This window comes from Astatotilapia calliptera, chromosome 23 (assembly GCF_964374335.1).
Source record: "Astatotilapia calliptera chromosome 23, fAstCal68.1, whole genome shotgun sequence".
Taxonomy (NCBI): Eukaryota; Metazoa; Chordata; class Actinopteri; order Cichliformes; family Cichlidae; genus Astatotilapia; species Astatotilapia calliptera.
The window spans coordinates 29943055-30519770 of record NC_137443.1 but is presented as its reverse complement, the minus strand read 5'-3'; the positions used below and the strand labels follow the sequence as shown (position 1 = coordinate 30519770).

General features: G+C 40.6%; 1 protein-coding gene and 1 long non-coding RNA gene across 5 annotated transcripts; one reads left to right on the top strand and one right to left on the bottom strand.

The window, feature by feature from the left end:
* Positions 1-120283: 120283 nt before the first annotated feature.
* On the bottom strand, positions 120284-563064 carry ncam2a (neural cell adhesion molecule 2a). 3 transcript variants are annotated; one of them, XM_080297694.1, is made up of 17 exons: positions 562855-563064; positions 266937-267011; positions 254571-254777; positions 248509-248652; positions 245992-246129; positions 226024-226141; positions 216656-216825; positions 202634-202779; positions 187276-187426; positions 185456-185643; positions 184508-184604; positions 178631-178804; positions 172017-172136; positions 170790-170911; positions 166566-166740; positions 134975-135182; positions 120284-123468 (listed from the first exon to the last, which is right to left on the bottom strand). In XM_080297694.1, exons 1-17 carry the CDS (start codon positions 562904-562906, stop codon positions 123354-123356), a joined length of 2400 nt encoding a protein of 799 aa, XP_080153820.1. In that variant the 5' UTR covers positions 562907-563064; the 3' UTR covers positions 120284-123353. The 3 variants fall into 3 exon arrangements, with proteins under 3 accessions (XP_080153820.1, XP_080153821.1, XP_026015904.1); XM_080297695.1 differs by having other exon boundaries at positions 134975-135179; XM_026160119.2 differs by lacking the exons at positions 266937-267011; positions 562855-563064 and adding an exon at positions 263834-266909.
* LOC145424399 (uncharacterized) lies at positions 335847-339698 on the top strand. Of its 2 annotated transcripts, XR_013905464.1 has the most exons (5): positions 335847-336144; positions 336589-336624; positions 336992-337144; positions 337508-337595; positions 338182-339698. It is a non-coding gene; the product is annotated as an uncharacterized LOC145424399 (long non-coding RNA). The 2 variants fall into 2 exon arrangements; XR_013905463.1 differs by lacking the exon at positions 335847-336144 and having other exon boundaries at positions 336157-336624; positions 338182-339610.
* Positions 563065-576716: the final 13652 nt, after the last annotated feature.

Sequence of the window (576716 nt, the reverse complement as noted above, 5' to 3'; positions counted from 1 at the left end):
TAGCTCTTGTAAAAGAAATAATAGCACTATTTAATATGGTTGGTTGCATTTATCTAGTTTTAGAACCTGCTGAGGATCAGTTTTTATGTCCTTTACGTATTTGCTTTTTCACATGACTATAAATATAAATTAGGAGTCAATAGAGAAATTAAAAATATCCAAGTGGAAACATTCACACCAATGGAATTGCTAATTACTTAACACAGGGAAAAAACAAAGACAGGGAGTAAAACAATCAGAAACACACAGACAAAAATGTCTAAAATAAATAAATAAAATAAAACAGGAGTTAAAACATACCTCAGAAACTCTTGTTTTTAATCTTACATGTTATTTGGTTGAAAAAAGTTTTTTTGTTTTTTGTTTTTTTTTAAAAGCTCTTGTAATTTTAAACTAGAAGAAAAATTAGCATTTTTCTTAAAAAAACTTAAATGGTTATTCAGTAATTAAACTACATAGATGGGATCATAATAATAATTGCATGAGACAAAACATTAACCATTTTACAGGATTCGCTGAACTTGTTTTTAAAGAGGAGGGACTCTTATTAAGTTATTAAGAGTTAAGAAGTGCAGACTGAACTGGAAACGAGTTATTCATTTTAAGAAGAGGGTTGTCTTTTCTAAACAGAGGTTAAAAGTGCACATAAGTTTTTGCTTAATATATTTTAAAAAAAGCACTTAGTCTTTGTGCACACTGATGGGTAACAAAGGTTGCATTACTTGTTTATTATGGACATTTATATTTATTATATTCCTTTTGATATCTACTAAAAACAAATGTTAAACATTTTACAGGAGATGGCGCTGGCACTTGGAGGCTTAGTGTATGTGCTGTTTCTCTAACACAAGAGATTTCATATATTGTCATATAAATGGAGCAGCATTGGAAGTCTTTTGTTTAAAGCACAACAGCTCTATCATTTCAGAATACACTGGGGCTGGAGTACCATAGCGTGACACTAAGTAATACACATCTCAGCTGGGATGCCCCAGTTATTCACCCCTGCACAAAGCATGAAGAGGTTGTTGACACTGCGGCGCTCCAACGATCCAACACCAGGCGGACAACGCTCCAAGTGGCATAAGGGTCTCAGAGCCCTGACGTGGTGTGGCAGTGCTGGGGGAAAGTGTGTGTCTAGGGAGGGGAGGAGGTCCTCATACCCTCATTGTTGACCTATGACTCACATCCAGGGACAGTACAAAAACATATAGCAAAAGAAATTGGCTGGGAGGTGAAGTTGCCCCACTGGGAGAGGGTGATAGTGAACTCTATTACAGCGAGTGCAGATTGAACTGTGAAAGGAGCAGGAGCACCGGGCATGAATGGGGATGAGAGGATTAATGTGTTAGAGAACTTCATGGAGGTGATATGTGGTAATATGGAGGTGTCAACAGGCATGTATGAAGTGGGTGGCGTGGTTCAAACACACACACACACACACACACACACACACACACACACACACACACACACACACACACACACACACACACACATATATATACATATATATATATATATATATATATACACGCACTTCTTTCTTAAGTCGTCTCGGCATGGATTCAACAAAGTCCTGGAAAGTCCTCAGAGATTTTGGTTCATATTGATATGACAGCTTCACACAGTCATTGAAGATTTGTCAGCTGCACATTCATGAGGCAGATTTGGTATTCCATCACATTCCAGAGGTGCTCTGTTGGTTTGGGATCTGGAGACTGTGGAGTACAGTGAACTCATTATTAGGTTTAAGAAATCAGTTTTTTGAGCTTTGAGACATGGTGCGTTATCCTGCTGGAAGATAAGAGCAATGTGGTCATAAAGAAATAGACAGAGATAACAACAATAAGCTGGTAGCCTGTGGTGTTTAAAATGTGCTCAACGGTCCAAAATTTGCCAAAAAAATCCCCTGCAAGCCTGAATTGTTGATACAAGGTATGGTGGATCCATATTTTCATGGTGATACCAGGCTATGTTGTTCCAGTCTTCTATGATCACATTAAGCTGACAGGAGTGGTACCTGGTATGGTCTTCTGCTGCTCTTGAAATGCTCTTCATAACTTGGTTATAATGAGTGGTTATTTGAGTTACTGTTGCTCTACTATCAGCTTGAAGCAGTCTGACCATTATCCACTGATCTCTAGCATCATCAATGCATTTTCTGACCCTTCTTGTCATGAATCGCTGTGCGGCAGGCAGGAGTTGGACCCAAAATGCAAGACTCACAGACTCAGGAGATGAACTCAAAAATCACAGCTTTTTTTGCTGGTAGGACAAACTAAACTAAACTGGGAAACAACAAACTAAGAACACACAGGGAGATCCACACAGCATGAGGGACAACACGACACTGACTCAGCGAAACACAGGGTTTAAATACACTGGGAAGTAACGAGGGGAATGAGACACAGAAGGAGGGCACAGCTGGGAGAAATCAGGACTTACGAGACAAGCAAAGCAGGACACATTCACATAAGACACGGACCATCAAAGTAAAACAGGAAGTTTCACACAGAGACGCAAACTTGACACAGTGGGGACAGCAACTAAGAAACACAGAGACATAAACCATAAGGCAGAGGTTTAAGAACCAAAATACACAGAGGGAAATACTCAGCTTGGAACACAAGAGACTAGACTAGAGGGAGTAACAAAAGACCAACCATGAGAACATAATGCACAATGCAGAGTGACAGAAAACAAGAAACTCAAACATGCAAAGACCGCACCCGATTCATTCTGCAGAGCAGGAACAGGACCCACATGTGACAGGCAATACAGTAAAACTACTTAGTTGCCATGCTTTAATCACTTTGTCTTTGTTTCCCCCCTCCAGGTAGCTTTAATTTCTAAATTTGGCTTTTTAATCACATGATCCTTGTCAAACAAATGAGTTTTCCATTTTCATAACAGATCCACTCAAAACCAAATTTAGCACAAGATAAGGGCCTTTCATAAATGGCGACGTATAATTGAGTAAAGCTTATAATTCAGTATCTATAAATTATGAAGTTACTTCATTAAGTAATATTAATAATATAGAAAAAAAAGCTATCAGGATGTGTTCTGGTTTAATGATTCATGATATGTAAGCAATAGGTAATATCCATCGTAGAACTTTATCTTTTTCTGATGTTTACTTACATGTTTAAGCTGTACTAAAGAAAAATGTGGACCCAGCGCAAATGATCTTTGACTCTGTAAAAGTCTCAAGATGTTTTTTATCATGATTACAGGTAATTATATGCTGCTGACAGCATTTAATGTAACCACAGTACCTGCAATTACAGAGGTACCTCTTTTTTCTTCCTTGCAGGGTGCTTGTACTCTAAATGGCTGAGTTGTACTTCAAAGACACATTATATGATTTTAAAGATTACAGTTACAGAAACGGAAAACATGTATTTCTCTGTGGGGACTCTGGAGTATTTGAAAATTGAATGTTCACAATGCTCTTCTAGGTGATTTATCTAAAGTATATAATCAAAATGTTCTCTGACTCTGCTTATGAAACAAATGAAAAATATTTCAGTTTTTTACAATATTGGCAGGCTTCTATTTTTAGATGGTTTCCCAGAAGCCTTATTTTGAGCATGTGCACTTGCATATCTGCAATTTCTTGTTCAAACAGCAAAGAACAACTTTTGTGTCAAACTTAGCAATCTTCATGATATGTAACGGTACCAGAGACAAGAAGCTGGTCCCCATCTACAACCCAGAGACCAACGAGCAGTCAGTGGACGGGTCTGCAATGTGAAGTCTGCAGGAGTGCGAACAGGAGCATGTTTGTTTTTCCTGTTTTTCACAGAGTTTGACCGTCTACTTCACAATTCACAGAGACGTTAGTGCAATCTCAAGATGGCGATAAAATGGCAATGAGCCAGATCAGTGTGCAATTGAATGAGGTGAAGTTGGCATGTAACTGTAATAAATCTGTGAAAATTGCAAATCTGTTGTCTTCTGTGCACACATATATTCACATTAACTACTTACACAGAGAATTCAGCCAGAAGCTCATAGATTTGAAATACATATTCTAAAACTCATTCAAAAACAGTGACAGAGCTGTTGCAGAACTGATTTAACAGCAAAATGACATAGGTGCTCAGCAACTTTGCTTTTAAATTGGAATATAACAAGAATACAACCAGTCGGCACTTGAGTCATGCTCTTGTAAAGAGAAATGTTGCAGAACAGTTTTTGCTCCCTGGTGCAGATTGACTTAGATTGACTCACTTCTTTTATAGAGTAGATGGCATTTACTCGCAAACCTTCACCAGTCCGCCAGAGAGTGATTGCAGCTAGTCTAGCTAGCTTGACAATAAACAGCACTAAGAATGTGAACTTATTGTAAATAGAAAATCAGCCAGATGAATTTGGCGATCTATCTTTGTTTAAGCATGAAGTTCGAGTGGCGGAGAATGGGTAGCCAGAAAATTGCTGTTGAAAGAAACAGGTATATGTAGCACCAAGTTTGGACTCACTTAAGTCCACAAAAACCATTGCAATGATAGTTAAGCTGTCTCTTCACCAGAGCAGTGATATGGAGGGAAGAGCAATCTGGCAGAGACTGGAAGCACAAGCTGGTCTTTAAAAACTGCTTGCTGATGAAGAAATGACAAAGAGGTGAATGAGATGCACAGTAAACAAATCTGAACAGCTGACCCAGCGACCACCTGAGAGAAAATGACAGACTACAGTACATTTTCAAATCTGTACCACAATGAGGTTTCATAGAGAGATTAATTGGCTCTTGATGACATCATACAGAGCCCTAAGTCTGGCTCACAGGGGCTATATGCACATAGTCTGACCTCTTTTTTTTTTTTATATTATCATAAATCCTTATAACATCATATGTACAAATAATGAAGAGCATAGTAGGTACAGTTTGTCATTGTGATAAGGACAAAGTATTAAATTTTTTTTACATTTAAACTAATGGGACAGTTTGTGTTTTTAAAAGTAAACCTTTAGTCTTAATATTTTCCCTTAATTTAAATAAGCTGAGCGATGTGAAGCATGAATGAAATATGACATACATATGCAAATATAAAGGAGCTCTGTATAATAAATGAGTGTGTTCCTGTAAGCGCATTGTGCTTACTTCAGCAAGGCTTTGGGTTTATAATTTAGCATGATGACATGTTCCCAATGCAAGGGAGAACAGAGCAGAGTCAAACAGTAACTCAATATAATGAAACAGAAATGAGGAAAAATTAGAAGAAAGAGGCAATTACACAAACAAATAAGAAAATAAAGAAGAAAATGTAGAAATAATAGAAGTCATAGGTCGCAGATTAAATTGTCTAAATGTGTATACATGCATATGGACTCCAATTTCCTCTCCGTAAATACAGAAAATTAAAAGGCTTCTAAAAATATAATTTGTGGGCCTGATGTGGTTGTGGGATGTTAGAGGTTGCAGTCATCGAGGTCAGAACATTGTACATTCATTAATTTTTTCCCCGTGTGCAGAAATGATCTTATTAATCTCTATTAACCGTGTACAAAACCGACCGCGGTCCTGTAATTACTTCCCCACGCACGCAAAATGACAGACTACAGCACGTGTACGAGTCGGCACCGCAGTGCGGCTTCATAAAGACATAAATGAGGATGGAGAATTGTGCTGTGTTTTCATGTCTAAGTACATAAAGTACTTGCTGTCGCATCAACACCGGGGTCACATTATAGCTCCAATTTCTTTTCTTTTTTTTACACATTAATTATGAACATTTCTGCTTTTGTAGTGTATAGTTGCTTTTATTTTATTTTGCGGGTTAGAATGGCAAACTACTGCAAAAACTAATTATTTTAACACACTCAAAAAGCCTATTCTCTATGCTGCTAGTGTGTAAAACATTTCTGAGAAGCATTATATAAAAAATATGTAGTTTTTCAGTTGTTCTGGCACTGAGAGACAAAATACAGAAAGACAGACTGAATGAAGATGCTGCTCTACAAGCGTGAAAAGAATATCTAATGGAATTCCTTCAAACAGAGTTGTTGCACCATGAGTTAAAGTTCATCATTCTTCAGGATACTTGCATTATTTTTCATTTGAAGCTTGGTCAGCTGCCCTGTGCCGACTTTCTACCTGCTTGTGTGGGCAAAGTTCAAGTAAACTGAACTTTGACTCAAAATATGATGACCTTCACAGCATACGTCCAGGCAGAATGGCAAGTATAGGCTACTGAAGAAATGAATTTAAGTTGTGTTTCCACCACAGGGACTCTTGATGAAGTTTTAGGAAATTGGTTTTCTCCCACATAAGTCACTGCTTTCGAGGTGAGACATGCAGTCCTGAACCACATCGATAGGTCAAGTATAGCAACTGTAGGCAGTTTTATTTAGTTGTTGTCTGCTGTGCTTCAACTCAGAGAGAATGAGCTACAGGATGAACTCACAATGAAGTCTGTGTGGACAACATCCAACAAGAATTTGAGATACAATAAAAACATCCACCCTTACTGACCTCACCCTGACTCTCACCGATTGCATCGTCTTGATTCTTTTCTTTTTCAGCTATTCTGTTGTAGATTTGCTGCTGTGCTTTGGCTCATTGTCCTGTTGCATGACCCAATTTCAATAAAGCTTGAGCTGTCAGACAGATGGCCTAACATTTAACTCTAGAAATTTTGGCATACACAGGAGTTCATGGTCTACTCAGTGACTGTAAGGTGCCCAGATCCTGTGTCTGTAAAAGAAACAAATCATCACCTCTACACCACCTTGCCAGACACTTAGGATGAGGTGTTGACATGCTGTGTTTGAGTTTTGTCAGATGTGGTGTTGCACATTATAACCTTCTTCAGCCTTTTTCTAATTGTACTGTCATGAACTTCAGCATTAAACATGCTCAGGCCTCAGTCCCTTTTTTCCAGTTTTTCTGAAAAGCCTTCAATATCTAGAACATTGCGATGATACCTGGGGCTAGGAAAAATATATCTCCCATATTGGCTTCTTTTTATTGGTTTCCTGTTCAATCCAGAATGTATTTTAAATTCCTTCTCCACACATACTAAATCTTGAATAATCAGGCCCTGTCATAACTTAAAGACCTCATAGTATCCTACTATCCCAACAGAGCACTTTGCTCTCAGATTACAAACTACAAGCAAGCCTAAGCCTTTATTAGTTTCAGATGTAGCCATTCTTGTATTTTGCTTGTTTACATTATTGTATTTTGCACAACTCTGTTGCTTGTGAAGCTCGCACACAAGAATTTCACTCAAATGTGCTGTACCAATGTACCTGCACATGTGATGTGACAATAAAAGTGATTTGATTTGATTTGATTAAAAAGTAAAATGGGATACTTCTCTTCTGTGGAACCAGCTCCCAGTTTAACTTTTGGAGATGGACATCCTCTGTACTTTTAAGACTAGGTTTAAAATCTTCCTTTTGGATACAGCTGAGAGGGCTATAACAGGTGACCCTCAATCCTCCCTTAGTTATGCTGCAAAACAATTAAACTGCTTGGGAGGGCTTACCATTATGCACTGAGCATTCCTTCTTCACCCACCTCTTTTGACATGGCGTGTTTATATACCACCTTCTATTTAATCATTAGAAATTATTAAACTCAATTAATTATTAAAACACCAGTGAACTGGACACAATTGCTGTTAATCACATGCATTTGATTAGCAGGAAATGGCTGGCATTAAAGCGCGCGCACACACACACACACACACACACACACACACACACACACACACACACACACACACACACAGTATTAAAGTCTTTCGGCAAAAGCATCTCTTTCTACAACTTTCCGGTCTTATTGGTTGGAAAGGCTTTAGGAAGTCTGAATATATTCCCTTAAGGTCCCTGTTTGCTTTATATTCGGAATGACTCTGCTGCAGTTTATTCAGTTGTGCATTCAGCTTTAAAGTAAAAAAAAACAAATGACACAATCCAAAGAATGCTCTAAAACTCCCTGATTTTATTGTATAAATCCTCCAAGAACTACAAACCAAAGATGGAACTTTTTCTAGTAAAGTTTGTAGTCACAAAGACGTATGCTTTTTTTTTTTCTTTAGAAATACTTTGATATTGAGGCCCTGATAAATACAATTCAGTGGGGACAATATGAGTCTGTGCTTGATATTCTACTGAACTGCAAGCAGCCATAAAAAGCTTTTACAATACTGCACAGGAAAGTTACGGACATGTTTTTAGCCTAACAAATTACAAATACACTCCAGCAATGGAAACAAGTTGATGTGGTCTCCTACCGATCCTTTGTTTTCTGCTGGTCTCTCTCGACTCTGATCTGATTACTAGTATGGAACTCATGTAGCATTGGCTTTGTCAGTCATTTGTCACGCGTAGGTGGCAGGTCCGGTTTCCTGCTTCTCTGATGGACGGGTAGGGGCCATATCCGTACATCAGCTCCACGTCTATACATCAACTCCCGGCGCCTCATCTTGTTTGGAAATGAAAGTCTTTATTATTGATTTTGACTCTGACTGTACATCCGTCTCCAATTTGTACCCCATCCCTCCTTGTCTAATGCTGTCTATATTAAGCCAACTATCCATCTCCAGTCTTTGCTCACCGTCTGAGCATGAGTGAATTTATAAGTGTGTGTGGGTGGCGTAGTGATGTGTTTTATTTTTCCTACCCGTGGTTCTTAAGCCTTAATGTTCTGACAAGTAAAAAACACTGATGAAAACTGGTTTCCCAGATATAACCTGAGGTTGGTACTACATTTAAGATTTCATATATATGCATATATTTCCTTCCACTTTCTTTCTACTCTGTCTTTTACTAAGTTTCTTTTTATCTGTCCATTACTTCTCTTTAGTGGTCGATGCCTTTTTCAGAACACTGTGTGACTGCAGTGGCTACCACTGGTAACTCTACAACTAAAACTCTAGGTCTGAAAAGTAAATAGAAAATGTTTTATTCCCTCAGCAGCTTCACAAGTGAAGGTCAGAAATGGGAAAAGGTATAATTTCCAACCTCTTTGGAGGATGTTTTGTTGAAATGAAAATATAATGTTCTGCTCTAAAGATAAAAGCATCAGCCAGTTGAGACATGGTGGTTTCTTTAAATGCGCTCTCCTCTCACACTATTTATTGTTAATGTGACCTTAAGGGAGTTAAGATGCCCTTAAGATGCCCAACGGATTTACTTTACCAAATGGACCATCCCAGCCTTGCTGTATTGGTCTATTTGATTCACCTTTTATTGTTTATTTTATTTTCACTTGCTAAATACGGGACAGACTTGACTGGGGAAAAGAAAGGGGACAAAGAAAGAGGGAAAGAAAAACAGCGGGGAAGAGGGACAGGGATAAAGGGCAAAAAACAAACAAAATAAGCAGACAAAAAATACATATATCAATCACCTGGATCACCTGTTGAGAAAGAAAAAAGAGAAAACAAGCAGAAGAAAGAAAAAGAGCAACATAATAAACAACATCACGATGATCTATGGGAATATCACAGTAAATGCTAAACATTATTGTGCAGCACGTAAGATCGACAGCACACGGTGTGCTTTGAGGTAGGAGCCAAAAAGGGTGTAGTTTGTGTGTGTGAGCACCCGTGTGTACACCTGTGAGCATGAGCGTGCTTGTATTTAAAAGGTTCCTTCATGTAATGATCTGCTAGAGGGTGTGGGGGGGCCACAGCCCCGTCCTCCAGGGCATGAAGCAGGTATGGAGGAGATCAAAACTCCAGAGGCCCTCAGAACACAAGGAAGACCAGTAGGCAAACATGGGGTTAGTATCTTGCCCAAGGATATTTGGCATGCAGCCAGGAGGCAGCCTGGGATCGAACCACCGACCTTCTGATTAGTGGCTGACCTGCTCTGCCACCTGAGCTACAGCCACCCCGACCAACAGAGGGGCAGCTGCGCCACTATCCCAGAAAGAGCTGAGGACAGCCCCAGATGAGGGGTCACTCAGCAGCCGCGGAGCAGAAGCCGGGGGGGGGGGGGGGGGTGTGTGTGTTATAGTGACGTGCCCGTGAGCTCCACCGGCAGCCAGCTGTGACAGAGTGACCGAGCCCCAGGCCGAGAGGCTGAGGGCACCCCATCCCCGAAGTGGGGTGACATTCACAAACGCTTGGTCTTGCAACGCCTTCTGGAAAATAAGTTGTTTGTGAATGGAGACAAATGTGAATCCCACATTGATACAGTCTCTTTTTCTAGGCTACATTGTGGTGAATGGACAAATCAGGGCAGATCCAGCCAAGATCCAGGCTGTAATAGATTGGCGCATACCAACTACCTGAAGCAGCTCCAAGCTTCCTTGGGTTAGCCATCTTTTATTCATAATTTTGGAAAGATTGCCCTGCCTCTAAACTGACATCTTCCAAGATAGCCAGTGGAATGAATCGGCAGAGAAAACCTTCACCACTCTTAAGGACTTGTTTGCTGCAGCACCAGTGCTCATTCAGCCAGATACTAGTCAGCTAGTGTCTACTACTAGCGTCTCAACTAAAGCCCACTGTTTCCAGTCCGAGTCTAAAGACGGAGTGGAATTTATCGGACTATCAGCTTGGATTCTGTACAGAGAGGCTGTCCAGAGGTTGTTTCCTCTTTTTGAAAGCCACTTTAATAGTTTTTTCATATTGCTGTAAACTCACCAAACTGCATTCTGTGTTTGAATCCTGCCTGCTCTTGAAGTATGACAACACCAAGAGGCTTCTGGAACCCTTAATGCAGTCTTTGCAAAATAAATTGCTGGAACCTGAATGCATCACGGCTATTACTTTAAAACCTGATCACAGCTCACTGCTTTTTTTTTGTAGGACCAAAGAACAAAAATAAATGTCTAAAATACCACCGTAACTAATAATTTTATCATTTGACTGGTGGTTACCTAGGAGCCACCCACACAGGTGATTTTACTCTCTAAGGTTAATTAGACCACTTGTCATAAGTGCATAGGTGTATACAGTGGGGCAAAAAAGTATTTAGTCAGCCACCGATTGTGCAAGTTATAAATCATATAATACAAAAAAACAACTATTTACATTTCAACTTTTAACTATTTAAATTCAGCTTTTTCCTTTTAAGCAAATTTAGAGTGAAACAACACAAAACACTGCAAAGCACAACACAATTAAATATAAATTAGAATATGCAAAACAAAAAGAAGATGCACATTCTCTGTCATATGGACCTGCATGAATAAACTTTCTGAATCCTTTATCATCCGCAACTGAAAATAGTTGTGGACCATTACTATACCTTTCTAATGTTACGTTGTTGTCCCTGGCTCTCTTTCTCTCTCTCTTTCCCTCCTGCTCTGTTCCTGAGCTACTGCGAATGTAACTACCGCCCCTCCCCCCTCTTCCCAGCGCAAGCACAAGGCTCGTGTGCGGAGTGAAGCGGAAAAAAGTGCGAGAGAGAGAGGGTGAGAGAAAGAAAAAACAAAAACAACACTGCTCCCAATAAGGAGCCGGCTCGAGTCGTTCACTTCAAAGAGTCGGCTCTAAGAACCATTTCGTTTGCGACCGACACATCACTAAACAGTTGCATGTTATGGACTTGGCCTCAAGGATTCGTAGTTCAGATTTAAAAGCACTTCATGAAATGAATTCCGTCATTTTCCATTCGTTCTGCAGTTTGTTCCAAGCCAAGGGTGCTAAATGGACAAAAGCTCTTTTACCAAATTCAGTTTGGGCAAATGGAACAGAAAGCAACAAGTAACCATACGGACGAAGAGAATACTGACCAGCATGTTTCATTGCGAGCAGGGAACATATATAAGAAGGCAGCAACCCAAGTATTGCCTAATATATAAAACTGTATAAATGAGAGTTCCTCTGACTTATCAAAGCAGGCCATCCTACCTGAGAGTATACTGTAACTCACAGTGGTGAGTCTGAGATTTACGGTTAGTGATGAACCTCAGAGAAGCATGATACACAGTATCAACCATTCGAAGACATTGAGCAGAAGCATTCGTATATAGAATATCTCCATAATCCAGCACAGGCAAAAATGTTCCAGCAACAGCAAGCTGCTTCTTTGTATTAAAAGAGAAACAACTTATTTTGAAAATAAAATATCAATTTCAACTTCAGATTTTTCACAAGATTCTCTACATGTGGTTTGAAGGTGAGTGAGTCATCAATTAAGATTCCCAGATATTTATACGTGTGAACCAACTATTTTATTACCTTGTAGCGTGGTTACTGATGGGATTGTTTTGGGCCCATTTCCTTGATTTAGAAAACAACATCAGGTTTGTTTTGTCTGCATTGAGAACACGTTTAAGCTGAAGTAATCAGTGCTGGACAGCAAAAAAGGCTTTCTGCAAGGAGTCAATGGCTTGGACAAGAGTTGAACCACAGCTGTAAATAACTGTATCATCAGCATAGAAGTGCAAGTTTGCATCTGGCACATTTAGACCAAAACTGTTTATGTAAATGATAAATAGAAGGGGACCTAATACAGAGCCCTGTGGCACTCCGTTGTGCACTGTAACAAAGTCAGAACATAGACCGTCAGATTTCATGCACTGAGACCTATTACTGAGGTAGTTCGAGAACCATGCCACTGCTCTCTCAGAGAGTCCTGACTGGAAGAGTCTAAGTTTTAAAATACAAAGATCAACAGTGTCAAATGCTTTTGACAAATCAATAAAAAGGGATGCACAGTGTTGTTTCCTATCAAGTGCAATAGTAATATCATTTACCCCTCTCATTGCAGCTGTTATAGTACTGTGAGTCTTCCTAAAGCCTGATTGATATTCAGATAAAATGGCATTGGTGTGTAAAAACTCCTTTAACTTAGTTAACACTGCTGAGGAACAACAAAAGCTGATTTCCATACTGAGGGAATTTCATTTGTATCCAGTGTGAGGTTGAAAAGTTGAAAAGTGTTGTGAGAGGCTCTGCCACAAAATCAGCTGCCAGTTTCATGAAGTAAGGATCTAGTAAGTCTGGCCCTGGAGATTTTCTAGGATCTAACACTTTAAGAGCTTTACAGACCGCACAGAGAAAGGAAGAAAGTTAAATGGGTGACCAGTGTACACCAGAAGGTTTGTTCCAGATTTTACAGAGACTGGGTTCAGAGAGTCAAAGAAAGAGCCAGAAGATATAAAGTGCTTGTAAAAGCAATTCATAATCTCCTTCCTATCATAAACAGGAACAGAATCCTTAAAAACATAGATGGGTAGAGCATGGGAGCTTTTACTTGCTGAAAGAGACTTAATGATTTTCCAGAACTTCTGTGGATTATTTAGGTTCTCAGTGGTGACAAACAGATAATATTCTGATTTAGCCTTCTTAATAGAGGAAGTACATTTGTTTCTTAGTTGTCTGAAAAGAAGCCAATCAGTGGGGTAGCCTGTTTTCCTAGTTTTGGCCCAAGCCAGGTTACGTTCATGAATGATGTCTGTGAAGGTTCTCAGTCATCCAGGTCATCGTAGTCAAAGGAGCTTGCAAAGAAAAGCGTCTGGACTTGACCTTAGAACTGAAGAAGCTTCTCGGATGAGAGGTGAAACGTCTTCAAGTAACTTAAAGAAGTCCAGACGCTTTTCTTTGCAAGTTCATGAATGATATCAGCCAGCTCTGGCGAGAACCAGGCTTCACTTAAGTCGTTACAAAAGACACCCAAGGATGAAAATTTATGAGGAACATTTGTCAAAATCAAGTCAATCAAAATAGACTTTTCAGGGCTTTTGAGATTTGGCTGAGTGGGTAAACTGACCAGCTGGGTAAGATTGATAGAGTCACAAAAAGATTTAAAATCATCTGAAACAGGTTTGAGCCAATCCAAGTTAAAGTCACCAGCTAAAACAAGCTCACCATAATTTTGTCTGGACAACAAAAGGTTTAAAGAATGCAGAGCTTCTGTGGAGGCAGAAGGAGGTCGATAGCAACAGGCAACTGTTATGCAAAGATCCTTTGCAATATTCACATTCAGAGCCAAAAATTCCAATTGTTTGCAAATGGATTCTGATAGAACTATTGTAGTATCAAATTTTGACTTAACATAAGCACCAACACCACCACCTTTCTTACGCCTATCGGTACGATAGATATTGCATCCAGCCATGCTAATATGTTCATCAGATATATATTTAGACAACCAAGTTTCAGAAATGAGGACAATATCTGCATCTGTTGACTGAACCCAAATCTTGATCATATCCATCTTGGGTAACAAACTGCACACATTAAGATGAACTATCTTCAGCCCAGGTGAGGATTTAAATTCAGATGGTGTCTGACTACATTGCAGCTCAGGGCTGGGTTAAGTTTCACATTACCCGATAAGAGCAGTAGTAAGACGATCAGAAGTCTCTGCTTTGTAACATTACTTACTGATTTTGACTTGTGAAATATTGAAACAAAGCAGAATTTTTCATAACTAATTTTGTAATCGTACAAAGTAAATGTGTAAGTGTAAATGATAAAAGTGAAAAGGTGTAAATGATAAATTCATGTCCTGTTCCAAATACATTGGAAATTGCACAGGATGTACAGCAGCAGTGACACATGTAGATCTGGGAACCATGTCTCGCAGAATGAGGACACTGTTAAATGTGCTCATCTTAGAAAAATTTAGTGTCCCAAAGTCCTCCACAGCCAATAAGCAAAGTAAAGTTTGCTTATTGGCAAACTTTACTTTGCGAATATTTATTTTCGTTTTTCCTGCAGTATATAAAAATTGGTGTATCGATAGATAAAACTATGAAGACACTCAAAATAAATTTCCTGCTGTTGGAAACTATTTTGTGCAACTTTTTTGTATTTACAGTTTTGCGGGATAAACCTCTTAAATTTCTCTAACTAGAAATATATGTAAAAAAAAAAAAATCAAAACAAACAAATTTCAATTTTTTTGTTGTTTATTGCACTTTTTTGCAATTTATGTAGTTATTGACTTAATGCATACATATTTTTAAAATTTGGATTATAATGGTTGTATTGATGTATAGCAACTTGAAATCCCAAAAATGAATTCCCAAAAATGGCACTACAGCATGTAAAAATATAAAGATAAGCTCTGGCGGACTTGGTTTTATGGTAGGTCTTAAAGGGTTGAGTAATCCAAAGTATTCAGAATACGTTACACTGAGTAATGTAACAGAATACATTACAAAATACATTTTGGGGCATGTATTCTGTAATCTGTAGTGAAAGGTAGTAAAAGTAACCTTCCCAACACTGGAAATAAGTGCATGTTTTAATGGGTGAAAGAGACATGTTTTATAAAGCACTTTGAGTGCTCAAGTAGAGAGAAAAAAAACTGATATATAAAATCCAGTCCTTTTATCAAAATGCTCAATTTTTACTTTAAAGATTCTTCTTCATTTCTGATTTGTGTTGCTCTTTTCACAGTTCACTAGTCAGGTCTGCCACTTACATTTAAGCTACAGCTGCTGGATTATGCTAGCCAAACAATCACATGGGGGTTTATGGAACTGGAAACATGTGGAATGCAGAATACACATTTTTCCATTGTGATAGGTGATTACTAGGTACATACATACATGGTTTAGGTGATATACTGAATGTGTCTCCCTTTAATTATTCAACTGTTTCCCGCAAACCACATACCAAAAGCTCTATTTGATTAAAATCTGGTGACTGTGGAGGCCAAGTGATTCTCTCTATTATTGTGGGGCCTTTACCTTACAAAAAAAAACAAAACACCTTGATAAGTGATATTGTGATTTGGTACTTTATTTAAAATGTTATCTATCTATTTATCTGGCTTCAACAACAATGTTGTTTGCCTTTATTGTGTTTACATGCCTAAATGCATTGTGCTACTGCCATGTGATTGGTTGATTAGATATTTTCATTAACAAGCAATTGAACAGGTTCCCCTAACAAAGTGACTAATGCTGCAATGTGCATTATTCAAAAATGTGCAGCTATTTCTTTAAACTAGGTGACAAACTAATGATGCAATAAAACTAGATGCAAATATTGTGGAAAGCAAAACAACAAAAAAAAGAGGAAATCTGACAGAAAGGTTATTTTTTTCATTCCAATTTTCACATTTCAGTGCATCTGCAAGGGATTGATGCTCTTCTCGTCAATGAGTTTAGCTTGTTTACTTTGTATGTGTATACTTGCGTGCGAGTGTCTCTGCCCGCTTACAAACCCTAACAGTAATTTGTCAAGAGATTCCCATCAGTATCTGGAACAATTTGGTCATTATTGGGTCTGTTGTTCAATCAACTTATTTTTTCCTCCTCATTTGAACACATCCGCGCTTTAAGCTCACCGTAATTACTTCCCTTGTGGTTGTTGCTTTACAACTCGCCATCTTGTGGGGGAATTTCACTGGCGCCAGGGGCATAGAGACAAATAAGGAGGAGGGAGCAGAGGTTGAAACACAGCCTGTGGATTGTTCTTCCCTTTCTATGCTAGCATCTCTTTCAAAACATCTCTGAGCAAATGGATTCAAGGGATTAACCTCATCTAACATTTCCTCCACACAACTCAATGGCATCATCTCTTATTTGTTTATGAATGCGCCCTACTCCCCCCCCCCCTCACTTTAGTTAACGCAGTGGGAGTTAATGGAATTGTTTTGATGGTGATGTATGGGGGATTGTGTGAGGAGACAGATGGGGAAATGTAATTACGGATGTTTCAGGGCTTCGGGGAGAAAAGAAAACTTGTCACAAAGGAGAGTTCAAGAAGCAAAGACAGCACCATTCGTCATGTGAGACAATAGTCAGAGAAAATTAAATCAAAGGATTTTTACATAAACCGCTTTCTCTTAAAATTGCGTTTCACCCGCAGCACAACGGAAAAGTATTTTGTCATTATCTTGAAGAGAGTTATGTAATATAGTTTTGCAAAAGCCTTTGTTGTTTTGCTTGCTTTGATTTTATATTCGAGTGTACTTTTGGAAAAATAATGAAACAACCATTAATGTTTCCAAAGACAAAAAGGCAATTTATGCTGATTTTTATTTTTTATTTTTTAGATGAGGCAGTGTGAGCATTACTGTGGATGGATTCTATTAAAGTAAATGAATACTAGGATGTATTGTCTGAAAGTCTTCCTTAGGCACACAGACTTCTACAATCTGATCTTTTTCTTGTTGTTCTTCTACCTTTCAGCTATTGATTTACTTCTGTGCTTTGATTCCTTGCCTTATTAACTCGCCCAGCCTTTCCAAGCTTTATACTATGACCTGGAGTTAAAGTGAACTACCTGGAAATGCTTTCCAGCACTTTCAGTCAATGACCAATTAAATCTCATAGGGAGGTAAATGTATATTATTGTCGAATTAATTTATTTTTTGTGTCCTGCAGCCTGGTATTACTTCCAGTGACAGTGGAATAAAATAATAATAAAATAATGGCATCCCATCGCACTCTTACACCCACACCATCCCTGCGATGCGTTCATGGTGCAAATGTAAACAAAGTTGTGGTCACAGTACTTCACCTTCTACTACATAAGTAGTTGGGGAATTTCAAATGCAGTTATTAAACAGTCATAAAAAAACATCTGTTTGTGGGAAGTACAGGTGTTGCATATTTAACTAACAGGTCAGTGAATATCAAAGTAGTACCAGAGACTAGCTAATAAGCTCAAAAAAGTATATAAAATCAACTGAAGTTCTTAGAGATGCATGTACTGCTACACTTGATCTTAAGGTTCTCTCAGCAGACGGAGGGGTGATCTGTCCAGGGTGTACTCCACCTCTCACCCTATGAGAGGCTCTATAGGCTCCATAGGCTTTTAACAAATGACACCTGAGGGAACATTGTGTGCCCTCAGATCATGGCTGACAAAGTTTAATGTTGAGAAATGTTGATTTGCTTTACTTAATAAAAACTGAATAAAGTGTGATATAGTGAATATAAATATTATTTTTTACTTGCAAACATCACTTATCTAAGGATATGCTAATAAATACAAAATTCTTTAAACCGGAAGCTGTGCAGCTGACTGTTTCTGAAAAGCTGCTCCTCTACCAGTGCAGCCTAATGACTTCAATGCTGATGAGATTTGCATAACTGAAAATGTGACTATCTCAAGCTCTCGTCAAAGTTACTTGCTATCATTATCAAAATAAGTCTGCCGTTATTAACTCGGGACCCATTTAGCGCTGTCTTTGAGGATTTCTTTGAATGTTCCTAATTAGACAAGCAGCGGCTGCAGCTTCATCAGTGGACAGCAGACAGACACCCAACTCAAACTCATTCTCAATCATTAGATAAGGGGAAACGAGACAGGAAAAAAACAGAACGTCACAGAGCTGCTGCCAAGTTAATTGCAAAAGATTCCGGGGCTAGAGAGTGCAAGCACTTCACTCATACTGGCAACAAAAAACTGATGTGTGCAAGCTGTAAACTGATATATTATTAGCAAGTGTATCTTCAAACTACAAACCTCAGCCAACAAAATCACTGTTAAACATTTAGTATAACAATATTTACATTTCCTACTGTTATGTTTTACACAGAAGAGGCTTGTTAGGCTGATATAAGCTGTCAAGAACAAGCTGTTTGTTATTTTATGGTGAAATCCGTTGTTTAGAGGTTGCTACACCAAAAACCTCCTTTGGACTGCTTTGGCCACTGGGGTCACCCTGAGATAGCATGGAAAATACTGCTCTGTCTGCAAATTCTCACCATTTACTCTCTAAGCTGTAACAAAACTTGAAAAAGAGTGATGGTTCACAGAGATAAATATATATTCACATGCAGTCACACCAGGAACAGGATTTACAGGCCTTTCTCTTCTCAGAATATACAGTATCTCACAAAAGTGAGTACACCCCTCACATTTTTGTAAATATTTTGTTATATCTTTTCACGAGACAACATTGAAGATATGACACTTTGAAGTACACCTCCAAAAAGACCTAAATAAACTGAGGATAAAGGTACTTGACTGGCCAAGCATGTCTCCAGACTTGAACCCTATTGAGCATCTGTGGGGCATCCTCAAATGGAAGGTGGAGGAGCGCAAGGTCTCTAACATCCGCCAGCTGCATGATGTCATCTTGAAGGAGTGGAAGAGGATTGCAGTGGCACCCTGTGAAACTCTAGTGAACCAACAGAGTTAAGGTTGTGTTGGAAAATAATGGTTGCCACACAAATTATTGACACGTTGGGCACAGTTTGGACATTTTCACCTACGGGTTTACTCACTTTTGTTGCCAGCAGTTTAGACATTAATGGCTGTATGTTGAGTTAATTTGAGGTGACAGCAAATTTACACTGTTAAACAAGCTGTACACTGACTACTTTACATTCTATCACAGTGTCATAGGTTCAGTGTTGTCCCATGAAAAGATACAATAAAATATGTACAAAAATGTGAGGGGTGTACTCACTTTTGTGAGATACTTTACATGTTCACCCAATGACTTGAGGCTGTAGCACTAAATTTCTCACAGAATACACACTCTTCCCCTACAACCAGTGGTTGCCTAATGGTTGCCAACAGGTCTCTGGACTTTTTGACTAAAGCCTTAGTGTAAGCTTTCCTGACAACCAGATACAACTTTTATTAATCATAGCTGTTTCTCTTTTTTCCAAATATTGGTCCCGGGAGCCGCGGAAAACTCAACTGGGGAATTTAAAAAGGAGTTACAAGTAGCCATTAAAAGTGTAATAAGCAGGGGGGAGGTAATCATTGTGTGGAATTAATTAAATTATCAGTAAGTCAATAAGAAAAGACAATAAGAATCTTGAGTTTTCAGAAAACCTGCAAGAAATGAGAGACAGAACAAATGCATTAAGTTATATATAGCGAATGACATAACTCAGCAGTCTTAATAAACAACACAGCATGTTGAAACCCGCTATGCTCCAGATGCATGAGAGGCAATAGGCAGGACTACGACACAGAAAAGCAGGTAGAAAGAAAGAAGTGGATGATAGATAAAAATGATCTAACATGACTGAACGGCAGATGGGTCGAGCATGAGCTCACACTGAAGGAGACAACAAAGACAGGGTCATGACACAGACTCTCTGAACCAGTGGGAAACTGGGCTCATGGCGAGCTTCCTCTGAAACGATAACCACCGCACTGCACAAACAAACACACGACGAAACATTTTCAGTTCCTCCTCTTTCCTCTCTTACAGACACAGTCTGTCAATCTTCCTGCCCTCTCCTTTTAACCTTTCACTGGACATGTTTCATGGTGCGAGTAAAGTGGCCGTCAAAGCTGTGGGGAGGAGCAGGTCACAGAGGGGTTGGTAGGTTACTTTGAGGGCATGGTGGTATATTGAGGCGGTATTTTACTTGATGCGAGCAACAGTCTTGTTTCTAGCTGTTCAGGGCCATCTTTGGACCCTTGTATTGTCATTAGATCCTACTATGGCCAACAATAACAGCAGAGAATAAAGACATAGAGGCATACAATTCAGTGGAAAGGATAAGTGGATGAAAAACCCACTACAAGCTGAAGTACTCTCATCAATTAATTACCACATAATGCAGGTTTTTGTTGTTGAATGTGTGCCATCTTTTAATGTGCATATTTATCTTTGCTGTGCAGCCAAGATGTTTAACATGTTAAAGTCCTTGTGATTTTTCTGATTGAAGAATGCTCTGATAAATTACGGAAGGTCACTAATGTAAACTCACAATCCCAGCAGATCTGCTGATCTCAATACCAACCACAGCTCAGCTAATACCATGCGACACATCAAGTTGGTATATAAATCCTACAGTAGCTGCGCATCTTTGCAACCCTTTCCCACATCTCCCACAAGTCTCCTGTGGCTGAATTAATCACCATAAAATCTAATGTCACTGCTCTCTATGGTTCTGTTCTCCACTTCCAGCTGTAGTATCATTCCATTCCCAAGACGAAACCATACTACCAAATATAAAAGACCAAACTGGAATTTTGCAGAGGTTTAAAGTTATTTTTAAATACAGGAAATATCAATAAAATTACAACAGACTGAATCAACACATTTTTTCTCTAGATAGTAAGACCCTAAACAGTCACAAATGCAGGATAATTTCACACATATGCAATATTTTTTTTATAGAGAAAAGTGATCAATTCTATTTTAATACTGTAAATATACTTTAATAGTGTAAATACGGATATAAAAAGTATATAACATCTACAAGTGTTATATACTGTCAAAATGCTGCTTTTGACACACGGGATTTATTTGTGTCAAAACCTTTAAAAGTTTTCATTGTCAAACTAAATCTTCATCATTTGATAATTTCTGTCATTCAACTACATATTTCTTTGTAGTCTTACATAAATGAAAATTTCTATTAACTAATGAAGTGGTTCTACAGCAGCAGCAGGTTTAAAAATAATAATGTCTAATAATAATGGTGTATGAGATCACTATTATTACATTATTAAAAAAGTAATAAAACACTAATATTACATGTAAATCATTCAGTGTTTATTTAATACACATTGTGTTATGTGGAATCATAAATTAAATCTACAAAGATGTGGTTATGTTCCTCATTTACCCTGAGCACACAAAGACACTGTGGAGTAGTTTGTTTTCACTCAAACGAACACACATCATCCTTCTACAATTAAAGATTTCCCCAGGTTTAATGTTTCAGTACCTGGATATGGATACACGGTCCCAACATCCACGTCTGGTGGTCAAAACAGGAACAGCTTTTCTGTCACTTAGAAATTCATTTCACATCTTCAAACCTACCTCTGACAATGGCTTTCATTGTGTGAATCACTGGATAGCTTAAAATATGGAGGTAGTAGGAATCATTTAAATAAAACTGATAAAAACAAACACAAAATCCACTCTTCTCAAACTCCCTACCGCTCATAGGTATTCAACTGATGTTAAAGGGGCCACAAGCCACAAAAGGTTTAGAATTACTGCACTACAAGTACTCCAGTGCAAATGTGTATTATTCAACTGCTGAAAATAGCCCACAACAAATGCACCATTTATGCCTGTTTCAGCAGCACTTGGTAAATTCAAAGGTACCCAGCTGTTTCAGTAAATTACACAGCTTTTCTTTTTTTTTTTTTTTTTGGAAAAATGAAACTATCTGCAATCCATGTTTAAAGATTAACATCTTCAGTGAGAAGAGCGCAGGCGTGAGTGTTACAAACAGCATACTGAGAAAAACATTGCTGTTTTTGGTGTTTTTTATGGATTTTGTGGAGAATTGCAAAAAATGTACATAGAGGGGAAGAAAAAAAGCAGCTTTTAATTGCATTTCATTGCAAAAGAATAATTATAAAAAGCTGATGTCTACACTAAAACTGGCTATAAATGAGGGCCGCTGTTATGTGAACTAAAACATCATGCAACAAATACTCTGAATGTTTGTTAATAAGTAGCAGTAATCCATTCTTTCAGGAGATTTAGCTATGATGACATTGTAAGACAACTAAGCAACGTCTGACTTCTGCACTTGCTCTACACTAGTATGTGTGGGTGGCTGCCTGATAAACGCACTGCCAGAGCATGTCTTTCATGGTCCGTATATAAAACTTATGCACTCACTAGCCAGTTCATTAGGTACATCTTTTGACTTTGTCACTGGGATTTTCCTTGTGGCATAAATTCAACACTATTCACATGATGACATCACATGGTTGGTTTTAAACTCCCGTTTGTCCACATCCCAACGATGCTCACGACCTGAGTTGTGTTCTGATGTTGATATGACTAAAACCGCATTTTGTGTTCTTGTAATTATGATGCCATCTGGTGCTGTAAGTAGGAGGATTCATATCATTGTTAACATTGTCTTATTTCAAATACTGTGTAATATTCCCAGTGTGAGCAGGAGGAACTGAACAATGTGTAGTGGAAGAAGTGCACTGATATTTAGTTCGTTATATGCCATTCGTTATAGTTGTTATAGGAACTATAGGAAGTGTTATTAACACCAAAACATGCTGAAAATGTGAAATGCAAATAATTGTACTGTTCAATACTGTCCTCTGTGACTGATATATTAGTACACTCACTGGGAACTTTGTTAGGTACTTGATCAGACCCCCTTTTGCCTTCAGAACAGTCTTAATTTAACAAGGTGCTGGAAATATTCCTCAGAGATTTTGGTCCATATTCACATAATAGTATCACACAGTTGATATGAAACTAATGTTCCACCACATCCCAAAGGTGCTCTGTTGGACTGAGATCTGGTGACTGTGGAGGCCATTTGAATACAGTGAACTCATTGTCATGTTTAAGAGACCAGTTTGAGATGAGCTTTGTGACATGGTGTGTTATCCTGCTGGTTGCACTGTGGTCATAAAGGGACAGGGTTAGCAACAATACACACGGAGGCTGTGGAGTTAAAATGCTCATTTGGCACTAAGGAGCCCAAAGTTTGCCAGGAAAATATCCCCCACACCATTACACCACCTGCACCACCCTAAACCGCTGATGCAAGGCAGGATGGATCCATGATTTCATGTTGTTCACACACCTCAGATGAGGCACCATATCTCCAACCCATCCATGTTTTTTCATGTGAACTCTGGCATCAACGATGCCTAAAGAACTGCAACTCAAGGAATATTTTCTCTTTTATAAGTCATACCACTGCCTCAGACCCTTCCCCAGAGATGGTTAGTGGGAAAATCCCAGGTGATCTGCACTTTCTGAAATACTCAGACCAGCCTGTCTGGTGCCATGCCACATTCACAGTTACTTAAATTACCATTCTTCTGTATTCTAATACTCATGTTGAATCTCAACAGGTCATCTTGATCATGTCTACATTTCTAAACGCAATAAGTTGCTGCCATATCGTTGGCACATTAGATATTGTTGCACAAGTTCACAGTATCCTTGGTGTGAAAAGGGCCTTAAAACTGGGAGAGACTAAATAAACACCAGTTGTGGAAAAACTACCATACTGCTCACTGCGTAATTTACTAGTCATTTAAATAAGAAAAATTAATAAATTTAAGGAAATAATCAGAAAACATTCAAAAATCAATCCTTTTTTGCATGCTGGCCTGGTAATATGTACATGCATGTGAAGAATGCACTCCTGTGACGTGGTTATATTTTAGTTTCGTCTGACAGCTGACATACAACTTTTCGTTTTTGGAGGATTCTCTCAGACAGTTGCCCTTAGGATCATACCTTCAAAAAAAGACATAATTATGTCTAACAACTTAATCCAACAGTGGATTACTTAAATATTTTGCAAATTGCTATTCTCCCAGCTCAAATATGATATCACAGTCATTATTGTGCATTTATTTCTCTCTAAAATCCATTTTGAGTTCAACCCCTTCACAGGCGGTTTGATCCCCATGTAATCATGATTAAAAAGATATTGTATTAAGTTCTTGTACAAACTGAATGATGTAATGTCCTTGGTGGAAGATCATTTATTAAACATCTTATTTTTACACAAAAGTATTTCATGGTCAAAAGTGAACTTTATTTAATCTAGTTTCTCAAAAATATGCAATAACATTAGGATTTGATAAGACTTTAATATTTTTGTAAATTGCACATGTAGTTTAAATAACATTAACCTCATATTTCTTGTTATCATGAAAATGTTATTAAAGTCTATCAAGTCACATGATTGAACTCAGCATTATGGGGTTGAAAATGGTGGTTGAAGGGATGATCAGCATATTTTAATGTGATATGAATTTAACCTTGAAATAACAATATAAGGTTGAACAGCAATGATGTATTTTGTACTACTTTTTAGGTTTATTCTGGGGTTTTCTTTGCTGCATGTCTGAGTTGTAATATTTCTTGATGCATTTTGGATTTATCTTTTCTTCAACTTTTTTGTACACAATGTTTCTTCAGTTCATTGATGTTTGTAGATATTCATTTATTTCAGCTCTCTTAAGGTCCCATCACAGCATTTCAATCAAGTTAACATCTTGATTCTTTTCTTTTTCAGCCATTTTGTTGTAGATTTGACTCTACATTATTTTGGTATACAGAGACGTTCATGTACAACTTATTGAGTTGTCCAGTTGTCAAAGGCCTCAGGTCCAGCAGCTGAAAAAGAAGCCCAAATCATCACCACTGTGCTTCACAGTAGGTATTATTTGTGTCATGGTCCTGGGCCATGTTGGCCCAGTATTCTTGTTTCCTTGTATTTTCGCTCCTTATTTAGGCCATGTTTTCTGAGGTGTCCTGTTGTGGTGTTCCCTAAGTGTTTTCCCTTTGTGACTCTTACCCCCTTTGTGCCCCTCTGTGTATTTATGAGCTCTCGTCTCTCTTTGTGTTTATTCCATGTTTCCCCCAGCCTGTTATGTCTGTGTTCTCCCCGTGCTCTCTCTCCTCCTGTCTGAACCTCTGTGTACTTCCTGTTTTACTTTGACAGTCTCTCGTCAGTATGCGTCATGTTGTGTTCACTCCTGCCCTGTCTCGTTATGTTTATCAGTGTCACCTGTGTTCCCCACCTGTATGTAATCTCCCTGTGTTCTCTGAGTGTATTTAAGTTGTGTCTTCTGTCATGGTAATTGCTGGTTCGTCTGTGTTGTTTCCCCTCGGTCTCCCTGCGTCTCCCCGTATGTATTTCTCCGGACCTCCCTGCATCCTCATTCTGGTTTGTCTTATTAGTTTACCCAGTTTAGGTTTCCGGTTTCATGTTTTGTCGCCACCGCTGTTTGTACTTACACCCCTGTCAATAAACACTCACCTGCACCAGAGCTGCCGCCTTTTGGGTCCTTTTCTACATCTCCACACGGCTTGCCCCGCAAACCGTGACAATTTGTTTGTGCTGATATGGTGTGGTTGGTTTTCTCCAAATGTTGTACTGTGCATTATGGGCAAAGATTTCCAGTTTAATCTGGTCTGTTCAAAGGACATTGCTCTAAAGGTCTTGTGGTCTGCTCAGATGCAGCTTACCCAAAATTGTTTATTCGTGCTGTGAAAGCAAAGGTTATCTTAACGCCACTGCACTTAGCATGTATTCACCAGCTAAGATATAATATGTCTAAAAATCGTGATTAATCATGAAATGGGGTAAAATAATAAATACATGGAATTTGTTAACTTTGAATAAGACTAAATAAAATTTGATTTTTTTAATGATATGTCCACAGATAGTTTACACTAAGCTATTCTGTCAATTTGCATAAATTAATCACACACATGCAGTCAAGTGGAGTAGATCTGAAGATTGAGTGGGCTACCGCAATGTTGTTCTCACTGTTCATTCGAGCGATTTATGTTTCCTGTCAAAAAATGGATGGCATTGCTTAATGTCAGGTCGCTGGTCAATAAGACCTTTCTCTTAAATGACTTCCTCTTCACTAATGGGGTTGATGCTTTATTCCTGACCGAAACCTGGATTTGTCCTCGTGAGTTCATCCCTTTTTCTGAACTTCTTCCATCAGATTGTGTCGCTTTTAGCTCACCAAGGCTTACTGGTAGGGGTGGCGGCGTAGCCTTGGTTTTTAAAAATTCATATGCAGTTCGGCAGCTACCCTCACCTACCTACTCTAGTTTTGAAGTCCAGTTATTGGAGATGTCTGCATCCACGACCACACTCTGCGTGGTGGTTTACCGAGCGCCTAAATATAGCAAATGTTTTATCACAGACTTTGGTGATCTCCTAGGTTCCGTTCTTTTTAAATATGGTTGTGTTCTCATTGTTGGTGATTTTAACATACACACTTGCTGTAAGGATGACCCTTGCTTCAACTGACTCTTTTAACCTGGTTCAGTGGGTTAATGACCCAACCCATGTTAAAGGACATCGTTTGGACTTGGTTTTTTCATGTGGTCTGGACATTTGTATCAAGGATATAAGTGACTCTGGGAGCTCGTATCATTTCCCAGTTATATTTGATACTGGCTTATGCAGTACTGAACTGCATCCTGCGGCTCCCCTTCGCCCACTATGTGTAATCAATGCTGAAGCAGTGTCAAAAATAATAAAGGACACTCATTGGAGTAATGGCACGTCTCGTGTGTCTGTGAGTTATGTCTCCAGTCAAATAACATCCATAACCTCAAATAACGGAACATGGTGTCAGAAGACAACTGGAAACGTTAGTTGGGCATAAGTGAAGGTTTTCGGCGTTGGTGCCAGGTTAAAGGTCAGCCATAGAGGAGCTGCACGAAAAGAGACGTGACATCATGAGTCAGTTTCAAGTCACCCCGCCGGTGAAGTTCACTTTTAGGTCCGACGACTGGACCAAATGGATAAAGCCTTTTGACAGATTTCGCATCGCGTGTGGATTGGAGACACAAGTGGACGAAAATCAAGTGAACGCCCTTATCTACACTATGGGCAAGGAGGCAGAGGACAAATTGGTATCCCTGCACCTGACTCCCGAAGAGGCGATCGATTGTGAGATGCTCACTTCGTAGCCCGAAGAAACATCATATTTGAGCGAGCGAAGTTTAACCAGCGCCAACAAGAGACAGGTGAGTCAGTCGACAGCTTCCATACTGCACTGCATTGTCTTGCAGAACATTGTAGATACGGGACTTTGCATGATGAAATGGTGCGAGACAGATTTGTCGTGGGTCTGAAAGACAAACGATTGTCAGAACAGCTACAAATGGATCCAGAACTAACGCTAGAGAAAGCGCTTAACAGAGCCCAACAAAGTGAGCTTGTAAAGAAGCAACAAGAGATGCTAAGCACTAACTTTAAAATGGATATTACCAACTCACAACTGAACCACATCCATGCTAAACGGCAAGAAGGGGCATGTCCCAAGCAGCTGACACCGCTACATAAACAAACCACCCCCAAAACACAGAAAGAAAAAAAGACACAATGCAGAAGATGTGGAGACATAAAAGGTCACAATCTTCAACAATGCCCCGCGAGGGAAGCCGCAAGTAATTACTGTAAGAAAAAAGGACATTTTGCCAGGATGTGCAGAAACAAAAAACTGTGTGAAGTCAATGCTGCAACAGTTTCAGAGAACAGCGATACAGATGATGAGGTCGCTTTCTTGGGTTCCCTCTCTGCGGACACCAAAGAGAGTCCATGGGTAACAGAGATACATGTGGACAAATGCAACACACTTTTTAAAATCGACACCGGAGCGGATGTCACAGCAGTCCCAGAGACTTTCTACACACAGCATTAGTTGGGGAGATTGGATAAGCCCAAAAGGGTTCTGCAGGGCCCAGGAGGAACATGTCTGAAGATAAAAGGCATGTTCACAGCCACTCTCAGCAAGAACAACCACAAAACCAAAGAAGACATTTATGTCGTATAGGGTTTATGCACACCACTGCTGAGCAGGCATGCTGCTGTGGCAGACTCTATTGATGCTGTCAAACAAGAATTCCCCAAGCTTTTCAGCGGCTTAGGCAAAATGGAGGGGGAGTACAATATTGTTCTGAAACCAGAGGCACAGCCGTTTTCCCTCTCAACCCCTAGGCGAATCTCTCTTCCACTCTTACCAAAGGTTAAAGAAGAACTGAACAGGATGGAGCAGCAGGGTGGGGGAGGAGCCCACTGATTGGTGCGCGCCTATGGTGGTGGTTCCTAAGCGCACAGGCAAAGTGAGAATATGCAGCGATCTCACTGAACTAAACAAATATGTCATGAGAGAGAAACATCCACTCCCTTCAGTAGAACACCCACTAAGACAGCTTGCAGGAGCAAAAGTGTTTTCAAAGCTGGATGCCAATGCAGGATTTTGGCAGATTCCCTTATCCAGGGACTCTTCTTTGCTCACGACCTTTATTACACCTTTTGGTCGGTATTGTTATAATCGTCTGTGCTTTGGAATCTCATCAGCCCCAGAACACTTCCAGAAACGGATGGCACGCATTCTTGAGGGCTTAGAAGGAGTCCTCTGCCAGATGGATGATGTGCTCATCTGGGGGACGTCACAAGGAGAGCATGATGAGAGACTTCGAAAAGCACTGGTTCGACTGCAGGAGGCTGGAGTAACATTGAACGACAAGTGTGAGTTCTCCAAGAACAGGATAAAGTTCCTGGGGCAGGTCATTGAGGCATCGGGGGTTGGCGCAGATCCTGACAAGGTGCATGCCGTGAGTTCCATGGATGAGCCCAGCAACATAAGTGAGGTGAGACGCTTCCTGGGCATGGTGAATCACCTAGGAAAGTTTCTTCCTCACCTGGCGAAAAAAACAAACAAAAAAAACAAAGACAAAACTACAACCGCAGACACAGAGCACATGATATGCTACAGCTCAATCCTGGAGACAAAGTGTGGGTCTCAGACATGGATACTAGAGGGACAGTCGTGTCCATGGCAGGCTCACTGAGGTCCTACATCGGCGAGACAGCAAAGGGCACGCTGAGAAGAAACCGTTACCATCTTACACGGACACCTGGGGCACCGGAGACTTCTATTGATCCACCAGAGGCTTCACCTGAGAACTCTGTTCCAGCTGCAAAGAGTGTGTTGGTTCCAGACACTATCTCACAGGAGGCCAGCTAGCAGACTCCTGAAGCTGGGAGCCAAATCCCACCCAGGTCTAGGAGGCCTCCAGCATATCTAAAAGACTATCTTTGCTCATAGGGCTTGGAACTGAGTGAGCAATGGGGCAGAATAATCCCCACACTCAGGTAGAGGGTTGGGTAGTCTACCCCATCCTTCATAGAGACAATGAGAAATAAAGCAAATGGTGTCATGGTCCTGGGCCATGTTGGCCCAGTATTCTTAGTTTTCTTGTATGTTTGTATTTTGTTCCCTATTTAGGCCATATTTCCTGAGTTGCCCTGTTGTGTTGTTCCCTAAGTGTTTTCCCTTCGTGGCTTTTACCCCCTGTGTGCCCCTCTGTGTATCTGTGAGCCCTCGTCTCTCCTTATGTTTTATTCCATGTTTCCCCTGCCCGTTATGTCTAAGTTCTCCCCGTGCTCTCTCTCTCCCCCCTGTGTGCCCTCTGTGTATTTATGAGCCCTCGTCTCCCTTTGTGGTTGTTCTATGTTTCCCCAGCCCGTTATGTCTGTGTTTTCCCCGTGCTCTCTCTCCTCCTGTCTGAACCTCTGTACTTCCTGTTTGACTCTGCCCGTCTCCCGTCAGTGTTATGTTCACCCCGCCCTGTCTCGTTATGGTTATCTGTGTCAGCTGTGTTCCCCGTGTGTTCCCACTTTCCTCATTAACCCTCTGTGTATTTCTGTCTGCGTCTCCCTCTGTTCGGCGTCGCGTTCTCCCTCATGCTGTGTGTGATTCTCCTCGTGGTTCCTGGTTTACTTTATGTTTAGCTTTCCCAGTTTAGTTTAGTACTGTTTTCGTGTTCCACTTTTTGCCACAAACGCAAACTTTTTGTGAGTTTGCGTTTGGGTCCTCTCCTGCCTGCCACATAGCCGAATCAGAAGACAGAAGAACGCGACCACGACATGGACCCAGCAGCTCACAACCCCTCTGCCGAGCTCCGTGAGGACCTGATTTACACGGTGGAATACCACTGTCAGGAGTGGGGAGCGCTGCCAAGAGGAGGATACCGGGAGACCGTAGCCATCCGGACTCCCCTGGTTATTCGGCGCGCTCCACCCCCACATCCGGGACTTCCTCGTGTCCACCGTAGGCATCCGCCCGGAACTGCCTCTCCGGTGGGAAGAGTCGGAGGACGTTCAGCCCGGTCCGCTGGAGGATTCGCGGCCCGGCTCAGCTCCTCCCCCTTCCCGGAGAAAACGGCGTTCACGCCGCCGACACCCACCGCCACAGCCAGACCCCGAGACTTCTGAGTTGCCAGCTGTGGTGAGTGGAAGGGACAAACAGGAGTTTCCTGACTCTGGGACTGTTTATTCCGGAGCTGTTTTTTTTCACTTAGCTGCCCAGCCAGAAGCGCTAGCTCCGTCTCCTGTATCCTCACTAGCACAGTCTTTAACTCCACCACAAGCTCCGTTTTCACCCCTACCACCACTTCAGTCTCCTTCAGTTCAGTCTGCCACTCAGCTACCTCCTCAGTTAACCTTAGCTCAGTTTTCCCCAGCGCAGCCTCCCTTAGCACAGTCATCCACTCAATCACCAGTTCCACTTTCCCCCCAACTATCGCAGCTACTCCCAGCTCAGTTAGCTCCCCCGCAGCTACTCCCAGCTCAGTTAGCTCCCCCGCAGCTACTCCCAGCTCAGTTAGCTCCCCCACAGCTACTCCCAGCTCAGTTAGCTCCCCCGCAGCCACCCTCAGTTCAGTTTCCAAAGCCCCCAGTGCCACTTTCAGCTCAGGCCCCAGTAGCTCCAGTGCCGCCTGTAGCGCAGGCCCCAGTAGCTCCAGTGCCGCCTGTAGCGCAGGCCCCAGTAGCTCCAGTGCCGCCTGTAGCGCAGGCCCTAGTAGCTCAGCTCCCCGCGTCTCCAGTAGCCCAGTCCCCGATAGCAGTACGGTCCGCTGGTCAGCTTAACATTCAGCCAGGGGTCCCAAATCTCTCTGGCTCTGCATCAGCTCCTGCTGGGAGCTCGGATGAGCTCATCCAGGACTCCGCGGCTCCCACGCCGCCATCTACCTCGTCAGCTGGGGGGCCCGAGGAGCCCGTTCAGCCACCCGTCTCCGCTGGAGGGTCCGAGGGGCCCGTTCAGCCTCCTGTCTCCGCTGGAGGGTCCGAGGGGCCCGTTCAGCCTCCTGTCTCCGCTGGAGGGTCCGAGGGGCCCGTTCAGCCTCACGCCTCGTCAGCTGGAGGGCCCGAGGAGCCCGTCCAGCCTCACGCCTCGTCAGCTGGGGGTTCAGGAGAACCGCACCAGCCTCATGCCACGTCTGCTGGGGGGCCCGAGCCGCCCGTCCAGCACCATGCCACATCAGCTGGAGGGCCCGAGGAGCCCATCCAGCCACCTTCTGCTTCTGCTCCGCCTGGTCCAGCTCCAGCCTGTGCTTCGCCTGCTGCAGCTCCAGCCTGTGCCTCGTCTGGCCCAGCCTCAGAGTCTTCGTCCTCGTCTGGCCCAGCCTCAGAGTCTTCGTCCTCGTCTGGCCCAGCCTCCGCCTCTGCCTCGCCTGGTCCAGCTTCATCCGAGTCTTCATCCTCGTCTGGTCCAGCCTCCGCCTCTGCCACGCCTGGTGTCCAGCCTCCGCCTCTGCCACGCCTGGTCGAGCTCCAGCCTGTGCGTCGCCTGGTCCGGCCCCATCATCGCCTGGTCCGGCCCCGTCATTGCCTGGTCCGGCCCCGTCATTGCCTGGTCCGGCCCCGTCATCGCCTGGTCCGGCCCCATCATCGCCTGGTCCGGCCCCGTCATCGCCTTCAACGTCCGGCGTCGGCCTCTGCTTCTGCTCCGCCCGGTCCAGCTTCGGCCTCTGCTTCGCCCAGTCCGGCCTCAGCCTCAGCTCCTGCTTCGCCGTCGCCTGGTCCAGCCTCAGCCTCTGCAGCGACGCCTGGTCCGGCCCCCGCATCGCCACCGTCTGGTCCTGCCTCGCCGGCCCCCTGAACTGTTTCCACGTTGTCGCTGTTGCCTTCTGCATGGCCGGCCCCCTGAACTGTTACCACGTCTCCACCGTTGCCGTCCGCATGGTCGGTCCCCTGAACTGCACTGTGTTTTTGGGTTGTTTTTCTTGGGCTGTTGGATTGTTTGCTGTGCTCTTTTGTTTTCTGTTCCCACTTTCCTCGTTAACCCTCTGTGTATTTCTGTCTGCGTCTCCCTCTGTTCGGCGTCGCGTTCTCCCTCATGCTGTGTGTGATTCTCCCCGTGGTTCCTGGTTTACTTTATGTTTAGCTTTCCTAGTTTAGTTTAGTACTGTTTTCGTGTTCCACTTTTTGCCAGCATTAAAGCTGTGTTTTTGAGTTTATGTTTTGTCTCCGTGAGTTTGCGTTTGGGTCCTCTCCTGCCTGCCACACAGCCGAATCATAACAAATGGTTGCACTGTTTAAACATGTTGTTTGTAGCTGCACCAAATAGTTCAGAAATGTGCACTTATGCCTAGTGTTCAGAGTTGTATACTTTGAGTGTTTATTTTTGGACATTCTGAGAAGTCTGGGTTTGAAACCAAACGAGTTCAGTAAACAAGCTGTTACCAGATAAAGCACAAGGAAATAGTATACTTTAAAGCGTGCGGGTCTAATCTGTTTTCTTGGTTATATCCCAGCATCACATCCTATTTAGTAGGGGGGATGTAGTATCAGGTAAATGTTAAGAGGTAGGAACGTTTCTGCTGGGTTGTTGTGGGGGGAGGGGGGTGAAAAATAATAAAGGACACTCAATGGAGTAATGGCGCGTCTCGTGTGTCTGTGAGTTATGTTTCTGTCAAATAACATCCATAACCTCAAATAACGGAACAGGCTTAATGACACTACCCGCGCTTTACGCCGTGTGTCGGAGCGCTGAGAGAAGATGGAAAAAAGATAAACAGATTTCTTACGACATGCTACGGACTAGCCGCTTAAAATTCCAAAGTGCTGCTAAAATGGCCAAAGCATCTTTCTTATCCAAAATCATCCTGGCCAGTGGTCATAACCCCCGCACCTTATTTAAAATTTTTAACTCAGTGGTTAACCCTTGCCCAGACCTTATTCTCAGGCTCTTTGTGAGCGATTTCAAATTCTCTTTTTAGATAAGCTCTCATCTCTTAAGTCCTCCCTTCCCTCTGTTTCATGTCCTCTCCCAATTGATGAGTGCATTTCAACTTTCCACCAGTTTGAACTTGTGTTACTTTTGACTCTTAAGCGGCTAGTTGATCAAATGAATAACACCAATACTGTGCTTGGCATTCTTCCATCTCGCATAGCTAAGGACTGTTTTGATGTAATTTGACCTAGTATCCTATTTCTTATGAACTTTTCCTTGCTCTCAGGCTGTGTTCCTTTGGCTTTTAAGCATGCTGTAGTCCATCTGATTCTTAAAAAAAGAAACTCTGACTGTTATGGCCTTTTAAACTACAGACCGATCTCTAAGCTTTCATTCTTGTCCAAGATCCTGGAGAGACTGGTTCTCTCCCAGCTCCAGGCGTACTTGGACACTTCCTCTTGATATTCGCGCCTCTGATTCTATTGCACTGTTTAAATCACGACTAAAACCCTTATTCAAGCTTGCCTTTCCCTCTAGTTAACATTTCTATTATGATCTTATATTATGCACTTTTATGCTCATTTAATTCCTTGTTTGTTCTGTATCTGCTGTTTTCCTATGTATCAGTGACAGCTGTCTGCTTGCATACCTAGCACTTGCTTTGGTCCTATTTATATTATCTTCCTTTTATTCTCTATGTTACTTGTTAAGCACCTTGGCATACCCTTGGTTTTAAGTGTGCTTTATAAATAAAGTTTATTATTATTATTATTATTATTATTATTATTATTATTATTATTTATAATAATAATAATAATAATAATAATAATATAATAATAATAATAATAATAATAATAATAATAATAAAGCAACAGGTTATTAAAAGAAATCTCTATTAACAGAAAAAAGTGCATTAAATTGTTTTGAGGTCCCAGCCATGACCCCTGTTGTCCTCCACACTTACAAGGTTAACCTGCCTTCTCTTGCCTGCAGATGTTGCTGCTGAGGTTTTTAAATTAGAATTCATATTATGCATGATTTCATTTTATTTCATAAATTCAAAGTTCAATGTAGTCCCATTTTTCTTACACTGGACTTTTGGTGCAGCCTCTCGATTCACCCTCATCTCCCTTAAAGCCACACCCACTTTTTTCTTATTGGCTGCCCCTCACAAACAGAAGGTTTGAACTGCAGTTTGGTGGATCTCCCTTGATCACAGCCAGAGCTATAGGCCTGAGATGACTTCATTATTCGAAACTTAGGAAAATAGGGAAAAACATGGTCGGTTTACAATAAAAGAAGGGAAATGCAGTCCAACTCGATAACTTTTTCATGCAGGATAAATGTCAAATGTTTGTGTTTCACCTTAAACTAAGATCATTCCTCAAAACAAAAAGAACAAAAACAAAATGACACTTTTCTTTAAACCCTGTTACTTTTGCATTTGAGGATTACTATTTTTTCCACACTGTGTGAGACAAGCCCTTTCATACACAACAAATATTTCAGCAGGCATGATCGTCAAACAAATAACAAGTTATGAAGTACAGAAGTGCTTTTTCAGAATAACATTTTGACATGCTCATGAAGAATTTACAGTGAATGCTCTCAGTGAATGCTGCGAAAATACTGCAGCAGTGCGGTGGCTCAGTGAGAGCAGCTGGATGATCTGGGCTCAGACCCTTGCCTGGTTGGCAAGCATCAGTCCTGCTGAAGTGTCCCCGAGCAAGACATCCAATCTTCACTGCTGACCCCAAAGATCTGCCAGTTAGTTATATCACCCGTGAAAATGCACAAGCACATTATGAACTGAGATTTTCTGCAAATGTTCCACTGGCTGGTTTTTGTCCTCCAGCAAAGTGCCTCTTGATGCACTGGCATTTAACCTGGCTCGCGTCTGTGTATTTCCACAAAGCGTGAGTAAAGGGGCGATCAATGAGGCCCTAAATGAAGATGCTTCATTGGCTGGTTGGAGTAATGGGGCACAGAGAGGTGCCATGCCATTGGCTGCCTGCGTGAGATGTCTTGAAAGATAGATGGAGAATGAAATCACTCATCGTCATTTCAGCTCTATTATTTTCAGCACTTGGTCATTCTGCCATGATGGCCGTCAGAACGTGACGCCTAAGCAGCTCCACATCGCAGCACTGGCAAAGCCAAGAAGTTGTGAACTCTAAGGCTGAGGAGAAAGGAAAAAAAGATGCTCAGAGCTCATTCTGTCAGCTTAAGGAAGAGATGTGTTTCAGCTGAGATAAAACAAGTCAGCTCATTGAGGTGCATTCTTATCGCGTATCTCCTAAAGACACTGGGCGATCCTGTGGAGAGTTAGAGAGGCCGTCAGATGAAGCTGTGATTTGTAACTTTCACCTTCCAACCAAAGAGAGGGGGATGTGAGACTGTAAATTCTGCCCGAAGGCGCCAAATAAGAAGAGAAGCACCTTGTATTCCATGCATTATCACGGGATCTGACCCAGTCATGCTGCATATATTTATGAATAGCGGCTCTTCTGAGGTGTGAAGAGGGAAACGGAGCATCGGCGAGAGCAGGGTAAAATTTATTGTGCAGGTGCAGGCTTTTTTTTCAGCTTGAACTGACCAGGTTCAGCACAGTGCCAGGCTCCTCTCAGCAGCTGCTGCCATACACATGAGCGAGATGAGTCATTCTTGTGTCGGGCTAATTTGCAGGTTTCCCTTTTAAGTGCTGGAGTTCGCATGAGAATAACCTCGATCCTCGTGTGCCATGGCGCTCCGCTCGGGTGCTTGGCAATGCAGTTCGGCCTTAGTCTCCTTGCTCAGCAGAGAGGTAGAAAGGAACATTAATTCTTAACCCTGTGGGAGGAGCAGCGGAGAGGAAGGAGGGCGACTGCGAAATCCATCTCTGTCTCGTCCCCCTTGAGAGCTGAAAGGTCACTCAGCTGTCAGGAAGTAAAATTCAATACCTCAACCTTTCAAGCATGTCTCTATCCTCCATGTCCCTCGTCAGAGCTACACAATCCCTCTCTGATGCATCCCTGACAGGCCCCGGCTTCTCTCTATATGGACAGTTCGTGTTCACCGCTGCAACAATCCACATCCATCGACGGTCACCGCTGACAGCCACACTGATATCCGCTCGGTGTAACAGGTTGCATTAGCACAGCCGAGTACATCTTAAACTGACCTAGACATTATCCTTACCTGTGTAGAATGGCATTTATCAATTGATAAAGAAATGTTTGAGACCACAAATTATTAGGTACTTGTATTATTATTAGGGGCGATCGTGGCTCAAGAGTTGGGAGCTCGCCTTGTAATCGGAAGGTTGCCAGTTCGAGCCCGGCTCGGACAGTCTCGGTCGTTGTGTCCTTGGGCAAGACACTTCACCCGTTGCCTACTGGTGGTGGTCAGAGGGCCCGGTGGCGCCAGTGTCCGGCAGCCTCGCCTCTGTCAGTGCGCCCCAGGGTGGCTGTGGCTACAATGTAGCTTGCCATCACCAGTGTGTGAATGTGTGCGTGACTGGGTGGATGACTGACTGTAGTGTGAAGCGCTTTGGGGTCCTTAGGGACTAGTAAAGCGCTATATAAATACAGGCCATTTACCATTTGTAATCTACAGTATTTCAGCATTGAAAACATCAAGTGAAGATGAGTTGACTGCATGTTTTTTTATCTCAGTGGGGTTGAGATGAATGCTGAGAAGGAAGGACCGGTGTGATTTGGCCAATGCGCTTGTTTGACAAGGTTAAAGGTCCAGGATGTTAGGGTGTAGCTATTCCGTTGAAGCATTTTGTTTTTTTTGCAAATCTTGGTCTTGATTTTTTACTATCCCGTGGAAACAGTGTTTTTTCTTTTTGTAGCGCTGGCTTTTGGGGTTAGTAAGAACTTTTTTGAAGTTGAAGTAAACCTGGTGTTAAAATCATAAAACCTTTTTAGGATTAACTTGTCCTGTCTTTCTCTACTCACCCCAACCAGTCACAGAAGATGGCTGCCCCTTCCTGAGCCTGGTTCTGCTGTCAAAAGGGAGTTTTTCTTTCCCACTGTCGCCAAGTGCTTGCTCATAGGGAGTCATTTGACTGTTGGGGCTGTCTCTCTGTTACTGGAGAGTCTTATATATCTCAATATAAAGCGGTGACTATTGTTGTGATTTAGTGCTAAAACAATTAAATTGTATTGAACTGAAGTGGTTCATAGAAGAAAAGAAACTTAGAATATAAATACGCTTGCAATCAACTTGCAACATCTCAGGAGGAAGCACAATACAGCTCCAAATAAAGTCTTACACATCTCAGGAGGAGATTTATGCTTTATGCAAACAACTCCATCCCCACAACCAACTTAATCATTACTAGACTAGACTTTTAACATGCACTGTTTTTCTACATCCTTGGTAAAACATGCATAGGCCTTTGAATGACTACGCTCTTTGTCACAGGATCAGTTATGTCAACTAAAACTTTGTGACAGGTTCGCATAAAAAAAAAAAAACACTAAAAAAAGCAAAAACCTGGCCAAGATCTCCCGAGTCGACCGTGTAAAGTTACTGCCTGTTCATCAACAGTGTCCGTGAGTTTTGAAGGGCTCTGTTGTTTTGTTGTTTAAAGGAGTGAAAATGACAGCAGCACAACAGAGAGAGCCAGCGCTTTGGTTGTTGCTCTTTGATCATCAACCATGACGGCTGCCTTTCATGCCACTTTGAAGAGAAAGGTTAGGGAGAAAAATACATAGACAAAGTGTTGAGTTAAAAAAACAACAACACATGCACACACACAGAAACACAGAGACACATAAACAACATCAATACAAACACAGATCCCATCTGCTGTGAAAAGAAATGTCATTGTGCAGGCGTGCAGAAACGCATTTCCAGTCGACACTTTATATACAGTCAGAAGCAGGATGTAGCATTACATTGGTCCCTTGATAAAAAAGCAAACACAGGTAGGGCTGGCAAGTATCTGCAGCTTCCTGCAGCGCTGGATGTGTTGTACAATACAAAAAAAGACAGGAGCAGACATTCCTCAGACTAACTCCGAGGCATAGGGAGCAGACTTGCTTATCCAAAGTTTCACCCCCACTATCCCACTGGGAATAAGAGCAACCATACAAATGCATGCAGGATGCAGACGACTCTGATTCTCACAGAGCTTCATTTTGAATTCAGGCTGAGATCGAAGAGTTGTCTAAATTACAGTGGAAACAAAGAGTGTATTTTTTTCCAAGTATAATGGAGAAACTATTAAAAAAACATGTTACAGTGCATTTAAATATTATACACAGATTTAGTGATAACATAGTTTAGTAGGCACACTGTTTACTAACAGTACATCTTTGTTAGCTATCTAACCTTATATGCTCTGTATGTAGACAGCTAGCTAGATTGGCAGCTACCTAGCTAGCTAGCTAACTAGGTAGATGGTTACTTTGTTGATCCCATGAGATAAATGACTGTTACATTAGCAACAAAAAGATTAAAGACAGAAATAGTACAATCTGCAATAAAAACTACATTATTAGAAACACAGACGCATGCTGAAGGCCTTCTTACATGAGGTAGTGCAAAATTTTATATATAGCATTGACAAAATAAGAAATAAAGATATAAAGTTAAGGGGAAAAAGATAAGACTGATAGTGTGCAAAAAATAGTGTGAATGGCATTAATAAATAACATGCACACTCTAAATCTCAAAACAGCAGCAAGAAGGTTTGTCACAGAAATGTGTGGGGAATCCTATGTTCTGGCAGGTCTGGCACAAAAAGGAGAGTTGTTTTACAGTTTTATAGAGAACTGTAGGAATGATGTCCTGAAGCGTTCTTCATGGCAGCAGGGTTGAATCCTGTCCCACACTGACTCAAATGCCTCCGGATTCTGGTGAATGATGGTTTGAGCCTTGTGGATTAGTTTGTTCATCCTGCTGGCATCTCTGGCACTGATGCTGCAAGCACTAAAAGTAGCAAAGTAAATGGCATCCGCTACCACAGCCTGGTAGAAGATCTCCAGCGTCTTGCTGCAGACATTGAAAGATCTGAGCTTCCTCTTAAAGTGGAGTCTGATTATCCCCTTCTTGTGCAGTATCACTGTTGGTCCTCTGGTCCAGCCAGCTATCCAAATGTAAGCAAATTAAGTTCTAAATAAGAGGTAACTATATCCATCGTGATGCTGGCCATTAAATAGTAAATGAAGTGGTTCCTATAGGATATAGTAGTTTTTCTACCCTGCTTAAGCAGTGCTAAACATGCCTCATTCACCCATTCATACTCATCCATACCAGCACCTTTTCTCTTTAAGTTTCAAACTCTATAAACGCATCAGGACTAATTCGCTATTCAGTATCTTGCTAACTGTACACAGAGACTGTATGTATGTAGTAGACAGAGTGTGAGTTACATGGTAAAATGGCAAGTGGACTGCTATTTATTAAAATGCCCCAATCAACCGGCTGGAGACTGAATTCGACTGATTCCAGCATTTTCAGCCCAGACTGGCGACTGGCAGGTCAGCCTCAGGTACGTCAGTTTATCAGCCGATCTGTTTCATGACAGCCACAAGCCAGCAGTCTCAGTACGAGCCTCGGTATGAGCAAAATATCTGGAGTAAGGATTATGGAGAGTGAAAAAGAAAAAAGGGCTGATGTCCTGTTATCCAGTGACGTTATAAGAAAATGATGTACCTGACATCTCTTGTTACATAAATCTGTTTAAAAGCACCTGCTTTTGTTTGCCAAGGGAAAATATGCCAGGTAAGTGTGGATATACAGCAACATATTTTCAATTAATTATCTGTACTAGAGTTTTTTTTTCTTGTTTAAATTCACTGCCATTTTAGAGAAATTGTAATGTTTGATAAGTTTTATTATCAAAATAATATTTTGTGTTGAAGGAAAGTTGATTTTTGTTTGTATATGCTATGAAAACTGGAATTGGTAAAAAAAAAAAAAAAGATAAGAATATCTCTTAACAAAACTGGAGCACAGACCTCATTTGAAAGTCTGTTAGTAGAATTACACATGACAAGTCGTACTATTTGTCAGTGGCCCAGTTCAGTAACTCAAGCTGTCTGCTGGATGTCATATAGCCTGTCATCAAGTTGTATCAGCATGCACCTGTCAGTCAAAATAGCCACGTCAGTAAATGGTTATTTCTTCTGTCAACCTGTCTTAGGAATGCAAGTGTATTTGCCACTGGAGCTGGCCTTCAGCGGCCGTTCAAGTCACTGGTCTAGGGACTTCTTTAGTGGCTTCATTTTCAACCCCTGGGAGTTATTGCTTGCTTGTAGGCAGCTTTCTAGACAAATCTGGACTGCTACTCTTATGCAGTTGTGAGATATTAAGCATGAAAAAAATAAGAGGCATTCATGACTTAAATCCAATAGAGTCATATATCTCTGGACTAGAGGTTTGTCAGTCTTTTTTTCCTATTTTGCACCAGATTTTCCGTTTAGATTTTTTCAGCTGATAAGAGCTGGTGCTAAGATCACAGATTACAGGCTGAGTTTTACTCTTTGAACTGCTTGAACCGCTGTGAGCCATGCTACTAAGTTGTTTCAATTACCAGTAGTCTTGCTTAATGGTTAGAACATGGTCCATTTGTCAGATCTGAACACTTGAAGATGTTGTCTTCACATCCCATAATTACTTTGTGTTGGGAAACTACAATCTCCACATTATTCACGTCCACAGTGCATAATTGGTGTTCAGAGTTTCACTTGATTTCATCAAATTTTGAGAGGTTTTGCCACTCTCCTCAGCTGTCATTGGCATAATAACCTTTTAGTTCCACTTCTATTTTTGCTAGCAGGGTCTCAAACACTTAATTACAGCGCTGCCTCTCACCCGACACCCACATCTCTTTGATCCATTACCACGGTGGAGCTGTGACACTGACAGCCAGGCATGCTCAGTCCAGCAAAGCTTCACAGCCATCTAATCAAGCCCCTCACCATCTTTTTATGGACATGGCACAGCAAGGACTGGTGGGATAAGCCTATTGGAAATCAAGTCTCTTCCTACAGCTGCTGGGACAATGGAGGGAGGCCTGCAGATCGGTCAGAGAAGCTTAAGAACCACCCAGAGCTCTGTGTGTGTTTACATCAATATCCTGCTTCTCTGGGAACCAAAAGAAAGGACAGAGAGAAGGGGATGGAGAGGGGGGGGGATACAGGAAGAAAGGGCAGAAGCGAGGTTGGGTAGACAAAACAGGAAATAAGGGAAAGGTGCAGAGAGCAAAAAGATGAAGGAGGAAAGGTAATAAGCAGAGAGGGAGACGCAGAGATTGATCTGGAGAAAAGGGAGTTCAATGCTAAAGAGGGGGGAGGGAGGGACATTGAGCGGCATTAGTAACAGAGAGACAGAGAAAGGAAGAGAATTTGGAGATAAAAGGCACTGAAAAGAAGAGGATGTGGGTGGTGGGTGGCACTGCTAAAGAAGAAGAAAAAGGATAGAGAGGGAAAGAGAAAGAGAGAATTCCCCTGGGAAGGGAGCCAGTTCAGTTGAACAATAGGGGTGCATAGCAGTACTGATTAGGGTGGCGAGGTGGGAGATGACAATATGCTTACTGCTGTTCTTTATCCGGACTCGAGCGCTGCCAGTGCAGAAGGCACTCCACACTCAGCAAGACACTTTCTTTCCAACCAGCACTTTGGGCAATTAACCCAGCCACCTGCTGCTTGCCAACAAATTGCTTCTCGTCATTGCCAATCCGTCTCCGGTGAAGAAAAAAGGCAGCTGAGTTAAAACATCAAAACACTCACAACTCTTTATTTTTTTCCCTTCCTTTCTTCAAATGCATGACTCCAGTGGATTATATAGATTTATTCAAATGACTAATGAAGGAAGCAGTCCGAAGGAATCCATACTGAAAGCAAAATCTGGACCAAGCTAACCTCGATGACCGATGGGGCCAGATCTGGTGTTGGTGGGATTGGAAACATCTGTGGAAAAAAAGATTGATTAAAAACAAAGCATGGACTCTTCAAATCTATTTTTCACAGCGAAAGTAACACTCGGAATTTATCCTAGATGCCTGTACAGCACAAGGTTTGCTTGTTTAGACTTACACTTGCATATTTCTTTGAGTTATCCTGTCACAGTAAGGCAAGGGTTTGTGAATGTCAGTTAAATGAATACTAATAAATATAAATCCAAACATGTCTTAATTAGAAGTTTTGCAAATTTTCTGTTTTTCTTTTCAAACATCTCATAGCATTTTATATTTAGTAAAAAAGTAATAATATTGAAAAGAGCCCAAATGAATTGAGAGAATTAAATGTTAGCTCTATTCAAGTAGAAAATAATAATGCAAAAAGATCCAAGATAATAATGTGACCGAAAGTCAATAAATTAAACTGAGGTTATAGTGATAATAATGCTATATAGAGCAATTTAAAGGTTTTTTTCTTTACTGCCATCCATCAACCAACTATGTACTGGTTCTCATCTGGGTTCAGCTCGCAGGGACACCTGTCTGAGCAGAGAAACAAAGACTTCCCTCATCCTAGCCATCTCCTCCAGCTCATCTGGGGGGACACTGGAATGATCCCCAATCATGTCAATCATGTCTTTTCAGCGAGTCCTGGACCTGCCCTGGGACCTCCTCCCGATAGGATATGCCCAGAATACCTCACCTAGGAGGTGTCCAGGAAGCATCCTAGCTAGATGGCCAAACCACCTCAATTGCCTCCTTTCCTTAAAGGTAAATACTGCCCAGCGTCAGTTTGCAATCAAATGGGATCAAGTTGGCAATTAACTCTAATCTGTTTATATTATGGTCATTAACTGTGAAAAATTAAGAGAAAAGTGCAAATCTGCTGTTGTCTGCATGAACAGAAATTGATGCAATTGCTGCAAGATCGCAATTTAACTGCAAAAAGACACAGGTAGTCCCTGTGCTTTTATATAATATAAGCAGAGTCCAACCAGTTGTGTCGACACACGTTGTAGACAAGTTGCACTTATTGGTGCAGACTGGATAAAATCATTTCCATCATTGGGAACCAACCAATTTTTCCAAGTCACAAGGAGGCTGTCATCTTGTTTTTACTGTAGCGTGGTAGAGCCTTTACTATATTTTAGGGAAAAACCACACAAGAAATGAAAAAGTATTCAGCGAATAGATTTGAAACTATTAAATATTCCATTGCTTACATGTTTCTTTGATTAGAGCCAGTTTGTGGTTGTTGGCCAGTAACAATGAATACAAATGAATGCACAATAAATTTAAAATGAAAAAACATCAAAGTGAAATGTAACATCTGAAAATGCAATTTGGAGGATGAAGGGATGCATTCTGGGCAATGCACGTATGAATTAAAATAAAACTATTGTATTAATCATTTGCAGCATTGTGTTAGGATTTAAAGAGCAATCTAATCCCAACATGGGAGCTACTTTCTAAAATAAAAAAAAAATTAAAAATCCTCATTCATTAACTCCACTTCGCATTTATAATTAATCCCACACTGAGCTTCGCATGAAGCAGTAAACAAACTTGATCTCACATTCGTGTAAATGTGAGTGAGGGTGGCACACATATAAATGCACGTGTGCACACATGTTGGTGTGAGAACGCCTGGGGATTCTCAGCAAACATTGGCACACGCGCATAAGTATGAGAAATTTTTATTTGCTTGGTGAGTGCTCCCTGTTGTCCTTCTGTGAATAGGCCAACACAGCACACCAAGTGTTGACAGTCTCTTAGCTCTGGGAGTGAGGCTCCTTCAGGGCGTTCCTGATGGCCGCCTGACACTTGCTTCCCTCTTCACTGTCCATGCATTGATGCAATATGACCTGATCTCTGTCTCTGCTGCACTCGCTACCTCAGCCCTCTCACCTCACTGTCTCAGACTCTTCAACACCAATTTCCTCTCTCTCTCTTTCACTGCCACATATTTTTTGACTTTTGCTATTCACTCCTCCTTCGCACGCGTTTCGGTCACCTAGAATCTTCTATTCGGCCCTAAAAACAAGGAAAGCTGCTCACCCCGAAGAGAGATTGCTCAGCTCTCTGTGCCTCTGCTGTGTCAGAGGTTAAGCTTCTCAATCTCTTCTTCTCTGAAAGGCAATCTTTGTCATTTTCTCTGTGGATCTCTGAAAAGCAACTGCTGCAGCACCACAGTCCACAGCAGACAGTCTAAAGAGTATGCTATGCATCAGGGCAGCATTGGTATTATTTCAGTGGATCACACAGTATAATAATATGTCTGCCTTCTGAAAATATGTGCATCTTTTTTTAAACACAATAATTAAAGAAACCAGCATCCCCTCATTCAATTTTAAGGTTTTAGTCATCAAGACACACAACAAAATACAGACAGTGTGCGACAAACTAAATACACTGACTTTATCGTTCTCTCCCATTATTGGAGAAGAATTCAGGCCCAGTCTTCTCTATATGACTACTTCAGTTTATTAACCCTCTGGAGTCAAGGGAATAATTTGGCTGTTTTTGACCAGTTTTGATTTCACCTTTATATTTCGTCTTTAAAAACTATTCACCTTGCTTTGTTTGTTGTAATTCTTTTTTATTTTTCGTTTTCCCATTCTGTATTAACAAAGTGGACCTGAATGGATAGAAACAAGTAACCTAGAAGGAAAAAGTTTTATTTTTTTGGACCACGAGAGGAACTATGGTAATGCATAAGGAAGTCATGGATGGCAAAGAAGTGTGTGAGGGCAGCTGACAGATGGATTCAAGGTGGGATAACATTAGGAATCAACTCTGATCCCCTCGTTGTCTAAAGTGGTGATGGACAGGCTGACAGATGAGGTCAAACTATGATGTTTGCAGATACATTGTGTTCTATAGTGAGAGTATGGAGCAGTTGGAAAAGACAGTAGAGAGGTGGAGGTATGCTCTGGAGGGAACAGGAATGAAAGTCAGTAGAAGCAAGTCAGAAAACATGTGTGACTGAGTTGAAGGTAGATGAGATTATATAGCTGGGGTCAACCAAGTAATGGACAGTGCACAAGACAGATGAAGAAGACAGCACAAGAGAGAACGTGGGTGTATACAAGCTTCAAGGGTGACAGAGGGAGAGCAGCAAGAGTGAAAGGAAAGGGTGAGACCTGCTGTGATTTACGGCTTGGAGACGGTGATACTGACAAAAAGACAGGAGGGCGAGTTGAAGGTGTTAAGATTCATTGGGAGTGACCAGGATGGACAAGATTAGAAATGAGTACGTCAGAGGAAGAGCCCAGGTTGAGCAGTTTGGACACAAAGTTAGAGAAACGAGGCAGAGGTGGTCTGGACGTGTGCAGAGGAGGGATAGTGGATATATTGTACAGAGGGTGCTGATGATGGAGCTGCCAGGCAGGAAGAAAATAATAAAGCCACAGGGAAGATTCATGGATGTAGTGAAGGAGGATATGAAAAGGTTCGGTGTGACAGAGGAGGATACTAGGGATGAGGTGAGATGAAGTAAGAAGAAAAAGAAGAAGTCGCTACATCCACCGCAAGAAATTTAGCAGTAAAACAAGTAAAAAGACACGTGTAGGTAAACCCTACTAACTGTGTATTCAGAGAAGAAGAGACAAGAACTTTCCCTTTAGGGGATAACCTCCAACAAGAAGAACCGCATAACTGTGTCCTCTGAACTCACTGGAAGACTAGTTCTGAGGATGAGATGGGGGGTGGGAATATGAACTTTTGAAAGCCCATTACTGGATCCATCGTCTGCCATTAGAGCGCCCATCACCACGGGTGTTAATTTTTGGTAATGACTCATTATCTGAACTCCACACTTCTAAGGCCTTCTAACTTCCCTGCTGCATAACTGAGACAGCGCTCTTTCTCTGGAATCTGAGTGGCTGTGGATGAGCTTCTTGACCTCTGATTGCTTTGGAAAACTGCCTGCACTGCCTTTTAGAAAACTCACTACCAATTTGGCCCTCTTAAGCCTAAGGGAATCCACACACAAATCTTTACATCTGTCCTTCTATTACATTATTTATCTGTAAACATACCACTTGGCTTGACACGTGTAAACAGGTGCGATATCGCTAACAGGTTGCCCATCAACAAACCGTGCCCATTCGAGTTCTTCTACGCTCGTGAAATTGTCGTTCTGCTGTGCTGAAATTGCCTCACCCTGGCACTGAGGGAGATATGTCAAAAAATTGCTTGCCTTTTTTTCTCTCCCTCTCTATCTCTATTGTGCAGTTTGCTGAAGCGTCCCAGACAGACCTCGTCCACACCTAAGGCCATACATGAGTGGACAGCAGAAGAAAAGAGGCGGTTTTTAATCCAATATTACGAGCACGGTGGCACTGCAGTGGAAAATTACTGGGGTTTTTTACATGAGGGAGATCAAAGTCATTGGTCTTATTCTGCCTTTGGTGCTTGGGATTAAATTTACCCTCTTTCCATGGCCTCCTGATCGCCTAGCAACATCAAAGCAGAAAAAAAAAAGCACAAGCATCTGATTGATCAGAGAAAACATTTGTCAACACACTCACTTAACCAGGCAAGTCTTAGGAACAAGGAAGAATTAGAAAAAGAAAATTCAGCAACGGTCAAATAGACGGCTAGATATAAATAAAAACTTTCAGCGAGTTGGCAGTAGCTGCCATTCAGTTGGCTTCTCCAAAGGCTTAGCAAAGATCCAGTTGGCAGCAGACTGTCTCTGCAGAGCACAGATGGATTAGAAACCAACAGTCCAGACCATGCTAGCAGGCGTCAGAATGACAGATGTGTCGCTAAGGCCCAACACATGCTTTATGAAGGTCTTGGATTAGCTAGAACTCTCCGGCATGGTGGGAGCTGTGTGCACATTTCAGAGGATGCAATGTGAATCGTTATGCCATCTCACAGTTTAGTCAAGTGAGGAAAAAAGGCTGGGATGCAGGAAAGTGTGCAAACACATTTCTAAAAAAAAAAAAAAAGGTCAGTTCTTCTATTTTCCCTAGTAATGATTTCCCTATTTTTCCAGCTCAGAAGCGGCGGGCTTTCCTGTTGCCAACATTTACGCATATATTTACAGGCAATTTAATGTTATACTTACATCAACTTTACTGTTTTTCATAAAAAAGCAATGAATAGTCAAAAAGACTGGAGGATTGCCATAAAAAGTTCCACACTTTAAATGGCAAAAAAAAGCCATTTAATTCCAATGTTGTGTGTGAGAGGTGAAATGAGTTTTTCTGTCCTGTCGTATGAAGCTGCTCGACTGCGGTTCAGGGAGGGTGCGGGGAGAAAGAGTTCTGGTGAAAAAAAGTAATGATTTTAAATGGTCTGAAAAAAAGCAAATAGCTGTGGTTTAAAATCATAAACTGACAGAAATGGGGCTACCTGTGAAAACAAAACAAAAAAACGCAAAAAAAAAAAAAAAAAAGAAACAGCCAGGGGAGGAAAATGAAACAAGCCAAACAATGAATAAATAAATAATTAAGTAAACAGCCTGGGCTCAGTATAATACTTGCATAATTCCAGAGGCAGAGAGACACTAGCCAGAGTGATCAAAAGCAGCACACGTGGCATTGCCAAGTGTGACCCATTGGATTTAGCATCGCTCATTAGCGGCGTCCTCTCTCATTAACCGACATCTGTATCTTAATTAGGCAAAAGAAGACAGGAATAGATGCAGGTGGCTGTCCAGGTCGGCTACTTAAACATCCAGGCAGCGTTTCCCCTCATCGTTATTGGAATTTTTAACAACTTTTATATAGTACGCGGGGCACTGAGCAGCAGTCCTGTTTGGATTTCTAATAAGGCGGTACTGCTGTTCTGGTTTGCCAGGGCTTTTGCTGGAAAGTGACTTCAAAGAAAAAACAGCAGTGTTTGGTTTTTCATTCGAATCTTTAACCCTCAGGACTGTGCAAACTTCCTACAACCCTATTAATGCTAAGATTTCATGCACTGCTAACATGGCCTCAACGTGGAGCTCAGTTTAACTTCCATATGAATCATCTGATTTCACATAAATCAATAAGAAAATGGCTTCTTCATTCACAAATGCTTAGTCTTTTCGTTTTTCTTTTCTTTTTTTGGAATAATGCTTAACAAATAAGCAAATAATTTATATGTTATTACTTTTTGCATCACTTAGCGTCTGGGGACCACAGCCAGTGTTTCAGGGCTTCCTGTTCCCAGCACTGGTTACAAATGTATATCAATTAAAAGTTTGCTTATAAAAATTAAAAGATGCAAGATCCTCAAATAAATTCAACCACAAACACCAAGGCCTGATCATACATTACTAGAGAAATCCCCAAAATATTATCTCTCGCCTTAAGATTTGGGCTATTTATATGCACATATCATGTACAACGATTAAAGCCAGTAAATCAAGATATGTAGACATGATTGAAACGGATTCACTGAGGTAAAAAGTGAGAGTCAAAACAGGAATGAAAGAATTTTGTAATATTCAATGTGGCATGGTTCTTGTTTCTAGAGAGGTCAGTTTAAGCATTTCAAGTTCGAGGTGGAAAATACTTTAAGAGTCAGAGAAGAATAGACAGACTGGTTCAAGATAAAAGAAAAGGCAGCAGTAACTCAAATATCTTTGAGATATATATGCATAAGCGCATCTCTGAACTCTAAAGCAGATGGGTGACTGCAGTGGAAAATCACATGAGGTCTGAATCCTGTTAGTTGAGGACAGAAAATGAAGCTACAGTGAGCTCAACATAATTGGTCAATTCTTGGTTGCAAAACTGATAAATGGTTTGATGACCCTTAATAGCTCATGATGATAGAATCAAAGTTCAGCACAAATCATGATGGCATGGATCCATGCCTTGCCAACAATTCTGGGAAGGTTTTTTGCCAACCAATGCTTGAGAAGCAACCACTCTATTGAGGTTTCTCTTGTGATGTCATGTGCATATTAATCTAGAGTTGCACAATTAAATGGTTTCCTTGGTGAAAAAATGTATATTTCTTGTCTGTTCGGCAGTGGTTCTTGGAGGCTTCTTGCTGGAAATTGGTTGCAAAAGAATGAGGTGTACCAAAAAAAACCTCCCAGTGCTTTGGTTGCTAGTAAATTGCCAAGCAGAGATGGGCAGTAACGCGTTACTGTAATCTGATTACTTTTTTCAAGTAACGAGTAAAGTAAGGGATTACTATTGCAAAATCGGTAATTAGATTACCGTTACTTTCCCGTAGGAACGCTGCGTTACTGCGTTACTAAAACCGTGATTTTTTTTTGCGAGAATGTCTCATGACAGTGACGTAAGCAAGTGCGACGTTGGTGACAGCAGCTGTGTGCAGATCAACAATGGATAATATATCGAGTGCGGGAGAGAGTATGAGCGTGCAGCGTTTAAAGTGTGGAAGTACTGACCTTACTTTGAGTTTGATTCCATAAAAAGTGACAAAAACATTAGCGTCCATTGTGCGTGGGAAGAAAACTTCTTTTTACAGCGAAAAAAACCCCTAAACTTCCGAGCAAGCACCGAGTAGCTACGACGTGATGGGAAACTCACAGAGACACTCGCACAGATTCTTCAACTGACCGCAGCACACCTACACCAGGGTAACCCTCCGCCTACCCTGCTCCTGCTTTACAGGTGAAAATAGAGCAAAAGGACCGCTGAGTCTTTGACTTTATTTATTTTCTGCTGTGTTTTACTTGCATCTGTTTGAAAGAGTGAGTGAAAACACAAAAAATATTTTATTTTATGTGCTGGAATGTGTAGAAAATAGGTTTAAATGTTAAACTAATTTATTCAAGTCAGAGAATGTTGCATATAATTAAATGTTTTGCTTGATGCATAAAGTTAAAAGATTAAAACTGATAAAACAAGTTAAAAAAAGAGACTTTTCCATTTGATTACATTTTGTATGATGGATTATGTAGAAAAAGTAGAATTGGGCTGAAAGATCTATCACTTTATCACCTCTTCAGGTTGTAAATCGTGTTTTTAAAAAGTAACTAAGTAACTAAGTAACTAAGTAATTAATTACTTTTGAAAATAAGTAATCAGTAAAGTAACGGGATTACTTTTTGGGGGGAGTAATTAATTACTGATTACTTTTTTCAAGTAACTTGACCAACACTGTTGCCAAGCTGCATATAGTTTGTCATATTTCTCTGCAAAAACTGGATAACTACTGGCCCTGTGGTAGTAAAACTTTAAAAAGTGCACACAAACCAGAAGTTTTTGTAAAATCTTTTTCTTTTGTTGGCTGCAGCGCTTAGGCACAACTTTCTGAAGGCAAATTCACAGTTTCACCTACAAGTCCATCACTTCCTTTCCAAATACCTCAACATAAAAGATGAATGTAGGTTTATTTCAAGTGTTGAAAGTGAAGCTAATGTAAATGTTCCTTAAACATGAATTTGTTTTAATAGCCTGCAGGATTACTACTGCAACTACTTCTCAATGTATTTATGCTCCCAGTAAAAAACTTTCCTGATTCGTTTATAGTCTCAGTCTTTAGCTTAAAGTCATAGTTACTAATATGTCACTGCTTGCAGTATCCTCTGTTTCTCAGTCAGATATAAAGGCCCCCCTTATTAAAGGGGGCCACCATAGCGCTTGTTTTATTTGGCAGATTTTTACACTAGATGCCTTTTCTGATTCAGCCCCACCAAGAGAATTGTGTCTCCTCCTGGGATCAAACCTTTTGCTTGTTAGGCAAATGTGTAAACCACTACACTATCCCTCCCGCTACTCATGGATGATTTCAAAAAGCTAAGATAGTCAAAACACTCAGTTTGAAAATGGGATTGCACAATGGGTGACATGGCTACACGCAAGGTTTATGCACAGCTCATTGAAGCAACAGGAGATTTATCGTCAGGGGTGTGCAGGAACTGCAAGAAGTCATGGTGTTAATATGGACCACAATCTCTGAGAAATGTTTTCTCTTTGCAAACAAAAATAGATCAACCCATTACAACCAAAGGGTGACAAATAAAGCGGCAGTGAGCATGTGATGTATCTTTATCATTTATGAGCGCTAAACTTTGAAAAAGTCATTCTTTGCACAGCTAAAATAAGAAACCATTAACCAGAGAATAACCTTTAAAATGCCATTTTTCCTTATTAAATATGACATGACAGGTGCTCTGGATTCTTTGTACCCACAGTCTTCTAAATCCTTTGCACTGACAGATGAATGAGAGAAACTGCTGAAGGCCTCTTCATTCCCAATTACGATTCTACTATTATTATCCATAATGTATTAGCTATTACTGATATTAATCAATTATGCAAGTGGTTGGAGATACTGTAAGGTAGGGCAGGTTGGAACGATGCAGAGGACCGCAATTTGAATTTTAACATCATCTCTCTTCGGTGTTTCGTCAAACGGACAAGCAAATTGGTTTTATGACATTTACATTGGGCAGTGCGACCAGAAGAATTTACAGACGTAGTGTTCAGACACATGGCAGGTGTGTGAGTGTTAATTAGTGAGAAATGTAAAAGCCTGCAGCACAGTTTGTATTAGAGCAGATGGGAGGACCATACCTCTGGTTTACAGGCTTTCACGGCACAGTAACAAATATGATTTATCACTGCAATGAGGATAATGGACTAATGGTCATTTGTTATTTAGTTTATACGAGCTTGTATTTTTTTGTCTTCCTGTATAATATAAATGAGATGAAGTTATTTACCGGCAGACATGTCACCTCATAAAATACTGAGTCACACGAAATCAAACAAACAAGTTAACTGTTTCATCTTTGTGTTGTAGGTTTATCAGCAGCTAAAGCCAGACCCTGCCTTAGTCTTTGTTTGGTGACAGTTAGGATATTTCTGAGTTGTTCTAGCCTTTACAGTGACAGGACAGTTGTGAATGCGTGACTGAGGCATGTTGTATAAAGGGCTTTGAGGGTTCAAGCTTTATATAAGAACCAGTCCATTTCCCATTTACCAATAATCAGGGAATCACAGACAGGAGAATATGAGAGGAGGTCAACACATTCAAGGAAAAGCAAATAACAAAAATACACAAATGAAAAAGGAAAGAACATAAGAAGAGTAACACACCAAACAGAGGGAGGCAAAGGCAAGGAAACACTGTAGACATTAAGAACAGCAGAATCAAAGACACAAATCAAAACTCAGCAAAAGCACTACAAGAACCTGTAATGATGGCATCGTCACTCTTTGAAATGTTGGCCTTCTGCTGGATTTGAATCTGAAAGAGTCTCCACGAACTGATAAATGCTCTTTGGACTGTCGTGTATACCTGCTAATGCAGCCTCTGTAATTCTTCTGCAGGAAAGAAAGACATGGAGAACAAAAAAATCTTTGAAAGCAAGAAAAAACAAGACCATTATCACCGGGATTCAAACAGGAGTAACAGGACTTTTCAATAGAGACCTCTGCGTTTGCTGAAATGCGGTAGATCGATTGCAGTGGAAATCTTTCTTTACAAATTACAAACATGGCGCTGAATTAATAACTAGAAATTACTGGGTATTCTTAAGAAGTATTGGACTCTTGGCTTTTTGAAATAACTATTTAGAGCAACCATGCATACAAAAATCCCTCTCACGGGGCAGCTTTAAGCTTAGAAAAGGTTCTGGGTATAGCCTGCTGCAACTCCAACTCTATGCACTACACATTCACCTACCACTGGGACTTCCACACACTCTTTACCTCGCTGTAAAGGTCACTCGACTTCCTGCTTGGGTACTGAGCACATACAGTGCTGAATCATCCATAACAAATATGATCTGATGGGGAAAGAATAAATCTACAGTAATTTCGAGGGCATGCAGCAATAACTTTAAAGTGAAATCTAGTCTTTCACCACTATACAGATCAAGTTTACTTAACACAGGATCTGAACATATGCAAGAAATCACAAAGTGTGGAACCAGGCAGGTGAGTTAAACAAGAGGTTAGAAGATTTTCAGCAATAACCATCAAATTGTGGACCCTAATGCTGCTGCCTCGAGCATGGAGGAGGGCAGCTGATGAACTAAAGAGCCTCAGAGCTAAAATCAAAATCCAGCAAACTGAAAATTAATTAGGTCTATGTGTCATTACTAAGAAATGTGCTGTGGGACTCAACACAGGCTGTACGTGTTTAATTAGGCTCTGTGAATCTTTGATAATCTCGTCCGTTAAAGACGCAGAAAGGCAGACTTTCCCGAGCGTCTGTTGTACAGCTGCCCTCAAATCGCACCGTGGGGGGGCTCCTCCAACACGTTCCACATCTTTCAGTAGACCATCTGCTGGTTCAAAATACCCCAAATATCATTATCAGATAGAGCATCTCCCTATCTTTCAAATGCCTATTGATGCGGCCTTAATACTTACAGCAGCCATGATACTGACACGGATAAAAGCATCCATCAGGTGGGAAAAAGCGACTATTTATTTATGCATTACATTAAGTTTCCACATGTATCCCGCACACATAAACCTGCTCTTGAGCGATACTCATCGTATCTAGATGGCGTTCTGCCTGTCTCATAGTCATCAGTCCTGGCTCGATCTGCATTACGTCCTCCACTTCCTCCCTGCCTGCTGTACCGCTCTATCGACATTCAGTCAAGCTGACAGATGTTTCAGTCACCTGGGATTAAAAATGAGGCAGTGGTGATGTATGGCCTCCATTGTGAAGGATACCATTTTTAAAATGGCCCTACATATTGAACAAGGCATGCAAACCACAATAAAGTATAGTGTAAATTGAAAGCAGCTGAAGATATTTTATGTTGTGTCGCTTTTAGAAAGAGCTCCAGTGTTTAAGAACTTATTAAATTGACTTATGGTATTACACGAGTCCTTTACTCTGGCACAGACATAGAAATTTCTCTAAAAGGAGAACTTGTGGACAGTGCTGTCGTTCGCTACCATGTAAAATCAGTTTTCTGACTTTAAAACCAGCCTGGACCTTTTATTGCTTGTTACTTTTGCTCTTTTCAACTTTTTTATACTGTGAACTGTCTAATAAAGCAAAAGTGGCATGAAAGTAGTCTTTACAAAGTCATTTACACTGAAATGCCCCAGGGCACGATATTACATTTAGGAGAACTTGCTGGAAATCTGCTTTTAAAAAGCTACTTTCTGGTGAGTTTTTGGCACAGGAGGGTGTACATGCTCTTTCAGGGGAATAAATGCAATATGCTTTTATTTTTCCCTTTTCTCCTCCTAAGTGAATTTCAATTATGGGGATAAATGAAAAAGCATTATGAAACTTAATCAACTTAAAGTATCAAAGAGTACTTTCTTTCGCTGGGTAGATCTTGTCATGTCACTTTAATATTATTTTTTATAAATACCTCTTAAGTACAGTCATTTTTATTTATTTGTACTTTTTACTGTATGGTAAATGGGACACTGGCAGCTTTGCTGTTTTTCTACATGTGAGGGTTGCTGTTTGCTTTTGAGGTAATTTTACGCTTCCTATTGGATACACAATCTGTGACCTACTTTAACATGTCAGCCCAATAGTTCACTTCTTCTGAACATTTGCAATCATTATGTATGTCATATGTATTATATGTGGAGTGTAAGGGTGGTGACCCAAATGCAGGATGCAGGAAGGGCTATTTATACAGAGAGCTGATTAGAGATAGACAAACAAGAGCATAACAAAGGGAGTGTTGCATGCCCAGATACATTTTAGAGGTTTATATGAGGAAATAAAGGCATTCGGTATAAAATATTTGGCAAATCAAACATAAATGACTGATTGATTTCCATAGCAGATTGGTCGAGGTTAACGATGGTCACCTATGGTGACCCAGAGTTTTTGAATTTTGTCTATTCAATAATTTTTATTTTTTTATTTTTTTTATTTTGAGAAGTGGTTTATGTTCCTAGTTTTCTGCTAAAAATGCTTTGTGTTTTTGTTAAGGTCAGTTTAATCATTGTCCCTGGTGTCCTCCATGTATAGCTTAGTCTCTGTCAGTGACATCCCCTTGTTTGGTTGTTCCTGAGTTATTTTGTAAGTCCTTACAAAATCCTTGTGCCTTATTTATTTACCTCCAGTGTCTCATTAGTAGATTTAGTTCAGCTGTGTGTTTCCTGCGATGTCTCCTCTATGCCCTCATCACCTTGTGTATTTATTCCCTCAGTTGGTCTTAGTTCATTTATTGCATTATCCTGGTTCCCGTTCCATAGCCTTTATGATCTCTGTTACTCTGTTTTCCTTTCAGCTAAAGATTGCTTTATTGGACATCTGCCTGTCTTTGAGTCTCCATTTGGGGTCTTCAGTCTTCACTCATTATGACACAGGCTGATGGTCGATGAAGACAAAGATGGAGGATACGTTAAGATGTGTTCAGGAGCAGAGAGCAGGGACTTTAAATGTAGGAATGATGATTTGTAAAGGCTTCAAGGCTTCAAGGTTCTTTATTTGTCACATGCATAGTTATACAAGTATAACACACAGTGAAATGTAGCCTAACACGCTCCTCGACATGTGCAAAAATTGTGTGTGTGGTGGGGGGGTATAGTGGAAGAACATTATATATATATATACGCTGAACAAAAATATAAACGCAACACTTTTGTTTTTGCTCCCATTCCCCATGGGATGGACGTAGAGACCTAAAATTCATTCCAGATACACAATATAACCATCCCTCCCAAACAGTGGTCACAAATCAGTCCAAATGTGTGGTAGTGGGCACATCTGCCATATTGAGATAATCCATCCCACCTCACAGGTGTGCCACATCAGGATGCTGATCTGACATCATGAGTAGTGCACAGGTGTACCTCAGACTGCCCACAACAAAAGGCCACCCTGGAATGTGCAGTTTTGTCTCACAGTAAAATGCCACAGATGCCACAAGCAATGAGGGAGCGTGCAATTGGCATGCTGACAGCAGGAATGTCAACCAGATCTGTCGCCCGTGCATTGAATGTTCATTTCTCAACCATAAGCCGTCTCCACAGGCGTTTCAGAGAATATGGCAGCACATCCAACCGGCCTCACAACCGCAGACCTCGTGTAACCACACCAGCCCAGGACCTCCACATCCAGCAGGTTCACCTCCAAGATCGTCTGAGACCAGCCACCCAGACAGCTGCTGGAACAATTGGTTTGCACAACCAAACAATTTCTGCACAAACTGTCAGAAACCGTCTCAGGGACACTCAACTGCATGCCCGTCGTCCTCATCGGGGTCTTGACCTGACTCCAGCTCGTCGCCGTAACAGACTTGTGTGGGCAAATGCTCACATTCGATGGCGTCTGGCACGTTGGAGAGGTGTGCGCTTCACGGATGAATCATGGTTCACATTGTTCAGGGCAGATGGCAGCTGAGAATGTCCCAGTTCTTGCATGGCCAGCATACTCACCGGACATGTCACCCATTGAGCATGTTCGGGATGTGCTTGACTGGCGTATACGACAGCATGTACCAGTTCCCATGAATATCCAACAACCTCGCACAGCCATTGAAGTGGAGTGGACCAGCATTCCACAGGCCACAATTGACAATCTGATAGACTCCATGCGACGATGTGTTGCACTGCATGAAGCAAATGGTGGTCACACCAGATACTGACCGGTTCTGGGTCCCCAGACCCCCAATAGCGCAAAAAACTGCACATTCCAGGGTGGCCTTTTGTTGTGGGCAGTCTGAGGTACACCTGTGCACTACTCATGATGTCAGATCAGCATCCTGATGTGGCACACCTGTGAGGTGGGATGGATTATCTCAATATAGCAGATGTGCCCACTACCACACATTTGGACTGATTTGTGACCACTGTTTGGGAGGGATGGTTATATTGTGTATCTGGAATGAATTTTAGGTCTCTACGTCCATCCCATGGGGAATGGGAGCAGTAACAAAGGTGTTGCGTTTATATTTTTGTTGAGTGTATATATATATATATATATGTGTATATATATATATATATATATATATATATATATATATATATATATATATATATATATATATATATATATATATATATATATATCACCTGCACTCATGTATATATCATGTATATATCTATCCACTTAGCACTTTTAATTCTTATTCTTATTTTTATATTTTTATGACAGTATGTTTGCACTGAAGCACCGCAGCAATTTCCTAATGTTGTAAACCTGCTCAACATTTGGCAATAAAACCCTTTCTGATTCTGATTCTGATTCTGATATATATATATATATATATATATAGTATAGACATTGGGTGAATGTGCAGTAGTAGCAGCAAGCAGGTGAATTCTGTACATTAATATGAATAGGCATCTGACTATTTTACAGGATAGACAATATAAACATATTTAAAATTAAAGGAATTTGAAATGTACATTGTGCCTTGGTTTAGTGTCTGGAAGAGTCCTGTCTCATAGATGATGTGAGAGGGCGGGTGTGTGTGTTTAGGGCCCGGATGGCTTGGGGATAGAAGCTCCTCTTGAGTCTCTCTGTCCTTGCCCGGAAGATGCGGAACCTTCTACCAGATTGCAGAAGTTGGAACAGTTTGTTGCCAGGATGGGACGGGTCCTTCAGTATCTGCGCTGCTCTAGTCCGGCATCTCCTGGTGTAGGTGTCCTGAAGCGGGGGGAGAGCAATCCTGCAGCAGCGTTCTGCTGTACTGATCACTCTCTGGAGAGCTTTTTGGTCCTTCACACAGCTGTTCCCAAACCACGATGTCATGTTCTGTGTGAGGATGCTCTCCACAGCGCCTGTATAGAAAATCCTGAGGATCTTTGGAGAGACCCTGAACTTCCTCAGTTGTCGTAGGTGATACAGGCGCTGCCTAGCCTTTTTGGTCTGGACCTGAATGTGGGCAGCCCATGTCAGGTCTGAGGAGAGCTGATAGAAAAAAAATATACATGTTACAAATAAGAGAAATTGAGTAGGTGTAACCTTGAGGGAACAGTATGTGGATAGTTTTGTGGCATCAAAGAGAGTGTCGGACAGGATCATGAGTTTGAAGCTAGTCATGATCATGAGATGACCATCTGACCATCTCAGAAAATCCTTAATAGCAATAATGCAAAAAATTCAGATCCCTGCTGTCACTGGTTATCTCAAAATATATTTGAGAGCGTTACCATGGATTTCATTTTAGACATTTTTCTAGAGACCATTTCAAGATTCCTTTATCTCATCAGCTTCTTCGGACAGGTCATTCATAGATTTTAAGGTAAACATCTGGTACTGTGGTTCTACTAATATGGATTGCCAGGAGTGTATTTAATACTGAATGATGGATGTTTAAAGACATCAAAATATATTTAGAGACCTGATCAATGCAATTCAGTTTAATTCAGTTTTATATATATGGTGCGAAATCACAACAACAGTCACTTCAAAGCACTTTAAAAACTACAATTTTGTACAGGAGAAGCAGTTTCTTGCATGATATTCCCCAGGTATGGCACCATGAAGCAATTCCAATTTAACTTTATCTGAAAGAACCCATAATTAACAATAAGTTAATATTTTATCCAAAATTTCTAATGTTTCCTATCAGTTCCTGAATATGAATCTTTGAAATACTCATATTTATGTATGGCAGCCAAAGCATAGCTGGCTGTCGTGCCAACATAAAATGCAAAAAGAAGCGCTTGTTCTCTGAGCAGTATTTACTTTTAAGGGTAATAGTAGAGCATTTTTTTATATATTTGTTTTGTTTTCTAGTTTTTTGTCTTTAGTTAAGCATAGTTTTACAGATAAAAGATCTTTTATGAGGAAAATGAAAGGCAATGGGAGAAATTAAGGCCCCGAATTTGATAAATATTAGAATCTGCTATAATCTTTGACTGCAATCCATAAATATTTCAAAAATTCATACTGGGAAAATAAGAGTGAGTGCCATAACAACATTTTGCACAAAATATTAGCAGAAATTCACTTTTTCTTCTACCAGAAAAATGTCTAAACCTACCTTCATCAAAGTGTCCTTCTTTGAGAAACCTAACCACTGACATTTTGCATAAAACCTATTAATAAATATATTTTTCCCCTGGGAGTTTTTTTTTAGGCTAGTTAGTTTTTCTTTGTCTAACTTTTTTTGTTTTTATAATAATACAGTCGTGTCGGTGTGTGTGTGTTCAATGTGTCACAGAAGAAGTTCAGAATAGATATGACAAGCAAACACAACACATTGTGAAAGCAATTAACTCACAATCATATTGACATCCCAGTCTCAGTAAACATTTTCTCATCAGAATAATTATTGCAGTGACAAATTTGACCAAATTGTTAAATCATTTCACATCAGGTAGATTTTTCTAAAGTCACATTTTTATTTTAATTGCTTTTAGTTAATTAAAATGTTTTTTTCCATTCCTGATTTTAGTTCATAATTACATTTTTGGTCACTGTAATAACTTTAATAAGACAGAACACAGTTTTGAATGTTGCCCAATTACAAAGAAGCAAAGCCATTTTTTTTTCACATCCTTCTGAGGGAAATTCTTCATTTATCCATCCATCTCCTACTCCTTATCCAAGTTTGGGTGCTGAACTTCAAACAGAGATGCCCAGATCTTTCTGCCCAGCCACCTCCTCGAGCCCCTCCTGGGGATGACGAGCGTTTAAACCACCCAGGAGACATAATCTCCCCACAGTGTCCTGGGTCTGCCCAGGGGCCTCCTCCCAGTAGGACATGCCTGAAATGCCTCGCTGTCCTGGGGGCATCCTAGACAGATGCCTGGACCACCTCAACTGCCACTTTTGGATGCCAAGGACCAGGGGCTCAAGTCTGAGTCCTTCACGAATGACTGAGCTCCTCAAGCTAGATAGCTTGAGGAGGCTGTGCCTAGACAGTGCTTGAAAGGAAACTAATTTTAGCCAACTGTGTCTGCAATCTTGTTCTTACAGCTGCCACCCACTAAGCTGAAGGTACATAGATAGACCAGCTAGCTCGGCTCTCTCATTGCTGTGTTAGACATTGGAGAGACGGTGATCCAAATTTCTTCCATTATGTTCCTTTATTTGTGGAAACAAGCTCACAGTTCTTTAAGGAGACAACAGTTATAAAGGCAAACTTGTGATGGACAGATTTCTGGCACCAGCAACATGTGCCTCTGTTTACAGACATGAGTGTAATAGACCTCTATATCATTAACCAGTCCACTGAACTGGCTAATAATATGACTTACATGAGGGAGGCCAAACCACTGGGTGCCAGTTAGGTTTTTCAGTTGCCATCAAATCCACACTGTGCGTTGTTAGATGCTTGCTTTTATTCCCCGTGCAGACCCGGGTTATAGGTAATACTCGAAGCACAAATTAGTTTCTTTTTTCCATTTAAATTTGATTTGAATGACAGGCAGAGCAGAAAGGCAACGTGGTTTACTTTGGCAGCCAGCTCGATGTAAATTCGCAGAAATCAGCATATGCAACATGGAAGTCAATTTAAAGAATTGTTGAAATTGTACCTGCGCTCTTTGATTGGATGATTAACATTTGCGATCACCCACTGCTCTTGCCAACAACAAAACAAACCGGCAAACTTCTTTCCGTGCCACTCCTTCGGTCGGAGGAATCCGGGAGCTTTTGATTCCACATTAACACCGCAGCCCGGGGAACGCTCTTGCATTCATAAAAAAACATCATCCTACTTAGTATCGAAGTCTTCGCTCCCAGTGATTCTAATTGATTCCCTGTGGAGTTGTGCCGCTCACTGGCATGACATCAGAGATTACGAGGCATGACTAGCAACGCTTTCTGTTCTGGCAGTTTGAGCAGTAACTGTTTGCATATGTCAGTGACAGTTTTCGCGCTGCACGTGACTACTTATTTCTTCGGTGTAGGTTTAAATCTACTGTTTTGATATGGGGCCATTCGATATTGCCATGAAAACACAAATGCACCCAATAATCACAGAGTGTGTGTTTGTGCGTGTGTATGTGTGTGTGCGTGGGGGGGGGGGTTTAACAGGCAAGGCAGACTGCTATCACAACAATCCAGCCCCTGTGTGCCTCTCAGAGAGCTTGTTGGACGAGATGTGATAATAATTACACGAGAAATCCAACAGAATGAGCCGAGCCTGCCAGACTGATAGGGCGATAAGGAATTGCTAATGCAAAAGTAATAAGAAAAGGCGAGATGAAGAGCTCGCTAAAATAAACACCTCATTTATTTCTTGCAAGTTGCTTAAGGATTATAGCATTTTGCTGCGATTACAAAAATACAAATAATGAAATCACAATGTTAAAGCACCTTCTATCTATAATTTATAGGTGCCTGAGGAGTTGGAGTTGGAATAAACAAGACTCAGTTCCCCACGAGTGACATTCAAAGCCATTATCTTTGATTAAAGATTTTTATAAGCCTTTTTCTTTCCAGCATATGAGGATGGTTTCTCAAAAAAGCAAGCACACCCAAATTAGATCAAAGCAAATTGCAAAACACACTAATGCATCGGATTAGAAAATGATTTTCACTTGTATTGGACTGAAATCACAGCTTATAAACATACGCACACACACACACGAAAATAAAGCAACAAAATATTAATTAAAACTAAAAGCAAGATCATTTTCATCGTCACTAAAATCTCACGACCTGGCTTGTGTTCTGAAGCTGCTAAAACTGATATGACTAACGCCACATTTGGCTTTCTGATGCCATCTGGTACAGTACAGTAAGTAGTAGGATTCATGGAATCACTTGGCACTGCTTTTATTTCAAATACTGAATACTATTCCCAGCTTTCAAGATAAATCACATCCTTGACACTATAAGCAGGATGAATTAAACAGTGCTACAATGTGATCTGTTCAGTCTCTATAGGGAGTGCATTAAAAATATCCCCATACACTATTGTTAACACTGGCAATGTGCTTAAAATATGAAATAATAACTGTATTGCTGTGACTTCTGTGACCGACCTATTAGTACACTCACTGGACAATTTTTAGTGTCCAGTAATGATATCATTTGAGTACACATCTTAAACATCATTTTAGTGTCATGTTTAAGAAACCAATTTCAGATGATCTGAACTCAGAGTAATAAAGAATAAAGGGATGGACATGGTCAGCAACAAGTTAACCTGTGGCATTTAAATGATCTTTGGTTAGTCTTAACAGACCCAAAATGTGTCAAGAAAACCATACCAACACACCGTCAGCCAGAACCACTCATACGAAGCAGTGTGGATCCATGCCTTCATGTTGTTTAGGACCTACCATCTGAGTGTTGGAGCAACTGAAATTGTAAAATTGATTTTCATTAGATCAGGCAATGGTTTCCCAATCTTCTATTGGCCAATTTTGGCGAGGCTATGTAATTTTCAGCCGCAGTTTCCTGTTTCAAATCAAATCAAATCAAATCACTTTTTATTGTCACATCACATGTGCAGGCACACTGGCACAGCACATGCGAGTGAAATTCTTGTGTGCGAGCACCACAAGCAACAGAGATGTGCAAACACAACAACACAAACGAGCAAAATACAAGAATGGCCAACCTGAAACTAATAAATATATGTACAATATATAATAGTGTATGCATTTCTGGATGTGTATACTAAATATTTTCCTACGTGTGTGTGTGTGTGTGTGTGTGTGTGTGTGTGTGTGTGTGTGTGTGTGTATACACATTTTTACAAATTAAATAGTAAAAAAATAAAATAAAATAATAATAATAATAATAAAATATATAAAATATACAGAGTTGAATATGTGCAAAACAAGTGGCATTTATATACAGTGTGGAGTGCATAATGTTGAAGTTCCAGATGTTTTTGCACATCTGCAAGTTTTGATGGGTTGTGCATTCAGAGTTGCGCTTCTGCATACGTTTGTTGTGAGATTTTTGAGGTACTATTGCCTTTAGATCAGCTTTAAGCAGTCTGGCCATTCTCCTCTGACCTTTTCACCCAAACAGCTGCCACTCACTGGATATTTTCTGTTCTTCAGACCATTCCCTGTAAACGCTGAAGATGTTTGTGTGGGAAAATCCCAGCAGGTCAGCAGTTTCTGAAGTGAAACAGCCATCAAAATCATTTAAATCAGTTTTCGACTTTTCAGTTTGAACTTAAGACAAAGACGATGTAAACATGCCTAAAATGTACTGAGTTTCTACTATCTGACTGAGCTAATGAGCAGTTGAGTAGGTGCAGTTGAGTAATATTAGCAGTTAGAGAGTTAGAGCCATTTGAAATGACCTAATTACAGTATAGTTCATTAGTTTTAAATCTATGAGAACCACTGTATCTAGGTTGATCCTCCTCAAAAGCCTTAGGTCAACACAGAAACTCTCTGTGTATCTACATTCAGATAAGGTACTGAGCTGCAGGTCACCCAGAATATGGAACAACGGAAAAGCCGCCAGCAAAAAACAGGAAGCCAATGTGGAAGTGTGTTCCTCATATGGCCATTTGAGGCTGGACTACTATGTAAACTCCCATGTTAAAATAGCCAAGTTTAAAGCATTAATATGTGTGAATGTGTGTGTGAATGGGTGGGTGACTGGATATGTAAAGCGCTTTGGAGTCCTTAGGGACTAGTAAAGCGCTATACAAATACAGGCCATTTACCATAATATGCAAAAACCTCACCTGTTTAAAAAGTTTACATTTTGCATTACTGGGACTGTTTTTGCGTACAGTGTGAGAACTATTTCACCTTATGTTAGAGAAAAGTTATATGGATCACTATGAGGTTAATTTATCTAACAGACTATCACATAAATCTATATTCCAGATTTGGGAACTGAATAATGAGGATTTTATTTTGTAAGTTAAACTTACAAAACCAAGTTTGTTATTAACCATACCTGCTAGCATTAGCTGAAAACATATCATTCTGCATTTTCATCCAAACATGGTCACTTCTGGTTCTAATGTGAAAGCAAGGCTTCAAGACAAGAACCAGTCACTGTAGTTATACATACTGCATAAAAGACAGGACACCTAGGGCACTGGTTTAGCTCAATGCGTTGAGCAGGTGACCACATGCCATACGGCTGAGAACGGCCAACCCAGGTTCGAATCCGACCCATGGGTCTTTGCTGTATGTCTGCCCTGCTTTCCTGTCCTTTCTCCACTCTATCCAAAGCTGAAAAGGCCCAATAAATAAAACACAGGTCACCTTCAAACAAACGCGTTAACTTTTGATAATACTTATGGTGATATACTCTGGGGGCAATGTGCTCCATTACACTGTCAGTACTAACAGCTGGATTGTACATGTGTATTATTAGATACGGTGAGATATAAAAACTAAAATCAGTGGTTAAACATGATTTCTGAATAAACACTAGTTAAATAGCTGCATGATGGGAAATAAATTTATTTTTGGACATTTTTCTAATCCAACCGTTTCCAAAGTGACAAACACAGCACTACGAGGAGCAAACTACATACAAAAATTATTTTCAGATTGTTGCTTTAACAGTGCCTATATTTTCATATCATGCTTTTAAATGTATCAAAACTGAACAAGAATGTAATTATCACATTATGAATCCTGATAAATATGCAATTATGCTTCATTATGAGGATAGCTCATAGCTGATGATGGTCGTACTGAGGTATCTCCACACAGCAGTGAGAAATAGCATTCCAGTGAAAACGAGGCAGCTTAAAAACTCCAAGCACATCCTTTAGAAAGCATACTGTTTATGTGACATTTTAGCAGCAGAACAGCCTCTTCATTCACAACACATTGTATCAACTTTGAATGTGTTTCCCATGCAGCCCACCACAGCAACTCAGCTGTTTTCAAATGAACTCCAGAAGGTCACTGGGCAATGCTTGTCCGCAGTGGCCCAAGGAGACGAAGGGGTGGGTGGGACATCCCCTGCGCCCTGTCTGGCCCTGTAGAGATTACCAGCGATGTAATAGGATCACCCAGTTTCAGTAATGGAACACAGAAAGGCTAAGCCCTGGCTTGGGCCTTACTAACTCTGCAGAGCACCACCAAGGCAAAAAGAAAAAAACCCACATATATGTTTAGCTTCTAGGTCAGAGGAAAAGGAAGCTTACCTTAGCTCAGACATAGGCAAAGATACACAGTGGTTTCTCTGCACTAAAAAATAGGACGACCACTAAAGCATTAATGGGAAGTGAATGGACTGCGATGGCTGTGAAAGGGATGGCTTTGGATGGATTTTTTCGTACAGCAGCATTGTGTATTTCATGTTACTTAATTGGCTCATTTGCAAACTGATTCTAAACATCTGAGCAATACTGTAGTGGCTGGATCATCTGTACTGTCATGCCCGACATGACTGCGCTTACTGCAGAGTTGCACAAATAATGTCTCCTTTTTTATTGAAAACTCGAACGCTGCAGATAACAATCAGCCCAATATGTCTGAAATATTGAGGATAAATAGTTTTTCTGCGGTCTCAAGTTATTCCTTATGAAAATACTGAAGGAGCAGCACATTCATCGTTTTGATAATGCCAGGCTTGTCACTGTGTTGAAAGACAAAAAAACATTATTTTTTTTAATTTGGTCTCCTGTGAAATCCCAGTTTTGCCTTAAACAAGTGAGCTGTTTTCTCAGAATTGCTCCCGTGCACTCTGCGGTTGCTCCCCTGAGTATAATGCTGAGCGATCCTTCAAAAGGTTCTGAATTTGTACTGTCAATAGATGTTTTGGTTCAGCAGGGGAATGTTTTTCAGAAGCAATTTAATCTAAAAAGATTTATTGATTCATTCATCCTCCTAAAGGGTGGCTCTCACAAGCAGAAAGAATCCCCTGTTCATGAGACAGTCCTGCCGCTACTCTCTTTCGTGGCTCTTTAGAGAGGTGACTCCAGGTTAAACTTACTTTGGTCAGCTGTCACCAGTCTGCTGAGTTGCTATAGCAACTGCATTTCATTGTTCAAACGAGATGCAATGAAGTTAGGCGGAGAAATCTCAGAGCTACCCTGAGGCGTCTCTGGAGGACAAAACCAGAGACATTATAAGCAGAGACAAGGCTCTCAAAGAATCCTGAATATAAATCTGTGGGAGAGTTCAGCAACACCGAAGATGGCGGCTGCCCAATAACTGCCCCAGAGACTATGGTGACGTCTTCAACAGGCAGGCCATGAAACATGTGAACTAAACCTGTTGCATTGATTCAGGGACACAGCTTAGGATCACAGTAGTTTAAACTATGATATCAGGTATTTACTTGAAGGCAGGTATATGGATAACTGTGCTAATTGTAACTTTGGTTTCCTGTATCCATAAATTGATTTAGCATCACATCTGTTCAAGAGTTTAGAAACTGTCACCAATGCCCATAGTGCTATAAATGAAATTACAATTTTGAAAACTTTGCAAATGCAAAGTACAGTAAGAGTAAATCTGTGTGGAAAGTTACACAAGAACTGCACTGATGGAGTGATCAAATCTTTGTCAGTATGTGTGGAGGAGGTCAGGACAGAGGTAGGGGGGAGTATCAATAGCCATTTGGAAGTTCTGTCATGGTTTGGAGCTGCATTTCAGCCAGTGGCATTGGAGATCTTGTCATAACTGATGGAATTGTGAACACAAAAAAGTACCATCTGATTTTGATCCACCAGGTAATACCATCTGGAAAGGAATCTGATTGGACACAGCTTCATTTTTCAGCATGACAATGATTCCAAACACTATGTCAATGCAGTAAAAGCACACAGCAGAACACTATCAGTTATGGATTGGCCTCCCCAGAGCCTGGACCTCGACATTATTGAAGCAGTGTGGGACCATGTTGACAGAGAACAGAACAAAAGGCAGAAAAATCCAAAGAAGAGCTTTGAATGTCCTTCAAGAAGCCTGGAGAACTATTCCTGAAGACTACTTAAAGGAATTACAAGAAGGCCTGCTTAAGAGAGTTCAGACTGTGTTGAAGAATAAAGGTGGTCCTATGAAATATTGGCTTTCAAGCTCAATAGACGTGTACAAAAGTCTGTAAATCACTGCACCTGTTTTTCATTTTCATAGCACATTCATCAAAGAAATGACGGGTGGCTCAAGAATTTTGCATAGTATTTTAAATTCCTTCTTGGAGTGTCCTATGACTTCTCACCATTTTACATGTTCAGCCAGTGTCCATTCACATTACCTTCTTTCAGGGTGGAAATGGGAAATAAAGTCCCGCAGTGTCTCTCTCCTCCCACATGCATCTGTCTGTGCCACCACTCAATTAGCGTTATAGCGGGCGGATAGCACTATGTGAAGCTCATTCCTTTAGATAGCTGCCACAGAATAACTGCTGGGAGGTGTTGCTAAGATGTCTGCCAAAGGGTAAGACTTATTCCCTTTTTTTGTTTCTTTTTTTCTGAGTCTTTCACTAAACACTCAAAATGAGTGTGTCAACCAACTCAAAAAGAAAGCACCAAGCTTTCACAAGCTTCCAGTATAGAAAACTGTTTCTCAAAACAGACCACTTCTGTCTTTCTCTGTCTTTGGGTCTAGAACAATAACCATCTGTTCTGACAATTTCCCAGGAAATAGCATCTGAATTTCCCCTTAATGAATGCTCAGGCACTGCAAGTATAGTCAACAGTGACATGGTCCTGGGGTGCTAATGAAACCTGAGGAGGGCAATGTGTGTGTGTGTGTGGGGGGGGGAGTCAAGAGCTTCATTAGCTGCATCTAATCCATTCATTTCACACCATTTCAAACAGGGAGGTATGAACAATGCTTCCCAATCCAGCTAATGTTTCCTGGAGCTAAAACTATTTAATGCCTAACTTCTGGAAGGGGACACTGATGCCTGAGTACAGGTAATGAATACACAACACACTGTTAGTGACGAAAGAGGAGCCCTTTAAACGAGGGGGGAAACTTGGAGCCCTAATGTGCAAGGAAAGCAGGAAGAAACCTTGATTAGCCAACCGCTGTCACCTGGCAACCACGACCATGCAGTTTGTTTACTACATCTTGAAGTCGTTTAGATTCCTTCCTCGTCCCTCCTAACGATTCATTATCTCATTGCAACATTTAAGTGTTTTCCACAGTGATGCGTGCGCACACATACGTGCACTTCAAAATCAGCTGCTGGAGAGTGTGAAGTGGTGTATAATCCATCAGAAATCACAACTCCTGCTGAGAGTCGCACAGCAACTTCTCAGTATCCAGTGAGTCAGCTTCCCCTTTCGCCCACACAGGCCAAGCACTATCTAGCCTTTGCACTGAGACAACTGACCACTGTAATTATAAAAGGATATATTGTCACTTATTGTCATTCAGTATGTATTTATTATACAAACTACTGTTTACTAGTGTGAGTCAGTGCGATGTCTTAAAACACAGACATGACAAATGGCATATTCTGTTCACTTGCACCCACTGCACATGCTCAGTGGAAAAGAAAACAAAAAAGGAAAACTTTGCTAGCTGTTCTGATCAGAATGTGTTAATTTCTGGATTTTATTAGCTGCTATTTAAATAGGCAATTCTATAACAAATGACATGCACACTCACTAGCTGCTTCCCTAGTGGACATGTTTTTGCCTGTAGAGTTGTCTTAATTCTTCTTGACTCCTCAGAGATTTTGGTCCATATGTCACAACAGCATCAAACAGTTTTGTCAGTTGCTCATCCATGATGTGAATCTCCTGTTCCTCCACATCCCAAAGGTGCTCTACTAGATTGAGATCTGGTGACTGTGAAGGCCATCTGAGTACAGTGAACTCGTTTTCGTGTTCAAGAAACAAGTTTGAGGTTGCTGGAAGAAACCATCAGAAGATGTACGGACACAGTCAGCAAGCATACTCAGGCAGGCTGTTGTGTTTAAACAATGCTCAGTTCATAATAAAGGGGCAAAAATGTGCCACGAAAATACCTCTTACAGTGTTATACTATCATCAGACAGGAATGAACAATTTTTAGGTTGTTTATACCAAATTCTGAGCCAACTATTGGAAGATTACAACAGAAAGCAAGACCAGCAGACTCAGCAGACCAGGCAAATGTTTTCCAGTATTCTATTGTCCAGTTTTGGTGAGCGTGTGTAAACTGTAGCGTTGGCTTCCTGTTCTTAGGTGAGAGAACTGGCACATGGTGTGGTCTTCTGCTGATGTCGTCAATCCACTTCAAGGTTCAGCATGTGGTCCATTCAGACATGCTCTTCTGCAAATGTTGGTGGAAACGAGTGGCTATGTTACAGTTTGGAGGAGGACTCAAGCGCAGGACTCCGGTTCTGATGCTCACAAGAAGGATTTATTTACAATTCACCAGGTGTATATACAAGAAGGTGCGGGGGGTGCTATATACAGCTGAGTGAGGGAAGAAGGGGTCTCCAGGGAAGTCCAGGGGAAAAGCACGCGTTCTTCAGATCATCCACACACATGATCACAGGCTCACACTCTGACACTGCCACACGGGAATCACATGGGGAAAAATCCAGGAAGCTCTGTAGACAGGGTTAAGTACGACGCACAAAGGAAAATACTCTTAACTAGACTTGCTGTAGCTTGACTTCACTAACGCATGGTAGACAACGATCCAGCGATGAACAGCAGTCGCCTCCTGGTTTAAATGCTGATTGTCCTAATGAGACCCAGGTATCTCATCTGTTGAGGGCGTGGGCCGAGGGCGTGAACCCACAATGAGTTCCGCCCCGGCGAGAGAGAGAGCTGATCAGCGTGCAGCTGATCTGCCTGGCCGTGACAGGCTATTTGAGTTAGTGTCGCACTTCCTATCCGCTCAAATCAATCCGGCCATTCACCTCTGACATCAGCAAAACATTTCCACCCAGAGAGCTAATGCTCACTGGTTATTTTCTCTTTCTCTGTGATCCCCAAAGATGCGTGTGTGGAAAAATCACAGTAGAGAGGCAGTTCTTGAAATACTCAGACCAACAATTATACCATATTAAAAGTCACTTAAATTACCTTTCTTCCCCATGATGATGCTCGGTTTGAAATTCAGTGGTTCGTCTTGACCACATCTGCATGTCTAATTGCACTGATATCAACATTGAAATCAGACAGAAATAAACTGTGGGCTCATGTGTTTCAGCCTGTAGCCTTCTTTCAAGAAGAAACACAACAGATGTCACTTACATGATCAGATCTCACCTTCTTTAGTTTGCTTGGTTTGTTTGCCATGACTAACTTAATTTTTCAAGGATCTCCAGCCCTTATGGATTTTTTTTGATGCAAGCTGCGACTTTTTCTCCTCCCTCACCTGACAGAAAGTCTGCTCGCTCTTTGTTCCAGTCCTCCCTGATTTACAAATTGAGCAATGGGTTCCCTCTCATCGTTTAATGAAACGCAGACTTCAGCAGTGTGGACTGATGCTCTGTCTCCCTACATGTAGCTAATAAATTTGCGACTGAGGCTCAGAGATGCAGAGGGAGAGAGTGAGATGCGGCTGCAGGCACGCATTGGTAGGATGAGGTGGGAGGTAATTTACATATTCTTATATTTGTGGACTCCAGCAGATGAGGCAGGTGAAGAGTTGTGAAATTCCTTTCAAAGAAACAAAACTTTGAAGGTTAAAAAGGTTAGTTTTTGTCAGGCCCGAAAAGCAGACACTAAGACATGCAGTACACTGTTGTCTCCTCTCTTTTGCACTTCTTGAGTGATTTGGGAAAAGCTGCACTGGAGTGGTGATGTGGACTCATTACCAAATTCTCTTTAAGATATTCACTGTTTGTGTTCATTTAAGATTAGCTCCTTGACAGGTCATAAAAAAGCTTATGTGACTTAACCTTTTAATTTGATAGTCTACTTTTTGACTTCACGCTAAAATCCCACTCTAAAGAAACCACTCAAATGCAGCAAAGTTTGTTTTAACCATGTGTGTCTGTGTCTCCTGCGTCATGTCCAATTGGTGTGCGGATTATCTCCTGCAAATCCCTGGCAGCACAGACAGACAACTTGAATTCTGTCTGACAACATTTTGTTCTTGCGGCAGCAGATCTCCAGGCCTTTATCAGCAGATGGAGTTTGTTCAGTTGTCTTGGATGCGGTTTAATTGGTCATAAACAATCAAGTCATGTTCTGTATAGATATTTTTCAGTGAGCTTAACTGCAGGGTTAGAATAAACAGTCAAGTGCCATTTGAATCTTGTGCAAGTAAACACTAATGAAATCCAGCACAGTTAATTCATTCCCTAAAATTATACGAATAGCATTAATAGCATATTAAATACATTAAAACTGTGTTTCATTTAAAGAAAATCCTATTGACCATAAATATTTAAAATATGCAGTAATTTCACCCAGAAATGTAATGGGAGGGGGGGGACAGATAATCTGAATGGTTTACCCCAACAGACTGGAGATAATTTAGCCCAACATTGCTGAGTTCTGCGCTACAACAGGCAGACAGTTTTGATAATATACAGCGATGGTAAAGTGACTGTAAGGTTTTATGTATCAGGACCAGTGTTGGGTAAGTTACTTTAAATTAGTAACTTAGTTACATTACTAGTTACTTCTATCAAAAGTAATTCAGTTACTTCAAGTTACTCATTACTTTCAGAGTAACTAGTTACTAGGGAAAGTAACTTTGGTTTTACTCAGAATTCTCTTGTTAATGTGTTGCTTCCGTAACTGGATACCCAGCAAGACTGCCAGTCTTCTAGCTTGCTTACTTGCCACAAGTGCACTGTGCCACCTACCAATAGAAAGGAAAAAATAATGTGCACATTTCCACGAGAGAAATCCCACACCTTATTCTATCCTAGCCTGTTTTTTACATCCAACACAAAAACTACAGTCGTGGTGCTTTCGATTGTACTCAGAACTCGGAAATTCTGCCTTCTGAATAGGAAGATGTAGGTAACACCAGACTGCAGATGAGCTGCATACAGAGCTGGACTGGGACAAAAAATCGTCCCGGGCATTTTGACTAGAGACCGGCTGTGGTGGGGCGTGGTCTGCGGGGCCGTGCGGACGCACCTGCACGGCATCCGCAATCACGCCCGCCGTGTTAAAACACGGGGACTCAGGGGTTGGTGGTGGTGTGGTGTGACGTGAATCACATAAAGTTGGCTCTGAACGTCGCTCCGTGGTCCCGCCGTGCCTTATTCATGCCACATTGGTGCCGAAACCCAGGAGGCGGCATGGCGGGTACCTACCAGAACCAGGAAAGGAAAGAGCTGGCCGAGAGGGTGGCCGAAATAGCGGCCACCCAGCGGAAGCAGGCGGCGGAGGTGCGTCGCCAACAGGAAGAGCTGCGGAAGGAGAGCGAACGCCACCTGGGGAAGATGGCAGAGCTGGCAGCGCTGCTCTGGGCCTGGGCGCCACCCCCACAAGTGTGTCCCGAGGACAGTGAAGCGGTGGAGGAGCCGTGTGGGTCACCTCGGCAGCCGGAGGTGGTGGACGAGCCACGCGGGGGTCCGAGCCTGCCGGAGGAGGAGGAGCAGCCGGGTGAAGGGCTGCTCCTGCCGGGAGCGGTGGAGGAGCCGCTCCAATCGGAGGCCGAGGACGAGGCGGGCGAGGGTCTACACCTGCCGGAGGCAGAGGAGTCGCTCCACCCAGAGGTGGGCGAGGGGCTGTGCCTGCTGGGGGCGGAGGCGCAGTGCGGGGAGCCGCTCCAAACGGGAGTGGCGGAGGCGGTGGTGGAGCAGCTGTGCGGGGAGACGGAGGTCCCTGCTCCAGGGCAGCCTGTGCAGCCAGACTTAGAGGCAGACAGCCCCGCTAGGCCGGGGATCGGCGGACTGGCTAGTCCAGCCTCGCTGCCACCAGTCGATTCTGCGCGCCTGACGTCTGCCCAGCCGCCTGTGTGCAGGAGCGCACGGCCATGCCTGTGGGGCCGTGTCCGCTTGCTACGCGGCCGACCTCCGGACCAGCTTCGCCGTTGCCGCTGGATGCGCGGGCGGCCACCAGAACGGACGCTTCCCCGTCGCTTGGTCAGGGGCTGGGGCGCCGATGTGTAGGGGCCGAGTCTCGCCCCAGTTCGCGGGGGGGGAGTAGGTTCGGCCAGATTGCTCCCCGGCCTCAATCGGGCGATGGGGGTATGTGGTGGGGCGTGGTCTGCGGGGCCGTGCGGACGCACCTGCACGGCATCCGCAATCACGCCCGCCGTGTTAAAACACGGGGACTCAGGGGTTGGTGGTGGTGTGGTGTGACGTGAATCACATAAAGTTGGCTCTGAACGTCGCTCCGTGGTCCCGCCGTGCCTTATTCATGCCACACCGGCCCACCATTATAGGAAAATTCATAAAGCCTTTGAATGAAAATAAACACTGTTGTGACAGTGATGTACACTGCAAGACTCAGATAATTATTTTTTTAAAAGTGAGATATTTTAAATGAGAATAAGAAAGTATTTCCTTGTGACCCCCTTTCCCTTTTAATTCCCTACATGGACCCCTGGCAACACTGCTAGACCCGCCCCTGCACAGTTACCAGCTGTCAGCTACTTAGAAAAGGATCCTGGTGTTATTTGTCTCTCAGAAACTGTTCATAACTTCCCTTCAACTCATTCATGTCACCTAAAAGGTAAACCTGTTTCTCCATCACCTGTTCAGCTCTGATGATTCAGTAAGGACATCTCCTGGTTAAATCTTCATGTTTCCCTCTCACCAGATATCCAAACCGATATCATGACCAGCAGCTTTTACAGCTGTGGCTCCAGCAAACATCAGCTGATACTAGAAATTAATATTAAATAAATTCTAACAACAGCTGATCAAGCTTAAAAGTGCTGCTGTTGTTTACTGCGACATCCGCTGGTTTCCTCTTTCTGGCGCAAAGTGGGCGATAAATAAACAAGAGAGAAAAGCCGATCAGCTGATCATTGATCAGTTTCATGATTGAAGTAGAAACAGGAGAGGGAGGGGGAGAGGATAAGAGAAGAAGAGGCAGCTGTGCAGCGTAAACACAGAATAACTCCAGCTTTGTGTCTTTTTCATTGTAGCTGAAGTCCGGGACAAACTGTGTTCCTTTTCACCTAAATACGAAACGCATGATATTTTCTCTGAATACGAGACGATTCCGTTTTTTACGGGACGGTTGGCAACTCTAATAATTAACCTTATGAACAAAATAAAGTTCAACATCAGTAACATAGCACCGACCCAGCTGTATAGAAACTCCGTCATGCTAGCTAGCACGCAGTACGAAAAAGTCAGCATAACGAAAATAAACTCCACCTAAACTTGGTTCATATCGGACCCAGATGGACTGCAGGTTATAACTTCTTACCTGAAGTTCAGTTCACCTGACACTCTCGGAGCAGCGGCCGCTTCGGGTCTCTCCTCCTGCCTCCCTTTTCCTTCATCCACCTGCTGGCCTCCACCACTTGCTAATGTTACTGAATCTGTGGAAGCTCCGCGATAGCCACCACACGAAGTAACGAATAACGACCCTATCTAAATCCCAGCAACAATTAACGCGTTCCCGGTTTTGGCATAATAACTAGTTACCGTGCTCGTTACCACAATAATAACGTAGTTACTGTAACGCGTTACTTAATAACGTGTTAGTCCCAACACTGATCAGGACATAATAAATAATTAATACCATCTGGTCTTTAGCATGTCAAAAAAATTAACTGCAGTATTATGCAGAGTCCTTATTTATTTAACAAACAGTGAGCCAAAATGCAGAAGCAGTGTGTGTAAAACTAAGTACACCCTCACCGCTTCCATTAAGGCTCAATAGCAGCCACATGCAACGTTATTAAATGATCGCCAGAATGTACGTCTTTAAAAGCAGAGGTTTTGGCAATTTGGTGGCCTGGAGAATTCCGATGTGTGGGAGGGGCTGTAAATGTATTTAAAATAATGAAATTAAGTAAATTCAAATGACCAAAGTCCATCATCCTACAGAGGAAAACATTCAAGTTTATTACCCAATTAGACCTCTCAGCTTATCAGATTGTTTAAATGTTCATAGAATCAGACCCAACTATGCAGAGGGTGCTTTCAGTTATTGATCTTTGGAACACAGTGCATTCTGACCTCAGATCAGTTATATCTGTGCCAACATTCAAAAGCAAAAAGTCCAGACCTCAAAAACGTTTTATTCACACGCTCAACAGCTGTGTTTGTGTGTGAATGTATTTCTTACGTTTTATTTTTGCTGTTTTCACCACCTTGTAAACCTACACCGGATGTTTTTGTCTTCTGTGTTAAGTGCATTGTGTTTATGTATAATGAAATATGCTCTCTATAAATACAACTGCCATTGCCACTTAAGACACTAACATATTAAATGTTAAAGATATTTTAATTAAATGGTAAATGGCCTGTATTTATATAGCGCTTTACTAGTCCCTAAGGACCCCAAGCTACATTGTAACCACAGCCACCCTGGGGCGCACTGACAGAGGCGAGGCTGCCGGACACTGGCGCCACCGGGCCCTCTGACCACCACCAGTAGGCAACAGGTGAAGTGTCTTGCCCAAGGACACAACGACCGAGACTGTCGGAGCCGGGGCTCGAACCGGCAACGTTCCGATTACAAGGCGAACTCCTAACTCTTGAGCCACGATCGCCCTGTGGCTTTTTCTAATTTTCTAATTAGAAAAAGACTGAAGAGTTTTGGCTTGTTTGGAAGGGTTGCCAGATGACAGCTTCTTCTATCTAAAAAGAAAGTGACAGCATGAGCAATAGTAATGTGCGGATCGATATTGAAATATTGTTTTCTCCGATACCAGTTATTTATGTTCTAGAATCAATTCTCATATTAAAATATTGATATTTTAGTAATTTGGGGTAAATTTGCAGTTTATCACTATCAGGAACACAGTGGAAAGAGGCTATAGCATCGTCTAACTTGGAAGGAACTACTTCCTTTTCCCCCTTTCATAGTCATATGCGAAATACGGCTGTCGCAGCCCCTTGGCGTGCTCACTCACAACAATGGCTGAGCGTAAATGGAGTCATAAGTGGACTATTTTACCTCCAGAAACAGCCAAGACGTGGTTTGCGATACATGTGGCAAGACAGTGAGGTGTTGTGGCAACACCATTAACCTCGTCAAACACCTCAGAGTAAATCATATCACAGAATATGACGAGCTTATGTTGAGGCGAAATGAAGAGGAGGAGAGGACAGCGACAGGTGCTGCTAGGGTCCTTTAGTGCTGCAGGCCGATAACGTGTTCAAATAGCGCACAACTAAAGGTTTTTTATTTCTATATGATAATTCTACATTATTAAGCAATAAGTAGTCGGATGTGCTGTAATCATTATGAAGCTATAATTTGAAATACAATGAAACATTATGTGTTTGTACAAAGTATCGGTATTGGATCAGTATCGTCGATACCACCCTGAATTTTACTTGGTATCGGATCGGAAAGGAAATCAGTGGTGTCGCACATAACTAATGAGCAAACCACAAGTCATCTGGAATAAATAAACAAGACCAAAGTGAAGATGTCTGGCTATATTATACAGAACCATGTTTAGAGAAAACCAATCGGAGAATATCAGCACAAACACCTCATACATACTGTTAAGCATGGTGGTGGAGGGGTCATGATTTGGGCTTGTTTTGCAGCCATATGACCTGGTAACCCTGAACAATGATCCCAAGCACAACACAATTACTACAAGCTACTGCTTCTAAAAATGGTTTTACACAGTATTACATTTTGGGTTGTACTGAGTTTTGCACACTATGCTTCTGCATTTCAGCTTAATGCTTGTTCAATAAATAAAGACAGTGTTATATTTCATATGTTGCTGTTCATCCAAGGCTGTATTTAAACCTGGAAAATGGTTTATTATGTGCTGATAACATTTGTACATATATTTTTTCAATGCTCTTGTGCACAGTTGTGTGTAATTTCTCCCGTGAAATTGTGTACTTTTTGGATGAATCCTATCAGTTAATAATAATAATAATAATAATGGATTGGATTTGTATAGCGCTTTTCAAGGCACCCAAAGCGCTTTACAATACCACTATTCATTCACTCTCACATTCATACACTGGTGGAGGCAGCTACAGTTGTAGCCACAGCTGCCCTGGGGCAGACTGACAGAAGCGAGGCTGCCATATCGCGCCATCGGCCCCTCTGGCCAACACCAGTAGGCAAGTAGGGTAAAGTGTCTTGCCCAGGGACACAACGACCAGGACAGAGAGCCCAGGGATCGAACCGGCAACCTTCCGGTTACAGATGCGATTCCCCCTTGAGCCACAGTTAATTATCTATTTAAATGCAAACGATGAAACAAAATGTGTCGCCAACTAACTGGTAACAGTGATACGTTTTCCCTAGTGAGACTTTTGTGTTGCTTATTACAATTGGCAATTGGTTAAAACAAAAGTATAGCAAAGAGAAAAGAAAAGAAGTGGAAGAGAGCTTTGGCAAAAATAAGCTCACCACAGGGTGCACCGTTTTCCAAAACTGGCTGTTGACCTCCATCTTACAGGGTGTGAGCAAGTAACGAGCTCCGGGGAGATCGGCACATGAAAAATACATCTTTTTAATGGTACTCTTTTATTTTTGGAGTTAGAGGGAGGTCGATTTGCACTCATTGTTATGATTATTCATGAATTTGCAAAAAGCTTGCCGCAGAAAAAGACAAATCAGTTGCTCTTTGACCCGTCTTTGAGTTCTCCAAAACACATTCATTATTAGAAACATTTTGTGCTCCCCTGTGTTCACTGCAGACCTACTTAAGTTCTTTCTGCAGATGTACAATGTACTTAAAGAGATTCAGTGATTCTTTTGTAGATTTACGGCTTGAATTAGACCTGAAATTCTCAGCAGAGTTGAAAAGGGACTGAAATCAATACAACAGCTGCATGTATGCACATTAAAACATCTTACAGGACGTGTTTCTGCTTCTCAATGTCTGCTGCAACATTAGAATGATAGGGCAAGAAATTGATGCAAACAATATGAAAGCATGGATCCTGGCCCATATCTATGGCGTTATTTTTGTGCCACTATTCTGAGCGCACTTAAAAAAATTTGCAGGTGCAAGTGTTGCATTTTGAGGAGAAATTTATTTTGAGCGAAGAAAAGCTAAATTTGAGTGAACAAAATTCATTGCTGCGTGGAAAAATGTATTTCAGGGTTTGCTATTATCCACACACACAAAAGCAGCCCCTCTCGCTCAGTTTTTGCATTTGCGCTTGTTCGCTTGTGTTGCTTGCACTCTCAACATTTCTGCCTGTGCGCGCTCAACTCTTTCTGTACACCGTTATATTTGTGCCACAAAACCAGCCAATCACAGACTTGGATGCAAAAAAATCTGATTGGCTGTTTTGGTCTCCAATCAGCTCGTAATGACAAAATGCAATATCCCAGAATCCATTTCGTCCAAAACTCAAATGAGGCAGTGGCAGAGGAACACAGAGTGGCGGAGTTTGAAATATTACTCTTTCTGGGTCACAAAATAAACTTTTAAGATATTTTCATGCGAGAATGTTGCTGTGTAAACTTCAAATACCTGCTCGATTCATCAAGACATCACATATTTGCATAACTGCTCTAACGTTTTCGGAGATGCCTGTTACCCACCAGCTGACCGGGTGGTCACTCGGGTTAAACATAATATATAAGGCTGAACTGACAAAACCACCACCAGGTATTATAGGAAAAACCATAAAGCCTTTAAACTAAAACAAACGCTGTTGTGACAGTGATGTACACTGCCTTGTTGGTAATAAACAAACGAGAGAAAAGCTGATCAGCTGATCATTGATCAGTTTCATGATTGAAGTAGCAACAGGAGAGGGAGGGAGAGAGAATGAGAGAAGAGGCAGCTGACAGCGTAAAGACAGAATAACTCCAGCTTTGTGTCTTTTTTTCATTCTAGCTGAAGTCCAGGACGAATCGCGTTCCTTTTACCCTCAATACAGATGTATTGTAATCAGTCCAGCCCAGAGTTCATCATGACCAATTGACTAATCGCTGGTGGGTAACAGGCATCTCCGAAAACATTAGAGCACTTTTGCAAATATGTGATGTCTTGATAAATCGAGCAGAAATTTGAAGTTTACACAGCAACATTGGGTGCCATTTTTCTCCAGTCTCTTTCTTATTGTTGAATCATGTATACTCTGACCTTAACTGAGGCAAGTGTGGCCTGCAGTTCTTTAGATATTGTTCTGGGTTCTTTCTTGACCTCCTGATGAGTCAGTGCGCTCTGTGAGTAATTTTGGTAGGCCACTCTTTTAAGTTTTCTGCATTTGTGGATAATTATTCTCACTGTGGTTTACTGAGTTTACGGATTCTCAAAACCTTAGAAATGACTTTTTATTACTTCTTTACACAGGGCCAGGTAGGGGTGGTTATTTTTTGCCCTTAATAAATGAAACCATCATGTATAAACTGTATTTTGTATTTACTTTGTTAATCTTTGTCTAATATTAAAATTCATTTGATTAACTGAAACATGCAAATGTGACAATTATGCAAAAAAAATCCCGTAAGAAATCAGGAAGGGCGTAAATAGTTATTCACAACACTGTATCCTAGTGTCTCATATGACATGACCCAGGGCAGAATAATTACTGTAGAAATAAAAAGTGGTCCACCAATAAAAAGCACTCATTTAATTTATGACACCGTGAACAGTCCTATTTATTTGAGGACTCAATTAAATTATCTGATAGTGTGATAATTGCAATAGTAATTAGCGTTTATTGTAATTACAGAGCACGATTCAGATGAATAACTCACCAAACGATTCAAGCGCTGCCTACGTAGCATCATAAGTCAAATTTATCCATAGGTTAATAATATATTTCAAAACCTCATACTGCGCTTCAGTATAGTTTCACCGCAGTGCACTGCCTCCAGCATGGAGCGTGATTTAAGAGAGTTTCAGCTGACAGAAAGGAAATCACTAAAAGCCACAGACCTCTTGCAGTATGGGGGAAACATATATATTGGAGCACTTTTATGTATCATAGTAACACAGATAACCCTCCTTTCTCTTCTCTGATACACAGTATATCTCTTTAATGGTATTTTCAATTAACAGATGTGAGGGATACAGTCAAAGATGGATACGTATAGCTGAGATCATGGGGAAAATAACAGATTTGAGCAATAATTCATTTATTTATTTTTTTTACAGTAACACTTTCATGTGATACGAGATAAACTAAAGCAAGGGTAGATAGTATAGCCGTGCTTGTTTATATGTGGCAGCTCAAAGATAACTTGCAGCACCTTATCTGCTGCAGCGCTATCAAAGAATTCAAGCAAATTCAACACAGGGTTATAGAAGACGAAGAAGGCTTACTTTTATACCCTTAGGAAAGCCCTTGCTGCTACCTTTTTCAGACTTTTCTTACCGAAGGAAAATAATATAAAATTTAAAAAATCCTTTCTTCTAAAACCCTCTTTTCCAAGACGGAAGGCAAAAAAAAATCCCAATTCAGCTAATTAGCATTAAAGGGTACACGTCTCATTTGATTGTGAGTGGGTCAAAAGTGGACGTGAGTGAACCTCAAAGGATATGAAATCTTTCATCTAAATGAGGGAGTTGCCATGTAATGTGACTTTTGTTTCCCTTACTGCCTCTAAATGTGCCTTTGTATTCAATTATTTCACAGCATTCTACGTCTGTGTTTGTAGAAGCTCATTAATGCAAAACCACAATTTCCCGCTGCACACCATTAAGATAAAATATTAGAACAAGGAGCTGATAACCACATATTATGCATATCATGGGCTTTTAAGACTTGCAACAACCCCAGGCGGCTGATATCGAACGCTGTCGCCAACTAATCCTAACCTAATTTAAAGTAACAAACTGTAGTGGCGTTTTAATTTGGAAGTACAGAACAACGGCTGAATCCGTGCTGATTCTGCCACGCTCAGTGCAGCATAAGACTGCACCACGGTCCCACCAAGAGTCTACAACTCTCCGAGGCATCCTGACATTTCCATATGAACTGCATCTGGCTAGGTTCACAAGCAACTTCATGCTCCCGCCTCACTCCCCCGTCCTCTTCCTCTTCCTCATTGCTGTTTGTTGCAAAAGCATTTGTGAGTCCAAACAGAAATGTTAGATTGCACCCGGGGGATACAAACGACATCGCAACAGGAGCAAATTGGGAACTGAATGAAAGAAAAATCAATTATGCCAAAACCCCTTATTAACAATTAGTGCCGGTGAGGGGCCTTTCTCTTGCTTTTGTTGCAGCTGATTGTTTTGAAAGTGGCATCCAAGGCAGCTGGGGTTGTTTGCCTATTGTTTTCTATACTGATTGTCAGCGCCCGATGAGGAATCCTGACGAAGACAATTTCCAGGTCTGCAAGTTTTCCAGGAGATAAAGTGAAACTAGTGGGTCATAAGGTTAGCGTTAACTACCACAAAGATCTATAGGGTAATTACAGGTATTATTAAGTATTCAATGAAGCTTTCTCCAAATGAAGATGACCAAATTCAATCCCCCCTCCCCTCTATCACTGTGCACTGTACCATATCACATTAAACTCTGAGCTGGTCTTTAATTGAACACCAATCAGACTTAATTTAGCACTGAAAAAAGGTAACCTAATAGTGTTCATTTAGAGTTTAAAGGGGGTAATATATCAGGACTTTAAGTGGAGCAAAAACTCTTCAGCATCCACAGCTAGCAACTCTAAACGCTAATATCAGAATTGTGCCTAGAGAAACAAATGTGTCTTGAATTATTATTTGCAATGTAATAATAATTCACCGCCTCTCCATGGATTAAGAATTTGATGCGTTTCAGCTGACCAACTATGACTGGTGAACGGCTAATCCGCCCCGGATATATCTAATTAGCCTGCCCCTTAGCTTGACCTGCACCTTTCCAGAAATGTAATTACAGGCTGCTGCAACGCAGACCACAACAACTGTGATTGTTTCTCTTGGTAGCAATATGTCATCTAAACATGTTTATCAATGCAAGAAATGAAACAAAATGCAATGTGCAAAGAGCTTTGACTGAATATCTGTAAGAGCAGCCACATGTTGTGCTCTCATTTTCAAAGCTCTGCAGAAGGACTTCCAGGTGTTAGGGACACCACAGCGCCACGAGCTACAGTGTTACACCCTCTGCTGTTTTGATTTCAGGCAAGAAACAAGTAGTAGTGGAACTGACCATCTTTGACAGACACACCCAGTTCATTCTTAAACACATATAAAAAAAATATATGGTCTACTGAGGTTTCACTATGCTTCTGCATATTGTTTGGAAATGGGTGAAAACTTAAAATGATATAAATTAATAGAAAACAATAGAACGAAAAATATTCTTGTAACAGTGCACATATAGTGCATTTAGTACAATTGGCTTCAGTTGAGGTATTTCAGCTTTTCTAATGCTAATCAGCTGCTCCTGTTTGTAAACCCGCTTGTTCCCATGATTACGCATCATAACTCATCATCATTATTAATCTATGTATTAATTTTATGTATTAGTGATCTATTTGCTGTAATCATCTATCCTTGCAGTTGTTTATTACACAAAATAAATTATATTAACTATATAAATTATAGGGCCGATTTGGTGATCGGCCCGATTTTGGCCTTCATCGTGCATCGTGTAGTATACGTGGGGTAACGAGACACGATTAACACCTCACGACCAGCTCCCGATCATCAATCGCTCGTGACGTGTCACCGCAGCCGCTCACACTGCTCACGTGCAAATACGTAAATGTCGGTGAAAAAGACGGTGCAGCACGGCAGTGCAGCATGTGATCTGGACACAAGCGATGGAGGCACAACTTGTAGAACTTTGGAAAGCTCATTCGAGCCTTTTCCATGTGGCGTCACAAAATTATCACGACGACAACAACCGTGAAAATAGTTGGATTTACATTGCTGCTCAATCACAGCTGCCTGATCAATGTTTTTCATTAGCAATTTAGCAAAGTTGATGGTGGTGGTGTGTCTGTGTGAGTGAAAGACAGAGAGGGAGAGCGAGCGACAGATTTTCTGTTATAACCTTCATTTTATGGAGGCACAGTGTGAGCACTCAGGTCGCATCAGAGTATAGTGTGAGACCCTGCATCGTGACCTACCAACTTCTAACCCCTGCGAGTCAATCGTGCAGTTTGAGCAGGAGCTGAATAACGTGACTGAAAAAAACCGCACAGTGTTTGCCCAGCTTTAGGTGTACTGTCGTCCGAGACTTGCACAGCAGTGTCGGTGTTTGTTTCCCTGTTGGCCATGCTTGTTGGAGAGGGGCTGGGAATTATGTTTTCAAACAAAGCGTTAATTCCATAAACATTTATAGACTACTTTTGATTCTCACTGTATTACGGGACAAAGTGCGTCCCTTATTAGCTCAATACGGGACGTGTACTTTTGTTTCTAAATACGGAACGATTCCGTTTTTTAAGGGACGGTTGGCAACCCTACCTGATGCTGCTGAAGTGAAGTAGAGCAAAGTTACAGAGGTTTTATTAGAGACACAGTTAAGCGTTTTCCAATTTGGCATAATTTTAAAAAGTTTAAATTTCTTCGAAGTTAAACAGCAGAAATTAGGCTTTCTTGTCAGAAGTAATTTTTTTTTTTTTTAAAAAGCAGCAGTCGACAGCGCCGTACACAATGGTAGACTGGTGCATAATCAAGAGAATAATGCAGAAAACAGAGATTTGAGATGGGAAACTGTTCTTGAAGTATACTGAGAGAGAGAGAAAGCGCTGTGCAAGTGTGATTTTATCGTGGTGGAAGGAAAACAGCAAAAGTAAGAGCAAATTATTGCCGATGTTTATCAAATGTGAGGCGTAGTTTTTGATCTCCTTTTGCTGCTGGCTCAGTCAATTTTGGTCAGAGAGTGACAAAACCTGCAGCTTCAGAATCTGTGAGATGTCGCCTTTCAGCCCTGACGGCGTGTCAGTGTACATGCCGTCAGGTCCACACTTTGTGTTACGTCTTTGTGTGGAATCCGTTATTCTCCTCTCATTTACTGTTTTAGCTGTTTGGTGGTTGGTGAAATACTTTTGTGAAGTTTAACTTGAGATTCTGGCATTTCTGGAAAAATACATTTATGTTTAAAAATCAATTCAGGATTTTATGAATCAGTATCGCTTTATTCAAGCTAAAAATAGATTTTAATTGGAAAATTGATTATCAAAACCCACCCCTAGTTTTTACCCTTGACTCACCTCTGCCTGCCATCTAGTGAGTATAGACTGTCAGCGCTAGCATGGCTAACTTTTAGCTACTGTTTACCTCTTAATGGCATGTGTGAAGCATAAATAACTATTTCCTCTGGAGGAGGCTTTAAAACATTGTGAAAGGAGTCTGATATGAGTTGATGAGTCAGTGTAGCTCACTGTCCGCTAACAACAATACTAAGGGGAATTGTTGATGATTTCTAGAACTTTCCAGTCATTAAGCCCCGCTGTTTTTGCCACTGTTAGCTGCTGTTAGCCAGCGTTACTGAAACTTTCTTCAAAGCAGATCTAATGCTGTCAGACTTCTGTCACTTAGTGACTTCAAATAATTTTTATTATGGTTTATATGTTGTGTGTTTTTAATCAGAGATGGGCAGTAACGCGTTACTGTAACCCGATTACTTTTTTCAAGTAACGAGTGAAGTAAGGGATTACTATTGCAAAAACGGTAATTAGATTACCGCTACTTTCTCGTAGGAACGCTGCGTTACTGCGTTACTAAAACGGTGCTTTTTTTGCGAGAATGTCTCATGACAGTGACCTAAGCAAGTGCGATGTTCGTGACAACAGCTGTGCGCAGATCAATGACTGTATAAAACAATCTTTTATAAATCTTTTATACAGTCATTGGTGCAGATCAACAATGGATAATATATCCAGTGCGGGAGAGAGTATGAGCGTGCAGCGTTTAAAGCGTGGAAGTACTGACCTTACTTTAAGTTTGATTCCATAAAAAGTGATAAAAACATTAGCGTCCGCTGTTCACTGCGTGGGAAGAAAACTTCTTTTTACAGCAAAAAAAACCCCTAAACTTCCAAGCAAGCACCGAGTGCGCTACCACGTAATGGGAAACTCACAGAGAAACTGCCGTATCCTTCCACTAAACGCTGTGCACACCTGCACCAGGGTAAATCTCCGCCTACCTACTCCTGCTTTACAGATGAAAATAGAGCAACAGGACCGCTAGTCTTTGACTTTATTTATTTTCTGCTGTGTTTTACTTGCATCTATTTGAAAGAGTGATTGTAAACACAAATATATATATGTATATATATGTATATATGTGTGTGTGTGTGTGTGTGTGTGTGTGTGTGTGTGTGTGTGTGTGTGTGCGCGCGTGTGTGTGTGTGTATATACAGGGCTCTAGACTAACTTTTTGCCATGGGCGTACCGGTACAATGGTTAGGCGTACAAAAATTTTATAATAATTTATATAATATAATGTGTTTTTCTGGATACACTGTGCTTTTTCAGCATTCAAAGATTGATGACACCGTGTCAGAGCACTGGCTATGAATTTCAGAAGGATCAGGCCTTAACTTAACAGAAAAGTTAGCAATAGTTCTTTTCCTATTACAGCTACATCCACTTCTGTCGTGCCTAGGCTGCTCACTAGGGATGGGTATCATCACTGATTTCTATAATCCATTCGATTCCGGTTTTCAAAGTCCCGATTCAATTCAACTTAGCCTCAGACAGTCAGAAATATTATAATTCTGATCATTTATCAGTACTGACTTCTTCAGAATTGTGAACATCACAGCAGATGCCTTTGTGTGAAAGTAACTGAGAATAAAACACAGAAAAACATGCAGGAGATTTTCCTGGTCTGGCTTTTTATAGCAGATAACCTTAAAAATATTCTACAGTGTTCTGCATATAAAGTTTAAATTTCGTCAGTATTGAATAACAGAAAAATAGGCTTTCTTGTCCAAGGTCATTTAAGTGAAAAAAAGAAAAGAAAAAGACAGCAGCCACAAACAACGGTAGACTGGTGGGTAATAAGTACGGAAGAGGATTAGGGCCACTGGAAAAAAAAAAAAAAGAGAATTCTGACTTTATTCTCAGAATTCTGACTTTATTCTCAGAATTCTGACTTTTTTCTCAGAATTCTGACTTTAATCTCAGAATTCTGACTTTTTCTCAGAATTCTGACTTTAATCTCAGAATTCTGACTTTATTCTCAGAATTCTGACTTTTTTCTCAGAATTCTGAGAATAAAGTCAGAATTCTTTTTTTTTTCAGTGGCCCTAATCCTCTTCCATACAAAACAGCAAAATGCAACCAAATATTTTTTTAGTCGCACCACTGAAAAATTTGGTCGCAAATGCGACCAAATTTATATATATATATATATATATATATATGTGTGTGTGTGTGTGTGTGTGTGTGTATGTATATATATATATATATATATATTTTTTTTTTTTTTTTTTTTTTTTTTTAATGTGCTGGAATGTGCAGAAAATAGGTTTAAATATTAAACAAATTTCTTCCAGTGAGTGAATGTTGCATATAATTAAATTTTTGCTTGATGCATAAAGTTAAAAGATTAAAAGTGATAAAACAAGTTTTAAAAAGGGACTTTTCCATTTGATTATGGTCTGGTAAATGGTCTGTATTTGTATAGCGCTTTACTTGGTCCTAAGTACCCCAAAGCGCTTTATGCTATGCACAATCATCCACCCATTCACACACTGGTGATAGCAAGCTACAGTGTAGCCACAGCCGCCCTGGGGCACCACCAGGCCCTCTGACCACCACCAGTAGGCAACGGGTGAAGTTTTTTGCCCAAGGACACAATGACCGAGACTGTCGGAGCCAGGGCTCGAACCGGCAACCTTCCGATTATGAGGCGAACGCCCAACTCTTGAGCCACGATCACCCCACGCTCATACAAAATGTAATCATTTTGTATGATGAATTGTGCAGAAAACAGAAAAATTCAACTAATAAAATCAAATTCTCATGTTCTGGTTTTGTACAGGGGCTTATTTAAAGTTAGCAGCACAGTTCAGCTCACTTATCTGTGTAGAGGATATGGCTGATCCGACCTGGGTTCCCCGCGGGCCAACTGGGCGACCCCTGACATCCAATCACAGCTGGTGAAAGGCTGGTCGGGCAGCAATGAGCAGCTGGCTTTGTCACATTAGCCATGACCATGTGTGACCCCAGGGTGGCTTGGCAGGTTGCTGCCTTACCTAGAGGCATAGGAAGCATCTAGGCGTGGGGATCGGGCGAGGAAATGAGCCAGAAACAGTAGCATCTCTGACAGGACACTACTGGACTACATGAAAAAGATGGGCATGCAAGCGTGCATTCACCTCAGCACGCACTATTTGGCAGCCAGCTGAAGCAGATGTTTTAGGCTGATTTGATGACTTGGTTGCTCAAGGGGGTTATTTAGAAAAAGATGTCATGGTCAAATGTGGTTTTAGCAATGTGTAAATGTGTGTTTATGGAAGTTAAAAAAATATTGGCTGGCGATGCACACCTTTGCTTTTCTGCACATCTTCTACATGCCATAAATAGTACAGATTAATCAGTTACATACGACGCTGGAAGTCAAAACTACAGTCATGTGGAGAAGTAGAAGTTCACATCATGTGGAAGTTGTTACAGCAAATAAACATTTAATTTCTTCAAAGGACTACAGATGATTCCAGATGAGGAGGCAGAAAAGAGGAGCTTCATTTCATTTTTCTTGTAAAGTGATCTTGAGCAATAGTTCTTTCAAAGTCTTTCAAAGATTTATTTTGGACATCACCTTTTTTTCAGTCCAGTCTTTGTACCTGGCCATTTTCAGGGGAATTTTTTCTTCACTAAACGGTGACCTATAAATTGTTCAAGGATTCAAAAGGCACCTAACTGAAGGGACGAACCAGTGTTGCTTCTACACGTAACACAGCGGTCCCCAACCCCCGGGCCCCGGACCGGTACCGGGCCACGAGAGTTGAGGCTCGTACCGCACAGAAAAAAATAAATAACTTACATTAATTTCATTTTATTTATTATCTGACTCTGAACAGTGTTTTATTTTGAAAAAGACTGAATTCTCTCATTTACTTCCGTCTATGACTGACTCTTGACGCATGTCAAGCTACATTAGTAGCTAATATTAAACCTACAAGCTAGCAAAATGAGTAAAAAACAGATGTCTTTGGAGGGTTGCTTTGCAAAGGGAAAAAGGCCCAGTGAGGAGACAGAAGAAGAGTGTATGACAACCACTAAGAAAAAGAAAGCTGCATTTAACAGACAATACCAAAATACCTACTTGAAATATGGATTTATCGCGACAGGTGATTCCCACGCACCAAGCCCGCTCTGCATAATATGCGGTGACCGGCTCTCCAATGAGCCAATGAAGCCTTCAAAACTGCTTCGTCACTTGGAGACCAAGCACCCAACATTAAAAAACAAGCCTTTGGAGTATTTTGAAAGAAAAAAAGCAGGAACAACAGGGACAGAAGCAATTACTGAGGGCCTCCACAACAACAAATACAGGTGCACTGAGAGCATCATACTTGGTGGCTAACCGTATTGCTAAGGCTAAAAAGTCATTCACTATTGGTGAAGAATTGATCCTTCCTGCCACTAAAGACATTTTGGGGAGGTGGCGGCTGAAAAGATAGCACAGGTGCCTCTGTCAGCTAGCACAGTTACTCATCGCATTGATGAAATAGCAGAGGACATTGAGACACAGTTGTTGGAGAGAATTCATTCATCACCATGGTACGCTTTGCAGGTTGATGAGTCTACAGATGTGGACAATAAGGCAATACTGCTTGTTTATGTGCGATACGGTTATCAGGAGGATATGTTGTGTGCACGATCGTTGACAACCAAAACCACAGCTGCAGAACCAGTCAGGTCACTGGATGATTATGTATCAGTGTTACATCCCCACATAAAAGCTAGGCAATGAGGGTGGGGGACAGTAACAGTTGGATCCGGGTGAAATGAAAAGAACACCAGGCAGAGGTATTTAACACAAAATCTTTATTATAATCAAATACCTCAACAATCATATAAATGGTAACAACAAAAAGAGACAACACCGCTGCTTTAATGATAAATCAGACAGGTCAACCCAAAGAGAGTGACCACTTCAACAAAGAAAACAAATGGTAAATGGCCTGTATTTATATAGCGCTTTACTTAGTTCCTAAGGACCCCAAAGCGCTTTACATATCCAGTCATCCACCCATTCACACACACACATTCACACACTGGTGATGGCAAGCCACATTGTAGCCACAGCTGCCCCGGGGTGCACTGACAGAGGCGAGGCTGCCGGACACTGGCGCCACCACCAGTAGGCAACGGGTGAAGTGTCTTGCCCAAGGACACAACGACCGAGACTGTCCAAGCCGGGGCTCGAACCGGCAACCTTCCGATTACAATACCCCGAGATTGCCACAAAAGCACTAAAAACCCTGTTGCCGTTTCCAACATCATATCTGTGTGAAGTGGGGTTTTCTGCAGTAACAGCGATGAACACAAAATTGAGGAGCAGACTGAACATAAGCAACACACTTCGGGTGTCATTGTCCCCCATTACGCCCAGGTGGGACCGTCTCATTGCAGAGAAACAAGCACAGGGCTCTCACTGATTGAGCGTTATGGTGAGTTACATATTTTCTTGTACTTTTATATTTGTTTTGTAGTTGTGTGTCCTATTTTGAAAGAAATGTTTACGTGTTACCATAGCAACCAGAGTATTAAGGGGGAGAGAGGAGGATGTTATTCTCAATGTTATTGGTGCATTTCAGGAGAATGCTGCTAATAAAGTTACACAATTACACAGTGAATTTGCGTGTAATATTATATTTACAAAATACCACAGTTTTTGTCTTGGTCGTATCATTTTATTTTGTTGTATTTATCCATGACACCTGCCAGTCTGTGAAAATATTGTCTGACATTAAACCGGTCCGTGGTGCAAAAAAGGTTGGGGACCGCTGACGTAACAGGCAACCTAGCAGAAAAATAACTTTAAATTGTAGCTTTAGGCACATTGTTATCAATGTCACAAAAACACACAATTCCCATTTATTTAGTTGAATGTATGAAAAATGTCGAATATTTGACAGGCATAATATAGTATTTTTGGAACAAGGTGATGCTCAAAGAGCTATTAGCATGAAACCCTGTGCCCTTAAAACATCTGAGCACACTGGACAATTGAAGGACATAAGAAAAACAATAACAGTTTGCAATTTGCAAGAGCTTGACTGAAAATCAGTGGCAAAAGGCGGTGAAGTGATTAATCCAAATTTGAAATTTTTGGTTCAAATCATCGTCGGGGAGGGGGAGGTACAACAGTGAGTGTGTACAGCTATTTGTTTTCACTCACTCAAACCATGCTCTGCGATGCTCAGCCAACCAAATACACTGGCAGTTCAGAAAAAGGGATCATGTTGACAGAGAACAGAACAAAAGGCAGAAACATCCAAAGAAGAGCCTTGAATGTCCTTCAAGAAGCCTGGAGAACTATTCCTGAAGACTACTTAAAGAAATAACAAGAAAGCTGCCTAACAGAGTTCAGACTGTGTTGAAGAATAGAGATGCTCATATTAAATATTGACTTACAAGATTTTTAGGATTGTACAAACTCTATTTCAATTCAATTCAATTTTATTTATATAGCGCCAAATCACAACAAAAGTCGCCTCAAGGTGACTATTTCTAGCCTATATACTGTACTTCCATGTGCATTTGCACATATTTTAATAAATCCCTGAACTAAAATCACATTTTGCACATTGTAGGGAAATGGGGGGTAGGGGTAAAGATCAGGGCATTTGGAACAAGTCATCACAAGTCAAAGTTATAGTTCACATATGTATAGTAGACATATTTAGCACAGACCAAAGACAGCTTTTCAGGAGAAAAGCCTTTTACTACCTGTGGCAGAAATGTTCTGGTTTGAGGTTTGTTTACTGCCTCAGGGACTGGACACCATGCAGCACTGATTCAACTTTTATTTTACATCATATCACCATAATGTGAAGCTATTTGTCCTAAAGTAGAATTTGAGCCTGAAGTGGATCTTTCAACAGGATTATGTTCCTAAGCACACTAACGAATCCACTAAGGAATGGCTCAGAACGAAGAAAAAGGAGGCTTATGCAATTGCCGTGTGAAGAAAAAGAAATGTTGTGGGAGGATTTGAAACAAGCAGTACAGTAAGGAAACCCTGAAACATTTTGCATCTGACAGAATTATGCAATGAAGAATGGTCAAACATTTCAGCAAACCGGTGTCAGAGACTGCTGGACAATTATGCAAAATACCTACCATGAATTATTTCTGCTAAAAGAGTGAATGCCAGCTTCTGAGGCCAGGGGTGTCACTACTTACAACAAAAGAGCTATCACTTTTATCTGCAGATACAGGTTCAACAGGGATCAGCTGTTTGCATGTTCAAATATGCCAGAAAACCAACCATTTGCTTTTACCTTTTCACAACTCTCCTTTCCTAACATTCAATTAAACAAAGTATTTTTACAATGGCTGTCCAAAGCTAACATGCAGGGCATTAAAAATGGATTTTAATGGGGGTTCTTATTCCAGTCCATCATTAATAATAGCAAAATACCACAAGGGTAATGTCCAAATGTGAACAGACGACATAAAAAGTGGACAGAGGTTACCGCAGGCAAAAAGACAGCTAGGAGCAATATAATGAAACTTTTATAAGATGTAAAAGCTGCTTTAGAGTTTGGCCATGACCACCTTATTCTTTTAGTTGGCCTACATACAACAAAGGCAGGTTGAATCCCGAAACTCAGTTTCCTGATAAGACAGGAGCATTTTAAGAAGCAAGCCTACACACAATGAGACAGAGCATATGATTTAACACGTCGGGCTAAGCTGGGTCAGAATAGTAAATGAAACTCGACCTTCAGAAAAAAAGCAAAAGTTCTTGTGAAGAAAGAGAAGCTCGAAGTCAAAGTAAAGCCCCAGGCTCGACCCCTATCTGACAGCATATGAAAGGACAGGAAGTGGTAAAGGGAGAATAAGCACCTGTTAAGATTGGGAGAACAACACAGATTGAGAGATAAAGACTAAGGTGAAAGAGACAGATACACAGGGGGTGTTTCTCAATCATTTCACCTTACAGCAAGACACATAAAACAACACGAAACAACACAAAATGGGGGAAACAAACAGGAGTAAAGTAATCATTTGCTTTATAACTTTATCATCCTCTCCTGTAATTGTGGAGGAATTTTGGCCCACATTCCTTTACATAATTGCTTTATTGTATTGAGATTAGCAGGCATTAGTCTATACACAGTTATCTTACAGTCCCATCACAGCATTTCAGTCAGGTGGAGGTCTGGACTTTGACTGGGCCATTGTAACACTTTAAGTCTTTCTGTTTTCAGACATTCTGATGTAGATTTGCTGCTGAGCGTGGGATAATAGTCCTGCTGCATGACCTAGTTTAGGCCAGGCTTTAGCTGTCGGATTGATAACCTCACATTTGACTCTAGAATACTTTGGTATACAGAGGAGTGACTGCTGAGTGCTTAGGTCCTGTGGCTGCAAAACAGGCCTAAATCATCACCTCTCCATCACCGTTCTTGGTAGTTGGTGCGAGATGCTTGTGCTGACAAGCCCTGTGGTTTTCTCCAGACGTGGTGCTGGGCATTATGACCAAGCATCCCCATTTTTGGTCTCGTCTGTCCAAGGGAGCATTCTTCCAGCAGTCTTCTGGTTTATTCAGATGTACTTTTCCAAACCTGAAATGCTCTTTTTAGAGAGTAGTGGCTTTCTTCCGACTATCCTTCCAAACAAAGCATACTTTCTCAGTCTTTCTCTAACTGTACTTTCATGAACTTTAACATTAACATGCTATCTCAGGCCTGTAGAGTCTGAGAGGTAGCTCTTTGTGGGGTGGGTTTTATTTTTTTTGTTGTTGTTTTTGTGCCTTCTCTGTGTTTTATGTGGTCGGACTTTTGTGCGAATTTGCTCGGACGTCATTCCATGAGACCATAAAACTACCAAACCTTCAGCTTTTATACTGGTGTTAACACTTGTTGATTGTCAGTTAATCAAGTGCATTTGATTTGCAGTGCCCAGCTGCAACTTACCTACTTAATTTCTCTGGAAGCAGTAAGGGTATATTTACTAGTTTTTCACAGGATGACAAAGAGTCCTTTGAAAGCTATCTTCTTCACATGACTGCATATCTATTTGTAAAATACAGCACTGAATCAAAATTGACAGGATAGACAACACAGTGAACATTGAAACAATCAAAATCATTTTTAAAATCACAAAAGAACACCACCATCTAACACCCAAATTGCTTTATTTGGTTAACAGAGATTGTTCCAAGTGCAGATAGACATGCATCCATTCAATTCAGGCTTGCAGGGGACTGAATTATATACCGACAGTGACAGATGCTGACTCCTGCTTCATATTCACCAAACAGACTTGAAAGTGTCATTTATCCTCACGTCAAGCTGAGTGTTCTGAAGCAAATATTTCCTAAAATACCAAACTATGCCTTTAACCACCTCCAAACTGATGTCTTTTATCCTTGTATCATACAACTGTCCTGAACTTATGGGTGTGTTTTTTTAAGCTGGGCTGCACACAGACCTACTATATACATGAAAGCAAAGAGAGATTGCTTTGAGGGTTTAACTGTGGCACAGCTGCAGGTGCTCACTTAACATTAACATTACTTTGACATTTCAAAGGAGGAATGATCTTGCATCACAACTCTGACAAGGCACAACAATGAGGAACGGACCAGGAAACAGTGAGGATCTGTTGGCTGAATAAAAAAAAACAAGAACAATAATGAAAAACAAAACTCTGCATGGCAGTGACAGTCTACCTCTAGCGGGCATTTCTACTCTCATGTCTATTTAACATGCATCCTGCTCACTTTGATGAGGCAGGTATTAGATTATTCTGTTATTATATGTTACCTTATATATGTAATCAAAGTAGTTGAATTAGAATACTGCTGTAGATCACATTATACCCTTTAATATAGAGTGTGTGAGCTGTATGTAGTTTAGTTCTCATTATACTTTTGAGTTAACAGAACATATTCACATATTAGTTCATTAGATAAATGTGCATCACTCTGTATCTTTGATCTGCTGGGAATGTGTTACACTGTTTTCTTGACATGCTTAATTGTTGAATCATGAAGAGAAGGTTGTAAGCAGGAGACTCTGTGTCTAAAGACAGGGGAGATAGATAGACCACATTCCACACCCCCACCTTACAGAAAGCAGAGAAACAACTGCCGAGGTCATAACTTAGGCGCTGTAACAGAGAAAAAATGTGATGTTTTGGCTTTTACGACTAGCTGGGGGCCACTAGAGACTATAAAAAGCTGAGCAACCCGTCACCATTTTGAGACATGTGCCTGACCCTCTGGAAGCATCTCTCCCGTCCGGACGTTGTAATGCTCTGACTGTTGAATTGTATGGAAATAAATGATTGTTGATTGAGCATTGATACACCGAGTATTGTCCTTCCTTCAGCCCAAAGATTCAAAGAATTGGGAGATTTCAACACAGGGTTATGATAGACACAAAAGTTTAAAAAAAAAAGTCAAAAAATAAGAAATGTGTTCTAAACAATGATGACTAAAGTATCCTTTTAGTATTGGGGTGACTCCTTTGCTACATTATTGCTAGTTTATCAAATACAATAAAGACAGGACATCTCTAAACACAACTCCTACAAACAGACCTGGAGAACCCATTTAGTGAAATGAAAATCTTAGAATCTGTCGTTACTCAGCACAACAAGCCATGGAGAAAGAATATTTTTAGCCTCTAAGATCAGCTGGTAATTTAAGGGTGAAATAAAAGTCTGAAGTTTTCAATCGATTGCATAATTTTCAATCATGATGGAATTGTTTTTGTTTAGAGAACAGCAATTAGTCAAACCCTGATTTACAAAATGTGTTTAATAGAGTGAATCATGGATGGCACAGGCAATGCAGAGTTCGGAGGTTTTGAAGAAGTGTTCTTGACTCTGTTAATGCTCCAAGAGGTCTTAAAACTACCCTTAAAGAGTGTGAACCTCGCCAATCCACAGTCAGACAAAGTGGTACAAATGGAAGAAAATTCAAGCCCATTGTTGTCTTTTTGAGGAGTGATTGACCAACAAACAACCCTGAAGAAGTGTGGCTTGAAAGGTCACAAAGGAACCTATTGTAACTCGTAAGCAACTGAAGGCCTCTTACAGTGAAGTGATGCGTATACACGGTGATAGACTGACAACATTTTCAGGGTCTTTCACCCTGTGATAGCTCAGAATGCTCCAGCACTCCTGTGACCATGAAATGGATATACGGAAGAAATGGATGGAACAAGCATATTGTATCAGTGGCTAATGTTAATGTTCTTAAGTACATAATCAGGTTAATACTGAACAACAATTGTGTGCATGGCAGTGGTGCAGTCAGAAGCATTCTATTTTAAGAAAGGAAAAAACACTATAGAAAAAAAATCACATCCCACCCTATCAGCAAATTCAAGGAGAAAATATCAGGATATCTCTCCATGAATTGAATCTCAACATAAAGAGGATGATGCCTGGCAATAAGGCAAATCTCCTGAGCACCCAAATTGTTCCACAAAAGGAAATTTGAAAAAATAACTATGCAGTCTGCCACTTGGCTGAGTTGCTGTATCACTTTGCAATAATACAACTTCCAGTTACTTACTGCTCTTTATTGCAACTATCAATATGCCTTTAAGAAGAGTGTATGCCTATTTACTCTGCAAGTAGTTATACATATATTACAATATATAAATATATACATCATGTATTCTATATATGTCTTTGTGAAAGGAGTCCAACATCAGTGAAGCTCACGTCTGTCCAATGACAGCGATACTGAGGTAAGTTGTTGAGGACTTTTCAATCAATAAGCGCTGCTGTTAGCTTCTGTTAGCTGCTGTTAGCTGCTGTTAGCCAGTGTTAGTGAAACTTTCTTTGAAGTGGATCCAGCGTTGTCAGACTCAGACAGTGGATAAACTCTAATACGATATGTGAAAAATAAATACATAAAAATTGCAAATGTGACATAGTGTTAATCTCCTAAAAACCAGTTATTGTTTTTAGCTGACTTTTGTCAGCTGTTCGGAGACATGTCTAATCAGATGACAGTAAGTAATGTGACAATATCAGGAATAAAAAAGCATGTTTAGGCACGTTTGTGTGTGTTAGAGCTCTGACTTCAGTTCAAGAGATGAGGATGAAGATGTAGAGGAAGAGAATAAGGTGGAGATGAGAAAGGAGAGAGAGCACCTGATAGCAACTAACTACTAAATGCACCTTTAAGAACGACTTGTTCTTTCACAAATATTTGTAAAGGCAAACTAAACTAGATGCCTAATGTTATACAACTATGGCAATGGGACTGAAAATGCCTTAATTCAAAAACCAAGAGGCTTCTATATTACTACAGTCCTCCTTACATCAAATAAATTAAATTAAATTAAACAAATAACTAAGTTAACCCAATTTCTCTATTTTTCTCTCAAATATATGATTTAAGGACACATTAAGGACACATTTATGCAGATATAAATCCTTCACAAACCTTTTTATGCAGCTTTATATCCTGTAGCAGATATACTGTATGCAGATCCAACAATCATCTGAATGGCAATTGGAGCTGGAGCAGAGCCTGTTCTCTTGCAGTGAGAATATAGCTTCATATTTCCAAGCAGCAGGAGCTTATATAGGGTTCACTAAGGAGTATCAAGAGCCTAAAATGTAAAGTTAACAAGGTGGATTTAATCATCTACATTATGAAAGAGCTACTGCTGCCTCAAATATCTGCACTTGGTTTTAAAGAACATTATCAGTCAGTGACTCATCAGCCATTATTTCTATTGAATTCTCCGTCGTATATGGTGTTAAACATGTATTAGAAATACCGCTGGCACCATTACCTCAGGAGTCCCTCGGAAATAAAGTGTGAAAGAGACGACAGATGTTCCACATGCATTAGTGCTCCTCCACACATGAGCACATTTAGCTCAAAAGCTTTAATTCTTCTCAGCATGAATGTGTAAGGTTGCTTTGTTCTTTAATGAGGACATTGCATTGTTTAAAGCAATTACAGCAATTGACCTAGTAGAAGCAGAAGACATTACTTTTCCTCATTTTTCTGTCATATGCACACTTAAATATACTGATGATCAGTTTCCAGTAATTAGATCAGGGTATACGCAAGTACTCTCTGTTAACCATCGGTTGTCAATACTGAAGTCCGGCCTGCCAAACCTGCTTGCGAGGGGCAGCCAATCAGGAAAAAGGTGGCTTAAAGGTAGGGTACATCTTGTTTCAGACAGTGGATGACTCGTGGAGCTTTAAAAAAGGCCCACTATAACATAATTAAGGATTATTTGACAAAACACCAGAATAAATATTTGCTACCAAGCATACAATGATAAAATATTTCTGCAGTCCTGGATTATAGCAAAGAATGATTACAAGTACAACATTTTCTTCCTTAATTTTACGTCACATTTGCTGTGAATCTTTAACTATGCTGGGAAATAGACGGTTAGGATCTGGTTGAAACCTATAAGGCATAGAAGGGAGAGTGGCTCAGTCGCCACTTAGTTGGCTGCACCTGAATGATTCATAGGAATTTAGAGACATAAAGCTATTTCTGTTTATGTAGTGCATCTGTCACCTTTTCAGAGGGTGGACATCTCATTTTGATTCAGGATCCATATAACATATAAAGTAATGGATGTGTGCACATCTGTGTGTGTGTGTGTGTGTGTGTGTGTGTGTGTGTGTGTGTGTGTGTGTGTGTGTGTGTGTGTGTGTGTGTGTGTGTTTTGTTCTGGCTTTCTGGACTCTATGGTCTCCAAAATTAAAGTAAGTTAATTTAGCGGTCTATTGAGTAGTCCATTCTATTTCCCATCACATCCCAAGGTGACAGCATGATACTCCATAATACACTTTGCTGTTGTTTTGAAGAGAGAGCAAAGGGAAGGAACGGGCAAAGAGATGGCTGGTGTGTTTGCTTTGTCCTCTCCTCATACACTATAGTGCTTTCTCTGACACAACCTGCTATTACAGCCCCTCTAATCAGATTTACCGAGCGAGGCCAAATGCAGGGCTCCTATCTTGACTACCTTAACACAGCGAAATGGGTAAGCCATCAGAACCCTCTTTGGACAGGCAGCTGAAATAACAGTGATCACTCCTGACAGCAGCGCATGAGTGGAGACTGCACTCACATTTGGCACGGTATTCAAATGTCATTTCACCTATGACGCGCGCTAAAAGGTGATGGGCGTCATCTTTCTTGCCACACAGATAGGTTGGCTGTAGGCGAGGACTCAGGGGACAGATACTGACACCAATATGAATCGCAGAATGAAATTGAACAGATATGTTAATGACACGCCACAAATGTCACACGGGCAAGGTTGACGCTCAGATGTGCAGTGTATAATTAGATAATATTTGAGGGCAAATTGCTGTGTTGATGGGTTAATGCGGCTGAGTCAATAGCAATAACAAGTCCAAAAACAGGTCAAGTATCATCTGAAAAATGATGCAGGAAAGTCTGCCCATGCTCAGTGAGATAATGCTTTCAAAAAGATGCAAATATAATCAGTTTTTCATAATCAGAAGGTAGGAAAGTTTAGCATGTTTCTTGCTGCTTGTGAGCAGATAATTTCAGTAACAGCATATATTACAATTGGGAATTAGTAAGACAAAGGAAGGAAGCAGAAAAAATACATATAATAAAGCCAAATAGCTGGTGTTTGGGGAAGTTATGACATGATAACAACAATGATGAAATGTGACACTTGCGACAATTTAAAATTCATTAACAGGAATTGAGCACCACAATCTGGTTACCACAATCTTTTGCTCACAAAATCAGACAATAAGTAGTAATGCACTCTATCGTTCAGTTATTATAAAAACCAACTCTTGCAATTGAACTGAAACTGTAACAAAATTTGACCTTTATACTGGTGAGTCTAAGGTATAATTTTGATATTTTCACTTTCATAATTTAATTAAAGATAGTCAAAGGAGCTTGCAAAGAAAAGCGTCTGGACTTCTTTAAGTTGCTTGAAGACGTTTCACCTCTCATCCGAGAAGCTTCTTCAGTTCTAAGGTCAAATGGTGGAGAGTCCCAGATATAAACCTAGTGGGAGTGACCCCCCACAGAGGGACATAAGGACCCCCTGATGATCCTCTAATCGCCTGAGCCAAGGTGTGAAACTGGGCGTGGGTCCCAATCAGCCAGAGTTTCGGGTGTGTTCATTGTGAAACCTGGCCCCACCTTATCCCTCTAAGCCTGAAGGGAAAAAGAAGGAACACACACATGTAAAGGAAGCACTCAAAACGTGCGGCTATCCTAAATGGGCGTTCTTAAAGTCAGCAAAGAGGCACAGAAAAGAAGACCAGACACCAGCGAGGGAGGATAAGAAGGACAGACGCAACAACATTGTCATCCCCTATGTAGCCGGTGTATCAGAGAAACTCAGGAGAGTTTTCTCCAAGCATGACATCCCGGTGCATTTCAGACCCAGCAACACGCTCAGACAGAAACTGGTTCACCCGAAAGACAAAACGCCAAAACACAGACTTAACAATATGGTGTATGCTGTACAGTGCAGCGAGGAATGCCCAGACCTCTACATTGGAGAGACCAAACAGCCACTTCACAAGCGCATGGCACAACACAGAAGAGCCACCTCCACAGGACAAGACTCAGCAGTCCATCTGCATCTTAAGGATAAAGGACACTCTTTCGAGGATGCCAATATTCACATTTTGGACAGAGAGGACAGATGGTTTGAAAGAGGAGTGAAAGAAGCCATCTATGTCCACTGTGAGCGACCATCTTTGAACAGAGGCGGGGGTTTACGACACCAACTCTCTGCCATCTATAATCCAGTTTTGAGCTCCCTCCCCAGACGCCTTAACGCCCACTCACATCCTGGGCCATCTGACCTCAGGAATTCGCATGATAAGGTGGGGCCAGGTTTCACAATGAACACACCCGAAACTCTGGCTGATTGGGACCCACGCCCAGTTTCACACCTTGGCTCAATTAGAGGATCATCAGGGGGTCCTTATGTCCCTCTGTGGGGGGTCACTCCCACTAGGTTTAAATCTGGGACTCTCCACCATTTGACCTTAGAACTGAAGAAGCTTCTCGGATGAGAGGTGAAACGTCTTCAAGCAACTTAAAGAAGTCCAGACGCTTTTCTTTGCAAGCTCCTTTGACTACGATGACCTGGATGACTGAGAACCTTCACAGACTTAATTAAAGATACAGACACAGATGCACTGCAGTAAACAGATAAAACTGAAATACAATAGAATAAATGTCAGCATAAAGCCAGGGCTCTTATAGTGTGACCTATCCATACACTATTTACACTGCTATACATATGTTTCATCCAAAGTTTGTGTTATACTGTCATATACAGTCGTGTGAAAAAGAAAGTACCTTAGTCCTAATGCTTAACTAGGTCACGCCTAGTTAGACCAAAAACCACAAAACAACATTTTGTGTTTTGGTTATTTTAGCCATTCGGAGGTGGACTTGCTGGTGTGTGCTGGTTCTGGTCATTGTCCCAATGCATAACCTAAGTGCTCTTGAGCTTCAGGGCATGAAATGATGACATAGAGAACTGAATTCGTGTATGACTGTTGGTATGATGTTTTCTTTATGAAGTGCTGTGTTAGTTTTCTGACAGCTGTAATAATGGATTGGATTTATATAGCACTTTTCAAGGCACCCAAAGCGCTTTACAATACCACTATTCATTCACTCTCACTGGTGGAGGCAAGCTACAGTTGTAGCCACAGCTGCCCTGGGGCAGACTGACAGAAGCGAGGCTGCCATATCGCGCCATCGGCCCCTCTGGCCAACACCAGTAGGCAAGTAGGGTAAAGTGTCTTGCCCAAGGACACAACGACCAGGACAGAGAGCCCGGGGATCAAACCGGCAACCTTCCGGTTACAGATGCGATTCCCAACCCCCTGAGCCACGGTCGCCCAACTGAACACAACTCAAACAAAAAGCTCCAAAAAGTTCAGCTTTCGGTTCGCAGTCCAAACAATATTTTCCCCAAATTTTGTTTGGGTTTTTTTTGGCAGATGTGAGACACTCTCGTAGTTTGGTTTAGTATCTGATAGTCATTTAATGTAATAATGAATAACAAAATATCGGAAGTTGTATTTGAATTATTTTATTTTATTTTATTGCATTGTGTCCTGATTTATGAAAAAATAAGGTATCAACCCTTTCTTTTTCACCATGACCATAGCAGTTCAGACTGAGAATAAAGAAGTATCTCCTTTCAGTTTGAATTCATTTCACCACTCCATCACAGGGTAACCTCAGAGAGACTAATAACCATGATGCTCATTCTACACCTATCATCCATGTCTAGATTTTTAAAGAAAACTAGAGCAACTCAAATTACCCTCACCAGAAACCCAGAACGTGTGAGCAGTGATGCAGCAGTACTAACCACTACACCATTCATTTATGGCACCACAACATGTACTGCACTCATGTGTCTTGTTTTAGGAACTTTGTGACCCAAAAGTCTCTCTGAGAGACAGCAGTAGGTAGTAGGAAGCGTGATCTAGCACTGATCATTACATTAGGTCACTGTAATCAAGTATGCAACATCTAGATTTGCATACATGTTAGTACAGCTGCTTTTGAATCTTGTGCATCTTGTATTCTGGCTTGAGAGAATAAAGTAAAGGTCAGTTTAATGCAACATTATGATACAGCATATCTCTCTACATGGCAGTCCTGATCCCAACATTCCAGCCAAATTAAAAAAATTCTCCCTTATGCATGTGTACACTGACAGCTGTAGATAGCAAGAGCCACTAGGCTTTTTTTTTATTGTACTTTTTAGTCTGCTTAGAGGATGCATGCACAGTTGGTGCCCTTTAAGCACAGTGTTTATAACGAATTGGTGGGTAAGGAGAAATTGGCACATAGCCATACATACACACAGCCTGAGGAAATTTACTTTGAGCAGACCAAGACCTAGACAAAGACTAAGAGACATGCTTGAAAGGAATGATGGCAGGACAAGTGACCACAATATAACCAAATAGCAAAGCCACAACAAGATACATGAGAACTTTTATTTAGTAAAACAGACAGTAGTGCAACAACAGATCCAAATGATAATTGTGACAGTGAATTGGCGAACCCTATTTGTCAAGAATTCTGATTCGGAGGAAGTCCTAAAGTAATCATTACCCAAGAATAAAAAGTGAGTGAACATTTCATTCATTTCAGTGCCACGCACCTCAGGCAGACTCAGGCTCAGGGAGGGCAGCCATCTGCTGCAACCATTTGGGTGAGGGGAAAGAGAAGAGAGGCAGAACATTAGGTATTCAGAGATTTATAGTTAGCTACAAATTAGCATTCATCTGTGTTTCTTAGGCTCTTTTTGAATTATTCCATAGTCACTGCAAAATTCAAAGATAAAGCTATTTGAGTAGGAATGAGACAATTTGGATTACCTACCTGTGATTTAATCTCAGTGCTTATGGAGCTACCACTGCAAAGACTAAAATGTCAGTAATATCAGTTAACTATCTGCAGAAATATTACATCCTGTCTCTACAAAGCTGGACAGGAATGCCATCGAGTGCCATGCTGACAATCAAGCGAAGACAAAGAAGCTGCTGCATGAGTCATTTCTCAGCAGGATAAAGTGAGAAAGCTGTCCACGGCCCACCTGATCCTCACATTAAAATATCACTGAACCTTCAGAGGAGTACAAGGTGTAGAGCAGATTTTAAAATCCTTCATCTCTCAAAGAACCAGATGCGTTTCCTTTGATCAGATCAGCATATCTCCCACAGCTCACAGCCATGGAGGACTGAAGCTTATCTAAAGGCAAGAGGAAAGTTCTGTCACTTAATATATACAGTAGGTGGGTGTTACATCAATCCAGCTATTTTCTTAACCGCTTATCCAAATCAGGGTTGTGGGAGTGCCAGAGTCTAAACCTGGCTGTCAAAGGGCAAGAGACAGGGCACAAACTCCACACAGTGAGGTCTGGAGTAGGTGTGGGTGTGCCACTGTCTGCGAATACATTGCACTCAAGTTTGAAAATGCATTACTGTGAAATACTGCCTATAAGTAATGTAAGTAACAAAGAAAACAACAACAACAACACAATTTTCTGATATAGTAATCCCTTTTTTGCCCGATAATGTATGTTTTGTTCACTTTGATGCATATTCCCCCAGTTAACCTCTAGCCAACAAAAAGAACAATGGACATCTTTTCATATTATTCCTTGTAAGTGATTGATACAGCAGAGGAAGGAGACAATGAGATAAGGGCAGGAGTATCAATCATCGTTTGCGGAAGGTCATCTGTGTGGACACTGAAACCATTTCGTCCCTTTACTTGAGTTTTAAATTTAGCCTCCTGTCAGCTTCAGTCTGGATATTATGGCAAAAGATCCCTCTTACAGTAATTAAGTTGACCTTCAGGATGCTGATTATTCCCCTACACGTTCTTGTATGGGTTGGCTGTATGTTAATACAGCCATATTATGCAATCCAATTGATTACACCTTCTTAATTAGTTTGACCTAGCTCAGTAACGTGTTCATGTTCAGTCAGGAAATGCACTTAAGACCAATGCTATGAAAACTGTCTAACATATAATGAAAACAACAGTAGCTCCTTGTTCCTAATGACTATTTTCATGCTCTTATCTACCATCTGCTGCACTGACAAGGTGTTGCCTCTCCGTGATGCTTAATTATGTCCTGTACAGTGGCAGAAATGCATTAGTGAAAGTGCTGTTCCCTGGTTCATGCACTGAACTCCACCTTTTAATGCCGTTCAGCTGATTAAACCGTTGCTTAAAAGTTAATAAAAGTCGAGCATGCTTTTTCTACCGTTGTGCACCCCTAGCTACATCCACCATTAAACATTTTCATTGTTGCCTAGCAGCAAGAAGGGAGACTGATTATGAAAGAGACCTCTAATCATTCCCTTTACTCGAGTGACATTCAGAAAGTGCTTGAAAGCAAATCCTTTTGAAATTAATTCAGTCTCAGCACTTACATTTACTTCACATATTGTATGCCTGTATAGCAATTCTGGCTGTCTGTTTTAAATCGTGCATGTATAGGCATCCTAGATTGTGGCTAACACAAGCTGTGAAGGGTAAACTTTTAAGAAACATGCCTACCAGGCCATCTACGTAAGGACTTATGTAGATGAATGGGAAGTAAATGAATGGGAAAAAGGTTATTCCAGCACAACAACATGATTGGCTTTCTCCTTCTGGTTTGGTCGTTTTAAAGCAGATGATTGACTTCTGGAGTTTATTGGCAGGAGTGGTAGATGTCCTACAGTCACCAGCTGATGGAATTATCTCATATATATATTAAGGATTTGTTAAGTGCTTTCTCTCTGATGTAACTTGGCTGCACTCATACTAACTTCAAGGTAAGTCAAAAACTTTGTCGTCTTTTATCTCTTTTATGTCTTTTACCTTTTACCTCTGTTTTGCATTATCTTGCTGGAAAAAGCCATCAGAAGATGGGCACACTGTGGTCATAAAGAGATGGATGCGCTCAAAAACAATACTGCATTGTTTAAACAAGCTCAGTTGGAGCTTATTTAAATCCCACTAACAGCCTGGAGCATTAATAAAATAAAAACGATATGGACTCATGGTTTCATGTTATTTATATTAAATTCTGCAGCAGAAATTCACACTAATCAGACCAGGTAACAGTTTTTCAATGTTCTTATCCTGTTTGCATTGTAGCCTTATTTTCATTTTTTCATCTCTTAGCTTACCTGTTCTCAGTAGAACACTGTGTTATCTTCTGCTGCTATAGCCCACATGTTTCAAGATTCAATGTGTGGTGTGTTCAGAGACGCTCTTCTGCATACTTGGCTGTAATTACCATTACCATAGCATCTCCCTGGATATTTTCTTTTTTTCAGACAATCCCCTGTAAACCTTAGAGGTGGTGGGAAAACATGTCATGCTAAGTTAGTATAAAGATTCCTGCAAAGAAACAGGCTCAGAACTGGATAACTATACAGTAGGTCTGCATGTGAGCTCATGCTTATTTGCCTTGATATCAATACTGCTGACTAAAATCTCTACAAGTCATCTGAGTTCCCTGAGTGGATTTCCTGCTGAACTAAACCTTAGTATGAGAACAGTTTGAATACACTGGTGCTTGGTAGGTGGCATACAGTGTATAATGAAAACAGCTGCCAACGGCATTGGAAAATGACACAGAGAAAAACTGCAAGAGTGTCTATGCGCTGTAAATCCAAAGCAAAGAGTTTGAAAGGTGCTAAAAGGGATAATTTTCATATGCAATCAGATAGTATTAAAATGTTTAGAACAGCTCCAAGTTTAACTTCTAGCCTTCAAAACATTCACTGTATGTAGGCACGGCTCTGTCTGTGCTACACTATAGCCTTCACACATATGAAGTGGTTCCAGGCTATGCTATTGCAAAATAGAGCCCAAATGGCATATGTTTTTTAAGACTGATATCGATATGTGATTATTTAAAAGTCGGATATTCTGATAAATCAGGTGATACTTTTTTTTGTCAGACTCACAAAACAGAAATAGATTTCAGTAATATTTGCAGTTATATTTGTACAGTTATTAATTTACACATTTATTAATTTAATCTCTGTCCAACTGCTCGGTTCAACTTGTTGTTGTTTTTGTGGATTTCCAAACACATGTTGCCAACAGGGAAGTTTCAAAGTGCCTGAAATGGCTGAAGGGTGTTTCTCTTCTTTACCTTTTACATTTTCATTTACCAGCCATTACAAATTCCAGTACAGACAGGTTGGTAAATAGCTGATATGGGCCGATACTGGCTTGCCAATTAATCACTTAGACTCCGATGCAACTGGCTTGGCACTGATTGAGAAATATCCTAAATTTCAACATGTTGGTAAGCCAAGTGATATGCTGAGAGACTGCAGAGTACAGAGTATATGCAAATGTGTTGCACCAGCTGCTCCCTTAGTTCTGTGGAGCCAAAGGCTGATTTGGTCAAGTACAGTAAACCTTGACTTCATCCTCACCCTGTTACACTCTTAAAACTGTAATCTCATTACATTGATTACAGTAAATTTCATTTTTATTTTATTTTTTTAAATTTTGTTGGTTTTTGACAGATAACAGATGACAGCGAATGTTTCTTCTGGGACATACAGAGAATAAGTGGTAAAGCACACACATGATTCAACCAGGAACTTCATCACATCAACAAAGAAACCCTGACTCTCCAATATTGCTCAACAAGCAGCTTCTGACTGTTAACTATGCTTGTCATGCAAATTATTTCCATATCACAGTGCATCAGTTTATCAAGAAGCTGAAAATATGAGGTCAGCCTTAACTACACTACTCCCTTAATGACACAGCAATGCATAATATAACATGTGCGCTTGAAAACATCCACACTGCTTCAGCTGCTGTTTGGTTTACAGTGTGCTGTTTCTGCTATGACACCATTATATTCAAGACAAACTATCTGCTTTGCAAAACCCAACTCTACCGCTGTGCTGTGGGATCTCACCATCAATTATTCCTGAATTTCCTTAACCCCAAAGTCACCACTGTAGAAGTGACAACTCAGTCGTACTGGCTAGTTGTGAGCAATCATTCAAAACATCACATGCTCTGAAATCACGATACTACGCTGCTGATTCAGACAACGAGGCAGCAACCAGATCATGGATCTGAATATAGATATTTCATCTTTGCTGGATGCCTCCCCTTTGATAGTCTTATGCATATTCATTAGCCGTGATATCCACCAGAAGGTTATTATCCATAAATGTCACTCTGTAATTAATTAATCCTGTCTGCTGGTTGCTCTCCCCGCTTCATTAATGAGCCAAGTCTAGCTGATTGTATTCATATTCATGTGTCCAAATATACAGCTCTATTTCAGATTCAGATGCCAGAATATTTCACTTCATTAGCAGCAGGAATCGCCGGAGGGCCATTTGACAGGCAGGATCTGCATTCTGAGTTTCCTGTCAGCAGTGTGCTCAGGATCCCGTTTGTCTGTTTGGGTTGTTACAGTAATGAGGGAGCACATGGCTCTGGAGTCAAAAGTGAGGGGAATCTCTTGGTCAATGAGGCAAAGTTTACTCACATCGGAATGAGAATCACCTTCGACGGGTAATGCGGTCCAAGGAGATGCTTATGGGGGTAATTTTGTGCTGTTTAGCAAATTGATTTTTAAAGCTACCCCAGAGGCACATCTATTAATGTTGGTTTGAGTTTTAATAAAAATCCAATATGAATTTGCACAAAGCCGAGAGGAGTAACTCTGGCACATTAGGCTAATAGAGAAGAATAACGCAGCTCACGAATGGCTTGCAAATAGTTTGACATTTACCCTGCCATGCACTCAATTATTGGCTGAGAATTTTATCCTTAGGCTCTGCTCAGTTATGCATGGTGCTTTCTCCAAATGGTAATAATCTATATGGGCTTTAAGGGAAACAGTAACACATGCCCTGCTGATATGTGGCCAAAGTGTGTGCTTAGCAGCATGGCTTAGCGCTACGAGAGATAGCATCATAATTGAAAAGTCACATGTCAAATCCCCCAACATTGTCTGGATGTAAAGTGTTCTTGAGTAAAACACTAAACCACTCATCGCAAGCTGATAGGAGCATGAGCAAAATATATAACGCATCAATGTAAATTGAAATACTTGAGCGGAAGGATTCTTTTGTGTTTTCCAGGGCTTCTGATTTAAATCACCTGCAGCTGGATCTCTTATATTAAACTACAATCCCTCAGCAGTTTTCGAAAGCCATTGAGTACACTGGCTTGCTAACTTTAGGAAAACGCCAACTGATAATAGAGATGAGCAGCTGGTGCAATACTCTTCATTAATGACACTTAGACAGATGCTTTAGTTTTACTTGAAGTTGGCTAAAGCTTCTTTTAGTCCTTTGCTTTAGTTTGATTAAAACAGTACATTATGAATTGCTATTTGGGCTGAATGCTAACCTCAACCACCTGCTAATTTTTCTCAGACCTTAGTTTTGAGCAAATAATAAACAAATTAAATGTGAACAGTGCAATAAATGTTTTGGCAGTTTGCTGGAGAATTCAGGTGTATGTAGCGGACATCCCGGGAAATCCATCCCAAAATGGTGCAATGCTCAGAGAAACTTGATAAAAAAAATTTAAGAGCTGCATCTCAGGCTCTGTTGGCCTCAGGTAGCATTTTAAATGATACAGCTCATGACAGTGCAATTAGAAAAAGAATGAACAAGTATGGCTTTTTTGGAAGAGTTGGTCACACTGCGTAACGTTGTATCTGAACAAACCGCAAGACTTCTGGAACAATGTCTTTTGGAGAGATGTTTGCTCACGATGCACATTTGGAGAAAACCACACAGCATATCGGTGCAAACACCTCATATCAGCTGTCAAATCACAGTGATGATTTGGCCTTGTTTTACATGCACATGACATGGGTACCAGAGTATTGTAGAGTCTAATGTGAGGCCATCTGTCTTACAGCTAAAGCCTGGCCTATGCAACAGGCCTCAACCTTATTGACATATTAACTTAAGAAAGCTGTATACACGGTTGTACACAGTGTTACAGTGGTTTATCCTGATGTAAAACATCACCAAAATTCAAATGATGATTTCTGCTGTATGAAAATAATACCTATGTTACAACAGCCATTACATAATTTAAGACTACCACAAGAGCTTGTAGAAACGTTTTTTTGTTTTGTTTTTTTTAAATTAATTAATAACCTTACATAAAAAAGGAAGAAGTGGTATGTCCCAAAAGCAAACCTCAGGCATGCCTTTATTCCCACCCTGTCAGTTATAGACAATTGTCAGTTAAGCCTTGGCAACATCCAGAGACTCTTGCACTGCCACTGCAAGGTGAGTACAGGTTGCAGAGAAGGAGAACACCTGTAAGCCAAAAGCTTCTGCTTGAAGTACTCTAAGGACTTGATTTTGTACTCGTGCCTGAGGACAATGACAGTGAGGTTGAATATCCTAATACGGTCAACAATGTTTGGTCTGTGAGCTCAGCAGCCCCACTCAGCTGCTGTTTAAGCCTTTTGTTTCTAAAAGAACAGCTGATCAGAAGAAATTTTAATCTTATAAGGAGGGTGGCTTTATAGGGATAGGAGCTAAAACTCATGAATTGAAGGGCTTCTCCAAAGCCTGGCATAAGATAAATAAGGATTATTTTGAATTACAAATCATGCAAAACTAGTCTAAAAGACATCAAGAATAGGAATATGACACTGGAAATGTTCATAAATGCCCCCTTAAAAAAAATGTAATTACTTTCCCAATGACGCTGGTCCTGGTTGTTGCTGTTTAGATTAAACACAAAGTTTATGTCACGGTTTGCGGGGCAAGCCGTGTGGATTTGTAGTAAGGACCCAAAAGGCGGCAGCTCTGGTGCAGGTGAGTGTTTATTTACAGCAGTGGGTACAAACAGCAACGGGGTGTGAACATGAAACCGAAACCTAAACTGGGTAAACTAACAACACAAACCAGGAATGACGGTGCAGGGAGGTCCGGGGAAATACATACAGGGAGACCGAGGGGAAACAACACAGACGAAGTCTGTGTTGAAGTCATTGTCTACTAAAATTATTAAAAGACATATATCCTCAGTGTTTGTTCAAGAAAATGTCATGATAATCTAGCTGTGATGACGTATTCTCTAAAGCACAAATGTCACACTGATGTTGATGCAAGATGAAAAATTGGGAAATCACTGAAGTCATTAGTGGTTCATCTTCATCTATAATAAATTTCCCAGTGATTGACATCATCATCTCTGAGGCCAGGGTAGTAGCTTAAAAAAAGGACTCCCAGTGATTATGAACTAATGAAATATACAGAAATACATAAAGGTTAAAAAAAAAGAATAATTATCTGTGATATGTGTGATAATATGTGATCAGCACCCCTCCCTTTGCCAGAGGAGGCCAGCTGATATATGCCACTTTGTACTACAGCGTGTGGTGAGTCATACCTCAGGTCTTTCGGTGAAGAATGGTGTGGTTAATTGAAAGCTCCTCTGGGTCTCAGTTAGGACTGAATCTTGTTTGGCATTGGAAGCACTTTTTCCCTGGGAAAAATCTATAGTAGATTAAAAAAATATCTTCACATTTATTAACTTTGAGCACATGGGATTATCTCAAAAAACTACACGTCAGCAAGCTCAAATCAAGGCACTTTTTCTAGATGATACATGTTTCACTGGAGAGCCGTGTGTGAGCTCATTAATCCCAAAAGCAACGAATTACCATGATTAGCTGACATTAGCTGTCTTTAATCAAGCTTTGTGGTTAATGCACTCTTAAACAACTCTGAAAGGACTCGAGGAATTTAGTGCAGTGCAGACTTTACTGACTTTCAAATTTTAAAAGTTTCTTGGTAAGTTTCTGTTTTTATAGCCGTCTGAAAAGAGGAAAACTTAATGCTTCAGCACTGCTATTAACTAATTGCTCTTTTGTTGACAGTTAGCATAATGTTAGCTACTGAGTGACAAGGCCTGATAGAAATAAAGCAGGATTGCTCAGTCTCCAATGCAATTTTTGATAAAAGCAGTTGACGCTGTATCTTTTATAGTAAAATCAGATAATTATCCCGTGTAAAAATACAGTAGTTGATGTGGTTGTTATTAGTTGCTGTTATTTTTAGAGCAGCTATTATGCCCTTCTGTCAATTTCATGCTTGGTGCTGTTGTTCTATTACTCACATTTATGCCATGGCCAAATGTAGATAAAAGCCATATCACTGTTTTACCAGCCCAGCTGCTTCTGCAAATGAAAGCAATTACAACATTTTATTGTAAAATACTGCACAGAGCATCACTAATTGATGATGATGCCTAATTGTGTAAGATTATCCAAGGGTGAATATTTTCTTTAAACTCCACAAGCGGCAGCCGTTTTTCAGTATTGCGTATTGTATTTTCATTTTAGAAAGGAGGAGATTCCTAAAATTCATCCTTCCGCTTTCTACTGCGAATTTGGGTCGGGTTTTTTGGGATCGAAGTTTAAAGCAGAGATGCCCAGATGCTCCCTCCCCCCAGTTACTGCCTCGAGCGCTTTCAGGGGGATTGTGAGGTAACTGAGAAACATAATTTCTCCAGATTGCGTTCGTCTGCCCCAGGTCCCCGCCCAGTTAGACATGCCCGAAACACCTCGCCTGGGAGGCATTTTAATCGTATCCCTGAACCACCTCAAAGCAGCTCTGCTCCGCATCCCTCCCAAAAACCTTACCTCCTCATCCCATCGCTGACGGTGAGCCTAGATACAATGGGATAAAGCTCATCTCCACCATGCGAATCTGTAATCTTATTCATTTACAAATCCGTTATGTACTGAAACTGAGGTGGAACATAGTCAAGTGAGAAAAGATTGGGTGGAGAATTAACACCTTCAAGTATTTAGTCAAGCTTCTTAGCTGGTAAACTCTGAATTGTCCAATCTGAGCTAGGGATGAGTTGTTGCCTTAAGTGGATGAGTTCGGGTATCTTAACTGGTAGTAAAATATTCTCTAAAGATATTGTATAAAAGGCCCCAAAGTTCATACCGGAATTAGTTCCTGTGTACTGACGGTTGCTTAACCTCGCACTAATGCTATTTAGTTGCATAGTGTGAGCAGTTTGAAGTGTATTATATTTTTCTGATCTTTATATGTGATTATGTTAACTATGTTGTATTATGTTTATATTTGAGTATTTGACTTGTCTATTCTCTTTATTTATTGTTATTTCCCTTGTTTATTTCCTTTGTAGGAAACCACACACACACACACACATAGACACACACTTATGTACACCCGCTGTGTTTACAGCCCCAGAGATTAAGTGGTGACAATAAAGTCCCTCAAACGGAACCTCAAGCTCCCTTCTTCTTTCATACTCTGGGACAATTTGGCCTTAAGTGGTGTTCTGGCCGACACACCGGGGTGACCGTAGTGCTCAAAGACGGAATCAGTGCCACAGCCGTGCCTATCTTTGATATCTCCACTACAGATATTGCTTATAAGACCTATGCCTAAAGATAGATTTAATGGATCCTTTACAACATTAGGAAACATAAACGCTTACTAATAAGATTCTGGCATATAATCCCCCCATGTCTTCCTTCATCCAAGCAAAGAAACTCAAGTGTTTCTCTGGAAATTTTTTATTGTGTGAGGCAAGCTTTCTGTCATCTGGCTCTAAAAGCCTTTTCTCACCACTTGGATATATATGCACAGACTCAATTATGCTTCCTGTACAGTAGCGCCAAGCTTTATAATGAAAGAGCCCCGCATCACAGCACAGAGAGATAAAGTGACCAGGATACGTGACTTCGTCACGATTTCCGTCCTAATGCATTAATCTGTGTCTGCTCCGAATATCAAAACGCCTTTCTCACCTGAGCTCAACGCACCGCGGTGTTTCTCTTTTTTAAGGCGCTGCATCAGTTTGAAAAAGTTACAACCTGAAGTAATTTAGGCCTATTCCCTTGGAAATCCTCCTGGTGTGCCCTTGAACATTGAGTCCGCGATGCGAACAGCCATAAAGCTCTCATTTGTCATCTGGATTGTGTCTCGGTTCCCCCCAGAGCTGGCTTGTCGGGACAAAGAAAGAGACAACATGAGGGCTACTTTATTGCCTGATGTTTAGTTGCTTTTAATAAGAAAAATAGAGTTTGGGCCGCTTCATTTTCTCCCACTGCAATTTATGTTCCCAATTCCACTCCATCTTTTTTTGAGTGCACTGTTTCCACCCTGAAAGCTGATTTTAAAAGCTTCAGCAGGTGATGTGACCTCATCTTGAATTTATAAAGCATAAATCAGCGAGTTCTTGAAAGCGCTGAGAATTCACTGCCTACCTGCTCCCCTTTGCGCCATTTAATAAGGTTATATTGAGTCTGACAGGTGTGAATGAAAGCAGTCGTGTTATGGCATATTCATCTCTGTTCCCCCCCTCTTCAAGTCAGTGACGGTATAGGCATGTAATGGCTTCCATAGAAATGCTAAGTGAAGCTTCTTTGCTGAAATGACTGGTAGAAGTGCTTATGAAGGAATTACAGAGAAACCTCAGTCCCAGATACACGAATCTGCTGAAAAGTCAAACACATCTTCTTTGCACCAAAACATGGCGTGCCTCCAAGTTTTCTCACCTTTTCAACCCTCCATGCAATTCTCAAGGTGCTTGCTTTGCTCCCAGCATTAAATATTTGTATCCATCCTTCATGGTACGCTTTTACTTTACCACGTGCTCCAGCTACCAGTCAGTTTCTAAACCTACGAACGGTCAAAACAATATTGATCTTCAAGTTATATTCTGTAAAATTCATGGCTAAATGTATTTATTGGGGGGGGGGGGGGGGGGGGGGGTTGCACCAATACCAGTTTGTACAGAAAGCTTTTTTTCTTTAGTAGAGATAATTTCTCTTCTGCTCAGGATTTTAAGTGGAAGAGGGAAGTCAATTCTTTCAAACAAGAACAATGAATTTTATTGTTAATACTGCACTATGTACGTTACATACACACAATCCTAATGTGTGCAACTAGAATAAATATAAGATAACATTCTTATGACTGTCTGGTTTTTTTTAACTTACAGATATGTAAATAAATATGAGGGATAAATAAGAATTGGACAAGAGATAAACATATATCATTGCAGTCAATTTACATTAAGGGTCGAGTGAATAAACATCAGTCCCAGACTGATATAATGACTTCATTATTCTAATAGAATAAGCATTTCTCTAAATGTATAGTAAATAAAGGCTAAAGAATACAGTCCTGCTTATTGCATTAGGGTTAACAACCCACAAGACCCACAGGATCCATAGTTATGACCTTTAATCTATTGATTTGTGTTGCCGAACATGATTTTTCAGTGTTCTTTGTTTTCCTCAACACCGTCTCATTTTGGTGATCAACAAAAACTTTATGCATCTGACATTAAATATATATTTTTATTCAAATGCTTTAGTTTGCAAATTTAGGTTCACTGACATAAAAAATAAAATAATACAAATAAAATGCATGTGAGAGGATTATCCCATGTTTGGTTTAAATGCAGTAGTTGGCTAGTGAATAGTAAATTTGGAACCACTGGTGCACAATTATTTTAAAGTGAAATGGGTCTGTGAACCACAGCTCCTCCTTACAAAATCTATAAATATACCAGTCGAGACATAATCACTGCTCTTAGTTTGCCTTGCTATGCAAGACAACTGCAGAGATAACTGATGTTGAGCCCAGTCACGACTTTTGTTTTTGCAGCACTCCTGCGCTCTGTTTCGTCATCTGTCTGGTCAACACAGCAGAGGAGCCAAACAGAAAGCACAGGAGCAAAGTGAAACAACAACCGCACATACTCAATTAAACAAACAAACAGGTATACAACATAAATATTAGTGCTGTCAGCATTAGTCTCGTTATGCGGTTATGGCATTAACGTCATTTTAACAAGATTAACGCTGGCAGCACTAATAAATATACTTAATATTCCATACTTCTGCTTACTTTTAGTTACATGTTTTTAGTGATTCTCCTGAGGAAGCCACTATATCTTTAAATAACAGTGTTGTTTGCCGCTAAATTCATGTTCAAAAGTTAATTTTGGGCTTTTCCATTCTATCAAAGTAAACATGAAAGAAAACGTCACCTGACTGAGGGTAAACATCTGGCTTAGAAAGATGCCAAACAGTGGACGAAATCTCATTATGATCCCTCCTTAAGGAAACCTTATATCACCGCTCCACCTAGTCGCAAGTTCTACAAAGTTTCAACTTTCGAACTCTCGTGTTTTACTTTTTCTCTTTGAGGAAAGTGCCGTTGCAGATTTATTGTATCATAACTCTTGAATGACAATTAGTACAGCTCCAGTATACTCACAGACATACCGTTCTCTTCCCATCTCCTCTCCTGACAAATCAGGAGAGATGGACCTCTGCGGGGAGAGTCTGAAATAAAGCAGATTAAGGAAGCGGAGGGTTGTACCTGCCAAGAATCTCTCTGCTGGATTTGCCCATGCGGCTAAGAATTTGGGGAAGTTTCAAAAATTAGCCTGTGAACACGCCTCATGATGGAATTCTCTGTGCAAGCATGTGAGAGGAGGCGTTTAAGTGCATGTGTGCTTGTGAGTGTCTGAGAGAGAAAACTTGAACAATGGCATGGAGATTTCTTCCACTTCTCTAACTTCTCTCATAGTTGGGATTAAGGTGCTGTCTGCGCACAGTGTCGTGGGACTCTCTGCAAACGGAAAGATTAGAGGGAGAAATATTACCTGAAGGCTTACTCTGCTATCTTTTCACATTTTGCCTGACTTCCGTGCTGTGTTGAATGTCCTTTAAACACAGTGTGCTTATGTGTGTGTTTGTGAGTGGTCCATCCCTTCTGTTGTTTGCCAAACTTCCTGTCTAGCAAAAATAAAAAGAACCTGCAGAAGACTGCCAGCCAGTCCACCATGTGACGAAAGGAAGGAAAGTGTCTTCTCTTCTCTTGTGATTGTTCAGCTCGTTCCCACCCTCCTCCTCTGCACCCCTCTTCTCCCCCCCTGTGAGCGGCCAATATCGCTCCTCTCTGCATCTCCTCATCCAAATGAGGCTCAGTGTTTGATGTGCAGACTTCCTTTGAGCCCCTGTGGGAGATGAAGTTGAAGTTTGTTCCCCTTGTTAACAGAGACCCTTGCAGCCAGGATCCAACAGGCAGCCCGCTGCTTCCCTCCCTCCCTCTTGTAGGAGGGAGACGTCTGAGAAACGTTATCTGCTGACTTCAAATGAGCGCTGAAGAGGGGGCAGCTTTGTTAAGGAACACTGTGGCTCCTCCGTGCTATTCAGAATTGTTTTAATTCCTCCTTTGAGCAAAGCTCCTCAGTCGCTCTGGTTTTTATCATTAAAGCACTTCTTCTGTTTCATTCGAAGGGAGGCCAGATTTGGATGCAACACAGTTGCTGCCTTTAAAGCGGGTGTAATGAAGGTTTAGGAATGACCTTGATGAGAATAGCATCTCTGAAAAAAAGGAAAAAGGAAAAAAAAAGAGTTTCGTCGACTAGAACGCAGGGAAAAAATTAAAAGCTATTAAAGTTGTGTCTTTGTGGAGCAGTCTACTTTTATCACAACTGGACCAGACTAAAGTGTAACCCATTACGCTGGAGAGGATTATAAAGAAATGTTTGCCCAGTATCAGTGTCCTTTGACTCCATGGTGGTCAGTGTTACATTACCTCATTAAGAACTTGTGCAAGCTAAAAATGTGAGAAACTGCAACCAAGATTTACAACCAAATTTAGATTAATGCTTGAACTAATGATGGGTTTATGTTTTTCATTGTTCATTACATTTTCTTTTTTCTTTTTTCTGTTTTTTTCTTTTATTTTCTTTTAAAAAAAAACAAAAAAAAAAACATTTTCTTTTTAAATTTTTGCAGGCTCTCTTTACTGCTTGGACTCAGGTCTAATTCACACAAAGGGTTTGGAATATCGAGATAAATCACTTTTTAATTTAATACAGCCAAAAATTGTACCATACAAATTGCAAGTAGGTCCCCCTCTCTATCTACCAGCTCTGAGCAGAAAGCCAGGTGGACCACGTCTCAAAGAGTGCACTGACTTCAATGTCATGTTCATAAAACCAGTCTGAAATGATCTGAGCTTGTTGACATGGTCTGGTATCCTGCTGGAAGCAGCCATCAGAAGATGGGTACACTATGGTCATAAAGGGATGGACATTGTCAGCAACAATACTCAGTCTTTGGCATTTAAACAATGACCAGTTTCTACTAACACAGTAAAGTATGCAAAAAATATACCACACACTGTTACTCCACCAACAACAACCTCAACTACTGATACAAGGCAGGATGGATTCATGCTTTCATGTTGTTAAGTTGTGTTTCTTAATGTTTACAGGCCTCCCAAATACTGCACAGACTTTTTTAATGACCTCAGTGAACTGCTGTCTGTGATCTGTGTTGATTTCGACTGTGTAATTATTGTTGGGGATTTTAACATCCATGTGGACAACCCTCAGGACAAAGGGACTAAAGATCTGAGCAACACTCTGGGCAACTTTGGGCTGACTCAGCATGTAACAGAGGCCACACATAACAAAGAACACACTCTTGACCTACTGATCTCCAAAGGCCTGAGCATTTCAAAGGTTACTGTGTCTGATGTGGGCCTGTCTGATCATTACTGTGTTTTCTTTGAAAGTAAAATCTCAGCCCACACAAATATATCAACAGCAGTGATCACAAAACTGTGTATAACTGAAGACAGTAGTGAGATCTTTAACCAGGTCTTCCCATTAACACCTGACCTGTCCAGAGGTTCAGTATATGAGCTCGTCAATAGCTTCAATGCTAAAACGTTAAATGTAATGGATACAATTGCTCCCATTAAGGTGAAGGTTATCTCTGGAAGGAAAAAGTCTCCATGGAGAAACTAGCGAAAATGAAAAAAGAGAGTGTAGGAAAGCTGAGCGCGGATGGAGAAAAACAAACCTCCAGGTTCATTATGACATCTATAAAGAGAAACTTCACAATTATAATTTACAACTGAGAAGTGCAAGGAGGTCCAACTTCTCTGACATCATCACTAAAAACAGCCATAATGCTCGGGTCTTATTTTCTACAGTTGACAGGCTAACAAACCCTCCTGTGTCAGTGGCAGCTGAACTTCATTCAACCATGGCCTGCAATGACTTTGCCAAATTCTTCACAGAAAAATCCAAAAGATTAGACAAGCAATTGGTACATCAACAGCAGATCCAGGATATGTACTGTGTCCACCGAAAAACTGTTTAAACACCATGAAACAGTTTCAACCAATTAACAGCAAAGACCTGGAGGACATCATAGGTCAACTGAACTCCTCCTCTTGCTGTTTAGATGTCCTGCCAACAAGTTTTTTCAAAAAGGTCTCAAAGACTTTGGAGTCAGACCTGTTACAGATCGTCAACTTTTCTTTAATATCAGGTGTGTTTCCAGAATCACTAAAAATTGCTGTAATAAAGCCTATACTGAAAAAGGACAATCTTGACAAGACACAAATGAACAACTACAGGCCTATCTCAAATCTCCCATTTTTAAGTAAGATCATTGAAAAAGCAGTTTCTCAACAGCTCAGTTACTTCTTAAAACAGAATAACTGCTGTGATGCCTTCCAGTCAGGTTTTAGACAGAACCACAGCACTGAAACCGCTCTGACCAAAGTGTTTAATGACATATGTCTGAATACAGACAGTGGAAAAATGTCAGTCTTAGTTTTACTGGATCTCAGTGCAGCATTTGACACAGTTAACCACAACATATTACTGAAATGACTGGAGAACTGGGCAGGTCTTTCAGGAACTGTACTAAACTGGTTCAAAACATACTTAGAAAACAGGAAATACTTTGTATCAATAGGTAACTTCACATCTGAGCAGACAAGTATCACATGTGGAGTTCCCCAAGGTTCCATCTTGGGACCCTTTCTGTTTAACATTTACATGCTCCCACTGGCACAGATTATAAAGAACAACAAAATAAACTACCATAGCTATGCAGATGACACACAAATATATATCACAATGTCACCAGGAGACCGAGACCCTGTACAGGCTCTTGGTAAATGCATTGAGGAAATTAATGACTGGTTGTGCCACAATTTTCTCCAGCTAAACAAAAACAAAACTGAGGTAATAGTCTTTGGCGCCAAAGAAAAACGATTACAGGTCACCAGAGAACTTCAATCTATACATCTAAAAACCACAAACCAGGCGAGAAATGTGGGTGTAGTGATGGATGCAGACCTAAACTTAGAAAAACACATTAAGACAATAACAAAGTCAGCTTACTATCACCTCAAGAATATTTCAAGGATAAAAGATCCGATGTCTCAACAGGACCTGGAAAAACTAGTCCATGCATTCATCTTTAGTAGGCTTGATTACTGTAACAGCATCTTTACAGGTCTACCTAAAAAATCAGTCAGACAACTACAGCTCATTCAGAACTCTGCTGCTCGAGTCCTCACTAAGACCAAAAAAGTGGACCACATCAGTCCAGCTCTGAGGTCTTTACACTGGCTGCCTGTGCGTCAGAGGATAGACTTTAAAGTTCTGATGCTGGTCTATAAAGCTCTGAATGGTTTAGGACCAAAATACATCAGTGACCTCCTGACCCAGTATGAACCTTCCAGATCCCTCAGGTCATCTGGATCCGGTCTTTTATCAGTTCCCAGAGTCAGAACCAGACACGGAGAAGCTGCATTCAGCTTTTATGCTCCTTATATCTGAAACAAACTCCCAGAAAGCCTCAGATCAGCTGAAACACTCAGTTTATTTAAATCCAGTTTGAAGACTCACCTGTTCTCAGCTGCATTTGAATAAAGCACCAAATCCGCACTTAAGCTTAAATTTCAAAACTTACATTTTAACTATTGATTTTATCTACTGTTCTGATTTTATCTGTTTTGATTTTATATACTGTTTTGTTTGTTTGTTAATTAGTTAGTTAGTTTGTTTGCTTGTTTTAATCAATTTTAAATCATGCTTTTTATTTGTTTTTGTTTCTAATGTCTCTGTAAAGCACTTTGAATCACCTTGTTGTTGAATTGTGCTATACGAATAAACTTGCCTTGCCTTGTTTATGCCAAATGCTCACCAGACCAAATGTAACAGCAGAAACTGAGACTCATCAGATGAGGCAACGTTTTCCAATCTTCTTTTGTTGAGTTATGATGAGCCAGTGTGAACATTAACAAGACATCTTTGTCAGGAGAGAACTGCTGCTTACTGGGTAATTTCATTATCAAAGCCTTCTTTGTAAACGCTAGAGATGGTTGCGCCAGTGGATCAGCATTTTTTGAGACACTCAGAAACACTCACAGCTGTCTGGCAAAAACAACTGTGTCAAGATTAAAGTCACTTAAATCACCTTTCTTTCCCATTCTGATGCTTTGTTTTAACTTCAGCAGATTATCTGTACCTTGTTTACATGCCTAAATGCACCGATCTGCTGCCATGTGATTGGCTGATTAGATATTTGTATTAACAAGCAGTTGAACAGGTGTACCTAATACAGTGACCAGTGAGTGTATATGCTAACGTATCATAATAACATTTGAAACTGGTTTAAAATGATTTTCACAAAGGCCGGCCTACAACTTTTCATTTAAGCCTTGGAGGTGCTAGTTTTGAAACATGACCTTTTCATTATGCTAAACTTACCTGTGGCTTTGTGGGCTAAAGGGATAAACTACTGTATAAATAAAAATGTTTGCTTTTAAAGCTTTTTTGCACACCCACATATAAGATGGAAAGTCGGTAGAAAAAAAAAAGTGAGATCAGGAACGACAACGTCTCGCTGTCTTCTACCAGGACATGTTTATTTACAGCGGCCAATGATAGGAGTCACAAGTGTTCCACAGGTACGTACAGAGAGACATCAATAGTTCCCACCTCCTGCACAAAGCACACTCAGCGGGGACAGTCCAAGGGACACGGGGAGCATGGGGACAAAGAGGACACATACTGTACACTGAGCTCAAACACACCTGTTTTTTTAACCCCCCTTTTACAGAAAAAAGGGCTGATGGATGATGGAGGAGACAGAGAGGAAAGGAGGACGAGAGAGGGGAGGAGAGGAGGGACCAGAGGAGAAGAAGGACAGGGGTGGGGGGTTAGACTTATATTCAAATACAAAAGAACATGTACAAATCGTATAGCCCCCAGGCACTGTGCTCCCATATTTACAGTGATCGTAACAGGCAGCGGAACCACTCCATGGCAGGACCATCCTTTAGAGATATGCAGGTACAAGGGCTCGCTGTGAGAAAACAAAGCCAGCACTACGTAAGTCTGAGATAAAAACCAGTGGAGTCTGAGAGGCAGGGAACAGTGGTGGAGAGGGGGGCAGGTGGGGAGGACAGGAGGGGGGCTGGCAGACACATGGAAGGAGTGCTGCAGCCTAGGGAATTAATCACTGTCGAGAGCTACATAATCAGGTTTTAACTATCAGAGCACACCCCGGAACTCGGCGTGAGAGCTCTCGCCAACTCGCACCACGGTTTAAAAAAATGTTTTAAAAAGGAAACACTCCATGCACTTAGAGCACTCTGACATTCACACTTGGCATGTGGTCATCATCACCTTCGCATCATCACCTTCGCTTGCCACATGGTGCACCATGGAGATGGAAAGTGTACTCGCACTTTATTATAAATAGGTAACAACATTAAAAAATAAATATAATAAATGCCAGAATAGCACTTAACTCTTTAATGTAGTGTAAGGTTTGGAATCTGGAGACTCTTATTGTGGAAAATTGAAAAAAAACAAAAAAACAGTAAAAATGGGAACACATCCTCGCAAACATACAAATGGATTAACTTACAGTACGTGCAGATACATTCAGCGGACATACATGCAACCTGATTCATGTAGACGAGTGTAGTTACCCATGGATGTATGCACACATACATGCGCACACACACAGTCATGTAATGATTCATGTGATGCCATCAGACCACTCAACAGCCTCGACCTGACATCTAGTTGTACTAGGTAGTTGCACACGTCCGTTCCTGTCCAGTGTCGGTGATTAGAACCCACAACCCTATGACTACGTTTCCCAGAAACCACAGCATCACAATACAATTCAATCTTATGACACATTCTGTGGCACAAAGCAGCTAAGCTGTGATCAAAAGTTCATTTGTTGGTCTACACTGCTACAGCGACTTTGGGCCACAAAAGGGAGGGGGGGGGGGGGTTTAAAAAAAAAAGAAAAAAAAAAGAGAAGGCACACTAATGCCGTAATTACTGCCTCCATTGAAATGCTGTGAAATAGCCTCAGGACATGGGTTTTTCTTAAGGGAAAGCAAATGACTAGGAAAAAACAATATTACACCATCACTGAACTTTGTACCAAAACACAAGAGAAGGAAAAAAAAAGAAGAAGAAAAGAAAAAAAAAACAGCCAACAGCTTTTCATCCAAGGAGTGTTCACAAAAAAAAGAAAAGAAAAAGCCAAGCCTTTTGCATTTGGAAAAAAGGACACATCCTTTAGGGTATATTTACATAAAAGCTTTGTAAAATACTCTTTTTTTTTCATCTATGTACAACACGTGACAACATCAGAGAGAATAGTGACCAGACCGAAGAAAGAAAAACGGCATCAGAGGCCAATCTGAGGCAAGAATAATCAAAGAAACCAAAGTTTATCATTTAAAACAGACATGACGTAAATGTTGATTTATTTCTCTCGAGCATACCTTTTCTCTTTTGTTCCCATGCCTTGAGTGGTACCTTGCTGCTACTTCTGCTTTTACAGATAGCAAAGATTACTGGTCAGGGCACTCACGGGGACGCCTTTCAACACATTAACATAATTTTTTCATTACTCATTGTATACCAAAGTGTAAATTGACTTGCAGTGCGGCTAACCTCTGGCAACAATATACGACACATTACGGTGTATGCAGCTGATGAATAAAACATTCTTATGCGCACATTGTTAGAGAGTGAGACGCCTGAAGAGCGCCAACAATATTCGGCGTCAATTTAAAGGCTTTGCTAACAGTGACATCAATGCACATGTGTGGTTTTTGTACTGTATACTTCATAGACTGCAACACACTCTTCCTTCTTGTGATTTTTGGATACTGTTGAGTACTTACAAAGAGTCGCAAAAGCCCTTCTGAAATCAAACCAAACCAAATATTAGGCCTAAAGTCTTCTGGAAAAAATTAATATTGTTTCAGGTAGAAATGCTAGCGAAGCCTGCTAGCTTAAAGTACAATAACTGAGAATTTGTCTTTGTAAGCTAGGCACCTAGCTTGGCTATCACAGGCATAAAAAGGATGTTGTAGAGTAACACTCAGGCATGGAAACAGGCTTAAATCACTGTGACATCCTGCAGTGAAGGTCAGCCCATGCATTGCTCTTACAAAGACAAAAAAAAGCATTAGCATTGAGATATTTGGGGCACACCAGCGTACCAGCTTATGCCTCCGCTGGTGATTGTCTTTTTTGAGAGACATCAAAGAGGAGAGTGCTAGAAACACCTTTCAACTGCATGAAAATCCCATGTGGGGTGTAAAACAGACAAATAAACAAACAAAAAAAAAAAACCCAGAATCTGAGAAATAATACTTAAGGCAGAAAATAATATACAATCATTGATCAACAAGAGCTTTCCACTGATGCCATGTTTGTAAGAACATGATACATTAATCACTCAGGGTGTCTAAAAGGTTGACACTTTCTTCCTTTCTATTTTCTCTCTATTATTTTTTGTATTTACACATGCCTTTCTCTGGGGCATTGCTATAAACAGATATGGTATTTTACTCCACTATTTTCCAGTGTTGTAGTTTCTCTGGGTTTTGGTCTTGTGATCCGAATGTTCTTTTGGTGGCGGGAGGACCGACCCTTTTACGCTTTGCTGTCGTCGGGCTTTGTGTGGATGCTGTTGTCACTGTGCACTTTGATTTCAATCGTATCCGGCTTGAGAACCTCTCTTCCATTTTCTTCCTTCAGCGGTAGCTTCCTGCAGAGACACAGAAATGCACAACGTGGAAGTGAAATACGCAGTTTGTGCATTTCAAAGCTTGGTCATTACAAGAACTTAAAGCATACATACCATTATTGTGAACAGACGCACAATAAATTGTACATAAAGCAGAGCTGAATTACTGCTGTAAGAGAGTTTAGGCTTAATGGTATTCTTCAAAAAATGTGTGCCTAACAGCATTGAACTCCACCTTATAGACCTTTCGGTGTGTGAATGAATTGCCTCCTTTGGGATTAATAAAGCTAAATTTAATTGAAGAGAAAAGGCAGCAGGAATATTAAATATAACAGCCTCCACGGGGCTTCACAAGGGGTTAGAGAAAGCCAAATTATTCCTATTTTGCCTGTGTTTGGTCTGGATGGTTGGAGAGCTGATCAATTTGTCAGCTTGTGTTTGTTTTCAGTGCTCTAGATGTCTGATGAGGATGGAGATGAGACATGAATAATTATAAGCAACGTGACTTAGCAGGCTTTTTACAGGACTTTCTCCATCTGTTCACCAAGGATGAATGGCATCCACTTCCGTTTTTAAAGAAATCAGTGCACACATATGGTACATAGACGCTAAAGTATTTGTTGGTTTCAGCAATCTGTGATAGTTCATCTATTCCCAACTAAGCCATACTATGTATGTTCAGGAATAGCAATGTAGATCGATCGATTTGCTTTGGTCCTGAAAGAATACTTTAAAAGAATGGCACTGATTGAAATTAATTTTATTCAGCATAATCATTCTGTTATCCTTATTTAGAACCCAAATTTTCTTTTACGTTATTATTAAAAATCCTTATTATCTTACGCTGTTTCTAACAAGTCAATTTCTTTAGGTTTCCCCTCCCTAATGGCATATTTTTTCTGACTGACATTCCTCCCAAAAAACACCACATGTAAGCCTCAACCCCATATTGCACATACAGCAGGAAATGTGGCTTTGGCTAGGCCTAAGATGAACCCTATAACACCAGAGTTACACAGGTCTACAGTCAGATCAGTGACCATCTGACAAATAGTCCCAAGTAAATAATATGTATTACCCAAACGGTTGCAAGTAACCGCAGGAGGTTGCTGGCTGATGCGCCTTGGACAAAACTGGTTGCAAAGAGTTTGCTGCACCAAAAACTTCAGTGCAATTTCTTTGGCCCCAAGTAGATTGCCACTGTCATTCGCACTTTGCATTTTAATCTCAAAGCTGTTATCAAACTTGAAAAGGTGTGACACAAACTGGAAGTGGGGAACGTTCTCCAGTAAAGCAGAAAATGTGCCGTATTGCCACATCCATCATATTTCAGAAGGGGCAACTTTTACTGTGAAAGCAAAAGCTCTCTGGTTTCACTTTCACATTCTTGCTACCACTTGCTAGTGTTTGCAACCAAGTTGTCATCTTCCTTGCAACCTGTTGGTGAACAAAATCATTGCTCATGACTCGGTAAATCCAGAAACCATTTGCCAAACGGAATACATACTCTTCTATAGCAACCTGGTGGATGCCAGCTTCTCAGTGACTAGTCTTTAGGCCGGCGTAAATGGATATGTGGCAATCACATTCACATATGTCAGCAACCACTTGCAACTAATGATGGAATACAACTTGTCATCTCCCTGCGTCTGAAACATTTGCTTTAAAGATAGGGACAAAGTCTGAGACCACTTAGTCTGCCATCTTTACATCGACACTGGTGCATTAAGACAGGGATAAACCAACAATAAGATTGAGTCAGTCAGTTTTCCACTACACAAAGGTGTTATACTCGCTTATGCAAGACTGAAGGAGACAAAGTTCATAATTTTTTTTTATTATAAATTTATAAACAAAGATACAGCGAGTTCATTTCATTAATAACCACCATTCTACCAAGACCACTGCAAATCTGCAGCTTAAAAATGAGTCGCCAGAGCTTGAAGGTGCTGCACACTCAACCTTAAAGTTGGGGAAACTGGCATTCAGCTGAGACTGAAGAAGTCACTTGGATGAGCGAGGAAACATTTCTCCCACTGAAAACCCTACGTCCAGATGAACAGGATCAACTTTTTTGGACTGCAATAACTTCAGAGCTCGCACATCTTCCATATGGTGCAAGTCTGACTCATTTTGAGACGGATAGAAAAGGAAATAGGCACGGGCTATTTGACTTACTCACAGCCCTGTTTCAGGCACGCTTGTTCATCTAATCTTCCACGAGTTTTGTTTTGAGTAATGCAGCAGAAGGACATCACAGCTTTATCTTTATGCTAATATGCATCAGTATGATGAAAATCCAACCAGCTTGTGCTTCAAGCAATATGATATATGAGAGCTTTCATCTGCATTTGGCTGATCTGGCTTTATCCAAGTGCGGTTAATACAGGCAGTGGGTCAGAATAAAGTAATGCTGCAACATAATGAGACCTAAAAAGTAGCATTTTCTAATATCTTTTGTTGTAATGACCCACATTTCTATTCTAATTTGACTTGCACAAATTCAAACATGCAAAATGACCCATAACTAGGGAGTAGCTATTAGAAAAAAGCTATATTATTCCCCCTTCTGCGCCATTACAGGTGGCTTCTTGCCATTATGTGCACTCTGTCAATCGAATTAGTATCCTTTGATGTGTTCATATGCCAGGAGGACAGACATTTCAAAGAAATATCTATCAGCAGTGTCAAATCTCCTCATCTTAGCCTCTAAAACACTAAAGCCTAACCAAAAACCACTTATTGACAAACCAACAGGGACACATTCACCGAAAAAATACGAACCACGGGGGGGCTACCCATGTAAAATCAAACAGGCGTCTGTCTTTTGTCATTTCATTTTGGGGAATAAAAACCCTGCTCTGAAATTTCAGCAAGGGATGTCTAAATGCAATTTTACTCTCAGCGGTAGCTTGCGCCTACACCAAACAACCAAAAAAAAAAAAAAAAAAAGAGAGAGAGAACAAAATAAAGTAAATAAACAAAAATAAAAGAAAGAATGAGAAAACAGATGACAATTACAGAAAATGCAAAGCGAACGTGGCACTGAGTTGCATCTCTTCCTGCTACACAGCCCTTTCTTTTACCCTGCGCCTCTTGGAAGTAAGACAAGTTTAATAAGGAGATCAATAAGGAACTTTGGCTTTTACATTGATTCACATTGTCAGAGTCCTCTTGCTCCTAATATGCGCTTCATTCAATGCGTATTTCTCCAGTTCTATCAAGACATTGAGGGAAAAAAGAAGGGGGGGGGGGGGGTTAAGTCACAAACAAAGAAAGGTATTATAGACCTGTACCAGGCCAGTATTAATAACACTTGACCTTAAAGATTCTCATTTTCCGGAGTTCATGAAGCGGTTCCACTTTTTATTTTGCCGCTGCTAGTCTGTCATGACTCAGAGACATAAACAATCTGTCAAATGAAGGTTCTAAATGAAAAGCTCTATATTGTCTTTTGAGTATAAAAAAAATCATTTGAATTTTTTAGAGCTTTTTAAAAATCTTTTTTATTAGTGTTAATGGTAGATATATCCACATGATAAACATTTCCCGGATGACTCATACATTAATTCTTGGAGCAGAACTTCTCCTTTGAAAGAATACTTAATTCGAGGCTGACACGACTCTCTAAATAAACACGAACCTGCAGCTATCAGGGGTTGACCGAAACAGCTTGTTGTTTTACTAATGCAGTTCTTATACAGCTATTGACATTTAATAAAACATTGCATATGAATCAGTCATCCCTGCTGTCATTGAAATGTATTCATTTAACTAAATAATTCTATTTTTTGCATTGTTTCTTTCTTCAAAGGTCTGAGATATCTCATCTAGTGCATCAGTGGACACTTTTATTATTCCCATTACTGGATGTTTTCACTGTGTAAACGCTGAATTTCCTCGACTAAATTGTCAATTTTAAAAGGCACTCTACATCAACACAAAATCACCCTCAAATTGCCATGCTGGACGTTTTACCAAGCTCCGGGAGAGTTCTTCAGTGAGCGAGATCATGAACGTAAAACAGTAACCCTGCATGATACTGTACCTAATAAGCCCAAATATTGCATCTGGCCAGAGGGGGGTTCCCCCTTTGGTTGATTGGTGGATGTAAAAGTTCCTGCACAGTGAAGCCAATTTCATGTCTCATTAGCTCCATGCAAACCTAGATTTGACTTATACTCAGATGGGGAGGTTTCCTCAAGTTCTGCGAAGGCTCTTGCTGTGCGACGTTTCCTGTTTCTTCAGTGAGGAGGCAAAATCAAAACAATCCCGAATCCATTTAGTATAGTAGCAAAGTATCAGTACAGTTTGGAAGAAAAAGAAAAAAAAAAGAAGAAGAAATTATATCAAAAAAATATTGGAGAGGCAACTGTAACTGTTAAAGCGTCTGCAGTTGGCATACGGCATGCTCTTTGCCTTCTCTGCAATTTGATAAACTCCTTAACATAGTTGTACCGTTTTAGTTATTCAAATGGTCAAAAAAAGTGCAATGAAAAACATAAAACTACTAGAACTTCTAGAACTACTTGAGGTTGGCGTTAATAATTATTGATGGGGCTCTGTGTGATGAGAAAGCAATATTTCGCATGCTATATGTTGATTCAAATTATAAAAAATTGCAGTCATACATCTGCCGTAGCCCCAACTGGTTGCAGCAGATGGCTGACTCTCCCTGACCCTGGTTCTTCTGGAGGTTTCTTCCTTCTAAAAGGGAGTTTTTCCTTCCCACTGTTGCCAAGTGTTTGCTCATAAGGGCTTCTTTAATTTTTATTTATTTATTTATTTATTTATTTATTTTTTGGGGGGGGGGGGCTGTCTTTTGGCTGCTGCCTTCAAGAGTCACCACAGCAGATCATCTGTCTCCATCTCACTCTATCCTCAGCATCCTTCTCTTTCACACCAATCCTCTGCATGTCCTCCTTCCCTATATCCATGAAACTTCTCTGAGATCTTCCTCTTTTCCTCCTGGCTGGGAGCTTCATCTTCCCTCCTCTGCACATGTCCAAACCATCTCAGCCTTTGTCTCCAAACTGCTTAATCTGAGCTGTCCCTCTGACTCCGTTCTAATCTTGTCCATGCTGGTCACTCCCAATGAAAATGTTCAGCTCTGCTACCTACAGCGCAGCCTCCTGCCTACATTTCCAAACCATACAGCTTCAAAGTCTCTACCATCTTGTAAACCTTGGTTGGGTTACATTTTCCTCTATCACAACAGCACTATGACACAAATCTGTTTGGCACAAGGATCTCGAGATATCTTTGCTTGTGCAGTATTTAACATTGTGGCCACAGTTAAAAGCAAAAATTGTGTGGATAGTTTTTCTCCAAATGCTAAAAAAAATAGAGCCATTTGGAGTCATTTTTCATCACTGTGAACATACTATCTCATGTGCATATACTGCTTGTTTGTCCAAAAATATGCACACACCATCAGAAGTTCAATTCAAAACATTGTTTGGCACACAAGGCAAACAGCAATGCTACTGGGTCTTGACAAACCTCTGATTATGCTGCGAGAGCCAGCAGCTGTGTGAAGCTCACGGTGCGCTGGCGTGATATCAGAGTGCGTATGCAGATACGTATTTGTAATCTGTAAGCTTCTAAGTGACACCAAAGCGCAGCAGGGGCGACTTGTTCTTTCCTCTGCAGACATTAATTAAGCACATTGCCATCTATGGCAGGCCATGAAGGCAGGCTACAATCTTTGCTTTTTCACTGTGATAAATTAGGTGGCTTGCAGTCTTAGCTGCGGTATGTGCCTGGAGAGTTTGTTTACACCCTTATCAAAATCTATACACGTATATATTTTTTTTTCCAGCAAACATTTTTTTTTTGTTTTAGAGTTGGCATCCGGGATCTTACTGTGAATTTAGAAGTGGAAGTCTTTGTCAAAGGCACTTTGACGGAGCTGCTGATGGACAATTTGGCTGTTTACATGTGGATCAGACGCCTTGTTCCCTGACCTGATGTAGAAATGAGCTTGTTTACACGACTGTGGAGTAAGAATGTAGGGAAACGAAGACCAGACAGATATATGTCCTTTTTCTCATTTTTACACGGTCAGGTATGCTCCAGCCAAAGCCTTTTAGCTTCTCGAGACAAGCAGATTTCTGTTTGCTCTGGAGTTAAGAGTACTGTGAGCTCACACTTAATTAAATGTCATCCACCTCAGTCTGCTGCTCCAGAATTTGAAATTTATGTGCTCTCTACATGTCAATAGCACAGACTGTCTTGTCTTTCAAAAAAAATTGGAGAATCAAGAGGCTCCGAATCCCTGTAATGATGTTTAATTTTATTGAAACAGGAAAACAAAGGGAGAAAAATGAATGTGCTTGCGCTGAACAATACATTATGGAAAAACATGGTGAAGAGCTAATTAGACTAGGACTCCTGGTATATTCTTGAATGACAGCAAATGTAGTAACAATAATTCTTCTTTGATTAATTCACTTTACCTTTAACTTCACTTTCTCTAATGCAGTATCCTTCAGCTAAACAAAGTTAAATTTACATATGCAAAATATAGTTATACTTTCATTTGTTCCTCTTGTTTTGCTATATTAGATATTATTAATGACTTAAGGTGTCACCAAAGTCATAGCTTTAGAACTCAGAAGCTATTTCTGGTGATTTTTCAGTGAATTTGCCTTTTTTATTTTGATAATTTTGTCGTGCCCTTAAGATTTTAGGCTTTGTATGGTCGATGCTAAGCACTGTGGAACCATTAACATGTCTGACAAATTTCTAGGCTAACATGGTACCTCTGAGCTGACGCTAGGTAAGCTAGTCCGCTGATGCTGACTTTTTTTTTTTTTGCATCTCTTTGCATTTACAGATTTCAAAGTGTCTTTCAACTGGTTATTTCGTTTAGGTCCTTTAGCCCCCCACTTTTTGTTTAATTCAAACAAAAATAATCAGCTTTTTTTTCTTTTCTTAAGAGTACGTGTGCACATGCACAGTATGTGGGGTTCGAGGTTGCTTTTGTTGTCTTTGCTTGGACTGCCAGTGTCCAGCTGGAAAAATTTAAGATAGCGTCAAACCAAGTTTTTCATTGCATTGCTTATCACATTATACGTATGGGAGGGGACGAACTAGCATAGCATTACAACAGTCCCAGTAATTGCTAACTTTAGGTTTTTATCTACCTGCTTCAATTATAGGACACTAGTAGGAACGAAGTGTGTTCAGACTTCATTTGGGATTCGTGTGACGTCAACAGGGGCAAATAAAACACTCTGACCTTCTTTTTACGCCATTGGTTTAGTACTCCATGTTGTTAGTGGACAGGAAGTCATCATGAACAACACGGCTGACTGGCATCTCAAACAGATTTTTCTTTAGTGACTGACACTTCTGTAGAAATTCTTTCTTGCTCCATCCCCAGGCTGCCATGGCCTTAACTGTAATCTTCCATTCTGTTTTATATTTCCTGCCGTGAGTCATCAGGTATATATAAACACTTTCAAAAGTCTATCGACTCCAAGCCAGATCTATCACTGAGCCTCTACTCAAACTTCTTAAGCCTGAATAAACAACAGACTTCACCAGACGCCCCTCCTGCGCCACCTCAACGGTTAAAATGTCACTGTGACATATCATCAGCTTTACTCAACACTGACTTTTTGTCTCTGGGTAAAAGATTATCAGCAGCTGTTGTTTTGTATTAAACGTCAATACCAAACTGTTCTTCTGGGTTTCTTGCCAGCAGGTTACTGGAGAGCCCGACAGGGGCACAAATCTATTTCTGGTTCACTGACTGACAGGATGGGACTGGAGCTGGCTGCACAACTATGACAAGCAATGAATATTAGGAAGGGAAAAAAAAACTTCCAGAAAGAAAAAAAAATGAACACAGAATCCAAATTAAATGCAGGTAGAAAGAATATGAATCAATTTAAGTTTCCCTGCATAAACATGTATTTACTTTTTCTGTCTTTTGCCTGAATAGTGACTTTTTAAGGTCGTAAGGGGTTAAACAGTATAGCTGGAGTCACATTTGACTTGATGCTACAGACTAGAGGTCCATTAGGTGTACCAATTCTCTTCTATCTCTATATGGGGTCCCATTGATATCTCAGCACACTGTTAAGAACTTAAGACTGAAACTGGAAGTGAGGACTTTTGAAGTCAACAGTACTACTTGAGTCTTTCAACTTTCCCTGAAGCAGCTATGCAGCCCAGTGTGTGCCGCAGATTCATAACAGAAAGACACCCACACACTCTCTGTCGTGCGTTTGTCCACTAGCCTAGCTCCAACTTCAAAATAACCCTGCACTGCTGGGTGCGTGGTCGCTCTGCTAACCTTCAGCACCACATTGAGGTTGGAAAACTGTCTCTATAACCCCGAATATCAAAAAAAAAAAATCTGCTGTGTCAGAAGTGAACTGACGATACCCTCCAGATTTTCTTCTTGGTTCCAAACTAGCCCACACACTCCTCAGCTCACATCCTCAGAACAGACACCCAGCACACACTCTGATCTGTGCCACTCATCACCTTCCTAATTTGAAGTTCACCCCATGCTATTTATCACCGTAGATGCTCTCCATTGATGTTATTATTGACACTGTTGCTCACGCTTCGCTAGTCTTTACAACTTATTACCCCTCAGCACCTTCAGACTTGCACTATTGACATCTTGGAAACTCAGTTGGAGTTGTATTATTTCAAGTGTTATCTTATTAGTCTCCAGCTCAGTGGCATGACTCATTGTAAAGCAGACCACGGCATTTACTCCATTCTCGCTACACTAGTTCAAAGAAGTTATGACCATCTTCACTGCCAGTTATGAAACCAATCTCTCTGCAGAGACACGGACTGCAACAGGACAACAATCAAAAGTGCTCAAACAACCAGAAAGTTTCTAACAAGTACTGTAGAATCTCTGAGGTACTGTCAGATGGACTCAAGTACCTCCTTCATCAACACAACCGTCATTCAAAATGTGTTCTTTTGGCATAATTTTAAGCTTGCTGTTGATTAGCCCTGTCAGTTTTAAATAAAGTTAATAACAATGTGCTGATCATAGATTGGTCCATGTTTAGAATTAGTAGCTTGGTTTATATGACAATTTCAACCACTTGCCTTTTAGCGATTCTGACTTCTCTGCTTGCTTCTACTAGATTTTTATGAACTGCAGCATTTCATATACATGTTAGTGTTGATCCATGTGTGGGGGTGTCATTTCCTGTGAAATCCGAAAATGTTGCCGGTAATTTGGAGCTATTTGTGATAACAAGAAGTCCTCCAACTAAGTTTGTTTGTGCCAACTTTTTGAAAAGACCCATGTTAATGTCCCTGGCACCACACGGGGAGTGATTTCATTTCAAAATACCTCCAGTGTTTTGGAGTTCGAGCCTCATTTTTAAGCCTCGCTTTCCATTGCTGTTTGATGTCACCATAAAAATCTACAAGTACTTTTTGGTTTTTTCACATTCACACGATGGCTGCAGGTCTCGTACTGAAAAACTGAAATAGATGTAAAAATAAAAGGTTGCAGAAACATCTGTGGGGTAGTTTTACACAGGAGGACTAATTCAGATGCTAAAACTCAACAATTAAAAGGGAATGCCCTGAATCCAAGTCACATTTAACTGCATGTGTCTTAAGAGAAAACCACGAGATTCTGTGGTGACTGGGCATAATAATTCTATTTAATACAATACGTTACACTATTACTATAAACACTATGGTTTAAGCCCTGAGCTTGATTAACACTCATACAAGCATGTAATTACATTTACAGCAATATAACCTTTAGATTTATATGACCACTGATGCCAAAAAAATAGGAAATTTAGGATTCATCTTTTACTCAAAATTGAAATCTCAATTTTGTTGGTTTTAAAGACTCCTCTGTAGGTGGATTTACTTAAAAGAGGAGTGTTTTTAAGTTTAATCGAGTCATTTGTGTTATTTTAATGAAAAAGCCATCGAGTTAACCTGAAAAGCAAGATAGTATTTTATTCATTGCAATAATGCAAATGATGTGAATGAAGTGACCTGAAATATTTCTTAGCAGTTAATTAACACAGTTGCATGAAACCACTGACATTGACTTTTCTGAAGTAAATGAAAAAACAGGCACAAAGAATTTTTGATTGTTCTTTCTATCGTGTTGGAGTTTTCTCTCGTCATTTGCTCTACCTCATGAAAGTGAGATACTACACTGCTGAAGTATGGCTTTGACAACGTAAATCCAGTGTTGCTATTGCTGCAGTAATCACCTGATTGCCCAACTGACTCTATTTTAACAATCAGTCACTATGTACCTGTATATCGTCACCTGGACCTATACTACCTTTAGGACTATTTTGTATCATCCTGCTGTACTGTATGTGACTGTGACACTAGTCACATGCACACATCAGACAGAGTGTAAAGTCTTGTGTGAGTTGCTGCTCTGTAGATTCCGTGTGCTGTCTGGGCAGGCAGGCAGTCAGCCCTCCAGTGTCGCGAGATTAGTGACTCAGCAGAACTCAAACCCCTCCCTCCTCCACCTCCTCCTCACATGTGCCCTCTCTCTCCATCTCAGACACTGCTGGCACACTGACAGGCACGGCTGTGGCCAGTGACTAAGACTCTGTTTGTGCTATCTCACAGACACCGCGATGTAGTTAGCACCCTGCATAAAACAGTGGGACTACATTTTTTTTAAAATCAGTTGTACCATGAATTTCACGGGGGTGGGCTTCTAAATTGCATGCTGTCTGATGAGGGGGAAACAAAACAAAGAAAATGGTTTTCAGAGATGCTTGTGGCAACACTCATGGACTATTAGCATGCATATAGCAAGAAATAAAGGCGGGTACACACACACACACACGCACACACAAGACTGAAAACAAAGCGTGACAGCACAAAATGTACACGGTTGTACATGCATGTAACGAATGCACGCTCACATAACGCATGCAAATGGATACTTAAAAGGTGAACTTGCTTCACATCATGTAAAAGGCACTGATGTAAGTGAATAAGACGTAATCAAAGACATACTGTGGTTGAAAGGGTGGCTGGGCGGCTGTTGTAGGTGTACCTACAGTAAATGGTAAAAAGAAATCTCCTTTTCTCATTCAGACTAAATATATATATGTATACATAAGAGGAATGAACATGGCATGAACAGCTAATGTTATTGCTCAGCGAGTCACTCGGGGACGAGATCCTTGAAAAAAACTGTTTTTTTTCTCCTTTTTTGCAGGCCTTATTGTTCATTTCTGAGAAATGCGAAGGCTGTTTTTTGTTCTCTGTTAGATGTTTTCATACCAATTTCTCAAAATCTTTGTATTGACTTGTATTCACCCATTCAGGGCTTTCAATTTATTACTGCGCAAAAATTATACAGCGAGAAGAAGAAGAAGCATAACCCTCAGCCATAAAGATACACCCACAGCAGATGTTCCCTCTTCAGGCATGAGCTGGCAAAATTGATACTGTCACTACACAAAATCAAACGCTTGGACTGAAGCAGTCAAAGGTTTCAAAAAAGAACAATGCAAAGAAAACCAAAGGGGATACTCACAGATAGGCGGCCTTCCCCTCCTCGATTTCTTTGCCCTTGCCGCTGGTGGCTGTTTTTTTGCTGCACAGGGTGCGCGTGATGCACATGAGCAGGCCGCAGTGACGCAGGAAGAAGCAGCTGACGTCCACCAGCACGAGGAGCAGCAGCAGCGCTCCCAGGCCGAGGCCCACCACCGCCCCCAGCCCCAGACCGCTGAACAGGGATTCTGCTAAGGCAGTGAAACACACAGGCAGACACACGCACACACACACACACACACACACACACACACACACACAGCAAGGATAAAACCACTGTTAGCAATTTGGTTCGCTGACTTGTTCTCTAAGACACGTTCAGAGTTTAGGGTCAGATTGGGTGTGGGATCAGTGGAGCTGGAAGGGATTCATTCTCTCACTCCTGTGTCTTCAGGCTGGACGCCCGCAGAGTCGAGGCTGGAGGTCAGCTTCCTCCCCGGGAAACTATAAAGCTGTACCAAACTTTTACTCCAAGGTCAATGAATTCCTCCAGAGCCAGTTGGATGGTTTCCAACACACAGATAAGTCCTAATCCACAATTCCTCAATGCGCACAATCCTCGGAGGAGGGTGGAATTATCTCGATTATTAGCGTAAATCCACCAAATCTCCTCCAAAACAAATCAGTTCTTGCCTTATAAAGTTTCTTCTGTATATATATAGTTCATTGAATGAAAGTTTGAAAGATTTTAAATAATTGAACAAAATGAGATTTATAGTGCTCCAAAATAGGTGGAAATGTAACAAATGTGGCTTCATCTTCACTTAGAATACAGTAAACGCTTCGTAAAACTGAGCATTTAATTGGCAGAGAGGGCAAAAACAAAACAGTTCTTCTCGGCCATATTTGCCCTCGGGCCTTGCATCATGTGCTAAATGTGAACATCACACAGGTGCAGAGGTTGGCGTACACGTTCAGCTCTGCACTGAAGCCCGAGTACGCGTTAAGCATTGACACACTGATGCTCTGGCCACTTCGTCCACGGTTTTATACCTCGCAGCACTAAACAGAATCACGTCGGGAATTAAATTAAGTAAATGCTCTCTCTCAGAGCGGTCAACACACTGCTCTTAAAAACACGCAGAGATCTCGGCTCAGTTGGGTACAAGCAGCGAGGCCTGCTTCCATTTGAAAGTAATACAAAAATGAAGGTAGTGCAGAAAAGAGACGCTCCCAGTGGGTGTCTCTGAATGGAGCTGTGGCCTTAAGTGATCCTGGGGTTGAGAAATGGAGCATCCACTGCAGGATCAACGCTGACAGCTGGAGGTCGGACCTTGCCAGAAGTAATCAGTGATGGAAGAGTGAGAGTGAATGACCTTTTCTACTTAGGTACGCTCTCATCTGCGTGTTCAGTAGCCTGTAAGTAAAAAAAGGGAGATCAGACAATAATGGGAAGGTGTAAGCACTCAGAGGCAGCTGAGTGGTGTAGTCTGGCACCTCCAATTTAAAAATAAAAAAATAAGTGAGCAAGGGGAAAATGCTGCAGGAGGCTTTGTTCGACTTCCTGCATCCTGACAAACCAAAGAAAATGCAAGCTGAACGCAGGAGGTGTAAGCCGCCTTCTACCTATATGTTATATGTTTGATAGAAAGATGAATTTACACACATGAACCATTTGGTTTTTCAAGGGGAAAAAAAGGAGATGGTTTTATATCTCATTCTGGATGTTATCCAATTGAATCTGCGCTAAACTGTGTGGGGAACTATACACTGTTTGAAAGCACAAAGCCTCAGGCTAATCAGTGTAAACAATTTCAAGGTCCAGATAGCGCTCCTACAACAGTTTATCTTTGATAACAAGAATTTTTAAAAAAAAAAGGTCAAAACCTGTGAGGCAGAAAGCAGTTTGAGTTTTAATCTCTTAAAAATACCAGATCATTTTCTCTCAACAATACAACTTAATAGCACGTTACACTTCATTCTCCAGAGTATTTACCTGCTTGCTAATTGATGAAGTACCAACCCTTCAACCTGCTACGACATTTGTTCGCTGCAACATGCTAAGGCTTGACTGAACAGTGACAGATAAGTATACCTAATGATTCGGTAGCTTGTTGAACCACCTTTAGCAGCATTAACTAGAAGTAATTGTTTTCTGTATGATTTGATGAGTCTCTCATGTGGTTGTGGAGGAATTTTCGTCTACTCTTCTTTACAAAGTTGCTTCACTGCAGCAAAAGTCCAAATGATATGCTGATATGTTGTGTTTGGTCTGTCCAAAGGATGCTGCTCGAGAGGTCTTGTGGTTTGCAAACCTCCACCATGCTATGTTCTTTTTACAGAGAACCTTTGTCACAGCAAATCTTCCATATGAGCAAAACTTGTTCAGTTTTTTCTAATTGTGCTGTCACAAACATTAACATTCAACATGCTAACTGAGACCTGTAGACTTTGAAATACACCCTTGGGCTAGTTGCAGTTTTTCTGAGCATCGTATGGTCTGACCTTGGGGTGAACTCCGTGGAAGATCATGGTGGTGTGTTAACACAAACCTAAATGCTCCAGACCAGCAAACCTCAGCAAGGTGATCACACTAGCTGATAATCAGTTAATCAAGTGGATTTAATTAGCAGTAATTGTCTGCTGCTGCACTCTTACAGTTTGAGTTTTAATCTCTTAAAAATACCAGATCATTTTCTCTCAACAATACAACTTAATAGCACGTTACACTTCATTCTCCAGAGTATTTACCTGCTTGCTAATTGATGAAGTACCAACCCTCCAACCTGCTACGACATTTGTTCGCTGCAACATGCTAAGGCTTGACTGAACAGTGACAGATAAGTATACCTAATGATTCGGTAGCTTATTGAACCACCTTTAGCAGCATTAACTAGAAGCAATGGAAGCAGTGAAGGTAGAAAGAGTCATGTGAAAACATTATTTGTCACATGAGTTTAACACCTGTGACAAAGTGTTGAAAGAATATGGACGGTTTTTAACTCTCAGCGGAGCTTCAGCGCTTGTTTGCTTTTAGCAATAAAGACGCGTTTGGAACAGGAAATGGATAAGTGCTAATGGGCTGACAAGAAGGTGGAGAAGTCTATGTGCCTTTTAGAAGCTGAACTTCATGTGTAACATCCGTGAAGTGGTCCTTCAAGAGTATGATCTCCAAATGTATAAAGGAAACAATTTGGAAAGAGGCATGTATTTAGGCATGGTCTGTTTTCGACACACTGTGGTTTACATATTTGAGGATGCAGGAATCCTTATACTAGTGTCTTTTTGCACCATCCAAAAAAAAAACAGTGATACAGTCCCCTTCTCGCTGAAAATGCCTTTCGTTTAAAGCCAAGAGCGAGCACTTCAACCTCAACTACTGTTTCAAATCCAGTGCGGTGGAGTATGGAGCCAAACAAACAACAAAAAAATGTGTGAATTCCCAAATACTCCTGCACCGCACAGTGTCACGACCCAAATGACTCTTATGTCAGTGACTTTGTTCTTGACTTAGAGCTGAGACGGCAGACAGCGGATCCTGGCAGCGAGTCAAAGCACAGCGAGGCACAGACAAAGAACCTTGTGGCAAAAGGAACTCTAATTAAAACTTTGCATTTTCGTGGAATCAGAGGGATTTGGGATTTGAAACTTGTCGACTGAATCAATATTTTCGCTGCGCCGAGGGCTACAGTTTTATATCTCACCTTTTGAAAGTCTGTCTAGGTTCCACTGGCTTCTAAAGTCACAGATTGAGAAATGGTAAACAACACCTCTACAGCTCCCAGGAAGCATCCACATATTCCAGAAAAGTCAGAAAATATCAGTTCATTCTTTAAGCCATACTTAACTGTTTGTCATCATCACACAGCTGTAGCTTCAGGCTTTCAAAGCAGTCACTCTGTCACTGCCACAGTCTGCTCTGTGTCTTTAAGCTTTAGGTGCTCTCCCTTGACGATGGGCCATAGACATTATACAGTGTCTATGTCATAAAACTCAAGGCACTTCTGAGTAAGGATGGGTACCGGTATCCACATAAACGGTAGTAACCAGACTGAAAAGCAGTGCACATTTCGTTGCTTTATTTCGGTGCCTTTTTTCCTTCTAGCCAATCATTTTACCTTTCCAAAGATAGAAGGCGGGCCCAGGTACGTACGTTCTTTAAGAGCAGAGGTACAGATTAAAAATGCCCAAGGTGAAGCGGTCAAAAGTCTGGCTGTATTTCATAGCAAAAGATGCAAACTCAGCAGCCTGCAACAAGTGCTTTAAGGTGATACTATGCAAAGGAGGTAACACCTCGAATCTGATGAAACACCTGGCGACACATAGCGTTTTTTTAAAAGCTGAGAAATGCACCGTATTTGATAGCTTGCTACGAGCCCTCACACCGTGTGCATCTACTGCGGGTGTGGTGCCTGTTCTCGGACCCGGAGTCAGCAACATCCCCCAAGAACCCGAAGAGTAGAGTCCTGGCCCCTAGGCCTGCCAGTGTAGCAGAAATGCGGATGGATGATGTTGGCAGCAGCAGCAGCTTCTCTGGGTCAGTAGCTTAATGTTGTTTGTGTGTAATTTACATTGAGTAGGCTAACCACGTTATTAAATTAATGCACGTAAGGTGAACTAGCAAACACCGTCGTAGTTACATGCGGCTGTCTTCTTGTTTGATAGAGTGATACCATATATGCCCTATAGCTGCAGAAAAGTATAACATTGTTATCTTTTTACAAAAAAAACCAGTTAAACACGAGAGGTTTTTGGACAAAGTTTTCGTTTTCCACTGTTTAAGGACCGATCCAACCAAAGGAAGTATGTTGTATCGACACAAAAGGCTAACTTGGTTATCATTTTGCAGAAAAAAACAGACTGCTAAAAATAAAAACATAAGAGGTTTTTGGACAAAGTTTGTGTTCTCCATTCTTTAAGCACCGGTTTGGCACCGTTATCGGATAAAACCTAAAAGATACCCATCCCTACCTCTGAGCTACATGACCTTAACACCGGATCCATTTATTAACACTTTTATTCTGCCTTTTGTTAACAAATGGCTAAAAATGTCATTATGAGAGTTTTTCCTGTGTTGTACATTTACAGTAATCCCTAAGGTGTCATATTTGATACATAGAGTTTTGTGATTTTTTTTAAATGTTTAAAAAAAAATGGCAGATGTAGCAAATATGACACAAATAAAAAAACACAACCCCCCCCCCCCCCCCCCCCCCCAAGACTTCGAAGTGTCCCGATAAAGTTTTTTTTAAATTGTCTTTTTTTTTTCTTTTGAAGGGATGCCAGCAAAAAGTCTTGAGCCTGAAAGACAGAAATCCATAAATATCAGGCTTCCATCCGATAAGGAGTATTACACTAAAGTGCTTAGCAGCAGCTTGACAGTTTGAGGTTGGATTGATATGTTACATGCTTGTTTACTTGTAGCTGTTTTTCCAGCCATTTTATTTGATTTATTCCCAGGTTCTGAAGTGATTTAGGAAAAGAACAGTGTGAGCTGTGCTGAAACACACACAATAGGGCTGTTTCTGGATAAAGGTATACCTCAGAATACTTTTATCAAAACTGAGATATCAGCTGTTCTTGTCAGCATTAAGAGTCCTCAGTGTCTGCTGTAGTTGACACCTCTAAGGTGGTCCTAACGTGCAAAACAAATCCAGATGAAATACTTACAACAACAAAAAATGATAAAGTACAATAAAATTAAAAAAACAAAACTACCCGACATGCATTAGAACTGTTCTTAATTTGCACACAAAATAAATGCATGTTTCAGGAATTAACGGTAACTTTGTTGAGTCAGTGACTGTTACTGTTTTAGCGAAACCAAATCATAATATATTTAATATAATATAATACATTTAATTTATTATTAATGGATTAATATTTTAAAATAACATATTTTAAAACGTGAACAACTTATTTAGGACGATAGCCACAGAGCAATGTCTTCATATAAAAAAAACCCAAAATATGTCAGTTAGACAATTGAATGATGGTGAAAGCATGCCTAAAAAAAAAAAGCTTACATTAAAGTCAATACAAAAGAAGGAGAAACAGAGCAGAAGAAAAAGACGTCACCACACTGATATCAACAAGCACCTGATCTGTTAGCTCAGGAAGACGATCAGCCCAATTACTGGAAGAACCTCCATGAGCGGGATTTTTGCCAAGAAATGGTGATGAAAGCGATAAGATCAGGAAAGCATTAAAGGGTATCAGTTTCATATCATATCATTCATATGTGTTATTCAATAAATGTTGCCAGTGCATTAGTCAATTTACAGATTCAAATGTTGTTTCCTAAGAAAGGCATTGTATTTAATGTGATTTTAATAGGCTCATCTTTGAGTTGAAATATGTGCGTTTGTATTTTCTAGTACAGCGCGTACTGCCAGTGCATCATCACTGCTTTGTACGTATGGTCTGAGGTCATTTAAATTAGTTTGCAAACAATGACCAAATTCAGTATGACAACACTGACGAATTTGGGACTTGATTATGTGACACCATCAGTCATGGATTGGCCTCCACAGAGCCCACACCTCAACATTATTGAAGCTGTTGTAAAGGCTCACCTTTTAGCACATTCACTTCACCAGATGCACCTTGTTTCTTTTCCTCACCTTTGATTGGGTGTGGTGCTTGGCCATAATTGCACTCACCTATCACTCGTTATATAAGAACTGCACTCACCTACCCCTCACTCTTTCTTCACTCCCACATGGGGCGGCAGCTGAGGTGAGTTTCTCTTTGAGTTTCCTGAGTTCATGTATCATTTTGAGTTACTTAAATCATACTTTGTCCTTTTTAGAGAGAGCAGTCCATGTGTGTCTTTCTTTCCTTTACCCGTTATACAATAAAACGACAAAACCTGCAAATGATTGATGACTGCTTATTCTCATTCTAATCGGATGAGCCCATGATGATGACTACTGAAACCCTGAACCTTCCTTCCTCCAAAACAGAAGCAGTGTGGGATCATGCTGACAGAGAACAGAACAAAAGGCAGAAACATCCAGAGAGTTCAGACTGTGAAGAATAAAGGTGGTCACACCAAGTATTGACTTTCAAGCTCATTAGAATTGTACAAATGTTTTTCCCCTATATAGATTTCTATGTATGTGTGCATAAATTTGAATACATCGCTGCACGTAAATCCCAAAACGAATCAGGAAAAAAAGATGTCTCAAGACTTGCACGGTACTCTACTCTTAGAGCTACGTTCAAAGGTTCAAACTGTTGTTAAAGGAATCCGACTGGCATTTATATAATCTCATTCCTGCTCTTCAAAGTGCTTAAGATTACAGTTTACCCAAAGCCATATGGTTATATAGCCGTTTATTCAATATACTTAAAGTGCTTTATCTATTTCAGATCCATAGTCACTTCCAATTTAGTGTCACCAGTTAACCCAAAGCTACTTTCGGCTGCTCCTTTTTTCACAAGGTGTCACCACAGCGGGTACCCCACATATTTGATTTGGCAGGTTTTTTTTTTTGTTTTTTTTTTTGTTTTTTTTTAACATCACAAGCTCTTCCTTGACACAACCCCAAAGGGATTTGGACATGCCTATTTATTTTTGTGTGTGTATCTAAACTCCTCTTTCAATGCAAGCTTTTACAATTACAACTACACTTTCAGGTTAGGGACTCCGCTGTGGCTCTGTAAAAGTCTATCAATTTTTATTACAGAAAATTTTCAGCCTTCACCTTTACTATATGAAACGGGTCAGATCTCTGCGTAAGAAATTTTTAAATTGCTTTATTTAAATATAACAAATGTGTGTCCACGAGGCACATCAGGAGAGCTGCTAGAATGCCTTCCAATAATATGCTGGGAAGAGAGAAACATGCACATTACTGCTTACATGTGATCAACTACTATTTCCTGTTTTATTTGTTGGTGATGCCCAGTTTTTACTAATGTGCAACAAACGCTCATCTGGTCACCTAGAGTTGCCATAGTTGATTTATAATCTCAGAGTAAAGAGAAGTAATGAGGTCATTTCTGTTGGAGGGTCTTTCAGGAAATAGAGGGCAGTGCTGCCTTCCCCTTGCACTGAGTGATCACCTGCACTCAAACTGATGCAACGGCAGCAGTGAAAACCATCCTCTGTAATAACCCACAGGTCAGAGTGATAAACTGCCTGCTATTATTTATTCAAAGGCATGCTTCATTATCAAATGAAACAAAAAAAAAAACTGCCATGCTTTACGTCTGAGTCACGTACCAAGTTATCTACTTGGATAACAAAAAAGGTTTGCTTCTGATCTTCTTTGAACTTTCTACAGTGCCAATAAAAAGGCAGTGATGTGACTTTTCACTAGTAGAAATGCTTATCATCTGTGATGCTGGCATCTCTTCTGGCACATGTTTCCCACAATTTAGACATCAAGAAAAGGTATCTGAAAGCTATCGTTTGCACTTGCCTTTTTGTATTTGGATATCCGGTCGTTAAGTCTGACGTCACTAGCCGTGTCTGGGCCTAAACTCCGCTGCAGGTCCATATATCAAACGATCACTATGGCATTACTGAGAGTTGAAAAACTGTCTAGTCTTTCATCTTTAATAAAATGATCAGCGTTCTGCTCTACCAGGTGTAACAATTGAGTTTAACATCCAGGCATCCATGAAAATGGAATTTATGACATTTAACGGAGTTAGAAGTTAGCCAGAAGTTAGCTCGCTAGCTTCTATCTAAATACAATATAGCATGTCCTGACTGCGGGGTTTTGGAAACAAATTAAAACGTACAGCTCTGCTATCACTTCCAACATAAATGAAGACTGAAAACTAAACAGTGACGTTTGTAAGGTTACTGAAGTTTGGCTAGCTGGTATATAATGATGTGCTACGTGACCGCTAGCGACACAGCTATGTTAGCATAATATAAACAAGCTAACTTTTTTTTCCACTCGATAAAAGTTAACGTGAGTGTTCTCGGTGGTCAGGAACAAATGTAATCGCATGGCAGGATGCTGTAAAAGGACCAAACTTCAGCCAGGAGAACAACTGAGATAATCCATCCACAATACGAGGTTAGTCATTCATATACTGCGCTGGGCTGTAGTTACATCCTAAGGTTTTAAAAACTGAGCTTAAATAAATGATTAGTGGTAATAAAAGCCGAGGGAGGTCAACAGTGATCACTGACTGTTTTAGGAGCTTTTTGAGATCAAATAGAAGAAAATACATAACATTAAACATGTTCACAACCCAAAAGCCATATTAAACTCGGACTACTTTAGGCCCGGAAGTAGGATTCGTCGCGTCATCACTTATCGACCGGATAATACTCCAACTGAAAACTCCCAAAATCAATGTTTGTGCCTTCTCTTCCCCATGATGTTCCAAAATCAGGTGCACTATGATGCACAGGACATATATCCAACATCATTCACTATGCAGAAAGGGGGAGAGAGTCTATCTTTACCTCTGTGTCTATGGTTATATTTTCACTTTCTGTATCTGCAAATGAGGCCATACTGCAGCATCACTGTGCTTTCTCTCTCCAACTTGAGGTCTGCCTAATAGAAACGCAGACAGGCAGTCCAACACTTGTGTGCTTGGCGCAGTCATCACTTCTGTATTTTGGACTGAGGATGGCAACAAATTTGACTTTATCTTGAAATTTACAATCTGGCTGTGGGCAGAGCACATAGACATGGAGATACTTTTTGGCTAACAGTTCCTTAAGAGTGTTTTGTTGATGTCAAAAAACAAATGGTGGCTAATTTTTCTGTTGTCACATTTTTATTTTGCTGTTAATTTCCAGTATTGGCTGACTAGTATTATAATTTTTCCATCCTTGTATCTTCAATCCATCCATGACTCAGACATAAATTCAAAGCATTGCAATAATTACTATGTTCCATTTTGTCCAACATTTTTCTTTCTTAACTACAGTTTAAATGAAGTCTTTTTTGGTCTAGAGTTATTAGTCCCTCGTACAAAAATTTCATATTTTAAAAGAGTGTTTCTTAAGTGCTGTTAAACAGAGCAAGGAATTTTTAACACAGCTTTTTCAAGTAAACTAAAACCACCTTTTCTTTCAAAATCTTCTCATATCCTCCTTTCTTCATTATTCCTTCCAACAAGATGACATTCCCTTTTCCAGATGCACCAAAGCAGCGTAACTAAATAATAATATTTCCAAGACAGTGTTTCATTGTGGGGGCTGCAGTGTTCTTTGGGTTATATTCCTCTCACTTCTTTCTCCAAACATAAGCAGGATCTCTGTGGCCAAATAGCTCTAGTTTCATCTCATCTGACCAAAGGATGCAGTTCTGGTATCTATACTCTTTCTCCAGGTTGCCTTTAACATACTTAAGTCTGGTTTAAAGGTGTCTCTTCTACAGAGTATTTCTTAGTCTTCAACCTCTCAGTCCATTCCTGAAGATGAGCAGGGCTCTAGTGCTAGTCTTCTTTGAGACTACAATTCCCAACTTGGCTAAATCCTTCACTACTGTCTTGACAAAGATGTTTTAAACCATTTATCACTTAAAAAAAAAAAAAAAAAAAAAAGGAATCACGTAACGTGCATTATAAACAGTGCAAGTTATACTCCAGAAAGGCAATATAAAAGAAAAACAATTGAAACAAACCAATGTTTAATGTAAAATGAGACGCTCATGTATTACTAACATGTGACAAGTTAACATCTGAAAAACTAATAAACACTGAAAAGTGTGGCGCGTTGCCGTGCATTATGAATGACGCACACTGTTTGAAATTTAATGACAGCCACTAAAATAAAAGTTCAAATGTAAAATAACAAAACAATAGATCATCCTGCTGTTTTCTTAAGGTTATCTGAAGTCAGTTTGCGGAAGCATTAGTAGGAAAGACCAGACCTCCTACTTGCTGCGTCCTCCAGCTTATCTGGGGAAACATTGAGTCTTTCCAAGGCCACCCTATAGAGGTAATCTCTCCAGCATGTCCCGGGTCTACGCCAGGCCTCCTCGTGGTACAGTAGGACAGCGGTCCCCAACCTTTTTCGCACCATGGACCGGTTCATGCCCCACAATATTTTCATGGACTGGCCTTTAAGGTGTCGCGGATAAATACAACTAAATAAAACTAGTACCTAGGGCTGCTCGATTATGGCAAAAATGATAATCACGATTATTTTCACTGAAATTGAGATCGCGATTATTTGACGATATTTATTTAACCCTTTAAGACCTACCATAGAACCAAGTCCGCCAGAGCTTATATTATTTTTTTAGAATAGAATAGAATAGAATAGCCTTTATTGTCATTGTACAGAGTACAACGAAATTGGAGTGCCACTCCCTTGGTGCAAGTTTCAATAATAAATATAAATGTAAAATATAAAAGGTACAAAAAAAAACAATCGTAAGTACTCAAACAATAGTATGTACAATATATACAGGATAGCAGCATTAATATAATGACAGTATGAATAGCAGCATAATATAATGACAGTGACGGTATGGAATAGGTTCAATTGTTTTTGTGCTTATTTTCTACGGTGATAGCTCTGGGAAAGAAGCTATCCCTGAATCTGTTTGTCCTGGTTTTATGTGACCTGTACCGTCGGCCTGACGGTAATAGTTCAAACAGTTGGTTGCTGGGGTGAGAGTGGTCCTTGATGATATTGCCAGCTCTGCTGAGGTACCGAGAGTTTGCAGTGACCTCCAGGCTGGGCAGAGAGCAGCCAGTGATCTTCTGGGCTGTGTTGATGACCCTCTGCAGTACTTTCCTGTCTGCAGCTGAGCACCCTGCATACCATGATGTTATGCCGTACGTTAGGATGCTCTCTATGGTGGCTCTGTAAAATGTCACCAGCAGCCTCTCCTCCAGGTTGTTCCTCCTGAGCACTCTCAGAAAGTGGAGACGCTGCTGGGCCTTTTTAACCACCGCTGTAGTATTTGCAGTCCAGGAGAGGTCATCAGATATCTGCACGCCCAGAAACCTCATGGAGTGTACCCTCTCCACACAGCTCCCGTGAATGTAAAGTGGGGCCGGGTCTGCTCTGCCCTTCCTGAAGTCCAAGATAAGTTCTTTAGTTTTCGTGGTGTTCAGTTGGAGGTTGTTAACTGAACACCACTCAGTCAGTCTGTTGACCTCATCTCTGTAGTCCGACTCCTCCCCCCTTGAGATGAGTCCAACCACTGTGGTGTCATCCGCGAACTTTATGATGGTGTTTGAGAGATGGGTAGGGGAGCAGTCGGATGTGTAGAGCGTAAACAGGAGGGGACTGACAGGAGTCTGACAGACTGTGGTCTATTTGTCAGGAAGTCCTTGATCCAGAGGCAGATGGGGGTGGAGAGTCCCAGGTGAGACAGTTTCTGGACCAGGATCTCCGGGATGATATGATTGAATGCTGAGCTGAAGTCCAGAAAGAGCATTCTCACATAGCTTCCTCGGTGCTCCAGGTGACTCAGCGCAGTGTGGAGCGCTATGGTGATAGCGTCCTCGGTGGAACGATTTTTCCTGTAGGCAAATTGGTGGGGGTCCAGAGTGGGAGGCAGACCGGCCCTGATGTGCTGACAGACCAGTCTCTCAAAGCACTTCATCACTACAGGCGTAAGTGCAACAGGCCTGTAGTCATTTGGGCTGGCCACAGCTGTCTTCTTGGCGATGGGGATGATGGTGGAGGTTTTGAGGCAGGGCGGGACGGTGTTTGATGACAAGAAAAGGTTGAAGATTTTAGTGAAGACTCCGGTCAGTTCGTCAGCACATGCTCTGAGAACCTTTCCATGTATTCCATCAGGACCTGCCGCCTTCCTGGGATTCACTGACCTTAGAACACACCTCACTTGGTGCTCCCTAAGTGTTAGTGTGCCAGTGCTGGGGGCGGGTGGAAGTGGTGTGGCAGCTGAGGGCTTGGTCGTCTCAAAGCGGGCGAAGAAACGGTTTTACATGTTGTAGTGCCGTTTGTGGGAGCATTTCAAGTTGCTATGCAACTGTTATAGCCCATATTTTAATAATATGTATGCATTAAGTCCATAGTAACTACATTAATTGCAAAAAAGTGCAATAAACTACAAAAAAATTGAAAATCGTTTTTGTTTTTTACATATATTTCTACTTGGAGAAATTTAAGAGGTTTATCCCTCAAAACTTTAAATACAAAAAAGTTGCAAAAAATAGTTTACAACAACAGGAAATTTATTTTGAGTGTCTTCATAGTTTTATTTTGGAGATACACCAATTTTTATATACTGCAGGAAAAACAAAAAAACAATCCTATGATGCAAATTTGCAAAGAAAACAGCATGTGCATCAAAATAAACTATTTCCAGCAGTGCAATTCGAGTTCTAAGCATCCCAGAAACTATTCAGAAAAGTCAAACATGACCAGTATAGGTTTTTAAGGCGTACAAGTAAAAAAAAAAAAACATTTTCCGCGAAAATGACGTCACTTCCGGTTTCGGCCAGGAAATGGCGGACATGCGACAGTTCGCGCTGACGTCTGTTTCACTGTGGGAAGTGTTACGAACAGCTGATCTGATCGGCAAAGCGTGTTTCTGGAATATTATGTTTTGTTCCTGCAAGCGCTTTTTATGCAATTTTTGCAAAGCTTTATGTGGAAGGAAACCGTGACCGAGGACAAGCTGATGGCATCAGATGTAAGTACAACTCCTCCGGTTTCATATGCAAAAAAAATTATTGTGCTAGCTTACGCGGTTCAGGTTCTACAGGGATTTAAAAATAGTTACGCAAAACGGAGCATGCTGCTCTGACTGGCTTTAAAGGGTTAACAATAACAATGTATTGAATAATGACTTTAAAAAATAATATAAAATAGTGTGCAACACCACTGAAGTTTTTTTTTTACCTCTCTTTTCAACCAACAGCAGTCACTCTCCTCTCCAAATAACTTCTGCTTAGCTTTCCGGGCTTCCCTCGGGTCCTCTTAATCAGCGGTCTCCAACCTTTTTTGCGCCACGGACCGGTTTATGCCCGACAATATTTTCACGGACCGGCCTTTAGGTGTCGCGGATAAATGAGGGAGGGAGTCATTTTTAATGATCGTTGAAAGCCCAGATCGTAATCGTGATTAAAATTCGATTAATTGAGCAGCCCTACTGGTACCGAAAAAAAGACGATTTATTCATAACGCACGTGAAAAGACCCAGGAAAACCGAGTTAACGATAAAAACGATAACAAAATAACGCTAAAAACCGATAATCCTGAAAACCATACATTTCACACCTGAGCCTCAACTCTCGCGGCCCGGTACCAAACGACTCACGGACCGGTACCGGGGACCACTGCAGTAGGACATGCCAAGCTAGAACACCTTAGCCATGATGCAACAGCCTTAGCTGTCTCCTTTTGATGTGGAGGTGTAGCGGCTCCACTCTGAACCTCTCCTGAATGACTGATGTCCTCACCCTATTGCTAAGAGAGACCGCTGTATCTGCAATCTCATTCTAATAGTGTAAACAAAAAGACCAGGGGCCCGTTATTCGTACCTCGCTAAGTAAGTTAGCTGGATTTGATTGTTGACGATTTCGCGTGATCTTGGATCGTTCGGTTCCCCGAAGCTCATCCGGGACTTGCTGTCATAGCAACAGAGCCGTAAGCATAAACCTGCTCGGGAGCAGGTTTACTTTATGTAAACAGGATTAGATCGCGGCCACGCAGGTATGTCCGCTTCATTTATACGAAAGCAACAGCGATATTCCACCACTGTTTCACCATAAATAAATAACATCAATGTAACTAAAGACAATGCAGCACTTGATCCTTTTATTGATGTCACACAGATACATACAGGTCATTTCCTAAAAAAGGGAAATGTACTATTAACATTCTATCACATGTATGTGATTATTACAGATGTAATTCATATTTCAGAGTAGCAATTGCAAATTACTTTGTAATCAAGATGGGAGACCACGGCTATAAAAGCGAAGGTGGATCTGGGAAGCCTGTCGCAGCCATGTCCTGTCCGTATACGCGAGCCACCCATTGCGGAAGGTGCAAGATTGATAAGGAGAGTTTTCAGAATTCAGCGTATATTGCGGGACAGACAGGATCCGTTAGCTCAGCGCGACAGTGTGCTCATAGAGAGATATCGATTTTCCCGTGAGGATATTATTTACTTAACCAACTTGTTGACGAGGGGGTGCAGGACCACCACCTGTCTTTTTTTTGCTCTGCCCTTTTCTTGGTTGCTGTTATAAACAAACAGATCATTCCAGGGTCTCTTTTCAAGAGACGAAAAGCAATATAAGTGATAAATATTACCATTCTGTAGAATATTCTTATATTTCACTTTTACCTGTTCCCATGTTCTAGTGGGTCCTGTTGTGGCTCTAATGTGAAAGGGGATATAATATAACATATTATAATATAATATAATGTAATATAATATTGGATAATATAGTGTGATATGATAAATCTACCCTACCGCCTACTGGTGTTGGCCAAAGGGGCCGATGGCGCGATATGGCAGCCTGGCTTCTGTCAGTCTGCCCCAGGGCAGCTGTGGCTACAACTGTAGCTGCCTCCACCAGTGTGTGAATGTGAGAGTGACTGAATAGTGGCATTGTAAAGCGCTTTGGGTGCCTTGAAAAGCGCTATATAAATCCACTCCATTATTATTGTTATTATTAAATTACTTACGAGTTTAATTTGTCAGCAACTTTCTGCCAGCCCTCTCTCCTTGCTTTTGCAGCCTTTGCAGTGTTCCCTTGCGTTCTGATTAAACTCTGAAACTCCTGAAATCCCTCACTCAAGAGTTCTTGCTCTGCTGCCGAAAAATACCGAGCCGAGCGCGCTCCGTCGACATTTTCGCCGACCAATCAGAGGGTTGCCGATCAATGTTTCCACTATCGATGCGTAGCCCCTTTTACGACACCCAGTGATGTCACATTCCTGCGTCCAGCTGTACTAATCGTCAACAGCAGGTGTGTTCGGGGAACCGGATTAGCGAGCTCACGGTTAGCGCGATGGTTTGGTCTTGGATGTGTCATTTGATCTTGGATGTAGTGAGCGACGTACGAAGAACGGGCCCCAGACCTCCATTAACAGATTAGTGGCGCTTCTCAAAAACAATGCGCCATCTGGTGGGAGATAGCTGCATAACATTTAAGACACGATTTATCGTCATTGGGCATCAATTAAAACTTTTACAATTACATTAAATGACTAGTAAGTCTGGTCCCGGCCAGTGATAACAGTGACCATTAGGCGGCTAGTCGTGCACATCCCTAGTTTTTAAAAACATCTCTCACTAGTCTTTTGTCCAGTGTCTTTGAAATCATCCTACCAGGCTTGTTATTATACTGTGTGTAAATTGGAAGATAACTCACACTGTTAACTTGATGTTACAAGTTTTGAGCATTACAAAGTTAAAGCACATCATTTCACAGTAGTGGTTTGTGCTATGGCTCAGTTCAAAAGGTCAACATTTCAGAGGGTTGATAATGCTGACCCTGAACATTTTTATCTGTTACTGTATGCAAATAGAAATAATTTATGCTTTCTAAAAAGAACAGCATGTGAATTATTCCCATATGTAAGATCTGAGTTCCAAATTGATGCTTAAATGGTTCAAGATATGTTCATATCTGCATAGATGCTACTTTATATGTTAAAGTAAGGAATTCTTTTTATCTTGCAGCTACCTGGCAAAACTTAGCAACACATTTTCCCCAAAGCATTTGTGTAAAAAAACAATTGTGTGTTTTTTAAGACTTAAGTTTTCAAAAACTTTCGACTTCTGCACACCCAGTGTTCATTAATTCTTATTTCTCTGCTCTATTAACTAGTTTACTTCCTTCTTCCGATTACTTGTTGATATATAGGCCCATTAGTACCATTCGGTGGCTAGACATCCAGCTGCTTGCGTGGCACCTGAAGCCATTCATACACATCTTTGACAATACAAACTCATTAGGTCTGACCAGTGATTGACTGTCTCTAGATGGGATCTATGAGAAAGTGACTCAATTAATGATGACCAAACGGGCAATCATTGATTAAGAAGGTAGCAGGCTGCGATAAACATCATCATTTGTGGAGGGGAGCAAGTCTTCCTCCTAAGTGCTCACTTTGCGATGTGACGAGGAGTGGAGAAGGGGAGTTTTTTTGAGGACATCCTCAAAAAACTCAACATTATAATTAAATCCTCTCTAGTTCGCGAGAGATGGATGGGTTCTTGTTTTCCGTCCATTTTCAAGGAGGAAGCAGATCAGCCCTGATGCGATTCAAGTGCACTCAAGTGCCAGCGTAGAGGAAATGAAAAACCATGGGAAATTACTCTTAGGTTCGAAGAATATGGCATCCTTAACAATCAACCTCAAAAGACTTCAAAGAAATTCAGCTTCCTTTTCTGTAATTGCTGCTGTCTGGGGTTATGGCTTTTTAAGGAGTAATTCAAGTGTCTGTACCTTGATCTTTGCAGTTACAATTCAAAGTTTAAACTCTGCTTAAGCAGTTTCCTATGCATGAACAAAAGTTTAAAAGCCAAAAGGTTACAATGCCATGCAACCCCTGAGTGTTGAAGGTCCTACAAGACCCCACCTGAATCTTGCTGTACTTCACCACCAACAGTCACTTCCTGCTGTTGTTGTTGGTTAACAATGTATTGGCTTCTTTTCCATTGTTTTCCTCTCTTCACTTTGCCCTCCTATCCCAGCTTCGGTATCTAAATAGTATTTTAACAGTGCAGTGTTGATTCATGACTGTTCCCTCACAGTTCTCAGCATCCCGACTCCCCAAGTCCACAAGATCTTTCTTGACTAGAGTTGGGATATCGCCCATACAAGCTGGTTGCAATCAGGCATCATTTCTGAAAATACTTCTATATTTTTTTCTGCCAAAAGGGCTTTCAGAAACTTAACTTTGTGAATATCAAGTGTTTTCTTTCTCTCCCAACAGAATCTGTCCTTAGAAGGTGTTTGGAGCTGAGACTCAATATCCTTGAAATGTTCAAAAGGATCTTTAAAAAAAAAAAAAAATTAATAACTGACATCAAGGACAATACATGCAGATTTAAGTGTTTGGAGATGGAGATGGTTTCTTTACCCAAGTACTTTTTACCATATTGAAAGCCAAATGTTTTAGTGACACACTGGAAATGGTGCCACAACAGGTATTAATCTCACAATTCAAGTGGATTCAGAGACACCAACATTCACACATGCATATATAGTCTTATTATCTGTGCCTGCCCATTGATCAAATGCAGATTAAAAGCAAACGTGGCTAACGTGTCCTAACTTGGTTCAGCCTGTGTGTGATTAACAATATCTAAACTGCAATTGTAGCGTAAAAATATATAAAATGTTAAAACTTGGGAATCTTGGATGATTGAAAAGGATTTTCCCAAAAGCCTCTTTGCAGATCAGCTCCATGTTGCTGCACCTTTTATCCATTTCCCAAGAAAATATAAAGAAATCACTTGTGGTTAAAGACTTTTGCACAGTATTTCAGAATGCAATTGAATGCCACTGCACTTTAGTGATTAAAAAGGCTAGTCTGTGCATATTTATTTATTTGCATGCCTATTCTCTCCTTCAGTGATCTATAGTAATGCGCCATTACAACCGACACTGATACACTAGAGAGTGCACTCACTGAAAGGTTTTGTCAATAGCTGGTCGTTTGCACACTGCCACATCCAGAGCAGAGGGATGTCCACCCAGACCGGACTTTGTTATAGGTAATGTGAAGCGACATCATCCCTTCTGGACAGTTCTGAATGTAAATGTAAAGTCTTTGTATGTATAAGAATTTCGTCATTGCTGCTACGCGCACACAAATGTACACCTATGGGAACTACAAATCCTAGTTTAATTCCTGGTCACGGGCAAAACAAAGATCAGACAGTCTTCAAACACCATAAACCATCTGTGTGAGCCATTGTTCCTGCTCGCTTTCCTTTGCAGTAGCTGACATCAATTTTGTCTGATGTTAAAAGTGCTCCCTCGGAAATGCAATCTTTTGATCTCGACAGGATTATCTTTGTTCCATGAATAAATGAGGAAGTAAACACGTAAACACCACCATTGATCTCCTATTATATTGGCCTTCTATACCCCAGTAAGTATTACAATCCGTATATTGACTGTGGTGCATTTTATACAAGGCAAACAAATGTAGGTCTTGGATTAAAGCTTTTACAATTAAAATCCCTGCGGGTCAGCTTTGCTTGTACATCTCTTGATGTCTGACAGTTTTGTCAACTTCAGTCTGAATTTTCAGCTTTAATCTGACAATCTTTCCAGCCACACATTCAGCAGCAGATGCAGTTGTTATTTTGGAGTGGCAGTTTCAGAGCAACAGTACTTCAACTGATTATACCAAATGAAGCAATCCACTTTCATATGGAGAAAAACTGAGCAAGGACTTCAGAGACTGCAGTTAGTAAACATAATGTAAATGATGCTTTATTATAATGCTCCTTTTAATCTCACAAATATATATTGGGAAGTGTATCAGCTGGTTCAGTATCAGCAGTAACAGCAAGTGATCGTGTTGAGAAAGTTGCATTTTTACACACTAAATGATTGAACAATAGTTTTCTTCATTACACTGCTTGGCTTTCATTTTGAAAATTGATGAAAGACTTGATTTATGTAACGGGCAGCTATAAAAGTATTCATTTCCCATTTTGATTTGCTGGCAACACTTCCAGGAAGAAGTTTCATTTGAGCTCCACGGGGGAGGAGAGAGTGCTGCCTAGATTATTTCTTCAAGTGCTTTGATGAGATTATTACGCACAAAATCTATGATGCCTGTTACTATCAAAGCTTTTTATGGCACATGACTGGAAAGAGAAGAAAGCGAAAGCCAGGAAAGAAATGCGGCAGCCACAACAAAGCTTAACACAAGCAGTGTCAGACTATATCAGGCCGCAGGGGCAGATTTAGGCATACTCGGGCATCATCGTGTCATATTTTTTTCTTTTTTATGTAAGCGAGAGTACAGCGATCGGTGCCAGGTGCAATTACTGTAAAAGCCTATGTGACTTTAGTCGCTTTCCACACAAAACAAATAAAAACAACGCCTTCTGTTAGAAAAGGTTTTCTTTTTTTATAGTCCTATGTGTCAATCTGGTGTACTCCGAGGTTACAAAGAACATGCATAAAATAAAGCAATAAAATGCTGTTATTACTCTTAAATTGGCCCTTGGTTGTTTGATATGCACCACAGCATGAGGCACTGATGACATGATGCATTATGGGACTCAGAGAAGCCTGTTTTAGTGTCACCAAAGTTTACAGCTTATCATGTCTACATGAATGAATGAAAGTATTATTATAAAATATTACTCACAGTAAGCAATAACAGTCATGTTCATTTATTTCCACAAGCACGAACCTAATTAAAATGATTTTCTTTTCTGTTAGTCCGTGTGTAACCTTGGCGACTGCTAACACTTGTGTCATTTAAAATCATTGCAGTACAGACTCGGATCACAGAATAAACAAATAACCAAAAGATTTTTCTAATGTTTACTGTTTATTTAGTTTCCATTCTTTATTTTGTAGGCCTGTGACTAACGTTTGAGGCTTTGTGTTATCTGGGAACACATACTGGTGGAATCCCATCTGTTGTCACTTGCCTTGCAGCCATCAGTGTAATTCTGATTGATTCAGTAGCTTGCAGAACCACCTTTAGCAGCAATCACTTGAAGTAATCATTTTCTTAGTGACTTTATTAGTCTCTCATATTGTTGTGCAGGACTTTAGTCTCATTCTGTGATACAGTGTTGCTGCAGTTCATTAAAGTTTGTGCACACTTTTTTATGCACAGCTCTCTTAAGGGCCTAAATTAGCATCGATCAGATTAAAATCTGGATTTTGCGTCATTGCAACACCTTGAATCTTTTTTCTTGTTTTAGTCATGATTTCGTCTGATTTGCTGCTGTGTTTGGGATCATTGTCCTGTTTCTTGACCAGTCTTTAGCCAAGTTTAGTTGCTGGACAGATGGTCCCACATTTCACTCTAGAATACTTTGGTATACAGAGGAGTTTGTGGTTGACTCCATGATCCATGATCTAAAAGCTCAGACTTTAGACTTCTCTAAAAACAATTCTGGATATTTTGTTTCTACTCTTGGCTCTGTGTTCTGACAAATGCGGAAATCGTTTACATGGTGATCGCAGGTACACAGGTCTGGCTGTGAGCGCAAGTGGAGCTGTGTTCAATTCTTTTGATTTTGAAGGGCAGCCAATCAAAAGAAAGCTAGCTTTAAGGGAACAGGAACCAGAAGGAGTTGCTTCTGACAGCATAACTTGGGTACAGTTATGCTTTTTGTTTTTAGGATTTTATTTTATGTTATTTTATAGACATGTGGGACAACGTGCCTATAAAATAACATGGGAAACATGTGGGACAGTTTTCCAATTTCACTGTACTACTGTACTAATTGTGACTGTGCAATGAAATAAAAAGAGTTATCATATCTTATCTTATGGTCGCGTTTACTGAGCAGTGAGTTTTAAAGCTGGAGCTTGAGCTTAGATTGAACAGAAATTATGCATTAATGTAGCAATTCCAAAATCCAGCCTTTTCTCATTCCCAAGTTGACCAACAGAAACATGACTGGGATCAGAAGCTTTCAATCAGTGATTTTCACTATTCAACTGTTTTCGCGCTGCTTTCAAGCCATTGTGCAAACGTCTAAATGCATTTGAAAAAGGAGACTGCAAAAAATCTCTCCACCAAGAAAGCAGTTTGGTTGACAAGCCAATAAAAGAATAAATAAATACAAACTGGTGTTAGAGAGACAATGTTGTAACTGGGTAGGGAAGAAGGACAGCTTAGTGGTTGAGAAGGTGAAAAAAAATATTTTCGTTTGAAAGAAAAAACTAAAATAAAATAAAAAGATGGAAAGGAAAGGGAGTAAATTGAAAAGTGTTGCAATCAATGGTGTTTTTCTTAAAGAATTCTCTGTAAGCAGGACGTGAAGAAGGTTATTCAGCCTTTTACAAACTAAAATAGGATGGAGAAAGCAGATGGATGAGGAGGAAAAAAAGAAAACACCTACTGAATACAGTAGCTGCATAACACACCAAGAGAGAACTGAGGAGAGAATGGCTACTGGGAGATAGAAAGTACCGATATAGCCTGACCCTATTTTCTGTTTTGGGGGAAAAAAAAGAAATAAACACAACAATTAGAAAGATGGCCCGCAACTGAGACTAGGAGAGATTTCACTTCTAATATTGTTCATTGGGATAGATGGACTTCTTTATGTCTACTTTAAGTCACTGAAGCAGAGAATGTAAAGGTGGAGTCTTTCCCTTTTTCTTTGCTAAAGCTGTATGATCAAATCAATATGATTTTGTCCGGAAGTATCAAGATGCTTTTGGTCAATGAAAGTTAAACCTTAAAACAGATACACCCAAGCTATCAGCTGGACTGGGTCAGTGGTTTAGAAATGGGAGTAATTAGAGTGTCCTGTGAAATATAACCAAGAGACAATGTTTGATAAATGACTGAGTTCTCTGTGAAAATCCTGCTCCGTCCTTGCTGCGGGACACGACAGCTTCCTACCCTCTGTGTCTACTGTAAGCCCCTTTATTGCCTTCGTAGATGGAAAGCTCAGCCGACTTATTCTTTCAAACAAACACATTAGGAGGAAAAGTGTTTTTTCCCAATTTCACCCTCTTCTCTCTCCCAGGCTCTTTCCCACGATGCACCTAACAAGATAGGACAGCCAATCGAAGTGACCCGCCTTAAGCTTGCCGTTTCCCTTGTCTTGTTTGCTGTTTGAAAAGAAGCCCACACTCTTACAGGCTATTTAGCCAGTGCAATAATGACAGAGGCAAACATCCAAAATAGCACAAATGGATGCGGTAAAAGGCTCCGAGAAGAAAGCAAAACAACACTGAAGCAGCCGTCCTTTGATTTTTTTTTTTCCTTTTAAATCACATGTGAAATTGGGGTCTGTACGCCTGCATGGGATCAATGAAAGAAAAAACATTTTTATGTTTCTGTATCGCTTCACATATATTCCAGCTTCAAAGTGTATCCATGTTGCATGTTATACACTTCAAAGATATTTTTGCTTTACTGTGCATGTGTGCATTTGCATAAGTGCATGTTTAACAAACTGTGGAGGATTTAGTAAAACAAAACACTCTAGTTAGCTAAAAGCTAGAGTTTTAGCTAGCTAAAAGTAGTAATGTTTTTAAACAATAACGTTAGGCTAACAGACTTGTGGCATTGTTTTGTGATTATGTGTGTTCAATGTTCCTATTCCCTTTCAGGAAAATTTAATTTATGTGTTGTCAAAGGTTTGTCAAAGGTTTGTAACCGAAAAAAAGAAAATTTATTCATAACACACGTGAAAAGACCAAGGAAAACCGAGTAAACGATAAAAACGATAACAAAATAACGCTGAAAACTGATAAAAACCCAGAAAACCATACATTTCACACCTGAGCCTCAACTCTCGCGGCCCGGTACCAAACGACTTACGGACCGATACTGGTCCGAGGCCCGGGGGTTGGGGACCGCTGCTTTAGAGCAGTGGTTCCCAAACTTTTTTCGTTGGGCCCCCTTTGTTTTACAGAAAAATGTCCCCCCCCCCCGCGCACACGCACGCACCAACACGTCCTCCAATCACACACACCCATATTTTGCTCCATTGCGGTTTATTTCACACCTCAAACATTTAGAAAACAATTAAGCAAATACAAGTAATCTGCAAGTAGTAAGAAAATAAACTACTAACTCTTTTACGCTACGTCCACACCTACACGGGTATTTTTGAAAACACAGCTGTTTCGTCGACACGTAAACAGCGTTTCGAATCACCGAAAACTGAGATTTTAAAACCAAAATGGGTTTAAAAACATAAACAGCTGTAGGATACTGTTTGTCCGTGATTTAGACAGGGGGAACAAATCGTGGCAGGATCAGCCTCATATTATTTGTATCCCACTGTAACTTTACTGTATAAAGAGCTAACATCTCCAAAATGTCAGGAGTAATTAATCATTACAACAAGTGTTTGTGAACTAAAAATTAAGAATGTGGGATACTGTTTGTCCATGATTTGGAGAGCCCAGTGCTGCTCCTGACAAAGGGAAAACCAGTTTTGCAGGGGAGACCTACCTCGGCACTTGTGCAGGTGAAACCAAAGGGAAGATATGCTTCACCGTATTTTCTAGTCTTTGGCTTAGAATGAAGTTGGTTTGGAAACATATTCAGCGATGCTTCATCTCCTGCTTTGCGTTTCTGTAGGCGCCCAGTGCTAGCAGTGTCCAAGCGTTGGTTTTTTGTTTTTTTTTTCCTTTTCATGCCGCACCCCCCCCGCAATGGCTCTGCGCCCCCCCCTAGGGGGCGGGCCCCACACTTTGGGAAGGTCTGCTTTAGAGAGTCTTAGCTTACATGTGTGTTTATTTCATATTTTCAGTTGTTACCCTCCACGGCTAAATAAATCAGTTTCAGTAATGTATGGGCTCAAAATGTGGTCATATATATTTTGTACTTGTAAATCAGTTTTGTACTTGTAAATCAGTTTTGTACTTGTAAATCGGGATTTTTATGTGTAAAAAAAGATTTGTGTGTGCGTAAAAAAACATTTGTATGTGTAAAAAGAATTTGTGTGTGCGTAAAAAACATTTGTGTGTGGACTTAGCCAAAAAAAACCCTGCAAGTTACAAGTACGAATTTTGACCCTATTTTTCTTCCTTTAACCTGATTGGTCAATGCCATGTCAATCACAAATGTAACAATCCAATCAGAGAACAGATGGGTTTGGCTGTCGGAGGGGCGCTTTTTTGAACTGCAGGTCCTTGAAGGGTGATACAGTTTGAAGCTGGAGGATCTCTATATAAATATCCGATAGCAGCTAGGTCCCCTAACTTTCAGCAGCTGTTGAAAGGATAAATCTGTGTTATATCAGTGGTTAGAAATACCATTATTACTTTAGGATTAGTTTAACACAAAGTCAGGGCTGACCCGGGACCATTGCTGTGAGTCACAGTGCGCAGCATAAAAGTCCTTTCACATCGGATGCAGGAAGTGCTGCAGCTACCTGTACTAGATGCACCTGCTGCTTGTCGTTTCTATCTCTGACTTTATGTCCTCTACAAGAGTTTGTTTTTTTTGCTAGTTCTTCAAATGTTCAATAAAAACATGTATGCTAATTCATAACGAAGAAAGCTTTGTAATGAAGACTGTCATTTCCAAAACACTGTCGTCGTCGCCGCCCCCCCCGCGGTCCGCAGCGCTGTCGAAAAGGCTGTGGAAGTCCCTGTATTAAACACGTAGACCTGTGACACAGAAACCACCAAACTCAGACGACCACAGACTGTTTTCCTTCGTGGTGATGAAGGAAAACGCTGGGTTTTTCATGTAAAAGGGCATTTATTCCCTTCAAAGACCTGCAGTTCAAAAAAAGCACCCCTCCGACAGCCAACCCCATCTGTTCTCTGATTGGATTGTTACATTTGTGATTGACATGACATTGACCAATCAGATGAAAGGAAGAAAAATAGGGTCAAAGTTCGTACTTGTAACTTGCAGGGTTTTTTTTTTTTTTTTTGGCCAAGTCCACACACAAATCTTTTTTATGCACACACAAATTCTTTTCACACATACAAATCCTGATTTACAAGTACAAAATAATTATGACCACATTTTGAGCCCATAGTAATGTACTGATATACAAGAATGGACATAAGGGGCTTCTTTCAAAGAAAAAACTATGGTAGTGCAATATGGAAAATGTTATTTTAGATATTATGCTTTGTATGTTGTTCAGTATATTTCAATGCAAATAGGAGGAATTTCAATACACAGCAGTATATTCACAGTTTAAACCAGATACTTACATACACTTTATGGAAAACACAAGAACATTTTTTTACTGTACAACATCAATTTAGAGTAAACCTGTTTTGTTTTGGATAAATAAATATTGAAATATCTTTTGAATTAGTTAAATGTCAGAATAAAGAGAGAGAGAGAGAGAGAGCTGTCTCTCTTTTCACTTTCATCAAATTTAGGAGTACATATACACTAAGTTTATTGTTAATTAATAAGAAAACTCCAGACGATTCCATTCTGAGCTGAAGAAGCTTCTGATAGGTTAGTAGAGTCCATGGCTGTATCCCAATTCAGGGTCTGCAGCCTTAAAGACCGCATTTTAAGGCCGATTACGTCACAGCGACGCGACGAAGGCTGTCCCAATTCGAAGGCTGCTCGAAATGCGGCCCTCAAATGCGTCCTTCATTTCCCTGAATTTTAAGGACGTGGCTTCATGGCCCAATATATCCCAGAATGCATAGCGCGGCGGTGGGTGTGGATAATTTTGCCGAAAAAAAACGGCGGATGAGGGGCGCCCGAAGAGTAAACTTTAAGTAAGTACTGAATATTATGTCACTTATTTATGTGCAAATGTTTAATAACGAAGAACATTAAAACATTACTGTTGGCCACATGTCGGCAAAGTTATGTGACATTAGTGACGTTTGTACTAACTTGGTTTTAAAGCCTTTACTTTAAAATATACGCGTTAATAGCTGACCTTCATCTTACAGAGAATGATCAAAGCTCATGTAGAAACAAACAAACAAATGAACAAATGATTTTCTCCTTCATTTCTGTCAAACAAAGCTGTATGAAACATTTCCAGCTGTTAGTATCATGGTTGCTAGGCAACTTGGGCAGCGCAACGGAGGCTAGACCGTCCCATTTCACAAGCCTCGCACTTCCGGCCTTAGCGGTCTTTAAGTACGCGGCCCTTGAGGATCGTTGAGACTGCGTACTTTAAGGCTGCAGACCCTGTATTGGGATACAGCCTAACTCTTTGTTTTGTCTAGGCTCCACCTCCTCTGTCCTGATTGGATGCTGCTCAGAGTCCGGCTAATTGTTAATCAGCAGAGCACTACTTAAGGCCTGTGGAGCTGTGCTTCTGTGCCCTCTGGCCATTTTGGTTGCCATACCTGTACAGGCTTGCATGCCTTTGTGATTTGTATGTGCATTGTTTTCATGTTCAGACTGCTTGTAGGGGAGAGCTGCCTTTTGTTTTGACATCCCGTTTTCTCCTGTTTATGTGTTGTTAGGTAGGTTATGGTTATAGGTTGTGTATTTTGTTTTCTTTGGAGTTAGGTAAGTTTCTTTTATTTTTACATCTGGGATGTTTTGTTTGTTACGTTGGCCTTGGCTCTCCCTGAAGTTATACCTCAGTCTGAACCCAAATCTCATCACCAGCATTAAATAAACCTTTTAAAGTTATCATCTTGGCTCCTCCTTCACTATCCACCTTTATGTTCGTCCATTCAACCCCCTAGACTAGCCAGGGGACGTAACACCTGTGGATCCATATAAGGCAAAACACAGAGCCTGTTTCTTTGACATGGGAAAATCAAGAGATGTCAACCAAAACACCAGGAAAAGAATTGTGGAGCTCCATAAGTGTGGCTCAATTTTGAATACAATTTGGTGCCATTTACAATTGATAGTTTCTCTCTTTACTCTTAAAGTTAACAAATATGTTTTTTATATTTATCAATCTAAAAAAAAAATAAACATTTAGTCTGATTTGATGTTACAATTAAAAAAGTGTTTGTGTTTTTACCTGAAGAGTTTGTAAATATCTGGTTTCAACTGTATATTTGATGATGTTGGTGTTTGGCTTGATTGTCAGCACAAAGAGGGAGAGAGAGGAACAGAGAGGGAGAGAGAGAATGACGACAGAACAGAGGTGGAACAAGAGCAGGTGAGACAGATGTTAGTCAAATGGTTGTTTACCAAAAGTATCACCGTATCATAGTCATACTCATGTATCTCGTACCTAGTGTTTCTTTTTAGGTTTGTTATTTTTCAAATTCTACATTTATTAAGTTATGCAGGCTTGTTTGCACAACAAGGCTAAATAATTATATAAACTTTTCTCAATCTAAATAGTGGACTTTATAATAATGGATTGGATTTATATAGCGCTTTTCAAGGCACCCAAAGCACCTTACAATACCACTATTCATTCACTCTCACATTCATACACTGGTGGAGGCAAGCTACAGTTGTAGCCACAGCTGCCCTGGGGCAGACTGACAGAGGTGAGGCTGCCATATCGCGCCATTGGCCCCTCTGGCCAACACCAGTAGGCGGTAGGGTAAAGTGTTTTGCCCAAGGACACAACGACCAGGACAGAGAGCCCAGGGATCGAACTGGCGACCTTCCGGTTACAGATGCGATTCCCAACCCCCTGAGCTACGGTCGCCCCTTTTTTGCAATGTATGTAATTACTATGCACTTAATGCAGACATTATTAAAATTTGGGCTATAATGGTTGTATTGATGTATAGCAACTTGAAATGCTCCAAAAAATGGCTCCACAACATGTAAAAATATAATATAAGCTCTGGCGGACTTGGTTCTATGGTAGGTCTTAAAGGGTTAAGTTGCATATGTTAAAAACATACTACAGCTAGCAAAATAGTTGGTCAAAATTGCAGCTGTTACTTCGAGTGAGCATTTTGCTGTGTTCAGTTTAAGACAGCACTACTCTCACTAAATTCACATGTTATACAAGTACTCTACATAGTGTACTTGCATAGTGTGTATCATACAATAATAGTATCACAATTAAGAAACAGTCACAGTCATAGAAGCTAGCTCAACTTGCTAGTCAACACTAGCAGTAAATCATAACAATTTTCCAATCAAAAGATAATTATTTATTTCTAAAGATAAACCTAGAACAAACAAAAAGAAAAAAAATCTAAATGAATACTACACAGAAGATGCTGCAGTAGCTGTAACCATCTTTGTCTTTAGAATTTTCTAGCTTTTTTTGCCCTCCCCGAACAAAAAAACAAGAAGGCTCAAGTCAAACTATCAGGAGAGAAACAAGCACATACACTGTTATGCAGCAGAACAGCGCAGTCTCAACATAAGAATACCCAAGACCAAGAGCTGAAGAAGTTATCTGTGTCTGTATATTGGCTTATGTAACCGTGTGCGTGTCGCTCTTTCAAATGAGAAGCGAGCTCGACTAGAGACGTTCCATCTGCGCTCCATTCTCAATGAATTTCAGCAGAATTGCAAAGCAGCACCACAGGAGGACCATAAGATAAACAGCGAGAAAAAACAAGAAGAAAAGAATGATATTTTAGAGAAGAAAAGTACAGCCTGAGGGTATTTTCACTCGTGCTCTGCTGGGTTTCTTTGAAGCGAACCGTGGTGTGATTGTAATACTTGTGCTGTTTATTAGAGCAGACGAGAATGAAGCCCTAGCAAGGATGCCGACAGTCAGAGTACCTGAACAGGAGAACGGTGATACATTTACAAGAACCTTGAGGTGAAAGCATAAATAAGAACAGTCAAAAAATATAATTCTGATAAAAACAAAAAGCAACAATATTAGCATCTTGACATGTTTGGCCAAAAGGGCAAATACAATAATACAAGGCACATTCTTTACGGTGACAAATCTTAAAGCAGAAAATACTTGGCATTTTTGCATGATGAGTGGCTACAATCTACAGTTAGATTGCTGACTATTCTCCAAATGCTATTTTTTGATATGCCATCATTACAAGAAATTTTGTTTTGGCCATTTGCTTTATAACCACCGCTCAGTTTATAATGTTGGGAAATATTTACATCCCTTACATTTTAGGTTCTTTTTTTGGCCAGTAATTGGAACAACATTAAATATGTTAAATTTTCCCTTAGTTCCTGCTTGCATTTTATCCAGGGACATTTGAATAGAATGTCCAAACACATGAGACTGACATGTTCTGGACTTCTTTCCAATGATTTCTAAGCAGAATTGTTGTTGTTCATTTTCTGAGATTAGATCCTAAAAAAAAAAGTTAGATTTGACTACTGTAATTCATTATTATCAGGTGGCTCTGAAAGCTCCCAGAACAGCTTTCAGTTGATTCAAATGTGTAAGTGAGACTACTGACAGAGACTAGAAAGACAAATCATATGTTTTTCATCTTGGCTTCTAGAGTTTCTAAAAGTATAATGGGAGGCTTCAACTTTCAGGCCTCTCTCCTGTGCAACCAGCTCCCATTATGGATTTGGGAGACAGACATCTCTACTCTAAGATTAGGCTTAAAACTTTCCTTTTTTAATAAAGCTTATAGTTAGCGTTGGATGATATGATCCTGAACCTCTCCTTAGTTATGCTGCATTAAGCCTAGGCTGCTTTGAGCTTCCCATGCTGCACTGAACACTTCTTCACTCACTTCTTCTCACTCTCCATTGGTTTATACACCATTAATCATTTTAATCATTAGTAATTATGAAACTCTGGCTTTTTCCTATATTGTCTATGTGTCTTTTGTGCTGCCTTTCTAATATTCTAGTGTCTTTACCCTAGAATATAAAGCCCCTTGAGGCAACTCTGCTCCTAATTGGTGCTTTCTAAACAAACCTAAGTTGAAACGAATTTAACCACAGGTGCTTTCCACATCCAAGTTTCATCCACTTTTACTGCTCCATCATATTACCATGTTTTTAGCAGCATGGCTCAAGTTTCACAGGCAGAAAACAACTCTCTTTTCCCCATCAGGACTTCAGCGTATGTAGCACTAGCCTCAGGTAGGCAGACAGAAGCAGATGGGTTACTCCAAGGCGAAGCATTGTGAAAACAAAGTGAAAGACATCTTTTTCTTATTTTCATCTATAAAGACTCAAAAGGAATACTATAAGCAAACTACTTCATTATTATTTCAACAGCATTTGTATAGAAAAGATACTGTCCAATGCTGTCCCAGCGATCACTGTGAACACTGGAACTGCTGACTGTGTCGCTAAATGGGCCACATTTATAGTCTTTCTGTTTTTGGGACACCGACATCCACCTGTCCCTTTCACCTCATGCAACTGTGTGCGTCTTGTCTCTCAGCTTGAAAACCTGTGGTCTCGACTAAGCACTGGTGTGCACAAGCCCTGAAGCAGTTTTAAAGGGGACTGCACTAATGCACTGAAGTCAAGGCTGCTGCTCAAGCTTCCTGTAAAAAAACAAAACACTCTTCCCTTAATCGTTTGAAAACGTGATCCTGATAATGGAAATCGCTATCCGAGTACAATATATTTTGGGAGCATGATCCTGTTAGAGATTACTAGTTTGAATAGTTCATCCTTTACAGCTTCTTTCACTTTGTGGAGTATTGCTCTAACACTTAATATCTGTTCTCCAAACTCTCCAGTTAGTTGTTTTGTTTGCTCACTTTTTCTTATGCCTTCAAAAAACTGGCCAAATGTAGACAATCGGCTGTCAAACTAAGGACATTTTGGCTTTTCACAGAGGAAAAATTCTCAGCTTTTCAACGCGCCTTTAAAAAACTTCGGAGTAAAGTGCTTCTCTGTGGGATTTAAACCCCATTCGACAATCATACAGAGAGAAATCTGTTGCCGGAGAGGCCAGGGCACTATTTCTGAGATGACAGCAGCATCATTTGTCCAGAAAGCAAAGCGGCAACAAGGCCTGCTGCGTTTTCAGGCTCGCTTTATCTTGACTGGAACATCTTGCTCTCCTGCTTTTGTTATCGTCAGCGCTCCTTCTAGTGGCACGACTGACCCACCACTTAACACAACAAGTTCAAAAGTGTTCTTTGGGGACTTTCAAAAGGCATTTAAGAGCAACTCAAAAAGGCATCTATGAGAAAGTGGAAATGTTAAAAAAGGGCAAATTACAAGCTGAAGTTTTCCTCTATCATGCTTTTACCTGTAATGTCAGGTTTCTGTGGCATGAAGAACTGATAGAAGGTGGGCTCCGACAGGCCTTTCACGTTGCGCGCTGTGATTTCCACTTCATATCTCGTGTTCCACTGGAGCGGGTGCAGCAAGGCATGGTCCTTCGCACCTGGAACGAGCTTGGTCATCCACTGTTCCTCTTTATCCTGGCGGAGGGAGGGGTAAGAGAGGGATAGAAAGATAAAGAGTATCAAAAGACACCCTTATTACCTGGTTTTAATCAAAGCTCTATGTTTCACTTTGAATCAAAGGCAATCAGCGAAAGTGTTGTTGTATTTGATAAACAGCAATTTACCCTTTGTGTTTTTAATCTGGGAGTTTTGAGAGTTACTACAATCAGGCTCGGTTGTGAAACGCCCCCACAGATGTGTTTGAATAGGTATAAAGAAACAGTAATCCTGAGCCTGTCATCGGTATCACACAGTTCTCTTTGTGGCCTCAGCCTTTTGTCTCTACTCCTTCCCGAGCCTTCATAAAGAAACCAACTGCAAACAAAGCACTGGAAACTGAAGAGTCAGTCTGAGAGCGTGGCGCTGAAAGCATGCTAACTGTACTGTGTGCTTATTAGTCTCACCTCCTTGGCAATTTTTTCCTCCCTGAGTTTGAGAACCATTAAAAACGGGATTTTACAAAAGTCAAGGTGCAGGACTTAAAAATATGTAACATTTCATCTGAATTGTAAAATCCTGACTAACGAGTCTGTGCAAAAACTGTGTAGCAATCCCAGCAGATCAGCTGATCTCCATGCCAACTCACATCAACCAATGGATCGGGTCCCTTCTACTGTAGGGCTTGCCATTTAAGCTACTTTGCAACTAAATCTACAAGCTGCTTTGCAACCCACTTCTATCCCTGTACTTTTCTGCATTCGCAACTCCATCTATTTCGATAAGATTCCCAAACCACTGGCAGAATTGATAAATGGACTAGCTCTTATATAGTGCTTTTGTACTCTACTTAAACACTCAAAAGCTTTTATACAACATGCCTCATTCACAAATTAACACTCATTCACACAGTTACTTTTTGTAATACCTAAGTGCCTTCTATCTAACTTTCACACACATTCACTCAACCATGAACGCATTGGACGGTTCAGTATTTTCTGCAAGGCATTCAGACTGGAGGCTGGAGCAAGCAAAGCGCAAACCACTAACTTTCAAACTAGGAGAACCTGTTCTATGGCCACCTCATAAACTGAGAGAGCAGATCCTGAACATGACAGAGCCTCCACCGTGTTCTACAGATCGGTATAGATACGCACTCTAGTACCTCTCCCCTGACCTACTCTGTACATTTTGACAACGACATTCCTAAAATTTCAAGTTTGGATTTATCAAAACACAACAACAAACAAAGTCTGGCTCCAATCAAGAAATGATGATACTTAAAATATCAGCAAAGATCTCTTTTATGTTGACTCAAAAACACACATTTTCAGGGTGAATCTTCATGAGGGTCAGCAATGTCATGTCTGATGTCAGTGAGGTAGCAGAATAGAGTCAATACCTCCAATTATAAATGCCCGCAGATAAAAATAAGAATCTTCTGCCTAAAGCGATCCCTACTGAAATGCTGTCTGCTTTCAGGCTCTCTGTTCCATCCACAGTGAAGCAGTTTGTGTGTTCCTGACGCCAGACAGGGGCATTAGATTAGTGGGGTGTGAAACATCTTCACTGGCATCCTTTTCGGCCTCCAAAAGCCTCATTGAGACTCCCTGACCCTCTTTTCAGCAGCATGGTTTTATTATTTTAAATCTCTGCCGCTTTCTCAATGAGACAGAGAAATGCCTGCTTGGACACATTAGCACTGGGGAGATAGGAGATTTGGACCAGCCTAAATCCACTTAGTCCTGTGGAGAGTTTTTGTGCGAGTGCCATCTATTCTGCTTCCTGGCCTCAACTCAGTCGCTCCTCTTATCTTGTGAGTTTAAGCTGCTTTTTGCATTTTAACACACACACACACACACACACACACACACACACACACACACACACACACACACACACACACACACACACAATATCAACTACTTGCTCACGTGTGTACCCCCATTTAGAACAAGTGAGTGAAACAGGGGCTGAAAAAAAGATACTCAAGAAGCATCATCTAGTAAACTCAGTCACAACATGTCAAACTAGAGAGTCACACACACTCCAGTGGAGGGAAAAGGCATTCCCAGTATCGTGTGCCATCTAATGACTGTCAAAAAAAAAAGACATACTTGGAACTATTAGAAAACACTGACTTCTGCTGAATTTGTTGCTCTCATTTTTCTTGATTTTGAAAATAGTTTCTAAAATCTGCCAACTGTGATGGGTTTATTGTTTAAAAAAGCCTCAGTGACAACAAAAATACATTGATTGAACAAGTGAAATCTACTTAAAAAGTGTAGCAGCAGAAAACAGTGTTACCAATCACTACAGGTTCTCTATGCCAAATCAGATTAAAGTTACTGGACTCTGAAGCATAAAAAGGCCCCCAACTCAAAGGATGAACTAGTGTCTACACATAACAGACAACGTAGTAAAAAGAAAATAACTAAGTTGTCAGTTTGTTACTAGCAGCCTGCCACAAAAACACATTATTTGTTCCCATTTCTTTAGATGAATCTATGAAAATGCCAAAGACTACACAGTGTGAGACAGGCATGAAATAGTATTTTGCAACAACAAAGTGATCCCAACGAGCTATTAGCTGAAAACTTGTCATATCTCAACATGGTGTTGTTAAAAAAAAAGATGAACAGTATCTGAAAATCATGTCGAAAATCAACAGCCAGGAATGATTTTACATTTACATTTACATCGGAGAAACCAAACAGCCACTTCATAAATGCATGGCACAACATAGAAGGGCCACCTCGACAGGACAAGACTCAGCTGTACGTAGGCATCTAAAGGACAAAGGTCATTCTTTCGAGGATACCAATGTTCACATTTTGGACGGAGAAGACAGATGGTTTCAAAGAGGAGTAAAAGAAGCCATCTATGTTCACTGTGAACGACCATCTTTGAACAGAGGGGTGGTCTACAGCACCAACTGTTTGCCATCTATAATCCAGTTTTGAAAAACTTAAAGAAGTCCAGTCACTTTTCTTTTCAATCTTAGAACATTCATAACATTCATAGAAAAACAAACAGTGGAATCCTATCAGTCATGGATTGACCTCCCCAGAGCCCAGACCTCAAGATTATTGAAGCAGTGTGGGATCATGTTGACAGAGAACAGAACAAAAGGCAGAAACATCCAAAGAAGAGCTTTGAATGTCCTTCAAGAAGCCTGGAAAACTATTCCTGAAGACTACTTTCCTGAAGAAATGACAAGAAAGCTGCCTAAGAGAGTTCAGACTGTGCTGAAGAGTAAAGGTGGTCACACCAAATATTCACTTCCAAGCTCATTAGAATTGTACAAATGCTGTTTTTGCCTTATATACTGTATTTCCATATATATTTGCACATTTCAGTACATCCTTTCACTCTTTTCCCCCATTTTCCTAGCAAAATGAGGTGGCTCAAGAGTTTTTGCACTACTGTAATTCACTAAGCGGGCATAAAATGGTACTTTCTTTGTATTTCAGTTTTCACTGTGTCCTTTCAGGTTTCTCTCCAAAAAGCAACAAGCATGTGTAATTTGCTACCTGGAAAGGTAGCAATTGGGAGGTAAACTGCTGACCTAAGGATGGAAAAATGGACGAGTGACAAATGAGTAGTGCCGTTGATTTAATGTGACCATTTCACAACGAGGACAAAAAGGCAGTGAAATGACTCACTAAAACTTTCAAATGCATTGACATGACATGAAAAACACCCTTAAAAGCAGCCTACTACAATTTAAACTTTGTGCTTCCAGCTGATTAATGATACAGAAATACAAATGGAGGCCAGTAAATGAAGGTTTAAAATTGCAGCAGCATTTCAGTCATCCTTTCTCAAAAAAAAGGTTAAGAAAGATTTTTCCTTTTTTTTTTTTTTACAAAACAAGTACAAAATGTGAACCTTCTACCTGTGTTAAATGTGCCTGCGTTTATTTACCTTGCGCATTAAATGTGGATGGGAGTGACCGGAGCAGGGATACATTAATGAAGGTATTAATGTATCAAACTGGACTTGCCACTTATATAGGCTCGATATAGTGGGGCTGTCATGAGAAACTTGAAGGCAGCAGCTGTGTTTAACTGTAATAAATCACTCACAGTCTTGTACTTGACTATATACTCCACAATGGGCATCCCTCCGTCGTCCTGCTTGACCAGCCCCAGCCTGTAGGCCCTGCCCATGTCCCTCTGCCCATGGACTGCTGGCGGACTCGGCTCTCCTGAGGAAGACATGAGGCAGAGGCTGAGATGTAAAACAATGTCTTTGTGTGAGTATGTGTGTGTTGGAATGTGCATTCCCAAGGAGGGGGGCAGGTGGCAACGTGACATATGAGATAAGGATGCAGTACAAGGAGAAAGAAGGTTTAAAGCTGAATTAAATTCATATTACAAGGTAACTCCCATTGCCTGGCTATAATTAATGTTGACTCCAGGTTTTTATTATTCACTGTATTTTGCTAATTGGGTCTTCTTTCTAACATTCATTCTCGGAAGCTGCACTGCTGTATATTATTAAGGATGGAAACACTTTTCCTGTGGCCTTGCCTGGATTTACTGCAATCCCGCCGTGCCAGATTGCTAGAATAAATAAAATGCTTACCGTAAACCCCTGCAGTGCATAATTTTTAATGCAGCAGTTTTACATCAAGACACAAATTTGACAGGATCTATTTCCAAGCCCAAATAATCTGAATTCATATCAGAGAAACAGGAGCAGGAAGCCGTCTCTGATAGAAACATGGCAAGGCTGCAGAGGATTGCAAATAGGCTTCATTTCACTAAGGTGCTGGTGCCTTGAATAGATTCCTGAAGAATGTTTGCATTCCAGTCACGTGGCTTTATTATGATCTATAGTTTCCACAGATGTTTTATTTCATCTGTATTTTCTAATCCTAACAGCTGATATATGCCAGTAGCTAACAATTAACCCAGTATAACTGCTATCAAACTATTATATATTAATAATATATTATTTCATTCCATACGTTGTGGTCAGAAATGTACATATACTCCTCATGGGCATGAATGTCATGGTATATTTGGACTTTTAATGACCTCTTTGAAGTGTTCTTTTTCCAGGGTAGAGTGATTGTACAGCATACATCTTTAATAACTTACTAACTGGGTGTGCTTTACACGTTTGTTTTTTGGGGGAATTTTCTAGCAAGTTGTACTTCAACAAGATGCTTTTTGTAGCCATCAACAAGTCTCTGGTGTAATTCTTGCTGGAAATTTGACCACTCATGCCCATGACCAGTGGATGTAAACTTTTGACCACATATGCATACGTCACTGATTCAGATTTGAATAAGTAAGCGGACTTACGGATGGGTAAGGTCTGGAAGGTTTCCGTGTGGCTGAAGTCGCCCTGGCCCTTTCCGTTGACAGCTGCCACTCGAACCTCGTATGTTGTGTTGGGCTCCAGTCCTGTCAGCACAACTGTGGCTGCAGAGACACAGGAACAGACATCGTGTCACTTGGAAGCAAGTGGTGACCATCCATCATGCAGATAGCAAAGCAAGTCATTAAGAAAGGGAGCTGGTTATTTTTCAGAGGGTTTCCAGTGTCATTGGAAGACAAGGAAAAAAGGGGAAATGGCAGCCTGCTGCCTGCTGTTTAGACCTCTCCAACTAGTATCCACCTGTAGGCTCCTGTGCCTATATGACTTCCCCAATTTATTTGCAGGAAGTGTAGATCCCAAACTTTAATAGCTATATTCTGCTGCTAATAAATTATTCAAAATCTCACTTGTCTGACTGAAATATGTTCAATGCTTTATTGACCTGTTAAAACTAACTAGTTTAGACAGTTACACCTACAATTACAGGTTGGCAAAGCAGGCTTTTATAATAGAGATAGTTGGTATGATGGGAATAATGGTGCACACTTTTAAAAATTGTGGACTTTTAAAGGAAGGTATTACACACTCTTGAGCACATGAATCCCAAACACTTCTAGAGACTTCCTGTAGAGAAGGTAACTGATGATAACTCCCTCCCCACTACCAAGAACTACCTGGCATTCATCTTTTGTTATTGTTGTTGTTTTCACTGACACTATTAATAGGAACTCTGAACTAATGTAATTGCCAGCCAGTGGTTGGTAGTGAAACATGGGCTCTTGCTGTTGTCCCGTATTTTCTCATAATCCTATTTCAACCTCTTCATTTTCGCACCAGATTGCTTCGCTGTAGCGGATACCGAGTAGCAAGCTGAAGGGAATTTTGTGCAAGGATTTTTATATTTCCCCCTGATGAGCTACAATCACACTGTATTTGCAACATATCATGTAGGCGCAATACAGTTTGGACTTCACTGCTGGTTCATTTCTCTCTGTTTTGTTCTAGAAGGGTCAACATAATAGCTGTTTGCACTTTTTTTTAATGGTGGTGGCCATTGATGAATTCATACTTCTGACAATTTACTGTACATTTACAGCTGGACCAATCACTGTAACACTCAGGTCTCTCAAGGTTAGCTGAAACAAGAGACCTTAAGATTGAGTTGTATGAAGTACAGTAGATAATAGATCCTGAAGCACAGACATAGGAAAAAAGGAGGGCGCAATCAACCGTTCAAAGAGTTAATAGAAGTATGAAAAAGTTCCTGCAGTCCAAAAGCATCTACATTAAGAAGGGCATTAATTAGACTAGTACTGATACTGCAGTTTTCTGGCCTTACTGAACAGTCATAGAACTTTTTACGCTATAAACTACATGCAAAGTCACGTTTGAAAGCCTTTTAAAGTGTCTGTGTGGTTCAGCATCTTGCCCAAGGACTCTTTGACATGAAGACTAGAAAAGCCAGGAATTAAACCCCGACATTATGAAACTTCTACCACCATACTTACAACCGTTTAAATTAATCTATTGCACTTGTTTTTTTCTTTATATTGACTTAAATGCATTATTATTGCTTAGTCTGTGAAATATAGAGAGCTAGATGCATGCAATGAAAGTTAGATTTTCTATCTATCTTAGGTCATTTGTTCCAAGACTAAAAGCTTTAACTGTGGTTCTAAAATACAAGGGAGCAACCGCTTGACTCTGCTAAATGATCAATAATGAAAAACATAAGAAGATTTAGAAACTCACCTTCAACAAAGTCATAGCAAACACTGTAGTGGAAGAGTACATGTGCCTCTGACTCTAATGAAACCACAGTAAAATATCAGATAGAATATTAATACGATAGTAACTCGGAGAATTGTGCAATGCGTCACGTTCGTACTTTAAATTACATCTAATATTGAAGAAAACAGGCAATCTCATTATCAGACCACATTACAGATTCCTATTTAAATTCTACAGTCACTTGAGCCCATTTACATAACCGTCACAACTCAAAAAATCTGGGAGAGAGTGTGTAGTGTAATGAGCTTGAGTGAAAGTTGTTGTTTTTGTTAGTCTGCACAAATTAAATACTTGAATGGTAATAGGTGCTTTTGCAGTTCTTTAGTCCTGGAACTGAAAACAAATTCTGCAATTTGCAGCCGTGCTAGGTTCATTCCAGGCTGTAAGCGGACATTTCAATTTGGGCAGAAGCATTCAAATGAAACGAGGCCAGGCGTCTCATTATATGGAAGGGTTTATTGTGTAAGGATTTTTTGCTGAGGTTATCTGAAATGGCTTCTATGATTATATGACGACACTTGGTGTGGCTTGTAATTAGTCTGGCTCACTTTAATATTTCTGCTTTTGCATACAGAGCTAAATTTATCTATGTTAAATTGACAATCTTGTGCATTGTTCCTTTGTTCTTCTACACTATCTGCTTATATATGCCTATATGGGATGTATGTATTTTTAAGTTCACTGCTGAAGTGCTAGTTCCTATTTAGTATTCACCTCACTGCATCTCCATACTGTAATTGACTCTGAAATGAGGGGATATTAGTGATAAGCCCTTCAGGTTTGTCAGGCCCGCTTATCACCCGACCATTCGTCCTCTGGCTTTCATATTCCATCCATCCATCTATCCATCCATCCTTCACCTCATGGTGTACTTTTCACCAACAGGCTCAGAAATCAATTTGCAGTCATAAAGCATAGGAAGAGGAGGAATGCGATCTTTCAGCTCAGACAGATTCTGGCGCTCTCCCCATGACGTGTTTGAGTTTCTTCATGACCCAACAACATCTCAGAGCCAAGGCTTTGAAGGAGCACATGGCAGCTCATGCAATACGGTGGAAACTTGGAGACCGTATTGCATGAGGTGTTAGTTGGTGTATGTGAGGTAGACAGAGAGAAATATTGATTTAAACTAGATAGGATAATCTGGTGTGTTGAAGCATAATCTTCACAGTCTGATAACTAAGTTTGAAACTATGAATAGAAGATAGAACATTTCTATCTTGAAGTTCATGTGCTTTATCAAAGTGGAACTGGTAAATAGCAGTAATTACTTAAGGGTCAATAGTATATAATCTATGTGAATGTTTTTCATGTATTTAATGTGGGAAAAGAAAAGAAACAGCTTTCTTTATATTCAACCGAGTTTGAGGAGGTCATTTAATTATTTGAGTTTATTGATTAGTTTATCAACTAGATTAAGTTGACAATGCTTTCACAGTAAATTATTTACATTTCTGTTTTTTAATGTATTATTTAGATAATTTAATATTTATGTACTCATCTTTAAAACAGTGAGAATAACTTAACTGTTGTGTGGATCCCTCATATTTACTCACTGACTATATATAAAAGACCCTGAGTCCTTTAATTGTTTGTGAAGTCTGGATTTGAAGCTTCAACCTGAGCTTGATTGGTTACATTGTAACCCAGGTTCTCTGAGGGGAGAGAATATCGTGCCACTCTATTTATTCTACATCTATGGCACTTGAGAGACGTTGACACAGTAATTCCAAAACATACATGTAGGTGTTGGATTTAGACATAAAGCACTTGCATAGAAATAAACTCCGGCCTCTAGTGTAAAGTGTGTGAAGACTAGAAAGGTGGTATATAAATCCAATTCTACCTTCCTGGTTCCTGTTACTTCGTTTAGAAGTACCGTACCCCCCCCCCCCCCCCCCCAAACAGCCCTTTTGAATGTCTCCCTAGTATGGCCACAACACCTCACTCTTGGAACACTTTTTTGCCACATGTACAATGGGGCAAAAAAGTATTTAGTCAGCCACCGATTGTGCAAGTTCCCCCACCTAAAATGATGACAGAGGTCAGTAATTTGCGCCAGAGGTACACTTCAACTGTGAGAGACAGAATGTGAAAAAACAATCCATGAATTCACATGGTAGGATTTGTAAAGAATTTATTGGTAAATCAGGGTGGAAAATAAGTATTTGGTCAATAACAAAAATACAACTCAATACTTTGTAACATAACCTTTGTTGGCAATAACAGAGGTCAAACGTTTACTATAGGTCTTTACCAGGTTTGCACACACAGTAGCTGGTATTTTGGCCCATTCCTCCATGCAGATCTTCTCGAGAGCAGTGATGTTTTGGGCTGTCGCCGAGCAACACGGACTTTCAACTCCCGCCACAGATTTTCTATGGGGTTGAGGTCTGGAGACTGGCTAGGCCACTCCAGGACTTTCAAATGCTTCTTACGGAGCCACTCCTTTGTTGCCCGGGCGGTGTGTTTTGGATCATTGTCATGTTGGAAGACCCAGCCTCGTTTCATCTTCAAAGTTCTCACTGATGGAAGGAGGCTTTGGCTCAAAATCTCACGATACATGGCCCCATTCATTCTGTCCTTAACACGGAGCAGTCGTCCTGTCCCCTTGGCAGAAAAACAGCCCCATAGCATGATGTTTCCACCCCCATGCTTCACAGTAGGTATGGTGTTCTTGGGATGCAACTCAGTATTCTTCTTCCTCCAAACACGACGAGTTGAGTTTATACCAAAAAGTCCTACTTTGGTTTCATCTGACCACATGACATTCTCCCAATCCTCTGCTGTATCATCCATGTGCTCTCTGGCAAACTTCAGACGGGCCTGGACATGCACTGGCTTCAGCAGCGGAACACGTCTGGCACTGCGGGATTTGATTCCCTGCCGTTGTAGTGTGTTACTGATGGTGACCTTTGTTACTTTGGTCCCAGCTCTCTGCAGGTCATTCACCAGGTCCCCCCGTGTGGTTCTGGGATCTTTGCTCACCGTTCTCATGATCATTTTGACCCCACGGGATGAGATCTTGCGTGGAGCCCCAGATCGAGGGAGATTATCAGTGGTCTTGTATGTCTTCCATTTTCTGATGATTGCTCCCACAGTTGATTTTTTCACACCAAGCTGCTTGCCTATTGTAGATTCACTCTTCCCAGTCTGGTGCAGGTCTACAATACTTTTCCTGGTGTCCTTCGAAAGCTCTTTGGTCTTGGCCATGACGGAGTTTGGAGTCTGACTGTTTGAGGCTGTGGACAGGTGTCTTTTATACAGATGATGAGTTCAAACAGGTGCCATTCATACAGGTAACGAGTGGGGGACAGAAAAGCTTCTTACAGAAGACGTTACAGGTCTGTGAGAGCCAGAGATTTTCCTTGTTTGAGGTGACCAAATACTTATTTTCCACCCTAATTTACAAATAAATTCTTTACAAATCCTACCATGTGAATTCATGGATTTTTTTTTCACATTTTGTCTCTCACAGTTGAAGTGTACCTCTGGTGCAAATTACTGACCTCTGTCATCATTTTAAGTGGGGGAACTTGCACAATCGGTGGCTGACTAAATACTTTTTTGCCCCACTGTATTACAAACCACGTCTCAGCTGTTTGTGGAGGTAAAATACGTCCGCACAATTACGCTCAGCCATTGTTGTGAGTGCGCGCCAGGGGTCGGCCAGACATTTATACAGCCGTATTTCACACATGACTATGAAAGGCGGAAGAGGAAGTAGTTCCTTTGAATGTAGACAATCCGAATGTTATAAGTAAGTAAGTAAGTAAGTAAAATTTATTTATATAGCACATTTCACAGATAAAAATCACAAAGTGCTTTATGGCAAGCAGCTTGGTGGGTTATAGTTTCTTTCCACTGTGTTCCTGTTAATGATAAACTACAAATTTACTCTAAATTACTAAAATATCAATATTTTAATGTGAGAATCGATTCTAGAACATAAATGATTGGTATCGGAGGAATCGATATTTCAGGATCGATCCGCACATCACTAGCGCGGAAGTAGGATTCGTCACGTCATCACTTAACGACCGGATAATCCCATGCGCCTTATGGTCCGAAAAGTACGGTAAAACAGCATGCTAACATGTTAGTAATCTGCTGTATAGGAGATGTCCTTCATAATCAGTTCTATACTAGACACAACTGTGATTGCCAAAATGATCATCAAAGGTCTGTCAAATAAGACATGAAACAACCAACTATGACTACAAATTTCTTAGGAAAGTCTTTACGTAGGTTGTAAATTAAGTAAGAATTGGGTTTACTTAATGATGGACTTCAGTGCAGTCAGATAACCCCTTCAAATCAGGATTTTTTATTCCATAAAGACATTATAGAAAACTGAAAAACGCAAAAAACACATGAAACCTGAAAAATAAGAAAGCATTTTACACATCATTAGACTGTAGAAAACTCAGAAGGCTTATAGTGAAAATATGAGTAAGAATCAGTTGTTGACAGTGTTTTCAACTTGCTGGTATATTCTGGTAAAAAATCTTGAGATTTCCATAAAATAAGCTGAGAATGTAAATAGATTCATGCTTTTTCATTGATCTGATAAAATTCAACCTGCCTGAGCCATAAAATGAAAATGGGTATGGAAAAGAGTTGAAGAGGGCTTTTAGCAGACTTCACAATAACAATATGTAATTGGGTCAAACTTAACAGCGGATAAATGTTTCTCCCATTTCACTCAGTCAGTGTATATTACAGCGATTTTTAGGGAAGGTAACTGGCATGAAAAAAAGGGGGGGGGGAAGCGAAAGCTGTGGATAAAAATAAAGTTTACACTTACTCTGGACACTGTGTGACTTGACATCCCTCCAGTCCTGTGAGCCCACCTCCTTGTACTGGACCAGATAGTAGTTGATGGGAACGCCTCCATGAGAGTCTGGCTTCATAAATGTTACGGTCGCTAGGCGCTGGGAGACAGCTGACAGACGAACTGAGTATGGATTCGATGGCGCAACTGGAAACACAAAAAATAAAGGCATGACACAAACAAGCAGACAATTTCCATGTAGTTGTTTTCCTTTGCAATCGTGTTGTTTTGCTATGAAATAAGCCTTGTCTAATCCACTTGCATGGTGTCAGAAACAGAATCCTGTTTCACAAACTTAGGAATGAATTCAAAACAACCTTTTCCTTTGCCTTATGCACTGACTGTGTAGAGAAAGGAAAAGACTGAGTAAGGCTGAAAGCACCAGATATAACCTTTAATTTTTCAGTTGTCATGCATCAACATCATTCATCATGCAACTATTATTTAGGAGTAAATCAGCGAATACTTGATGAGGAATTATAACTACAAACATAGGTCTAAACACGATAAGATAAGATAAGATAAGATAACCTTTATTAGTCCCACACGTGGGAAATTTGTTTTGTCACAGCAGGAAGTGGACAGTGCAAAAGTTATATAGCAAAAATTAGAATACAATAAGAATAAAATACTGTACACAACTGTACAGAATAGAATAAAATAAAATACTATATACAGTAGAATAAATAGAATAAAATATACAATAGGATAAAAATAGAATACAAATGCTTAATACAACTGAGTAAAAATACAACTTTGTCAGATAAAGAGTATTGCACTTAGTGTTATTGCACATGTGTGGATGTGTGTGTTTGATCAGTTGGAGTCTTTGTTGTGGAGTCTGACAGAAGTGGGGAGGAAAAACCTGCGAAATCTCTCCGTCCCACACCGTGGGTGCCGCAGCCTGCCACTGAAGATGTTGTCCAACAGGGATGAAAGCATAGCCACCATTCTCCTGCCACTCACCACCTCCACTGGGTCCAGAGGGCATCCTAGAACAGAGCTGGCCCTTCTGATCAGCCTGTTCAGTCTCTTCCTGTCCCCGGCAGAGATGTTGCCACCCCAGCAGACCACACCGTAAAAGATAGCTGAGGCCACCACAGAGTCATAGAAGGTCTTCAGGAGTGGGCCCTCCACTCCAAACGACCTGAGTCTCATCAGCAGGTACAGCCTGCTCTGCCCTTTCCTGTAGAGGGCTTCTGAATTATGAGTCCAGTCCAGTTTGTTGTTCAGATGAACACCAAGGTACCTGTAGCAGTCCACAGCCTCAATGTCCATACCTTTGATGTTCAGTGGAGGATGTTTGTACCTGCGGAAGTGTACCACCAGCTCCTTGGTTTTACTGGTGTTGATGTGGAGGTAGTTCAGCTGGCACCAGTCCACAAAGTCTTGGGTCAGTCCTGTGTACTCCTTGTCGTCCCCATCAGTGATGAGGCCGACTATTGCAGAGTCATCAGAGAACTTCTGCAGGAAGCACTGGGTGGAGTTGTGGGAGAAGTCTGCAGTGTAGATGGTGAAGAGGAACGGAGCCAGAACCGTTCCCTGTGGGGCCCCCGTACTGCAGACGACCCTGTCCGACACACGGCCCTGAGTTTTCACATACTGTGGTTGGTTGGCGAGGTAGTCCAAAGTCCAGGTAGTGAGGTGATGGTCCACTCCACAGTTCTCCAGCTTGTCCTTCAGGACCGAGGGAAGAATAGCGTTGAAGGCACTGGAGAAATCAAAGAACATGATTCTCACAGTGCTTCCAGCTGTCTCCAGGTGAGCGAGGGAACAATGTAGGAGGTGAATGACGGCATCATTCGCTCCAATGCCAGGCTGGTAGGCAAACTGAATTGGGTCCAGTGATGAGCTCACCAGGTGCCGAAGCTGAGCCAGGACCAGCCGCTCCAGGGTCTTCATCAGGTGGGATGTCAGAGCCACTGGCCTATAGCTGTTGAGGTCCTCGGGGCGTGAAGTCTTTGGCACTGGTACAACACGGGAGGTTTTCCAGAGCTGTGGGACTCTCCCCAGCCTCAGGCTCAGGTTGAAGATGCGCTCCATCACCCCACACAGTTGGTCCGCGCAGGACCTGACGACCCTTGAGCTGATGCCATCTGGGCCCACCGCCTTCTCGGCATTAATCCTCCTCAGTTCCCTCCTAACCTGGGTGGTTGAGAGAGACAGGCTGGAGCCTTGTGTTGAGTGTGTATTGGATGCTGTTATTGGGGGTGGGGAGGAGTGAGCAGGGTGAGTAGAGGAGGTGTGAAGCAGTGTTGCCAATTTAGCGACTTTGTCGCTATATTTAGCGAGTTTTCAGACCCCCTTAGCGACTTTTTTTCTAAAAAGCGACTAGCGACAAATCTGGCGACTTTTTCTGGTATTACTGGAGACTTATTTATGACGACTTTTTGACGTGAAAACACGTATCGCTCTTACTCTCAACAGGCAGCGGTGCTGCCTGGGGCACCTCATCCGTGTCAAAGCACTCCCAGGCGGAGGATAGTCCTCCCCCAGCTGCTCCCGCACTGACTGTAACGCAGTCAGTTCTTTTACTGTTATGCTGTTTTGTGGATCACAAGGTTTAAAACTACTTATAAACACACACTCTCACACACAAAGTAACTCCACCAGAGTGCCAATTTCCGGTCACTTTTGCCGGTCCAGGTCCGGATAAAGGAGCAGGGTTGGAATTGTGACATTAAAAAACAATAATTGCTAAAAGAAATTTAATTTGTAGTTCTAAATAAATTCTAACTGCATTTAGGACGTTTTTTACTCACTTTATGTCTCTTCCACGATGTTATTTCTCTCTCCAACAACATAGGTTACAATTACATTAGCATGACCAAATATGCAAATTAGGCGATGACGTCATTTGGCGACTTCTAGCGACTTTTAGGACAACCAATAGCGATTTTCCTTACTGAGGAGTTGGCAACACTGGTGTGAAGTGTCTGAGGTGTCAGAGTTCTGATGTTTGTGGCCCGAGATGGTTCTGAGGCCTCTCCAGACTTCGCCAACGTTTTTTTGCTGAAACTGGTTCTCCATCTTCTGCCTGTAGCTGTCCTTCCCATTCCTTATCAGTCCCCTCAGCTCTCTCTGCACCTTTTTCAACTCCTCTTTGTCTTTGGATTTGAAGGCCCTCCTCTTCTGCTTGAGAACAGCTTTAATTTTTGGGGTAATCCAAGGTTTCTTGTTGGAGAAACACCACACAGTCCTGGTAGGTACGGTGTTATCCACACAGAAATTAATATAGTCAGTAATGCATGTAGTAAGGCTGTTGATGTCCTCTCCGTGGTCGTCACAGATCACCTCCCACACAGTCGACTCAAAACAATCCTTAAGAGCCTCCTCGCTCTCCTCCGACCATCTCTGTACTGTGCGGGTGGCTGGTGGCTCCCTGCGCACTAAGGGCTCATACACAGGGACAAGGTGCACCAGGTTGCGGTCAGATCTGCCCAGAGGAGGGAGAGGTGATGAACTGTATGCCTCTTCTGCATTGGCATACAGTAAGTCCAGTGTTCTATTGTCTCTGGTTGGGCATGTCACATACTGGGTGAAGGTGGGAAGCGTGGAGTCCAGTGAGACATGATTAAAGTCCCCTGATATTATGAGAGGGGCTCTCGGAGATTGTGTTTGCAGTCTGCTGACCACTGAGTGGAGAGAGTCACAGGCTGCATCCGCGTTGGCTGAGGGGGGGGGGCATACGCTACGAATGTGCCCAGCCACATTATTAATGAAGGAAAGAAAAAAACTATAAAGCATTTAAAATGTTTATACATTATGCAGGCAATACATCCCATTGTTGGTGGGATATTTCAGTCTAGAACAAAGAGCCAGAAAGACTGACTGTTTGACTGACTCAGATTTCCACTCCCATCAGCTGATAAGAAGCAAGCACCAGCTGATGGCACCGCTGATACCCTTATACACATCCTACTACCCAAGCTACTGAATTTGCTCCTAGCTTTTCAAGCAGCTTTGCAACCCACCTCCACAAAAGCTCATTGTTTTCATGCTGTGTGTGAATGATCAGCCATTCATGTCATTCATACCAGCTCTGACCTGTGCTGCAATGTAGTGGGGGAGGGAATTCTTGTGTTGGAGGGTGCACACTGCCAAACAGCAGATACTGCAGAAGGATAAAAAAAAAAGAAGTCTTCTAGCGTGAGTAATTTGACTAATGTAACAAAACAAATGGGAGGACCTCAGAGTACAGAGGCAATTGTCTTAATATTTATGGACCTAACTCTGACATTTACACAGCAATAACCAACTACACTGAATGTATTTTTGATCAAAGATAAATGGCACAGTGCCACCGTAATAAAACTAAAGACAGACATTGTAAAAGATTATTTTTCTATATTTGGTAAGCTTTCAAGGGTTATTTAGGAGAGATGTAATAATTCAGCTTATACAATGCCTGAGAGGAGCCTGTGTACTTTAATTTTAGGTGAAAAGATAGGACATTAAAAACATAACATTTCTATTCATGCAGATTAAAAGTGCAGGAGCTGTGTTAGTCTTTTCTTTTAGTTGGAACAGACAGGAACAGAATCTATTCTGCGCAGGATGAGGATAGATATATTAAGAAATGGCCACAATGTCAGGTTTCTGTAAGTAATTTCTATTGTACATCATTTCTTTGCTAGTTTTCCCTCCTTTGTGTCACCCATGTTTAGTGTGCAACACCTTAGCCTTCCTTGATTCCTAGTTTGTTTAATTGCTTGAGTTCTGCTTTTTTTTTTTTAAATCCAGTACCATATTTTTTTATCTGTTTATATAGACACTGTGTTTTGCCTGCGTGCCGCTCCACCTGTCTCCCTGTGCATGACCACTACCTCATTGTGGGTTAAATATTTGGATTATTGGACTATAAATCCGTTCTCCTGCTGTTGCCTCCAAGATTGTTCTAGAACTGGGTGGCAATAAGCAGTGTCCATCTTTGTTCTCCTTGATATTAAGCTCACTGCAATAAATGCTTCTGCGTAAGACCTCTGAATATATTTCCTGCACAAATAAACCTTGACTCTAAAAACTTCCTGACATCACTGCCATATTAAACCTAGCCGACTCTAGACTCTAGCAATTTAATAGACAGCAACTTATTTTATTTTCAGGTAAGTTGCCACATCACTTGACTGCATCACTTGTCCTTGGATATGTTTTTGATGTGACTCAAGGTGTTTTGGTTGTATTAGTGATTCTCACTTAAAACATCAAGGCAAAATTCAGAACAGTTTGACTCACTACAAACACACTTCCACCCTCAGATTCTTCTATCAGTTTATGATCGAGCTATGAAGACAGTGTATTCTACATAAGGTACGTCTCAAATATCCGTTAAGAACACAAACATGTTCACAGTGTGTTTTCTTGCGTGTGCCTGAGTGTGTGTTGTGCTGAATTGTAAGAGTCACAAACTCTTCTAAAACCTACTGTTTCCTGCAAGACGACATTTTTGGTCAGCTTTTTGCTCACTACTTTTTTCTTCCTTAGCTAGAGCAATTCAATCTGCACTAAAGATAATTAGACTGCACTATTGTGTATTAGCCCTCGCTACCGTAAATTAGGGAGTACTTCAGTTAAATTGTGAGGGGTATGGTAAATCAGCCAGCACTATTTGAGATTAGGCGAGGCTGAATAGGGGTTGGGAGTTGTAGTGGAATTTATCTTCCTGAGAATTGCAAATAAGGCTATTACCATTAGTAGAGAGGTAGAGGGTTACAAAGTAGTTGAATGGCTGGAGTTACTGGGAGAGCGGTTATTGAAAAGCTGCAGGGTCCCTGAGACGTCCACATGTTCTGGTCTTGAAATTGAGTTGCTAGCCTCATTAGCGCATTAGTGGCAGTTCTGCAGACTCACCTGCCTGGGCCAAAATGAACTCCTGGTATCGAACTCCAATGTTGTTTCTGGCCGTGCAGTTGTAGCGGCCAAAGTCTCTGTCGGACATAGGAGTCACCTGGACGCAGATAAACAATACAGTCGATCACAATTCATATTAAAACTAAAGATTTCACTTGGACTTTTCTGCTTTCGCTCCAACTGTGCTCGATATATAACTGTGCTTTATATACTAAACATGCACTGAATAATATGTGTTTTTGGTGTTCATAGGACTGATTTGAAACAGAATTATACTGATATGCTTTGGCATGACCTTAAAAACACCTTCCAGTGGGGCTGATTTGAGACAATTCTGCAAAAACGAGAGGATCAAAATCTTCCACAGCCTTATGAAAGACTTGAATGCTTCATTGCCGTTCTTGCTGACAAGATAACCAGTTATTAGGTTTGGGGGGTGATTACTTTTTCACACAGGTCCATGTAGATTTGGATAACAACTTTTTCTGTAATAAATGAAATCATCATTTAAAACTGAGTATGGGTGTCTAGTTTTCATGACTTCTTCAGTTAAAAGCATCCTTTATGACAAACTATTCACAATGACCACCACTGGGGTTTCGCTTACTTCCATTAAACTGGGATGCCAATAGAAACATCAAAATCTGAATTTTGTCAAATTTTTGAAAACTATATCAGTGTGAGTAAGTCTTCATAAAGAGCCATCAGAATTTATTTTCTTTTTAAACTCATTAAACTACAGGTCTGTCTTTCACTGTTGTTTTTATTGTTTATTTAATTGTTTTTTTCCCTCAAAGAAGAAAATTCAATTCATTACAAAAAACTCCATTTCTTTTGCACCTCTGTTTGATAAACCACACTGACAGAGTCATTATTAAACTTTCAAACACATTTTTTGTCTCGTGACCCTAAACCTAACCTGGCTGCCACCGGAGGACTTGAACTCACCTCCAGCACAGACTTGCCCTCGGCGCTGTGCACCCTCATGTTGGCGGTTCCCTCTGTGGAGATAGTGAAGCGCTCTCGCCTCCACAGCATGGTGGCAGGTGGGTTGGACATCACGTCGCAGCTGATGTTCACCGGATTTCCCTCCCATGAATAATAAACGGTGTGGTTGGTCAGGAACTTTGGTATATCTAAACAAAACAGAGTAACGTCACTTCTTGCACCCACCTCGTTTACATGGAAAAGGAGCTTTTTTTTAAAAAACTAAAACAAGACCTGAATTGCTAAAAGAGTAATTGCTGGTGTGTCTGGAATTTGTGGCAGCCAATTAAACACTCAAATCAAAGGTGGAGCTGTGCTGGATGATCAAAGATGTAAATAAATAAATAACTTGCTGAGGCTTCACCTTAAAGAGAAGACAGGGGGGAAAGCATTTAATTGCTGCTTCCTCAACTCCTTCGGCAGTGTAAAAAAAGAAAAACTTAATTGAAGCTACCTCACGCTATGGGTGGGGGTCTCCATTGCGATCGTGCCCCCCAAGAATAGGAATAAAGCATGCAAACAGAAGCTCATTGGCGCCGGCAAATAGAAAGGGCAGTAATGGACGACTGCGGCGGCGAGCTGTTGTGCGGATTTCTTTCGGCCTGGTCGGCCCCGCTCAGTCGGAGAGGCATTATGGTTGTTTTATGCTCGCTTGCAGGATTCCATTAAAGAGATTGATGCCTGGCTCTCTGTCACAGCCGAGGACGTGTTATCCCCCTGCAGCCTGCAGTGACTTAGTAAATGAGTTCATTAGTTCGGTGGCAACGGCTGGCTCAGCCCCTCCACACTCAGACTCACAGCCTGTGTCTCTGTGCAGAGCGCGGGCGCGAGTTGTCAGCTGTGGCTCCAGCAAAACAAGTTTGCAGTGTAATGACAGCAACTTTGCTTCACGGTTAGAGAGTGGGTGCATGAATTTGGGATTGTTTTTTTGCTACAAGTTTTTCCTAAAATGTCAACTTTTCAGGAACCGTGCAAAACAAAATTTTGAGGGGAATCCATGAACTCAAAAAGTCACCTCAGTATGAAAAGGAGAAAATTGGTTTTCGTGTGACAACGCAGATATGGTCTTCATTTTTCCCTCGCTGTCTCTTTGGATATATTTGTTTGCCTGGCCTAGCTCTTTGTTGTTCCTCTGAGCTTCAAGGTGGAATCAATTGCTACCCAAAGAAAAAGGAAAAAAAAAACTCCACTGAGCCTCGCTACTAATGAACCTAATCATTCTGAGGCCAAAATGGAGATCTTTGCTTCAGAGCTCATTAAGCAGGGGAGAGCCCGCCCCAAATAACCCCAAACAACCAGCACTGAGGAATGGATGCACTCGTTGGGAAGTAGCAGAGCTGTCAGCAGGAGAAAAAAAGAAAGGCGATGCATGATATCCTCTCACTAATTAACCCTTCTGGAGGCAATGTGCGTGGTGGGTGACTTGTTTATAATGATATAATGCATTTCAGAGAGGGAAAAAAAGATGAAATAGCCAGACTACAAAAAGAATTATTAGAACTGAGCGTGAGTGAACTTTTGAACTCTGCTTAAATGTGTTTATGTGTCCCATTTCCACAGCAAGGACCGCAAAGAGCCGATAGAAAGGCAGAAAGGAGAAGCTTGTAAGAGGCTGTAACAGGTGACCAGGGCTCTGCAAAAACAACACTCCTCTGCATTTTACCCACAGGCAATGTTAGGCAACTTGTTGTTTGAATATCTCCAGTTCTTGGAAGCCTGCTGTGGAGTGCATGTGCACTCTAACAAAAAGTGCGTGCATGGCGTTTAATGGGCGCGCTTACATTCAATGTCCAGGAACATGCTCTTCTGATGACCTCCGATCCTGCTGAGCGCCTCGCAGTCAAATCGACCCAAGTCGGAGAGCCTCACGCCGCTGATGGTCAGCACCGACTTGCCGTGACGCCCACGAACTTCAAACCTCCCATCCTGGCTCTGAGGACACAAACACAACAATAATTTTAAACTCAAATCCAAATGTAACAGACAGCTTAAATGGCAGAAGTTTCAAGTAGTAAAGACAGCATATGTACTAGTAATCCCAATAAGCCTATAGCTTAAGCTTCAAACTGTTCTAAATGCTTCATTTCAGACAGTTTTCTTTCTACTCTTGGATCTGTATAATGTCATAAAGTAGGATATCTTTTTATGTGGTCATTTCAGACACACACGTCTGGCTGAGATCACAGAAATCATAACATGCTGATCAAACCTTCTGTTTGGGAGTGACGACGTGTCAAAAGAGAGTTCAGTTCAAGCAAAACAGAGAATGGAAATAAAACCAAACGCCCCAAAGGAAAAATACAGCAGGTCGTCTTTTCACTCTCTGACTTTTTCCCAAACAAGACACGGATTGCCTACTTGGTCTCTTCTTACTGACAACAATAAAACCTGTACTGGAGACACACACTGGGTCTCAAGTTATTGGACGTTAACTGGAAAACTGCCACCGCTTCAATATACTACCCACTATACTACAAGTTAATCCTTGTCTTAAATATGTACAAGGTCCTCAATATGCTATACTCATTGTCCAGAAATATTGAATTTTATTCAACATAGTAAAACTTGAAAAAAAAATGTAAAAAAGTAAAATAAACTGTAGAAACACCTTTCAACTGTTATGAGTATCGAGACTGCATAGTTTGTCCACCAGAGGGCACTCTGGACAACTTTTCTGATGGAAACATGTTTGAAAGGCTGTAAACCAGGGGTGTCCAACTCCAGTCTTCGAGAGCTGCTGTCCTGCAGCTTTTGGATGCCTTCCTACTGCAACACAGCTGAATCAAATGATTGGATTACCTCTTCAAGTTTGCCATCAAGTTTGGCAAAGGCCTGATAACAAGCCATTCAATTGATTCAGGTGTGTCGGAACAAGAATGTCTCTAGACTTGGATGAACAAATAATGGCAAACAAGTACACAAATTAAATACACATAGCAAGTGTTAGGGAAATGTTATTTATGTTTCATGTATCTGGAAGAAGAAAATATCCTTGAGTATCACAATATTGGAATTTAAATCAGCAAATATAAGTACCGGTATTGAAAAACTTAGTCAGAATTTACTCAACTGTCTACCACAATAGCATAATTTAAAGTTAAATGTACTTCATTTTATGATAAAGTTTGTAATAAATAAACTCAGAAAAAATATAAATATAAAATATAATTACAAATGGTCAATTAAGACTATTTGCACACATCTCTTAAATGATCGAGAGAACACATTTTTTTTGTTTTGACCCATACATCACACGGTTACATGAAAGCTGTTTATATCAACATCTGAACATCAAGTCCACCTCCAAAGCTGCATGGCGACCTGTTGCTCGCTACACCAAATCACACACCAATAGGAAACAAACATGGATATGAAACCAATATCAAATATTAACCACCTCACTACTATCAGTGTTGGGGAGTAACGGAATACATGTACTGCCGTTACGTATTTAAAATACAAAATATGAGTAACTGTATTCCGTTACAGTTACCGTTTAAAAAGGTGGTATTCAGAATACAGTTACTTTGTTGAAATAAATGGATTACACTGCGGTACTTTCCTGTTTCATTTTGTCGCGGGTCAGGACTGTTTGGGTTTTGTTTGACAGCTACGTTCTGTTGTTCCAGGCGGCAGCGTTACGGTTGCCATGGTTACAGGGCGACGCTCTCTCTCTCTCTCTGAGACTGTGTGTTTCCTGGGTGAGAGAGCGCCTTTTCGTTGTTGTTGTGCTAAGCTAACAGGCAGAATGCTACAAGCATAGCTCTAAAGAATGTAGCATCATGGGCAGTGTAGTCCGTGTTGCAGGGAGAATGGACTGCCATACACGTTATGGGTCTGTGAGCGCGAGGAGCGAGAAAAAGGGGAGTGGAAAGGTACGAGTTGTCATCGAGGAAAAACGGGAGCTGGAAGCATGTAAATATAATAATAACCACTGCAGCCAAGAAGAGAGCCTGACGAGCCCAGTTGTAAGTAAGCTATTAAGACTCGACTGTACACCGTGTTCGTGTTTTCCTCCGAAAACAATAAGTTCCGTTGGAGCAGCCTTTCAACGCCTCTCTCTGTCTCTCGCAAGAAAAGTTGACCCACACAACAAAGTAAAGCTATTTTTCGGCTACAAGCCGACAGGGACCCCGCCGTATTAGTCAGAGGTCCCTTTACTACAGTTCGGAGTCGCTGACCTTCAGTAATAGTAATAAATCACACAGCAATAGTACATTCACGTTGTTGTAAAAAGCATGATAATATATTAAGTAATCCAAAGTATTCAGAATACGTTACTGTCATTGAGTAACGTAACGGAATACGTTACAGAATACATTTTGGGGCATGTATTCTGTATTCTGTAATGGAATACATTTTAAAAGTAACCTTCCCAACACTGACTACTATACACTGTTGGGATCATTAAAGATGAATAATGATATGAGTCTATGAGTCTATAAGACTGGCTCTATTCTATATTTAGAAAAATACAGCATAGATTCAGAATTTAAACAAGAATGGATAAACTATATATCACAATATGTGGTAAACAAGTATACCTTAATATTAATTAGTTAAAATAAAAATGAAAACTTACATCAATTATAGTCATCGGCACTAATTTAGTGGTTTGAATTAGTTTGAGGCAGCACATAAAAAATAAACAGAAGTGAGCATATGAAAAAAATATAAATGCAAACAAGAATTCAAGCCTAATAAAATCAACTTTTTAAAAATCCCATAAGTATTTATTTGCTGACCAGACTTAAAAGAAAACAGTATTATGCCGTTAAAATACAGAAGATGCTTCAGAATATCAGTTAGTTTTAACAAACAGCCTTCATAAAGAAAATATTCGCAAAGAGGCAAAATATGTGCCGCTTTCTGAGGGATTTGTTGGTTGCAAAAAGAACCCAGATCTCTTTGTTTCACTCTGATGATCTTAGAGAAGATTTTAACAATGCTGTTCAGACTGTTGCGAGGCTGTGAACCCAGCTGATAGAAGAAAAACTCAAAAGAGTCAACGCTGCAGTGTCATCAGAAAATGTAATCAAGACTCTGTTCTCCTGAGTGCTTCTGCATCCTTCAGTGTATGTAATAAAAAAGTAAGCAGTATTAGATGTATCCTTGCATACACAGAGAGCCTGTGGACAATCCTACGGGGTCAGAGAGACGGTCATTTGCTTCCTGCTGTAATGGTTTTAGATGTTGTTCTTTAATGTTTTATTGTTTTTATTGGCTCGCTCTAATCTGGCCAGGGGGAAAAAGTTGAAAATTAGCCATTCTGCCAGCACTTGTAGCTTTACAGTAACGCTGAATAATGTGCATTTTTAAAATACAATTTAAAACATATACAGTCTTTCCTAGCGAGTTGAAACTCAGGTGATGGAATAAAGCCAGAAATGAAGGTCAGCTTCTAGCTGTGAGCTCTGTTTGAAACTTCCAGACAGAACGGGGATGCTAAATCTGGAGAAGATAATAGGTCCAACCGTGAATATGATACTATTTTTCATTCATGGTTATGTAAAACTGGAGAAATGACAAAGCAGAATCCAGGAAGGCTTTGGGTCTGTCGCCAACTAATTTAGAGAAAGTTGTTGGTCCAACTTTGTTCTTGCCACCGAGTGGCGACCCCTTGATCCATTTTGACACCTCCCTTTGCAGGCAATCGTCACTTGTCACAAAGAGTCAGGGTTAATGCAATAAACTGTCGATTTATTACAAGGTCATTACATCTGTATGAAGACAGATGGTATCAATTTGAAGCAACGGGTCAATTACGGCAGACGAGGCTATCATTCCAGTAATCGACATTCCCCCGTAATGAGAAAAAACACCTCAGGAGCATCCCCGCTGCAGACATGATACGGCCATAAGCCTTCAGACTGTTGCCATCAGATAACCTCCGTGACCCCAGAGAAACTACTTTTCAGTGATGCTGCCTATGGATGCAGAGTTGACACAATAGAGACCCGCAGCAGAGGATTTGAAGGTCACAGACAATAGGCAGAAGAACCGTTTCAAACATTGTTACCTTCCATCTCCGTTTCGGCTGATTTCGAAGATAATTTATCTCCTGTTGACACAGAGAAAGACTCTATATCTTTGTGTTATGTGAAATGATATATCATCGCAACGTTAACACTTGCACAGGAAACACAAGTTTGATTCATTATTGCTACTTCATGTCATGAAGTTTGCTGACATTTATTTGCACATAAGGTATCGCCATGAATAGGAAACACAGCTTTAGTTGAGCTCTTATTATTCATAGAGGCTTGGTGTGCTGGAGGGTATTTTTAATGCAAGTACCCGCCACACCACATATGACACATTATGATAGCGATCTCTCCCAGCCTCTTGAAGCCTCCGTGCACAAAAAAGACACAGCAGCAGCAGATTATGATTGAGCTATCACTGCTAAGTAACACTGAAATGGCACACTGAAATAGACTCACATAATCACCAGTGCTATGGGTTGTGTAGCTGCTTGTAGCAAGACAACAAAGGGATCATGATCAGGGACATGTCTGAGGGGTGAAAGATTGGTCAACAAATGCACTGACACATTTAAGGAAGCTTGGGATTGAGGTGAATGTTAACCAACCCAAAGTCATGATACCACTCCAAACTTTCATGCATCATTGCCAACTAATTAGTCAATTAATAGTAAAAACTAGAAGAGATGGTTTTTGGCTCCAGGCTTGATTTAAAACGGGGTTCCAGTTAGTAATGAAGATGTGTTACTAATAAAGGAATTATTAGAATTTGTGAAAAAAAGGAGCGGGAAATCTGAGGCTGAAAGTCAAATTGAGTTTCTATTAAATCTGTTTAGTAGATGTTTATGCCACAGGGCTTTGCAGGCTTTTGTAGCGATAACTGGAGGATAAAAAAATAATAATCCTGTGGCCATACAGAACTATGACGTTCTGTGTTTTGACAGTTTGTGTTTTCAGTTAGTTATCTTCAGGTACTTAGCCACAGCTCAGTTGACACAAATTAAGGCTATATATGCAACACATTTTGATATTGACCGACATAATCTTACTTACTTGCAGCAGCACAACAGAGCGATGACATAGAGGATTGTGATCAGGGACACATTTAAGGGGGAGTTTTAAAATGTCGGGCTAAAAAAATAGAACACTATTAGCTTAACTACAGCAGTTTAATTTCTGATTATTCCGTTTATACATTTAAGTCCACAAGATTTTGTACAATTACACTTTTACAAACAAGAGTTTTACAAACAAGCTTATGATGTTCCCCCCTCTGGACACACAGCGAGGATGTCAGGAGCAGTGTTGGGTAAGTTACTTTAAATTAGTAACTTAGTTACATTACTAGTTACTTCTATCAAAAGTAACTCAGTTACTTCAAGTTACTCGTTACTTTCAGAGTAACTAGTTACTAGGGAAAGTAACTTTGGTTTTACTCAGAATTCTCTTGTTAATGTGTTGCTTCCATAACTGGATACCCAGCCAGACTGCCAGTCTTCTAGCTTGCTTACTTGCCACAAGTGCACTGTGCCACCTACCAATAGAAAGGAAAAAATAATGTGCACATTTCCACGAGAGAAATCCCACACCTGATTCTATCCTAGCCTGCTTTTTACATCCAACACAAAAACTGCAGTCGTGGTGCTTTCGATTGTACTCAGAACTCGGAAATTCTGCCGTCTGAATAGGAAGATGTAGGTAACACCAGACTGCAGATGAGCTGCATACAGAGCTGGACTGGGACAAAAAAAATCGTCCCAGGCATTTTGACTAGAGACCGGCCCACCATTATAGGAAAAATCATAAAGCCTTTGAATGAAAATAAACACTGTTGTGACAGTGATGTACACTGTTCTGATGGTATATATGTATCAATCTATCCATTGTTTGTTGCAAGACTCAGATAATTAATTTTTTTTAAAGTGAGACATTTTAAATGAGAATAAGAAAGTATTTCCTTGTGCCCCCCTTTCCCTTTTAATTCCCTACATGGACCCCTGGCAACACTGCTAGACCTGCCCCTGCACAGTTACCAGCTGTCAGCTACTTAGGAAGCACGCAGTACGAAAAAGTCAGCATAACGAAAATAAACTCCACCTAAACTTGGTTCATATCTGACCCAGATGGACTGCAGGTTATAACTTCTTACCTGAAGTTCAGTTCACCTGACACTCTCGGAGCAGCGGCCGCTTCGGGTCTCTCCTCCTGCCTCCCTTTTCCTTCATCCACCTGCTGGCCTCCACCACTTGCTAATGTTATTGAATCTGTGGAAGCTCCGCGATAGCCACCACACGAAGTAACGATTAACGCATTCCCGGTTTTGGCATAATAACTAGTTACCGTGCTCGTTACCACAATAATAACAACGTAGTTACTGTAACGCGTTACTTAATAACGCGTTAGTCCCAACACTGGTCAGGAGTCACTGCAGCCACTGCTGTTTTTATTCCACCTACTGGCAACCATGTGAACCTCACCAGTCTTATTTTTCTAACAGTACATGTCTTCAGCATTACCAGTGAATAACTGTGGAACAACCTTTGACGATTACTAATACTTTAATACTTTGAACTCCTTTGTAGACAATGACTGCCTAAAGTCTATAACTCATGGACATCCCAATGCGATGGTGTACAAAACTGACAAATAGACAAAACTTTTAAAAAAAGTGTTATTATCAAAAAACACAGGGATCTGAATGCATATCACACATATATGTAAAAAGCACACTTCAAGTTCATATGTAATGCTAAAGTAATTTCTAGGAGAAGGTGAGCCGTAGCCCCAGGCTATATCTACAGTAAATGACAGCTGAGCGTAGTCAGAATTTTTCTAATGGGACACAATAATATTTGACAACTTCTGTGATGAGGTGGCCCGCCATTTCTACTTACAGCACTTTTTCAAATGAGAAAAAAATATACTTTTTCGCCCTGCACACATAGCCCTAAATTGCATTACTGTTTCATCATGTGATTTTTTTGGCAAAATTATTTGTACAGCCCCCTGGATGGTCACATAAGAAATAATAAGCCTAAACATAATACTTCCACATATAGCTTTAGTTTAACCCTTGTGTGGTGTTCGTATTTTTGTTACTCAGCCAGTGTTCATGGGTCTGGTGGACCCGTTAGAGTTTTGGCTTTCCAAATTAACACTATCAAATAATTTTATGTTAAATTACTCAACAGATGTTTACTTCATCCCAATTACAAGACATATGAACAGCAAACATGGTTAATTTTTTCCCTTTACCTTTGTTAGATCACATTTATGAATTAATGTGCTTCTCGTTTTTCTTTTATATAAAATGTTATAAATAAATCAGTTATAATCAAGTGGAGTGAGTGGAAAGACACAACACATTTACACGTGAAAAAATAATTAATTGTTTAATTTTTCTTTTGAAAAAAACTGAACACGGGTCTCACAGACCCGAACACCATACAAGGGTTAACATAGCACACAAACCCAAGGCTCATGGGTGAGTTTGAGTTTGAGCCTTTCATCCACCAAAACCTCTTCTTCATGTGGACTTTGTTGATCTATGTGACTTACAGGTCTAGCTGCGCTTTAGTACTCCGCCTCACCACCCGTATATTACATTTGTAGCCATAGAAACTAGAAAAAGGGAGGTTTAGTTTAAATATGTTCCTTTTTTTGAGGCCATCACCCTTCTTCTGTTTTATGTCTGCATTGCTAAAATCTTGCATTTTTCTATATTCCAATCTACTTGCATGTTTGCATACTGAGTGTGTATTTGTGTGTACCTTCTGCACACCTTCATAGATTTCCCCAGTAAATCAATGCACATCCTGCCCCTTCTACTGCCCTCCTGTCACAACGCCCCCCCCCCCCCCCCCCCCCCCCATCTCCCCACCTCAGGTAATACTCATTATGTGTCTAAGCCCCTTAAGCCTCGGCCCTGAAGCCCCCTCTTCTGAATCACACACTCTTTATGTTGTCGCTCGCAGACTGCTTGGGCATTATCCTGTTTAGAATGGCTTATCTTTGCTCTTATCATCGCAATACTATCAACCAATGAGGTGAAGCGGCGTTTAAAGGCTTGGATCTGGTCTCTTTGTGCTGCCACTGCAGACTTTGCTTGTTTGCCTCGCCAGCTGAGGTCAATGGGATTGAGAGTGTGTGTGTTGAATAGGAATGCTGAGGGGGAAGGAGAGGAAATCTTCGAGGAGAGAGCTTCTGAGTCAGGAAATTACTTGCTAACACCGCCGCCTCCCCGCAATCCATCCACCCGCCCCCCCATCTCTGCCAACTGACAGGGTCTGTGTCTAGAGACGAACTCAGCCCCCAAAGCACAGCCTGTTTGATATGCAGCTCAGTCGGACGGCGAGGCGAGCGGCCAGAAGCAAACACAGCAGCGACATGCACGCCCATGAACTGCACATACGTGTTGCTGCAACGGCACACTCACTGCAGGTACTCTGCGCACACGAGCAGCAAACAACATAAAGACATATATTATAAGTAAAAAGAAAGAAGGGAGTTTAAAAGGATGGGGGAGATGACTAACGAACAAACGGGTAGGCATGAGCAGGCATAAAAGGGGCAGACACATATGAAATCCTGTCTATAACTGATCCATAATTTCACAATAAAAACCAGGCATGTCATGTGCCACATCAAAACACATGAAGCTATATCTGAAATGCAATCTCTCAAATGGAATTCTGGAGCGTGTTCCAGTGTTATTTCAGTCCAATTGTTGGAGAGTTTTCAGATATTAAAAATGTCAGCTGTAAATGTCAGCGAGGCTGGAAACACAGCTAGTCTAATTCTGGCAAGTGCAGCTAATTCTAACAGTTGGGTGCTGGGGCTGAACATGGGGGTCTTCATATTTGCACAACTATAATGATTACTGCATCACCTCAACCTCAAGACAACAACAAAATGACATTTAATAATGGCTTCTTGGTTGAAGGAAATGGAGGCCAACGAGGGGTTTCACATGGGATGCGACAGGAAATGATTTGCTAGACACTGCTATTATCTATTTTTGGGTGTTGCAGTGACTGAGGGCCTGTACTGTCAGGCAAGAGACTTCAGGCTTAACCCTGATGTCTTACTGGCCAACAGTGGTTCATTTCTTTCTGAGTACAGTGCCTCTGTAACTTGAGAGACTGGAGAAGTTATCTTTGAGATAACATGTTAACTGACTGATCAATTGTCTTTGAAAATAGCTTCAAAATTCCTTGAAGAGAGTAAGAGGCTTTTTAGTTTTTAGAGACCAAAACCTTTTGGCTTTCTCTGACAAGCGTCAGTGAGGGAAAATGTCTCAGAAAGGGTGGAACGTTTGTGCTTGATGCCACCAATTTCAGAGCAACTCCATTGTTATTTAGGGCCTATTACAGCAATACGGATTTGAGACACAGACTCATTGGCACTAAGGCCTTCTGCCTGTTGACCCTGCAAGATTTGAAAGAAGGGCTGCTGAAGGAATTCTACCGTATTGCTAAAAAGTCTTGAGTCACCCTTTATTTCTTCATATTTTGCTTGGAAAAATCGGAAAGAGGTGCATGGATTTATTGAAACATTGGGAAAAATATATGGAAATACAGTGTATGAGGCAAAAACAGAGTTTGTACAAGTCTACAATCTTAAAAGTCAATATTTGGTGTGACTGGCTTTATTCTTTAACACAGCCTAGACTCTTTAAAGTTGAAATGTATTCATCACACATTGCTTTGAAACTGACACACGCTTACAGATGTTCCAGAAATCAGTTGCTAAGGTAACCTACCAATATAATTACTACAAGGTCATATGTTAATCAACAGTACTCATTATTCTCACTGGTAGTTTCTTCAGCCTCTCACTCGGGAGTTGAGAAAATTTATGTCAAGTGCAACCTACTTTCTACAGTATCGGGTCACCATATTGCTTCCAGTGTGTACGCAGCTTTAGAAAAGCTTTCTTGTCATTTCTTCAGGAAAGTAGTCTTCAGGAATAGTTCTCCAGGCTTCTTGAAGGACATTCAAAGCTCTTCTTTGGATGTTTCTGCCTTTTGTTCTGTTCTCTTTCAAGATGATCCCACACTGCTTCACTAATGTTGAGGTTGAGGATCTGGGGAGGCCAATCCATGACTGACAGTGTTCTACTGTCTGTTCTTCCATCCGGGTATGTTTTTACAGCATTGGCGGTGTGTTTGGGATCATTGTCATGCTGAAAAGTAAAGCTGTTTTCCAGACACTTTCTAGATGGCATTGTATGGTGGATTATGGTGGATTCTCAGCTTATAATTCCATCAATTTTGACAAGATTTCCAACACCACTGGCTGAAACGGAGGCCTAAACCATGACTGTGCCTGGGACTTTGTTTTTCTTCCATATATCTGTTTTTTTAAGGACACACTGCAAACCATGCTATGTTTTTGGCTAGTAGCTCTTTGGAAATCAAGTTTTTAGTATTTTCCATTGTATGACAGGCTGACCATAACGAAGATACAATTTAATTTTTTTTTATCTTGTCTATTATGTGCAGGCATAAGACTGGTTCAATCCATGAGCTAAGTGCCTGTGTGTGTTTGAATGATTCGTAGGCCGGTGTTAAGTGGCTTAACCCCAAAAAGTTTTTTTCCAGGTATAAGAAGTGGACTAAAAACGCCTGAAAAAGCAGCAAATGTCTAAATCTTTGAAAGGCCATCGAAAAGCCTAAGAGAACTAGTGCTCAAGACCCCCTAAAAGAAAGAAAGAAAAAACACTCAAAAAACCCACCAAAAAACAAGAATGTATGGCTCCTTCGAAGCAAAATATAATGAAATGGGCGGTCGTTCAAGACTTTAGCGCAGAACTATACTTTTATCGGTTTACTTTACCGGTTCGAGCCCCGGCTTGGACAGTCTCGGTCGTTGTGTCCTTGGGCAAGACACTTCACCTGTTGCCTACTGGTGGTGGTCAGAGGGCCCGGTGGCGCCAGTGTCCGGCAGCCTCGCCTCTGTCAGTGCGCCCCAGGGTGGCTGTGGCTACAATGTAGCTGCCGTCACCAGTGTGTGAATGTGTGTGTGAATGGGTGGATGACTGGATATGTAAAGCGCTTTGGGGTCCTTAGGGACTAGTAAAGCGCTATATAAATACAGGCCATTTATACTTTTTTTATTTTCTTCAAAGATTGCTGAAAGAATAAGAATATATCTGTCGTATACATCCATAAAGTTAATAAAATGTGCCCAGAGATGACTACTGTTGGGACAATCACATTGAACTAAAAATAACATTGAACTGAAGTGAGTATAAACAATGAGCATAGTTTGAAGAGTGAAGTCGCTCAGGAAGTGCTTTAAACCTGCATTCTTTCTAAAGACAAGCCAGAGGTGACTCTTCTGGTTCCAGGAAAGGCATGCAACGGTACAAAAACTGCTACTTCCCTCTCTTGTTTTATGCCCTCCATAAAAAATTTCTTCAAGGCTTTATGTTATCAGTCAATAGTTTCAAGTAATTTTTAACCAAGCAATATGTTTACTTTGTAAATGACAATTGCATGTAAAAATACTTTTGAAAAACTAGTTGTTACTGTATGAGTGCCATGCATTCTCTTGCAAAAGAGCAAGATAGCAAAAAAGAGTCCACCCATCCATTTTCTTCCACTTATCCAATTTGGGGTTACAGTAGGGCTGGAACTACTCCCAGGTGTCACAGGGTAAGAGCAGTGGATACCCTAGATAGGTCACCAATTTGTTGCAGGGCTAACACAAAGAAACAGACAAGCATTCACAAACCTACGCCCGATTTAGAATATCTTTGGACTCAGACACGGGCCCCACACAGAAAGGCCCCGGCCAGCTGGTGGATTCAAACTCAGGAATGGCTTGTTCTGGGGCAGTGGTGCTAACCACCACACCACTAGGCGAGGTCAAAGTGGCATTTATTACATGCTAACACACATGGATTTGGAATACATACAGCTCTAATTGCAGTGTGGTGTACTAACTGCCCCCTCAATGATTGGGGGTAGTGAGTTACTTTGGTAAGCCTGTCAAACTAGACAGCTTTTCTTTTTCTTCAGCAACTGTGTTACTTTCAGTCTTTGTTACACGTGCCTCATTATGTGGTTTGCACTTCTTGTGAGAGAACTGCAGCTTTATACCTGTCTGCTTTCTTTTTTTAAATTTCAAAAACCTGGGTTTACTTGCCAGGTTATTAATCACAATGGTGTGACCGCTTCACTGCAGTCTTTCGGCACAGAGAAGTCAGGAAACAATTGGTTGGAGTCTTCTTATTTCAAGGTTTAGCTGTGAAATCAACAGTTGAATCACAGCAAATATGTCAATCTTTTCAGAAGTCATCTACACAAAAGCACGGAGTTAATGACACTTGCTCTCTAGCCTTGGATATTCTGAATGACTACAACAGCAGACAGTAACTTTGATCAGAAGCAAAACAATACCCGAGGTGTCACAGAATGCTCTGCCTCGATTCATAATTAAATTCCAGGAACTGCATCCCATTATGCACTCATACCCTGGGTCAGGGTGTTAGCCTGACAAAGAATGAAAAGGACGGAAGCAACACTATGTAGTACGTAACATTACATGTAGGACTTTCCGAAGCTTAACAACTCTAAACGGGAGACACGTGTGTGGCGGCTGGATTTGCAGATTGGAGAGCAAATTGAGAGAGGAACATCCTGCTTTAAACCTAAATGACTGCTGCCATCTATCACGCCTCGCACTGCACGACTCATGTTTGTCTTTGCGTATGTTTAGGTGTGTTGGTTTGCACTGCGCATTTCCATAATTGCATTTGCTGTGGGAAGAGAAGCACTTACTCTCATTTTCGGCTGTGATTTATCAACCCGAGCGATTCGAGCCAATGCACACACTCATTTATCTCTGCGATGACCTTTTTCCCCAGCAAAAGGAACGGCTGCCATCTTTGTTTTTTTGGGGTTTTTTTCTTCCTCTTTTTTAAGCTGCTTCTTACCCCTTGCCATGGAAGCGAGTATGGTTTTGACATTGATGGCATGCCATTCAGGAATAATTACTATTTCAAGAAAAGGCTTCTTTCAGTTTGTCACTTGTGTGGCTGTTATTATGGAGAAAGTGAATAATGGATGCTGGGAGAAACAAGTAAAAATAGAAGCTTTGTGTCGCTTCGGTTAAACTGGATTGAATATAATGTCAGCGAGTCTGAGGGAGGTACTGAAGACAGAAAGAAAGTACAAACTAAAAGATTTGACCTGAAAACTTCAAGGTCCTGGCTTCCAAAATAACCAAAATAAAAGTGTTTACTGATTTCCCTTGAAATAATAATGTGAGTACAAGGTGAATGTGCATTTGTTGTTTGAGGGTCGCTCTCTTTGAGGCTTCACAGAGCGTGAAAATAAAATCTTGTCAAAAGGAAAAGATCCGGATCAATCACTCTGTAATGTACAGCAGTGGCACCAATGAATGGCTGTAATTGCAACATTTCATATAAGGCAGATGGGAATGCTTTAATTTTAACGGTGCAACATATACGAGTAATTAGCCGTTACTGTCTGCTGTTGCTTTTTTGTAGTCCGCGGCAATAAGAACCAAGACTTGGTTTTTGTTCATATATATAAAAAATAAAGTGACATTTTAATGGTCACCATGACAACAAAAGCTGGTATTTTCTCTGTAGCTCCAATTAAGCGACTCCATGACCTCGTGGGGTTTGACGGAGAATTTTAGGACACCTTTCCTTCATTAAAAAAAAAACAAAACTCATTAGTGAAACTCCTTAGAGTTGACATTTGGCAAATCCGTGGCTCTCACTAGAGAGAAATTGTAGTCATTTCATAGCCAAAGATGCATTTCAAACCACAAGAACACACAGCCACGAATATAGATTTGTGGATTCAAATGACACGTTTGTTTCTTCTCCTCATCTTCTTCTTCGGTCGTGGGTGAACTCAGTGAAGTGTGGTGCTGCGTTTTGCTGCACAGTGACTGCAGTGTTTTGATTCACACCACTGACTGACTTTCTCCCATAGCAACAGTGCCCGAGGCTCACTGGTAGAGCCATCTGCCGCGCCACAATGAGAGACAAAATGTGACTTCTTCGAAACAAAGCTATAATGAAATTGAATGAAGCGATGCTTCCATAAAACCAGCAGCGCCTCCGTCTTCACCCCTCTGTGCATTACCAGTACGTGCACTGTTTTATTTGGCCCAGGACACACAATCTGTGGTTGACTCTCTAATGATTGGATTCTTTTAAGTCAGTTTTTGTACCTGTGATTATAATCAAAATACAATTTAAGTAGCTCCCATCCATATACATATGAATACTGTCAAATCTGTGTCTCATCTGTAATGTAGAGTGATCAGTTGTGACAATAAACTCAGGCATGTGACATAAGAATCGAATAAGATCAGTTGTGGAAATTGCCTTAACACATATCACCCACCTAAAAATTGTAGCAGAACAAGTAACAATAGCAGTGACACTCCCCGATGACTGTGGTCTCTCAGAAGACTATCCAGGTAGATCCTGAGCTGAAAACCTAAGGGTGTTTTTCCCTCCTCATTCCAGCAACACAACAAACACAGTAAACTAGACAAAAGACTCACACGGATGAACTTTCCACAGGATTCACCTTTACAGAAACACATAGGCCAGGGATGTCAAACTCATCCACTTTAACTGATAAAACTGCCCAGACATTTCTGTCATTTAATGGTTTATCTATTACTGAACTACTTTCGTGTGGTATGAATGGCAGTGTCTGTATCAATAGGCAAAGCTGTAAAACTTATGAAAATACAGTTAGGAGTTTAAAATCTGTGCACTTCTTCACATTTTCCAAAGCCTTCCAGTCGGCCAGATCGGAGTCTTTGCCGGCCTTATTCTGGGCCCTGGGCCTTATGTTTGACACCCCTGACATAGGCCTTACCTAAACACCCACAAAAGCAAGAGGTGCCAGACACACCCAGACGTCACATGAGCCTGTTAAGCAGCACTAAGGGGACTTGCACAGTATTAGGCAGGTGTTTTAATGTTTTGGCATATGGCTGTAAATGCATTATGCAACCCCAGTAAATTTCCCATAAATCCTTCCTGCCTAAGTCATATCCTTTGAGCACGACACTCATGCCGTAATTCCAGCCTATGCTGTACGATGATGAACACAAACACACACGCACAGCCAGATGGGCTTTCTGGCAGCTTCTACCTTGTCTCCGTCCACGAAGGTCTGACCGTCGCTGGCTCTTCTCCAGGAAATGTCAGGCAGAGGCTCGCCCTCAGCCACGCAGGAGATCATGGCAGCGCTGCCCTCTACGGCTGTCACGTTTTTCAGCTGGGTGATATGGGGCTGGACTGGAGATCACAGAGGACAAGCGGGGGAGAGAAGGTAAATAAGAGAAAAAAAGTGAGTAGAGGAGAACAGATTTGAAGGCCAGAAGAAAAGGTGTGAGTAAGGAAGGAGAAGTGAATAAAAGGATGAGCAGGAGAGAAACTGTCAAAGATCTAACTCATAAAGTGAGTTAGAAGATGAAGGCTATACCATGGGGTTTAAACACCAAGCTGATGCATGACTTTGGTACTGACAGAGTAGGCCAAGATAATTTATACAGTGCAGTCATACTCTACAGGTTTGATATAGTGAGAAAGCATGGCCTCTGGCCTATTTTGCACACACTCATTGGACTAGATGAGAAAACTGACTTTGCTAAAGTTTGAAAGAACAAATCAACTGATCCACGTTTTTTATTTTAAATGAATACAGATTTCTGTCTGGAAGGATGCCTCTCCAGCACCGTGTGATTTGCTTTTGGCACAGAGTGAGCACCGCGATAAGTGCTGAAAAGCGTGCCGTTGGGGGCTGGTCCCTGCTTGCCTCCCCCTGATAAGATGCTCTAAGCAAGCCCTGAAACCTGATGCATGTCAAGGGCATAGAGCATGTCACATGAATCATGGATTACTTCTTTTTCCCCCCCACACACACTGCACTTACGTTGTTAACAGGGTGCTTGCAAAGTAGCATGGCATAAAATCCGAAAGGCAAAGGGAAGTGAACAGGAAATAGTGACTACTGTACTGAAGGCTTTTAACACCACCCGGGGGGAAGTGTTTGGCAATTTCACATGGCTTCAACCTCGAGGTGAAGGAGCCATCTTGAGGGATTTTGGGAGCTTGTCAAAACATGGGGGTCACAAAAACATACACACAGGCAACCAGGCAAATATTCCTCTGCCTACAAGGACTTTTAGTAAGTGACCAAACTGCGTAGGCACAAATAACCAACAAAGATGGTTAGACAAAATTAGCCTGAATCTCAACTTTAATAAAAAAAAAGGTTTACAGTAACAATAAACTCACTAAAAACATTCACGAAAATGGCTCGATTTAACTTACTGTATTCATGAGAAATTCACAAGTTTTGTTATTGGATGGTAGATGAGACATGGTTTAAAGGTTTAGGATGATATCACTGCAACAGCCCTTTAAAAAGGTTCTTGGTTTGAAACAACCCTTCTGGAAGTAATAAAAAAATCATTAAAACTACAATCATAGGTGGGAAATGTACACAGATGCTTCACACAGAGAAAAAGTTGAAGTACTGATTCAACTTCTTTACTCAAGTCAAAGTGAAAAAGTTCTGGCTCTGAATGAATGTACTTACAGCGTCAAAGTAAAAAGCAGCTCTTTGAAGGACTTTTCAAGCAGCTATTTTTGTGTAACTGACCTTCGTTTCCTGTCATGATGTCACAAACTGTACTTTTCTCTGTCATAGACGGGTTTGCTTTGCACTCGTTTTCCCCGAATATGTTATTTTGCCTCTTTCATCTCTGTCTCAGATCCCTTCCCTTCATTTAGGTTCAAATCAGTTTGATATCGAGAAGGCGCGCAGTGACAGGAAATAACAATAGCAGCCCTCACATATCTTGAAGCAAAAGTAATAAGGCTCCTTTGAAAATGTACAAATGTTGGGAGTGAGAGTAAGAAAAAGCTTACTTTCTCACTGTGTCAGAAAAACAAAGGGTTCTAGTAAGTTGTAGATACTTGGGGATACCTAGGGATTAGCGAATGGTCAGCTGCACCAACAAAGAAAACAGCCAATAAACAAGAAAAGGGGGTTTGTCAGATTACTGTATTTGGAGATAAAATAGTAAGATATAGTTTGAGCAATTTAATCAGGTATGTGCAGAGGTTAATGTGGGCTGGATAATCTAGCTGTACTCTAACTGTACTGAGAGAATTAATAAGCAACGCAATCTTACATGCATTGAAGCAGGTTAATGCATGTCATTCTTGAATGAGTTAATCTTTCATGTGCTGCAACAAGGCATTGCTTCTAGTGACAGTGTGGAGTTAGTGCACAGTGGTGAGAAAATAATGACATCACACAGCCCCGTTACACCCTCCAAGGTTCAAGGTTCAAGGTTCTTCAAGGTTCTTTATTATTTGTCACATGTATAGTTATACAAGTATAACACACAGTGAAATGTAGCCTGACACGCTCCTCGACATGTGCAAAAATTGGGGGGGGGGGGGGGGGGGGGTAGAGGAAGAACATTATATATATATATGCGCACATATAGTATATACACTGGGTGAATGTGCAGTAGTAGCAGCAAGCAGGTGAATTCTGTACATTAATATGAATAGATATCTGACTATTTTACAGGATAGACAATATAAACATATTTAAAATTAAAGGAATTGAAATGTACATTGTGCCTTGGTTTAGTGTCTGGAAGAGTCCTGTCTCAGTCAATTATAGATGATGTGAGAGGGCGGGTGTGTGTGTTTAGGGCACGGATGGCTTGGGGATAGAAGCTCCTCTTGTCACGGCGGGGTGCGCCGATGTGTGTGGAAACAGGACCCAAAAGCAGATGATGACGAGGAATTGTAATGATTAACAGAAAGGTGAACCTTTAATGCGATGACGGCAGGGAAATGAACCAAGAGACCAAAAACAAACAGGCAAAACACTAAGAAACAAAATACTAAATGGTACTGAGACCAAAACCTAAACTATGACTGTGGTGGAAAAATAATAAACAAAGACCATGACTAAGACTAATAATACATAACAGATGAAAACTAGAACTATGACTGAGGTGAGGTAAACAGGCTAAGACCATGACTAAAACTGTGACCCTGGTGAGATAAACAGACGAACCGACAATGGCATGAAGAAAACAAAAGGCTTAAATACAGACATGAGGTGATCAGGGGAAGTGGGGACACATGGGGGAACAGCTGACAGACATAAACCTAATGACAGGACCAGGAGAGAAAGCTAAATACAATGAACAAAGAACACATGACATTGTCAAAATAAAACAGGAAATACTAACAACTAAACATGGCAACACAACTCAACAGACCCCAACACGTGATGAATAAATACCAAACCCCAAAACATAGAAAACCCAGGAACAATAACCAATAACTGCCTAAACTAAAGGCAAAATAGGAAATAACACAAACTAATAACATATCAAAAAATACAAAGAAAACTCAGAGTGCTGGGTCGGAGACCCAGCCTGTGACACCTCTTGAGTCTCTCTGTCCTTGCCCGGAAGATGCGGAACCTTCTACCAGATTGCAGAAGTTGGAACAGTTTGTTGCCAGGATGGGACGGGTCCTTCAGTATCTGCGCTGCTCTAGTCCGGCATCTCCTGGTGTAGGTGTCCTGAAGCGGGGGGAGAGCAATCCTGCAGCAGCGTTCTGCTGTACGGATCACTCTCTGGAGAGCTTTTTGGTCCTTCACACAGCTGTTCCCGAACCACGATGTCATGTTCTGTGTGAGGATGCTCTCCACAGCGCCTGTATAGAAAATCCTGAGGATCTTTGGAGAGACCCTGAACTTCTTCAGTTGTCGTAGGTGATACAGGCGCTGCCTAGCCTTTTTGGTCTGGACCTGAATGTGGGCAGCCCATGTCAGGTCTGAGGAGATGTGGACACCAAGATACTTGAAGGACTGCACCCTCTCCACTGGAGCTCCATTGATGATAATGGGCTTGTAGTCTCTGTGCTGACCCCTTCTGAAGTCCACCACCAGCTCCTTGGTCTTGCTGACGTTCAGCTGGAGGTGGTTGTCCTGGCACCACGATGCCAGATTCTTCACTTCATCCATGTAGGCCGCCTCATCGTTGTTGGAGATGGCACCCAACACCACTGTGTCGTCAGCAAACTTCACAATGGTGTTGGAGCCATGGGTGGCCACACAGTCTGAAGTGTAGAGGGAGTAGAGCAGTGGCGAGAGGACACATCCCTGATGTGCTCCTGTGTTGATGGTGATGCTGTTGGAGAAGCACCTGCCCACCCTCACCACCTGAGTTCTGCCAGTGAGGAAGTCCAACACCCATGCACACAGACGGCTGTTAAGTCCCAGATCCCTCAGCTTTGTGAACAGTCTGCAGGGCACTATTGTGTTAAACGCTGAACTGTAATCAACAAACAGCATTCGCACATAGTTACCCTGTTTCTTGTCCACGTGGCTGAGAGTGGTGTGTAGGACGTGGGCGATGGCATCCTCTGTGGATCTGTTGGATCTGTAGGCGAACTGCAGCGGATCTGTGGTGTCTGGGATGGAGGAGGAGATGATGTTTTTCAGCAGCCTCTCAAACACCTTCATTACTACCGAGGTCAGTGCAACTGGCCGGTAATCGTTCAGGGATGAGGGTTTGCTGTTCTTGGGCACAGGGATGATGGTGGATCTTTTGAAGCATGTGGGGACCACAGACTTCGCCAGGGACTCGTTGAAGATGTAAGTGAACACACCTGCTAGCTGGTCAGCACAGCAGCGCAGCAGACGGCCGGTGATACCGTCTGGCCCCGCCGCTTTCCTTGTGTTCACTCTCCTCAGTGCCGCTCGGACGTCATGCTCCGCGATGCTGGTCACCGGTCTCTCGCTGATGACATCACTGTCCTCGGTAGTCAGGCGGTAGATAGCATTAGCCGCCTGGCTAACCTCGAAACGGGCGTAGAACCGATTCAGCTCGTTGGTGAATGCAGAGTCGGCGTTGATCGGCGCAGTGTCCCTGGCTTTGTAGTCCGTACTGGTGCGTAGTCCGTGCCACATACTCCGTGTGTCGCCCTGGTGGAAGCGGGACTCCACACGTTCCCGGTACCTGCGTTTGGCATCTCTCACCGCGCGCCGCACGCCGTATGAGGCCGCTTTGTAGGCGCTCATATCGCCAGTGGCGAGACCCGCGTTGTAGGAGGCGGTCCTGGCGTTTACTGCAGTGCGGATCGATCTGTCCATCCACGGTTTCTGGTTTGGGAATGTGGTGACTCTCGCAGTGGGGATAATCTCCTCCGCTAGCATATTGACGAAGCATACTGCTACTTCCGTAAACTCGTTGATGTCGACTGCGCATGCTCTGAACATGTCCCAGTCTACGTCGTTGAGTGCGTCCTGTAGCGTAGCTTCTGATTGGGCAGTCCACCGTTTTACTTCCTTCGTGGTCACGTCTTCCCTCCGTATGCTTTGTTTATACTGGGGAATGAGGAAGATGGCGTTGTGGTCAGACTTCCCAAAAGCCGGGTGTGAGACAGCTTTGTAGCCCTGCTTGTATGGCGTGTAGCAGTGATCCAAAATCCGATCCCCTCTCGTTGGACACGAGACATGCTGGTAAAAGTTTGGCATGACTTGTCTGAGGTTCGCTTTGTTAAAGTCTCCTGCTACAATGAGGGCTGCGCCCGGGTCCTTGTTTTGAAGCGAGCTCAGCACATCATGTAATTCGGACAAAGCCATACCTGTGTCCGCTTGGGGTGGGACTTCCTGAGGTGCATTGGTGACCTCAGGAAATCACACGATAGGGTGGGGGCTACGTTTCACAATGAGTTCACCCGAAACCTTGGCTGATGGACCCCCTGTCCATCGTCCCTCTTGGGGGGAACACTCCCATAGGGTTTAAATCTGGGACTCTCCACCATTTGACCTTAAAACTGAAGAACCTTCTTGGATGAGAGGTGAAACGTCTTCTAGCAACTTAAAGAAGTCCAGACACTTTTTTTCCCCAAGCTCCTTAGACTACAATGACCTGGATGACTGAGAACCTTCACAGACATACTTACTACTAGTTGCTGTATTTCTCAGGGAGAGTAACAAATGTTAACGTTTGACACAGACATTTTTTTCAAATATAAGAATTGCTCAGCGAAGTGAAATTTTTTGAACTGGAAATGCAATCAGATATTGGATCCATACATGATGTGTTGAATTATGTTTTTGTGAAACATCTCACAAAACGAACTGAAGTATAGGAGTTTTGCATTATTCAAGGTTGCATGAAAATTCTGCACTTTGACAAAAATGTCCAACTTAGTAGACATTTATGGTCCCAATAAATTGAGTCATTGGGGTTTTTTTTTATGAAGAATGTTTACATATGGCATGTGGTATTGTAATGTTAGTCAGCTAATAGCCAAGCAGCCAAGGAGCTAATGAGTCATCTCATTTTTACATTTTTTTTCTTGACTTTTGGCCTCCCTGTGAGTCCTGAATCTAACATCTTCCATATGCCAGCATGTGCAGAAAGTATCTTATCATTGATAAGACACTTTTATATTTCTATAAGCATTTTGGATATGATTGATGCCTTGTGCCCGGTCTCAGTGCAGTTATACGAATATCGGCAGGCAGTAGGGATGAAGCAAACAATAAAAAAGAAAATCACTTAACAATAAACATCTTCTCAAATCCCAGCACAAACAACCACATTAATGGCTTATTTACGCTACAACCAAGTCCTCAACTCTTGTTTTCCTCAATCAAGTCAAATAGATTTGCTGCGAATAGCAAGGATAATTTTACTTGTTTCAACAACAAATCAGCGCACTTCAGAACTCATTCAGAATCAAGTGTCCTTTTCTTGAAAATAGTGCAACAATCTGCTTGATTCTGTTTTGTGTCAATACAAAAGGCCACATAGAGAAGAGGCGAAATTATCTCAACCGTCGGGTTTTTCCCCCCCTTTTTTTGCTATAAGGCCCCATAATGAGGCACAATTTCTTTGTTAGGATGATGTCTGCAGAGTGAAAGATGTTAAAAGCATCATGTTCTGACAGCTCTTCGTGTGCAAACATACAAATACAGATTCAAAACGATCCGACTGCCAAACACAGAAAACTGTTAATGGCTGAAACTGGTCTGAACCAGTTCTACAGTTCCTATCCACAGCTGTTTGCCTCAAATGCCCTTCATCATAAAAATATTAAATGAAAAAACTCACATTTGTCAAGCGTGATGCACAAACCACTCTGCAGGGACTGCTATTAATAATGTTTTATTGAAAACATTTCCTCTTTAAATGAGAAGCGTTCTTTACGCTAAAAGACAAAAATCCTAAATTTATTTGACCTTGGATTTTTACTAAGTGAACTTTATTCTTATTCAGTTTGTAAATTCAAATGAACTTCTTTAAGTTTCTCTTAAACTCAGCATGACAAAAAAACTATTAGTATTTTACTCTAACACATGGTAATACCTCTAATTACGCTTAATTATTCTAATTACAGGTATTATAATAATTGTACTTGCAAATGTTGTATTTTGCTACTGCACATTGTCAGCCCTGGCAGGCTCAATCCTAACCATAACCCATGAAAAAGCCATTAATATGTCAGAAAGAGAAGAAAGTGGCATAAATGTACAGTTTGTCACATTGTTAGTTCATGAAAGACCAAAAAAGATGGTTTGCTTTGACGCCTCTTGGCAGACAGTTAATGCAGGAACAAGCCTGCTTATGCAGCTAAACAGTATTTTCATCCTCTCTATAGTAATATTTGACATAAGGCTCTTTTCCCACCCACTGACAGGTATCAGAAGGTAAAATGTGGTACTGACTGTATCTGATAATTATAACCTCTGCATTTGTTGTTTCAGCTGTGCCGATCCACAAAGCAAATGTCAGCACAGATTCTCTCCTGTCATCCCTGATGCCTCTTGTAATGTTCCAGAGTTTAGAGGGTTTAACTGAAAAATCATTTTTGTTATTTTTATGGTGATGTAATTTACTGTCTTTGCTGTCAAGACTTGTTCTTGGCTACATGCATGAAGAAACAGAAATGGTAGATTCAAGTGAACATACATAGGGAATAAACCCCCCAGAAAAGAATGTATTTGTGATGTGTTCAGTGAACGTGTGCAAATTACAGAATGAAAAACCCATTAAAGTGGGTGCTGTGTTTCATAGACTACTGACAATGGGGGGAAAAAATGCAAACTGTGGCAAACGCTTAAGAGTCTGTCTGCAGATAGATGAAAATCTCTGCTTCTGTGATAAATGTCTCCCGGTACAGCTGCTGAGTGTTGCAGGGAAAATGTAGGATCTGCTTACTCTTTTTCTGAAACCTGACATTTACTGTTGATGCTTCAGATAGCTGAAGAATTATCTTCTATCAAACTGTATCGCTGACAACATTTAGCCATGGAAGCTGTCAAAAACGTATACTCTGCTGGTCAAAAACTGTTGCTGTAGCTAACAAAAGTTACTGTGCAGCAATGCTTAGCTAACTGCTAATATTGCTATCCTAATATGATGAGAGCGCCAATCATAACACTGTGTTTGTTAGCACTCTTTTTTCAAAGGGATCTCTTTCATTCTAAGACTCTGTATTTGCATTCAGAGACTTTAAAAACATAGCTTTGCATGCTGCCATATAAATGGGCTCTTTTAAAGAGTGTCTGAAACAATCCATTTTAGCACGTTTCTTACAGGTCACCTTGCTTACAGCCCATTTTCTTCTTCTTTTCACAGTCTTTGTAGAAGCTTTTGCTTGTTGGCATTTTCATAATTTAATTAAAAAAGATAAACTTATAAAAGATAAACGTGCATAAAGATTGCAATCCTTTTTCGTTCCAATCTCGATAAAAGTGACTTATAGCTCATAAAAATCCCAAATCCAGTATCTCAAAGTGTTCCTAAGATCAATCAGGATATATACACTGAACAAAAATATAAACGCAACACCTTTGTTACTGCTCCCATTCCCCATGGGATGGACGTAGAGACCTAAAATTCATTCCAGATACACAATATAACCATCCCTCCCAAACAGTGGTCACAAATCAGTCCAAATGTGTGGTAGTGGGCACATCTGCCATATTGAGATAATCCATCCCACCTCACAGGTGTGCCACATCAGGATGCTGATCTGACATCATGAGTAGTGCACAGGTGTACCTCAGACTGCCCACAACAAAAGGCCACCCTGGAATGTGCAGTTTTGTCTCACAGCAAAATGCCACAGATGCCACAAGCAATGAGGGAGCGTGCAATTGGCATGCTGACAGCAGGAATGTCAACCAGATCTGTCGCCCGTGCATTGAATGTTCATTTCTCAACCATAAGCCGTCTCCACAGGCATTTCAGAGAATATGGCAGCACATCCAACCAGCCTCACAACCGCAGACCTCGTGTAACCACACCAGCCCAGGACCTCCACATCCAGCAGGTTCACCTCCAAGATCGTCTGAGACCAGCCACCCAGACAGCTGCTGGAACAATTGGTTTGCACAACCAAACTGTCAGAAACCGTCTCAGGGACGCTCAACTGCATGCCCGTTGTCCTCATCGGGATCTTGACCTGACTCCAGCTCGTCGCCGTAACAGACTTGTGTTGGCAAATGCTCACATTCGATGGCGTCTGGCACGTTGGAGAGGTGTGCGCTTCACGGATGAATCATGGTTCACATTGTTCAGGGCAGATGGCAGCTGAGAATGTCCCAGTTCTTGCATGGCCAGCATACTCACCGGACATGTCACCCATTGAGCATGTTCGGGATGTGCTTGACCGGCGTATACGACAGCGTGTACCAGTTCCCACGAATATCCAACAACCTCGCACAGCCATTGAAGTGGAGTGGACCAACATTCCACAGGCCACAATTGACAATCTGATAGACTCCATGCGACGATGTGTTGCACTGCATGAGGCAAATGGTGGTCACACCAGATACTGACCAGTTCTGGGTCCCCAGACCCCCAATAGCGCAAAAAACTGCACATTCCAGGGTGGCCTTTTGTTGTGGGCAGTCTGAGGTACACCTGTGCACTACTCATGATGTCAGATCAGCATCCTGATGTGGCACACCTGTGAGGTGGGATGGATTATCTCAATATAGCAGATGTGCCCACTACCACACATTTGGACTGATTTGTGACCACTGTTTGGGAGGGATGGTTATATTGTGTATCTGGAATGAATTTTAGGTCTCTACGTCCATCCCATGGGGAATGGGAGCAGTAACAAAGGTGTTGCGTTTATATTTTTGTTGAGTGTATATATATATATATATTCTATACAATATAAAAAGAAGCCTGTCGCACTTCTGAGGTGTTATTGAAGCCTGGGTTGTGGTGTTCAGGTCAGGCGAGGTGGCTGGCCAATCAAGCAAAGTAATAGTATGGTCAGCAGATAATTTGGTAGTAGTTTCGGCACTGTGCCAGGTGATAAGAAATTGGCATCTCCACAAAGCTCGCATGCTCTAAAATCACTTGGTAGACAGCAGTGTTGACTTTGGACCTGATAAAACACAGCAGTCCATCTGCCAGCACCTGCACCAGCAGATCACATGTCACTCTAACTCAGGCGTGTCAAACTCAAATACACAGTGGGCCAAAATTCAAAACTGGAACAAGGGCTAACATTAATATTTATTGGGAAAAAAAATCTTCCTCCAGATTTAAGAATGAATCTCTTCTAATGGACTCAAACAAGTTTTGCTGAAAAACAGAATATGGAACAAGGAAAGCTTAATACTAAACAATATATATATTATTTGTATAATACCAGTAGGCCAGCTCTAATAATAATTTGGTATGGCTCGCGGTATGGCCAAATTTGGCCCGCGGGCCAGAGTTTGACACCTATGCTTTAACTCATCACTGACTTCACCGTAGACTTCAAACACCTTGGATTCTGCTCTTTGCTCTTCCTCCAGACTTTAAGAACTTGATTTCCTAAAATACTGAACTTACTTTCATCTGAAAATAAGAATGTGTCACAGAACCTTTGGTTTAGGAGTGTCTTGATATAAGGGGTGAAACAGTTGTTTGTTGGCTCTGACAACATGCACATGTTAGTAGGTGTACAACAATCACCATCACACAAACGTTCATGCTATTAGCAACAACATTTGCTAAAAGCCATTAAAGAAAAAAAAAAAAGCAGATCTGAAAGGAACAAAATTAGTTTTGCAGGTTTGATGGATTTACATTTTGACATAATGGTGGTAGATAATTAGTAAAGAGGAAACTCTCACCAGATCCCAACTCACGGTTGTTTTTTTGTTTTTTTTTTGGGGGGGGGGGGGGGGGGGGTTGGGCTTAATCAGGTCAGTTAGTTATAACCTTTAAAAAGAAGCACCCTTTACCTCTAAATTTGGTTGAAATGTGTGATGGAAAATTTTTGTTTCACCTCATCTAACCTCTGCGTACTATTGATATGCAATTGTAAATTTCTTGTATAACGAAAGAGTGTATGAAGACGGGAAAACAAATGACTTTAAGATTTGCTCAAGGCCATGATACACTTCATTATCAAGCTGGTGCCTAGATGATGGCGAGGATTTCACTCCCAACCACTGAATAGACAAAGATTGTATCCGCACAACGGCTTTAAAGGAGCTGTTATTATTTTACCTGTTGGTGAACGCTGGTACAAACCCCGTTTGCATTGTATTGATCCCTTTGCAAGGGTTTAACTTTCTTTCAATAAATCTCAGAAAATCTGTTTGGTTTCAATGCTTAAATTATTTTTTCGCAACAAAAGAGAAGAAGTGATTCATGATTTTTTTTCTCAAAAAAGAGCTTGGCATTTTTACTAAATTAAATAAATAAAATCTTATCCATACATCCATCCATTCGCTTCCGCTTATCCTTTTCAGGGTCGTGGGGGGCAGTGGAGCTTATCCCAGCTGTCTTAGGGCGAGAGGCAGGGTACACCCTGGACAGGTCGCCAGTCTATCGCAGGGCTAACACACAGACACATTCACACCTCTTTTCAATTTAGAGTTTCAAATTAACCTGTCCCCACTAAATAAAATCTTATTTGGTTGTGAAATGTTAGAATGTGGACATATAATGTCGACTAGCCCTGAAAGTCATTTTTTAAACAATAACAAATTTAGTTTTATAAATCTCATGTCATTATGTGCTTCTGTCACTGGAAACAACATTAGCAGGGCAGCGGGCCTGATGGCAAGAATGGCCTAAGCTCTAATCTCCTGTTTGTTTGATATTTATATTTTATTCCTACATAGCTGCCGTAGAGCACCCACAATTTGGTTTTAAATGTACAATGAAAATAAAAGACTATTCTCTTCTCTTCTATTGTTGGCATAGTTGAACTGTTGATAAAATACACCGTTTTACTCTTTAATAGAATTTAAGATATGTTTTCTAGACTATTTTTGAACGAAACTGATGAAGACAGCATTCAGGTTTTACTTTTTTTTTTACCAAATCTCAGTGTTGTTTAGAATTCTCCAAAGTGATCTGTAATATCTTCTCAACAATATTTGCTGGGTAGGAAAGTTAGTGGACCAACAAAGTCATAAAAGTCATTAAAGTAAATGGAAATCCACAGAGAAATTGTTGAGATATTTCAGTCCAGACTAAAGTAATAGAGTGACCAACCAAGCATCCCTTGAGCCACTCTTCTAGCATGTCTAACAAGTACATGCAGCTATTCCTTAATAGTATGGATTTTCTTCTACAGCAACAAATGACTCATTGCCTGAAAAGCAGGACAAGTTGACATAATCCCCGAAGACTGCAGGCTTCAGCCTTTTACAGCTCATGGACTGCTCTTGCAACTTTACAGAGCAGCCAAAAGACACACTATGTTTCCTGGAGGCCCCCAGATGTGAACATCTTAGAGTGTATAAAAGCAAACACCTAACAACAAACATGTGCAAACAGATCTGTGAAAGTGCCACAGAAAAAGATGAGGCTCACAATGGGTTACAGCGCCTAAACACGAGTGAAGCGCACATACACACCTGCACACACCTTGTCTAACTTAAAATTCCTGTTTTCCTCCTGCCTGTGCTGTCAAGGGTAATAAAACTAACTTACAACTGCGTTCTCCCACCACACGGCCTGGAAGCAGAACTCCTCCCACCCCCTTAACTTCTTCATTTAAATGTGCATTTTGAAGAACAAGCGCTTTTCACATCTCCAAAGGATGTTGATGACTTGAGCACAAATCTCCATACATTTTCATGAGCTAGAAGCAGCGCTATCACGTCGATCTGTGAGGAAATAGCTGGCAGGTTTATGAAAATATAAATTGAAATTTTTTATGAGGAGCGCAGTAATTGAAATATGAAGCAATAAATGAAATATTTATTTTTTAACAGAAATATATCACTTTGATAAAGCTGTTATTGGTGTGGGCCGACTGTCATATTTGGACATTTTTTTCTGCATTTCTTTATAAAATGGAATTTGTGGATGTCCTTACAATAAAGCTTTATGGATCAACATAAAACACTGTTTACTGTCATGGGTAATGCTATTACATTTAAAATCTTTGGTGGGGCACCAAATAACAGATAATGGAAAAAGAAAACAAACCCTTTAAAGTGATAGGAAGGGATTTTTTTATGTTAGTCCTGGTTTGGGGAGATAGAAGGAACAACGTGGTTTTTCTTACACTTATCAGTTGGTGCTCAAATAACACTAAAATGTTCCAAGAAAAAGTCCCCCAAACCATTACACACCAACAGACTGAACTATTGATATGAGGCAGGACAGAACCACACTTTCATGTGAGTCGACCAAAGACTGACTCTACCAGGAGAAGAAATTAAGACAATTTTTATAGTCTTCTGTTGTCCAGTTTTGGTGAGGTGTCTGTAGTTTCCGTTTTTTAACTGACAGGAGTGGTACCCGTAATTATGAGCACTGTTGAAGAGATGTATATAATAAAGTGGCCAGTGTCTGTAGAAAATTAGAAAATTAAATTTAATTAAACCTTATTAATATTTTATATATTGTTCTAAAACCTTCATATTTCTTGAACATGTCTTATTATATTTTGATTTTGATCCACAGTGCCTCTTACCTTATGGATCTATTTTATCTTGTTATATTATTGTATATTTTCTTTTACTAATCTTTTTGATTATTTGCACTATTTTTAATAGTTGTGATTAATATCTGAAAATTTAGGATAAATAAACTGTATCTTATACAACTATAGTATTTTACTCAGATTGCATGCTTACCAAACACTTTGAGGAAGAGCTCTCTTTCCTGGGATCCTGCCTTATTGGTGGCTCTGCAGGAGTAGGTGCCTCCATCACCCTGCCGGATGTTGCGGATGGTTAACATGCTCCGCCCGCCATCAAGCCTGTTCAAAATGTACTGGTCCGATGGCTCCAGCTGCTGCCCTTTCCTGCACGAGTGAAAAGCAGAGGCACATAAGTAAGGAGTGGAAATATTTGGCAACTACCTCAAAACTGACACTGAACTCCTAAAATATGAATGCGTCAGTACACGTTTGATGTTACAGATGTATAATCTCTGTATTTTGGGTGTCAACCGATCCCATAAAAATCAGGCAAAGTGCAGACACCTCGGCTTTGAAACTATTTCTATCTATAGCAGGTAAACAGGTGAAAACATGACGGCACTTTTTATAGACACTATTTGAAGTGTGATGAAAGGATTGTTTTGGATAAACAGATCAGGCAATAATTGAAATAACAATTGCTCGATGAATAGTTTGTTGTATGTCATCAGAGTTGTGAAACTCTGCCATGCAGAAAAGTAACATCTTTATCGTGTCAGTTACAGGCCTGCCAGCACTCACTAGTGTTGCTGTGAATGTTTTCTTATGGACTGCAATGCTCACTAAATGACTCCGGTGTGGTGCGGAGATGCATTGCTGACTTAATGTCTTTTCTTACTGGGCTCTGTGGGGAAATTATCCAGAAAAATCAAACTGATAAATTGACGCATGTCTATATTTAAGCTTCATAACAAAATCATAATAGTCTGACGCATGTTAGCTGCCTCCTCCGCTTGTTTATTTGCAGCTAGTTAACCAGGCGTGTAGTCTAAAAGGTTCAAGGGATAGCTTTGTTTTTTTTGATTTAGACAACAGGTCCTTTTACAGCATTTGTAAGTCGCTAAAAATAAGATTAGCTTAGTTACTGAATTCATGTAGGATCAAGCAGCAATGGCACCCAAAACACGGGAAATACCTGTTTACATACATTTAATTTTGTAGCACACAAATTTAATTCTCTGATATGTAACCAGAATTTTCTTTTAAGATCTACTTTCCTATACTGCATATCAGCAAACTACAGACAGCTGAAGTTTGTGTTTAGTATGTGAATACCCAATACAGCCCAATACTTTACTTGTGAGCTTATGGATATTACAACAAAACAAACTTAGTATTGACCTGGGGGACACAACATGGGAAGATCGCTGATGTTGCTCTCCATGTCCTGGATTTGTAAATACGTACCTTTGGTAACATGGTAGCATTCTTACTATGAAAACTGATAATACTGTTGTGCTATTTATGAATATTAATAAATAAAAATGCCAAAAAAGGACAAATTTGGAAGGGACTCTTTAAAACTAACATATACAAACCAGTGTGTACAGTGCAGATTTAACTAGACTTTGTTTTGCATATTGCATTTCCTCAAATAAAATAACTGCAGCCAGTTAAAAGCTGTGTCTCTAATAATAATAAACACTTGGGAAGTGGTTGATGCAAACAAATTAAAGCCAGACAAAATGAATGTTTGTTCATGTCTGTGTCAGTTTAAGTAAACTGTGAGAACATGGGTGCAGCAGTTTCTGGGTTGCTCTCTGGCAAAAGTAAGATCTCTACAGAGATCCAAACTGATCTTTATTATGTGTGACTTACTGCGCTCTGCAGTTTTATCAGTACATGCATTAACTTTACCAAAGCAAATGGAAAGTTTTTTAGTGAAATATACTACTTATTAAAAAAAACCTTAAAAACAAATACAGGCCTGCCTTTGATCCAAGCCCTGGTTACTACTTCCTTCTGATAACTTGTGAAGACCCTTCTTCTGTCATAAAACAAAAAGTTATTGCTTCAACACAGCTTTTCTCTACTTTGTTGTTATAACTAAGCTTTATTGGAGCTTTTCTAGTACTTATATTTAATTTAAGCTCTATGAACGAACCCTAACAAGTAAGACGTTTATGTTCTGGGAGTTTTCATGTAGGATAGCATGTTTAAACTTGAACAAGAGTGCCACAGTCACCATTTTTTGCCCAATTTATGTATTAATTAAGTAAAAATTGGATTTCAGACAGTTCATTATCAATTGAAAAATGGCTCATTTACTGCAGGGTTTGCACTTAGTTTTTCTCCCCAATTCTCACTCAGTGAAATATTTAATCTGCCCAGGGGATCTGAAAGGCTTACATATAGTTTTATGTATCAGTGTGAATGTGAAGCAGAGCAAAACGGATGAGATTCCCGAAATTAAAATCATTAAGGGTTTACATAAACGAACACAAAACAGATAAAGCTGATCTGATGTTTGCAAATGTGCTTCAGCATATTCAGTTGTGATTCATTATTAACCTGCCCCACTCGCAAATATAAAGAAAAGGTATGAAAAGAGATAAAAAAAAATAACATTTCGTTAAATATGGACAATAGCATCTTGTTTTTTTATTTTATTTTACAAGTTATTTTATGTAATAAATTCAGAACAGATATATCTCAAGTCTTCAGTTCAGGCTGTTGTATTATTCACAGTGTATATTTTACTGTTCCACTAAAAAACTCTTATTTTTTTAGAGATTTCACATGAGGGGATTTGAAGACTCAGACACAAATAGACACAAGTGCAGTTATACTGCGTGGTGAGCTCAGCCTCATTGTACTGTAGGAAAAGCGAGAGGGAGGATAATTGAAAGTCGTCAGAGGAAACACCAAAGCCAAGTAATAATAACTCTGGTGAGCCAAAGAGGAAATGAAGAGAGGCCTCATCTTTGGAATGGACAGTGGAGGGCGTGCTGCAGTGCTGAATGTCATTATACTGACTGACTGCTGACAGGTAGTCCATTACCCAAGATGCACAGAGGATGAGGTGAAACCTCGCTCTGACAGGAAATGCAACGGGAGAGCCTGGAATTAGTTAGGAGGGGTGGCATCAAAAGAAAAACTAAATTGGAATGTGATGCGTTGTTTATACCGAAGCCTTTGTTGTGATTTACGCATTTTAATTCTGTAGTCTGGGACTGACACACAGGACTTATTGACCTGGGAAATGAAACAGACTACACAGAAATGTTTGGCAGTCCATGGTCACTAAAAAAGTTCAAAATCTGCAGTCAGCTGAAATGAGACCTTGACAGGTGATTTATATTTTATTCAGTCAGCATTAAAAAAAATAGTACGTGAGCATTAGAGTGAAGTGGGAGCATGCAAGAGTACCCTTTCAAGTAAACCTCGCAGGATGGTATGCTGAAATAAAACATGCAGCACATTATGTACATTATGCAACTGACATCCACTGGGGTTTGGGTGTATTTTAGCTCCATGCTAAAGCACGTATGATATGTGTTATGGTTTTATGGTTTTTCTGTTATGCACTTTTTTCATTTCATGGTGCTAAAAGTGGCAAAACAATTCATAGAAAGAGGTGGATGTTGCTCCAATGTCACCATAAGCCTGTATCTAACCCCAAATGTTACGGAATCAGTCTATAACTGACTGTGCCTGGTCACTGATGACCTTGTACTGTGACACATCTCTTTGCAGTATGGAACTTGACCTTGAACCTTTCTATCTATTCTATTTCTATATAAAACAAGGTTGTCAGGACAAAATGTTGTCCTGCAGCAACTATGTTAATATTTGTTTACTCATTTTTTAGTTTTGATTTTTGCCAGTTTATCTCAAATAATTGCCATTTTTCATATTGCCGATTGCAAGTAATTGCCAACTGGACTCCGTTTAGCTGCAGACTGATTCCTACTGATTCTTAGTGCTCTCTTGATGTACCAAAGTTGCTTTAAAGACAGCAACTGACTGCGAGTGGTCTTCAAAGGCAATGAGATCACAAGTTCGTTTCACAATGTCTTGTTAATATTTTTTCCAAGTATGACTGTGTCATAATAGGTTAAAAAGCACTCGCACAAAGTTAACATGCTAATTCAAATGGTGATGTTGAACTTGCAATTTTCATGCCTCTGATAAAGACTAAGGTGTCTAGGTCTGGCACAAGGTTGTGCCATTATCTACTTGTAGCAGGGTAGTGGCCAAGCCACATTACTACAGCTACACTCCATGAGACTAAAAGTGTCACAAAACCCCAAAATATGTCAAAATAGAATCTCAGTATGACCCACACTTTGAGAGCGAATGACATACTGCCAATGTGCAAGCCTAAGAACCACAGAGCAATGAAAATACATGTGCACAGCAGGTTTTAGTGCCTCAACCTGCTATGTTAGGACACAAAGTTACTCCAATCACATTACAGTAATCCAAAGCATTACTGTAAAAACAAATCAAGTAATCATATTAGCCAGTAATCCCTCACTTATCCCTTTCCGACACAGTCACCCATTCAAACCTTCAACTGGTACCGCAAGTTCTTCAATTATCTGCACGATGAGTACTCAGATAAAACAAAATCAAGGGTAATGTTTTTTCTGTGCACTTGGGCTACAATCAGCTGACTTCAGCTGATGTAGTAGGGGAAGAAAAATAGCAGAGCGGTGTCCAGCTTTCATTTTTCGCACAGTACTTTCGACAGCATGCTGTCAAAGTGAGCAGTGAAGAACTCAGACTGATGTCAGAGTATATGCTGACCCCAGCCAAGCATCTAAAGCTTCATTTTCAACAGGCAACAAAAGCAGTTACGGCACCTGTTCCTATCACAGAATCACTGTGGCCGTAACATTTTTCTTTGAAGTGCTGCATTTTAACTTTGCCCTCGGCTTTGTGTGAATTCTTAAACACTTACAAAAAGACCTTGTGTGTGTGTGTGTCCTCATTAGGATAGGCCAGGATGCCAGTGTGTGGAACAAGGCTCATATTGTTAAACGGCAATTGTGTGCCAATGCATCTCAGGTGGTTATGCGAAATAACACAAAATTAATGTGATGAGTGGTGTTTCTAATTAATTTCTACAGGTATAATTAAGTAACATAGCATTTTAACCTTTAAAAAGTAACGAGTTATGTGTAATGCATTACTTTTTGGTGTAATAACCCCGATCTGTTAATGCTCCTAACAAGAATCACTTTGCAAGATGAAAGAATTAGGCTCAAGGATACCCAAGGTAGCGTAAGTGTAATGTCAAGGGGTTCTGAACAAGCATCCAAGTGTGACGAGCTGGGTGTCACCATTATGGTGACCCCTGATATTCCAGCAGAAGCCAAAATACACCTTGGGCATATCTCTGAGAGACCAGCAGCTTTAAAAACCAAAAAAACCCAAAAACAAAACCTGGAAGAATCTGAGCACTGGGAATGAAAACAGGCTGCCTTCTGACCTGAAACCGCAACACTTCAGAACGGGGGTATCAAATATAAGGCCCAGGGGCCAGAATCGGCCTAGCAAAGCCTCCAATCTGACCCACTGGAAGGGTTTGGAAAATGTTATGGAGGGCATACATTTTAGACTTTTAGATGTGTTTTCATAAGTTTTACAGCTTCCTCCAGTCATACTGCACCAACGTAAATAATTAGATAAACCATTATGAATTTATTTGGAATTAACAGTCGCAATGAGCTAACAGAACTTTTTCTGTAATTTTACATGTGTATTTCTTACAATTTAAGCCCAAAGCAGCGTTTCATTATCATGTAGAAAAACTGAGATATATTGTTGAAATTACACTTCTTTTTTAAAATTAAAATATCTCAGGGATTAAATGTGTGATTAAACTTCTTTACGCTGACAGAAATAGGAGTTTCACTGGTCCGTCCCACTTAAGATCAAAGTGGGCTGTGCATGGCCCACAGTGTGAAACGAGTTTGACTTCTCTGCTGTAGAAGAACAAAGAATAAAGTCTCATTAGCTCTCGGTACTACGCTGAGTTTCTCTGAGACTTGGTTTAAACCTTTCTTGATCTTGCAAACATCAAATTTTGTGAATGGCACATCTGACCATGCAAGAGAATTTTATTAAGAAAAAGGTTTAGTCGCTTACTTCTGTGGTTATTTTTAATTGCCTCAGCACATCAGTGAGCACCATGTAAGAGTGAATGCTTCTGTATCTAAGCCTCTTTCATTCTGTGATACTATGAGAAACCTATCAAGATATCTTATTTCCCAGGCTCCTCATTTTAACGGGCTTATTGTGAAACAAAACTCACAACGTCAAACAAAACTCACTTTTACACTTAAAGCAAAACTGAGACTGAGGTCGTTAAGCTGTCACAGGGATTGTCTCAATATAAAAGTAAGGATGGAGATGTGCACTTTGCCATCTTCACACTGAAATATTCTGCAAAATATAACGCCAGCTGTTAAATCATTAAAATTACATTTCACTGTTGTGCTCCAGAGCTGAAAAGCCAAGGTAAGACACCCCGGAGTAAAAGTAATTCCTACTTTTTTGGAGCCCCAAAACAAGGGAGCAAGATGAATGAGGTTTACAAAGTTGAGGCTGCTTCCAGCTGTGCGTCACCTTTCAAATTTTGTTTGTACTTCACAAAGTGATGCATGTGCCTCATTTTTTTCTGCTGTATTCAACCTCTCTTTCAAACAGACAGTTCAGTTCTCATTACATCTGTATTACTCACAGAGATGATGTCACATGAAATGCAGGAGTGAAGAATTCACCTCGCTGTGCTTCATCTTCTGCAGAATTGTGCAGCGCTCCTGTGATGAAGGTAAGCGCTCTGAGAGGTATGTGACCTCTTTGTTAGGGTGATGAATAAAGGCATCTGTGTTTACCATTGATGCACATGCTCAGCATCGGTTTATGTGCTTTTATCTGCTGCGCAGCACTGACCAAGTTACTTAAAAGTACAATAATAATAATAACAGATCATAGGCCCACATCATAATTATGGACTATGAAAGCATTAATTAATGCCCTTTGCTACAGTTCAAATAATGCTCAGCTGATATATTAACAGAGAGCTAATATCTGCTGATATTGGCATATATTCTTTGAATGCCACAAACACAGCTGTAAATGAGTAATCCATGACTGGTTGCCCCTTCCTGAGTCTGGTTCTGCTGGACGTTACTACCTTCAAAAAGGCTAAAAAAAAAAACTACATACAGCAGATGAACAGTTTCCTTAAGAAACAGAAAAAATTCCAGCAAACACCTGACGCAGGATCTGAGAGATGTATCTGGCCCTTCAGTTGATCCATCTACTGTTCACTGAGGCCACATCAGAAATCATCTCAGTGGAAGGGCGGCTGTCAAGTCATTCTTAAGGAGAGAAAACAAGGATAAAAGGCTGAGATATGTACACAAGAACTGGACTGAAAATGTGGAGCGATGAATCCAAATTTTTTGAAACTTTTGGTTCAAATCATCATCAATGTGTATGTAGAAGGTCAGGAGAGAGGTACAACAGTGAGTGTCTATGACCATCTGTAATACACAGTGGAGGCTCTGTCTTGGTTTTAGTTGCATTTCAGTTATTTGTGTTGGAGATCTTGTCAAAATCCATAAAATTATGAACACAGAAAAGGACCATTGATTGATTCACCATGCAATACCATCTAGAAAACATCTGATTGCCATTAGCTTCCTTTTTCAGCATGACAATGATCCCAAACACACTGCCAATGCAGTAAAGCATACCTGGATAGAAAAACACACAATGAAGCACTATCAGTCATGGATTGGCCTCCCTAGAGCCAGAAACATCCAAAGGAGAGCTTTGAATGTCATTCAAGAAACCGGTAGAATTATTCCTGAAGACTACTTAAGGAAATGACAAGAAACCTGCCTAAAAGAGTTCAGACTGTGCTGAAGAACAGAGGTGGTCACACCAAAAGTGGAGCTTCAAGGATGTTAGAATTGCACAAACTCTGTTTTATACTTTATTTCCATGTATGTTTGCACAAATTTCAATAAATTGTTGCAGCTATTTCATTTTCCATTTGTACGTGGTAAATGGTGGAGCTCAAACTCTAGTGGGGAACCAAAATATCTTAATTTAAGACTAAACTAATATGTTGTTGAATTGTTGCCCTCTTTTTGCCCTTTAGAAACGTTGCCAAGCCCACAGTATTTATTTTACCAAATTAACTACAAAATATAGCAATTATGAGGAGCCATGAGGTCACTTGTAAGTCATGTTTGTTTGGATTGTTTATAACATTTATAAAGACATCATGTCTCAAGAGAAGATACTACAGGCTTATTTTCAGTTTATTATGTTTATTCTAGGATTCTATTAAAGTAGCTTTGCGTGATTTCAGAGTTCAAAATAACCCTCATTTATCTCAAACTGGGCCTTTAAGCCCCCTTAAATATAAAGATGGTTTAAACAGCAGGTGGGTAGGGTCAGATCTATAAGCCTGAGCTGACCACAGACCAGGCAGGGATATTCATTCTCAGTGACATCACACAGAGACAAAAACAGGCAAAAAAGAGCTTTGGTGATTACTTTTACATGCACGGACCTCATTACTTGAAACATGTTTAATATGAGCATCCACAAACTACTCTTTCCAGTAAGTTCCAATAAGGAAAACTGGGGGGGGGGGGACGACACCATTTTAAGCAAACACTAAAAACTTCAATGGAACAACAATAAAGTGTTATCAATAGATGCTCAGGTGCAAAGAGCTTGTTATGATTGCCTGCCGAGTGGGTGCAAGCTAATTGCTCGATGTCAAGCTGTAGAGAGGATAGTGGAGTGTCAAATGCTCTTCAGGTGCAAATTTTCGCTCTGTTGCTATGTGCCATGGATATTACTGTGTGGCTGCTGAGGGCAATGTGCGAGGGTGGACTATAAATTCCTCAGAACTATGAAAGAAAGTTGCTCTGAAAACAATATATACACATTTGTACATAGGCACGAATGGGTAGTAGGGAACATAATAGCCTGTATTATTTGAAAATTAAGGTTAAATTTGACTTAATTAAGTGACTTCAATCCAGTAATCAATCAAGCAGTGCTGTTTTTGTCCCTTATGTTTTCTAACTGAATATATGGCTATTTAAGGAGTTGAACCTTTTGTGTATGATGGCCTTAATCATTTGGTTCAACATCATTTCCTCTCTTAGATGGATACAGCCATTTTTTCCCAGTCTGGAGTGGAAGAGTGGGCTCGTGTAGAGCTCAGCTCATACTTTATGGGATAAATTGGGGCGCCAATGCAAGCCAGGTTTTATCGCCCAAAATCAACACTGAGCCTCACAAATGCTGTTGGAGCTGAATGGGAGCAAATCCTCGAAAGCAGGCTCCAAGAATCTTGTGGGAAGCATTCCCATAAGTGTAGGCGCTGCTATATCAGCAGATTAATTCTCATGGTTTTGGAATGAAATCATATTAGGGTAGCACTTTCGGGTGTCTACTTGGGGATAAACCTATCCTACATCCTTGAGGGAGCACCAATATTCTTTGGATGTCTCCCAATCCCAATATCTCTTTGAACTTTACCTGTGCCATGTGACTATGGGGTCCGGAGATCCAGAAGTGATGCAAGTAAAGGTGACAGATTCCTGGTAGTCAGCTGTGGCATTGAAGGACTGCTGGAACACTGACAACACTGGAGGGACTGCAGACACACACAAAAAAAAGAAAAAAAGGAAATAACACATGGCGCTATTAGATCCTGAGAGTTAATCAAATCAATCCGGACTGAAAGCTAAAATTGGACTATAATCTAGCAAAACGTTCAGTATTCATAATGCTACATGGTGCAGGATTTTCACAAGAAGCAAATAAAAGACTTTCATGAGGATTGAATTGGCCTTGCGAGTGGCCTGTATGCAAGCGCTGGAAAAACGCTACTTCTGCTGGTAATCCCGTGGGGATTTCAAATAACATTTTGACCCAGCTTTGGTAAAAAAACCCCACAAAGGAACCGAATACACTGACGTGAGGCCATTATTCTATTGTGTGCCTCAGAAATGCTCCGTTAAATCTATATAAACAATGGCAAGACAGAAAATGTGTTTCAACATGAAAAAAAAAAAAAGTGAAAACTAACGCTTTCCTTTTGTGAATAAACTATTCCTGTCAAGCGCTCGAGCTCTGACAATTGTTCCTCTTGTCAGGCCAATTTCTGCAGAATCAAAAGCAGAAGTGCTTTGCTGCCCTGATTTTATAGGTCTGTGGTTTGATGGACATGCAAATGCAAACTCTTTTTTTAGGGCTACAAATGACTCGTATTTATTTACGCAGTGCTTCTTTCACTTTTCTTGCAATCAAAGTGAAATACGACAAGGACGCCCTTTGACAAATCTTTAAAATGTCTTCACAAATCATATTTACATATTTTTTGTTCATCTCCTATGGTTTATGTATTTTTTAAAGCACCTGGATCTTGATTTCTAATAAGAGTTTTCAGATGTATTTTTTGGGCCACCTGACACCACTAAATTCAAGAGAAAGGAGAAACTGGGACTCATATATATACAAAACAGATGGATAAATAGAACCAGAGGCCTGAAGATTGATGCATTTGACTTTGGAGTGAACATTTATTTGCTTCAGTGCCCATACAACAGGAAAGCTTGGACATCAGAATCAAGAATGAACAGATGTGTCCAACATGATTTCATTTTACCGATAACAATGTTTCAAACAGTCACGATGGTACCGTACCTCAGCTGTGTACTGTATTTATTCTTATTGTATTCTAATTTTTGCGTCATAACTTTTGCACTGTCCACTTCCTGCTGTGACAAAACAAATTTCCCACGTGTGGGACTAATAAAGGTTATCTTATCTTATTTCACTGTATATAACCCTCATCTGCATGATGTAAGAGACTGCATGACTCTTACATCATTGTGAAGGAATTTTGGTCCAATCCTCTTTAGAGCATTTATTCATACAAAATGTATTATTCAGGTCATTTAGATTTGTAGGTGGTCTTTTATTTACTTCTTTAGGTCCCACCACAGCATTTCACTTAGGTTAAAGTCTGGACTTTCAGTTTCAACCATTTTATTGTAGATTTGCTGCTCTGCTTAGCATCATTGCACTGCTGTGTGACCTAATTTGAGCCAAGATTTAGATTCACATTTGACTCTAGAATACGTTGGTATACAGAGGAGTTCATGCCCAGGGTGCCCAGGTGCTGTGGCTACTAAATAAGCATTAATCATCCACCACTGTGCTTGACAGCAGCTATGACGTGTTTGGTTTTCACCTAAGTGGCCAAACATCTCCACTTTGGTTCCGTCTGTCCAAAGGACATTGCTCCAGAAGTCTTGTGGTTTGTTTAGATAAAGCAAACCTGACCCATGCTTCATGTTCTTTGTAGCATTCCAGGCAAACCACACTTATTCAGCCTTTTTCTAATGCTACTGTTATGAACTTTAACATCACAACAACGTGTTAACTGGGAGCTGTAGTCTGAGTTGTAGCTCTTGTGTGGGGAGGAATTGTAATTGTCTTTGTCACTGCAGAACGATGGACTTTAAATGCACTCATAATTCTTCCCTGACTGATAGGCAGCAATAATTCCTTCTCTAAGGTCAATACTGATGTCTTTCCTCCTCAGCACTGTGTTAGCACACACCTGTAAGCTACACGTGTGCACCCTCTGCAAACGTTCTGCTTTTATAGAGGTGCTCACACGTGCTGATGATCAATTAATTAACTGCTACCTATCCTCATAATTTCAATGGAAGCAGTAAAGGTGTACTTAGTTTTTCACTGTAGCTTGCCATCGCCAGTGTATGAATGTGTGTGTGAATGGGTGAATGACTGAATGTAGTGTGAAGCGCTTTGGGGTCCTTAGGGACTAGAAAAGCGCTATACAAATGCAGGCCATTTACCATTTTACCATTTCACAGGACTTCAAAGATTCTATTACTCTCAGTCATATATTTTTGCACAAACCATACCAAACTACTAGAAGTTCCCTTTAAATTCCTCTTTGTTTTTGCATGTTTTGCCACTGCATGTACTCTCCTTTGCTAAAATATGCGGTTATATCTGTCTAACTAACTGACATGCATCAGTCAGTGTCCACGTAAATGCGGCACGCTTTGCTAATCTTCCACAAGCAGCTGCATTGGCATGCTGGTAAACAGCAGAGGCCTTGATGACTTTATCAAGAGTATATGGTGAGCGCTGTCGGGAACATGTAGTGTGCCCCTGTCATGCAATCACCTGAGGGCTGTCATCTTGTCATTCAGTGAAAGGAGAGCGGAGGAAGAGCAGGCTTTTCTTCGTCACAAGGGAATGACAGCTTCATGGTGCAAGCATGTTTATCAGGCATCTCAATCCGTTTCACAAGCCTGTATTTACGCTGTACTTTGACTACCACTGTAACTGCTCCGCTGTGGTCCTGACTAGTCACAGTAAGTGATTAATCATGTCTGGAGCAGCTTATTGGAGCTTTGGAACATTTACTCCTCTATTTTGCTTCTGCTGGGCAGTTGACGACTATAGGTGAAAATCAATTAAGTGCACTACCTGAAATCCACTGAGTTAGAATAAGTGAACCAGTGAGTTGCAGTACTGTTGTTGATGTCTGTGGTTTAAGCTTTGAATTCAGGTCCATGAACCACCTAAAGTATCTTTGTGGCCTTTTGTTGTATTGTTTGTATAGTATTTATGGGTTTGTGTTTTCTACTTCTTTTTATTTTTATTTCATTTTGACTTTATGTTTTGAATTTAGTTTAGTTTCCAAATTAAATTTTCTTATTTCAATTCAGTGTTTTTCAGAGTTATTGTATGGAGGGCATATGTCAGAGGCAGGACTGAGAAAAAACAGCAGGTAAAATCAGAGGTAACACAAAGAATAAACACAGAAACATCCACAGCCTTTTGAAAGCTGTTGACTCACAGGTTTGTTTCCATTCAGAGTCTCAATAAACATGTTTATCAATGTGTCATCAGTCAAGGTGTCATAAACTATACTACCTCTATCTTTTTATTTTAGTTTAATTCATTTTCCAACTCACAAAATTATTTCAGTTAATTTGCTTTTTTTTTTAGTCTAGCTTTTTTTTAATTTTTGGTTTAGTTTTAGGCAACTATAATGTAAATTCTTTCCTATCTATTATCAAATTATAAAGATACTTCATGCACCATGCATGAAGAAATGCATTGTGGGTAAGCAAAAGCACAGGCTGGAAGGATACTGGATCAATCCCATCACATCTGAAGGAGAAGATCAATGCTATCTCCACTTCTCTGTCTTCTCTTGATGAAAAGTCTGCTTTGCATGTTGAAAGGTCACCAAACTCCTCCTCCTTCTCTTTTTTCTCCCTTCTTTTCTAAACGAGGACCATCTAAAAGGTACGGGAGGAAAATAGTAAAAATGACTGAAGTCCAGACAACACGATGAGGACGTGCTATATTTATCAATTAGCCCACCAACTGCACCTACTGCATTTGCATAATTTCATCCGATTACAGCGTGAGCACAGTCGAGGTAAAGGAAATACTCGGTGTAATCATGTCCATCATGTGTTAACATCCAGATAACATCCAGCACACCTGGATACAGGCTGATGTGTAGGTTTAAATCAAGGTTTTAGCTTTATAGAAGCTAAATTTCGCTTCTTCCACAACGAGCTACCAAAATGAGGCATGTGCTGCCACCGGTGTGTTTACAAGATCTGGTCTGCTTGTAATTAGAAGGCATTAAATTAAAACAAACAAAATGCCCCAAATGCAGCAAATTAAAAACTGAAAATTTGTTCTGTGTGATCAAACATGCACTCATTCCAATTCTCTAATTCTACCGCCATCTCGATATTTGAGCAAGTTAATTTATTCTCTAAGAAGAGGATCAACAAAACATTAGACCAACGCTACCCACACAGAGGTGTTGGAGCACATGAATGATGAAATTGCTGAAAAATGGGGACGCTTGCTATTAGGATCCAAACAAAAACCTGCTTCACAGGTACTGCAACTGGCAGCTGCGAAAGAGATTTTTTTCCCTTTGATCACGTCGAAAGGGTTGAAAAAGCTTGAAAGGTCTCACAAAAAAACAAGCTAAACGTGTTTTTAATATTCAAAAAATGTAAACAGCTCCTCAGTTGGGGGTTTTGGAAGTTATTGAGAGATAATGAAAGGAATTTGTTCTCCAAGTGATGACATCCAGAGGACACTTATTCCACCTAGATCTAACCCCCCCCAACAACTCAAAGATGAAATTAAATATTAAAAATAGCTTCAGGACTCATTAAACTGCTGCTTTTTGATGAAGAACAGCGGTAAAGCAGGTAGACTTGCCTTTTTAAAAAAAAAAAACATACTGTGGATAGGGAATTCTAATCAAAACAAGGCATCAGTGCAGAAATGAAGCAATGCTTCTGTTCTGTAGTCTTTTTTTAAAGATCAGTTACACTAACAGCACCAGTGTGTATTACTATGAAGAAAAATACATCGGTACATCTACAGTTCCATAGTGTCTGATCTATGTGCTATCTCATGTTGTCTATGTACTGTTTCTTCTAAAAACAAAGAAAAAAATCAATGAAAATCTCCTTTTTTTGTCTGTAAAATCAACACATTATGGAGTGCACGCACACACACATTTTAGGTGCAGAGAGCTTTTCAGGGATAAAAATGGCCTAAGCAATAATCAAACACTATGAGTCCTTTCCAATAGTTCTGACTCTGCGAGTGAGATGAGCAAGCATCTGGCTGACATGATAACCATTGATTTCCAAGCCAATAGATCTCTATTCTCCAGTGTGTGCCCTCCTCCCCTCTCTTTTCCTATGCAATACGCTCCCACATCAGCGGGCCTTGTTGAAACAGGCCTGTTAATGAGACAAACTGCCAAGCAAGGAGACTTCAAAAGAGCAAATCAGCAACAGGGTTTAAGCATCCAAAAAGAATCTGGCAAGCTTTATGAATTCTTCATGTATTAGTCATATGCTTGAAACTTCAGAGGCTTGGGCGAGATAATGCGAGGTTCACAGACATGCCCACCAATGTGAGAATACATGAAAACATATTTAAAGATGACTCATTTTAAATGCAGGAGCTGGAGGACTTGTTTTCTGTTAGCCCTCTAATTAGCTTCAATAAAGTCAGGATAGCTTTAGTGTTTAGAAGTTGTGAAATCTTCTTGGTTAATGTCATGACTCTATTACACCTACTACAAATTAAGTGAGTCAGTGTTTTGAGACGAGACCCCTGCTGGGTTCTCTATTCAGGATTTGTTTCGTTTTCTAGATTAACACACAAGTTGGAGCCAAACCAGCCCTGATTTACAACTGGGAATGTAATGTAACAGAGATGGGTATTTATATTCCCTTATTGCACGCGAAGCAGTTTTGATTGATGTTGCTGCAAAATCATGTAAGAGATCCTGAAGGACACAGCCAGTAGTTTCACTGACAGCTCAAAGGGAGAAAATTGTGGGGCTTCGTGTTTGAGTGAGCGAACCCACAATTAATTGGATTTGTTGAGGAAGAATGCAGGCAAAAAAAATCAGGAAGTTATTTCCATTTTACATCATCATCGGTTGCTATAGAAACTGGCTGCTGTGGCTATTGGGTCAGAGATGAATGAAAATCTGTGTTAAAGTGTTAAAAACGAATACAAGTGGCAGATGACAGTGCCGAACACTACAATCTGAACCAACTAATCCAAAAATTATTGGAAAGTGGAATTATTGGAAAGAAGTTTTTTGAAAATGTACTTATTTTCTTGCTGTGCATTTTGTAATTTATGGTTTATAAAAGTAGACACTAAATTCAGTGACTGAATGTGTTCACAGGTCACAAATCAAGCCAGAAGGGGGGTCATTGTCCCATAAACATGAATATATTTAAAATCATTTTTGAAGCTAGATGAGCTAGAGGAGGAACCATGCAGATTTCATCTTCAAACTTGACATCTGTCCCTCATATACATTCTACAGTCTGGCTCCATTCAAGGGCAACAAAATCTGTCTACCACAACCTATTAAGCTAACTAGCTTAGTAGCCCCTTAAAGCTACTTCCTTATTCATTAGAGCTCACCACAGTACATAGTTCCACATACACCTCCTCCTGTAGATTTATTCGCAGATTTGTGTTAGGTGAATGTGTTAACCACTACAATACAGGCCCGCTTTGTCGTGCTTATACTTACTGAACCTAGCAGTACTGGACTTTCTCTGGGTTTTAACATATTGTCTTAAATTTGTCTTAAGTTCACATAAGACCAGAGATGGGCAGTAATGCGTTACTTGTAACGTGTTACTGTAATCTGATTACTTTTTCAAGTAACGAGTAAAGTAAGGGATTACTATTGAAAAAACGGTAATTAGATTACCGTTACTTTCCCGTAGGAACGCTGCGTTACTGCGTTACTAAAACCGTGATTTTTTGCGAGAATGTCTCACGACAGTGACGTAAGCGAGTGCGCCGTTAGTAACAACAGTTGTGTGCAGATCAACAATGGATCACATATCGATTGTGGGAGAGAGTATGAGTGTGCAGTGTTTAAAGCGTGGAAGTACTGACCTTACTTTGAGTTTGATTCCATAAAAAGTGACAAAAACATTAGCGTCCGTTGTGCGTGGGAACAAAACTTCTTTTTACAGCAAAAAAACCCCTAAACTTCCAAGCAAGCACCGAGTGCGCTACCACGTAATGGGAAACTCACAGAGAAAGTCGCGGATTTTTCAACTGACCGCGGCACACCTGCACCAGGGTAAACCTCCGCCTACCCCCAGTCCTCCTTTACAGGTGAAAATAGAGCAACAGAACCGCTGAGTGTTTGACTTTATTTATTTTCTGCTGTGTTTTACTTGCATCTATTTGAAAGAGTGAGTGTAAACACAAAAAATATTTTATGTGCTGGAATGTGCAGAAAATAGCTTTAAATGTTAAACTAATTTCTTCCAGTCAGAGAATGTTGCATATAATTACATTTTTGCTTGATGCATAAAGTTAAAAGATTAAAACTAATAAAACAAGTTTTAAAAATGGACTTTTCCATTTGATTACATTTTGTATGATGGATTATGTAGAAAAAGTAGAATTGGGCTGAAAGATCTATCGCTTTATCACCTATTCAGGTTGTAAATCGGGTTTTTAAAAAGTAACTAAGTAACTAAGTAATTAATTACTTTTGAAAATAAGTAATCAGTAAAGTAACGGGATTACTTTTGGGGGAAGTAATCAGTAATTAGTTACTGATTACTTTTTTTCAAGTAATTTGACCAACACTGCTTAAGACACATATTGTAACATTTAGTGTAAATAGATGGTGCAAACTTTTGCTCACCACCAGGGGTCAGCATTTTTCCAGGGGTATGGTATTTATTTTTCGATTTTTCCTGCTGTTCTTTTATATTTGACATGTCTTATTGTTATCCTACTGCTCAAAAGGCTTTGCCTTTTCCCATGCTGCCAAATATAATAATGCACAGCAGTTATGATGAGTTAGTAATGACTTAACAGGCTGATGTTCCCCATCTTGGCTCTATATTTAAGTTTAGTTGATATCTATTCAACAAAGTATATGCATGTTATGGAAGTTCCTTTAAATTTTGGTAACAGCTTTAGCTCATTTTGGAAGGCTGCAAACTACTTTTAACCGCAATAAATTATAGTAAGTGAATTTCACAAACCATGACAGAAAGCAACAAACAAAAGTAACAAATGGTGAAAATGTGCCAAGGAAATTACAAAAATGGAACTCAAACTGTTATGCAACTGTGCTTTATATTTTCATTTGAAAAACAGCATGAATGGTTTTACAACTTTGTTAGTTTGTAAGTAACTTTCTGTTCTATTGAATCTTTTCAGAATTTTTCTTTAAATTATGTTAAATATAGTCAATAAAAAGCTTCCTTGACTCATATGTGGATACTTTTGAGATCACTTCCTGAAATGTTCTACATTCTTCTAGTCACCAAGCTGTTTTTGCCCTCAGGTTGATTAGCCATTCAGCAGGTAGCCTCCTTCTCTCGATACACCATCATCTTCATCTATGGTCTGCTTTGATGATACGCTGGAGACTGGGAGCTGCAGCAGGTCAGCAGAGCTTCATTCGCTGCATGCTTGCGGGGAAGAAACCACTCTTTTATCAACTGACACATGAATATTTATGACTTCACATTGGTAGGGGAGTATACAGTAAGTTATTTCAGCTCTGCTTCTCGAAAAGAAAATGTTGTTCTGCATCACTGGCTAAAGTAATGTCTGTTAACATGTTGCTGAAATAGAGTAGACACTTCTTCTGACGTGCTAAATCAAAAGAACAGCATGACGTATTGTTGCTGCATGCTGAATATAAAAGCGCAACGCCCAACTTGAAGATGGTTATCAAGTTCAATTCTACTTCACAATAAAAATTAACTAAAAAGACAATGCGGCATTCAATCAGCCAATCATCTCAGCTGGTAACTGGATGTGCAGAAACCAATTCAGGAATAAAATTTACAATTTTGTGCAGAAACTATAAAAAAATATTGTTTGACTGCTTTTTTAACAAAATGCACTAATTCAAGAGGCAATCTCACATATACATAAAATGACTCAATGAAATAATCAACATTATTTTGGGACAAAACACGCTAAATACTCTTTTTCCTGAGCATGCCTGCACTGTGCTGGAAACCTTTGTTTTTGTTTCCTTGACAATGTCACTAAATAAGATGCTTCTGCTGGCAAAGTCTATATAATAAAGTTGGCAATGTTCCCTCTAATTTTTCATGTGTCTGAGCAACACTCCCTGAGCGGTCCCTTGGACCACTGTGAGCAACAGCAGACGTGTGCACTGTGGTCACGCCAGCATCGAATCCATCCAAGTTACATGGTTTATTAAAACAATCAAATTACAGCATTTACATTTATGTTAGACTACTTTTAATTAACTGCTTTAGCCCACTTACAATGAAAAATTAAAAAAAATCTTATTCATGACCTGTGTAGTATGTTAACACTATTGGAAGTAAAAATAACTTGAACTCCAAGTTTGAAAACACAACTTTCTTTTTTCTTTTTTAAATAAATAAATAAATCCGCACATCCTCCTCAGACACAGTGGACGTCAGTGCGCACACTGTGTCTGAGGAGGATGTGCGGAAGTGCTTCAGGAAGGTGAACGCACGCAAAGCTACTGGTCCGGACGGGATTCCCGGCCGCGTCCTCAGGTCATGCGCGGCTCAGCTGGCTGGAGTGTTCACGCACATCTTTAACCTTTCCCTCTCTCTGTCTGTAGTCCCAGCTTGCTTCAAAATGGCCACCATCGTCCCTGTACCCAAATCCTCCACTATCTCCTCATTGAACGACTGGCGACCTGTAGCCCTGACCCCCATCGTAAGCAAATGCTTCGAGAAGCTGGTCAGGGACTTCATCTGCTCTGCACTACCTGACTCACTGGACCCTCTACAGTTTGCATACCGCCACAACAGGTCCACTGATGATGCCATAGCCCTGACACTACACACTGCCCTGTCACACCTGGAGAAGAGAGACACGTATGTGAGGATGCTGTTTGTAGATTACAGCTCAGCATTCAATACCATCGTTCCCTCGAAGCTGGACAGGAAACTGCAGGATCTAGGACTGAGCAGCTCCCTCTGCAGCTGGATCCTTAGCTTCCTGTCTGACAGACGCCAGGTGGTCAGACTGGGCAGCATCACCTCATCCCCCATCACACTGAACACTGGTGCTCCACAGGGGTGTGTACTGAGCCCTCTCCTGTACTCACTCTACACCTACGACTGCACGGCCACTAACAGCTCCAACATCATTGTGAAGTTTGCGGACGACACTACAGTGGTGGGTCTTATCACCAACGGTGATGAGACGGCTTACAGGGAGGAGGTCAGCGCCCTGACCCACTGGTGTCAAGACAACCATCTCACCCTCAACGTCGCAAAGACAAAGGAGTTGATAGTGGACTTCCGGAGGTGCAGAGAAGTACACACCCCCATCACCATCAACGGCACTGCTGTGGAGAGAGTGAGCAGCTTCCGGTTCCTTGGAGTACATCTGGCTGAGGATCTTACGTGGTCAGTACACACAAACAAAACAGTGAAGAAGGCGCAGCAGCGCCTCTTCTTTCTCAGGAGACTGAAAAGATTCGGCATGAGCCCCCGCATCCTCAGGACCTTCTATCACTGTGAGAGCATCCTCACTGGATGCATCACCACCTGGTATGGCAACAGCACCGCCTACAACTGCAAAGCTCTCCAGCGAGTAGTGCGGTGCTCTGAACGGATAATTGGAGGTGAGCTTCCCTCCCTCCAAGACATCTACAGGAAGCGCTGCCTGAGGAAAGCGGGGAGGATCATCAAGGACTCCAGTCACCCCAGCCATAAACTGTTCAGACTGCTTCCATCAGGAAGGAGGTTCTGCAGCATCCAGTCCCGTACCAGCAGACTGAGAGACAGCTTTTTCCATCAGGCCATCAGACTGCTGAACACGTCATAGACACCTCAGCTTCACTACTGGAACTTCAACATTATGCACTCCACACTGTATATAAATGCCACTTGTTTTGCACATATTCAACTCTGTATATTTTATATATTTTATTATTATTATTATTATTATTATTATTTATTTATTTTTTTTTTACTATTTAATTTGTAAAAATGTGTATACACACACACACACACACACACACACACACACACACACACACACACACACACGTAGGAAAATATTTAGTATACACATCCAGAAATGCATACACTATTATATATTGTACATATATTTATTAGTTTCAGGTTGGCCATTCTTGTATTTTGCTCGTTTGTGTGTGTTTGCACATCTCTGTTGCTTGTGGGGCTCGCACACAAGAATTTCACTCGCATGTGCTGTGCCAGTGTGCCTGCACATGTGATGTGACAATAAAAGTGATTTGATTTGATTTGATTTGATTTGATTTAAAGCTCTGACTTGTATTATGAGTATGAGTCTGTGGTCTGGGAGAGAGTCCTGTAACTCTGTCTGCAAAATACAGTATATAAGGACCAATGTTGGGCAATTAATTATATAGTTACTTCCTCAAAAAATTAACTGAGTTATGCAAACAACAAAGTTTTTTGCAGCTGTTTACCTAAAAATGCGGCCAAGGCGTTTTTTTTTAAATAAACATTTCAAACTATTTACAGAACAATCAGCTGTTCTGCATCAAAGTTGATGCCACACAAATCATTTGTGCCACTCCAAAAAATAATTTCTGTCCACAAAAAGGAGAACAACAGCCTGATACCTGCAGGCCTGACAACAGCAGATGTATCACTCCTGTAACACCTGTAACACTCAGCAGTCGCCTCATTGTTCTGACACACACAACAAAACTATTGACTACACTACACACTAACTACACAAGATTCACACTAAACGTCGCAAATCTCTCACATCTCTAAACACCGCCGTCACTCCTAAAACGTCCCCCTTCCTAAACAATAAATGCCATGTTGCCATATCATTTTTTGATTGGTCCACATGGTACATTTTTCCACCAATAGGAAAAGGTGGGTTTTTTTTGGTGTTGTTTTTGCTCACAGGCCGAGAGTGCTTTCGAGCGTTTTCCTTATAAAACGCCATTTTTACGGTTTCTTCCCGCAGTAAATATAAACAATGATAACATTCAGGAAGAAAACCAAACATTGCATATATTTTAACTCTGGTTTTACGTGGCCTATCAACACAATTTAAAAACTGGTATAAAGTCCACACTTTTTCCGTTAATTGTTCCGTCTGTCCTGCTCACATCTCCAATGGTCGTACACGTTGTGATTAACGTGGCTTCACTCCACATCAGCCACACCGCTTTGCTAGCTAAAACACCGGTGTCGGCACATGAGAACGCTGTCATAGCCTGTCAGCGACGTTGATTAGCTTCATATATACGAATGTGAATCACATTACTGGTGGGACTATGGGATAAGGTGGCATCATTCTAATCCCATATGGGAGCAGCCAGTCACTTACTGACTAACACTACCAAACAGAATTGTTAAAGTTTTAATTTTAATTTCAATTCAGGTTTGATTTTTTTTTCTTTGCGCAACATAAATTTTCTGTGTGCAGAGACCGTGCCAGCAGTGCGCAATTGCGCACGCGCGCACCTTAGAGGGAACATTGTTGGCAAGGTACTTGGAGGTTGGCCTAAGGGCTTTATTTCAAACATGAAGTGTTGTGCTGAATTCATCCCTCTTTAAACTGAGCTGTTATTCATTCAGAAAAATATTCTGATTAAGGAAATGTAAAGCTTAAATGAATGGATTATAAGATTTACTTTGATGGATACGCATTGATACAATTTTGAAATTATACACGTTGAAAACGTAAACATTGCCATCCTTTTTCCCAATTTTCCTGTCTGAATACAGCAAAGTAATGTGTGAAACCTCATTCTGAGGTCTCAGGTTGAGCAATTCAGCCATATTGTTGTAATTTAGTAACATTCCATCAGGGAATGGAAAAATGGTTAGCTCTGATTTACTATATTTGATGGGAGTTGTACAGCATGTTTGGATTTCATCTTACAGTTTCTGTTTATTTCATCTTATAGTGTCTGTTGATTGTGTCCTATTAGCAAAGACTGGCACTTGTGAAAATTGTGAGGTCAGTTGCTAAAGTTGTTTGCATATGAGCATTATGAATTGACCTTTGGTCTTTGATGGCAGACTAATTGTAAATAAGTGTACCACACAGGCTGCCACTGGTTTCACTTTTTCCTGCTCCTTTTTTCAGAGAGACCGCTCATAACTTGCTGCAAAAATACATCGCTTTATTCAAGTAGTTTATGACCTAGAATGGTTGTGAAGCAGAATTCAGAATTCAAGGTGAAACTTGCACATGCAACAGAGTGAAAGGTGTTAAAAAATGAACCATAGCAAGAAATGGGATGAAACTAGCTAGTATGACATTTCAAAAAGCAGTTCAAGTGAAGTTTTATATAGATGTGTCCAGATTTAGCTTCTTTTCATTGTTGGCTGTAACTATATCTTGGATAAGAATCAACGTCCAGTCTTATTTGGGCACAAATGAGTGTTTCAAGTTTTCCATGTTACACTGATAGAAATTAGGATGAATCCAAACATGCCCTGTAGCTGTATCAGTTTAGTTCTTCATAATTTCTTCTTCTCCTTTTTTCAGAATTCTATAAACACAGAAGAACTGTGTTTCTACCTTTTTTCGCCACAGTTTGTGTCTTACTATGCTGCCAAATCCCCAGGCGTCACAACAGGAAACCGTTTACAGTCTGTAGCTGACAGATAAAACATGTACCCTGTTGTACTCATTGACACACCTGAGGCCCCTAGCAATCTACTTAATCTCCATCTGGTTGTGTTGTCTGACCAATGCAAGGTGTCAATACAGTAGATCTTCTAGCTGCCCCTGTGGCTTACTTTGGAAAATCTTGGCACGAATAGTACTTCTTGCTCTAATTTGGTTTCACAGTTGCAAAGGAAGGGACTAATCCTAGTCAACACTACTGAAGTGTAATGCTCTACAAATGAAAGGCAGTGTTTTGGGGATCAAATAAGACTCAAGTTCTAGCCTCTTCCCCAGCCTACAAAAATAGCTCTTCAGATGAGATGTAGCTTAAGGGGTTGAAATGGAAATAACTGGAATGCAGCTTTTACTCTCAGTTATTTGCTTGTTCAAATAACTGAGAGTAAAAGCTATGGTATGGGTGCAATATGGCTTTCCATAGTTGAACTGCACAGTGCCTCGTACACTTTAGAAAACTCCTTAGGGACTATTTACACCATCAGGAAGAAAGAAAACGTGGATGTAAGTCAGATAGAGATGTCAGAGGAACCATAAGGCAGCACATCCACTGCTTTGTTCTTGGATACTTTGCATACTAACATAGATTTGTTGAAAAGAAGCAGAGCAGCAGTTTTTCAGATCTCTAAGTATTACTGTGAAGAGCTGAGTGGATGACATGTTCACTTTCTACAGAAAAAAGATGGGGAGCTTATACTATTTGTCTGCCCCATGACACTAGGTGACATTTAAGCAAATGCCCTCTCAATCTTTTCTACCTTCAGACCAACTCTTTTATGCTAGAGGCTTAACTACAAGTCTCTCTGAACCACTGCTATCTCAGAACTAAATACCATGATGGCAGTTTGAGAAGTTGTGCAAGAAAAACATCAGTTTGCAGTAGTAGATCTTCTACACTACTTGGAGGCCATGCAGCTGTAAACACACAATGGTTTGATTATACAACCTGCTGAGACAGAGAGCAGAATTAACATTTACTGAGGCAGGAGGGGTTTAAGTAACCCAGCGAATGTACTGTTTTTCCCAGCTTTGTTTTGGTTTCCACAAATTTATGAATTAAGTACCTAGCTATTTAGGCCTTTTGTTTGTCATTTGCCAGTAGGTAAATTTATTGTTTGAAGCTGGTCAGTTCACAAAGGTCATAACAGACTTTAAACAGACACAAACAACTGTGGAATAAAAGCAGCACTACCACACACACTTTTCCTGGTGTGAGGAGTGACTGGCAGTGAGATAGAAAGAGAGCAGCGAATGTTTTAGCTTGCTATAATTGGGGAACATAAGTGGACAGGTATCAGCTGAGCAACCGAAGCTTAACTAGATTAATGACTGCACCTTTATAGCAAATGTGCACCTTTGGGGTGTATGTGAGACCAGTCTATGTAGACCCACGAGCCCCACAGTGGGCCCCTTACTTTTAAGAAATGTGGGACATATGTTGGCCTCACATGGTGGGGCTGTGTGGACAGGACAAATCCACAGTTACTTCATGCAGGCTTCACAGCAGTTTTTTTTAATTTGGATCCCCACAAGGGTTTTCTGAGTTCAAGCACACCTGCTTGAGGCCCAAATGGGAAAAAAAGAATTTGCCCCTAACCACATATCCCCAGAGTTCACGCAGAGTTGCCCAATGTGTACCAGCATAGGCATGTTTGGTGGTTTTCTTTCCCACTGCTTATGGCCAACAGTGGTCAGTTTAGTCCAAACTGCCAATAATAGCAGATGGTTTACAACCCAGCTCTGCACCAGAGAGAGTAAAGTAACATTTGAGCCCCATTTGACAGTACTTTGGATTTTGGTCAGTTCGTGGCACCAAGAGGAAAAGAAGTACTGCTTGTATAGTGAAATCAATTCTTAAGTGCTATAAACCTGCATTCCTTCTAATGACCAGCAAGTAGCGACTCCTCAGGTTAGCTTAATCACTAGTTTCAAAATCTTTCTATTGATGAAAGAGCAGTCCTCACTCCTCACATACCCGTTCAATAAAATGAATGTGACTTGACGATTTAAAATGGTAGACAACATCTTAATGGAGGATATATCATTGTTCGTGCCCACTTTTACAGTTTATATCGTGAATGAGCAGTTGCATCAGAATCATCCAGTTTTATTTCCTAACTTCCAGGTGGACAGCTTTAAGGGAACATTTCGAGTGCTCAGAAAAAAAGGAGACAAAGGCGCTGGTGTAACAGATGTCCCCTAGTCTAGTGGTACCGTACCAAAACTCATTAGTTTCAAGAAGACTTATTTAGCTCTAAGTGCTTTATATATTTCATGAGGACCAAATGGTGCAGCTTTTGTCTCACTCATGCAAAATGTTAAAAGTCTTCACAGACTTGCAGAATAAGTCTCTTGGAGGCAAAGTGAAGTTCACTTTAATGCATCTCCCTCTGGGTGTGGCTCCCTTACGGAGTTAGGATGCTTAGCGAGGTCTGGTCGCCTCAGCACCACATGGCGAGTGTCGTGTCGCTGCAATAATAGGTCGTGCCTCATTGAGCAAGCTTATTGGATCTTCCTCAGAAGTGAGGTAAGTGGTGTGCTAAATTGAATGCAATTCATAGTTTTTGGCGGAGGCTTGATCTGCTATTACATTAGGAGTGAGAGAATTACATAGGCAGAGACAATACTGCAGCTGTTCAACCGTTACAAGATGCTTGTGGCCGTAGTAAAATCACATTTCAATCACCTCAACAGTCTCAGGTGACTCACGGTAGATGAGGACAAATGAGAAAATTAATATGACATCCTTTGATTTTTGGGGCCACAGAGCCCGAAGGCATCGCTAATTAAAATTTTCAATCATACTAAAGAACAGAGAGAATTACAAACTAAAACCACACCCCATAGTAGCCAGTAGACCAGCTAGTAAGTATTTATAATTCACTGAAACTGAATCTGTCAGAGCTGACAGCTCTTTTCTGATACTACAACTACAGGTCCATGCATTCAACCTGAATTTTCATATGAGTTGCTGCACGACTGTAGGAGCTGTTTCAGAGTCACTGCCTTCACTCTGCAGATGATCAAAACTCTGCAAACACTCAGTGAAATATGTCAGCTTCATGCTATAATACTCTACTAATCTTAAGTAACTGTTAACAAACTGACAGCTTACAGGATGCAGCTATTTTACCCCCAGTCTCCAGACTTAACAACAACAAACTAGAAAACAAAAAAATTAAAGGAACCAAATTAGTGCTAATTAATTATACGAATGATACCTTGTTATATTTTATCTTTTTCTGCAGTCACAGAGAAACGGTACTGCTAAACTAACCTTGATCATGTATTATGTTTTTAACCTTGGGCACCTGCAACCCTTAAGGTTTTGTAAGTCCAAAAATGAAAAGAATGAAAGGCGTTGAATTTTGAGAACAACAACAACAATACTGCAGAGAGGAAATTCATGCCTTAATGTATGCTAATCTATTGATACTATGTGTGCAGGAGCATGGTCTGCAAATCTGCAAAGCTGAGTTTGTAGTCAGTACCGGTACAATGTTGGCTAATAGCTATAAAACAAAAGTGGTTGGTGGTTCAGTTCCTGGCTCCTTTAGTCTCCAAGTCAAAGTATTGGATACACATTAAAGTATTGGTTAACATTAAAGCACTTGTGTGAATGGTTGAATGAGGCTTGCAGTAAGCAAGCACTTAGAAAAGCACTAAATAAGTACCAGTCCAAATATGATGTCAAGTCACCCGCAGCACAGATGCCCAGCAGTCTAATAATACTGGTGATTTAGTTTTTTTGATTTTTGCACTATCTAAGAGAATCCTCTGAGATTCAAATGAGACATCTCTGTCCCATTTGAATTCGTCTTCCTCCCCTCAACCGGTAGGATGAGAGAGGGTATGTCATCTGAATGTGATACAGGTCTCGTTGTTGATGGCAGTTTTGAGTAACTAAGTAACTGTCGTCACTAGGGATGGGTAGTAACCAGACCGAAAAGCAGCGCACATTTCGGTGCTTTTTTTTCCTGAGCTGTGATACACTTCTAGCGAATCATTTTACGTTTCCGAGGATAGTAGGCGGGGCCAGGTACATACGTTCTGTTAGAGCAGAGCTACAGATTAAAAATGTCCAAGGCTAAGCGGTTAAAAGTCTGGCTGTACTTCACAGCAAAATATGCAAACTCAGCAGCCTGCAACAAGTGCTTTAAGCTGATACTGTGATACTGTCAAAGGAGGTAACACCTCAAATCCGATGAAACACCTGGCAACGCATAGCGTTTTTTTTAAAAGCCCAGAAATGCGCCGTATTTGATAGCTTGCTGCGAGACCTCACACCGAGCACATCTACTGCGGGTGGGTTGCCTGTTATGCAACATCCCCCAAAAACACGAAGAGGAGAGTCCTGGCCCCTAGCCCTGCCAGTGTAGCAGAAATGATGACGGATGATGGTGGCAGCAGCCGTTCTTCTCTGCGTGAGTAGCTAATTTACGTTGAGTAGGCTAACCACGTTATTACATTAATGCATGTAAGGTGAACTAGCAAACACCTTAGTAGTTACATGCGGCTGTCCTCTTGTTTGATGGCAGATACTCCCTTCACCCTGGCCAAAAAGGCTAAAATGACCAAAGAAAAAGTGGAAAACAGTTAAACATGAGAGGTTTAGGACAAAGTTTGTGTTTTTTCCATTGTTTAAGCACTGCTTCCAGCCAAGAGTGATACCATATATGCCCCATAGCTGCAGAAAAGGCTAACATTGTTATATTTTTACAAAAAACAGCTGAACATGAGAGGTTTTTGGACCAATTTTGTGTTCTCCATTCTTTAAGCACCGGTTTGAGCACCGGTTTGAGCACCGGCACCGTTTCAAAAGTACTGATTTGGCACCGGTATCGGATAAAACCTAAACGATACCCATCCCTAGTCGTCACCCCCAACCAGTCGCAGCAAATGGCTGTCCCTCTCCGAGCCTGGTTCTGCCTGAGGTTTCTTCCTGTTTAAAGCGAGTTTTTCCTTCTCCTTTCTCTGTATTATTGTAGGGCCTGTATGATACAACATAAAGTGGCTTGAGCTGACTCCTCTTGTGATTTGATGCTATATAAACAAAACTGATTCGAACTGAACTGAATTGAATTAAACTAAATATCTGCCCAATCATCTCTTGATGGTACTTTATGTGCGTGCCATCGTGGCCATGAGTAACCAGGAATCCGGATTTAATCCTGTAGAGGAACCCTTGGACACAGCTACTATATCCAAGGAAGCCAACAGTCACACAAATTACCCAATCTCAGTTCAGAGGGGTTATGATGAAAAATAACAATACCGAACTCGTTGGGGGATCTGTAACTGGAATGGGTACAGCTGAATTCCTTTAATAACCATCTATTGGGGGGTAAGTCAAGCAAGGGCGGTATTTCAAGAGTGTTCCAGAGTGCTTTACCGTATCTTATACCTGTGTTACTACACTTGGATATTTGGACACTTTAGATATACACAACACAGTGTTGCCCTTGTTATTCTTTGCTGTTGTAATCTTTTGTTTTAAAGGCCTCATAATTTTTGTGATTTGTTTTTTCCTGGTTACTGGTATCGAGTTAAAAATTCTACCAATGTTATAACTCCAGCACACCCTTGGAAACGCTGAGGCAGAAATTACAGCAGGGGAATCCCTCCATCGTCCTAATCCATTAAAAAAGCTAATTTTGCTTGCTATCCACATTGCTAAACTTTTCCCAATCTGTCACTGACAAATTCCCCAACTGTCAAGCTATACTGAGCACAGATCCACACAAAACCGTCACTGTTAAATTGCACTGAAGTTCTGGCACCCCGATATGTCAGCATGTATCAGCAATGTGTCTATTTTAATCTACAACAACTTTCCAACTGCTAAACAAGCAGGACTGTGCCAGATCTGTATGTATGTTCAGACTTTACAGCACTAAACTATCAGCTGTTTTGTAGCCATTACACTGACTATTAGGAAAAACAAAGATTTTAGCACTATGGATATTTTTTATTTGGGTGAACTGAATCTCAGTCTGCACGTCCTTGCCCATTTACCCTGATTTTAGTTTTGTGTCCTCCCTGAAGATGCCAGTAGACCACACTTGATTTTTTACTGCAGAAATCTTGGTTATTGTGGTCCGTTGGCAGCTAGACCTCAACATTGCTCTTGTCCATAAAATCCTGGAAATAACCTTAAACAATCTGTTATTGTTGTACATCAGAATGTCATCACGAATTCAAGTAAATGTTAAAAAAATCCTCACTCACCATTGACCACCACTGCAATGTCCACAAAATCGATCTCCCCGCGTGCCTCTACGCTGGCTTCACAGCGGTACACACCCTCGTCAGCCTTGGTCACCTGATGGATCTGCAGGTTGTTGTTTGGCAACACCTGGAACCTGCCTTCACAGCACACGTGAAAAGGAGGACAGAAGGACAGCCGGAGAAAGGCAGAAGGGGAGAGTGGAAATAACAAAAGAAAAACAGCATACGATAGGGAGAGAAGCGAGATAGGAAAGTTAGAAAAACAGCGGGAGAAAATTGCCATCTCCACTCTTCAGTAGTTAGACTGTCAATCTTCTCTTCAGCACATTTACCTGATAAAGTCCACACAGATAAACACTTGCGCAATTACAGTTCCACACAGTCTCCTATTGTGGCCACTGGGAGATTGGCCGGGATTGCTCGGGCCTCTATCTCATTTCTCCCAAGCAAATATATTTATAACCACGAAGCGTAATTAGAGTGAAATGATTAAAGGAAAAAAAACATTCTTCTCCATGTTTCATCATTACCTTGCTGCTGAAGATTTGAATTTCAATTAAAAACCGTGACAGATTCAAGGGGTCACTTTTTCTAATCTGTTCAGGCATGTGTTTTGTCTGGAAGAAGGATGGGGAAGCGGTGTAGAGAGTTGTAAATCAGGGAAGAGGCGAAGACGAAAATAATGAGTCCTAGTCTGCAGCACCTGCTTTCTATCAGGGAAGACTGTTACTGAAAGTGAATCTTTCTTTTCTTTTAATATTAAGTAGACTACTCTTCTGACATTTAGCACTATTAGCGCTGAAAAGGGTGGTATTACCAGAAAGAGCTTCATAAATGACATACATCAGCCTTCCCTCGAATAGGATGGAAGATGATAGACAATAGTGCCACATAAATACACCCATTAGCTGGCTTTTTCCCAAAAGATGCAGGGTGTGGGTTTGCATTTTATCTCATGGGAAGCGGTATCTTCGAATGTCGCTATCCAACTGCTCAATAATCCGTCCTCTCAGCTGCTTGTTAACATCGTCTCTGTCTGAGTTAGACGCCTCCCTCCGGGGCTGATGGGGTTTCTATTCATAGAATTTTAGACTTTTGTCTTATTGTGAATCCACACAAAAGAAGGGAATAGCATTTCCCAGAGACCTGAATTTTTGCCACATTAGTGAGCCTTTTCAATGACCGAGAGAGGGAAACAGTTGGGCAGGCTGAGACTGACAAGCTTTTTTTCCTCTCAATAATTAAGTGTTTTTGGCATATTTACATTCGTCATGCAATCCTTTTGAGATTATCACTCACATGCAACTTTTATTATTACCATAAATTACTAAAATATTCAATATCACTATACACACTGACTATTCACACTTAAGCAGTGGTACTTTATCCAAGTACTTTCTTTGACTAGAGACTTTGGGATGATTTGATCAAAAGCATTTCACACTTAAAAACAATATATGTATGTATGTATATATATATATATATATATATATATGTTTTGTTTTTTTAACAGGAATTTACCTTTAACACAAGATTAAACAGATACATTATATGCTTATAAACAAAAAACAGATAACTTAAGCAGATTTAGCCAGAGGATGAGAAAATGAATAACGACATATAACCAATGCCAGGAAACTGTATTTCTGTGTGTCTGAAAGAAAAAAAATACTGAATACCGCTATCGGTCTCCTGTATTGGTCACGCACTAGCCTAATACAGTTAAATATTTGTGTGTTATTAGGCAGGTAGTTTTCAGCACTGGAGGCTCCTACTTCTGTTTTGTTAGCCATCTTCTTCTCCTTGGGACTTTGCACATTTGTGGGCGTGCAACTCAATCAGCGTGACCATTGACAGGAACGATGTATCATGTATTCATGCATAAAGTAGAAAACTGCTCTTTACTACTCTCAGTGGACAAAAACCTTTACCAGGATTATATTATATATGCTACTGGCCTGTTACCAGTTAACCTAATCACATGAAAAATGTTCCTGCAGCTGTTTCTTTTTAGCATTACTTAATCGCCCTTTGTCGCCCCTGTTGCAGCTTTTTTTGAGACTAGTTGCTGCCACCAAATTGAACATGAGCAAATATTTTCCTTAGAATGGTGCATTTTTCTCACGTTAAACACTTGATATGTTTTCTGTTTTGTGCTCACAAGATTTGAAAAACTTTGGATTCTACTTTTATTTATATTTTTACAGTATATAGCCTCTCAAATTTTGGGCAATTACAACTCAATTACTTTTAAAGAACAGTCATTGATACTGATCTTTGATTACCTACTGTAATTCAGACTTCACATCCCAAAACATAACTTTATATTGTGTCCCTGATCTTGAGGCCTTCTGAATACCTTTGAGCTAACCTAACAAGCCATTCTTTGTTTGGTCACTGCAAATGACAGAGCAGTAGGATGTAATTTCCCACGGCAATTAAAAAAAACAAAAGAACAAAACCAAGAAATGTAATGAAAAAAGTCTATACGTGAAATCAGGGGGGGGCAAAACTTACTGTGGTGCTCCTCAGTGATCTCTTTGTCCTGGTAGTACCACACCACCACGGGCACCGGGGAGCTAATGACATCACACACAACTTCTGCTGTCTCACCATAGCGGAACTCCTGCGGTGACTGAACATCCTGGAATGTCAGCCTCTCTGCAAGATCAAACAAGATGGAGATTGAACAGTAATCTAACAGTAATCTAATTACCGTTTTTGCAATAGCAATCCCTTACTTTACTCGTTACTTGAAAAAAGTAATCGGATTACAGTAACGCGTTACAAGTAACGCGTTACTGCCCATCTCTGCAGACTACACATATGGAAAAGAAATAGTAAAAACTTACATGATTTACTCATGAAAGTGGCCACTTTCTCATTACTTTCATACATTGTTTTAGTAAGTATCCAAAACATACAAGTTTCATTATATAATTTTTCAAGGGATCTTATATCTGTTTTCACTCTTATATTCTTTTCATACAAGTTTTACACAAGACAGATATATATAAATCTTATAAAGTTTGTATCTTTTCCATATGGGTACAGACAGGATAGAAGGCGAGCATTCCTTCCATGTCTGAAGAACCAGCGAATGTGAAGTTTGCCAATCAGATCCACCTCATCCAAGACACTACAAACATAAAAAACTCAGAGTTTGAGGTGTCTTAACAGGACTTCACATACAACAGGTGACATCATTGTGTCAGTGTGACAGACCAACACTGCTATCCATAGGACTATTTCAAAACTATAATATTATACAAACCCAGCGTGCACACATTCACTGTTGACATTCAGTGCTTGAATTCTCAATAACACCCCTTGTGTGCACAACAACCACGTTATTAAGCATAGCTGTCATGTTAAATAATGCCCATTGGTTCCCACCGAAAGCATTTGGAAAGACACGCAGGAGAAAAATTATGCACAGTGCAAACTGACGATGAGCTTTTACTCTGAAAATCAAACAAAGCAAAAGCTTAATCCCTCCTTGACTGTTTTTCTGGGACACAGATAAGGCAAGTGTGATGAAACAGCACCAGGTGACAGCAAAAAGTAACTCGCTTTAACTTGCTGCCAGTTATAAAAGAATCAATGAGCAGAGTTATTCTGCAGCCTTACTGTTTGCAAAATTTGACAAAAGCACAGGCAGGCTTTGATTCACTCCATCTTGGTTTCAGCATTCTTTAATAGGTTCCCCTTGGTGCTTGTTTAAAGCTGTGTCCTCTTCCTGGCAAACATTGGGTGTTTTACGAGGACGCCGTTCTTGGACCAGCATTTCCCCACAAAGATCTCACGCGAGCTCTCGTCGAACCCCACTTTCCTTGGCTTTTGATGTGTGTTCGGGCTGGCTCTGCTAGCGCCGCAACCACCTGCTATCACCTGCGTGCTATATTGTGAGGGTGTGAATAAATCAGCTACAGCTCCTGTATCAGTCCCTTCCCTTAGTGAGGCTTCAGCATTAGCATTTTGCTCTGTGATTTATGCCAGGCTGCTCCCCAAAATGAGCTTTCACTCCCCGGCTGCATCCTCCGCCTGTGAACGTGTCTGGCATCTCAGTGTCTTCATTAACTTCAAGGATGCCTTTGCGTGATTTTGTCATTCACTCCGTTGGCTTCTTATCATCCACCCTCCCCTCCATATGTGTTCTTTTTATTTGCAAAATCTGCTTTCTCCCCCTCTGCCTCCCTCTCAGGTTTGAACATTCTGGTGTCACTTGTTCCTTCTGTTTGTATCCATTTCCTGTCTCTTTTGTAGTCGTGCTGCTCTACAAGAGAATCAGTAAGGGAAACATCCTCTCTGGAGTAACACTCTACTGCACACTTGACACTGGCGAATTGAGAATGTACTCAGTACTCTGGAGTTTCTTTGCTGTCGTTCGTAGACACATCACTGCAAAGATAACTGTCTGATAAGCTGACGAGCCAATTTCCCTGGACCTGCCTCAAATGTGAGACAGATTTGTTTCTGTGTGTTCCGGCCAAATTAGCTGGTTTTGGAAAATGAGCTTGTGCAGCATTATTGCGTTGTCCATTAATAAACTAACAGGAAATGAAAGGCTTAGACATTGTACTGGCTCACTCTATAATGACTATGAATTTTCTGTCACTGAATACAGTTGAAAACGGCACCATATTACACCAGCTAATTGATGTTGCGGCTTTTGTCACCAAAATAGGTTTTCATGATTTTGTGACAGTAAAGGGTTTATCTTGAAATAAGAATCACTTTGATGCTTACATTACTTATACTATTTTGACTGCATAAGTCTGGTTATGCTAACAAGTACAGGTAAACTGCTTGCAGTACAATATAAATACCCTGATGGTGTGGAGGGTGGAACACTATTATAGGCCTTAATGGATTCCATTTTAGTTGGCAACAGAGGAGGGATTACTAACTATTTTCAGTGAGTAAAAGGACATGAGATTGACAATTACTATGCTACCTAGCTAACAGCTAGATAACATGTGTTACATGTGACCTTGCATGTCGTCATTCTTCATTAGCAGAAGAATTTACTGTTAAAGAAGTTGCATACATTCACGAAATGTGACAGCTGACTGAGTTCTCCAGGCTTCTTGAATGACATTCAAAGTTTAACTGTTCATCTGCCAACATGATTCCATGCTGCTTTAATAATGTTGAGGTCCGAGCTCTGGGGAGGCCAGTCAATCACTGATAGTGTTCCTTTGTGTGTTGTTCTATGCAGCTTTGATTTTACTGAATTCCCAGTGTGTTTGGGATTATTTTTGCCAACCAGAAACTTTCCAGATGGTATTGCATGTTGGATCAAAATGTGATGGTACATTTCTGTGGTTGTAATTCCATCAGTTTCACAAGATCTCCAACACCACGATTGGATTCATCAGTCCATAAGACCTGTTGCAACTCATTTTCAGTCTGTTTCTTTGTAATTTACCCTATTTCTCTCCCTTAAGAATACGGTAGCTTATTGGCAGTCACTAAAGACAACTTTGAAAAACCTCCACAAATATGACTAGCTACTTGTTCAGAAAATGAAAAAAAAAGGAGTGGCTCAAACAGTAGTGCTAATATAGTAGCAACCATACTGCATTACACTGGAGTACTAACAGAAATCAAGCTAGCAGGCACAGCACACAGAACAGCAATGTTTCTGCTTAAATGGCAATCCTAGCATGCTACATTCTCACGTTGACAAATGTACATGCTAACCAGATAATGTTCTTATGGAGAGCATCAGTGTTAAATATGTTATCTTGCTAAAATTTCCCAAGTATCACTTTCTGTAGCTAATTGGCCATAAACCATGGTGCATAAGAAGCACAAATTTTGAAATGACTATAGATAAAAAGCAAATTGGTTACTTAACTTTTCTTGTTGTTTAGGACTCAAATGTCAAAATTTCATGGCAAGATTTGCTTTTAGATTTTACAGTTCTAATTAAAATTAGAAATACTAACCTCACTGTGGCTTTGGTGGAAAAAACTGAATCAGAGGATCCCTGAATTAATTAGTTGCCATCTCAGGGAACATGTGTGTACTAAATTTAATGTGAGTTAGCACAAGATTGGCCACTAACTCATTGCTAGCTACTGCTTTGTTCATCAGACTGTGGACCAGCTTTTAATTCCAAACTGATCTGACAATCCGTGCTGCATGATTACATCTGGCCATCATAGAGAAGTCAGCAACTGCGGAGAAGATGTCAACACTTGGTCTCCCACAGGTCATGAATTTCATGTAGAACATGTTGCAGCACGCAGGTCTGTGCACCGTGCAGAGGAGTCCTCGCCTGTTCCGACTGTGCGCTGGCAGAACACCTGGCTGGATTTTAGGGTGGTTTTCATCCGCCTGCTGCTCATGGAATCTACACTGAGGACCCCAGTGAGTGATGCCTGGTTACCATGGAAACAATGATTTTGGGGAATTGGTTATGTGTTGAATGAGGCAAAGGCTGAGTGGTGGCAGGTGTGATTGAAGCTGTGATGTCTCCCCTAATGGTTCGCTGGGAGAGGATGAAAAGGCAGCCACACAGCAGGTGATGATTTCCAGAGTGTGTGTACATATAACTGTGTGTGTGTGAGTGAGCTCTGGAATCAAATCCATGTACGTTTTCTCCAATTAAACTTTGTGTAGACTCCTGATCAAAGACTCACACCTCAGAGGTCACTTGGCTCTTATGTTATCTTTTGTGCTTGTAGCTTTTGGAATCTTTGTCCTCTCACCTGCGAACAGAGAGAGTTCTACCTATGATCTTTTTTTTTTAATATGAACCCTGCTCTCGCAAGCATTTTGTCAATAGACTAATAAAAAAACTTGGATTTCTATAACCCACTTTAAAGTGTTCCACTAAATGACTTCACACCTTGATTTGACACCAAATTCTCTTGAATAGCAGGCTAATACTAATTCTACACAGATACAGCCATAGATACAGTATATGGCCTGTATTTGTATAGCGCTTTTACTTACTCCCTAAGGACCCCAAAGCGCTTTACACATCCAGTCATCCACCCATTCACACACAGGTGATGGCAGCTACATTGTAGCCACAGCCACCCTGGGGCGCACTGACAGAGGCGAAGCTGCCGGACACTGGCGCCACCGGGCCCTCTGGGGAGGCCGATCCACGACTGATAGTGTACCACTGTGTTTTTTCTATCCAGGTGTGCTTTTATTACACTGGTAGTGCATTTGGGATCATTTTCCTGCTAAAAAACAAAAAAAACAAAACTAATGCTAATGAAACACTTTCCAGATGGCACTGCATGGTTGATCAAAATTTGATGATACAGTTCTGTCTTTATAATTCATCAATTTTGGCAAGATCTCCAACACCGGTGGTTGAAACGCAGCCTCAAACCATGACAGAGCCTCCACCGTGTTTTACATATGGCTGTAGACCCTCACTGTTGTACCTGTCACTTGAATTCTTCTCTATAAACTGATGATTTCTGAATCAAAAATATCCAGTTTGGATTCATCGCGCCATCAGACTTGTTGCCACTGATAATCAGCCTTTTCTCCCAGTTTCCCTTCCTTGACAGCCACCCTTCCACTGAAATACTTTCTCCTGATGTTTCAGTGAACAGTGGATGGATCAGCTGAAGGGCTAGATGCATCTCTCAGGTCCTGTGTTGGGTTTTTGCTGGTCTTTTCTTATTTATGTCCTTTTCTTAAGGACATGACTTTTAGACACAGTTCATCTGCTGTAGATAGTTGTTTTTAGGCTTGACACTTCTTTTGTCCTCCACTTGTCCAATGTCCCCAAACTGTTTAAGTACACACCGCACATATGCCAAGTTTCCAGCTAATAGTTCTGGGAATCACTTTATTGGTGTAAAAATGCTATTTTATGCCTGTCAGGCTTTGTTAGCTTGAATTCCTTTCCACTTAAATCCGCATAAAACATGTGTTTGTGTTTTTTAGATCTACATTGTAATTTTCCCTAAGTTGCACAAAGCTCCCTGCTCCAGGAGATGATCTTAGTGAAACCAACATGTTTTTCTCGTTTTATTTCTAAATTAAATCACAGCAATAAGCTAGTGGGGTTTCAGTCGGATGTCTTGCTGAACAACAATTTAAAGATGCAAATTCACTGATTACTGCTAGAATAGAATCAGTAAAAAAAAAGAAAAAGAAAAAGGCCTATAAACACCAACACTATTTCCTGGGCAAAACATTAAGTTTTTTCCCAGGAAATAGTGATTGGTCAGCAAGGCAGGTAAGTCAGTGCCCGATCTCTCATTATTCCTGACAGGATCTAAATCCTGTGGCATTGCTAGCCGTCATTATAATTTAATCACAAGAATCAGTCTAACTCACACAGTCACACACAAAGTCAAAGGTACATGCATCTTAGAAATCTTAGGTTTCTAAGATGCATGTGCACACACAGAGAGCTAACGCAGCTTGTGGCTGTGGAGAGGGTAGAGAGAATATGAATCAGCTGGTTGTCCTGGTGATCAAAAGCTAATGTGAGATGTTTATTCTCTTTGTGTCCTTATGTTCCAATCTCCTTAGGAAGCAAACACAGAGCATCTGTGGGTAAATGTGTCAGCTAGTGTGTGTGTTATCAAGCTTACGGTAGATCTCCAGCACAACGGAGGCCTCCTCAGTGTGACCACTGACATCGGTGGCCTGGCAGCGGTAGATACCCGCATCTTCGATGATGGCATTATAAATAACGAGCTTGGATCTGGATGCTTCTGTGTGGAGCGCCATTCGCTTAGAGGCCACGATGCGCTCGCCCTGGGGGTTATACCACTCCAACTTGACCGGCTCGCCGATAGCTAGGAGCAGAGAGAGAAGGAGATATATCAAATAAACTGATTACAAGGAGTGTATTTTACTCCGTTAGACCGGCAAAGTAAAGATTATGTCACAACACAGCATAATGTTTACATTCATTCGTTGAGAAAGAGCAGTTTTCATGATTACTCACATTCACACATGAGATCTATAAAGAGGGCAGTTTTAAGTGCATACTTTGCACCTTCTTGACCTTCAGCAGCTTTATGTATTTCAAAATGAATCCAATGAGAAGAAGCTGCAACAGTTTCAGCAGTTTAAAGCCTCAAGATTGCTTGTGAAAATATACCAGATTGCCTTTGAGTACCATTTACTTGGCATGGCTATACCGGAAAACCTGTAGCAGATAACTAAGTTTGCTCACAACTGTGTCCCCACCCACTCTGTAAAAACAAGCTTTTACAGAGTGAAACTTTTACAACTGAAGCATCCACAAACAGAAAATGGAGTAGTCCAGGTAGCTCCACAGCAACTAACATTAAAGTTAACTTGAATTTTACAGTTATGTTGAAATAAAAATCAACTAATTATTTTAATTGAAAACATGAAGGCTGCAAGCTGCTTCAGACCTGCTTAAAAATGTTTTCTGGAAACTAGTCATTATTATCAGAGTTCAAAAATATCAAAGCATCAAAACAACAAAGTGGTCCAATTATTGTACGTATTTTCAGCTGATTCATAAAATGTGATTCAGCCTCTCCAGTACAATTTTCATATTTTTGTAGGTTTCTTTTAACTGGACAAAATGATCAATTAGTATGGGTGCAAAGTAATTGCCATTATGCTGTAGGGCACATCTTAAGCTTGCTTTTGACCTGTCAATGAACAGCCCATTGTACCCAAAAGACATTCAGCATCAAAACAATAGTCAAAGGCATCAACCATTTCAAAGACTTTTCACATGATGCCTACAAAAAGAAAATCTGGTTGCTAGGAAGAGGTTTTCCTCACTGAGCCTAGACTGAAGCAACTCAACTGCTTCGTTTGGCAGATCCAAAACTCATTCTTGGTTATTTAACCCTGGGTAAATGAATAACTAGGGGAGAGATGAGCTATTAGAAGATGGATCTTCAAAGTCCTCATCATTAGAACGGTGTGCATCTGGAGACAAAATATAATAAGACGCTTCTCTCTCATCAAATAAGCCAACAGAAATATTTCTGTTGGTATTTCTATTGGTTTTCATCATCTAAATGTGAACAGGTCTGATTGTGATGGCAGGTTAGCGTAACTAAGTAACTGTCGTCACCCCCCAACTGGTCACAGGAGATGTATGGCCCCTCCCTGAGCCTGGCTCTGCCATAGGTTTCTTCCTGTTAAAAGGCATTTTTTCCTTCCCACTGTCGCCAAGTGCTAACTAATAGAGGGCAGTTTGATTGTTGGGGTTTTCTTTGTATTGTTGTAGCATCTTTACCTTACGATATAAAGTGCCTTGAGGCAACTACTAATGTGATTTCATTCTGCATAAGTAAAATTGAATTTAGTTGACAGATGATTTGGTTTTTGAACTGTATCCAGAAATACTGATTTAACCAAAGTATCACAGTGATTCTGTGGCTCCATCCATGCCACCAAAACCCAAAGCTCTTTGTCTTCCTATAGTCCACACTCGGTTTTCGACACAACCTGGCAAACTGAAAGTGCCCATGACTTGTCTTGGTTGCCATTTTTATGCTAAAATAAGCACACCTTTTTTTTCCACAGAATCTGCGACGGTTTCATCCTGTTTGGATGTAGTGAAACATCCACAAATATAGCACAAGAAAACTTGTGAAAAAACATGATGCAATGAGCAAACATGAGGAAAAATGAACATTACTTTTTGAAATCATTAAAGAACAAGTGTTAGGTTTCATATAGTAAAAATGACGCAGGGGGTCAAAATCCCAATTGAATACCCTTTATTTCATTAGATATTACATGTGAGTACTTTCTTGGTACTGTTTGGTTTGCTCTGCAGAGCTGAGGACCATCTACTGTCGTTGCTGGAACTAGTTTAGCGAACAGACGGGCTGAAATTACATGATTATGTCATAATCTTGGATTTACATAGCTAATAACTCTGTACAGGAACAGGGACATATGCAGTCCATAAATTCCACTCTTGTTCCTGTGTTTATGCACAGCACTCCTACGATTGCAAACACGGATAGATTCTTAAACATGGGTGCAAGCAGTAGGCCTGCTGAAAAGCTAACCTGAATTCTGATTAAAATGGCGCCCATATGTACCTTGTGAAACATGAACTCATCTGGCTACTGTAGGAGATGATAGAACCATCTGCCCGCAGCAGGTGCTGCTTGCCTGTAAATTCTGCAAATAAAAGTGTCAGTGTGGAGGGCCATTACTTGGCCCATCAATCAGGCAGAGACTGGAACAAGAGAGGATACAGACAGAGGCTTGTCCAGTTAGGAAACAAAAGATAGAGGAAGAATAGAAATGGCAGACACTGTTACATCATATCATAATAGAAAAACGGCAGTATGACCCCTCAGAAAGAGGGAGTAGAAAGCAGACAGTCAGAATTCCCTTTCCCCCCCTCTCTGCTACTGTCTGTAAGATGCCCTTGAGCAAAGCTTTTATCATTCAGGTGCACAGCAGCCTGCATCAGAGGCCTGCAATGGCTCAGCTCACAACAGGCAGGAGTAACTGTGAGGGGATGGCTTCAGGTATGACTGGATTTTTGCTAGGGAAATATGCGGATTATAAAAAGAGCATAGAGCTTAGATAAAAATCTATTTTAATGGCTCACAAACACAAGAAGGTACATGATAACAAAGTTCCCTCTTGATATCCATGCTTCCAAAACGCTGGCTCCAGCTTACATACCCCAACTCCGATCATCATCACATGTTTCCAACAACCATCAGCGTTGCATGCTTGGCGTGTGCTGCTCATTAGTTTCAAAGCCAACAAATCTGATGAGGCAATCAAACACGAGTGTTGCTCAAATCACATTACAGCACCAAGCGTCCCGGGCTTTCCGACCGGAGGCTTGTGGGGAGCAGATAAGCGTCTAGCATCCCCGCGGCCGTCTCTTTATACCTGTTAGTATCCCAACGTTATCAGCACTTTCCATTTTACAGTCTGTTGACAGCAGAGACAGTTAAATATGCTCACACTGATGCAGCTAGTGTGGTGACAGGCCATTTGCTTCACAGATGATCTGAGAAGACAGGAGTGCAGAGCGTGATGCCCTGTTTTTCACGCTCAGCCCTGCCTCCCCTCTGTGCGTCTTTACAACTGCATGAATAGCTTGTGGAAATTTTCTGTCGAACAGCTCTGAAAATCTGCATAATCTCTGGTGTTATTACTGATTTCTGCTGGAAGACAATGACCGTCTCTTCTAAATGTTGTGCGGTAAGACAATGATCACTTTTTCTAACCGAAACGTCTACTGCGGCACTGTGATTGAATGACAGCTTAATCCTGAAAATCACAAAGAAGTGACCCTTCAGATGGAACCGGGACAAGCGGAAAGCTTTGTGTCCTCCTTGGCAGTGAGAGAGCAGCTGAAAGAAATACCGAAGCAATCTCCTCAGCTCCTGCACAGGGTAGATTATTGATTAAGGAGGCCTCTTGGTGCCAAAATTAGCTGAGCACAAGCCTAAACACTCTCAGATTCCCACAGCACCTGGCATTGGGGTCTTGGTAGAAATTGATTTAGGTCTCCAGGGAAGTAGATAGCAGCAGAGTAAAAGGCTGACCAGGGAAAGAATCTCACCGGTCAGCGTGTTTATGTGTGCCGCTTGGTATCAAAATGATTGGTTATATATCTATCTCTGTCTACTCTGTAATGTCTAGCCACTGGGAAAATGCAGGTCTACTGGGACGAGGGATGTGGCCCTCCCTGCTTTGGTTATCTGAAGAAAACATGGAGAAACACATTAGCTGCTGGATCTCGGCAGGCTACCGAGGTTGCTTTTGTAGCTGTCTCCTGTCTTCTGCAGCAGCCAACACTTGTTCTGGCTCTCTGCCACTTCAGTCACATGGGAGGTTAAACACACACCTAAACACCCATTTATCCACCTCCTTATTTGTCACGCCACGAGTCCAGGTTAATTTCAAATAAGAAGAAAAGAGCTGCAGTAGGTGTCGTTATTGCTGTTTGTTTTCCAACTGTAAAAAACCCCCAAACTGGTTACAATATTGAATACTAATAAGTCATAATTGTTTTTAATGACACTTAAAATAGTTTGGAAAGTCTTGCTGACATGATTGTGCTAGTGTCTTCAAATAACAGGCAATAATTTCCCAAGTTTTAAGAAATTTACATCTTCCTGAATGGACATTAATGAGACAAAATGTTTAATTGACATTTAGGCACCTCTCATATCTTTTGCTTGAAAAATGAGAAATCTGTGAAGCAATCTATTGAAACCTGACAAAACTACATGGAAATAAAGTGTATAACTTCTCTTTAAGTAGTCGTCAGGAATAGTTCTCCAGTCTTCTTGAAGGGTAATCAAAGCTGCCTTTTGTTCTGTTCTCTGTCAACATGATCCCACACTGCTTCAGTAATGTTGAGGTCCAGACTCTGGGGAGGCCAATCCATGACTGATGGTGTTCCACTTCGTGTTTTTTCTATACAGGTATGCTTTTACTGCATTGGCAGTGCGTTTGGGATCATTGTCGTGCGAAAAAAATAGATACTTTTCATCTGCTGTAGATAGTTTATTTTGTTTAGGGCTGGCACTTTTCAGGTTTCGTCTAATAGCTCTTTGCTGGTGCAGGAAGTATTTGCACTAGTTAGTGGCACTTCTTCAAAGACTGAAGTCCACCTATTTCTTGACAAAAAGGTCCAACGTTTTGCAGTGGGCTCCTTTGCAACTCTCCCTCAGAGCCTCATTGAAATGAATAAAGGGGCTGAATTTTTTTATTTAATGGCATGAACGCAGCTTTATGCTGTGAACCCAATACTGACACTGGGAGTCATTTCAGTTTGCATTTTCTGCATCATATCCCTGGTAAAGTACCGTAAAAGTACTGGACACAAAATATTTTACTTTTAAAGAGATAAAATAAACTATTCTGAATATTTTAAAAGGAAAGTTTAATTATGGTTTGTAGATACTGTGTTAGTAATGTTTTTAATGTAGCATGCATTTTTTCCAAACCATTTCCTCAAAATGTATAATTACCATCCAAACAAATCTTCCCATTTGGTAATAATCCTTGGCTTTCTCACCTTATTGTCTTGCCAGTTTTCTCCAGTTCAGCAAAAAAACTCACGCTTCCTGTTTTCACGGGTTCGGGACTGCATTAGCAAAAAAACAGCCCATTAAAGTGACAATGGGCTAGCAATAATTAAATGAGGGAGTTTTTGGTGGGTGTTGTTTTTGTTTTTAAAGGTAAATGCAATTAGCACTGTCAGTTGGCAACAATACTATTTGTACCTGGGATGAATATTCAGTGTGGCTATTTGCACCCATGTATAGCACAGTGTACAAAGCACGACAGACACAAGCATCTACCATAGCCAGCAATGCCATTTTCATCCACACACACATTGCCAGAATGGCTTTCCAAAATATGGATAATGTTGTGAAAGGATTTATTTTAGTCCAAACTATTTCTACAAGAATCATTCATATCTCTCAGTCTTCAGTCATTCATGTTTTGTTTTGCTTTTCCTGACCTGTGAGATCTTCAGGTCTTCGCTGTCTCCCGTCATCTCATGGTCTCAAATAAAAACTCCACTGAATGTCATCTTTATGGAGTAAGTTTATTGAAAGAAAATGTGCTTAATTTATTCTTTTGTGTATTAATAAGAGCTAATTCTGCCTCTCATATTCTCTTTTTAAAGCAAAGGTCACTGAATAGATAGGACTTCATTTACTCTCAAGTCAATGGTCTATGTTTTAGAAGAGTTTGGTGAAAATGCCAGTGCATTAATGATCTATGTGATAATTAGCTGTAATAGAAATACTACGAAGGTCAAAGTTCACAGATCTAGTCATTCTTGACCTTTGTAGCAGCAGCTGAAGACAGGATAGAGGAGCTAAAGAAGATGTGAAGGGTGAAGGCAACAGGAGTCTCCAAACTGGCGGAGTGTTTCCAGCAGATCACAGAAACGACATCAGGAACATTTCTGTTCCTGATGTCAAGCTCCCGGGCCTCTGGTAGAGGACCCGAGCTTGAACGATAAACAGACCACCTGCAGGACAAGTGGGAAATGTATTTGATATATATTCATTAATTTTATAGAAAGTCTTTATTATAAAATTATTATTTAAAACGGGACCAGCAGCCTCCTTAAAGGTGTCTTGTTTAAGTCATTGCTCTTTCCTAATAACTTAAACCCTTGCATATTATTCGTACTTCATCCCTTCACAGTATAATCCTAGTCAACTTTAACCTGGGCCATAAATATCCTCACAATAAGTGTCTAAATTGGACTTTGAGCATTGATAAATGGATGGTTAACCCTTTGTGAATATTTCATAGAGCAGGGAGAGTGCATTCCAACACTCATTTTGGTTTATTGGAGAAAACCCTCAACTATCGCACAAAATCATAACCTGTTTTACATAAGACATGAAAACACATTAGTCATACTGCTTTAAATATAATTAAAGAAATGTTGGGATTTATTATTGAGTGATGTATAAACCTTACAGCTGTTGAACACTGTCCTCATTGCTATAGCATAAAAATCCTCACATCTACAATAGCTTATGTTAGCCGCTCCCTTATTAACAAAGGATCAGCACAGCAGGGTCTTCATATTTGATCTTGCAAATATGTTGGATCTTTAGTTTCGAATGCCAAACCTGATGGAACAAACAAACTGTTCTTTGGGTGTACCAGAAATGGCTCTTTCACATATAAAGTGAAATGCACAAGATTTACTACAAGGTTGGGTGCATGGCCAAACATTTTTGTCACACTAGCCAATTCTGATATATGTGCACAATCTGCACCTGCGTCCTGTAATTCTTCATTTTTTAGTTGTGCAAATGTACAGCAGTTGTGAGTGCTCCCCAGACGGCACACTTGGACTGCACTTCCTTTGGTCTATGCAGTAAAAAAGCATTCATGCGTGCCACAGACCATAGGGAATAATGGGTTTCAGAGCACAGCAGTGCCAGAGTAGCAATGCATCTGAAAGAGGCTTTATGGTTTTTTACTGTTTCACTGTTTCAAGATCGCCCCCGTGACCCTTCAAAGACCAGCAGGTCTCTGCCTCAGGGGGAACTTGGGCAAATGTAGTGGGGACAAAGAAAGTTCTCAAGGCAGTGCCGAGGTTTTCCTTGAACTCTGTCACCGCTGTGCCATAACAAACACACACAGACACTGCATCTACAGTTTCACAGTTTCCCTGAAGGAGTGCCTAAAACCACAATTATCTAAAATAGATAACCCTAACCCTAGGTATGGAGCAAACTTGAGTCAGGTTTGCTCCAGATCTTTTGACTCTGTCAACAAGTTATCCAAAACTTAGCTGATGAGCTTTATCGGGTAGGTGGGAATGTGGTGGGATCAGACATTACTGTAGCCAGCAGCAACACCATAGCGGTGTCCCAATTCCTAGACCCCATCCTTCAGAGGGCGCATTTGAAGGCCGATTATGTTACAGCCAGGCGACGAAGGCTGCTTCAAATGCGTCCGACAAGGAAGGATGGGTCAGGTGTATCCTTCATGGCCCAACCTATCCCAGAATTCATAGCACGGCCAGCCAATTCCAGTTTCCAACAATGGCAGCAGCTATCTAGTTTTAATATTACTCTTTCTGGGTCACAAAATAAACTTTTAGCATATTTTCAGGCGAGAATGTAGCTGTGTAAACTTCAAATATCTGCTCGATTCATCAAGACATCACATATTTGCAAAAGTGCTCTGACGTTTTCGGAGACATCTGTTACCCACCAGCTCGATAGCTGACTGGGAGGTCGAGGCTCACTAGAGCCGGCGAGAACACCGGACTCCCAGCACATCGTTTTCAGACCCCAGGTCTTTCGCTACTCAGGTTTAACATGTTTGACTTTTTCATTGTTTTATTTGTTCCTGAGTAAATCGGTTTGGCTGAGCTGGTGATGCAAATCTGAAGGCTAGACCGTCCCATTTCAAAGCCTTCCGGCCTTCTCGGTCTTCGAAGGACCCGGCCCATGTAGACCACAAAGGCCAAGTCCTTCGAAGGATGTGGCCTAGGAATTAGGACACAGCTCATGACTGTAGACAGTAGACTGGGTTTCATGTTTCTAAGCACTACCTGGTGCGTCAAAGTGCATAACATCTTATTCCAAAGTAATTAAAGTGACTTTCCTAATAAAAAAGTAAGAACAGAACTCTCAAAAATGACGTGCTCATGTTGGATCCCACCGAGCTGACTGCATTTCCTTCGACTGGGAAAGTTGTGCAGTTTGCATTAACAGCTGTTTCATGGACCAACATGGAGTTGGTCCATGTCAATCAAATGTAATTGATGCACACTTACACAGCCACGCTTAGCAGAGCAGCTGAGTTTTCTTTATCATTTTTACTTGAAATTTGTTTGGAGAGTTGGAAACCTTCTTCTATAGGCTGCTCCCTTCCCCACTGTCAGCACAGTAGATCATCATCTGCCTCCTTCTCACCCTTTCCCTACTATTCTCCGCTGCCACACCAACCACAAATCACGATCTAAAGAAGCCGCTAAGAAACAAAGCCATGCCATGTATCAGTGTGCAAAGGTTTAAAAAGCCATTTCTGAGGAGTTTTGAAATAAATGAAATTGATAAAGTTTCAGCTGAAATTATTTAAAAGAAAGATTTGAGATCAGACATGAATAATGCAAAAGCACTGACATTCAGCCAATATGATAAAAGGATTCTTCCTTCAGGCTACCACGTTGACTCACAGTTGACCTTATTTTGACCTTTGCTTTAATGTCTTTAAGAAAAAAGAGAGGTTGTAATCTTTTGATATAAAGAATGTGTCTATCAGTAACCCTCTGGCTTGTTCTTCATGGCAAACTTTTCAGAACAAGAAAGACAGGCATCAAATACACAAATCACTTCAACTCACATTCTTTTTGTCTTTTTAAAGAGAAACGTACTCATTCCTGCTCTCCAATCCGTGAATCAGCATACGACACAATTGCCTCTCTGCCCTTTCTGATCCTTCCTTTTATCGATATTGAAGCGGGTCAGGGCTGTTCGGGGTTCTGTTTTTACAGTTATGTTTTGTTTATGTTACCATAGTGACGGGTGACGCCCTCTCGCTGCGACGGTGTGTCCTTCCGGGGTCAGAGGGCGCCCTGTGTGTTGTTGTTGTTGCTGTGCTGTTGCCGCGCTGAGCAGTTAGCTAGCGGCAGTGTTCTTCTGGCAGATGTAAATAAATGGCTGTGCTCCCTGGCTAAGAGGGCGGGGGAGCAAGACCGAACGGAATTGTGTCTCCTCCTTGTCTGAGCTCGCCACAATATTGACATAGGCCTAATTCATTCGGTGCTATGTGGCGACTGAAAGGTAAAAAAAAGTCACTTTACTTGTTTGCGGGTGGGTCTCAGTTTCACTGAGTTTTCTCTTTTTCTTGTCTCTCACTGTTTCTCAGTTGGCAGAAATGCATGTGAATATGGTAAAACTCAGGCTCGGCGTGGCCGCCTGTGGTGAAAAAGGCCAAAAGAAAGCAGCGTGTGACACAAACACCTCCTCCCGTGCACTATGACAGCAGATGGTGGCAACTTATCTCCCACCTACATCTACAATTCTTTTTCAAAGCCTTTTCCATTCTTCTCACTTCTGAGCTCTCCACAGTGAAAGCTCCAACTTTTCAATCTTTGCCAGTTTGATTCCATTCGCCTCGGTTATTTTTCTGTTTTTTTTCTGTCCCACCGAAGCTCGTATTAGACTTCGATGCCCCCTGGATGCTCCTCCCAGTACGTGTATCTAGTCCCTTTGCTGTTAGCTCCACACTGAGTGTGTTGGCAGGGCAGAAGAGGCAGTCAGCAGGGGACGGCCTGGGCTGCCAGAGTGTGCCGCCACCCCACTGAGCCACTGGCTCCCACCATCGGGTTTTCTGCTATGTTGATATGATGTTCAGAGAGGACAATGAGAAGGAGGAACGGTAAGCAAGGAGCATCCCCCCCGACCCCGTGTGGATTGAGTCACAGTGGGGTCGAAGAGTCCCTCACCATATGGAGGTTATGGATTGTTTTATGTTATCTGTCAGAAAAACAGACATTCATGAGCGATGATATAAGACTCCCACCGTTGCCTCCAAACAGTCACAGATACAATACATATGCATAATATTAAAAAGAGACCCTTTATGGTCATTTTCAACGTCCTCCTTTTACTTCTTTGACTTTTGCACCATCATCAAATCAAAATAATGCTTGTTTATCTGATACTGGGCTGTAGTGAAGTGAAAGTCATTTTATCTCTTCTCCTTTTAAGGTGTATATGATATCCTCATGTTGGTATTGTTCCTGAATGATCATAATAACATCGGTCTAGGATCAGCATTGCTACTGACCAATCACATTGTTGCTTTGGAGTGTTGAGGAAAAAAACAATAAGGAATTTGGTAAGCATTTAAATTCTTTGTTAATTCATACAGTATAATAAATATGTTATCAAGTTAGGTTTGCTGTTAGCCAAATTTAGATCACCCAGGATGGTTTGCTAGTGAAGCTTTAGCTAACTTCTTGGCTAATGCTAACTGAAAGCTCAGACAATATGATTGGTCCAGTGCAATGTTGATCCTAAACCAGCTTTGTTATGACGTAAGAAAGGAGTGTCAAACATAAGGCCTGGGGCCTAGAATCAGCTTGGCAAAGACTCCAGTCCAGCCTCACAGGATGACTTTAGAAAATGTGAAGACGGGCTTAACTTTGTGGACTGTTAAATGTATTTTAATAACCTTTTTTTTTTTTTTTTTTTTTTTTACAGTGGGTCTACAAAAAATGAAATTTTTGTGAGTTCAGTTTTGTAATTACAGGACATAATCAGGTCAGCTTGTTTGTCTTTATGTTAACAATCCAGTGTTCACAGTTTTCAAGATATCATTTTCGATGTTTCTTTGATGGTCGACATCAATAACAGCTCAAGCTCATTTAATTTTGGTGAAAATCAAGTCAAGGTGAAAATCAATTTTTGCTACCAGTTTGTTATGGATCAATAGACCTTCGGGCACATGAGTTTGGCTAAGCATTTGAGCTTGACCTTCACAAGGGTTCACCACACAAGGTAAAAGCTGACCCTAAAAAATATTCTCAACAAATCATATCACGTAATATATCATATGAGTAGAGAGAGCTGTACAATACATGTTTTATTTTTTCAATATGACACGCTCCACCTCATGATGCTTAGTCGACGTAATCAACCTTAATTTGATGCAGTGTGAAAAAAAATGCACAGAAATCAATTATACGTGCTGCTGTTGTTCAGCCGCTGGTTTCCTCTTTCTGGTGCAAAGTGGGCCAAAAGCAAACAAGAGAGACGGACTCACGACAGAAAAGCCGATCAGCTGATCATTAAGCAGCAAGAAGAGGAAGTCGCTCCATATATCGCTTGTTAAGCTTAACGCAGGAATGCTTTACAAACATTCAGAGATGGACTTACACACTTGCTTTACTTCTCTCGGGGATAACTTTGTCGGAGATGAAATGCCGGGTTGCTAGCGAAGCTCCAAATGCTATCCAGACCACCGACAGGTCCCGCATGCCACAGCCGCTCTATCACGTGATGCATACTGCTCCGACGTGCTAACGTTCTGAGGTGAGTTACGGCGTGTTGCAAGTTTTGTGAGGTGCTTTCGTGATATTTAATGGATCGGATTACATTTTTTATTTTTCTCCGATATCCGATCCAGTAATTTAGGTCAGTATCGGACCGATACCGATACGTAATATCGGATCAGTCCATCTCTAGTTAAAACATTGCACAAACAAAAAGGGGTGTTTGACCGGTCTGGCGATCATAGCACTGAATGTCAGTGCTATGATCAAAGTGATAGGGACAAAGGTTTAACACAAACACACGGATATCAGATTGTGTTTTCTTTTAAAGCCAACCTTTCTTCTGATTGGCTTTCATTCTGCACTCATGACATCACAAAGAGCCAAAGGAGGGGAAAAAAGTTTCAAAGAAAGAGTATAGAGAAGTTTAAAAAGAATAGCTCGTGCAGGTGGGGTGGGTGCCATGCCATTTGTGTACCTGTGCAGATGAAGAACTTGGATTCTCCGACACTTAACTCCACTTTGTTCAAGGATATAGACACTTGCAGGGCGGCTGTAAGAGAACAAAAGAGAGACAGAGGAAGAGCGGATAATGGATTAGTTATTGCAAGTGAGACTACAAAACACAAAGAAGTTTCACATTTGTTGACTGGATAGACATAATAATAGAAAATTGCTCCCAAAACGCATCACCTTCCACAGCAAAGTAGGCTGTTTCTGTCCCTCTTTAAGAGATTCTGTTACATTATCTGTTTGCATCACTTGTGTGTCGGGCTTACGTGCATGAACCCTTGCCGTATAAAAAAAGCGCTCCTCAGATGTGTTTTTGGCTCGTTCTTGTATAAGAGGCATTGTCAGAGCTGAAAAGAACAGTTTATATATTCTTATTCAACTTTAACTGCTTTTCAAAGTTTCCGTTCAACAGAACAACAGACGCCTATTCCGCCGCACAAAGCTCAGAGACAGATTGGCTTGATACCTTCTATTAGGCACATGGCTGTTTGTGACAAGCTTGTCAGTCAGCCTCACAATGAACGGGATTCCTTTCAGCCTGAGGTAATGCTATTTGCTGTTATCTCTCTCGACAATGGTATATGAATTGAACAACAGTGCAATGCGGGATTTTAAAAGCTCAAAACGAGCAGAAATCGGCAAATAACTCAATAATGCCGGTGTTTTCTTTGCTTGCAAAACTTGTCATGCAAGGCTTTTTACACCCTCGCTAAGATACACCAGACTATTGTGCGGGGGGGGCAATATGCTGCCTGGAGGACAGTAAAAACTTGCAGCGGGTGGCAGTGACAGAGGCAAAGTACAATCAGAGGCCATTTGTCGGTGCTGGTCCATTGTAAGTGGCACTATAATACCACACAATAGGCGATCCAGTGAAAGTTTTTAAAGGCTGCAGTGAAAGGCAGGTATCTGAAGTATGTGAGACTGTGTCAGAGGAAAACGGGAGGAGGAAAAATAATAAAATAAAGCAGGAGCAGAGATGCAGCTCAACAGCACCGTGGAGCTGAGTGTGTCTACATGTCTAATGTGATGAGCGGTGATTGGCAACTCAGTGGGGACAGGGTCAATTTTAGGCCAGGGCCTCTCGACGCAGCAGTAGTCACACGGCATCGTGAGACATTTTGATGAGCCTGTCATGTCTCAGCTCCTCGTTCTCAGCCCTTGGAGCTGCGAGTCTAGTTAGAATCAAAATCAAACCCCACACAGATACAAACACACAGGTGCACACAGGCACGCAGATGAAGGCTGAATAATACTCTAATGGATGTTAATTCTCTCTATAACACTGGGAACTTAACAGGGCGGCTGTCAATAATTGAGGAAATGATGCAATGATTAGCTGCAGCTTCTCCAGGGAGAATGACTCTAACCAACAGCAGCGCCACACTCAAGCTGCTATCACTGGGAGAACTCTGTCATAACTGGGTGCCACCTATAGATGGCAGTAAAGAGGCACTGCCACATTTCCATGGTGGGGGTAGAGAAGCAGCTTTCAATACATTTGATCGTTTCTGCAGTGCAGCTCGATTGTTACGATGTCAAATAGTCAATGGTGGAAGTTCAGAGACTTAGTGGGCTCATTCGTATTGGGTGGATTATTTTCTTTTGGTGTTGCACAATGAAAATTCAATAGAATTCAATAGAAAGTCCATTCCACTTGCAGAGTTTGAAGTAGAAACAATTACTGTACCACTTTCACACAGAGCTATAATTTGTATAAAGTACAGTTTTTGTGCTTAGTGTCAACTAACTTTGGACTCCACTGCTAAATAACAGAAGCTAAAGTTTGAGCATGTTTGGTTGCTTCACCAGCATCTAGAATTCAATTTTTTAAAAATGTTTTTCAGCTCTGAGCAGTTCACTTGCCCACTTTGTGCCATCATTGTGGCAGAGGGAACATCCATCAACAAGACACTCAAAATAAAAGCCACGTGACACCTGTGAGTACGTTTAAATTGGCCACTAATTGCCTGATGTGAAAGCACAGTACACTTCAAACATACGTGTAATTAGTCTGGAGTATAGCTACACACACCACTACTGTCTACACACACATATACACACACACGCATTGTTTCAAATGGATGCAAATGCTATTCTTAGGTTGATTAATCATGTCTATTTAACCCTGTGCCCTTCCGCACCAGCTGCCTTTGACTTAAGGCAGATTCCAATCAGTGCTTCTAGCACTTTAACGGTTTTCAATTATTAATTGATTCTGGTCTGTTCTTGCTGTATGTGATTGATCACATAATAAGTCGCTCATAAAACTCAGTGGGAAAAAGAAAAATTGCCTGATTTTTTTTTTCTCCCCATGCTGCTGGAATCTTAGGTGTGAATCATATAATTAAGTCGAACCTGGGGAACATTAGTGATCAGTTGGCATTTTTGAGCTAGAATGCACAACATAGAGTCCACACGGTGGCTATACATTGACATTTTAATGAGAATGCTGACGGGATTTGGAATATAGCATGGGATGGGAGAATTTGTTTACTCAACACTGTCTCGCCTGGAGGGGACACAAAGAGACATGCTATTTATATCAATTTTCCGGCATGGAATGTTTTTCGGCTGCATTCAACCGGCTTATTACAGAGCTTGGGTCAATACGTTATGTGCCTGGTAGCAATTATCAGCTCCAATTATTAGCTCCTTTGAGAAGCTTTGGAGACAAGCAAAATAAGACAACAAACAAAACCATTGATTGCCATTTGTAATGTGTCAGAGGTGGTCAATACTATACATGACTCGCCAGCTTTCCTAACAACAATGAGACATGATTAATTCCAGCATCAGTTATGGTATCTGAACTCGGCAACAAAGGTGAGAAAAAGCACAATGTTTGCCTCAGAGTTGCCAGATTAATACACACAACTGGCTGGTCATAGTACTCAGGAGGGCTACTGAAAAAATACAACCTAATTTTAAAAAATGAATCATAACTTTCTTGTGAAAAATTAAGAACAAATTATCCTCTCCCACTTATAGTGTTTGCCAATACCCTCCTAAAGATATTTAGAGGGTATTGGCAAGCAGAGGATAATGGTCTCAGGTACCCATGTATGTGACACTAATGCAACATTTTCTTCTTGGACATAGCTTGGCACTGAAATGTAGCATGAAGCTCAGGAAAGTTGAGTACAGTAGAAAATGCTCCACTAACTTTGGGCACGTGGCTTTCACAGCCTGGATTCATGTGTGACTGTAACGGCTCATTATCTCACAGAGAAATACCTGTAATAGCACAGTAGCCCACATGTTTGCATTCAGTTTGTGGGAGTACAAAGACTTGATTTTGTCAGATGCATTCAGCATTTAGAACAGGTTTTAATGACTGTGTCACTTGGTAATCTCATTTTTGCAATAGCAAAAACTGACAACCGATAGTTGCAGACTGAAAATCTTTCTCATTTGGTAAATCAGATACCATCCATCTATCTATTTACTTCCACTTATTTAGTTCAGAGTCACAGGGTAGTTGGAGGCTATCCCAGCTGTCCAGGTACTGTCCACCCTGGATAGTTCAAAAGTCTATCAGAAGGCTATCACAGAGAGACAACTATTCACGCTCACTTTCACACCTTTGGCAAATTTAAAATTGCCAGTCAACCTAACTCAAGTAAGTCTTTGGACTACAGGAACATGCTAAAATAACCAGAGAGAACCCAGGATTTTAACCCAGACTATGCTGCTGTGAGGTGGCATTGCTAACCACTGCACACAGTGTGATTAAGGCATTTACTGTAAATTAATTTGACATTGCATGTGGTCAAAAGTGCAACAAATGTTCATAAAATGTAACAGGAAGCAGCTCTGTCACTGTCAATCTTCCTCCCGCATTCTAACATAGCACAAATGCTCTTTTAAGTCCAAAAGGCAAAGCTAGATGCACCATTAAGGGTGAATGGATCTAAAGTCCCAAAAATTAGTGAAGTGAAAGACTAGTGTTGCATTTTCTCCCAGGTGGTATAATCACAGGTCCACGAGTCCTGGAAAGAAAAGAAGCTTTCGGTGATTTTCCAAAGAGTGGGTAGCTAGCTAGCTAGTACAAATGTGGGAACTTCAGAAAAGACAACTTTTAAGCCTTTGAGCATAAACCAAAAAAACAAAAAAACAGTATATGCTTTGCAGTTGTTTCTTGTTTTTAATTGTTTTTCTTTTAAAAAAAACCCACAGCTCTAGCTCTTTAGGAGTACAGGGTGAGGGTTAAATGATTTTCAGTACAGGTGCTTGCCGAGGGTCAGTCAGCGAGGTAGTTCTGCAAGTGCCATGTGAATCATAGACAACTGTCATCATATGGCAGAGCAAAGACACTGAAAATGGATGAAAATTCAGCCAAGAGAGCGTCTGAGAGAGCGAGGGGTCATACAGAACACGAGTGAGTGTTCTTCAGCCGTTAAGTGGTTGACTCGAATCACTTCGAGTGCCCCCGTCCATATTAACCACATTTACAGCAAATAGAAAAACAGAGGGATTGCTTTACAACTGCAGCTAAACACAGGGATGCTGCTGGCATGTTAGCAAAGCTTTGTGGTGAAGTCCACAGTTTAATTGAGCATGTAAACAGCATGTGTAAAGTACAGTGCAAGAAACAGTGATGGAGAAATAAATGCTAAATTAGCCATGTGCTTGTGTTGCTCATGCAAGGCTAATTAGCCACAGGGAGATGCCATGGGAAGGCCTGGTTAACATGAAGACCATAATATTAAAAACGTGTTGAGGTAAGGAGCTGTCGGCAAGAAAAGTAGGATTCATTACAAGAGAGGGCAAGTTATTTCACAAGTTAAGTTTTACAGAAGCTGCCTCATGTCTCAATCACTGGATTTCTCAATGGAAGTGATTAAGGTCAGCCGAGGAGGAGCTGACAGAGCTGGCCTTGTGACATGATTCAGCGACATCTGGAAGCGGTACAGCAGGGTGCAGGAACTTGCCAGCAGCTAAGTTGGTGTGACTAAATCTAGAGCAGACTGAAGCGGGCTAAACGCACCGTTGCATTTAGCAGCAGGATAAATCCAGTCTTTGATTGACAGAGTGGAGAGTGTCCAATCAGCTGGAAGCGAGAGAGAGGGATGTGATTCTGTAATCCTGTACTCAATAAAAAAAAAGAAAAGAAGAAGAAGCCCCATTAAAGCCATGGCCAAATAAGTGCACCGCAGAGAACATGCTTTTGTGTGTTTGTTTGTGCGGCTGTACATATAAGAACGCATGGGGGTGTATATGTGGTTTGGGCCTTTACTTCATTGTGTGTGCGCGTGTGCGCACACGCAGGTTTTTTTAAGCACACAGAGCAGCGAGGGCCCGAGGCAAAAATGCTCTGCTTTAATTGTGTGTGATTTTGTGGAGACATTGAAGGGATTTCTTCCCTTGAACCACGGAGACGGCGAGAGAGACACACGAGTGGGATAGAGCGAAAGAAGGAAGGAGATAAAATACTACTTACAATGTTTTGTATTCACCTGAACCTGCATGTCTTACACACTTCTTCAAAGGCGTTAACAAAGGGCGACAAAAAAGGTGTTTGCAGCAGGAAATCATCGTCAAAAACACTAAACAGGCAGATTGTTTTTTTTTTAAGCTTCATCGTCTCTAGGTGAGCACTGGCACACGGGACTGAGCGATGGTGTGAGTATATGAAAGTAAAGACTATGATCTGGCTCTTACTTTGGTACTTTCGGCTCCTGTTTCTGTATTTTTATTGGTTATTGTGACACAGCCCCCCCAAATTAAGTGACATTAGGTCATTGTGCATACAATCTGCACAGCATTATCACTTTTTATTATTTGAACCTCAACCTGGGTAGGAAAAAAACAACAAAACAAATATCCATGTTCTTAATATATACATCTCTGTCAAAATATATAATATATATCTTGACAGAGACGTTGACACGACAGGTCAAAGGTGACCAAAGTTGCTCTACTGGATAGAACAAAGCAGGAGTGTCAAACTCCAGGCCTCAACAGGCGGTGCCCTGCAGGTTTTAGATGTGTTCTTGATCCACCACAGCTGATTTAAATGTCTAAATTACCTCCTCAACATTTCTTGAAGTTCTCCAGAAGCCTAGTAATGAACTAATCATTTGATTCAGGTGTGTTGGCTCAGGATGATATCTAAAACCTGCAGGACACCAGCCCTTGAGGCCTGGAGTTTGACACCCCTGGAATAAAGTCTGGTGACTATGGAGACCATTTAGTCTACAGTAATTTCACTGTCATGTTTAATACACGGACTGCTAATTATATAGCACTGTCGTGCTCTGGACACCCAAAGAGTGTTTTACTATAAGCCGCATTCCCCCAATCATGTTAGCAGTCTGGCTAACATTTGTGCACACCCTCACAAGGATGCACATGGTTCAGTATCTTTCTCAAGGATAATTTAGCATACTCTTCCAGTAGATAGGCGTACTTTACTTCCTGAGCCACAGTCGCCCAAACTACTTTGTTCTCTGGCAGACTGTTGCATTTTAATGATGTCAGTTGGTATTAAGGACCCAAAGTATGCAAAGAAAATATCCTCCACACCAACACATCACCACTAGCAGCCTGAACTGTTGATTGAAGGGGGGATGGATCCATGCTTTCACGTTGTTTATGTAAACTTGTGATCCTACCAAATCTCGCAACAGAAATCAAGACTTATCAGACCAGTTGGTGTTTCTTCAACTTTTAATTGTCCAAGTTGATAATCCTGTGTGAACTGTAGTCTTAGTTTCCAGTTCTAAGATGAGAGCAAATTGTGAGACCTGGTGCAGTCTTCTGCTACTGTAGCCCATTGACTTCAAGGTTCAAGGTGCTGTGCATTTAGAGGTACTCATTTGTATACCTTGATTGTAACAAGTGGTTAAGTTACCATTGAAGGAGTTGGCCTTTATAATTTTTATCCTGAGGAATGTTTCTCACTGGATATTTTTGCTTTTTTCCAACATTCTCTGTAAACCCTGCAAATGTTTATATGCGAAAAACTTCTAGAATACTCAGACCAGACTGTCTGGCACCAGCAAATATGCCACATTCAAAATCACTTAAATCACCTTTCTTCTTCACTGATGCTCAGGTGGAGCATGAGCAGGTCATCTTAAACATATCCATATGATTGAATGTACTGAGTTGCTGACATGTGATTGGCTGATTAGATATTAACAATTGAAGCTAGCTCCCCATACGGAAAAGAAATAGTAAAAAACTTATATGTGATTACTCATGAAAGTGGCCACTTTCATGAGTAAATCATATAAGGCTTACATGATTTACTCATGAAAGTGGCCACTTTCGCATTACTTTCATACATTGTTTTAGTAAGTATCCAAAACATACAAGTTTCATTATATAATTTTTCAAGGGATCTTATATGTGTTTTCACACTTATATGCTTTTCATACAAGTTTCACACAAGACAGATACAAACTTTATAAGATTTATATATATCTTTTCCATATGGGTCAGTATGGGGATCTGGTGGCTCTGTTATGCTGTGGGCTATGCTTTACTGGCATGGCATGCTTTGAGTCCACTTGTGGGACTAATAAAGGTATATCAATATAAATATCAATATCAATAGATAGCAGAACACCAGGCACCCTCATTGACATTGAATGACCTGCTGAATTACCTTGACAGTCACCAGATCTGAACCCACAACAATGTGCACAACATCACAGTCAACCACAGTCATCAAAACACACATAAATTAATATTTCTTGGAAAGCTTGTGTTCCAGTAGAGTAGCAGTAGTGGAGATTTAATGCCATACTGTGCAGCAATCTTATGGCAGCACAGGTGACCATGTCAGTTTCTCCTGTCTTAGTGTCAGTTGGTAGCCTTTTATTATGTAAGAAAGTGAAAGCATTTTTGCTGTAGGACCTTGACAATGAATAAGCACTTGATTGAAAGCAAAGCAGTAACCTTTTACTGGGAACACTGAATGCTGGAAAAGAGCTACAATGCAACGCTATTACAAAGATTAATTTCCTCCAGTGCAGCAAGGACGCTTTCATAGTATCTGGATCTTTAATTCGCATAATATAGCAATGCTCCTGTGAAATACTTGTTGCCAACTTTGCCTGTGGATTCATCTGAAGTTGTTTTGAAGTCTGTCAAAACATACCTGTATGTCTGCCAATGCTGCCTCCCTCAGTCCCCTGCTCTATGTATCTGTCCCTCTACATAACAAGCCTGCTTTCATGCTGCAGAGGAGAGGATAGAAAAGGAGAGCGTCGGTTCTACTCAGCCAACCATATCCAATCGTACCGACATACAGGCTCAGGCCACGTGTACAGTCTCAGGCACAACCCACAGCTACCTATTATCTCACCACTTTCCCGCACACCTTCTCTGTATCTCTGCTTTTTGCTCACTGGCTGCTTTGCGATTTAGGTTCCCATCCTTAAGCTGCTGCGCATTGGGCTGAGGCGGCCGTGACGGACCACTCACTCTCTCTCTGCAGTCACGGATGCATACGTGTTATGTGGCGACATGCAAATGCACAGATGCGTTGTTTCAGACAGATGTGAAATCTTCTGCTAATTAGCACGAAAAGGCAAGATGATCTTATCTAGCAGGTGGCCATAATAGCATGTTTTGCTCATTTCACCACCACTGGCTCTCTATCTCCCTGTGGCTACTAGGCAGAATGAAACACTGTTTGTGTTCATATATATGGGTTGCTACAGTTCGCCTCTGGATCTTATTAACAAGCCCATTAGCATTACAGTAAACACCATACACATACTGCCTGTTATTAAAAACTTTGCTGTTTTCCAGTCTTATTGCATGTTGGTTTTTGTGGCTCACATTGTATCAGAGTGGAGAAAATATGTAAACTGCCCTTAGGGCACTTGCTAAATGAATGCCATTGCTTTTAAAGAAAGCCCTAAGAGGACTGGCATGAAATTTCATTAAAGTGATATTTCTTAAAAGTACAGAATTACTTTACTTCCTTCTACCATAATTTTATATTAGCCCCCCTAACTTTCTTGAGCTACTTGCATTTATTAGACCCATAAATATTTTAGATCAGAGTAGTCTTTGTGATTGTGAAAGACACAAACTGTTTTTGTCAAATGCTTTTAATGATGATAGAGCCTAAGGCAAGGTCAATAACAGGTCAAACAGCTCCCATGTTCAGGTTGTGTAGCTCCCAAAAGGAAAGAGGTGTCTGCATTCATTAGGTCTACACTTCTCTGATAGAAAATGCAACTTGTCACGTCTTTGTCACTGGAAACAATGAATTCGAACAAGAGAGGAAGCTTGCTCATAACTCAGAGATACTTCAGCAGTGGCTGGATCATAACAGATTCTGATTTGCTATAAATCTTGTAATTAGTAAATCAAAATGGGCAGCACAGTTGTGTGGTTAGCACCATTGCCTCCCAGCAAGAAAGTCCTGGGTTCGTCTTTCCATGTGGAGTCTGCATGCTGGATCTCTGCGGCTTCCCACAGACACGTCTGGTATCTTAACTGGTCATTCATATGGAGACGAATTTCAGAAATTGGACCTGTGACATCTGAGATAGCCTCCAGTCCAAACCGCAACCATGAATTTGCTAAGAGTAAGAAAACAAATGATTCAGTCAAAGATTATGCATGTTTTCAGCTGGGTGTTCTTTGCCTATCTCAACAACTCCTCATACAATCTACATCAAATTTGGCATTTGACGTAGATCAAGTGCAGTATCATGTTTGAGATCACGGAGATGATGTGAAACATCTCTGTAACCTCGTAATAATGGCCAGTACCATTAAAATGGCAAGTGCAAATTATACTGCGAAAGTCAAAGGATCTTAAATGCCCCCTCAAAAAGAACTAGCAACCTTGGTAAAACATTATAGTCTTCTGTATTTCTTAACCAAATTCTCAAAACAACTGGTCCAGAAAACCCAGATGCCCTCTTGGATACAGCACTCCAAAGAAAAATGTGAAGGGAAAAGTGACAGAAAGTCAAAACAAGAAGGTATGAAGTTGCCTTATGTAGTAGTAATATTCCTAAAGGACCATATGTTCCACAAATCAATCACCAAACTCGTGAAGCCAGACAGACAATCGAGGCTGTGTCAGAGGGCAGATGAGTTACCAGAAGGAAAAGCACAGAGTCCCAAGTGGCAAGGCAATCACCAGCTATGATAGAAATAAGGGGAGTCGAACAACAGGGCTCCAATTTGAGTTTTCAATTGTTACCTTGCAATCAGAGTGTCTAGATGTCAAAGGTGATGGCAAATGTGGGGAAAGAGACTCTCCAAATGACATCGGAGTGCATCGAGAAGCACACAAAAGCAGGTCGGCATGCAGATCCCAATGTTTAGAGCATAAAATCTCCAGCACATAAAAATACACCACCGCCATCCCAAAGTACCTCTCAGACAAACACGCTCTGGTACAACCTTGGTATTGTCTCATGACCTTTGTCTCCCTTATCCTCCATCACCAAAACGATTTCTATTCCAGATTGTGCAGTAAAGTGCAGCCTCACACTGTGACAGAATAAATCCAATTTTCTTGGATATTGTGTTTGTATTTATGGAAACATAAGGGGGGAAGCCAGCCTTTAAGCATAGGTGCAAGATAATGCCCTTATCCTCATTCCCTTTCTCAAAACAGAATCATGCTCCACTGGAAATTATACAGAAGCTCTGACCATTTCATTGCTATTTTGTTTCTTTTTTATCCCCCACTCACTCAGCACGCCTGAGTCCTGTGACTAATCTATTAGCCTTATATTTTCTTATCTCTGTCACCCTACCATTTCTGTTCCTCTATTTCCTTCCTTTATCCTTTCTCTTCTCATCGGGCTGCAACCTGTTTCTCAACATGGTGGCATCAGTGCGCTTCAGGGATTGGGGATAATATTCATACCTTACCCAGACATGATAAAAAAAAGTTTTTCCATTTTATTACACAAAAAAAAGCCAAAAAGTTCTCAAACAGTGTCAATCAAAAATCTTCTAATTAAAACTGATGCTCGGATAAGTACAATCAAGGTGTCAATCCGTCACCTCGTCAGTCTGTATGCCAGCCTAGATTGCTAATGATGTGTTGATCAGGTGTAAAATTGCACTACAAAGGTAGAAGAAGAAGAAGAAGAAGAAGAAGAGCATCGCTGACACTGTAAATGGGTCGCTTGAGTGAGTTTTTTCTTTCTTTCTGAGGAATGTGGCAGCTTTCTTTTAGGTATTAATAAGGTCATCCATCAAGACAGAAAGGTTCCAGTCAAATGATCAGGTTAATAAGGCCAATTATAATGACCAACCATTTTTTCTGCATACAGACAAGCTAATTAAATATATATTCATGAGATGCCAGTGCTGTCACTTTAGTGTCGCTTTGCAATGTGCGCTGAGAACTTTCCAAACTACGTCCTCGGAGTCGACAGAAAAGGACCGTTTTTAGGTGACGTCACTAGCTAATCACTTCAGATTTGCCTGAAACGCAATACAGGGCTGATGGCCTGCTCCTCTATTACACGTTTTACACCCCAGATTCTAAAGAGGACTTTACAAATGTGTCATATGTTCACACACATACACACAGAGGCAAGCGACGGCGACCGTATGTGGCTCAGGAGGTCAGCTTCTAATTGGAAGGTCACTGGTTTCGTTCCTGGTTCCTCCGGTCTGTGTGTCTAAGCGTCCTTGGGCAAGACACTGAACTCCAAATTAGCCCCGATGTATCTATCGAAGTCTGACAGTTTGCCTGATAGGTAAAGAGAGCTTAAGGCACAGCCTAAAGCTTTGTATGAATGAATGAATGCCCCCTCTGAAAATAGTCTGAGTGCTGAGTGAAAATAGAAAGTACCAGTCCATTTACCACTCACTCTCATATGATCACACGCAAGGTCATTGCAACTGACCTTAGCTAAAGGATGGCTTAACATGGAAAGGACCAGGACCAGGAATCACACTGACAAACCTGTGAGTATGTCACCCAGCCAATCACTTGCATTACTGTTCTTAAATTCTCTAATCCCATTAGAGTTCTGCTTCTTCTTTTTCTTTTGACTTTTACCTTTACGGGTTGCCACAGAGGATCATCTGCCTCCATCTCACAGTATTCCTAATATCCAGTCCTCCCTAACTACATCCATGAATCCACCACTTATTGTAAATAACAACCGCAAACCTCCACCAAGGCAGTCTCTGGGCAGTGTTCAGTTTTAAAGGAATCATACTGTATATTGCATATATTCTTTTTTTTTTAATATATATATTTTTAATGTTTAAGAATTTTGTAGCGCAATACTTGACATAATTTTAAGTATAATTATTATAGTTTTTAAGGGGCTATAGTACATGTGTGTACTCATGTCATTGTTTAGTAACATTTGTTTAAGTGTAGTAATGATTATCATGTGAAAGACATTTTTGATATTGAGTTTATTTTATTTTCCATTAAAATAAGATGAGTGTTTTGTATTTAAAGGGTTCTAGCTTGTAATTGCAATCTCCATAACAAAGTCAGCATAAAATAATTGTTGCCATTAAAAATGCAGGCACCTGTTTCATAAAAGACATTTTATGAAAGTTTGACCTCATTTGACCTTGAAGAAAAGGTCAGAGGTCCAATGTGATATTTAGAATCTCCACATATCATATGTCTATATGTTGTCAATACAAACAATGGCATTAAGAAATATCGCTTTATTAAATAGGTCTATATAGCATTATTATAGCTTTGATCTTCACATCATTCTATTGACCTAGAAGTAGAGGTCAAAGGTCATATCTGATCTGATATTTTAAATCTTTACATGGGACTTTCAATATGATGAAAATACCACACTAGTACGAATCATACTTCAAGTTATGAGGCTTTTTTGTCAATTTCAAACATTAAATCATTAGGCTGACCAAATTAAAGTTTAAAAGTTAAAGTTATCAGAATCCATGTTTACACTATTATCGTATAGTGTATAGTTATATTATTGTGTAGTTTTTTATAATGTGCTATAAGCACGTGTGCACTGTTTCCAATTTAGTTATATTATGTATAATGACAATAAAGGCTTTCAATTCAATTCAATGTTTACAGACATAATGACACATCTACATGCACACAAACATTCCCCAAAACAAACAGAACCTCATTGGCACATGCAATTATATTGTAGGTGGTACACTGGTGCAATGGTTAGCACTGTCCTGTCAGAGCAAATAGGCTCTGGCTTCTGACAGACTGGAGTGTTTCTGTGTGACATTTGGGCACACGTGAGGTTTCACTTTACGCTTGTAAATAGAAATGACTTGACAACGGATCTCAGGGGATTTGGCAATGGCATGCAAAAGTATGTAGTGCATTGAATTTAAAGGTTAAAAAAAGTATTATTTTTGATGGCAAAGGCTAACTTCAGACTTCACTAATATTGCTGGATGCGGAAAGGTTCATCCATCCATTCGCTTCCACTTCTCCTTTTCAGGGTCGCGGGGGGTGCTGGAGCCTATCCCAGCTGTCATAGGGCGAGAGGCGGGGTACACCCTGGACAGGTCGCCAGTCTGTCGCAGGGCCAACACATAGGGACAGACAACCATTCGCGCTCACATTCACTCGCACATTCACACCTAGTGGCAATTTGGATTTTCCAATTAACCTATCCCCACAAGCTGCATGTCTTTGGACGGTGGGAGGAAGCCGGAGTACCCGGAGAGAACCCACGCAAACACGGGGAGAACATGCAAACTCCACACAGAAAGACCCCGGCCTGATGGTGGAATTGAACTCAGGACCTTCTTGCTGTGCGGCAACAGTGCTAACCACCGTGCCACCGCGGAAAGGTTCAGGTTTACATAATTACAATTAGATCAGAATTAAGTTCTGAGCACACCTCTCCATGCCACTACTGAAGACTGTGCTCTCTGATCTCTTTTGACTTGCCTCACTCAATCACCAGTGTTTCTCAATGTTTCTATGGCTGCCCTCCTCCCCGAAAATGGAACGTTTTCTCATGTTCTGCAAATAATATAGAAAATGCATGACTAACGTCATGGTGTTCAAGATAATGGACCCCAGTATATGTTGGTGAAGGGTTTGATCATGAAGATCTATTTGAAATTCAAAAAGTCCCTGCCATCAAACACACACTACATATTGATCTTCTGAAGAGGGTCGACTGAGTTCACCTCATTGCTACGCCAGCCCCTGTATAAGTACACTGAGATGAGGGAACCCACGTGCAGTGGGAGGCTTGTCCCGCCTCTGTGGGAGGAGGTGACTCAATTGAGTTTGGCGAAGAGTGATTCAGTTATAAGACCTGGAGGACTGGGAGGCACTATCTGATTTCGGAGGGCCACTGGGAGGAAGTCTCGAAAAATGAGCAATGAAGAAAAAGAAAAAAGCAAAACATGAAAAATAGAGCTCATTGTGTCAAATCCTGCACATTAAGGTGTGTTATTTCACAAGCTAGAAAGCCAGTTTCAGAAGAGACAATCAAGCAGGAAAATGCAAATAGAGGATGAGTGTCACGACAAGGAACAGCAGTCTAAACACACCAAGAATTACATTGGGCTGCTGTCAGCAGGAAGACCCCTCTAGTAAACGTATGTAGGCGTTTTGCCCGTCAGATTCACTAAAGCATGAAGCGAGAGAGCGGCTCGCTGCTGATGCCACTCTCCCACCATTCTCCGCTCATTCTCCTCGCTCTCTAAGAAAGAAGCAGAGGCAAATAAAAATAGAAATAATCCACTCCCTTGTTCAGCCATTCCCCTTTGCCAGCTGTTTATGTGGGAATAAGGTCATTTCGAAACACTTCTTTCTCTCTTTTTTTTTTTAAAGCTAACCAGTCACGGCAGTTTAAAATACCGGTTAGCTTGGGTTCACTTTTCATCGCAAAAGAAAATACAAAAGGGATATGCACATACGAGGTGATGGCGTAGAGGAATAATACAGTGGTTACTGTGGGTGGTTGCTAGCAGACTTGTCACACCGGGAGCTGAATCTTTAACAGCAGCTCATTAGTGCACCTACACTATGTATTTGTGGAACATCAGAATATTCACACGGGACGTGATTAAAAGCTTGGTGGGTGAACACAAGCAGAGCGAGTGTTGACCTTAATGACAAGTGTGGATTGTTTTATGCATACTTTCAAGCAGGCGCATCATCACAGCGCTTCCCGATTGCAACAAAACACATCTGTTGGCTTAATTAAGGGGCTCGCTTGCTTGAAATTTAGCCCGCGTCGGTCACAAAGTGACCCTGGCTTTTCATATCCGGAACAAGCTTCCTCCACCGCACAAGGGATGCAGGTTTCATCGAACCCCAAAAACGTTTCCCCTTTGGAACGTTCGGCAGATTGGGAACAAGGGTTGAACAAAGTGTGATTTTTAACATAAAAAACGTTCACTTCTGTAGATCGAAATCAAACATCCACAGTGCTCGAGCAACAGTTCCAGAACAGCTTCACACGACACAAAACAAAGATTTGCATTTCTGCTTTTCTTCTGGCAAAAAGGTGCCCGCATTTTCTTGCTTTCAACCTCAATTGGGAGCTATTCTGCATTCTTTGAATAGAAACTGTCATTTGGTCTCAGCTGGCCAGTGATGCTCGGCTTTGACAATATGCAATTCAGCTGCGCAGACCGCCCCAAAGTACAATTGTAAATTCTCAAAGAGCGACTGCAAGAAAAGACTTTGGACAAACATGTCAAAGCTATATCTGCCTAAACATTTTAAGAGGATAGGATGCGGGATTTCTGAATATGCATAAACCAAACACAAATAGCCACCATCCAAATCCCCACCTTGTTAAATATGATGATGATTTTCATGTTAATGTAGACTCTGGGTTGAAAGGAATAAAAAAAAGAAGAAAAAAACCCTCCTCTGGCACAAACAAGAAGGAAACATCTAAAGTGATCACTGAGGTGTGCCTGTCTGCTACACCTCTAAGGGATGTTATCTTTAATTCTCATTCATGCGTGCCGGTGAATGAGCCGAGCAACGTGATTTTTTTTTTACATTCGTTTCTTCTTCTTTGCAGAAGCGATCATTGCCGCGGGGATTGAAATGGCACGGTGGTGGGCTGATTATTCTCCTGCCACATCCTGCCGGTGGCTGTGACACAGCCATTATCTCAGGCCCGTGGATTAATTCAGTCACAAAGGAGAGGTCAGCGGCTCCTGCCAGGCCTGAGAGAGAGGAGGCTCTGGGGGATTATACAAGGTGGAGTCAGGCACAGCAGAACCATCTTCTGCCTTCTTGGGCTGTGATAAAATTCAAAGGTTTAAGGTCAAGAGTCTCTCTAATTGGGAGGGTATGTCCCGTGACAATCACTGTGCAGACCATTAAGGCTGGAATTTTCTGCTAAATGATCCACACTGTAAAACGAATTACATTCATTTTCTAAAATTTACAGCTGAATGGGATAACGATGTTCTCTCAATCTAAGTATGAATTGGACTGGATTGTAGATCCCAATTACACTAACACGAATTGACTCTGTGCACGTTAGCATAAGCTACTTCCGGTGCGGAAACTCCTGTGTCCTATTCGCTCCTGGTTTACGGTCCAAAACAAGTTAAGCAAGTGAATGAATCAAGCGGTGATTTACATTTCTATAGATGTCTTGGGCATTTACCCAATATATCTATAAATGATGTTCATCGACTTGTCGATATTTTTCCCCGCGCCTCAAAGCAAAAGAGAAAATGGATTCAAATGTTATATTTCTCCTCGTTTATCGCGGGTGTTATGTTCTAAAAATAACCAGTGATAGGTGAAATCGAGTAGCCAATTTTATTTTTTGACGGTGCAAAACGTTTCGTGTACATACAGTACTGCACTTCAGAGTCACACTGCTAGCGATCGATGCAGCGATTCTGTACTGTACAGGAGAGACGTCCCGGAGGAGATCGTCTGCAGCGATCAGGACGCAGGACACAATGTGACGTAAAAATAAGCATGCAAACTTGCACTAAAAAATCTGCAAAACAGCGAGGTGAAAGGTGAACCGCGTTATTAGCGAGGGACCACTGTAATTTTTAAGGTAAGTCACAACATACCCTTCATACATACTAATGTATAGAAACCCTTACCAGCAATCATTCATTTTTTGTGTGGCTTTTTTCACAGTTTGTTAACATGCTGTATAGGTGTGTACTTGACTAGCTGATATCGACATAACGGGGAAACATCTGGTTTGACTATTCTTCACCTGTAGTTTGAATGCTGAACATTTGCCTGTTTAAATCATAAGACCAGTCACTATACAGAGATGTGCTTCTGAATGTGGACGATGTGTCTTCTGCTGCAGTGATGCAGTTCTGCTTGTGTTGAGTGATGTAAACAACTGATCGATCTAAACTCTTTAAACGTCAAAATTGATCATTAGATTTTTTATGACACAACAGTGGCGAGTGTTCCCACCTTCTGCTCTTTGTAACTTAACGCGATCTTTCCGTTTTCGAGTTTTGGACATGGTTTTGGAGTATATCTTCGCAGTAGCGATTGACCGCAAAGTAAAGCTACCGGAAGCCCCACATCTGGTCTCAAACCAGGAAGTTAGCATTTTCTCGTGCACAGGGTCTATACACAGTGCTGCTAAGGTAGGGTTTGATGTGCCATTACAATAAGTTGTGTTGCCGTATGGTTTTGAATTTAAATGCCTTTACCTTTTGTACAGCTTCCACAGCTACTGTAATAAAGCAAATTAATGCAGTAAATAAACAACTATATCCTGTCTAGCTACAGTGAGTTTAATGTCGGGTTTTCATTAAAATACGAGGCTGAAAATGAGGTTATTTTTTTTTCCAATTAGGCTCGCCACACAAAAGAAAAATCAGAGCCCGAGCTAATGTCATTCTCTTCTCTGATCTCAAGATCAGTGATTCAAAGGCTCAACCTGTATAACTCGCTTTTCAGCTTGTCCAATTCCTCCCACTTCAGCACACTTTTGTATTTCTATTTCCCTTTCTACCCATCACCCTTAATTTTACTCAAGTCAAAGCCTTTCATCTTTCCCTTTTCTTGCTTCGTTGTGCAATGAGTTGTCTGCTCACCTTTTTTCTGTGCGATTCCTTTCGGATATCATGTCTCTCTGTTATTCACTCCGTCACTCTCTCTCGCTCTCTCGGTTTCTTGCTCTCTGACAGTTTCGTGGCTGCCCATGCAGCGCTTGTGACAGAAGCTGACACCAACTGTCACTGTGGCCCTGGCCAACGAGGAATTTAGAGTGCCAGGACCAGCCACCACTGAGTCAAGTCATGCCAGTATAAATGTTACTCAAAACTTTCTCCCTCACTGTTTCCCCTGAACCCTGTACCGTAGATGCACGTTCATTTTACCGAGGAGTCAAGGGATAAAAACAGTGGATCAGTGGCACTGACGGTCATTTACGAATGACACATGCAAAACTTGTACAGCAGCTATAACAAAAGAGGGCAAATTGTCATAATGTTAATGGACAAAGGTTCAGAGCCACATCATAAAACAGCTTGTAATGTCTGAAACTAAAAATACGAGATTATGCAATGCTGGGAAACAATTTTAAAACTCTATTTATATCCAGCTCTTAGGAAGCTCAGATTAGACATGTTTTAGAAACATAGCATAGTTAAGGCAATGGCAAAACTAACAGATTCATTCATAGTTTTCAGAATAACCTAAATCCTCCTACTATACAAGTGATATATGTGTTAAAAAACCAAACAAAAAGAACCCCCTTTAGCCTAACTGAGAGGCGCTGTCGTGGTTTGGGGCAACATTTCAGATGGTGGTGTTGGGGATCTTGTCAAACCAGTGCAGTAAAAGTATACATGTACAGAAAAACACACAGTGGAGCTCTATCAGCCATGGATTGACCTCCCCAGAGCCCGAACTTCAAAATTATTGAAGCAGTGTGGGATCATGTTGACAGAGAACAGAACGAAAGGCAGAAACATCCAAAGAAGAGCTTTGAATGTCCTTCAAGAAGCCTGGAGAACTATTCTTGAAGACTACTTAAAGAAATAACAAGAAAGCTGCCTAAGAGAGTTCAGACTGTGCTGAAGAATAAAGGTAGTCACATCAAATATTGACTTTTAAGCTTGCCTGTGTGCAATAAATATGTGGGAAAGGTGGTTGGGTGGCTCAAGATTTCTGCACAGCAATGTAAGGGTAGAATGTAAAGATGTTGCCTGTGTTTGGGTTTTGCAGGTATTGGCCATGAAGCAAAGTTCTGTGGCTGCGATGCCATTGCCTGAGGATCTATCGGTTATTTTCTCACAGACTCTTATCAAACAGACATTTAGATAATTTGATTGAAAAAAAAAATCTTAGAGGATGAAGTCTGCTTTGTATACAGCATTTAACAGAAGAGCAAAGCTTCAGAGCCGAGGACGTTTTTTGAGGGACTGATAAAGGAATCAATTATGTTAATGGATAATTTACAACCACTCTGACAAATGATCATGCAAGTGCAGTGACTTTGAAGAGCGTAAACCAGGTCTGTTAAATTAGCCAGAACACTCCTGAATATTGCACTTCACTTTTAAAAAGCTAGTCATGGATATTTATTGATTAGCTTCTTTTTTTTTTTAACAAAAACATGCTTTACTAAGCATGCACTTTTTTGTTTAGTGCTCCATATTGATTGCATTCAGGCACTGGGCATAAGAAAGAAGTAAAATGTACAGGATCAGTGCTTGATGTTGCAAATGAAGCAAGCATCTTGAATATTTTATCGTGGAAAAAAAAGGGATGTGCAATGTGTTTGTGTACACCAAATTCCTATTATACCACCGTCATCTAGAGGGGGTGTTTGTGAAATCGCATCTGAGACTAACACCTCCTGCAGCGCAGAGAAAGGTCAACTCATTATTTAATTTGAAGCTGCATCTTTGAAAACAAAATAATGTAAAAGGAAAAAAAAAACGAATGACCTGACTTTGTGAGAAACGTACTGATTTGCATTAAGTTGTGGATGACTGGATAGATGCCTCGCATACTGACAGAAGCTTTAAGGCACTTTAGCTGTGCATACAGTAAGTAGGTGACAGTTTAATAGGCTAATTAATAGTCTGCGAAATCTGCATGTGGCACTAGCGTACAGTGTTGAATGACTGCTTGTATGGCAGTTTTGCAGTAAACACATTAAAGAAGGATCCATCACTGAGCTCAAATACCAACTCTCCACCTCACCCCACCCCACCCCGCCGTGACGGATGATAATAGCGAGTATCTATATCCATACACAGGCTCAGCTATGCATGGCTTTCAATTAGAACCGTCAGCAGCGTGCACTCTGTGCTCCATAAAGGTAAGCAAACAAATCAATATGCATGGAGGGGAGCGCTCCTTTATAACATTACCCCTGAATGCATCTTATACCACTGTATATACTGAAGTGACAACTAGAGCCCCCCCAAGGCAAAATCAATATTTGAGCAAATGCATCCACAGGACATTTGACACACTGTCCTTTTTAAAAACGCACAACACGAGATATGGTTTTCACAAACACGGTGCAATCAGAGTCATACACAAGCCTACATAGAGTACAGTGCACCACTGCGAGTATCCCTGACTTGGATAATTGTTGCCTCTGTAACTCAAAAGACAACATATCCCCAAGCTTTAGAATTAGCATATTCATTATTTAACTGGGGAGCAGCTGGCTAATTGGCAAATGAAATGCTTTCAATAATGTTCAGATGAGAAGCAGAATTTGATTAAACTGAATCTGGGGAAATTTTAGGAAAAAGAGAGAGAGGGAGAAAGAGAGAGAGAGGGAGAAATGAATATAAATGAGTGAATTGAGGAGGGTAAGAAAAGAAGATCTCTTTTGGGACGTGAGCAAAGTGACAGTCTATGTCATAAGCGCTGCCATTGTGCAGATGTACCGACTCTGCGGTGTTTGTGTGCAAATAAAGTAATTCACAAGTCAACAGAAATGCTTCAAAACACGCTTGCAATTATCGCAATTTCCCATCCGGCGCTATCCGTAAACCCTCCAAAATAAAGGGAGACGGAGGATATCACAGCTCAGTTCTGGCGCAGGTACTTCTGTTTTAATGGACTGCTGGAGCCAACTGAGTCATGTCAGCTTTCTAAATCAGAAAAGGAGGCTTGGGGGTGAGGGAGGGGCGTTGGATACGCTCGTAAAAATGCCCCCGCGATTCTTGTATCCGCTCATTCAAGTTAATGACACGTGCTCTCAGGTCATATATCAGCGTCTGTTTGATCCTGGTCTAGGATATTAAACTTTGATGGGTTCCCGCGTTCACGGTGTACCCGGTGTACCTTTGCAGAGGACAGTGCAGAGTTCAGTCAATATGTGCACCCATCTCATAGCCAACTGGAAATGACTTATAAATGCAGGCCAAAGTGTTGGCACCAAGCTGACACACAGCTTCATCCCAATAATGCTTCACATGCCATTTTGCCAATTTTCTGCCACTCGTGATCCGCAACAAAAGGTGACACGTGTCAGCAGGGTAGCGTCAAAGTACCGGGAGAGTGGAAGCAGAGCAGCAGGGCACTCGTACAGCAGAGATGGGATGGGGAGGGCGTGAGAGGGACTGGGCTGATGCACAGCTGGGTCATAGCAGCAGAAGCTGGAGGTGGCCGTCAGCTGGCAGCCTGCTAAGAGTTTCCCACCAGGATTCCTGTGCTGTGGCTGTGCTGTGGATAGCACACCACCGGTGTGCCACAATCACTACTGGCCTGCTGCTGGGAAATACTGTAAGCCGGCATGCTGCGGTGGTGGGTGACAGCCTGCCATCTGAGAAGCTAGCAGTTAGTACCCACACTCTGCCAAGATTCATGACAAACAGGAAGCAAGCAAATCAGCGCTGCAGCTTTTCTCTTCTTGATGTGGGCATGTTGATGCTCGAAAGCCCATTACAGGTGTTGCCATTCGTGCTACCGAGAACTTGGCTTCTATATTTGCAGATTCAAGGGTTGTCTAAAAGTGGAAAGTTCTCCATCACACAGTTTCTCAACCTGTTAAAAACAATTCCCGCAGTAAAGCATTTCTCATACACTTATATAGAAGTTGGACTTTCTGCTGCCACCGTCAGACACCAAGGTGAAGTTGCTAGCACTGTTGCTTCAGAGGAATAAGGCTTCATGTGTTCTGCCTGTGCCTGTGTGGGTTCTCTCTGGGTACTCTGGCTTCTTCCCACAGTCTAAAGATATGCATGTTTGGTTAATTGGTGATTCTAAATCTGGTGTAGTTATGAATGCGAGTGTGGATGGGCTGTGTTAGCTCTGCAATGGATTAGCACCCTGTCAAGGTTGCACTTCCCTCTCTTGCCCCATGACAGCTGGGATAATCCTACTTAGGCCCTGAGTCTATGTCCCTTTTTATATATACAGGTTAAGTTAAACTTTGCATAAAGTCTTGCTCACTTTTAAATTCCACAGCAGCTACTGTTCCACAATGTGATTACCTTGCACTCTCTGAATAGTGGAAAATTACAGTGAAAACTCTCTATAAAGCATTCTGTTCTTTATGTCAAGCGTTGAATATGCTTACCCAAAGAAACAGCTGAATATGTCCTTGAAGGTACTGATTGCAATTCGTTAGAGGTACTGATTGTGCATTTGAATCAATTTTGGAATAACTTATTATTTCTTTGAAGTCAAATACAGAAAAAAATGTCCGTTATAATATTAAATGTGTACATTTATAGTTATGCATTCTCTAAGTCTCCCCTTTTACAGCCAGAACAGGTCTCAATGGCACAGATTCAGGAACTCTCTAGAGGTCCTGTGTTTTTTTTTTTTTTTTTAGGACAGCAGCATCTGCTCCTTTGTGTTGAGAGATGGACTCTCGTTGGATTTGTTCTGCACAGTCCTGCAAATGCTGGATTGGAATTTAATCAGGTGGCCCAATCAATGTATTGGACTGTATCTCTCAGAGGAGTTTTTTGCAGCATACACTGTCCTGCTGCTGACATTCGGGTAGCACACGGTGTGCAAAAATTGCTTGGTGGGTAGGTGGGCAGTACACGTGACCCAAGGTTTGTTAAACGGACGTTAAATTCTACACAAGATGACGCTATGCCTGATCTGCTTACATCAAAATACTCAACAGCAAACGTTTGAAACCACTTCGTTTGGGTGCAAAGGTGGATCATCTTTTTCCGTGCTCGCTTTAATAAAAGCACTTCTTCGAACACACTCATCACAGTGTGTTCTGACGTTACCTCTGTTGTTTGTTTTCCCATTTCCCACTTTGCATTTAATTGAATGCAGTCACTAGTGGATGAGTGCTGAGTTAGCTGACTGTGACGACCCTTTGTTTTTGGTGACTGAGCGCAGGTTGTTTCCACACAATCATTAGTAAAAGCCAGCGCTAACATTTAAAGATGAAGTCCTTGCTATGTAACAAGATGCAAACGAGCAAATCCACTGGAGAGACCAGTGCATGTTTTTATTTTTTACCATTGCCGGTGGTGTTGATAATAGTGTTTGTTCTTGGCCAACGCGTGGGGATACAACACGGGCTCCCACAGCTGGGCCACAGTGGCTTGGCGACAATGGGCATCCCGGGCGGCTCCGATGCAATGCAACAATTGTTTGAGGGAAGAGCAGAAAGGAGTCAGGAGAGCACAATCTCTTTATTTCTGATTAGCATTGGAAATGAGCTGTGCCATCAGGGCCTGTAGAGAGCTTTGAAGAAAGCAGCAATCTAGCAGCTTTGTTGATAACATATATATCAATGGAGCAAGTGTGTGTATCTGTGCAAAAGCAAGATGGGTGTCTGCTGCATTCTTTGAAGACAGTAACCATATGTAACTTCAGCACTTCCTGACTGTCTACAGTGCACTTTGTAGCTGCTATTGTTTACACTGTAGGGGCTAAAATAACTTCGACTATCAATAAAAAAGAGAGTACGATTTCAGTTTTCCAGTCACCCCTCATCTCACTTTTCAGTGTTAGCCAATGCAAAACCGCAGCTCATTATCAGCAGCACAGCCTGTTTAATTATTCATACGAGCCTGCTCACTCTCATTGTTGTATGAAGTCCCTCTTCCCTCAGTTTTGTTTTCTTTTTTTTAATGCTTTTAAGAAAATCTGTTTCCTTGCAGCCTGTGAATGGCAGCTTGAACAGTTTTGGCTGGTCTTGGTCGTATGTTTGCGCACGTTTGTTGTGCATACGCTCACTGATCAGAGGGAATGAAGGAGCACTCCGAGACCCTGGCTTTTAACACAGCAAAGCTTCGCTTGGAATAATGATGAACTATATTTCGGAAATATGTTTCAAAGCAAACGCAGATGCGGGCTAGGTCTATATCAGCTCTGCACATACTTTGATTTGTTGTTTGGGTATGAAAGGAGCCACGAACTGCAGTTGTAAGGGTTGTTGTGGCATGCATACAGTTGACGAATAAATAACACTGGCTACCACAGGGGAGGCTCCGATCTGTAGTATTTCTTATACCTCCTTTCATGAAAATCTGTCTCCAGAAACATTCCAATACATCCTCCTCATCTTAATACTCCTCCTCTTTCCTCTGTCATCCCCCACCCCCTTCCCACTCCCAACTCTTCTTTTAGATTTCTTTTGTTTCCATAGAAACTGGGTCTTGTCCCATGTATTCTTCTCTCATGGCAGCTTCCTTCCCTGCTGGATCGGCCTCGGAAAGAGTATCACTCCTTTCAAATAGGCAGCAGCAACCTCGCCTGCAGCTTGTAACGTCTAAAGGGGATTTCCATCACTCAAATGTAGGCAAGAACATGCTATAGTTATGCATAACTACACTAAATCTATGCAACACTGACAAAGTGGCACTATATTATGGAGCACTGTAAATGCCTAAAATAAATTAATTGTAATAAATGAATGAAATAAATGAATTAACATTCCAATTTTATAGTATTAAATGACTGCAAAATTTTAAGCTATATTTCTATCATTTTCACACCTACACAGCCTTCTGTCACGAGTCTGGCTTTAATAAACAAACGCTGTACTCACCCTATAACACGATTTAAAAAAACAATCCCTCCATTTGCATACAGAAACAAAAATACTTTCATAAATTTCACAAGAAACTGAAGAAATTAAGTACAAAATAGAAGCAATGCCAAACGGAAATAAAAAAAATCAACAGTGTGCTTAATAAATTTATTAGACCTGTCATAAAGCACAAATATTTAATTCACTAGCTGGGCCCACGTCCTCATTTTATGTTTGACAGCGTTGCAGTAGGTAAAGGTGAATGGCTTGGACATGAATTGAGCTGCAGTTTGGCGAACTCTTGGGGACTGGCGGATCCCCGTGTACTAACTAGAAGCAAAGAAGATAAATAATTGAAAAGGGGAGGGGGAGGGGCACGTAAACAAGAATGAACAGCTTGTAGGACTGGGGGAACCTATATAGATGAGAACCGGAGGCGTGGTCCCACTCCTGAAATTGCAATACTTAATCTCCAAGAAATGTGTCAAAAACTTGTTTGTACTTTTTAAAGCCTGAAATTATGGATAATTTATTTAACCTTCTGACAAAAAAATTAATCAATATTAATTTTCATGTTTTATTTTCAATTTGTTTCACATTTGCTACATTTGAGTGGGGGGAAAAAACACACGTTATAGAAGTCTCAAAAACTCACAAAGTCTGTATACCCAAATTTATTCCTATTCCTTTTTGGTTTGTTTATTTATTTTTTATTATGGCAGTTTTAGTCCTCCATACTACAAGTGCCATGGCTATAAATATATAGAAGTTCTTACCAAAGTGCGAGTTGGCCTATTGGCTTCACTGTTATGGATCAGTTACAACCACAATATTCTTCAGCTTCACACTGGATGCTGTTCATAGACCAGAAACTGACATGCCCACTACAAATCAAAACCACCACTTAGCATCAAACCATGCAGGAAATTAAATACTCAGGAAATCAATAAAATGGAACACCTGGGATAAGTGGCTGTTAAGAAAACGCAAATGAAAATGAGTTTTTATACACAAGTCATTCTACATTTTAATGAAAAGTCATTTTTATATTAAAGTTTCTAAAAGCCCAGTTTAGTTTATTTTAGTTTTAATTTTCAGAGAATTTTATACAATCAACATAGATTTATTCCAGACGCCAAATCCTTTGATTAATATTTAGTAACTTCTCTCTTTCTTTTCCAAAAAAAAAAAATCAAAAACCCCTAAGTTACCAGATGATTGTTGACACACTATAAACCCATGTGTGTAGAAACTGTGATTAATTAACAATTTCTTATTTCCAGTGATGGTCCTGTGGCCTTTATCCAAAAAGGGCAGCGCTGTCAGCGAAAGCTAATGGATGGGATGGTAGATGTGTTTTTTGCGCTGGAATCTTGTTTGCGTGCTTGACAATAACAAGATACAGATTGGTGCTTCGATGAAAATTTTGCACGAGCTCAGAATAATCGATGACTTTAATGAAGCCAAAGCAACAAACATGCTGACATTCTGAGCTCACACGGTGAACAAATCCACAGTTGACGCACAGTTCACCACAAAGGCCAGATCAAACTTTTCCAGTTTTAGCTCGCTTGACCCTGCTAATACTCGTTGGCCTTCACTGACCCACATAGATTACTGGGTCAGCCAGACTGGCCCCAGGGTTTAAAGATTTGTGGGCTGTCATGGCAATCGTAAATATTTCTGGCCTATCCTTTTATGACCTGACCCTGTGAGCAGGTCACTTAAGGTGCAATAGGGGTGCGATAGCAAAGAAGAAGCCTGACCAGCTGCTGAGCCATGGCCACAACCCCTAGTGACACTGACATCTTTCCAGACAGACGGACAAAATGAAGTTTACTCATGCCCTGCAAAAGGGCCCATTATTGCTGGATCTGGCTGCACATTTCACTGAGCTGAGGATGCACTTACTGTATTTTTGACACTTCAGCAGCATGAAAAGCAAGCACCTTTCTTCATGTTCGAGTGGCCCCTGTTCACCTCACACCTCACATGTTCAGAAGTGTATTCAGCTTTTTTGGTCAGATTTGCAGCGAGACCAAAGTGCTCCCTTTTGTGAGCGAAAAAGCAAAGGGAGGGCCAGATCAGCGAGCGCGTGAGGCAAGCTCGCCTCGCAGCTGAGGGACCGTTTGATAAACCTCCCATAATTAAGTTTACAGGCTGATTGTTGTATTTTATTTGCTAAGCTGACACTTGTCAAAATAGAACATGCATGGATGTTGGCAGCACACAGTGGGGGATTTAACCAGGTTATTAAAGCTTTAACCCATTTTCAATTCAGTGTGTGCTAAATGGATAACAACCACGGAGATGGATTTCCATTTTATCCTAATTCACTGGATCATTCCTACATACTCCATTTCCCCGATGGTTCCCGTTTCAGAACATCCATCTGCATCAAGCATTTCTCTTTCATCATCTGTTAGTATAATTTCACCTCATGCTGAAAGGAATAGAAAGGCGCTTTTCATTCAGGGCCGAGAGAAATATTTGCCACACAAAAAAAGAAGAGCAATGGCAGAGACGGGCGCATCAGGATAATTAATAGTGATTGTGAAATTAATTACCGCTTGCTTGCTTGTAACCTGTTAGCTTTAATGACATGACACTAACAAACAGATGTACGTTTTAATACTAAAACTCCAAATGGTGCTGCAAATCTGTGCTGCAGCTTCTTGTGTGATTGCACTGGATACGGTATCTGATGGACTGAAATCGGTAAGGCTATAAACAAAAGTTCTTTCAAATTAACACGGTGGCTTCCAAGACCTTTAAGTCCAGCAGCACCAACAGCGATAAGAACTTCTATGTGGAGATACAAAAAAAACAAAAAAACATGGCCGAACAAGCTGCAGGCTGATGACATTTTAATAGAAGCTTTAATCTGCTTAGGGACAGGGAAATAGTCAAGATGCTCCAGATATGATACCGCAATAATTCACTGTAAACCCAAATGCTCAGCGTAATTAAATTTTAAAGCAGTGCAAACTTAATTTGAACTTAATTTTTCCACCTACTTTAATATTTTGAGTTTCTGTGACCTTTTTCTCCCTTTTGGAGTTGATGGGAATATTATTTTTTTATTATTAACTCCTACTATCTTTTAGATCAGGTAAAACCCAATTATTGCATTTCAGAGTACTTACTTTGCTTGTGTCTAATTATGCTGTAGCATCCAGGCTGAACTTGTATAAGTTCTGGGTTTGCACTTGCAGAAGTGCATGTGTGCTCTGCTTACTTAATAATAGCTACAATACTGTATAAAAGTCTTGAGCTAACCAAAATGGTAAATGTGTCGGATTTATTGAAACATGTATAAACACAAATGGAAATGCAGTATTTAAGGCAAAAACAGAGTTTGTACAATTCTAATCAACTTAAGTATGTAGTATGATCACCATTATTCTTCAACTCATTCAAGTCTGAACTCTTTTAGGCTTTCTTGTCATTTCTTTAAGTAGTCTCTCAGGAATAGTTCTTGATGTTTCTGCCTTTTGTTCTGTTATCTGTCAACATGATCCCACACTGCTTCAATAAAGTTGAGGTTCGGGCTCTGGGGAGGCCAATCCATGACTGATAGTGTTCCACTGAATGCTCCTCTATCCAGCTACGCTTTTCCTGCATTGGCAGTGTGTTTGGGATCATTGTCATGCGGAAAAATTAAGCTGTTCCCAAGCTGTTACTTTCCAGATGGTACTAAAGATATGGGAACAAATTGTGTTTTTGCAGCAGGCTGCTAGAAACAAAGTGACTAAAGATACGAATTAAAATTGGTTCTTGGTAAATTTTCTATTATGTGTTGATACAAAACTGATTCATCCCTGGAGTAAGGTGCCTTTTGAGTGGCTGAACAAACCAAAAATTCATTCCTCTGACGGCTTTTTACTCATTTTCAGTGCAATCCCTCTAACTGACCAATTTCAGCACCGAATTAAAGTACTTTAAAAGGCTTTCTTCTTTAAAAAATTACTGATGTCTGATTCCAGTCATGTACATATAGCACAGCAGTTCAGCTAGTGCATGCAGGGACGTAGATGACAAATGATGATGATGATGATGTCTTTATGGAAAATTTTAAAAAAGAGGATTCTAATGCTAGTGTGTTGAGCATTATTGTGCTGACAGATTAGACACCATTGGTGTCTGGGCATATGGCAACTCAGATCTCCATTAACCTGCCAAAACACCCAAGAAAAACAGTAGCAATACCATTTAAGCCAACTCATAGTCCATTAATTCAGCTAATGATTAACTATATCCTAGCCTACAGTAGGGTTCAATCAACACGACATAGCTCACAATTCTCTAAACAGCTCATTCAATCAGTCAGTTAACGATCCACTAGGGTAAATCCAAATCCTCTAAGAAAGATGGAACAAATCGTTGAAGAGTTGCACATCACTGATCAGGCCATTAAGCCTAAACAACACTGTGCCTGTGACTTGAAAAGACAGCAGTGACATAATGCTGGGCTGCTGGTGGGATGACTCAACAGAGAATGAGCCAAAACCTGAATCTGTTCCAGCGCTGCCCTGTGTGAGAAAACAGCTAATGTTTGGTCACGTCTGGAATGTTTAAACAGATGGAAAAGAACCTTTTCCGCCAATCCTCATCACCTGAAGGCAGCCCTGCCCTATTTAGCCGGGCCCTGCGCAGGAAGCAGCACCTACATACATGCAAACAAATACCCACACATCTCTCACGTCAAGCCCCTCCTTAGTAATTCCCCAAGCCTGCAATAAATCAAACCGCACCTGCAAGAACACTGACCCCTGCCATCCAGGCAACCTCTGCTTCTGCTCCCCTCCTCTCATTACGCCAGCTGTTTTCTCTGCAGAGCCCTGGACTCCTTCATTACAGGCCCTGCCGTGCTCGCTGGTGAGCCCCCCAGGGCTCGTTATCGATAGCACTGCACTGAGCAGCCCAGCCGATTGGAAAGGCTCGCCACCGAGGCTCAGTGGACGCGCGGGGGCAGGTGTGGAGGATTCATTAGAGCCCAGTGGCACCACTAAATCTGATGCAGCAACTGCGACTTATTCCTCAGTCTGATAGGAGGAATTTAGTGGAGGGGAGTCTTTTTTTTCCCCACTACCCGCTCTCTCCTGTGACGTGGGCACGAGAGGAGTTGTAAACACTGGGCTCTCCACATGAAGATAACGGTGGCAGAAGGTTATCTGCGCCACAGCGGGAATGATGTATGCACGGTAAATACGGCAGAGTGGCGTGCTATTGCGTGCGCCTCCCACTCTTCCTTCGCTTCTCACTCACGGCCTGATGTCTGCGTGTCTCCCGGGCCCTCATCTTTACTGATCTGATCTACGATAAACACCGAGAGGTGTGTTGTTCTGCCGTCTCGGCTGAATTCGGTGCTCAGAAATCGCCTGCCTCTTCTCTTCTCTTTAAACTTAAAGTGAAATCAACCCTCACAACCTCAAAGGGGCCTCCCTTAACTCCTAAAGCATACTCACCTACCACACACACTCGCACACAGAAAATCACACACCTGTTTCAATTCAATTCAATTCAATTTTATTTATATAGCGCCAAATCACAACAAAAGTTGCCTCAAGGCGCTTCATAGATACAGAGAAAAACCCAACAATCATATGACCCCCTATGAGCAAGCACTTTGGCGACAGTGGGAAGGAAAAACTCCCTTTTAACAGGAAGAAACCTCCAGTAGAACCAGGCTCAGGGAGGGGCGGCCATCTGCTGCGACCGGTTGGGGTGAGAGAAGGAAGACAGGATAAAAGACATGCTGTGGAAGAGAGACAGAGGTTAATAACAGATATGATTCAATGCAGAGAGGTCTGTTAATACATAGAAAGTGAGAAAGGTGACTGGAAATGAAAAACTCAATGCATCTTGGGAATCCCTGGCAGCCTACGTCTATTGCAGCATAACTAAGGGAGGATTCAGGGTCACCTGGTCCAGCCCTAACTATATGCTTTAGCTGATGCTTTATGTTTGGCATAAACACTTGTACACAACCCCAGTGGATACTTCAAGTGGCCCTTAACAACAGACCACTGAATGCTGATTACAAGCTCTCCACTAGCTAGCTCCCTCATTATCATGTCTTTAATTTGGACCGAGTTTATATCCTTTCCTGCCGCGTCGCTCCTTAAAGCTTCTGCGGGGCTCTCGGTTGTGTTTACCGCTTCACTTGGTTGACTGGGGACTTAGGAAAACAATGCCCCTGTTTACCCCACCCCCGGCAAGTACAGACAGTTTGTCTAGCTGCTGCCTTGACAGCGTGTCCTCTGGCTGAAAAGATGATGGTGGGGGAAAGAGAAAGAGCTATCACTGGGAAACAAAGTAACAATATAGACAGCGTTGGATGTGTAAGTGGATAGTAGCTTGCCCTTATGAGGTAATAGGAAGCCTAAGTACATAGATAGAAACTCTATGCAGAGGCACACAAACAAGCTACTTGCTCTCTTCACCCCAATTTCTGTCACTGGACTGCTGTGCCCTGCAGAATCTGCACCATCGATCTATCCGGGCGGACTAGAGTAAATGTACAATTCACAATCTGTCTCCTTGCTTCTAATTTCCATTTGAGCGATTGGCCGGTATGGCTGGAGCATCGCCCAAAGGCTGAAGTCCATGGAGAGCGACTCTATTGTCTAGTGCTTTATTTATTCCTCTCTGGGCTAGAAAACTCCGGCTCCCTCGCCAGCCACCACCCCTCAGCTCGGCAGCCAGCAGCAGAAGAAGAATGGACGCCACAGAGGAGCAGAGGGAGCTGTCTGCTGTGGCTACATCAATTGGTGTCTGTCTCACAGGGGCCGGAGGAGTTGTGGGTGTTTCGGCGGTGCCTTGAAAGTCCTTGGGCCGTTTTCAGGTTCACTGGCGAGAGTTTAAACTGCTGGGATCTTGGAGGTAGCTCAGAAAAAAGGAGATTCTGCTACTTCTACTCCATTTTCAGACTACCTCGTAGGGCTTGGATTTATTGCGGGTACCAAAAAGGCATGTTATTGCAATGTTCACAGACAAATTAGCATTTTACACTTGCATGAAACCACAAACACCACAGAGAGCCAGAATGTCCTTCCACTGACAGTAGCTTCTATTTCAACAGAGACCAAAATCACTGTCAGCAATTACTTGCAACATAAACCTCATACATCAAATCTCCTTCAAATCGTACTTCAGGCTTAGTTCAGACTGCTAAGCCAACAGGATCGTCACAGTTTTATTTCTGGGGTAGGATCCAGCTAATGGCAACCTTTGCATGTTCCCTCTATGATTAATGTAGAGTCTGAGTCATCATTAAAAGAGGCCGGCCCAATCTCACTTTGTCATTTAAGCCTTTTATCTCTTTCCTACTTCATTGTCTCATTGTCCTAAGTGCAAATCTCCAAGGACATTAAAGCCACTGGATTCTTCAGTGCATTTTCAATTGGGAAGACAAATCTTCTCCTTGCACAGCATTGCCCAGGACAGTTTTTACCTTAATATCTATGACATAACAAGCGAAAATTTTTTGAGACAGAGGCATTTTGGTAATCTTACTATAATGACTGTAGCCAATGTATGTATGTCTGACTCCTCCTAGACAGCATCGTCCGTCTGGATGAAACTCACTACATAAACTGCCCAAATTACCACGATTATCCACATCTATGCAGCTTAAATCCTTAAAAATTATTTATATTTTATGTGCAGTACCAGCCACATAAAAACTAAATATATAAATCTGTAAAAGGACAAATTATCAAAATCATCAACAATGTACACGTAGAGTTCAGTTACTTAACACACCAACATATATATTTGTATTAATATATATAAAATTATTTGCAATTACATAATATCTATTGGTTTCTTCCTGTTAAAAGAGAGTTTTTCCTTCCCACTGTCACCGAAGCGCTTGCACATAGGGGGTCGTATGATTGTGGGGGTCTTTATCTTACAATACAAAGCGCCTTGAGGCAACTGTATAAAAATAAAAACACAAAAAAGGAGACATAAATTTGTGACATGTGTGCCTGCAAACAAACAAGATTAACTAAGTATAGTAAATACAGATCCATCCCTTTAATTGATGTGAAATGATTCCTTTTCTTTGTGGAAGGACGAATGTATGAAAAGGTAAAGAGAACTTCTTAGCAATAATGGCTTCCCTCCTGAAAGACTTAATTTGACCATTTCTGCTGTTAAAGATGAAAAGTTACTCTGACACTAACCTGTCGTTTTGAAGTGTTGAGTCCGCTGCAAGCACAGAATGTGATGGATGTTGATGGCTGCGTCTACCACATACATCAATGGCGCACAAGGGAGCAGCTTTGAATAGTCAGCGCTCACTCTTGAAAAGGTTAACTTACAAAACAGTGGTGCTATTAGTGGTAATGGGGGAATGGAAGAAGAAGTCAACAGAAGGGAGAAATAAGGTAAAAAGCAGGCCTGTATGGACAGGAAAAAAGGCGAAGAAAGTGTTGAGATCAGACTTTGTTCTGTCACTTTTCTAATAATTCCCATGGCCGTGTATTACCATCTGCCTGCAGCACACTGCAGGGCCGGCGCTGGCTGCAGACGTGTCTGTCTGCCTGTGGCTCTGCCAGAACTCCATCTACCTGCAGTGACCTAACAGAGCACCCGTCTGCTTAGAACTCCCCCACCTAGTCCAAACCTGGCTCAATTAGACCCTCTGTGTGTGTGTGTGTATATATGTGAGGCTTGTGCTACGGCGTATCCGTGCAAATATTTTTTTAAGTATGGCCGGTGTGCTTTTGTAAATAGAAGTGAGTGCGATGGCCAGGTGTCACCATGTGTGTCGTAGCAAGACAGCAGCCGGGGGGACATTAGCTGTCGAGGAAATGTAAGGAGGGACAACCTCATGCTCACTGTCCTTCCCCGTCGACCAATGCTAAGCAGGCAACAGATGGCCTGCTGGCATACTAAGCTGTATAATAGTTGCACTCAAACACACACACACACACACACACACACACACACACACACACACACACACACACACGCACACACTTTGGTAACTAGCATGTCTATGTCTTCTGAGAGCTGCAAAGTTGCAAATCTGTTTTTCATCCCTCTCCACCTTTAGCATTGCCAAGCACACAGTGCGGTGATGTCACACAGTACACTAGCGGGTTAATTTGCTGGTGTTATCTCTGTGCTCCTAACACTCATATGGATGCTGATGCTGTGTGATGATGCAGTGATGCAGGTATGTATTAAAGTCAGAGGAAGGAGTCCTGCAATCAGCTGAATGCAAAAACAAGAAAACACCTCTTTAGCCTTTTTTTTTTAAACTAGTCTGTCTTATTAATTTGACCTGTTAAGCAACCTGGTGTCATCACAAAAATATACTATAGGCATTTCAATTTGCAGTACACAAAGATTTGTAAAGCAAACTACATGAATCAACATACATGAAAGGTGTTTGAGGATTTTGGAGAAGTCCGCTCATGTGGCCCACCAGGATCATCTTTCTTTTTAGCCTCTCTGTCTATGGACTGCAGATGCTTCATTTATGTCACTAGGGTAATTTCTTTCTTTTTTTTTAAATTTAATTTGTATTTGATGGACCCTAATTGGCATTTGCTTCCTGACGTTTTAATACAGGGCTAATTTACTTGTTTAAACTGATGTATTTTGTTGTCACCGTGGAAAGGAGGAGATGAGGCAGTTAGTGCTCTGTGCCACCAAATTAACACCTTCAAGATCCTATTCATTACAGCCCAGGCAGGGGGAGAAAGCACATCCACCAGGCACCCCCAACCCTTTAAAAAGCAGCGCTGAGTCACAGATCACATGCTCCTCCATCAGGGATCGCCTCACATGCGGACTGTGACCTTGTTTTGAAATGCTAAAGAATTCCACTAGCCATTAACTCAAGTCATGCCTTTGGTTTTGGTGACTCATTAACTTCAATTCTCCGGCTCCACAGTTTGAGAAGCTCGGGGAACACATGAAACTAATGCGAGCGTCTGTGAGGCAGAAAACAAAAGCAATTGTGAGCTCCTGAATTCAAAATGCCGAAGTGTGTGCAGCTAATTCACCATCCACTTAATGAGGAGGAGTTTTAATGAGTCGGGGATACGGATATATACACACATACGTTATCCCAAATTGGGGTGGGGGTGAGGCAGAAGCATTTCACCCCAGCGCTGATCTTTTGGGACAAAGAAAAACAGTGTTTGTCTTCAGATCCATAGAAATTCTTCACAATAGAAATGATGGAAAGCTTTTGGAAGATATTGGATATCAAAAGTGAAGGGAAACCTGTGAGGTCCCCTCTAACTACATAACTCATAGAATGAATGCACATTTTGAGGTATACTGTAGATCAAAGATGAATCTTTCATTCGAGCCCTCTTTATTTATTAACAAATGTACAGTCAAAGCAGACAACCTGTAGGACTTCTGAAGTCAAAAGCTGTGAAGCAGCTTCTATTCTCTATTCTTCTCTTTGAATTTTGGCTATAGAGATTTTCTTTAAAGATTATGGAGGTCAGGTATTGATGTTGGAAGATATATATGAAGCGCTTATCTTATTGGCGGAAAAGAGCAGTTATGCTGTGAAGTTCAGTCGATTAAAAAAACCCAGATTGACTGCATCTATCTTTGTTTATTTTCTATGATTTCCTTTTCGGACTTGAAGATGTCAAACCGTGTTCGCCTTTTCAGTTTTTGTGGCGTAATAGATAATTACAAGTAATAATAATTAGCATTGATGAAAAGGAGTAGCAACAGTGTTTACAATGCAAAAACAGACACATAATGACTGATTTAAAGAAGATACACATAGCATTGGTAGAGTGCAACAAATAGAACGGGGGATGGATGAGCAGTAAGCTGCCTTACACAGGATATCCAACCACATCCTCCTTCCTTAAGACATTTGGATCCATATGGTACATAATCCACTCTGTTACTAGGTCACCTGACAATATTTAATTTTCTTCAATTTTAATCAAGTTAGTTTGCAAAGAAATCAAAATCACTAGTGACACTACAAAGAACTTGTACTGAATGTAGGCCAGTCATATTATATCAGTACCAGAACTGACCTAAAGTATAGTATATGCAAATCAGTATTTTCATACCTATAGTTTGTTTTCTCTGGTGCAAATCAGTTGTTTAGTTTGTAAACTTGTAGCTTTTCACATGGTTTGGTTTCTTTTCACACAGAGAAAAATCCAAGGCAACTCTAAGCGAACCAAAACGCGGTACTACAAACCATGTGAGAATGTTCAGTCCAATTACTGGCCAGATGTGTTTGGGGCAGGATGTAAATACAGAAAGAAGGTGCTATGCTTCAGACTAATTTATGTTTCTTTGATGGCTAGCTCCTAGCTCCAGAATAGAAAGCATACCTTTCTACAGAAAGGTGTTTAACTCAAACTTGCAACATACACCTGGTACTTGGGTCGGATCAAGGTCGGATCACATTAACACCATAAATAATCTGCTCTGGACTTCATTAGGAACCGAAACGAGGCCAACTGCTCCAAAGGGTCTGCAGTTGTTTTGGTCCGCACCAGAATGCGATAATCATGTTCACGACTGTACAAACAACCGCAGACAAGGGGGAAAACAAACCACAGTTCAATTTAAACAGATCACAAACACAGCAGGCTGTATAAATATCCAAAGACTCTTTGTTCAATGTAGAAGTCAAGAGTGTAGAGTCCTTCTTCCTGCATCACCATCAAATGTTGGGTGTAAAATGTGTTGCCAAAATGTTACTCAAGTCAGTTAAATTCGTATTTCTAGCACCAAATCACAACATCAGTCTTTGTCAAGCACTTTATATCTTGTACATGGGAATGTAGTACCAGTGGATGACTGAACAACTTTGCTGACCTATACCCATCAAGTGAAAAAGATGAAATGGAATGGACAAAGGCCAGTTAAGTTCTCCCAACCAAACAGTACTTTGTCTTGGCTTTGTGTAGTGCTGTGATCAAACTGGAGCTGATGCACAAAGTTAGAATCACAATATTTAAAACACAGTCTGCTGTATCATTAATACGACACTTAAACTCAAGGGTGTTCCTATTCTTATAGCCCCTGATAAGCTGAGACAGCAAGTGGGAGATGGAAAGATACAATATGGATGGTGGACAGGCAGATGGACGGATAGATGGTAAAATGATTCATTAAGTCAACAGATTCTCCATTAATTTTCTGTGTGCGATTGTCATCCAGGGCCCGCAGATGCTACTAACACGAACATGCTAATGAGTCATTCATATGTGACAGGGTCTCGTTAATTTCTCATTACCATAGATCATGGCGCATGTCAGCTAACACGGTTGAATATGACAGCTCCCTTCAGTGCATATGTGTGTTTGTTTGCACACACTTCCTCATCATGGCGAGCGAACAGCTGTATGCCTGGTAAAAAGAGCTGGGAACACAATGAATATTATTTTTAGCTTCAAATAAGCTTTGCGAGCTCAGGTCTCTCCTCTTGTGTTAGGGTAAATATATTTTGGTGCCAAAAATGGCCCATGTGCCGAAACCTGAACACACTCCAGCTTCGTGGGTGGGCCGAAACTCGCCATAGTGCGATGTACAAGCTGATTGGCTCAATGGCGCGTGACGGCTGAGGTGATTGGATCAACAGTGCGTGAGATCCACTTCGATCGGGTGAAGTGACCACCGGCTGAATGCAGGAGGCACAGCTGCTTTTGAGGCTCGCGACTCTCCTTTCTGCCGCGCATTCCAGCGCGCACACACCGAAGCACACATCCACTGGTGAGCATGCTGTAGCTCCATATGTAGCACCATGCTGTGTTGCTCTAGGGAGACATTACCATTTAGAGTAGGGGGAGCGATCCAGCAGTGCTAGACAGAGCCATGGCTCATGCAGTGGCCAAGCTCTCTACTCAGGAAGCGACACTCCTCGAACACTGCCTGCCTGTTGTCGTCTGTCCTGATGCCAGCAAACTATTAGCTGGAGTGTTATCCATCATGAAACTTCTCCTGGTTTGGAAGCAAAATTCATCCTCTCCATTCCTGTTTTGAGGATGGGTTGTCTTTGCAGCAAGCACAGGGACTCACACATCTGAGAAATTCCAAAGAAAATTCAGAGACATTCAACCTCTTACTGTGATTATGTGTATATAAGTACCAGCTAAGTCACCCGGCCAGGCGGCAGAAACTCAACAGGTATATTTGGATGATGTCCAACAGAGGCTGGAATATAATCATCTTTTACTGAATTTAAAACTGAAAAAAAGAAAGCTTTGAATGTGTGTCTCTATCAGGAAATGTAGTAAAGCATAGCTCACATAAAGATTTTAAAATCAAGTCAAGGAATGAAGAAATAGAGGAAGTCAAAGATTTTAAGTCTTTAGGACTAGTTGTAGATCCGCACGTCAAATCTGATGAGCATGTGAAGACGATTTCAAAGATGGTAAAGACCAATTGGAAACGCTTTAAAATCATTCAACATCACATATCCACTTTGGCAGCTTGCTTATCTATGCGCTGCATGATATTTTCTCATTTTTCATATTATATGACGGTGTGAGTTCAAGCATCATGTTTATAAATAAGCATCTGTCATCTTTATACAACCAAACTTTCGTTTGCGTCATGAAAATACAGATTTTTGTGGGAAACTTGTGTTGCTGGTTCAAAATAAAGCAGTCAATCGGTTACCAATTAATCTAACATACATGTCTTTGCACTGTGGGAGAGAGCTGAGGTACCCAGAAGGACCCTAACCAGCCAGGACCTTCAAGGAACCAACCGACAGTGCTAACCACTACACCACTGTCTTACATTCAAAATGGACTTTACAGAAAGAAAAATATTTCATCTACAAGTACTGCAAAATAGACTTAACACACAAAGTTCTAAGGTTATTTCAAAGTCAGAAGCAGTTCTTTTAATACCTACTTGAGTCCGGCTTCAAAAGTTCCCACTGACTCGCATATTAAAATATAGAAAGTGTACAGCAGAAAGAAGCATGTTTACAGACTGATTTACACAGTAGTACAAATAAGGTATGCGTCTCCTCCTCCATAATGACTTTAATAATTGTATAAATGAATAAAGTCTGCATGAGGAGTGTGGTGGCTTTGAGTGACATGGGGATGCAATCACAGAGGCAGATAATTGGGAGCATTTTGAATGCAAATATCTGACAAATAATAATAGCAGATCATCTAAGGTGAATCTATGGTGCACAATTAATTAGCCATACATTCCATTAATGCATCTTTTCAACCAAGCTACTATTAGCTAAAAACAACTCAAGCCTGTCATCCAAACATGGTCATATCTGACTCAAAAACTATAAAAACTATATGGTGCCATTTCAAGTAATGAACTTGAGGCTTTTAATAAGTTGATAACGTCACAGCGACAGAATTCAGTTTTGCATACACTGTATTGAAAAAAAATATATATAAAAAAATGAAATTCACACCTGGAAAAATTTGGAGGTATAGAAGATAAAGGAAAACTTTGCACACATGCAATAATAAATTGAATGCATGGCTGTAACCAACCATTTTTTTTTGGATTGGTCTGATTGGGTGGCTGTAGCTCAGGAGGTAGAGCTGGTCATCTGCTAACAGAAGGTTGGTGGTTTGATCCCTGGCTCCCCCAGTCTGTATGCCAAATATCCTTGGGCAAGATACGAACAACTTGTTCCTTGATGCATCCATCGGAATGTGAATGTGGCTGAATGTTAGCTAGAAAGCACTTAAAAGCATAGAAGAAAGTGCTAGTGTGAATGGGTGAATGTGGCATCTTGTATAAAGTGCTTTTATCGCTCCAGGAGAGTAAAAAAGTTCTATATAAGAATCGCTCCATTTACCATTGGGTTGTGTTTTAGATGAGGCGACTCAAAACTGGCTGGTTGTGAATCAGCCAGAGTAGGACCAGAGCCTATCGTCATGCTCTTTTAATTTCAAGTGAAGGAATAATTCTGTATTTTACACACAGATTCAATATTCCTATGTGCAGTTGCTTCTGCAAAAGAATGAAAATGTACAAACTAGTGTTACTGCAACTCTAGAGTCTAGTTGTAGAAGTGTGGTCTTCTACAACTAGAGGAAAAATTCAGAACCTTACTAATTTCTGTTGAAGGTAAGCACTGATTTATTTTAACGTGTCGCATTTTAAACGTGAGGAACAAAAAATATTGAAGAAAAAACAATCAAAGTCAGTTAGCGAGCGTACAAAAGAGTATGCGAGTTAGCAATCTGAGTAAGAGATTCGACTGCGATCAGAATAAATGAGCTGCCTTTGAAAAGGACCTTTCCTCTGTGAGATTTCTGTTAGCTCAGTCTGGCTTTCCCTGATAATCATACCAAATATTCCCCCTGCCTGTTTTTCACTGCTGAATCTGTGTGTGTGTCTGTGTGACATTTTTTAGCTCTGTTACAGAGCAGGAAGCTGACACAGGCAGCAGGCAAAAGTGGACTGAAACTGTCATCACACTGCCACTATAATTCACAACAATGATGGGTAATTTATCCAGGCTCATTTTCCAGGCTGATTTACTAATTGAACCTGGTAGGAAAATTGCTCGGGAGCAAAAAGAAAAGAGAAAAAAAAAGAAAATAATAATCAGACAGAATGATAGGGTACAGCGTCAGAGCGGGCTACCGCTAAATGACTGATTAATTACAGATTAAATACAGTTTAATTGATTTTAACTGATGCCGAACTTTGGGCGCAGTATTTAGCGTGTCAGGTTCTCCGGATTTAAAATCCTGTTTAGACAGAAGCTCTTGGATAATTTTAGCAACACATAAACAAGCAAATGTGCCCATCACACCTTGCCATAGTGGTGCACACATATGCGACACAAACAGACACACACTTCTTTTCTTCTCTGTCTTTTCCATTTAGTATTTTCAAGTAGAAATCTCGGCACTCAGCAGGTGCACACATTCATCTGAATCAACAGCGTACACTGAGTGAGCTTGCAGCGTGCACAGTGAAGCCGGCTATCTGGCAAACATAAGCAGAGAAAGAATATGCTGTGGGAGAAAGAGATCGCCCTGCGCACTGTCTCTCTGCCTGCCCTGTGCTTATCGGCGGCGGGGAGCTGGTGGCAGGCAATGGTGGCCCGTCACGGCTCTTTGGGCTGCCAGGAGATGGCCATTATCGCTGGCACTCCATGACTGTCTGCGCCACTATCGCCACTCCACAAGGTTCCTCTTTATGTGGTGAGGGATATTTCTCCAAAGTGTGTGCCCATGTAGCGTGTGTGAGGAGAGGAAGGCATCAAGGATTGAAGCTTCCTTCCATCTCAACACAGAGATCAATACGGGCTGAGAAAGGAGGGGGATGGGGTGAAAGCTTTTTACTGGTCAGAGGGCTGCCAACACTTTCCACTGTGGCCTGAACTTTGACTTGAGCTGGCACAAAGTAATGAAGTTTACATTCAGGTTAGTGTTGAGCGGTTCATAACAATTTAGGACGCGATCGAAAGGCTGTTTTAGAAGACAATGAGTCCTTAAGCAGGTTAGGTTTATCATAATGGCCATCTTAGTTCATTCCCACAGCTCATGTTTCATGATTATAGCAGTATCACAGCAGCAGAACAAATTACACTAGTTAGCAGTGTTGTGAGGTACTGCAAATGCAAAGCAGGTATTAGACGGGACATCACTTCATATTCTTTACTGTTCACTGGTTTCACCTTACTTAAGCTATTGTGCAGAGGTCTGGGGCAATAACTATAAAAGTACATTACATTCACTTTTTACTCTTAAAAAAAAGCAGTTCGAATCATCCACAATGCAGGTTATAGGGATCATAGAAACTCACTATTCTTGCAGTCTGAAATATTGATCTAGTGAAATTCCAAACAGCACAAATTCTGTTCAAAGCAACAAATAATGAACTACCAGGTAAGGTACGTACTACCAGAAAAAGCTTTTGTGTTTCTGTGTGTGGAGTGAAGCTGTGGAACAGTTTGAAGATGGAGTTGAAGCAAAATCCAAACATAAAGCAGTTCAAAAAGAGTTATAAAGATATGATCCTCATGAGTTATAAAGAAAAGGGAAAATGTTGAAAGTCAGTGAATGTCTGTTTAGGAAATTTTAAGTTAACATAAGACTTTATTGATCCCACACGGGGAAATTTTTTGCATCACCTCAGCTCAGGTACAGATATCAGAAGGAAATACAAAAATACAAATAAGTACAATCAGTGAAAAAAGTAAGATAATACACTATATACAATGGTAGCATACACAGTATGTGATTATGGATATGGTTGGAAATATGGAAGACATAAACTATATAGCTTGACATAACTATTGTACCACTACTATTCCTATTTATAGACATGTACACACACACATGTACACACTAAATATACATATGTATATGCCTGCACATGTCCATACACATGGAACGTCCATTATCTATGAAGTGGTGACCGTGGATGTTCACAGTGTCCAGTGACTTATGACATCGTGATTGAGGAGTTATAGAGTCTAACTGCTGTTGGGATGAATGATCTGCGAAAGCGCTCCTTCCTGCAGCGAGGGTGTTTCAGTCTCTGACTAAAGGAGCTGCTCAGCCCACTCACATACTCATGCAGTGGGTGATGTGGGTTGTTCATGATGGATATCAGCTTTACTAACATCCTCCTCTCGCCAACCACCTCCACAGACTCCAGGGGACATCCCAGCACGGAGCTAGACCTCCACACCAGTTTGTCAATCCTGCTCCTGTCCTTGTCCATGCATCCAGTCCCCCAGCAGGCCACTGCATAGAAAAAGGCAGATGCTACCACAGTGTCATAGAATGTCCTTAACAGAGTCCTGCAGACTCCGAAGGACCTCAGTCTCCTCAGCAGGTGGAGTCGACTCTGGCCCTTCTTATACAGGACGTCTGTATTTGTAGTCCAGTCCAGTTTATTGTTGAGGTGAACACCCAGGTACTAATAAGAGTCCACTATCTCAATGTCTTTCCCTTGGATGTTCACCGGTGTGATAGGGGGTGACTTCCTCCTGAAGTCTATGATCATCTCCTTTGTCTTGCCAGCGTTGATTTGGAGTAAGTTGGTCTCACACCAGCCAAAAAAGTCACTGATGACCCCCCTGTATTCCTGATCATTCCCGTCTGATACGCATCCAATGATGGCTGTATCATCTGAGAACTTCTGTAGATGGCAATCGTCCGAATTATAACAGAAGTCTGAAGTGTAAAGGCTGAACAGGAAAGGTGAGAGAACCGTGCCCTGTGGTACCCCCGTGCTGCAGATTACCACCTCGGACACACGGTCATGGAGCCTCACATACTGTGGTCTGTTGGTAAGGTAGTCGATGGTCCATGCAGTCAGCTGTTTGCCTACTCCAGCTCCCTCCAGCTTCCCTCTCAGTAGTGCAGGTTGGATGGTGTTGAAAGCACTGAAGAAGTCCAAAAACATGATCCTCCCAGTGCTCCCCGCCTGCTCTAGGTGAGAGAGGGATCGGTGTAACAGGTAGATGACAGTGTCATCCACTCCAATTCCAGAACGGTAGGCGAACTGCAGGGGGTCCATCACTGAGCCCACCAGTGGCCGAAGGTGGTGCAGGATGAGCCTTTCCATGGTCTTCATCAGACGAGAAGTCAAGGCAACAGGCCTGAAGTGGTTGGGCTTCCTGGGGTGTGCTATTTTTGGCACCGGAACCACACAGGAAGTCTTCCACAGTTCAGGCTCAGGTTGAAGATGCACAGGGCCACCTGACAGAGCTGCTCTGCACAGTCCCTGAGCAGTCTGGAGCATATTCCATCCGGACCTGCTGCCTTCCTTGCCTTCATCCTCTTGAGCTGATTTCTCACCTGATCAGCTGTGAAGTAGATGTGAGGCTGGGCTGGAGTGGGGGGTGGGGCTGGCTTTGTTGTGGGTAGATGTGTGGATAGGGGTGAAGCAGGGTTGTGGTGAGAGGAGAGCTCAGGTGACAATGGCATTGCACCCGGAGGGGGGGGGGGGGGGCAACTGGAGGGGGTTAATGGAACCTGGTGGATGGGAGAGGTGATAAGTGGACCATTGTCAAATCTGTTAAAAAACAGATTCAAGTCGTTAGCCCACCCCCGGCCAGCCAATTTTATGATGTGATATATATTTTATACCAGAAATATGTTCGTTATTATTACTGCAGACTATATTAGCGGGATTAGTGGGATTACATAAGTGTGCACTTCTTCCCCCTCCTTTTCGATATATAACTGAATCTGAGCAGTTGAAGCAATATTGAAATGTATTAGCTTTATTTTGTATAGCATTTTGTTCTCTTCTTTTCTTTGCTAATGAACTTTGTATATTGTTTACATGGCTGAAATAAATGAATAGACAAGCAAACAAACAAACATTGTGGGTATTTTTGCAATACCAGGTAAATAAAGGGCCATTTTAGTAGTGTCAATGCAAATTTACTACTTTTAACTTAATTTAAAGGCAGCTTATGTAGTGGAAAGCAGTGTGTCATTAATTATGCAAATTCCAATGTCTCCTTTCAGCTTTAATGTATTTCTATAGTGTTTTTTTTAACCTGGACTGTAAGTGTGTCTCTAAGGCACATTGGGTTTGAATGTGATATAGACTATAAATAAAATAGATGTGACAGTCGGCACAAAAACATTCTGACATTATTTTTAAAGTGTATGTTTGAGCTATATTTTTGTCATCCCCCCCACCAAAAAACAAAACATATTTTAACACAATTCAGCGGGCTACATGCTGAATTTAGAGGATAGAAAAAAAAAATCAGATCATGCTGTTAATGATCTGATACCAATAATAGCTGCGGTATTGATACTGTCAATATTTGGATCAATCCGCCACCTTCTACTAATTAGAAGTTTAACTAGACTGTGAGCAGTGGAGGGGTCAAAACCACATAAAGCACTTTGGGTATTATGTATCTTAATCACTCTGTAAAATTGTGAGGGTGTGCTGGGTATGACAACAGAATAATGAGACGTGAGGTTTCTGCGAAAACAATGACTCCCTCAACTTTTTATCAAATGCTTGGTGGAGGTTGCTTCTGGTGAAATTGGTCGCAAAGACGGTGCTCCACTCAAAATCCTGTTTGCCAGCAGATTGCCGAGGCTGCCTGTAGGTTGCATGGAAGATGCTGGCTTGCCAGCAATCAAATGTTAACAAACCACTGAATAGTAGTGAAACTTGGAAAAGCCAGAAATGAATGACTTATCCCTTACGGGTGAAACTATCAAGATCCAAAAGGTGTGACTGCTCCTTTTTTTAAGAGTTTCTATTTTGCAGCTTTACAGCTGGTGAGGATTTGCAGACAAGAGGTTTTTAATACAGCACTGTTGTTCTGACTTAATTAAGCTAGCAACAGGAAGAAGTCTACTTTCAACCACTTGCCTTCTGGTCAAGGTGTACACATGTTCCCCTTACTAATGTTTAGGCCTCCATTACTGAAACTTAGCATCTCAGCTGACCCTTCTCACCCTGGACACAGTCTGTTTGACCTGCTCCCCTCAGGCAGGAGGCTCCGGTCCATTCGCACCAGAACCTCTCGCCATAAGAACAGTTTCTTCCCCTCTGCTGTTGAACACATGAACAATAACCGTATGACTGTTCCCACCACTAACACATGACCCTACGCTGTGTTCACTGCATCATTCCATGTTTGGCACTGATCACCACCTGCACTCATGTATATATCATCTATCTATCTATCTATCTACTTAGCACTTTTAATTCTTATTCTCATTTTTATTTTCATGTCTATTTAAGCTTAATTTATAACAGTATTTATAACAGTATGTTTGCACTGAAGCACCGCAGCAATTTCCTAATGTTGTAAACCCGCTCAACATTTGGCAATAAAACCCTTTCTGATTCTGATTCTAAATTTCATAGCAACTGACAACAACCTTCCACACCCACTTGCAACTAGTCAAGGATTACTTACCTTTCCCTAGGGACAGTTACTTGCCAGGTGGTCCCAGCCATCTTGAGGCCTTCATTCTCAAACTAACTTGCTAACTGTCTTTCGAAACAAAAAATGCAGATAAGGCTGAAAATGTTTTAGCTTTGCTTAAAATTGGTCATAAAATATTATACAATGTCAAATCTTGACCTGCTGGCGGCACAAGAAGAAAATCTAAGAAATCATAATGTGGAGTGAATATCAGCACAGAAGTTTCATAGAAATCCATCCAGTAGTTAGTGAGTATTTTACTGAAACTACAGCAGTATAATGTTACAGGAGATGGCACGAAAAAAAAAGTCAAAGGAACAAAGTGAAAGAGTCAGCCATTGCAAAATGTGGATATTCAAGTTTGTGTGAGATGCAGAGAGAGTTCACCGGGTGATTGACCTGCTGCTTGTGACACTAGATGAAAAGATGCCCTGATAAAAGGTACCTTTTATCAGGGCATCTTGGTTATTCACTTCAATAATATTCTATCCTGTAGCTGCAGAAAACGTTCACATACAGATAAGATATTAATAATGCTTAAAAGCTCATTTGATCCTCCAGAATCCAATATTAAAACGGCACGCTGAAACACTAAAGCACAACAAATTACTAATGGCAGCAGCCTCTCCATATCTTACGCTGAACTAAACAGAAATCAGAAAATGCTGCGTTTTCCCCGGCTGCTTGTTTTACAGATACATCCCTCAGAAAAACGATGCAGTAAACATGCAAAGTATTAAGGTTTTCAGTTCAGTAAAAAAAAAAAAATAGCCATGAGCACAGAAAACTTAACCGCAACCAATGCAAACATCCTCATTTTTATTTCACTTTGTGACTCTTCTCCAACTTCTCCTGATACAAAATTAAGGTGCATTAATGCAGTCGTCAGCCGCTGCGCCCTCCCCACAGTCCAATCATGTTTGCGTCCTCAGGATGGGAGATAATTACAGTAGGAGAGTTGACACTAAACTCCCGAGCACTGCTTTGCACACAAGCATGCACGTGTAAGGGCAGAGAAAATTTAGGGATGTGGGTGCAACAACCACTTTGTTCATCAAACGGCCGCTTTAAAGTGGGCACAAGCTGCCCTCCTCCTTGTTGTGGTTAATTTTGGATTTCAGTTGAATGCATTCTCTAATTTCTGTTTGGGTGCAACAAAAAGTAAGTTTTGCTGTAAACCTTAGAAAAATGATGTACACTGATCGCGTCATCCTTTCTTCTAATTCAGCTCCTAAATAATCTTTCTACTGTACAAGCATTTGTATGTATGTAATACAAGCATCTGAATCCTGGATAATCTCTTCTGCATGGTGCAGAATATATAATCGGTCATGTGAATTGGCGTATAGAAAAACAAAGCTTCTCTGTAGCATAAACACTAAGCATCGCAAAGACAGTACTGTATATTAAAGGCCTTTAATGCCTGAGTTACCCTGAGCTGTTTTTGAATAGGAAAATGCCACCAAATAAAATTTTAGCTCAAATGAGATAAAAGTGAAGTTGGATTTCTCATTATGCGCTCATTCATTTGTGGCCACTCGTGTTGAAAGCTAAGGAGCTGCGTGCCTGATCACCCGAGAACCTTGTGCGTCGAGCCTGCAAAACCAGAGCCGTCACTCTGCTTAGACTGCGCCCTTTCCTCTGGAAACGCTTGCTGTCTTACTCATTTGTGGCACCTGGATATGGCATCAAGTCCCTGCAGTTTGCTAATTAGCAAAACTCAGCTGTCGAGTGAGCTTCTGAATAGCTGTAGAGGAAGCCTGCAAACAAAGTGTCACTTTGCCATGATATTTCCCTCATGCCTCAGTTGCATTTTTGTTTCCCTAATCAGCTGCTTCCAAAAGTGTGGGGTTATTAATGGTACGCTAATCTCTGTGTCCGGGTGTGAAATGGGACAGGAAGTGCTGAAACAGGGACAGATTTTTGCTTTTTTCCCATTGTGCCGTTGTAATTTTTCACCCAGCACGCTGTTGTTTAGGTGTTTGCATTAATTTTGCATACCTCCTCCCATGCTTTCCCCCCCTTCGACAGCAGCCTAAAGCAGGTGCCGATACTTAGGCCAAAGATCAGTTATGTGCCGCGTACACCTTTAAAAGTCAAGGTAATGTATGTTTGCTTGCAGAGATTAGGAAGTAGGTGTTAATGGGATGAGAGGGTACAGACTGAGTGCACCGGTTCCAGCCTCGATCTAAAACTGTGGAGCAGCTTTACATGATGTTGCTCAGGAAATAAATATCTGCCAGGAAGAGGGACTGACAAATAAATAAATAAAAGTCACGACACGCACAGCTTGTTCCTGTCAGTGAATGTGTCATATACTGCCCTACAAATCATTAAAAAAAGAGCTGGGTGCAGTGTATATGTGTGAATGGATGAGCACAACTCTGATTTGTCAACATTACTTAAGCACAACATCACTTTTGTGGAGGTTTTAACCAGTGGTCCATCAATATGTGTGGTTCTGCTCTATATTCATCAATGCAGAGAGATTTAGCTGCATTGGCACAAAACCACAGATCAGACCCAATTTCAGCTTGATGTGTTGGGGTGGGGTGAAATTGATACAGCTGTCAGCAAACAATCTTTTGAAATCTCCCTGCCTCTGTGTGCGATCCCTCATCCAATATTAAATGGCTTCCAACCATCCACAACATAAATGCCAAAAAAGTGCACATTCAATCTTGACACTCCATTAGAAGTCCTCAAAATATTAATCACGAAACGCGATGACATCTAAGAAGGCATCTCGAACGTGGCACTGGCAATAGTAGCTGATGCCAACGCCATCTGGACAAATCCCATCTGAATATCGAGTTCAGACAGATGGCACTAATGTAGGTAAACAGTAGCTGGACTTTGGAGCTTCCTAAAAAGTTTAAAAACAGCTTGTTGCTGTCTGTGATTAATCTTGATTTTAAAACAAATATAGAACTGAAAACTGAGAACTGACACAGAGGCTGGTGGGTCAAAATGATACATAGGCAGGCAGACTGAAGTGAACAAAAAGCGAGCTGTTTATTGAAGAATGTGGGCAGGTTTGAATAAATGTTGAAAACATAGAGTACAAAGAAAACTGAAAACTATAACTACTTTAAACCTAAACTTTGAACACTAGGAAAAACTGAGCTTGGGAACACTGGGAAGGAAGAACAACAGGTCGTGGAGAACAACGTAGAGGCAATGTGTACATGTAAGGGTAATAAGAGAAAGTGGAGACAGCTGGGGAGACTGAAACAGATGAACTGAATCACAGAAGACAAGACAAAGGGATCAAAACTAAAAGCAAAGCTAAAAGAACACAATGGAGGGAACACTAAGGGAGGAATTAAATTCAAAAGCAACTTAGAACTAAGAACTAAACATACATATACACATTACATGAACCAAGGACCAAATGGAATATTTAAATTATATTTAAATAAGTCAAAAGTTCAAAAGCTTAGAAATGCTGGGTAACAAACACAGGACCATAACAAGGATATGGTTGATTTTTCATCTGATTTGATTTCACCCACTGAAAAACACCACAGTGGTTCCAGCCCCACTATGACCTTAAAATTGATAAACAGATGAAAATGGATAGATGGATGGAGCAGTTATAATCTGGTAGTTAAGTCTGACGTCACTAGCCGTGTCTGGGCCTACACTCCGCTGCAGGTCCATATATCAAACGATCACTATGGCATTACTGAGAGTTGAAAAACTGTCTAGTCTTTCATCTTTAATAAATTGATCAGCGTTCTGCTCTACCAGGTGAAACAATTGAGTTTAACATCCAGGCATCCATGAAAACGGAATTTATGATATTTAACGGAGTTAGAAGTTAGCAGGAAGTTAGCTCGCTAGCCTCTATCTAAATACAATATAGCATGTCCTGACTGCGGGGTTTTGGAAACAAATTAAAACGTACAGCTCTGTTATCACTTCCAACATAAATGAAGACACAAAGCTAAACAGCAGTGGCGTTTGTAGGGTTACTGAAGTTTAGCTAGCTGGTATATAATGATGTGCTACGTGACCGCTAGCGACACAGCTATGTTAGCATAATACCCATCCATCCATTCGCTCCCGCTTATCCTTTTCAGGGTCGCAGACTACTTTAGGCCCGGAAGTAGGATTCGTCACGTCATCACTTAACAACCGGATTGGTGATAAACAGAGAGAAGCCCAGAATATGCTGACAACCCTTAGTGGTCATTTTAAGAGGTTCATTTTAAGCTGGAAAAAAGTCAGTGGAAAAAAATTAACACCATATGTGGAGAAGTACTAGGAAAACCACTGATTTCAAAGATCAAGAGCTGTAGCCCAATGTGTTTCCATATAGTGTATGTCCATACTGTAGATGGAACTCATGTAAAAGGGCGGGGAGGCACATGGATTAGAGGCCACACCACTTCTCCAGCCTCCTGCCCCCTGATGCAGATTTTTGTTGCTGTTGTAAAGTGGCCTCACACCACCCACTGCTTCCATTCAACAGGGTGGAACAACCATTGAATCATATGATCGCTACCTAGTAGCAGGAAGAGAAGGCCCCCTATTGGATATATGCACAGGACTTAAAATCATAACAAGCATTTGAGTCTTGCCTATAAATGTATCTGTACTGCATTTGTTTCAAATTGAGCAGAGAAGCTGGATACAACCAAATCATCTCAGAGTGACTACCTGTGCCAAATCTGAGAAAATGTCACAGAGCTCACAAACTTGGATGAACACAAACACGCTCAGGATTTATTATCTTTTCCGTATTTACCTTGCTATTTTCATTTAAACATCATGACGAGTCAGCAGAGTGCACACAATCAGGGTATAAACTCAAATTCCCTTTTTCTCCACCAAAACCAAATCAGAGCAACAGTTGCCTCAAGATGCTTTATATTGTATGGTAAGGTAGCCCTTTCAGCAAGGGCCTGGCAACAGTGGGGAAAAAAAACTCCCTTTTAACAAGAAGAAACCTCCAGCAGAACTAGGCTCAAGCAAATGACCCACCTCTTCCACTCTAAGACAAAAAACTATATTTTTTCTTTCAGACTTGGACCTTGTCATCCATCTTTTCCTGTTTGATACCCGAACTCATCATTGCAAACATGATCATGTGACCTCAAAAAGGACACTCTAAGCAGAGGATTAAGGCGGGGTGTGGAGGAAAAGGCAGCACATTCAGTCGTTGTGGGGTGACACTCGCTAATAGAGCTGTAATCTGGTGTGCGTTGACGCCAAAACTCACGTAACTGTGTCAGTGCCCACTCTTGCGGTGTGTTTGATGTTGTCAGAGAGCGAGGCAGAGCATGCATGCCTGACTGTGCTTGGAGCGAATGTGCGTGTGTGTGTGTGAAAGAGGGGAGGAACTGGGTGTCAGGGGACAGGGGAGGGAGGAGGATACGAAGGCAAAGGGGAAGGCAGCAATCAAGGCTCAATCTGCACATCCTCTGCCCCCAATTAGTGTATGAGGAGTATAATAAGCAGCGGCTGACACCTCCCAGCGGAAAATGACATAAACAAAGGGGCATGTGCGAAACCAGGAGGAGAAGGAGAGAAGTGTCGAGTAGGAAAAAGGGAAAGAAAGGAGGTGGAATCAATTCTCAGCTTTGCGCCTCAGGCCACGGCATGTCATCACATCTGTATCAAACCTGTCAGAAGCTCTCGGTCTACCTGTTGGCTGAGCGAGCAACCGCTGAGAAGAAGAGAGGAAAGTGACAGTGGGTGAGAAAGAGAAAACAGGAGGAGGGGGAAACAAGACGGGAAGAGATCCGGAGGTGTGAGGGGAACAGGGAGCAAGAGGAGCCAATTGTAGGCAGCTGAGTTGTGACTAAAAAGCTTTTTGTCTGTGGTTTTTCCTTCTACAGAGGTGGGTTTACCAACTTGAATCAACAGCATACATACATTTGAAGAAGGGGATGCGTTTTAGAACTGAGCAAATTAGTTAAGGCTTCTATGTAGCAAAAAAGAGCAAATTAATACAATAAAATAGCTAAATAATGTTGTTTTGCAAAACAGCATAAGGCAAATGATAAATTGGACAAAGACATTTTTAAAAGCCAACATACAGGGCCTAGATCTAATAATCTGTTACAAACATTTTCTCTCTGAATTCGATCAAGGCACAAGTGTGCGTTAGCAAGTGCATGGTTTATTTTAGACCTCTTCACTTCGATCCAATAAATAGTGGTGTTTCTCTCACAAGTGATGGTTTCCGAGTGCTTCTGTTGCTGTCTTGGCACTTTGCTAGAATTGGCCAACTTCTCTCTCGAGATGACGCACTTGGGCTGCCATGAGAGTGGGTAAGGGTTCCTCTCTTCTTTAGCTGGTGTGCCATCTGCACTGGTGGTTCGGTGTTGCTTGCACCACACAGGAAAATTATCAGTTTTCTCCCTTCACTGATTTTTTTTCCTTTTTTAATCCCCCTGGTTGTCAATCAGGGCCTTATTTGTCACACTCTCACAACTCCCACCATCCTGCAGCCATGCACCTGATTTTTTTGGAGTGGGCACATTGCCTGTATGGGTGCATTCAAAGATGCCTTCTTCTTTTTCTTCTTTCACCTGCCTCCATCTCACCCTATCCCGAGCATCTACCTCTGTTACACCAACCCTCTGCAAGTCCTCCTTCACTACATCCTTTCTCTAACATGCACATGTCCAAACCAGTACAGGAACTCTTCAAACCATTCATCATTGCAGGTCTCGCTGCCATCTTGTAAACCTTTCACCCTGACCCTCGTCTCCACCCGCTTCACCCCACGTACACTTTCTCCTTTACCTTCACCTTTCTTTGGATGGTTGACCTCAGGTATTTAAACTCATGTACCCTCACTCCTGTGCAGTCTTATTCTACAATTATCACCATATCTGAGCCATTGCTATAAGTGATGAGAAGGCATACGCGGACATGACTTTTACTATAAAAGTTTGAATAGTTTTAAATATTTTATATGAAGCTCTTTCTTTTTTTCTTTTTTTTAAAGGTGAGGCTCAAATGCAAAGTGGGCATATCATGGATTTCCACTCCAATTACAGATTTGCAAAGTCATGACAGCACTGTCACATCTAGTAAAATCCCTTCCACATACCCCTGATGAAGCAGCTTTGAAGTTGGCATTGAATATTTAACAATTTTAGGAGTTGTAAAGGTTCAGTGTTTGTGCTTCCTTACCTGTGTAAACACAATATTTCATTAGGGGCTTTTTTTGTGCTGAATCCTTATCTACAAAAACTCTCCAAAAGAATCAGCAGCCTAATGGTAGCGATTCTTACAGCGGAGTTAGAAAGTCAGTGCAAACATGCGCAAGGAAGTGCATGTTTTTGAGGTTGTTGACAGGTGTGTACGATACAGTTTCAACAAAACCTGATTTATCAATCAGCTCTTTGCTTCTGGCCTCCAACTGAGTGAGTGTAACTACAGCACAGCTGAACATTTTGCCAAAATCTTTGTCTCTATCACACCGCATCTCTTCCTTCTGCTCACACAGAGGCCAACGCACCAGTGAGATGTTATTTTTCATCTCACTCGCTCTGTTGGAAATCTCCCTCGGGCAATTCGTTGACTTCTCTCTTCACATTGAATTTGACAACTTCACAGCCAGATGTTGAAGACAAGATCATCTTTTAATTAACCTGGGACAAACTGCTATTTCCTCCTTGTTTTTTCCTTCCTAACAGTGCTCAGCTAAGCTCATATACTGTCAAAAAAATCATCCCAAACAACACAGACAGGACCACAACAGAGTTTAGCAACTTTTGTGAGTTAACCTTTAATTAACCTACATTCATCTACGCTAGCATAAAAGAAAATCTCGCAAATTGCTCGCTGTCTTTCATGTGATCCACGCAGCTGCATAACAAGGTGCATCAAAAAGTAACTGAATATGGAAGTTGCTGCATGTTTTTTCTTCTCTTTTGAAAATAGTACCCTAAAGACCTGTCCAACATAAGTGATATGCTCATATAGCATCGCTTTAGAGTTAATCAATGGGCTGCAAAATGACATGTGGACATGTGTATTTTGCTGTCAGCCAACACTATTCTTAACTCCTATTGTTACAGTAGTACCTTCAGTTTTTCGCATCAAAGTAGAGAGTGACTACTAAACTGACATTCCTCAACAGATGATCCTTGAGAACCAGGAAGACAGCTGGGGTCCTCCAAACCAATGGGAATTCTAATAATCTACAGTATTAACAGCACATTTCCTGAAGCAAATAGAAGCTAAAGAGCCAAATGTTTTCTCTCAGTGGATGCTGGAAACCATTAGTCACATTATTAGATGCTCACAAATACAACCCTGGATTGACCTGATATTACAGGCCACTGACTGATAACAAGTTTGCCATAATAAGTATATATATATATATATATATATATATATATAGATATATATCTGTATAGTTCCAAAGCAACGTAACAATCATTTCAGTGAACTTAATGTACACTTACAAAAGTATAGACAAAAACCCTAATGACTTTCTTATGAGCAGGCATTTGGTGAAACTGCCTTTTAATAGGAAGTAAGCTCTAAAAGAAGCAGGCTGAGGGAGAGTGAGCATCTGCTGCAGTGTGTTGGGGGCTGAGGGGAAAGAAAAGAGATCAATACGCATGTTTAACTTTATTTTGTCTGTATTTCATGTGGTGGTTCTCCCTCATGAAAAAAGATTTGCTGGATTTCGTGTACAGTTTATCTGCTCTATAGATGACCTAGTTTAGTTTAAAAACAATTGCAAGCTTGGCATAGACAGACACAAGAAAAATGCATTACACGGTGCATCATTTACATTCCCAAATGAAATGCCTTACTACCCACCCAGAGTTCACCAAGAGTTAAAATCTCCTTTTTTTAAAAATACCACAGATTTTTACATAAACAAACAAAATGAGAGAAGAATTTCCATAGCAAGAGCGGGGAGAAACAGAGGTTGGGTCATGCAGTAGGGATTCGTGTGGCAGCTACATGTGTTTATTGTCCAGCGAAAAGAGAGCAGATGTAACAGCGAGGGAGATGATATCTCAGCGATTACCCCACCCACAGGGATAACTATCTGCAGCAGCCAGGAACACAGAGAGAGAAAGATTTGAGAAAGAGACAAAAACAGGCAGAAATAAGGGGTAGTGAGGTAAAGGAGCTATGGGAATAACAATACCTGATTGCTGAGCTGATGCATTGCATTTGGTGCTGTTTTTTCCCATTGCCCAAACAATGCCTGTTTGTCCCAGAAACGCGTAGGAAACAATCCTGGAAATATAGCTCAGGACTGATATAGTGATATAGTCTCCAAAGATAACAAGAGATGAGATATTAAACTCTGAATGGCTTTTTCCGCCTTAAAAAACAGCTATTCCTTTATTTCTAGCGAAATTTCTACAAAAAACATGAGGACGAATCCCCAAATTAAGTTTTTGTTATGCCATCACTTTATGCTTTTTGTCAAACAGACCAACTTCTCTGACTAAATAGCGAGCAACTCATTGTGCGTGTCCTGTTGCTCAGCCTCACAATCATCTGTGGCATCTTCCATTTTGAAACCAACGCACCAGTGAGATGTTATTTTTCATCTCACTCGCTCTGTTGGAAATCTCCCTCGGGCAATTCGTTGACTTCTCTCTTCACATTGAATTTGACAACTTCACAGCCAGATGTTGAAGACAAGATCATCTTTTAATTAACCTGGGACAAACTGCTATTTCCTCCTTGTTTTTTCCTTCCTAACAGTGCTCAGCTAAGCTCATATACTGTCAAAAAAATCATCCCAAACAACACAGACAGGACCACAACAGAGTTTAGCAACTTTTGTGAGTTAACCTTTAATTAACCTACATTCATCTACGCTAGCATAAAAGAAAATCTCGCAAATTGCTCGCTGTCTTTCATGTGATCCACGCAGCTGCATAACAAGGTGCATCAAAAAGTAACTGAATATGGAAGTTGCTGCATGTTTTTTCTTCTCTTTTGAAAATAGTACCCTAAAGACCTGTCCAACATAAGTGATATGCTCATATAGCATCGCTTTAGAGTTAATCAATGGGCTGCAAAATGACATGTGGACATGTGTATTTTGCTGTCAGCCAACACTATTCTTAACTCCTATTGTTACAGTAGTACCTTCAGTTTTTCGCATCAAAGTAGAGAGTGACTACTAAACTGACATTCCTCAACAGATGATCCTTGAGAACCAGGAAGACAGCTGGGGTCCTCCAAACCAATGGGAATTCTAATAATCTACAGTATTAACAGCACATTTCCTGAAGCAAATAGAAGCTAAAGAGCCAAATGTTTTCTCTCAGTGGATGCTGGAAACCATTAGTCACATTATTAGATGCTCACAAATACAACCCTGGATTGACCTGATATTACAGGCCACTGACTGATAACAAGTTTGCCATAATAAGTATATATATATATATATATATATATATATATAGATATATATCTGTATAGTTCCAAAGCAACGTAACAATCATTTCAGTGAACTTAATGTACACTTACAAAAGTATAGACAAAAACCCTAATGACTTTCTTATGAGCAGGCATTTGGTGAAACTGCCTTTTAATAGGAAGTAAGCTCTAAAAGAAGCAGGCTGAGGGAGAGTGAGCATCTGCTGCAGTGTGTTGGGGGCTGAGGGGAAAGAAAAGAGATCAATACGCATGTTTAACTTTATTTTGTCTGTATTTCATGTGGTGGTTCTCCCTCATGAAAAAAGATTTGCTGGATTTCGTGTACAGTTTATCTGCTCTATAGATGACCTAGTTTAGTTTAAAAACAATTGCAAGCTTGGCATAGACAGACACAAGAAAAATGCATTACACGGTGCATCATTTACATTCCCAAATGAAATGCCTTACTACCCACCCAGAGTTCACCAAGAGTTAAAATCTCCTTTTTTTAAAAATACCACAGATTTTTACATAAACAAACAAAATGAGAGAAGAATTTCCATAGCAAGAGCGGGGAGAAACAGAGGTTGGGTCATGCAGTAGGGATTCGTGTGGCAGCTACATGTGTTTATTGTCCAGCGAAAAGAGAGCAGATGTAACAGCGAGGGAGATGATATCTCAGCGATTACCCCACCCACAGGGATAACTATCTGCAGCAGCCAGGAACACAGAGAGAGAAAGATTTGAGAAAGAGACAAAAACAGGCAGAAATAAGGGGTAGTGAGGTAAAGGAGCTATGGGAATAACAATACCTGATTGCTGAGCTGATGCATTGCATTTGGTGCTGTTTTTTCCCATTGCCCAAACAATGCCTGTTTGTCCCAGAAACGCGTAGGAAACAATCCTGGAAATATAGCTCAGGACTGATATAGTGATATAGTCTCCAAAGATAACAAGAGATGAGATATTAAACTCTGAATGGCTTTTTCCGCCTTAAAAAACAGCTATTCCTTTATTTCTAGCGAAATTTCTACAAAAAACATGAGGACGAATCCCCAAATTAAGTTTTTGTTATGCCATCACTTTATGCTTTTTGTCAAACAGACCAACTTCTCTGACTAAATAGCGAGCAACTCATTGTGCGTGTCCTGTTGCTCAGCCTCACAATCATCTGTGGCATCTTCCATTTGAAACTTGGCTCCCATGCCCTTCTTCTTTGGAGGAATATGTGGCACGGAGCTAGCCATTAGCAGTAGCTAGTGCTGAGCAAACGTAATTGAAGCAGTGGCAGGCTGGCTAATGCTGAGCTTAACACAATCCCTAGCCCCAGTCCCCCATGCTAATGTGATGGAATGTTTGTCGAGTTGTCCCTTATTGGCTTGTTAAAGACACGAGAGCCTGCGAGAGCCAAAGGAAAGCGAGACAGAAGGGCAGCTAGAAGCGAGAGGAGAAACAAAGCCAAGAAGGGTAAAGGGAGGGCTAACTGCTGAGATGAAAGGAAAGTAAAAACTCTTGTCAAACATCAATAAAAGAGACAAGAAAGTCGAAGCAAAAGTGAAAAAGCAAAGGAATGAATGAGTGGGATGTTGTGTACTCTGGATAGTAGAAAAGCTCAGAGGCCTCAGAGGCCAGATAAGCAGATTTCTTTATTCACCAGAGTTAACTGAGTTGTAGCATCTGATATATTTTTTTATTCATTTCACGATTTTTTCTCACGAGAAATATTAATACCTTGCACTGGTGACACTGATCAATGTATTTATCTATCCATCTAACTATCTTTCTCTCTCTCTCTCTCTCCCTATATATATATATATATATATATATATATATGCAGCAGTCTCAAGATTGCAAAGCTTCTGAAGCGTGATCATCAAACAATCAAGCGTTTCATTCAAAATAGTCAACGGGGTCGCAAGAAGCCTGTGGAAAAACCAAGGCGCAAAATAACTGCCCATGAACTGAGAAAAGTCAAGCGTGCAGCTGCCAAGATGCCACTTGCCACCAGTTTGGCCATATTTCAGAGCTGCAACATCACTGGAGTGCCCAAAAGCACAAGGTGTGCAATACTCAGAGACATGGCCAAGGTAAGAAAGGCTGAAAGACGACCACCACTGAACAAGACACACAAGCTGAAACGTCAAGACTGGGCCAAGAAATATCTCAAGACTGATTTTTCTAAGGTTTTATGGACTGATGAAATGAGAGTGAGTCTTGATGGGCCAGATGGATGGGCCCGTGGCTGGATTGGTAAAGGGCAGAGAGCTCCAGTCTGACTCAAACGCCAGCAAGGTGGAGGTGGAGTACTGGTTTGGGCTGGTATCATCAAAGATGAGCTTGTGGGGCCTTTTCGGGTTGAGGATGGAGTCAAGCTCAACTCCCAGTCCTACTGCCAGTTTCTGGAAGACACCTTCTTCAAGCAGTGGTACAGGAAGAAGTCTGCATCCTTCAAGAAAAACGTGATTTTCATGCAGGACAATGCTCCATCACACGCGTCCAAGTACTCCACAGCGTGGCTGGCAAGAAAGGGTATAAAAGAAGAAAAACTAATGACATGGCCACCTTGTTCACCTGATCTGAACCCCATTGAGAACCTGTGGTCCATCATCAAATGTGAGATTTACAAGGAGGGAACACAGTACACCTCTCTGAACAGTGTCTGGGAGGCTGTGGTTGCTGCTGCACGCAATGTTGATGGTGAACAGATCAAAACACTGACAGAATCCATGGATGGCAGGCTTTTGAGTGTCCTTGCGAAGAAAGGTGGCTATATTGGTCGCTGATTTGTTTTTGTTTTGGTTTTGAATGTCAGAAATGTATATTTGTGACTGTGGAGATGTTATATTGGTTTCACTGGTAAAAATAAATAATTGAAATGGGTATATATTTGTTTTTTGTTAAGTTGCCTAATAATTATGCCCAGTAATAGTCACCTGCACACACAGATATCCCCCTAAAATAGCTAAAACTAAAAACAAACTAAAAACTACTTCCAAAAACCTTCAGCTTTGATATTAATGAGTTTTTTGGGTTCATTGAGAACATGGTTGTTGTTCAATAATAAAATTATTCCTCAAAAATACAACTTGCCTAATAATTCTGCACTCCCTGTATGTATGTATGTATATATGTATATATATATATATATATATATGTATATATATATATACATATATATATATATATATACATATATATATATATATATATATATATATATATATAAGGTGGCCACAATTTCCACCTTTTGGGGGTGGGTGGGGGTTACATTTTAAGAGAATTACAAGCATAAATTTTCCCACGCTTTCAGAAAATTTGACATATAAGAATAAGCAGTCATTAATCTTCAGATATGAAAAATGCATCCATGCAACCCTACAGATATTTCTAACAAGAGTCATTTTGGCTTGTAATAGTAGTTAAAGCACTGATCTAATAAATATCACTAATAAATTCCATTACGTGTACCAATAAGCCACGCAAGTCAGAGAGCATTTAAAATGAGTGCAGAGGGGCTCACCTAAATGCAGTGATCATTAATGCTATCTATCACATGTTCCTGTCTCGCATCTCTGCTATAATGTGGCTAAGCTGAGTTCTGCAGGCTTTGGTCCTGCCCGTAGAGACCAAAGCCTGTACTTCCTTCTTATTCTGAGGAATGAGAAAGAAGTGCAGCACTAGTTTTGTGTATTGCCACTTGACCTGCTCTGAAGCATCACACTATGCCACAGCAACCCAGCTGCAGAGAACTGTGATTTCTTCTGCGTGACTATGAAAATGGCAAAAGACATGAAGGCAAGGACTGGATCAGGTCAAGCATGTTCTGCCGGTTGCTAATGGACGGCATGGGGACTGCAGTACAGCACAGACCCCCCCAAGAGCTACCATAAAACTTTGATGTAAGGCTAAATGCTCTCTACCAAATCCCCATGGAAAAAAGGAAATGTAAAAAAATGATGGTTACTCAACAAAAACGAATGGCAGGCTTCAGTGTGGCTTCTTTTTTGGCTCTTGTCAAGGTGTGGAGTCTTAATAAGCTCAGCTCGGAGACAAATGGATTTAGAGATGGCGCTTATTGCACCGATAATGAAAGGGTGCTTTTGCTGGTGCAAACAAACAGAAAATAATATAAATCAATAAAACCAAAGCGTGGTTGTTTTTCCATTCACAACATCGAGCTCCTCAGTAAAATAAAGGGAGAGAATATTGCAGAGACTGCCTCTGCAAAAATACATGACTGTACTATTGCTGAGGGAAATCAGGTTGATGAATGACTCAACATGTTCTGGCCATCTCCTCTTGTTAAAGAGAAAATGATAGGACAGAGAGCAGGGATTAAAAGTCTCACTTTGCTGGACTGCCTTTAGAGAAGATGATCTAACTCTAGATGTACTTTTATATTTACACTTAAAAGCTTAACCATTTAGTTTTTGTGGATGAGGCAAAAATTAACTTTAGCCACAGACCATGTAGGTTATCCTTTACTAATCTGTCAACTTTACACACAAAGTTCATTTGCTATTTCACAGTTCTTAATAATTTCAGTATCACTGAAACCTTGTTTTAAGATAAAGTCAGAAAAATAACATTCTCAATTTGTTGCCAGTTTATTAGCTTTAGCTAGTTAACCAATTGATGTTTCTAATAACTTGTCAAAATACACAATTTCTGCTACCGCTATTAGCCCATGAACTTTGATAGTTTACAAGACTGGCTTTCTTGAGAAAAATACTACATCCCACACCAGGGCTGGACTGGGACAAAAAAACGGCCCGGGCATTTTGACTAGAGACCAGCCCACCAGGTATTATATGAAAAGCCATAAAGCCTTTGAATGAAAATGAATGTTGTTGTGACAGTGATGTACACTGTCTTGCTGGTACATGTATGATGTCTATAGATTTTATATCAGATAAAAACTTTGGTTGTAAGATTCAGATAATTACTTATTAAAAGCGAGACATTTTAAATGATGCATCTGTCACTGAAGGTGCTCAAGAACTTCTACTCCTGCACCATCGAGAGCGTCCTGACAGCAAACATCTGCACCTGGTTTGGGAACAGCACCAAGCAGGACAGACGAGATCTGCAAAGAGTGGTGCGCTCAGCCGAACGCATCATTCAATCAGAGCTCCCTGACCTGCTGTCCATCTACACCAAGCGGTGCAAGTCCAAAGCTAGGAAGATTATGATGGACCTCTCCCATCCCAACAATGGACTCTTCTCACTGTTGAGGTCTGGGAAGCGCTTCCGCTCCCTTAAGGCCAAAACAGAGAGAATGAGGAGGAGCTTCTTCCCCCAGGCTATTCGGGGCCTGAACCAGGTGTAGGACTGGACTCTCCCAAACACGTCACTATAAGACTGGACTCTCACACACGTCACCACACGCACCACCACACATTTCCTATAATCCTATAATTCCTATAATTTATAATCTTTATAATCTTTATAATCTCTTCTGCTATTTGCACATTCTTTACTGTAAATTCCTAAGTTAATTTGTAAATTTTGTAGTAACCTGTAAATTGTAAATATTGTAAAACCTTTCTTCTGTCATTTAATGGTCGGGCATTGTACAGCTACAAGCATTTCACCCCCATGTCATACTGTGTATGGTTGTGTGTGTGTGACAAATAAAATTTGAATTTGAATTGAATTTGAAAAATGAGAATAAGAAAGAAAAGTATTTCTTTGTCCCCTCCTTTCCCTGTTAATGCCCTACCTGGCCCCCCTGGCAACACTTTGCTAGACCCGCCCCTGCACAGTTACCAGCTGTCAGCTACTTAGAAAAGCATCCTGGTGTTATTTCTCAGAAACAGTTCATAACTTCCCTTCAACTCATTCACGTCACCTAAAAGGTAAACCTGATCCTCCATCGTCAAAGGAGCTTGCAAAGAAAAGCGTCTGGACTTCTTTAAGTTGCTTGAAGACGTTTCACCTCTCATCCGAGAAGCTTCTTCAGTTCTAAGGTCAAATGGTGGAGAGTCCCAGATTTAAACCTAGTGGGAGTGACCCCCCACAGAGGGACAAAAGGACCCCCTGATGATCCTCTAATCGCCTGAGCCAAGGTGTGAAACTGGGTGTGGGTCCCAATCAGCCAGAGTTTCGGGTGAGTTCATTGTGAAACCTGGCCCCACCTTATCATGCGAATTCCTGAGGTCAGATGGCCCAGGATGTGAGTGGGCGTTAAGGTGTCTGGGGAGGGATCTCAAAACTGGATTATAGATGGCAGAGAGTTGGTGTCCTAAACCACCACCTCTGTTCAAAGATGGTCGCTCACAGTGGACATAGATGGCTTCTTTCACTCCTCTTTCAAACCATCTGTCCTCTCTGTCCAAAATGTGAACATTGGCATCATCGAAAGAGTGACCTTTATCCTTAAGATGCAGATGGACTGCTGAGTCTTGTCCTGTGGAGGTGGCTCTTCTATGTTGTGCCATACGCTTGTGAAGTGGCTGTTTGGTCTCTCCAATGTAGAGGTCTGGGCATTCCTCGCTGCACTATACAGCACACACCACATTGTTAAGTCTGTGTTTTGGAGCTGAATACAGCTGTGGCTCCAGCAAACATCAGCTGATACTAGAAAGTAATATTAAATAACTTCTAACAACAGCTGATCAAGCTTAAACGTGCTGCTGTTGTTTAACGTGACATCCGCTGGTTTCCTCTTTCTGGCGCAAAGTAGGAGATAAACAAACAAGAGAGAAAAGCCGGTCAGCTGATCATTGATCAGTTTCATTATTGAGGTAGCAACAGGAGAGAGAGAATGAGAGAAGAAGAGGCAGCTGACAGCGTAAAGACGCAGAATAACTCCAGCTTTGTATCTTTTTCCATTGTAGCTGAAGAACGGGACAAACTGTTCCTTTTCAGCTCAATATGAAACGCGTAATATTTTCTCTGAATACGAGACGATTCCCTATTGCCAGTCTTGGCAGCCGGGGGTCGGTCCGCCAGGGCCTCCGCTCCTGGCCGCCACCCGGCTCACAATGCACCCGACCCCTATGGCGCCTCCTGCGGGTGGTGGGCCTGCGGGAGGATGGGCCCATGTCTCCTCTTCGGGCTGTGCCCGGCCGGGCCCCATGGACTAAGGCCCGGCCACCAGACGCTCGCCCTCGGGCACCCTCCCCGGGCCTGGCTCCAGGGCGGGGCCCCGGTAACCCTATCCCGGGCAGGGTAAACTGTTCCCTCGATATTCTTTTCATGGGGGTCTTCTGAATCGCTCTTTGTCTGGTCCCTCACCCAGGACCAGTTTGCCATGGGAGACCCTACCAGGGGGCAAAAGTCCCCAGACAACATAGCCCCTGGGATCCCTGGGACACACAAACCCCTCCACCACGATAAGGTAGCGATTCAAGCGGATGAAGATGGATGGATGGATGGATGGATGGATGGACGAGACGATTCCGTTTTTTACGGGACGGTTGGCAAGCAACATCATAGCACCCGCCCAGCTGTATGGAAACTCCGTCATGCTAGCTAGTACGCAGTACGAGTTATTGTAACTGACTGTAAAAAGTCAGCACAGCGAAAATAAACTACCCTTAAACTTGGTTTATATCTGACCCAGATAGACTGCAGGTCATAACTTCTTACCTGAAGTTCAGTTCACCTGACACTCAGACCGGCGGCCGCCTTGGGCCTCTCCTCCTCCTGCCTCTCCTTTCCCTCATCCACCTGCTGGTCTCTGTGGAAGCTCCGCCATAGAAACCACCACAAAACAACTGAGTTATTTTTACACATTGGCCAGCATCTGGCCAATCCACCAGCTTTCATTGTTTATACAGTTACAAAAAAAACACCCAAAAAACAAAAAAACACCCATCGGCCCATAAAAATGAAAAATCACCATCAGCCCACCGGGCAAATGCCCCAAAACACCACTCTATACTCTAAGATTGTACTAATCTAGAAACCTTGCACATGCTAACAAATCCTCTTGTGTTTTAGGTTGTGGAAAAAAATGACCACAAACCTACAACGATGTTGATCTGGCAATGATCAAATCTCTGACTAAGAGATAATTATGCTACTGATCACCACAATATTCGGGTATACCAATACCACGTTGTTTACATGTACATAGATTGCTTCTATGATCTTTTCTTCATCTTCTTCTTCCGTTGTTTTGACTCAAAAGTTCATGTACATCTAAATCACCTATCACTTTGGATAAGTAAAGGCATATTTTACATTTTGCAGAAGAGGCAAACAGATATGGGGAAGTACAAAGCTGCAAGATTTCCAGTATAAGAAAACAAGAGAAAACTGTTTCTCTGAAGTAATCCCTATAAAGTCTGCAAACTCCTTGGTTCTTCTTTTGTTCAAATATTGATTGCTTCGTGAACCCTGATCCTTTGATATCTTCATTTCTATAAGTTCAACTGTGCGAACATCAAGGTTTCAGCATCCGTCCTTATTAGTAACAAACCTACCAGTAATCTGTGTATAGCAATTATCCTGTTCTTTAAAACATGATGCCATTTTCTAGTCCTGCTGACATGATCCTTTAAACACAAAGTACTTTCATCTTGTTTCTGAGTTTCAGCAGCTGTCTGGATGTCTGAAATAAAATGACTCTTCATTTCTAATAAAACAGTGAAGCAGGTAGAAAAAAGTGTTTATACAGTAAATGGCAGTAAAAGCACATAAATTTGCTTCAGAACAAAATCAATAGCAGAAGACTCTATGCATCATTTGAGTGTTTTTCCATTTGCCTTGTGCTTCTCAGTTGCCTGTAAAGTTGAACAATTTATTAAGATGCTGTACTGTATTGATTTAACAGCTCTACAAGACCTAACTCTAATTATATCTCTGACCTGTTCATTATTTTGAATTACTCAGGCAGATAAACCTGAGGGGGTAGGGCTAAATAAGTATATATTTCTGCCTACTCCTTTTCAAACAAGTACATGGAAATATGTTATGAAATGTTGGTGAATGTATATGTCTGAAATAAAAATGAACTGAACTGAACTGAGATTACTCCTTTTAGTTCTCTTGGTAAGAGTTCCAGAACTCTCTTATATATACTCTGATGTGGACTGCCTGCTTAGCTTGCTGCATACCTGAATGTACATATCTGAACACATACCTTCCAGAGAATTTATGTTTTTCCTTCTGATTTCTTTCATACCTGAGTATATATATCATTTAAAATTAGTATTGGGACCAAATTGGTGTCAAGAGGTAGATCCTTAATTTGTTGGACAAATATACGACTTTTATAGTTTTGTCAAGTGATTCAAATTAAAATCCACTAAGGTTGTATATAGATACAACCTTAGTGGATTTTAATTTGAATCATTAAAATGTGAATGGAGTGGAGAATTTTAGCTTTATCTGGTCCATCCATTCTCTTCCACTTATCCTTGTTAGGGTCCCAGGGTGGCTTGAGCCAATTCCAGCTATTATAGGGCGAGAGGCAGGGTACACCCTGGACAGGTCACCAGTCTGTTGCAGGGCTAACAACTAGAGACAGACAACCATTCACACTCACATTCACACCAATAACCAATTAACCTAACCCCGCTAACTGCATGTCTTTGGACTACGGGAGAAAGCTGGAGTACCCAGCTTAATTTGACTTTGACTGACAAGCAGTTTCATGGCCAGGTAAGGCCTATTGTCTTTTTATTTCATGACAAATGAAGCAGACAAAGTATCTGAAGTTCCATAGCTTTTAATTGTTATTTTAAATATGAGGCCCAAAGAGATGTGAGTGCAACAACCAAAGCAAACCAATCAGAGAAATAAAAACATAAACAAAATCTGGCATATGCTTAAAAAAGAAGAAATGGATTGGCTAGCTCAGCAATACCAAAAGAGCCCAGAAGACGACTAAAGTGGATAAAGAAAGAATTATTTCAAGTCAAGAACACTCAAGGAGGTAGGTATGTCACTGTCTAAGTCTACAATTAGTCACCTCCACCAATGGAAATGGTTTACAACGAGATGAAAACAACAGGAAGACTAGCTTAGACTTTTTGCCAAAACACCTAAAAGAGCTGCCACTGTCCTGCAAATGAGTGGCATATTCTTCAATTGCCAAGTCACGTACCTGAGCCAACCCAACAGTGAATGCTTTTTAGTTATTTTAGACAACTGTATGCACAGGCCCACAAACAAGCAGAAACTGAAAGTGCTTGCTGAGCATCTCAAGGGAGGAAACGCAGCACTTGGTGGTGTCATGGGATGTAGATGTCAGGTCACCCACTGCAAAGGATTTTCATCCAAGTTTTAAAAATGAACCTTATATTTAATTTTGAGCCTGAGAAAATGAGGGACTAGCTGTAAAAATGCCTGTAACTTCTAAACTGTTAAAGCAAACCAGAAAAAGAAAAAAGAAAAGAAACCTTTTGAATTAAAACTGAAAGTTTGTGCTTCAGTCTTGTCTTAACTATATGATCCACTATGGTGGTGTAGAGAAGCAAACCTACAGAAATGATCTCTTTGTCCAACAAACTATGGACCTAACTATATATGCAGCACTGACTCCTGAGAGCCTGAGAGGCCATTTTGCACTGAATCCAAACACAAATCACGAATTCTAATTTATTCAATTTCGGTATTACAGTACTTGAAACACACTGTTCCCCACTATGCTGTTATACTAGAGCACTTCACAAGTCTAATCTTGCACATGCTGTACAGTACTACGTGGCTGCGTAAACACTAGTTTCTGACAAGAGCATATAACTTTTATTTCTGTACTAGCATGACTGCTATCAGTGTCCTCTTCAAGCTCCTCTCACTGTATTTCTGACAACCTGATAAAACCAAATACTGAGCATAATGGAATATTTAGCAGTTCTCTACAGCATGAACTCTCCACCTTACCAGAGTGGTAAAGCGGCTTACCAAAGTGAGCTTTCTCACTCAAATATAGGTTCTAGTGACTTAATTTCAATCTTTCAGAATAATTTTCAAAGTCTCAATATCTATTTAGCAGGATATGGCGAAATTATTTGAAGTGAGATCATTTGAGAGTAAATAAAAAAGAAAGACATGAATGAAAAGGCAGAAGCTAGATGCTTTAGACCATGAAGCTAAACACTCAAACTAATATTTTAGGTTGTTACGGCCCTAGCTGGGCCTCCTCCTGAAGGTGCCTGTGTGGGCGTGTCCCACCACCTCTTCTGCCTGAGGTGCCACCTTACCCTCCTGTACAGCTGACTCCCATCAGCAATTAAAGGTATTTAAGCCCAGAGCAGGGTGAGCTCTGGGCCAGAGTGCCATTTGTGTGGGTACAGCTAGTGAGCTGAGTGTTTTGCGGTGTTTCCGGCTAGTGAGCTGTGTTTTGTGGTTTTCAGCTAGTGAGCTGTGTTTTCCTTTTGACATTTTGCATTACTGACCAACGCCTGAGTTTTGTTTGTGTTACTTTTATGGTGATAGCGGCTTGTCCGTCTCTTTTAGTTTAATTACTTCAATAAAACTGTTTTATTTAACTGTTTCGCCTCTTGACTCCTTTTTCTGACCCGGCCACTTTTGTTACTTCCCCCTCCCCGCCTAGACCCCCCAGGGGAACGTAACATAGGTCTATTTTGCTTAATAGTCCTACTTGTTGTGTAATTACTCTGTTGAATAATTATTTTGTGTTTATTGTCTGTCCTGCATGGCCAAGTGGAGACAGGACAGATGGTGCACTTTGATGTGCATGTATGCTGGCAACAGCTCAGATCCTCGCAGCTCCTGACAGCCTTCGGCCATCACAGCTGGGATGTAGAAGGAGAGCGAAAAAGAAAGAGAGGGGGAGATGGAGAAAAAAATCAAAATCAAACTTTACAGGCAATCGATGGCATTTCTGATGGCTGAGGATTAAGGAATGATCCCTTTCTGACTGAAAGTGGAAGTTTTGTGATGATGCCAGAGCTGCTGTTGGTCACTTGGAGTTAGAAAGGAATTTTTTCTCTAACCTGTGAGACTTGGATTACATCTGGAAGCTCAGCATGTTTTTGTGTTACAGCAACACTGCTTTATAAAACTTTTGGCAACACATACACATTTACTTTTAGCTTCACAAGAATGTGAAGCTCAGGGTGTAATGTGTTTGTGGAATCCTTGAAACCTACTGCTGCTACTGTTGTTTAGCTCTCATCATGTTACAGAAGAGGCATGGGAAGCTGAAGATATTGTAAATGTAACCAGACACACATCAGGAAGATTGTAAGACAGTGGAGAAACAAAATGACCACTTCTTCTCTGTAGCTAAACTACTAGCTAGTAGTATATTAGCCGACCTTTGTGTTAGCTAATCTTAGTGGGTCTTTACCCACTTTTTAATAACATGTTTGGTGTTGCATGTACATAAATACAGATTGGCAAATGGTGACTGGCAAATAGCTTTTATGTGTTTTTAATGATATGCAAACTACCCATCTATGATAATTTCCTGTGTGAAGCTGTTACAGCCCACGTATAGCATGCTAGTCTAATTAAAGCTGTAACATTTAACGACCCCTCAGGTAAACGCTGAATTGGAAATGCATTCCAATAATGCAGTTTAATGTTCTAGTCACGATTAAGTGGTCATTCCTGTGCCAACAGGAGAAATTCCCTTCTCATTTTCCCACTCATCAGTTGGATGACAGAGAGTCTTGGTCCAAGTAAGGCCAAAGGTGAAAACATCTCTTGACCCTCTGCAGTTTGCTTCAAGATCAAATCTGGGAGCAGTCATCTCCATACCAAAAAGAAACGTATTCCCATTTTAATAGTAAGGACTCCACTGGTTTGATTTAGCCATTTCTAACATGATTCAGTACACTGAAAAAAAGGGACTGGCCATCTCTTGGATTTATGTAAGCATCTTGCATGTATTTAACACAATTGCCTCATGTTTTAAAGATAAATGTAACTATATAGTGTAAAAACTACATGATATGCAGAAAGGGTGTATTAAATTGTTCATATCATGTTCAGGTGAAGTAAGTCAATAAGATAGCAACGTTAAATCTCGTGAAACCACGCGTGATTTCATCTCGCGGGCTTTGGATCGTGGTTTAAAAAAATGCATCCATCTCAGTCAAGTCGAGCAGCCAACTCTACGTTTTTTGGTATGTCTTGATTTTTTGAATTAATGTTTACCATATTTCAGCCAAATGTAGTTAAACGTCTAGAGTGCCGCCATGTAACATGCTAAAAAAGAGCCGTTAGCTGATTTGCTGTTTTATCTGTTGTCAAAGAATTGGCGCTTTTTCATTTGAATTTGTCTTTGGCACAAGAGCCGTAATATCACATTAAACCTAATTACGAGGCACTCTCAACATAATTTGGTTTTCTGTGTGAATAGATTTGCCAACTGACTCTTCAGTTACATTGTGTATTTACTGCACCGTGGTGTTAGTGAGATTTTGGACATTGAACAGCTTAAGCTAATATCATCAGTGGCATTATGCTAGCTTACATCCCTACCCCTCCTGCCCTCACCTGCTGTCCGTTTGTTTTTGGGTTTTTTTTGCTGCACATTGAGAGATGACCTCTATTCTGCATTTCACCAGGAGTCAGCTGATGGATTGTGGGTTCAAGGTGTTATGGTAAGAAAGTATATTCTATTTTCGCTTAAGGTTTCTGTAACTTAATTATAATAGATTTTTTATAGTTATTAGGTGCATGCATACTCAAATAGACCACCCTATTAATACAACTGAGAAATCCAAAATCTGCCATAGGTTTAACCTGTATGTATTGTCAGAAAGGTGATTACTGGACTCACATTAATGCACACTTGAACTAAAATGAGGTTGTAACTTGTGGGTTCTTGGGTTGCAAATCAGAAACAAACATCTTTGGATTTTTTTAATCCCATAAGATCTGGAAACACAGTTTTTATTCAACAAAACATTGCTGATTAACCAAGCACAGTGCCTGCTGTTATTTCAAAATAATTTTATGTCATTTTAGATGAAATGCAGCATTCCAGTGCATCCCAACCATGCCTTTACAGTCAAGGTTTCTGACGGAGCTGAGTTTCTCTCTGACAGTCTGCTGAAAGTGTTTGCAAAGTGATCGGGGGAACAGGGCACAAAGCTAAAGGATGTAGCTGCCATGATGACAGTAAGAACTTTAAAATTCTTTAACTACAAAGTGTATATGTATTGCATTAGGTCAGTAAAAGATTTTTATGCTGCATCCATTGAAACAGTCAACTATTACCCGTGAGTACTGATTCCACCGAAAGGATGCCATAATTTTCGTTATGCATTTACTGGCCCACTGAGAAAAATTTATCTTTTTAAAAAAAAATAAATGTTCTGGAAACTATATATCCATAAAGTTGATGTCAAACAGGAACTTTTGATATTTCTTTGTAGATGCTGGTGTTGCATGTTGACTGGTTTAAGTTTTTGTCTGGGATCATTTTCTTCTGTGCTACTGAAAAGTTCACAAATCTCTGTTTTCTTTGTTATAATACTTTAGGATGACATTAATGCTCAAAGGGAGTCTCATCAAAGTGCTCCGCATCTGTGTGAAAGACAATTGCAACATCTTGGTGCAGGAGTTCATGGTGAGTGTTTTATGAGTAGATTGTGGCTTTGCAACTTTTAAAAATGCATTTAGTTATCCACTTGATCCTCATTGGACTGGTTAGGAACAGTAGTCCTCTTTAATAATTTGAAGTTCACATGAGGCCTGGTAGTGAACTCGGCCGCCCCCCCTTGAGGCCCCACCCCCCTATATTAGGGGTCACATCAGTGTGAAAAAACTTTAAATTTGTCATTCTAGTGAACAAAGGAAAATCCCCCCAATATTTAGCTTTTGTTTGAAAAAAAAAAAAAGAAGACCAACAGCTAACCAAATTGTGGGGCTGAAAGTCTAAATTCTAACATCTTCTGAGTGACATAACCTGGATTTCTGATGGGCCGGTGTCTTTCTAACAAAAACTAATGTAAAGCATTTGAAATTATTATGTTTTTCACTCTGTCTTAGAAACTCTGTTAGACCATGAATGGCAGCATGGCAGGCAACTCTTTGGCTATAGCTATTTACTATGTTGCTTGCATTGGTTTAAATTACTCTAACATTAGAACTGGTAGATTCAAAAGAGATGAGTTTAAAAAGGAATCTTAAAGAAATGTTTTGTGTTTAACCAGGACTTGACTGAGGCCACTGCACAGATTGAGAAAACCACAATGAACATCTGTCTCCAGAGGATGCACCAGGCAATGACTTTTCTGATGTTGGCATCATCATCGAGGGTATAGTAGTTCTTCAAGATCTGGATAACGTGACCTTTGCAGTAGCCATGCTGTATGGACCTTTTTTATTCCTTCAATATGAGTTACCCATCACAACTCTGCTACACTTTTGAGGTGATTCAAAGGGTGGTAATGGAGTTGGATGCAACTCAGCTCTCAAGAAAAACTCACAACTAAGACAAAACTGCTCCTGCAACGAAGCTCACTGTTATGCATGCAAGCTGATCAGCTCTAGGTGAGAGGACATTTAAATCTCACACTTGTTCTGCTGCATTTTTGAAGCTCAATTGAACAGATCGCAGGGTTCATTTTTATATACACTGCAACTGCCATGAGGACGAGCCGTTTTTGTTGTTGTTGTTTGTTTTTCCTTTTGCTCTGTACAGCATTTTGGCAGCATTTTTAAATTTCTCTTTGTATTTTTTCTTTCTTTTACTAGTGAAGAGATGTAGCATGAACAGTTATGCAGTCTAAATATCCCATATGGGTCGTGTGAAATGTTATTTTCAGTTTCATTCAGTTGAAGTAAAGAACGTTGAATATTTCTAAGTGTGCTGTTTTGAACCAAGATGTCACAGTATGATCAGTGCTGTAATTTTTGACAGTCACTGTATCAATGTTATTTTTGCATCTCTTGAATAAAGGTTTTGACCTGCAAGTGCTAATTTCTTTAGTTATTGGGGTAAAATGGGTAATGTTAATAGGAAGGTGTTTGCCAATTCAGTAACCTAATTTAATGTTAATGGAAACTAACATTACCTCAAATTGTTTAGTTATAATTGTTGTTTAACTGAATCTTGACGTCAGAGGCCTTAAATAGAATGTTTTGATTTGTTCTTTCCCAACATTTTTCAAAAGAAACAGTCTAATTTCTTTGCTGTGATTGATTCCAGAGAACACGGAAGAACTGACATTATTTAACTGTTGATTTATGTAGATTCAGTGGAGGAGTAATGTCAGTTTAATTCTTTACCTACTGTCAATGCAGTGAAATTAGACATTTTGTTTTGAAAGGTTACTGGTGGATGCCAGCAACCATCTTGGAAGAGAACAATACAATCTGTTATAAGGCCTCCATTTGAAAATTGTGTATTTGATGCTAGAATATAATAGCAAAATGTAATTTGAAGATAACATGTAGCATTTAAGTGACCAAGTAGTATTGGGTAAAAGTTATTGAATGGTGTTGGGATAAAGTGAGAAAATTGTGAAGGATTAAAATATTTCAAGAGCTCAAATTACTTCATCAAAACATGTTTAAGTCACATTTTATCAACACAAATTGCACAGGTTTATTGAACATGAATAAATTGTGTTAATTTAACTCAATTGTTTAAGTTGCTGCCAAAGCAAAACATCTGTGTGCAACAAATGTCCACCATTGAATTAAGTAAATCCAACAACATATTTTTTTCAGTGTAGCTGCTTCTGCAAAGATGCTACAGGTATTGTCAGTAAACACGTCCACCACCTCATTTGATAACTGACAAACATGCCACAGTATGTGAGACTGGGCAGTGGTCGTTTTGATTTAGTGACGTGCAATACAGTCTCTCCCAGGCGACTGTGCTGTCTCCATTCCTGTTCACCTTGTGCATCTTATATTCAATTTGTAGTCAGCAGTGGTTGGCTGTATTAGTGATGAGCAGTAGCAGTGGAGTGGTACAGGAGAAATCATATGCCCTTGAATGTGAGTAAGACCGAAGAGATGGTGATCAACAGCCACAGCAACAGCAGGCTCAACTGGAAGACCAACAAAGAGGCTGTATATAAGAAGGGGATGAGGAGTCTCTGCTTACTAAGGAGGCTGAGATCCTTCAATGTGTACAGCAAAATTATATAGATTTTCTATCGCTCAGTTGTAGTGAGTGCAATGTAATTTGCTGTGGTCTGCTGGGAGGGCAGGATCAGTAGCTGGTGACACACCAACAGACTGAAGAAACTTGATCAGGAAGTCTGTCTCTTTAATTAGGTGTAAACTGGACACTTGTGAAGCCATCATAATTACCCATTATGGATAATCCTGACCATCCTTTGCAGCACTTACTGGACGTCAACGGAGCACTTCCCCTTCACAAAAGTATTCAGCTCCACTGCCACAAGGATAGATACAGGAAATCGTTGGTACCACATGCTGCTATCCTTGCAATACAATATATGGCAGAGAATCATCTCTCAGATATTATTATCATTATCATTATCATCATTATTATTTAACAACTCTTGTACCAAAAGATTTTTCCACATATGGGATAAATCGTCCCTGCTGAAAATAAATAAATAAATAAAAATAAATAATAAATAGATGAAAATAAATAAATTGCTAAAAATGATGTTAGGAAATCTTTATTCAAAATAAAGTAAGGTAAACCTCTGATGACATGGCCATTAGCAAACTTAATTTAATAACGTAGATAAGAAAATTTGCAACCAGGCTTAAATTGTGTGCAACTGGAATACTAGTTGAAAAAGAAAATGACTACAACTGCAGGTGAACAACATCATTGAGTAAAATATGTGCAGCATGGCAAAGACTAACATCCCTTTTCGGCATAGTAATAACATCTTAGGTAATGCATTAATAGAGGCAGTCAGCTATCGATGTTCCTACCTCTCTCCTGTTAATTACCTCAGCTGTCCAGTGGAAGTGCCAAGCCAATATAAGTGATAATCATCTCAGCGCTCTTGAATGCTCACTGGTCCTCGTGAGTATGATTTCAAAACCCTCTGACCAGGTGATCAATACGGTTGAGAATAGAGACGTTGGTGGACAAAGGACAGTCACACTGGAATCTTAAGATTCTGTGCCATTTCAATTGCAGCTTCAAGCCTAAACACCAACCGATGCTCCCTCACTTACTTCTGTTTCATTAATCTGTCAACATATCAGCCAATCTTTAGGGTAAACTAAATGAGTTTCACCCTCTGAAAGTGAGCCAAATGAGCATTTTCAGCTGCTTTGTGACAACTCAGACTGATGAAACGCAGTGAAAGAATGTTCTTGCCACCTACAGCATTCGCACAAGTGCGAACACAAGCACAGCCACATCCCTTTATCATCCCGTGATAAATTAATTTAGCATATTTTTATATATCTGACAGTCCTATTCGTCACATCACATCATTGCACAGAAAAATCGAAGCCTCATAAAAAAATAGAAGCCTCTCAAGCCTTTGAGAAAAACTCAAAGTGAAAATAAAAACACCTTAGCTAGATAGCCACACATGCTGGAGAAGGAGCCTGTAATGAACACCTCTTTTACATTGTAGCTAAAAATAACAGTTGCAACATAACATGCAGTTGCATGCATGGATCTTTGTTGTCACTGGCAAGCCTCTAAAAAAGGCATTGTTGATTTGCTTGTCATGGTTTCCACATAATAGAGGTTTTTTCTTTTCCTTTAGCACCAGCTTGAGTTTAGCATCAGTGTTTCTGAGTGAAAATGTCCAGAGAATTACTGGATAGATGCAATGAGAATTGGCAGTAATCCCTTTTAGGATGAATTATAATAAATGTAGAGATTCCCAGGCTTTTTATTTAATGCCACCTTAATGTAAAGTAATGCAATTTCTTCAACATCCATCCATTCATCAATCTATCAATTTTTTTCTCACACTTATCTGAGTCTGGGTCATGGGGGCAGCACTCTATACAGGGAAATCCAGACCTCCTTTTCCCCACCCACTTCTTCTGGTGGCATAATGTGGCATTTAAACGAGACATAGCACAGCCAAGAGACATCTCTCCTGCATTTACTGGTTGTGCTTGGAGATCAGCTGGTTGTTATTTTGTGGCATTTTAAAACACGTTTTGCCAGCATGTAAGTTGCAGAGTGCCCTCTGATGGACAAACTATGCAACATCAGCACTTGTGACATGCCTGAAGGGTGTTTCTACTCTTTCTTCTTTACTTTTATCGTTTTCCTTTATTGGCTGTAAAAATGCAAATACCGATATATCAACAAATAGCTAATATTATCTGATATATCAGCCTCATTAATATATCAGTCAGTTATTAAATGTTTGCTAATTAGCAATATTAGCATGCCAAATGACCAACATTACACTTGACAGACATTAGCATGTTAGCATTGTCAGTAGGAGCATGAAACCTTTCTCATTTCAGCATTTGCTTCACAGAGGGTGAAAATTATTCTCTCCCAGCCCAGTGCTTATCTCAATATTTAAACATTTATTCATACTCTTACAGCAGATGTAATTTTGATAAAAGTGTGAATGTTATAGAAACCTTTCAGAGGAATTTTATTCCCTGAGTCAAATCAAAAGATGGAGATTTAGGTTTTTTAGATCAATTTTAAAGTGGTGGTTATGGAATAGGGCTCAACTGGTGTCATGACAAAATGTGACCTAATAGATATGAATAACCTTTGAGAGATGTATATTGCATTACTTTTCAGAGACCAAATAACATTCTTGATTTGCATGCTGCACCAATTCAGCCTCTGCTGAAGCCTTTGCAGTGCTCACCCTAAGCTCATGCAGACGTTATTCATTCAGTCATATATAAGCTATACACAATACACTTGTCTGAATATCTATCAAATAAATAAGAATAAGACGAAAACCCCCCCAAAACAAAACCAGTCCTAAACTCAATCAGAATTTGGATGGGTATGTGCAGAAAAGATGCAATGAGAATTGGAATGAAACAGAAAAAGCATAATGCTAAAACCCCACGCTGAAAGGATAAAACTGCTTAAGCATTCCATATTAAGTGGTTTCTGCCTAGGTTTTGACTTTTTTATATGGTAAAATTCTTTATTGCTAACTCTTACTCTCATCTAAACTGAACATTCACTGTAGCAATCATTGCACCTACAACACAGTCCTGTATCTACAATACTGTGGAAACGTCTTGAGCAACCCCTCATTTTTTTCTCTAGGAAAATAGGAACTACTGTAATTGTCGGGCTATAAGCCGCTACTTTTTGCACAAGCTTTGAACCCTGCGGCTTTTAGTCAGGTGCGGCTTTTCTATGTATTGTCCATGATGTTTGTCATATCGTAAGACGATTTGTTTTGTTTGTTCCGCTGTTGTACGGCACTACGTTGCCTGGCGGAAGGGCATGTGATCAGACACACAGTATCGGGGTTCAAGAGTGGTATGTTGGTCACGTGTCCATCCGCCAGGCAACATAGTGCTGTACAAGTAGCGCGAAAAACAAACTTCAAATTAACGCTACGCGTTCAGCGGGAGTCGTGGATGACGAGTGGCGATAAACTTGCGAAAAGCAAGTTATGCTCAACTCCACCGGTGGAATCTGACAGCGTGGAAAAGTGTGAAAACATCCATGATCACCAACGGATTTCGAAGGGCTGGACTGCTGCATGATGGAGAGGAGGACACTGCCACGGCCCTTCAGAGGGTGTTCGACTCTGACACTGACAACGAGGATTTCTTTGGTTTTGTAAGTGACAACGAATGAAAGAAGCTGAGAGTGGATGACGTAACCATCCTGAGCCTGTTCGTATCCGACACTGGAGAAGAGAACTTTGGTGGTTTTAGTGCGCTGGAAGATGGTGGTGAATGACTGAATTTTCTTCTTGTTAAAGCCGTGTCACTGCACCTGAGCCTAAAAGGTAGTCCGAATCTATTTTTCTGGTGTGCTGTAGGTTATTGTTATGTACTACATTTGTTACTCATTTATGAAGCACAGTACATGTTTCGTACTTGTAATTACCGCTACTTATACATATACCTAAAAAGTTATGCAAATATGTACCTAGAGCTGGGCGATAGAACGATAACGATATGTATCGCGATATAACTTTTACTCGATAGAGAAATTAAACTATCGCGATAGACTTCGCCGCTCTTGTCCCCTTTAAAAAAAAAAAAAAAAAAAAAAAGGTCAGCCAATCCAAATTAAGTAGCGCAGAGCCGAACCAATCACAGCCGCAGCGTCACGTCGCGTGACTTGTTACGTACAGCACAAGTGCCAAGCCGCACATGTGTTTGTTTGGGAAGCAGCCAGCGGGTAATGGAGCCAGCGCGTAATGGAGGAAATGAGTGTGCCGACTAGAAAAATCAACCGAGCGTGACCGAAGAGAAAACAGATGATGGTTCCAACGCCGGAGAGATTGTCGAACGGAAGAGCCATAGAAGTTCCGTAGTGTGAAGGTATTTCGGCTATTTCAAGTCTGACAAAAAACAGAGTAGCGTGCACTGTAAATTGTGCCGAAAGCAAGTCTGGAAATACAATAAACTGCGCCACGTTATTGTTTCGGTGAAATGAATTTCTACAATACTGTTACTGTTAATTCTACTCTCTGCAGTGTTTAAATGCTTACATATACACACAGTTACTGTCCCTCCACACATACAGTACGACTCGGTTCTGCTTCTATGCCCCAGCTTTGTTTACTTTTTCCCACCGAGGCTTCTAGACTTCTGATTGGCCAACATTTCTGCATGGTTAGAAATCTAGCGCCACCTGCTGCTTTGGCATGTTCATAGCAGCGTTTTCCTTCATTTCTGCCTTTATGTGTGGACGGGATTATTTTTTAAAACGGAAACGGAAAATCTCCGTTTTCAAAAATACCCGTGTACGTGTGGACGTAGCCTCAGTCTCGTCATTCGGCTTTTGTCAGACTAAAGTAACTCTTAAAACTGTTTGAAAAGCTAAGCTATACAACAAGGAGAGATTGAGAATTTCCTTTTAGTTCTCAGTTTATTTGATATTGACAAAAGTTAGTCAATTTTGTCTGTTCTTCTGTAAAACAAACTAAGATTTATTTTTAGAATTAATATTTTGTTTCTAAGTGGAATTGACAATTTAGTAGTCTGTTTTGTTTGTTCTATTTTGAAACTTAAACGCTTTAGCGGCTGCCTTTTGTGTAGTTTGTAATATTTGCCTTTATTTATCTGAAAAAGTCTCATGTTCCTTAAGTACATCTACCCTGTTGAACTTATTATGGGAAATAAATATTTAAATAAAAACAAGCTGCTGATTATTTCACATTTTACTTGTGAGCAACGGCACATTTAAATCTTACAAATATAGTTATTTGGCTTATATCGTGATAGATATCGTTATCGCCTGAAATGAAAAAAACATATCGTGATATGAAAAAATCTCATATCGCCCAGCTCTATATGTACCCATAACTTGTTTTTCAAAATATTAATAAAAGGGGTGTGTCTCCATACAGCCATCTCTTTCCTGACAATTCCTTTTGTGCATATTCTCTTACATATGATAAGTCAACATTGAAACACCTGCGGCTTTTGGTCAGGTGCGGCTAATGTATGTACAAAACAGGATTTTCCCCTGATTTTAGCTTGTGCAGCTAATATTCAGGTGCGCTTTATAGTCCGGGAAATACGGTAGATATAGTGGGGGTTTTTTTTTAACACACATAGCAATTCAGGAAAAAAAACTAAGTTTTTACAATTCTAACCTCCTAGGACCTGGCGTCCACATATGTGGACATCACATTTTGGTTTGGCTAGACCAAAATACGAAATTTTGCTCAACAAGGGCCTGATAGCCACTTACGAGGACGTTTTACTGTCACTGTTCTATTGAAATTTAAAGTGAATGTCCTCATATATGGATCTCATTTTTCTCAGAAACAAAAATCAGGTAAAAAAAAAAAAATCACATACTTCTTTGTTTATACATTCATCAGGTCACAATCGGCCCAAATGGCAAAGAGAAATTCCAAATGCATGCCAAGAAAGAGTTCGGTTCTTAGGAGGCTAATGAGCTTGAAAGTCAATATTAGCTATGACAACTTTTATTCTTCAACAAAACTGAAGCACCGCAGCAATTTCCTAATGTTGTAAACCTCAACATCTGGCAATAAACCCATTCTGATTCTGATTCTGAAAAAAAACCTCAACTGTCTTAGGCAGCTTTCTAGTAATTTCTTAAGTAGTCTTCAGAAATAGTTCTCCAGGCTTCTTGAAGGGTATTCAAAGCTCTTTTTGGATGTTTCTGTCTTTTGTTCTGTTCTCTGTCAACATGATCTACAATAATGTCAAAGTCTGGACACTGGGGAGTCCAATCCATGACTCATAGTGTTTCACTGCGTGTTTTCTCTCCAGGTATGCTTTTATTGCATTGGCGGTGCGTTTCAGATCATTGTCTTGATCAAAAATGCTTCCAGATGGTTTTGCATGGTGGATTATAATTTGATGATACTTTCCCACATTCATAATTAAATTAATTCTGAGAGGTTCCCCAACACCTCTCCCTGAAATGTACCCTCAAACCATAACAGAACCTCTACAGTCTTCGACAGATGGCTGTAGACATTCACTGTTGTACCGCTGATTTTGAGTCCACTTCTTACGTAATTTCTTTTACCTCAGCCTCTTCTCCTATTTCCCTTCCTACAGCCATCTTTTCAAATTCAAATTCAAATTCAAATTTTATTTGTCACACACACACACACACAACCATACACAGTATGACATGGAGGTGAAATGCTTGTAGCTGTACAATGCCCGACCATTAAATGACAGAAGAAAAGTTTTACAATATTTACAATTTACAGTTTACTACAAAAATTTACAAATCAATTTAGGAATTTACAGTAAAGAATGTGCAAATAGCAGAAGAGATTATAAAGATAAGGATTATAAATTATAGGAATTATAGGATTATAGGAAATGTGTGGTGGTGCGTGTGGTGACGTGTGTGAGAGTCCAGTCTTATAGTGACGTGTTTGGGAGAGTCCAGTCCTACACCTGGTTCAGGGCCCGAATAGCCTGGGGGAAGAAGCTCCTCTGTCCTCATTCTCTCTGTTTTGGCCTTAAGGGAGCGGAAGCGCTTCCCAATGAGATCATCTAGGAAAAGGCATTGGTGATAGTAGATGGAACAATCCAAGGGCTTGATACATCTTATACTGTAAACAGCTTTTCAGCTCAGTCACTTATTTTATCCTCCATGTTAAAAAATGACAAGAAAGTTTGGCTCCTTGAAAACAAAAACAAAAAAGAAACGAGAGCTGGCTCTAGACATCTGCACAGCACTGTAATTCCAAATCTATATCGGAATCTCCTTCAACCTGTCATCCATAAAAATTTCAAATAATGTCACTTTTTCTTTCAGCTGAGGAGAGTTAAGTAATGTGTAATCACAACATCTCAGAATAATCTGTACTCACAGATTTCAACGCTTGTCTCTCTGATAAAGCTCTCCGATAGCGATCTGGTGAGCCAGTCTAATTAAATCGAGCCAACTTCTGACTCAGACCACTTTCATGTTTCACGATGTTGAAAATGGATTAAGACTGACCATAATGAATTCCTCTGGCTGCAGAAGTTTACATTACAGAAGCAAGGTGTGGGTGGGAGTAGGGTCGAGTCTGAGCTTAATCTCATCCACGGATGTGTTAATTGAATCATTCCAACTGCAGCCAATAATCCAACAACCAGGAAATATCTCCGCCATCCTGTCTTAAACACCCATTTTACATTTATTACCAGGATGAGACTCTTTGCTCAGCACACTCACTTGCACTTATCTTTCAGTAGCTGAAATGGGTTTCTCACACAGGCTGGTTTTGCAAACCTTGGGAAAATGTTGTAATTTGTCTTACTGTTTTGCTAGTTACCTTAAGCTCTTAAGATGAAAAGTGCAACGTTCATCTTTGAGCAAACCATTAGCCTTGAAACCAACCATGAGTTCCTTTAAATTAAATAGTTCTTGCTAAGGCTAACACAAAATCTCCTGAAACTCTCACAAGTTTCTTTTCTGACTTTGTTTAAGCGATAAATCTGCTTGTCTCTTGGGTAAATGCACTTTTGATGCACGCTGAATCTCAATGGCAGGGATTTGCATGAATGAAAGGCAATTTTGAGAAACCTTAAATTCAACATACGCATACACACAACAACAGGCGCCTTTAAAAACAGCTGGCAAAAGTTGATAAGAGCCATTTTGTACTTCAAAGTCCTTGTATATGAACCATTTTTTTAAGATCAGCAATTTGTTCCAAAAGCAAGCTGAAAATTGCCCATGGACATCAGCTTTGAAAAACCAACTATTTTTGGAGTCATGCTGCGGTTTGTTGTCATTGTTAGAAAACAAACTCGAGGGGAAAATGCCCCAATGTGTCGCATCGCTGTAAATGATTCTTCTGTCTTGGGATCTAGGCTGACCTTAGGGAATAGCAGGCCCAAACTACTTTCCCATTTAATTAAAGCGTTCCAATGCCAATGTTTATTTAAAAGACTGATTTCTTAAATGAAGATCTAAGAATAAGCAGGAATATGCAGAAGTTTGTTGTATTTTTAAGTGAAAGGATCTCAGTGATGGATATATATAAAAAGGGCATACAGTAGCGGTTGATCTGATATCCTCGTGTTGGTGTTGTTCCCGGATCAACATTGCAAGTGACCAATCAGAATGTTGTGACGTCATACCTTTGCGACTTCGGGAAAAACCGGCGTAAAACAAAAAACTGTACTTAAGCTGCGTGAAACCGCCTCTGTCCGCCGATCAACGGACCCTGACCCTAACCCTTTAATAAACAGTAAGCAGAATTAATATTGTCCTTGCAACATTGGAATTTCATAAATGCACGAATGGCTTGGCGCACAAAGGAATAACGTCACAACAATGTGATTGGTCACTTGCAATGTTGAACCTGGAACAACATTTTCATGATGGTCTGGGAACAACACCAACACGAGGATATCAGATCATCCTACAGTAGCAATCCAAGAAAATAACATCTTTAACGTAGCTTAAATTAGTGGTGCACACACTATGCTAAACCTTTACCAACATTACAAAAACAGCTCATTACTGATTCACAGTGCAGGATACAATGTTCATAGAAATCCCAACAAACAGCTCGACATCTGTGTAAAGTCAAATCAAATGGATTTGCCATATAAATATTTACTCTTCTTCTGCTGCAGTCAGGCTGTGGCTGACAAATGTGGATCAGTGCCCAGGAGAAAGATTATGCATGCATGTGCTGCATTTATACTTTACATTGTATATTTTTAGTGCGTTGCAGCAGCTATCAGCAGAAGGGCAAAGATTTCAGAAACAGCCCTGTTCAGTGTCAAAAAGGTTCTGTTACATTAAATTTCATATAAGAGGCTACATTAAAAAAAAATATATATATATAAATATATACTATAATATAGTAACAACAACAGTAGCAACATTTGAAACAACTCTGGAAATGGTCTGAAATGCAGTCCTAAACCATGACAGAGCCTCCACTGTCTAAAACAAGGCTGTAGGCACTCACTGTTGTGACATGACGTTCAAATAGTGTCTATATGCTGTAGATGGCTTATTAGGCTCACCAAATCTAACTTTGTTGTCCTCTTATCCGGTTTCCTATTTTTTTTGTTTAAGGATACATTGCACACTATTTGGCGATATGCCAAGCTCATTGTGAATCATCTTGTTGGTGCAAAATAACAATTTTATGCCTATCTTTTCACATTTTCACAGATTCAGCTAAAGAAACAGGAGCAAATAGTCTTGTTGTTCAGAACATGCTTTTGCAGAATTGTCTGTTATGTGTAGGTGTGATGTCAACTTAGAGTTGAGTGCCTTTTATATACTTGATTGACGAACAGGTCAGTGTTAATTACACTGTTCCAAAAAATAGTAACGTCAAATTATTTTACTGTGTATTTTACAGTTGCGTACTGTTTTTCTAGAATATCATTACATTTACATAAGTAGACTGTGATCTGACACGTCAAATGTAAAATAACATACCATCACTGTAAATGTAATAAAACACAATTAAATATATTTTGTTGTACATATGCATATTTAGATCGTAAAAATACGTCCAGAAATGTCTCCCATCATGCCTTGGGACATGTGCTGCTGTTTAGATGTTCTTGTTTTATTGTTTATGGTTACGTTACTTTTAACTGTTATCTTGAATGTTGTGTTTACGTCGTGGTGCAGCATCACTGACAGTTGTTGTTTCGTAGAGAGAGTGCTGTACCATGAGTAACTTCTGTTGTACTGTTGTTGAACCTTGAGGCACATAGTAGCACTGGCAAGTGTTTTATTGAAGAGCTCCCCCTACCAGCTTGGAGTTAAATAACAAGCTCAATCTCTCTCTGTGAGCTTCCTTGTTAAGATTTCTCTGCATGCCACAATGTAAAGCATTGCACGGACATGCTGTGCTAATTAAATATTTTGAAAAAGAAATGTAGAGGTAGGAGTTGCAATAAATATAAATAACATGACGCTAAGCTTTGGCCAATGAATGTGAACTAACAACAACAAGGTCGCAGGTATGGCTGCGACCGTAGGAAAAAACCCTAATATGAAGGTGTTTTACTGTGAATTTGACAGTAATGTTCTGTTCTTGTAGAATATCATTAAAGTTATGTAAATAGACTTTGACTTCACATTTTGAATGTAAATTAACGTTAAATCACTGTAATGTAATACAACATAATTGTCATGATTATTAAATGTATCTGTCCGTACATATGCATATTTAGATTAAAATAATTCACAAATGTATCATGATTTCACAAATATTTGTCCGTTATTTGAAAGATTGAACTGTTGAATTCAAATGTAATGCTATGGAAAAGTATATAACATGATCCCTATAAGCTTGTGTTACATCACATAAGTATTATTATCGTTGCTAGTTAGGTCGTTCGTGGCTCAAGAGTTGGCAGTTCGCCTTGTGATCCGAAGATTGCCGGTTCACGCCCCAGCTCGGACACTCTCCGTCGTTGTGTCCGTGGTCAAGACTCTTCACCTACCGCCTACTAGTGATGGCCAAAGGGGCCGATGGTGCGATATGGCAGCCTCGCCTCTGTCAGTCTGTCCCAGGGCATGCAATCAATTGTTATTTAAACCAACTGTTAACTGTATATTTCTGTACATTTACGTATTATGATTGTTGTTTATAGGTAATTTCATTGTTTGATCACGTAAAAATGTTCCTAATTTAATGTCTAAAAGCACTTGGAAAAGGCAGAATCCCATGTCAAATTAGCGCAACAAACTCTATTTTCATTACTGAAAATGACCGTATTTTTATGGGACAGTTATTTTCTGTTATTTTACGGTCGCATTTTGGCGCCCCAGCTGCCGGAATATTACCGTTGTTTTAGGATGTTTTTTTTTAACAGTGTAGGTTAATAAGCAGAAAGAAAATGTACTTGGAAATGCTTGGGGACAAGGACGTACTCAAAATGAGTAAAAGAGTAGCCAATGTCCAAACTTTAAAAGGCCTTCAGAAATCCTGTAGAACTATCCAGTTGTTCAGTGATGACGCGACGAATCCTACTTCCGGGTCTAAAGTAGTCTGCGTTTAATATGGCTTTTGTGTTGTCAACATGTTTAATGTTATGTATTTTCTTCTATTTGATCTCAAAAAGCTCCTAAAACAGTCAGTGATCCCTGTTGACCTCCCTCAGCTTTTATTACCACTAATCATTTATTTAAGCTCAGTTTTTAAAACCTTAGGATGTAACTACAGCCCAGCCCATGCAGCAGTATATGAATGACTAACCTCGTATTGTGGATGGATTATCTCAGTTGTTCTCCTGGCTGAAGTTTGGTCCTTTTACAGCATCCTGCCATGCGATTACATTTGTTCCTGACCACCGACAACACTCACGTTAACTTTTATCGAGTGGAAAAAAAGTTAGCTTGTTTATATTATGCTAACATAGCTGTGTCGCTAGCGGTCACGTAGCACATCATTATATACCAGCTAGCCAAACTTCAGTAACCCTACAAACGTCACTGCTGTTTAGTTTTCTGTCTTCATTTATGCTGGAAGTGATAACAGAGCTGTACGTTTTAATTTGTTTCCAAAACCCCACAGCCAGGACATGCTATATTGTATTTAGATAGAAGCTAGCGAGCCAACTCCCTGCTAACTTCTAACTCCGTTAAATGTCATAAATTCCGTTTTCATGGATGCCTGGATGTTAAACTCAATTGTTACACCTGGTAGAGCAGAACGCTGATCATTTTATTAAAGATGAAAAACTTTAGACAGTTTTTCAACTCTCAGTAATGCCATAGTGATCGTTTGATATATGGACCTGCAGCGGAGTTTAGACCCAGACACGGCTAGTGACGTCAGACTGAACAATCGGATTGCTTAAGACCACTATGAAAAATAGCAAAAAACCCTGGCTTCTTGGACTTTTGCACTGCATACTGTGAAAAAAAAATAGCATTCATGCTAAAGGCATTTTATGACAGTTGAGGCAAATTTGCCTATGGGTGAAGACATTAATTTATTCTCTGTGTGCCCTTGAATATTTACCCCATACATTTGTGCTCTCAATTACACATAAAATATGCACCAATGTCTAGCGGCAGATACAGAGCACAGTGTCAATAGCATTGAGTTGTAGCCACATTATCAAACTTTAATGTAATGACTACAGTGTTTAGAAATAATTTGTCATGTCAGTACTGTTTAGCTAATGTCTATCTACAAAATGTAATACCTCAAAAATGATATCAAACAATAAATGACGCTTGTGTCTTAAGGCTGCATTTTCCTACCTTTCCCACTCTCATTAAAAGACTCAAGCCAACGCTTTTAATTCATCTATTATGCCTTCCAACTTCTCCTCTCTCCGTAGTAATTGGCCTTGAGTCCATTTGCTTTTATTAAAGATATCAATCTTTAACAATAAGTCATACATACAGTGTAATTTTTTTTTTTTTTTTGGAAAAAAAAGGAGGTTTAGTTTGTTTTTTCTCTAGCAACCAGCAATGCAGATTTTCACTCTAACGCCAGTAAATGATGTGTTTGTTGAAGACCGCTACTGGCTGTGAACAAATACAATTTGCTTTTATGGCAGCAAAATGGTGTATAAAAATTGACTTTGGTGCTACAAATAATTCCAAGCACAACAGCGTATTCAGAATAGTTCGATTAATAGAGCTCAATATATGATGCACCGCCGGTGCAGTCGCTCATACTTTACAAGGTATTCCTTTAGCAGCTACACAGGTCACAAGGGATTATCCCTCACATTACAGGCTCATCAAACAACTGAGCTGCAATCTCAGCTAAATGAGTCATGTGTAAGTGGATCGCCCACAACAGCGGTGTAACAAATATCTTGACATATTAAATGCACAAGTTAGCTTGAATTTACTTAACAACCTAGCCTTTTGGTTACAGGCATTGTTTTATTAAAATCAATTGACTGCTGCACGTTAACATCAGCAGGGGTTGGGATTAATTAGTCTACACCAGCAGGCAGCGGCTCGTATAAATATGCAGCACAGCAGTAACAGTTGTTAACAATTAATATGACAAACACTTTATCTCTGAAATATCGTCAACTTGCTTTGTTTTTTCTTCTTTCCTTCTGAGAATTCCTGAAACCACACTATTCCCCAACTTTCACCAATCTCAGAGATAACAGGTGGCTCGGTTGTAACACGCCACAAGGGCAATCTGAAAATGACAAATGCACTATTAGGATGATTGATGGTGCACAGTAACTTCTAGTGTTGGTAGGTTTTGGATTTGGCAGTAGCAAGTATGGTTGGCAAGAGCTGATTGGAGTGTTGTTTGTCCACTCATGAAGCTAATGCGGCTCTTGGCGCCTCTTCAAAATTAACACAAAAGTGTTAGCAGTGATAATGTGGGCTTTAGTAAACAACTAGAGTTGATTTTTTTTTTAAAATTGTACGTAGGCCTATTAAAAAAAAGTTAAGTGCTTTTTAAAGGTAAAATGTAATTCTCTTGATTCTTTTTTTAGCTGTGATGTATCAGAACTACAAGGTCGCAGAACATGATCAAAATGAATCTAAATTACCAAACGGATCATGATGTGTGGATTCAGAGCTGTTGTCTGCACGTCCGTATTCCACTTCCTTTCACACGCGTCCGCGTCCTTCATAAATACCATCACTCCCGTTTGGAGTAAATGAAACTTGTGTATTCATTCATATGCTACACACAATTATTTGTTAAGCGACTCGAAGTAGAATTTTCAACAGAGACGCATTCCTCTCATTTGAATTTAGAAGCTCAGTTTATTGTGTGCCATGTGCCATTTTCTCCCAGAGTCTCTTCAGAGTCGTGTCTACAATCCATGAAATGAACAAAATGGCTCAGAAAATGAAAGGATTACCATAAAATTACATCCAAATAGTGCTGATTGCTTGATGAGCATCTGTGGTGCCAATTTCAAGCCCTCGAAATCCATGTCATCTCTCCACTGTAATGTGCTTCATTAACTACTCCCTGCTATATTTCCCAAACCACTTCATGTGCTATAGAATATCGTCTCTTTGATGTGGCAGTAAATATGATAGATTCTCTCCAAAAATAAAAATTGGACCACAATTTTGCCATCATACACTGATGGCTGTGATTGGCTTTCTCAGAGTGGCCTGGTAATGTGACCATGAGGCGATCGCTACAGTCATGATGAACTCCAAAAACACAACTGCTCAGGGGAGTTTTGTGAATTAGCTGAAGGAGATCAGCGATTACAGCGCAGTCTCTCTCTTTGCCACTATTTCATACAGAGCCTGCGCACATGGATTACCAACAATCAATATTCAATTTAGCTCGTATTGCTTTGAGTGTGGGTTTGCTAACTCGTCACTGTGTGAGGAGTCTGGATCTTCAGCTTGAGGTGACTGTTTAAATTTAAAGTGTGTGTAGTGTATGGGGTAAAAGAGCAGAAGGGCACAAAAATAAGGCTTAACAGTCAAACAGTTGGAACTACCCTTCTTTTTCTTGACAGGCCTGATTATAAAACTCATCCTGCATAATGATACTTTCCCTGTTGCTACAGTTATGTGACAAAGAAAGTTTTTGTAGGATTCTGTGCAATGCTGTGAAAAACTAAGCACACTCTGTGACTTAAATTCTTGCACAGCACTTTTAATATCAATAAATTCATTCATAATATTTTTTGGGATGACTTTGTCATATATTGTTGTGAAGGAATGCACACTTGTTTGCAACAGAAACATCTCTTCTCTCCATCACTGCTTTAGTTAATTGAGGGTTGCGGGTATTCATTTATGCACAGCTCTGTTAAGGTCCCAAAGCATTTTAGTTTGAGATCTGGACTTTGATTGGGCCGCTGCAACAACTTAATTCATTTCTTTTTCAGTTTTTGCTGCTGGACAGATGGTCTTCTATCAAATATCTAGAATACTTTGTTATACTGAGGAGTTCGTGGTTGAATCTGTGAGTGCAAGGTGCCCAGGTCTTATGCCTGCAAAACAAACCGAAATCATTACCTCTACACCACTGTGCTTATGGTTCGTGCTGAAATGCTGTGGTGGTTTTCACATACATGAAGCATCTCTACTCTCATGTATCCAAATGATATTGTTGCAGCAGTCCCGGGAATTGTTCCGATCTCACAGGTAAGCCATGCTGCCATGTACTCTGTAGAGAGTTGAGACTTTCTCATGGCAACCCTTCCAAAACCAGCTGCACTTATTCAATCTTTTTCTAGCTGTTCTGTCATGAACTTTAACATCTAACATGCTAACTGAGGCCTTTAGAGTCTCCAGTTTGGTCCAGCTGTCTTGGAGTTTGTTCAGATTTGTAGCACTGTTTTAACACCTAGCTGAATGCTCGAGACCAACATATGCCTTTTAATTCATATGGTAACATGAGTGTACTTATGACTAGTGTTGGTCAAGTTACTTGAAAAAAGTAATCAGTAACTAATTACCGATTACTTCCCCCCAAAAGTAATCCCGTTACTTTACTGATTACTTATTTTCAAGAGTAATTAGTTACATAGTTACTTTACTATTGTAACTTTAGTTACAATATGAATAGGTAATAAAGCAATAGATCTTTCAACCCAATTCTACATTTTATGCATAATCCATCATTTAAAATGTAATCAAATGGAAAAGTCTCTTTTTAAAACTTGTTTTATTAGTTTTAATCTTTTCACTTTATGCATCAAGCAAACGTTAAATTATATGCAACATTCTCTGACTGGAAGAAATTTGTTGAATATTTAAACCTATTTTCTGCACAGTCCAGCATATAAAATAAAATAGTTTTTTGTGTTTACACTCACTCTTTCAAATAGATGCAAGTCAAACACAGCAGAAAATAAATAAAATCAAAGACTCAGCGGTCCTGCTGCTCTATTTTCACCTGTATATCAGGAGTGAGGCAGTCGGAGGTTTGCCCTGGTGCAGGTGTGCCGCAGCGGTCAGTGGAAGGATCCGGCAGTTTCTCTGTGAAGTTCCCATTCTGTGGCAGCGTACTCTCGGTGCTTGCTCGGAATTTTAGTTTTGTTTTTTTTTTGCTGTAAAAAGATGTTTTCTTCAGTGAACAGCGGACGCTAATGTTTTTGTCACTTTTTATAGAATCAAAGTCAAAGTAAGGTCAGTATTTCCACGCTTTAAATGCTGCACGGTCATATGCTCGTTATATTATCCATTGTTGATCTGCACACAGCTGTTGCCACGAACGTCGCACTCGCTTACGTCACTGTCATGAGTAGGGATGGGTACCGGTGATGGCACCGGTTCTGACATAAACGGTAGTAACCAGACCGAAAAGCAGCGCACATTTCGGTGCTTTATTTCGGTGCTTTTTTTTTCCTGAGCTGTGATACACTTTTAGCCAATCGTTTTACGTTTCCGAGGATAGTAGGCGGGGCCAGGTACGTACGTTCTGTTAGCGCAGAGCTACAGATTAAAAATGTCCAAGGCGAAGCGGTTAAAAGTCTGGCTGTACTTCACAGCAAAATATGCAAACTCAGCAGCCTGCAACAAGTGCTTTAAGCTGATACTGTGATACTGTCAAAGGAGGTAACACCTCGAATCTCATGAAACACCTGGCAACGCATAGCGTTTTTTTTAAAAGCCCAGAAATGCGCCGTATTTGATGGCAGCAGCAGCCGTTCTTCTCTGCGTGAGTAGCTTAATGTTGTTCTTGTGTGATTTACGTTGAGTAGGCTAACCACGTTATTACATTAATGCATGTAAGGTGAACTAGCAAACATCATCATAGCTACATGCGGCTGTCTTCTTGTTTGATGGCAGATACTCCCTTCACCCTGGCCAAAAAGGCTAAAATGACCAAAGAAAAAGTGGAAAACAGCTAAACATGAGAGGTTTTTGGACAAAGTTTGTGTTTTTTCCATTGTTTAAGCACTGCTTCCAGCCAAGAGTGATACCATATATGCCCCATAGCTGCAGAAAAGGCTAACATTGTTATCTTTTTACAAAAAAAACAGCTGAACATGAGAGGTTTTTGGACCAATTTTGTGTTCTCCATTCTTTAAGCACCGGTTTGAGCACCGTTTGAGCACCGGCACCGTTTCAAAAGTACCGATTTGGCACCGGTATCGGATAAAACCTAAACGATACCCATCCCTAGTCATGAGACACTCTCACAAAAAAAATCATGGTTTTAGTAACTCAGTAATGCAGCGTGCTTACAGGAAAGTAACAGCAATCTAATTACCTTTTTTTCCAATAGTAATCCCTTACTTTACTCGTTACTTGAAAAAAGTAATCAGATTACTGCCCATCTCTGCTTATGACATAACTCTATTGAATAGAGTGAAAACTTTCCTTTTAACATAACTGTATATGTAACACACTAGGAAGGCTTTATCACTTGGAGACCTGCTGACATGTCTTATATAAGGTACATAGGTGTGTCCAGATATATAATTAATTTACATTGGAATAATGATCATACATTATAATCTAACAGACCATCAACACTGTTGTAGTTATTAAAAGTTCTGAGTTTATGTCTGAGTGGAAAGCATGCCCTTTAAGGGTTTTCTTCAGTTTCTCTGAAAAATGCACTCTCATCTCATTGTGTCAAATATCGCCATTCTGTCAGATACTGGATTCACAAAGAGACAAACAAGGCGTCCTTTGGCTTATATGCTTTGATGCAATGGCCTGGGCAATAGACCAAGAAAAAAATGGTCACTTTTCAAAGGATGTAAACTCCCCTTTCAGAAGCCAATAGTTTCCCAGCCAGACCTAGAGACTCTAGCTCCTGTCAAATTTTGGGAACTTTGTGTTTTGTTTTCTTTTATACGCCCTGTTATACTCTTATTACATTTGCTTTGACCTGCTTCTTGGTTAGTCTTAAGCACTGACACGTTACAGTTGTATATGTGTGACAAGTTGGGACTGACACATTAGTCTCACTAATTATAAATAAAACAAAACAATGTGTCACAGCAGGGATGCCAATGGACACCCTGTGAGCTCTGGTGAGATGCAGCAGCTTTGACAAATTGTCAGTACTTACAGTTCCTGGGAATGCCAAGAATTTTTTCAGGATATGAATCAAGTTTATGGATTTGTGAGTCTTTATTAATCAGTTTTATCAAATATCAAATTGAGTTCCTGTCAGTGGGTATTGCTTTCATCCAATGAGAACATTACCAAGGTGGCTGGTTTGTTAGTCAGTCACTGATGGATATATTGCTGGGAAATTTGCAGAAACCTTCATGATGTGCAGACATAATGATGTTTACAATCATGACCAATAAGGGACTACTAAAAACTGAATTGCAAATAAATGTGCTTCTCTCATCATCATTGGTAATTACTTTTGTGATTTAGGTCTAAACTGTCTAAACATTAGATTAAAATTTAATTTGTTTTATATCACGGTTTGTCCACATCCTTCCTAACCTGACATTTAGTACTAATTATGGTAGCAACTGCTATTGCTAACAAATGCTAATATTAACTGCCAAACATTGTTGTCATTATTTAGCTAAAATTTGCAATGATGACAACACATTTAGCTAGCGATAGCCTAATAAATCTTTTACTTTAAATTTTATTATTTCATGAAAAATATTAGTTCACTTTAAATTTGATGCCAGCAACACGTCTCAAGAGGTTAAAAATGCAAGTGAAAAAGAAACAGCTAGTTAGGTTAACTAGCAACAGGTCTGTAACATGACTGGGTATAAAAAGTGCATCTTACAGAGTTTCTCATAAGTAAAGATGGACAGAGGTTCACCAGTCTGCAAAACAACTGTGTCTACAAATTGTGGAAAGATTTCAGAATAATTTTCCTCAACATATGCTCCATGAATACATTTATAATGTTACATTTACAACAGTGTTGCTTTTAACAGAAGAGTCCAGGTGTTGAATTGGCCTGTCTGCAGTCTAGACCTTTCACTAATTGAAAACATTCAATGATGATCATGAAAACAAAAACCTCTATCAGACAAAAGTGGGATAACGGTCATGGTAAATGGCCTGTATTTATATAGCGCTTTACTTAGTCCCTAAGGACCCAAAGCACTTTACACTACATTCAGTCATCCACCCATTCACACACAACATTCACACTCATCTTCCAAATATCCAGAAGTCCTAGTCTCCTACCTTATTGACAGGAGTCCATAGAGTAGAGGATGCTATATAGTGAGAAATTTGATGCTATAACAGCTTTTTTCTTTTTCAAAATGTTGCTGCCATAAAGTTCCAAATGGTTCATTCACTGTTTAAATATTTGATATGCTTTCTATGTTGTATATAATCTAATTTGGATTCCTGTCTTCTCTGTCCAAAATGTGAACATTGGCATCCTCAAAAGAGTGACCTTCGTCCTTTAGATGCAGATGGACAGCCGAGTCTTGTCCCGCCGAGGTGGCTCTTCTATGTTGTGCCATGCGTTTATGATCTATAATCTAGTTTTGAGAACCTTTCCCAGACACCTTAACACCCACTCACATCCTGGGCCTTTTGACCTCAGGAAATCACATGATAGAGTGGGGCAGGTTTCACAAAGAGTTCACCCGGAACCTTGGCTGATTGTGACCTACACCCATTCTCACACCTTGGCTCGTGTGATTCGGTAGAGGATCAACAGGGCATTCAGGACCCCCTTGGGGGACACTCCCGTAGGACTTAAATCTGGGACTCTCTACCATTTGACCTTAGAACTGAAGAAGCTTCTCGGATGAGAGGTGAAACGTCTTCAAGCAACTTAAAGAAGTCCAGACGCTTTTCTTTCCAAGCTCTTTAGACTACCATGACCTGGATGAGTGAGAACCTTCACAGACATATAGTAGCAACTGCTACTCCTAACCTACACTAATGTAATTAATAGGTAAACACTGTAAACATTAGACATGTTAACATAACCACTGTAATGCTGGCAGTTCACTTAGCTAGCTTTACCTTTTTGTGATGGTAGTTAGTAATATCTTTTGGGAAGCAGTGACTAATCTTCTGGTTTGTGAAGCAACTAAGAAATGAAGTACTGTAATAATGAGGCCTGTGTGGTACTCATCCTCATATTCCCCTTAAGTAATGCTAAGGGACCGCAAAAGTACTTACCTCCTTGCAGCACCAGGTAAAATTTTTATATGTTTCATATCATGATAATATCTCTTGTAAAATTATATTAAGGGCCAACTAACAAATGTCAGCATGCTAAAACATTGACTAAAAAAAGTAAAAATTGCGGAATATGGACGATTTAATAAGTATAATGCTGATGTTAGCTTTAGCATTAGCTTTATTTTGTTGTAGTTTGGAAGGCAGCGACTAATGAGTTCTAATAAAGACCTACATCTGTTCATTTCCGATATTTCACACCCAAGCCTTAAAAAAACAAAAAAACAAAACAAAACAAAAAAAACCGCAACAACACAATGCAGTAAACAAAGCTGTATGACAAAGCACTGTGCAGATACTATACATACGTGACAGAGAAGGAGGGCGTTTTATTCGCAGAGAGGGAAGCAGAGAGATTTGGGGCTGAGCAGAGACACCTAATGTCACAGTGACAGGTGATAAAGATAAGCTTGTCATGCTACTGGAGGCTTCCTCATTGCACCGATGCACACACCTCACTTCTTGCTGACAGATACACAATGGAGCGGCAAGCGTTAGGAGAAAAAAGAAGGACTCACTTTAATTTTCACCTCCTTTTTGCACCGTCCACCCCCCTATTCCCACCATTACAATTAGCACATGAGTGCAGTCACTTGTTTGATGTAATTTCAGGCAAAACTAGCACGGTGACATGGTCCACTAGTGCAGGATTTTGCCCCAAACTAATGAAGTCTCATGCCTGTTGAAATCAGTTATCTAGGTTACCATGGTGATGGTGAGACCGCCACAAAGACGGGCCTTTGTTTCAAAGCGAAACTCAGTCTGCAGTTACCCCCTCAGGCCTGGAAAAACAGCTTCGAGGATCGAGGCGTGTGTTTTAATGTTCTCACACATCACATAATCACGAACAACTTTTTAACAGTGGTTTATTACAGCTGTTGTCAATCAAGTGCAGCTGAGGATGACAATGGAAATCTGAATTCATGTGAAAAACATGGCGGCTGGTGGTGGTGTTGCTGCTTGATAGACTCGCATATACGTAACTAGCTGTGTGCATCTCTACCTTCCCGGGCTTACGCGAGCACCTCGAGCGCCTCTTTATGGATATATCGATTGTGGCCAGCTCATATACAGTGGTCAGCGCTGGGCATCAACAGAGAAAGGTCACTATCGTCCATCAACTCCAGTCTGAGATTCGTCAATGTATTATAAAGCGCGCTCTCCTTGCCAGAGGTGAGAACGAGAAAATCTATTGACCTAAATTAGTTGACGGGCTGGTTTCAGGAGTTATGTATGGGTTTTATGGTATCATGATGGGCAAAAAAACATAAAAAAAAACCCAAATCAATACAAGCCAGTATCAAAGACCCTAGGTTCTAATATAATATGTTGAAAGCAAATAGAGCCAACAGCTCGCCAAAGAATTTTTAAGATTTTTTTCTTCTTTGTTTTTGTTTCTTTTTTAAAGCAAAAGTTGCTGTGAACAAGCTGTGTGGTATAGATGCACTCAGATTTTTCATACTGTGCACTGAAGCTGATGTATAATTAACAGAATAACAAGAAAATGCAGCAAGTACAAGTCTGATATTATTTCTTCTGTTTTTTTGTCTTTATTTGGTCGAGGCTGGAAATAAAGCATCGCTCTGGGCCCAATACGGACCAAAGAAAGCCTTTGCAGTGCTGTAGAAAAATGGCAGAAGGTGCCACTGTTGTAGAAGCTTAGACACAGTGTGCGAAACACCTTTCTCTCCTTGCTTAAATGTGCTTAAAGCCAAGGTGCAGTGCATCCTAGAGCACGAGGCAAACGCGGTGCGCAAAGAAAGAAAAATGAACACACAAATTAATCGGCGACAGCTGTGGAGTTGCTGTTAGTGGATATGGGCATGTGGGAGGAAGGGAATGGCATGTAAATGAATTGCTGTATGCTCAATTAACACAAAATCCCTTTGTCTTCGGGCTCTGACCAGGGCAATTTGTGGGTGTTCAGCTGAAAATGTGGGGAAATGATTAATTAAGTAGCCCAAATGAAAATGAGTGGAGAAAATTGGCCTCTTTGTCTTCAGAAAGGAGAAGGGTGAGATTCTGGGGGCTCAAACGGGGAAAGGGGCAACATAGAGAGGCAAAAACGTACTCGCTTGTAGACGAGAAAACGGGGGTGAAAGGACTGATGACGTACTCACCTCTAAATGACTGAGACCAAAGGCCAGGCTATAACAGCTCTAATTACACTCTGGAAATTGCAGTCATTGTGCAGTAAATAAAAGAGGCAACAAGGTCAGTGTGCATGTTAGAGAGTCTGTGTGAGGAGGACAGAGATAGAGAGGGATTGCAGGCTTTCACTACTGCGTGTGTTCCCATAAATCAAATTTTCTTTTAATTATACACACACAAATTAAAGCAGTGGTGATAAAAACCCTGTGAGTTGAATTTGAAATGACGAGAGGACCATTAGGAGTTCCGTGTTATATGGCCTGCAGGGGATATGAAAATAGTGTGGTTATGAGCCAGCAAATAGACACATCCCATTCAGAGCTCATTCGCTCCGTGGTTTAACCGCACTAGTCTATTTACAGCATGTCAAACGCCTGAAGGCGCTTTGATTTTCCCTTGATGGGCTGGTTGGTTGGAAAGTGGATGTTAGAGAAGTTTGACAGATGCAAAAGGAAGATTGATGCTACTTCAAAGCCGCTCTGGAAGGTGTTTATTGGAGTGGGAGATAGCACTAGTTAAATCAGCCATCTTTGAAGTCGTGCAACAAGTGCAGGTGAACGGGCAGTCGTGTATGTGTGCCTCTGTGTTCTGTGCGTGAGAAGAAAGTGGGGGAGAAGAATTAGCACCTTGTTAGTGGACACTGCAGAAAATAAGATTGGATAAAGGACGTTTCTCCCTTATTACAACCGAAGCCTGTTGCACACACTCACTCTACTCTCCTGTGAGTGCTATTGCACTGTGGTTGCTAACCTTTATCCTGAACTGCACCATCCATGATTTAGCTAAACTGATGGCAGTGTTGGGTCATTGAACACAAATACTAGCAAAGAACTTGAGAAATACTTAACTTATAAAGTGCAGTTGCTAAGTGACACCAGAAGGAGGTGCCTCCTTTCTTTTTGTTGTCTTGACACACACACTCTTCACAAATTCTTATCATAGTTAGTTCATGTAGTGCTATGAATACCAGGAATTGAAGTGTATGGTCACTGTTAAGTATTGTAGAGTAAAGTAGCAGCTGTGGAAGTGTTTAAGTGTTGGATACATTTATGAGCGTCCCCCAGAGCCCAGCTAGCCTAGCTGCTTTCCCGGACTCTCTCATCATTGCTCTTGGGGACTTTAACAAAGCCAATCTGAGCCATGAGCTTCCGAAATATAAGCAGTATATTAAATGCCCGACCAGAGAGGAGAGGACATTAGACCACTGTTACAGCACGATCAGCGGGGCCTATCGCGCGGTGCCCCGCGCTTCACTCGGACTTTCTGACCACGTCATGATCCACCTAATCCCCGCGTACAGACAGAGGCTGAAGCTCTCCAAACCTGTCGTGAGGACTAAAAAACTGTGGAGCAACGAGGCTGTGGAGGAGCTTCGCACGTGTTTGGAGACCACAGACTGGGACACATTGAAGGCTGCTTCTAACAGCTTGGACGAGTTTACGGACACTGTCACCTCCTATATCCACTTCTGTGAGGACAGCATTGTGCCATCACGCACCAGGGTGAGTTATAACAATGACAAACCCTGGTTTACTCCTAAACTCAAAAAGCTGTGGCTGGAAAAGAGAAAGGCGTTCAGAAGCGGAGACAGGGACTGCTACAGAGAGGCCAAGTACAGGTTCACTAAAGAAGTGGACATTGCTAAACATCAGCACTCTGAGAAGATGCAGCAGCAGATCTCAGAGAATGACTCGGCCTCTGTGTGGAAAGGTTTTAGGAATATCACAAACTACAAGCCTAAAACCCCCCACTCCACTGATGACTTGCTCTTAGCCAACACCCTTAACGACTTCTACTGCCGTTTTGACGAGCCATCAGGCAGCCTTCACACCTCCAACGGCCCCAACAATAGAGGCACTTTGGACACTAATTCCCCCACCTCTCCCCCCTCCATAGAGCCATCACCACCTTCAAACTGTTCACCTACAACACCCCCCTCCTCACCCCACACAAAAGAGGATTTCACACCACCTCCTCCCACCACAACTCTTCATATTCATGAAGCAGATGTGAGGAAGCAGTTTAAGAACCTGAATGCTCGGAAAGCTCCCGGCCCAGACGGCGTGTCTCCTGCCACCCTCAGACACTGTGCAAACGAGCTGGCCCCAGTGTTTTCTGGCATTTTCAACTCCTCACTGCAGGCATGTCATGTGCCTGCCTGCTTCAAGTCCTCTACCATAATCCCTGTCCCCAAGAAACCTAGGATCACTGGACTAGATGACTACAGACCCGTGGCTCTGACATCTGTGGTCATGAAGTCATTTGAGCGCCTAGTTCTCTCCCATCTCAGGACCCTCACGGCACCCCTCCTGGACCCCCTGCAGTTTGCATATAGGGCCAACAGGTCTGTAGACGACGCCATCAACATGGCCCTACACTTCATCCTGCAGCATCTGGACTCCCCAGGAACCTACGCCAGGATCCTGTTTGTGGACTTCAGCTCTGCCTTCAACACCATCCTTCCAGACCATCTCCGAGGCAAGCTTTCCCAGATGAATGTGCCTGATCCCATCTGCCGGTGGATCACTGACTTCCTGACGGACAGGAAGCAGCATGTGAGGCTGGGAAAGAATGTCTCGGACTCCCGGACCATCAGCACCGGCTCCCCTCAGGGCTGTGTTCTTTCTCCTCTGCTCTTCTCCCTGTACACCAACTGCTGCACCTCCACCCACCAGTCTGTCAAGCTAATCAAGTTTGCAGATGACACCACCGTTATTGGGCTCATCTCGGACGGGGATGAGTCTGCCTACAGGAGGGAGGTTGAACGTCTGGTGTCCTGGTGCAGCCACAACAACCTGGTGCTGAATGCCCAGAAGACAGTGGAGATTATTGTGGACTTCATGAAGCACACAGCCCCTCTCCCCCCCATCATCCTGACTGACACCCCCATCACCTCTGTGGACTCATTCCGCTTCCTGGGTACCACCATCACCCAGGACCTGAAGTGGGAGCCCACCATCACCTCCGTCATCAAGAAAGCCCAGCAGAGGATGTACTTCCTGAGGCAGCTGAAGAAATTCAACCTGCCAACACGGACGATGATGCAGTTCTACACTGCAATCATCGAGTCCATCCTCACCTCCTCCATCACCGTGTGGTACGCTGGAGCCACTATCAGGGACAAACAGAGACTGCAGCGTGTTGTGCGCTCTGCTGAGAGGGTGATTGGCTGCAGACTCCCATCTTTGCAGGACCTGTACACCTCCAGGACATTGCGGCGTGCAGCTCGGATCTCAGCTGACCCTTCTCACCCTGGACACAGTCTGTTTGACCTGCTCCCCTCAGGCAGGAGGCTCCGGTCCATTCGCACCAGAACCTCTCGCCATAAGAACAGTTTCTTCCCCTCTGCTGTTGGACACATGAACAATAACCGTATGACTGTTCCCACCACTAACACATGACCCTACGCTGTGTCACTGCATCATTCCATGTTTGGCACTGATCACCACCTGCACTCATGTATATATCTTTCAACGTAGCACTCTTAATTCTTATTCTCATGTATATATCTCATGTATATCTCATGCACATATCTTTCTACGTAGCACTTTTAATTCTTATCCCTACTTTTATTTTTTCATGTCTATTTAAGTGCTATTTATGACACTATGTTTGCACTGAAGCACCGCAGCAATTTCCTAATGTTGTAAACCTGCTCAACATTTGGCAATAAACCCCTTTCTGATTCTGATTCTCTGATTCTGCTTGTTGCTAGTGACATGAAGATACCAGAGCTCGACTAGTTTGGGAATTTCAAGACTGATACCGATATTCAGTGTTTTAAAACTCAGTTTTCCAATATATCGGCTGACATATCTGGTTGCTGTGTTTGTGGTAATCCAAATAAGTTTGTTGCCAACAGGGAACTTGGAGTGTGCCCCCTGGTGATGAACAAGCTGTGTAGTGTCACCATTTATGGCTGAAGGGTGTTTCTTCCATCTCATCTCTGCTTTTAAACATTTTTTTTAATCAATTTATAAATTCTGATCAGTAAATAGCTAATACTGGCCGATAATATCAACCTGCTGATATGGGATGATCTCTGGTTGAAGGTTATTTCTCCATCCTACTGTAAAACCAACAGAAATGCAACCTGATCCTGTGTGAGGAAAAACAAACTAATTCTAACAATGGATTTAATTATATGTACAAAGGTGAAAGCACAACCAATCTTCAGCAAATGCCCGAGTGTCACACACAAAAGAGAACACGCACACACTTTTTTATACTCGCCTGCAGGTTCCCCAGCCAGATTGATCTGTGCGATCGGCCAAGATAGCCGGGAGTGCCGGCCACATCTATTCACTGAATAAGTGCTAGGACAAGCTGTTCTTTCAGGGGCCAGCCGGGCAACAATAGGCCTTCTAATAGCTCCAGTTTGTCTCAGTTAAGAGCAACAACCTCCCCCCTCTTTTTCCGCTACATGCGCGCACGCACACACACGCACACGCACGCACACACACACACACACACACACACACACACACACACACACACACACACACACACACACACACACGACTTACACCTCTAGCCTGTTGCTGTGTTGACCTAATAACTCCTCAATCTTATTGGGTTGTTTTCCCTCTTGGTTGCTCATCATGGTGTCATCTTTCATTTGTTTTCACTGTATGGTTAAAATAATGTGAAGCTAAAATAAAAAATAAAAACACTGAATCTGTGCTCCCGCTTTAAGCAAGATCCTGACATATGACCTTCCCCGTGTAGGTGGGCAATATGCGGAGATAATAGATTCTCATTACAGTATAATAAAATACATAAAGGATGATGAAGATAAAATATGAAAAATACCTCCTGGCCCTGCATTTTTACCTGATATTAACAGTACTTAAAAATAAGGAATAGAATAATCATCTGGAGTTAGAATTTTTTTAAATCCTTGTATTAAAAACACCTTTAATCTTCCACTGTGTATGAAGCTTTTGTTTAAGATGATACATTTTTATTCCCAATACACAAACTATATAAAATTGAAAAAAGCTGATTTGTGCCAAAAGGTTAAAACATAACACACACATACATACATATATCTCTGAGGGATAAATATATGTGTGTGTGTGTGTCATCCAAACCAAATGTGAATTGGTGGCCACAAAACCCATCAGAAATTATATTGGAGGCATGTTTCCAATAGGGCTGAACGATATATCGCATTTGCGATAATATCGCGACATGATCAAGTGCAATTTTCTAACCGCAAAGGCTGCGATTATACTCTGGACATGTCCAAATTCATGGGCTGCATCCTCCTGAGGCCGCATTTGTAGACCGATTACGTCACAGCGACGCGCCGAAGGCTGTCCAAATTACTACCATATCCCAGAATTCATAGCGCGGCCCAGCCAAACTCCCGTTTCCAGCAATGGCGGCCGCTACTAAGTTTTAAAATTACTCATACTAATCTTTCTGGGTCACAAAATAAACTTTTAACATATTTTCAGGCGAGAAAGTAGTTGTGTAAACATCAAATATCTGCTCGGTTTATCAAGATATCGCATATTTGCAAAAGTGCTTCGACGTTTTCAGAGGCGTCTGCTACCCACCAGCTCGACAGCTAGCCGGGAGCTCGAGGGTTACTGATGCGGCCGAGAACGGCACAACTCCCGGCACATCATTTTCAGATCACCGCGGAGTTTCGCTGCTCGGGTTAAACGTAATATATAAGTCACTTTGTTATGCCCCCAGAAATGTGTTCTTTGTGTTCTCTTTATCTCGCTATCGTAGCTTAGAGCGGTGTGTGTATTTTCGTAACCATGACAACACGAGAGCAGTTTACGCTGAGAGTCAGGAAGTGAATCTACTGTGTGACTCGGGATATTAGCGTGTGGGCTCATTCAACCGCCAGCTCCGCCGTTACAGGATTAATCCTTTTCTCTTCGCTAAGGCATAGTCTGTGAGTATAATTCATTTTGTACAATTAAGCGGTGAAGCGTTTTGAACCGTTGTCTGTTATTCGGTTAGCTTTATTGTGTCTCATATAAGCTATGCGGCTAGGCTGTCAAGCTGTGATAATTAGCCAGATGCTTTGAGCTTATTGCATCTATAATACATTTCATATATTTCATTGTATTGTGTTTACAGTATATTTCATTGTATTGTGTTTACAGTTTCACAAAAAAGTGCCCAGTAAAAACTTCTGGAATCCAATCGTCTGAGTCCTGGAGATTTTCTTGGGAGTGTTTAAGCTGAATGGAAACTTAGCCCATTACACACTTAGACAACCTAAAAATGTTATTGTTGGGCTTTTTTCAGTGTTTTGTTTGTTCGTGAGTAAATCGGTTTGGCTGAGATTAAAGTTATTAGATTAGATAAAATAAAACTTTATTAATCCCCCGGGTGGGTTCCTCCTTGGTTTTCACACAGCTGACTAAACGTCAAACAGAAAACTTATTAAACAGAAGTATGAGACAGTCGAGAATTTACACCAGTGTCTGGTTATATTTTAGATAGCAAGAAGCAGACGGCCGAGTTTATTAAACTCCACCAAGACAGTGGTGACGCTAATCAGAACTAGCCTTCTGATTCAGCAGGCTAGACCGTCCAATTTCACGCCTTTAAATTTTAAAGGCGTGTTTGTGTGTGTGTTTATACAATTGCTATTATGTTTGCACTTTATGTGTAATGTTACTGACTGCAGAGATCAGTAAGATGTGTGTATTTTTTATTTATTAGTTTTATTTATTTAATATTATTTTTTAATTGAATGACTGTCTAGTAGTTCACAGATGTCGAAAAACTGAGTGTGGTAAAGCCACTGATTTTTTTAATGTATATTTCTGCAATCTGCACATTGTACTGACTTTCATTTTAATGTTTACACCAGGGTTCCTTGTCAGCACTTTATGCTCAGATGTTTGTAAGCTAAAAATAAACTATTGTGTATGTTCAAATATACTGTTGTGATTGAAGAAGTTAAATAAAAATGTCAGTCATCAATTCATGCATCACCTCATGTCATCATAACAGAGGTCTGTCTTCCAGGAAAGAACAGTTTAAAATTAATGTAATATAGTATTGGCCATACTATATGATGTATTGCTTGTCTTTGTTTAATAATACAGAAGACAAAGACCTTAAAAAATAATCGCATATCGCATCGCAATCGCAATATTGGGGCAAAAAAATCGCAATTAGATTATTTTCCATAATCGTTCAGCCCTAGTTTCCAATGAGCACGTTGGTTTCTTGTAATGTAATGCATTATTGACTACTTTTTGCTAAGACTCGAGCCCCCTCCCACAAGGCCACTGCTATGCCTAACTGCATTAGTTTAAACAGGATATGACATTTCCATGCTGCAACTCACAAACAGAATAACTGAGTATCACATATGGTGGATACACACTAATTGACAGATGATCCAGTCTACCTTTCTTTCTTTCTTTTTTTTTTTTGCATTGCAGAGATTTTGAGGTTGTTCACTGCAGTGTGAAGTAGGCTAAAAGTGGGGCGCAGCAGGCATGACGAGCGGAGAAAGAAAAAGTAGACAAACAAACCAATTACACAATTCCCATGAACAGAGAGGCAAGAATAAGCACCATCCACAACCTGCCATCACTTTGTTGTGGGTCCTCATTTTCATTTTGTGGTATAGCAGAGAGGATGATGGCTCTTTTACTCTGAAAATTAGCCCAGTGTAAACGGTTGTGCATACTTTCTAGTTGACCTCCAAGGCTAGATCAAAAATAGGACAGCAACCGCCTTGCGAGAAGGAAAAATCAGTGACTGAGTTTGGCATTCGACTGCAAGTTTAATGCACAGGTTGTCCGATGGGAGGTTTACAAACAGCAGTCGAACTCGGACTGACTGCAATCATTTGAATTGCAAGAGAGAACTTAAATCACGTGGTTTCGATTCCTGTATGAAAGCAAAGTTGCTACGTCACTATTTGTGGAGGATTTTCTTTATCAGATCTATGAGATTCTGGCTTGACTCTGAATGTTAGTAGTATTTCTGTGGATACAGACAGTAACAGATTTTTTTTTATCTTCTCCAGTTTATTACAGTTATCTCCATATTATCCAAAACCGGTTGCATGTAACTGCCAGTTTGACCTCATTCAATAGCAGACTGACTCTAATTGGTGCACCGAAATCGCTTTCAACTGGCAATTTACTCCAAGTCATTACAGACAGAGTAGTAACCATTTCAAAGGCAACAAGATCTCAAGTTCATTGCAAAAGATCACAATAACTATGGCAGTGTTGCAGCCTTCAACCACTGATTTCCCCAGATCACTGCAGCAGAACAAGATCCTATTTGCAATTTAAACACGGATGTAAATCATATACTGAAAAATAAGCGTGTACTTAAATGCAACACTGTTGAATTATTGATACTGACAATATAAAAATCAAGTGTCAGTGAATATGCCATCTTCACAGGTTCTTTATTTGATGAAAACACAAGACACTGCACATTTTCTCCTTTATTAGGCGTCTTCATGTACCATGCGCACCCACCGAGCAGTATCTTGCTCAGTTTACTTTGTTTTAGGAGAAATGGAAAGATTTAAGGTTTAAGAATAGTTTTCCTTTTGAGATTTTGTTTCTAACAACTGCAAAACTAAAAAAAAAAAAAACCAACTTAAGTCTATAAATAAAGAATAGGAACATACATTTTTTTTAATGCTTATTTTAATAGGTCTTTATTTACAAATCAATGCTAAACATAATGGAAATACTCATTGTACTCACAGTACTTGAAGTACACTTAAAGTAATATGGTAATTTATAAATCAAACTTGAAAATATTAAAAGGAGTCTTTCAAATGTTTAAGGTAAACAGACATACAATTTTAAAAACTATGAATTATTATTATTTTTTAATTTTAGATTTGCAAGACTGTTTCAGACAAATATAAACTGCAGCAATCGACCCTAAACTGATCTGTAGCTTATTTTTAAAACAGCTTAATTTTACAGTGGTTGGGCAATTTTTCTGGAGGATTTTTTTTTCTTTTTGTGACATCTAGGTAAATGTAGAAAAAAAACCCTCAGAGGTAATGTGCATCTTTGGGAAATAAATTCACTGAATTAGTGATGTAACACCAACACAGAAGAGAAATACCCAAGGCTTCGACCACTCATACACAGGTTTGTTTTTAAAAATAAGATTTTTTTTCCATGTTCATTTTCTAAAAAAGTTGATAAAATGTAAATGATAAATGGCCTGTATTTATATAGCGCTTTACTAGTCCCTAAGGACCCCAAAGCGCTTTACACAACCAGTCATCCACACATTCACACACATTGCTGATGGTAAGCTACATTGTAGCTACAGCCACCCTGGGGCGCACTGACAGAGGCGAGGCTGCCTGACACTAGCGCCACCAGGCCCTCTGACCACCACCGGTAGGCAACGGGTGAAGTGTCTTGCCCAAGGACACAACGACCGAGACTGTTCCAAGCCGGGGCTCGAACCGGCAACCTTCCGATTACAAGGCAAACTCCCAACTCTTGAGTCACGATCGCCCCATGACAATTCAAAAAATGTCTACATGACAATTCAAAAAATGCCCTCAGTGTAAACTTAACCATAGAGAAATCCTGACCAAAAGATCAACCAAAAGCCCAAATACTTGTGCAGATGAGGACAGGGCCTAAATTTACACTTAGTGTTTCTAGTGTTGACACATGGACCGCAGCTTATGCCTTTATTGGTGTTGACCTTGCCTCTTTGATATTTTTGATCTAGTGAGAAAAATCTATCTCTATAAGCCGCTGTGCATTAGTGGATGAGATCAGACTGCCTTTATCCACTTTTAGCTTTTTCAGTCGATATGCTAACAAAAACACAACCCTCGAGCTCAGGTGTCAGTCACATATGCACAAGCATACTGATGGATCCATACACAGCTGTACCCGTGGGGATAATTCAGGCTTTTCCATCACTATTTCAGTTGTTGACTGTTGGATGCGACACCAGGTTGTCATTACCTCACTGGTGCAGCTCTCGCCTGCCTCTTTCCTTCCATCTACCTGGATCTAGAGCCGAGCTAAGTAGCCACTTGACACATATTCCTCTGGCAACATTGCTTTTCATGAGCATATTCTCAGTGCTTGTAAAATGATCTGTTTTATGGGCAAAGAAATGCACGCAAAGCTTAAAAGATCCATAATTATGTTCTTAGAGGTTTTTTTTACAGTAATATAATGTGTACCAATGCATATAATACAAAAAATACCTCTTTTAAACACCTTACATCTTTTGAGATTGCTAATAATTCCAACACACTTGACACCTGTTCCAGTAATCCATCTCTCTTGTTTTTTTGTCTCAAGTCGTTTGTGGTAGTAATGATTGCAAACTGAAGCCAAAGAGCAAAGTTTCCTTTCAGTGGTCTGACTTTAAAAGAGGTTCTGTTTGCAGAAAAAGCACCATCTTAATGAGCTACGTTGTACACATCAATTGAAAAAGAGGACCATTAAGCGATCATGCATCCAGCTGAAGTATGGTAGCATTCTTCAGTGCTGCTTTTGGAGGAGAAAATCCATCTAAAAACTTGCTTAGTCTCCGTTTTGGGAAATGAGAGACCCTAAAGCAAGCTATATGCAATTTGAGGTTAATGGACTAAAACATGTAAAACTGCTGGCATGTTCCTTTAATTAACATGCCCACATGTACAGACTGGAGTGCATTTATTTGTGTTTATGTTGTGTTTGGTGCATCTGCAACCATTACCAAACAGGCAGGGAACAGGTGTGCCTTCACTAAGTAGCAAAGCCGATTGCCAAAAACTGCAGTTATTCAAACTACCACTTGAGGCAGGCCATAGAGAGGAGGTCAGCTATTATAAACCCCCATTGGGACAGAAGTAAGCCTGAAAACCCAACAACCACCACTCGTTATAGAAAGATGTGTATTTCCAGACCAGTTGGTTGGTTAGTCTTTATTATGGGTGTGGCCACTTTAAAAGACCGCATCGTGTTCATTGTTCATCGTTGTTCTAAAAAGCACTGCAAAAAGTGGACTGCTCAAGTTCCTTTCGGGCTGGATTTTACAACCTAAAATGTTTTATCCTAATTAAGATCAAAGTGCATCTTGCTAACCTCGTTAACTAGGATTAGCGTTAGCTCACAACCACAAAGTTGACCATCTTCTCCAAAATATGCTGAGTTAAAAAAAAAAAACACGACTGTGACAGCATGAAAAAGAAAGATAAGCTTGAGGAATGTAAATATGAATCAACAAACCAATGTCTTTATGATGATAGTTACAAGCATCTCCTATATACCGTCAGCACTCCTCACATTATATTTGAAAATGCAAGCCTCGCCCACTGATTTTCTCTTGTTTTGAACAGCTGTAAAGCCACTGCATGGTTGTGTGGCTTCGAAAAGGCCAGTGAAGAAAGACACTGACTTTATAATGGATCTTATACATCTCCACATAGAGCTCTAACCCCTCCCATCTGGGAAATGTCTGTTCTTCTGTGGAGTAGAGTACCTCACTGCGGGAGGTAATTTTTTTTTTAAACTATAAATACAGCTGCTAATCATGTGGGCACAGCTGGCAGCCTTGACTCCAACACCTTTCCTTCTTCTCTCCTGCACAAAGTGGTGTCAGTAATATAGCCTCAACTGCACACTGATTAACCTGCACTGAAGAATCAGAATCTCAGAAGCCAATTTAGCTTCAAAGCTGATTTTTATTAAGAAAATATTTATTGAAAATTGCAGTAGCCAGCTAATGTAATTCATATCTCCTTTGCGTCAAAACAAAAACAGTTCAAATCCAAACCTCAAGTCACGTAGCAAAGTTACGACTGCTTCAGGAAAGATGGGAAAAATGACAATCTAACCGGCAGGCTTCCCTCTCACCCGGTCTATTGAGAGCCCATTACACTGTAATCCCGAATGTGGGCTCTGACATCTCCGCTACCAGCATACGTGGGCGGAAAGGAACAAGTGAACAAAGGACAATGCAGCTTGTAATCCTGTTAAAGGATTAAGGGCTGGAGTACATGCGCACACACAGACACACATAAAAGACATACACTTTTTGTTTGGGAGCATCCCTCTGACTTACACTTCTTCATTAACCCCCACACTCGGACTTAATACCATTAGAGCAAACAATCCGAAACTCCTATAATCTTAAAACGACCTTAACTCTCGACCTGAGCGTAAAAGCAACCGACATCAAAGAGTTGACGGAGTAGAAAACACTTTTTTTTTATTTAAAAAAAAAAGCCTCATCTCATTTTGGACATGACTCATCTCTAAAAGAATGAAATTACATTAAAGCTTTTACTGTCTCACAAACACTCACACATGTGCGCAGTGACAGCACAAACACAGTGACTCATATGCAGTTTGAGCCTTTAGGCTATCCACTTGTCTTGTGGATGATCTCAGACAAATTTGTGGCAAGATATTACATTAAAGCCAGCAAAGAGATAAAACAGAGATTCTGTGAATGCACACACACACACACACACACACACACACACACACACACACACACACACACACACACACACACACACACGGAAAAAAAACAAGAAAAATCATTGGATGCCCACAAAAACAACACAACTTCCAGCAAAGAGGCATTAAGCCACACCAGTTGTGAAGCGGCCAGAGCTATTGTCATGAAGCCCTAAAAGCTATGAACCAAAAAAAAACAACCCAACTTTAATCTTTAGACTGCTGTACCATGCTGCTAATGATCTGATCTGAAGCAAAAACACTGTAACGGAGCAGAATCGAACTAAAGTATACTGCTATATACCCGGCGAGTATATATCAGTATAGGCAAGACCAGTGCTTTTGCGACTTTCAGATGAACTCCAGCTCCTGTCTGCCCACCCATTCAGATTCAGTTTAGCCGTTTCAAAGAGTTCTCATTTGCAAAGATGTTATACCTCCAAGCCATTTGCTGCAACACTTTGTAGGCTGTAAACACAGCATGAGATTTTTCCTTATTTGTGATCTCAGCGTGTTAAGCAGGCAGGTTATCAATGGAGCCAGGAGCGGAACAGTCTATAATTTACTAAATGTCTATTTAGCCTAATTCAGCCTTGTTAGTTTTTGCACTGAGGTATCAACAGGAATCCAGGTCAGTGCAATCATCCTCAGTGTTTGGGCTTGTCATCTTGATTTCCTTTGAGGTCAGTTTCTTTTTTCTTTTTCCTTTTTTACAAACTCTTGTAACATTCTTTTTATCTCAGTTGCATCATATCTTATTTTCTGTTTTCCTGCTTTTGTTTGATATTTTTATCAGTGGGAAAACTTAAGGCCTGACAGTGTAAAGAGGAGACAACAACACACTCTATATGACTAACACACCAAAAGGTGTCAACTCCAAAAAGTTGCAAAGCACAGAGTACAAAGTCAACCCCCCCCCCCCCCCCCCCACACACACACACACACACCAATGATTAAAAATACTGAATATCAATCAGCAGTATAGTTGTACAGTTCTTTGCCTTACCTTATGATGGCAGCAGAAATGAAGCATCACCATTGGCCATATGAATGTGAAGATATATGAGAAGATGAGCAGGTATCCCACAGAGATCCACAGAGAGAAGGTGGGAAAAAAACAGAACGAGATTTCATTAGTAAGCAAACTACGTTTTTTATATGTTACTGACTTCTTTGTGAGTGTTACAGAATCTATCGAGTGCAGAAGTTGTGTTAAACAGCGACCCAGTTTCCACACACTGCAACACTGAAAGTGACATCATTGTATACACGCTTGGTGCCTGCAGTAACAGTACATGCTGCAGTGATGACTGACAAAAGTAATAGCAGGAGAGTACACATTATGATTAGTGATTAAGTCACTGTCCAATGAGGTAGTACTGTTAAACTGTGGAGTGGTGTATTTTTCTTAATAGCCGACTGTGCTTGTTAACTTTGCTTGTATGTCATATCATAGATCTGTAAGTTAATTTATCATGTTATATATCATTGTACACAGTCAGATGGCCAAAACATCTACTACATATAATATTTCTAATTGTAAGGATTTGAATGCTATAAAAATATTTCCTAAAACTACATAATGTTAATAATCCTGGTGACCTACGCAGTGTATATGGTTAAATCAATGCAGATTGATTAGTGTGTCCAGAAGACATAGATACACATGCTATATATAACAATGACTTATATATCATGATCAGAAGAGGTGAGCCGATATTGAATATTATACGTATACGCAGTGATTCTTCGTGTTTTTTAAATTTTTAATATTTGTCTTATTTTTCTTCTGAGCTCTATCTCAGCCAGCGCACTACTGTTGTAGGCTGAGTAGGCCATCAGCAGGTCAAGAGTTTGAGCTCCAGCTTTGACACTTTGCATGCTTAAGAGTTCCCGCACAAGATAATGAATCCCAAATTACCCCTGAAGAATCCATGCGGCCGTGTGTTGGTTTGAAAATGCAGTGTAAACTGATAAATGTGGTTTGTAGTAAAAACCTCTTTGTGTGCTCATTTAGTCCCAATTCACCGATCAGTTTGTTAGGTCCAAGACCTCTTGTTAATCCAACTATCTAACCAATGGGGACCTGATATGTTTAATATGCTGCTGAGAATATAGCCCAGAAGAAGAGTATAGTATAGATTTTATGTTGGAAAGAGCCATTTCTCTGTAATAAACTCTCTTTTCCAAAGATGAGTAATTTCTCGATCAGATAGATTTATTTTTTTATTGAATCAATCAGAATCAGAAACTTTATTGTCATTGTCATGAGAACAACGAAATTAAGAATGGTCCCCGATCATTGCATCATCCCTAGCAATATCAAAATATAAATAAAACAATAAAATTCAATAAATAAAATAGATAGAATACTTAAAATACTAATAAGATATAACAGTAAAACATTCACATACATTCCCACACACATGCTTCAGACCGTGCATAGATTAACACAAGAGTGGCGTGATGGACATTTTTTTGTAGTATTCAGATGTGTTATTGCAGTTGGATAACAGCTGTGTTTGAGTCTATTAGTCCTTGCTCTGATTGCCCTGTACCGTCTGCCTGAGGGCAACAGTTCGAACAGGGAGTGGCCAGGATGTGAGGTGTCTTTTATGATGTTTTGGGCCTTTTTAAAACAGTGGGCGTTGTGTAGAACTTCCAGTGTGGGGAGAGGGCAGCCAGTGATCTTTTGGGCGGTGTTAATGATCCCTTGGAGTGCTTTCCTCTGAGCCCCTGTGCAGCTAGTGTACCAGATGCATATGCAGTAAGTTAGAACACTCTCAATGGTGGCTCTGTAGAAGGACACCAGCAGTCTCTGTGTGATGTTATTCCTCCTGAGAATTCTCAGGAAGTACAGTCTCTGTTGGGCCTTTTTCAGCAGCTCGGAGGTGTTCACACTCCAGGAAAGGTTCTCCTCTATATTGACTCCCAGGAAGCGGAAGCTTGCCACCCTTTCTACACAGTCCCCATTTATGAATAGTGGTTGGATCTCTGCCTTTTTCCTTCTGAAGTCTATTATGAGTTCTTTGGTTTTTGAAGTGTTGAGGAGGAGGTTATTGGCCTTACACCATGACGTCAGCTGCTCCACCTCGTCTCTGTACGTAGACTCGTCTCCCTTGGAAATGAGCCCCACCACTGTGGTGTCATCTGCAAATTTCACAAAGATGTTGCTGTGGTGGCGAGGAGTGCAGTCGTGTGTGTAGAGAGAGTAGAGCAGTGGACTGAGCACACAGCCCCGGGGTGAGCCAGTGCTGAGACTCAGGGCTGAGGATGTGTGATGGCCAACTCTGACTCTCTGTCTACGGCCCGAGAGGAAGCTATTGATCCACATGCAGGTGCTGTATGGAAGCCCCAGGTCTTGTAGCTTGGCCACCAGTTTGTGTGGAAGGATGGTGTTAAAAGCTGAGCAGTAATCCACGAAGAGCATCCGCACATAGCTACCATGCTCTTCCAGGTGAGTTAATGCAGCATGGAGTGCTGTGGCTACAGCGTCTTCCGTGGATCGGTTTGCTCTGTAGGCAAACTGGTGTGGATCCAGGCTGCGGGGCAGGGCTGCTGTGATGTGTCTGCGGACCAGCTTCTCAAAGCATTTCATTACCACTGGGGTGAGTGCCACCGGTCTGTAGTCATTCAGGCCGGTGATGTGGGGCTTCTTAGGCAAGGGGACTATGGTGGAGGACTTCAGGCAGAGTGGGACAGTCGCCTGTGCGAGGGATTTGTTGAAAATCCTGGTGAAGATCCCAGCCAGCTGTCCTGCACAATCCCTCAATATTCGACCTGGCACACCATCAGGACCCGCCGCCTTCCTCGGGTTAACAGCCTGCAGCATGCGCCTCACCTCGTGCTCTTCCAGGGTGAGGGTGGTGCTGCTATGGGTGGCGTGTTGCTGCTGTGGCTCCAATACCTCCGGTACCCTGGTCTCAAAGCGGGCAAAGAAGATATTCAGCTCCTCTGCCAGCTCCAGGTCACCGTCCGCAGCTCCGAGATTGATCTTATAGTTGGTTAGGTGCTGGATGCCTTGCCACACCTGCCGGCTGGTATTACTCTTCAAATGGTCCTCGATCCTCCTCCTATAGTCCCCCTTTGCCTCTCTGATGCCTCTCTTCAGGTTGGATCGGGCTGTGGTGTAGTAATCCCTGTTGCCAGACCTGAACGCAATGTTCCTCTCCTTCTACTTTGTTGTTTCAGCAACATTAAATTTAAAAACTGTACTTTTGAGTTAAAATATATATTTATAATTTTAATAAATGAGAAATTAAAAAGGCATGAACATTTTTTTGTATCGAAAGAATATTGAACCGTGACACCAAAGTATGGAACCGAACCGAACCGTGAATTTTGTGTATCGTCGCACCCCTAATGTTATATATATATATATATTATATATATATATATATATATATATATATATATATATATATATATATACATATATATTCTGCAAAACCTGTGATTAACTAGGGCAAAAGAACATGGATTTGCCAATTTGGGGTTAATGTTTTATATGGGTTTTTTTAAACATTGGGGACGCATCATATTTTTTACAGAAATGTAAGAAAATTCAATAAATGAAAGAAAACCCATTTGTTAGTTGGAAAACTGTACAAACCACATTGCAAACTATTTTTGGATGTTTTGATTTTGGATCTGCAGAGCTGCTGTGAACTGAAGGGACTGACTTGATGTAAATGCAGCAGTAAAGCTGCTTAAATGTCACCGAATGGAAAGCTGACTGTGGGAACAATGAGTCAGGTAATTTCATGGATATCTGGCTTCGCTCTCTCCACTAAAACTCATAGCACTATAGTAAAACAAAGTTCACTGGACTGTTCTGACAGCTCAGACAAACATTACATTAGCAGTCTGAGTCCACTTTGAATTTACTGTCGCTGGAATGTGTCAATGCGATCTTCCCTTCAAATTAAATGTCCTGTTAAAATTCAGAGCTTTTTTTTATGTTCCACACACACTGATTTACCTTAAAACATCACTCTGACACCATTCTCATAAACCTATAGCATGTTTTGCTTTAACTCCTTTCACATGATGAGAATTGTCCTGAAAGGTCGTCTTTTATAACTTTCCGAAGACTTTTGGTTCCAAAATAACACAGAACTCAAAATTATCCCACTGTGGTCTCATGCCATGGCTCTTTTTCATTTTCATCACCATTATTTCACCGAGGTGTTCACAAAATGACAGCAATCATGGGACAAATTCATCTCACATTACTTTCCAATAAGCTCAGAGTACAGGCTGACACCGAACACGGATTCTTGAGGGACAGATGTTATTACACCGTGTCATCTGGATCGGGATGGGAAGAATCGGGCCTTGGGGTCGGACGGCAGTCAGGAGGAATTTATATCTTTTCTATCACAGTTATTTTACATGCTACATCTGTCTCAAGGAAGGGCAGCGATGTCTGATTGTCTCGTCAACATAAATCTAGTAAATCAGTTAAATGTGGGCTTGTCTTCACGGGCTGGGGCTTTATTAAAGTTAACATTTCAATATGTTAATATCATGCTTTAGCAAAAGCTGCTTCATTGTTATCAAGGGAGCAAATTACTCTGGATCACAACAGAACTGGAAGTAAAACTGATGGAATTATTATGCACACAGGAACAAAAGATTACTACTGTGTGAGCCACAATAGTTTGGGTAATTTTACTACTTTCACTTTCAGGATTTAAAAACGTTTATTTGCAAGCATGATAACTGTTAAAATTTTAGTCTCAATTCTAAAACTTTGGAAATCACATTAGGCCAGATGGAGCACAGATATCGCTGCCACATTCATGTTTAATACTTTGCAATTATCCGCTTGTGAGATGACTATTTGTAAAATTATGCACATTATAAATCAGGCTATTAAGAGTACAACCTCCTGTTCTCTTGTTGCTTCCTCTGGCCTCACTAATTTCTACTCTGCTGCCATGCAAATTCAGTGCCATTGTCAAAAAATAGTAGACAATAATTTCTTAAACCTATAGTCAAAGCAATGCTTACATAAGCCTGGCCTACACTGTTAAAGCTAACCTACCCTAATATCAACAAAATCATTGTAAGTGCACGTAAGTACGTAATCCATTATATGCAGGGGTTTCAGATTTGGTATGCAAAATAACAACTACTAATTGTTGATCTCAGTAAGGTTTTCAAATTCATGAGTTGAAAAAAAATTCACCCTGTAGTCATTCTAATATTTTGTTGTTGTTTTCAAAACAAGGATTTCAAAGTTACAAAAGACTAAATTGTTGTGGAGGAAACCCTAAAGATAACAGTATTATGTGAGTCTAGTACCGACCAGATTGATTGTTTTAGAAACTTGGGTGGATGTACAAATTTTAACTGGTCTTGTTTACTGTGTGAAACTTGAGTCTATGGATGCACATACACCTTTTACATTTTCAGTATGTGCGCGCTCTTTGCCTTTGTATCCCAGTGTTTAACATCCAGTATTTGGATCATTCAAGTGCCACTAGTTTATTTTTCAGTGTCTAACATCCAGAAGCACAGCTCCTGCCACCATTGTTGGGCCACAGTATTTGCTGGTACTGCAATTTTCATTTAAAGGGGAAGTATAACAGAAAACATGAAAACAATTGTTTTACCACAGGCCTGATCACTTGATCGTGGTTACATCATCAATAAAAATAAAATCCATTATTCTGATATATTTCTATTTAAGTTGATGGAAAATGGAACATCAAAGGAGTTCAGTTTCAGAATTGTAACAAGCCAACATTATACAAACCTGACAGCAATTAGTTAAAAATGTTTGTGAAGTTTTACTCTACTTTCTTTGAATATTTATGATGTTGATTTGATTTTTAAGTTCATTTTAACTAATATTCTGAAGCACTTGAAGCACAGTATCTAAATTATATTCAAGATTTAATTCAACAATACTGTATTAACATACACATAGTGAATTAGCATTCCTTAAATAAAGGCATAGCAACATGAATCAATCACGTTAACTTCTTCCTGTGTGAAAGACTTACTCTAAAACCAGGATGGTACAGGTTTTATTGTAACCTCAACCAGAACTTTTGTGGGGTCTTTGTTAACCTCACACGAAAATCATAATTAAATAATATAAACAGATTCAAAATAATACAAAATAAGTCAAAAGTTGAGAAAAATTACAACATGTATTTAAACCAAGTTCACTTGATATTTTCAGTTAACTGTTTCTACAGAGCAGGTTTGACCTTATTTCTGATTCATATTTTAAACCTACGAAACATAAATGACTATATATTGACTTTCACCACACTGTACTTTTTCCTTGTTGTGAAAATGTTGTTGTGGCTGAAATACAGAACAAACCCATGTTTAAACTTACCATAAATTAGTGATATTTCCAAGTTTCCTTTCTCAGTTTTTAAGACAATCAGGATAGGGTGTCATCATTGTGCTGAGTGAAACTGAATCATCACATACTATCCCTCAATCTGATGAACAGCAGCTCATGATACATGATACAAATGAACCAGAGCAGCTGTTCCTGTTTAACAATGACCTTTCAATCTCTATTATTGCACATGCTGACAACAGGAGACACAATGCAAAAACTATTCCCCAAAAAGCTGTTCCACTCAATAAACCAGTTTGAAAATTAGTATTAAATTTGGAAACTACCTGTATTTACCAAGCCATTAGAGGAAGCATAGCGTAAGAGCCCGGAGGGAACACACGGAGACACAAAATGAAATACTCAAGCTCGGTTTTAAAGGCAACGTTAGAAGGGCAAGCCTCTTATAGTAACATAATTTCATGCCTGAAGGTTCAGAAGTGCCCGCAAAGGTACACTATGCTTATTCATAGTGTTTAAAAAGGTGTACTGCAATTATCATAATATGATACTAAGTACCACAGGTAGAAAAATGGATAACAATCACCCAAACTCACTGGTGTCCAGAATACAATGCGAGCCCAGCTTCGTGAGCCTGCTTTGCTCGTCAGCCCGTGAAAAACCCACATGCCAAATATAAAAACATGTGAGTTGATGCTTTTTGGTTTTAGCACCGACTCCACTTCTTGACAGGATAGAGCAGAGGATGTAAGCCCCACTTCAAAGTGCGACGTAAGGGGTACAAGCTTTACATTCAGTTAATCTGACCTGTGGGCAGTGCTTTAGCCACTAGCTCTAATGTTAATCCTTTTACTGTGCTGCTCTTCTCTCCGGCCCCCGCACTGCACTACACAGTCCACTGATCCTGGTGTCAAAGGATGCTGAACCCCTGAGACGTTTTAAGTCGGCTTCTTGTTGTTTCCAAAACAAAATCAAATACAGACTCTCTTGTGTTCTTCCAGATACAATCAGGGTAGGAATTCACAAAAAGGGGCTCTATCTTGAAAATTGACTGGACTGGAGATGGTTTACCACGAACTACAGGCACTTCACATGCGCTACAGGGTGTCAGCACACTGCCTCTTTCTGCTAATTGCTGAGTGTGAAAAGCAGCCATGGAAAGCCAGCTGGAGAACGTCTGGCTGGGTTGACCTCATCAGCCTCCACCGCTTTTTTTTTAAATCTATTTTTTTCCAAAATAAAAAATTGATTTTTAACAGCCTTTGCTGTCATCACATCCTAACTGGTGATTTTACTTAGTTTTTAGTTTTCCGGTTGTTGTTGTTTTTTGTTTTTCAATATAGCGTTACCAGCACATGTGAAGACATATTTGTGTGAAAAACATTTAGCAAAACAGTCTTTTCACTAAATATGAGAGAATCTCAGGCTATGAATTAAAGATGGACTTAGTCACAGTGACACCAGAACTGATAGTAGCAGTATCTTGTGATACAATACTTCTAAATACTATACTAATAATATACTAACTATACTAATACACTAATCCAGACAAAAAAATTACTAGTGCATTAAATCATCTGCAACAGTATTGATACCTCCTCCAACTAGCACACAACATCACATAGCCCCACTGCAGACAGACAGTCCCACAACCTGTTCACTTGGGAGCACCTGAATACAATGAACAATGATGCAGAAACCTTGTGAATCATATTAAAGACTAAAACCCCAGTGTTATGAAGGATTTTGTGAGGTCAGTAAAGTTCATATTTCAACAGTTATCAAAACTGTTAACCTGGCTGGCACAAACTTTAAAAAGATAGCTAATTAGCGAATAGCCACTTTAAGGGAGCGGCTAACAAGTGTGGCTAACTGTTTAAAAAAATATGTCATGTTTCTCTTAAACATACTGATTAAAGGTGAATAAAGCCAATGAACACCTAAGCAGAAACTTTTCCTGGGTACTGCCATCAAGTTTGCATTGTCATGACACTAAAATTTCAAAGAGCATTGTCATCCTTTGGTTTAAGGTAGAGCTGGGCGATAGAACGATAACGATATCTATCGCGATATAACTTTTACTCGATAGAGAAATTAAGCTATCGCGATAGACCTCGCCGCTCTTGTCCTCTTTAAAAAAAAAAAAAAAAAAAAAAGGTCGGCCGATCCAAATTAAGTAGCGCAGAGCCGAACCAATCACAGCCGCAACTTCACGTCGCGTGACTTGTTACGTACAGCACAAGTGCCAAGCCGCACGTGTGTTTGTTTGGGAAGCAGCCAGCGGGTAATGGAGGAAATGAGTGTACCGACTAGAAAAATCAACCGAGCGTGACCGAAGAGAAAACAGATGATGGTTCCAATGCCGGAGAGATTGTCGAACGGAAGAGCCATAGAAGTTCCGTAGTGTGAAGGTATTTCGGCTATTTCAAGTCTGACAAAAAACAGAGTAGCGTGCACTGTAAATTGTGCCGAAAGCAAGTCTGGAAATACAATGAACTGGTGCATGCGTCACACTGTGCGCCACGTTATTGTTTCGGTGAAATGAATTTCTACAATACTGTTAATTCTACTCTCTGCAGTGTTTAAATGCTTACATATACACACAGTTACTGTCGGTCCACACATACGACTCGGTTCTGCTTCTATGCCCCAGCTTTGTTTACTTTTTCCCACCGAGGCTTCTAGACTTCTGATTGGCCAATATTTCTGCACGGTTAGGAATCTAGCGCCACCTGCTGCTTTGGCATGTTCATAGCAGCGTTTTCCTTCATTTCTGCCTTTATGTGTGGACGGGATTATTTTTTAAAACGAAAACGGAAAATCTCCGTTTTCAAAAATACCCGTGTACGTGTGGACGTAGCCTCAGTCTCTGACTGGAAGCGCTAATTCGTCATTCGGCTTTTGTCAGACTAAAGTAACTGTTACAACTGTTTGAAAAGCTAAGCTATACAACAAGGAGAGATTGAGAATTTCCTTTTAGTTCTCAGTTTATTTGATATTGACAAAAGTTAGTCAGTTTTGTCTGTTCTTCTGTAAAACAAACTAAGATTTATTTTTAGAATTAATATTTTGTTTCTAAGTGGAATTGACAATTTAGTAGTCTGTTTTGTTTGTTCTATTTTGAAACTTAAACGCTTTAGCGGCTGCCTTTCTTTTGAAGTTTGCAATATTTGCCTTTATTTATCTGAAAAAGTCTCATGTTCCTTAAGTACATCTACCCTGTTGAACTTATTATGGGAAATAAATATTTAAATAAAAACAAGCTGCTGATTATTTCACATTTTACTTGTGAGCAACGGCACATTTAAATCTTACAAATATAGTTATTTGGCTTATATCGTGATAGATATCGTTATCGCCTGAAATGAAAAAAACATATCGTGATATGAAAAAATCTCATATCGCCCAGCTCTAGTTTAAGGCATCTTTGAGTTGAGCTTTTCGACCATTACAGTTCTGCTTTTTCATGATGAAATGTCATGAGTTAAGGGTAGGAATTAAAAAAACTCAAAAGGCAGCCATGCCCTAAAGTATAGCAACCTTTGCTAAAATTTTCTACTAAACCCAGGACAGTGTACACACTGGAAGCTCTGAAGCTGATGACTGGTTGCTTAAAGACCAGGCTCCCGTCGCCCAAGTGACCTTTCTAATGTATTTGCTACTCGATCATATGTCAGTCAATGGTATTTTTCACTGTCATTTGTAGTTGCTTCAGTCGCTCACTTGGAAGTAAGAAAGGGTTATGTTCTGCTCCGCCCACTTCCTATCGCCCATGGCTATTTTGCCCAAAGTCACTTAAATTCATGGAATGTGATTCGTTTTCTATGTTCACTGTGGATTGCTTCCAGCGTGTATGTAGCTTTACTTACAAATGAACACCATGGTTTTTGGCCATAACTGAATATATGTAGCACCTACTAATATCTATTTCTTTCTTACATTTCTTTATTTACGCTCTGTACAGCACTTGGGTCAACTTAAGTTGTTTTTTTAAATGTGCTTTGTAAATAAATTTGAGTTGAGTTGTATTAAAAAAAAATAAACTGACTTCTTTTTGCAAACTTGGAACTCACCCCTTCCTTGCCATTGTTTATCGATAATGTGTGCTAGGAGACTGGCTAGACATTACTAACCTGACTTTGACTAAGTTAAAAAGAAAAAAAAGAACAACACACTGTTCTTTCCTTTAAACATAAAAAAATATTTCATTACATTACAATCCAGCTCATCCACCTAAGCACGTAGAAAACTCTATGCAGTGGTATTGACATGGTTCAACAGTATTTATGTGTAATCCCTGAAGCTTTGCAGATGATAAAGCTACCCACCAGCTCAGTTGTAGCTACTGGCTCAATGCTTACACATGAATGTTTTATAATTTCACAGGAGCTTTAAGGCCTGATATTCCACTGTATCATCTTCAGTGCTCTAAGTGCCCTCATTTCCTGAAGGGTTTGGGATTTCTTTTAATGCACTGTACAAGCCTAGAGTTGTAGTATCTATGATCCTTATGTCTCCCCCTCTTACACACACAAAGACGAATGAACACAGCACTAATATGGCCTGGCATTTGCTGTAAACATTTATCTGCTTTCATAGCGATCGCTGTGGCTGCCGTGACAACCTGCAATAGACATCAAAGACAGTGGCGAAGCAGGTCATGAGAGTCTCAGCGAAGGATTCATTCCTAGTAATAGCCACACACACTCTAAAGCCTCAATTGCACATGCCTACACACACTCCCACCCTTTGAATATTAATGTGGCTACTTGCTGGATGTCAGTTTACATCATGTGAAAGAAGCCACTGACGCAAGTGCAGGGAGGTGCACACACTTGTTTAGCGCAATGACTTTTATTACAGGAATTAGAGCTTGCCATAGGTATTAAAGGTACTGCGCTGCAGTGGTTTGAATCATATCTATCTAATAGACTACAATTTGTTTTAATGTAAATGGAAAATTATCTTTACACACTGAGGGTAATTATGTTCCACAGGGTTCTGTGCTAGGGCCAATTCTGTTTACATTATGTTACATGCTTTCCTTTAGGCAGTGTCATTAGAAGACAACCATCTTTATCTATCCATGAAGCCAGGTAAGACAGACCAATCAGTTAAACTGTAGGAATGTCTAAAAGACATAAAGACCTGGATGGAAGCTAATTTTCTGTTTCTAAATTCAGATAAAACTGAGGTTATTGTACTCAGCCTTAAAAACTCTTAGAAATGCCATAACTAACCAGATACTTACTCTGGGTGGCATTACACTGTTCTCCAGTAACACCGTGAGGAACCTTGGAGTAGTTGTTAACAAGGATGTCCTTCAATGTGCATATTAAACAAATATGTAGATATTGTGTATTTCTTCCATCTGAGCAACATCTCTAAAATTAGAAATATCCTGTCTCAGAATGATGCTGAAAAAACTAGTTCATGCATTTATTACTACCAGGCTGGACTACTGTAATTCATTATTATCAGGATGTCCTAAAACTCCATGAAAAGCCTTCAGTTGATCCAAAATGCTGCAGCAAGAGTACTGACAGGAACTGGAAAGAGAGAGCATATTCTCCTATCTTGGCTTCTTTTCTCTGGCTCCCTGTTAAATCCAGAATCAAATTTAAAATCCTTCTCCTCACATACAAGGTCTTGAATAATCAGGCCCCATCATATCTTAATGACCCAAAAGTACCATATCACCCCATTAGAGATTTTCGCCCTCAGACTGTGGGCTTACTTGTGGTTCCTAGAAAAGTAGAATATGAGGCAGAGCCTTCAGCTTTCAGGCCCTCTTCGGTTTGGATTCGGGAGACAGACACCCTCTCTACTTTTAAGATTAGGCTTAAAGCTTTTCTTTTTGATAAAGCATGAAACTACTCACCGCAGACTGAAGCACTAGCTGAGGGGAGGGGAGAGGCGCGTTTCCGTGGGAAGTGTTATCCATTTTTGTTTAGAGACAGCAGAGCTAATAGCAGCTAATGAGGTAACAGTTAGCACTTGTGTTGCAATGGGATCTGGGCAGTGTGACACCCGATAAAATTGCAGGGGACAGGAAGTTGTTAGTTGCAAACGAGGGGGTGTGAAGTGTGAAATGGACAACTCTATACATGAACTACATCCAACTGTGCAGTCTGTGGAGAAAGACGGCAGAAGTGTTGCTGAAGGGTGACAAATTAAGGGACAAAAACAACATTTTCCCAGTAACAATGAACAGTTAGTGCCAACCTTTACACAGTAGATTAGAGTAAGTTGCCACAATGAAAGTTTTTAGTGATTTTGCAACAGCCCAATATTTGTTGCCTTAAAAATCGGATATATCAGACAATATTGTTTTTCTTTCAAGTACAGAAAACATAAACAGACCAGTGGCGTGTCTAGAAAATTTTTGTTGGGGGGCCAGGTAGGGGCACAGATTTGGAGAAGGGTGGCAGATGTAATTGGCAGATAATGTTAAAAACAATTCTACCAACCGTTAACCATAATTCAATAACCCTGTAAACCTAATAACCGAATTTGCTTTTAACTCTTATTAGAATGAGATTTTAACCTCTACAGTGCAAAGTTTTTAGATACTGCGTTGATAACGTACAAGAGATACAATCAGTCAGTGTTTATTCAGCAGTCAAGGACATCAATATTTGCATAGTATTTTTACTGACATGTAGTGCACATGTTTTGGGCAAAAACATTTTTGAATATTAAAATACGAACATTTTTAACATACAATTGGCAAATTAGCCAATGCCAATGCAAAACCAATGCCTGTTAAAAAAAGAAGAAGATAATCTTCTCACAAACTGGTGTTTGATTTTGAAACAGGAAAAAAGTGGGGAAACAAATGAAAAGACTAACATTTGAATAAAACCTGAAAGCAAGTAAATACTTTATATGCTGCCTTATGGTAAACTTTGGTAATATGGATGCATAAACAGTGTTGGGAAGGTTACTTTTAAAATGTATTCCATTACAGAATACAGAATACATGCCCCAAAATGTATTCTGTAACGTATTCAGTTACGTTACTCAATGACAGTAACGTATTCTGAATACTTTGGATTACTTAATATATTATCATGCTTTTTACAACAATGTGAATGTACTATTGCTGTGTGATTTATTACTATTACTGAAGGTCCGCGACTCCGAACTGTAGTAAAGGGACCTCTGACTAATACGGCGGGGTCCCTGTCGGCTAGTAGCCGAAAAATAGCTTTACTTTGTTGTGTGGGTCAACTTTTCTTGCGAGAGACAGAGAGAGGTGTTGAAAGGCTGCTCCAACGGAACTTATTGTTTTTGGAGGAAAACACGAACACGGTGTACAGTCGAGTCCTAATAGCTTACTTACAACTGGGCTCGTCAGGCTCTCTTCTTGGCTGCAGTGGTTATTATTATATTTACATGCTTCCAGCTCCCGTTTTTCCTCGATGACAACTCGTACCTTTCCACTCCCCTTTTTCTCCCTCCTCGCTCACAGACCCATAACGTGTATGGCAGTCCATTCTCCCTGCAACACGGACTACACTGCCCATGATGCTACATTCTTAAGAGCTATGCTTGTAGCATTCTGCCTGTTAGCTTAGCACAACAACAACAACGAAAAGGCGCTCTCTCACCCAGGAAACACACAGAGAGAGAGAGAGAGCGTCGCCCTGTAACCATGGCAACCGTAACGCTGCCGCCTGGAACAACAGAACGTAGCTGTCAAACAAAACCCAAACAGTCCTGACCCGCGACAAAATGAAACAGGAAAGTACCGCAGTGTAATCCATTTATTTCAACAAAGTAACTGTATTCTAAATACCACCTTTTTAAACGGTAACTGTAACGGAATACAGTTACTCATATTTTGTATTTTAAATACGTAACGGCGGTACATGTATTCCGTTACTCCCCAACACTGTGTATAAAGAACAACACTGGCTGATGATGAAATACAGTCAGCTGGCATGGTGACACTGCCAGTATTAATCTGCAGGGCTGGACTGGGACAAAAAAATCGGGCATTTTGACTACAGACCGACCCACCAGGTATTAAAGCCATAAAGCCTTTGAATGAAAACAAACGCTGTTGTGACAGTGATTTACACTGTCTTTTTGGTATATGTATGATTTCTATACATTTTACGTCAGATAAAAACTTTGTTAGCAAGATTCAGATAATTATTTAATAAAAGCTAAATATTTGAATTGAGAATAAAAAAGAAAAGTATTTCTTTGTGCCCCCCTCTCCCTGTTAATGCCCTACCTGGCCCCCTGGCAACACTTTGCTAGACCCGCCCCTGCACAGTTACCAGCTGTCAGCTACTTAGAAAAGGATCCTGGTGTTATTTGTCTCTCAGAAACAGTTCATAACTTCCCTTCAACTCATTCATGTCACCTAAAAGGTAAACCTGTTTCTCCATCACAGCTCTGATGATTCAGTAAGGACATCTCCTGGTTTCATCTTCATGTTTCCCTCTCACCACATATCCAAACCGACATCATGACCAGCAGCTTTATAGCTGTGGCTCCAGCAAACATCGGCTGATACTAGAAATTAATATTAAATAAATTCTAACAACAGCTGATCAAGCTTAAACGCGCTGCTGTTGTTTAAACATCCGCTGGTTTCCTGTTTCTGGCGCAAAGTGGGCGATAAACAAACAAGAGAGACGATCAGCTGATCATTGATCAGTTTCATGATTGAAGTAGCAATAGAAGAGAGAGGGGAGATAAGAGAAGAGGCAGCTGTAAAGACAGAATAACTCCAGCTTTGTGTCTTTTTCCATTCTAGCTAAAGTACGGGACAAACTGTGTCTCTTCTCAGCTCAATACGAAATGCCTAATATTTTCTCTGAATGAGGGACCATTCCATTTTTTTTAAGGAGCTGTTGGCAACTCTACTAACTAACCTTATGAATAAAATAAAGTTCACTATCAGTAACATCATAGCAACCGAACAGCTGTATAGAAACTCCTCATGCTAGCTCGGGCAGTATGAGTTATTGTAACTGACTGTAAAAAGTCAGCACAACGAAAATAAACTGCACCTAAACTTGGTTTATATCTGACCCAGATAGACTGCAGGTGATAACTTCTTACCTGAAGTTCAGTTCACCTGACACTCGGACCGGTGTTGTGCCAAAAAGTGATTGTCTGCCAAAAACTGATTTCCGGTATTTGCCAAAAAGCGATTGCTCATATTTAAAGTGCTATAAGTAACTTGTTGGGCTATAATATGTTAAACATATGTCAAATGCATCCCTTATGGATGACATAAAGTCATCTTGAGCCACAAACAACATTCGTGTAGCAAGATACAAGCCGCAATCAGTTTTTGGCAGCGACTTTTATATAACCTTTATTTATGCAGTAAAAAAAATCTCATTAACATTAAAAATGTATTTTGTAAGAGTAAGTTGCCCAACAGGACAGCAGAAATGGCAGCAAATATTACAATAGTTCTGTAAAAATATTTTAAGTGGGGATAAAGGACCGGATTGGTTATAATGTAAGTACAAGTTGTAAAGATACTTAAAAACAGATAATTTTTTAATTCTTTATGTAACCCCTTTGTATCCCCTGTTCACCGAAGTCTATTTACGAACATACGTAAAGATATTACACATAAAAAATACACAGAAACACTGGAAATCACTTTTTGGCAGACAATCACTTTTTGGCACAACACCCGGCGGCCACCTCGGGTCTCTCCTCCTGCCTCACCTTCCCTCATCCACCTGTTGCCTCTGTGGAAGCTCCGCCATAGCCACCACCAAACAACTGAGTTATTTTTACACATCGGCCAGCATCTGGCCAATCCACCACCTCTCATTGTTCATGCCGTTACAAAAAATAAATAAATAAGTCATCAGCCCACCGTGCAAATGTCCGATGGCTAGTCCAGCTATGTTAACTTGTTAACCTTTCGCCGAAAAAATGTTTTCTGCGGTGCCGTCTTTCGTGCTTGGCTCTCCTACCTTTGCTAACATGATGCAGAAGCCGGTGCTGCATTCACTTACCCTCGGATATCTGAGCTTCACTGTGAAACCATAATCGTACATTTGATATTTCATTAAATTTTATTGTTTTAGCTTCGGGGTGGCACCTGGGGTGGCCAGTCTGGTTGGGGGGGTGGCCTGTGCCCCCCCAGGCCACCCCGCTGGACACGCCACTGAAACAGACTTCCCTAATATTTGTCATCTAGTTATTTATGACTCCTTGCTAATATAATATGGCAATGTAGTTAAAAGTAATCTTATGTCATTGGCACAAAAAGCCGCGAATTATTCATTTGTGCTCTGCTTGACTATCTTTGGATCAACTGGTTGTTGTGTTTGTGGGACACTATGCAACATCAGGGTTAGATTGATTTAAAATGAACTGCAACAATCAAAAAATGCCCCTTAAAGTCATTAAGAACAGAAAAGAGTTGAAATAAATGAAAAGTAAAAACTAAACTAACATCAAATAATGTGTTAGCATTCCTGGCTAATTGCCGTAGATTAATGCGATCGTGCTTGAAATGTCTTCAAGAAGCTTGAAGTACTCCAGCTGCTTTCTTTCCAAGCTCCTTAGACCTCCATGACCTGGATGACTGAACATGACCTACACAGATACTGCTGCACAATTTCTCCTTCATTCAGATCTCCTCACTCTCTTCTTTTGCCCTTTTTCCTACCCCTCAACCCCAACAGGTTGTGGCAGATCTGCCCCTCCCTGAACCTGGTTCTGCTGGAAGTTTCTTCCTGTTAAAAGTTTTTCCTTCCCACTGTCAACAAGCACTTGCTCATATGGGGTCAGTGGGCAGGTCGTCTGATTGCCAGCAGTTTATCTGCATTATTGTGGTGTCTTTATGTTACAATATGAAGCACTTTATTGTTGTTGTGCTTTATAAACAACTGAATTGAATTGAAAAAGTAGGCCTAAATTCAGTTGCACTATTAACTTTTCTTTATTGTATCTGACTTATTAGTAATTTTCATTTTACATGGCCAGTTCAACTCACATTATTGTAACCTGTGTATGTGCCATGTGAGAATTAAGTATGAAGTGTAGCTACAGTAACTAAACAGGCGTGAAGGCTGAATCGGCTGGTTGGGCCATTTCATACATAACAAAGCACCTGTTATGTGTTATTTCTTTCTCCTTCACGTCATCTCCACATATCACTGCCAGCTTTTAGCCTGTCACCACCTCACCCATGTGCTCTTTGGTTTCCTAAGGAGGCGGCACGTGCTGCAGCCTGACTGCCCTGAAAAGCAGTCCTATTATAAACAACCAGTGACATTTCCTTAGCATAGACCTGGCATTTAGTGTGATAGATTTATTGACATTTGCTGTTTTATTTTTTTCCCCATCTTATAGTACTGGCTCACTGCAGCTCTTTAAAAAACCATGCACACACCGCAATTCAAATCCTCCACTGCAACCTACTCCATGTCCCTTCACTCTGATTCTGTGTGTTGTTTTGACAAACGGCAATGTTGTGCGGCTGTGAGGCGAGGGCGAGTGGGGGGGCTTACAATCCTGCACATCAGCATGCAAAGGAGACTTGCCCGTGCCGCTACGTGCATACTGAGATGCTGCGGCTCCTGCGACTGCCACTGTGCAAGTTTATAGATATTTCAAAACCATAGACTCATAATTACAGCATATTTTGATTATCACGGAAGCATAAAGCCATAATGGAAGTTGTATTTCATAGAACGGGCCAGCTTGAATAGTAATAAGCAGTGAATCTAATGGCCTCTGAAGAGGACACACAGAGTCCATTAATTAGTTTCCTCGCTCTGTAACTTGAAATAAAGAGGCGCAAAGGGGAGATGCAAGGCACTGATAGCTACTGTGGCAGAATAAGCCAAACAGCATCCATCTAGGTTTGGGCAGTACCTCTCTGCATGCGTGTTCGAGCGTTGCACAAGGTTGGTGTTTAGAAGGGGAGATGCCCTTAATGAGAGAGCTGCAGGCACAGACATACACACACATGCGAAGCATCTTCTATCAGTGTTGCTGTCTCACCTCATTTTGCTCCTTGCTCCTTCTGTCTCTGTTTATTTGGCACCAGCTACCCCAAATCGGTCCCTGTGTAAAACGTCCAATCGTGCCTGCTTTCTCTTCCAGCTTCCTGGCTCAAATTAAAGCAACACCTGGTAGTTTTACAGCGTTTACTACTGTATTTTACTATGCTGTATTTCTTCCATCAGGTCAGTGCCAAGTTATGGGGATGGAAGTTTCTACATTGGACCTTGGGTGATTTTAAAAGAAAAATGGCTTGCATTGCTTCAGACAACTCCCCCCCCCCCCCAAAAAAAACCCAACAACAAACAAACAAAAGGTTCTCTCTGCCTTGCTGTGATCTAGCCGAGCTCAGTGAGTAAAGATTGTATACTAAAAAAAATTGCCAACATTCAGATCAGATACACACTTTTGTCTCAACATAATGATGAGTGCCAAGCAAGGAAGAAAATACAGTCTCAGAAAACACCACCAATTCTTCGCTAATAAGTCTCTTTCACAGCTTCTCCTCTTTATTTTTGAATTAAAAATAGTCCCTGACTGTTTAAACTACAAAAAAAAAAAAAAAAATCACATTAGATCTGTGAAATATAGAGTGAGGCAGAGCCAAGGGGAAGGTATCCAACGCAGAGGCAGAGGGCAACACGACTGGAGCTTCTCCTTGTTTTCAGTCCAAGTCTCATCTGGCAATTTGGGATTTTCAGTAGCTTTACATGATATCGCCACTCGAAGACAATTTTAAATATAAGGTCATTTTTCTTGTCCCAGTTGGAAGACCTAATAACTCTGCAATGCTAACAGGTATTTGAAGGTTAAAGGACACTGGAAGCAATGTACCTCCACAGACCGTGTAAAGGACAACTGGCCCCCCGAGTGCAGAAGAAGCTTTGTTCTGCAGTAATAATATAGGCCTGGACCAGAAGACGGAGCAAATAGCAGGTGGAGGACGTAGCGAGAGAGACAGTAAAAAGTAAATTGGGACATGTTGAAGGATGGCAAGCCAACAAACCCAGGAATGGTGCGCAAATAAAATGGAGGAAAATTAAAGACAGAAGGTAAACAGGAGCAAATTGCTGACAATTAAACAAAAGATCTGCGGGACAAACACAAAGAGAGGAAGCAGGAGAAGGGAGGTGGGCAGGAGGCAAGGCAAAGATAATATAAGAAACAGGTCAGTGAACACTGCCCTTTTCCCCTCTTACCCTGCCCTGTCTGCCACAGGCAGTAATGCTGAGCTCTGTATTCCTCTTCCTCCTGTCTTCACTTGTTTAACTGTTCCCCCCATTTCCCTTCCAATTTCTTTATTTCCCCTTCCCAACTGTCCTCTCACCTCCCCCTTCATGAACTGTGAATAGCAAAGAAGTTACATCCTGGCAGCTTGCCTATCCCTGCCTACCAAACTGCTTCTTCTGTGCCAAATTTCATACAGCCTAAGGAATATGTCCACACACCAAGGTCAAATAGCGCCCGGGCAGGCCGTATATCACTGCCAACAGTAAACACCTGCAGAGCTCAAATCAAACCTCTTCTTCTTTATAGAGAATACATTCTGATCATCTCACTCAAGTGATAATCTGACAATACTGACAATATACTCACACACAACAAGATATTAAAGTACAATCTTTGGATATATAACAAAAAAGGCTGAAAATCCTCACTTAGCTTAAAGTGTAACTAACAAATGTTCTGCATAATTGTTGGCAAATGGCTCCTGTCCCCAGAGAAATTAAGTAGGTTGAGAACAGCGTGGCTAACTGTAAATACTAAATATGTATAATGATATCTGTGGCTCTCAGAGCGCTTACATTCATGAAGATTTCAATTTGCAAGAAAGGAAAAATATGGAATATTTTTCATAGGTTTAAACAACAGATTTTATATAAAAAGAACATCAACTACTGGTATAAGAATCCTACTGTGAAGCCGCTGTTTAAGTATTCTGGTCATAACAATCTTTTTCTTTTTAAATCCCTGAACCATACCCCGCTTTATTGCCTCTTTTACACTAAATGTTACCATAATTAACCAAATGAGCATTATCTCAGAGTAAATAAGACTTGTCACTTGCGGCCAAGATCATAAACACATTAGGAAAATGTTCACTGTATACTTAGAAGTAGACTTATGTTCTTACTGACTTATATAGAGTCTGACAACTTTTTGATACAGAAGCAATCGGCCCCTGCTGGCCATTAGAAAGAATCCAGGCTTAATGAGCTTCACGAAACCAATGACGGTCAGGACAGGAACTTAATGACCCAGATGACATGTTGTGGTTGCTGAGAATAAATACTATGAAAAGGATTTCCACGTTGTCATTTCTTGGGTGATAACTTCACACTGAGATTCTGACAAAAGAAAAGTGTAAAGCATCTAAAAAGCACAGACAGATAAAATATGTTGTAAATGTAATTTGGTTGCAGACCGCCCTCAGGAGATTGTGTTAAATGACACATGCGTCCTCGCAGATAGAGGTCAATATTCTAGCATAACTAATGGCACCATTGTTTGTACAAAGGGAAACATACAGCACCGTAACGATGGCCTCACATCAAGCTCCAAATTGTGCCCCAACCATCGGCTTCCTTTGCCTTCTATGGCGACCGCTGCCAATGACCGTCACATCTACTTTAGCAGCTAATGGAAACCAAATCACGAGCACGAAATGGTTACAACTGACCAGCCTTTCACCCAATCCTCTCTGACGCTAACACAGAGCTCCCCCACGTGAGTCATTCTAACATCGTTTTCACATCTGCTGCCAGTGTGTTGCGGTACTCCTCCCATATTCGACACACTAAATTGCCCTTCATTACAGTTCGGGGAGATTTTGAACAGGTGTTGTGCGAATGTTTGATCCCAATTTGAAAACGACATTTTTCTCTCACCGAGGGGGTGTGAGTTGGATTTTTGTCTAACATGCAGGCAAATGGTCATTAAAACAAACAAAGAAAACATAACAAAACAAAAAAACCCAATACTGATCCCACATTCGATATCTCAAATCATTGTCTGCCTTGTAGAGATGAGTCCTGAAAAGGCAATGCTTTTTCAATCATTCTTGACTTTTTTTTTTAAACCACAAATATGAATCCTGAACAAAACATATTGATTGGGTACTTTTAGAGGCAGTGTGGGGACAGGGGATGGGTTTTTATTTAAAACAAGCATGGGACTAGGGTTGTTAAAGTTGATTAGTATCGATTCTCAGATACTGATCAATGTTAAAAATGACTATTAGACAGATTAGATACTCATTTTCAACAGGATTCATATCAGCAGTCATGTCTTGGCCTACTACACTTGACACATAACTTTATACAGCACATCTGCAGACAGGCAGGAACACAGCAGCTTGCAATAGCAGCTAAAGTAGTTAACATTCATTCAGCAACACTTTAAGAGGAATTACAGAAGGTCAGTTACCCTCCCATTTCAACAACACTGAAATATCAAACAGTTATTATAAATGTTAACCTGGCTGGCGCGCATGTTAATGTTAACTGCTTAACTATTAGTAATTACCCACAAACCCAAGCTTCAGGGGGTCACAAGCTAGCGTACTCCTAGTGCTGGTCCCAGTCCTGGATAATCATGTCTAGGAGCAGCCAAAGGGGTTTAGACCATTACAAACTGGCTGATAATCGAAAGCTGAGGTGTATTGGTCTGATCTCTGGATACCTAAACTGTCATTAGGGACTGTGAGATAAAATGTTGGACCAAACACACATGCAGAATTGCAATCCTGGGGTTTGGTTGATTACAGCTACAGTAAGTAGAGAAAAGGGCTCCTCTCTTTAAAGAAAAAAAAAAAGTGTTTCCCCATTGTCTACAATTATATTGCTCCATCATTTCACTCAGCTAACACCTTGCTTATTGTTGGCAATACATTTTGCTATCAAACTCCAATGTATAAAACTTTAAAGGTATCTCAGTTTCAAAGATAAATTTCTTTATTCCCTACTGCTTTGGCCCAGTATCAGTGGAGGAAGGATGTGTTTGTCCTGATGAATTAAAAAAAATAATTGCGTTGAGATAAATGTTAAATAATCCTCCAGCAAACTCCGCTAAGCACAGGTTTATCGGTGGCTATCATAAACACTTGTAATAACTGCCCTTCATCTGGGGACAAAAATTGCCTCATGAGCTGCTAGGCGTATTCTCAAAAGCTTCCCTCTATCTTTAAGCGTTTCTGTTCACAAACCATCACTTATCCTTATCTTCTCTTTTAGGAAAGCGAGTGCTCACTCCCCTGGGGTGGACAGGTTTCTCTGTCAGGTGGGATGGTAGATGGTATTTATCTTGTCATCTGGGATGGACAGGGGATTTATTTAACGCGTTAAGAATGGTAGGATGGATGGAGGTTGTCGGTTGTTAAGGATGTTTGTCTCATGACCAGTTCATAAACACCAAGGTAGGATATCTGCATCAAGGATGGGCTATTTAGCAATTTTATGTCTTAATGGTTAAGGATAAAAAATTTCAGCCGTCTATGGGCTGCATTTCAATATTGAACTGAATACATTGATATTTTCAAAGATACTTGTTGATAAAGCTTTTGGTTTGCTGTTAACTATAATGGATTGGATTTATATAGCGCTTTTCAAGGCACCCAAAGCGCTTTACAATGCCACTATTCATTCACTCTCACATTCACACACTGGTGGAGGCAAGCTACAGTTGTAGCCACAGCTGCCCTGGGGCAGACTGACAGAAGCGAGGCTGCCATATCGCGCCATCGGCCCCTCTGGCCAACACCAGTAGGCGGCAGGGTAAAGTGTCTTGCCCAAAACTATCTCCCATCTTCACACTGTACAGAGTTTTCATGAAAAGGCTTCAGCTTTCCTAACTTTCTTTGTCTAATTTTGATCAATTATCTGGAAAATTAAATCAAATTCATAGTGTCAGAAACCAGCCACTGCAAAGAGAAATGTAAGGTTGCTAGATTTAGAAACTAACAAATTATCAGCAAATACTAAAGTAAAAAGACAATCTTGGATATTTCTCTAAATTTTCTCAGCTCAGAATTCAGTTTTATATCTCAAAATGTTTCAAATAATATAAAAAATACTCAGCAAATCGCCAGTGGTCTTCTTTACTATTTCACAAACCAGTAATTCTGTTTTCTGTTGTGCAACCACAACATAGGATTTGAAAGTGAAAGAAAGATATAGCATAGTTATACAAACTCCAATACGATTGCGTCCAATACAAACTCATGTTTGCTCTTTTTGGGGTTTGATGTACTCCTGTAAGAAATAGCTAGTTTGTAGGAAAATAATTTTCAGAGTCAGCTAATCTAAGTTCCTGTGAGAAAAATGGTGAGGAAAATGGACCTTTATAGATACTGCACAAAATACCAAAACTGTAAACTGCATCTAGGACAGAATCAGCTTAATAATACTGCGAACGCAACATTGGTTCATTTTAAGTACCTTCTATATTTATAGCATGATAGCATGCTAACAGCAAGCTAATAGAGGAAGCAGAGTGTTGTTAAAGATGGGTGTACATCTTTAACAACACTCTGAGCTGCACTGATGAGTAGGCAGACTTTAAAGCAATGTCACCGTCATGTTTTGATAGATTTCTGTCAGTGTGTATGACTGTAGTATAAGGTTTATATTGTTACTTGGCAATTATGTGTTCAGGTTGTGTTAGAGAATAGTACACAAGTGATGTAACAACTATTGTATCAAATTACATTCCCCACGTAATAAGTAAGGTATTGAATGTAATTTTACTTTTTTTTTCTTTTTTTAAAAGTAACAAATAATGTGTACCTAGTCATTGCTAAATAATTACTCATTTATTTACAGCACAAGGAACAGTCATGTTAAGTAAGAGATCCCCCAAACATCGCCAGTTATTCCTAATGATCGTCACGAATCCAATCCCCTAACAATACAATGATCATACAATTCCACAAACTGCTGTTTACATGAAAATATTGATTGGAGCAGCTTTAAATACCACATTTACATAATTATCCATTAAATTCCTAACTAGTTTTCCAGAGAAGCATGTCTTGATTACAGGTTCTCCCCCTCCCTTCCACTTGTCCTTCTGTCTGCATGGCACTGACATTTAACTTTCTCTTAAGAACGGCAAGATGCATCTGGAGAGTGTACACAAAAAGGTGACTGCAGTTTAAAATCAGGTCAATGCTATGGACAGCAGTTTGCTGTTGGAATGGTATAAATTCATATGAGCATCTGTCTACCCAGAGAAGTGCTGCAATATAAATGCTGTACATCACAGTGGCTTTACAAAAGGATATAACAGAGGTATGTATTTTCCTCTCTGCAGGAGACACAAAAACAGACAACAATTTCACAGCAATTTAAACAGGCACAATATACCAACAGAGCAGAGGATGTCAACGTAAAACCACAAAGTAAAATGGATAGAACTCAAAAGACAGAGGAGCTGAAAATCCAATAATGGCGTCTGCATTTGTTGATGTTCCTCCAATCTCGCCAAGTGCCGTGTCAATGACGGGGTCACGGATGCCACGACTGGCTGCAAGTTATTTTGGGCTTTGCACCAATCAAGCGCCCAGCACTCTGACCCCTTGTATTTCCAAAGCCTGCTGAGTATCGATCAGACCACCCGCCACTCCAGGTGTCCTTCTTCTCATCCACTGAGTCATTTGTGTGCAGCAATGAACCCCCCCCAGCAAAGTGAAAGTGAAAATTGTCCCCTGCATTCTCTGGTTCCAGGTGGGTGCCCTTTTGTTGTGGCATTTTGAGGTTACATATCTTACTTTCCCATTTTTTGGCCTTTGATTGTTTTCTGGAGGTGCTGCTGATTGTGAAAGAACAATCTGTCTGTCTGCCTTTCCCCCCCCTTCTTTTATATTGTGATGTATGTGCTGCAGCTGCTACAGAGCAAAAAAAGATTTTCTATAAACAAACATCAGGATGGAGAGTTTTTGGGGAATTTAACATGTACATCATTAAATATATAAGCCTCAATCTTATCTTTTGTTTTCCTGTATCATTCAATACTTAATTTCTGAACAACATCATGTACAAAGCTTTGGTCAAATCACGTGTACGTACAAATGTTAAGCTTTTAAAAAAAAAAATTAAAAAAAAAAGCTTGGTAACACGAATGCAAAGTTCTGTTCTTCAAAAACTCTGAATGTATTGACACAACTTGATTTCACTGTTGAAGTAGTGCTTTACATCCAAAAAGTCAACAGTTAATTGGCATAATGTTGTTACATTGTCTGTGCATGCGTGCTAATGTCTTGTAGACAGTTGGCTGTCTACAAGACAGCCAAGAATAAAGTGCCACTGTATTCTTTATTTCAAAGCCTTTTATACATTGCAATATTAAAAAAATATTAAATATTAAAAAATGACATTACCCTAACGCCATCATTTTTGTGTTGTCATTGCACATAAATGGATATCTAAAATAATCCTATTCCATATGTATTTTCATTTGGGATACAAGAAATTACATTCATAATAATCTTTTTCTTTTTGCACACTTAGTGTTGAGTCACAGAGAGACCAGTTGAGCCCAGTGGTGCACAGAAGGAAACAGACAAACAAACTGAAATTAGGAATGGTTCATCAGTTCTTACAACATAATCCGGTGATATTTCCATATTTTTTCTTTTTGTCACTAAATCCCATAAACAGAAAACAATGAAGTGACTTAAGTATTATGTGGAAGCTAAAGACTAACATGCTGCAGCTTATCCCTCTTTAGCATTTCCCACTATTGTTCTGCATATATATGTGTAATAAAGCAAATACGATACATTTTTATAAATGTAAGTATGCAAAAACAAACACATTGAGTGGCAAAGACACAAATACAAAATGCCTCTAAGTATATATGTGGAATTTTGCATCTTAGTCAAAATTTAATATACTATTTCTTTTTACAACTTTACAATTGTAAAATTTGCAATTATACATTTTTTTTTACTGGATTTTTGCAGTAAAAATATCATTTTGTTTAAAGAGCTTGCACATACTGGTAAAATTACAGAAACATTAAAAAGGACCAATATTGTTAATTTACAGAAGCTGTGGAAAAACCTTACATTAGGTGATGTAAGGTTTACCTTAAACCTTAAACCTGGAATGATTACTAGCAACCTGGCATCACCATCATCCATCATTCCAGGCAGGTAATCCGTTAATACATTCACCACCCTGTTATTTGCAATCAGTGGTATCCTTAACTCATGTCTCATGTCTTAGCTTACCACCCACTTCATATCAGCAGCTTATATTTTGAGTGTCCTCATGTCCTACATGTAACTGAGTTTTGATAGTCTCAGGTCACTGCTAGTCACTTCCTGGGTGGACATCGCTTTACTTGGACCACTGCAGGTAAATTACTCCGTCCTCAGACACAAATTTTACTGTGAAACATGTGCAATATTATGCAAAACTGTATCCACCAAATATGGGGACTCATCACAAACTCAAAGCCAACTTTGTTTTAAGAAATTTCTCTCGGTCTAAAGTCTGAAGTTGCAGTACATTAAGTTGCCAGTGTCTGTGGAAAGAAACAACCCATTAGCAACGATTTCATCAAAAACACAAAAGAGCGAATGATCTTTTGATTCCAAGTCAATCATTAATAAGTGCAGTAATTGCTCCGTTACTCTCTTGAATTCTGAGCAGCCTTTTCTTGACAATCCATGGCAGCATATCCATTACCACTGGCTGCTTCACAGTACAAGTCACCCAGCTGAGCGCTTCTAAAGCGAGGTAATGACAGCAGGACATTCTGTTTTCATTAGGAGTACTTAATGCTCTGACAAGCTACTAAGAGGGTGAACAGTGAGGCTGATATCAAAGTGTATTACACGCATGCACGCACTGTTTTTCCTGTGAATCCCTTTTTGTTGAATGGCTACAGCAAGACAAATGAAACTATAAATAGTATCAGAATGGCATTTTTCTTTTTTGGTTTCCATGAAAATATCTCTGACTGAAAAGATCTGACAAAAACAAAATCATTAACGTCCCTCTGTTCATTTTATATACGCCGAATAATCAGAACACAAAGTAAACAGGCTCTTGTCTTGTTAGATTACTACATCGCCTGCCCTCTGCTTTTTCTTGCACGACTGACAGGAGAAAGAAGACGCTGTGTAACCTCTGAGAGCTAATCGCTTATTTGTAGACAGACCACTGATTTAGGTAGCTTTGCTATATCATTAAGAAAACCTTTAATAAATTTTTAGCGGATCCATTCCTTTAGCTGATTTGAGTGTTGCTAAACAATTTTCCAGCCGCACCTTTCCACCCACTGACACTTCAGTTATAAAAGCCCATTTTCTTAATTCTGAACTAATGTTTCCTGCACTCCACGAAAAGAACTGTATTTTTTTTGTTGCTACTTATGATGTACAACAGATTTCTGAGGACTCCTCAGGAACCTTGCGCAAATTAAATAAGAAAAAACAGAAGGTTGCTAGTTTAAAAGACAATATAGTGCATTTGTGTGTGCGTGAGCAGTGGCAGCAGTTTCACAGCAGCCTCGCTCAGAGTAGTACGTTTCCACCTACACACTGCTTGTGAAATGAATAGTATCTGCAGGCTATTATGGCAAAGAAAGGAGAAGGATGTGAAGTTGTGAGAGTAACAGACAATGAGAAGACATACAAGGGTGAGGAAAGAGTGTGGGTGAAGAGTCTATGGCGCAAAGGACATAACAAAAGTGTGTGCACCAAGAGAGTGATTTTTTGTTTCGTTTCAGTTCTCCAGATGTCTCCTGGCTTCTAGGCACGGGTTTCCAAACATACCTAGAGCCCAGTTGTATTCTGGTCTCTAGGTATTTTCAGGGACATGCTGCATTCGAGGTAATTTGAATCTGGATCCCTCCTTTAGTACTCTAAATCCTCAGCAATGGAAGACTTTGCTTTCTCTTCCGTCTGATTGCCACCTAGCAAGTCCCCATCTAGTCATTAAGCTCTCATGTGCTCTGTCTTATTCTGTCCTACACGACGGCAGACAACCACACATACACACTCATGTGCACGCATTGCTCTTTAGCAGGGTTTCATCCTTAATCCCCCCTCTCTTAATGCTTGTTTTCCAACTGTAAGCCCATGTGGTGTGCCTGGGATTCTGCTGGCCCAGTCTCCCCTGTAGATATCATAGCTAAGCTTAGCTGAAAGAAGAAGTGACAGAGCGAGCGACAGTACCACAGAGAGCAAAGATGAGAGAGGAGGGGCCAAGCATTGCCACAGGCTGGCGAGCAGGTTAAATAATGAGAGGAGGGGAGAAGGTATCACAAGAGTGTGTTTGGCTACTGATACCTCAGTAATGCCCTTGCAATCCTGCCTGACTTGTAGTACGCAGTCCCGGTGGTGTTGCTGTAGAAATCTCCTAAATCCACAGTATTTTGTATCCAAGTCACATTACAAACATTTGACTTTGCAAGTCATCAATATCTGTGGTATGGCTTAATCAGTGCTTTGTGTGACCCCAGGGATACGGAGCATTTTAGATGCACTGATAATCTCAGCTGCTCTGGGATGATGAATGAACAATGAGTGGCAATTCAAAAAACATGATAGGTGCAATTAACCAAACAAAATGCATATCACTGTGTGGCTAATTTAACATAATTTTTCCAGTGTGATTTTCAGATTTCACATTGTGTTCATATTTAGTCTATTATATTTTTCTTTATGGTGAAAGCAGAGCTGCCTTCTCAACCATAAAGCGAAACCATTCTTGGTGAAATAGCGGTAGCGCTGATCTCAGAGTGGCAATATCCTCAAAATGAAAACTATAATCTTTAGAAATTCTTGTTGCTTCTTGCCTAAAATTATGTTAGTGTTTTCATTTTACCTTTGTTTTGAGGTCAACTGTGAAATTTTTCAAAGAATTGATAAGTAAAGTAAAAGAAATTTGTAAAAAAAAAAAATCTATACCGTTCATATAAATAATAAACACAGGATAGGGGTCTACTGTTTTTGTAAGCTTGTCATTTTTCATGTTTCTATCTGGTTTTGTCATCGTCCTAAGGATTTGTATATTCGACTTTTAACAAATCTTGAGTCACTTCTTATTTCTTCAAGTCTTGCTAAGAAAATGAAAAATACATCCAGCTGTTTACTGAAAGATGTGCAAACATACATGATAAATACATAAATATACAAGGAAAAACGGAGTTTGTACAGTTCTACCAAGCTTGAAAGTCAATATTTGGTATGACCACCTTTTTTGTTCAATACAGTCTGAACTCTCTTAGGCAGCTTTCTTGTAATTTCTTCAAGTAGTCTTCAGGAATAGTTCTCCAGGATTCATGAAGGACATTTAAATCTCTTCTTTGGATGTTTCTCTCTTTTGTCATGTCCCCTCTCTCAAGATGATCCCAAGCTCCTTCAATAATGTTGAGGTCTGGGCTGTGATATCTCTTATTTCTGGCCCTTTTTGTAGACTCAACTAAAAAAATTGGAATAAATGATGTATTTTTAAGGAAATCTAGCAAGAAAGTGCTTATTTTGATCGCTTTGGCATTAGCAGATTGCTCCAAACACTTGCTGTTTAATCTCTGAGCAATAGTGAAACATAACTTTCACCTTCAGAGTGAAAATTGTGACTTACTACTGCACCCGAAAAGTTCTAAACAGTGCAACAATTTCTCTGAAGGTTAGCAGCCTCCAGTTATGGTTTACAGTTTCTCTACCATTGGCAGGTAGTTGGCGAGTGTCCTCCATGTGAACTACAGGTGATGGCATCAACCTGCTAGTTACCAACGCAACCACGAGAAGACTGTGCAGCACCACATATCTCTTTGCAACCAATTTCATGCTAACAACTGCCAGCAACCACTCCCAACAGGTCTATCAATATAAAATTTTCCTTTGCAAACTGTGGTTGCAAGATAGTTGCCATCTGGTCCCTAGGCCTGTGTGGCTGGGGCCTTAAGTGGCTATTTGTGGAACTGCGGTTTCCGGCAATTTAAAGGGGGAAAAAAAAAGCTAAAGTTGTAGCCCAATTATATCTATAACTATTTTGCTTCATATATAATCAATTTTAATTAATTGGCTCTTTGAAAGGGTTCATCCACATCTCATTGTCTTCACTGACTAACAGCAGACCTTGAGTTAACGTGTCCAAGATCAAAAGTGACCTTTCCCGTTCAAGTACACCTAAATATAAAAAACAGCTGACTGGAAAGAAAATTGATTTTTTAAAAGTGTTTTCAGCATTGAGGTCACTGAGCTGTCACAGAAAATGGTAACAAACAGAGCTTTTCTTTCACTGTATCTGATACTGTGATTGGCATTAGCTTCAAGGTGAAAAATCTGTCAGACAGCTAGAAAAAGCAGCACCACCCAGCAGACACGCAAACAGGTGTTATCTCTGCATTTCACCTATGGTGGATTTATACCAGCTTTGTGGCCTTCTGCTTCCATGTGTGTCCTTGTGTGTGTTCAGTATGGATTAAAGAACTCATCCAAACTCCTGGGACACCAAGCAAACATTCACCTCATTCCAATACCTAACTGTGGCATAGATATAATGAAACCTTTCCTGGTGGATTAGAATTTGCAGTGTACTTGTCAGTATTAATTTTACCTATTACACTAATTGTGTAGTTTTTGTGCAAGAACTCCCTGAATATAAAGGCTCAAACAGGCAGAGAAAATGTTGCTGGGTAATGTCGCATATCATGTATTTGGCAGTCCACAAGTTTAATATTAGCATCCTGGCAACATTTACTGGATTGCGCACAAAAACAAATACACAAGCTGAAGCATGTATGCAAGCACACTTGAAAGCAGTCGAACAAGAGCACCCTGATGAAAGGCTGATCTTTTGCTTGACTGATCAAGAAAAAAAAAAGCAAGTGTGCAGCAGAGGACAAACACTGCAGCCTCTCATCAGTGGAAGTCAAAGAGACCAGTGCTGTCTTTGCTCTGTGGTTTGAAATGGTCTCAGTTGGCAACAGTCCTTTCTCCCAAATCGGCCTAGATGTGGTATCGATTTATGTTTTTGCTTCATGCCAGGATTCCCTGAGAAAGTGGAAATGTTCGAAAATGCTGGCGGAGTGTGTGGGGACAGGGGCGTGTCTGTCCGTCTGTATCCATGTGTGAGAGCCTGTGGGTGTGTGTATGTGTAAATGGGTGAGCTGGGATCAGGAGCTTTTCCCCCCACAAAACTTGAGACAGATCCATAAAAAAGTCGCTGGTGATGTGAAATCTTGCAAAGTCCAATTATAACACTTTTCCCCTGGTCCGCTGGGTAGATTTTCTGGTAAATTTGACACAATTAGTAATGCACATTTCTTTTTTTTTTTCTTTGTTTTGTTGTTGACCAAGTGCAAGTGCTCAGAATGAATCTCTCTGTCTGGCTGCGTTTCCTGGGAACAAAACAAGTGGGGTCCTGTGATGAATGGAGAAAAATGGTCTCCATGCAACAGTTAGGGGTTGAATGTAGCTTTAACAGCTTATTCTTCACCAGCACACTACAGCTTATTCCATCAATTATAGTTTGTGCAAGTACAAGGCAAATGAGGCAAAGAAACCGCTCAGTCCAGGGAAACAGCTTTGCCATCAGCCAATATGAGCTCATCTGCAAAACAACACCATAAACCATTTGGAAAAATATACAATCAGGCAAAATCCATGTCAGTAACTCAGTGCATTTAGGTTTGTATACATGGTTGAGATGACCTGCTCAAGTTTAAATTGAGCATCAGAATTGGTGAGAAGTGTTATTCAAGTTACTTTGAACATGGCATGGTTGTTGGTGGCATGAGTGTTTCTGAAAATGCTGACCTACTGACCATCTCTAAGGCTCATAGAGAATGGTCCAAAAAGAAAAAAAAATGTTAACAGTGAATTCAGTGAACAGCAGTTCTCTGAGTAAAAATGTCTTGCTGATAGGAGAATGCCTAGACTGTATCGACCTGATAGTTTGATAGCTGGCAAGAGTAACTCAAGTAATCACTCAGTACACCAAAGTATTCAGAAGAGCATCTCTGAAGCAGATGGGCTACAGGAGCAGAAGACCACACCAGTTGCCAGCCCTCATAGCTAAGCTCAGAACCAATGATACAATTTTCATTGGCTCACCAAAATTTCACAACAAAAGATTGGAAAGATGTTGCCTGGTCTGAAGAGTCCTGCAGGTTTTAGATATCACCCTGGGTCAACACTTGACACCTGGAGTTGGACATCCCTGCTTTAATCCATTCACTCAGTCCTTTGGGATGTGGTGGAATGAGGAATTCACATCATAGGTGTGCAATCAATAAATCTGCTGCAGCTGTGTGATGCTATCATGTCAATATGGACCGAAACTTTCTAGGTTTGTTTCCAGCTCCTTGTGCAACTTGTGCCATGAAGAATTAATTGCAATTCTTTATAAAAGCCAAACAAAAGTACATGTTGGGTGAAGAAATTAAAACTTGGCTTAAACTAAGAAGGTTTGGTGCCAGAACCTAACCATTTCAACAAAAATCAAAGTGAAACTTTCAGAATCTCCTAGTCAAAACTTGGCTCTGCTTTTATCACCTACCTCCTGTCACATAGTCTATCTCTCTTTTACAGTGCTTTAGTATAAAGTGAGGCAAGCATGGATTGTTTAAGATGGGAGGAACCAATGAGCCATGTGGTCATTTCTTTAAATTACATCCATCCACACAAACAGGACAGCAAAGGTTTTTCAATGGGTTTGAACAAATACATTAAATTAAGAGTCTGCAACACAAGATGTATTTTAAAAATCTTTCACATGTTTTGTTCACTATGTCCTCAAAGACGATTAAAATTAAGCTGTCTGAGAAGGTAATAGTTGTTTTGATTGCTTGTACTGAATCCATACATTTACTAAATAAATTCACAAAGGAGAAGAAATCAGTGCTGACAAGGTCAGACCACCAAAGAAAATGGTAACCCAGCCCAGTGAGAAAGAAAATGTTTCACTGCGTCTGTCTTCCCACACTGCTTGTTCCAATCAGTACAGCCACAGTCATGCTATTTGCAGAGGGCAAAGTAGAGTAACACTTAAGACTGACACCGCTACTTTAGACTATTTTCTGATTAATTCACACCATTTTGATTTAAATATCTGCCTTCCAAGTCAGCAAAAAACAGTCTAGCATGGAAGTGCTCTCGATTACTACAACATGCATGCAAAGACAAAATCTAGGGTGTGTGTAAAAATGCCCATCTCTATCAGAGGTGACAGAAAAATGCTTTATGGACCTAAATATGACTAACAATTGTTCTGCAAGATATTGCCCATGAACTCTACACATGTGTTCTCAGACCATAATGATCTAACTTCTGTCAATTCTGGTTATTAGCGATGAGTAGTTTGCACAGAATTAGCCTTGCCCGATGCCTTTAAAAACCAAAAGCCCTCCGAATGGCTGTTTTAGCATCAGATGGAATCATTAGATTTTATGTTGCCATAAAGCTATGGTTGCTCATCTCTTTTTATGGCATTTCCAGCATTGTGAATTGTAGTACCTAAAGCTGTGATAAGGCAGTCCATGGCTCCATCCTACCCTGCATGCTTTACGAAGAGGCCCAGCAGGGTTGGATGAATTTTATGGTACTTAAGCTATTCTCATGCCATACAAACAAGAGGTCTTCCTCAGAAAAAAACATTACATTACAACGGACAGGGCTTTTAATAGCTATGTATAAGGAATAGTGTGCTTGAGGAAACTGGTAAATGATGAAAGAATATGCTTTAAGAGGAACTGAGCGCCTCATTCTAGGCCCTTCACAAATTGAAAATACATATCCCTCTCAGCCATTACCCCATGACCACTGAAATACCAACCACTTCAAAGCTCTTTCAAAACATTGCACAGGCATTTTAATGCCCTGATATTACACCTGCTAATATCAAAGTTTCACAGAGTCATGGTTACACATGTACTTCTTATTTTTACATCTGTCCCAGAAAATTCCACGGCCACTATCCAAAACTATTACTACTCCAACAGTCCTAAAAATTTTATTCTAATATAATCACTTTTACTACCTGTTCAGACAGAAGAGTTCAGTCTAGAGTAATTTAGTTTAAAGTAGAATATTTCCATCTGCTGTAATTTATACTCTGTACAGAACACAGCAGGCGTTGTTAATGGTAACAGACATTAGATTTATTCAGTCATACACAGCATGAAAGGAAGCAGGTGATGCAAAACTGGGTTGCAAACTAGTCTGCACAGACACCAGCAACCGTAGGCAAGTTAAAGCACTTATACTTGTCTGTGGGCTGCCTGAACTAATACCGTGGTCAATGTAATGTAATGGCTTGGGACACGAGGGCCAGGCAAGAGAATAATTATCTTTTTCTTTTGATTATTTTAGAAAGGCTAACTGGATTGCAGTTGAGATTTCTAAAGGTCACTTGATTGCTACGCTTACTGTTGGCAAAGGAATGTAACTCATGTTGCAGATACGGAATGGAACCACATTCAACTGACCTGAGCAAAGTAGAGCAACTCTTGAGAGTTTTTCTAGTAGTGCTGTGTTAGGCTTTTGGCAGTGTACCCCACTGAATTACACTCTGTTTGTGGCAGATAATGTGTGAGTAAAACCATATTATATTGCCATTATTAATACCATAATATATAAGATGCTTATTTGCAAATTAATACTTGCGATAAATAATTAGCAATGCAATCTAATAAGTCTATACAGACAGTGACACAGACAGAGAAACTCTGTCAGTCATTGCAGAATAGAGGTTAGAGTTTTCTGGCTATCATTGAGTGAAATCAGTTGCAAAGAGGGTACTGCACCAAAAACCTCCGTGTGGTTGCTTTGGTGTCCCTGTACCTCAGGGGGTAGAGCACGTCATTAACTAATTGGGAAGTTGGTGGTTTGATCCCTGGCTGTTCCAGTCTGAATACCAAATGTCCTTTGACAAGATACTAACCCCCCGTTGCACTCCAATGCTCTTACGTAGAAAAAAAAGTGCTTGTATGAATAAGGCAAGTTGTATAGAGCACAGAGAGCTCAGGTCGGGTAGAAAAGAGCTAAAACCAGTCCATTTACCATTTAGTTTGGAAAACATCAAATTTGTATGCAAACCTCACCAACTACTCACTGAGTGGTAGTGAATCTTGGAAACTATGTGAGGCAAACTGGAAACAGAGAACTCTTGGCTTGAAGGTAGGTTGAATTTGTCTGTCATCACTTAAAACCAACATGTTTCAAAGCGTTTGTGTCGCTCTCTTCACAATTTTACTACCAGTTAGCAAGAAGTGTTGTTGTCTTCCATACAAACTAAAGGGAACTGCTGCAATCTATCACCTACCAAAGTAATTAAAATTAGGCTTCTTTTTTTCTCCACAGCATCCTCTGCGTGACCATTTTTACCCAGTGACAGTCAGCCACCACTTGCCAATTGACCGGGGGAATATATATTTATATTTGAGATCTGAGGTTACCAGGTAGTCAATCACTGGTCTCCAGGCTTGCATAACTGGGGAATTAGTAATCGATTGAACAGCGACTGCCTCCAACTATTCACAACCACTTGGGAAATATGCATTTTTTATTAGTGAGCAGTGACACTGCCACAAAAGGAACTACTTGGGGTAAGGAAACACAAGATGGGATAAGACGATAGGTGATCAGCTAAACGTTCAATGCACCAACAAGGGGATTTTAAAAAATTGATTACACCTGGTGATTTTAATTTGTATTTTGTTTCAGTTTAAAGCTGTTACAGTATCATACTTCATATAACCAGCTCACTGTTATACAAATAAAATCCCTGTGAATGTGAATCTCGGAAATGAGTCATTGATGGTTCAAGTGCAAGAAGGTTTTTCTGTTCAAAACATTTCAGAGTGAGTTGTTGTCCCAAGTGTTTAAGTGATACAAGGCTGATTCTCAGTGATTGAATTTGTATTTGTTTTTCTTGTCATCTCTGATGCCCCTTGGAAGTAAGAGCCGTCTCTATAGTAACGGAATACTAAGTCTGCCAACTGCCAACATGGACGGCCCTGCACGGTCCACGCCACCCACAAATCAATCGCCACTGAATCCATTCAATAAATGAATTCTCACCACTAGCCTCTGAAACTCAGATGCTGTAAAATTGCTGATGATTGCTTATGAAGATGAACACTGACAGAATATTCATGAAGTGGTCAGGGTCAATACTGCTACAGAGGTATAAGACATCCTTCACTGACGTAAATAATCCCTTTTAAACAGCGAATAAAAAAGTGAAACAGTGTTGTGGCCATGACAAATGTGAGGGGTGCAAGATATGAAATCTCATGGGGGCGGCTGTGTAGCAGCAACAAACAATATTAGGAACGATAGCCGTATCCTATTGTAGATTAGGATTAGCAACGCTTCTCCTGTGTTTATGATTAAAGTGTGGCTGAAAAGCGCTGCATTTATATTGCAGTCACCATTCCACACAATACACACTCGCCTGATTGTTATGAATAACATGACACAGAGACTGTTTCACTAGCGGGCTAATAACAGTGACAATGAGTGTATTTTGTGAGGGGAAAATGAATTTGATGCGATTGGTATTCACAAAAAGAGCAGGGAAAAGGTGTTGAATCCTAAACAGCTTCCCATACACCGCATTTACTGTAGAGGATGGTTAGAGACTCTTTAAACTAATTCAGGCATGCATTTCAGGAGTTAAAGGAGACCAGTCATAAATCTGGTCCATAGGCAGTAGTAAAGGAGGCCTCTGCAGATTATTTATGGATTATTTAAGGCTTTTCACAGAAAAATGGCTTCCTGTCCCAGCTTTCTTCAAGCTCATGAGGCAAGAGTCGATGACAGAGACTGTCCTTTGTTTCAACCTGTCTAGTCACTTGGGCCTTTTGAGCTGTCACCAGGATATCCTACAGCTAAGAAGAGCAACTTTTAGCCCAATTAAGTAACATGTGTTAGCCTGCAGGGAACTGGTAATCAATGGTGCTCAATTGAACTGAACTGTATGGTCTTGAGTGACCATCCTTTATCTTGGCCTACTTAAGTGCCCTTGAGCAAGATAGTAGTGTCTACAACCAGAACTGCAAAGAAGGATGATAAAATTAGAACACATTCCCCATCTAGGTCAAATTAATCTACCCATTGCTTAAAGGGAGTCACTCTACAACCAAAGCTATTCTACATATTCCACAAAAAATAAAAATAAAATAAAATAAAATAGAGGATAACCTAACTTGGGATATTAGTCCAGCGGCAGCAAAGCAGGGTTAGTCATCCTGACCTCGGTTTAGGACCAGCTCTTATTCCACCCACACCAGTCAGGACCCTCTGGCACATCTAATGCATTATGTAGAACCTCCATAAGTTCAAGGAAGACAGATGCCCAGGGCATGTCATCCACTGATTAAGCTGCTTATCCCATGTGTACATTTTTTTAATGTGCAAATTCTTAGTGGAAATTAGTACAAGAGTGCCCACTGATGTGCCACGATAAACTGTAGTTCCAGCATATGCTAGACGATGTTAGAAGAAATATGGGGAAAATAAAAATGTGGCTAGATTTGAAAGCAGGACAACAAAATGAGCATGTGTTTACAACTGTGGTTTCCAAAATGGGCACTTCGGCAACCTGTTACCCTGAAAATTGGTAAATGCCAACCTTTATTTCCTACCATCAAAGTAAACCAACCATTAAATGTTACACTTGGCAAATATAGTACTACCCAAACAGCTCCTTATCTGCAGACATACTTCTGCTGGTGAGAAGAGAGACAAAGACAGTGGGGAGTTTATTTCCCACTTATAACACGAAGAGAAAATGTTACTGGTACATTGTGCATAACTTAAAGAAATAATTATTCTGCAGACAAATATTCCCCATCTGTGTTAAATGGATCAATATTATTGCTATTTAAAATACTTTATATTTTGCTTAAACCCCAGTAACATATCATGTTCATAGCTCTATTAAAAAACAGACCTACACCTTTATTTACATTTTTAAAAAAGCATATTAAATATACTAATTACACAAGAAAAAATTGTTTAAATATTGAAATTGAACAGTGGATGACACAGTTAGCTGTCAATATCTACAGGGGATTAAAAATTTGTATTTAAAACAGAAAGTTGTGTGTTAGCAAAACAGCTGGTTAAACTCCATATTTGGTCAACTAAATGACTTCTGGGAGATGCTAATTTGAAAGTGCTGCTGGTGCCTGCACCTGTTCAACATGCCTGTTTTATTGAACGAGACATGGCAGGAGGCGATGTCTTCTTTCCTTATTAACATGATAAAGAAGTTATTAGAAATGTTTTCACACTAGACTAACTCCTCTACGTGTCATGTTGACCAATGTGGTTAATATGAAAAAAAAAAAAGAATCTGTCACAAATCACAGTGTGCTTGTTTACTTGTTAATGCTAACTCTATAGCTTGTCTCACAAAAAAGTCTCCTGTCACTTCTCTCATCAAAGACACAATCAGAAAAGGCTGCTGTCCTTAAAGCTGGACAAATTCAAGCCATTATTAATGGGACAAAAGTATACCCTCAAAACACTAAACCCATGCATTTCAGTGTCTCAGTGGTCAAGCAAGGTCACATCTACTTTCAGAAACAATAAGACAGTAATTTAAAGGATGAATGGAAGCAAAATTAGCTTTATGACTAAACAACGAGTTAAAAAAAGAATAATCATCTTTACTTTGGTACATTTTAACTGATATCTGTTTTTAGGTTTCACCAGATGAGCACTGCTTGCTTTGCTTGCCCCGACACAATGTCGCTGCTTTTTATAGTTCTCTTTCTAACTCTGCTTTTGTATGTGGGTGAATGAGCAACATAAATAAATGCTTCATAAAATACTTTATGTAAGTGAGAGTTTGGATGTTAGTTTATGTGTTTTACTTTTTCGTGTTGGGAAAAACTACTGAAAGTTATTTCCTGGTGCTTTGGCCCATTAAGCAGAGAGGCAGCACTAATGTTTTAAATTGACTGCCTTTATATATTTTATAATTTCACCAACTATGCAATGGGCTTAACACTTCAAGCCAACTATTCACATAGCATTTGTGAACTACTAATGTAGGAGATCTCATGGTTTTTCCAGTGTCCCTTCTCACATGCACAGCTCTTGTCCACCCACTCCAGCAGAACTAAGCATTAACTAAGGAAGGACGACAAGGTCGCTGCTTTATTGACAGCACTTGCCACCATTGATCCTCATGAGGCGAAGAGCACAAAAAAAGTGATGAACAGAAGAGGAACAAAATAGACTTGCCAGCAAAGTAAATCACAATTGAATAAAGCATTCACTTTCATTCTCATTCTCTCCCATTGAGATTAAGTGACTATTGTTCCAGTAACCCTTAATCTGATCAGTGGTGAGTACTGTATGAGCAGAGGGAAATGCATAAAGGTGAAAGAGAGGCATGTGCCCTTACAAAGCAAACAAAGCATGACCACTCATGCTGTGAATGCTCCAATTACTTGCACAGGGGTGCAACAGTTTCTAATGATCCACAGATTTCTATCCATCGTTAATCATCCTTGAAACTTTTTTTGTTCCCACTGAGCAACCGCGGAGTAATTAGTTAAGTTATTTGGATAATTGCCTTGACTTGAACTGCAAGATTAAAGCGTGCACAAGGAAGATGACCACTGATGAGATAAAAGACAATGGTGCTAATAAACAACAACAATGGGTTTTTCCCAGATTCCCCTAAGACAAAACAAAAGAATGGCTGAAAAACTTTGTTGCTTTTTGTCTCTAATAAACTTAAACAGATTGCGTTGGCCTGAGTTGGCTTCCTTCGGGAGTTCTGATAGGGAGTGCAGTTTCTTTGTGTTTGAAATTGACTTGTTGTGAGGGATGTTTATTTGGCTTGCAGGGACTCACAGGGACTTGTAACCTCAAGGTATCACTCATTTAACTTATCTCTACAGCACATTTCTTTTTCAAATCTTTTTCCATTTATGAACTGGTAACCATGGCACCACAGCCTTCACTTTTAGCACTATTTCCTATCAGAAGGACTTTCCTACTCAAATCTACTGAAAACTTTAAACCAGTACCTTTTGAAAATAATCAATGCTGCTTCAATTATAGCAAAAAAAATTGTTATCATCTAGGAACCCAAAATATTAAGCAGGTAATGGAGAAATAGGTTTGTAAAATCATTAAGGCAAAAGAATATATATGCTTTTAAAGCTTAACAACATCGATACACTGTTAAAATATTCACAGATCATTTATCTTCAGTTTGTGTATTGTATATTTTTAATGTTGTGTTTTTCTCTCACAATAAAACTGCTTTCACAAGCATCAAAGGTATATATATATATATATATATATATATATATATATATATATATATATATATATATATATATATATATATATATATATATATATATATATGACAAAGACAAGAAAGCTCCTTACCATGCATGGAGGGTTTCACCCCAAGTCCAGCACCCTGAGGCTGTACGCTAAGCGGAAGGAAGGGGGCCGGGGACTGGTGAGTGTCAGCACCACAGTCCAGGATGAGACAACGAACATCCAAGAATACATTGGGAAGATGGCCCCAACTGATCAAGTGCTCAGTGAATACCTCAGGCAGCAGAAACCCAAGAAAGAGGAGGGAGACGAGGAACCATCATGGAAGGACAGGCCCCTGCACGGTATGTACCACCGGCAGATAGAGGAGGTGGCTGATATCCAGAAATCCTACCAGTGGCTGGACAAAGCTGGACTGAAAGACAGCACAGAGGCACTAATCATGGCAGCACAGGAACAAGCTCTGAGCACAAGATCCATAGAGGCTGGGGTCTATCACACCAGGCAAGACCCCAGGTGCAGGCTGTGTAAAGATGCCCCAGAGACAATCCAGCACATAACAGCAGCGTGCAAGATGCTAGCAGGCAAGGCATACATGGAACGCCATAACCAAGTGGCCGGCATAGTGTACAGGAACATCTGTGCCGAGTATAACCTGGAAGTACCGAGGTCAAAATGGGAGATGCCCCCCAAGGGTGGTGGAGAATGACCGAGCTAAGATCCTGTGGGACTTCCAGATACAGACGGACAAAATGGTGGTGGCTAACCAACCGGACATAGTGGTGGTAGACAAACAGAAGAAGACGGCCGTAGTGATCGATATAGCGGTTCCGAATGACAGCAATATCAGGAAGAAGGAACACGAGAAGCTGGAGAAATACCAAGGGCTCAGAGAAGAGCTCGAGAGGATGTGGAGGGTGAAGGTAACGGTGGTCCCCGTGGTAATCGGAGCACTAGGTGCGGTGACTCCCAAGCTAGGCGAGTGGCTCCAGCAGATCCCGGGAATAACATCGGAGATCTCTGTCCAGAAGAGCGCAGACCTGGGAACAGCTAAGATACTGCGCAGGACCCTCAAGCTCCCAGGCCTCTGGTAGAGGACCCGAGCTTGAAGGATAAACCGCTCGCAGGGGGGTGCTGGGTGTTTGTTTTTTTTTGTTATATATATATATTAGAGGTGCAACAATACTCGTATCGATATACAAATTTTTTTATTTATTTTATCAACTTTTCTTCTGACGATGCTGTCTGTGTTGAGCGCTCAGTGGAACTACGTTCGACTACTCCGCCTAAGCTGCACTGTCGAGTGCAGAGCCACTGGAATCAATCTGCTATTACTTCATGACTGAACGGAGTCAAGTTGGCAATTACTTGTTTGTCATAATACAGCAATTAACTGTGATTAATTTGTAATAAACATTGCAAATCTTTTACTGTCTGGTTCAAATCCAGCCACAACCCAGATTAGAAACATAAAATTCAGAAATTCCTCCGCAAACACTGAATAGTTGCTACAGAATGACAGTTTAGTTGCAAACTGAGCGTAACCGCATTGTTTGGAGACAGGCTGCTTCCCACCAGGCATTCTTTGCAATCATCTTGAGATGAGGTGGTCTTAAATTTTGGCAGCTGATTGCATTTAATGCAATCACAGAATCTCACCCCAACAGGTCGCAGCAGATGGCCCCGCCCCTCCCTGAACCTGGTTCTGCCAGAGATTTGTTCCTGTTAAAAGGGACTTTCTCCTTCCCACTGTCACCAACGTGCTTGCTCATAGGGGGTCATATGATTGTTAGGTTTTTCTCTGTATGTATTATTGTAGGGTCTACCTTACAATATAAAGCACCTTAAGGTGACTGTTGTTGTGATTTGGCGCTATATAAATACAATTGAATTGAATTGAATTGAATAGAAGGGAACTGACACTGACACTCCCCTTTGGTGATAAACACATCTGATTTTCTAGACGTGCCTTTGTCACTGGTATGTAGTAATTCAACCCATCTAACACTATATAGATCTTCTCTATTGCCTTCTGCCTGAACACCCTGTTTCAGCACAAAGCAGAATTACAGCGCACAATGACATCAACTTGCTATTTTCTTATGATTTAAACTGGCCATAAAATCCCACATGCAAGTCATCAACATTTTCTTCACCTGCATCTATTACCTTAAAGCTTGTGTTGGTATTCTTCTGGTGACTTTTGGTTTCTTCTACCAGTTTATTAGGATGTGAACCTCTTGACTTTCCAAAATTAACTAAATTTGCAAAAAACTCAAGAAAACATAGTATTCTCTAAGACTAATAATAACAATAGTGGATTGAAATTAAGAACAAGGTGTAAACATAGTACATGGTTGACCTTTAAAGAGACAGTAGGTGTAGCAGTGGGCCCTCTGAATACTATCACCTTTCAACCATCTTAATTGTATATGATGTTATTCAGTATTTAGCCTTGGTTAAATGTTATGTTGAAAATTATTGCGCATTTATTGATTTGAACTTCTATATAATTGAATTACAAAGAATTGAATGGGTTATTAGCAAACATATGAAAGTATTTGCACTTATTGTTTAGCTCTTAAAGTCCTTAAATAAATGAACCGTGTGTTTTTAATAAGTTCTTTATGAAACATACTGTCTCGCACATAAACACAGATAATAAAAGTTGAGACTGAAAAAAACCCCATGATGCTTAATAAAAAATTCTCAATAAAACAAGAAATTAGTATCCCAGGTGTTCACCTCAAGTTATACAACTGAAAATGATGAAAGGTAAAAGACTAAAGATATGAGGTGTCCCCATGGGAAAATAGTTTGTATTTAAATAGCTGAGACTATTATACCGACCTATAAAAAGCACTGAAAAAAATCAAACATAATAAAAAAAACTTCAAAGCAAACAAGTCTTCCCGTTGCCAACAGAAAGTTCAACGTTTCCCCACGGACAATATCTGCATTGTTCTGATTTGCTGTTTCATTGAAAAGACATGCTGCCTGCTTTACCCCTGACATGGCTGGCCTGCCTATTATATAATTAGATCAAAAAACAAATGTTAAACCCTCACATCAAAGGCTCGATTTGAAAAATCCATCTCTCCAATTGTGGCTGATTAGCGATCCTCCAGAGGCAGTTGGGAGGCAAACGTGTGCTGGGGTGTAAATGAGATTGGGCTCTCCTCTTTTGCAGTAGATGGGAAAATAGACCAGGTAGAAGGATTCGAAACCAGGGTTCACCTCTCTCTTTTTGCAATCCTCTCTCATGCTCTCCCTTGCTCTGCAGCCCTCTGCTCTCTTTTTTCTCTTCCTAAATACGCCTCCTCCACCTCCTCCATCCCTCTACAGTCCCACTCAGTCTTTCTCCCTCTGTTTCTTTCCTCTACTGACTTGTTTTTAATTTGCCTGACCAAACAAATGCTACAGCACTAGAAAGGCTTAATTACCAGATAAACCTGTGGGCGGCTGCTCGGCTGTGATATGTTGGCTGACCGGTAACCAAAAGGTTCCCGGTTCCATCTGCAGTGTTAAAAGAACAGAGTGGCTCTGCAGTAAGACTAGTGGGTGGCCAGTACTGCATCATCCACATCACTCAAGAGCTTTTGAACAGGCACTGTATCCAAACTGATCCAAAAGTGCTTTAACAAAAATGACCCTGAACAACTATTTAATAAGATACATGTGGGTGGGTTACAAGGACTTTCTGATGAAAACAGTGGCAATTTCACAAAAAAATATTAGCATTTTTTTTAAACGGGTTAAGCGGTCTCATTTAAAAAAACCAGTGTCATTAAAGTGCTACATAACAAAGTGTGCAAGTGCACAAAATGGGACTGGAGTAGAGTGTAAACACATTCGGTCCAAGTGTCGCAGGAAGATCAGGCGCAGCTTAGCTGGCATGCTTTCCATTTTCAGATTTAGCAGTTTGCATGCTTTATGTTTCATATTGTCAGTATATATCTGTCACTGTCAAGTCGAGGAAATGAGGTCCTATACGTTAGTGGCTATTTCAGTCCCCTGGGCGGGCAACGGAAAGTGTTGCTTGTCAAAGCAGCATCACAGTGGAATAGTTATATTTTGAGGGAGAGGTAGAGCCCCAGGGTGCAATAATTTCTGTATCATTCGGATTCAGATTTTAGGAAAAATATTTGTGCAGAAGAGTGGATTGGTTAATACGAGCATATTCTTGTTTGCCCTAAGCTAAACTAACAATGATAGTTCTCTGTATCCCAGCTAATTCAATAATCAGTTCTACAAACAGTTACACTAAGTCACATATACACTGCTTAACAAATATATTCGACCAATCCACTTGTTCGTTCCCTGATGGTTAACCCAGCAGTATGTACAAGCTCTTTAATCATATGATATTTTTATGCTAAAATATAATTATTCTTATGCATGAATGTTTTAATTTGCTCCTTTACAATGCAATTTCTGTTTTGTGTTGTGCTTTATATGTATTATTTCTACATTGCTGTCTTTTCCTTACAACATAAAGCACCTTGAACCGACTGTTTTGAGTTGGCACTATATAAATAAAACTGAACTGAACCGAATTAAGTTAAATTACATTTTACTGAGAGATAATCAGAAAGGTCCCAACCGCTATGATGACAACCCAGAGAACCGAGCTGCTGTATAAGAAATGGTTTAACTGGAAAACATTTTCCGAGAGTTTACCCATCTGAGGTGGGAAAAAGAACAGCTTGTGAGTTACTGCTTGGTCCTGACAATGTCTGTGACAGGTAATATTAATAGATATGAATTAAGAGCCTGACTGTTGTTGTAACAGGTACACAAATGCATGCATCTCATTTTGCGTGTGCTCACAGGAAATTCTAAAATGCTTAAAAATCTCAGCCAGGAGTCTAAAGCTACAAACCCAGCAAACCCAGAAACTCAGATAAACTTGTGAGTCAAATGAATAACCTCATACAGACAGGCCTGTGTGTGTACCTCTGATGGTGCACACTGCAGTGAGGACATCTGCACTTATAACTGATAGGTTATCATCACTGAATCAATGACTCCCACAAAGACACACATGCACACACAGTGCGATGTGCTATAAATTATTGCGGGGAGGATCATATCCAATAACAGACTACTTGCTCTGACTCAGAAGTGAGCGAGGTAGGAAACGCTTAATGAAAAGGCAGGTTATGTGAGTCAGCCCCCTGCAGAGTGTCCTCCTACAGTCTGCTACATTACGTCTGCAGCCTTCTCTCAGCAGCAGCTGTCCTTACAATGTGTTTAAACCAAGGAGCCAAGTAGATCTCAGTCACAGGCCTTTATGACTAATTCAGGAACAACAAGCAAAATAAACTTTGCACAAAAAGTAAGGAAATTTGTGTTTGATCGATTACTTCTTTGTTGTAACAGCGATTCATGGTGATAAATCTCTTTAAACGGTGCCACATTTTTGAGCAGCATAGCTGAGTACATGGATTGAGCAGCAACTGGGTTGCACCCATGAAAAACCCACTGGCAAATCTTCTCTGCCAGTGTCAAACAGCTTATTTTGGTTTGAGAAGTATTGCTATACCAAGGAAATAATCAACCAAAAACAAATTTTCTTACATTTTGTGCTAATTTTATTCCTTTGGCTGTGGTGCCACTATACATGGCTTGCACCCATGGATCATTTGGACTACACCAAAAACTAGCTGTGCTCGTCAATGATGGAAATGATGTCACTTAATTGTTACTAAAAAATACTTAGCCAGCTAACAAGTCAAATAAAACACTAATATGTTATAGCATGCTTTAGCTGTTTTTAGTGTTAGAAGGGTTAAAAAAAACAATCAGTGAGGAGTAGTGTCCTTCACATCAATTCAGAATATGGACAAATGGCCTGCTGTGACTAATTTTAATTGCCAAGCTTTTATTGGTTGATCCCTTTTTAAGGAGGGGCACAAAGGTCATAAATGCCCTGAATGCAGAGCCGATTATTTAATAGTATCTAAAATTATTAATTAGAATCACAGCCACAAAGGAGAATCTGTTACAGGTTGATAATCCATGTAGCAACTTTTCATTCATTACACGATGTGCAAATTTCAGCTACTGAAAGTCATGAGTCTGATGTTTTAATAATACCTCCACGCTTTCCCACTGCTCCACACGTGGTGTTAGAGGCCCTCCTGTCGCTGTTTTTACTTTTAAATTAAATTATCCTCACTCCATTATAAATGGGATTTCATTTTTTTCCACTCAGTGATACAGCACTCTGGTTCAGGAGAATAAAAAAATACCTACATTTTACTGTTTCATTTGAGACTTTAGTATCTCGTGCTCAAAATCAAAACCATCTCAGAGAGACACATCCTCTTTTAAAAGCCACAATCCATCATTGCGAAGACAGACACAGAAGGAGCACATGAAATATGACTTGTTCACTGGTGTTTGTGGCATTAACTTTATTTTTCCCACTTTCAGTGCAACAGTGTTGCACCTGAAAATAGTCCCCCAACCGTCATGTGAATATTAGCGTAATAATGCCATATAGGTTCCTCACATTCATCTTCAGCTTGCTATTTACAACTGTGGATTACAGCTTTCCGGCTTTTCTTTGATGTCGGTGGGAGCACAGTGGGAGAGAGCGATGCAAAGAGAAACATACATGGGAGAAAAAAGTGTTTATGTGAAATTGCCCAGCACTTTACTACTAATGTGCTGGAAGAAAGCCATAAACAATGGTGATGTTATGTCTTTAAAACTCCTCTCAGCAAGTTTATTACATAAAAAAATATTAATATCAGCTTCACAGCTGCATAAATCACGCTGTTGGGCTGCGGCCGTGAGACACAGCCTGCTCTTAATAATAAGAGATGCCACACTTTTTTCTCTTTTCCCAAAAGAAGCTCAAGTGGCACGTTACGCATGCAGGAAAACAAATCAAATAAATCAAATCTAAAGAGCAAAATATAAAGTGGCTCACCGAGCCTCACTCAAAGGTGTAAAGTGATTATAGATCAGGTAAAGAAACAAGACAAAAAGCCTTAAGAAATCGCTAAAATGCAACCATGCTGAGTGCATTTAATCATCATCAAGATCAGGCTCTGATACCACTCTGACACTCTGAGTGGAATATATATTAATGGCTCTTACCTAATTCATAAAGCATTTGAAGTAACTCTACCATTATATATACAAAGAATCAAAGGATCATGCATACTAGGATGTCGCCCCATAAGATGGGACGACATCCTAGTATGGGTCCCCAGCGCTACACTCACCAGTATATACACGTATTGTTGAGCTTCATAGGAAAAATTACAAACTCATTAATGACGTACTTTTACCTTCCATGAAACTGTTGACTTTTATATGATTGGAAACAAAACAGCGAGCCTTTTACCCCAAGAGCTGAAGAGTTGAACTGCCTTGGAGTTTGGAAATGTCTGGGGTTCAGCCTAAGTAACCACCAGCACAGTCAAAACCTGATTGGCTGGTTCTTCAGCCTCTCCAACCACTCCAATGTTTTGTTAGAGAGCAACAATGATGTCTCTGACCAGCCATCACCCTCTACAACTTAATTTTATGATTTTATCAAAAGCTGAAAAGATGAATATTGCACAGCAGCAAGGAGCTATTATATATGACTTCCATTCGCAGGAAGATTCAATTCGGCCACAAAAGGAACCGTCCATTATGACAATCATAAATTACTTCTTGATAGGCACCTTTGTTCTTATCAGACGTTTCCAGCGGGTCTAAAATTTGCTTTATGCATCATGTATGGATGTATGCACTAAAGTGGCGCCGTGAGTGAAGGCTTGCATGAGAAACTGGGCTTGTTCCGAGACAATCAATTTAACTGTGTTTGTTGACGCGCTGCTATCCTCGCCCGATTAGCTTCTGAAATGATGTGCAAAAATGTGTGCTGCTGTCAGTTTCAAACTGTTAGCACGTGGTGGAATCTTAGAGAGCCTAGCATTCAGCACCATCTTCAGCTGAGACAGAGATGTAAGCTGAGCGCTCACCTTTCAAGAAGAAAATTCACACCTTTCTCTGTCTTCTCTCCCTGTGTTAAAAAAAATAAACCACTCATCTATTTTACAATTTATATCCCAAAAAACTTCTGTTAATTCAGCTCATATGTCTTTCATACTGTGACTTTCCTTTTATCATGGTGTTGGGCTGTCACTCTCACACTCATTACTTGTGTCTTTTTGCTTCTATCTCTTTTAGACCTCCCTTTGAAAAGCATACTTTTATCTGACTGGCTAACTTCCAGAAGCCTGCTGAGGGACAATAAGCAGTATAAGCTGTAGTGCTTGTATGCTGTTTTTCCTTGATATTAATTATATAAAAGGGGAAACACTGGAATCCATCAGCAGTCTGAACCATGAACTTTGGGTTCACACAAAATTACCCCTTGTGTGGAAGAAAATATAGCCAGTGATGTTGATTGAGGAGAGAGCCTAAAATATAATTTCAGTGGCCACCACAGCCTCTTCAAGTGCTCAATCCACAGTTCCGACATGATCAACTTTTCTGGCTTATATATCGCACAAAAGTACTGGACCACAACTCTTAAACTTTGAATTCAGGTGTTTTGAATCTCATTGAAACAGGTGTATGAAATCAAACACCTAGCCACGCAGTCTGCCTTTACAAACACCCGTGAAAGACTGGTCATTGTATATAGAGCCAATATTAGCTATTTACCCATATATCAGTGCCAGCACTTATAATAACAGACAAATTTAAATCTAAAAAAGTAAACACACAAGAGAAAGATTCTTTAACCATGCTATGAGTGATGATGTTGCCTAATCTGCCCACCAGAGGTCACTCTGCAAATTCTATTGGCAACACGTGTTTGGGCACATGTTTGACACAAATACAACGAAAAGGTCATCCAAACAGAGCTGTGTGCAACTTGTGACAACAAAACCAGATTAATTCTCAGACAGGACTTATAAATATCTACACGTAAAAATTTTAATGTGTCTGAAAGAAAACAAATATTGGCCAATACATCAAATTTTCAGTTCAGCAAATATTGGTATCAGTATCAGTCTTAAAAATCCTACATTGCTTGGGCTGAGTGAGCACACATAAGTTCATGTGCGTGGTTGAACGCCACTTTTGCAAATTATTTTGTGAAATTTCTTATCACCTAGATGTTCCACAATCAACTGTAGGTGGTATCACTACAAGGAAGGACGTTTTCTGTGATTTCAGGAATCACAGAAGTTCAGCTGTAAAGTGGCAGACCACATAAAGTTAGAGCAAGGTCACTGAGCACTGAGGCCCATAGTGCATTGGTGTAATACTGTAGGTGGTCCAGTACTTTTGTCCACATACTATACCAACCTATCAGACATGCCTCCTTGAGCCCTGTGTGAGATCACTGTAGGAGGATCAACATTTCCCATTGAAACCCCATACAAGGGCCCCAAAGGGAAAAATTACTGTGGGCTCTCTGCAGGTATACCCATTTAGGGCCCTTGTGGGATAATTGTCTGCCCCACCCACACAGCCGCACAATTCATCCACAGCTACCCACTGTGGCGCCCCAAAGACATGTTTGCTTGAGAAAAATCACTGAACAAATGCCAAACAAATGTACAAACACTAATTCACCAGCAGGAAAAGAAAAGTGCTAAAAACACTTGCCTTCCTTTGAATAAGAAGCAAAAATGCCAACAATACAGCTGAAGCTGTCATGATCCTGTATTGTATTCATCCATCCGTTTACTGTTTCAGCTGCTGATTAGCTCATCGACGCAGAAGTGAGGCAACTGCTCTATTTCTCCTTACCAAACTCTCAGAGATTTCTACTCAGGAATTTCTGAGCATCATGACTCGATTATTAATTATCTTCCTCACCGCTAATATGGACATCCAACCATCCAACAGAACAGAGACAAAAAACAGAAAACCCCATAAAAGCGCCACTTCAAGAAGGCTGTGGATGTGTGCACCTGTTTGCCTGCCTTTGAACACCCCTTTGTACATTTTGTTCCTCTGATTCTTATTAAATGCACACAATTAGAGAGCCATTAAATGTAATGAAATAAAGTGCAAGGAGATGCCATTAGTCTGAGAGCTGGCCTGATTGAGTCAAGCGTAAATCAAGGTGCAGATTAAGTAGTACTGTGAACGTTTCTGCCATTAAACTTAGAGATGTGCTGTCTTTGTTTTGTGGATGGCCGTAAAACAATAGGGCACCTTGGCTGTATTGGGAGGCCCACACCAAGTGTGCAAGAACCCCACATTATTACATTATTGGCAACAAAGAGTTCTGGGGCCAAATCCATATAAAAGATATGACTCACAATTACTCATGACTAGAGGCAATGGTGGAATTACACCTGTCACTGAAAACTGTCTACATAGTTACACACATTTATGGAAAGAAATGTGATGAAAGACGGCAATTATATTAAATATGCATTTATTAGAAGTAAAGTTCATGTTTGATTGACATTTGCCCACCCACCTATGAAAACCCATATTTTACTTCACCTCTAATTCACACAGCACTTTCTGTAATGGCCCTTGCAGGTGTAATAGCTAATCCCTGGTATAATGTTATCAATTTGAGCACCATTTCTGAATGAAAAGGGTAGGCTTCAATTAAGTTATGGAGCTTGCTCTTAAAGCCCTACATATGCACAGGTCAGCCTAATGCATCTTTAAATGGCAAAAGCTCCTACCAGCCCGAGATACTAAACTGCCAAGAGAGGTTTATGGTCCACCTCAGATAAAAGATTGTGGCACTTTTCTGTGATGCAGGGTTGTTGTCAGTGGAGCAGCTTTCCTCATATTTCCACGGGGGATGAAGGAACATGCTGTTGCAGGACAGGAGGAGAATCAACAAGATGATGGGGGAATGTGGAGGGAAGAGAAGGAAGCAGAGAGGGGAAGAGTGAGGACGCGACCACAGGAGACGGATTACCTAAAGTTGGTTATACAGCAAGACCATTATCACTCTTGTTATGGGGGGATTTTCATGGAATAAAGCTCCTCATCTCAGTTTATTAGCCGTGGCAGCCAAAGATGACATAACAACAGCAATTCAGAGAATGGGATGTTTGGGGTTGTTTTAAATTTAATTGATATTAGATTAAGTCTTATTTTTGTACATTGTACCCAACAACACTTAGAACTGGGAAAAGCCTGGATAAATTGCTGATTTTTTTTAAACCAAAATAATTGCAATATTGGCTTTTCCCATGTACTGGAAACTGGAAATCTGATTGCAATTACTGGGATTAACATCCAAAAAGCTGCCACCAAATTGGCCAAGGCTGGAATACTCTGAAATTGTTATGAGAAAACATTTGCTCCATCTGATAAAAATAACGATAGGAAAAGCAAAGAAGCCCAGTTATTTTCTTTGGCTGCAGCAGAGCTTCATTTCAGAGCAGATAGTACATCATAGTTAATGTGTTGCCGATTTGCCCTCTTGAACTTCACCCAGAGTATATCATAGTCTTATCGTCACAAATGCCTCATTCACTGGGACCAGCAGTAAGTTTCTCTCTGATAAATGTATATTTCATCACCTGAAAATATAAATCACCGTTACCTCCTCTCTGCACAGAATGCAGCGCAACAGCTTTTGCAGTGAGGGCGGTGCAAGGGTTGATGGATTTTGCATGAGTGTACAGTGTTGACAGGGGAAGGATCACAGGGGCACATTAACATCAACATAAGAGGGAAAGTGTTTGCAATGCTTTTGGAGATGAAACCCATCTTTCTCCCCAGTAAGAGGCAGCACGATGTGGATCTGTCACTGCTAATCTTCTGCTTGTCCACGCATGGCAAAGCTTTACAAACAGCTCATCAGCACCGGGGAGTCAAATGTGCCCGGATGCATGTATGCATGTTTGCACTGTGAGTGCTAGGGAACTCAAGCGTGTGCAAATAAAAGTACCTATTAAACTGCATGGAGAGCACCATGAAGACTTTAAAAAAAAACAAAAAACTATTCTTCCTGTATTAAAAAGAATGTTTTAATATAAAAGGTCAACTATACAAACTTTTAGCCCGGTTTAAGCCCAGGTTTGAGTTTTTTCCTCATTTATCCTTACTTCATGAACCAGATTCTAACCATTATGTGCTCAGTGAGTGTGCTGACCTCCATTTCTGAGATTGGTCCAATACAGGGACAGCCAGATGTCCTTGTTGCCACCCCAGAACATCAATGCCCCTCTAAGGGGTGGAGGGGACTTGGTGAGGCCAAATAACCACATAAACAGCACAGGATTACATGCATTCTTTGAGGTTTAGCCCAAATAGGGGCAATGGCAGGACATGGCTGCTCCAGGGGGGGTGCCTCCTGTTGATAGTCAGTATCGCTCCCTCTCCACAGGGTACCAGGCGCTATGATACCCAGAGAGGGGAAACAGGCCACTTTGAAGGTTATCAACCAGCCAGGAACTGCAGGAAGTGAGGACTGTTTGAAATAAAACTGGCATGGCTAGTAATGGCTCTGACAAAAAATACATTCAAGTTTCCTTATGGACTCATCTGTTTTCCACATTTAATTCAAAAGCTAATCAAAAGTGTAGCATGAGACACAGAACACAGTTTCTTCCCCTCTGCTGTTGGACACATGAACAATAAACGTACGACTGTTCCCACCACTAACACATGACCCTACGCTGTGTTCACTGCATCATTCCATGTTTTGGCACTGATCACCACCTGCACTCATGTATATATCTTTCTACGCAGCACTTTTAATTCTTATTCTCATGCATATATCTTTCTACATAGCACTTTTAATTCTTATTCTTACTTTTATTTTTTCATGTCTATTTAAGCGCAATTTATGACAGTATGTTTGCACTGAAGCACCGCAGCAATTTCCTAATGTTGTAAACCTGCTCAACATTTGGCAATAAAACCCTTTCTGATTCTGATTCTGATTCTGAGAAGTAATAGAAGTGCCTGGAGATCTTTTAAAGTTTGTGACTCCAACCTCTTGCCAACTATAAACTGTAGAAACTGCACTTTTCCACAAATAACTGTTGTCTCATATCCAATTTAGGCTTTGCCCCGTTGTTTTTCCTTGTCATCAGTTGGAATTACTGTACTAAGCTAACTGATGCTTTCGAGACATCAGCTGAGGCCAGGCAGGCGGCGATCACCATTATGGCAACTTCAATAATCTCAGTGTCGAGGTGTGCTGAAATTTGGAAAGATTCATTATTTGGATGCACCAGTTCTACAAACTGCAGCCTCTCCTTTACAGTGTCACTTATCGGATGAAATAAGAACAACAGAAATCCAGCAGAGCAAGCAAAACATGAATGAACATGAGAAGCGTCCCCATGAATATTTCAGTTCTGGTGTTATTTCTGCTCTCAGTCCCCCTCTCTCAAGAGGATCTCCTTCTATTTTGGTCATTATGACCCTTCCTCCAGCTCCAGTTTCATCTTGAAATATCTTTGCAGCACGAGAGGCTTAGAAGGTTGTGAAAATCTATATTATTTAATGTCCTCATACAATAAACTCCTGTGACTTCTTATCACATAGCCTCAAAATCCACAATAGATTGTCTACGTCCATGGGATTGGCTGAGCTTCATCATGCTACCAAGAAAAATATTCAACTTAAAGTTTGTGTGATATTTTGTTGCACTTACACATTAAGCCTAATTTGTGTCACAACTTGAGTCAAATAGGACTGGAGAAAGCCTAAAGGAGGGGAAAGCAGCAGCAATATCCTCTCATTGAACAGAGGAGGCAGCAATGCCGACATGACTTTAAGGCAGAAAAATCATGAAGATATTGTGGTGGGTTGCTAAGTGGCTTGCAGAAGCAGCACCATGTGTATGCACGCTAAAGCAATTTAATAACTATATGCAGAAAGGACATGTGACGTGGGCTTGCATGGAAATCAGCTAATATGCCAGGACTGCTGCCTACCAAAAGAACAAAAAAATCAAAAATCAAAAACATTTTACAGTACATAACATGAGAGCAGAGCATGAATGTCTGTGAATCTTAGATAGAAAACACTTAGACGTTAGATGTTTTTTATGAATGGGGGATTGGAAATGTTGTTTAGAACATTTTGCCCAAGTAGAGTACAGAAGCGCTAAATAAGAACCAGTCCATTAATCATTTAGCATATTATGAGTGTTGATATTGCATAGTTTGTCCACCAGAGGGCACTTTGCAACTTCCCTGTTGGCAACATGAGTTTTGAAAGCCAGAGAACAAGAAATGCATAAATTATTCTGATAATAAACTAGATAATTTTTAACAGCAGTCATATTATCTTAGTAAGGACTGATAAAGAACTATACATATACTGCATATACTTTTTTAAATTGGTATTGATATCAGTATAGTTCTTAAAAATCCTACCTTGATATGACTAATACATAAGCCAAAATATTCATTCCATGTGCATCCATGTGTTACATAATTGGCCGGAGCATATCTTAGATGGAGGCGGGTTATTCCCTCGATAGTATCACAACGATAACACATAGAGACAAAAAAATCATTCACACATTTAACCAATTTGAAAATCACCTTTTCACAAAACATGCATGTCTTTGGATTCTGAGGGAAGAAACGTAAACTTCAATAAGGCCCCAACCAGCCAGTGGATTTGAACCCAGGAACTTCTTGCTGTGAAGCTACAGTGTGACCTATTTATGCATCACACCAGTCTGTGATTATCTACAACTACTCCGTCTGCTAATGAGGGAATCGAATATTTTAGTAACTCTTAATTAGAAGTGAAATGCAACATGTTTACAGCATAGGGGTCAAGAGAATATGTAGCACACACATGCAAGAACATATTCAGGTGGGTGTGCTCAGAATAAATTAAGCTTATGAAATAATCAAATTCACATCCAATTAAGATGCACTTGGTTGTTTGGAGGACTTAAGATGAGCTTTAATGACGTATCAGATATTTTGCAAATGTCTCTTTTCAGATCCTGTAACTACAAAAAAAAGTCTTTGATTCCTATTCATTAAGTTAAAATGTTAAAAAAAGCAAGTGGAACATAAGCTGCTTGGGATATTTTTAGATTACTCCCAGCTTCATCCCTCATGAGTCCAAGTCGAGCCTCACTGTGCAGCCTGAAAACAGACTACCTTCTAGGGTGATTCTAGCTGTGGTTAGCTCTCCCCATCAAGATCAGCTTGATCGCATGCAGATGCCCACTGGTATCAGCATTAGCAAGAGGTATTTCTATTAGATTTAGTCACAGTCCTGTAGTCTGCCCCTCCTGCTTTGTAGCGGTGTTTGCACTTTGTCCTAATAGAGCAAAAAGAGCACCCCTTGTCTGAGCAATTTAAAAAAGCAATTTGTTCTCTTTCTCCCTCTGTTTGCTTTTACTGTGTTCTGGCCCAGTGCACTGGGAGCAAGCTAACCTTACATAAATTACTCCTAGTGCCTATGAAAATGTCAACAAGATGGGCTAACTTCTCTACTCCCCTGATGGTGTCTATAGACAAAATGTATGTGTGTGGCTCTGTGTGGGTGCAGCACCCATGCAAAATGCATGCACATGTGACTGAGTGAGCGCCCCCTCACCATGTGAGTGAATCTCCCACTTGTAAAAATATGATTGTGTGTGTGTGCGGGTGAACGTGTCAGGCACCAGGTTGGAGGCGGGGGGACAGCCGGGGTGGCTTGCTGACGAGGATGGATGAATGTGAACATCTCTTTCACGCTCCTTTCACAGCGGCTGGGCTGATTCATCTGTCTGAGATGCCTTTGTCATTTCGCTTGTCTGACGCGCACCCCGACCACTCCCACTGATGGATCATTCGGAGCCCCCCCACCCGCCCGCCTATGAATGCATCTGTGTGCGGCGCACGGTCATCGCTGGAATCGCTCCTCCCGCTGGGCACGTGGGAGCGCGCAAGCCTGCGCGGAGCATAAATGTGCATTTGTCAACACGAGTGGACATCCTCCGTTCCTTTCTACAATTGTGTTCTTCATTGAAATCAAACAAGTGGTGTTTTTCAAAAACAAGTGCGTGAAAACAAGTATGGAAATACGGTCTCACGCTGCTCTTGCCCACTACAAATGGTTCCTCTCGGCAGGCGGGTACCTTCTAGCCCCCGTCACCTGCTGCTTTCTCCCACAAACTGCCTCTTAAGCTCTTTTTTATCTGTCACCATCATTTAAGCAGACACTCACATGCGTGCATAAAGCTTCCTTCACACTGAGTTTCACTTTGTTTTAATCTCATTCTGTTCAAAGACAAAGGCCACAGTGAAATGGAAATTAAAAGGCATCAGTTTGCTCTTTCTTCACTTTATTGGTTTCAAAATCCAGAAGCCTTTTTCTCTTGTGTGTGTGTGTATTATTGTGCATTGGAATTTACACCTTTATGGGATACAGCGGTGGACCAGATAAGATGTGACAGTGGTGGGAAAGGAAAACAATCAGGGTTGACTGTTTGCCAGGTTTGGAACAAAAGCAGGTATCTTTTCTCCCCTGTGAAACATCCACAAGCCAGACCAAAACATGGATTACACTCGGCTGAAATCTACTCCCACAGCGGGCTGAAATTGCTCTCTCTAGAAAGACTGCCTGTTCTGGGATTTGGCATCTTGTCAAGTGTCCCAGTGTGTACCGTGTGTATAATGGATTGAGTAATACTGTGAGGTAAGTCAGGAGTGGCAGAAATTGGGGTTATATAAAGTAGGTCTATGTGTGTATCTATGAGCTTTTATAATAAAGGGACAACAAGACAGAGCACGATGTGTGTGTGTGGTGTTTGCATGTGTGTGTGGTGTGTGCGTGTGTTTTAAAGCAAGCCCTGTTAAGAGTAGTGACTTCAGCACCATGAACAGCTCCTACAGTCCTTTAGACCGCACATACTGCTTGGCCAAAGTATTAAAAGTGCTGTGAATAGCACTAGCCATCTCCTTACAAAGCATTCACACGGATGTTTATCTTACACATACCACACAATTATACACTGGTGCACACTCCCATCACACCACAATGAGGCTGTCTATCTATCAGGACCCACAGGATCTGTTGCTAACATCTTACTTTGGCTAACTTGTATTTAGGAGGCATTTATGAGAACATTTCGAGATGTAAGTTTGTCAGCTGGAAAAATCATTAATATTTATTCATAATCCATAATCTGCATTGACACTTTAGTTGACTTGAAATACATTTTTATTTCAATCCACTGTTTTCATTGTCTTGTTGTTTATTTGCACACTAGTTTTCTTGCTAATACTGGACTTTGGATATTTTTTCATGCTGTGCACGGAAGCATCTTATCCCAGGTTACGCAGTTGAAACACTTCATGGTTCAGTCACGCCCGCGTAAAAACAGGAGGGCAAAAGCAATTAGAAAAAATTAAAAATCAGTGGTTGGATTGATTTTCTTCTTCTTCTTTGTTTTTTGTTTAAATTGAGTGACCAATTTGAAATACTTGCAGCTCAAAAATTGAGACGATTGCAAAGTTGAACTGTGCAAACATTCTCTGACAGGTTTGCAAATAACTGCTGTCTAATTCATAAATGCAGAGAGATTTCCAGCATGTTGCAATCAATCTGAGTCAGTCTGCTCCGATGAAAATCATGCCTTTGTAATACGGGACTCAAATCACATAGTTGCCAGCTGGTTTTTCTTATGGTTCTATTCTTATATAAAAGCAAGGTTGCCAACCACCAATATTATTTTTGCAGTTAAATTGCCATCCTGCAGCAACCTCCCTATTTGTGGAGGAATTATAGAATTTGTGTTACAAATTTACAAGGCTCTGGCTGAATTAAGAGTCAAAGTAGTTCATATGATTTTCTGTGTATGTAAGCCACACCAGATTTGTGATTCTTGCTGATTCACTGCAAACATTGGATCCCAAATTGATCCCATTAAAATGATAGCTGACTTGTTCTGTCTTCGTGCCATTTTATCACAACTTCAAGACAGCAGCTGACGGCGAGTGAGACCTGCTCCCCATCTTTAAAGCAAATGTTTCAAAGGCAACGAGATTGTAAGTTCATTGCAAAAAAAAAAAATCACAATCATCTTTGGTCGTGCCACAGTCTCCTGCCACCACTTACTGGCGTAACAGTAGCATTAAAAGTTAGGCAGACATCCGGGAGCATCCTACGCTTAAAATTAATGAAAAAAAAAATGGTATCATCACACTGAAGTAAATGCAGAAGTGTGACTTTCATCCGGCATTTTGTTTGTTTTGTTTTTCCACTGGCGTGTTGAGTGCACAAAAATCAGACAGTCAAAGCCAAACTGTGCTCTCCATCAGCTCTTGAGGTAACTCCAGGGTGAGATATTCAGCAATCAAGACACCTTTTTACGCAGATGATCACAAAAAAGGATAACCCTGTTAATGTCATATCTCCAATCATTCAGACAGAATGATTTTGCTCACTTACCAGAACAAATGACTAAAACAAGCTACGAAAAAAAATCAAGGCATGTCATGTCGATCGATACTTGCCACATAATTCTGGTTTATATATAATTAACTCTAATAAGATACCTCAACAGGAAAACAGATGGATTTCTATTATATAGCTCATTAACTTCCTAACATAAGTTTTGTAGTGTTACTTCACAGACATGAAAAGAGCCCAGTCAGACAGAAAATCAAGAAATATAAATATATAATTTAGCGATTTGATTATTGGCTTGTATGTTCAATTTAAGGTTGAAAAGAAAACTTTAAAGCTAAAACAGACAAAAAGACTGAAACTAAACTTAATTAGGCTATTGATAGGGGTTCTTCCATCTGCATGTGACGTGTGACTGAAAGTTTCAGAACAGTAAGCAATTCATTGTCTCGCTTATTTGCATTGCGACACTCGTGGATGCGATTATCAACTGAATGAAAGGAGGAGGAGGAGGAAGAGGACAAAACCTCATTACCTTAAACGGTCTATACGTTTTTGTTTTCTCCACGATGGCGTCGGATTTAAAAAAAAAAAAAGAAGGCCACGAGCAGCAATTTATAGCAGCCGTGAAGAAGACTGACGCCACCAGCTCTTTCTTCAACAAGAGCTCTAATTACAGTCTTATCTACTTTTCTGAGCAATTACTGAAATGGAGGGGAACCCGTGCCCGCGCGCACACAAACACAAAAATGCGTGCATACACATTAACACATAATCTACATAATCACCAGCGGGTCAGAGCGGCTGTGTGTGAAGCTGTCTTGGAACTGATTGCGTGAGTTTCTCACATCGTGCGTGTGTGAATGGTTTAACCTGTGTGACCACAGTTTGGGGCAGCAGTAAGCGACAGTTACTCGAATTACTGTCTTAATTGGAGCGGTGGGGAGAGAGGCCACAGATGACCGTCCCCGTATGGTCCCGGAGGGAGGGAAGGATACATAACCCCCACGCACCCTTTTTGCCCTCCTGGGGAAACACACCCTTTCGATAAAACTGACTTTACAATAGATCCATTCAACTCTTCCACCCTGTGTGTTTATGATAAAGAGATTGAAGAATAATAGTAACCCAGGAGTATTTTGCTTCCAAGTGTGTCTTCATAATTACAGCAAGGTGCACAAATCTACACACATATGAGGCATTTACTCAGAATAATTAAGTCTTGACAGCTGGTTGGCTATTCTCCAATAATCTTACTAATGCATGTTTCCACCAAGTGGCTGAGCTTTCATTTACCTAACTGCAGAGACATTTATTGTTGTTTTTGTGTTTAATAGGTGTTAGAGTTAATAAATCTAAACTTTTCTCAGACTGTGTTATTTATAACTTTGAATTTCCATATTGATCATTTCTAACCAGGCATGTACCAGCACAATCTATCAAGGGTATGCAGGGTCTTCTTGGTCATCCCCCAATCTACAGTACTGCTGTAGATAAGAGTCCCTATTTCAACCTATTTCAATTCTCATACAGTCGAAAAAAGCAGACACATGCAGCTGGGTCCATATTTTTTGGTCAGTAACACAGTTTTTGTAACTTTCCCTCTGTACAGCACCACATGAAATTCTAAATCAAATGATCACAATGTGATTGAAGTGCAGACTTCCAGCTTTAACTCAAGGGGCTTTACCAAAATGTATAAGATTAACTGTTTTGGAATTACAGTCATTTTATGCATAATCCTCAAATTTCACAGGATCAGAAACATAACATTAGTATTAAATATAAGGCTTGTTTTTAACACTTGAATGAAAATCCTTTGAAGTCAATGACCGCTTCAAGTCTAGAACCCACCAAATGCTGTCCTGGGTTGCTGCTTGATGCTGAAAAGCATGCTCTGTTTGGCTGAGATCAGGTGACTGACTTGGCCATTGAAGTCCCATTTCTTTGCATTGGGTTGTGTTTGAAGTTTGATTTGGGTCATTGGTCCATTTGCTGTGAAGCAATGTTCGATCAATTTTGCAGCACGTGTTTGAATCCGAGCAGAGAGTATTGCTCTGTGCACTCACAGGGCCACAACATTTCCTCCAACGTGTTTGACACATGATGTGGTATGCTTCACATCATGAGCTGTCTCTCTACTTCTTCATACTTTTTCTGAGCTGTGCAGTCACTTCTAAAGGTTCCCTGGAAAAGTCTAAATCTAGTCTTTGTCTTGATGCATGTTCAATCATCCAGGTAAGGACTCAATTAAGCGATGAAACATCTCTCCTACTGAAAACGCAACATCCAGACCTTGACAATGATATGCCTTTTTTTTTTAAAACACCAACTTAATTTGGTCATCTTGCATTTTATTTGCCTTCTGTTGTCTTTTAGGACCTATGGTGTTGCTGAACTGGTCATTGCATTCATTCATTTTAAGTATCAGATTGCTGATTTGGCCTCTCCTAAAGTTTTTGTTGCTTTCCCGATAAGCTTATTTTAATTTTCAGCTCAATGATGGCCTCCCTCACTTGCATTCACAGCCAATTTTCTCATTGAATATAAAGAGAACTGGCCTCACCTGGCCATGAAACCACTTTCCAGTGAACTGTGCAGTTAAAAAAATGTCTGTAATTATTTTTGTATAGAGGCAAAATACACTAAAAATGCTATTAAAGTTCATTTCACTTAAAATCAACAAACTGTGATAATTACATCAAGCTGGTGATGAAGAAGAATAGCTGATTTAATATAACTAATTATGATATCACTGAAGGTAACTTAAAACTCAGTCAACTCAACCTGCCTCACTGTATAGTGGCACAATTACTGCTGTGAAAATGATGGATATGTTCCATTTATAATGGGCTGCATTTATTTGAAAAATGACTTTCGGCTCTGTGGGTTTCTGTGGTACTTGTACTATATATTAGAACAATACCCTATAATAAAACATGGTTGGAACTCCCTTCCTCCTCATAACTTCCCTTTAATCTCCTAAACCATTTAAACCTGCCTGGTACCTTCAACATTTCTTCATGCGCATTCCTTTGCGCAATGAACAACACAATGAACAGATGGTACAGTGGCCACTGTGACAATTTTCACCTTCAGTCTTCCCTTCATTGCTCAAGCACATCATTTCCACTGACAAACAGCAAACGAGCAGCCAAGTGGAGGAACGTCCGCCGTCTTCCTAACTAGAAGGAGGGAAGCTAACAAGTCTCATCGCGAGGATCGCAAGCTGTCAGATCAGATGCGAGGGAACATGCTAATTGGCTGACACCACGCTCATCCTAAGGAATTATTTGTGAACGTTCCTCAGGAATTTTTGTGGGCTTGATAAAAAGAAAGAAAAAAAAAAAAGGAAAATGTGTTGTCTTTATGCACAGTCAGTGTTTCGTCTTCTTCTCCTTGTTTTGTTTTTTTCAATTTTATCAATTCAGAGCTTCACATGTGTGGCTTTCTGACATTCTAGCAAGCTTTAGCCACACATAAACGCACACACACGCATCTGACGACCAACTGGGACTTCACGGTTCAGTGAGCAAGTGCATAAATAAGCTTGAGCTCTGCATGTAGTAGTGTATATGCGCGTGGGGACGAAGAGAAGCAGGCGTCTGTCTGTCTCCTGGGTACTGATGTATGCGCTAACCACCACTGGCATTTCCCCTCGCTTCCAATCGTGGCTCAGGTAATTGGATCCCTCACAACTGAGGGAGCGGCGTCCTTCTGCGACACAGCGGAGTGTGTATTTACATCGCTACATGTCGGTCAGTCTGTGGCCTTAATGCTAGTTGGGAAAGGTGTTTGGCTCGTCTCTTGGAACGCAACAGAGCATGAAGATGATTACCTGCAATGATAGCGGCTCCAGTGTTGACTCCACACAACGGGGAGGATGAAGCTGAATGGTGGCGCGAGTCGCAGCCCGCGCTTGACAGGCCACAAGCTCAGCCTGCTCTTGCTGAAAATCCCAGCAAATCTGTACTTTTACCTAATAAACACACAGCTAAATTGTCATTTTGGGCAAATAAGTGGTAAAAAAAATGTTCAGCTTGATATCAATACAGAGTACTTCAATAGAAGCTGTCATTTGCTAAAGGCTACATAAAAGTTTTACTTTTTTTTCAAAAGGACAAGTCTTTTATGCCATATTGACGTAGCAGTTTGCCACATCATCCTCAGCTTCATTCCAGGTGATGCAGTTTCCAATTACTTTTCTTTGATTTCTATCACAAGTTAAATTGGCCATCTCTTTCTACAAGCCCACGGCAAGTCAACTTGTTGTTTATCTAACAAGCTCCGCTGTATCAATTACCACACTTTCTCACAATAATAGCTTCTAATCTCTCCTATAATAGAGAACAACTTATCAAAACTACACCTTGGGGTATCTCTTGTTCCAAATGGCATGTAGCTACACAGATCTATGGATTTATGCCTTTAGCTACCGTGGAACTAACGAAACCTCAGAAGAACAAACAGATGCAAAAATAATAATAACAATAATAATAATAATAATAAAACAGTCATTTCTCTGGCGGTGTTAATCTTGTTAATGCTCACTGTGTGTGATTCACGTACACGGTTTTTTCAGTCGCACAGGTGAGAAATCCATCAGAGAATCACACCAGCAGCAGCTGAATTTTGAAAGAAATGGGGTACTCAACTTGTTCTTCTGAATCAAAAAGATTCCTTATGGTCATGAAATAGAAACACAGCAGCTCTTAACATACAGCTAATTACTGGCTTGTATTTGGCATTTTCTCATATTTTGGCATTTATCATGTTTTGGATTAATGTCCCTCTATGATGTGAACTCAAACACTTGGCCATACTTGCCAAGAATGCTTTATTTGTTTCACCCTGAGAGAAGTGAATACTTGAGGACATATTGCCATGATGTGTATCTGTCATGTTTTTGTTGCTCATGGCCAGATGAGCGACGTATTAATGGATGCTATTAGTTTGGTTCACTGGTGTAAAAGGTACTAAAGACTCACAACTAACTTTGTCATTTTTTTTCATGCGACACAATCATGTTCTGGACAAAAGTAAAATAGATGATATGTGCAGAAGTCGCACCTGCAGAAGATGTTTGGCCGTGCAGGCCTATGCCATGAAGCTCCCGGCGCAAAGTTTACATGCTGATGATGATGCCAGAGGACATTTAGATGTCTGTAGTTTTTCAGATAGAAGGACATTGGCTGCTTTTTATCCACTGTGAGCCCCATCACTTGTTTCCTAAATGCTTCCACTCTCCAATAATAACACTTGCAGGTGATCATGGAATATCTTCGAGGCAAGAACTGACTTATTGGAATTATTATACTTATTGGAGTTTTCCTATACCTTAAACAAATGTATCTAAAGAACGAGGTGATTGGATTTTATGAGTGAAACACTTGAATTCAAAGACTGAGGCATAGTTTTGTCCGTATAGTGTATGTAACTGGGTGGGTTAATTGTACAAGACACAAAAACTTAGTTCAACTGAAGAGCGTAACCTATGTCAGCTTGCTAAAGCAGATCATGTCTCCCATGTTGACTTGAAATATGTTAACACACTATTATTAAGCACTAGAGCTAATTAAAAATATTTTTCATGTCTTCTATTTTGCATATACTTGGTCTTAAACACTTGTGCGGCTCTTTTGTGAGGCCTATAAAAACGCATAAAAACTTTGATAAGTTCTTCACAGTCCTGCTGAGACATTAAGCCTGTTTATTCTTGACATATTCTCAAGGTGATAATAGGCTGAATGTGTAACACTTTAAATGCTAAATGTTAAAAATTAGACTCACTAATGGAGCCGTGTAAGTCAGATGCTCATCAATAGGTATAAACGGTCAATAAATTTAGCATTGCTGGTGAGAAATACGAGCACTAAACACATTAGCTCATTTTGTCACAACCTCTGTATAAAAAGCCAAAGCAATTACCGCTCTTAGTCTGAATTTCTCTACTTTGTCCTTCGATAACAAGCTAATTTCTATGCATAACAATATCTACTATGGCCATTTTATTTCATTTATTGTTAATTGTGAGAGTTAATAGGGCACTGACGGGGCTTGTATATGTGAACAACCCATCAAACTGACAGTGATTCATGACAGGGTTCAGATGCATGTAGCATGTAGATGAACATACATTAAAAAAAGGACACATATTTCTGTTTTTGAGTGTTTTAATTAATTTCCTGTGTGTATTGCTGATGAAAAACATCTGCTTTGATAACAAAAAAGAAGAAACAAGGAAAGATATTGGCCAGAGGTGTATTTTATATAATTTTCTCCCTTGTGTGATTTAGTTACTCAATTGCTTTTAATTAAAAAAAAAAAATAACGCCCACAGTGCCATGAATAGATACAACTATCATTATCTCCATTCTGACAAACACGCTGAACAATGACCATATCGCAGGCCTGCTTTATATTTAACAAACAGTAAGCTCTGACGAACACTGTTTGCCAACATGTCCACCCATCAGAGTCGAGATTCCCCATCAAAACCCGTGTTGTGACAGCAGTCTGGCCCCGCGGCACATTTTTGTCACTGCTTTTTGATCATGTTTAGATACAGTTCTAAAGAGCCACTTTTTCCCAGTGACTTGGATTTGAAAGGGACAGGGAAAACAAAGCGGGCAGACGGGACAAAAGCTGCGGCTAATCCAAAGCTAATCATTGGTAATGGCAGACATTAAACACGATCCATTGACAGCCGCTGAATGCGAACCAAGCATACCTCGTTTATCTGTCTAAAGTCAATAGGGGGGAAATGCGGGGATGCACAAAAGGCATATCTCGGTGCCTGTGAAAACCCACAGTGCATTTCCTGTGCATAGTTAATGGAGACCCTCATTCAGTGCTGAGAATAGGGGTAAAACAACAACATAATTAAAAGTAAACACCCCGAAATGCCTTGGTCACGATGTTTCTGATCCTCTGCTCAAACAAATGCGCATGCAAAACAGGCAACAAATGAAGGCGTGGATACACAACGTTCAAACGTGCACACAGATTCCAGGCTTCTGCGCGTTCACCCACTCAGGCACCCCACAGAGGGGTATCAGCGTGGCAGCTGGCATAGCCCTGGGCTCTGGGAGTCTGTGGTTCCCAATGCTCAGTGCCTGGGGGGTGGGGGGTCTGCCACCAGGAGCTGTCACTCAGAGCCAAAGGGGAGGGGCTTAGCAAGGAAGAAGATGATATCACTTGTTTACACTCCCCACAGGGGATCCGCGTCGAAAGGCGGCGGGTTGACAAATGTATCTGGAAGTGTCTAATTTGACTCTTCCCAGGAAGCCCAAGGGAGTTTAATATTTACTGACTGCATTAAACTTTGCTTGAATGTTAAGAGCTACAGAAAAGAAAAAAAATGTAAAAAAGGGCAAAACATTGCCTACATTTTCAATGTCACTTCTTCTCTCCCTTAAGGCTCCGAAAGAGACACTTCTGCTGCAAAAAAGGTGTCACTAAAAGACGGAATGAGGAAACTGTAAGGTCCCGTTTAATCTTTCATCACTGCTTTATGCATTAAGAAAAATCTTTTTTGCAGTAAAATATTGATGTACAAAAAAAGAAAAAATTGAGGTTTGACTCGCCCAAGGAGAGGACATAATGTCTCTGGTGTTCTGTGCGAATGCGTCCTGTCATCTCATTTCATCACACTGTTTCTATTTACCTCCTTTTTTCTTTTTTCTTTTTGTTTCTGCTGTGTTGCACTGTGTCTTTAGCCTGGTGAAGGATACATGAAGGGCACAGTGCCCCAATTCTAGCTCGTGACCTTGAGGGGTTTTGTCTGACGGAAACAAGATTGTCTGTGGGAAAGAAAAGGGACCTACTTTGACCAGTGGCAAGGAAGACACGGTCTGCCTCCAGTGTCATTTGACGTTGACTTCTATTGCAGTCAAGCATTTACATACCCTGCCGCTCAGATAACAGATTCGCAACTTTAGAATACATTTTCTGTCTTTGTCCAGGCACCTCTTTTCCTTCAAAGTATGAATAATTCAAACTTTTACATATTTATTTATATAACTTGTGTACACACAGTATATGCATTGTCAGAAAAAAAAGTTACAGTGAGATAAGAACATGAGCAGATACACACTCAGCATTGCTTCAGAGCAATTCATCGTTTGCTGATGTTCTAACGCTTCACTCAGTCAGATGCTTAGGATTGTAGCCTGAGGTTAAATGGGTCGCTATGAGCAAGCGTTGAGTGTATCAGGCTGGTTTATGTGTGTTTGTTTTTGTGTGTGAGTCAGTAAAGTGGGAGTAGCTTTTGCAGCAATTATAGAACAATCCCTATCCAGTGAAAGCCTCAAATTTATGTGACAAATAAAAAGTAAACCGAAGCATGACCTCCAGGGGTGTTTCTGTAGAAGGAAAATGTAGCACATTAGCCACACGTGTTATATTAGCCCTGTCCCACTAACATAGATTCAAACCATTGTTTCCATTAGAAGTCTCAGTCTGTATTTCTCAAATTGCTTTATAACTTATAATGTTGTTGCATCAGGGCAATAAAGTAATTTTTGTGCCATTTTTTTATTTTCCTTAATCTCTTTTTAATGGAGGAATGGGCAATTGGGCAAATATCATGACTCTTTCACCAGCTGTGTTTTTGGGTGGGTTTTTTTCACCTTATTTTGCTAATTTAGTGGCCTGTATCCTTAAATGTTTTGCTAAATAATTAACTCACAAAGCATGAAAAAAGCCCACAAGACATTAATGCTAATAGCATCCTTAAACTAGAGCTAGAATAACACACAAGCATCCTTTCAATAAGGAAGTCTAGTGCCATCGTGATGTCTCATTGTGTGGTCGATGTTACGCACTGTACAATAAAGCGCCAGTGGGGAAGTCGCCATTCCCATGCCCAACAAATTTCTTAGGGAACATGCTAGCACAGAGCACAAGCTAATTAAATCTTCCATTTGTTGCCAGTCTTGAGTTCCTGGTTACTGGTTTATCCACATCCTTAAACAGCACTTAGCTCACCCCCCAACTATTTGTTCATATAGCAGCTGCAAAGTATCCATTTAATTGTTTCATATACGATGCTCTCCCCTTGCTATGTTGATGTGATTAACCAACATAGCAAGCAAATAATCATTAATGACACATTCCTAGTGGTTTCATACTCACTGGCGAACAGGCGTTGAGAGAAGAAACAGAGGCTTATACCGGACTGAGGCCTCAGTCACACAGGTCTAGAGAGACCAGCTGGTGAGGGGTAAGCAGTGAGAATCACTGTTCAAGCCTCTTTGTGATTGCTTTGGTCTGTGACCTATAGTTTACATGTAAGACTTGATGGCAAACACTTGCTAGCTAATCACTGAGTATGCATATGACACAAACCAAAAATGGAAAATGTTTGTCTTCAAAGTAAATGTTGTGCCTTACCACTGAAATCAACAAATTCTAAATGGCACAGCTTTTACTTTGAAGGTGAATGGTTTCTGGTTTTCACCGCAAACGCTCGCTAACTAAACTCCAAGCGTTGCAAAATGGAGTCTTCCATTCAAACTAAGGGTCACCTCGGCAATCTGTTCACAACCAAAGCAATCACACGGAGCCTTTTGCTGAACAACCGCATATCTCTTTGTGATCATTTTCACCTAGCAACAGCAAGCAGCCGCTCGCTAAGGCTTGCTAACTGGTCAGGTATAGTGTACAGTTTTCTGTAGTGACAGGTCGTTACCAGGTATGGTTGAGACTCAGGAATCAGTTTAATAGCGACTGCCAGCTAACTACTCGTGATTGGTCAGGAAATACTCATCTTTCCCTGTCGAACCAGGCGGTGGCCAACCACTCATTTAGCCTAAGTGAGTGGAGAATAACATGAACATTGATGGTGTCATTATTATTTAGCATGCAAAGACTGAAAATAACATGTAAATTAACCTTCAGGTCAGAGAAGTGAAGCCGCTGCAGAAGTGTCTAAAATCAGCATGTTACTAATGGCCAGCAGAGGGCGACTTAGTTAGAATGAATAGAAGGCAAAGGGCAAAGACCCTTATTTGCTTTTGAATTGATTTGAAATCATGTTGTAATAAATGGATGCAATATTTATCATGAATAACTCCTTGATTATTGCCTTTAAAATAAAACTGAAAAACTTGTGACTTTTAGTGTCTAGATTGACTCAAGCTCCAAACACACTGGACCTTAAAATTCCAATAATGCAGCCCATTATAACTTTATTAAAATCATCATCATCCATGATTAAATGCATACTTCTTTTAAACTCCACACTCCAAGCGTGTAATATACAGTTACAGTGAAATATTTCAAAAAAGTACAAGGAGCCATGCCTGCCAGGTTAGTCTCGTTGTACAGCTATGCTACTAAGCAAAGCTTGTCGCCAGTAAAATGACCAACGTTTGCATAAACGGTGAAGTGTTATTCAGTTACAACTACAGAAGATGAGCACGACCCAAGTGTTGATGCCACCAGACAAAGAAATAATCTAAACAAATCAAATCTGCATGGCTATAAATTATTATTAATCTACTGGGGAACTGTAGATGTAGCAAATCCAAATAAAAGGCAGAATTAGCACTGGGGACAACAGTGTCAGGATATGAGAAATTCTGTATGTCACGATTACTTAATCTTCGGATTTCATTATCTACATGACAGATAATTCCACTTCCCCAGCTCAAAAACCCACCAGGAGCATTTCAGCCAAGAAAAGAGGAGCGACGCAGCGAGGAGACTGAAAGAGAGAGAGTCTAAGTGAGAAAGACAAGGCATTCCACGCAGCGCCATCCTCTAAGGTCTGTCAGCTTCATCTCTCTCCACCAATAAGACTAGCAGCTGGACATTTCCCAGAGGGCTCTGGACTGAGGTATTGGCCTATCAGGGTTGTTAGATTCTTACTTTGCCTTCTCTCCTTCTCTTTCCTCAGAGCACGAGGGCCGTCACACCTGTCAGACCGCCACCCGACATCTACACTAACAGCCTCCCAGTGATATAGCTCCCATACAACTTCCAAAGGCACACTGCAGATGGGGGCTTTTTTTTCCTGGTCGTGGCTCCCCACTCCACCATGTTTGTTGTCGGCAGGTGAGGCTTAAGTCAATAAGTGACTAGGATGTGGGGAATAGTGCTGTGCTGGCTGCATTAGTTTGTCATGTAACAGCTGCACTCTTAACAGTACCGATGTGCTTTTTTTTGGTTTGTTTTTTTATCAGTACCAGCAACTTTGTTTACGATTACCCTGCATGCATTCACTAACGATCCAATTATCCACTAGATTTGAAAAGAAGGAAAAAACTGTTGAAAGGTTGGATGCGCTACTGGTTACTGTGAGCCCAACTGAAACTAATCTGAAACACTGAAACACTCCCTTTGAAAGGCAAAAAAAAATTAGACATATTTTTAACTTAACCACTCAAAGCATGAAGACTTTTCAGAGAGCCAAGCAATACAGGGGATGCATAACAACATGTCATCTCTTTTGAAATGCCAAAAATAGCGAAGCGTGCACGGAGGAGAGAAGCTCCCACTGGATCCGCAGACTGTCTGCAGAGGAAAACTTAAGAAGCTCGCTCATTCAGTGCACTGGCTTCTGCAGCAGCCAAGCGAAAGTTCGCAGCACGGTGCCGCCACATGCACTTCGAATCTTTTAAACCCACTGCAAATCAACAACATGGATAACAAAAAGGACCCAAAAGTACAAGATCCATAACGACGGGGCCTAATTTCATAACAAGCAAAAAGTCAAATAACAATTTATGCCTATGCCCCCAAAAAGCTGATGTGGTTTTGCAGGCAGTCCCTGATACTTGTGGCTAACCTTGATTTGAGGAAGTAATGTGAAGGTTGCCCCGGCCTCCCCAGAGGGTCACTGACATATCTCACATCAACAAAATGTGAGAGCCTGTGGGGTCCTTTGATTTATTACCACCCTAATTAGGTCACCAGAGGCCAAGATTCATTTGACAGGAAGCAGAATCAAAACGGCATCTTTCACCGCTTCCACCGCTGGCACCCACCCCCTGCCCACCCCTGCTCCTTCCCCATGCTAATAATACACATTTGCTCTGAGTGGCCTGGCCTCTTCTGGTGACAGTCATAATATATGGAGATCTCCCCCATACATATGGAAGCCTATGCTAATTGGAGGCTAAAGCGGCACAATTACAGCGGTAAACCTGGCGGAGGAGACTGTGCTACAAATCATTGTAGCACAGCATTGGTAATGACCGTTGCCATAAGGGGTGCTAGTGCGATGTCAAACACTGAAGAAATCATAAAGACGGTGAATAACGAGACCTGAGCTCTGATAAAACCCGCGCTGAGATGAATCTTTGTTGCGTCAGTCTAAGAGCTGATGCCGAGGCTAAACACCGCATGGGCCGTATCATCTCACTTGTGTAGCTAATCTCAGATCTTGTGCATGATGCTATTTGTTATTCAAGTGGTGTGAGAAGTATACATGAATAAGAAACAGAAAACAAACCAAAAAAAGAAAAAGCATTGGTTGCACAAATCTGCACAAAGCAAGTCTGTGGCTCTGAGCTTCATATCCGTGTGTGGATGATGCAATAAGGGGAGTCAGGCCCTCACAGTGGCAGCGGGCCTCTCCAGTTCAGCAACAAAGCTCCAGCCAATCTCATCACCACTGACACCAGCAGTCATCAATAACCCTGCCAGAGGCTGGCGAGAGTGCCACTGCGCTTCCACCACATGGACACCTGCCCTTCATTCCCCTGCAAGCAGCAGGAAGGGGTGTGCTTTTGTGCAAATGTATATGAAGAGAGCAGATCCAGGTATAAAATTTGTACATTTGTATCCCCCGTAGGAGTCTTTGATTTTTGCTGTGAGCCATATTGAGCAACTGCTGTGCTGTATCTCTGTGATATGGAGGATTCTGTCTGTAATTATTATCTATCAGACAAGGATTTAAAGCCGCACTAGGCAGCTTTCCATGTTGGCAGCCTGTAGCGAGAGGCAACCGTCTGTGTGCGCCGTTGCCACTTCAATACCCTGAAGATGTATAATATGATGTCAGTGAACTGCACACTTGTGTTATCGCCCCGGAGAGTCTGTGATTACTATAAAAGATTCAAAGTAGAGAAGGATCTCAAAGAGTTCTATTTTCTCGCCACAGTGTGATGACTACAATTTCAAATTTCAAGTTACCCAAACAACAGCTGAAAACCCAACAGGTATTTGTTTTTCTATCAGAGAAAAACACAAACTTCACACCGGTAAAGAGCTGTGAATAACCCTTTTTCATTAAAAAGAAGAAAAATCATTAATACAAATCGCTATCAAAGTCTACAGAAGGTCATACACACCAGCAGCCTTGCTCAAGCCACATACAGTTCCTCATAAAAATACCCACCTTCAGAGATGAAACTAGCATGCTTAGAGTCTAATAGAAAAAAATGGGTCTTTTGAGACAATTTCTCATTGTGTAACATTTGTACGAAAGCCAACATCCTCATAACTAGAAGAAATCAGTTGTTGCTAGGAGGTAGTACAACCACTGGGCCATCAATCTTAATCTCAAGGTGATTGCACAGGTCTCCTGGTGGGAGGCAACCCATCTCCAAACACTCAGTGTCCACAGAGAATCTCATAGATATGAAACAAAAATGCAGAATTTCCACCACAATAGTGACATAGTCGCTGCAGGATGGTGATTTAAGTGCAAAATTGCACAAGTATTTGACAACCTTGCTTCTAAATATAAACAGAATACAGCGTGTTCCCTATTACAAAGAGACGTGTCACAGTAGAGTTGTGCTCATCAGCACAAACTGAGTCGAGTCAGACCTGCTGCAATCAAAGTTCTGCAAATAATTGCCATCTAATTTATAGACGCAGACAGATTGCCAGCATCTTCCGATCAATCTGAGTCAGTCTGTGCTGATCAGCACAACTCTCCTGTGACATGTCTCTATGCAATAGGGTACTCGAGTCAACTGCTTGCCAAGTACAGTAGCTGTATTCTGATTATGTTCCCATTTAGAAGCAAGGTCGCTGAATGCCATTGCGAAATGTTATTTTCCTGTTAAATCGCCATCCTGGAGCAACTGTGTCACTTTTTCTTTGGTAAAGTCTGAAATTCTGTTTCACGTCTATTAAACATTGTTTGGACTTTGATTATAATTAATCAAAATGAAATTCTTGTTAATGTGAATTAAAAATAAAGACCCAGATTTTCAGTTTTCACTGACTTATCACAGTTTATCACAAACAGATTGCATGTAATTGGCGATTTGACCCCATGGACTGACTCTTGTCTTTTTGCGGTCATGACACACCAGTCAGAATCAGACCCACAAGTCAAAGCTTTGAGGATAGCAAACTGATTGTATGTGGTTACAGATCTGAACTCAATCTTTGAAAAGACAACAAGGCTGCATGTTCATTGCACATGGTCACAATAATTCTGGTCTAACAGTTAGATGTAAAGAGCTTGCTGCTCAGCGATACCTTAGCTAACTCAAGTCTGGGATTGGACGAACTGCCGAAGTTTTACTGTGTTATCTGGATGCTACTTAAGTCACATTTTCATAAACCTATGTCTGAGTGATTCAAACATACTAACAAAGGTTATAAAATGCATATCTACCAACATATGGTTACAACATGGTGGTTATGTCCATCTATTTTATGCAGTTCATTATTATAATGCTACAATACTGGGTTTGTTTTTTTTTTACATTTTACAAGTGCAGCACAAAATTACTTAATGTTATTCAGTTATATACCAAAGGACATGACTATTTATTGCACAGTGAGCACAGTAAAATGCTGCTTTTCCTGTGAACATACAGACAAGGTGGACAAGGTGTGGATGATGTGTGATGTTACTTTCTTTAAACTGTCTCAGTTTGGGAAAAAAAACTCATTTATTTGCAACACTTAGATCAGCTTTATTTGGTGGCAGTTGCTACAGTCAACCTACAGTCCCTCACTAAGGTTTTTTAGTGGAATTAGCTTCCCCAGTATCCCCACACACACACACACACACACACACACACACACACACACACACACACACACACACACACACACACACACACACACGTGTATATATATATATACACACACACAGTATTATACAGTATTTATATAGATCGATAGATAGACACAGAAATGCATTGTCTTTTAAACATGGTATAAATTTAGTAACAAAGTCTCACTTTCCTATGCGTTACATTCCCTTGAGGTTCCAGCCAACAGCAAGCGCTGCTGGAACAAAGCCACAGAAAAGAGGCAAATCACTTCTTTCAAAGACCCCCCTAAGGGACTGTGTCTTGGATGATACAGTAAAAAAAAAAAAAAGGCCACTGAGGGGCTACCAAAGCCTCTTTGCTGCCACAACACACTTCCCACTGCAACTCCCTCTAGTAACCTCATTTCTCTTCTTCCCTTTCAACAACCCTCTCCCCATTTTTTCTTTCCCATCCTGCCATTCCTTTAATCAACACCCTCTGACTCCCACTTCCTTTGCTCCTGCGGAGGCCCGGATGGATGAACATTGCTCACTTCTCCCTGGGGGGGAAATGAGACACGTGGACACCCACTGTGGTACACAAGCCACAGGAGAGTGTGTCAGAAGACTTTAGACAGGAACCTATCAAATTGCTTCCCTTTTCCATTAAAGCCCAGGAGCAAATGAGCGACGGCAAGCGGACAGGAAAAGAAGATGCGTAGAACGACGCTGTTAGAAGAAAAAGAGACATCTGAGGATCTTTTAGACTGGCAAAGCGAGCTGGAAAGTGAAGAGACTAAGTGCCTCAGACTGCACTACCATATGATTCTGCTTCGCCATTAGCTAGCCCTGGAGAAAGCAGGACCAGAGGAAAAAAGGAACTGGCTAGCGTCCCTATGCATTATTCACAGTCCTTTTTAATGGCCATTTACAGGGTTGTGAAATTTGGCACTGGAGCGCCACAGGAACAATGTCTTTGTTCCAGAAGTCTGCAGCGATATTTCTGCTATTATTCAGACTGCCAAAACCCACTTCAGAATAAAGTTTTTGTTCATGTTGCCTTCCATTGTTTTGACAGGGCATTGTTAAATTTGTGAGAATGGCTTTATCTGCAGTTATAGATTCACATCAGAAAGTTTGAGCCTCTCAATCTCTCAATGCGAGTGGAAAATATATTTATATATCTTTTAAAATTAGTTTAGCTGAGGATGAAACAAGCTGGACGATGTAATCTTTAAATAATACATTAAGCAAAAGGAAAAGAAAAACCCTCTTGCTGTCATTTAAGGCTAAGCAGATTTTGATGGAGTCTGACAGTCAAGATATTAGCGACAATTATTTTTAGGCCTGCTTATGAGTACAAGAAGCAAAAAAAGCTGGATGCAAATATAATTAGAATACTTTGAAAAGCCATTTGGAGGTGCTAATACACAGATATGTCGTAATGTATACCCATCACTGTGCAGATAATATTTACCATATGTCTTCCTAGAATTAGGCACACATTTGCACCACTATGAGTCTGCAGGTGTTCATGTTTTTAATGTAATCCGTGGTGTTTTCTTCTCAGGAGAGATTTTTGCTCTCGGACTTTAAGTCAAGCAACACAAGTACCTGCAGCACCAGGCCTGGGGGATAGTGCTCTCTTAAGAGAGCAAATGTCCCTTCGCCCGCTGTTGTTCCACAAGGTTAATGAAGCATGAACATTGTTAAAACACTAGTAGCTTGTAACTGAGTATATATAGCGTTTTACAAAAAGCACTAATACTAATGACAGCTGTCATTTCTTTTTTTTTCTTTGTATTATCATAGGGTCTTTACATTACAACATAAAGCACCTTGAGGCAACAGTTTTTGGGATTTGGCATTATATAAATAAAACTGAATTAAATTTTATATGTTAGAGGGAAAAAGACCTCTGGAAGGAAGCAATAATGGACACATTTTAGTGTCAGCTGAAGAAAAATAGTGACAACATATTAGCAAGTTCTCTTCCTCTCACTCTTGGTGGCAACCATCATTAGCAGTTAAAGCAAAGAGACAATAATGAAATGACTTGGAAAAACAGCTCCTATAAATAAATCCTTTTTAGGGTTTATAGATAATAGTCTTACAAGAGAAAATATATGAATAAAATGCCTTGTTGGTGCCAGAGATGTGAGGAGAAAGGTCAGGCTGCTTCGAGCCTATAGCACTTGTTAAAACCAGGGTATGAAAAGAGCATCTCCGAAGCAGCAGCAGAAGACCACACCAGGTGCCACTCGACTCAGCTAACAACAGGAAACTCACTTGTCACTTGGATGAGTGACGAAACGTTTCTCCCACAAAACGCTACGTCCAGATGAACAGAATCAACTTTTGGAAACAGGAAACTGAGGCTGTACTTCACACAGGCTCAAAAAAATGAACAACATTAGATTGGAAAAAAATGGACCTGAAGAATCTTATTTCTGCTGTGAAATTTCGATGGTAGGGTCAGAATTTGGTGTGAACAACACAAAAGCATTGGATCAGTTCTGCCTTGTATAAACAGGTCATACTGGTGGTGGCGGTTTAATGGTGTGGTGGATATGTGTTGGCACATTTTGGCTTCTATTATTGCTGCTGACCATGTCTAACCATTTATGACTACAGTGAACCTCAAATCATCTTTTTCGTCTTCCTCAATAAGCAGCTCTTAATGCAACAGAGCACCTCTGGGATTTGGTGGAACAGGGATTCTCATTTTCTGTAAGTACCTTCATAACTGTTTTTAAACAATGTGCAATTTATATTTATTTAAACACATGTAATCTATATTAACAGATAGATAGATACTTTATTGATCCCACAAGGGAAAAATATTGAAATGTACCATAAATTACAAACGCTTTACATCTGAATGTATAAAATACACTTTAACAGTAACATGAGCAAAATGTCTATGTTTCTAGAATGAATTTAAAAAAACCCAACATCCAAATTCCCATGCATGAAGATTACAGATTACAGTGTCATTTATTCAATATTAATGTCCTTAGTTCAAACTCCAAACATTACCATTAGTAATGTTTGACGTTCTTCTTCTGACTCTTGGCCCTTTGTTGAAATAGATTTTCCATCCTCTCGCTCCAACGTCCCATTTTTCACATTAACGATGTGACACCCCCATAGTTTAATCTAATAAGCATGAATCAGTTGATTGATACGGTCCTGTCAGGAAGAGGACTTCTAACGTGACAGAGACGATAGCTAATTCAATATAGCAGCCTCGCAGTGCTATGTGGCAAGAGGTTGGACTAAGTATGAAAATGCTTCAGAGCTCGTGTGTGTTTCGGGTGTAGTGGGTGACTTTGCGAGACATCTGACTTTGTGACGTCCTTTGTGGCCTCCATAGCTGTCAGGGAAAACGACAGGCGCTTATCTCCTTCCGTCTGCTGGCTTATCTACTGCTCACCTACACATCGATGGGAAATCAATGTGAAGCCTTCAGTGCGCAGTCAATATAACAAATGACCAATTCAAGCTAGCACTTACAGCTCTCCTGAAAGAAGCCCTCACTCATTGCCACGGGCCCGATGCTGAGCAGCGAGAAACGTGCAGGTTCAACCTCATCGGGAGCACACGTACATACACGCCAAACTGCAAACCCCACGTGATAATGTGGGAAAGGCTGCAGGGCACGGTGTTTTTAGATGGGTGGAGACAACCCTGAAGACAGCCCACAGGCTAGAGACACTTGAGAACTACACAAAGAAACAAGGAGACGCATAAATAGCTTTGGTACTCTAAATCTAAATGTACCTTTGGAGTTCAGTGAAATGAGAGTATTAGAAGAAAATATTAAGAAAATGGAAAATATTTCAACTGAAGTTGTTTTGCCTATTACCTACCATGGAGATTTCCCAAGATAGTTCACAAGCCAATTATCATACCAAAAAACCCCACATGTTTTAAAGTGTTAATAGTCCCAAAAAGCGGGGTGTTAGTTGTTCATTTCCAGCTGCTTGGCAAAATCATTCCCATTTCTGCATGTATGCACAGCACAGCTGGAAACAGACTGTGATAAATATATTTGGATGAGTCATTCAACCTACGGAGTGTGGATCAGCATGCCCATTTTAGTCTAATAAAGCCAGAGGAAAGGTGGCTTCATTCAGGCATTTAGTTATTCTTCTAAGACACGCCGGATCGTCTCCACTGCATGCCAACAACGTGAGTCACAGTTTGAATCTGCTGCCCAAAGCACTTTCAAAGAAATGTCACAGACTCCAAAGGGCCAGCCAATTTCCAGAGAGATCTCCAGTGAAATCCGCCCTTCATTACATCCTCCCCCTTCCCCACGACTCGTTGTCTTTACTTTCATGTCATGGGTTGATTTTCTTTCTTTTAACATTTCAGGATAGGACGTGTCAAAGGTCCTCCGTCTCCCTTCCACGTCGCAGAAACATTCCTCAAATCCTCGCCCCCTTAAATGTGTCAGACTCACAAAGTCAGGTCCCCGTTGCAATTGACCTTCTGCGTCTCTGGGAAGAGAGGCAGAGAGCGCAACGACAGGACGACACTCCTGCTGAGAGCTCAATCAATACAATACCTGGGAATCAGAGAGCAGTTAGCGCCTTCCTCCCTTGGTAGCAGAGGTGATCTTGAAACCTTGAGCCTGTATTTCACAAGCAAGGCATCAACAAACAGCTTTGAAAAACAAACACCGGAGCACAGGCACTATAACTTTATATATCATTTCATTTCATTCAATAAACTTGAATCCCCTTCAAATCAACTATCTGGTGACTATTGTACCCCTTGTTTGGGCTAGTGTGTAGTGAGTGGCTCAGTTGCTAAGCTCTCCTATTTAAAAATATCCAGTATCTGCTATTTAACAACCACACAGCTCTTGACTTATTTTCACCAAGTGCAAAATAATGGATAATATGAAGCTACAGCAGGAGGTTCACATCTGACATATTCTTGAACGTACCCTTTTGCTCTTTTTCTCTGTCTGAGAATGGCTTTCAAACAGTGCTAAGACCTATTTCAGTATTCGATGGTCAGCATGTTGACACTTTGATTTGATGGCAACACATGTGTTTACAGTATGAGTACCATGGTGTTCAAGTTAAGTCCTAGAAATGCTCATAAAACAACATTTATGTTATATATTTTAGATACTCTTAAAAAATGTTTTACCCTCGTTGATGGAGAACACCAGTCTTATTTTCAGCTGAAGCTGTATGCACGGAGGTACAACAGTGAGTGTTTACAGCCATCTATGAAACACTGGGGAGGCTCTGTCATGGTTTGGTTTGCATTTCAGCCAGTGGTTGTGGAGATCATGTCAAAATTGATGGAATTATGAACACAGAATCCAGATCTTGATCCATCATGCAATACCATGTTGAAAGAATTAGATTTTCAGAAGAGATCCCAAACACACTCCCAATGTTGTTAAAGCACACCTGTATGGAAAAACTGTATCAGTCATGGATTGGCCTCCCCAGAGCCCAGACCTCAACATTACTGAAGACGTGTGGGATCATCTTAACAGAGAACCAAACAAAATGCAGAAACATCCAAAGAAGAACTTTGAATGTCCTTCAAGAAGCCTGCAGAACTATTCCTGAAGACTACTTATAGAAATGTGAATACAGGTCTCGTAGGTATTAGTAAGCGCTTAATTCATCATTTATATATCATTACTCCTCCTTAGTATGTCATTTATAAATATAGATATGTTTATCCATCTGTTACTGTTATTGTTGCATCATGTACACCTTTGACTGCTAGTAACAATTATAATCATAATCACAGTCATAATGATATATCTGTACATATAAATGACATGCTAAGGAGCAGTAATGCTATATAAATGATGAATTAAGCACTTACTATAAATTACTAGTACCTTGGTAATAATGCCACACTATTAAGCTTTATTAAGGTACTAGTAATTTGTTGGTTCAAGACTATTGCATAGGATCTCAATCCTCACTGCGTGAATAAAATTCAAACATTTCTTTAAAAAGCGTTCAACTGGTGAAACAACGAATAGCTTGTTCAGTTTACTTTTGGCTCCCTTTGACAAAGCACTGTAGCTGGAAATGGAGAGTTTGCTATTATTAATGTTAGTATCATAACTGCTATGCTGCCAATCCCGAGGGGCTCTTTTTGCATGAATTTTCAGGGACTTTGTGTTCACTTCTTTATTGTTAATTGACCTTGGAGGAATTCAGCTGATACCCCTACTGAGCCACAGCTGAATTCAACACTTACAATGGTCGCCTTGTTCAAAAGAAATGCAAACAAGACACCCAGCACTTGTTAAAGTCATACTGGCACACACAGAGGTCTGTGATTTAGGCTCTGTCGTTAATTGCAGGGATTTTACTTTAACCACGAGTCTCTTAAGTCTTCATGTGATTTAGAAATGATGCCAGGGTTAGTAACCTGACCTAGAAATATTTTAAACAAGAGACTGTGACTTCAAAAGAGAAAGTCTTTCTCCCTCTTAGACAAGACGAACTTGAGGAAGAGAAGTGATTGCCAAGCTAGCGCTCATCCATCCTTCTCTGCTTTAACATCTGTATCAAATGTGCAATCAGAATCCTTTATGACTGAACACTTGAGTTTTATGCATCTACTAACACACGATAAAGACATGACAAAAAGTCTTGGTTCATGTGAAATACACCCTGAAGACAACAAGGGTAAAAAAGCGCTGACAGAAGTGCGAGGGAGGAGAATGCTGTAGTTACGCCGCTTCCTCAAATGACCCCCCACTTAAAAAAGGCTTTTAATATATCTGCAGCCAGTTTAAGCTTGGATGATAGTATGTGGCAGTAAAAAAGGCACTTAGAGCAGTAATGTGCGATCTTTGAGGATAAAAGGTAACCTCTCTAACTCCTGGGGAAGGAAATTACAGGGCAGACAATAAATTCTGGTCTGCTACGATTTGCTATTAGTCTGGCTGTGTTTGAGTGAGATATGGCACAATAGAAATGGAGGGGAGAAAGTGGGTTGAATGAGGATTGGCCATAAATTTAAAAATGCCATTTGAAAACAAGTTTTATACTCAGGAGAAGTGATGCAGCTATTATGTTTTAATACCCAATGAGTTGGAATGTGTTATTAGAAGGGTTCAAGGTTTCTCTGGCCGAGGTTGTCTTGTTCTTTTAGATTTTATCAGGATTTTTTTCTTCTGCTCTCCAGGCACTTCCTGTCACATCCCTAAAAACTGTGATGGTAGGCCAACCAAGTTCCTAAATGAACGCTGGTGGCAGGCTAAGTTATTACTGTTGCATGAGTGCACCAAAACGAGTCGACCAGTCTTGGATCTGCACATTTAGTCGATAGTAAGGCAGTGATAAAGATTTTAGGGGGGGGGGGGGGGGGGGGAACGTGGTGATTGGAAGAAAACAAAAGAAAATATGAAACTAAATCAGAGATATAATTTTGACAGTAAAGATTCAGATTAGATATGCAGTAATGTATGCATCTTTACGTCTGCTGGATTTGATGCCTTTTGGGTTAAATTCTGTATTCTCATTTTTTTGAAGTCAACATGTTTTCTAATTCTGCTGTGAGTTTAAATTGGTAAAGATGAAAAGCAGAGCGGCTGTATAGAATAGAAATTAATTTTAAAGTGGTAGAGGAGGCAGTATGTTCTGATAAGCAGGAAGACTCTCGTTACTGGATAAATCAACCACCTCTAACAGGTTTCTGACAAGCAGAGCCCAGCAGAAATTTCCCATTAATCATTCATTGAACTTACCAATTACTACACATTTTATATACAAACATGATGGCACAAATATGGACTGTAAATGAATGATGGATGAAGGCACAGGATATACACGACAAATGGAAATCACAAAGTAGTCATAACCTAAAGAATATCTTGCTGTACTGTTCATTTTACTCTAAAATCAACACCATGCTGTATGAAATAAACTTGAAATTAGTAAAAGAGAGATATTTTAATGTGTCTTATTAAGTTTTTATTGTTTTAAGTATGAAGCAGGAGAATATTCTCATAGACAGAACTGCAGCATTTGTAATTTTCTTGGCTGACACTTTTAAGCATGCCCTGCTGAAACTAATGTTTGCTAATTCTGATTTTGTTTCTAAGAACCATGGCTCACAGCTACATAATCAACTTTCCTTCAGTGCAAACTTTTAAAGTTTGAAGAATTTTTACAAAATGAAAAAAATTGCAAAGAATTTCTCCCTGAAACAACTGAAAATGGTGCTCTGCTACTGGAAAGAAGTGAGTTCCTCTACATCCACCTGACGAATTGCACCAAACAAAGTGCAGCAGATTTCTAAAACTAAACAAATATGAGGTGCTTACAGAATTTTCCAGCATATCTATAAGTTTACCAGATACCAGGACATCAACCCTTTTCAACTCTTCTTTAAATGTTTCCTTATAGCGCTTTGATCCTTTCACTGCTCATACCGAGAATCAAAGCAAGGCTGCAAACCTTTGGATAGCTCTGAGGTCTGGCTAGCTTTAGCTTTAGCCACTCTCCCTTTGTTAGCTTCTTCAAACTTGCCATATTGTGATCTGAGAGTTAAGTGTTTCATTAGGTTTTGTTACAAAAGTTGTAGTGATGTTTACGATTGTTTACTTTGTTTCTTTCTCACTAACAGTCACAGGCACAAGCTAATAACATGTTAGCCAGAGATGACTATCTGCCTGTATGCCTGCATACGTCAAACACACCAGATCATAATCACATATAAGTGATACTCACTGGCCTCTCAGTGGTCCACAGTGTTGGGAAGGTTACTTTTAAAATGTATTCCATTACAGAATACAGAATACATGCCCCAAAATGTATTCTGTAACGTATTCAGTTACGTTACTCAATGACAGTAACGTATTCTGAATACTTTGGATTACTTAATATATTATCATGCTTTTTACAACAACGTGAATGTACTATTGCTGTGTGATTTATTACTGTTACTGAAGGTCCGCGACTCCGAACTGTAGTAAAGGGACCTCTGACTAATACGGCGGGGTCCCTGTCAGCTCGTAGCCGAAAAATAGCTTTACTTTGTTGTGTGGGTCAACTTTGCTTGCGAGAGACAGAGAGAGGCGTTGAAAGGCTGCTCCAACGGAACTTATTGTTTTCGGAGGAAAACACGAACACAGTGTACAGTCGAGTCTTAATAGCTTACTTACAACTGGGCTCGTCAGGCACTCTTCTTGGCTGCAGTGGTTATTATTATATTTACATGCTTCCAGCTCCCGTTTTTCCTCGATGACAACTCGTACCTTATTCCACTCCCCTTTTTCTCCCTCCTCGCTCACAGACACATAACGTGTATGGCAGTCCATTCTCCCAGCAGCACGGACTACACTGCCCATGATGCTACATTCTTTAGAGCTATGCTTGTAGCATTCTGCCTGTTAGCTTAGCACAACAACAACAACAACAACAACAACGAAAAGGCGCTCTCTCACCCAGGAAACACACAGTCGCAGAGAGAGAGAGCGTCGCCCTGTAACCATGGCAACCATAACGCTGCCGCCTGGAACAAAAGAACGTAGCTGTCAAACAAAACCCAAACAGTCCTGACCCGCGACAATATGAAACAGGAAAGTACCGCAGTGTAATCCATTTATTTCAACAAAGTAACTGTATTCTGAATACCACCTTTTTAAACGGTAACTGTAACGGAATACAGTTACTCATATTTTGTATTTTAAATACGTAACGGCGGTACATGTATTCCGTTACTACCCAACACTGGTGGTCCAGGCACACTGAAAAATTCCCAGGTCTAATCTCTATGCAGTGGTTCAGTGATCTCTATTCACAGACTTCTTTTTAACCATGAGAAAGAATGCAGTCTTTACTTTTCAGAGCCAAAAGTTCTTCAGATGATCCTGCATCTGTCATTTATACAGAATCAGTTGGCATGAGCAATGTTTCCAAACGCTTCCAAAACTTTAATTACTTTGCCTTATTTTACAAACCCTAACCCTGTCATATAAAGAAGCTGTGAGCAAGACAAACCTGTTAATACCTCTAAAAATAGTATTGAATGAGGTCAATCCTTCAGTCTACACAGACCAAATATATTTTACAGGGTAAACAAGTTGTAATTTTAAAAAAGTGAAATTGTTTGCAAGAAATAATGCTGCTGACAAATAACCAACTGTAGTCGCCTTTAGTGGCCCAACAGTATACATTATCTCTGCAGTTACAGTTTGGTTTCTAGACACATTATATAAAATGATCTCCAGTTTGACAAACATTGCCATGGGTATCATGTTGGTCACTGGAGTTAAGAAAAAGAAAAACAATGGATTCTGTGCCTAATACTTTGGCCCTGGAAGTGCCTAAGACCTTCAAATCACTTCTTGTTGGCAGGTCAAGACTTCTTCGTTAAAGTTTTCTGCTCTGCTGGTATTGACAAGTGTTCCAGCCCTTCTTGATTTTAATTTGCATGAGAAAAAGACGTGACATTAAACATGACAGCGTTCCAGCAGTTGACCTGTTTCAATCCAGAGAGATGTGAGCCGTGTTATAAACCAAAGGCTATAAGCTAAAGGCATTTTTGCACCAAGAATTTTAGGCGCTGCCAATGCTGAGCTTCCTTAGGTTTGGAGAGAAAATGCACAGAGTGGAAGGAAAACATTTTCTGAGTGAAAGTAGGTCCAAAGAGTTGATTTAAGTTCAGCAGCAGACTGGTCCTTAGGTCCTTTTACAAGGTTAGCTAGAGCTTCCTCTGACATGTTCAGAATCTCAAGCGTTTCCCTACACAGTCGTCATACTGGACCTCCAGAGTCCTGCTCCTTCTTAAGTGACACCTTAAAGTAAGTGTAGCCAGACATGATTAAATCTACATTTTCCTGGTATTGCACAGATTTACATCTCCTCAAAGAAGAGTACAAGCTTCGACTCAGACAGGAGCCTCATATCTTACAAGTAGAAAATAGAGGAGCAGTTTTTCAGGCTATGTTCCTGAGTGTCTGCATCTGCACTGAAACATCAGAATGTAGTCATTAAAGTCAACCTTTTTCACTCTAACAAACTTAAAAGTATCAGTCGACAGCTGCTGTATCATTCACTGAGGCGCTGTCAAGGAAAATGCCTAAAATATACACAAAAATTAGTTGAAACCGTGCGTTCACCAAAACCTCGCAATAACTTGTAGAGGAAAAAGAAGAAACAGAATTAATAAAACAGTCACGTGCCAAGCAGCGCCTCATATACAGCCACAAGGTGGTCCTCGATAGAAAATGCATGAGCTCATTTCTGCCATAAAACCCAAAAATATCATTCTACTTTCTCCTCTCCTCCATCCATGGAATTTTTTTTAAAGCAGCCTCTGAGCAGCCTGTTGATTTCCTCTTTTCAAAGGTGATAAAAATTCATTACATGTGAGAACATTGCCACGACACATGCACACACAGGAAATGTCATGAGTTTCAATCAAACGCCCTCCCAGTCACAGCCACTGAAGCACCACGGCTGTCAGTGATGAATTGCTTTCTGCATGCATTCGTAATGTCCCTGCATCATCACAACAGGATACACACATCTGTCATACTTGAATGTGAATAACAACAACGCCTATTCTCTGCAGTGGAGACCATATGTGGTGCACACTGCACAGGTATCAATTACTGTACAGTACATTAGAGAGATGCAGATGGTGTAGATGCTGTAGAGGGTGGACAGCCGTTTGGAGATGCTAGCACAAAGACAAACAATTGCTATGACGTCTGTGTGTGTGTGTGTGTGTGTGTGTGTGTGTGTGTGTGTGTGTGTGCGCTGAACAGTGACTTACCTATGTAGATAATCCACATGGGACGAAAGCATGAAACAAAGAGAGAAAAAGAAAGTAATTAGTTCTGTGATACGGTTTTTCAACACAATATCAAGTAATACCTCCTACAAAGCCTTATTAGGAAATTGTGTGATACGCTTTTGCAAATATTAGTTTATCTTTGATCTAAAACTATTGTTGGAAGTCTCACAGCTTCAGCTTTTACACAGTGGAACCAGCTTTATGTGTAAGCAGTCACACAAACCTGCACTCTCCTGAGGTACTCCTTGATGATTTTTACTCCACTAGTCAAGAAAAAATTAGCATCTTTGCTAGCGCTCCCGCAATCAGGTTGTTCAACTGGGAATCATTCAGGAAAAAGGAATAAAAGGCACTTGGAAAGTTTATTTTCCCGAGCTGTGATCAATGGAGGGCAGAGGAGAGAGGAAGACACACGCAGAGAGGTGGGGGTGGGGCCTCCGGGGGAAACGAGCTATGGCACAAGCAGTAATTAGTAAGCTTGTAAAATAAAGCAAGGCAGGCAGCGTAATGATTACCAATATACTTCTGATGTCCTTGCTCTGTTGTTTGGCAGATGCAGAAGGAAACTGCAGATGATGACTGAGGGTGTTTAAGGCAGGAAGAGATAAGACAGGGTAAAAGCTTATGTATAAATCAACAGTTGTTATAATTAATATTATAAGGAGGGGTGACAAAACAAAAGATTTTGTTTTATTCTATTTGATCTAAATAATGATGAATTTGGAATTTATGTGCTCTTCAAGCTAAATGGGCCTCGTAGTTTATCACTGTAAAAGAATATTAGAATGCTGTGAATGTCAGCTGTTGGTTGCCATTATACTGTTTCTAGAGGTAGGATCAAAATAGCGGAGTCTTGCAAAATTTATGTATCAAATCAATACAGTCATGCTTTATTTTATCACATAAAATGAACTCTTTGGAAAATTAAAATCACTTGCTTTTGGAGTACATCAGTTGTCACTGTTGATTTTTGTTGTTGTTTTTATGAGAGATTACAAAGACGGCAGCCAGCAAGAAGGTGAAAGTTGGTAAAACAAAGATGAAGAAACAAACAGAACAGCGCAGTCTGGGTTTAAGTCAAATATACAGACCTATTTTTTTATTTTATAAAAAAGGCTGGGACAAAGGAAATGCACGTGATGCAAGGGATTTGTATGAAAGTAAAATACTCTATATCCTGGTAACATTAGCTGGAGACGGCAAAGCTAGCTCAACTGAAAAACCATCAAACACAGCTTGATAAAGCTACTTCCCAGTTCAGAGCGAGCTAAGGCAATAACACAATCCACCACCTACTTTATGTGCAAAGAGGATGACCGTTGTGGAAAAGGAGCACTTTTATCAAATAGTCAAGATACTGAAACCCGGACATGTGACACTGTCTTCATGTTTTTCTTCATAGACACCGTGAAGTGTAAATTTGAGGACAGTAGAGTATGGCAGAAACTTACATTAACACAGGCAGTGTATTGACAATGTTGGTCTGCTTGACCATTTTGTCCCATTTTGCTGCAGTAAGAATAACTGAAGTGAGAAGAGCAGACTTAATTTTTTTTTTATCTTATTAGATAAAACAGATATTGATAAAGCAAACATGTCTGTAAAAGTTTGAAATCGCAGTAGTATGGTATCATGAAAATATAATTCTGTACATATGGCATGGTAAAATTTATGCTAACACTTTAAACACTACACTGAACAATCTCAGTGTGAGTGTTGTTAAACATCTACCTCAATTTCTTTTGGTTTCTTTTTTAAACTGACAAAATATCAGCTTTTGTCACACGTTACCCACTTCTTCCACTCCCTGGTTACAGGAATGCTGCTGAATGCTGCCCTGAGACTTTGTCTGGACGCTCCGCTACTAGCAAAACACAAACAGTGAAAACCAACCACAAATTCATAACAATAAGCCAGTACTGCTCTGATTCAACATGAAAGCACGCTACAGCTACAATCTAAATAATGATGTTAGTTTTTTTCCCCTAAATTCATAACCATTTACAGTATTAATCTATATTCATGATGAACAGCGCATTAATATATGATATTGCAGAGAGGAACCATGGCAACTTTCTTCAGTATCAATCAAAAGATCTCAATAACTGTTCAGTTCAGTTTAATGTTGTTCTTCCTTTTAAACATAAACCAACAGGAGTGACATGTGTAATCATTGCTTTCTTCATTGCTTACTAAAAACAAAACAATTACTTTGATTTGTTTGGCTTTCCCAGAGATGAGCGTCTATGATATACAGCAACGATTTCAGTTTACATGCACACATGTGAGCCTCTAAACTGCAGTACAAACAGAATAAAAAGTGTTTGTGTCTAAGAAAACATAAAAGATGGGAATGTGAGAGAGGAAGGGAGTATAATAGATGTAGAGGAATGAGTCATCAGGTCAAGGGTTTTCTAGACAGTTTCTAATAGATCAGCCTGACACCTTTAGTTGCCACCTGTGTCCATGTGTCTTTTTTTTTTCTTGGCCATGACACAGTCACATACTTCCTCCAATCATCCCTGCTACTTCCAATATGATGGCTGTCATTTATCTTACAGCTGCCAGTCATGTTTGGTGATTTGATGGCCCTGGGCCTGAGGTAATACACGGGCTACAAAATATGTGAAATGGCAGGGCTGAGGCTTAAATGGTCCTTCAGAGGTAGAATAATCCTCCAGCCACACTTTAGTGCTAAGCCAGAGATCCTGTTAAGAGTGATTCCAAAATGGCTTTCGAATATTACCTCCACCATGGCTGGATTTGGATATTTACAGCACTATTCAGGCAACTTGCCCTTGGGTGTGATTTTTTCCCCATTTGTTTTCCATCATGGCAATCATTTCTGACCAGTATGTTGTCAGTGGTTTTTCAGAGCAATTTAGTGCGTGTGCTTACAGCCATAGCACCTGGGAAAATAAGTTTTCACACAAAGAGAAGCAAAGACCAAAAACACAACTGCACAACATCAGTACATTACACCTTTTAGACAGCCTGTCTGACACTCAGTGCAAAATGGAAAAGGTGTCATACATCTGCATTTCCAACAAGCTGGTCTAACCAAGTGCTGTTTCTACTGTTTCAACGTTGATTTAAATAAATGGGTTTTATTAAAAATTTGCAAACAAAATCTTGAGAAAAATCACACCAAGCTGTCATTGTGAAAACACCCTAAAATGTCAGTTGCACGCCCTCACAACTTTCACATTTCTTCACACAACCATGTCAGTTGACAGACTGCCAGAGACAGGAGCCTAGCAAAGAGAAAACAAGACTGTGAACTGTAAAAGAAGTGCCCTTGGTGCCATCAAAACTGCAAGAGATAGGAATGATTTTAGACATTAAATCCATGTGCTTTGCTGCAGCATCAAAAGATATATCGGTACAGCAAGCAAATACAGTAGCTTAGACAGTCAACAGACCAAGCAAACCCGCAACCAGCACTGCCACGCTGCTAGTGCGTCTTCAAACACAAAGACCCATCCAAACGTCAAAGAAGCCAACATTTTTTGGACAGATTCACGCTGGTGTCAAGTCAACAACAGTTAACTGAGAATAAAATAAAACATATGTCACCGAAAGAGACCCAAGGCAGACACATGACAATCTGGAAGGATTATAGCTCTTAGCTGACTTGGGGACACCCTGGTGTCCCTTGGTGGTCTGTGCTAAAAATATTGCCCCCATGACCTGAAGATGGATGGAGGGATGGATAGCTTTCCAACGCTCTACCTTAACTATCAATGCTATTACATAGTTGCATATATAAATGTTATGATAACAACAGGACCGTAACTGTACCCATCCAGATTGAGTTTCTAGGAACTTGGAGTAAGGTGAAACCTCCACTGATTGTCCTTTACTTTCAGTCTTGGAACCTATTAGGATTCTCACTAATGCAAAGCCTGTTTTGCACCCAACAGTGCTTACCTGTATGGAAGCTAAGTTTATTAGTCACCAGAATTCCAACCATAAACCTTCCTGTAACAATCTGCTGGATCTGCATATTTGTATACACACAACTACTTTACTGTAAAGTTTCAGCAACCACAGATGAACTTACCGGCTAGAAAAAAGGACAATTTTAATATGTTATATTGGGAATTCAAACGTGTTCTTGTGTGCAGCTTCCACATTTTTGAAGTGTTTCAAGTAAGAATAAACTTGGCTGCCTGTGATAACTGCAGATTATAGGGTGCCAGCCATCACTAATCGCTTTAGAAACACCGCAGGGTATCTCGATTCATTTGAGCTGTGAATCTGGAGGTCAGATGAAGAGCAATATTCAGAAGAGGTTCATGGTATTCATACCTCTTTCCTCCACTAATGGGCCACAGAACACATTATCCTTCACCCATCTGGCGTATTTGCTTACCTTCCCAAGTGCACTGAAGGGATATTAAGAAAGAGCAACCGCTAAACAAACTTTTGAGGACACTGACGTCGTCCTAAGGGGGGCATTAAAGTGAACCTGAGACAACAGCTCATTTCATCACAAACCAGCAATCTGAGTATTTAGGTGCTGTGAGCTGCTATTGATCGAGGCAGATAATTGGGTCCGTAATGGAAACAATGCTGCAGGTAAAGCTCCACGGGGACCTTGCAGGGGATTTGAATATGATGAAGTGCGGAGCTGATTGTGCCTCGTTGAGAAGCTGTCAATGTGTCATTTCACATTTTTCCCCCGCCATTTTCACTCCTCCCTCTCCCTCCACTCATCCACCTCTCTGTGTCAGAATATAGCATGTGTGATGACATCTAATTATGTCAAAATCTAATGGAACCTACTTACCATTACTACAATATTATCAAAATAATGAACAAGGGTTATAATCAGCAGAAGGATCTAACAATAATCAGACATACAATGGATAGAAGGCTGCATGATTATGTCAGAAATACTCATCTTGATTAGTTTGTTAAATATCATGATCTCAGCCATTAATCAAAATCATTTATCGCTGGTTCGAGAAGAGGATTATTTCATTATTTTACCATTTTACTTGCACCATATTTCGAAGCTCGAATCTGCTCACACTGACAATTTAATGTCTGATTTTGGGGACACTAGAGTCCTGCTGATTGTAGGCTAGTGTTTACAATATTGATTTGTTTGTTTGCCTCTCAAAAGTTAGCATTACTATCTTGATTAAATGCAGCCTCTAATGGAGGATTGTAGTGCAACAAGCCTGACTCAACTTTTGCTGCAGTGCAATCCATTTTCCCCCAGCAGCGCAGAGCTGTAGTCAATCAAATACATGTAAGAGAGCATTCCTGATAGATTGCTTTGTAACGCGAACAACTTAAATCTGCTTTTTACCTCGTGATAATCGATAAAAAGATGACTGTAAGAACTTGACTCATGCAGCGTGACTGAGGAAGGAAAATAAAATCCTGTCTGACAGTTTTTATAAAGCTGTGCATTGTTTTGCACAGATTTAGAAGCAAAATTAAACAATTGAATACAAATAAAGCAAAAATAAAAACTTGTGTAACCATTAGTCAAATCAGCACTTGAGGACTGTATTTCATCATCACTACACCCGAAGGAGCACTTTCACATCAGTGCTTACTTTTTTTAAAAATAAAGAGTAAAATAATGTCATTCTTTCATCCTTTCATCAGGTCCATCAGGCTTACCAACCAGAGATATCACAAAAAACTTGACGTCTGATAATTGTCTTCTTCTTTTTCTTTCAGCTGCTCTTAGGGGTCACTACAGCAGATCATCCGTCTCCACCTCACCCTATCCCTAGCATTGTTCTCTACCACACCAGCTCTCTGCACAACTTCCTTCACTGCACTGATGAACCTCCTCTATGGCCATCCTCCTACCTGGCAGGACCATGTACAACATCACAACTTTTTAACACTCAAATAGTTACAGCATCATTTGTTTACAGAACTACTTCTTGCCTTAAAATATATATTGGAAATGGATGGATGTGACACACTGCTGCCGCCAGAATGTGGCTAGTAAAACAACTAAAACAGTAGAAGAACATGCTATTGTTTCCCCACGGGTGATCTCTGGGTGTGAAAACATGAAAGTGCCAAAAACTGCAGTTTTTTTTAAGTGCCACTTGACATTGGCCCCAAAAGCGAGTTGGCTCGCATGGATTTCCATGTTAAAAATGGCTGACTTGAGAGCATTAAGAAGAATATTTGCAGTTCAATACAAAAAATAGTTTCAGTTTCCTGAATAGTTTGCCCCTTTCACAATATTTCTAAAGAAAGTGAATTTTAAAAAACAAAACAAAACTCATCCATCTGGACACTGGAGTTAGGAGAATGGCTGCTTTGATTGGCAGATGTCCCGACACAGACCGCTGGAGCCGAGCCATCTGCTACGCATCGCCTAGCCTAATTGGAGTCACTGACCTGCACATCTCAACCAGTCTGTGCTGTTGGTGCCTTTTGGACCATTATCTGTCTCGTTGTGCAGTGCAGACCATTCAAAAAGTTTGTGCTTTAGACTTAGTGACTCGACTTATGACACAACAGTTAATGGATTTAGCCTGCTAACCAATCTAGCAAGCTAGCTGATAACTTATCACCCCACCTTACTGTCCATTTATGGTAATTTATGGCTTAAAAAAACAAAGAACTAATTAAAAATTGCTAATGTTGAAGCTTCAAGATGTGTGGTTCAAAACTAAAAGGTGACGTCTTTTAAACCTTCTACGCTAAATAACAGGCATTAGCCCAGTAGAGCCTGTATGGTAGAGTGAAATTAGATGCTACCGTACAGACAAAAGAAACCTGTAAAACCAAATTACTTCAGTTCAAAGTATCTTGTATGGAAGTCCTTTAAAAAATGAAAATGAAGAAGTCGAAAATTCGCCAAGTAAGGCTAGCATGTTAAAAGTCTTTGTAACTGTGTAACTAAGCACAGTTATTCGAGAGGCCTTTTGCATGCAGAGCATATAGTAATGATGAAAGCAATTCAGTGTGATCAACTTAAGGGTATGGTAATAAAAGGAGTGAAATCCATTACAGTAACCAGCTTACTGCAGAAGATGATTAAATGAGTGCTAGTCAAAAGCAGAGTTTCAATTGCTTTTATAGATTTGAGCATGTCATTAGTTCAAACACTTCATGAAGGCCAACATCAGCTGTAGATCAGCTGATCTCAATAACTTCAACAATCAGAATCAATAAAAATTAGTTCTTCATTTCTTTAAGGGTTAGGTGCAAACTTACCATGATCTCCTTAGAATAAAACAAAGGAAATCCCCAAAATTGTCAAGGTATATCAAAACATAATATTTTCATTACCAGGTTGTCTTTTGAACTCTTGCAATCTTGTTTCACTATTTCTTCAAAACTTTTCTGAAAATGCATCACTTTAGCAGCTTCATATGGCAACTCTTCATTATCATTCTGGAGTGAAAAAGGTCCACATTTTATATTTAGAGCCATGTTTAAATGAAGTACTTGATATATGGAACACTTCACTCCTGCCAAAGTACATTACACACTTTTAATAATGGAAACATAAAATTAGAATATATGTTATCTGTAAATGATGGTTTGGGGTTGGCACAAAGACTTACAAATCAGTAGAATGGTTACAAGCGCATCCACAGGATCTCTGGCAACTTCCTCCACATAAAACACTCAGAGGTGTCACCTATTAAGACTCCCCTAACACCCAAGGAGATCAGGTTTACGTTTCAGGATAATGTTAACATCAGCCAAGGGCAAGCCATGGCCTTTCGGAGTCAAATTTGTGTTCTACAGGGAAGCAATTCAGCTCTTTTTATAATGGGGGCTGTGTGTCCTTGATAACTACAGTAGAACTCAGCTAAGTATGACTCAGTTTCCCTGAAGGCGAAGTAGCAGCTGATACAGAAAATGACACCAGAATAAGAAGAAGAAATTTCAGGACAAAGCTCAGGTTTGAATTTGAAAGAAAAATTGGATTTAACAGAGACGGATAGAGATGTGGTGGGTAATGAAAAAAAATCTCTGGGTGAGCAGAAAGCAAATATTTTTTTTAGATAAAGAAGGATCTGAGAGAGAGTGAAGATTCTCCATCTTGATTTGTCAATGAAAGAGAGAGAATAAGACAGAGGTTGAGGGAGTAGGGAGGCAGAGGTGATTACGCAGTCCTTCCACGCTCCGAGTGACGTGCCACAGACACCCATCAAGGAGTTCGTTGGCAGAATGCATTAAGTATTAACATGTTGCTGCAGTGCAATAAGACCTCTCCAAAGGCCTCTGCACTACATGCTAATTTCATTACTGCAGCTATGCAAGAGAGACATCTTTGTATGGAAATGAGGGCGCTCAGTCTAAGTAAATTACAGCTCGTGCCTGCCGAGTGTGTGATTATGGATGTATGGTGTTTTTGCTGTAACACTCATTCAAATGTGTAAAGCATTTTGAGTTGAGTTGGGCATTGAAACCATACAGGAATACTCAGGGTTTAAAGATAACTGCAGAATAAACTGTTAGATATCTATTAGATTTCAAAGCTTAAACCTTAAATCCTGACAGGGTTTGGTGTAAAAAGTAAAATGGCATATGGCACATGACTGAAATGCTACACAATATTTAATATATTATCAATATTTTAGGGAATATGCTGACCTATGAGTCATTCAAGCATAAAAACGTAAGGGAAGTCAATGTCAATGTCATTCCCAAAGAGCTATTAGCCAAAAACTTAGCCAATGTCAGCATGGTGTGCAGTGTGTCCTATATATTTTTGAAAGATCACATCTGTCCTGGACAACTCTAGGACAAAACAGTGGCTATAAACAGCCACAAGTAAAACATTGTGGAGGCACTGTCACGGTTTGGGACAGAATTTCAGAGAGTGGAGTTTGGGATCTTATCAAAATTTATAGAAATATTAATGCAATTATTAATGTTATCATCTGGAAAGTGTGAGATTGGCAACATCTTTATGTCTCAGCATGACAATTATGTCAAACACACTGCCAATGCAGTAAAACAGTTTCAAATGTCCTTAAAGGACCCTGGAGAACTGTTCCTGAAGATTGCATAAAGAAATTACAAGAAAGTTTGCTTAAAAGAGTTCAGACAGAGTTGAAGGATAACTGTGGTTGTATCAGATACTGGCTTTCATGCATGTCGAAACTGTCCTAATTCTGTTTTTGGCCTCATATACTGTATATATGTGTATCCATGCATGTTGAATGTTCGATATCAAGAAATGAGGGGCAGGCCAAGACTTGTGCACAGTAATCTTTAAATCATGCCAGACATTTCTTTACACAAAATGAACAAATTGTTGCATTTGGAGTGAAAACTTAACAAACTTTGGAAACTGACAAGAATTAAGCTGACAGTCAATCAGTTGGCAGCCAGATTAGGTTCTATTGATCTCCACAAGGGAAACTAGTTGACTAATCAATATCCAGTGATTGTTTTTAAATCACAAGTCACGGTTTTGTTTTTACTGGCCGCTTGGTTAGATTTAGGAAAGAACTGTTAGAAACATTTCTTGGGTACTGGGATGATGAGTCCAGTTACAATATTTAACTGGCAACCTTAAATGGGATTACAACTGTAATCCCTTGCTAAGGTTTTGCCTGTACACTGTTCATTTTAACCACCTTTAAAAAATCAAGAAGTCACCTGTATGGAAACAGATGTCATCAAAGACCTTTTTTTTAATTACTGTGGGGCATCTTGGTAGCCTTAACCAGTCACTTATAAAAAAAACATCTTAATGAAGTATGGTTTGAACTCTGCTCCTTGCAATTTCCTTTAAAAGTATTGTTGATTAATCAGGGTTCAACAATAATAAAACCAGACGTTTTTAATAACCTTGGTAGTTACATTTGTTGTTATTGCCAGAAGCAATCCAGCTACAACATACAGCCTACAAAACCTGATAATATTCAAAAGCCACTGGCGACACTGGAGGACTTTAATTTCCTGAGTAAAGACAGCGTATACTGTATCTTTTAAGATATAGCATTAGCATTTTCTAACTAATTCGATTTTATATCAGTATGAGCCACCATTTACATGTAAGTTAATGACGTAAACCTGCTGGTTTTAGATGGTAATGTCACCTTGACATGAGATGAAGTAAAACTGCAACACTTTAAAAATATTTGTGTATTAAGTGTGTGGATTTCCATTTAATGGCAGACGTAGAATTTACTTTTTGAAACTTGAAATTACCGGTTTAAACCCAAAAACTGCAAATGCAAGACAGACTGATGACAAATAAGTGCAAACTGTAGAAGATGTTACAAACCTACACAGTTGATGCTTATATAGTGTTGATATTTTTCCATACTTTCTAATTCATTCGCTCTCTAGACCTGTCTCTCACAGGCAAACGGTCTCATTCACACAAGTCAATGAATCAATCCCTCCTTCCAATTCCTCCAACTAAGCCGTTGATGCTAATTTTCCGTTATAAGTCAAGTGGGAGTTTGACTGACTTATCTTGCAGCTGTCATGGTTATATTTAATAAATGAGACTTTGTTTTGTAGTTTGCGTAAGAAGCCGTGGATCTTCCAGTACTGTAAAGATGTGTTAAGAAGTCATTTAGTTAAGCATGGGACCTTAAAATTCTCTATGTAAGATGTGAGGGAAAATCCCAAAAGAGTGAGTCGACTTGCTTCCAATAGACATTCTTTCATAAATACTCAAAGAACGAGCAACTTTACCTTGAAATAAGTTAGGCTTTTCATATGAAGACTTTGTTGGGATGTGTTTACAGTAATTCCATGAGAAAGGAGATTTATTAGAGGCAGACAGAGAAAAGTTTGAAATCTTTGAATGGGTCACAGAATCACTATCGTCATCTTAGCTAGTGATTTTTTTAGTTTACTGTAAGTTGATGGGTCTTGGTTGAGCATTATACTTTCATGAAGAGACTGTAAATGGTCAGTGGCCCTCTAATGAACTGGTTTCAAGTCTTATTGTAACAGCCAACAAGATATATCTATATATATGACAAATACTCCTAAGGCCTGGGTTTATTAACATGTTAAATATAATATAGCCATCATATCTGTGGTTAGCCTAGTGATTAAACAGATAGTGACTGCAACCAGTCATATTCCCAATTCCCTGAGCAATGGTAAAATGGTAAATGGCCTGTATTTGTGTAGCGCTTTACTAGTCCCTAAGGACCCAAAGCGCTTTACACATCCAATCATTCACACACTGGTGATGGCACGCTACATTGTAGCTACAGCCACCCTGGGGCGCACTGATAGAGGCGAGGACACTGGCGCCACTGGGCCCTCTGCCCACAACCAGTAAGCAGCAGGTGAAGTGTCTTGCCCAAGGACACAACGACCGAGACGGTTCGACCTTCCAATTACAAGGTGAATTCCCAACTCTTGAGCCACGATCGCCCCATTTTCCACCAAGCTAGTTGCTTGGTGAAAAATGGTCACACCAAAAATGATCTTAAAGAGGTATACAGTATTGCAACAAAAATGTCTTGCAATTGCTTTGGTTGATAGTAGATTGCTGCAGTTCCCTATAGTTTGCATTTAAAAGGTGACTTGCAAACACTCATTAAGTGGTAGACAAACTGGAAAAATATAACAGTGTATCCATACAAACTAGAGATGGCACGATACCACTTTTTTATGTCCGATACCGATACCGATATCATAAATTTGGATATCTGCCGATACCGATATGAATCCGATATAGTGTTTTTTAATCAACAAAACTGTTTTTTAAATATCTTGCTGCATTTTGTATAAGTTCATACTCAAGTTTAAAACAACAACTACACTAAAGCTATTCTGTTATACCTGTAAAAAAAAATATTTCATAGTTCAGCAATACTGATCAATCTAATAAACTTAAACCTACACCATCCTCCCTATTCTGGTATTTTAAAGAGTACTTAGCATAAATATTAAGCAACCTAACTAATAGGGTTCCAACTCCCAGCAACAACAAAAATAAATAAATAAAAGATAGGGAACCACCCCTCACGCTCCACCTCATGATGCTTAATCCACGTAATCAACCTTAATTTGATGCAGTGTGAAAAAAAATGCACAGAAATCAATTATTTTTCAAGAAATATTAAATAGATTCAACATCTTTCTTCAACAAAATTGCAGACTGCACAGATGGTACCTTCCCAAAGGAAAAAGTACTATAGCTTACTAGGGTATATATATTAGACTTAATAGTTACTATATACAGTAATTGACTTCTATTCATTTTACATCAAATTAAAACTTTGGGTGTCAGATAATTATTTATTAAAAGCTAGACATTTTAAATGAGAATAAGAAAGAAAAGTATGTCTTTGTGCCCCCTTTTCCCTGTTCATGCCCTATCAGCCCCCCTGGCTAAACTTTGCTAGATCCGCCCCTGCACAGTTACCAGCCGTCAGCTACGTAGAAAAAGATCCTCGAGTAGAAAGTAATATTAAATACATTCTAACAACAGCTGATCAAGCTTAAACGTGCTGCTGTTGTTCAGCCGCTGGTTTCCTCTTTCTGGTGCAAAGTGGGCCAAAAGCAAACTAGAGACACGGACTCCCGACAGAAAAGCCGATCAGCTGATCGTTAAGCAGTTTCATGATTGAAGTAGCAGCAAGAAGAGGCAGTCGCTCCATATATCGTTTGTTAAGCTTAACGCAGGAATGCTTTACAAACATTCAGAGATGGACTTACACACTTGGTTTACTTCTCTCGGGATAACTTTGTCGGAGATGAAATGCCGGGTTGCTAGCGAAGCTCCAAATGCTATCCAGACCATCCACAGGTCCCGCATGCCACAGCCGCTCTATCACGTGATGCATACTGCTCCGACGTGCTAACGTTCTGAGGTGAGTTACGGCGTGTTGCAAGTTTTGTGAGGTGCTTTCGTGATATTTAATGGATCGGATTACATTTTTTATTTTTCTCCGATATCCGATCCAGTAATTTAGGTCAGTATCCGACCGATACCGATACGTAATATCGGATCGGTCCATCTCTAATACAAACAGCAAAAGTTGCACCTTTTAAAGCATGTTGGTTGCAGTGTTAAGGTACAACTTTTACCTTGAAGGCAAATATTCCCCATTTTCAGTCTGCATTGCACTTCTTTAAGTTTTGCTACTGCTTGACAAGTGTTTGACAAGTTGCCATTTTCTACATGTGCTACAGTGGACCATGAAAATTTACCAGCAACCAAAACAGTTCCAAGGTTTTAGGTGAAGGACCCTCTTTGCAACAAATTTCACCAACTATTCTCTAGGACTGTGTCATGGAAGCCTTATCGAACACGAGATTATCCACATCAAAAAGTATTTCAATTTCATTTTTTAGGGGAAAAAGATACCGAAATATAGTCAAAATGATTTGAGCATTATACGTCAAAGTGTTAGATTGTTTTGAAAAATACACTTGAACTGTTTCCACTGTGAGCTGAGAGATTTATAGACAAAGCATTTTCTTTAGAGACTGTGCAAACATTTTTCATATATTCTGACTGCCTGACAGTAAACTAGAGTAGCCACGGTTATAGCTCATGATTTATTTTTGATTTGAAAAGATCCGAGATACATTGGAGGGTTTTTTTTTTCTAACTACAAAAAAGAGATTTAAATCAAACAACTTTTTCTGTTTGTGTCAACCAGCAAATAAAAATTAGGATCAATAAAAAAGAAGCACACAGCAGACTAAACACAAAACGATTATGTCAGCCACCATTTCACTGCTTACTAAATTGTCATTTGTCGATTGTTCACAACAGTCATCACCAGTGCTCCCACACAAAACCTCATCGGCATGTATGCCACTCATCACTAGAGTGCCATTCAAATGCAAATAAGCATCGGGGTATTTGTAGCTGTGTCAACTCCTAGTTTTTATAGCTGACCAGGTGTATAAACACTACACAGGGTCGCAGTCTATTTTTTTCTCTGTTAGTTTGCTTTGTACTTTTTAATTATTGTCATTTTTAACTGTTGTTGAACTGCACAGAAACACTTTATGCTCTTGTGGCTGATATTTGATTCAACCAGCATGCACTAAATTAAGTGTAACTATTTCATTTCTTACCTGTGCAAGGACCACAACATTTTCCGTTTCACTGTTACAGTATTTTTGGACCATAACTATGAAAGTGACAAATGAGTGGGGGACCTTGTTAATTGGTAAAGACACGGGTGGGATGCCAATATGCTAATAGGAATTATCAGTATTTAAGGCTGCAGTAGAAGCTTTGAAAACACCTGACAGCAAAAATTTTTCTTCCTCTGTTGGCTTAAGGCCACTGCATGGTCCAGCAGAGCAACATAAGAGGCCCCAGTGGGACAAATCTGTTTTCAAGGCAGGTCAGGTCTGAATACCCAATGTTGTTGGCAAGTGACCACCAAGGTCTTTCCAAAATGGAGGCCAACGTGTCCTCCAGAGATGGCAACACAAGCTTATATAATATCTGCTCTCCCTGAGTTGAGGGTAGTGGCAGAATTGTCCTGCCTGTAAGCATCATCACGTATACTGTATTTGTAATGTCTTTGTTGTTCAGTCTCATTTTTTGATTTCATTCCTCTTCTACCACCATCAGTGATCACTTTAACAAGGCTCTAGAGAAACACCTGAACTCTAACCAGGAATAAACTCCTTTGAATATTCAACTCCAAAACAAAAGGATGCTAACATTGATCTATTTTTGCCAGATGGGTCTGTTTCCCAAGACATTAGCCACAAGAACACGTTAAGCTAACAATACAGCAAGAGTGTTCAGAAGTTTCTTTTGGAGTCTTTCTGCCCCCAAATGGTGGAAAATCATTTTCTGTACTGACAATATTTTTTTGTTAGCGCTACTCTGTTGTGTTTGATGTTGGACTCTGGCAGCTTGTGCCTGTGGGTGTATGGGTTTATGATCAAAGGTAAGATTTTGAGATTTTCAGGCCCAGCCTTTGCAGGAGGGGTAAGCTCTACAATGACATTTTTCTCTCCAGTCTTAGAATCTGCACCCAGCATGCCATGTCCCCATTTATCGGGCTCAGACATTTTTGAAATGATTGGCAATTCTTTGTTTAAAATAGATCTCTTGAATTTGCACAGCACAAATTTTTGGGTGGCTTTTTTTTTAGATTTAATACCATACAATATTTCCATATCACACACTTTTCAATAAATATGCTTGTTTCCTGACACTGGTTCTTAGGCCACCTCCACTGACTTCTTTGAGAATTTACTCAGAGAGAAAATCTCACTCTCTACTATTTCAGGGCCTTTCTCTGACACATTTAAAAAAATGGTTGCATGGGGGTAACAGTATCAGCTACATCCTTCATGGTAAATGGCACAGGAAATACAGGAGTTCACTTTTCAGCCCAGTTTTCTCACATGACTGTAGGACTTCACTATTATAGCAAAAAAATTGTTTTGATTATTATTGATTACCATTATGTATCACGATCATTCAATGATTTCTGCGAGAAAAATGTTTTAAACACACTGTCACATAGACATAACATTGCATTCACACTCATGTGGCGCACCATTCCTGTTAATGTATAAATCTTGGTATCCACATTAATTTGATCCTGTTTATTATCATAAATTCACTACATCTCTTAGAACGAAAAAAGTGAAAAGATAAAAAAAAAAGATAACTTATTTTAAATCACCAGGGCACTGCCTTCACCTTTACACTGTGCCCTGTTCCTGTTTATTAAAACATCTCTGCAGGCAATGAAGGCGTTTATTCAGCTGACCTTAGTGCATCTCGTAGAAGCAAAGCATTTCTTTATATAAAATATAGTCTTTGACAGTCACTCCTGTCATTGTAGCTGCATGCTATACGTGAATAAACTTATAGTAAACTATTAGTCCCCCTTGCATACAGTGTAGCCATAGCCTCGTCACCATATGAGGGGATAACATATCATTTGTCCATCAAGTTGACTGTTTTCCCAAAGCTTTAGTGACTCAGCATGTTTGCTGGACAGATCTTTGCCCGGCTGGAAAGCAGTTGTGTTGGTGGTTTCAGGCATCTGTGTGAAAACATACAGCCTCACTTTTTGTTCTTTTTCTTGGGTACTATGCACAAATTATTCTGCTACTTGTTTGTGTTTTCAGATGGGTAAATAAGTTGTGGTTCAGACAAAACACTACAACACTCTGCATTTTCTTCTTGACAGATAGATAGATAGAAGCATTCATCAAGGCCAAAAAATTACCTTTGTAAAAGTAAGGAAGAGATCAGAGAAACACCCTTCAACCTTGTTGCATGTTGATGTTGCACATTCTGTCCACCAGAGGGAACTCTGTGCTATGTGTTTCGAACACAATAAACACAGGGAGCTGGGGCCCGTTCTTCGTACGTCGCTTAATACATCCAAGATCAAATGACACATCCAAGACCAAATCATCGTGCTAACTGTGAGCTCGCTAATCCAGTTCTCCGAACACACCTGCTGTTGACGATTAGTACAGCTGGATGAAGTAATGTGAGATCACTGGGTATCGTAAAAGGGGCTACGCATCGATAGTAGAAACATTGATCGGCAACCCTCTGATTGGTCGGCGCAAATGTCGAAGGAGCGCGCTCGGTATTTTTCGGCAGCAGAGCAAGAACTCTTGAGTGAGGGATTTCAGGAGTTTCAGAGTTTAATCAGAACGCAAGGGAACACTGCAAAGGCTGCAAAAGCAAGGAGAGAGGGCTGGCAGAAAGTTGCTGACAAATTAAACTGGTAAGTAATTCAATAATAACAATAATAATGGAGTGGATTTATATAGCGCTTTTCAAGGCACCCAAAGCGCTTTACAATGCCACTATTCAGTCACTCTCACATTCACACACTGGTGGAGGCAGCTACGGTTGTAGCCACAGCTGCCCTGGGGCAGACTGACAGAAGCCAGGCTGCCATATCACGCGAAATCGTCAACAATCAAATCCAGCTAACCTACTTAGCGAGGTACGAAGAACCGGCCCCTGATCACAGCAGGGTTGTGCATAACACAAAGGAGTAATTCACAACTTGTGTATTTCTTTTGGCAATTTTTACCTTTATTGGATAATGAAGATCAACAGGACAGAGAGAGACATGCAGCAAAGGCCCACAAGGTTGGATGTGAACTCATGCTGTTAGCTTTCTGGCTTCAATCACTGCCCTAAAGGAGCACCTCTAATCCATGCACTGTTGTGACAGCAATACGCTTATTTTTAAACTGCGCACTGTCATATTATGTTGAGACTGATAAGAGCAAGTAGGGAAATTTGATTGTTTGTTTGAGTGAAAGAAAACACAAAAATAAGCTTTTGTGTTGGATTTTCAGCTCACCAAATAATGTTTTGAGTCATGCTGTACATCAGTCTTTTAACATAGTATTATGACATTGAGGAAACTTGAACCTGCATGGTGCAGAGAATAGCCGTAGTTGGCACATGCAGGCAAAGGACTGCATGTGCCAATCACGGCACACGAGAACTTGATTTGCTTTTACTTTGCATTCACACATTTTCTGTGTTGTTAGAAATTCTAGTAATCGTGCAGCCCTGACTGACTGTCAGTCGCAGACACATTTATTATGTGCCGAAATAAAGCAAACAATAAAGTCAGGTTGGAAAGAATCTACTTTATCATTTTGATTGCGTATTTCAGTCACTCTCAACTCCAGAGAACTGCTTTGTCTTCACAGAAAATGACAAAAGCACATTGGTGAAAACCATTTTAAACCAATCAATTTGAATCCATTTAAAAAAAAGGAAAGAAAGACACATTTTTTTCCTGTAAAAAGCTGAATACAAGCCTTAATTGTGTCATAAATATTCTCCTTCTCACTCACTATTTTTCCAGGAAAATGAATCTTAACAGTCGACTACACAGTAGAGCGAAGAATTACACATTAGAGTGAAATGGCTTAACCTACAATAGCTGAAAGTTTCGTTTCCCTTGAGGTTTTCTCCTTTTATACTAGGAGGTGCTGCGGGGGCTTTATTTCGGAGAAAAACGTAGTACTTTAAGGTCGCAGCTAAAAAACTGCCAGAGAAGAAGCTACACTGAAGGCTTAAGCAAAAGTCTAATTTTCAGGTGCATTTGAAGGTTGTGCCTCAACGTTTTTCCCCGGCACAATGTCATCTTAGCTTTTTGTTCACTACCCAAAGACGTTTCTAAAGTCTGAGTGATACGTCTAAGTTGAGTTTTTTCCCTTTTCTAACCCCTTCACGTGCAAATTCAATAAAAGCGGCAATGCAGAATGATCTAGAAGACACAATAAAGATGGCGTGTTTGCAAATTGATGACAGAAAATGTGCAGTGGCTCACTTAAAACATTTGTTTTTAAAAACATTGTCCTTTATTTGAAGGAGAGCCCAGTTTCAGATCAGGATAACTGGCTTTAATAACCTAATTTCTTCACCAGTGAAAGAGGCAGGTGTAAATGAGAGACACTGCCAATCTGTCACACACATTTAATTACTCTAGTAGGCCATTATGATTTAATAACAGCGATGCTTTGGCCCTTATGCTCTCAGAGGTCCTAATTTTACTTGTCACAGCTCTGACTTTATTGCACGGGGATGCTTTCTAAACAGTATCTTAAGTGAAAAGCAGGGAAAGCTGATTCATTTTGAGATCTGGATGGCATAAAAAACAATCCAGATCTTCTGGATAATACCTCATGGAGGGGAGGAAAACACAGGAAACAGTGAGTCAGCACTCCAGCTCATGTGTGAAAATCCTTCCCCCCTAAACACCAGCTGGGTGTAGGAACCGGCTGTCAGCAGAGGCCTCGGCAGAAAACATGCTCATAACCCGGAGGTCAATGATGTAGAGGCAAACTTTAACCGATTCCCCCCATGGGAACCATTAACAAGTAATTTCATCTCATTTGTGTACAAGTGGTCTGTGAATTAAACACCTGCCAAGCACCAAATGCCCCGGACATTTGTCTCAGTGGATTAATCAATAAGGGTAACAGTAACTTAATGTACAAAAACATTTCTGCATCATGTTAATCAATCCTTAGTGTTGCCTCTTTAAAGTACAACTTCACAGCAGTAATCATCTCAGGGCACTTGAGTGAACAAGAGGAGAGCGGAGGAGAGGTGATCAGTGCATCATAAGAAGTCTGCCTTCAGCCTAACTGTATGGTGCATATCTGACGAATGGTTCAAATCCACCTGATCTTGCTAGTGGCTTTATCAAGAGGGAAAGTTTGAAGCCTGATGATAAACTAGTCTGCCTCTTGAACCTAAACTGGGAGCTGGTTCCACAGGAGCGGAGCCCCCACAGGGTTCAGTGCTAGGACCCATTCTGTTTACATTATACATGCTTCCCTTAGGCCATAGGTGTCAAACTCTGGCCCGCGGGCCACATTTGGCCCGCGAAGCCATACCAAATTACTATCAGAGCTGGCCTACTGGTATTATACAGCTAATATATATATTGTTTAGTATTAAGCTTTGCTTGTTCCATATTCAGTTTTTCAGCAAAACGTGTTTGAGTCTATAAGAAAAGATTCATTCTTATATCTGGAGGAATAAATATATTTCAATAAATATTAACGTTAGCCCGCGACTTTGTTCCAGTTTTGAATTTTGGCCCACTGTGTATTTGAGTTTGACACCCCTGCCTTAGGCAGCATCATTAGAAGACATAGCATACATTTTCACTGCTATGCTAATGACACCCAGCTCTATCTGTCCATGAAGCCAGATAACACACACCAATTAGTTAAACTGCGGGAACGTCTTAAAGAAATAAAGACCTGGATGGCCGCTAACTTTCTGCTTCTTAATTCAGATAAAACTGAGGTTATTGTGCTCAGCCCTGAAAATCTTAGAAATATGGTATCTAACCAGATTCTTACTTTGGATGGCATTACCTTGGCCTCCAGTAACACTGTGAGGAACCTTGGAGTCATTTTTGACCAAGATATGTCATTCAACGCACATATTAAACAAATATGTAAGACTGCTTTCTTCATTTGTGCAACATCTCTAAAATTAGAAATATCCTGTCTCAGAGTGATGCTGAAAAACTAGTTCATGCATTTATTACTTCTAGTCTGGACTACTGTAATTCAAAAGCCTTCAGCTGATCCAAAATGCTGCAGCAAGAGTGCTGACAGGGACTAGAAAGAGAGAGCATATTTCTCCTGTTTTGGCTTCCCTTCATTGGCTTCCTGTTAAATCCAGAATTGAATTCAAAATCCTGCTCCTCACATACAAGGTCTTAAATAATCAGGCCCCATCTTATCTTAATGACCTTGTAGTACCACATCACCCTATTAGAGCACTTCGCTCTCGCTCTGCAGGCCTACTTGTTGTTCCTAGAGTATTTAAAAGTAGAATGGGAGGGAGAGCCTTCAGTTTTCAGGCCCCTCTTCTGTGGAACCAGCTTCCAGTTTGGATTTGGGAGACAGACACTATCTCTATGTTTAAGATTAGGCTTAAAATTTCCTTTTTGCTAAAGCTTACAGTTAGGGCTGGATCAGGTGACCCTGAATCCTCCCTTAGTTATGCTGCAATAGCCATAGGCTGCTGGGGGACTCCCATGATGCATTGGGTTTTTCCTTTTCAGTCACCTTTCTCACTCACTATGTGTTAATAGACCTCTCTGTGTGAATCATACTTGTTATTAATCTCTGTCTCTCTTCCATAGCTTGTCTTTATCCTGTCTTCCTTCTCTCACCCCAACCGGTCGCAGCAGATGGCCACGCCCCTCCCTGAGCCTGCTTCTACCGGAGGTTTCTTCCTGTTAAAAGGGAGTTTTTCCTTCCCACTGTTGCCAAAGTGCTTGCTCATAGGGGATCATATGATTGTTGGGTTTTCTCTGTATGTATTACTGTAGGGTCTACCTTACAATATGAAGCGTCTTGAGCTGACTGTTGTTGTGATTTGGCATTATATAAATAAAATTCAAATGAATTAAATCGAATTGACAGCCTCAGCTCCGCCTTCCATTCTACTTTTAGATGAACTAGATCTCTACACTGAGAAAAAAAATGCTCCTAATTTCACAGAACAGAAAAAGTCAGTTTACTTGTCATGTCATGTCCAAGTAATGACTGCATTATCAGGTCTGTAAGAGTCAACCTGTGTCCACAGACATCCAGTCTAAGACTGCTAACCTGACGATCATCATCATCGTCAGAAAAGTGTCCAATTGTTGGATCTTTATTTAGATAGCTAATTCTAATGACACAAAACCCTGCCAGACTTATGCAATTGGAATTCTTCTTCATACAACAGTTGTGTTCAAACCCAACATGTCATTAAAATCTTTATTCTAATTAGCTAATTTCAGTTGCTTAATTTCAGTTTAGCACAACAGTCACACTTATTGACAGTTTTAATTCGGTTTTGTTAGCGTTGAGTCTGGCACCTGTTTAGCTCATTGAGTGCACAGGAGCCTCTTAAATGACCACAGATTACGTCTTCTGTGTGCACTATTCCCTCTTTTAAGTAGGATTAAAAAGCAAAAAGTATCAGGTAATTAATAAGAAAAAGTTAAATCAAACATTAGATGACTTTGAAAAATGACTTCAAAAACATCTTTTGTGTTTTTGTTTCTTTTTCTTTCTTTATCTTGGAACCCATTTGGAAAAGCTCAAGCTTTAGCTTGGTAGTTACAGCTTAGAGACATTTTTGAAGCACATGTGCCAAAAAATTTGAAGCATCATGTTAGTCTCTGATCCCATTCTCCCCTTCCTCCAACATTTCCTGTGATCTCTTCAATGACAGCTATCAAAACAAAGACCTGAAAACACTTTCAAAAGGAAAACCGCCAAAAGTCAGAATTTTGAGCTTTGCAAATGAAAAAGAATGCAAATATTGGCCTGTCACACAAAACTATTTTTTTTCTAAACAGTCTCTTTTATTTATTTTCTGTTTCTTTTGATGAATGTTCATATTTTTCACATTGTAACAAGCGAGTTAACCAATAAATATCAATCAACGATAAATTACATGTTGCATTTTTCTGCAAGAAGGTGCAAAGTGAGATCAAGTATAGAGAAATAATGGATAAGGGTGAAAAGTGCTCCAGGCACCGCTTACCTTAAATTATATGCTGTTTTTTCATATCAGAGCATTTCAGTAGAAGAGGAGCCCAATGAGACAAGCGTTCCCAAAACATTTCCAAGGATATTTGTTGTTAAAGCCAAACTGAGTATCTGTTGGCATTTTGCTGGTGCCAAGTTGATAAAGCATAGAAACAAACATAATCTCCTCTATAGGTTTCTGTCATTGTAGCTTTAGTTCTAAGTAAATAAGGCAAAACTGAACGGATTTCACTAGGGGATGTGAGGCACCCACTTTTAGAGCCCTTGTGTTTGACTGCCTGTGTCTGTGCCAGAGAATAAGATATTTCAAAAACACATATAACAAAATATCTCATTTGCTTGGTGTTCAGCATCCCCTATCTGGACTGAAAAGACAGGAAATGACAAAGAAAAGCTTGAGAAAGAAATCAATCGTCTACTTCCCTTTGTGGGATCGAATTGGGTTTTGACAAAAATAACCTCGCTTTCTACGCTGTAGTCTTTTTTCACCCCCGTCACATTTGCTGTATAACTAAATGAGTGGGTTTCGGTAAAGTGTGCACATTGTTTCAAGGGATTACATGTTTCGTAACAGAAAGTAAGGTAAATCTCAGAGTTTTTCTTTCCACGGCTTCAGTAGGAGCTCACTTTGTTGTCTGCTGTTCACAAGTTTGTCCTGAACGCAAAGTTGCTAAAATCAGTGAAACCACAGAAGTTTGTGAAACTGCACAGTGCACTTCACCTCTGTCAGTGAGTCTGTGGGCCGTCCAGCTGTGCTCTGTGTTTGTCTGTGTGCACCCAAGCATGTTATGCTCTAACTTATCTTCATGCGTGTGTCTTCTTTCACACCCTTGGGGGGTTGAGGAGGAGGAGGGGGGGGTGGACTGAGTACAGTGACTCCATCATCGATCGATTTCACTGGATGATTCGTCTTCATTAACGCTGAGCAGTATTAAAGCAATCCCCGCGGATGTGTGAGAGACGAGAGCGAACAAGGGACTCTGGGATTCGATGCGCTGTGTGCCACCGAATTTGCCGACTCATCTCAAATGCAAAGAGGGGGTCAAAATGCTGCCAGGCGCCATATGGCTGCACGCTGACAATAAAGACAGCCATGTCTGGGCTTGTTTTGGAATTTATTCGATTAAAAACCACTTTAAATAAAGTTTAAAAGACCTGAGAGATGGATGGAATTGAATTTTGCTACTTTCCTTTCAATATTTAACATCACCTGAATGATAAAAATGACAAATTATGATACTAACAAGCTTCTTCCGTTATAGCCTAATAGCACTTTTAGCTGTAGCCCTGGGCTCCACACTTATTCATGAATGCATCGTGCATATTTGTTTAATGCTTACAATGAGCTAATGGATACTGCATTAAAGCTAATTACTCAATCCAATCATGGCTAATACAGCAAGCTGAAAATGGCATGACATCAGGAAATAGAAACATCCACAGATAAACACCATAAATCCATGAAAGCAGCCTGAGGTCGTAGGGTTGTCAATAAAATCCATACCCAGATACTACCTGATCGTAACGTTTACTGGTTTTGGTAAATGGCACGTGTACTGATTCCCATATAGCGCTTTTCTCCTCTACTTGGGCACTCAAAGCACTTTATACATTCACATTATACATTTGTATTAGTATCATTATCAACACTGCTGTCTTTGCCACATCCTGTTGACACATAGCTTCACAAAGCACCCCAAGAAGAGAGGTGTTCACAACACCCGGGCTTGCTCAGCATGGCAAGTGCTACTGCTAGTGTCTTGCATACAAAACAAATGACCAAGGAAAGGTCTCAAACTTATATGCGAACAATACTGTAAACTGGAAGTAATGAAGTCGAGGAGCATAGAGAACTTAACATCTTCAAGCTGTGATCTTTGGGATAGCTCAGGTGGTAGAGCCGGTCCTCTACTAATCAGAAAGTTGGTGGCTTGATCCCCATGTGCTCTAGTCTGCATGCCTAAAATCCTTGGGCAAGATGTTAACCCCAAGTTGCTCTCTAATAGATCCATTGGTGTAGAAAGAGCATAGAAAAAGTGAATGGGTGAATAAGGCAAGTTGTGTAAAGCACTTTGAGTGCTCAGAGTAGAAAAGCGCTATATCCTCCTGAGAACTGAGGAAAAAAAATCTTCCCATTGAACTTTTTGTGATTTTCTGTCTCTTTGGAGCTAAAAGAGGCCACCCAAACACACGAGACATCAAGGGAAAGCCCAGGATGCCCTCTATTTACCAAATCAGGACTTAGTAGAGTCCATTACAAAGGACATAAAATTATAGGCTGCTTCTCAGGAGAGCAAAAGAACCAGTCCATTTACCATTTATCGGGAGTTTAGAGACCTCTGTAAAACCTCCCGTTTAAACCTAACCATGCAAAAAGTGAATCACACATATGAGCATGCAAATCTTATTTTGTGGTTTGGCTTTCGTTCCATGGTGGTTTCTGATTACTTCCAGAATATACTATCATTGTGTACACTTTCTAAAAGGTCACTAACGTTTCATGAAATGTTCTCAAATCTATTTTGGCATCAGCTGCTGTACCGTTACTGATCATGTGCTCTAAATTACAGTCAGAGCCGATAATTGAATCCCCAGCAGCAATTGTCGACAATCAAGGGCATCGCCGAGCCGTCATCCAACTCATTTGAGATGAGTGGTTATGACACCGAGTGGGAGCTTGGGAGTAAAAACAGATTCAACACTGACCTTTGCATACAAAGAGAAATTGGCATATACATGCTGATATGTGTATGAAAGTGGAGGTCATGGATTTATCATTTCTCCCCCCATAGCGCCTCCAGCATCATATTTCGCCGTGCCTGTTTGTAATTGACCGTAGCTGACAGACACCTGTCCCATGCTGACCTACTCCATCAGCAGGGCAAGGGTGCCACTAGGGCCGACTGTCACTCCCGATCGTGTTAAGTGACGGTCAAATGCAGCACACATAGTCAACCACTGGAACCTATTAGCCGTCTTACAGCTCTCACATCAGGACTCGCAGAAAAACAGGCGAAAAAGGTGCGCGTTAGCGAGTGCGTGACGGAACAATGTGCAATGATGTGATTCATTTGGAGAGGTGAGGAAGCAGTTGAGTGCACAATTGTGTGTGTGCATGTGTGTCTGAGCACGAGGGTTTGTGTAAAATGTCAGCAGGGGAGTTCAAGGTTCACAGGGAGTTCAGGGCATATGTCTCTCTTTCTTGCTTCCCCCTCCGCGTCCTATCCATCCTGCACACACTTGACAGCCGGTTCTTCCTGGTTGCAGAGGGACCCCAACTCAATGTATGTGACTCGCGATTTTCCTGTCGCATCTGCAGGGCACGGGGTGAAGAAACAAGACGACAGTGGAGCGAAAAGACGAGGAGAAAGCAGGAGTGGCAGTGCGTGCTGAGGGACAGCTGGTTGCTGCGGTTTATTTCGCTGGTTTTTTATTTCACTGATAGTCGAGTTTATCGACCAGCTGTCAATTTTACTATACTGTAGGCACAGTACAAGGTGGCAATAAACGCCATCTGGGACTGCATGAGAAACATCTCAGTGAAGCTCTGTCATATATTTTCTGTCTTCTTCAGATACTGACAACTTCAAGTGATACTAGTGTAAGAATATTTGAAGGAAAAAAGTAGGATTAACTGGCAGGTGAGATAGAGCAGGGTGTCAAACTCATTTTACATTGCAGGCCACACATAGCTCATGTTGCTATCACTGAAAAGAAGTTTGACAGACTTAATACCCAGGATGTCTTAGTGCATGAAAAACAAGTGCAGCACTACATCTCAGTTTTTTTTCTGTATAGCAGAGAAATGTTACTCTGGTAAATGAAAAGAAATCTGTCAGCATGAAATACATGTGCAAAATAACAGAAAATGTTCTGTTAGTTCATTACCTGCACTATCCTGTAATTATAAACACAAAGATGCTGTTTGATTTATTATTATTACTGTGGACCCATTAATTTTTTTTTAAAAAGGACAAAGATAAACAAAAAAAGAAACTAAAAAAAAGAAAAAAGAAACTAAGAATAATGGCCACCTTTTTTCTCATGATTCCTGATTACATTGCATTACTGATTCACCTCCAGCAAAACACCCGATCTCATCTTCATCGAGGCTGGGAAGCTATTTTTCTGCTCAAAATTCCTAAATAATTTATGCAACATTAGGTATGGATATTAAATGATTAGTAAATAAGTTATGAATCCTAAATTGTACACACAATTTCTAAGCCATAAATGATTCACCGGACACGTGTTGAACATCCCATAAACGGCACTTATTTTGCAGCTTGCTCAGCTCAAACTGCTCTATTAACACTAAACCATATGTGAGATTCATCTGTGTCCTGTATATCTACTTTCCAACAGTATTATGAGTGAGAATAAAACTGCTACTAACTGGCTTTTGAACACATTTCAAAGAGATTAATCATGCAGTTTCACTCTGTGCTTAAAACCCAGTGATTTTGCAGCATTCAGTAATGATAATGTTCCTCAATCTCCGTTAGACAATCGCACAGAAACTTGATGTAATGTTCCTCTCACCTAGCACTGGAACAACACATTCCGCCTAAAAATACTTCTTCACGGTTTACACTTATTATCGGATCCTCTGCTGTTAGGAATGCTGTTAGACTTAAGATACGGGAAATGGGTCTCCCCTTCACTGTTTGCAATTTTTATTGAACCACTAGCAGCAGCAATTAGACAGAATTCAGTAATTAAGGGCATAAAATGCAAGAACGTGGAACATAAAATCAGCCTTTATGCGGATGATGTGTTACTCTCTCTCCAAAATTCACAAACCAATATCTCTGGGGTGATTGAATTGATAAACTCTTTTGCAAGAATATCAGATTACTCAATTAACTGGTCAAAATCTACAGTTCTACCGATTAATTGCTCCCTCCATAATTCCTCTTCTACACCACTGCAATCGGGAAATATAAAATATTTAGGTATTAATGTTTCTCCCAAGCTTGCAGATCTAACTAAATTAAACCATATCCCACTTTTAAAGAAGGTAGAAGATGATCTGGCTAGATGGAAATGTCTACCCATATCACTCATGGGAAGGGTTGCCGCTATAAAAATGATGGTCTTACCAAAAATAAATTATTTATTCTCAATGATCCCAACTAAACCGCCACAAGATTGGTTCAGATCTCTAGATTCATGTATGTCCAAATTCCTTTGGAAAAATAACCCCCCACGTATAAGCTTAAAAACACTACAAAAGACCAAGGATAAAGGAGGACTAGAACTGCCTAACTTTCAGCACTACTTCTTAGCCAACAGGCTTCAGTTTATCTCAGGATGGCTAAAACATACCCTCTTAGATGAACCTTGGCTAGATGTAGAACAAGCACTTTGCAATAATCTAGAGATCTCAGACCTACCATTTATCAGCTCAAACATCCAACGACATGAATGCTTTAAAAGCATCAACATCAGCGCTTCTCTGACAGCATGGTGGGAGTTTCTAAAATTGACAGCGTCTTCATTAATCCCATGCAAACGTACACCTATCTGGAACAACCCTGACATATTACAAAACAATAATATGATAAACTTTTCAGATTGGAGTGGTAAAGGAATCAAATATTTAGAACATATACTAGAAGGAACAGAATTTATTTCATTTGACAGACTAGTTACACAATATGGGATCAACAAGAAAAGATTTTTAGAATATCAACAAATTAAATCCATAGTAAAAAAGAAATTTAAACCGGGTCAAGTTGAACTACAAACACCACCAAGTGTGGTTCAATTTCTTACTCTTAAAACCCCCAAATTACTATCCAAAATATACAGAATACTTTCTAAAACAGATGAATCAATATCACTTCCTATTGCAAAATGGGAAGCGGATTTATCAGTTAACTTAGACCTAAACTTCTGGTCTCAGATTTGCTTAAAAACCTTTCATCTAATTAGAAATCCCAGTCTTCAATTAATTCAATACAAAATATTACATAGAGTGCACTATACAGGTCATCGGATGTTCAAGATGGGCTTTACGTCTACCAACAACTGCTCACACTGCCAAACCAATTCACCGGACAATTATATCCACGCTCTTTGGTTCTGTCCACCAGTTCAGAAGTTTTGGCGCGAGATATGTGAAGACTTATCAAAGTGTCTGAAATGTAACATTCCAACTTCCCCCTTAGTGTGTTTGTTGGGCAGCTTAGATAATGTCACTTCAGAAAAGAATATCGCCCATATGGTTTTCACTGCCCTATGCATAGCCAAGAAAACAGTCCTCATGAACTGGAAAAATAAAAATAATCTTAATTCTAACCAATATAGAAATTATCTATTAGATTACATTAGTCTTGATACAGCCTCTGCCACCACATCAGATCAATTGCTCTGGGCTCCTTTGATCAGCTCCATCACCTAGTGGGGGTGGGGGGTCATAGTTTGGTCCCGCCTTCACTGTTGTGATTGGTGTGGGGGTAGGGACAGGCTTAGGGCGTCGGGGGGTTCCCCAGAGGCATTTTCCTTGGGGGGCTCAACCCGGGGTAGCGGTCATGTCCAGTTAGGGGCTCTGTTGGCTCTCAGGTGACTGTTTCCTCGCGGCTGCGTGCAGCGGGACTAGGGGAGGGTCTGTGCTGACGGACGTGGGTTACTGACCTGGTAGCCTGGCTGCCCCTGGGTGGGTCCGGGATGGGCGTGAGGTTCTGGGGGCGCTCCGTCTCTGGGCTGGGACCCGGGCCGGGCCTCGGGGGCTTGGGTCCTGGTTGGTGTGTTGCCGGGGTTGTGGGCGGGTGGGTGCATGGGGGCCCAGCCCTGGAGCAGGGTGCCGCCGGTGCATCGAGCCACCTGGGGGGCTCTTCAACTGGTGGGGAAGATTGTCACATCTTGCAGGAGCTTTCCTCTCCTCAGGGGCTCTCTCTACAGGAGGGGGAGATACAGGAGAGGTGGAGGAAGATCTCAGCCTGGGTGTTTATTGTGTTATGTAGTCTGGAAGAAGAGTGGATGGTGGGGTTGGGTGGACTGTCCTGGGCTCTGTGGGGCCGGGAGGCGCTGCTGCGCTGGGCCCCGGTCTGGATGGGCCTGGGCCCCCTTTCCCTGGTGGGTCGCGGAGTATGGGGGTGCCTACTGGGGTCAGCAGGGGAGCTGGCCCCAGGGAGGGGTCACTTGCCCCTCCCTTCCTCCCCTCCCCATCTCCAGCTGCCTCCCTCTTCCCGCTCCATCACAACCACCCACACATGCAGGACCTTGGAGTAGGGGTATGTCACCAGGGTGCAGAGGAGGCCCCCCCCCCTGTCCCCTTCTGGCTGCCCCTGCCTCAATTTTATCCCACAACTTAGACATTCACATTACTCACACTCTCATTACACATACATATAGGATCCTGGGGGTGGGCACGATACACGGAATCCAAAGTACCATCAGGGTGTACATCCCACCCCTGGCGTCGTTGCCCACCTCTCAATGTTAAATACACGTAGACATTGAGGGCCAGCAGGAGGGACCATGCGCTTACCTGCTGCTCTCTGGCAGGTAGCTCCATGCCCTCCTGGGTTTTAAATGCACCTTAGAACACACATGCATCAACACTACAATGAGCGGGTGGAGGGAGGTTTGGAGTCTTCTCTCACCCCCATTCTCTGCGACCTGCTGGAGCGGGGGGGCTAGGAGGAGGAGTTGGCCGTCCGACTGCGGTCTGGAGTGTGGGGCCTCCCTGCTGCTGCGGAGTCGGGGCGGTCTGCCTCCCCCCACCGCAGGGAAAAGGGTAACACCACCTGGATCTGGGTGCAGTTCCCCCCCCTCCAGGGGCAAGGGTACCTAGACCCGGGGCTTAGAGTACGCTTGGGGAGTGTGATCGTGTGTACAGCGTCTCTTTATGTCTGTCTCCACATTGGTTGAGTGTGGAGTAAGTGCATATGAGAGCATGAGGGTGGGAATGGATGTTTGTATATGTGTGTGCCTGTATTTCTGTGTCTATATGTCAGGTTGGGTGTCAGGCGCCACCTCTCTGGGGACATCTTAGGCCCTCCAAGGTATGGAGGCCTATCTCCCCCTACCACCACTTCCCCTGCCAGTGGCGGACTCCCTCAGACGTCGGTGCGTTGGTGGTTCTTTGTGTCCGGGGATGGGCGTCCAGGTACACACCGGCTCACTCCTTGGTGGCCTGGAGCCTGGGGCTTGCTCGGGCCACTTCGGAGGTGGGGTCACTCAGGCACGGCTGGCTGCCGGCGGAGCTCACGGGCGCGTCACTGCAACTCCCCCTGGCTTCTGCTCCGCGGCTGCTGAGTGAGCCCTCATCTGGGACTCTCCTCAGCTCTTTCTGGGACAGTGGCGCGGCTGCCCCTCTGTTGGTCTTCCTTTGTCTCTTGTGTTCTGGGGGCCTCTGGATGTCTGGAGTTTTGATCTCCTCCATACCTGCTTCATGCCCTGGAGGATGGGGCTGTGGCCCCCCCACACCCTCTAGCAGATCATTACATGAAGGAACCTTTTAAAAAACAAAAAACAAGCGCGTCCATGCTCACAGGTGTACACACGGGTGATCACACCCACAAACTACACCCTTTTTGGCTCCTACCTCAAAGCACACTGTGTTCTGTTGATCTTATGTGCTGCACAATAATGTTTAATATTTAGTATTTACTGTCATATTCCCATATATCATTGTGATGTTGTTTATTCTATTACTCTTGTTCTCTTCTGCTTGTTTTCTTTTTTCTTTCTCAGCAGGTGACCCAGGTGATTGATATATGCATTTTTTTTCTTTTTTTTCTTCTTTTTTTTCTTTTTCTGCTCATTCTGTTGGTTTTTGTCTTTTGCCCTTCTCCCCCGTCCCTCTTCTCAGCTGTTTCTCTTTCCCTCTTTCTTTCTCCCCTTCTTTCCCCCAGTCAAGTCTGTCCCATGTTCAGTAAGTGAAAATAAAATAAACAATAAAAGGTGAATCAAATGGACAAAAAAAAAAAAAAAAAAAAAAAAAAAAAAGATACAGGAAATGTTTGGTTAAAAGAAAAAATGCTTTAACAGATTTTTTTTATAGCAGTAATTTAGCAAATGTTATCGTGAAATTGTGAAATAAATTGATAATTCTGATGAACGAGTAGAGAATTATCACCTCAACCTCTTCATCCTGGAACCTTATAACAAGTCTGAGCTCACTGTTTTGTTCACAGCTTCATTTCTAGTGCTGTGGGCATCTGTTTTCAGCAAGAAAAAAAAACCTCTACTTATTTACTCCACTTTACACAAGCTCACTATGAATAGCAGAGAGACAGGTAGCAGCTAGCTTATTAAGATGGTGGAAAGAAAGCCAAAACAGCAAAAGCAGAGATTAACGCAGACGGAGAAAGTTTCACAAATGGCTGCTCTATGCTGGCTCCATAAATGAGTCACCCATCACAGACTCCAATGTTAAAACACCCAACTTAACAACAGATGTAAACAAAGGCTAGCGTAAAAACTGGTTGTAGTCCATGCCGCTTTTTTCCAAATTTGAGACTGTGCATGACGTCCATATTTAAATATCACATACAATTTCAATGTTTTAAAGCTTAAAGTTCATGTTTTAATGTTTTAAAGTAGAAGCAATTTACCGTTTTCTTTAAGTATGCTCACTTTTGGTACCAATAAATCAACAGGTCAATGGCTGTCACGCCAACTGGAGGCTACAAAATAGTTGTCTGTAAACCAATGAATAATGTCTCAATACACGATAATGTTTCTATTTACCAAATATATGTTAAACAATAGTTTCACATCTTGAATGCCCCTTCAAGCGGGATTTACAAAGTCAGAGCAGCCGCACCAAAAGTGTAAAAACTTGTAATCTGTCTATGAATGTCGGCTGTGTTTTTAAAATACCAAACCTGCTCTGCAGCGCTACTCGTGCATGAATGGCTCTACTTTGCATTATAGCTAAATAAATCCTGTTTTTTCTTGCCTTTCCAATTTTTTTACTTTCATAATGCATTCAACTCAGGATCAGATATTTGACTCCTGAGGTAAGCAGAATTACGCAGCAATTCAAACTTGACTCTGTAATTCTGAAATAATTGCCAGGAAATTCACATTTTTGAAAATGACGTGTTTATTGAGTTTTATATTAATTAGTATGTTTGAGCTTTAATTTGTATCATATTTGCTACTTATGTATTGCACAACATATTTAGGTTTTCAAGGGAAAAGAAATTCACACTAAAGACAAAAGTCTTAAAAACTCAGACTTATATAGAGTATGAACTCTTTGTGCTGTTTCATAATGCCACAAAACTCAATTACGCCATGTTTTTGGAAAACTGAGATTCACAGCTGACAAAATAATCTAACTCTGAGAATATGTGATCATCATGATCATCATGAGATGGTGTTGAAAGATATCATAAAATCATACATGTTACATTACAACAGGCTATTTTCTGCCTGTTTGTTCAAAAGTTCAGGCTCAAGAGCTCCAACAGCTTCAGAGCATCAAACTGAGGTTAGAGCAGTTTTGTCAAGGTATAAAAAAACAAACAAACTCTGAAACCCATTTCAGTTTCTACAATATCACCCTAATTACGGTGTGCACTCCAAATAAAATTACAACCAAAAGAACATTCATGACGGCGATTGACTGTTCACGATTTTAATAACTGCACTGTCAAACAAAAATCTAAGACATAGGTCAAATGATTTAGCTCTTAAAAGCAGGAAAGAAGTACAAAAACCTTAATCTGGGGCCCTTAATATCCAATTTCTTAAAGAATAATGCCCACTCAGTCCTTTCCCACCCCTCACGCTCTTTTTATCTCTCCTGAGGCAGTCCAGCCTAACGATGCTTAATGAGCAGGAGACTGCTGGGTGGGTCATCAGTGGAGTAGAAAATCAGCTGTGTTCTCTGCCTTGCCTTGTGGTCTTAAAGTCACCTTGGCCGTGCAGACGTGTGAGGCCCGACTCCTCGTTGCCGTCACCTTGGCATCGGAGCTGCACGCTTCACCTGCTCACCATTCATGCAGCCAAGGAGTCTTTCAGACAAACGCTGGAGCTTAGGGGGTAATAATATCCTACATATCATATCATGAGGGCACTCGGGCCATATGGCTATGAGAACCTTGTTCCTGTGATTTATTACGGTCCCAGTGATTCCTCTCTGATGGATGGCTAATGGAAGCTGCTGGACACAGACTTTGTTGAGTAAAGATGCTCCTATCTGCACTGCAGTGCGTCATTCCAGCACACTGGCCTACTGTGTAGGAGGCACGCGCCCCTTGCACTTTTAAGATTCGCGTGTTCGACGTTAAGATTTGTGCACCGTGTGTGTTTACACAGTAGAATTTCTGTCTGAGCTCCACCAAGGCACAGATGCGTCTGTCCTCTCACCAAACTCTTTCCCCAAGCCTTCAATCAAGCCGGCACAGCAGCCCACATGCAGCGACAGTGCACCACGAAAACTGAGCAGAGCCCCGCAGCTCCCAGCTGGAGCACTTTTCTTGAACAGCATGCGTACAGGAAACTGTCACTGTCAGAGTCAGTGTACAATATTGTTACTAATAAAAAAACAGTATTGGTTTAAAATATGGTTTTGGAGATACGATTCTCCTTTAAATTTAAATTCTGTAACTCTAATTAAGCTCGACGTAGATTATAAGCTTGTTTGGGTTTTTTTGTCTTTCTTGGTTTTAAATGCCTTTAATTAGTTTCAGTATTATTATGAAACCCAACAAGCAGAGCCTTGAAATAACCTTGGGTAAGCTTCTTTGACGGCCTTTCACCAACTCTGATGCCTTTTTTTTATTTATGTGCGACTGTCAGCGGCTGATTTGTGTGAAGCTGAATACGCTCCAATTTTCATTTGAAACGCAGCAATTGTTTTCAATGAATCTGTCTCGCTGTGTTGTTTCTGTTTTCCTTGTCAGCTTTTTGTTGACAACAGCATCAACAAGTAAGGTTGATGCATGCCTAATCAAATTGACTAATAATACATGCCCTTTAATTATTCCTCCCATGACTCCAATAGTTATCAGATATCAAAAGTGCAGTCAGGAACCACTTGAGCTGCATTCTAACCAGATGTTAAAAAGGCATACAGCATCTGTGTCCTTATATCACAATCCTTACTCCTTTAATTCTAATTAATAAGGGAGCAACATGTCTGGGTATAATCCTTACATTCCTCCATACAAAGCTTTAGATAAAACAACATAACAAAATGAAATACTTGCTTCAGACATTACCCATATAGAAAAGAAATAGTAAAAAATTACATGATTTACTCATGAAAGTGGCCACTTTCTCATTACTTTCATACATTGTTTTAGTAAGTATCCAAAACATACAAGTTTCATTATATAATTTTTCAAGGGATCTTATATCTGTTTTCACTCTTATATGCTTTTCATACAAGTTTCACACAAGACAGATACAAACTTTATAAGATTGATATATATCTTTTCCATATGGGTATATTTATGCCTCATTTTTTTGAGGGTAACCCTGTGTGGTTCAGCCCAACAGCTAAAAACACAAAACTAACTGCTGTATCTGTAACAGGTTCAACAGTTTGTGAAGAACAAATCCGAATGGAGCTGGTTTCAGAGCCGCACTCCACCGTTTGCATGTGGGATTATTTGGACTTGAGCCAAACGAGAGACAAAAGCCCATTAATGTGAACAAGCTGGAATGGTTCAAAAATAACGAGTGGCAATACAGCTAAGTATGACAAGCATGGTTATTGTGGCACTAAAACCTTTTACTTTTTGTATTTCCTGAAAGTTAGGGTTAGTAAGTGATATAAAATTCTATACTAATAATAATAATGTGATTATTATGGGGCGATCGTGGCTCAAGAGTTGGGAGTTCGCCTTGTAATCGGAAGGTTGCCGGTTCGAGCCCCCGCTTGGACAGTCTCGGTCGTTGTGTCCTTGGGCAAGACACTTCACCCGTGGTGGTGGTCAGAGGGCCCGGTGGCGCCAGTGTCCGGCAGCCTCGCCTCTGTCAGTGCGCCCCAGGGTGGCTGTGGCCACAATGTAACTTGTCATCACCAGTGTGTGAATGTGTGCGTGAATGGGTGGATGACTGGATATGTAAAACGCTTTGGGGTCCTTAGGGACTAGTAAAGCGCTATATAAATACAGGCCATTTACCATTATTACAGGAAAGCACTGATTGAACCGATGTATATGCAGAGGTTGCAAAGACATGTGCAACATCTCTCTGATCTCTGATCAGTAAAAGATTGGTGTCTGAGATTTAAAAAAAATGGTGTTTGTATTGAGGGTTTGCAGACATGTGGCTAATAATCACATGATGTTAACTTGTTTGCCATTTTGGATATGTGACAATCATGGTGACAATGTAGGATCAATGAGGAGACAGCAGCGTGGGCGTAGGGTCTGGTTTGCACCCGTCTGGCAACCACTGGTCATGAGGGAGAAGTGAGCATTCCCCAACCGATTGACAAAGACTTGTCTTGGTTGCTAGCACATTGGTGCTGTCATAGTTTGAATGGAAGTGCACTTGTCTACAAATACCACTTCTACTCTCTGAGCTGTAGTAATGCAGACAAACATGAAAACTATAGTTAACTTTGGTGAACTGCTAGCATCCAAAGCAATCATTAGGAGGTTTTTCTGTACAGCACCTTCTGTGCAGTTGATTTCATCCAGTGACTGCCAGAAAGCTTCAGGAAACACTGCCGACAAGTTGGGAAACATGTGTTTCCCTAGCAACCACTGGTGGCATCACATCCAATATGGCAGACAAGTCTTGAACAGTGTCCCAATGATAAGGGAATCTCTTTTAACTGTTAGCTAAACTGCTAGTAAACAACTTTTTCTTATCCCTACAATGAAATGATTGTTATTTATAAATATCTGAAATGATGAGAGTGAGCCCTGAAGCAGCTTCCTGTCAAAGACCAGATTTAAATCAGATTGAGATGCTGTGGCATGACCTTATACAAGCCATTCATGCTGGGAAAAACTTCCAGTGTGGCTGAAATAAAACAATTTTGCAAAGAAAAGTGGGCCAAAATTGCTCCAAAGGGATGTGAAGGACTCACAAACTCTTGATTGCAGACCTTGCTACCAATGGTGACACATCCACTTATTAAGTTTAGGGCGTAATTACTTCTTTATACAGGTGCAGGTAGATATTGATAACTTTATTCCCCTTAATAAATGAAATCACCACTTAAAAACTGCATTTTGTATTTCGTCTGTTTATCTTTGTCTAGTATAAAAGTTTGTTTGACAAACACTCACTGAAACATGTGTGTTTGTTGTTCTGTATGAGACAAAAAAAAGCAGCCAAACAAGCAGCTGTGTCACTGTTTACAGTATATATTACCATCAATATTACAGATGCATTGTGAACATCTGCGACAAGAGGCATTCACAGTGTCTCTGCGTTGGGTCTGCTTCTATCCTTTCCTAGTCACAACTTACTAAGTGAAAGATCATAAAATCTTTATTATTTTGCTCGCTCGCAGCAGTGTGCTGCTGTTTCTCAGTCTGTTGCTTTTATCTGTCACTACAGCGCTTTGCGGAGATGTAACAAACTTCTACACCTTCGTTATCTTTAAACTTATGTGAAGGTGTATTAGATAAGCAAGTCCCCTCATTAAATAAGAATGAAGAAAAAAAAAAACCTACAACGCTACAATTCCATTTAACTCTGACCCTTTACTTCTTTATTACGAATCACAGCAAACCGCGGGAGAGAGTGCTGCGCCGGCCTGAAAACCTTTCAACTAATTCCGCCTATTCAAGTCGCTTCTTCTTACCTCCTTTGAAAGTGCCGGTGTGGTGGGTGTCGCTACGTACTTTGTCACCCAAGGCTAGTAGCAGACAATAACTGGCTGTTTGTAAATCCACTGGAGAAAAGCATGACTAACTCACTCACTTGACAGGAGCTGAATAAAGCACTACACGGAGGAGCAGATGAATGCTATAACCGGCCCAAGCATCGAGGCAGGCACAGGCTGCAACATCAGCCAGCTGTGGGGTTTTTGAACACGAACCTCTTACATCATGTACCACATGACGAGTTCCTCGCCATCGTGAACTTTTACTTCATTCCAAAGAGGTGAGCCAAAAAATGGATGAGAGGGACAAGCAAACATACTTCACTACTATGACAACAGGTGCTGGAAATGCAGAAAACACAGAGGTTAGCAAAATGCATGCAGTCGTCAGCCTCTCAGACCTGACGTTCAGCCTCCACTTGCAGATGTGACAACTGCCACCTGGGAGCAGGTCACATGATTAATGCTAATTAATGCTAATGCCGTAAATAACTCGATGACAGCCCAAAATTAGCTGTTATCTGTTAACCTGCTGTGGTGTTTTCTGCAAGCCTGTGTGCACTCAAACAGATAAATCTGAAGAGATTTGAACAAATCCGACAAAGCATTGCATCTTCCTTCTAGACGCCCTGTCACGTCTGTTTACGGGGATTATAATGTTTGGCTTTCAGTCATGGAGTGTAGTATTATTTATTTAAGCATCAGGGCTTACAGATGTTATGCACATGCATGGTTCAGACACAGCTTGTTTCTAAGGTTATGTAACGACTGCTCCGATGGAAGGCGCCTTTACGCAGTCATTAGTCAACTACAGGAGCTCTTGGACCAAGCAGTTCTAGGGCACACTTACCCTAGAGGTAACTGCCCACTGGGGAGCTTCCTTTAGAAAGCAAACACACTCACCTTCGAGATCTTTTTCCACGGAAAACTAAGATGATGTATTAATAGTGTCGCAGGTTTCCTGATGATGTTGGACTTGAAAAGGCATTTTAACAATGAGTAACACTGGCCAGAGTATTTTACTTTCTTCTGATCTTTTTTCATCTGATTATTTTTCTCTCAACATTTCTTTTCTGTGTGTGGATGCACAGTGAAGCAAACAGTTTTAAAGGAAATGCCAGTGAAAATAGTGTCATTTCAACTTCCTCTTTGAGAGTACCAAAGCATAAAGCCTGAAAACTGCCTACTATCAGCTGTGATAGCAACAAATAAGGGTCACAGGAAAGAGAAAGAAAGGTCTGTCTTCTTCCTACAGCATGATCAAATGTTAGATTGGCTTTAACATGGGTTTATGAAGACTAGGGTTAGGGGTTATGACCCCTATCTACCCCTCATATTCCGCTGTGACATGACGGAGTCTGGAAAGTTTGGCAACAACATTCTGGAATGTTGGGACTTTAAACCAATACTCAAATGTTGTCGCCCAACTTTCTGGACTCTGTCGTGTCACATCATGCTGGGCCCTGTGTCGTGGACATAGACCATCTCAGGTATGCTGGTTCTTCTCTAAAACATGTCTGTACAAATGTTTCACAATAAAAGCCACAATAAAAGGAATGCAGAGCTCCTGTGGGCTAAAATGACAAAAGGCTTTTAATACCTATACCCTAGAAATCCTGAATGTTCTAAAAACAGTGTGGTTCAGTACATTTGAATTGACAGGAGTAGTAAAAGAACTGAAATATGGCCAGCTATTCATCACAGGGATGAGAAAAGGCCAGTTATCTTCAGCAGGTGAGATTTTAAAAAAAGAAGAGAAAAAAAGAAAGAAAGAGAGAGAGAGAGAGAGAGAGAGAAAGAGACGTTTAGTAATTATTTTCTTTTCTTCCAGAGTTAGAAAAAGAAAATTTTCCTTCCTTCTCCTTTTTTACTGGTTAACATAAGGCCTGCCGACATAAGCTCAGAGTGTGTAATATTTCCTTTCTTGTCAGCCTATTAAACGCATGAGATGAAATTTTAAGTCAGTCAACATGGCGTAAATAACATGACAGCTTTGAGCTTTCCCTGCGTAACATATGCTTTCTTAATGAGTTTCTAGCACAACAGTACAGAAGAAACTACGCAGAAGTATGCAAACTGCAAAAACAGTGATGAGGCTTTGCTCCACAGCACTCTGGCAGCCCTACACCTCTGTTCATATAAGCTTAGTGGAGCTTAACAACCTCCACTGTTTGTGTTTTGTTAATGACAATAAAGATATTAACAAACTGAGAAGGCAAGTAAGCTCATTTAGAAATATTTTGTTTTCACTTACATTTTTTATTTATTTATTACTAAGGAAGACACTGGCTACACAACTAAACAGAGAAAATAAGCCAATAAAGCACAAGTTCTCTACCTGGCTGTGCATGTTTTATCAAATCTAGCAGTGTTTTCTTCATAAGCTTCTGTTTTGTCTTTTGTTTTTTAGCCATGAGCCACCATGGAAAGGAATATGAGGACAGAGGGAAGAAAAACAACAATAATAAAAAGGGGTAAGGATTACTTTAGTACTTCATTTTGAGCTGCTCTATGTAGAAAAACTCCTGCTTCTTTGTTGTTGTTGTTGTTGTTGTTGTTGTTTTTGGGGGGTGGGGGGTGCAAACAGACTTTCACTAAAAAAAGGGAAGTAGTGTCAAAACAGAGTGACACGCAATTTCGCTCACTACATCTCCCGACGACGCCACCAAACACGAGTAACCTCTGGGGAGCCCCCACCCCCGACGCTGGGGTGTGTTTACGTGCGGGTGTCTCTGGGTTAATGTGAAAATTGAACACCACTCCCAGGGTCAACACTCAAACTCCTCACCCCTGCTTCAGCAAGCCAAATAAATATGCATGCCTGCGCTCGGCTTCTTTTGCATCCTTGAACTACGCCTGTCTTCGCATATGCTAATGACAAGCTGGAGAGGGAGAAGGCGGGGGGACGAGTGAGGGCCGGTAAGCGGAGGGGGCTGCGTTGAGGAGAGGCCAGCTATCCCTGGCGACCGCACGCAGGTGTTTAAGCTCGACTGAGCGCGAGCTCGTCCCCTTGAGCAGGCCAAGGTTAGCGCTGTGTTTGACTTCGACACCTCACCTTCCTGTAGCAGCTCTGCAAGCCCCTCCAGCAGGTGGAGAGAAGGAGGGGTGTGTGGGGAGGCGGGAGGGTGGGAAAAGAGGAGCACTGCGTGCCAAGGGTTTCTGTGTGTGTTTGCACAAGGGATAGACAAAAAGGGATGGATGGAGGTCAAGCCGGCATAACAGAGGATCCGTACATTAGCTCTTCAAAAGCGGGCGACTCAAGCGGTGGAAAAGAGGCCAGAAATAACTGACGCTGTTCCAGCCAAATGAAAAAAAAAACCCCAACTCTTTACTCGGACTACGCAGAAACCGGGCCGCAATATAAAGACTAAATCCAGAAAAATGCTCATTTATCAAGGCACAGGTGAACCAGTTTGTCAAGTCAAATCTGCTGCTTGTTTTCCTCAACTTTACACAAGTTCACAAAGCGAAGTCTTCAGAACCATGACGACCTTCCGAAAAGCTTTTGTTTTGTCCCTTTCAGTGCAGATTCAGTGAGGGCGGGTGTTGATTATTTGCTCAACTCTTTTTTGTTCCTCTGCTGCAATAAAACTGAAGAGATGCAGACGCAGTGAAAGCTAGCGATGCACGGCCTATGGTTTCATATCTGCCAAGTCAGAACAGAAAGGTTTCTGTGGGCAGGAACTCAAATGGCATTGAGTTTTACTTGTAAAGACACTTTGAAAGCAGACTTCGATGTTTGATGCCAAAGCTCGGGAGTAATTATGACGAATTATCACGTATGATGGCTTGAAGTTTTGGAAGTCACAGGTTGTCACACACCGCAACTGGAGCCTGTAAAGCAAAACTGCCTGTTTTTTTTTGTTGTTGTTCCCTTTTTTGTGATGACACTGATTGATGATTTGAAATATGAACTAACTTTTTTTTTTTTATCGCCGCTTTTGTTGCATGTTCGTCCGACTTTTATAAGCGTCTTTCATGTTTATCAACACCGGCAGGGGGCTGTCATTGCAAAAATAAATGCCGCATATCTCCCTGCCGCTTTTACTATAAGACCCAATGAAATAAATAATCCTCCATAAAATAAAAAATGATTAAAAGGGTTGCGTTTCATTGCGAAAGCGAGCGTCGTGACATTTACGGTGCTTGTGTAAAGTTGTATCGAGCGGCATAAAAAGTGCCGGACTCGTCTGCCAGAGTCCATTTGAAAGTTACGAGCTTAGAAAACACTGGGCCTCCTAATTAAACACCCAATCAGGAGCTCTGATATTAATGGAGTCCACTTAGCTCTCCATGCTTTGTCTTTCTGCTAATCTACACGATCAGTTTTTTCCCCTGCTTGCCTCTTCTTCTGCTTGTGTCTTTCTCTTTTCTTTTTTTTTTTACTGCAAGCGTGTGTTAGCATGTACAGTACAATATGTGTGGGTGCATCAGCTGCACGTGTGTGAAAGTGGGTGCACGTGTGCGTGGCTTCTGGAGGACTTCTCTGCAGTGTCTAACAGCTCGGTGGCAGCGATTTTTCATGGATTACTACCTCTGCTGCAAAAAACACCCAAAACATCCACACATGAAGAGCAAAAAGACTAAGAGCTGAATGAAAACACTAATCTCTTCTCTGTTTGATCTTGATTAAACATCTTGCCAGATTTGTACGATTATGGTAATCACAGCGACTTTTGATTTTGGCAGAGGGAGGGAGGGGAAGAACCCCCCCAAAAAAAAAGAAAAAAGAAAAAACGAGTCGTATCAAACGGGCTGAGCCGATTACACAGCTTTGACGTTTTCCTTGAAGACGGAAATACATCTGAAAATGATGTTTTGCTGACGCTGAGGCAACAAGATGACACAACACAAGTGGCTCTGGTTGCGATTTTGTACACATCTAAGGACGGGCGGTTAAAAATAACTGGTTTCTGGTGAGAGCTGACGATGGTACAAAGTAAATCAAAGTCAAAGCTAATGGCATCCTGTGTGTTAGAAGGGTTTGATTACCAGTGGGGGGTTGATCTGTCATTCTCCCTCCATGATGGCACCCTTTATTCTCTCCAACTGTGCAAATGGCATGACGGATTAGACATGAAATGCGTGTTTTGTGCGAAAATGATAGTTTGGGCTAAAGGGAGCCGGTTTAATTCATCAGAAACCAGAACTGGGAGTCCAAAACCACTTTTGTCTGCAGTGCTAAAGAACTGCAGTGTGGATACAACCCCAAATTAGGACAAATTTGCGCCAGCGTGTTGTGATTTAAATAGTAAAAGAGAGAGAAGCTTACTTCCACTTTGGTCTTAAGTTGGACAGACAACTAAAACTCCACTTTCTATTGGTGTAAGGAAGTTTAAGTACACATTTAATCCCTGAGATATTGTCGAATTAAAAAAAAAAAAGAAGTATATACACCAGTGCTACCCCACAGGTACAAACGTAAAAATCGTATGCTACTTCCTTCTGAAGGTGGTCGCATTCACAAGATTTTCTGAAAACATGACCTCTGAACGTGAGTTAAAGGTCATTGAGATTTAAACTCATCCAAGATTTTAAGTCAATGCACCAATGGTCTCAATTTCAAAATCAGAAAACCTGACCTTGGATTTTCACACATACTAATGTGACCTCAGACCTTGACCTTGAGTTTAAGGTTACCAGGATTCAAACTGAGACTTTTAGTAGCTGCACCAATGCTATTATTTTCAAAATCCTACGTTGCCTAGCTCTCGAGTTATTGCATTCACAAACTTAGATGTGCATGCCACCCGCCCACCCGTGGTGAAGACAGTACCACATCGCAAAAATCTTTCAGCACGACTCTTTGGGCTTAAATTTGGATTGGAGTCTGTGCTGGTCCCCAGGCCTTATGTTTGACACCCGTGCTTTAAAACATTTCCAAGCTTGCTCATTTCCGCTAGTGGTTACAGTTTTTTCTTAAATCCTCAATAATCCATTGTGGAGTCGTACTTTCAAGGGGACAGTTTCAGGAAGTGGACTCGGGAAGAGCCCCGACACTGCTTTTTTTTTTTTCTGGAATCATGTCACAGGGTTGAAACCTCTCACTCCAGAGATTGGATATGATGGTAGAAGGGTGTCGTGTCAATCTGAGGACACAGCACCACGCCACAACTCTCCTCTTTAAGCCTTTTCAGCTAAGAAGCTACATGCACAGAAACCCACTGTAGACAAACACTTTTTCTTTTTCTTTCTCTGCACACACACAGACACACACACAGACTTGGCTCAGGACACAATGGGTCCTGTAAAAAGAGGGGCTCTGGTGCCGAATATGTCACTGTGCCCTGAGATGCTATGTTCAGGCACAGCCAACCAGCAGGAAACATTTGCCCGTTTCACCTGCCTGCCTTGAAACGCTGTATTCCTGTCAGAGTCACACATTCCTGTCAAATGTTTAAGCCTTCCCTCCTACGTCCCCCGCCGTGCTTCTAGCTTCACATTCGATTGACAAAGATGTGGAGGGAGGAAAAAAATAAATAAACAAATGAATACGAGACTGCGCCCGTGTTTGCTCATGTCATCCACACAGTTACATGAAAATAGCATCACAGAACATCTGCCCCCATCCCCATCTGCCGGCACACTAACAGGGCGAAGCAGAGCTGCGCCTCTAAGGGTGAGGGAGCCACATTTCAGGACCGCAGACAGCGGCAATGCTAGATGCAGTGTGTCGGGGAGATTCAGAACTGGCAGCTGGACAGCTCCCCCCCTCCAGCCTGCCTCCTGGCTGGCCCAGGGCGGAGAAGAGGCCAGCTGGGCTGAAGATGTGTGATCTTCAACCTGCCTGAGGACCAGTGGGAGCTGGGGATGAAACAACATGGAGACGGATCAAAGATAAAGACAAAAACAAACAGAGAAACAAACTGACACATGGAAGGGTAGGTGAGAAGAAAAGAAAAAAATCTTTGAGCAGCATCACATCCTTCCCCCAGAAGGAATGAATGTCCTCTCCCCGCATCTGCACGAGGTGCACTGAAAGAAAGCGATTCACTAAGTTCGCTAAGAGTTTTTTTGTGGCGTCATTTCTCCTGCCAAAGATGAGCATTTCTGTTTTAAGTTGCTCTTATGTAAATCTTTCTGTTTAACTGAGCTACAGCAAGGTTACTAACATAAGTTTAGTTCAGTCCAGCAGCTTTAAACGACTATATTTTATTCTATCAGCTTCAAAAATGTCAAAATAAGACCAAGAAAAATGTCTTCTCCTGGGATGACAGTGGCTCAGGAGGTAAAACGGGTAGTCTACTAAGCAGAAGGATGGTGGACAAGTATCCTTGGACAAGATACTTAAACTAGATTTGGATTCATCAGCACTTAAGTATAGAAAAAAGGGCCTGTATGAATGTGTGTGTGACTGGGTGAATGAGTCTTGCAGTAAAAGGCACTTTGAATGCTCAATTAGACTACAGCAGTTTCTTCCAGGAAGCTAATTGTGAATGTTGTTATTCTCTTGGATGGATTAAGAAATAAAAAAGGGTAAAAAAAACCGATGCTACATACACTTGGATGGGCTGTCCAAGAAAAGTACTTGTTTGGGAAAGTGCTTTGCTTATAAGTACTTTCCACTCTTTAGAGCAGGTCTCACGTCATAATGACGCAGTGGGCCAAGGGCTCAGAGAAGGTCTTCTTTTAACATGGTAAATGGCATGTATTTGTATAGCGCTTTACTAGTCTCTAAGGACCCCAAAGCGCTTTACACATCTAGTCATCCACACACACATTCACACACACATTCACACACAAGCTACTGGCAAGCTACATTGTAGCCACAGCCACCCTGAGGTGCACTGACAGAGGGAAGGCTGCCGGACACTCTGACCACCACCAGTAGGCAATGGGTAAAGTGTCTTGCGCAAGGACACAACGACCGAGACTGTCCAAGCCGGGGCTCGAACCGGCAACCTTTCAATTACAATGCGAACTCCCAACTCTTGAGCCACGATCGCCCACAACATCCACCCAAAAGGCCTATGTTCTATCTAATTTTAGGGTGACATAGAAGAATGAGGATAAATATGCCCAGTTAGGAATAGCTTTCAGAACTGGGTGGCTATAGATCATTTCAACATGTGAGGATCATCTCTAATTACATCAATATTACAAGAAAATCTTTTTCTGCATATCATTCCACACCCTGTATCAATGAGGATACAGAAGACTTTCCCTTTATATGAAATACCAGCATTGACACTAGTCTAAGAAGAGTTCACATGCACACATCTATACACACACACCAAGTGTCCTTCCTGTGAACCTTGTAGTGACAGTCTAGGGACTGTGGTACAGTGGGACAGTGGCCCAGAGGTTCAACAGTGAGCTTGTTATGCCAAGGTCGCCTTTTTCAGTCTCACACCAGCTGGGAAAATCTATGTGGGGAAATTGAGTGAGAAAGACTTTCCGCTCCCTTAACATTTTCCGTAGAGGTGTCCTTGAGCAAGATACTGAAGCCCACTTGGCTCCAGGGGAATACAGGAGTGTCCGACAGTAGTAGAAGGCAGTTACAGAGCAGCAACAGTGTCACTATGCGTTATAGGCTGAGTCTGAAAGAGGGCATAGTGGTAACAGAGGACGAGAGCTCAGCCCAACTTCATTTGACAAGTTGTTTTTTTTCTCTCTCTCTTTCCAATAACTCGGTGAGATGAGGACTAGTGAGCGCGAGTGATTTTCTTTGGGAGTAACGAATTGCGAAAGGAGTTCAAATTATTTCAAGGGAACACCAAGTTCAAGGACATCCTGCTGCACCACTGCTGCCTGCCTGCTGCCTGCCTGCGCATCTGCCAAGAAGAAAGGTACGGTGGAAAGTGAGTGTGAAATCAAAGAGCCAAAGTACATCGGCAAAAGAAGAGCTCAAGTTAAAATAATAAGGAAACACTGACAGGGAATCCTTTAGAAATAATGCCAGAACAAAGCAGTGGGATTCAAGGTTGGATAATCTATGTCATATTCTGACACTTTAAAAGAAAAAAACTAATATAGGTGGGAAAATATGCTAGAGGTATTCTTTGATGTGAATTTAATTTTAAAGTGATTCACGATAGCCTCTGTTTCACTGCAGTTTTTAATCCTTTAATAAATATTTATTATACACAGGACAGCTCGCAAGTTTAGGGTTACTTGAAAATAAACTTGTTTTGGGGAAAAAAGCATCATATTTTTTCCCACAACCTAAAAAGTTTGTGGGAATCAGAAAATGCCATATGAGCCTACACAGGTATATTATTTAGAAATCACCACTCCTGTGTTCCAGTAGCACACTGAGTTACCTAATGTAAGTTTGCAATGGCAAAAGAACTGATCAAAGCCATTACTTAGACACAGCTGAAAACTGTCGTGCTGATTAAAGAAGCAATTAATTTGGTTATTCAAGTGTCTTCGCAGAATCACTAACAAGATACTTGAGGACTGCTTGGCACCATATTATTGAGGATGATGAAGAAAATGTGATCATTTGGGGGTGTTTTGGTGGTGCTGAAGTGGAACATTAGTACAGGATGAAAGGGATCTTGGACAAGAAAGGTTCCATTTTGCAATCTTTGGACTCAAGCCTATTTCCTCCACAAGAGGACAACAAAACAAAGCAAAACTCCAAGCTTTGCTAGAGCTATTTAGAGGCGAGGAAGTCAGCTTTTCCCACTGGCTAATGCTCAAAATGTCAAGTCTTTTGAACTGTAGTGGGAACCTACAACACAATGGACAATTATCCCATCGACCTATTTTCTTCCACTTATCAAATTCAAGGTCACAGGGGGCTGGAGCCTATCCCAGCTTGGACATTTATTCTATGAAAGTAAAATCTTAAGATGCCTTGATTCTTGATGCACCAATCCAACTTTTTCCAGGTCTTTAAGTATCTGTCAATAGTGAGTGCAGAATCAGTACCAGTATTTCATTAACAAGCTGTATGCATAGATGTGAGAAAAAGGCTGGGAGTCACTCCTTCAAGTGTAAAGTATCAGGTTTGGCTTGAACAGTGCTTTATACTTTATAACTTCATACGTAGGGATGGGTACCAGTATCCGGTGCCATTATGGCTGTACTTCACAGCAAAAGATGCAAACTTAGCAGCCTGCAACAAGTGCTATTATGCTGATACTGTGATACTGTGCAAAGGAGGTAACTCCTCGAATCTGATGAAACACCTGGCGACGCTTAGCGTTTTTTTAAAAGCCGAGAAATGCGCCGTATTTGATAGCTTGCTGCGAGACCTCACACCGAGCGCATCTACTGCGGGTGTGGTGCCTGTTATCGACCCGGAGTTAGCAACATGAACCCGAAGAGGAGAGTCCTGGCCCCTAGCCCTGCCAGTGTAGCAGAAATGATGACGGATGATGATGGCAGCAGCCGTTCTTCTCTGGGTCAGTAGCTTAATGTTGTTCAGTTTACGTTGAGTACGCTAACCACGTTATTAAATTAATGCATGTAAGGTGAACTAGCAAACACGTCGTAGTTACATGCATCTGTCTTCGTGTTTGATGGCAGATACGCCCGTCACCCAAAAAGGCTAAAATGACCAAAGAAAAAGTGGGAAACAGCTAAACATGAGAGGTTTTTGGACAAAGTTGGTATTTTTTCCCCATTGTTTAAGCACTGCTTCCAACCAAGAGTGATACCATAAATCCCCTATAGCTGCAGAAAAGGCTAACATTGTTATCTTTTTACAAAAAAACAGCTAAACATGAGAGGTTTGACAAAGTTTGTGTTCTTGATTCTTTAAGCACCGGTTCGAGCACCGTTTAATCACCGGCACCATTTCAAAAGTACCGGTTTGGTACTGGTATCGGATAAAACCTAAACGATACCCATCCCTATTTACACGACAGTGTAACGAAATATAATATAAATTTATTAAAACTGCATTCAATGGTAAAGTGTTCTGATCTCTCTGAGTTTTTTCAGATTCTGCCATTAATTTTCTGTCCTCTCTTCTTCAACTTTACCTTGTGGTGTGCCTCAAAGATCAGTCCTAGGACCTGTCTTGTTTACATCCTGAGTGATTTTGATTATAATATTGCTATGCAGATGGCATCAAATCCCACATGTCAACTTATCTCTCTATCCACCTTCCTACCAAGCTGTGTCTCTCTGGCAACCTTATCTCCAGGGTGACTTAGAAGCTTGCAGACATTCTATCATCTTCAGTTCGAGCAGGTCTTACTTTTGATCAGGCGTTCAGTTTTGATGCATCTTGTACAAACCTGCTTAAATCATCTGTGTGTGTGTTTCAGTCTGAAACGTGGAATGGTTTTCATTAATCACTGATCAATAATTATGATTCATTATTCCTTTACCTGGGAAAATCGTCTTTGATTGCATAAAGTCAGTCCACAATCCTGCTGGAAAGCTTCTACAACCTCAACCCCTAAATGAGGAAATGGATAGGCTCAATACAGCAGGAGCTCAGCGCAATTGGCAGTCCACAAATATAATCAAACAGTATATGAGTGACTTTGGTCTTTGCGATGCATGGCGCTCCCTTCACCCCAACAGTAAGGAATATACTTTCTTTTCACATGTCCATCACTCCTACTCTCACCTGGATTATCTCCTAGTCAGCAGCTCACTGCTGAGTGACATCTCAGACACTGAGATTCACCCTATAGCTGTCAGTGATCATGCTCCTGTATCTTTAACACTAATACACAAGAATAATACTACGCCAAGTAAAAACTGGAGATTTAATACATTACTACTCAAAGATGAAGAGTTTATCAAAAACTTACAAAAAAGGACTATATTTAAGCTATAATGACATTCCTGGAACATCAGCATCTGTCACAGCACGGAAAGCTGTGATGAGAGGTAAAATAATTTCTTTCTCATCACATAAGAAGAAAACAAAAATGTTCAGGAACTAGACAAAAACATCAAATCCTTAGAAAAAGCATATGTGTCCCACCAAGATCAAGAAATATTGAACAAAATACGCAAAACAAAACTAGAATTAAATGAAATCATTAATAAAAAGACTCAATTCTTAGTACAAAGACTTTGCCTCCAAAATTTTGAACACGGTAACAAATCTGGACAATTTCTAGCTAACCAGTTAAAAATCCATAAAGAAAAAACAACCATATGTGCTGTTAAAGATTTATCTGGGAATACAATATATGACCTTAAAAAAATGAACAACATTTTTAGGGATCTTTATGAAACTTTATATACACCACAAGTAAACCCATCGAAAAACAAAATTGATCAATTTTTCGACAATGTAACTCTTCCAAAATTATTAGACACCCAAGCAATGGCACTGGATTTGCCACTGATGCCAGGTGAACTCTAGGAAGCCCTGATAAGCATGCCCAATAATAAGGCTCCAGATCCAGACGGCTTTCCTGCAGAATTTTATGAAGAATTCTGGACGATTCTAGCACCAAGTTTTCACAGAATGTTGCAGGAAATCAAGGAAAATGGCAGACTACCACCAAATATGAACTCTGCAAATATTAGTCTCTTACTAAAACCAGGCAAAGACCCTGTATTTCCTTCAAGCTATCGTCCAATAGCCCTTATAAATGTAGACCTTAAAATAATCTGCAAAGCTCTCTCAAAGAGACTGGAGAAAATAACCTCCCTTTTAATTCATCCTGACCAAACTGGTTTCATAAAAGGTAGGCACTCATCAACAAATACACGTAGATTACTTAATTTAATAGACTACTCATACAGTAAAAATATTGAAACCATAATATTGTTTCAAGCAAAGGCATTTGACAGAGTGAACTGGAAATTTCTATTCGCAACTTTACACAAATTTGGTTTTGGAAACTCTTTCGTAAGTTGGTTAGAAATATTATTCCCCAACAGCTTGTGTCAGAACAAATGACCAAATATCCCCCAGCTTCTGTCTCCCGAGGGGCACCAGGCAGGGATGCCCACTCTCCCCTTCACTGTTTGCAATTTTTATTGAGCCACTAGCAGCAGCAATCAGACAGGCTACAACAATTAAGGGCATAAAATGTAAGAATGTAGAACATAAAATGAGCCTTTATGCGGATGATGTGTTACTTTTTCTCCAAAACTCACAAACCAATCTCTCTGGGGTGATTACATCTTTCTCAAAAGTCTCAGATTATTCAATTAACTGGACAAAATCTACAGCTCTTCCAATTAATTGCTCCTTCTATAATTCTTCATCTACCCGACTGCAATCTGGAAATATTAAATATTTAGGTATCAATATCTCTCCTAAGCTTGCAGAATTAACTAAATTAAAACACATCCCACCTGCACGCCACTGCAACCCCCTCTGGCCTCTGTTCCGTAGCTGCGGGGTGACCTCTCGTTTAGGGCTGTACTCAGCTCTTCCCAGGAGGGTGGCACGGTTCCCCCCCTTTGGTGGTCCTCCTCGGGTCCTTGTACTCTGGGGCCTCTGGATATCTGGGGCCTGGATCTCCTCCATACCTGCTTCATACCCTGGTGGACGGGGCTGTGGCTCCCCACACTCCCTAGCAGATCGTTACATGGAGAAACCTTTGGAATACAAGCATGCTGATCCACACAGGTGTGCACACAGGTGTACACACGGGTGTTCACAGACGCGGACTACACCTTTCTTGGCTGCTGCCTCAAAGCACATTGTGCGCTGTCTATCTTGCGTGCTGCAAGAAATCCGCTTGGCATCTTTCTTGGCCTTAAGACAACAATTCTGCTGGCTAAAGATCCAAACGGGACACAAAAAAAACAAACAAAAAAAACACATCTCACCTTTAAAGACAGTAGAAGGCGATCTGGCTAGATGGAAATCTCTACCCATATCACTCATGGGAAGGGTTGCCGCTATAAAAATGATGGTCTTGCCATGTCATGTCTGCCCCGTCTGTAACAACCGAAAATCAAATAAATAAATACTTTTTTAAAAAAAAGGAAAAAAAGGAAGCTTCTAACCAGGTACTAAAACAGGTCTACATCCATACGTAACTACTAAGACTCTGAGGTCAACTCATCTATGCTCCCGGTCCACTGGCCCACTGTGGTAAAGATAGAGACGAGGATGAAGCTGAGCTATGTTACTGCCAAAAGCTGTGGGTAGTGACCGAAATAACAAAAGAATAACACAGTGGACACAGTCAGCAGAAATGAATCCCCTATTATGGGTTTCAGGCTCTTCCTTAGAAACAGAGGAGCTAGAAGAGGTGATTCAGGCATTTCTCTGAGATGCCTTGCCAGACCAAGATGAGGTCTTTGGAGCCTGTCTAACCAGGAGGAGACTGCTGGGTTGACCAAGGACATGTCCAAGTTATTACATGCCTCGGCTGGTTTGGGGCCCTTTTCACATGTCCCCCAGAAGAGCTGGAGGAGTTGTCTGCAAAGAGGGAGGTCTTACCCTCCATAATCTGCACTAACCAGACAGTCTGGTAAACCATACTGTATGGAGCGCAAGATTCAACCAGTTGTTTAAAGTCAGTGAAATTGAGTAAGCTACACTAATCAGGGGAGGCAGTTAGACAACGAGAGGCTGAGTGTGCTTTGATGCAAGCAGACAGGGCCTTTTCTGAGGCATTCACATGAATTAGACTCAAAGTGAGGATCGTCATAAACTGGCACACCTGTTCCTTCCGCGCCCCGAGGACTGGCCCTCCCACCGAGCTGAGTACAGTAGCACTTCAGAGGCTTGCCTGGAATCTCTTAGAAATTTATGGACTAAAATGTTCACTGCTGTGCTTCTTAACTAGCACTTGTTTCATTGTGCATTTGCTCTGGTTTACAGTCTGTATTGAATTATACTAAAATGCTAAATTAGGCCTGATAAACAGCTTTTCTGCTGAAGTTTGTGTCTGATTTAAGTAGAAAACATCACAGAGCTATTTCCAGCGTCGCTAAAACAGCCATTTCAAAACATCCAAAGTTGGTATTAGTCTGTCACAATTATTGGTATTCAAAGGAGTTATATACTAATCAGAACTGTATATGACCACATGATGTGATTATTCGAATATGGTCTTTTAGTGAAGATTTACGTTAGATTAGATCAACCAAAAAAATTGCATTTGTGTGTTTGGAAGGTGCATATCTCACCTTATTGCATATTTAATAAAGGAAGTGTTGTCTTTTGTCTTCTGCAGTACTGTGATGTGTAAGTAAGTTCTCCACATCTCAAAGGAATCAAGCTTTAAGACGACACAGATGAAATTTATAATAGCTGCAGGGATATTTTTGGTACTTGGTAAATGATGGATGTATAAAGTGGTTCTACAACAGAAACAGCAAGAATCCTACAACATATCAGTTTCCTAAAGACTGTCGATATAAAAATGTAAACCAATCACGCAATTTTTACTACAGTTGCACCAAAATATTCATTCATGATTCATTCATGGGTAGGCTTTTGTGCTTTTCTTATGTATTAATATGACCTGTAACCCCCATCCCTCTCACTCACAGCAACCACCACGAACTTCTGTTCACTCTGTTGTTGCCTATTATCAGTAGATTTCGCTGTTTTCCCCTCATCCCTTACCTACTGCTTCACAATGAGGAGCACAGAGGGCAGTGGTGCACACTGGGAGATAAAAAAAATGTAAATTACCATTTTAACTTTCTTTCTGAGTGATCATTTTATATGTAAATGTAGGCAAAATCACAGCACAACCTTTGCTGGGGGAAGGTTGGTTATTTTTTCTAAAGGCCAAAAAAAGAGATTATTTTGTAAATCCTTTAAAAAGATAACTGTGCACCCAGCATCCATATTAGTAGGTACATGTGTACAGTCGAATGCAGCCCTGTCATAAAGTTTACTCTTATTCTTACAGGTAGCTGTTCATATTCATGTGCTACTCAATGAAAAAGAAAAACAACCTCTTTTTATTCTTCTTTATATCATTCTGTGCTCTCAGCTGTTGGAACATTAAAAGCCTGCATTGTTGAAATCTATCAAATTCCCAGAAATCCGGCTCTTCTTAAACTGCACACTGTTCCTGCTTAACAAATAACAAAAAGAAAAAGAAAATGCCTTGGTCACCCTAAAGCAAAAGAGTCCTTGTGATACCACTGAAGATCCAACAGAATGCCACATACAAAAACAAGAAGAGCTCTCAGAGAGTATGGTCTTGCAGCCTAGGCCATGAGCCCTTTTCACGGTCTCAGAAATACAGACATACAGATCTAAATTTCAAGTTTTCTTCCACTGAGTATGATCCACCTCCCTGTCAGATTTTATGAAATACAACCTTGTGGCTTTCGTTTAATCTTGCTAAAAGATTATAAGGGCAAACAAATGTCACCTTAGCAGAGTAAAAAATAATAAATTCTTGCACATTTTCTTTTTTTGAGGCAGAATTTTGTAGAGACCTGCAGCATTGTGCAAAAGCACTTAGTTATTCCTCCTAACTTTATATTTTTCTTTCAAACAGCCAGACTGTCATTTTTTAAAGTGGTCTTCAGCAATAGTTTTCCAGGCTTTTCAAAGCGTTTCTTTGGACATTGGCTGCTTTTTCATTCATTTTCCATCCAGTCCTAGTACCCAAGCATTTTCAGAGGAATGTTTTTGTGCTTGTTAGTTTGTTAATACACTTAACACTGAGCTGTGAATCAATTCAGCATAAAAAGGCCACCTAACTCAAGGGATGAACCAGACAACAGACAACTTGGCAAAGACCAATTTTAAATTGCATCTTTAGGCACTTTGTTACTATCAGTCCTGTTCCAAAAAACACATACTTTCTTGCTGTTTCTTTGGTGGAATCTGTGAAAAATATCAATTAAAAAGTGACAATAGATCGCACTTTTCTGCCAGCAGGATGAATCCCGGACAGCTATTTGTCACAAACCTGGTATATCTCAGCGCGGTGTGTACTGTGCCCTTAAAAATTTTGAGAAAACTGAACAAGTGGGGGATAAAATAAGAAGTAGCACACCTAAAAACCTATCTACAATAGATGAGCACAATTGTAAACTGTCATTAAGTTAATAACAGAAAAAAATCCCACAAAGACCTGAGAGATGCATCCGCCCGCTGTGAACATCTACTGTTCACTGAAGCCTCTTCACAAATAGTCTCAGTAGAGGGGCGGCTTCCAAGAAGCCGTTCTTATGGAAGGAAAGTAAGTAACACAGTTTAACACTATCAGCCATGGATTGGCCTATCCATATATATATATATATATATATATATATATATATATATATATATATATATATATATATATATATAAAAACACCCAGCACGCCCCTGCGGGCAGTTTATCCTTCAAGCTCGGGTCCTCTACCAGAGGCCTGGGAGCTTGAGGGTCCTGCGCAGTATCTTAGCTTTTCCCAGGACTGCGCTCTTCTGGACAGAGATCTCCGATGTCATTCCCGGGATCTGCTGGAGCCACTCGCCTAGCTTGGGAGTCACCGCACCTAGTGCTCCGATTACCACGGGGACCACCGTTACCTTCACCCTCCACATCCTCTCGAGCTCTTCTCTGAGCCCTTCGAGCTCATATATATATATATATATATATATATATATATATATATATATATATATATATATATATATATATATATATATATATATATATATATATATATACATATATATATATATATATACATATATACATATATATATATATATATATAATATATACATATATATATATATATATATAATATATACATATATATATATATACATATATATATACATATATATATACATATATATATACATATATATATATATATATATATACATATATATATATATATATATATATATATACATATATATATATATATATATATACATATATATATATATATACATATATATATATATATATATATATATATACATATATATATATATATATATATATACATATATATATATATACATATATATATATATATATCATGCATGTTTGCACATTTCCCTTTAATGGGCCTATTTCTTACTTTCACCTAGCAAAATATAAAGAAGTGAGATGTAGTTCATGACTTTTGCAAAGTAATCTATGCAGTCACTTCGGTTATGCATGTACGCTAACTCACAGTGAATTTCCCAAGTGCATGCCTGGGAGTCATCGAAACATAATGTATGCAAATATAAAGTATAAATGGATGAAGCAGAACATGATTAAGTAAATAAAGCCTACAATTTCATAACTTGAGGGAGGATTTGTGTTTTCATATGGAAAAACATGACTTTTTCCCCCTGTTTAAGACCTGTGTTTATCTATGCAGCTCTATGACTTACTGTTCTAATTGTGGCTCTAGTGGTCAGTTCCCAGATGCTGTGCTGTCAGGAATGAATCAGGTGATACAGAAAAAGAACACACTTTCATAGCTGGGAGCGGCACAAGATACTGTTAACCTTGTACTGTTAGGCGCTGAGCAAAACTGGGGATTAAAACTGGGGATTAAATATTTTGCTCAAGGGTACATGCAGAAAAAGTTGCTGATGGAGAGGAAAACACTTCTCCGCAACTAGATTTTCCCAGCTAGTCTGGGATTTATTTCATGCATGCAAAATGTGCAGAAAATAGGAATTAAAGTTTTCACATCAAGGATGAGAGACAATGGCCTCCCGTCATCTCCCCGAGGAGAATTATTTGAATATCAATACGGGATCCCGTCTGTTCGAAATATCCCATTTCAGCCACAATGAGACATGGAATATTTTGGAGGTAACAGAAAGGAAGCGCGAGAAAGACGGTAATAAAGAGAGAAAAGCAGGATCGGGGATAGATACACAGACTCAGATGGGTAAATAAGACAAAGGTGGAGAAAAGACTGCGGAGCAGAGGGGAAAAGAGAAAGAGAGATTTAGTTTTGACAGGAGGCAAAGAAAGACTGAGGGAGCATGAAAGCGGCAGCTCATCATTAGCGGCGTCACTCCCTTCCACCTCCCTCTTTGTCATTCACAGACACATCTGCATCCGAGCATCTAAACATTATTGAATAGCCCACGGAGCTGTGAAGCGGAGAAGACAGGTGGAATTGCATTCTAACGCCTCCAATTAAGCCGATCAATAACGGCCTGTTGGAGTCTTGTGGGCAGCATGAGTGGAAGGGAGATGGGAGCCAGGGGGAAACAGAGGCGCGAGGGTCGGGGGCATAATGAGGAATACCGCAAGGGCTGATCCAGGAAGAGACAAAAGGGGGAGGGGGGAACAAAAGAAAGGGAGAGGATGTTGGAGAGCAAAGAAATTGGATAGAGAGGATTGTTTCAAAGTCAGATGAAGGATAGAAGAAAAAAGTGGTGAAGAGTGATGAACAAGAGGGGAAGAAGAGGGAAAGTTTGATTACGGCAGATGGTCAGATTATTATTGTGCTGCGAGAAGAGCTGAGGAGGGCACAGGTGGACAGAAGAGGGGGAGAAAGCAGGGGTAACACGCCACTTGAGCAGAAAGAAAACAACATCTCGCCACTCTCCTCCCCACCCCTGTCAGTGATTTCCCCAGAGAGGAGGCGGAGGAAAGGAGCAGTGGCAGGGAGAGAATTTTGCTTGTGGCTGAAAATGTCTCTTTGTGTCTTACTGCTGTTGTAGTTTAACAGCATCCAAATGAGCAGGGGCGTCATAAATCAAATAAAATTAAAAAAAAAAAGACTTTTAGGTGTCGTGTGTCTATCAGCTGTTACGAAATCATGCTCTTCTTCACCCCATTAGGTTCCCTCTTTGTTGTTTGGCTTGTGCATCACCAAATAACACGAGAACAAACGCCAGCAGAGCGAGATGCATCAGGGATAAATGGCATCAAGCGGAGTCACCACTTGTGTGTTTAATCGCTCTTTGTGAGGGTGTGTGTGCACGCGGGCCTCTGTTTGCGAAGTGATAAGCTTGACTCCAAAAACATGCAAAGCACATTTTTATTATAAACACCAGAACTGAATCTGTGCAAGCAAATAAGCCATTTCATGCTCAGCAGGAGCTACAGGTGTTGACCTGAATATGTATGCATTCACATACACTCAGACACACACACACACACATCTGTGCGCATGAGCGCATAAATCCGAACGCCCACAGACATTTCTAAATCCAACTTTTTTTAATGCCATATAAGAGCAAATTACCATCATGTTTTTGCATTTCTTGAACCATTACTAGACCACCGGTGCTGCTACGCTGTCCGGGTCCTGTAATTTTACTTCATGAAAATATTATATTGTGTGTTAAAGCCTTATTCACTAGATGGTTCAGCATGCACCCTCTGGTGTGTCACGGTTTCATCCTGGCCACAGTTACACCTGCCTCTGCAAGCCACTTTGAGACCCATTTCCACCCCGGCTCCTCCATCTTATGCTGCAACCTCTATTCCAGAGCGTGGTACAATGTGTAAAATGAAGCTTATGCAGATGTTCAATAATGAAGATCAGTAATTACTCATCTGCCTGCTTTCCTTGGTGTTTGGCTGCTAATCTATTCTTTGCATTACTACTGCTTTCCCACACTGTCAAACTCCAGGCAACATTGTTCTAGTCCAATCATCTTCTTCCCTGTCATCTTTGAGCCAATCAGCCTTGAATCTGAGAGGTTTAAATCTTTGTCATTTTCCACTTCAAACTCGTGTTCATGGAACTCACCTCCTCCCTGTCGCCACCTCATATCAGTCAGAGCTCCATCTTCATCTTCACCAACACAAGCATCAGTTTCTGTTATGGTCAATTCTTCCAAATAATCTTTCCTTATTGAATTATAAGTCAAATAAGATTGCAAGAATTTTAATCCTATGAACCCATATTTCACCCACAAAAGAAAAAACATATAAAATTGCTCTATGTTTTAAAATTTATGGATGCCAGACACCTTGAAAAAAGTTGGGAGGAGGGCAACAAAAGGCTGGAAAAGTAAGTGGTGCTAAAAGAAACAGCTGAAGGAGCATAGTTGGCAGCAGGTCTGTAACATGACATCAAAATAGCATCTTAGAGAGGCAGAGGTTCACAGCAAAAAAAGACTGTCTACAGATTTTGGAACAATTTCAGAAAAATGTTCCTCAATATCAGCAAACGAGCCTGAGAATGTGGAGAAATCTTTCTATGCAAGGGGCAAATGTCAGTGTTGGATGACTGTGGTCTTTAGGCCATCAGGTGGCAGTGCATTAAAAACGGAGATCATTCCTGTCATGTAAAAGACTCAATAGGCTCAGGCAGGGGAAAAGTCATTTGATCCAGAACTGACCCAGGACTGCCGAGCACCTAAAATCCTCTATCAGACAAGTCCAACTGTGTTCTCCCAGAAGTCCTCAGTTTCCAGCCATCTATGGCACTGCTGTTAAAAGAATACGTTACACAATAGTAAACATGGCCCTGTGTCAATGTTTTTGAGACATAATGCTGCCATCCAATTCAAAAGGAGTTCCACGTGAAATCTATTTAGGTCTCTCTCTGGAATACATGTCTGCAAACATGTTGCTTAGCTTTGGCAACTGCTTTGCCGGATCTTGAGTTAAGATCAAAAAAGTAACAGCCAGGTTACAGGCATTAGAAAATAACAGCTTCACATTTTTATTGGTAGTTGTTCTCAGGTTCATTCTAAACTTCAAGTTATGCATATCACATAGGTAGGCTGTCAAATTAATTCCTCTTAGTGGCAACACTTGTGATGTATTTATGTCACCCGCAGCCTTGACAAATAAATTCTCCCCCAAGGTCCTCTTCAGCTGAGACAGAAGCTTCGCTCTATTTTCACCGGCATTCTTGCAACAGAACATGACTTTGAATTTTGTCACCCAAGAAATAAATTCTTTTTGAAGGTATATATCGAGCGTGAGTGAATCATTTCTTCAAAAGTGTCTGCTGATTGAAAACGAGCACAATTACTTTATATGCAATTCAGTGACAAATAATGTAAGTCCAAAAAAGAGTTTAACCCCAATCCCATGTTTGTTGCACTATGGAGTAAAACCTTATTAGTGTCTGAAAAATCACATTAGTTTTTGTTTTAAAATTCGGCGTCTGCATTCGAGTGTGACACTCTTTCTTCTAAATCAGCTTTTCCATTAGCTGGAGTGAGGCACTCTAAAGTCTCCGTTTATAACAAAACGAAAGTTTTAAAAGGTTGTCTGCCGTGTTGCTTCCAGCCTGGCCCAGCCATGACGTGGTACTCTGGGATCTGCTATCTGATTGGCCGTTTGCCAGCGGCACACAGGACGGGGAGGTGTGGGGTGCACGGAGCGTGCTGCTTTGCAGCAGCGAGAGCGTTCCAGATGGCTGTGATTTATGAACCTCTCCGAATGGTGCGACTAATGAACACTACTCGACATGTGTTTGGGATGGAGGGACTGTGTTCGGCCATCACTCTGTCTTCGAGGAGAGGGTCTCGAACATTGCTTCATAACTACTAATGGGTGCTGAATGCACTGCAGATACAGCCATGCAACCCATCTGTTACATATGAAACCAAAACAAACAGTGATGAAACAGTGCTTCATGTGCAAACATAAGGATAGCAAATTACTTCAATTTGCATAATTAATTAGATGAATGTAATGAAATATTAGGTCAGAATGGAAGGTCTACCACTCCCCATTGTTTGCACCTGGGCTACATTTCTGTTGATGTTAATTGAACACTATAAGCCGTTCTGTATAATCCACAAACGGTCTACACTGTCACTTCATGTAATGCCAGAATCCCCCTCTATGATCTGACAATCTCTAATCCAGCAGTAATTATTTTTGTCAACCACTTACATGATTACTGAGCTATTTTTACAGTCGCATGGATGATTCCAGGTGCTTTTATAATAGCAGATAAGTGTAATCCCATTCCATGAATGTGTTGCTCCTGCACCCTGGCACCGTGCTATCCAGTGCTATGCTCCAGGTGAGCATTAGCGCAAAGGTAAAAGTGATAATGCACGGTGTATTCAAAAATGGCAACTTTTAAGGAATTAAGAAAATCGGTCCCGTTTATAACAAGGTGTTGTTTTTCTTCTTAACATTTTTTTTATATAAATATGAACTGGGTTTTGAAATGGAGTCAAATGTTTTCTTGGTTTATGGAGGCCCACGTAATCCTCGAACCAAAGCAAACCATGCAAGTTATAAGAGATTAGAGAACCCCTGTTTCTTTCATAGTCCAAGTTAAGAGCTAAACGCCTGGCAGTGAAATTCGGAAGAAAATAACAAAAAAGTTCAAGCTTATACATGCGCATACATACAGTGCTCTGTTCCTGATTTCTAATTTTACTTTCACCTGTCAGATCATTAAGAAATAGTAAAACAAAATCGATATTTTAAGTCGTTTATTAAGAAAAAAGGGGATTGCATGTGACTATTAGCCTATTATTTGGAAAGCTCAGTTTTATTTCACTAGCCACACCCACATTACTTTGGGGAAACTTTACTTTTTTACATACATGGTAACTTCACTGGTGATAACAGCTTACCCCATGCCAATAAGCAAAGATCAGGCTACGTGACAGACAGTGATATAATTGCATCTGACCAATCAGCCCATAGCTTTTAAAACTTCTGTATTCCTGCATAATTTGGCAAATTCGGTCCCCCTTACCCAGGATTTCTAGAAATGAGTGAAATAGTGGAATGGAAGTTGGTGGGACCATATCTGATGATATGCCCTGTTCACCTAAAACTAGCACAAATGACAGCAAGCCATTTTTAAACATATACCAGAGGCATGTAGTAAGCCATATTCAGGGTACATTTAGAGATAGCACAATATATCATAAATATATTTATATCTTTATATTTACCCTAAACCAGATTTGATAACTTCATTGACCTTGATGTGCAACATAAAAATTCAACATTTTTAAAAAGTCACATAAGTTAAAAAAAAAAAAAAGCACCTGTAATATCCTTGAAGACCACTCGAGCACATCGTGGTGGATCCTTATATAAATCATGACCAAAGTTTCAAATAATGTAGTCAGGGTATGGACACATATTCCTTATGAGAGTAACGCTTGGAGTTCAAACTGCTTTGCTTCAGGTTTTCTATTCTCGGCTCCATATGACGTCAGAAGGAGTGAATATCGTTAATGTGGTTGTCTCAGGCACACAGTTCTGGCCAGTCAACCTTCTCCATTATTCCGTCTATTCTCTTCAACTTATCCAGTTCAGGACAATGGTGGCGCTGGAGCCCATCCCAGCTGATACCGGGCACACCGTGGACATGTTACTAGTCTGTAGTAGTGCTAACACAGATCCAAATAACCATCTATACTCACATTCATACCTAAAACCAAAACAGAGCCACCGTAGATACCGTAGTAAATATAACTATTAACTAAATATACTGTAACTCTGGATGAATACCTTTAGTCCTTTAATCTTTTACTCACACTTTCATAGCTGTAAATATATTAGCTTTGCAGCTGTTTATACCTTTTACTTGCCTGCTATTTATAATCTGCCTCAAAAAAGGAATTTCAAAAATCCAACAGTTTACTTTTTGAGTGCTTGGACATCAACATTGCTTCAAAACACACTTGAAAAGCCTTTTACAAAGTCCATCAGTGAGGAATAAAAAGCATCGCCAGACCTCCAACACAAACACTATGTATTATTTCAGGTATTGCATATTTACTCTCCAGCAAAGTGCACTCATCAATAGAAGTTGCTCTCTGTTATTTACGAACTGCTAAGGACTATGGAAAGCATATACTTTGATTTTTTTTTCTTGCAGTGCTGTGCCGGATGATATGTCTTGGTGAATGGAAACAGACTTTCAAAGCACAGCAGGAGATGGAAGGCTGCCACATATGGGTTTTTTTTTTAAACAGTATATGCTTTCTCAATCAGCTCCTAGGGGAGGTTGAGCCTTTCAAAGGCGCACAGGCAACACAAGCTATGGCTATATGTTGGCATGGTCTATGTTTAGATTCTACACATATCTTTTACACATGTGCAATTACATAATTATTGCCTCTAAGTGAGATTTGAAACATATTTAATAAAGATGTTTTCATACGCAATGAAAAAAAAATGCCAGGAGTTGAGTTTGACAGAGTGAAAAATCTCTTCTGCTCCCATAGGTGTCAATCTTCTGGGGTTTTTTTTCCAAGCCATGCTGTTCTAGGGGTGGGATTGTAAACAGACTGCCTCAAATGTCTGAGGAAAAGATTTAATTCTATTTTTTGAGTCGTCAGATTCAAATTTATTGCATCACTAGTCCTTATTTTTTCTTGTCTTCTAAGACAGTTGCAGATTAAATGCAAATGGATCATGCAAATGGTTCAGCAGCCAAGCAGCTGAGAGGTTACAAGGTAGAAGAAAAATCAATTTTGCTGCTGGTCTGATGAGGTTTATATGCACTTTTCAGACTTTTGTATAGATTACACAGAAATGTGATTTTAATGCAAACTATTTTCTGGTGGGGACCAGCTGAATGGAGACTTGATGATGAAAGCAAAGAAACAACCAGAATTGGGATGTGTGTTAGACTGTGTCTGCACACACACAAACACCATGAGACCAGCTAATCAGGAAGCGATAAAACTGCTAATTTTCCTTTGGACAGCAATGCTGGCTAGCAAGTGCTTTTCCCATCCATCACTGTCAAAGTTTACTCTATACTCTAAGCAATCTATCAGACTTTCAGTAAGTAAAATCTTTCTATTAAATATGAAAGCATTTTGCTAACTGCCAAATAAACTCCACCAATATCCTTTATGCTACTCTTTTATGCATCCAATTGTGAAATTGAGGAATGATTGTGAGTGCTCCATTTAGGCTACTCTAGCCTGCCTACCGTTGTTGATGTCTCTGCAACCTACCTCGACCCCCTTTCTTGCTGTGTCTGACTTAATCAGTGCCATGTTTATTGTCACTGTTGTGAATCTGCAGATAGAAATATCACCTTTTGTTGGAAGTGTCTCTCATTATAGTAATATTACACAGCCCTTTGACTTCAAAGCAACACATCAAAAAGTTTAATATGTGCCAAGTGTGAAACTTGTTTAGACTTGCATTATTAAAGGCCCTCGTTCTTATCTTTCTTTCCAAGGCATAAATCATTTAAGGTGCATTACTGACTTCAATTTAGTTACAATATGCTGATGTATTCCTTTCCTATAAATAAATTGTCCATTTTGCTCTAATAAGGATTATTATGGCAGCCACTTAACAAGTGCCCTCTGTATTTGCTCTTCTCAACACCAGTGAAGTAGCTCCCTTATTTGCATAGAGATGCTACAATGGTGATATGCTCTGTTAATCACCAGACGCCGTCTCCAGCGGCAGTCGTCTGAGTCAGATAGAGAAAGGAAGTTTTAAAGTCAAGTGGGAGGAAACAGAACTGCAAGGGAGTAATCATGTGGATATTACTGTGCAAAAGACATTCTACAAAGGCAGTTGAGAGTTAGAGAGGTGTAATTTTCCAACAGCAATGAGGACGACCAGATAACACCTTAAATCTGCCAAAAGTTAAAACTGCAATAAAAAGGACAATCGTCTGGTCTAAATCGTAGGAAGACTTTTGAATCTTTATTCTCCAACATCACACACAAAAAAAGTGTACAGTATTTTTTCTGCTATATGTGAAGAGCTCTTCATCAAGAAATTCCCAGGCCATCGATGACTTCTGCTGGTGGTTGATCTCATCTGCTTTCATATAGATACCCTCTTGTATTCAGAATCAGAATCAGAATCAGAATACTTTATTGATCCCTGGGGGAAATTATTTTTTGTTACAGTGCTCCATTTTAAACCAACATTAAGACAAGACAGACAATACACTAACTAAGAATAGTACAATATATACATATATATACATACATACATACATACATACATAAGTCACTCATAAATAAATAGCTGAAAAAGAAACATGTGTAGTTATAGCAGCAAACAGTGTGTTAAGTGGATGCGTTGTACAGGGAGATGGCCACAGGCAGGAATGATTTCCTGTGTCATTCAGTGGTGCTTCTCGGTAATCTCAGTCTCTCACTGAACGAGCTCCTGTGACTGACCAGCATGTCATGGAGTGGGTGGGAGGTGTTATCCAACATTGTCTTTATCTTGGACAGCATCCGCCTCTCCGACACCACCTTGAGGGAGTCCAGCTCCATCCCCACAACATTGCTGGCCTTACGGATTAGTTTATTAAGTCTGTTGGCATCTGCGACCCTCAGCCTGCTCCCCCAGCATGCAACAGCATAGAGGATCGCACTGGCCACAACAGACTCATAGAAAATCCTCAGCATTTTCTGGCAGATGTTGAAGGACCTCAGTCGCCTCAAAAAATAGAGACGACTCTGGCCCTTCCTGTAAAGTGCTGTGGTGTTTTTAGCCCAGTCCAGTTTATTGTCAATGTGTACTCCAAGGTATTTATAGTCCTCCACAATGTCAACACTGACCCCCTGAATTGAAACAGTGTTTTGATAGTATTGATTGGATGGGCAGAAATTAAACTGGAAAACATGGAGATGAGATGCACATGCACTAATGAGTGAAGAGAGAGTGTTTAGAAGATGGAAGAAAATTAGAAAGATGAGGAAGGATGGAGGACAGTTAGTGAATCAGAAAGTGCAGAAGATTAGTAAGGAAGAAATGGATAAGAAGAGAGGTGACAGTCAGTGAGCAGCAGTATAGCTTTGAGAGTCTTGATGGAGAAGAATAGAGAAAGGCCAGAATGATGTCTTTGTTAATCTAGAGAAAACACATGGAGCAGGTGGAAGAGAGCCTGGAGAGGTGAAGGTATGTTCTGGAGGGAACATGAATGAATGTCACTAGAAACAAAACAGAATACATGTTTGTGAATGAGAGGGAGACAGGTGGGAAGGTGTGAGGAGCGGAGGTAGTGAAGGTAGATGGGATTAACAACAATTCAAAGAAATGCACAGCAGACAAAAAAGGTATACCCTGCTTTGACGGGTTTGGGGGCTGTGGCAGTGACAAAAGTACAGGCCAAGGTGGAGGAGGCAGAGCTGAAGATGTTAGGATTTTCAATGGGAGTCACCAGGATGGACAAGATTAGAAATGAGTCCATCAGAGGGACAGCTCAGATTGAGCGGTTTGGAGACAAAGTTAGAGAGACAAGGCAGAGGTGGTTTGGACATGTGCAGAGGAGGGATAGTGGATATATCGGACAAAGGATGCTGAAGATAAAGCTGATAGGAAGGAGGAAAACAGGAGTCTCAGAGGAGGTTCATGGATGTAGAGAAGGAAAACATGCTGAGGGTTGGTGTGACAGAGGAGGATGCTAGGGGTAGGGTGAGATGGAGCAGCTAAAAAAAGAGAAAAAAAGACGACTTTAAAATACAAAGTCTTCTTTGCGTTGCAGCCGTTTATGTCAGATAATGAAATTATTTTTCCTATTCTTGAAGAAAATGTTTGAAATACCAAATCATTCACAAGCTGTAAAGAAACATATTTGCTCATAAATGGATCTGGCTGCTGTTTGATGGAACAGGGTGTCATTTTAAGAACAGGCCACAGAGAAATAATGAAAAATAACCTATTCAGTTAATTCAGTTTTTTAATGTTGATTAATGAGCAGTGTACCTTTTAAATAAACAAATAAACCAAATTTGATGAAAACTGAGGAAAAGCTTGCAGTTAAACTAATTCTTTATTATTTGGCCAGAAACATCCATTAACAGCCTTTTGATTTCAAAGGTGAAGAAAAAATATGCGTGGTATGTGCTTCAGGGGCTGGAAACAGAGAGGCTGAAAAGTCTGGCTCCAAGTTTGTCTGCTCGGGTACGTTATTTACAAGAACAACATAGTTGATGTAAGCACAAGGCAACACTCAGACAAAAGGTTTGGCTGGCTCAGACCCAATTACGCACAACCGTGACAGCAAGAATTGAGAGATACACCAAACATATACGAGCACAGATGCAATTTGCCGTGCAGCATGTGCATTACATACACACGTGTATGCTGAATTTATCTGTGAAGAGGAAAAATCTGAACGAGGCTGATGCCAACATGCAAACAGGCATCATCTCTTCCTCTCGCATGCAAACAAACTCACACAAAGCAACAAGAAGAGCTGAGACAGGTAGAACCCACACCGCAGTGAGACTTACTGAATTTTTCATTATGTTTTTACTGGCCTGTCAGGAGCGTTGGTGATGTGCAGTGTGTGTGTGCGCGCATGTATGTGTTCATTCAGTATCTGTGTCTCCATATGTGCAGATCTGAACTGTATACATCTGTGCTGCCTATTCTTGTTTTTATATTTTTGTCTAAGTGTTTATGTGGGTGTTTGGCTGGGCCTGACAGCCTGTGCTTCTGATGGGCTGTCAAGGCAATGCTCAGAGGAGAGCCTGTGACCAGCTACAATCAATTCATCAGGGCTCGATGATGCGCCAGAGAACAGGCGGGTCACATGATGATTTTAGCAGGGTGTTGAGTTTACTTCTAGTAAAGAGAAAAAATATATTTCAAAGGAGCTGAATAACAAGTGAAACTCCTACAGTATCTAAAAACACCCATATCTACTTTATAAGACAACATTGTGCGCTACTTGGCACTCTAGCATACAACAGATCAGCAAGCTTGGTTTTGGACTTGTTAGTATAGCACTGTCCTTAATAATTTGCAACTTATGGTGCAATACAGATAGGACCATTATCAGGCAGTCATGCCCAAAAAGACTACAAATTTGGGGTTTATTTTACCAGCTGGAACTCAACAAACATTACTTTATAAAGTTGTACTGTTAGTTGTACTAACAGTCAGCCAGGGAAGCTGTTCGACTGCTCGTTAACAGACATAAATATTCAGCCAATCACATGTGATTTATACATGTAGACATGGTAAAGACAGCAACAGGCAACAGGAATTCAAACAACTACATGTTAAAACCAAGGTATGCAGAACAGCATCTCATCATCTTCAGTAGCAGAAGACCACATCATCTGGGTAAGCATCTCGGTAAGGTGGTGTGGTCTTTTGCTTCTGCTACTACATCTTCAGATGGTGTGGTCTTCTGTACCATGTCACAAAACTTAAATCATCTCAACCTGGTTTCTTAAACAGGGTGTTACATCCGCTGTACTCAAATTGTCTTGAGAGTCAGCAGATTGTGGTGGAAAAGCAGATTTTCACTATGGATACTCAACCTAAAAGTCTGCAGGCCAAAATTTCTGAGGAATGTCTCCAGCACCTTGAGACTGTGCCATGAAGAAGAAGGCATTACCAAGGTTAAAGGGGTCCAACCTATTACTAGCAAGGCATACCTAATGAAGTGATGAGTAAGTATAGCTATTTAACTTGAATAGTAATGATTGTTTGAAGTGGTGTTTCTCACCACCTCTCAAATATTTACTCTTCTTTTGGTATTCACTGACTCCTGAGGGAAACACCTGCCTGATGGGAAACTACACTATTTACCAGCTAGCTGAGCATTTTGTTTGATCGGCTGCCACTGAGTTTATCACAGCTGTATACAGTTGCCTACACCTGTCCAAAAGAGGGCAGATAACAGAACTGTCAAAAATTAAACAGTTGTGTTTTTTGAAACAGCAACAAGAGCTGAGAGATGCAAAAACATTCAACAAAACCAAATATTTGTTAAATTTTGACACTCTCCTTACCTAGATATTTGATAAATTTTTAATATAAAATTATTGATCAGTGTCTGCTTTAAATTAGCAACTTTTGTTTGAAAGCATCGCTTTTCAAACATTCTGTAGTAAAACACATTTACATCTGCAAAAAACTACAATCAATATTTCATATTCTATTGAAAGGGTGGAAAATGAACGTGTCAGGTTTTTCCCCAGCAATCGCTATAGTAGCTATTGATTAGTATTCAGCCCTAATATGGGCAAAAAGTGTTACCCCTTGAAATCGAAACAAACAATAGAACAATACACACACACACACACACACACACACACACACACACACACACACACACACACACACACACACACACACACACAAAAGAAACATATCTGCCTTACAAACGACTTTTTGAATTTTGGCCAATTTAACTTCTAATTTAATCATTGTTGCGGGTTTTTCAGAGCAGAGCAATTAGCCTCAAAGTGCTTCGAAAACAATTGCTGGTCATTATTTTCTCTTGCAATATCTTATTACTGAAAGAAAACAATGTTCTCCTGTTATGACTGAATTACTAATAATGGGTCTTCAATTCAAAAAGATAGAAAGACTGTAGAGAGAAAGAGATGTGTGCTTTTCTCCCAGCCTCATTCAGCTCTAATATATGCTGGAAAAGTCAGGTAGACACTGGCAAGCTTGTTAGAAGCCTAGCAAACCAAGAGCTGTAGCGGTGCCGAGGTCAGTTTCTTTTCCCTGTGTCTCTCCTCATCCTTGCACCCACTCTCTCCCTCTCTCTGGTGCTTTTTCTTCACTCCCCCCCCGAACTCCACCCCAAACCTGAACTCCCTCACCTCCTCCCCCAGTCTCAATCCTCTCTGTTTGTTTATCTGTCTGCTTGTTACCCTCTCACTCCATCCTCTCTTCATGTCCCTCGCTTATTTCCCCCACCCCCCACCTCCCCTTCCAGCATCTCCCTCAGTAACAGGTGAGTTCCCAGAACTAATTACAGGAGACTATCCCAGGGTGCAGCGGGGGCCGGCTCATTTGCAGGCGGAGGGAGCGCGAGAAGGCTGTCTAATAACATTTTCTACCGCCTGATTAAAAACAGCCCATAAATCACTTGTTCACATAGGTCTATGTGCACGCACGAGCATTTGTACACACACGCGCAAACCCAACACACACACACACTCGCACACATTCTCAGATAGAGCCATCAGACTTGCGCCTTTAACACACCAAAATACTGTACGACCATATTTGAGTGCCTGAGAGACGCACACATACCCACACACAGTCACTGTCTTGCTGCCACATAAAGCCAGCATTAATTAGGATGTTTATACTTATATATAATGTTATATTGCAGTTATAGATTTTATATAGTTTACAGAATGCCTGCAGTTTTCTTCCCATTATGATTTGCATGATGAGAACGATAACGACCCCCAGCAGGAATTTAAACAACGGAAACGATCGACGTCAAGACGACACAACTGCAAAGTGATCGCAGCGGACGAGCGGGGAACTCATTAACACGTCTCATCTCGTCAACACTCACACCCTCCCCATTGATCTTCCACATCGGCCGCGTTTGCTGTTTACATCTTCCTTACATGACTGAACAAGGAAATGAATATGGGATGGACCGTATTGTGTCACCAAGTGGATGACAGGTGGACACATTAATAAATCTGCAAACACACCTCCTCTCCTTCGCTATAATGAAGTAGCGGTAAGACGCCACAGGGGGTCTGTGTCGCTGAGGTCGTCTTCTGGGTCATTCTGTAGGTTTCTTTTTTTCAACGGATCAATAAATCTTCAGGCCTGTTAAACTGCAATTTCCGTAAGCCTGATTGGACTGCTTTAAAACTGCTTGTTTGACCAATAGCCTTGATGCTAAAGATAATCAATAGATCATGTAAAAGCAAATACAGATCTAAGGTATTGCCAGCTCGAAGACCCTTCGGACTATGCAAACCTTCACCGGAGTACAACTACAGGGTTTAGCTTTTTTTTCCGGCAGATGTATTGTAGATATTATTAATATGGAACCTGGAACTACTTAATGTTCTGCATTAATTTCCCTAAAAACTTGTTTAGTCAGATACAAAACTTTTGGCACATTGCCTGGCCCAATAACTTACTAATTGTTCATGCTTCAAGGTCTTTCTGTATCACTTCACAGAGGAAGAAGACCAACATGCAGAACCAGGAGGCAAACAAAAAATTCCTAAATTCAACCTTTAACACAGACACGCGCTCAAGCACGAAAAAGCAGTCAGTGAAAGCGAGCAAAGCCCTTTAGGGGCAATAAAAAGAAAAAGCAATATCCGAGATCATACAAAAAACATGCCTAGGGAGGTCAATGGGATTCATGTGGAGTAGGGATGGGTATTGATAAGATTTTCACGATTCCGATTCCATTTTCGATTCTGTTTAACGATTCGATTCTTTATCGATTCTCTTATCGATTCTTTTTAAAAAAGGAGAACACTAAGGTCGATTAGCTTAGAACTTTGTTTTATATCTTATCTTTGAACAAGATAGAAATTTAGGAGTAACATGGCCTTACAAACCCAACAGTGAGATCTTAAGGGATCCAGCCTACGGCTCTTCAATGGGTGTCACAGGGTCCCCAGGAAAAGAAATTGTAAATGTAAAATAATAAAATAAATATTCTTCTGTAGCAATAACAAAGTATAACATAAATTATTCAGTAGCAATTACACAAGAATATCCAGTAATGTCCCTGCCTACAATTAAACACATTCACTTACCGATAATCGGGGCATCTGCTGTGGAAAACGGGTTCAAGCCTTTTACCACAAACTTAGTCACTGCTTGTGACATTCGTCTATTCTGGCCTGAAAGGAGACGCTACCAGTAGACTGCAGCAAGAACTGCCAGCATCTGAGCCAGACTCTGTCTCTCTCATCATGGTCACCTAAATGCACAGTAATGGCAGGTTTTGTAATAAGGGAGATCGCGCAAACATAATATGCACTGTTAGCCGATTATTTACCTGCCGCATTAACGGCATTAACGTTACCGCTGCTGCTGGGTTGAGATTCACGAATCCGGAGCGGAATTAAAAACATAACATTCATTTAAGGTCATCGTGTGTTTTGTGAGCAAATGCTTTTGCATATTCGTAGTGTTTCCTCCCTTAAATGAATATCTACTTTGCAAGTATTGCAAGTTGCCCTGTTGTCATCCGTTCTCGTAAAGTATAATCAAACTTTTGAGCATTTAAGCCGCCGTTTTTCCTGTCAGGTAAGCGACGCTCCGCGACGTGGTGACGTCATTCGGGGCGACTGGAATCGATAAGGGAATCGTTTGCAAAAATGGCAAACACTTCCAAGGAATTGAACCAGTGGGAACCGGTTCCCAACAAGAACCGGGTTTCGATACCCATCCCTAATGTGGAGTAAGTACTAGGAACACTTGAAATGATTGGAATGCTTGATGGCAAGTGTTGCAGGAGTGATTAGCTGGCTAGGAACCCCTGTAGCAGGTGAAATGCAGGTGATATTTCTGAGGGCTGGGCAAAGGGGGCTTCACAGGAGCGAAAACTGAATCTAAATTTAACAATCCAAAACCACGACACCTTCTCAGCAGTGAGAACTTCAAACTTCAAAGAGAACATGAAAGGCATTGGTGGCTGAATAGATTATAGAAGAAATACAAATAATTTTTGAAAAAGACCTCTTTTTCCAAAATGTGTTATGCTACATCCTGACATAAATGAAACCTGTGGAGTTTTAAATCACTAGTAATGTTATGGGTGCTTGTGTTTTAACCGAGACAATGATACCTAAATGACACGCGCACAGCATCATGGCGAATAATAGTAAGACTGTCATACAAAAGGAGGTTACTGAGCTTTCTCTGTCACATAGGTGGCTGTCTTTTAACCTGACGAAATCACCATGGTAACTTGGTGATTACATTGGTAATTACATTATGCGGTCAGGAGCAGATTATATGTGTTCAGAGTGTTGGTTTAAAATCATCCAGAAGTGCCATGTTTTCACTGATTCTTCTATGTACAGTATGCTTCCAGTGCAATATGTCACCACCATCAACACCACCGGATGGAGACCAGCTGTAAAATTCTGCATTTATTCAATTAGAGATGCAGAAACTGCATATATAAAAAATATATTAAAGAATGCAAATTAGAAAAATGATCAGTTACATATACAGCTGTGCCTGAAAGCAAAGCTGTCGATTTACCGGTAGATCTACATTCATACCCTTACCTACGTCTAGACTTATAGTCAAAGCCGCCTAAACCAAGGCCAAGACAATACCAAGACCAGGGGGTATCGAGACCAAGACAAGACCAAGACCAAGTCGAGACAAGACCAAGACCAAGTCCAAGACCGAGACAAAGTTGAGACGAGACCGAGACCAAGGCCGAGACCAAGGCCGAGACAAAAAAGTCTTTAAACTGCAGCCAGATGCTGCTTCGTTTACGGGTGTCAGGCATATTTATGTGTTTTTGCGATGCACTCGCACAGCCCTCCTAACTGCTGTCTACTGTCTCCCTCACTTACTGAGAGGACAGATACACGCTCCACTTGACTGTCGTGTCTCTCACCCTCTCTGTTTTTCACATAATGATATTATCCTATATCCTCGCATGTGATTGGCCACAATATGGACTGATTGGAGCATAGCTGAGCCACTGTGTGAGAGCTGAGCAGCGAAAGGAAATTAAGTGAGGAGCCGGCTCTCGCTCAATGGGAGTCAACTCTTCTGATTCACTACAAAGCACTCTCTAAGCACGGGTCTTAGAGCTGATGCTTTTGCGCATGACACATTACGTTGTGTGTCATGGATACTGTTAACTCCAGAGGTGAAGCTAGACATTTTATACACCCGGGGCTTAGCCCTAAAGGGTAGTATGCATGTGGGATGGGGGGGATTTTGAATTTTGTTCAAAAAAGAATGACTTCATATAGGAAAAAATATATATATATATATCACATATGCAGGACACCTTAAACTAGTTAAGCAGCAAGGCGGAACAAAATCAGGGCTTTATCAAGGCACGAGGACTAAACCCCAACCAGACCCAGAACTGATCCAGAATTAAAACAGGACTACAACAGTTCAAAATCAGGACTACTGAGGAATTAAAAAAAAGAGAACAAAAACCAAAACTAGATGATAGTAGCACTAAAAATCATCATAGACCTGCACTACACTTATTTTTTAATTCTACCAAAGTACAATATTTAGATTCAGAAAAGTTTATATAAATATTTAGCCTTGTTGTGCAAACAAGCCTGCATAACTTAACCTCCTAAGACCCGAACTCTTTCATGGCATGCATTTTTAATTTTTCTTTACTATTTGGGTTGATTGGGACCTAAAGAATGTAAAAACAAAGAATTACCAGATTTTTTTTTTTTACCTCATTTTTGTTTTTTGAGAAAAATGAGATCCACATATGAGGACATTTGTTCCAAATTTTGATAGAACAGTGGCAGCATAATGTCCTCGTAAGTAGATATCAGGCCCTTGTAGAGAAAAAGTATTTTGGTCTAGACGTCCCAAAACGTGATGTCCACATATGTGGACACCAGGTCCTAGGAGGTTAATAAACATAGAACTTGAAAAGTAACAAATGGTATCTAAAAAGATACACTCGGTACTAGATACATGTTTTGATGAGTTTTGACAAACAACCATTTGACTAACATGTCTGTCTCACCTGCTCTTGTTCCATCTCTGTTCTGTCCTCATTCTCCATCTCCCTCTCTGTTCTTCTCTCTCCCTCTTTGTTCTGGCAATCAAGCCAAACACCAACATCATCAAATATACAGATATTTACAAACTCTTCAGATAAAAACACTTTTTTAATTGTAACATCAAATCAGACTAAATGTTTACTTTTTTAGATTGATAAATATAAAAAACATATTGTTACGTTCCCCTGGGGGGGGGGGTCTAGGCGGTGAGGGGGAAGTAACAAAAGTGACCGGGTCAGAAAAAGGAGTCAAGGAGGCGAAACAGTTAAATAAAACAGTTTTATTGAAGTAATTCAACTAAAAGAGACAGACAAGCCGCTATCACCATAAAAGTAACACAAACAAAACTCAGGCGTTGGTCAGTAATGCAAAAAGTCAAAAGGAAAACGCAGCTCACTAGCTGAAAACCACAAAACACAGCTCACCAGCTGGTAACACCGCAAAAACACTCAGCTCACTATCTGGACCCACACAAAATGGCACTCTGGCCCAGAGCTCACCCTGCTCTGGGCTTAAATACCCTTAATTGCTGATGGGAATCAGCTGTACCGGCGGGAAAGGTGGCATCTCAGGCAGGAGGTAGTGGGACACGCCCACACAGGCACCCTCAGGAGAGAGAGGCCCTGCTTAGGGCCGTAACACATATTTATTAAATTTAAGAGTAAAGAGAGAAATTGTATGTATTTCTTAATTGCAAATGGCACCCAAATTGCAATTAAAATTGAGCCACAATTCTTTTCCTGGTGTTTTGGTTGACATCTCTTGATTTTCCCATGTCAAAGAAACAGGCTCTGTGTTTTGCCTTATATGCATCCACAGGTGTGTATTCTACTAACCTATCAGAAGCTTCTTCACCTCAGAATGGAATCGTCTGGAGTTTTCTTATTAATTAACAGTAAACTTGGTTTATATGTACTCCTAAATTTGATGAAAGTGATAAAAAATAGACAGCTCTGTCTCTCTTTATTCTGACATTTAACTAATTCAAAAGATATTTCAATATTTATTTATCCAAAACAAAACAAGTTTACTCTAAATTCATGTTTACTCTAAATTCATGTTTAACAGTAAAATGTTTTTTCCCTAAAGCGTATACTGCTGTTTTGAAATTCCTCTTGTTTTGCATAGAAATATACTGAACAACATAAAAAGCATAATATATAAAATAACATCTACCTGAGTTTTTTCTTGAAAGAAGCCCCTTATGGCCACTGTTGTGTTCATCAGTACATTACTGAAACTGATTTAAAGTGCTTTGTTTAGCCGTGGAGGGTAACAACTGAAAATATGAAATAAACACACATGTAAGCTAAGACTCTAAAGAAACAGCATTGTTGTTGTTCAGCTTTTCATTTTGCCACTTGTTGATTCACACGAAGAGCAAGTAACGTAATATGGGTCAAGTGATCAGTTTGATATCAATCTTTTGTGATACACCGTCATATTTACATTATTTGCACAGTACGAATGGTTTGCTTTGGTACCTGGTCAAACTTAAGCTCTCCTCTGTCTGCCTGGATGCACAAACTCACAGGCAGCAGCTTCTCCCCCCTCGCTCACGTGCGTAAGTGCTGTGCTCAGTCGCCTAGTGCCTGAGCTTGGATCATACCAAAATTAGGGGGAATTTACGAATGTGCGCTATGTGCTTCGAATATTGTGTGTAGTTTTTGTTTTATACAGTTGTCAGTCAGGCCTCTAACGATGAAACAAAATACACTCCAAAAGACCCCGGGCTTCTGAAAAAATGACCTGGGCTTAAGCCCAGTAAGCCACCCCCACGCTCCTCCGATGGTTGACTCCAAATCTCCCGACCACTATGTCGATCTGAGACAGCAAGACCAATACAGCGAGACCAAGACAAGACCGAGGGATCCGAGACCAAGACAAGACCAAGACCAAAGTCCGTCGAGACCAAGATAAGACCAAGACCACGTAAAAGTGGTCTCGAGACGTCCAACTCTACCTACGGCCACGAGGTCTGGGTAGTGACCAAAGGAATGGGATTGCATATACAAATGACAGAAATGATCTTCTTTTGGTGAAAAGAACGAGAAGCTAGATCATTTGGGAGAGGCTCAGAGTAGAGCTGCTACTCCTTCAAATTGAGAGGAACCAGTTGAGGTGGTTTTGTCATCTAACCGGGTCATCTCCAATGCGCCTCCAAGGTGAGGTGTTTCAGACACGTCCCAAGGCAGGAGGAGCCCCCAAGGCAGACCAGGACATGCCAGAGAGATTACAGCTTTAACCTTTCCTTGTGTCTGCCTGGAAGAGCTGGAAGAGGTGGTTTAGACTGCTGCCGTTGTCACCTGGGCCCAGATGAATGGAAGCAAATTGTTTTGATCACATATTCATGACGCTTAACATCCTATATGAAGAAGCGGTGTTGCATTCCATTTTTTATGCTCTTTATAGATCTTTATCTGATAATGTCTCTAGTTATTGATGTCGTGCAGAAGAGTCCAAGTCAAAGAATGCTTCAAATGCCACTTTTTATGTGAGCGCACATAGAGCCTGAAGCAGAAAGATTTAACAAAGAAAGCTTTCAGTCTCTGTTGTGATACTTGTTATTAGGGCTGGGCCATATTATACCGTTCACGGTAATACCGGTATAATGTTAGGCAACGATAGGAAAATGAAATATCGCGATAGAATGGGAGTAAAACGCGCATGCGCGGTGCCTTTGTTTTCATACGCACATGGCCGATTGTTGAGTGAAACAGATGAACCAGAATTGGTTTGTAAAAATGGTGCAACTTCCGTGATGTGGAACTGGTTTGGTGTTTGTCCGTCAGATACACAACAAAGCACATTTTTTTGCAGAGCATGCAAGCGGCCGTTGTTATTGTCATATTTGTCGGACTAAGATGCTCTTAAATCTGGGAGTAATCTGGGTCCTAAACTCCGTATTCTTCAGGTCAAACAACACTGCAGCATCACTTAGAGTTAAAAACTGTCTAAATTCTTTCATCTTTAATAAAACGATCAGCATTGCTGCTTTACCAGGTGTAACTATAAGGTTTAACTTCCAGGCATCCATGAAAACAAAAGTTATTACATTTAACGGAGTTAGAAGTTAGCAGGAAGCTAGCGGAAGTTAGCTCGCTAGTTTTGCTAGTTACCTAAGCATGATATTGCATGTTCTGACTGAGAGATTTCTGAAAAAAATCAAACGTACAGCTCTGCTATCACTTCCAACATAAATGAAGACAGGAAACTAAACAGCAGTGATGTTTGTAGGGTTACTGAAGTTGGGCTAGCTGGTATATAATGATGTGCTACGTGATCGCTAGTGACACAGCTATGTTAGCATAACATAAACAGTGAAGCTGGAGGACGAACACTAACACTTTTCCACTTATAAAAGTTAACGTGAAGGTTCTTCATGGTTAGAGACAAATGCAATCGCATGGCAGGATGCTGTAAACGGACCAAACTTCAGTCAGGAGAACAACTGAGATAATCCATCCACAATGCGAGGTTAGTCATTAATATACTGCAACAACATGGGAATAGAGCAGCTGCCAGAGAATTCAACATTAATGAATCAATGGTACAGAAGTGGAGGAAGCAAGAAGAATGAGTTTAATAAAGTTTGATTTATCTGACTGCTTTGTTTCGCTTAATGTGCCTTATAATCCCGTGCACCTTATGGTCCGAAAAATGCGTACTGCACACTGCAGTTTAATGTTGCAAAGCACCTCTTTTTAACTTCAGTGGATATTATACATGGTTATGCTCAGGATACGTCAGCCCATTTCTACTGGAAATGCCTTTTGGTTAAACTTTCAGCAAGGAATTTGCATTTGCACTGTTACATTTTTATAAAGCTTTAATGTACATAAAAACCAGCTTCTTGTTTAAGTGAAAATAAATGGAAGGTTGTCTTTTTGCGCTAGTAATGTTGTGGAGTTGTATTTTGTCTCGCATCAATTATATCGTCGGTTATATCGTTATCGCAAATTTTCAAATATATATCGTGATAAATATTTTTGGCCATATCGCCCTGCTCTACTTGTTATCTCTGACTTGGGTTCTAGGTTGTGTCCATCCAGCTAATGCAGAGAAACCCAGACTATTTTGAACTGGCTTTGCAGTACGCCCCTCTAGGTATGTTGAGATTTGCATTCTCAATTTAACTTCTTGTCATCAAAGCACATGTGAGTTATGGATGGCTGATCAGAAAAAAACAACAAGCAATTAAAGCCTTGTTTCCCTCAGTTTTATGTCAGTTTACACTAAATAATCAACCCTGTCCTCCAAGATTGATATCAATGGTGGTTAAAACCCTGCTGCTGCTTATCAGAGCCAGGATCATGCTACCAGGAGGGTCATTATGCTAAACGCCATCTTAGTATACACTACTGAAAATCCATTACGCAAATATGCACATGGTGTCACAACCCTGATCCCTCGAACCGGCCCCCATTGAGGTTCATATGCCGTTGTGCTGTCGCTTCTGGCAGCTCCCGGCACAATAACCCAGTCAGTAGCTTACCAGCGATAGCATCACTGGCATTACCCAGCAAACAATGGCCACTTTTTCTGCCTCGCACACTGACGCAGGGCTATTTTTCATGACTCCCACTAGTTTAAAATGGGTGAACATGTGGAGTTTGTGGTCAAAGCACATGAGCTGTTGTCAGATGAAGGCAGAAAAGACTTTTTTTCCCCCAAGAAACTCTTCTAACACTTTCGCAAACCTGTCATACACTTTCAGTTTGATGGACTTCCTTGGTGAGCCCAGCGGAGTAAAGCAGAGTCTGATTCGAGCATCGGGAGGTGAAGGTTCGATATCACGGCGTGTAGGCTTGCTTCTTCGACAAACAGCAGCGGGGAAAATAGCGTTACAAGATAGGTGTCAAGAGTGAGGCGAGAGTGAAATCTGAAGCGACTTTACAGTACAGCTCCCGCAGAGGTGGGAGCAGCTGATTTCTCCCGCTGCTCACATGTCAAGCTGTTTTCGTGAAAGTTCACGCTGAGCCGCGGCTCGCACCACCCGTTTCACGCAGACGTACACCCAACGCATGCTGTCAGATAATCAGCATACCGAATCGCACGACAAGTCGCCGGATTGTAAAATGTAATGAATTCTTAGTTTGTGCCGCAGAGATCAGTGTATTCAGAAATTTACATTTCACATTGAACTCAGCGGTGAGCGTTACACCCTTGAACTCGCTCAGTGCTCATTTTCAGCTTTTCTTCCTTGCAGCTTTATACAATTTCTCCCAGAAAACCGCAGGAGCTCTGCAGCTCTGTGTGGCCAGGAAGACGCCGCAGATGGCTGAACATGTTGAGTACGGGTACAGTGAGTGTATCTGCCTCCCTGTGAGCCACTGATGGACTATCGGGCTGTCTCATGATCACTTACTGAAGTAGGAATCCCGCCAAGTGATAATGATTAGACTATAATCGCGGGCTAGCTGGGAGGTCCTGATTTTGATTCAATGTCTGAACTTTTCTCTTCCACTCATCTGATTTTCTCGTCATTGCAGGGATGGCTGAAGGTTAAATTAAAACTATTTTTTTTGCAATTATCTCAAGATTTCAAGCCAAGAGCTGGCCATAACACCGCACTAAGGGATTCCAAGAAATTTCAAATATGTGTGTGTGCGTGTGTGGGAAAGAGAGGGAGAGACTCTGACTGCATGCCTGCGTGCATGTTGTTTTGCATATAGTTTTGCTGATGCGGGCAGATATGGGCACTGCATCTTCACTCAACGTTCTGAGCCTTGAGCTAGAAAGGGGCACAACCCAAAAACAGCAGAAATCAAAGCGTAAGCAAAATCCTGAAATAAATATGCTCACAAACAAAAACACACAGCCGCAATCCCCCTACCTCCTCCCCTCGTCTGGCTTATAACTCATTTTCCACTTTAGCAGCTCCTTGCAAGAATCATATTTGATTTACACACATACACACAGTGTCAGGTTTTACAGTGGGATAACCAAAGCGAGCCGCGTATCCTCTGCACACACATACACACACACGGAGAGAGAAAGCCCTGTCAAGAAGATGCAGTACTCAGGTGATGAAGCCTCAGAGTCACGTTTTCCAAATCTATAAAAGGTAAAAGACTCCCATTTAACAACCTTGGAGTGACACAGCATCCACCAGAGTCTGGGCCATGCGTCACGCTGAGCACCATGCGCTTCCATCACAGCTAACACTTTCAACTAGCCACAAAATCAGAGCCTGATACCTCTCCACATAACAAATCAAGGCACAGCACAGTCTGGGATACTGTAGCAACTTTGTCTTTCTGTTTCCTGTTTTCTCAGGTTACACAACTGAGGAGTTATGTAAGCCCTGTGCTAAAATCAGGGCAAAGCAGATGTGCCACACATCTACCTACCTACCTACCCAAAAATGATAAAGAGAGCAGGCATACTCAGGGGATCGGTGGAGCACTGGGGGGAAAAAAATCCCAGGCTTGTGTTTGGGTAACAGTTTGTAACAAGTCAGAGCTGAGTGGGACGTCGTTGTGCTATTAATAAAAAGAATCGCAAGCTATTTCTAGAGCTTTTATCAGTCCGTGAGTGACGTGAGAGACACTCAACTGGCGGTGACAGTAGTTGTTTCCGAGGATCCTCAGTCAACACAAATGTATGCAAAAAATCCCCAAAACGAATAAGATTTTTCAATTATTGCAGTTAAAAAAATAATAATTCTATGTAAATTTCACCAATTTTGGTACAGAGCTCCATGTTTTCATTACTTCAGTTGTGATGTTGCTTTTAAAGAGAAACAGCTTGGGAAGAAAAACAGAAAAAAATGCTGGTGTGGTGGATATGCATATGAATTTATGTGTAAATTAAGTTTTTAAATTCCTGACAGATGGAGCCTCAGAATGTAAAAATTTAAATTTTGCAAAGTGTCAGTGTGTTGTGTCTGTGTTCAGTGCTGTGAACAACAACTTGCTTTTTTTGCATTCAGCTGCTAGTGAGGGGAGGGGCTGTGTGAAGCTGTATGTCCACTGGAGGAGGTGAACTGTTGGCACCAACGCTGTTAAATGAATGTCTAGTTCAATAGTCATTTTTGGTATTGATTTGCTTCGCAGTATTGATTTTCTGGAACCCCACTTGCTAGATACTGTAAGCCAGTCACTTATAATACTGTAAGACGAAACATGCTGTGCCCATAACTCATCATTAAAACAATTTTTAATTAACTATAATAGCTTACAATGATTGTCTACATGGCAAATGAATACTACATCTTGCTGCGTTCAGAAGATTCTACTTTCTACTCCTACCACTACAAGTCTCATTCATCTAAACACACATATTCAGTTTCCTTTTTGCCTAAGCACACATTCAAACACCAGTGGATACATCGTGTTCAGCATTTTGCCACAGGTACTTTGGCATAGATATCAGAAGAGTCCGGGATTGATCCACCAACCTTCCAACTGATAGTTGACCCGCTCTAAGACCTGAGCTACAGCCGCCTTATTCAACAATAAACGTAGCTGGAAACTCTTCAGTTTTCTTATCAAATTATTTTCTGAGAAGTGTTCTTGTATTTGATCAAATCTGCCTTTCTCAAGTTGGCAACAACTTTAAAGGAGGACTGGTAGGACCTGTGAATTATGTTGCTGTGTCTCCAGACAGTGGAAGGAATAACAGATTAAAAGTGCAATATAGTCTAAAGAGTTTTAAATCAAATTATCTTCTATATACACACACACACATTACCAATCCCTGGTTGCTCCTGATTACCATTTATTTGTATGAGTTCCCCTGCTTCTGCTTTGAATTCACCAGACTCAAAGCGTATGGGGTTGTTCACTTATATTTTCCATGATAAAAACTGATAAGCTATTGCTTTTTTCAAAAGGATTGGGTGATACGGTGAAATCATATTCCACCTAACCCTATGTCACATGTGATAATCCCTTTCTACCGACCTCTGAAGTGATCATTCAAGACATTTTCTATTTCTTTTGCTTTTTTGACAAAGGTATCTCCACTTTCAATAAATGAAGAGCTTTGTTTGTTGAGTGCAAAGAAGCTTTTTCTTATCAATTTTTGCTGCGTTTGACTATAGAAGAGAATGGTTACATTTTTGGTTACATAATTCCACTTTTTATTGCATTTCTGTCTACCATGCAACCCCTTTTGACAAAAATGTAAAGCCCCTGTAGCTTTATTTGTACTAACTCCACATACGGCTTGAGCAATAATTGTTTTGAAAACATTCTTTTTGTAATTTTGGTATTAATTTTTTTTGACAGGTTCGGATTGGAAGGAGCAGAAGCGGTGATCGGTATTCATAAAGCTAACAGACAGTCATTCTTGGAAGGAGGAGGACCAAAGTGAAGGAGAAAAGCAAAATTGTGTGCTGCACTGAGACAATAGATCAATAGGACCGGTCTGCAGCGTGGTGTAAATTTGTTACACTGTACTGTATCTCTGGCAAACAACACAAGGCAAACTTCAAAGTACAAACAGTGGAATTCTTTATGTCACATAGGCAGAAATAAATTGCTTATAGGGTACTGTGCAGAAGTTTGAGGCACTAAGTGAAGACGCTTCAAAAATAATGCAGTGAATGTTCTTTCGTTATCTCTAACTTTACAAAGTAAATGGAAGCACATCAAATCTGTGTCTGATGTGAACGTACTTTGCCTTTAAAATGGGACCAATTCTCTTAGGTAGAGTTGTGCACAGTTTTTCAAGGCAGCCTGGTCGTTCCAAACATCTTGGAGAGTTCTTCTTTGATTAAAGCTCTCTCAGAGTCTTCTGTGTCATGTAATCCCAGACTGACTCCATCATGTTGAGATCAAGGCACAGTGGGGGCCCACGCCATCTGTTGCAGGACTCCTCGTTCATCTTTTCACTGGAGATAGCTCTTTATCACTTTGGCTGCATGTCTTGGCTAAAACACTTGCACAGTAGAGTTGGCGTGTCTGTCTGGTTGCATTTCTGCACAAATAATGATTTCACATGAAAAATTCAGAACTGGCTAAATCCGTGACCTCAGCCCCAAAGACTTGCACACCGGCTGGTGCATTTTTTAGATTCCCTGCAGTCGTGTGATCGTGTTTATAAAAAACAGTAAAAGCAACGAAAGAATTTAACATTTAAGGCGTTTCAACAGTGTTAAATTTCTTTTGGCCATGAAATGATAATTTCAACTCACGGGCTGTTTTTTTTCCCCCCCACACATAATTAAACAGAGTTGAGAGTAAAAATATAAACTAATGCTTCACTGAATAGCCTAGTGTTCACCTAAACTGAATTTAGATCCTTTTTGTGATCAAAACTAGGGGATGGAGGTCATGTTCTTCTTTCCCGGCCTCTCAAAAAATTGTTTGAAAACCACTGCACTAAAGGAACTTCAATACAAAGTCCCTCTTTATTATTTTTCATCATTTAAGTGTAACAGTCAGAAGAATTCATTATGGAAGAGGACGTTTTTCCACTAATTTAAACTCAATAGATGGAAATGAAAAAATAAATGTTTTTTTGGTCTTTTTGTATTCATTCATCAAGTCCTCTTCAACTTGATGAATGGATTCTAGTAGAGGAACAAATGATGGATGGAAACAACAGCCGTGTTTTATGGCTGATTTCACTGAAAAACAAGTATTTCAACTTAATGGCGAAACTGAGGGAAGAATCTAAAGTCAATAGACTTCATCCCAAGAGGACCATCAGTGTGTGTAATTTTATTCAGTGGTTGTTGAGTTCTCTCAGAAGCAAAGTAGCATACCAACCAAACATCAGATCCACACTGCCATCAATACACTGCTATTAGAAGTACATTAGCATGCAGAGTACAGTGTTGGTCAGGTGTTTGAATACACTCATCATAGGCACTCTAAAAAAACAAGAATCCGACGCACAACTTATTTATTTTGGATTTTCTCTAATGCACACTACAATACAAGGCATTTGTATTGTCCATGTGGGTAGCTGCAGATTTTAGTCAAGCTTGAGGGTGTTGGTGCAGGGGCATTTTTATTGGTCAGCACTCTCGTGGTTCATGGTTCTGTTAAACTAGCTTCACTGTGGATGGTGAGGCTGGTGTTCCAGCAGTTTACAGTCCATGGCAGACGGGAGCCTTGGTGGTTCCCAGATTGTTCCTGAACATCCTAACCAAGTTCCTCTCAGCTGAAGGTGACAGTTGGTGTCTTCTTCCAGACCTTGGCAAAACGATGACACAACCAGATAACTTGCACTTCCATACAATTGTTTAAACTGATGATGATGATGATGATGATGATCAGTTATTTAGAAACACTCCTAGAGATGTTCCAAACTTGGGTAAATCTACAGTTTTCCTTCTTAGATCTTCACTGAGTTCCTTTGATTTCCCCATTGCTCATATCAGTCCAATGAGTGCTGCCAAAAAATTCCTTTTTATGCTGGAAAGAGAAACTACCAGCTATAGTCAATAGTGATTATTAATAAGAAGTCATTAGGCATTGGCCTTGTCAAGTTAAGAGATACTGCAAAACCTTAAGCACCAATTACTATGAAGATATTTGAGCCTGCATGTATAAATTCAAACGTGTGCACTCAAAGTCATGAAAGACGATTGCCGGCCATCATTCATCTTCCAGCTGTGGATTAGATCAAAATGAGTGACCTTGTAAATGGCTTTTAAATACCCTGCAACATGGCAAGCATTAAAAAAATGCTTTGACTTAAATATTTTCTAAAACTGCTATTGTGCAAAATGTTAAAGTGAGACAAAGAACGATTCATTATTCTCTCGCTGTATGTATTTGTACACTGTGTTACGCCACAAGCAAATATTCCACGCCAGGTTTTAATTAACTAGACTTTGTGACAAAATATGAATCAGTACTGTATGTTTTGTGTCCAGTGAGTTGAGTGATTAGTCGTCGTGTTAATCCTCGCTCAGAGGCATGCTGTTGTGAGGGAGTTGGTTGCTGTGTTTAATCTCGGGCATTGCAAAGATAATGATAAGAGTAAAGCGGGCCTCAGGGGCGCACCACTTTCCACGTTTGTCACCAACCATTTCACGCTGTTGTCAAACGAGTAAGTGAGAAGAAATATGCGAGCCAATAAATCAAGAATCTGAGATGAAAGGAAACAATGTCACCACATTCTGAATTTTTAATTGTTATCATTTATAGATTCATATGGATTGAAAATGTCACATAGCAAACTGTATGAGCACTTTAAGAACCATCCAGTGATTATTGTGTAATTCACAATCAAGCATGCACAAAGGCACAAAACGATATGTATGGTGCACTTTGAAATGGGCAAAAAAGGAGACAATGCATGGTGCTAATTGAAGCTGGATGAGCTTGGGCAGGCCTTTGAACATTAAGAAGGGAGGTGCAAAGGTGGGGAAGCAGTGGGCAGAGTGTTACAATCACACAGGTTATTTGGGGACTCTTGGGAAAGTAGAGGGGGACCTCTGTGAACTCCTCATTTCTGTAGGGCTTTATGTAGCGTGACGGTTCCAAATGAAACTCCCCGATCATGTGGGAGTGCTCTATTAATTTGTGGCTCAGGCCGCCACCTTGGGGAGATAGCTGCGACAGCCAGTGCTGCATTCCCCTTTGCAGCTTCCAGCAAAGCTTCTTGTTGCTTATTGACTGAGGAGGCGCACTGCAATGTTTCTTCACGTCCACGGCTGCGGCTTTTTGCCTCAAGAGCCGAGACGATCTATCATTTCTCTGGTCACCTACTCCAGACTTTACAGGATGGATGAAAAGCAGCGTGAAATAAAAGCAATCTTGGTTCTCGGAGCAATACACAGGCTTTAGCTACCTTGAATTCACACTGTTCCTACAACATGGCATGACCTGAGAAATCTAATCTGGGTCTGTTACAAAGTTGAAGTATGACCACAATAACAGGAATTTCAAGCCAACAAGATAGTAGGGTTAGAAGCAACCCTCTTGGAATGGGTGCCAAAATTGGATGAACACGCACCTTAAAAACAGATTTTTCAGCTGTGAATTAGTTTAACACAAGGGTGAATATGCTGAAGTTTAAAAGTGTTAGAAAATGCTCGCTGTTAGTTTTGGATTCCGTACATCATGTCACAAAATTTCAATCCCATGTTTCCCTGAATGCTGGGATCATGTTTCGGTTGGTGGGAGGCTCGGTACATTCAGGACTGATCCAAAACAATGAGTGAACAAGATCACAAGACTCTCTTAAGACTCAGACCCTGAAGCCTACATGGTCACATGAAAGGACACAGGCAAACTTTCCTGCAAAAAACTCCCTCAACTGCTTCTCCATATTTCAGTGTTCATCCAGTTCATCCATTAAGTATGGATAAGCAACTTGAATGTGGTCTGAAGGAAAGCAGTGGTAAAGATCCCTACTAGAGATGGCACGATACCACTTTTTTATGTCCGATACCGATATCATAAATTTGGATATCTGCCGATACCGATATGAATCCGATATAGTGTTTTTTAATCAACAAAACTGTTTTTTAAATATCTTGCTGCATTTTGTATAAGTTCATACTCAAGTTTAAAACAACAACTACACTAAAGCTATTCTGTTATACCTGTATGCAAAAAAAATTATTTCATAGTTCAGCAATACTGATCAATCTAATAAACTTAAACCTACACCATCCTCCCTATTCTGGTATTTTAAAGAGTACTTAGCATAAATATTAAGCAACCTAACTAATAGGGTTCCAAATCCCAGCAACAACAAAAATAAATAAATAAAAAATAGGGAACCACCCCTCACGCTCCACCTCATGATGCTTAATCGACGTAATCAACCTTAATTTGATGCAGTGTGAAAAAAAAAATGCACAGAAATCAATTATTTTTCAAGAAATATTAAATAGATTCAACATCTTTCTTCAACAAAATTGCAGACTGCACAGATGGTACCTTCCCAAAGGAAAAAGTACTATAGCTTACTAGGGTATATATATATATTAGACTTAATAGTTACTATATACAGTAATGGACTTCTATTCATTTTGCATCAAATTAAAACTTTGGCTGTCAGATAATTATTTATTAAAAGCTAGACATTTTAAATGAGAATAAGAAAGAAAAGTATGTCTTTGTGCCCCCTTTTCCCTGTTCATGCCCTATCGGCCCCCCTGGCTAAACTTTGCTAGATCCGCCCCTGCACAGTTACCAGCCGTCAGCTACGTAGAAAAAGATCCTCGAGTAGAAAGTAATAATAAATAAATTCTAACAACAGCTTATCGAGCTTAAACGTGCTGCTGTTTTTCAGCCGCTGGTTTCCTCTTTCTGGTGCAAAGTGGGCCAAAAGCAAACTAGAGACACGGACTCGCGACAGAAAAGCCGATCAGCTGATCGTTAAGCAGTTTCATGATTGAAGTAGCAGCAAGAAGAGGCAGTCGTTTGTTAAGCTTAACGCAGGAATGCTTTACAAACATTCAGAGATGGACTTACACACTTGCTTTACTTCTCTCGGGATAACTTTGTCGGAGATGAAATGCCGGGTTGCTAGCGAAGCTCCAAATGCTATCCAGACCACCGACAGGTCCCACATGCCACAGCCGCTCTATCACGTGATGCATACTGCTCCGACGTGCTAACGTTCTGAGGTGAGTTACGGCGTGTTGCAAGTTTTGTGAGGTGCTTTCGTGATATTTAATGGATCGGATTACATTTTTTATTTTTCTCCGATATCCGATCCAGTAATTTAGGTCAGTATCGGACCGATACGTAATATCGGATCGGTCCATCTCTAATCCCTACATTCAGCCTTTCTGTGCATGAATGAGCGGGACTATGAAATGTGAGGAATCTTACTTCACATGGAAAGACAGCATGTCACTAAATGTATCTTCTGATCCAAGCAAAGATAACACAGGTTCTTTAATTACTAAGAAATTCTTTGTGTATTCACATGGAGGCTCATATCCTTGGGAACTCTATGGATGGTGGGTGGGAAGACAACATTCCCATCGTACTCACAGTGAGAGTAGACCAGCAAGGATGCTGCGCAGATATACAGAGTAATTAAAAACACGCCTACACTTTGTCTGGTGCACCTTATGAGCGCCTGCAGGATGATTATTATAACTTTGAGAGATAACAACACACTCAAAACAACAAATTCATGAGCACCGTGGTTCAGAAGAGACTCAAGCAACATAAAATCCATAGGTGTTAATAACTATATTGAGAAACGGAAAAAAACCCCAAACATCATTAGCTTTCCGGGTAAATAACATTAAGCATGGATGCTGCTTGAAAAGCTTCCCACGTAGGGGGAGAACAGGATATCTTCCCCCTACAGACCCTGGTGATGAGATTCGTGTGGGAGGACCACGAAACAGAGCGAGCACATGAAAAGAGGAAAAAATGAAAGAGGGGGGAGAAAGTGAAAGAAAGAGGACTCAAACGAGTAAAGGATAAAAACAAAAATAAGCTGGCCCATATTGCATTAGGAGATTCTGTTTGAAGATTGTCTGGCATGGAGAGGCAATCAGGAGAGCAGAGGCTGCTTGGCCTCACTGTGAGCTATTCTGCTGCGCTGCGACCACATCTCAAGTGTCCCTCCTCCTCCTCTTTCCCCAATCTCCCTCTCATCTATCGCTCACTCTCCTCTCATCTATTCCTCATCAAGAGCGGCCTCCCATAAACAAGGATATTGGCCACCGGGCAAGAAATCTGAGAGGAGTGATCCCTTTTTCTGGATGGTCCCTGCATCATTTCCTAGCAGAACGAATTCCACAAGGACGCCGGCAAACCTAAAGTCTTCTAATGCAGGCAGGTACCAGTGGGGAGGGGGAGTGAAAAGGAGGGAGGAGGGGGGCTACACCAGTTCACTGCTTAAAAGACCATTAGGTATTGTAAGATGTGATTGGCAGCTGGGATGATCTCCTTGGGCGGGTCAGCACCGGGACCACACGCTATTCACTAGAGAGTCCATCAATCACAATTTGGCTTAATTAACCAGCAAGCATGGCAAGCCAAGGGCCCACTGTCTGGATGGATGGATGGATGAATGGATACAAGGAAATATGATAGATTCAATACAACACAGTACAGCAGAAGATAATTTAATACTGTAAGCCCACAGGAAAACTCAGATGGCAAGGCAAGCAGAGAAAAAGAGGACGCAGCCAACCGAGCATCTGGTTCACATGACTCAGTATAGCTTTTTGGTTTGATTTTTTTCCATCTTCGCCTTATATGAGAGCTGATTTAATGTATTTATTCCTGCTATTTTATTAAGGCTTCAATCCTGCGAGGGCTAAGTTACCAGTGATAATAAGATGCAACCCTACCGCTATGGAGAAACAATAACAAGAACAATAAAATGTAAGTAGTTTTTTGATGTGTGAGTTACAATGCTCTTTTTCCGTTCATTGGAAATACTTGGGAGAATAATTTTCATAAGCAAAAACAATAACCAATGATAGCTGGGATAGGCTTCAGCCATCCCAAGTGCCTGAATTGCATAAGCGGAAGAGAATAGTTGGATGTACTGTGAGCTTTTCTGTACAATAAGGGTGTTCTGGGTTAATTTTGATGGATATTAAATCTACCAGTGTGGGTCAAATGACGGAAAGGGGGTTCAAGGGGGAGTGTCTCAAGAACTGTCTATGTCTCTGTCACCTTTTCCCACAGAGACAGGCACCTGCTGGTCTTTGAAGGATCACGGGAGAATCTCCAAAAAGTGCAATACTAAAATAGCACAGGACTGATCGTATGTGATGCACTTAACGATCATACACAGGTCAGAGAGAGACAGTGTCCTGATACAGACACTGAAAGAGTGGCATGGTGGTGGAGTGGTTAGCACTGTCACCTCAAGGTCAAGGTCCAGCAGTATGTTCACTTAACTCATGATTCTAAATCGGTCATGGATGTGAGGTAGATGAAGCATGTAGAATAAAGTGCTGTATGAACACATGTATAATCAAGCTTTGAGTGATCAGTAAGACTATATAAATACAAGTACATTGCAATCATTCCACCCACTATCAAAATAAGCTAAAAATAACCAAATTAGAAGCCATTCATTTTAAGCTAATAGAGATTTATTTTGAGTCAACTGACGTTACACTAAGAGCTAACTGAGATTAAAACAGATCAAACGAGGGGTTGGAGGGAGTCATAAGATTATAAAAAGCAGCTGAGGTGAAATTTCTAAGAGTGTGAGAAAGACATTTTGCAAGTCCTACACACAGACTTCCTACCACTGCTTTGAGAGTTTGAAATAGGAACGTTTTGTGTTATTAGTGTTAATTAGTGTTGAATTAATTAATAATTAATAATTGATTACCTAAGTCAAGTTGTTAAAGGAGGACTTTTTTTTAATGATATAGCAATGAGGACAGTATTTAATGGCTGTAATATTTATACATGGTTATATAATAAATCCCAGAAGCTTCAGAATGTTCTTGTCATTTTCACTTAAACTATATTTAATGATTTTGGATGTTGTGTTTTCATGTCTTAGGCAAAACAAAATACGATATTGTGTGAGAAAGCATTTTTCAAGGCTTAATCGTCTTATTACTGCCGGTTGCCGGTTCGAGCCCCGGCTCCGACAGTCTCGGTCGTTGTGTCCTTGGGCAAGACACTTCACCCGTTGCCTACTGGTGGCGGTCAGAGGGCTCGGTGGTGCCAGTGTCCGGCAACCTCGCCTCTGTCAGTGCGCCCCAGGGTGGCTGTGGCTATAATGTAGCTTGCCATCACCAGTGTGTGAATGTGTCTGTGAATGAGTGGATGACTGAATGTGTAAAGTGCTTTGGGGTCCTTAGGGACTAGTAAAGCGCTATACAAATACAGGCCATTTACCATTTACCATTTACTGGTGTCAGACAGGGTATGTACTAGAGGTACACGATACCACTTTTTTATGTCCAATACTGATATCATAAATTTGGATATCGGCCGATACCGATATGAATCCAATACAGTGTGTTTTTTAATCAATAAAACTGTTTGTTTTTAATATCTTGCTGCTTTTTGTATAAGTTCATACTCAAGTAAAAAACAAACAAACACTAAAGCTATTCTGTTATACCTGTATGCAAAAAATACACTGCACCCAAAAGATTTCATAGTTCAGCAACACTGATCAATCTAACAAACTTAAACCTACACCATCCTCCCTATTCTGGTATTTTAAAGATAAGCAACCTAACTAATAGGATTCTAAAACTCCCAGCAAAAAAAAAAAAAAAAAAATAGGGAACCACCCACCCTCCACCTCATGATGCTTAATTGACGTAATCAACTTTAATTTGATGCAGTGTGAAAAAAAATGCCCAGAAATAAATTATTTTTCAAGAACAATTAAATAGATTCAACATCGTTCTTCAACAGAACTGCAGACTGCACAGATGGTACCTTCCCAAAGGAAAAAGTACTGTAGCTAACTAGGGTAAACTAGACTTATTAGTTACTATATACAGTAATGGACTTCAATACATTTTACATCAGATTAAAACTTTGGGTGTAAGATTGGGATAATTATTTATTAAAATGAGAATGAGAATAAGAAAGAAAAGTATGTCTTTGTGCCCCCTTTTCCCTGTTAATGCCCTATCGGCCCCCCTGGCTAAACTTTGCTAGATCCGCCCCTGCACAGTTACCAGCCGCCAGCTACGTAGAAAAAGATCCTGGAGTAGAAACTAATATTAAGTAAATTCTTTTTTTTTTTTTCTTTTCTTTTCTTTTCTTTTTTTTTTTTCTCTTTTCTTTCTTTTCTTTTCTCTTTTTGTGTCATCTGCAGAGCAGTGAAAGTGTATGCTATGCTTTCTAATGATACTGTCTAAGGAAGGCATGTATAATGTAAACACAATTGGTCCTAGCATGGAACCCTGTGGAACTCCATAATTAACCTTAGTGTGTCAAGAGGACTCTCCGTTTACATGAATAAATTGGAGTCTATTACATAGATATGAATCAAATTTCAAATGAACTTTTGATTTGAGGCTATTAAATAAATTCTAACAACAGTTTATCAAGCTTAAACGTGCTGCTGTTGTTCAGCTGCTGGTTTCCTCTTTCTGGTGCAAAGGGGGCAATAAACAAACAAGAGAGACGGACTCGCGAAAAAAAAGCCGATTAGCTGATCATTGATCAGTTTCACGATTGAAGTAGCAGCAGCAGAGAGAGGGAGAAAGAAGCAGTCGCTCCATATATCGGTTGTTAAGCTTAACGCGGGAATACTTTACAAACATTCAGAAATGAACTTACACATTTGCTTTACTTCTCTCTGGGATAACTTCCTCGGAGATGAAATGCCGGATTGGTAGCGAGGCTACAAACACACACAGCCGCTCTATCACGTGACGCATACTGCTGCGACGTGCTACGGTTATGAGCCGAGTTACGTCGTGTCGCAAGTTTTGTGAGGTGCTTTTTTGATATTTAATGGATCGGATTACATTTTTTATTTCTTTCCGATATCCGATCCAGTAATTTACGTCAGCATCGGACCGATACCGATACGTAATATCGGATTGGTCCATCTCTAGTATGTACACATTCTAATTTGATCTGTAGTTCAAATTTTGGTATGAACACCATATTTGAGGGAATTCCTGGACTGGACTTGGCCATTGACCGAAAGGCATTGGTCAATAAAGTTGCTCTTTATACTACAAAGTTGCTGCAGCTTTAACCTCTTTGAAATTGACACAAACCATTACTATTATTGGATCAAATATGAACAGCTCCTCTGTAAAGTCCTAACGTCCTTATAAACTCCACACTATCCTGCACCAGGAAGATCTGAACGTTGTTGCAGAGACTTGACACTCCTAAACACTTCACCACTCCATCATCCTTACAAAGCTCAACAAAAATTTATTGCCAGTATTTATTCTCAGAGATGAAGATATATTTCAATCTGTACTAGAGCTTAACTGATATAGAATTTTAAAGACTGATACCTACACTGATATTCGGTGATTTAAATATCTAATATGCCGACTCATCGGCCAATACTTATTTTCTTTCTGAGAGATGAAACAAACTGATTTCCATAACATTTGTAATTTGTATAGATTTATTTACTTATTCACACTCTGCCCAGCTGTGCTTGGATCAGCAGTGTTGTAAACTGGGATATTGTAGAGTGCCCTCTGGTGGCCAAACTATGCAACATCAAAACTAATAATAATAATATATAGCAACTCGTGTTCACTCTTTTCTTTTTCACTTATCAGCAGCAAATAGCTAATATCGGCTGACAGTATCGACCCCTGGATCATTCGGAAGGGTTGGAATTTGTACTACATAAGCATTCAGGTACAAACCTGCCAAAACTAAGTTTTAGAATCCAAATATTTTTCACATATTTCACACAAATTCACAACACACACACACCTTTAAGCGTGCTTAAAGTGATTGGAGCCACTCCCTAGCTTGTCTCGTCCCATTGACAGGTGTATCCAAAAAACCCCACACCACTCTCTCATTAGTGTCTGCTAGCCAGCACAGCTACAATTAACATTAATCCTTTCCTCAATCACCATGATGGACTATATTGACATCCACCAGTCTCCATAGGCCCACACAGCTCAGTCAACACGGGGCCAACATTCATCAGAAGCAGGTTGAGTAATACTGTTCTTTGGCTGTCAATAGATGGCTCTTCTTCATTATGGTTCTACCTATCTCTCAGCGTTCGCACATTCAGCTGTCTTCTAAGCTGTCATCCATCTGTGTCCATCCCACTGCCTTCTGAATCCAAATTTCTTCTGTCATTGTGTTTGTACACCTCCACTCTGTCACCTGCTACAGTCTCTTACAAAATAAAAAAAATCCTTTTTACCAATGACTCATAAAGAGGGTTAGCATAACTGTGCGCGCATCTGCTGAGAAGCCTCCAACCAGCGTCTGTACCAATTTACCATCCATTTCAATGCATCTGTCCAATTTCTGTGAAGTTCTGTCTCTTCTTCACTTTTGGGCCATATCCTAGTTTTTACAGAGCTCAGGCTATTTACTGTAAAATCACAGAAAAAAATGCACTCAACATATTAGCAAAAGGCACACTCTTAGGTGTATTTTAGATGTTTAAATGTGGTGCAAATTTCATTAATGGGATAAAGAGAGGAAAAATTAAAACTTCCTGATGCTGAATGCTTTGGAAAAATAATTGGCAGCGCTACGGAGAAAAATAGAAGAAAAAAAACATATGCGCCATCATTATCACTTCAAATATGTGTTAGTCAGGGCTTGACAGGTGTACGTGACTGACAGTTTCAAAAAAACTGAACAATTTGTTTAAAAGAAAATCATCAGTTTTAAGTGACTTGCTATACCAGGTGCAGCGTAATACAAAGGCAAGCACAGGAGCAGAAAGAGAAGCTTTTGTAAAGGTTTTTGTGGGGTTATGTTTCTGTTTCATGTGGCAAGGTAATGGTGGTTATTGAAGCGTGAATAATACATATACATTTCTGAACTACTCTTATACTTAACAATTTAAAAAACACTTATTTTTTGTCTGTTACATAGAGAAGAAAAGGAAAACATTTGGACATAGGGATAAGCCTTCTTTGTTGCATATAAACACTAAAGTGCAATTCATGTGTTGCAACGTGTCTGTGTAATAAAATTTGCAATTAGCAACTCTATCAGCAGATCCAGTATTTCTGCCAATATTAGCTGTTTGTTGAGGTCTCAGTATCAGCATTTATAAAACCTGATGAATGTAAATTAAACAAGTGGACAAGAGACAGGAAACATGGTCTAATTTTACATTTCAAATATCATTGTTAGTATCATTTTAAAAAACATATAATAGTTGGGCAGTAGTTTTTTTAGCTAAAGTCTTGCCCATTTTATTGGCGGGTCATCTGTTGTTTTAACATTGGAATCGATACATTTTTCTTTTCTCAAATTAAAAAGCTTGTAAAAGCTTAAGGCAATTTCCAAGAGCTCTACTAACTTTTAAATCCATCGGATTAAAACCTTTTCACGTCAATACATGACGTGCCAAGAAGGCCAGAGTTTTGTATATTGTATTCTTCCATTGTAGTATTTTGACTTTTGTATTCTCTTACTAGCTTTTACTCCTGGTTGGTTTAATTGTATTTATATCCTCAGACCTTATTAGTTAGAGTTATCTTGCTTCTATTCCCGGCAATAGTTTGTTATATTGAGTCATCTTGCTTAAATGTTTGTCTGTGTCAAGTTTGGATGCTTGGTGTTATTTCCTGTTTTATTTTGATAGTCCCACTAGCCTCATAACCTTGTAACCTTGTAGATAAATATTGTCTGACTCTCCCCTTGCCATTTGTTGTGTTGTCCCTCATGCTGTGTGCCCTGTGCATTGTTTATTTTTTCCCATAATTTCCTGGTTTGTAAGTTCCTGGCTCCTGTCTTGCCTGGGTTTTGCATTTTGTTCCATTAGTACCTGCTCAGATTGACTTGCTCGCCACAACTGGTTTTCCATTACAATTTAGTACCTCTAAATGTGCGTGGTCCTTGCCACAGCAATGCATCCGAGCATCTTGCAACGTAATCAATATGCATTCCGAACCCTACAACAAAAGTAGACATTGAGACAAGAATATACCTGCTGCTTGATCTACAGCTTTTCGTCACACTTGGGGGAACATGGCATTATTTTTGCAGCTATTTCCCCCATTGCCACATATCAAAAATGGTGGTTTTGATTTTTGCGAATGAGACGCTCACATGAAGTGATGCTACTGACCAGCCAATCGGTGGCATGCAGTCTGACAATGTCGCATTTTAGTACCTGCTCCGATCGCTTGGAACCCCGGCCAAGCAGGCACTAAAAAGTTACCTGGTACCAGGTACTATGACCTAATGGAAAAACCTGAAAATGGTCGCAAACCATGTTGAGTTGATCCGAGTTGGCACTAATGGAAAAGGGGCATTAAAGTCCTGTTCTCCATGTCCTGTGCATGAATCAAAAACCTGCCTTCCACACAGCATTACATGATAACAGGATTCTGTTTTTAATGGCTCCAGTTTGGCATCTTTCGTGGTTTTCTGTTTGTTTTTTGACAGATTTAACAGATGCACATTAATGTTATCAGTGCTAATCAACATTAAATCAGTGTACATACACACCTACAGTTCAAATAGTTCAAAACAGTAAATTTATGACATCAGATAACACCTTTGCGTTCCTTCACCAGCTTTCCATGAACAGCTGTAACAATGTTAATTTTCAAAATAAAACAAAAATGTGAAAACATGGCTTTTACAGCTCACTACAAATGGATAGATAACACAAAGTGGTGGCATCATCTGAGTAATATGGGTGACATCACCAAAAATAGTCAGTTTTTCAACAGTCTGTCCTAAAAACAGAGCAGCCAAGTCAAAGAATGCGATGAGCAGGATCTCTTCTCCAATTTAATGCTGCATTATGTCATTTAAATTTAAAAAAAAAAAGTCTCATGTGATTCACGTCAGCCCACTGTGAAGCAAAACCCAAGGCGTTAGTGCAGATATTAATGCGGTTTAAGTGGGTCACTCAAAACATACAGCACAAACCAGAGCAGTTCTGAAACACTGCTGCCATTTGCCTGATTCCTCTCTTCTTCATTTAATCGTGCCTTCCGGCACCCATCCCCAAAAGTCAGGCCGAGACCGAGTGGGTTGCATCCCGTGAGGGAATCTGCTTTGGAGAAGTGGCCTGTGAAGTAAGAGTGTGTGAACGCCTGATCTACAGAAATAGAGTGAGCATCAGTAGAGGCAGAGGAAGACCACTGTTACCACTTTCCTCCATCCATCTGACAGTCAGCTTCAGTCAGCCAGTGTGCCCACTGATTCTGTTGTCACCCTGGCATCCTGGCTCTGCCTATTAGCCTGCTAGTTAGACTGACATTTAGACTGGCAGGACACACATAAGCAGGAGCCAAAGGGTCTCCTGCTTGGCGAGCACCAAACTGATGTAAAGCAGTAGACAAACCCACAGGAGTGCGCGGAAACATGCAGCAGCTGCCTCCGCCAATCACATCAGTCTGGCCTAATTTGATTCCATCTCGACAGGATTCAATTACATTTTATTAATTTTGGCACAGTGAGACTCCATAGAGTTTGATTCAATCTCTGGCAATGCAATTTAACTACATGCAATCAGATTCACTTGAATTGAATGAATTTTTAAACATAATCTCTTCCTGCCTTCCTACACCCACCCCACCCCTCATATAAATCTTCCTGTTGCTCACTCCATCCTGCCTAATTTTCCCTTTCTGGGATTCAGAATATAGGATTTAATGAGCAATGCCAAGCTCCTCCTGCAAGAAGACCCCGACTGCTTAGTGCATTTTCTTGGCTTCTGCTTGGGAGAGACTCCCCGAGGAGAACATTAGTCACTTCCATGATAATAATGGGTAATTTGACTGAAAAGAGACTGAGGTTGGCAGAGGGCATTATTGAACATGCTGCTGTTTTTGCTTCATGGATTTCAAATGACTTGAGGTTTTTCAAAATATGCCAAATGTTCACATAGTGGAGCGCATTGCTGGAATGCCATTTATCCCCTCCGCACCTCTGATATAACTTAAGTTACTTAAAAGCCCAAAATGTGTCACTACAAGACAATCAGCCTCCTTATAAGCATGAGCGTACAGCTATCTTAACCCCAAATGCTAATCGTGTTTACGGAGTTGCAGGCTGAATATGGCTTGCAAACAAACAACACTCCAAACTACCTAAAAGCAAGAGAGTTAATTCCATTCACGAGTCTGCAGATGATCATTAACCTTCCCAACAAGGATTTTACACTCATAGAAGGATTCTGAAACTTTACACTTCCAACCACAGATGAGCCGATTGTTATTGTTAATGTTTTTCTCTTTTGATTTTTTGTTGTTGTTGGGTTTTTTTTTTTTTGGGGGGGGGGGGGGGGGGTGATCTCTTTTTTAGGTACTTTTGACTCTTGTAGTAGAAATTAGAGTTTGGTGGATCAATCCAAATATCGATAGTATCGATGTTAACGCTGGTATCGGTATTAGATCGACACAATACCCAAACTTCACTTACACTAGTAGCACCTAATCAAGAACCAATCCTGCACATTTACACTGAAAGATAGGAGCTCGTCCCCAAAAAAGTAGCTGCAATCATTTATATTGTAGCTATGGGAAGGGCGCACCCACACAGAACTCTCGGCTGTGATGCCCCCACCCCACTAATTTCACTACATATTCTCTAACCTCCTTCTCAAAAGGCACAGACAGAACTGGTTCCAAACTGAAAGCAAAAAAGGTATTTAAAGGCAATTTGATTCTCTTTGTGCTCACTTTCTGTCTGATTGTGGTGCTCAGTGGTCTTTCTAAATTCTCTTTGTGATCATTTGCCATTGCTTTGTCGTTTTGAGGATCTTTGCCCATCAGTTATAGCCTCTTTGTAATAGCTTTCTTTTCATTTTAGCTTGTTTTGCAGCCATTTCACTGACATTCTTGCAAGAAAAAAGAAAAAACTTTCACTTGGAGCAGGCAGCCTGGTCCATGGACGCCCTGATCCATAAAGCATTTTGTTCTGTGGCACTGTGGTTTTTGTATAGATAGTGGGGTTATTTACAATGCACATACATTTGTATCCTGGAGCTGTTCATCGCAGGCAAGGTAACACAGCCTACGCTTTAATAATTTAATAGTTCTTCAGTCTTTCAGTTTGGAAAAAGAAAAAAGTAAGTTGCACATGTAGGAAGTAAATATATATATATATGTGTGGCAGCGTCATATCTAAAAGTGTCTGATCATTTCCTTTCCTTTATTTCTGTCATTTCATTCCCAGCAAGCTGACAAAACCCCTGCAGCACAGATGCTTGGCAGTTCTTTGTTTTTCACGTATCCAGGTGTTATAACACTCTCCTCCTGTCTTACACGCCACGTACAAATTCGATGCTGGGGCTCGCACAGATTGAGTGCTAAAGGGCACAACGAATAAAAAAAACAAAACAAAAAAAAAAACTTGCAGGCAAATAAATAGCATATCCATAACACCGAGATTGCCCTTTGTACAATCCAGAGCCCTGCTGACTCTAGCCGTTCCTTAAATTGATTTCTCGTATGCAGCTGCCTCGAGGGGGCGATTCCATTTTCATATATACACTGGCTCTCTTTATATGTATGCCAGCACCCCCCCCCCCCCCCCCCCCCCCCCCCAGTTTATTAGTCAAAGAGAGACACAGGCTATTTCATTTGTGAATAGCTTTGCATGCCTTTAAGAGGAGTTTATGACTGGTCTTGCATTTTGTTAAGAGCGATGTGCGGCATGGTGAGAAACTTTTGGGGGGGAAAGAAAAAAAATTTCTGACATTAACAGCTGCTGTAAAGACAATTCATTCATGGCTTGAGGATGAGCGCAACACAAACGTGAGGCCAAGTGTGTGACCCTCGCATGCTTGTGAGCAAGTGCACAAACCGAAGCAGGATGTAAGCAAGCCTCCAACATGCTTAAGCCCAGGCTCAGTGTGTGTGCAGTGAGAGACACTTAAGTGCAGGGGCATAAATCTTCCAAACCCTGAGCCACTGACATTTCCCTCCCCAAGAGACACTGCGAAATATCTTAATTACGCCACTTAACATCACATCGGTGAGTCCCGGGCGAGCCCGAACGAGCATATAATTCATTGTACTAAGCGTCTGTAAAAAGCCAAATACATACACCTTCGAGGATGCGAGTGCAGGGCAGGAGGCGAGCTGGGACTTCAAAGCAAATGTTTTCCTTCAGGAGCCCAGAGAAGGCATCTGCAGAGTTAGTGTAGTAGGAGTACAGGGCATCGAGCTGACTCCTGGAAGAAACCAAAGCTGTCGATGGGAAGTGGTGGTGGTGTGTGTGTGTGTGTGTGTGTGTGTGGTGGTGGTGGGGGGGGGGGGGAGTAAAACCTCTTTCTGGCTTTACTCCCTTCACTGATGGATTAGTGTCTGTTCAAAGGCCCCACACTGATAACAGACACAGAGAATCGAGCATCCTACTCATACTTCTACCCCTTGACTCAGAAGCAGTCTTATAATTTGCCTAAGAGCAGATTGTGAGCATTGTCTAACAGGTCAATTTGTGTGGACTTTGCTATCACACTCACATACACACACACACACACACACACACACACACTCACACAAAAAGCTTGATAAGAATGGAAATTGGTTTGGGGGTGGGGTGGGGAGGGTGGTGATGTAATACTCCTGCAACAAAAGGGAAAAATAAAGAGTGCGATGAATATCCCAGTTAGGGCTCTATGAACAGTAGTTGCCTATATGTGTCTTTGTTTGACCTCAGCTGGGATTAAATGTAATAATATACGAACGCTCTGAAGCAACGCCGCTCTCTGAACGCGCCCTCTTCATTTTCCTCTCTATCATAACCCAGCACTTTCTAACAGACTATTGATTAAGCCGGTAGAAATATGAGCTGCCGATAAACTGCACAGTCCTTTTGGAAGTGTCAGGGATAATAAACTGTGGGTGTCTGTGGCCCAGTGTGTCTCGGTCAGGTATGCTTCCCAGTCCTTTGCTGTTGTCAACCAAATCAAGTGCACAGTAACTGGGTTTGAACCCAGAGAAAGCATCTACTCCCTTATACTTTAAAACCATACAGCACTTCCTTTAAATCCACTTTTACCTCTTTAAAACTGTGGCACACACAAACAACTTGATCTACCATTTCCATTTTGCTTTGGAACCCTGTAAACCCTCCTCCAGGACACCCCCCCCCCCCCCCCCACACACACACACACACACACGCACTTTGAGATCCACTCCCCCTCCTGAAAGACTTCAAAGCAAAAACTTGCAAAAGCAGTATCTGAATGCAACATACTTTAACGACTCGTGGCTTATGGCTTCACTCTTGGCACCACTTTGCAGCGCTCTACCCCCACCTGCCGTTGTGCGTCAGGAAGCCAGAGTGGCCACACTCAAAAAGAAAAAGACGAATGTCCTCCTAAAACTCACTCGACTCTTATTTTCCCTTATATTTTAGTTCTTTGGTTTAATATGAACAAGTGCACAATTCACACCAAGGAAAATGATCACCTTGTGCTGCCCTGTCTTTTTTATTTTTACGTGTACTTATCCAGACGGTGGATTTTCAGTATTTTCCAGTGATTGTAAAGCTTCGGAGACTCTCAGCGAGCGACACGATTAAGAAACACAAGAACGATAATATTTTTTAAGGCAAAGAAATGCATCCGCGTGCACGCAGCAGCCACTCAGGTTACATCTTTATGTTGCCCACAGGCTCGCTGGAGCGCGCTCACTCGGATCAAACCGTCACCCCCTTACCCCCTCCCCTCTCCTTCGAATCAGGTGCGCGACGCACGCGGAACCCAATTAACGGAGTAAGTGTAACTCTGCTGTCTCAAATAAGACTAATAAGAATTTTTTTTATCCACACACACACAAAAGAAGAAACTTTGGGAAGCATCACCGCGTCATTAATCTCACATTATCTCGCACTGCCTGCGCGCGAGGTGCAGACGCTGATGAAGGTGTTGACAAAAACCTCAGTCCATGACAGTGTTTTCTCTACAGTGCTCCTCACAAGACAGAGTGGACAGCGACGAGTGAAAACACACACACTAATAAACACACACGCGCGCGCGAAAAAAGGCGGTGGTCTTTGACAGATATGAGTGGATATTGACGTCTTCACGTGCGCTGCCGGTTTAAGTTAGGAGGAATCAGTGATTAAAGCGGAAAGAAAGGAGAGCTGTTTGCAAATAAGAAAATACAGCAGCGATGTGAAACATGTTTGGGTTTTTTTGTTGTTTTTTTAAACTAATTGGAGTAAGAGATGATATCCTGGGGAAGTATGGAGTGCACTGCAACACCCTAAAAACCCCACAGGACCCCGTCAGGATCCCTCTTTTCAGCAGGAAAGCATCCTGGCCCCCCTGCAAGACGTGCTTCAACTACAAAACAACGTCCACTTAAACAATCCACCCCTCTCTCTCACACACAAACACACATACACACACTTACATTCACACTCCCTCTCTCCCCTTCAGCTCGCAGCCCTCTCTCTGGCTGCTGCAGACCGAGATGGCAAAATAACACTCAACTTGTCCACAAAGTCACTAAAGCTCGAGGATTGCCACACACTCCCGCGCGCATCCCTTTACCTTGGCCGCCGCAGACGAGCACCCCGAGGAGATGGACGAGTTTGAAGATCATTTTCGGGCGGGTTTCGGGGCTGCCGGACGCCGCTTTGAGCTGCTGTAAAAAAACGACAAGGGCGACAAGCACACACGTTCGGCTCCGTTCATCCGCTGTCTTGGGCTCCGCTTGGCGACTGATTTGCCTCAGCTCCTTTCCTTCCCTTCCTTCCTATGCGCGCGCTCCCGCCTCCCTGCTCGTTCACCGTGTTGCTCTGCGCTGAGTCCCCCCCACCACCACCACTACCTTCACACTCCAGCATTATTCTCTCCAACCTCACTGCTGGTGGAGAAGCAAAGCTACGATGGCTTCAGACATGTGTTGTGTTTTTGCCTGACTTTATTGGCTTCTTAAAAAAAACAGTTAATAATAAGACATCTTTAATCAAGCACAAGTTTATCTAGTAATTCTGAGGACCCCCTTGTCTAATAGCTGACCTCACCTCACCTACAATCCACCCTTTATAATCTTTTGTCAGAGAGCGGGCAAATGAAGAGGATTTATGCGCAAAACTCAGAGCTTTCTCTGCAAGGCCATTTCATATTAATGTCCTAAATCTTATCATTTATTCTTAATTAGCCCCGCAATAGACAGGTGTACTTTTATCCACTTTTAACGTAGATTTTCTGTGTTTTTACATATATAATTATTTATTTATTATTATTATTATTATTAGCAGTAGTACTACTACTACTTAATAATAATTATTAAATGTATATATTGTTAGTATTTTTCCTCTTCTTCTTATAATTATTTGTTTATTTTTGTATTTTATGTTTATACTTATTTAATTTTTGTATTCTTATTCTGTCCTTAATGTTGAGCAGTTTGGTCAGCACTTGCTGTTTTAGTACTTTATAAACAAAGCTGGCTTGGCTTGGAGACCTAATCAGGGTGTAGCCTGCGTCTTGCAGTTGACCCCATTCCCCCCCTTCCCCCCCAACACACACACACACACACACACACACACACACACACACACACACACACACACACACACACACACACATTAGTTGTCACCCCAGTTAAGTGGAATGGAATAGATGGATTGACTAATCACTTATTCTTAATTAGCCCTGCAATAGGCTGCTGAATGTCCAGGGTGTGCCCGCCTCTCACCCAATGAAAGCTGGAATAGGCTTCAGTATCTCCTCCAATCCTTAACTGAATGGATGGATGGCTCAAACAATACCACTGTGCATTTACATAATTTACACTTCAAGCAACAATAAATATAACAGGTATTGCTGCTAAGGACAAACGCATTCTCAGCCAGTCAAAATCTCGATGCCACGCTGCAGTTGGCAGACAGTGGTGCTCTGGTTCGAACTGTCACCTCACAGTGGGTTAGAATCTGCTGAGGACTTTCAGCATGGCGCGTTCCCATGCTCCCTTTTCTCCCCCACAGACCAAATATATGCATGTCAGGTTAATTGGGGAATCTCAATTGGATGTGCCTGTGAATGTGAGCATGAATGGTTTTCTATCTCTCTGTTACGTGGCTGTGTGACACCCTGTCCAGCGTGTACTCCACCTTTCTCACACTGACAGCTGGGGACCTATCCAGAACTGGATAAGCAGTTAAGAAAATGGACTTGAAAAAGCATTTTTGTGTCTTCTTAAGCTTTTCCCCTCTGATAGAATAACTCAGATATAGCTTCTTGTACATTACCTGCCCAGCTTAAACAGAAGCCAAACAATATGATCACTACTATGTACTCAGACATTAAAAAGTGGACAAACTGTCAGCTGTAAAGATGAATCTTCTCAGTAAGATTTTGGTTGAATCACAAAATGTACCTTAAAATATTGAACATCTTATTTTTTGCCAAGAAGGCTGCAATTTTGCCATGTTGTATGTACAACAGTACACTTATAGCACAAAATCAAGGGGGAAAAATACAATTTTAAGTATGTTAGGAAACTACTTCAGCAGTTTGTCTAGCAGCTGAGGACCAGTGTTACATAGTTTGTCTACCAGAGGGCCCTGTGCAACTTTTATGTTGGCATCATGCATGTTTGCACTGCCACAAAAACCAGTTGATCTGAGCAGAGCTGGGCAGAGTGTGAACAAGCAATAATTTATTCTTTAACTGCACAGTCATAATATCCTAGTAAGGGATCATAAAGAACTACACATAACAAATGTTTCATATAATGTCTCAGATTTTGTAATCAAAAAAATATCAGTATTGGTATCAGTCTTAAAAGTCCCATATTGGTCTGGTTAATTCTATTCATTATATTAATAAATAATGAAGTAATGATGTTTACTAAATGGTTAATAACTGATTTGTTGATGTTGTAACGTTTCACTAGATCTTTACAAATACTGTAAATGATTAATAAATACTCTGTAGTTGATCTATTTGTAGAATTTTGCGCTATCTGGCTCTTATAAACTTGTATCTTATGTTTATAGTATATAATCAGGCAGGCTGGATTATATTGGTCTAAATGGAAAGATTATGAGTCTTTAGTTATGTTCAGGAAAAGATCATAATCGATAAGCATCATATATTAGTGGACACTTCTGCTACAGCCTCATTGATTAGTAGTGAAACCTTCATCTGAAATCAATAATAATATTTGGTAATCACTAACAATTACAATACATTATCTTAAGTTTAACATGGGATAAAAAATTGACTTTCTACCTCTTGCAAGGCATAGCACTAATACTTAACCATATAGAAACTAGTTAAATCAACTATAAATTGAAAACTTACTTGCAAATAAATTAAATTAATAATTTAAGACTAAAATGACTACTAACTGATTCTTAACTTACTTATTACACTTATTAACAAGTGTTAATGCAGTTTTACAAGTATACTTAAGCATAAGCATACAACCTCTTATACAGGCAGACTTGAAGCTCTCCTGCTGAGAGCAAATGGGGTGTTGAATTAAAACTCTGAGTAACTGAGTAGCCAAAAAAAGAGTAAGTTAATGAAATGTATGGTGTCTTAGTTTGAGAGATATTGTGTATTTTATTAATGCAGCCTCAATAAACTGGGCAATAAAGAAACGCCTGAAGCTTCCCTTAAACATTTTGTAAAAATCACTTGATGGTCTGAGGTAACATGGCATTCAATTGCAGGATGGACTTCAACCCACAGTGGCCTCTTCGGGTTCCATTTCAGGATAACAACAACTCATTTTCTGCTCATAATTTGACCCATATTGCTGTGCTCCTAACGGACATGTGTAAAAAGGGCTCCATGGCTGTAATTCCCCAAAGTCGCCTGACAGACTGATGCAATGAAGGCAACTGCGGCAGATAAAGAAAAGTCCCGACCTACCTAACAGCCATCCAGAGGTGAGTTGTCGGCTCTGGGATTTTGTTACGGTGCAATTTGTGTCAAACTTTCTAAGTGGAAACTGGGAAGGTGTGAAAATGAAGAGTAACAATCGTTTCCCAGTGAGGTCTGGCTGGACAGCAGATTTGTATTTTAAGTATTTAACAGACCATTGGCCTCCTAAATTCAGACTTTCTTTTGCAACTACAACAAGATTCATACTTTCTTTAATTTCTATTTTTTCTTAAAATTGTTATAAAAAAAGAAAATGAATCTGATATAAAAGAACTGAACCTTCATGTATTTCTACTGTGTTGAGAGTTGATAAAGTCAAATGTGAATAATCATTCCTTGAAATGTATGATGTACCTCCCCTTTTTACACTTTTGGAAAAGCTTTAACACTCCACTAATTTCTGTTACTGTTGCAGCATAACAAAGTCTTCTGCACCGTAATATCTGTGAGCTAACTGTGACCTTTGCAATATCACAGCCTATACCACATTTCCTCAAGCACTGTACATTTGGATTGGTATTACACCACTACATGATGGTTTTGATGTTATTATGCCGTGTCCATTCTTTGGTAGACACTATAGCATGAGAAAATATATGATTTTAATTGTTTTAGCCCCATGGCTGATTTAGTAAAGTAAAATGTCTACCTACTCTTTAACAGGTTGATAAAAGTGCAAATGTAATGCAGAATATTCTAAGCCCTGCATGAACTACCCCTGACATTAACTATTCTACATTTATAAAATGTTTTAAAGGAATAGAAGCTTTGCCTGTAGAAAGAAGGTCTTGGATGCAAATGTAAGGTTTGGTCTGTTACTGTCATGGTCCTGGGTCGCTGACCCTTGTTTTGAGGTTATTGTTATTATTTTCTAGTTTATTCTGATTTTGAATTAGTTCTTTGGGTTTAGCTCTTGTGTTAAGTGTTTTATTATTCCTACCTGTGTTCTCCCCTCTGTGCTCTGTTGGTGTCTCTGAGTTTGTGTTTGGAAAACAGTCTGTTTTACTTTGAAGGTCTGTGTTTCGTTTTGCTCATTAGTTTCAGCTGTTTTTCCTCCTGAGTGTCACTTCCTGATTAACTTGTGTGTGTGTATTTATAGTGAGGGTCTACCTCTGCTCCTCATTGGGTCGTCTGCATTCCAGAGTTTTGTCTGCTCAATACTTTGTAACATAACCTTTGTTGGCAATAACAATGTTACAAAGTATTGAGTTGTATTTTTGTTATTGACCAAATACTTATTTTCCACCCTGATTTACGAATAAATTCTTTACAAATCCTACCATGTGAATTCATGGATTTTTTTTTTCACATTCTGTCTCTCACAGTTGAAGTGTACCTCTGGTGCAAATTACTGACCTCTGTCATCATTTTAGGTGGGGGAACTTGCACAATCGGTGGCTGACTAAATACTGTTTTGCCCCACTGTATGTGGTATGACCACCTTTTTCTTCAAGCATGAACTATCTGAAGCAGTGTCCCCACTGGAAGTGGCCTCGCAACCAGAAACTATAACTGGTTTCATAACTCCATCAGACCTGTTGCCACTGATTTTCAGTCCAGTTCTTGTATAATGTGGCATACATCAACCTTTTCTCCCCATTTCCCTTCCTGAAAAATGGCTTCTTGACAGTCACCTTTCCACTGACAATATTTCTGGTGAGCCTTTGGCTAACAGTAGATGGATCAGCTGAAGGGCCAGATGCATCTCTTAGGTTCTCTGTCAGGTTTTTAGTGGATTTTTCCTATTGCTTAAGGACATGACTTTCAGATAATGGGAACAAATGATGTGTTTTTGTGACAGGCTGCTAGTAACAAAGTGCTAAAGATCCCATTTAAAATGGGCACTTTCTGTTATGTGTAGACACAACACAGTTCATCCCTTGAGTTAGGTGCTTTTTTTATGCTTGAATGACTCGCAGGTCAGTGTTAAGTAGCAAATAAACAAACAACAACACATATACTTTTAAAATGGTCAGACACAAGGACAGTGTCCAAAGAAAAACCTGGGGAACCACTTAAAAAAATCCTTTCCAATTGCCTTGAAACCAAAATATGTAGAAACGAGCACTTGGTTTAAGACTTTTGCAGAGTTCTGTGCAGAGAGCAAGATGAACTAAAAACTGATAACTTTGAATTTATATGTATTTATGTTTAAATACACTCTATAAGCTACTCTTCACACTTTCAGAATGGTAAGCATACCAGTGTCACAAAAGCACTGTAACTGCATTTAGCTTTAATAAGGCACATTTTCCTTTTCATTTAAATGTATAACAACATAATAACTCCTGTCAGGGCATGTCCATTCGTACTTTAAAGGCTCAGTCCATCTCAGAGCGAGCATGTCACTGGTGTAGACGTGTCACTCCGCTGTTGCACAGTATTGCATAATGCAGCTCCTTTTGTGGTGGGGGAATAAAAGACTAAGTGTTTTGCACCAAGTGGAAGAACTTGTGGCCTATCTTGAAGTCAGACCGTCAGTGATCGCTCCATCATGACGGCTGTTGTTATGCAGGCCTAGTTGCCGTAGCAACCAAGTTAAATGGCTGTATTGAAGAGTGGTCCTCACATTGGAGTCTTATGCACAGATAATTAATTGTTGAGGTCTTTGTAAAGCTTAACTTGTCATCGCCACTCGATGAGTGCTGTAGATGGATTTATCACTTGAAGATGAATCAAAAGCATACAGCAGTGTAAGTTTGACCTGCAATTATAATGCCTCCATCAGAAAAAGACCTGCGATTTCCTAACACATAAGAAACACTCACACAATGTCATGTTTTATGTCAACATAACATGATCCATAGGGTTCTCTTGATTTCATTTCACTTGCTCAAAATAAATGTGCACTGAGCTGATTTGTTCTCCAATAAAAGAACTGAACCTTCATGTATTTCTACTGTGTTGAGAGTTGATAAAGTCAAATGTGAATAATCATTCCTTGAAATGTATGATGTACCTCCGCTTTTTACACTTTTGGAAAAGGTTTAACACTCCACTAATTTCTGTTACTGTTGCAGCATAACAAAGTCTCCTGCACTGTAATATCTGTGAGCTAACTGTGACCTTTGCAATATCACAGCCTATACCACATTTCCTCAAGCACTGTACATTTGGATTGGTATTACACCACTACATGATGGTTTTTAACTTTGTGTATTTCTGTGTATAGTTATACAATGTTATGGTCTAGTTTAGCAAAGGGCACAATATAATACTGTATACGATACATAATAATAGAACCATCTCAGAAGGCAACTTCTGAGATGACCTGCTGAAGAATTGTTTTATGCACTTTGAATTGCTGTGGAATATTTATTACATATTTATTAAATTGTCAAATATCAGGGGCGCCGACAGGGGCGCCGCTATTGCTCACCTGGTTGAGCTGGAGATCTATTCATCAGGTCAGTCATTTCATGTACCAAAGGTGCTTCAGGGGCTTGGGGTTGAGTCCGCCTTAGAGCATTTGCTGTGTGTCACTCCCCCCACTCTCTGCCTGCTTTCTTGTCAACTCTGTGAACTCTCCTATAAAATAAAAGCTAAAATGTGCCCAAATAAGTCTTTTAAAAAAAGAGCAATGTGACAGGTGGTCTTCCATGAGATTACAGTGTTTACTATCTGGCCAAATACACATGAGAATACAAAGCTCATATCATGCTCTTTCTTCTAAGATTTGACACACGTACAGAATATTGACCTGTAGGTACAGGGATGAAGCAACCCCCCCCCCCCCCCCCCCCCGCCCTTTCTTTTCTGTCCTTCAAAATAGATTGAAAATTCTCTCACCATTATATATCTGTAAAAAAACACCCTTCTGTGTTCCTTTTATATATATATATATATATATATATATATATATATATATATATATATATACATATATTCTTCATTAAGGCAAGAGACGGCAGGTGTACAATGCATGTCAACCATGGACTCACTTCCCAATATGTCACCCTCTGCTTTGCAACGTTGAATATAAGTGAGACAGACACTTCAAGAGAGTTATGCACGTCATTAACTAAAGTGTCTTTTCTCTCAGCTGAAAAGAAAACATTGTGCATTTGGTGAAATTGAGGCGGTGAAAAACAAGTTAAAAAACGCTTGCCTCAGCAACTTCTCGAACACAAAGCGCGCTTTATATTCAACACAAGAAGAGAAGGATTATTATGATTAATGTGGTGCATGGATGTTTTTAAATAAATGACACCGAGCCCAGCCACAGGGACATTGTTGATTCTGAAAAATTACATGTGGTTACAGTTGTGCATATACAGTAAATAGTCCAAAGTGATGTAGACTTAGATAAATTGAATGTCTGTCATCCTAGAAAGAAATTCCAGATGGCCGCTCCCTTCAGAGCATGCTCAGCCTGTTTCAGCCTGGCACGCTGAGCCGATACATTAAGAGAATACAGAATCTGAATTTGTAAAATGTGAATGCAGTGACATCTCTTAAGTTTCGTTACCACCACGACAGCAGACAATCATACGTGTCTCTAAGGCTATATAACCACAATGGCAAGTTCACATTCATTTGTAAACTCTAGGTGGCCACATCAGCAAATGAATGACCTGATGAATAGATTATAAAGTCCTCCGTCTCCACAGCCCCCCACCAACGCCTACATGTGTCCCACATCGGTCTGCTCCCTTCCTGTTTCCTCTTCTTCCTTCTCTCTGAAAGATGTTTGCCCTCTCTCTCCCTCACTCCTGCTCTGGTGTGGCAGAAAATTTATAGTACTGTGCTGAATTCCTGGCACGGTGGTATACTTGTGGTGCTGGTGTGTTTGCATTGCTCTGCCATCATGAAGAAACTGAGCTGTTTGTGTTGGACGTGGAGCTAATAAATCTGTTAGGTTAATGAAAGCCAGGAAGAGCAGAAGAACCAACTGAGCCTATATATGTATTGTCAGGACTATAAAAACGAGAATGCTGCATATGTTTACACTATTTTCCTTGTGCTATTGAATATACTGCATTTACACCACATACTGCTTCCCAGCAGACTTATCGTAGCTGTTGAGGCCATAGGCAACAGCTACGAGAGTATAGAGTATAGAGCTGCTTTTCACGATGCATTTAACTCAGTACTATGAATCAAACACACTCGAATTAGCAACCAGCTGTCAAAGATAATCTCATGTGCTATAATCATGTAGTTAAATAGGACTTTATGTAACATGTTCTTGCAAAGATTTCACAATAAAAGCCTTGATAAGAAGTGAAACCTTTTTCAGCAGATCATCTCGCAATATCTCGCTTTATTCTATATTTGCATTAGTGACGCATATATAAAATAAATGTCTGGATCCAAAAAAAAAAAGACAAAAACATCCAAAAAAAGAGGCAACAAGGAAAACACAGTGAGAGAAGCAGAAACAAGGTAGGTCGGTGCTAAAATTATCCCACAAAGATGGAGGGAGGACATAGAAACTAAAGACACACCAGGGAGAAGTGTAATAAAACAAAAAATGAACTCTGACACTAATGAGGGGGGAACGAACACAAAGGAAGTAAAAATACAGAGATCCACAAGGAATAACAATCTTCAAAATAAAACAGGAACTATCCAATAAAACTGAGGTCACAAGAGACCATAATAAGAGGTTTCTGTTACAACTTTGCCACAAAGGTTGGAGAACTGCTCAGAAATAGTTAATCAGAATTGAAAATGACAAGGATGCTAATGCTAACCAACATGAAGAATATATCAGTTCTCCACATAAAGTGGGGATAAAAGAAAAAGACGTGCTTACGGGATCTCGTGGGATCAAAAAGGACAGCAAAGCAAACATGGCCCCTTGAACTAATCATGTTAAGTACGCATCAGCAGTTAGCACTGTGACACCATCTTACTACAAACTTGAAAATGAAACGAAAGGAGGTGGAAAGTAAAACAGAGAGGGTGTTCATGTTAAGGGGCTAATAGCTAAAAAACAAAACACATTTTATTGGCTTGATTTTAATGAGACCTCAGAAAACAGAGACAGTGAGAGTAAGTCAGAGAAACTAGTTACTCCTTCCAGGCTGTTCGCCCTGACTCAGCACACAGCGTGGACAGCGCTGAAGGATCACTGAAGCCCTCGGTGATAAAAATGGCATGCAGCATATACACACACACTGCTTCTGTGAAAGACTTTCACACCTTCTGCATCGTTCTGCTGGGTGATACTACAAATCTGCAAAGTGCCTGTTGATATCTTAGAGTTGAGTCTGTTTTTCAACATTTGGATCCTCACTGGTATCCTGCACACATAAATTGATTACAAACACCTCGGGTAGTTGTATTTGGACGTTCTCTGAGTGCTGTATTGTACAAAAAGATGCTTGTGGGAAGTGCAGGTGGTGGCTTTTTGTGTTGCTATGCGACTACGGCAAATTCTGTATTAAAAAAAGTGTTGTTGTTTTTTTAGTTAAAGCTGAAAAGCTGAGGAGTCGTTTAAAAAAATGGATGCAGATTTCCATGTTACCTGTTCGCACTCGTGCTTTCGTGCCTCTGGGAAGGCTTTTCTTTAACTCTTAAAAGGTCAGTCTCAAATAAGGCCTTCATTTAAAGCAATTTCTTTTGCTTCTCAAAAGCTGGACTGCGTATTTTTAGTAGAAAACTGGCTGTGTCCCAGTGACCTGAGTTTCTTCTCTGATCTATGCCTCACAGACTGTGACTTTTTAAACTTACTGCTGGCTGTTGGATGAGGTGTTTGGACTCATTTTAAAAAATTGATTTAAATGCTCCCGTCTCCACTAAACTCTATCGTTTTTAAAAAATAATAATTTATTTTTAACATTCGGGCTACAACCCTGCTGCTACGAATTCTCATCTACAGTCCACCAGAAATGAGCAAAATGTTATCGTGGAATTTTCAAATCCTGTGTCCTCAGTAATGTACGACCGGATATTGATTTTGAGGGACGTTATTATACATATAGGCTCAAGCTATAGTCAATAAGTGTGGGAATTTGAGATGTTTTAAAAAAATCTGTAAATAGCCCCTCTGATGACCATGATCAAGCTCTCCGTCATGTTTGGCGACAGGGTTTTTATATAGAACAATATTAAAATGAAGGAAACTGGTTTTTTAGACCTCAAATATGAAACATCTAAGACCTTCAAGTCACTCATTTTGGTTCGTCTGGAGTTCACGTCTGATTGGTACCAGAGTAAACAAAAGTATGGTTGAAAAAAATACCTGGCTGAGTGATTCTGTTCTGGCTTTCAGGAAAGAATGCATCCAAGCTCCAACTATGGTTGCAAATTTTGAAATCTTTCTTGCTTAGATTTCAGGATATGGTTGGACCTCCAAAGATGGCATATTTTTCATTTTTTACTTTTTTTTAAACTAATCAAAAGCCAAAGTTTTTGTTTGATGCAATAAATTCCAAAATTCTAAGTCCTAATCCTGGAAAAAGTCCTGAGGCATGTTAAACAAAAAACTCAAAGATTTCTTCTTTAAAAAGGCTGAAACTATAACAACAAGTATCTTAACTTCCTGGAAAACCTCTTTGTTAATTAGCCTGGTACTGTCACCTTTGAGGATTTTAAACCAGTTTGATTTGGCTGTGTATAAATAACATTGAATTGAATTATTAAAAACAATCAAGTATGTAGAATGTTTGTTACTTTGAGCCTCTGAAAATTGTGTACTATATGTAAAGATGGTCATAATTCCTAAAAAAAAAACCAAGTAGTTATTTTTCTTAAATACTTAAATAGTCCACTGTGGTGGCACACAGAGGCAACATGAGAAAAAATGTGTTATAAATAAACTGTATCTAATGTATATCAAAGCAACAGCTTTGCCTAATTTTAGTTGTTATCTGCTCTCCCAACCTTCATGTCAAAATAAGTTGGTTCTCTAGTCTTGACCCAAAAAACCCAAACAGCAGTCTTCAGTGGAAGAGCTTCATGTTCCAGAACTGAAAGCTCCACATTAGGTCAGGAGCACAACCAGGATGGTGCTCTCTATTCTTAATATTCATGTGGGCATGCATGAGTTCCTCCTTCAGGGTCAGAGAGTCAGTGCCGAGATTTACTCCAGGTCTTCGGGCGTTTGAGGCAGAACACCGCAAGATAGCATGTGACCACGCTATCTTGCGGTGGCTCACAGCACATGGAAAAGGCTGAAATTATTTGGAACACCAGCACAGTCAGCTGCTCTGCTTTCTACATTTGGCTCTGTTCAACTTTGTCCTTTTCTCCAAAATGAAGTTCAAATTGGAGGGTCGGCAAATTGGCAAGTGGGTGCGGTCTCTGAATCTTTTGATTGGACCTCATGTACCTTAATGTGGCTGAAATGAACAAGGCATAGAGCTTGTATTTTGCTCTTCTAGCCATTCATGTACTAGACACATTTTGAAAACATTGAAGAATCCCACTATGTCAAATTGCTTCACATCATGTGGCTAAAAATCAGTTCTTCGAAAAGAACATGCAGTACAGCACATACCCTCATAAACCTGTTCATCACTGAGAACAGAAGCACATCCTATCACTGATTCAGCTCCATCTGAGGTAAACATACATATTATAAAAATGTCCTGTAAGCGTGTGATTGCTATGTCGGTCGTGTAATCACTGCTGCTTACTGCAGAGAGCTGGCAATTTGGTCTCGCGGGTTGACTGGCCTCAGGATTTTCTTCCACTTGATTTTGGGAAGGTGAAACAGTTTCCTGTTCCTCCGTGCTGTTTGGTCTGTGCTGTTATTGTAGATTTAGCTCTTGTCTGTGTGCTCTGGCTTGAATAAACACGGTGAACTATACATGGAAAAGTCTTCATAATCTGCCACTGTATGACCAGCTATTTTGATTTCTTGAATTTTCCTTGAGTTCCATAATAAAAACTGTATGAACCGCTGTGGCAGAATGGCTACATCTATGATTACAAGATCCACATTTAAGAGCTTCAAAGTATTATTTGGGATCATGCCTACAAACCTTTATGTAATAAATCCTGTTTGGGATACTGTTGGAGCTTTTTATACATTACTGGCACAGTCTTTGGCATAGTATCAAACATTAAATGTTATATTCCAAGTTTCTATATTAATCATTATCTTTGAGACAAAATTGTGTCATTATGTTTGGTTTAAAACTTTACAGGATGTTATTATAATTATTCAGCTGGAGGGACGCTGTTCTTCTGTGACTGGTTGTTTTATGTAAAGGAACTTTATAAACTCTGGGAAAAGAGTTCACAGGTCATGTGGGAGGTAAGCTGTTACACAGCTGTAAACTTGATTAAGTTACCTGTTCAGTGCTTTTTGATTGGTCTGTAGGGATGGGAATTGATACGGATTTAGCAAATCAGATTCCATTATCGATTCAATTCCTTATCGATTCTCATTGGCTCGGCTTTGAGAGTCACCTCCATCTCTGAGCAGCATAATGTATCAAAGACATTGCATTCAGTCAAGTTAGCTGTATGCCGTGTGGTCAAATGTTTGTGCATGTATTTAAGAAGTATTTCCACTCTTTGTTGTGATCAGTGGTGGGTCATTTCTCAAAAACAAACAAACAAACATTACATATATTACACTGAACATCTTGATGCATTCTCAATCATCCAGGTAAATAAATCTCCAAAAGCTGATTCTGTTCATCTGGATGTAGCGTTTTCAGTGGGAGAAACGTTTCGTCAGTCATCCAGTTGACTTCTTTAGTCTCAGCTGACTGCAGGTTTCACCAAACTTATAAACAGTACATTTGCATAATGACTGAAACCAGCCCACTGAAAAATCTACGTCCAGATAAACAGAATCAACTTTTGGAGAATTACACAGAACACTTTTCTTAAATGTAGTGTGGTACGTTACTTAATTACTCCCAGGAGAAAGTAATTCGTTACACTTCTTGTTACATTAAAATGACCTGAAACAAACTGTCTCATAGTCACCATTTCACAATATAAAGCTATAGACTGCAGCCCAACACACCTGTCCTACTGAGGACACACATATGATCTTTCTCTTATTCAGACATGAACATAAAGGCTACAACACAAATCAAAGAAAAAAAAAACAGCTCTAAGAGACATTAAAGCGATCACCACGGTGATTCTGCTTTGGAAACATGAGAGCCTGACAGCCACTTGGCTGTCGCGCTCTCGTCCTTTGCAATAAAAATAAAAGTAATGTCTATATCCACACTGTAGACTGAAAGATAGTGGAACTCTCTACAAGAACTCTACAAGAACCAGTTCTCGATTCCCATCCCTATTGCTCTGCAGCTAACAAGCACTCTAAATATATTTTTAAGTCCTCTAAAGTCTGATGTCATGATCCACGATGTATGCAGATATGTTTATCCAGTCAAATAAATCTACAATAAAATTACTGTGGTGCAATATTGCTTTATAAAGTAGAATAAATGAGAAATCTGTAGCGCTTTATTACAATAAATTACTCAATTCCATTGTACAATATACTGTCTCACTTCTTCTCCGTGACTCATTTTACCCAACAAGCATTTCATTGTTCACAAATGTAGATAAAGCCACTGTTTCTCTTCACTTGT

Bases quoted from the DNA above. Each gene is read 5' to 3' on its own strand.
- ncam2a (XM_080297694.1), bottom strand. From the start codon at position 562,906: ATGATCTTCAAACTCGTCCATCTCCTCGGGGTGCTCGTCTGCGGCGGC. The intron at 184,605-185,455 runs GTGAGTTCAAGT...ATCTGCGTCCAG, and splicing joins AGGGCAAGTCTGTGCTGGAG to GTGACTCCTATGTCCGACAG. The intron at 123,469-134,974 runs GTGAGTATCCCC...GTGTCTCTGCAG, and splicing joins GAGGGGAAGGCCGCCTATCT to GAAGCTACCGCTGAAGGAAG.